Source organism: Lycorma delicatula, chromosome 2 (assembly GCF_047948215.1).
Source record: "Lycorma delicatula isolate Av1 chromosome 2, ASM4794821v1, whole genome shotgun sequence".
In the NCBI taxonomy this organism is placed as follows: domain Eukaryota; kingdom Metazoa; phylum Arthropoda; class Insecta; order Hemiptera; family Fulgoridae; genus Lycorma; species Lycorma delicatula.
Window position 1 is genome coordinate 90259503 of NC_134456.1, and position 475588 is coordinate 90735090.

General features: G+C 32.2%; 1 protein-coding gene across 7 annotated transcripts; it reads left to right on the forward strand.

Moving 5' to 3' along the window:
- The first annotated feature begins 20579 nt into the window (after positions 1-20579).
- LOC142318991 (bcl-2-related ovarian killer protein-like) lies at positions 20580-441721 on the forward strand. 7 transcript variants are annotated; one of them, XM_075355752.1, is made up of 6 exons: positions 20580-20700; positions 55087-55200; positions 167748-167779; positions 303034-303103; positions 437521-438253; positions 441332-441717. In XM_075355752.1, exons 5-6 carry the CDS (start codon positions 437582-437584, stop codon positions 441470-441472), a joined length of 813 nt encoding a protein of 270 aa, XP_075211867.1. In that variant the 5' UTR covers positions 20580-20700; positions 55087-55200; positions 167748-167779; positions 303034-303103; positions 437521-437581; the 3' UTR covers positions 441473-441717. The 7 variants fall into 7 exon arrangements, 6 of the variants coding, with proteins under 6 accessions (XP_075211867.1, XP_075211868.1, XP_075211869.1 ...); XM_075355753.1 differs by lacking the exon at positions 167748-167779; XR_012755090.1 differs by lacking the exons at positions 303034-303103; positions 437521-438253; positions 441332-441717 and adding an exon at positions 284137-284164.
- The last annotated feature ends 33867 nt before the right edge of the window (positions 441722-475588 follow it).

Consider the following 475588-nt stretch of genomic DNA (forward strand, 5'->3'; position numbering starts at 1 on the left):
ACATCTGGTAGATGGCGTTGTTTCGATTTCTAGATAATACATTCCATTCCACGTCATATTTGTTTATGTTCAGACATAACCATACATAATTTTAATTATGTGAAGAGATCTGGTAGCACAGGTACAAAAAGTTATTACTCACGGGAGACTTAATGCTAAGTCTCCAGACTTTTCCGGTGAAGTGACTAATCCACTTGGCCAGTATCTTAATGATAGAATTAGTTTGCTGGGACTGATCTGTGTGAATGGAAGTGGTGCTACATTTGAAAGAGGCAACTCTAGATCTGTAACATCTCGTGTTTGTGAGGATTGAACATGCAAGCAGACTGGTGTCAATCTTCACCAATCAAAATAATTATATATGTCAACATTTTGTAAAATATACATTCCTTAAAAACTAAGTTTCATAAAAAAGCCACTTTTTAAAATTTTTTAAAGTACGCTTACATATTTTTAATTTTTAAAGACTTTAAAAAATTTTACCATTTGCAGAGAAATTATAAATATAATCTAACCAAACTTAACCTATGCTTGCTAACCTTCGCTTGCTAGTCAAGATTAGCAAGTGTAGATTGACTGGATCTGGTTACATTAAAAATAATTTATAATTATACGCAGTAATGCTTATAATTATAAATTATTACTGGACTCTCTCAGGAATATTTTGAAGACCCACATTTGAATGGGTCATGGTGTGTGTATTTCTTCTGACCACTTGTGATTTGTATTTTATTATATCACTGAATAGAATGGCTCCATACACTTTTGCTTTTATTGTTTGAGATATATTAAGTTAAACAAAAATTTGTTTAATTGGCTGTCTGATTTTGAAAAAGTACCAAATTTTTTTTTGTCTCTTGAAAAATTTAATATTTAGCTCTTACAAGGTTTTAGAATTAAATTATTTTATATTAAGTATAAAATTCAGAGAAAATTATAGTAGGAACAGGCAACTTAAAATATGTAAAAATACATAAATATAATATGTTACGGTACATAAATAAGCAAGATCTATTGAAACTTCAAATAACTGTTTTATTCTGACAACAATAATAAGAATAATGTGATTGATTATTAAAATAGCCATAATTAGTAATTACAATTGATTCAACAGCTGGAAAAAATCAGTTTCATTCAAATATTTAATAGCCAGAATAATTTACCTATCAAAAGGTGACATGAAACGATGTCTTTTTTCTGCAAAAAACAGAAAAAAGACATACAGGAGCCAAGACCAATTTCTTGGGAAACATAATTTGCTGGTCAGGTCTAGGCAATGTGCCTGATCTAGGTCCCTGTAGGATATGTTCTCAGGTAAAGTCAAAAATGCCTATAATTCATTCAGGTTGACTTGTTCTCTTTGTCACTGATGATTTACCACTTTTTCTATTAGTATTCTCTTTCAACCTTTTCTGGCCTTGATAGTTTGAGAAGTAGACCATTGTTTTGATCCTCTGGCAGTTCTGGAAAGTGATCCTTTTTTCGCTTTGCACAAGGATTAAGACTTTTATTTTATTATTTTTTTTGTTTAACAGATACTTTGCATGGCTTTTATTTTTAGTTGATAACCACTTTGAAGTATGAGTTTTTAATCTAGCATATTTTAGGTCTAGTGTGTGTTGGCTCCTATAAAGGATTTAATTTGCTTTGGGTGTGACAAGGGGTTTGCTGGAAGCAAAAACACTTGTCCTATAAAGGCCCATGTGGTAGGACCTTTTGTACAAAAGATGAGTTGACTGAATTTGCTTTTTATGTGAATGAGAATACAACTTACCTAATGGTGATAGTATTCCAGTGGGTGTTTGGATTGATAGAGCGCCTTTAAGTAATAGCATTAACCTAACTTAGTGACCATGCATCTACTCATTCTTTTACAGTAGACCCTCACGTAACGAGCATAATTTTTTCTAGATTCTTACTCGTAATGCGAAACACTTTTTCCCATATAAATTAATGTAAAATATTATAACGCATTCCATGCCAAAAAATATTCAAATTTTTTATATGTAATGATTATTTAAAGAAAATTAGTTATACATAAATTGTTAAGAAGCAAAATCATTCGTATGTAGTTTATTATTTATGACACATATCTAATTTTTTTTTACTAGAAAGCTATCTAGTGAAATTTGTTTTTCTTGGCGCTTCAAAAAATTGGTAAAATGTGACACTGCATTATCATTGAATAAATTTATAGCTCGCATAGCTGTCGTCTTATTAGGGTGGTGCTTTTCAACGTGCAATGAAACAGTTTCCCATGTTTTCAGCATTTCTTTTATTGTGCAAGAAGATTGTTGCTTTGCTGTTTCTTTGTCCTTCTCCATTGACAAACTCTCCTCTACAACTTCTTGCTGTGAACGTCACAATAATTCTATACACTGTTTGGTGGTCAGCTCTTGGTTGTGCTCTTCCTCAAGCTCATCAATATCATTGTTATCCACCTCCAGTCCCATGACATTGGCTAAAGACACAATCTCATTGACTATAGGCTCCACAGGTACTGTCTCAAACCCCTCAAAGTCATGTTCAACAACGCTCTCTGGCCAAAGCTTCTTCCAAGCAGAAATGAGGGTTCTCTTGGTGACCCCTTCCCATGCCTTATCAACCATCTTCAGGCAGGCAACGATGTGAAAATGGTCCTTCCAAAACTCTCTGAGAGTGAGATTGGTGCATTCAATCACCTCAAAACAACGCTGAAAGAGTATTTTAATGTTGAGTTTCTTATAGTGTGAAATAACCTGCTGGTCCATAGGCTGAAGTAACTGAATGGTATTGGGAGGCAGAAACTGGATCTTGATCAAATAAGATTCTTCAAGGAGGTCATCTTGTAGGCCTGGAGGATGAGCAGTTGCATTGTCCATAACAAGCAAGACATGGAGTGACATGGAGATTCATCTAGAGCAAATATTTTTTCACAGAAGGACCAAATACTTCATTGATCCAATCAGTAAAAATATCACATGTCATCCAAACCTTGCTGTTGGATATCCATATCACTTTTTGCCTGCTCTTCTGGATATTATACGTCTTGAAGGCTTGTGGAGTTTCTAAATGGTAAACATGTAGCAGTTTAATTTTTAAATCGCGACTTGCTTTGGCACAAGATAGCAGCGTGAGTTGGTCTTTCTTTGGCTTGTGCCAGGCAATGCATTCTCCTCCGCTGTTATATACATTTGCTTTGGCATCTTTTTCCAGAAGAGACCTGTCTCATTACAATTAAAAACCTGTTGCAGCAGGCAACCATCAGAATCTAAAAGCTTCTTAAAGTCACCGATCAAGATTTCAGCTGCCTTTGTGTCAAAGCCTGCTGCTTTACCATGCCTCACAACACTTTGGATGATGATTCTTCTCTTAAACTTCTTGAACCATCCATGACTACCGTTCTTCTTCGGCCATTGATGTTCTTTTCTTGGCATGTTCTTAACAAGGTCTGTGAAAATAACTTTCACTTTCTGACAAATGATGTTTTCATTATTAGTATTAGTATCGCCTTGTAATTACTTTTTGTTTATTCATATGAGAAACAACCTTTCAACATCATCAAGAATACGCAACTGTTAGATAGATAATCTTGTCACTCCCTTTAAAGAATATATCTCCTTAATCTTGAACTTATTCTTGAGGATAGTGCAAATCGTTGATATAGACCGATTGTGTCTGCATGCTAGGTCAGCCACATTCACACCTTGTTCTCTTATAGGTTATTTTTTTTCTCTTATAGCTGCCTTCAGGTGGTTTATTTGTTGGGGATATTTTTCCAAGTGTTATTTAACTTTACACAAGAAAAATCACAAACAATGTCTAAACAAGTTTGGAAAATATGTAATCACAAATGACTCTTAACAAGCTAGCGCAACGAATCCTAAACACAAACAGATATAGCACTGGCGATGAAAGTTCCACAGTACATGCACACAAGCAAGTGATATGAAGAAAAGAGGGGACTTCTTTCCCGCATCACTTGTTATATGAAATGTTGCTCATTAAGGGAGCCATTTTTTTTACAGTCTCTTTTGCTCATTGTGCGAAATACTTGTTATGAGAGGTGCTCATTAAGCAAGGTTCCACTGTATTTTGTTTTAAAATATTCAATTTAGACTTGAATATGAAAAATGATATATTTCTATCTCTTGAATAGGTCTCTACTATGTGAGAATTACTGATCTGAGATGTACAAATAGATTACTAACTAATAATATACATGATGTCCTATAAACAAAGACTAATAATGTCAATGTAGTCAATTAGCTACAGTCAAATAAAAAAGCAAGTAGGAAATTATCATGAAAATCCTTTGAAAATAAGACAAATTGGTTGATAAGAAAGAAAACAAGACTGACTCTAGTGCAGATTCTTTGAAGAAAGTATAGGATGCTAATGAATCCAATGAAGGCAATTTGGGTAGTCTTATTAAGAAAAAGCTGAGCAATGATGCAGAAATGAATGATAAAAATTGAGAAACGTAACTGGTATAAGGTGCAAGTAGCACAAACAAGATTTTCAAGAAACCACAAAATAACATTTAGTTAACATGGTATATTTCATGAAAATTAAAAAAAAATGATGAGTGTATTTTTCATTATAATTTGTAAATACATTACTTAAATAGCCAATTTAAAAAAAAAAGAAATAATTTTTTTCTTGAATGCATTGTATGAACCTACTGCACGTGATTAGAAAACAGTCTAAGTGCCAACATAACTGATATAAGAAAAAGTAACTTTTTAGTGTGTGTTCAAAAACACTCTTTTATTTCAATACTGTTTATTTTCAAAATACAAAATGAACATACTGATAATATTGATTTTTAATGAAAAGAAAATTCAACAAAAAAAAATTAAGAACTGTTACACTTTTATATTTTCAAAATACAGAAAAAACAATATATGTATAATGAAAAGTATCTTAAAAAGTGCATAGGTAAAAATAGCAAAAAATAGCAAAGGTTGTTTCTCTCCTCATAAAAGGTGACAGGACTTTGACATCAAATTATTGAGGAATAAGCTTATTAGGTGCTGCCTAAAAGATACATGGGAAAATACTTGATGAGTGACTTTGTTCAATAACTCATTATGTAATAGTTTTATTGCATAAGACCAATCAGAATTTTGTAAAGGATTATCATGTGTAGACGATGTATTTTACCTGAAAATACTAATAGAAAAGAGAAGGAAATTCAATTTAGAGACATACCTTGCATTCATTGACTATGAAAAAGCATTTGACCAAATAAAGAGAAGTCTACTGTAGGACTTAATAAATACAAGAGGCTATTCCAAACACTTAATAGAGAGTATAAAAAGTTTTTATTGTAATACAAGGATTATATTAGCTACAGGAGATCAATTATCTGAAGAAATTCCCATTAACAGTATATCCCCCACTCTTTTCAATATATATGATATTGTAAGGAACTGGAAACTGAGAGTAAACTCTGGGATTGATTTAGGAGATGAGACTTATCTGAATACAATGCTTTCCACCAACGACCAAGTAATAATTCAACAGATTGAGAATGAACTTCAAAGGTTGGTATTTCAATTGGAGCAGGTTAGTGCAGCTTTCAACATGATCATTTCCATAACAAAAAAAAAAATATGGTTTTCTTGTGAAAATACCCTGTGCGCACAAAAATTACAAAAAATGATAAAAACATAGAGCAAGTTTTACATTTCTGATACCTTGGATGCAACATCACTTATGATGTAGATCATGATATTGAATAGAGACTGACAAAGTTTCAGACATTGTGTGGATCTATTCAATGGACACTTTCCAAGAAAACCAGAAAGGAGACAAGATAAACTTTTATAAGGTGATGGTCGTACCAGCGCTTTTATATGGTTCAGAGTCGTGGGTGATAAATTAAAAACATGTAAGTAAGACACAGGCATCGATAATGAGGTTCTTGAGATCAGTTAATGGCTGTATGAGATTGAATAGGCTCTATAATGAAGGGGTTCATGGGAATTAAACATTTTCAAAATGGAAGATAAGATTAAAGAAAACAGAGCTGGATATCACAATTGTACGCACCAACTGAATTTTGTATGAAGTTTAAGGCGATTTTGTAAAAACCTTCATAATTGTCGATTGCAGTATTACAGATTCTTAATAAATTGTTGAAACTAAGCACATGCGTTAAAATTTCAAAATTGGGTTGACGATGAACTATACCAATATTATGATGCGGTGGTGTTTATGTTAAGGCGAATATTACGAATGGAAAAAAAACGACTAAATGAATTATAACAGCAACAGACGATTTTAATATACGTTTGGTGAAAAAAATCGATAAAAAGATGATGAGATATTTCAACTAAATAACAAAACATATTATTGAACACGAATTTTATGTAGGGTAAGATTTTTATACAAAAATCGATTGCTTAATCAGAATGTTCCGCATCTTCAATGCTACTGCTTCATTTTGTTCTTCATTAAGTAGCTCCATGTAGAAATTTCTGTGCTGTTCTTTGTTTAAGAATTCTAACATTTGTCAGAGACCGTTTTTTTTTGTTATATTTGTTGCATAAAATTCACTTTTGGAAGCTCATTTGGAGTTGGTAAAGTTGAAGTGATCTATGTTTCTTTAAAAAGTTTGTTTTCATCTAAAATGGAGAACTGTCAAATGAACACAAACCAGTGAAGTATATGGAATCAGATTTCTTCACTGAAAGTACAAGAAATGGATTGTTAACCCTTGCTGATCTTATTGCATCTTCAAATTCTTACAAAATCATTATTGACATACCTTTCGTCATTTCTTTATAACACCAAATTCTCGATTGCAGTTCAAGAACCTGTGACCATTGACTGAATATTTAACTTCAACTGATTTAAAAACTTTTTTTGTAATACCTGATAGACTAAACTCATTAGAAGCATATTATTTTTATTTTGTGCAACTGAATTATCTCATCAGATTACTAGTTAATTTTGTTTTATTGAAAGGGAAGTTGTAACCTTACAAAAACATGACGCAGTTTCATTCGCACCACAACCTCCTGTCCCCCTCATGCCACATACACATGAAACTTCTACCATTGTCTCCAATATATACTCTAAATTTATGTTGACAACTGCTTTGAGTAGAACATTGTACTGTGAGTAAGGTTAGATATAAAAATAGCCTATTGTAGGTCAGTGCAAAGGTGCTCTGAAAGTGCTTCCAGGAAGTTGGCAAGAAGCTAAGTCTTCGTTTATTACATTTTGAACTTTATCTGCTTTCTACATCTGTTCTTGGTAATCAGTTTCAGTTTTTTCTCATTGTTATTGTTGCAAAATTCTTTGTTGTCTTTAGTTTATCACACTTTTGATTGAATCAACTATTGGTCTATAGAATATTAACTTAGGAAAATCCTCTTTAAAAACTAGCATAGTGATTTTACTCCCTAAAGATTTCTGCTCAAAAATTATAAAAATCCTGCATATTGAAATCAGGTGATAAAAATTTATGGGTGTTTTTATGTCGTGAATAATGACTTTTATGATGTAGGAAAGAATTTATATGTGTTACACTATTATGATCACCATCAGTAAATTTAAATTATGCTCATGAGATATAGAGTTTTTATTTCTATTGTCTGTATGTACAAAGCATCCTTGAATTTTCTTTGTTTGCAATCCCAGTAGTCTCTGGTGATGAGAAAAAATTTCCTTAAACATCTTGGGACAAACTTATACATTTACTCCTTTCCCATCAGGAATTAAGTACACAATAGTATATTGATGCCTACTTTCACTGGGATCATCTTAGTACCATGACATCTATATTTAATTTAATAACCATTTTATTTAATAAGTACTTAATTTCAAAAATAAAAATGTTCTTCGTTCAGGTCGTAAGTTGTTTACTAGCTTTCCTCCGTTTATGTCCTGATATAGCATTGCCACATTTTATGTTTATTATAAGAAAAAAAAACTTTTACATTAACATAGAACACACTAATTTTAGAACATATTTCTTGAATGTGAAAGAGTATTAAAAACAGATGTTTAAACAAAGAAAAATGATCACAACTTTCATGAAAGCAAACCAATATACCAGACTGTACACAACCAAAAAGTAGGTAAGATGGCTAAAGACATTTTCATACTTCACTATGCAACACTATGACTTAATCACCCCCAGCACTATTTATCTGTGACTGTAGTAACTAAACTACAATTTCATGGCACTTTCAACCTATCCCATATTATTGGCATTGGGTAATACTACAATATGCCATACAAAAAACATTGTTTGACTTTCATTTGGCCTTTACCACTTACATGCATCAACTGGTCATTCATTCATTCATAAAACTGCTAATAATAAGGCTCATAAATAAAGAGAAATTAATAAGAAAAAGGTTATAGTTGGTAAAACATTTAGGTAAAACCTAAAAACTAGGTTTTGCCCTACTGACACAGATAATGAGAGTGAAAAGATCATCATTGAATCCACTTTAATTAAAGAATGAAATGTACTAAGTTAGCTACCAAAAGACAAGGTTATAGACTTTTCATATTGAGGTGAATGAATGCAATTTTAATATGCTTAAAATCTATAAATCCCCCAATTATTCCTGAGGGATACATTTATCAGAACATACTAAAATTGATACTAAGAGTACTTCACACTAAGATTGATGAATTTTTTGTGTCTGTCCATACCAGCCCTGTCACTGAGTCATGCTACAATGACGGTTATATGATAGTTTCACTATTTTTCCAATAATATGGTGTGTAGAACTTGATGTCAAGTTCTAGACAGAAATTCTGTATTGATTTCACTGGTTGTAGTACAATCTTCAATTTAGAGTAGCTCTAGAATGATGTAGAATTTACATCTGAATGTATCATGATGAAAATAAGAAATTGAAGTAATCTGTTGTTGGATAAATATTATTTTAGGCCTGATACACCCCAATTTTACTTGAATCATATTCTAATAAGTAGCTAAAATATTGATGTAAGTTTTTATTGTTTTTATTGACGGTCATTGGTGATTTTAACACACCTTATAAGAATCAAATGTTCTATTAAGTCTCCTGTTCATTTTTATGCTAAAAAGAAAGCTACATTACTGTTCAGTTTCATGATAATCTTGGTATGAAACAGTTAAATCATAATGTTCTCAAGAGTGGTAAAAACATTTTTAATATTGGGTTTTTTAGTAGCAGTGTTGATGTTGCCCCAAGGCTGATAACCTTGCTTCTTCTGATACACCTCATGATTCTCTTGGTATTTACATAACAGTTGAGAAAGTTGTTTCATCCAATTCTGAGACACTTTTTATTTTTATTGAGGAGATTATTCTGGTCTTTATGATTCTTTTCTTTATGCTGTATTTTCTTCTGCTGACACTAAAGCTGCTGCTTCTTATTCTGTGAATTGATTTATAAGCATATGGAAAATCATATTCCTCAATAAAGGTCACTGCTCCACAGGTTTCTTGCATATTTCTCAATGAGGCTGATACTTGTTTAAAATTAAAAAAAAAAAATCATTGAGAATAGAAAGTATAAAAGAGTTGGCATGATATTCACTATAATAGATTGTCAGAGTTTCAAAGTAAGTCAAAATGAAGATAAAATTTCTAGAGATTGCAATGTCTGATCTCAAGTACATACCGCAAAACTTGTTAAAAATATTAATTCCTTGAAAACTATGGTATGAGGCCAACAAAAAAAGTACAGTAGGATAATTAGTGATTATCCTACTGTACTTTTTTATTGTGATTATAACTGATTATGAAGAGTTTTGTGAAGAATTTAGATCTTATTTTCACTCTGTATTTCAGATGAGTAATCCTGCACATACTGTCATCTGTGATGAAGATTATAATACAGATACTTAAGTGATTTTTTGTTTCAAAAGAGAAACAGCTGCAGCTGGTTGGTATTTCTCCATTTTTTAATCAAAGGTCTGGATGAAGATTATAACGCAGATATTTAAGTGATTTTTTGTTACAAAAGAGAAACAGCTGCAGCTGGTTGGTATTTCTCCATTTTTTAATCAAAAGTCTGGATGTATTGCTCCATTACTGCAATTGTTATTTAAGTTAATTTAAGTGGAATGTATCCTCTTGTACAGAGGAAAGCTCTGGTTCATAGAATGTCCTTCAATCTAGGTAAAACCCTTTTGGTGTATGTATTCTACAAAGTCATTGAAAATTAAATATTTCAATTAGGTTAGTCAGTGTCGAATCCATAGAGAGGAAGGCATTTATGGATTTGGTGTTTTGTTTGATTAAAAAGTGTTTAATAAACATATTTTTTAAACACTCTGTACACCTTTTATGGATTTGTGACTATTCTAAATGTTTGGTCAGTCCTTTATCTGTGTTTGTTTGGCCAGTGCTTGAATACTGCCCCCAAATATGGAATTATAATGGAGACTACACTTCTAATTGAATTAAAGCTGTTCAGAGACAATATTTCAAGATGTCAAAATGTTATGGTCAAGTGTAATTTTTGGGGTCTTAATTCCCAGAGTGAATGGCGGTTGTTTCAGAATACATATATATTGCTGCTACTAAGGTCCTCAAAGGAAGTCTTTCTTACTGATATAACCAATATTTTATAAATAGATATTCTCAAATAAATAAAAAGAGTTATTTATTTTTATTAATTTTAGTGCATTATGTTAGATGCAGCAGCCAGCCTCTTTGGTTCCTTTGACAAGGTGATTGGGAAAGAATAATATTTGCCTTTCTGATTTGTGGATGTAGACGGTGTTTTAGTAATAACTAAAGCCATTAGTTAATTCTTTTGATAACTTACCAAGGTCTTAGCTTGAGCCTTTATTCATTTTATTACATGTAGTTATTATTTTCTGTTTTATATGGATTTTGATCGATTTCTACATTTTATAAATATTTATTTCTTATTATTGTCATGTAGCATGTTAAAAGAAATGGATAAATACACTTTTTACAAATTTCCTCTTTTTTATATGATTTAATTAAATGAACATCAAAACATTAAATCATAAAAATATGATCTTAACCTAATTAATATAGTATAACGTAAATTTTACACAGTTAAAAATCTTGGAACAGCTTTTATGTGCTTTCTAAAATTTGCATGATTTGTTTAATCCATCAGTTAGATACTACACTATAGTATTTAATCACATCACAAACAAAAACTGATTGTTGATTACTAAATGTAATATCACAACATGGTCTTGGCAGCACATTTTACTGTTTGAAAAACATGAAAATCTATACATAGAAAACAGTGTTCTGACTAATTGATTGACTCGATATACACAGCTCAAACTACTTAATCTAGGGGTTCATGAATTTTAGAGTGGTCATTATTATTATAACATAGGCAATACTTAAAGGATTTTGGAAAATATCTATAAAGGAGTTGTAAATAAGGGGAAAAAATTTTTAATGAGAATTCTGTATCTCAGGAGCCATAGTTACTGCAGTCATGAAAATTGATACTTTTTTCTTGAAAATCTATATCTCATGAACTGAAGGAGTTACAGTTTTGAAAATATCTTTGAAAATAATATTATACGCATGATTTACCACTTTTTAAAAATTCGATTTGAGGGGTGGCAAATTGGACATTTTCCCCAAAGTTGTGTTTCATCATGACTATCAACAATTCCCATGGACAGAGTGTGAAGGTAGCAGGAATTAACATATTTCTCATGGGCAGTTTTTCATGGCCTCACCTGACAAGTCTTGATAAGCTCATTTAAATCTCTGTTCATTCTCCCATCTGAAAAGTAAACTACTAACATAGTTTACAAATAAATATTTTGTAGTGTTTCTCTCATGTTTTCTGTTTAGCCTCTGGAACCATCACAGGGTATTACTTCAGATGAATGAGGATGATATGTATGAATCTAAATGAAGTGTAGTCTTGTACAGTCTCAGATGAGATGTATGGTCTATTGAAACCCAACCACCAGAGAATACCAGTATCCACAATCTAGTATTCAAATCAGTATAAAAGTAACTGCCTTTTCTAGGATTTGATTCTTAGAACTCTTGACTTTGAAATCAGCTGATTTATAATGATGAGTTTTGTAATGTTTTCTACTAGCCTAAAAGAACACATCATCCATGAATGCTAAATGTCATTATTCAACAAAGTCTCTAGTGTATGAACATTCCCAGGATAAGCTAACCACTGACAAACCAGCATTCAATAATAAATAAACCAATATTGTTCACTAAAATATCTGTAGATACACATAACAGAATTTCTTTACGTTATTTTTCACCTTGGCACTAATTCACAGATATTAATTAAATACGCAAGTAACCATATTTTGAGTATATTCTTTATTAACCATTATATGGGTATGTGCATGATGAAAGTAACAAGGTGTAGCATTGCGCACAGTATTCGGCACGCATGCGTATACGCTCGTCCCAAAATCTCATTTTCTACCGGGTTATTTGAACATATAAGTAAGGGATTTTGGGACAAAAGTTTTTAGTTGTACAAAAATTTTACAAAATTTTAAATACATGATAATGATTAAACGAGCTAACAATCGAATATTTATGAATGATTATTCACTTTCAATATGAATTAGTATTATTTGGTACTGATAAAGTTGTAATATTTATTAAAAATAATAAAAATTTTTTTGGAATAATCCTTAATAAAAAGTAAATATTTTATACAAGTCTATTGATTCTTAAGAGTATTGAAATTGATTGTTAATTAACTAAACAAACAAACAGGGGACACTTCTTATGAAGTGCAACTGACACAAAGTCTTTGTGTAGCGTGTGTGGCTCTATGGTAACGACTCCTTTTGCTATTCGTGGGGTTCGGTATCGAATCACCGATAATTTTTTTTTTTATACTCATAAAATATTTTTTTTACTAATATAATTTTCCATTTATTACATGAAACTATTTAATGCTGTTAAAATGGAAAATCAACTAAATGGGAGATAACTTATTTCAAAATTTTATAACTAAAGATCTGATAATATTTATTTTGGTCAATCTTCGGAATTGATGATTTTTTAGTTTAATTAAAAATATTATCACAAAACAATTTTTGAAAGAAATTTCAGCAGCTAGCTAGCTACAACAGCTAGTAAATTTGATAAAATAAAATGAATCACTTTCAAAAGTTGAAACTGTGCTTTAAGAAGATCTTCCTGGAGATAATAATTTTATTCTTGGTGTTTAACCTTAAGTGGCCATGCTCTTTTTATAGCATTACTAGTTGTGTTGGGTCACTATGACCCAAACATTTGTAAATTAAATTAATAATACATTATTCAAATTAAAAAGAAATGAATACTTATATGAGAAAAATAAACTATTTTTTATTCAAATAAAAAAAAATATCTTGCTCTTTAAAACAAAATAATCAAAGAAAAACAAATTACAAAACCTTATAAAAAATGAAGATCTTCATTTTAGTTGAACTCTGCTGGTGTAAAAATATAATTATTCCTGATTGATTATTGAAGACAAACTTACAACACATCTGTAAATATGTTTTCAAATAGAAATATTTGAACCGAGCTGATCATCTAAAAGTAAAGAATGCACAATTTGCCTGGGTGCCAAAATGTCCTGAACAGTACATTTGCATACATTTTTCTTAAATTTATAATTTCAGAGAATCACAATCTTCACACATAATAGAAGTGTGATTTTTACAAATACGGTGCCCATATTTCAGACAAACAATGTTATATTTATTGTCCTTGGTGTTTGGGTAGAGGTGACAGCATTCACGTTTCCTTCTAATTCCACATCTCGCTCCTCTGTTTGTTGAACATCAACTATAGTAATGTAATGTTCTTCAAAATTAATTATTATTTTTTTCAAGTTTTTTGGGTTTCCTGAAAGGAGATACCTTTGTACAAGTAAATTTTGTGCTAAAATGTGGCCTAAATTTTTAAAAAAATTTCTTGGAATAGTGTAACACAACTGGTCGTGTCAGGTAAAATAGATTATTTTTGTTACTTATTACAGAAATTGCACATATTACACAAACTAAGGGAAGCTGAATATCGACTGATAGAATGGATTATGATAGGAGATTAGCAGGCTTGCCAACCTGATACCATTGAGGAAGATATTAAACTTTAAATATAAAATAGTGTCCTGGGTCATATAGACCCGACGCAACCAGTTAAGAGTTAAGAGTGGCAATCGTTAATGGTACCCATCTTGAAGTCGTTAGGAAACCACTTTAGTTAAACAGTATACTGATCTGTATCATTTTTTGTTCATTTAAAAAATTGTTTTCGTTTTAGTATGTTAGCAAAATTGTTCATTTTTCACGCATACTTTTCATGTGTTTTATAAAATTTTCAAATTATAGTTAATATGCTTATTTGTCTTTTGTGTTTCTATGTATGAATATCAAAAGTTGATTCTTTTTTAGGTGTTCTATTATATCTGTAAGCAAATGTGATTTTCAAGAAAAAAAGAACTTATTTGTAATGTTTGCAATCAAATATTTTAAAATTGTTGTGAAATACGTAATTCTTTGTAATTTATCTCAGGCGAATTCATACTTGTTGGCTTTATCCTTAGGTTATGGATCCTAAATGAAATCTGTCAAAAATATCTATGGGGAAACATTAACCTTAAATCCTTATAGATTTCATTTAAGATTTAAGCAATAGTTTGAACTTAAAAAAGATAATAAAACTGATTAAAATTCACAGAAAAAATTAAACTTCTTTTTCAGCCTTTCTTTAAATTTTAACTTTTAGAAATTGGTGCAAAATTAAGCGTTAGTAAATTGTTAGAAGCTGTTTTTAATGACGGTAACTTCTGAAAATCAAAATTACAAGAATAATTATTAGTATATTTTATAAGTATTATTTTTAAACTATTTTTGAAATTTTTTTTAAAGTTTTGTTTTGTTTTTTAAATTCTTTATTTTACACCTTTTATTTTTTTTTATATTAAAGATCAATAGCCTACCATGAGTAGTTATTAAACAGTCAGGTGAGGTGATATAAGATTGCCCATGAAAAAAGGAATCTTCCTTAGGTTAATTCATGACACCTTCTGACTCTGCCCCTGGGACTTGTTGATAGTCATGGCGAAACACAGCTTTAGGGGATAGGCATTATCTCCTAAAGCTCAATTATTGGGACTTGTTGAGCTTTAAGGAGATAATGCCTGCCCCTCTCCCATTGGGAGAGGGGCAGCCCTTTGCCACCCCTTAATTTGGATTTTTAAAAATGGTGAAATATGTTTAATATAATTTTCAAAAAAATGTCTAAATACCAATTTTTACAACTGTAACACCTTCAGTCCCTGAAAAATAAATTTTCAAGAGAGTTTGCCTCCCTTTTCCATCTCTAATTCAATTTTTGAAAAATGTTATAACACTTGCCAATTTGTCGCACAACTGCCCAAAAGGAGTGAAATGTATTTAGGGTGTATATGTGTATGTATGCGGATATGTTAGTTCCATCGTAGCAGTTCAACGGCCGAATCGATTTCGATGTATGAGCCCGCATTGGAAAACTTAAGTTACCGGGAATGTCATAGGCTACATAAATATATACGTATATGTATTATTACTGGAGATTTGCCGGTTGAAGCATAAACTTTAATGAATTGAATTAATGAACTGTGAGCTGGGCTACAGTTACTTTATCACTGTATTAGCGCGGTTTGAACTGAATGATTCAAATCGATTGAATAACGGATTTGAATCAGATTGAATGAATGAAATGCGTTTGAATCGAATGAATAATATTACAAAAATAGTAGAATTAAATTTACGTTAAATAAAATAAAATAATATTAAATAAATTGATATAATTTCTGTTTAATAATAATGGTCTTCCCCTGGGGATTGCGTGTGAGGAATCTATAAGTTTAGATCGGTATACGCCAATTAAATAAATAAATTGAAATGCTCATAGTTTCCGCACCTGGCTCAGTACGTTAGATACGTTATGTCCGTAAGTTTTTGAATCGTGAATTTTTCTCGATGATCATTAAAAAATATTAAATAATAAAAATAAGTTTTTATTTTTATTTTTTTTTTTCTGTTTAACCTCCGGGAATCAACCCCAGGTATTACTTCAGAGGATGATATGTATGACTGTAAATGAAGTGTAGTCTTGTACAGTGTCAGGTCGACCATTTCTGAGATGTGTGGTTAATTGAAACCCAACCACCAAAGAACACTGGTATCTACGATCTAGTATTCAATTCCGTATAAAAGTAACTGCCTAGGATTTGAATGTTGGAACTCTCTACTTCAAAATCAGTTGATTTGCAAAGACGCGTTCTCCACTAGACCAACCCGGTGGGTAATAAAAACAAATAAAAAATTATAAAAATACGACTGATAACAAATAAAAAGAATAAATTGAACTAAAAAGAACGATAATAAATCGAACTAAAAAAAACAAGGTATGGAAGTAAAGGACTAAACATTGTTATGCAGTATTTAATTAAATAAAATAATGGGTGACCAATCAACTGTCACAGTTTTAATTTAACTATATTTTTCATCTGTAGAAATAAAATTAAATAAATAATAATTAATTATTTATTTATTAATTAAATAAATTTAAGGTTGTCCTCCTCTATGAATCATGAGACCTTGCCGTTGGTGAGGGGGCTTGAGTGCTCAGGGATACAGAGTAGCTGGACCGAAGGTGCAACCATATCGGAGAGGTATCTGTTGAGGGCCAGACTAAGGAATGATTCCTGAAAGAGGGCAGCAGCTCTTTCAGTAGTTGTTAGGGGCGTGAGTCAGGACGACTTAAACGGCCGTATCAACATCACTCAGTCCTCTGAGTACTGCGCAGCTGAAGGCAATGGAAAACTACAGCTGCTTTTTTTCCAAGAAAATGTGGCTCTCTGCATTTTCACATAGCAATAATGGAGGCGCCTTCCTTGGTAAAATATTCCGGAGGTAAAATAGTCCCCCGTTCGGATCTCCGGGTGGGGACTACTAAGGAAGGGGTCACCAGAAAATTAAAAAATAACATTCTACGAGTCGGAGCGTGGAATGTTAGAAGCTTAAAAAAGGTTGGTAGGCTAGAAAATTTAAAAAAGGAAATGGGTAGGACAAATGTGGATATAGTAGGAATTAGTGAGGTTCGGTGGGAAGAGGAAGGCGACTTTTGGTCAGGTGATTTTAGAGTAATTAACTCAGCGTCAAATAATGGTCAGGCAGGAGTAGGTTTCGTGATGAACAAGAAGATAGGGAGGAGAGTGGAGTATTTCAAAACGCATAGCGATAGAATCATTGTAATAAGGATAAAATCAAAACCTAAACCGACAACGATTGTTAACGTCTATATCCCTACAAGCGCCCATGATGATGATGAGGTAGAGTGTGTATACGAAGAGATTGATGAAGCAATTAAACACGTAAAAGGAGATGAAAATTTAATAATAGTTGGAGATTGGAATGCAAGCATTGGAGAAGGCAAGGAAGGAAATATAGTGGGTGAATACGGGCTGGGCAAAAGGAATGAAAGAGGGGACCGACTTATAGAGTTTTGCACGAAGTATAATTTAGCAATTGCCAACACCCAATTTAAAAATCATAATAGAAGAATATACACTTGGAAAAAGCCAGGCGATACTGCAAGGTATCAGATAGATTATATCATGGTTAAGCAAAGATTTAGAAATCAACTCGTTGACTGCAAAACTTACCCTGGAGCAGACATTGATAGCGACCATAATTTGGTGATAATGAAATGTAGATTGGGGTTTAAAAACCTGAAGAAAAGGTGTCAGATGAATCGGTGGAATTTAGAGAAGCTTGAGGAAGAGGAGGTAAAGAAGATTTTTGAGGAGGACATCGCAAGAGGTCTGAGTAAAAAAGATAAGGTAGAAAATGTAGAAGAAGATTGGGAGAATGTTAAAAAGGAAATTCTTAAATCAGCAGAAGCAAACTTAGGCGGAATAAAGAGAACTGGTAGAAAACCTTGGGTTTCAGACGATATATTGCAGCTGATGGATGAACGTAGAAAATATAAGAATGCTAGTGATGAAGAAAGTAAAAGGAACTATCGGCAATTAAGAAATGCTATAAACAGGAAGTGCAAACTGGCGAAAGAAGAGTGGATTAAAGAAAAGTGTTCAGAAGTGGAAAGAGAAATGAACATTGGTAAAATAGACGGAGCATACAGGAAAGTTAAGGAAAATTTTGGGGTACATAAATTAAAATCTAATAATGTGTTAAACAAAGATGGTACACCAATATATAATACGAAAGGTAAAGTCGATAGATGGGTGGAATATATTGAAGAGTTATACGGAGGAAATGAATTAGAAAATGGTGTTATAGAGGAAGAAGAGGAAGTTGAGGAGGATGAAATGGGAGAAACAATACTGAGATCTGAATTTAAGAGAGCATTAAAAGATTTAAATGGCAGAAAGGCTCCTGGAATAGACGGAATACATGTAGAATTACTGCGCAGTGCAGGTGAGGAAGCGATTGATAGATTATACAAACTGGTGTGTAATATTTATGAAAATGGGGAATTTCCATCAGACTTCAAAAAAAGTGTTATAGTTATGATACCAAAGAAAGCAGGGGCAGATAAATGTGAAGAATACAGAACAATTAGTTTAACTAGTCATGCATCAAAAATCTTAACTAGAATTTTATACAGAAGAATTGAGAGGAGAGTGGAAGAAGTGTTAGGAGAAGACCAATTTGGTTTCAGGAAAAGTATAGGGACAAGGGAAGCAATTTTAGGCCTCAGATTAATAGTAGAAGGAAGATTAAAGAAAAACAAACCAACATACTTGGCGTTTATAGACCTAGAAAAGGCTTTCGATAACGTAGACTGGAATAAAATGTTCAGCATTTTAAAAAAATTAGGGTTCAAATACAGAGATAGAAGAACAATTGCTAACATGTACAGGAACCAAACAGCAACAATAACAATTGAAGAACATAAGAAAGAAGCCCTAATAAGAAAGGGAGTCCGACAAGGATGTTCCCTATCGCCGTTACTTTTTAATCTTTACATGGAACTAGCAGTTAATGATGTTAAAGAACAATTTAGATTCGGAGTAACAGTACAAGGTGAAAAGATAAAGATGCTACGATTTGCTGATGATATAGTAATTCTAGCCGAGAGTAAACAGGATTTAGAAGAAACAATGAACGGCATAGATGAAGTCCTATGCAAAAACTACCGCATGAAAATAAACAAGAACAAAACAAAAGTAATGAAATGTAGTAGAAATAACAAAGATGGACCACTGAATGTGAAAATAGGAGGAGAAAAGATTATGGAGGTAGAAGAATTTTGTTATTTGGGAAGTAAAATTACTAAAGATGGACGAAGCAGGAGCGATATAAAATGCCGAATAGCACAAGCTAAACGAGCCTTCAGTAAGAAATATAATTTGTTTACATCAAAAATGAATTTAAATGTCAGGAAAAGATTTTTGAAAGTGTATGTTTGGAGTGTCGCTTTATATGGAAGTGAAACTTGGACAATCGGAGTATCTGAGAAGAAAAGATTAGAAGCTTTTGAAATGTGGTGCTATAGGAGAATGTTAAAAATCAGATGGGCGGATAAAGTGACAAATGAAGAGGTATTGCGGCATATAGATGAAGAAAGTAGCATTTGGAAAAATATAGTTAAAAGAAGAGACAGACTTATAGGCCACATACTAAGGCATCCTGGAATAGTCGCTTTAATATTGGAAGGACAGGTAGAAGGGAAAAATTGTGTAGGCAGGCCACGTTTGGAGTATGTAAAACAAATTGTTGGGGATGTAGGATGTAGAGGGTATACTGAAATGAAACGACTAGCACTAGATAGGGAATCTTGGAGAGCTGCATCAAACCAGTCAAATGACTGAAGACAAAAAAAAAAAAAAGGTTGTCCAGTGATTAAGTTCTCACTAGGTCTTACAACGATAAGAAAATTTTGTCCTTCAACGAAAATATTTAAATGCAGTCGGGGCTCTTTCATATAGAATAATTACTATTCAGACCTCTTTAATATAGGACAGCTACTATTTAGAGCCTTTATTTTATTACTCTAGTCCTTTATTTCCATATCTTTGTTTTCTTTTTTCAGTTCGATTTATTGTCATTTTTTTAGTTTCATTTATTTATTTATTTTTTTGGCCATAATTTTTTAAAATTTTTATAATTGTTTTCATTATTTTTAAAGAAGACTCTAAATACCAATTTTCATGACTGTATTACCTTTGCTTTTTTTATCACGATATAGTTCTCATCTTTGTTTCTTACAAACATCTATTTTTCATGTGGGTTCATTTCCTGTAGAGCATTTAGAGCAGTTTTTAGAAAAAAAAACTGTTCTAAAAACGTAAAATATCTTCTTTAAATTTTGACTTTCAAGACCAGATTAAGCGTTAGAATGTGTAGTTTTTTTATTAAATCGGTATCGACTTCTAAAAATCAAAATTTAAATGATTATCATAATATATATTCAAAAAATCATTACTGAATTACAGCTATTTTGAAATAATATTTTATGTTTAACTTTTAATTTTTCACGTATTATTCACCAAAATAATGAGCATTTGGAAGGTAGTACTAGTTTTATAGGAGTGGGAGTATCAGGTTTATTCGGTAGTGGGGATAACAGTTCACCGTTTTCCTGTCAGTAAGCCGGCGGAGACGGTGTTATGTGTATGGTATTTTTTGTTTTTTGTGATAGTGAATATTAACGAACTACGTGTTTGGTGCTTGCGCGCGGTTCTTTAAATTTTAAACCAGGAGGTGAGATGCCATTATTTTGTATATAATTCATACATAATTACCTTATATGTAGTTACTACTTAATTTTTATAACTACTGAGATATCTTTTAAAATTATGTTATTTCTCCAAAAAATAATATAACGTAATCATTCAAAGCAGTATTTTCAGTTTAAAATTTGTATGTAATAGACTACATTTATATTTCGTAAATATTTTGTTGTTAATCACAATGTAAATTCGATTACTTCTAATTAACTAACGAATGTGAGATCGTAGTCTGAATTATAAATTATCAGCTAGTATTAAAATTTTTCAAATAATATTTAAGATTAGTTTGGTTTTTTAAAAATTAATTGACCTATTTATTCAGTTCGTTTTTTAATTGCCTACTTCCGAACAAAAGAATTTTATCAGTGACAGTGAGATAGTCTTATATTGTAGTTATTAATTCTCCTAGTCTTCAATTTATTATTTAAAAGCAAAAATTGAGGATTTTATTGAGTAGTTTGAATCTACGGAGGCGTTACACTTTTTACCTGTTAAAGAAAATTTTTTTTCTCAGATGTGTTTATAGTTATTTTATAGCGGAAGGAAGTTTAGTCATTTTTTTTTAAGGAGAGATTCTTTAAGATTTTTTTCAGTACTTTTCGCTATTAATGGTAATAGTGTATGCAAATTATTGTATCTTACAGAAAAGCATATTAATTCGTTATATTGCTTTATTCAGTCTCTTATAGCTATGACGATTGTGAAGAATTTTAGGTACATTGTTGCTTTCTCTGAGAGAAATGATTTTTATAAACAGTCAGTTTTTATGATTAAAATAATGGAAAAGGTCATTTGTATAGGATTGCTTATAATTTATATTTTAGATACAGTTTTAATTTTCCCCTTTTGTACTAAGAGAAATAGTTTTTATTTTTAAAAACAGTTATGTCACTTTACAGGAGTAATTATTTCCTACTATTTTAGCTACAACGATTTTTTTTGACGAATTATTTACAAAATATCTGTAAGAAGAAGAAGAAAAAGGTACATTTAATTTTTGGAAAATTTTGTGATTATTTAAGTTTTACTTATGTGTTAATTATTGGTTAAAGAAAAATTAATTTTCATGGATTAACGTTCTCTTTTGTTTTTAATTATTTAACCATATAAACTGTTACAAGCATTTAAATCCCCAACAAGGAAGGTCCTTGCTTCTTATACTTGCAATGGTAAAAGTGTCGGATATTAGAATATAGAAAATTGTAATATTATGAAATAAAATGTTTTAGAACCTGTGTTATTACACTATTGCCAAAAAAGGAGTGGAATATATTTAGGGTGTATGTGTGTTCTACCGTAGCAACTGAACGGCTGAACCAATTTAGAGATATGAACCCGCGCTGGAATCCTTACGTTACCGGGAATGTCATAGGTTATGTAGTATATATATAAAATGTTCGTTTGTCCAAAATCTTAAATCTCCGATAGTTCTTCACCGATTGCTTTAAAACTTTGATACAACGTTCCATTCGAATACGCGCGTGTTTTTATATACCTACTATTTATATACCTAAGATATACCTGTGACAGGTAAAAACATGCTTTTTTTTAAAAACAGCGCTATCTATTGGACGTAAAAGTAACACACGCTATACTAAATATTTTACGATTCTATTTCAATATTTCCGATATCTGTGTCTGCTATAGACTAAAAAACTACCGGATCGATTTACGCGCGGGGTAAAAGGGAGACAGGGAAAAATCGTAAAAGGGAAGAAGGGGAAAAGGAAAATGTGAAAAGGGAATGGAAAGGGAGAAGTAGAAAAAAGTAAAGGGGAAAGAGGAAGGGTTGAAAGGGAAATACGGGAAAGTGAATCGGGGAATGAAAGGGAAAGGGAGAAGAAAAGGGAAAGGAAATATGGTAAAATTAAAATGGGGAAAAAGGAAAAGAAACGGGAAAAAGGGAAAGGTTTAATTTTGTGAAGTTCCGTAATGTTCATTTTTTTAATGTTTTATCAAATTTTCAGCTGTGTTCATTTAATCTATTTATTCACTCAAATATTGCTACATATAAATAAAATTGAAATCAAAATTATACTGTATAAAAATACTATAAACAAAATTGTCACCCGTATGCTCTTTAATTATCCTATATTAAAGAGCCATGTGTTTTTTTTTGGCAATGTTTTTTAATTTTTAATATTTATTTCTTGTAAAAAAATTGTTTGATACATAATTATATTTTAATACTAATTTGCCATTATTTTTCATTATTATTTTATACGATAAGATTAATGTGATGGTCATATTTAATCAGTTTTGTAAAGTTTGATACTTTTTGGTTACATTAAACTTATTTTCGATAATTTGACTAAATATCACTAGATTTTTAAGGAGATTTCCTTTACATTACAAGTACGTCAACATAATTTTCCCGTAGGCTGTCGTTCCTACATATAAGTTACTTATATGTAACTAAATATTAGCATTTTTATTTTGTTTTGTATGTTTTCATATAGGATTTAAAGATATTCTAAATTATTTATTAGGAATAATCAAAATACTTAACAACAGTACCACCGATGTATCATATTTACAAACAAATACTGGTACCATTAGCCGAAAATACCATATATTTAAATCACAGATCTAAAAAAAAACTGCTTCAAATTAAAAAAAAAAAAACAGGAAGATTGAATTGAAAATTGAAAAAAAAACAGGAAGATTTAAAGATAGTCGTTTATGAAGTATCCAGACAATTGATAACCCTAGTGCAAGCTGGGAGATAATGTCTTCTAGACTTTGAATCCAGACTGCCGTAACATTTTTATGTATGGTCTAGTGAATTTATTTTAGATATTTTTTTTTAATACGTCTAGACGTTGTCAAGACAATCGATATATATGTATATACATAAAAATACAAGAATATAAAATTTAATACTAGAAATGTAAAAATTACTCAGAAACCATCTTGTCTTTTATTCTCATTCTGAAATGCTCTTTAAGCTCTGTACTGAAACTATTACGTGCAAATTACTTATTTATTAATACCTACCATCCCAACTGAAAAAAAATTTGTTGTGGACACCACATGACTTCCTTGTACGCCTATTAAATTACATACGAGGTGTGTGAGAAAAGTTATGAGACTGACTTTTTACTTACCAAAGTTTATTTTTTTCAAGCAACAATATTATCCCCTTAAAAATAGTTCCCTTGGCCAGCTATACACTGACGGACTCGTTCCCGCTCCTGGTAGCAGTGCTGGAAGGCTTCAACTGGTAGGACTTTTAACTGGTCGGTCACAGTCTTTTGAATGTTCTCCAGACGTCGAAAATGATGTCCTTTTAAGACATTTTTCAATTTCGGAAAAGTTAAAACAAAAACTTAAGCAAAGAAAAATCATGTGCTAGCCATTTCACTGTTTGCTTTGCTTAAGTTTTTGTTTTTATTTTAAATGCTTTAACTTTTAATTATTTAATTTTTTCTTTGTTTTAATTATATTTTTACATTTTATTTTTGGCTTGGTTATTTTTAATTAATTGATCTTTGTATTTTAAACAATTTTTTGCAAGTTTTTGATGGTTTTGTATTATATATATATATATATATATATTCGCATCATCAGCTGCGAATAATGCATGCAGCTGATGATGCGAATCAAATTCGCGAAAGCGCTTCTGTTATCTAATGAAGTAAGCTAAGTGTAAGTCATCCTATTTCAGTTATTATGTACTTAGGGTTGATCTATAAAAATTAAATTAATTAATTATTTAATTAATATATATATACATACATACACTGTATACAAAATACTATATATATAATTGTCAGCCGCACGCTCTGTAATTATCCTATTATTATTAGTAATTACACTATACTAAAGAGCAATGGATTTTGCAGTCTTTTTTTTAATATTTATTTATTTTTTCTGATTTTCTTCAAAATTTAGACATTTTTAAACCCAACTTTCCACTAGATATCACCCGTTCTCCAATTAATAGCTATTTCAGTCAGGAATGATAAACTATTATTACGATAGAGATTATGAGATATTTGAAAAAAAATTCAAGTAACTGCTGTAGAGATGAAAAATATTGTAATCTCTTGTAAAACATGGGTTATATCATACAGCGTTACTTATAAAAAGTGTGCCGGCTAATTATTTTGTTTGAAAAGTTATTGTGCATTGCGCGCTTGAGAAGCAAGATTTAATAATATTTTTATTAACCGGTTCATTCTCCATAATAATTATTATTATTTTTCATTATTATTTGAATTTTCCTATAAAGTTTCAAAACAAAAATACTATTCATCTTAATTTCTTACGACAAACAATTCCCGACTGAAACAGATATTTTTTGAAAAGTTATTTATTGAAGAAAAAATAAATAAAAAATCTACCTATTGTTTATTTTTTTTTTAAGATAAATTTTAGTATGAAATTCAGTTCTATTTGCTAATAAAAAAATGATTAGAAAGTAAAATAAAAACACCTTGGATTTTTTACCATACTGTTAAGCCTCAAAATCTCGTCATAATTCAGACTATCGGTGTCTAAAAAAAAGCTCTGGGGTTTCAAGAACGAATATAATTATCACTTAATAGTGTTTTATGCGTAATCTTCAAGCGACAATAATTAAGGTTTAGTTTACACATTATTTATCAGATCGCAGCTGCGTTAGATTGTTGCAAAGGCGAAACTGTTAAGAGCCTGGACTTCAGTACAATTGCGTCAACACAAGGGAAAGCACAGTGGGTGTATTGGTTCGCATAACCAAAATCAGTAACAGACGTCTATAGAAATTATACACAAGTCCGTAGTAGAACTTCTCCGAGTAACGAAAGCATTCGTAAATGGGGTGAACAGTTTTTGGAAACCAGAAATGTTTTAAAAGAACACTCTTCAGATATGCCTAAAACAAGTGCCGAACAACACAAAAACAATTTACTGTCTTTCCAGTAAAATCCAAAACGTTCAGTTCTTATTGTTAATCGTCGATTAGATATTTCTAAAAACACTGTCCACGATGTTATTCTCAAGAGATTGAAACTTTGTGCTTATAAACTGTAGCTACTCCATGAAATTAGACCTAACGATAAGCCACAAAGAATTTGATTTGTAACGACTAAATTAGACTTCATTTCTGCTGATGAAGCAAACTTTCATCATGTTCATGGAATCACGAATCACCATAACTGTTGAGTATGGAAAATAGAAAATCCACACGATTCGGTAATTTGGACCTCCACTATCCGAAAGTGAATGTCTGGTGTGATATCATGAATAATCAAAATTAAGTCCATTCTACTTTATAGCCAGACTATTACGGGTGTAATGTACTTGGATGCTAAAGAACTTCGTTTTTCTGCAGATTGAAAATATGGAAGTCCTTATTTTCTAATAGGATGGAACCCCTTCATATCATGCAGAAGCTCCGATTAAGGACAGGTTCCCAGAAGGGTTGATAGACAGATAAGCTCACATCGGGAAGTATTTATATGACACCGATGGATTTTTTCTTTTGGGGTTAAATAAAAGACATCATATATTAAGAAAAAATGTAGTCGCTTGATCATCTGTGCAAAAAGAATAGCAACAGCCTCGGATGCGATTCCTCCAGACATGAGTGAAGATGTCTTTGATTCTCCTGAATCCCATTCCTATTTTGCTAGCTTGTTATGCTGATGTGCACGAATATATTGTAATAGAACTAGTATAACGGACCAGATAAACGGATTTCTTCCAATTAAGAAATAAAGAGAAATAATACTGAAAAGAAGTATCCAGAAGGAACTAAAAGGGATTCTTTTCTTAGAGTAACGGGTCTGTTTAACAATCTGTTCTTTGCAGTATAGACTTTAAATGTCCCCTCTAAAAGCTGTTGTTCGACTAGAAGGGTTACCGGACCGGAATTAGGATTTATTGAAAAACATAAGGGCGCGGATTATGACAATTATTACGCGTCAACAGTTTAGGGATAAAATGGGTACTGGTTCTGCAGGGGCCAGAGGATATAAATACTGGTAGGAATCAGCGGAGAAAGTCAGTATTTATATAAATAGTTCTGCGAGGCCGTGTTCCGGGTAGTCGTGATAACAAGCGATAACAAAGTAGTTTAGGAAGCCCGAGTTGGACGCGGTTGAAGTGACGGCAATATTAGTAAACGTATGGTAATAACGAGGGAGGAGTACGCCACGATCATTCCTTTTTTGGACAGTGGGTGAATGCAGGAAGTTGTTCGGTAAGTTATTGGTAAACAGTAGTGAAAGAATTCTTCTATTCAGTCATAAATTATAGAGTAGTTTTTTTGTAAATAGCAAAAGTAATAATATTGGGAGAAATTTAATTGTATGAACTTTAGATTTGTTTTGTGTTATCTTGTTAATGCAATATTAGGATTAATATTAGCAATCATTATAACGTTTTTAATAAGTTGGACTGTATTTTGGTTTTTATAATTTAACGTTCTATAAATAAATCTTTTCCTTATTTGAATTACGATTTTGTATGTTATATACTTGTTGTTGTTGCTGTCTTTTGTCTGTTGCCGGTTGTTGGTTATTATTTTTATTATTTATTTTATTTGTCTTTAAGGTAATAAATTGTATTTATAAGAAACATTTAGTTCGCTAGTCTCTCAATATCCTAATCGAACCGCGAACAATATATTCAATTCATTGAAGAGAAGTATGAAACCACTATATTCGACTCTTTCCCTCCGTAATCCTGGCTTAGGATACTTGTTGGTTTTGAAATTTTTCATTTTTAAGAGTCTAATATGTCAGGTCTCCTAGATCCATTTAGTTATCACACCTAAAAAAAAAAAACATGCAAATTAATTCTTAACTGGTATAACGTCAAAAATTTTAAACCAGAGAAAGGTCACATCCGTAGTTTACATAGCATAAAAGAAGATATCTTCAGCTTTGTGGTTATGCGTCTGTCAGCATCGTGGTGCATTGAATTTATGAAATACGTTTTTTTTCTAATGGAGCAGATATTTTTTTAATCTTATTGAGAGCTTTTAAGCTCTTTGGTATAAACTATTCGACTGTGTACGATTCGAACGAAATAGCGATGTTTATTCTGTGAAGCTTAACTGTTCTGTTTTAGCTTTTATCTTTATGAAAAAAGAGAATACTCTTAAGTCTATCCGATTTAGGTTTCTTGTACTGGTATCCTGCAGATTGATTTTCTTATTCGGTACTTGCGTATTATTTATTTATTTAGCTCAGTTTAACAAAAGGAAGTTTGAACTAAAATTCAGATAGTATATTTGTTTAATTTTTTTTATATTTGAAAATTATAATAAAGCAGCTACTATCCTCGGAAATTGAAAATAATTTATAATTCAGATATTAATTTTAAATTGTAGAGAAGTTACGTTTGATAATTCTGTAAATCATTCGCTGAAATACTCATTTTATTAACCTTTGATTTTAATTTTAAAATTAATTAATGAAATTGAATTTTAGCAAGAAACTTTGTAATTTGTTTTGTAGTGTATTAATTAACATCATACAACATATGCACTTGTAAGTTAAGGATTCTACTTAGATTTAGACTTAAAACCTATCTACCTTTATCAGATGCTAAGAATTCCATTCATTACTTCCTTGTACGAAGTAAAGGAAGTATTGTGATAGCGAAAAATGTCGGTTTTCAGATTTCAACGGAAATATCCATTTTGACTATCCCTGAATCCATTTTGACTAGTTTTTTCGGCGTGACGTTTGTATGTACGTATGTATCTCATATAACTCAAAAACGATTAGCCGTAGGATGTTGAAATTTTGGATTTAGGACTGTTGTAACATCTAATTGTGCATTTTCCCTTTTGACTGCAATCGATTGGATCAAAAGTGTCACCAACACTTACAACACCGGTACGCTGCTGTGATTCGGAGACAGCTCATTCTTTGAGCACTCTGTATTTACCATATCCGTTGACTCCTCTCCAGACTTTGGCACCATATAGCACCACAGAGGACACTACGCTAGACAGCAGCCTCCTTTTTTGCTGGCTGGGTCCCCCGTTATTCGGTTGCAAACAAGCTTTTAGCCGCCTCACCTTTTCTGCCTTTTGGCATGTTTCCATAACATGAGTGTCAAAACGGAACTTCGCATCCACAGATACACCTAGATACTTGATGGCAGCCTTCGAAACTACCGTCTGACCATCAAGGACCATTTTCAAAGTTGGTCTTTTCTTGGTAGTTGTTATAACAATGACCTCAGTCTTGTCTGGGGCCATGGTTAGCCCTGCTCCTGTCATCCAATCTCTAATCGCGGCATAGGTCTCTTGTATTCGGGACTCCCTCAGTGTGGTCGCCTCTCCTCACTGGCCTTCTCTCCTATCGTTGTTGGGATCGTAGTCGAGACATATTCCCATTTGTCGCTATTGCTGAGATTCGCCTCGATTATATTGGTGGCCCCCTCCACACCCTGATCCTCGAGATCTACTCCTAAGCCGCGCCATCTAGGGCAAAAGAACACTACATGCTCTGCTGTATCCAGCCCGTCGCAATCATGACTGCGACTTTTGGTGAATCTGCCCATCCTGTACAGATAGTCCCGGAAACATCCATGTCCAGACAGGAACTGGGTGAATTCGTAGCCTGTGTTACCATGCTTTCGCTCCACCAAGTTCTTAACATCGCTTATGGTCCACCTTTCTTTGTCCGAATCCCGCTATCTGTAATTTCCATCTGTAAGTAATTTCCATCATCAGGAACACATTAAGTTACTATGTATGTAATAATAAATAAACCTTCACATATAAATTATGTATTCTTTTTTTTTAATAAAAAAGATATATAACAATTGAAAAACAAATGAACAAACAGATATATAACAACTGATCGTCAAGTATGTTAAAATTATGTCATGTATGGCGGTCTCAATTGAGGAGGTGTTACATATATAATTGTTGGTAAACGGTTTATATATTTATTATAACAATTTTATTATGCGTATTGCACATTTATGAAAAAAGCCACGAATCAAGTTTTATGAATTCACACTAATATGATACGTTATTTTAATGGTGGACTTTACGTTTTGTAATACAGAACACAACCTCATTACGTCTCCATTCTTTATTTCTCTTCTAAATAAATTGTGTACACACACACGAGGTCTGTAAATAAAGTAATTAGACTAGTTTTTTTTTGGCAGCCAAAGTGGCAACACTGAAAACTTACTAGTAAACATATGGTTATATGAACAGCTGATTTATATTAGGTATTAATATTTTTAGTCTATTGTTACCACGTGAGACGTAAACAAACTTTTCGTGTAACGAGTTTTTGTTGTGCGTTACAAACATGAGTGATACCAATTATGACCAACCTTATCCAATCAAATTTTGTGTTAAACTCGGTGGGAATGCTGCTTGAAACTTACAAAATTGAAAAGGGCGTACAGAGATGACGCTCTGTCACGAGTTTAAGGTTTTAGGAGGTTTAAAGCATTTTCAGATGGCCGAGAATCAATTGCGGACGATCCACACTCTGGAATCCCGTCAACGACAAAAAGTGACGACAATTGAGCGAATCAGAAACTTGATACAGTACGACCGGTGTTTAACTGTCAGAATGATTGAAGAACAATTGAATTTGAACCGTACCAGTCCATCAAATCTTGAGAAACGAATTTGACATGAAAAAATTTGTGCAAAATTGGTCTCAAAAAACCTCACTGTTGGAACAGAAAAACAACAGGGTGGAAGTGTGCCGCAATCTTCTAGGGCGAATTGAAACTGATCCTGATTTTCTAAAAAATGTTATTACTGGTGATGAATTTTGGATATTTGATTATGACCCAGAAACAAAATGCCAGAACAAGGAGTGGCACACTTTAAACTCACCACGACCCAAAAAAGCAAAATTGAGCAAATCAAAACCGTGTTAATTTGTTTCTTGGTTAGTAATATGGCATTGTCCATAACCAGTTTTTATCTACAGGACAGACTGTAAATCAATATTTTTACCGAGAAATTCTTGAAGTTGTCCGTGTGAGACCAGTCATCAAAGACAACTGGATGCTGCATCATGACAATGCACCTTGTCACACTGCACTCTCAGTTAATGAGTTTTTGGCAAAGAAAAACATTCCTGCAGTTCCTCAACTACCTTATTGACTGACGAGTCTCTGCAACATTTTCCTGTTCCCGACTTTAAAGAACCTTCTCAAAGGGCACCATTTTGGAACAGTAGAAAACATTTTAAAAAATGTAACCGATCTTCTGAAGGATATTGCGGTTCCAACACTGCTATGATGAGTGGGAAAACCGTTTGAAGCGTTGCGTGGCTTCCCAAGGGAACTATTTCGAAGTTGATAAGAGTCCATGTATAATTGGATTGTAAATAAAAGCTGTTCTGAAACAGTCTCATTTATATATATGTGTGTGTTTTTAATGTAAGTTGTTGTTATATAAGTCTACTTATGATATATTTTATAATATACCTTTTTTTATTTTTCATGTTTAGCTTCCGGGAATTTCCGTTCAAGTATTACCTGAGAGGATGAATGAGGATATGTATGAATGTGTAGTCTTGTATAGTCTCAGTTCGACAATTTCTGAAATGTATGGTTAATTGAAACCCAATTACCAAAGAACACCGGTATCCACGATCTAGTATTCAAATCCGTATAAATGTAACTGCCTTTACTAGGACTTGATTACTGGAACTCTCGGCTTCCAGATCTGTTGATTTGGGAAGACGCGTTCACCAATAGATCAACGTAGTGGGTTTTTGTAATTTTCCTAATCTCAACAAAAAATAACTAAAATATTTTTTTCATGTATTTTCTCAACGTACAGATATAAATAAATAAAAATTAACGGTGAAAGTTTAAATATAAAACAAAATTAGATAAAAGTTATAATACTTACTTGTGATTATCGTCTAATATTATATAAGTGATGTATTTGCGATAATGTATATGATTGCGTCGTGTGTATGACGTTTGATTGATTCTCAGGTTCAGATTGAAACGGCCGATAGTTATTTTATTTTATCAGAGCTCCAAACTAGACCGGCATGTACTTAAATTTACGTTCTGCAACATATCAGGATCAGTTGCGATACGTTGTCAGCGAGTAATCTCGTAATTCAATTAGTCTTTTCGTTGAAACATAATAATTTTGTACAAGTCTTAGTATGTACACAGGAATTTCCAAAATATTTTTTTTTTTTTAGATTGAAATTCAACTATATTTCAGAATTTACGAATCGTGCTAATGTTCATTACAGTTTTTAGTAAATAATATTAACTTTTCCCCCACATTACATTTTCGTTCAGTAATGCATCAGTTACTATTCATAAATATACAAATTATATATGAATTTATATATACAAATAAATTATAGATTATATTTGGCCTAAATTTAAATCTCGTTTTTTACGAGGGTTTCTCGTAATCTGTTTACCTTACAGATTGGTATTGAATGATTATTTTTCGTAATTTTTGGTTATCGTTTTGTCCCTCACCAGAGCTTATCTGGTTTTTTCAATATACCTCGGCGAAGGTCCGAATGAGCAAATATCTCGGTCTTTCACCGACATATTTGCTATGTGTCGACATTCACCCGAGAATATCGAAATTTACCAGATATTATTCTTTCACGGTATCATATACACCAATAATTTATCTAGTGAAATAATTAGTTACAGATTATTGCTGTATTACTTTTTTATTTTATCCAATTTGCCAGTAGCTAATAAGAATGTTAATTTGTATTACCTACTGATCAATATCCCCTGCTGATTTGAAGTAGTGTATAATTGCATTGTTTCAGAATATAAACGGGTACATTCATTAACATATCTGTTCTTGTCTTTTTATTGTATTAAGAAAAATACATAGCACCAGAAGTAAAGAGACACCAAAACAGAGTTTCTTTCTCTTAATGTAATGATGTCTTTCCTGTCAAAAATTACATTCAATCATACGTTCATTCATAGTAAATTGAGTTTTTAGGGCTGAATATTATATGCCAATATGCCATCGTACATTTGGATGAGTGAAGAAGACAAAAAGAAACCACTTCACTCCTCTCTTTCCTAAGTAAGTCTAGCATGGTTCGTTTGCTGTTCTTAAGAATGGATATATCATTTATGAGAAAGTCTTGTGATATGTGTTAGGTCGCTTACATCTATGGCCCCTATATGCTGATGCATATAGGGGCCATAGTATAAACCTTCCTAGTAGATGGCTTAATCTAAATGAAAATTTTATTTAATTAAACATATCTTTCAAATTTTTACATTAAATTTGTTTTTATTATTATTCCAATTCAAAGAAAAAATATCATCCGTATTGATAATTAAACAGAACGATTTGATAAAAAAGAAACGATTAAAAATTATTTATTTCTTTTAATGTTATTGTATTTTTAATATCTTAATTAATAAATAAATAATACACGACTGGAATATCTAAAATAAATTTATTTTAAAAGTAACAGACAACCAAAGAGTATAAAACTGTTGAAGGTAATAATTTAAGTTTTTCAAATACTATACAAAAATAGAGTGAACGTACTTGTTTGGAGTAAAGTTCGATTGATTTTCTCTTGATAACAAGTGTAATAAACACAGGTGCAGAGCAAGTAACGTCTTTTCAACGTGTACTATTTTTTTCACGGTAAATTACTCTTTTCCGGTTGTTTAAATGCTAATAACTGATAAATTTCTTGCATGTTTTTTTTATTTATGTGAGTGAAAAAAATCTCGTTAAACTAATCACTAAAGTTGATTTGAGCTATAAGTAAAGTTCGGATTTTAATAACAAATTTAAAAACAATTGTAATATTTTGTAGTAAGAATAATTCCTCATATAATAAAAGAGAAGATGACAATTTAAATAATTTATACAAGATTAAAAACAAATATTTTCATTTCATTTGAATTGGTGAATTTCATTTGAATTGGTGATGCCAAAAGACTAAATTATTGTAAATGGTTTAAACGTTTATTTACCAAAATTCTATAGGAATCCTCGACATTAAGTTTTTTACAGATGAACCGTGATTTCATGTGGGAGGATATATTAATTCACAAAATATACGACTGTAGTCGACAACTAACTCCCATGAATTACACGAACAACTAAAAACCCCAATAATAGCAGACGTACATTCCACTACATCATTTGATTAATGTATTTGAAAACGAATTGAAACGTATGCAATATCGTATTAATGTTTGCAGGAGGTCATTCTCGACACCTTTTATAAACTATTCCAGTTATCGTAATATCCGTTTCTATAAAAATAATGAAATAAAAATAGAAATTAATAATTAAGAAAATTTTGTCATTACAATTCCATAATTCCAGTGCCCAGAACTTTCCGAACGGACTGTATTTTCGTTTCCAAGCTTGTTATAATTCTTATTTAATAATGTGTTATATGAATTGAATTAAAATAGTAATTTTGTTATATTTCGTAGTTGCAGAGTGTGAAAAATTATGAATGTCTGTCTAATCACTCTGCTTTCAAGTAGAATTGAAAATATTGAAGTGGTACTCGTTAATCTTATTTATAATGAGTAATAAAATTTTATATTTTTATTATTATTAAATTATCATGAAAGTAATAAAAAAATAAATAATAAATACTGATATAGTCGAACGAACTGGTTAATGAGGAAAAAATATTTTTCCTCAAAAAACATTTTACCTGATAAAAATTACTTGATTTTTAAGCCTTTAGACAAATAATTTCAAAAATTTTTTTTCTGATAGTATGGACATTTTCCACACTTGTTTCCTCATTGTTCATTTACACAAGTACAAACTATTTGATTTACTCTCCAAGAAATGTTAATTAAATATTCTGTTTTTTTTCTCTAAATGAATCTGTAATTATAACAACAATAATAATAATTACAACTTGGAACTAAAGGACTAAAGATTAACTGGTTAGCTTTCGTAGGTGATATGGCATTAACTAAACCGAGAGAAGCTAGAGAATGGGATAGAGCCTGATTTAGGACCCAGATCAGTAAGAGGACTGAGGATCACCCAGCTAGGAATCAGAGTTCCATACAAAAGACCTGAGACTCAGGCGAAGAAAGTGACTTGAAGATGAAGGGGCGAAGGACAGCCCCCTGTGGAACCGTCGTGCGTTTGCACTTGTGCGGATTGGCAACGGCGATGAAGCACGGGGACTCTGGACTCCTTGACCTTAAAGGCACCTCCTGGGCCCGCGCAATGCTTAAACTGCAGGACCGACCCCGGAGAAGGAGAAACGGTGAGATAGCAGTTTTAGTCGGTAGGGTGCGGGTACATATAGGTTCTTAATAACATCTAGCCGAACCCATGCGAGTACGACACTCCCCTGTTTAGGAGGGGGTGCGTAAATGGCATTTCTCAGACTCATCTACAACAAAAAACAAAAAAAAAGGTGATATGGCATTATTAGCTAAAAACTGGAAACAAGCTAAACAACAAATTAAAGAATTAGAAAAACAAGGTGATAAAATGGGACTAAAAATCGCGTTTGAGAAAAAAAATTTGACTAATGATAAAAACTACCCGAATTTCCTTAATATAAATAACAAAAGAAAAATTAGAGAAAGTCGATAGTTTCAAATATCTCGGAGAACGGACTTGGAATTCTTTAGATAAAAAACGTTATCAGTTAGGATTAATAAAATGAATTAGCTTTCCAGCTAAAGAAAAATACTTATAACAAACAGTCTTTATCGTGGTGCTCAAACTATCGACACTATAAAACTGTGATGACAAAGACTGTGCAACAAAGATCTACTAAAAATCTAGAAAAAAAGGAGAATTATAAGAAAGATTGTTATGTCTTAAATTTCAAAATAATCAGGTAAAATTAATTCTAATTAACAAACTCTAATATTGAAAAACTGTCGGACGCGATAAGGAAATGACGAATTAAATTTTACTCCCACTTATTTAGAATGAATAACAGTAAATCGATTAAACAAATTTTTTTTCTTCCAAAATAAAAAAAATTAAATGCCAATGGTACACACAAGTCCAAGAAAAACTAAAAGAATTGAAGCAATTGTAAGAAAATGAGAAATTTTAAATAGAATATTTATTTATTTAGCGTATGGCACCAAAACACAACACCAATTACAGTCAAAAATTACAAAGATTTAACAAGTTAATATATGCTACTGATTCTGGAGTCGCCAGAGGAATTCTTCAGGGTTCCCTTCATAAGCCGTTCTAGGGCAAACTTCTGTGGTTTTTCACCACACTCACAAATGGGCGTCGGTGTTTTACCCCATTTATACAGGAAATAGGCGCACCTACCATGCTGAGTTCGTATTCTGTTTAGCGTTGACCATGACTTACGTGGCAAGTCAAAAACCGGCGGCCTTTGAGTAATACATGGGATTTGGTTATTCGGCTTTGCTGTCCATTCTTGACACCAGGCGTCTGTTAAGTTAAATCCGTCCTCTGTGGCAGCAATTTTTTTTTTTTTTTGAGCGGTGGCTTTGTAGTTCGAAGGCGACCACGACTGGCATCCTCAATGTCCTCATGTATAGGTAGGTTTCGATTGTCCATAATCTTCTTGTACTCTCTTACAAAAACGTTCAAACGGCGCAAGTTTCGGTGTGGCATGTGGCTCAATACCGGGAGCCATTCCACGGGAGTAGACCTGATAACCCCGGCAATCATTCTCATAGTGTTATTAAGTTGAGCATCAATTCTATGAACAATAGGGCTTTTAAGCCACAATGGCGCACAGTATTCAGCAGCCGAGAAGACCAGGTTCAGAGCCGATGTGCGCAAAGTTGAAGCCGATGCTCCTCACGTTGTTCCTCTTGTAAAGCTAGTTCGCCTCCACGTGGTGCATCCTGGGTAACGCTAAATAAGCTAGCAGATACTGGCAGTCAGACAAACCAGGAAGATATGTTCTCCTGACCACACAGACACAAGCCTAAGGTATTACGAACTGCAGGCTATGTCGCTACATATACCCAACAGTCCTTTTCAGGACTTGCCAACAAGAATCTTGGACCTTCGGTCCGAATTTGCCACATGAATATGGAAATAGAATATTAAAAGATGAAAACAAAAGGTTACAAGAAGCGCAAAAACGCAAGAACTACAGTGGTGAACTTTCTGAAGAACGAAGGAAAGAGATATCAGAAAGAATGAAGCGGTACTGAGCAAACAGAAAAATAAGAAACAACCGCAAATAAATAAATGATCTGACGTGTTCCAGAGTGAACTATTCAGGGGGGGTCAAATAATAATAATAATGATTAAATTTTTTCTCTAAATAGATTTTCATTGTCAGTTATTAACTAAATGTTCAATTATCATTGACTTACCTCTCTAATTTAAACAAAAGCAGTTTATTTGTATTAATAGTTGGTTATACGTTTAACCAGCTATTTCAATTAAATTTCATAGAAGTAACATAAAAATAATTAAAACAAAGCACGCTTGTCTAATTCAACGTTCAATCCAAACTAGACATGTAAATTAATTCATTAATGTTGAAGTAATTTCATACTGTCATGGGTTAACTAACATGCAAGTAGTACATTATTCATAATCAGTTGCTAATTTTGTTTTACATAAACGAATAAATATTAATCTGTGTTCAATTTTCAGTTATTATTTTTTCTTTTCATTAATAAATTTGTGGTTATTAAGAATTATGGTGTCAAGTACTCTTAACATAATTTCTTAATTTGATTAAAAAAAACAATGAGGTAATATTTATATTAGTCGCTTAATGTCACTTTTGACGATTTATAACTTAATATCTTAAAACTTAATAACTTAATGTCGATGAAAATTGTAGTTTTTTTATTCATTCTTCTATCTTTCTACTACCAAAATATCCAGTTTCTTTTCATTATTACAATTTTTCTTTGAAACAAAAGAAAGAAAAAATACATAAAACCTTTTATGTTACCAGATGAAAAAATCTGCTGTGGACACCACATTACTTCCTTGTTCGCCTATTAAATTATATACACACATTTTTTTCTGCACTTCATTTAAACTTATTTCATTTGAAAGTGAGATATGATCCTCCAATTCTTTAATAGAGTGGACAGTTACATAATTGCTAAAACTAGAGAACTTGCACACAAATTAAGATCAGAAGAATTACATCAAAGAGCGATTAAATGACTGGCAACAAAAAAAAACGAAATGATGATCAACTTCGACTTAGAGAGATTATTGGCCGACAGTATTAGAGGAGTAATAACTAAAAGATAAGAATTTTTTGCAGTTTATTAAAGATCGGGCATGTATGCCTCAGGGTATATGTTGTTCTTGTGAGGATCCATTTTTCAGTCATTCTGTTCTTAACCTTAATAAGATTAACATAAATGCTACAATAATTAAATAAAATTAAACTAGAAAATCCAAAAATAATAAGATTCTAAATTATAATTTTCAATTAATATTAAATAATCAGATGTTTCATCAAATCTATTACATATACAAACATGTAATAATGCCTATTAAATTACATATTCATTTTTAAAAGCACATAAAATTTTATTTCACTAATAACTTCTGATATTTTTTTTTATTACTATTATTGAATGATTATTATTTATTGTAATTTTTTTACAATCACGGGTTAATGATTATCAATAAATCAATATATTTAAATTTAAAAAAGTTATAAAAAAGGAGATGAAATCTGATTGGAATCGATATGCCTTCCCTTGTAAAATCCAAATATTTCATTAATTAAAATTTTATTTGGCTATAACTCTGGAACCAATGAAAATAACTACCATTTATGATATATCGTTGAGAATGTATCATTGAGGGCTTATTAATGCAGTTAAAAAAAAACTCAAAATTCCAAATTGGTTTTGGATTTTGGGTTTTTTTGGACACAGTCGATTCCATTCAAAAGGGGTTGTGCACAATTAAATGTTCCAACAGTCCTAAATAAAAAATTTCAACATCCTACGGCTAATAGTTTTTGAGTTATGTGAGATACTAATTAGGAGAAATTAAGAGATATGCGAGAAATTAGGAATACTCCCGGAATTTTTGAACGGTTAAGACAAACTCAGAAAAATACTGGAGACTTATGTAATTTCTAATGGTGGACACTTTGAACATCTCATAACTTTCAACAATTGTTAACTGTTTAAGTACACCTAATGTTCTACAATAATTATTGAAATATTATCGCAGGTGGTTGTTTTATTTTTTTAACATTTTTAGGTCTATTATTGTGAAAAAATTATTACTTATTTGATACTAATTTACTATACTAAGATTAATAATAAATAAAAACAATTAATATTTAATCAAATTGAACATAAAGTGTAGGACATGAAAACACACAAAATGACATCAATTTTCTGTCATAACTCGGCTATTTGTTAACAGACTTTAAAAAATAAATATCATTTTTTTCAAAAAACGGCTTAATATTCTAGCAAATAACATAAATTTTGTAAAAACTAATATTTATGGAGATAAAACTATTGAAAAATAAACATGGCCGCCATTTTGTAATTTGCGAACGTATATAAGTCCTGATATTTTGCTAATTTTAAAATTTTATTACCAAGACGCTTACCAAATATTAATGTGATTCGTGTATCCGAACTTGAAATATAAATTTTTATATAAAAATACAAAAATGACGGTCAGGGGGGGGGGAACAAAGGAGAAATTGTCATTTTTACAAAGGATATTTTTGTTTAGTTTTACAAGTAGAATCCGAAAAAGTATATCCAGCCCAACATTTTAGAAACACCTGTATAGTTTAATAATATTCAGAAAACGTTTTTTATGTTATCAAAATATTTCTGTAATTTTTTTTTAATAATACATCACTAACAAACTAGAAATCTTTTGCAGGTAACCAGGGTTTGTTAATTTCATATTGAAACGTGAAACAATTGGTTACTTTTTAAAGTTAAAGGTCTAAATTCAAGGTCTTGAATATTTAAACAAAACAGACAATTGAAGATATATAATGTAATAAATTTGTTCAGATTAAAAGACTAGTAAAGAAATTGATACGTAAGGAGAATGGGGCATCAAATCGGCCAAGGGTGAACCCCCTACCAGCTGCCTGATGATAGAAAGAATGTGATAATAAATCATCAATTATTATAGAGTTGACTCAAATATTTATTGAAATTATTTTAATAAAATTTCTAGTAATTAATAAAGATTATTTATTTCGTTATAGCTACATTATAAAATTACTATGTAATTCCTCGAATTATTATTAATTTTGTTTTTGTTTTCCGTGTGGGAATTATATTACGTGACTATGAAATGACAATTCTGTCGTTGATTAAAAAAATTATAATAATTTTAAATGAATTAAGTTTTTTTGTTTCTCAAGATTTTCATAACGAGTTTTATTTATTTTAATGTTTTTTATTTATTTGATTTTATTTTCCTCAGTAATCTCAAAATAATTTTTCCAACAAAATAATCAATTTTTTTTTATTTTTACCTCAAAATACTTAATTATTATAATAACCCGTAATAATAGTATTATAATAAGAAATTTCTTTTATTTTTCTTCTTTTTTCTGATTGAGTAAAATATTCGAAGGTTAAAGAGAATTATTGGGGAAATAACAACAGTAAATTCTTACCTCACGATTTCTAGTTAAGGAACCTATACCGTATTCTGCCATGAGAGGGTAGATAAAAAAATAGAGCACGTTCGCTTTGTATTATTATAACATACTCTGTTTAATGAGAGCTGAGAATAGACTTTAATTATCATTATTATTCTTTGCAAGGTAATAATCAATGATGTTCTAATATCTAGCCGCAATATTTTTTTTTTAACCTTCGGGTCCACAGTTAGCTTTTTTTCCGCAGAAGATGAGATGAATGCTTTGTAGCGTGTGTGAAAAATGCCATGCCTAACCGGGATTCAAACCCAGGACCCCGGGTGAAAGGCCGAAACGCTACCACTCGCGCAACGGAGGCCGTCTAGCCGCAATAACTGAAAAAAATTAACGTTACGATTTTGAAGATACATGGAAGCTGTTTACTTGCCTTTTTTTAATGATGATAAAATAATTATTAACCATTTTCAAAAATGAGGAAGCTCAATTTGATCTTCGTGTATTTTTTAAATTTATTTATATTTTGATGTTTATTCAAAAAACTGGATGTTTGTTTTTACAACGGGAAGTTCCGGAAGTAAGTTTTCGTGTAACGTAAATAGAAGTTTTTTTTAAATAAAACAAATTCGTCGTCATAGATGATTTAAAGATATTTTTTATTTGTTTTGTCATTGTTATTGTTTTATTATAAAAAAGGATTATTATTGTTTTAGTTATCAGTCAATCTATACTATACAAGGGAATATTGTAATCGCGAAAAATTTCGGTTTTCAGATTCCAACGGAAATATCCATGTTGACCCTCCGTGAATCCGTTTTGACTAGTTTCGGTGTGTGTACGTATGTATGTATATCGCATAACTCAAAAACGATTAAGAATGTTGAAATTTTGGATTTGGGAGTATTGTAACATCTAATTGTGCACCTTCCCTTTTGATTGCAGTCGACTGGATCGAAAGAGTCCAAAAAAAGCCGAAAATCTAAGAAATTTGAATTTTTTACTTTTTCTTAACTGCAGTAATAAACCCTCATTGAGAGCTTTTCAACGATATGTCATAAGCGATTCTTTTTTCATTGGTTCCAGAATTTTAGCCCAATAAAATTTTAATTAATGAAATATTTTGATCTTACAAAAAGGAGCATATCGGCGACAATCCAACTTCATTCATTTTTTTAATCCTTTCTTTTAATCTAGATATATTGATTTATTAATAATTATTAATCTGTGATTGTAAAAAAAAAACACAAAATAATAATTCAATAACAAAAAAAAATTAAAGAAAAAAAAGTTATAAAAAATATATGTAATTTAACAGGCGTACAAGGAAGTCGTGCGGTGTCTACATCAGATTTTTTTTTATTCAATTTAGATAATCTTTTAACTTCAATATATGTACTACATCTTAAATATTCGTATTTCTGTTTCATATATACTCCAGTTTATATCTATCTTTCTCTGTTACTTTTACTTTCTACACGTCCTTCCATTACTGAATTATTGGAACGGAACGCAAGAATAGCGGGAGATTTATGTATCTCCCTACTAATCACAGAGCCTGGACAAAAGTTTCTTGTCATTCTTTTTATGGGGCAGCTAATTGTTTATTTGGCGGTTATATTTTACAATAAATAATTAATATATAAAACCCACTTACCAACAATATTTTAATGCGTCCTAGCGCTTTCGAAAACGAATTCCATCTTCAGGAATTTGAATTTTTTATTAACTAAAACTTTATCGTCATGAGTAGAATTGTTGTAAAGTGTGTAAAATATATAAAGGTGGTCGTCATTTGTTAAAATTGCGTCGACCTAACGTCTTGTCATAATAAATGCCTCCACCGAGACGAACTGACCTTGGGAGATTAGCCGCATATGTGCTTCGGTGATTCCCCGATTGATTCCCGGTGTGATTCCCCTTCAGTCCGTCCGCTGAAGTCCTTTCGGTGATAAAGCTTTCCAACCTAGCAGAAATGCGCCTCTTGAGGGCCTTAGTTGTTGGAGGATGCATTGTACTCCCCTCGCCGGAGGGAGTCACATGTGCTGACAGTGTCATAATTGTAAGAGTTATGAAAGGAGGATGTTCGGTCGGTGAAACAAAGTCGAGAAGCTATCTTCATCATCACGCCTCGGCCGGATTCAATCCGTATTAGTAGGTCGTTCTTTGTTCTGTCTTTCCGTAAAACCAGTTGTAAATAAATTACTAAGCGTAAACTTTACATCTTCCCTTGGCTCTGAAAAGGGCGACACAGGGGAAAGTGCAGGTCTCTTCTCTCTTCCATCGGGCGACTGCTGGGCTTCTTCCGCATTCGTCGCTCTCCGTCGGCGGTCTTCTTCATCTTCTTGGGTTGGAAAAGAGGTTGGTAGGTTCCTACAATAGATATAACGTTTGCAAGGGGGAGGGGAGTGCGATCTCCGTATTCCAATTAGTAAGAAGTGTTCAAGGAAGATTGAGGAAAAAAACTATTTCTTCTGAACGCACGTGCATCTAGGAAGGGTGGGGGAACCGCGAGGCTGAAAAAGGTGTCCTCTGAAAAAGCTGTAACCAGTCTGCAGCCCCTGTAATAGACCTGAAACAAAAGAAAATAAACATTTCCTAATACTAGAGCAGAGATATAAATAAATCACCCCGTAAAATCGGAGTGCGATAAAAAGGCGGCCGCTGAACGTCTACAGAAAAGGTTTTCAGGGCCACGAATTTCGTTGAGGTTAAAAATTTTAACCGGCTGAAAAATGATTTCTCTAGGAAAATTTGTAAATATAGTAACTATTATTAAATTACCTAAACCTGGGTTTCTTATCGATGACCACCAACCGACTTCGTCGCTTATAAGTTCCTGCCAAAATTTCTCTGCTCTCCTGTATCTCCTAAAATCTCATCATTTTGAGTTTTATTAAACCACCTAACTTTCATTATCGTTTTGCAACATATTTGAATGACTTCTTTTATAGCGTAGTGATATATACTCATATAAGTAACATTCTAATACACAAAACATTTTCACAGTAAATTTCAAGAAAAATGCATATTCCTATATCCCAGAAAAACTTTCCGTGTTGGGCAAATCTCAGCTTCGCTTTTCTGTATTTTTTCCGGACGGCTTTTTAGGTGATTTCATAAAAAGCTACCTATTGTAATGGGTACCATGATTCGACTTCTGGAATTTCGATATATCTTCGTGTTTCACATCCCCCAGACTCCAAAGCCACAGTCAGCTCAATAGTTTATTTATACATTACTGTATTTTGGACAGGATAACTGCCGTTATTTTGCGCCGTCACTTTGAAATTGTTCCTTAAAAATAACGCGTCTAAAAATCTCGGTCGAGTTCGTTAACGGCCAAAATCGGACCATGGGGGTGGAAAAGGAAGGGCTTTTTCGAAAAAAACAAAATATCGTTATAATTTTCTTATAAAGTAAAATATCGAATTCGTTTAACGTTCGTACTATTCTTTGGATAAGGGCCTAAAATTTATCTAAGTAAAGGTTTTTGATATCACCAACCATTGATCCAGGGGGTGGAAAAAAATGGGGTTTTGAAGACAAAAAAAAAATCATACCTCCCTTAATAGGCACAGTATCGAATCGGTTTAAAGTGGGCGTTAGTCCTCTTTCTTGTGAAACAGTTTTTGATATGAGCAACCCTTACGGTAAGGTATGACCAAAATGTTGCTGGAATTGTAAGAAGATGGGGCCAGTGGTATGCTAAACATGTGAAATCTTTTTCACATGTAAATTCGATGTTATTGTCGTATTGAATAAATTCGATGTTTTTCTTAAATTTAAGGTGGAAATCTCTTTTTATCCGCTACTTAGCACCGGTGAAATCTACTTCCGGCGTGCCGAAAGGGATTCTTTTTGTACTAAGATGGTCTTGAAAGCCGACATTTACAAAAACGTCGATGTTCACCATTTCTACCGATCTCTATATGTTCCTCCAATCGGTAATAGAGCTATAGCTGGGAATATAGAGTTATTAAAGATTATAGAGGTATAAAGTATTAAATTATCAATAATTTAATAGGCCGACTTCAGAATGTCGAAATTTAAAGAAATGAAAAAGTGTAATTTTTTTAATTATTAATGTCAGTTTTTAAAGGTTATTTTATTTTGAATTTTTATTTATATTTTATTTAAACTTTGTATTTCCTACAAAATAAAAACACATTCCGTATGATAAAGTACGGAGGAACAACCTCCTTGTATTTAAAAGTAGCTACATCCTTAATACTTAGGAGAAACGGCTTAGTGTAGTATAAACTAGCTGAAATTCAGGAATATACGAGTATATTATTTTCTAATCTATATTTTCCGACAAGGCTTTTTGAATTTTCACGTAAAAATATTTCGAACTCTAGGATTATACCAGGTGTCCGAAAAAGAACTTCGCGATATAAAATTAAACTTATTTTATTATATTTAGAATTACAAATGTAGTTTTTTATTACTTGAAAGTACAAAGTCTAAAGTTTTTTATCTATCAGTGCAAATAAATATATCTTTTATAGCCCTACACATAATAAACCGTTAATAATTAACCTCAGTCTCTTGCAACCATGTCTGCAGGAATCGCTTCCATGATTCCTGTTATTCTTTGGTGCAGGTGGTCAAGTGACTGGATTTTTTTCTTATTACACCATGTCTTTTACGAAGCCCCAAAAGAAGAAGAAATTCATCGGCGTCAAATCATGACTTTGCGAGGTCAAGCGATGTGAGCTTCTCTGTATATCCAGCCGTCTGAGAACCGTCTGCTAGAAAATTAGGTCCTTCATATTTTAAGTTTGCGGAAACATAAAGTTCTCTAACATATCCGAGTAATAGTTTGCTCATTGAAAAAAATGAGCTAAAAATTCGATTATGCATGTTACCACACGAGGCATTCACTTTTGGACAGTTTCGAATGAATTCTATCTATTGGTGTGGGTTTTCTGAGCCTCGTATTCGACAATTTTAACGATTCACGACTCCATCAACATGAAATGTTACTTTATCAGAAAATAAAATAAGCTACAGGTAGTTTTCATCAGCAGAAATGAATTATAGCATGGTTGTTACAAATGAACTGTTTGTGGCCTATCGTTAAATGTAATTTCACGGATAAACTGCAGTTAACAAACACGAAGTTTCAATCGCTTCGAGCAATATCATGAATAATGCCTTTAGGAACGGTAGTTGACGACTAACACTAAAAACTGAATGTTTTGGACTTCCCTGAAGTCCAAAACCAGTAAACTTCAGTACCAAAAGTTCTGACTTTTGGTACTTGCTTTATTGGCGTACCTGGTGAGTGTCCTTTCAGAACTCTTTCGGTTTCTGATGTTCACACACTTATGTATGTTTTTGTCAGTTGGAGAATTTCTGCGATGAACTCTCGTATAATTTCTTTGTACGACAGTTACTGATTTTGTTTCTGCAAACTAGTATACGCACCTTGCTTTCTGAGGGAAAATGTATAAACTAAAACTTAATTTTTGTCGCTTCAAGATTACTTATAAACACTAAAAATTCTGTAAAATAAAAACTATATTCGTTCCTGAAACCCCGCAGATTTTTTTTTGTTGAACATCTAGTATATCATTGATCAATAGTGCAATAGTACATCATTGAGGATTCACTGGTAAGGAATGACAGCAATAGTAAAAATTTGATGTGGACACCATATTACTCCCTTCCTCTCAAGGCTCGACCCACGATCCCGTATAACACGGCCTTGAGGGTGCCAGTGCCTCTATTCCCCTGGGAGGCAATATCAGACCCGGCTATGCCGTTCCTGACAGCACCCTCCAGTGGCTCCCTTGTACACGTATTAAATTACATATACAAATTTTTTTTACAATCAGAGGTTAATAACTATTAATAAATCAATATATTTAAATTAAAATCAAATGTAAAAAAAGGAGATGAAGTCGGATTCGAACCGATGTGCCTTCCCCTTGTTCGATCCAAATATTTCATTAATTAAAACTTTATTTTGCTATTAATCTGGAACAATGAAAATAAGTACCACTTATGATATATCGTTGAAAAGCTCTCAATGAGGGCTGATTACTACTATTAAGAAAAAGTCGAAAATCCAGATTTTTTTAGATTTTGGCTTCTTTGGTCCAGTCGATTGCAATCAAAAAGGGAGGTGCACAACTAGATGTTAGAACAGTCCTAAATCCAAAATTTCAACATTCTACAGCTAATCGTTTTTGAGTTATGCGAGATACATACACACGAACAGACGTCACGCTGAAACTAGGCAAAATGGATTCACGGATGGGCTAAATGGGTATTTCCGTTGAAATCTGAAAACCGAAATTTTTCGCGATCACAATACTTCCTTTACTTCGTACAAGGAAGTAAAAATTGAAAAAATATCATTATTGACCTACGTAAAAATCATTCCAGTAATTATATTTAAAGAATCTTCTCTTTAAGTTACCTACAAAAAACATACAGCCGATCTCCTTGGCGGGGTGTAGCGTCTCGGCTTTTCATCCGGAGGTCTCGGATCCCGATTAGGCATGACATTTTTCATAGGCTAAACTGTCCATTTGAGCTAGTGACCATAGCAGTTGAATCTGTACTCATAAAAAAAATTAGAGGTTTTTTTCTACGAAGTAGTATAATAATCATATAAATTTGTCAATTTTATAAAAATTAAAGCTAGAACATAAATTAAATGAAGATAAAAAAAATTATGCGGGTCAAATATTTTGAATTTTTTTTTACTTAATTCATATTCAGGTAAAAACAAATTTAGGATATTAACGAAACTGGATTACAAATTACAGAATAGAATGTTTCAATATTTTAATGGATATTTAAATAAATAACTTCGAGAAAAGTATATTTTAGAGATATGGTGTGCTCATAAAAATTTCTAACTGCAATACATGAACTTAATATTTATTTACTTACTTAATAATTCTAATTGGTAGTCATTTGAATAATAATACTAGAAGTCATCAATAAAATGATAAATCTGCATAGAAATTCAACTTAAATCTTGATAGGATCCCTTAATTCAAATAGAATCTAATATCTTAATTGAAATCGTTTTAGCTGCTTCATACGTCAGGCATGAAAAAAAAAAAGTTGCTTTATACGTATTTGGATGATAGCTGATTATTAGAGTTTAAATCGTAACGAAGTTGCTGCAAAATATAATTATGTGATGGAAATATATAATTTCTTCAACAGATTAAAATTATAGTAATTTAATAGTGTTAGCCTGTAGGGGCTCTCTTCAAGGCCTATATTCCTAAATTATCGAACAGAACTAATAATACATCAAAAATAATTGCTAAGGTTGTCTCTCTCTCTCTCTCTCTCTCTCTTTTTATGTGTGCGTGCGTGCGGGCGTGTGTGTATTTTGAACTCTATTTGACTTTATAACAGTTTCAAGAAAGGTTTAGCTTGTAATCATGCAGACTAATCATAGGTTTGGTAGGTTACGTTCTATACTATAAGAATTGATTTACTTAATTTTCGAAAAAATCAAATGAGTGTGAAGAAAGTTATTTATGAAGCTATAATGTGCTTTAATGAGGTTGGACTTGATGAAAAAAATTGTATTTCCTATATGGTTTTTAGACTCAAAAAATAATACGGTTGAAAAATTTTGTAAAAAAGCACATAGGTTCATAAAAGCACCACCTTTATGTTTTATAAATTTTTTTGTCTTCAGTCATTTGACTGGTTTAATGCAGCTCTTCAAGATTCCCTATCTAGTGCTAGTCGTTTCATTTCGGTATACTCTCTACATCCCACATCCCTAACAATTTGTTTTACATATTCCAAACGTTGCCTGCCTGCAGAATTTTTTCCTTCTACCTGACTCTCTAATATTAAAGCGACTATTCCAGGATGCCTTAATGTGGCCTATAAGTCTGTCTCTTCTTTTAATTATATTTTTCCAAATGCTTCTTTCTTCATCTATTTGCCGCAACACCTCTTCATTTGTCACTTTATCCACCCACCTGATTTTTAACATTCTCCTATAGCACCGCATTTCAAAAGCTTCTAATCTTTTCTTCTCAGGTACTCCGATCGTCCAAGTATCACTTCCATATAAAGCGACGCTCCAAACATATACTTTCAAAAATCTTTTCCTGACATTTAAATTAATTTTTGATGTAAAAAAATTTTATTTCTGATTGAAAGGTCGTTTCGTCTGTGCAGTTCGGCATTTTATATAACTCCTGCTTCGTCCATCTTTGGTCATTCTACTTCCCAAATAACAAAATTCTTCTGCCTCCAAAATCTTTTCTCTTCCAATTTTCACATTCAGTGGTCCATCTTCATTATTTCTACGACATTTCATTACTTTCGAATTATAAATTAATATAACTTTTAACCGTTTCAGTTTATACTCATACGATTAGAAAGCGAATTTCTGTAAATGTTTTCAACTATTTATTTATTTTTACATCCTTGTATGAAGTAAAGGAAGTATTGTGATCCTGAAAAACTTCGGTTTTCAGATTTCAACGGAAATATCCATTTTGACCATCCGTGAATCCATTTTGACTAGTTTCAGCGTGACGTCTGTACGAACGTATGTATCGCATAACTCAAAAACGATTAGCCATAGAATATTGAAATTTTGGATTTAGGACTGTTGTAAAATCTAATTTTGCATCTCCCTTTTTGATTGATACGACTGGAACAAAAGTGTCCAAATACGCCCAAAATACAAAAAATTTGGATTTTTTATTTTTTCTTAACTACAGTAATAAGCTCTCACTGAGAGCTTTTCAACGATGTATCATAGTGCCACTTATTTTCATTGGTTGCAGAGATTTAGCCCAATAAAATTTTAATTATTGAAATATTAGGATCTTACAAGGGGAAGGCACATCGGTTCGAATCCGACTTCATTTCCTTTTCTTTTTTTTTAATTTAAATATATTGAGTTATTAATAATATTAACCTCTGATTGTAAAAAAGGTTTTACAATAAGCCACTAAATCCTTTTTTTATCCGTTATCTGGTTCGGCCAGGCCCATGCCCGGTGTAATTGTGTTAGTTTGTCCATGCTTAGAAAGAGATTGTTGAAGATTACCTCTATATTCCTGTATCTGTCGTTCTCGTTCTTGTAATTCTGACCTGTATTCTTTGTATGTAAAGTCCTGGAAGTTGTCGTATGATCGACAACTTAATTCGATAATAAAAAAAATGTGAAAAAATAAAAGAATACCGTAGTTAATAATAAAAATATGTAATTTAATAGGCGTACAAGGAAGTCATGTGGTGTCAACATCAGATATTTTTAAATTACCTAATGCAGATACAGGTGTCCCGCGAAAAAACGGAGACACTTTCAGGACACGTTCTACTGGTGAAAATAATGAAAAAATTTAATTAATTAAATAAGTCTGAAAACGCTTTGCTTTCGAGTTACGGCTAGCGAAAGATTTCGCCCGGATTTCAACTCTTCTAATAAAAAGAAGCCCTATTCTAATTTTTGGACCCAAATTAAGGAGTAAAGTTGGTGCCTTTTTATATAATCTGAGCTGGGGAGTAGGATAAAATAGGTCTGTAACTCTGGTAGTTTTTATGATATCCGACTTAAAAATTCGGTGTCAAAAAACAAATATTTTAGGTTTGTAGTACAATAGTTTTTTTAAATTACTAATAAATGCGGAGATTTACTAAAAAAACTTGTAAAGAATTTTATTATGAAAAAATTAATGTAAATACAGCGAATAAAATAAAAATAATAATGAGTTTGAAGACCTAAGTTTGGAAACCTATTATTTTCACCAGTAGAACATGTCCTGAAAGTTTCTTCGTGAGACGCTGTAAAAGCAGTTCAGTTACATATCCGGAAAATTGTGGCGGATAATAGGCCTACCATTGTCAGGGTGATTTTTTAGTCCTGTTACTCAATTGTTAATGTCTGGTAATTTTTTTCTGTGAAAAGGAAATTTTGTTTTGCGATACGAAGTTGGTAGCGCTACTCAACCGGTATAGATATGGCAGTGTGAGTTGATTCTCCTTGAGCTGTGTAAACGTTTGTGCCGTTTCCGGTCGTGTTACGAACAGAGTGTCTTTTACCATAGAACAACGAGTTTTCATTCTTGAACAATATTTTGCTACGAAATCGTACGCGAGTGTAAAAGAATCATTTCAAATTAAATTTGTTGGTGTTCCTCCGCCAGAAAAAAATGTCAATTTCTAGGCTAGCAAACCGATTCCGAGGGAAAGGTAGTTTTTGCGACAGAAAACGTAGCGGTCGACCAACTCGCTTGACAGATGACGTTTTAGAGAATGTGAAAACAAGATTGCTCATTTCTCCACGGAAAAGTTTACGAAAACTTTCCACGCAAGTCGGTTTGTCATATTCGAGTGTTCAGAAAGCCGCTAAAAAATTGAAATTGTATCCGTATCGTGTATGATTAGTCCAAGAGCTTCAGCCTCCAGATTTAAACAAGCGATTGCAATATTGCCGTTGGTTTAGGTCTCTCATAAACGATAACGGAATCGAATTTTTAAACACAGAGTTCTTTAGCGTTGAAGCTTGGATCCATCTCGATGGTTATGTGAACAGTCAAAACTGTCGAATTTAGGCGGTTGAAAATCCTAACGCTTTACAAGACAAATCTTTGCATCCTGAAAAAATTGGTGTGCGATATCTCATCATCGTATAGTCTGACCCATATTCTTCGAACAGACAGTAAATGGTGAAGTATACAGGAATATTGTGCGCCAATCTGTGTCACTCCTGGAACCTCAAGAACGGTAATGCTGGTTTCAGCAAGACGGCGCTACATGCCACACGTCTCGAGAAACCATGGATTTTCTGCAAGAGTTGTTTGATTATCGAATAATAAGCAAGGGGTTATGGCCTCCAAGGTCCCCAGACCTCACATCTCCTGACTACTTTTTGTGTGGCTATATTAAGTCGGAAGGCTTCAAAAACAATCCTCACACTATTGATGAACTTAAAGTCAGTATTACAGACTTAATCACGAATATTTCCAATGCAACTCTTAAAAAGGTTTCTGCTAATATGCTGAAAACAGTCCGTGCGTGTATAACCACAAGGGGTGGGCATTTTGAGCATATTCTTTAACAATTATGTAAGTAATACCTTTTTATTAAATCAATTTTGTAAGTAACAAATACATTTTTTTTATTCTACCAAAATTTTCCTTTCTTAAATTACATTTAAAATTGGGTAACAGGCCTAAAAAATCACTCTAATTATCATTTATGGAAATGTTGCCTGTACGTTTAGCAATCATAAATATGCTTGAAAAGCTTATCTCAAATTTTATCTACATAAATCCAATTAGTAAGTCACTTTTTTGAACTGCTAATGAATACTTGTATTTTTCTAATCCTGTTTAATAATTACCTTTTATATTTATACAGTGGAATCATCATTAAACTTGTGTAAACCGTTTATGGTTATATCCTAATAGATTGGCAGCCTTTCAATTTTAAAATATATATTTTTAAATTAAGAAATATTATACAATAAGTATTAAATGTAATATTTACATGTTTCTTTACCAAGTAGCAATGTGTTAGAATACTGAAGTATTTAAAAGGAATGAACAAATTTCTTCAATATATACAAATTATTTGTAAATATTTAACAATGTTTTAGTAAGAAACAGTTATTTTTTAACTTTGGTTTGTAACCAATCTTTTTTTATCAGACAGGTATACATGAATGATATATTAGTTAATTACCTTCTTATAATGATAAAAAGTCATGTAAAAACCACAAAAAGGAAGGACATTTCAACAGTTAAAATAGGTAAATGCCGTCAAAGCATAAAAATAAAATATTTATTTTTAGTTTTAATTAAAATTTAAAATTTTTACTCTTTAGGTGGTTTAACGTTAACAAATGCATCTAATAGACTTAAATCGTGAAAAATCAAAGGAATTCATACACCTATTTTTTACTTTGTGCGTAAAAAAAGGCATATAATTCAATGCATTTAGCGATCCACTTTAAAAATGTCATCCATATCTCAGCTGTTCATTAACCGATTTGAACAAATGACTGGTCAGTTTATTCACAATAAAAATTTTAATATTTTATCTGGTAAAACATTATTTAATAAAATTAATATTATAGGAGTGTACTTGAGAGCTTGAACTGCAAACGTTCTGAATACATCCTCCAGATTATTCTATTTATCCTTTCAAGGATAAATAAGACTGTGGTACTGGTATGAGCCCCTGGCCATTGTGGCTTCCTCGGGAACGAACAGGCCGATGAGGCTACCAAGAGAGCTGCAATAAACGGCATCCGAGTACAATCGGCATGTGAGAGAGACTTCATGAGATCAATCCGTGTAAAATTGCGGGGGCAGTGGAATAGATTCTGGCTGCTGATTCCTCCCACGGCATTTCATAACATCCGGGAGAATGTGCTCGAGAAACCTCTTTCCCCGAGCAACAGAAGAGACCAAGTCATCTTAACTCGGCTAAGGATTGAACATACCAGGCTTACCCACGCTCACCTACTTGGCTCTCCTCAGAAGATCTGTGAGGCTTGTATGGTCAAATGGTCCGTGTACCATCTGCTCTTTGATTGCCTAATCTTTGGAACTATCCGACAAAACTTAGACCTGGGTTCGGATATGAAATTTCTATTAAACCAGAACGAAGGTGTAAATCGTTTGTTGCGGTTCCTCTCCTACAGTGGAATGAAGAATACGATGATTTAGTGCTTTTTGTCTGAGTTATGTATTTTATTTTGTGTTTATTGTTGTCACTTGTCTATATTTATTATTTATTGTTCCTGTTTCTTTATTGATTATTTTTGTTGTTTTATATAAGAATACATGATAGTGTTACTGTAGTCGCTAATGACTATAATTGTTGATGCGAGTGTAAATAAAAGCATTAAAAAAAAAATAATGTTTACAGAGGTATATTAACGATTAAAAAATAACAATAGCTGTCATTTTCGAATTTCACAGTAAACACTTCAAACTTTTTATTTTGTAGATTTTGTTGGATATATGTACATAAAATTCAATGAAAATATGAAATCCGTTCTTAAGATACCAATTTATATTGAAAAAAAAACGAAAATTGTGGACAGAACGAAAATAAAGCCATATCGGGCGTTTGTCCACGTTAACTTTTACTTTCCCGTCCAGACAGCACTATAGTAGATCTATAGCTCTAGAAGGGAAAGTATTGTAATCGGTCCAATTTGGGCATATGCGGTTTTCACCGGATTTTGAAGTTTTGACACCTAAGGAACCCAAAAAACCGAATGGAAATTTTCCGGATATTAATGTACGTATAAATATGTGTTCGGTGTTGGCATATAAATCACCTTACATGTTCAGAACTACTGGACTGATTTTGACCAAATTTGGTCAGATTACTTCTATATATGGGGCATTGATGCCATTAAAAGGTCAATGGGGTGAGGATGAGGTAAGGTCACCCTCATCTCGAGATTTCGCCTGATTAAGATCATATTTTTCATAGGCACATTTTTTGACAATTAAAACAAAATATTTGCAAAAACCATTTTTACAAAATCGCACCCTTACCGTAAAAAAATACTCTAAACTTTTTTGTGATCGCTATTATTGTTATTTTTCATTGTGGTTTCATCTACTGTTGTCTAATTACTCATATAAATTAATCTTTACTAAACTGGTAGCCCCAAATCCTACCAAGCAGTTGGACCCAAACAAAAGTTATACATTTCTTATAAATTTTATTTTTTCCCTTTTTTATTGTAGTCGAGACTACTTTAAAAACAAGATTCATGCATTTTTTAAACCTTTTTTTCTTTCTCTTTGTTATTGTACTCAAGACTCCTTTAAAAAAAGATTTTTTATAAAAGTGAACTTTGACTCCCACTTTGGGGTTTGCGCAAAAAGTAATAAATATCTTCGTGTAAAAAATTAATTTATACATTATCAAAGGTGCTAAAAACGATTTTAATATTTAAAGTAGTTGAAAAAGAAGCATTTTTTAGTAATCCAGATTCTAAATTTGTGGTTTCAACCTCAAGTCAATATTATTATCTACTAAGAATAACGTGGGATTTTTTAAATATATCATTAACATTTATAAATTGCCGCGTGATGGGAAAGTCCTAAAACTGTTGTCTTTTTCTTTAAACTGCTTTTTACTAAAACTAAAAAACTTTTTTTTAAAACTGTTGCGTTTTTCTTTATTTTGATATCCTGTAATCAGTCTCTTAAGATAGGCCAGCACCTCTTGGGACACCTGTATTATCAAACCGATGACCGGATATAAGATTCATTATTACACTTCAAATCAAACACACTCGATTACCGATATCTATCAGCCCGATAATAAATTACATCTTTCCCAGTAAAAACGCTTCAAAAAGTTTTTTGATCAACAGTTATATTCACTTTTGGCTAATCACTTTTTGGAGACATAATTAGCCTGGAATCGTCCAAATTAAGCGACAGCAATGACAAAAGATTGGTTATCAAACAGTTAATAAAAAGTATTCTTAGAATTTTCTTTTCTGCGTTTCATAAGAACATAAATTTGAGTCAAAAAGCTAATTTTCCTTTGGTTTTTAAAAAAAATAAGTAACAGAAAAAAGAATGGAAATTAAAATAGAATCGTCTCAATTTTTTACTGTTACTAAGAATGGAATTTTTAAGCTTCAAACTGGCAAAGATATATATGACAAGTTTATTGCAGTATGTTAAATCGCTAGATAACCTTCCAACTTATTACCATTGTGCATTTCATTTTTTTATAATAAAATAACTTTGCTCAGTAGCGGTATAAAGTCTATATATTTATATTTTGTTTGAATACATTTTGTTCATAAAATTTCTAATTTTTTTTTTTTGTTCCAGATATAACGTTAATTTTGATCACGTGTTCGATGAGAACATTTATATTTACGCCTACTTATCAACTATGTGTCAGTAATAAAAGTAAAACTGAAACTTTTTCTTTCAATGATGAAAGTAAGTACAGAAGTTATATAAATTATATGGTATAATTTATGTAGTCTATCATTGTATATATAAAGAGATAAGTGCTCAAATTTCTGTAAATTAACGTGTCTATAATACGTTTATTCAGGTCAGTTGTAGAATAAAACTATCGTAAATTCATTTCACTACTGCCTTCTAAACCATATAAAGTAAATTTTTGGGAATTTTATTTATGTGTAGTATTGTTGAAAGGTAGACCCAAGTAATAAAAATGTAACTTAACAAAGGTAAACCCAAAAAATATAATATATATATCTTATATTTTTTGTCCTCTGCTAAGTTATGACGTCACATGTGAGCGGTAGAATTAAATAAATGGATAATATTTAAAGTGTAAAAAAGTTACTCGGTCTGGGTGGGTCTCTAACCCGATCGCCCGGTCGACTCGGTGCCTGGTACATTAAGCATCGCAGCTGTACCAATCTGCCGACTGTACAAGCAAAACCTGTGCTATGTAAGTTGCGAAATTACATTAGTTTAGTTAGTGTCGATCTTCGCCGCTAGTACCGTCATATCCGCGTGAATTAATTACGGTATGCGCGAGCACTCCCAACCCCGTAGGGGGAAGACACCCATCTTGTGACGTTACCGGTTGCCACACCACCCTCTCCGTTCCAAGCCCTGAGAGGCTTTACCGGCGGTCGTCCTTAGACCGTCTAACTGATTACATGTCACAGTCATCAGCCAGGCCTCGGCCGGGATCCCACCGATATAAATACCTCGGCATACAATTACATCAGTAAAAAACCAATCAAATTTTGTCTTCACGTAGGCCACCATGCGCGAGCACTTTAGTTAAAATCATTAAATTAAATAAACGAAAAGTATTTTATTTAAATAAAACGATAATTATTTTAAATTAAGTTGTGTATGTATGTGTGTGTAAGCTGTTTATCAGAAACAGCCCACAGTTGTAGGACTTTCCCGGAACGCCGCTAAGCCCTGCGTCCCGGAACGCGGGGCTTAGCGGCGTTCCGGGAAAGTCCTACAACTTTGTTGTCAGTTTTTTTTTAAGTAATGAAATAAGATTGTGTAATATTTCCCGGCGTTCCTGTGAGGAAATTAAGGCTCCACAGGGCGCCAAGTCTCACACTTTGGGAACAAGTAATTTAATCTAATTATAAAGACCAATTGGGACGAAGTGATTTCGGTACGATTTTAAAAGCTTCTCCAAATACAAAATCTTATTTTCTTAAAATCGTTCGGGCCTCCACGTGGTTGGTCTGGATAGCTTATGGAGAACTGGAGATATCCATAAGTGAACTAAATCGAAATCAAACCTGTTTGGCTATACTCCAAAGTTGTAAACTCGTGGTCTTGCCCACAACACAGGAAAGAAACATTCTAGAAAGTTCAAGTAAAGTTCTTTTATTACTAACTATATCCCTTCTGGTAATAACCAGAGAAGTTCACCATCAAATTGGGGAGGTGGACAAATAAGAGAAACTTCTAAAGACGAATCGGAGCGTCGGAATACACCCAAAAAACAAACAGTTAAAACAAAACAGTTCCACTACTTTGCGACATTAAACATTAATTCACTAATGAAAACAGGGAAACTCAAAAACCTCACAAACATACTAGAACACCAGAAAATAGTAATATTAGCATTACAAAAATGAGAAATACCACACAAGAACACTACGAATCACAAGGGTTCAGAATCTACCAAGGAATTCCTGGCAAAAAAGTCATGAAAAATGTCCCGCAGTTTGGAACAGGTTTCATCGTCAAAAACACAATACTCGTATTGTACTTTTTTATTTTTATTTTTAGTATTTTATTTTTTTTCAGTCATAGATTTTCAAGCGTACTCAGACCGAATCGCAACATTAACGATAAAATCAGCAAACAAATTCTACACACTAATCAACGCACATGCACCAACAGACATTAAAAACAGGACTAACCCCAAGGAAGTGGAAAACTTCTGGAACCTATTGGACCAGATAACTACCAAAATAAACAAAAGGCATACCAAAATTCTATTAGGGGATTTCAATGCACAGTTGGGAAAGGAAAAAAGATACCAAGATATCATTGGTAAATGGCCTGTACAGAAAAGAACAAACGCAAATGGCCAAAGACTGATGGATTACTGTAGAAATCACGACCTTTTATCTAAATTCACCAGACTACCCAGAAAAGCCAAAAGAATGAAAACCTGGAAAAGTCCCAACTGGAAACTAGGAGAGTTTCAACTCGACCATGTCTGTGTGGAAAAATAATTCACACAAAGAGATCTACAATGTAAAAGTGATGAGAGGTTTGGAAGTAGACTCAGATCATCACTTAATCAAAATTAAAATCAAAATGACACCACGGAGAAAATCTGCAAGGGACAAAAGATTTAAAAAGCAATATGACCAGAATAAAATGACAGGAAATGTCACATACACCGAAAAAACAGACCAACTTGGGACTAAAACAAACTAGAAGCTCTGGTGGAAAAACTAAAAGAAATAGCATCAGAAATTGCACCGCCAGATAAAAAAAGGAAACACCAGTGGTGGAACATTATTTGTGATCAAGCACTGGCAAACAGACACAAGGCTTGGTTGATCTTCCAATCAAGAAAGACAGAAGAGAACCAACAAAAACTAAGAATGCAAAGAAAACTCGCACAAAAAATAATCCGAAATCAAAAGAGGGAGTATCACAAGAAATTACTAGAACAGATTGAGGAAGACTTCCATAAAAATAATACAAGACAGTATTACAAAAACTTTAAACTGAAGAACACTACATTTAATGCCCCAACACTAATGTTAAGAAATTCAGAAGGAAATCTGGCACACACTGATAAAGAAAATGCCAATATCATGAGAGAAAGCTTTAGAAAACTTCTGAATTGTGAAGAACCAAAAGAACTTCTGGAAATAAACACAAATACCCAGATTAAGACACCAAGAGAAAACATCCTTCCACCAACATTAGCAGAAGTAAAGATAGCTCTGAAGCAAATGAAAAACAAAAAGCAAGTGGAGAAAATTTCCTGACTGCAGATTTATGGAAGAACGCGTCAGAAAAAGTACACAGAAATCTCCACAAAGAAATGGTAAAAATATGGCACAAAGAGGAATTTCCGGAAGAATGGAAAACCGCAATAATCCACCCTTTACATAAAAAAGGTGATAAAACCAACCCTGACAACTATAGGGGAATTTCCTTACTAAATTGCACTTACAAAATTCTATCAAGAATAATTTACAACAGAATCAAAGACCAACTGGAACAAGAACTAGGGGAATACCAAGGGGGATTTAGACCATGACGAGGCTGCCCAGAACAAATTCTAAATTTAAAATTAATTATAAGGTATCATAAACTAAGGAATAAACAACTGGTAGTGACTTTTATTGATTTCAAGAAAGCATATGATTGTGTACATCGAGAATCCCTGCTAAAAATCCTGAGAAATTTAGGGCTTCACCCAAAACTAGTCAAAATCATCGGACTAACACTAACGGATACCAAATCCAAGGTTAAATTCAGGGGAGAAATATCTGATCCATTCGACATCAAAACAGGACTGAGACAAGGAGATGGACTGTCACAGCTTTTATTCAACTGTGTCCTTGAATTTATAATACGGGAGTGGAAAAAATTAAATAAAGACAACGTTAAAATTGGAAAAATTATCTCAGTAAATTGCCTAGGCTTTGCGGACGATTTAGCCCTACTATCCCAAAATATAGAAGAGGCCAGATACCAACTGTCAACACTGGAAGAGATTGCAGGAAAAATCGGTCTAAAAATTTCATACGAAAAAACCAAAATTATAGTGAGAGACCCACTATGCATAAGCAAAGTAAAAATAAACAATAATGACATAGAACTAGTAGAAAGCTTTAAATATTTGGGGGAAAACATCACGCACAACCTCCAACAAAATCCAAACTGAAATGAAAGAATAAATAAACTCATCAAAGCCACAATAAAAACACCATACATCTATAACAAAAAATGCATGTCCATAAACACAAAAATAAGACATTATCCAACCAGAAATACTTTACGGATGCGAAACCATATTTGGACCGTCCCAGACAAGGTTTACCGACAAACTGGAAAAGATTGAAAGACAGATTCTACGACGATGCATCGGGAAAAACATTAAAAAAGACGGGATTTGGAGAATTATTCCAAACGAAGAGATTTACAAAACTATCATCCCGATAACTAATAAATTTAGAAAGAAGAGAATTTCCTTTCTAGGACATATTTTCAGAATGGAAGAGACCAGACTTATCAAACAGATAATCGAACTTTTCTGGAACAAGAAAAGCAGACCGAACTGGTTATACGAAGTACAGAAAGGCATGGAGGAATTAGACATAACCCGTGAAAACCTAAAAACGAAAACCGGAAACTATGAGAAATTAAAAAATAAAGAAACAAGATTCCTATCAAAACCCAAGAAAACAATAAGCCGGGTGTACTCTGAAGAAGAAAGGGCAAGAAGATCTGAAACCCTTAGAAATTACTGGCAAAAAAGAAAAGCTGAAAAACAACAAATCAGCAAGAAAAGAAAGAACTTGCCAAAAAAAAAAAAAATGAACTAAAGTGATTCATTATGGTCTTAAAAGAAATATATAAAAAAAAAAGACCAATTGACGACTGTGATGGTGGACAATCTTTTACTGTCCGGTAAAAACGAGTATCGGTATTCATTTTTTTTTTTTTAATGAATGTTATAACGTGTGAAAATAAGAAACGTGTTACAGAAAGTAAGAAACTGTGCTGTGGATTTTAAATCAATGATTTTAACTGTAATAGTACCGCTAATAATAATGACGGCAGAATTTTTTGTTTTAATAATTCTATCGTGAGTGATTCATTGTTATTAATGGTCAATAAATTTAACGCTCTTCAATTGATTTACAAATATATGACAAAGAATTACGGAGTACGGAGTCCGTTCTCCCTCCATCAGATTGAGAGTTATTATTTTTTTTATTAATCTTTAAAGATTAACAATATTTCATATTAGAAACATTATTTTCAGTAATTAACTGATTAATATATTAATAATAAAACGTTTCTAATTATCGTAATTACGTCGTTATATAATTTGTTTTATATATATATTTTATTAACCGTTATATAATTTTTATATATATATTTTAAAACCCAACTTCAAAAATAGGATATTTTTAGCGAGACCGTTATTTATTTTATTGTATGTTTAACCATTCCTCTTGAGAGAGAGTTTTCAAATGCTTCATCAGTTGTTATTATTTTGTATAAATTTAATTACTTCATTAGGGTAGCAGATTTTAGGCCTACCTAAATTTTAATCAAAGACGAAACTAAAATACATAAATTTTAAAAATAAGGTTTACTAGGTAAAAATTAATGCTACATTTATTCTTCTTTAAATTTAGACATTTTAAGTTGAGATTTATATACTTTATATCAGTGATTCCCAAACTGTGCGCCGCGGCGCCCCGGAGAGCCGCGAAATATTGTAAAATCTTCATAATTAATTGAACCAAGACATATATAATTATTAATTTAATGTTAATAAAGTATAAAAATAATGAACATACACGAGTTTTACTTATTTTTATCTCTTACTTACGAGTAGTCATACTATTACTTAGGGTAGGGCGCCATGGAAAAATTTTAAATGAAAAAGGGCGCCGCGACTCGGTAAAGATTGGGAACCACTGCTTTATATGTTCGTATATTTAAAAAATTATTTTTAACAGGGTTATCTTAAATTTAAGAAAACCCTGTAAACAAAAATTGTTACAATCAAAACTTTTGATTGTAACAAAATTTTTACAATAAATTATAATTCAGTAATAACAATAATAAAAAAATATGAAAAAATATTAGAAGTTATTAATGAAATAAAATTTTATTACTGTACAGAAGAATTAAGAGGAGTGGAGTGGTAGGAGAAGACCAATTTGGTTTCAGGAAAAGTATAGGGACAAGGGAAGCAATTTTAGCGCTCAGATTAATAGTAGAAAGAAAATTAAAGAAAAACAAACCAACATACTTGGCATTTATAGACCTAGGAAAGGCATTCGATAATGTAGACTGGAATAAAATGTTCAGCATTTTAAAAAAATTAGGGTTCAAATACAGAGATAGAAGAACAATTACTAACATTTACAGGAACCAAACAGCAACAATAATAATTGAAGAACCTTAGAAAGAAGCCGTAATAAGAAAGGGAGTCCGACAAGGATGTTCCCTACCTACGTTACTTTTTAATCTTTACCTAGAACTAGCAGTTAACGATGTTAAAGAACAATTTAGATCCGAAGTAACAGCACAAGGTGAAAAGATAAAGATGCTACGATTTGCTGATGATATAGTAATTCTAGCTGAGAGTAAAAATAATTTAGAAGGAACAATAAACGGACGGATGAAGTCCTACGCAAGAACTACCGCATGAAAATAGCAAGGAAAAAACGAAAGTAATGGAATGTATTATAAGTAATGTAGATGGATCACTGAGTATAAAAATAGGAAGAGAAAAGATTACGGAGGTACAAGAATTTTGTTATTTGGGAAGTAGAATTACTAAAGATGGACAAAGCAGGAGCGATATAAAATGCCGAATAGTACAGGTGAAATGAGCCTTCAGTCAGAAATATAATTTGCTTACATCAAAAATTAATTTAAACGTCAGAAAATAATTTTGCAAGTATATGCTTGGAGCGCAGCTTTATATGGAAGTGAAACTTGGACGGTTGGAGTACCTAAGAGGAAAAGATTAGAAGCTTTTGAAATGTGGTGCTATAGGAAAATGTTAAAAATAAGATGGGTGGATAAAGTTGAAGAGGTGTTGCGGCAAACAGATGAAAAAAGAAGCATTTGGAAAAATACAGTTAAAAGAAGAGACAGACTTGTAGGCCACTCGTAGGCAGACTTGTAAGGCATCCTGGAATAGTCGCTTTAAATTTGAAGGGACAGGCAGAAGGAAAAAATTGTGCAGGCAGGCAGCGTTTGGAGTATGTAAAACAAATTGTTAGGGATGTAGGATGTAGGGGGTATATCGAAATGAAACGACTAGCACTAGATAGGAAATCTTGGAGAACTGCATCAAACCAGTCAAATGGCCGAAGACAAAAAAAAATTATGTACTCATTTTAAAAAAATGTATGTATGCAATTTAATAGGCGTACAAGGAAGTCAGTCATATGGTATCCACAGCAGATTTTTTTTTTAAATAGATACTCCTTAGCTTCTTTTCTTGTTTTATATTAAAATTTCATTTTTAGTGCTGACAAAATTTCATCGAAGCAAATTTTATCTTTCAAAAATTTATACGGTTGTAGTTTCCACAACTGCTTTTTTTGCGCGTTAGGTCATGATAATAACACTTACCAACTCGTTATCAATAAATACTGTATACCCTCTTCTGCGAGTCGGAGCGAATTTATACTAAAAATGTCAATGTAGTTGGGTATCGTTACGATGAAATTATCGAAAAGTTTTATAAGCTGGCTCTTTATCCGTTAAGGTCTACTTCGTTGGAATTATTTGACCTCAGTAATCCTTATTTTGATTTTTTTTTCAAAATAAAGGGTTTAATACCACTATATTTTTCAAGTATTAAATAATTTTGCTTTGAGGTACACTCTTCCAGGATAAATGTGAAGACTATGCATACGTATTCCGATATAGTGAGACTAGGATAGTAGGTCGGACTACTTGACCTGACTTATTGATAAACTGTTGAACAACTGAGTTTGCATTCTAGTACTTATGGGATTTTATAACCTGACTGATTTCGAATTACTTGTTAAAAAAAAACTCTTAAAAAATCATTATTAGTGCTGCTTTTCGTTTAGAATTTTTAAAAATGTTCAGTTTTTTATCTTATCTTTTCCGGGTGTAATATAGGTTTTTGTAGAGCAAGATATTGAAAGAGTCAAGGAGATAGAGTTCTCTTTACAGATGTTTATTTATTTTGTTACTTACAATGAAATATTGATTTTTTTTTATATTACAATTAAAAGAATAATTTTCAAATTATTCTGTATAATACAAATGGTATGGTTTTATTTATAAAAACGTCTTAGTAAAAACCCACTTAGTAGAATTAACCCAATCTAGTTTGGGCTTTCCTTTTTTCCATTGTTAGTTCCAGTTTCATTTCACGACATAAAGAATTTATTTAAGAAGCGTCCTTTAAAATAGATTACATTAATTTTGTTTTAATACTATAGTAAGATAAATGTACATCGCAGACAAAATAACAAAATTGCCGTCAGTTGCATTAGACAACAGATTTATCTCAATACTTTTGGGTTAGTATGTCTTTATCATCTCCCCAGAGGATTTCTCGAGCTTGATGTAATCCAGTTCTACCTTTTTCTTCATTTCTTGTGATTTCCGCTGTTCATTCCTTCTATTGCAATAAAGAATTCATTCATTCCTGTTAGTCCATTGCAGTTTCGATTCCTTTTCTTTATTTCTATCAGTACAACAGTATCCTAGTTTTTGTTCTTCTTTTCAACTGTTTTATTAATTAATTTATTATTTTTTTAAATTTACTGATCATTTATCTTTCTTCCTTTTCTTTCGTCTGTTTTTTTGTGAAACTAATTTATAAAAATAATTTTTTCTGTTTATTTCACGAAATAATTTTAAAAAAAAAATTCTACATACCGAAGGAAATTTTTCAAGTTTTCCTGTTTTTTAAATATTCTAATTACGTGTAGCATTTTATAAATGAATTCTTCTGAGGAATAACTACGTATCTCAGAATTATAAGTGCATAATTATATTCTGCATTATCTAGGTAGTCATTGATGAGTATTTTAGATAATAATTATCAATCAGCTTTATTACAATTGTAAAATGTTGCAGAAGCCTAGTTTAAATCCAGCTTACCATATAATTATTTATAACACGAATTATGTAATTTATAAATTAAGTTACATCTTTAGAGAGAGCGTCTCGGCTTTTCATCCGGATGTCCCGGGTTCGAATTCCGGCATGGAATCTTCACACGCTACAAAAATTGTTATTTCATCTCTTCCTCTGAAGCAATACTTAATGGTGGTCCTGGAGGTAAAACAATATGAAAGAAAAGTCATCTGAAACAAAACACACATGTTCCAGATACAAAAGAATTTTTATTCATTCTCAATCTTACCGTAGCTATGTAATAGGTCTGCCCAATAGCAAAGGATTAAGTACTTGGTCAGTAACGGAACGCAAGTAGTAATGACTTCTGTACGTACGTACAGACGTCACACAGAAACTAGTCAAAATGGATATTTCCATTGAAATCTGAAAAGTGAATTTTTTCGCGATCACAAGTCATCCTTTACTTCGTACAAAGAAGTAAAACCTTGGTTTTGGGGCCATATTTTTTTTGTGTTTTTCAATAATTTTGTCAAAAATTACTAGATAATTCTGGTACCTGTTTTATTAACTTTTTTTAAGTAAAAACTTTTATGAAATAATACAATTTACTAACATGGATTTTGCTCTTGCAGTAGAAATCAGGGCGAAATATTTTGCTATAATTCGATAACGGAGAGTTTCCCGACTCGCACTTTTTTCCTTACTTCACGTGTCCTGAAATTCTTTTCGAAATTTCTCCGTGAGAAAACCTGTATATAAGATTCAAAAACTGAAACAGATCTGTTTCTGTGTGACTGATTTTAGGAGAAGGTGAGGATAACAAAAATTGTAATAAGTGACAAAAATTATCATACGAGGGTTATTTTTTTTTCAAGGTCCGATCGGTCGCGAAATAAAAACCCGCGCAAAAATCGGATGAACCTTTGCGCATATGTGTTGCGCAGCGTCCCTAGTATGGCCTTCAATCACGCCGCGTCACTTCGTTTAGTTCTGAACACGCAGCTAGCACGTAAACAGGTCTTTAACAAGTGTGCCGCCAAGTGTGAAGTGCGGTAATTCGATTTCTTTAGGCTGAGGGGTGTAATGCGGCTGAAATTCATCGACGAATAAGGAATGTGTACGGCGAAACTTCAATGAGTGACAGCAAAGTGCGGCAATGGTGCAGGAACTTTAAAGCAGGACGTGCATATGTTCATGATGCAGGCGGTCAGGGAAGGAAGCGAGTGTCAACCGATGATCTCGTTGAGCGAGTGGATGAGGCAATTCGAGAAAATCGTCGGTTCACAATTTCCGTATTGAGTGATTCGTTTCCTAAAATTTCAAGATCAGCTCTATACCATTGTGAGTGAGTACACAGTACCGCAAACTGTGTGTGAGATGGATTCCCAAGATGCTGTCCGACCATCACAAAACAATGAGAATGGACGCCTCCCTATCGTTTCTCCAGCGCTACCACAATGAAGGCGAAGATTTTTTGAACAAAATTGTCACAGGGGACGAGACATGGGTCCATTTTGAAACTGAAGAAACAAAAGAACAATCCAAACAGCGGATGCATTCTCATTCTCCCAGTAAACCAAAGACGTTCAAGCGAACCTTCTCCAACAGAAAGCGTGTGGCTACTGTGTTCTGGGACCGGAATGGAGTTCTCTTGGTGGAATTCGTGGCACAGACCTTCACTGCAGCCTCATACTGCGTGATTCTTCAACGTCTACGAAGGGCAATTCAGAATAAGCGGAGAGGAATGTTGTCATCAGGCATTGTCTTTCTCTATGACAATGCTCGGCCGCACACTGCAGCTGTAACAAAGAAGCTCCTGCCGCGTTTTCGTTGGGAAGTGTTTGATCACCCACCATACAGCCCGGACTTGACTCAATCCGATTTTCACTGCTTTGCTCACATGAAACGCTGGCTAGGAGGACAATATTTTGGCACAGACTAGACATCGAGCTGCAGACCAGCGTAGAAACACGGCTGAAAACAGGCGGCTCCATTCTATGACGAGGGTATTGGAAAGTTGGTACCACGCTACGACAAATGTCTAAATCGGAGTGGCGACTATGTAGAGAAATAGCGTAACTATGTAAGTACTTGTTACAAATAAAAAAAGTTTTATTTTCACTGTGGTTTTAATTTCGTGACCGATCGAACCTTGAAAAAAATAACCCTCGTATAACAAAATTTTTAAGAATTTTCTAGGAAAAGAAAGAGTATTTGTATTATCCGTTATAGACGACTCCTTTAAGAATATCTATGTTATTGATGAACTGAGTCTTTGGAGTTTTTATGTACGGCATTTTCTTAGAAAGTTTTTATTTTGCATTAAATTTACTTCCAAACGTTGACTAATAAGGATTTTACCCCATTATGACGCAGTTTAAGCTAAAATTTAGATGTTTTTTATTTTTAAATACAGAGTGTATCAGGAAGTTCTCCCCGGACTTTCATAACGTATTCTACTCGTGAAAGTAATGGAAAACATTCATATAAACATATGTCCTAAAATGTTTTATTTACGCCTAGTGGAAGATTTCGCTCGGATTTTAGCTACCACGGTGAAACGAGGTCGTACTGAAGTTTTTAGAACATTAATTAAGAGGCAGAATTAGTAATTTCTCTTGTTTTCTGAGCTGATAAATCGAATAAAATAGTTTCCAGAAACCTATCTGCAGTAGCTTTTGAGAAATCTGGGGGGAAACCAATAAATGGAGGTAAAAACCCCTGTTTTATATATTTGACGTGCAATAACTTTGTTACACGGGTGATAAACACATAAATATTTTAAGTAAAACTTTAGAAAATTTAATCCTGAGAAAAATGGTGTAAGATTAGTTGAGTAAAACAAAGAAAAGTTAGAAAAATTTCAGTATGACCTAATTTCACCGGGTTAGCTGAAATCAAAGTGAAATCTTTCAGTAGCCGTAACTCGCAAAAGAATCATTTTAGAAAACGTTTATATGAACGTATAAATCAGGTTATAAAAGTCTCAGGAGAACTTCTTGATACATGCTGTATATGTTGTAATATTTTTATTACACATGGTTTCTTTAACCGCTACGCTCTCGCGTTTAAGTAAACGTATCATTTTTACAAGTTTAAAAATAAACTGTCGTAATTTCTCAATGTGTTTATTAGGTACTTGTTAATATTTTATTTATCTGTTATATCTAACTATAATTATAAAAATAATTGACATTAATTAGCGAAAATGATACTAGTAATATTCCCTTACAAAATTTCTCTGCTAAATTTGCTTAAATTGTGAAGTTATCATTAACTTTTAATAAAGTAAAATATTCTGTTCTTTCTAAAAAAAAGAAAAAACATACATAACTTGCTTACTCGGTTTTGGATGACCTACAAAGCTTAGTTCTTATATTATGTGCTTTCAGTAACTTTCCTCTTGCTTTTTCCGCTTCATCGTTCCTTCTCCTGTTTGTTTGAAAACCTCTGTAAAAGAGAGGACAGTTAAAATTAATAAGGTGTCATCCACACGCTTGAATGTTAAAACTATCCATTTCAAAGGAAATTCCGAGAAATTCCTGGTTGATTAGATTTTGTAAACTTATCGTTTCTTCGTATAATTTCACAGGAAATTTCACCGTATTAGTAAATAAAATAAAATTTAAAATGTTTTTAAAATTAAAAGAAAATTTTGTGAGATTCTCATTTCTAGTTAAGAGATTCTCTCACTCTCAAATTACACCGTACCTTCCAAACTATCTATACGTGTCCCAAAATGAGCAGACATTTTAATTTTTTTAATAAAACACATATTTTATTTGATCATATTTTTGCTTTATTAGAAAGTAGTGACGTGGAGGTTATGTGTGATACAAAACATCTGACAAACGTGCGCCCCGGCCTTAGCTGTACATGTTCACTCTTTTGACAAAATTTTCCAAAACATGTTGACATAATTCCTGGAAATGTTTTGTCAAATTTCTTCTTTGAGGTCCTCAGTTGTTTGTGTTTTATTGATGTACATCATCTTTAAGATAACCCCAAAGAAAAAAATCCAACGGTGTCAAGTAACACGATGTTGACAGCCATTAGCATTACCTCATTCCAATATAATACAACTATTAAATTTTTCTTGAACGGTTTCATTGGCAGTATGGCATGTTGTACGGTCTTGTTGAAACCACATGTTTTCCACATTCATATCATTAATTTTAAACCAAAAAAGTTTAAAAACTTCTCACGATAATCGAACTCCATTGAAGTGACAGCACCTCCAATTTCATTTTCGAAGAAGTAAAGTCCAATTAATTCCTTAGCCCGAACTTCGCACAAACTGTAACCCGTGGAGGATTCATAGGAAGTTCATAGGAAATCTTTTTTTTTTATTTTATATTCTGATTCCTAAATTCAACAATTTTGTTTATTGACAAAGCCGATAAGAAGAAAATGTGCCTCATCGCTATTTATTTTTTTTCCGAAAATTCGTTATATTGTTAATTTTACAACAATTTCTATGCGTTCAAATGTGTACTTTTCCATAAGTTAACCTCGGTGCTTACTGATAACGGTATATAAAAATATCTACTCTGGTTTTACCGCGAAAAAATGACGGCAAATTTCAAATATCAGTTCATTTTGGAACACCCTTTGTTACTGCGACAATTTTATACCGTAAGAAAATATAAAATTATAAAGATTTAAAAATAAACATTTTTTAGGTACTAAAAATACATACATGTACACTATTTGCTAGTCATACAACTGGATAAAATAGGATGGAAATATTACATCTTCACCGTTTCTTTTCTCATTACCACCATATCTTTGTGTTTAAGGTGTAGTTAGTGATTTAACAACTACCGAGGTAAGTGCGCGAGGGGAATGCTGACGGTTAAACTGTTAGACGGAGCAGATACCGAGTACGCAAATTGCGTATTTTCTTACTATGTAGATCTAATTCCTTGACCTTCCAGTAGGATCGGTTAAAGTAATAGATTACTTATTCCTTAAATTTCAATAATTTTTGAAATGTATCCTAGACATAGAGACAAAAAAATAAGATAAATATAATGAAATACTTCATGAGAAAAAGTTTCTGAAAAGTTATTAAAAATAAAATATACTTTAAAAAACCACTAAAAAATAAAAATTCTATTCTTCAAAAAATTACGAGTTTTTTAAAGTCAGCGCCATATTAACTAACGAGGCCAATAACTTTTTAACTATTGATTTGTTACTGACTTGAAGAGGTAAAAAAAAATTGTTACTTTTTAGTTTGATTTATTTTTAAAGTCACTATTTTTTTATGTCAATAGGCCAGCTTAGGACAACGCAAATATCACTTCTTTCTAGCCGCTTTTCTTTTATCCATGCGTTTCTCATTTTTCGGTATGGCTTCTCTTTTCCTCATCTGTCCACTTCCTTCTTGTTTTCCGTTTTCCTGTCACAAGAAACTTTGCATTGTAAATTATTCTTCGGAAGTTATTTCTATCGTAACAGTTCTCTTCTTTCAACCCGATCCTTAGGAGGTTCTCTTCCATCTGTTTCAGGTAGTTCGACTTAATTTTCATTTTCCACAGCTTGTCAATGATTTATTTATTTACCCTGTCTAGATTTATCCTGATCATATGTCCCAAAAAATGTAACCATCTTCTCTCCTTACTCTCTGTTTCTAAGCCTTCTTGATTTTGAGAGATCTTATTAGATTTCAATTTGTGTATCCTTCCTGTGTTTTAAAGTCAGTTTATTTTATTTTTAAAGATCTTCTTTTGTTTTAAAATTTTAGTTAAATTAAAAATATAACTAGGGCTACAATAATGTTAATTATCTTCAAGGTGTTCTAATTGGCGGCAGGTTCCGTACCCCACCACTGTTTCCATCAATTTCTCTTTATTCTATTTCTCTGTAACCCGTTTTTTTTTTAACTAGTCGAAGGTTTGTTGCGAATAACCTTTTCCATAAGGAAACGTTACTGTCCTGTCTTAAAAAGTTGTAAAGAATTTAGGATATGTTTTTAGCTCTGAGATTCAACGAAGGGAAAATCCTGGTATTCACTCTTCATGGTAAAAGGGCAACAATATGTATATTTATAATTATTAGTATATACAAATGGCTAACAAATGAAGAAACCAGGTTACTCCCACTATAAGGAGTTTCCCCATTACAAGTTCCAATGACCTCCTTATAGGGCAGATGAGTAGTTGTGGGACTAGGGGTGGGAACTGACCCCAAAAGCAAAGGAAAATCTATAATATGATGTAATCTTTCTGTTAAATGTTTAGGAATTAAAGTAGCTTCTCGTTCGAATCTCTGGTAGAAAAAAAAGAAATTAAAAGGCTGACTGCGTATATGAACTTGGAATTTATGATCTTGTGAGTGGGAAAGTTGGAGAAACTCAAAACAGAAATTAAGATAAATAAAATGGATGTATTAAAACTGAGTGAAGTTAAAATGGGAAGAACAGGGTGAAATGAAGAGTGGAGAAATTACTGTATTATATTCTGCATGAAAGAAAGAGAAAAATGAAATGGTAATAATTATGAAGACTGAAGTAACAAAACATATGCAGTAAGTATCTTATATTAATGACAAATTATCGTTAAGGATTGGACTGTTACCAAATTTGTAATTATAATACAAGAAAATATGCCACCATAGAAGTATGTAGTAGAAGAAGATATTGATGAGATGTAAAAGAATGTAATAAACTCAGTAAAGGACTGCTGTAAGAGGTACTTATGGAAGAGTAGAATGTTGTGACTGAAGATTGTGAAGAAGGAAGTGTAGTAATAAAGTTTAGTTTAGGGGTAAGGAATGCAAGGGGAACAGATAAGTAGAATCTTTCCAACAGTAAAGATTTTTTATAACGAGCTTGGTTCATAAACCATGAAAGGAGTAGATAAGTGGATATCTCCTGGGGACAAAAGAAGATTAAAGTATTGAATTTTACGAGAGGTTATCTCTAAAGTAAAGACCGTTTCATCTAAAAAATTTATTCTGAAAACTTTAAAAAAATTTTTTATTTTCTTAAACTGCATATGTTATGCTACTTCTCTATATAATCGCCACATGAATTAAGTCATTTATCGTAGCGATACACCAGCTTCAATATACCCCCGTCGTATTCTTCTGCGCCAGTCCATTTAGCCACTGATTAACCGCATTTTTAAGTTCATCGTCCCCCGCGAATTGCTTACCGCTCAAAAATTCTTTCAATTTCCCAAACAAATGATAATCAGAAAGAACTAAGTCCGAACTATATAGTGGTGATCGTAAATTTCCCATCCAAATGTTCTCAGTAAATCACGTGTCGGACCCGCAACATGTGAACGTGCAGAATCGTGCAGCATGACGACGCCGTCGGCCAGCCACCACGTCACTGATTTTGAATGGTAACTTTCGTACCCATTCCCAGTAGACTTCTGGATTTATAGTCGTTCCACGTGGCATGAAATCAATCAGCAGTATACCAAAGCGATCCCAAAAGACTGTGGCCATCAGTTTGCGTTCAAATGGCTGAGGCTTTACCGTTGTTGGTTTGGTTGGTGATTGAGGATAACGCCATTTACTTAATGCCTTTTTATCTCTGGCGTGTAATATGAAATCCATGTTTCATCGCCGGTAAGAATTGAATTAAGGAAGTCATCACCTTTTTCTGTGTAGCGCATCAAAAATTCCAAAGCATATCTGATTTTATTGTGACGTTCCGTTAAGATGTAGGATTCCATCCTTGGCTCTTGTAGTGAAAGGTTGTGTTTTATTGTGCTCTGTGAATTGTCAGTTGTAACCAGTCCAGCCAGGTGTTCAACAGTTCTTCTACCTGCGTCGCCAGACAATGTGAGAAGGGTCTGCTAGGACATCAGCCGGGCGGCCAGCTACCTGGACTACAGGCCAGTCACATTAAGAAAAGGATAATCCTTTTCTTAATTTTACTTATATCCTATTCAATATTTCTAATAATGTAAAGTGAACTCTTGTAGTCATTGTGAATACATTAAGTAAATAGCCTATTATTATAGGACTATTGTGCTACTTTTAAAATAATTTTATTTTTTAATTGATTTTCTTGTCAGTGATTTTATTTTACAGCAAGTGTAGATTAAGAAGTGTAAATTAAGTTTAATTTTAATTTTTAAATTTTTCTTCCTTATTTTCCTCAATGGAAGGAAAAATAAGGCCTCCTCCACCCCGTTCTCCCACCACGGAACTGTCCGACGGTGGAGAGGAAAGCGGGTCTGGCGCTAGGAAGCGCCAGAAACGCCGGGACTCCGCGCCTCCTATGGAGGCGGAGCCCGTAGCGGGCTGCAGCAAGGCTGCAGCAGCTGCCGACTCGCAGGCTGATGATGGGGCCCCATCACAGCCTGCTACCGTCAGGCGGGAGAAAATCCCGCCGATAATGCTGGACTGCCCGAAAGAGTGGCCAGCATTGGCGAGGGACATAAAGTCGAGGATTGGGGGGCGCCTGGTGGCTAAAAGCACCGGGCTCTCGATAAGGCTGCAGCTGGGCAGCGAGGCGGATTACCGCGCGGTGCAGAGTTTTCTGCACTCGAAGGGAATCGCCTTTCACTCCTTTCAGCTCCCGAAGGACAGGGAGCTGAAGGTGGTTATACGGGGGATCCCCTATGGGGCTGCCCCGGAGGAAGTAAGGGAGGAACTGACCTCCCTTGGCTATGAGGTGGTTTCGGTTAAGAAGCTCCTCACAAGGGACGGTCGGGAAACCCCGACCTGCCTAGTGGCCCTTAAGAGGACCCCTTTGGCCCGGGCCATTTATGACCTTGGCAGTATTTTTTACTGCAAGGTCGCAGTGACTGCATTTGTGTCACGAGGGGGGCCACCCCAGTGCCACAGATGCCAGAAATTTGGACACTCGTCCAATTACTGCCAGAGGGCCCAGCAATGCGTAAAGTGTGGTGGAAACCACGACACTTCTGCCTGCGTCAAGCCGCGTGAGGAACCAGCCTCATGCGTCAACTGTAAGGGGCCACATCCGGCCAATTACAGGGGCTGCCCCTATTATAAGGAGCAGACAAACAAAGTCAAGGGACTTAAAAAGCCCGCGACTTTGGACGGCCGCAGCTGGGCCCGTGTTGCCGGTGGGGGAAAAACAGTCCCCAAACCGGAGGTGCCGGCACCTGTGGCCAAAGCGGTCGTGAAAAAAGGGGAGGTACCCTCCCCAACACCCGCCAAGCCTAAACCGGCGGCAACCACCAAGAAGGTGGTGAAACAAAAGGCGGCGACAAAGCCGGCCCCGGCGAAGAAGGCCAAGCCTTCCTCGACGGGAAAGGCAAAGCCGGTCCCGGCGAAGAAGGCCAAGCCTTCCTCGACGGGAAAGGCAAAGCCTGCTCCGGCTGGGAAGGCCAAGCAGGCTGTTAAAAACACTGTGGCCCCGCGCCCCACCAAAAGGGCGGCCGCGCCAAAAGGCACCCCCAGCGGCAATCCGAAACCGGCTACCCCGTTGGAGACCACTGGCATGGACTTCCTGTCGCAGATGACAGTGAAGGATATCCTGCCAGATATCATGATGGTTTTGCCACGCCTGCTCCAGGCAAAATCTCTCAAGGACTGTATTCAGTCCTTAATAGAGTGCCTCATGGCTGTACTGTCCAGGTATGGTTAGGCCCACCCTCAGACTCTTGCAGTGGAACGCCAACTCAGTAGTAGGCCGGACGGAGGAACTATGCCGTCTGGCCGAGGATCTACTGATAGACGTGATACTGTTGTCTGAGACGTGCTTGAACCCAAACAAGCAACTGACCCTTCGGAACTATTTTACATATAGGACGGATAGGCCAGTTCGACCCGGATCTCGCACCTCTGGTGGAACTGCGGTTTTAGTCCACAGACGCCACATGCATACGCGCGTTGTTCTTCATACAAACGTGATGGAGCAAACGTGTGTGCATGTGGAGCATCTGGGCACGGTGTATCGGCTGGTTTCGGCTTATAGCAAGCCGAACGACGCGGTAACCGGCGCAGATCTGGATGCCGTGCTGGAAAATTGGGATGGGCCCGTGATACTCATGGGCGACCTCAATGCCAAACACGTGTCATGGAACAGCATTCTGACAAATCCGAATGGCAGATTGCTGTACGAAAGGGCGAGAGCCCGCCGCTTGGTCGTCGTAGGCCCTGAGGTGCCCACGTTCGTGCATCGCTCAGGCAGATCTAGGCCTGACGTGCTGGATATCGCAGTCATGAAGGGGGGTACCCTCCCATTCATGATTGAAACGATAGAAGACCTCAGCTCGGACCATTCCCCTGTCCTGTTGGAACTAGGTCAGGCAGGGGGTGGCCGAGATCCCCCGCCTATACCCCGAAGGTCAGTCAACTGGAAAAGGTTCTACGAGACCCTCCAGCGGGAGTACAGGCCGGTAAATCCTGAGCTCCTGAACACCCCGGAGGAAATCGACGACACTGTCGGGCGCGTCACGTCGTCAATGACCGAGGCCCTGGCAGGCAGCTCATCGGCCAAAACTCGAGCAGTTGTTCGAAACGACCTCCCTCCTCATATCTCCGAAGCCATAACGGAGAAACGACGACTGAGGAGGAGATATCGAATCACCCTGTCCCCCGCTGATAAGCGGGCCTTTTATAATCAAACGGACAGGGTAAAACAACTGCTGACAAGCCATAGAGAGGATTCGTGGAACGAATACCTCGCCTCGGTCTCTGACGACATCTCCTCGGTGTTCAGGTTGAACAGGAGACTGCGAGAAGGGAAGAAGCCTCGCCATCCGGTTGTGGGGCAGCGAGGTTTTCTTGCATACTCGGAGGCGGAGAGGGCCGAGGTATTCGCCGATACCTTGGAGGAGCAGTTCACTCCAAACCCCCCTCCCTCCCCGAATGACGAGCACACAACCGAGGTGGAATCCTTTCTTGTAGATTATTTCTCACAGGTGGAGGACGCCCCTCTAGAGATTGACCAAGTCACTGAAGCGGAAGTTTCCGCAGCCATTAAGGCCACAAGCCCCGACAAGGCCCCGGGTGTCGACGGGATCAGCGCCCGTGCATTCCGGAACATACCGGCCTCCGTGATTACAGCAATTTCGGTGATATTCACGTCCATTTTGTACGTTGGATATTTCCCGAATTGTTGGAAAACGGCCAAAGTCGTATGTTTACCCAAACCGGGGAAAAGTTTACTTTTCCCACGGAATTATAGGCCAATCTCCCTGTTACCGGTATTGTCTAAGTTGTTCGAGAGGATTTTTCTCGAAAAACTGAGGCGATACATGGAGGGAGAAGTGCGGCCCGAGCAATTTGGGTTCAGGGAGGGTCACTCAACCACCCTCCAACTGGTAAAAATAATAGACGACCTTGTCGGAGGCCTGAACAGGAAACGGGTGACTGCAGCCGTTTTTCTGGATGTGGCCAAGGCCTTTGACAAAGTTTGGCATAGCGGGCTGCTTTATAAGCTAGCGCGATCGGCGATCCCGTACCGCTATGTCAGACTGATGCGGTCATATCTGCTAGACCGACATTTTGTCGTGCGCGTAGGGGAAACGATTTCCTCTACCAGAGAAATAGCCGCTGGGGTTCCCCAAGGAGCAGTACTTTCCCCGTTCTTGTACACTTTGTACGTGAACGATATGCCGCTGTCGGAAGGGGTCAAAACGGCCCTTTACGCAGACGACACGGCATATTTCTACGAATCCGCAAATGTGGATTACGCGGTCCGGAGGCTCCAAAGGCAGCTGGACTTAGTGGAACCGTGGCTCGACATGTGGAGAATCAGGGTCAACGGTGAAAAATCGGTGGCCGTGATGTTCACATGCAAGACACGAAAACCGACCAGAGAGCTGGAAATCTCAGGGGAGAAAATCCCTTTTGAGAAAACAGTTAAGTACCTGGGGGTGGTGTTGGACAGGCGGCTTACCTTCGGCGAACATGTAAATTATGCGACCCGGAGGGCTAAGGCCGCCAGAGCCTCGCTATACCCAGTGCTGAACAGTGCCAGCCCGTACCCACTGGCAACTAAGCTCCTCATTTTTCGGCTGTACGTACTGCCGATTCTAACATATGCTTACCCGGCATGGGGGGCAGTGTTGAGCTCCTCGCTTCAAAAGAAGATCGAGGCCGTCCAAAACATCGCGTTGCGGACGATCTTTGGAGCTCCGTGGTTCGTCAGGAACGCCACTCTCCGATCTGATGCGAGATTTCAATCCGTGTCCGAGGTGGGGGTGGCGCAGGCGCGCAGACTGTTCGGGAGAGCGGCTGTGTCCGAACACAGTCATCTTCGGGACATCTGCCGAGAGGACCCAACTCCGACAGTTGTAAGGAAGCGGCCTCACGCCGTACTGGACGAACCACCGTGATGGTGCGGTGCGGTAGCCGAAAATCGACAAACCAGGCTTAGGGGCCTCCATATCGCATGAGCCATAAACGGAATAGTGCGTCAGACGCGTTTCCGGGGTCGCGAGTGAAAAGTTTTCGCGAGTTATATAGTTTGAAGACGTCAAACACGGTAAGTCGCGCATAAAACAAAAACGCGGTCTAAATTTAAAAAAAAAAAAACTTACAGTAAGACAAAATATCCCAGCAATTGCGACTCCTCCGGAAAAGGGGACGCATTGCTCCCTCCTTATAGCTAGTGCCCCGTTGTGGCGTATTCCTGCTAACCTATTAAAGAGTTAGCACCGAAAGGACTTCAGTGGACGGTCTGAAGGGGAATTACGTCGGGAGGACAGGCTTTATAAGCCTAGCCTTCCGCGGTCGGCCCATGAAATGGGTTCGATAACGCTGGTTTAACAACGGATTGGAATGCAATTAAATCCGTCTTAAATTCACTAAAATAATAATAGACAAAACTTGAAAAATTAGATCCGAGATTAAAAAAATAACCCTTTTAAAAACAAGCCCGATTAGAATGATCCAGCAGCAAGGGACTCTGTCCAGGTTCTGCGATAAAGTAGGGAGTAATAGACTCCTGCCAACTTTGCATTCCATTAAGATGTACGGCACCCAACGTGCACAAACGTTTCTGAAACCTAAATGTTCAAACGTTTCGTCATCGGTCGCATTATTCATGCGACCGATGACAGCTCTTCAAACATCAGGAAAGAGAAGGGCCAGATCGCAAATGGTTGAGCGACGACGATATTTTCTGATTTCATCATCGACGAGTTTCAACAAGACCTCGGTGATTATCGAGGGCCTCCCCGAATGTTTTTCATCATGCCCATTAATTCTGTCATTTCTAAACCTTTCACATCATTTTCGGACGTTTCTTTCATTCATTACATTATCACCGTACACAGCAACCAACTGCCTATGAATTTCAGCCGGCTTATCAGATTGATGGTTAAAAAACGTATGACTCCATGTATTTCACCGTCGGCGGCAACATCGATTTTCCTATTAATTTTATAACGTAATGACTCGCACGTAATCAAAAATACTATAACGCGACAACCTACAGACAACAATGCAGTGTGTTCATTGCTAGCGTGGCCATGAACGACACAGGTTCACTAATCTTAAGGATAGAAATTTCCCCAGCGGTTTTTACTTTAGAGATATCCCTCGTTTGAGGAGCATTGTAACAGTCACATTTTCAAAATAATTGTTCATCAGTAAAAACTTATCATTCTCGTTTATCTGTTTTAAAATTTATAAGTATTTATTTTGAATTACTAATTCCATTAACTGTAATTCATGATTTTGATAACAGTTATGATAACAGAATATGATGTAAAAGTAGAAATGTTATTCAGGTACTGCATTTAACGTTGTGATGATGTGAATGATAACGTTATATAGTCTCGTACGTACCATTTTTAAATATCCTTTATTAGAAAAATTTCAACAAAATTGTCTTGTAAAATATTAGGATACTGAATAAGATAAAGCTTCTTGAAGCTGTCCTAGTCGAAAGATTTGGTTTTAGGAATTCATAATGTTAAAAACATAATTTCCATCTTTACATAAGAATAGTAATACATTTACGTTTAACCTGGGTTCTACAATGGGGAGGCATTAATATTCTACTATTTTATAAACCATAATTTTTATTTTTATTTGTATGAATGAATTCTATAGTACTACACACGTTTGACAGAAAATTTTATGTTTTGTAAATTTTTAATTTTTTTTTTTAATTGGTGTTTTTAAATTGCACCCTACCATAATTCTGAAAATTCATTAAAATACTCAGGTTACTTGACTCATGACATATTCTTGTGTTTAATATAATCACAGACATTTTATTTAATCATTTATTTAACATTTTATTTGAATATTCTATTTTGTTATGACACATGTTATGACATGTGAACACTACATGTCATGTAGTGTTCACATCAGAAACAAATTCTGATGTGAACACTACATGACTTCCTTGTACGCCTATTAAATTACATGTTCACATTTTTTTTAAATGAAAATTACATAAAATTTTATTTCATTAATAACTTCAGATATTTTTTCGTATATATTTTTTTATGGTTATTATTGAATTATTATTTGTTGTAAATTTATTTTTACAATCAGAAGTTAATAATTAATAAATCAGTATATTTAAATTCAAAAAAAAAAAAATAATGGAGATGAAGTTGATTCGGAACTATGTGTCTTCACCGATGTTATTCTCATGGGGGACGGCCGCTGTCTGCGATCATGTTCGACTCGGTCTCGTTGGGTGTCTTCTGGATGCTCCAGTTTTCTGATGAACAATTCACCGTCGTGCGAGTCACGAGGGGTATGCTCGATGTCGTACTAGTGTCGGGATACTTCCAGCTTGGATGGAATATCGACGACTTCCCCTTATAAGATCAAATATTTCATTAATTAAAATCTTGTTTGGCTATAACTCTAAAACCAATGAAAATAAGTACCACTTACGACATATCGTTGAAAACCTCTGAATGAGGGCTTATTACTTCAGTTAACATAAAGTCCAAAATCCAGATTTTTTGGATTTTGGGATTTTTTTTGACACTTTTGGTCCAGTCGATTGCAATCAAAAGGGGAGGTGCTCAAATAGATGTTGCAACATTTTTAAATCCATAACATCAACATTTTACAGCTAATCGTTTTTGAGTTAATGCGAGATACATACGTACGTACAGATGTCACGCCGAAACTAGTCAAAATGAATTTAGAGATGGTCTAAATGGATATTTCCGTTGAGATCTGAAAACCGAAATTTTTCACGATCACAATACTTCCCTTTCTTCGTGCAAGGAAGTAAAAAAGAAATAGCGTTTCATTTACAATATTAATATTAAATAGGTAAAGGGATGCTTTAATACGACATTGTATCAACGTAAATTGATTTTAAGGAGGTATCTTTAGATATCTACAATATTATGCTGTGAAATTTTTTACATTCAGTTAAATTAATTGAAGGCTAAAATCTTAATGGTTTTATTTGAACTCATACTTCCAGGTTTTGGGATTTGCAAGGAACCTCTTATTCTGTATAATTAAATACAGCAGATTTATATATTCATAATTGATAGATTAAATTTTAAGAAAAAATTAATAAGCAAAATTTAGCAACAATTTTGTTATGATATACCGTTTAAAATTTATCAATGAGGGCTTATTACTGCATTTAAGAAAAAGGGCAAAATCCAACATTTTTGGATTTCATTCATCAATCATAATCATTCATTCTTTTTTTTGGGACACTTTTGGTCCTGTCGATTGTAATAAAAAGGGGAGGTGCAAAACTAGATGTTACAACAGTCCTAAATCCAAAACTTCAACATCCTACAACTAATCGTTTTTGAGTTGTGCGTAATACAAACGTATGTTCAGACGTCACGACGAAACTAGTCAAAATGAATTCAGGGATGGTAAAAATGGATATTTCCGTTGAAATCTGAAAACCGACATTTTTCGCGATCACAATACTTCCTTTACTTCGTAGAAGGTAAAAATGAATATTTTTGTTTCCATTTTCAGTTTTGAGTACACATAACGCGTGTGTGTAAGTCCAAGGTTACTAATTTATTTTTATTATAATATTTTGTAGATTAGTTTTATAAAATGAATGCCAGATTAAAATTATTGAAGTACGTAACCTGCAATGAATCTTTCCAAAAATAAATTTAAGTCAAGTATGTTTTCAGATAAATGACGTAGTCTCATTGTATGTTTTAAGTTAATTTTTGTTTTACATTTAACCATATGCCAAAAATTCTTATTTTAAAAATGTCTTCAAGTATGAATGAACAATAATAAAATAGACAGATACAAACACTCTCGTTTGTGCATATATGTTTTTTATTACTCTTACTGGGTCTGATTTGTTATATGACCATCTTTTCTGCCAGGATGTAAAGTTTTACATATTGATGTTTTTGATACGTGATAAATACACAAGATATATATTTTTTAATAATGAACAACAATTAATTTTTACAGATTTATTAGAAAAGATAAAGAAAAATTAAATAATTGAAAATTATTAAGAAAATTTTACGCAAATTTATAAGTAAACTAATTTAAAATAAAATTATTAAAATTTCTAAAAAATGGTGGTATTCATTATTATTAAAACATAAATAAGATAAAAGTGAAATTAAGTCAGTCAAAAAACCTTTTACAGTTCAAGAACATGAGATATACAGTTATCTCGCGAATTGTTCACAATATTTGATTGCAGTGATTCAGTTCTCCAATCAATAATTTTAAAATGACAGCTGATAATTTTAAGAGTTTTCAATAGAAAACGGTTTGTTTCAATAATTTTGATATCTGATTGCAGGTACTAAAAATAGCAAAAATTAGTACTTCTCATACCAATAAACATAATTAAATATTAAAGTTTTATCAAATTTATTTGTACCTTTATTAAGAAATACAGTTTTGAATTTAGCATTTCATAATTTTGCATTTATTTTTTCTTTTGATTAATTCACCACATAAACTCAAAGATTGTGTTTGGAAATATGAAATGGAATGGAAATTTTGTAGCATATGAAAAATGACATCCTTAATCGGGATTCGAACCTGGGATCTTCGGATGAATGACTGAAACACTACCACTCCGCCACCTGGTAGCAATTAACACATATATTAATTCCATATAGATACTAAAAATGTACTCCTAAAAATACAATATCCTATATTGTAAATAGACAGATTCATCAACATTTAGTACTGTTTTCGAAAAATATACCTTCAGTTAAATTTTTATTTTTTTTAGATAGTGACTGAATCTATCCTGCCAAACATAGCTTCTGTATTAGGCCAATTAGTATGTGACAAGTATAAATAGGTTGAAGTACTAAGAACGCTGGGTCTGATCATGCATCCTTATTACTAAACACCCTTCCTTGATGTCCGAATTATTGAATACAGTTTTAGTAGCGCATACTTTATACAAATAAAAATGAAGGTTTATTTCTTTGTCCCGTATGCGTTCCTGTACCATTCATCCGATTGCGATGAAACTTTGGTGATGTGTTGTGCGCACGCCCGTGAAGGTTTCTGAATTAGTTTGAACCCGCTAGGTGGCGCTGGGGTCGAGATATTTCGAAAAATTGTGTTTATGGTCCGATTTGGCTCATTCAGAATATATATATATATTTTTTAACCTCCGGGACCACCGTTAGGTATTACATGAGAGGCTGAGATGAATGACAATTTTTGTAGTATGTGAAAATGTCATACCTAACCGGGATTCAAACCCGGGACCTCCGGATGAAAGGCCGAGACGCTACCATCCGCACCTTGGAGGTCGGCACAGAATGTATGTTACTTACATGGAAAGAAATATCTCTGCAAAAAATGAACCCGCTAATCTAGCGGGTTCAAATATTTGGAAAAATAGCATTTATTGTCCGATTTGGCTCATATTCAGAATATGTATTAGTTACGTGAAAAGAAATATTTTTGCAAAAATGGAGCCGCTACGTGGCGCTGTGGTTGAGATATTTACGAAACTAACAAACAAATATACTAACAGACTTTATTCTATATATATAAAAGGCAATGTTCGTAATGGTTCGTACAGACTAAAAAAACTACTGAACTGATTTACGTGCGGGAAAAACAGAAAACTGGAAAAAAGGAGGAAAGGGAAAAATTAAAAAATGGAAAGCGGAAATAGAAAAAAACGGGAAAAGAGATAAAGTGAAAGGTTAAATTTTGTGAAGTTCCGTAATGTTCGGTGTTTTTAATGTTTTATCCCCGCCTTTTATCCGGAGGTCCCGGGTACGAATCCCGGTCAAGCATGGCATTTTCATACACGCTATAAATCATTCATCTCATTCTCTGAAGCAATACCTAATGATGGTCCTGAAGGTTAAACAAAAAAATGTTTTATCAGACTTTCAATTGTGTTCATTTAATCTACATATATACTCAAATCTAGCAATAGCGAAGCATTTCAGGGTAATACGATAAATCTATAATACCGTATACGCGCACCCAGGTTTGGAAGATTGAAAAAAGTAAAACAATATTGTTCCTTTTTTGCATTTTATTAACAAAACCACCGTAGAAGATTTAACAGTATTTTTGCATCAGTAAATCATTTTATACTCTATATACTTAATTAAAAGCATAAAAATTATTACCTTAATTAGTGTTATCAGTGCTCGAATTTCCGTCATCCGTAGAATTGCAGTTATCTTCGTAACCACTTAACCGCAAATAATTGTCATCACTTCCACCGAGAGTGTTTGAAGTACAACAATTCTTGAACATTTGTTTTTAATTATTTTTTTCTTAATTATATCAGATGATGTAGTTTAGTGTTGGCTATCCGGTTTGAATAGTGTTTGCGGGTTTGGTTTTAAGTGATCGGTTCCCGCAGATATCTAGAGGTTGAAGACTAGATGTTATTCCACCAAGAATAATAAACTTGATAACACTTCCCAGCAATCAGTCTTCCCATTACATCATACGAGGTGTGTGAGAAAAGTAATGAGATTGGTAACACCGCGAGCGATCTGGCAACGCTGTGTCTACCGGTCTGTGCTAGACCGGTTTGTCAATCCCTTCCACATGCTCAGTACGAGTTTCAATTTCGTTCAGCCAACACATTATTTTTGACAGCGCCATCAGTGAAGTTGTGTTTTTGTTGTGTGTTACGAAAATGGAGCATCGGAATTTAGAGCAACGTTGTGCAATCACGTTTTGTGTTAAACTTGGGGAATCCGCGAGTGTGACCTTTGAAAAGTGAAACAGGCCTACGGGGAACATTGCTTATCAAGAGCACAAGTTTTCCACTGGCACAAACCATTTTCGGAAGGGCAAGAACACGTTGAAGATCAACCTCGCTCAGAGAGACCTTCGACTTCAAAATCTGACGAAAACGTTGAGCGTGTGAGGGTTCTTTTGAGATCAGACAGTCGTTTAACAATAAAGATGATGAGTGAACAGTTAAATTTAAACACTTTCACCGTACATCAAATTTTGACAGACGATTTGGACATGCAAAATTGGTGCCGAAAAACCTCACAACGCAACAGGACAATCAAAGAAACGTGTCCGTTGATCTTCTTGAGAGGATTGACAGTGACCAAGAATTCTTCAATCGTGTGGATCACAAGTGACGAATCCTGGATATTTGAGTACGTTCCTGAAACAAAGCGGCAAAGCGAAGAGTGGCACACTCCGTCATCTCCTCGACCGAAAAAATGTCGAATGAGCAAATCAAAGATCAAAACCGTGCTGATTTGATTTTTTGACAGTAGGGGTATCGTGCATAAAAATTTTGTTCCTCCAGGACAAACTATCAACCAAGTGTTTTACAAAGATGTCCTTGAAAGGCTCAGGAAAAGAGTGATTCGCATGAGACCAGACATTGCAGACAAGTAGATGCTTCATCACGACAATGCCCCGTGTCACACGGCCATTTCCATCAGGGAATTTTTGACCTCAAAACACATTCATACGGTTCCTCAACCCCCGTATTCACCTGATTTGAGTCCTTGTGACTTTTTCCTTTATCCGAAATTGAAACGTGTCTTAAAAGGACGTCATTTTCGAACTCTGAAGAACATTCAAAAGACTGTGACGACCAAAAAAAAAGTCCTACCAGTTGAAGCCTTCCAGCGCTGCTAGCAGGAGTGCGAAAAACGACTCCGCCGGTGTATAACTGCCCAAGGAAACTACTCTGAAGGGGATAATATTATTGTTTGAAAAAAATAAAAAGTTTGACAAGTAAAGTCAGTCTCATTACTTTTCTCACACACCTCGTAGGTCGTATGACCCCTAAAACTCTCCGTTAAAAGTAGCGGATGATTTCCTTAATAAAGAGTCTGGTCGACGCTCCCAGACGCATTTAATCTAGTTCAGTTCTAATTCATTTCAACCATATCTTTTCATATCCTAGTACGACAATATCGAGGAGGAAATTTGTCATCTTTCGATTAAATGTTTTCTTTTAAAAATTACAAACATGGGAAATAATTCCCGTCCGAAAGTATTAACAGAGCATTACCGAACAACGTTGTTTTCGTAACCGGTCATTCATATGTGGACACTCTTTGGACCTATATTTCCAGTTGTTGATGGCATTTCGAAATTCATCGGTGTCTGGCCCAGATTCCCAGTTTGATATAGAAAATAATTGTTTCTTTTTCATACATTTATGACATCTTTCAAACTTTGTCAACTTATCTTCGTATGCTTCTGATAGCCGCTGTGGTATTGTCGTCGTTCTCGAAAAGAAAAACTATGTTGGCAAAGAAATCGGCGTATTCGGGTAAAACTAGCTTTAAATTTATCTCTATCGATATTTAATTCATCTGATATTTCTGCAGAAATTGCATATCGAAATTGACGCACATTCCGTATATGTGCTGCAAGTTTTTCTTCTACTTCAGGATATTTCGGTTGGCTAAGAGAGATTTGTTTTTTTTTTTCGCCCTCACGAATTCAGACTCTACTACATAAAATTTTCTGCCTGTAGCACGATTTCCATGTTCTTTTGTGTAGGATCTCAACGATGGTAGTAAGTGAAAGTAAATGTCACGCGGGACTCTGCGTTGGAGCTGAGTGGGAGTAGGATGTCTGTCCGCCTCCCCCTGGTAAACCAGACCGGAGTCCATAATGAAACAAAGTCAGGGGTATGAACTGAAGTTGAGTTCATTAAGGGAACTAGGAATAAATTTCGTTGTTGCGAATAAAATTTTTTGTGGTATATTATTATTCATTTGCCTCGAATTTATGAGACGTTTACACACGAATTGGCTCTATAAAATGTAGAACTAGGCGCAGGTTCGTGCTTCCGCAAACCTGGTTAGCTAGTTCATAGGGCAACGATGTAGGATATTCAAGATGTCCGAATGAGGCCTGCAACGAAGGTAAAAGGTGAGTTTATAAAGCACTGATGTAAATGTCTACCGAGACATTTAGATCAGTGGCATCCCAAAGAGGCCTGGCTTATTACTATGAGATGTTAAACGTTAGAGGGCGAAAGACAACTCCCGTTAAAGCCCATCAGGGCTAGGAACGGGGATTAGGTAGTGTGGCGACCGGAAGCGTCACAAGGCGGGTGTCTTCCCCTATGGGGTTGGGATGTTCCTTTGTGTAACGAAGCTGGAGTAGCCGAATGGTATTCCTTTGTGTAAGCAGTAACTCGATAACTTTTCCGCAACAGTGAATGAACGCAATCTCTTTTTTCCACACATTCTGTAGTCTTATTATACAAGAAAAGTTTATGGTCGTTGTCACAATGAAAATTGATCTTAAAATAATTAAAAAATGATCGATAAAAACATTTTCGTATGAAATAAAGATAACTTATGTGTGAGAAAAATAGAAATTATAATAGCTTTCGATATGTTGGGTGCCATGTCGTAGATAAGAGTTTAATCGCCAATTCCGATGATTACTAATAGATAAATTTTTTTTAAATGAAAATCATTTTATTTCACAAGAAGTAGTTTGTATTCAAACGAAAGTAGTTTGTAAAACAATTCTTTATTGATTAATAATAAATTTAATCGATCAACGTCAATATGAAACCTTAAAATTGTCATTTCCGACAAAATGGTGCATCCGCTAATTTTATTGTTAGTATAATAACTATCGGCTTCGATTTGGGTGAATTCCTAAGCAGAAGTAAAATCCATATATTTTAATGAGATATTTTGTTTTTAATTCTTTAGGATTTATTATTTTTACTTCCTTGTACTAAGCAAACGAAGTTTTGTGATCGCGAAAAATTTTGGTTTTCAAATTTCAACGAAAATATCCATTTTGACAAGTTTCGGCGTGACGTCTGTACGTACGTACGTACTCGTATAACTCAAACACGACTAGCCGTAGGAAGTTGAAATTCTGAATTTAGGACTTTTTTAACTGCAGTATAAGCCCCCTTTGAGAGCTTTTCAACGATATAACACAACTGGCACTTATTTTCATTGGTTCCAGAGTTATAGCCAAATAAAATTTTAATTAATGAAATATTTGGATCGTACAAGGGGAAGGCACGTGGGTTCAAATCCAATATCATGTCTATTATTTTTTAGCCTTTTTTAAATTTAAATATATTAATTTATTAATAATTATTAACCTCTGATTGTAAAAAAAAGTTTTACATTAAATAATAATTCAATAATAATATCAATAAAAAAAATATGGAAAATATCAGAAGTTATTAATAAAATAAAAATTTATGTACTTTTCTTTTAAAAAAAAAATCCCTTTCAGCATGACGGAAGGCGGAGGTAGATTTCACCGGTGATAAGTAGGAAGGGATAAAAATGATTTCCACCTTGAAATTAAGAAAAACTTCAAATTTTCTCTATACAACAATGGTTTCATGTGAAAAAATGTTTCACATGTTTAACATACAACAAGCCCCATCTTACAATTCCAGAAAAACTTTGATTATCCCTTGCCGCAAGGGTTGGTCATATCAAAAATTGTTTCAAAGGTTTTACGTAATGTTTAAGAGGCCTAACGACCATTGTAGATACTGTGCCTATGAAGAGAGTGACGTTTTTGTCTACAAAACCCCATTTTTTCCACCCCCTGGGCCAATGGTTGGTGATATCAAGGAACTTTACTGAAATATGTTTTAGGCCATTATCCAAAGAATAGTAGGAATTTTAAACAAATTCTATATTTTACTTAATAAGAAAGTTATAGCGATATTTTGTTTTTTTCGAAAAAGCCTCTCATTTCTATTCCCATGGTCCGATTTTGACAGTTATCGAACTCGACGGAGATTTTCGAACGAGTTATTTTTAAGGAACAATTTGAAAGTGATTGGCGCAAAATTACGGCAGTTATCGTGTTCACAAGAAAGCGAAATACATATAAATGTATATATAAACTTATGATCTGATCGTGGTTTTGTGGTCTGAGGATGTGAAACGCAAAGATATGTCGAAATTTTCGGAAGTTGAATCACGGTACCCATTACAATAGGTAGCTTTCTTATTAAATCTAGTTAAAAATGTGTATATCTAATTTAATAGACGTACAAGGAAGTCATCTGATGCCCACATCAGATTTTTTTTCTAAACACTATTTTTTTATTATTACACAGTGCATCATTTAAGATTTCATAGCAAAAGTATTAAAGTAGATATTTTGATAGACTTTCGAAATGTTTGTTTTTTATTCAATACAAAAACCTTGTTAATATAAAACATTTGATAAATACGCAAAACATATTATTTTCCTTCTACTTAAAATATAATTTCTAGTTGCATTGCTACAATCTGTTTAGTATATCTTATAAAACAGGGTTTTTCAAATCGGTAACCTAAATAAAATAACATTTAAAATATTGTATGAATTATTATTCAGAAAATTGAAAGAAATGGAACAAATTTTTGTTTTCCTCTTGGTCGAATCCTCTTAGTTGGTGTGGAAGGAAGTGCATCGGCATAAAAAAGAACGGCAAATCTATGTAACACAGCATAAAATTTAATTCAGTTGTTTTTAAAGTTAATTTAGGAGTGCAAGTCTAATCGCTATTCAGTGTGATGTTTGTTGTATTTTATTAGTTAGAGGAACTGATTTCAAAAACTTCGAGTACAGTATTTTGAAACTAAGCGGAATTTTCTGTTTTATTTATAACACACTTGAATTTATTGTAAAGATAAGTACGTTTTTTATTTCCTCCAGCTGATAAGAAGACTCTTATATTCTACTTGATAAAAATCCTAATTAGTTTCTCTCTCTCTCTCTCTCTCTCTCTGTGTGTGTGTGTGTGTGTGTGTGTGTGTGTTTGTTTGTTTTGTATTGTACAATGAATTTTCATCAGTTTTATAACTTCATTTTCCATTCAGAATTAAATTGTAAAGAAACTAGTTACCCCTTAAAATTTCCCTGTAAATAATTTATATTCATTCAAATAAATTAACACTAATATAATCCACCTTACCAGTCCGCGTTGATGTGTTCTCTAGATCTTTCAGCTTAATTTAGAAGCCATCATCTGGAGTTAAAATTAATACATTTAAAGTCAAAAGTTTAAAAAAATCATAGATAAAATTTAAAAACAGTCATGACTGTCCGGTCCTACTAGTATACTCCTAATTTGTTAATTTATTTACTTATATTAATTGTTAATTTATTTATTTAACATCAGCGGTACCATGTTTGAGAAATTATATTCATTCATTCTCTACCCTTCCCTTTGTCTATTTTTCTCGCTTTCTCTTTATATATATATATGTAGATAATTTTAAATGTTAAAGTGTTTGTGCTCCATGAGTGACGTCATGTCAACAATCCTGGGCCAGTTTTTATGCTCTATAAAATTAGAAAATTATGAAAGTTAAACTTAGAATTTTAATTGTCATACTGTTTGTTTTTTTTCTACACTATAATCTCTTGTTGATGGAGTTGAAAGAAACGAAATATATACGCCAATGTGAACATTAAAAGAAAGAAAAAGAAAATTTCTATAAAATTCGATTTATTTTGTAAGACTTCTTCAAGTCTTAATTGCTTACTAAATATTATTTACTTCTGTTTCAGAGACATGTATTAAAATTAATACGACACATAAATATAAAATAGATTAAATTTTCTAACTTATAAACTTTGCTAAGCGAATGAATTCAATCTAAGCCGATGAATAAAGTAAGCTGTATTCATATCGTAGCGTATTCTAATTATCTCTTTGAATTTATGATGAATAACGATAATAAGATTATCTGATGACTTGAAACTATTCCAATATGGATTTTAATAAAGCAGAACGTAACAGAAAATTTGAAGTGAAGATTAAATTCTAATCGTTATTTAATAATATTTTTAAGTTTATGTGACGTAGAAGCAGGCATCCACTTTCCATCTAGTTACGAGACGAGGAAATATACACTTATACGTTCTAGCCGTAAGGTCAGAACAAAAATCTTGCTGAAAAAATATAACAGCGTTGTTCTATGTGTCTGGAAATTTTGTATTAAAAAATGGTTATAATAATATTTATAAACAATCGAAATAATCAAATTAAGTTTTTCGAACATGGCGCCGTTTGGTAAAATAGCTATTATACACAATTTTAAGAACAGTTTACCAAAATTCCATTAGATTTCCTCAAGCGCTTTCAGCTATTCTGCCATCTTCAGGAGGAATTTATAATTAAGATATATAAAATATGTAAAATTCATATAATAAAATTAAACACATAACAATCTATCATCATTTTGTAATGTTAAAGTAAAAAAAAAAATAAATTAAAGTAACCACGTCTGTTTTATAAAACATACGTAGTTACTTTGAGTATCACAATTGTTATCCAATTGTTTTATTATATGAATTTTACATTTTTAATAAATTTTAATTTTAAAGTCTTCTGAAGATGGCAGAATGGCCGAAAGCGCTTGAGGAAATCAAGTGGAATTTTGGTAAGCTTTTCTTAAAATGGTGTATAATATTCAATATATTGTAACAATAATTTAAAAATAGCCCATTTAACTTTATTACTTTCATAGTTAAAGTAGATATATTAAAGAGGAAAGTATGATGATCTCGAAAATGTAATATCAGGTTTTTTCAAATCTTTACTTTTTAGAGTCCAAGTTCATCTAGACCAAAAAAAAATAGATTTATGTGCTTACGTATGTGTTGCACTGATTTTGGCCTTATATTTCAGGACTGACCAAACTGATTTTCTTCAAATTTGCCTCAAAATGTCTATATATGAGTCCATTGATAATATTATTATTTTTTGTAATTCGTTAAGGGGGATATCGCGAAAAATCCAGTTTTGATTTTCTCCAAAAGGCATTCTACAGAAAACTCAATTAAAGTAAATTTGTTATCTACATTGCATCTATAAATAATAAAAAAAATTAAATCAACCCCCACCTCTTAACACTGAAATACATTTTTTTAAATTTTTTACTCTACCTTCCTTTGTTTTAAATTATTTTCAAAACTTCTTTAAGTGTATACTTCTTATACAGAGATATCAAGAAATATTTATAATTTTATTTTAAATATAGACCTCGGACCTAAAATACATAAAAGTTTTTTTGAGAGTTTTCTTTCTGGTATTTCAGGATTTATTAAAGGGGATGTTAGATTTAGAGAAACTTTGAGCAAATCTATTAATCTTATAAACTGATATTTTTTAAATATTTTTTAGAAAAATTTCTTAAAATTTATTTCCCACCTTTAAAAAATATTTTTTTTCTTTTAGCTGTTCACTTTTTTTTTAATGTTTATTAATAATAGCCGGGAAAGTTATTCAAAACTTTGCCAGTTCTTTCTATAAAATATTATGTTAAATTTTGTGTCATTTGACTGATTGATTTTAGAATAAAAACTTTCTAATCTTTTAACCTCAATGTGTTTGCTAAACCCTATATCCTCAGTTATTTATTTCATATATTTTAATATTCTTTTTCTTTATTACTTCCTTGTACGAAGTAAAGAAAGTATTGTGATCGTGAAAAATTTCGGTTTTCAGATTTCAACGGACATATCTATTCTGACCATCCGTGAATCCATTTTGATTAGTTTAGGCGTGACCTCTGAACGTATGTATCTCGCATAACTCAAAACGATTAGTCATAGGATGTTGAATTTTTGGATTTAGGACTGTTGTAACATGTATTTGTTCATTTCCCTTTTTGATTGCAATCGACTGGACCAAAAAACCCCAAAATAAAAAAAAAAATTGGAATTTGGACTCTTTCTTAACTGCAGTAATAAGGCCTCATTGAGAGCTTTCCAACTACGTAAGTGATAAGTGGTACTTATTTTTATTGGTTCCAGAGTTATAGCCAAATAAAAGTATAATTAATGAAATATTTGGATTTTACAAGGTCACATCGATTCGAATCCGACTTCATCTCCTTTTTTTAAATTTGGTTTTAATTTAAATATATTATTTATTAATAATTATTAACCTCTGATGTAAAAAAGCTTTACAATAAATAATAATTCAATAATACCATGAAAAAAATGGATATGAAGAAATATGAGAAGTTATTAATGAAATAAAATTTTATGTACTCTTAAAAATGTGTATATATAATTTAATAGGCGTACAAGTCTTTTTTTTCCTTTTTTTTAAAGAGGTGGAGGAACCCCATTTACGGGCGTCTAAGCAGTGTCGGGCTCGCTAACAGGTTCCGCCAGTTATAACCAAGGGCGTATGTGTACCTGCGCACAACCGACTAAACCTCCACCCTTGGCTTCCCCCTTTCTGGGACTGCTTATAAAAAACATTTCATCAGAAGAAGTGGGAACCGCCCACACACACAGTCATAACAATCCAACAATGTCACACCACACAAACAACACTACTGGAATCAACACATATAGCACGTTAAATACATACGCTGACAACAACACCCAAGAACCTGGAGAAAACAGGACACACTACTATCATCCACAACACCCACACAGTCGTCAAGACAGAAATCTTAAATAGTCACACCACTTACCAGTAGCCACCATCAGACGTATGAGCAGAGTGTCACCGGCCTCATCGCAGACAGGCAACCCCCACACGTACGGAGGGCCCCCTAGGCACTCAACCGAGGACCTGTCCGCCCCCGCGCCCTCCGACACCATTCACCTCTGCGGGACTCCTCACATAATCGGAGCTTCTTCATGACCGTCTATACGAATCTTTCCACAGTCTTGTAATAGGACTCGTAGGGTATCTTCAGGGCGAAACATGTGCTCACGTCTCAGGTTGCCGAGCATCTCTCTACGCTGTTTGGCGAATCGCGGACTCAAAAAGAAAACATGTTGGGGGGGTCTCTTCCACCTCGTACTCCGGACAATTTTCAGATTGATCGAGCCCGAATCTATACAAATAAGACCTGAATCCCCCATGACCCACCAGGAATTGCGTTAACTCAAAACTCAGCGTGCCATGGGTCCTCCAAAGACGTACAAGGAAGTCTTTGGTGTCCATATTAGATTTTTTTATATTCTTGTTGGAAGTCTTTGGTTCCATATTAGATTTTTTTATATTCTTGTTACACATCCATCAAATTAGTTTGATTTGTAGGAATATTTTGAAACGAATTTTCTTCTATTCATCTACTGGTTTCCAATTTAATTTTTTTAATCCATCTGTTTTTAAAATATCCTCGTCTAACATGTGTTTATAAGGTATACTTTTATTTTTTATCTGTTTTTCTTATAATCTATGTTTCACATCCTGAACTAAAACAATACACTCACTATTTATATTTTTCAGAAATTGTTTCTAATTTTTAGATCTGTATTTAATATTTTCTTAATTGAATTAATCTACTTTTTTACACGACTTCCCAAAAGGGAGTTATGTATTTAGGGTGTATGTATATATGTATCTATGTTTGTGCCACCGTAGCAGCTGAACAGCAGGACCGATTTAGATATATGTAGCACTAGAACGTTACCGGAGTGTCATAGGCTATTTAAATAAATATAATATATTTCAAAATTTAAAAAAAAAAATTTATTGTAAACAGATAACGCAAAAAAATCATTATGTCGAAATGTACAATATCATTTCCAAGATAAAGGCAACAGGAAGTTTATAGTACGTAGTTAAACTAAGTCATATCGGCATAAAGTCTTTATGGATCTAATAGCAATGGTCCGAAATTTAGAAGCTCAGCACTTCTACATTACTCTGTCGTGTAAATGATCTGCACTCGCCGGACTTGCTATTTTTTTATTTTTTTTATGGCAGTCATGTTTTTAATTTTTAAAAGATTTCAGACTTGTTAATATAAAAAAGTTGAACAAAAAAACATTTAAATATAAAAATAAAAATAAGCAATAGATAAAAATTTAATGAAAATTTAAATTGCAGACAATTAATATGGTATGAACGTTTAAATGAACATCTGGCGCGCAATATGAATAGTCTTGAATGGTATCTGGACGCTACTGGTACTAGAGTACTTTCATTTTGTATTGTTCTTTATGACCCCCTTTCTAATATATATTTGTTGTACTCTTTGATTTTATGAAGTCCTTATTCAAAAACATACAAATACTGAAATTCCCTTTATAAATTGTTATATTTAGTACATCTGTTGGCATTTGTTTAGTTTTATATTTCAGGACTGGTTTAACTGAAATCAGAAAATTTTGTATAGTTTCTTGGGTATATATATATATGTAGTCTGATGGATATGGTATAAAAAGATGCTCTATCTAGAATAGGGTTAATCTCGAAGAAAATTTTATTCGTTTATATTGTAGATTATGATAAAATAATAATAACAGAATTCAAATTACTGATAATACTTTAAAAAAAGTATTATAACCTATAATTTTTAAAAGCCTTTATGATTACGATTAATAATAGAGATCAAATATATTCAGGATAAGCTATGTCATAATTTATGACGTAATACACTTTCTCATCTTTTTATTATAATAATTATATTCTTTGAGTTATCGTACACTGAATAACAGATTAGATGATAGCATAACATAAGCTAAAATTTGATTGAGGTTAACCTTTATAAGGAAAAGTAATTATTGAACGATCAAATGTGTATTTGCGTGTGTGTGTGTGCGCGCGCATACCTCTACGTATCTGTACGTTAAAAGTTAATTTAGTTTTGTAACAGTTCTTCTCTCTATTCTTAAAGATAACACAACAAAAAATATTCTGTTGTAAGTAAATTTAACCATTATTGCAAGACTAAATGTATTAATGAAAATGGCTTATTTCTTTATAAAGCAAGATATTTTAATTAAAATCTATGAAGCACCGATCCTCTAATAAAGAATTAATGGTATTTGTATTTCCATCCTGATCGTCATTTTACCTTTGAAGAATAATCGAAAACTTGAACTTTGTAAATGATTATTATACTTCATTTAAATTTAACAAATATTCGATCGATCCGTCATCTCATTGAAGACGATCGGCTCTTACGGTTGATGAAATTCCTTTGGAAGTGGTTAACACTCATAGTAGTACCCATTGCATTATCACAAAGCACTTCTATTTCTGCAATGTCTGTGCGAGACAAGTTCCAAGACTTTTGATACAAAATAAGAAACAGGCCAGATAGGAAATCTGACAGTATGTAGTAGCGTAGGAATGGACAGCTTTGCCTTGTAAAGGCGAAAACGCGTCAGCTAGAAAACTCTTTCCAACCTTATTTTGAGACTAGAAAGCCGTATATTACTAGTCATGTTCTCCACGAACATCCCAACTGACTGTTTTGTACCACTGCATGCTCTAGGACAAAATGAAAGCCCCCTACAGAAACACAAGACGCCAACAACCACTCAGAGATGTGGTTCTTCATGATAACGCCAGATCTCGTACAGCTGTCAGCACTTGGGATACAAAAAACGAAATTTACGACCCATTTAGGACCAAATTAATTTAGAATATCCCCATATAGTCCAGATTTATCCCATGCGATTTTTTGTTTGTTTGTGCTATTAAAGGAGGCACTGGGATGACGTTTCCAGAGTGATAACGAAGTAGAAGAGTGCAATTGTCTCATGACACGATCTCAAACTTTTTAAGAAGCAGGGATCCACAAGCTTACCATATGTTGGAGAAAATGTTCTGGAAGATTACGTAGAAAAGCTATAAATATTTTTTGTATTTTAATTAAGCACTAATAAATGTTGAAAACAAAGGTCCAGCTTGTATTTTAGTCACCTCGTATACACAGTGTTGCCAAAATGTTTAGGGACAATCCTAAAAAAACACGACCTTTTGAAATAAAGTTATTTTAATTATACAAAATAATAAAACTAAGTAATCTACTTACAGTACATGGTTCAGTAGTTAATGGAGCCTCCCTTAGCCTTGTAGCACTCCTTCATTCTCTTCGGCATGGAGTGAATCACGCTTTCTTTTTCCTGTTTAGCCTCAATTACCTTTCAGATAATACTTCAGAGGATGAGTGAAGATTGAATACGTATGAGTGTAAATGAAGTGTAGTCTTGTAAAGTCTCAGTTCGACCATTTCTGAGATGCATGGTTAATTGAAACCCAAACGCCAAAGAACACCGGTATCCACGATCTAGTATTCAAATCCGTGTAATAATAACTGACTTTACAAGGACTTGAACGCTGGAACTCTCGACTTCTAAATCAGCTGATTAGGGAAGACGCGTTCACCACTAGACCAACCCGGTGGGTTAGGAGTCAGTCATTCATCCTTGGTAATTTTCTGCCAAATTTGCTCCAAAATAAACTTCAGCTCAGTCTTGGTCTAAGGCTTTTGTTTGGTTGGACGCTGAGCCACCATATTCTATATATTTTCAATGGGGTTTAGGTCAGGACTCGTTGCTGGCCATCGAAGAAACTCAACATCTTGCTTAGAAAACCAGTCCTTGGTGTAGTGAGAGGTGTGACATGGGGTCTTGTCTTACTGATAGGACAAATTTTCATCAAACAATTTTTAGCAGACGGTAGCTTGACTTTCTCCATTGTTTGGCAGTATTTTACACTATTCATTGTCTCTTCAACAAAAGAAATCTCCCTTGGCCCTCAGATGTGATGGGATCCCACATCATCAGGGCCTCGCCACTGGCTTGAATTGCCAGAACAACACAAGCAGGCAATACGTTTTCAGTCTTTGTACGTCGGACCCTGATTCTGCGTCTTGGAAATAGTTCAAATCGGCTTTCAGCTGAGAAGACAACTCGCTTCCAAGCCTCCTTTTATCAGTCAAGTTAAGCCTTACACAAAACTTTGCGCCGCTTTTTAGTCAGATCATTTAGCAAGAGTTTAAGGAGTGTATAGAAAGAGTTCAGTTCATACCTACTTCTTAAACCCTTGAAGACAAAATAGAAACAAAGATATTGAGCTCTTTGTCATCTTCCCTCATAAGAGACAATAAAGCCCTTCAACTTACATTTCGTTTTTTACGACTCAAGATTAAAAGCTTTCGTTCCTGACGAGGCTAGGTTTTGTGCATCTGCCACTTCGCGGTGCTTCAATGACGGTACCGGCTTCCTTAAAACGTCTCACTATGTTCTCAAAACATTTTAGACTCATTACGTTACATGATGTTGATCAGTATGAGTTACCGTACTTGTGCTTTCCAATAATTTACTACTTGTTACCTTCAGATACAGATTATCGTCCCATTTCTGCACAATATACTTTCGCAAAACTGTAAAAAGTATAGCGTTTATAATCAACGGTCTGACACAATAACAAAATCACGAGAGAATGCGCACGCACCTAATCCGTCATAAACAAGACAGGAGAAAACAGCTATGCTATCAGAATAGGTCTAAGTGTTGCCAATCGGGAGTTGTAGCGGAACGAAAATGCAATTTTAACACTGAATTTTCCGAAAAAAAAATCATTGAGAGACGACCAAATGAGTAGAAATTTTTTGTCCTTAGGTTGTATTTTTATTTTATGATCGTAATGCTATAACACAGCTGCAATAAAATTTTCATAGCTGTAGGAGTAGCCATTTTGAGAAAAACTTTTGTTGAAAAACATGCTTTTTTAGCTTTGTTTTAAAAACAAAAAATTGATCTGCACACCACATGACTTCCTAGTACGCCTATTAAATTACATATACACCTTTTCTTTAAATGAAAATACATAAAATTCTATTTCATTAAAATAACTTCTGATATTTTTTTATATTTTTTTTGTTGGATTATTTATTGTAAAAGATTTTTGCAATCAGAGGTTAATAAGTATTAATAAATCAATATATGAAAATTAAAAAAAAGGAGATGAAGTCGGATTTGAACCGATGTGTCTTCCCCTTGTAAGATCCAAACATTTCATTAATTAAAAGTTTATTTGGCTATAACTCTTGAACCGATGAAAATAAGTACCGCTTATGATATTTCGTTGAAAAAAGAAAGAATCCAAAATCCAATAAGTGGCAGTTAAGAAAAAGTCCAAAATCCATTTTTTTGGACACTTTTGGTGCAGCCGATTGCAATCATAAGGCGAGGTGCACAACTAGATGTTACAACAGTCCTAAATCCAAAATTTCATCGTTCTACAGCTTATCGTATTTGAGTTATGCGAGATACATACGTACGTACAGACGTCACTCAAAACTAGTCAAATGGCTTCAGGGATGGTATTTCCGTTGAAATCTGATAACCGAAATTTTTCGCTATCAAAATACTTCCTTTACTTCGTAAAAAAGAAGTAAAAAGAATCTATCTCCAAAAGTATTACAGCTAGAATAATAAAACTTTAACTGAAACCCCGTAATTAGATACCTGATAACGTAATGTAAAAACATTGACTGAAATTTAGTTAGTTAAGGAACAAAAGCGGGTTCGACGAAATGCAGGCCTGTCCCTAAACGTTCTGGTAACTCTGTACATACATAATTTAATATTTACTCATTTTTCAAAAGGCAACTTTATTTTTATTCTCATGTTTCATTTTTTTTATTTCATCATCTGCAAACAAAATAGAACGTATTTTTTTTATTCAAAGTTTGATTAACTGATTATCTTTTTAAATCTATATTTTAATGCTCATTAATTCACACCTCAACTCAAAATTTATAATTCTTAAACTGAAAGGCATTCAGATTTATAGAATATAAAAAAAACTTTTTAATTAACTTAGTTTTATTTAACTAAAAATCTTAACTACTAAAGTGCTTCATTTGTTTCTTCTTCCAATATTCATGGAATAATTTACATATTTTTACAATACATTTTAACGGTAAAAGTCAATGATTTTTTAAATAGTAAATATTTATAAACAAACAAAAAATCGACACGTGTTATATTTACATAAAGTTAAATAAACTATTGTTAAGTCAATACTTCAGGCGTATTATTATAGACTCTTAAATTAAACACTCAACCTACTGGAACGATAATTAGAGTGTTGGTAACCTAGAGACGTATGATAAATAAAACAGCGAATAAGGAAAAACTAATAGTTATAATAGATATAGCTTACGGCTAACTAATGTTGTAGAAAGAAATGAAATGTATTTTCTGTTCTCATTTAATAAATGTATAAGCGCTCTTATTGAATTTATAATCTGTGAAATGGAAATATGAATTTTCATATGCCCTGTTATATCTGCTCCGATGAGTTTGAAACTTAAATAATTTGCTTCAAAAGAGCGGTGTAAAAAATGAGAATAATCTATTTTATTCCACAATCATTTTCCTGTTAACCTGTGGATTTTTAATTCATCTCTAAAATCTATTTCAAAACATAAAACTAAACCCTAAAAAACTCCCTTTATTTACCTGTCTAGATTTTAAACCAAAAAAATAATTTAAAAAAAATTATATGCCTTAATAACTGTCTAATAAAAATTTTACCACTCTTCAAAATAGGTTTAAAATAACTGACAATAAAGTTTTTATGCTGTCCTGGAATTTATTATTTATTCATAGGCTACATAATGGAAAAATAATAATACGTTAAAAAGATTTTAAAAATACGAAAGATCGATATTCTAATTATTTTATTGGTTCCCCCTCTCCCAATATTGACCCCAAAGTAATTTTTTTTTGCCTTCTTCTATTATTACTAAACATAAAATAAGTTTCTAAGATAAAATAAATTCGTTTAAAAAATATTCAATAAATAAAGATAGCTTTTTCGATTTCTGGGGAAGGGAAGGAATTTGGGGGTAATTTTTTTAAACGGTAATATTAGCATTTACACATAACTTAATATAAATGGGGTTATGTTTTCCGGTCAGGCATGGCATTTTCACACGCTACTTATCATTCATCTCATCCTCTGAAGCAATACCTAACGGTGGCCCGGGAAGAAAAAAAATGGGGTTATGTTTGGAAAATTTTTAGAAAATTGACCGCAAAGAAACTATCTACTCCATCCCCTGGAAATAATGACCCAAAATTTTTACCAACTAATTCCCCCATTTACATGACTCTCTGTGCCAAATTTCATCAAAATCAAAATATCCAGTCAAAAGTTATTAGACACGCCAATACACTTAGTACGAACATAATCCCGCCCCCACCTTTTTCTGTTTTTTGAGGTTTCTGTGTCATTAAACGTCAAGAAATGAAAAAAAAACCATATCACATTTTTTGACTGATTATCATATTTTCCTTCTTGCAGCTATGATGCCACGAAAATAAAAATATATAAATAGAAAAGCAAAAATATAAAATAACAGAAATAAAAATAACTAATATTCGTTTTTATCGTCTTCTTGTAGTGAGTAAATCATAATTTGAATCTTGGTTGTATCGGCAATAACTTATGCATGAATGAAAGTCGTTATTCTTACAACAAAATCATATAAAATAAGAGCGTCAAGCACAAAATAATCCAAGGTATGTCACACAATGAAGAAACAATACATTATTTCTATTGTTATATAAACTGAAGTAACGAATTTCATTTGCTTCACTTAACAGTGCATACGATGACAAACGCGTCAGTGATGCGATTATTTCTCTTGTAATAAAACTTTTAATAAAGCAGAACTAAATAAAAAAAATCGACGTAAATGGATGCATTCGTATAACGTTATTAATCTTAAACATATTTCCTTATAGTGACAAAAAATGTCCTTTCAAATTTTTATCCAGTAGAATTCAATTGCTTATAAAATGACTATTAAAAATATTTAGTCAAGTTAATATCTGTTATTATTGATTATACTGAAAATAAATCTTGATGTGAACATTACATGACCTGCTTGTACGCCTATTAAATTACATATACACATATTTTTAAATGAAAAGTATATAAAATTTTATTTCATTAATAAATTCTGATAATATTTCATATATTTTATTGTTATAGAATTATTATTTATTGTAATTTTTTTTACAATCAAAGGTTAATAATTATTAATAAATCAATATATATAAATTAAAACAAACGACTTGTCGGATTTGAACCGATGTGCCTTCCCCTTGTAAGATCAAAATATTTCATTAATTAAAATTTTATTTCGCTATAACTCTGGAACCAATAAAAATAAGTATAATGAGTATATAAGTATAATGATATATCGTTGAAAAGTCAATGAGGGCTTATTACTGCAGTTAAGAAAAAGTTCAAAATCCAATTTTTTTCTGGTTAAAAGGCTTTTTTGACACTTTTGGTTCAGTCAATTGCAATCAAAAGGGGAGGTGCACAACTTGATGTTACAACAGTCCTAAATCCAAAATTACATCATCCTACGGCTAATCGTTTTTCAGTTATGCGAGATACATACGTACGTACACACGTCTCCCGAAACTAGTCAAAATGGATTCAGGAATGGTCAAAATGGATACCGTTGAAGTCTGAAACCGAAATTTGTCGCGATCACAATACTTCCTTTATTTCGTACAAGGAAGTAAAAATTGTGGTCTCATCAACAAATTTGTTGTTTCTGATTTTATTCGAAAAGATTTCCTTATTAAATGTGAAAGCAGTATCTAACTAGCAGTAACTAACCAAAATAAAGTAAATAATCTATTTCATGAAACAACATTGAAATGTTTTTCCCTGTGATATCACGCGAAACAAATTTCGATAATGAACGGCTGGCTTAATTTAGAAATTCTGTATTCTAAATTACGAAATATGTTTCGCATTTTTTGTTACACATTTCATTTTCATGTTTTTTTAGTGTGTGACCTGTTCATCTCGTATTCATAAGTAAGCTTTAACAAGTAAACTGACTTTGACTATGACTAAAGATGAAAAATTACTGTGCGTCCCACGAATAGGTATACACTTTTTTTAAATGGTATCACTCACCCATTCCGCCCCCGATTTTATTAAAGCTGTACACACCTTTTAACAAAGGCTCTGAAAATGTTCTGTGAAAATTTCATGCTTCTAGGATGTATAGAAACAAAATGGCGGCTTCCAAATAAAAGCATCAGTTTCAGATAAACTACATTTTTTATTCATTAATAAATAGCTGGTAAAAATGATTAAAAACAGATGATGTATTTGTTAACCAGCTGTTCAAACTGAGTAAAACAACTTAATAATTGGTCATAACCGTGACTAATTATTAAATTTTTTTTACTATTCTAGTTCTAATTATCAACTGTCTTTAATCATCACGGCCAGCTCTTTTGTAATGAATAAAAAATGTGGTTTACTTGAAAAGTTTTTATTTAAAACTCCATTTTGTTTCTATAAATCCTAGAAGGTTAAATAAAATCTTCAAAGAAAATTTTTAGAACCTTCGTTAAAAGGTTTGTAAAGTTTCAGTAGAATCGGTGGGGAATGGGCGTTTCAAACCATATCAAAAGCTTATACCTCTTCGTGGGGCACACAGTATACACTTACATACTTATAAATGTATATAGACATGATAATATACAGGTGATATGTATATATATCATTATAAATTTTATAAAAAGAAACAAGTATCGATGTTATCGATACCAAAATTTAACAAAAAATGTATTTAATTAAAATTTTTAATATTAAGGGAGGAAATTAAATTTCACTTTCTTATAATGCGCAGGGATGTTCCCACAAATCAATGTATTAAATAGTTAAAATTTGTGTGGCAAAATTACTTAATTAATTTTGGATACCTGTTTATTACCTACTTGTTGTTACATCTAATTTAATGAGATTTGTTACGCTTTCAGTAATGGAATTATTATTTGTGTGTCTATTTTATAAATTATTAGTGTTGAATCGTGCAAGAACATCCATCTTTCGAAAGGATGCTTCAATAAATTAACTTCTAACCTTATGCAAAGCATAAGGTATTGTCATCTGAGAATACTCATTCTGAGAACTCTCACTCTTAAGTTGCTAATATTTTCGCGTACATTTTAAAGCTAACACTGATAAAAACTATCGAGGAGAGTTTCGACCTTAGTGTGCCCACTTCTGATAGTTGCTGTCTGATAGTTTTGCGGTTGTTCGTTGAAACTAAAAAAAAAAAACACTCACGTATACACACCTAAACGTGGCTATCGGTAGTGACTCTCAGGACTCTGTTTCATTTCGTATAGTTTCGAATTCTCTCTCGACTTGTATTGCTTCCTTTACTCTTATTACAATCAATTCCACGCAGTTGGCGGAAATAATCATGTAATTTTTTTTGTAATTTTGCTTTTTTTTTGTTTTATTTGTTTGATAATAAACATATTTTTATTATAATAAGCAAATTAAGTAATAAATTATAGATTAAATTAAGTAAAGTTACAGACGGTTCCACATAAAATAAACAAATTAAAATTAAGCAGATCATACAATGAAGAAACAAAAACTATTCATGAAAGAAACTAACAATTTCATTTGTTTCAGTTAGCAATGCATACTTTAATAACTACGTCAATTATGCAATGATTACTTGTAAAAAAACTTTTATAATAATAATAAAACAAAACTAAATTAAAAAAAAAATCCCTTTCGGCACGCCGGAAGGCGGAGATAGGTTTCACCGGTGCTAAGTAAGGAGATATTAACCCACCGGGTTGGTCTAGTGATTAACGCGTCTTCCCAAATCAGCTGATTTGGAAGTTGAGAGTTCCAGCGTTCAAGTCCTTGTAAAGGCAGTTACTTTTATACGTATTTGAATACTAGATTGTGGATACCGGTGTTTTTTGTTGGTTGGGATTCAGTTAACCACACATCTCAGGAATGGTCGACCTGAGACTGTACAAGACTACACTTCATTTACACTCATACATATCATTCTCATTCATCCTCTGAAGTAATACCTGAACGGTAATTCCCGGAGGCTAAACAAGAAAAAGAAAAAAGTAGGGGATAAAAATGATTTCCACCTTAAAGTTAAGAAAAACTGAAACAATACTTTTACTCAATACGACAATGGTTGCAAGTGAAAAAAGTTTCACACGTTTAGCATACGACAAGCCCCATCTTCTTAGAATTCCAGCAACATTTTGTTCATCCCTTGCCGTAAGGGTTGGTTTTATCAAAAATTGTTTCAGACAAAAATTTTAGTTAATGTTACGTGTACTAACGACTACTTTATTAAACCGATTTGATACTGTGTCTGTTAAGGGAGGTATGATTTTTTTTTGTCTTCGAAACCCCGTTTTTTCCACCACGTGGGCCAATGGTTGGTGATGTCAAAAAACTTTACTTAGATAAGAATCGTAGGAACTTAAACGAATTCGATATTTTACTTAATAAAAACGTTATAGAAATATTTTGTTTTGTCGAAAAAGGCACCCCATTTCCACCCCCATGGTCTTATTTTGCCCATTAACGAACGTGACCAAGATTTTGGATCGTTATATTTATTTATCAACTTAAAAGTGTTTGGCGCAAAATTACGGCAGTTAACGTGTCAAGAAGAAAATTATATATATATATATATACATACATATATATATATATATATAAACGTTTTGAAGTGACGATGGTTTTTTGGTCTGGGGGATGTGAAACGCGAAGATATGTCGAAATTTACCGGAAGACCAATCATGGTACCCATTACAATAGGTAGCTAACTTATGAAATCTACCTAAAACGACTTTTATGGGTGCATTCGTATTACGAAATAAATCTAACATATTTCCTTAATCTTCAATATATTATTTTTATTTACTTAAATATATTCTATTCTTATTATTTCCTTATTTTTAAACATTTTACTTTAAATTATAAATTAAATAATAAATTATAATAACTAATAAATAATTTATTATAATAAATAAATAGATAAATTTGAACCGACAATGAAATTTCGCTATTAATATTAAAGAACGAAGAAAAAATTACTCGAATAGATTAAAAAAAAAAAACTTATATAAATTGATGAAATTTGAACACGTTTTTTAATAAAATTTAAAGAAATTTTAATGAAACTTTGAATTAATAGCGAACCAACATAAATTTCAAACCCTTCAGCTTTATTTCGTCAACTAAGATTTTATCCAATAACTTTTTTTTGCACAACTCTTTTAAGTAGATTATAAATTTTATTCTAAAGAAGATAAATTTCAGTATGGATATTAAGTTCCATATGTAAAGAGAAACGTTTCTGAGGAATAACATAAACCCATGATTGATTGATTATCATTATTTTGAATCCCATTAATTTTTAAACTCATCAGCAAAGATAAAGTGTGACTATTGTAATGTAGCATTGTATTATGATACAATATACAAAATAAAAACAAAAAAACAGTAAATTAACATTTGCTCTAGGAAATCATTAACAAGAGTTTCTAGTATTAAAATAATGAGTATAATATTTATTATTCTCGGCACTTCTTTCATACCACTGTCACAATCTCAAGGTTACAGATGTCATTAATAATTGTAAATATATGCTATAAATTATTGTAGAGTAAAAATATTGTTTATTAACAGCCATCACTGATGAATATAGATACAATATACTAACGTAATACTATTTTAAGTCCATATTTGAACTGATATTCCATACAATAAATTTAAAAAATTTGCAAACCTATATATTAAATTTATTATGTAGTCATCGGTAGTTCATAACTATTAAAGCTGCTATGATAGATTGATCTTAGACTTTTAATAATATTTATTATGATGAATCTTTACGTACATGTCATATATCAAAATTTTTAAGGGGAATTAATGCGAAAGAAATGTATCTATGATTAATTAGTAAATGATAAATTCTTTTTTTTCGAATTTTCTGATTTTTTGCTCGTCAATACCTTCGAATGAACGAATCGATTTAATTAAAACTTCGGTAATTGTTTCTTAAATCTAAAATAAATTTCTAATGAAGATCACGGAAAAGAGTGAACCTCTGCGATTGAAAATAGCGGTACTTTATTTACACTAAGCCATAAAAAGTTCTCTGTCCTCCGTGGCGCAAGTGGTAGCAACTCGGCTTTTCATCCGGTGGTCTCGGGTTCGAATCCTGGTCAGGCATGGCATTTTAACACGCCACAAAATTGTCATTTCAACTCATCCTCTGTAGCATTCGTTCTCAAAGTGCTCTCCCCTTGTGGGGACTGGAGGCCTTCAGGGAAACGTTTGAAGGCCCACAAAAAATTGGTGACGTTCAGGGGGTCTAGGAAGGCTGATTAAACCCATCGGGTTGGTCTAGTGGTTAACGCGTCTTCCCAAATCAGCTGATTTGGAAAGTCAAGAGTTACAGCGTTCAAGTCCTAGTAAAGCCAGTTATTTTTACACGGATTTGAATACTAGATCGTGGATACCGGTGTTCTTTTGGTGGTTGGGTTTCAATTAACCACACATCTCAGAAATGGTCGAACTGAGAATGTACAAGACTACACTTCATTTACACTCATACATATCATCCTCATTCATCCTCTGAAGAATTATCTAAACGGTAGTTACCGGAGGCTAAACAGGAAAAAAGAGAGAGGAAGGCTGATTAAAAAAAGGGCAAAAATGATGTTTTCCTGATATTTCAAACTAAAATTTTAAGTAAAATATATCTTATTTCAACTCAGAAATAGGATATGCCACGTTTAAGAAGAATAATTACAATTCCTGTTTTTAAGAGCGCATTATTTTTAATACACGGTAAGTTAAAAGGTTTTTGAAATCGCTAGAAAATTTTTGATTGTAAATGTGAGCGGTGGGCGAAAAATTTTGAGAATCAATACTCTATACCAATATCTAACGGCGGCCGCAGAGGCTAAAAAAACCTCTAATTAAAAAGGATATAAAACATTTTATAAATTATTAATAAAAGAAAAGAGAGAATATCAGTAAGTAGGTATATAATATATTTTATTTCAACTTGTTTCTGATTTTAAACTTCGTACACAACATGCAAGAATCAGGTTATCACTATTAAAAAAAAATCGAAGAAGTTTTTTTAGATTTAAATACTTGAAGCCAAAATTGTAATCATAAAATAAATATTAAAATTCTTAAATTCAAGTAGTCTATTAACAGTACTAAAACACTGCTATACATAACGTACGGGGCTTCAGCTTTAGTCGAAGGGTATTCATTGTTATTCAGCTTATAAATCATAAAAGTGTACTTTTATACGTTTTCTTTCTGTGATATAAGCAAAATGTAACTTGTCGGGTTAGTTCATCAAAACAAGTAATTGTAAGAAGAAAACCGTCAATTTTTTTTATGTAAGATATAAAACAAGATAAATATTAAAAATTAAAAAACACGACTGCCAGGGAAAAAATTGCCGACGCATTGCTCTTTAATATAGGATAACTAAAGAGCGTGCGGATGACAATCGGTTCAGCCGTTGAGCTGTTACGGTGAAACACACATACATATACATAAGTAAATACATTACATTCCTTTTTGGGCAGTCGTATTTTAAAAACACTTCATTTTTCTGTTTAGCCTCCGGTAATTACCTTTCAGATAATACTTCAGAGGATGATATATGAGTGTAAATGAAGTGTAGTCTTGTACAGTCTCAGGTCGATTATTCCTGAGATGTGTGGTTAATTGAAACCCAGCCACCAAAGAACACCGGTATCCACGATCTAGTATTCAAATCCGTATAAAAGTAACTGCCTCTACTAGGATTTGTACCTTAGAACTCTTACGTAAAAACACTAGTAAGACAAATTCACTTGAGATATGAGGTTCTGAATCGTTCAGAATGAAGCGTTCTGGTGTAAGGTATTAAAAAATTACTCATTCATCTGATACATTTTTCAGGTTTTATATATATATGTACATATTTATATATTTAGTCAGCCTGTGACACTCAGTAACGTAAGGTAACGCGGGGTCATACATCTAAATCGATTCAGCTGTTGAGCTGCTACGGTACAACATACATATATACACCCTAAATACATTACACTCCTTTTTGGGCAGTTGTGTAATAATAATCCCAGTATAGTAAATTTAGTATGCCAATCTGTCAATTATAATCTATTGACACGTTATCTATTCTCACAATTGTAAATGTATTGTCGGATTAACATATGGTGTGTCAATCTGTCAATAATAAATCTGACGTGCCACAAAAACACAAATCTTTATTTTGGCGGGTCAATTTTAGTTGATTGTAACATTCCAGCGATACTAAATTTATTGCAAAAATGATGTAATCTCGAATTTTATTTTTTATACAAACACTTTTCACAGTATTAAAAAAATTGTTTTAATGGATTATGCTCTTTAGAAAGTAGTTTGAAGGAAAATGATAAACTATTTTGTGAAATTAGAATTTGTTTTAATGGACAAACATCATTTTGTCCTTATCTTCTTTTTTTTCTGTTTAGCCTCTGATAATTACCGTTCAGATAATGCTTCAGAGGATGAGGATGATATGTATGAGTGTAAATGAAGTGTAGTCTTGTACAGTCTCAGTTCGACCATTTCTGTGATGTGTTGTTGTTAATTGAAACCCAACCACCAAAGAACACCGGTATCCAAGATCTAGTATTCAAATTCGTGTAAAAATAATTGACTACTAGGACTTGAACGCTGGAACACTCGATTTTCAAATCAGCTGATTAGGGAAGACGCGTTCACCACTACACCAACCTGCTGGGTTAATTTTTGTCCTTATCTAAATTTGATTTTTCTAATGATTTGCTAATAATTCTGAAAAAAAAAATTATCCTTTGCTTAATCTTTATTAAACTCATACAATTTTACAAACTATTTTACATTTACAGATTAATAAAATACATTCCGAGGCCTCAGTCTGTGTGGGTGTAGATATATTACTTCTACAGTAAATGCATTGAGCTGAAGTTGTGACCGACCAAAACATTATTTCATCAGAAAAAGCTACTGTACTTTACATATATATATATATATATCAGTATGACTTTCCCTTATCAGTACAATATTATATTAATATTATTATTTTTGACAATAGATATATAGAATGTCCCACGAATAGGTATACGCTTTTCATTTAGTATCACTTGCCCATTACCCCACCGATTCTATTGAAACTTTTTTCATTTATTTTTGTCTTCAGTCATTTGACTGGTTTGAGGCAGCTCTCCAAGATTCCTTATCTAGTGCTGTCGTTTCATTTCGTTATACCCATTAAATCCTACGCAACTAACAATTTGTTTCACATATAACAAACGCTGCCTGCCTGCACAATTTTTTCCTTCTACCTGTCCTTCCAATATTAAAGCGACTATTCCAAGGATGCCTTAATATGTGGCCTACAATTCTGTCTCTTCCTTTAACTATATTTATCCAAATGCTTCTTTCTTCATCGATTGGCCGCAACACCTTCATTTGTCACTTTATCCATCCATCTGATTTTTAACATTTTCCTATAGCACCGCATTTCTAAAGCTTCTAATCTTTTCTTCTCACGTACTCCGATCGTCCAAGTTTCACTTCCATATAAAGCTACGCTCCAAACATATACTTTCAGAAATCTTTTCCTGACGTTTAAATTAATTTTTGATGTAAAGAAATTATATTTCTAACTGAAGGGTCGTTTCGCCTGTCCTATTCGGCATTTTATATCGCTCCTGCTTCGTCCATCTTTAGTAATTCTACTTCCCAAATAACAAAATTCTTGTACCTCTGTAATCTTTTCTCTTCCTATTTTTACATTCCGTGGTTCATCTTCGTTATTTCTATTATATTTCATTACTTTCGTTTTTTTCTTGTTTATTTTCATGAGGTGGTTCTTGCGTAGGACTTCATCCATGCCGTTCATTGTTTCTTCTAAATCCTTTTAACTCTCAGCTAGAATTACTATATCATCAGATAATTGTACCATCTTCATCTTTTCACCTTGTACTGTTACTCCGGATCTAAATTGTTCTTTAACTTCTATAACTGCTAGTTCTATATAAAGATTAAAAAGTAACGGGGATAGGGAACATTCTAGTCGGACTCCCTTTCTTATTACGGCTTCTTTCTTATGTTCTTCAATTATTACTGTTGCTTTTTGGATCCTGAAAATGCTAGCAATCGTTCTTCTATCTCTGTAGTTGAATACTAATTTTTTTTTAAATGCTGAAAATTTTATTCCGGTCTACATTATCGAATGCCTTTTCTAGTCTATAAATGCCAAGTATGTTGCTTTGTTTTTCTTTAATCTTCCTTCTACTTTTAATTTGAGCCCTAAAATTGCCTCCCTTGTCCCTAAACCTTTCCTGAAATCAATTTTCCATTGAAACTTTACAAACCTTTTAATAAAGGTTCTAAAATTGTTATGTGAAAATTTCAGCCTTCTAGCATTTATAAAAACAAAATGGTGACTTTCAAACCAAAATATCAATTTTAGATAGTCTGAATAGAATCAGTGGAAGAATGGGCGAGTTATACTAAATCAAAAGGGTATAATCACATCGTGGTACATGTATTTATTGATGAATTTTACTTAAATTATAATTTTTTAACTTGATAATATTTCCAGTAATTTATCAAAAAATAAAACAAGGTAAATTCACCACACTAATGAAGAGAAATTGTAAGTGAATAGAAACTACACCAAAGTATTATAAAAACGGCTATTACCGTCCAATTGAAGGAGAAACTCCTGCAAAGCTTCAATAGTTTTACGGTTTCTGGTAACAATTTAACAAATTTTGGTGCCTTATATGTTTATGACATTTTGAAAATTGTCAGTCTAGGTGTAGGTATATAGGGACATCCAGTTTGTTTCGAATGTCCATCTCGGTACTTTTTATATTTCTTTTCATTTTTACTTCTGTTAGAAAAAAAATGAACTGCTTTATAAATACACATACATGCTCCTGAATTATGATATTCTTAGAGAAATAAATGGGGTTTAGTGTATTATAATCGGCTTTTATTTGCTATAAGTCGAACAAGTAATTTTAGTCGTGTTACAACTGGTTTGAATTCTATAAGATAAGTATCTCCACAAATTTTTAAACCGTACTCTAAAGTTGAATTAACTAAAACAAAGTATATCTTCCTCAGTACTTCTGCTTTACACATTGGCTTTATCACATAAAACGTTCTTAAATATCTAAGTAATTTATTCTTCCTATAAGTTATATGATTTTTCTAACTCAAAATGGAGTCTACAAACAAACCCAGCTGTTTTATTTCATCTACCATTTCTATATTGGGAAATATGTATTGTATGGTATTATTAAAAGACGCCTGATGGTATGAGTATTTTAAAGGAGTCAAAAAAGTATAATTTTTTTTAATATTGAAAAGAACATATTTGGTTTTAGGGCTCATCGCCATGTAATTGCTGGTAAATCATAATTTAAGTAAATTAATTTCATCCTACATGTGGGCTTTTAATCCTGGGAAAGTTTTTGCTTTATAAAATAGTACTATATCATCTGTAAAATCAGATATGCTTCCTGTAAAAGGTTCATTACGTAAGTCATTTATATCCACTAAAAACAAGGGATAAGCACCGAGCCGGTGCTATCTATCTAAATTGTTAATCTCTTTCCTGTAAAACAATAAGTAAGAATGATAAAAGATGTTATTTTGTGCATTTTACGTAAAAGATATTTATGATTGTAAAGGTATAATTACATTTGGTTGTATAATTTTTTTCATTCCAAATTTATTAGAATTATGGACACAAAGATTTTCACAGTACATACTTCATTATTATATACTATCTTTATAAAATCTGATTAAAATTTATTGATCTAATTCACCGTGAAGTTTGAAAGTCTTAAACCTGTTTGTGTTTGTTTTCATGTCCTCCACTTCACGTTCAATACGATTAACTATTGTTTTTATGTATTGTTAATTCTAGTATTGTAAATTAGTATCAAATGAAGTAATAATTTTCTCACAATAATAGATCTAATAATTATAATACAAAATTACAACATTAATTTTCTGCCATAACTCGATTGTTTGTTAACCGATTTTAAAAAGTAAAATGTTATTTTTTTAAAAATAAAAGGCTTAATATTTTAGAAGAAACATAAATTTTAATAAAACTAATATTTATGAAAATATAACGGATTGAAAAATAAACATGGTCTCCATTTTATAATTTGTGAAGGTATTTAAGTTCTAATTTTTTGCTAATTTTAAAACTCTTATTACCAAGACGTTTACCAAATATTAATGTGACTCGTCTATCCGAACTTGATATATACATTTTTACATAAAAATAACAAAATGGTGGACAGGGGGAGAATGAAGGAGAAATTGCCATTTTCCTAGGATTTTTTGTTTAGTTTTACAAGCAGAATCCGAAAAAGTATTGCCAGAATTTTTAGAAACATTCTGTATACCTGTTTATATTGGATTACGTACAAAAATAAAATAATTATGAATAATCACACCGGAATCTAGGAAAGGTTAAAACATTTTCTGTACTATATACATCATCATTAAATGTACATATATTACATGGAAATGGGACATATATTACTGATACACAGGTGATCCATTAATTTTCACTTCACATGGAAACATATATTATTTGCGAGACCCTACTTCTTCAGATTATTTTTATTTCTCCAATTTTTGTGTTTAGCCAGTTTAAACATATCGATCCATTATACTTAAAAATGAATTATTCTGGGTTTTACGCAATTCTTGTTTATTCCTTCATAGCAAGAAACGCTTAGAACAGCGAGTCGTCATTTTTTACGTAATTACAAAAAGCAAACCAAGAATTCACCTTCCTACCGATATCAATAAATGTTAAATATAAATTTAAATTGTCGAAGTACAAAAACCTGCAAATATGATTCGGAGAAAGAGCTATGATAATTGGTTATTTATAATAAATTAACAAAGCGAATCGCTTAAGAAACGTTTACATAAAATGAAAATCTTTAATCAGATGCGCATTTCGAATTTTAAACAATCATTATCAGTATATATACTAATTAAAACTAAATAAACTAATTAGATATTAATTAAAACTAAATATAATACAAATATACTACAATAAAATTAGATAAAATAATGGTGTAAAGGAAAATTAGGGGCACAATAAAACTTTGGAAAAACGTTTGTTTTAGCTTATATGAATACTGCAAAAGGCGATTTTTCGAAAGAGCATCGTGATTTTCATTCAAAGTTCTGCAAAAACTGGTATTTTTTTTTTTAATGAAACTTAGTAATTATAGCAAACAAAAAAAAAACTATTTTTGGCAGATTGGAATATTTTTTTCGCATTTCCTACATTTCTCGATCGTACAGAATCGAACAATAAAGAAATCTATTAATAATTAAAAGGTCTACAACGTTTTTTTGATCCGAGGCTTTGTTAAAAAGCTATTTGCAAAAAATTAGTGAGAAATTATGATTTTTTTCACAGGTAATATTTTTCAGATTGATGCAAAAGGACACAGTGTTTTAATTAATTAACTTCAAAAATAATCATAAAGAACTTTGATAACTATGCATGGAATTTTGATTATTTTTTAAACTAAATAAGACAATTTTGAATGTTAAATGATAAGAACATGTAGGCGACATGACGTGCATGTCAGTACTTCCAAAAATGACTGAGCCTTAAACAAGAATCCTGTGCTAAGGAGGTGTCTTATAAAACGCCATCCATTTATGTCAGTAGGCATTATCGCGTGTTCGCGACTCAATCAGGATATTGAGAGACTGGCAATTCAAAATGTTTATATAATTACAGTTTATTAGTTTAAGAACACAAATAAAACAAGACAAATCAGTAATAATAATAATAATTATTATTATTATAATTGAAATAATAAACAAGTAATAATAATAATAGTTATCACAACCACAACAATATTAATAATAATAAACAATGATTACATTCAGAACAGAATTTAAAATAAACGTCAGCATTTATTTACAGGTAATTAAATATTAAAAACCAGAATTCAGTCCCATTGACAAAAGGCATTAGCAAGACCGCTATTCTTAACTTTTTTAACCACTAGGTCTTGTATTAACAGCAATAGTACAATTGAGAAGACAAGTGTGTAAAGTTCTTTAACTGCAAATACCGTTGCTGTTCACTAAAAATATTACCTTAACAATTTATGAATGAAATTTAGTACACTATCTCTTTCCTTATAATCTTACAGTAACTCACCGAACCACTTCTTGTTTTCATGTACTGGAATTACTTGTGACGTCACCTTAATCGGGTCGAACTTGTACACACTAGAAATTCGCGCCTTCAAAGACTCGTGGATCTCCTCGCAGACTACTCTCGCTTTAAATTCACATAAAAACTCCTCGCTTAGAACTCTACTGTAGCACTCTTTCGCAGACTGATTTCAATTCGTCTTCCCTGGAGTATTTATATTCCTATCCTCTTGACCAATGGACCAAACCCCAGTTCGGGAGAACGATCGACCGAGTTCTTTCAGTTTCCCCGTGCATTCCTAACCTGGATCCGGTAACTCTTCTCACGGAACGACATTTGTTTAGGTGTGTTAGCGGGCAGTATTACAAAGGACGATTGTTAAACAGACCTGTTAGCTTTATAAAAGGATTTCTTTTAACCCCTTTCTGCATTCCTTTCATTATTATAATTTCTACTACTTTTTTCCTAATTGGCAGGAATCCGTTACTCAGGTCTGTTATACCGGTTTTGTTACAGTATATTTAAATAAAAAGGTATCTGTTAAGTTATTAAAATAAATATTTTATTTTTATTTTAGTTTATTTTAAATATTTTCCAAACTTTCCAATACCTTAAATTCAAGGGTAAATACTGGAAGTGGCCGCCATATTCATGAATACATACTTCCACCCTTTTCACTGTGTTTCTTTCAACTGTTTTCAAAATTTATGGGTTGATATTTAAAACAGCTTAGCTTATTCTATATTGACCTCCCGGTTGTTAGGTGTTCGTAATTTGTTGCTGTAGGGTTTTTCTTTGAGTTAATCCCAAAGGAAAAAATCTGGACAGTCAAATTTGGAGATCTTAGTGGCCATAAACCACGATCAATAACGCGATCACCAAAGAATTCGTTAACGAAATCAGAAGTTGAATGTGTACAGTGTGATATTGCACCGCCATGTTTGGAACCAGAAGTATCGATCTTCCTCTTCCAGGAAGGCAATGAATTGCAATAAAATATTCTGATATCGTTCTGCAGTAATGGTGTACTCGAAGAAGAGGACCAAAAGTTTTTTCGTTATATCGTACATCATACATCCATCTTCTGCGGGTGCAGTTGTTTTTCATTATACGCATGGAAATTTTCAGCACTCCAAATCCTACTGTTATGGGTATTTACGTAGCCGTCCATATAGAAACCACGTCTCGTCTGCGAAAAAATCGAGTCCATAACACGAATACCTTCACGCACAAATCGACGAAACAAATGAAGTATTCTAGCCATTTTTCTTTTTCTGAATCAACAAGCTGATGAACTGTTTTAAATCGATATGATCGTAAGTTTAATTTTTTTTTCGCCCGATGAACGGTTGATTTGGTAAATTAATTTCAGCTGACATGTGAAGCGTTTAGCTATAAAGCGAAGCAATAGTTTCAAAGCATCTTAATTAATTTTTTGATGACGCAGTTAATCGGTCTTTGATTTAAGCGACTGTCTTATTTAACACTGTCATCCATTTTTTATGTTCATTGTTATTAATAGAACCTGTCTCTCTAAATTTAGCCACTAACCTCAAAACTGATGTCTTGTTAGGTCCTGTGTATCACGGTACTTACGACAAGAAATTCTTGTACTGCAACTACTGATCGCCTGCTGAAGTACGACTCAAGAATAAAAACACGTTTATCTTTTGAAAACACTATTTTCTCTTTAATAATGCATTGATTGTTGTAATCGCTTTGTAATGACAATCAGTAGCAGTCTACTGCATCGGAGCGTGCTCATTTATTAGACGAGTCTATTCCAGTAAAACGTAGAGGAGTTAGGTAATCAAGGTAATGATTTCAAATATTATAGAAAAATGATTGGTGGGTTTTGTTTTAAATGAAACAGCCTACTTTACTGACGAATGAATTGGTTTCCCGTTGCCTTCTTCACTGGGTAAAACAAACTGTCGAATTTCAGCAAATCAGGCTCACCGAAGTGCAGATGACATTCAGAACTTAGGTAACATTTTCGTTCTATTCACCATAGGGATTGGCTGTATAGTAAATATCATTAATCACAGATAAAGAAAACTGTAAATAGTTTCTTTTGTAATACAAATAAGTTTCATACGTGTTAGCCATAAAAAAAGGACAAACAATGTAAAGCAATCTATATAAGTAAAAATATAAATGTTCGTTTTTGTTCAAAATCTTAAATCTGCGAATGTTCTTCACCGATTGCTTTGAAATTTTGACACAACGTTGTATTCAAATACGCGCGTGTTTTTATGTACCAAAAATGTTACACCTGTGACAGGTAAAAACATGCGTTTTTTTAAAATCAGCGCTATTTGTTGGACTTAAAAGCAACACAAGCTATGCTAATTATTTTACGATTTCATTTCAATGTTTCCGATATGTGTGTCCGCTATAGACTAAAAAACAACTGGAGCGATTTACGGGCGGGGAAAAGGGAAGAAGGGGAAAGTTGAAAAAAGAAAAAGGGAATATGATAAAAATTAAAATGGGGAAAAGGAAAGGGAAAAAGGGTAAAACTAAAGGTTAAATTTTGTGAAGTTTCGTAATGTTCATTTCGTTAATGTTTTATCAAACTTTCAATTGTGTTGACTTAAGCTTTATATGTACTCAAATCTAGCAATAGCGAAGGATTGCCGGGTCTACTAGTAAAGTAATATATTTTGTTGTAAGATAATGATATATATACGAGTGTACTGTTTCAATTCAACAGTGAAAATTGGAAAAATCATAGGTGGACTTAATTTTACTATCAGTTTGAAATTAATTGATAGAATGAATAATTTTCTTATTTTTTTTTACTTTATTTATAATTTTTTATGATTAGCTGATAATAATAATATTTATTATTATTAAAATAATTTTAATTTAATGTTATTCGATTGCCAATTAGTTATTAAAATCCGCTTTTAGATAGTAGTCGTAACTATTATTTTATCAACAAAAATTTATTTTATCAGAATGTACTTCCTATTTATGGCTTGTATTTCTTTATTAGTTAGTCATTAAAGAATATTTAACGATCACAAAAAAAAAAAAAAACATTAAAAAAGTTTTATAACAAATTTTATGTACATTGAAAGCGTATTTTATTATATACATAAAAAACTTATCTGTAATAAAAAATTTATAATGATGTTACAGTTAACTAACATTGTGAACAAATACGTCTCTAATAACTATTGTATTTATAGTGTATTTTACTTATCATAATTCCTGATGAGTTGACATAAATGTAAACTTATTTGACCGCAAGGAGGCGTAACTATCTGCCCATCGTATCTAACTAGTTAGAAATTGATTTGATTCGGCCAACCAACGATCCATCCGTTGAATACTGATTTCTTTAATAATATAAGGATGAAATAAATGACTGCTGAAAATAAAAAAATATGACAAGTTTCTATTACTTATATATATTATTACTTTATTTTATGATTATTATTTTTTTAGGTAGATTTTATAAGAAAGCTACCAATTGTAATGGGTACCGTGATTCGACTTCCGGAAAATGTCGACATATTTTCGCGTTTCACATCCCCCAGACCCCAAAACCACCGTCAGCTCAAAAGTTTATATATATATATATATTTCTCTTTCTTGCGGACACGATAACTGCAATAATTTTGCGCCAATCACTTTTAAATTGATACTTAAAAATAACTCGTCCCAAAATCTCGGAGCTCGGTAGAGTTCGTTAATGGCCAAAATCGGACCAGGGGGTGGTAATGAGGGGGGGGGGGCTTTTTCGAAAAAACAAAACATCACTACAACTTTCTTATTCAGTAAAATATGGAATCGTTTAAAGTTCCTACTACTTTTTGGATAAAGGCCTAAAACTTATCTAAATAAATTTTTTTGATATCACCAAATATTGGCTCACGGAGTGGAAAAAATGGGGTTTCGAAGACAAAAGAATCATACCTCCCTTAATAGGCACAGAATCGAATCGGTTTAAAGTGATCTTTAGTCCTCTAAACATTACCTAAAACGTTTGTCTGAAACAAGTTTTGATATGACCAACCCTTACGGCAAAGGGATGACCAAAATTTTGCTAGAAGAAGATGGGGCTTGTCGTATGCTGAATATATGAAACTTTTTTCACATACACTATTGTCGTATTGAGTAAATTTGCAGTTTTTCTTAACTTTAAAGTGGAAATCTTTTTTATCCCCTATTTAGCATCAGTGAAATCTATCTCCACCTTCCGGCGCACCGAAAGGGATTTTTATTTCCAGGAGGAAGTTATTAAGAATAACGCGTACGAAGTTTAACTCTAAAGGAGTTTAACTTCGTAAGATGTAAATTTGAGGTTTATTTGACGATTTCTTTTCAAAAGAAATTAAAATCCATTTTATCATTTATAATGTTTAAAAATTTGTGAATGAAATGTAGTATCAGTAAATCTAATAATGAATGTGGCATTTAAAATGAACGAGAATAACATTTAAAATTTAATTGTTTGTGAGGAATGTAATATAATAGCACTTTGAAATTATTTTGGGTTATTTCATAATTCATTCTTAGTGTTCTGCCATTAGTGCAGGTCCTCCTGTCACGGCTACTGTTCTCCACCTTTTTTCTTTCTTCATCCTGTTTAGCCTCCGATAATTACCGTTCAGATAATACTTCAGAGGATGAATGAGAACGATATGTATGAGTGTAAATGAAGTGTAGTCTTGTACAGTCTCAGTTTGACCATTCCTGAGATGAGTGGTTAATTGAAACCCAACCACCAAAGAACACCGGTATCCACGATCTAGTATTCAAATCCGTGTAAGAATTACTGACTTTACTAGGACTTGAGCGCTGGAACTCTCGACTTCCATATCAGCTGATTTTGGAAGACGCGTTTACCACTAGACCAACCCGGTGGATTACTGCTCTCCACCTTGATCTATCCTTTGCTAACCTCTTTGTTTCAGTATATTTTCCCTTTTCCACAATCCCATTCATTTGAAATCTCTTCCTTTCACCATGCCTTCTATCGCATCCATTAACAAACACCTTCTCATACAATGTTCTAGCCAGTTCTTTTCCCTATATTCAATCGAATTTAGCATTTTCCTGTTCTCTCCGATTCTCCTTAATATTTCATTTCTTACATGGTCTTTCCATCTGACATTTATCATTCTGCGCCACACTCGCATCTGGAAAGCCTCAATTCGCTTTCTGTCTGCCTTTCTCATCGTCCACGTTTCAGCTCCATAGAGCATCATACTCCAAATAAACATTTCATTAATGTCTTCTCTAACGCTAAGTTTAACTTTTCACACAGCAATGTTCATTTCTTATTAAATGCCTATTTACTTCTTGATATTCTTGTTTTAATTTCTATTGTACAAGTCAGTTCATCCCGTTTTAAAGCTCCGTAACTACTGACATTTCTTCATCTGCTTTAAAACTTTATTTCCTATCTTAATTTCAATCCTCTCCTCTTTATCACCTAATACTATGTATTTTCCATTCTTTTGGTTGATCCTCATACTCTGTTTTTCCCATTCTGCACTTAAGTTATCAAGCATTTCATTTACTTTAAGGTTCTCTGCTAGTATTGACTGTCTTCGTAAAACGTATACATTCTATTAATCTTCCCCCGACAATTATTCCTCTTTTTCCATTCAGATAGCATTTAATTATTTCTTCCAGATTTATATAAAACAATGTTGGTAACATGCTGCATCCCTCACTTCCCTTCCAATCCCTATTCTTCCTGTCATTTCATAGAAAACGAAGGGAATATTTACGCATCAATATTTTGATAATGTTGATGCGCAAATAAAAGAGGACGTGGATAATAGATACGGAAAATATGGATGACTTTTCTGTTGAAAATCAGTTTTTTGTTCTAATATGATGAATAAATAATCTGTAATGAAAAGGAAAAAGTACATAAAAAGTATTGCGAAAGTTTAATGTGTTGATAATTTTTTTTTTAAGTAGTATTTCTTTAGTTCAAAATTGTTTTATTTTATTATTTATTAATAAAAAAAAACTGGCTAAATGTTAGAGTTTTTGTACAACTTAATTTTAACTATTTCCAAAGTGATAAAGTTGAAAATTATTTTAATTTTTTTGTCCTTGTTTATTATCAAGCTTATTAGTTTTACTTAATAGGTTTTTTTACAAAAAGTAAAATTATTTTTTTTTTAAATTCATCTATTTAAACCAGTTAAAAGTCAAAACATTTACCAGAAATTAATTTCTTTGCTGACGTAATCTGTCTTAATGTATCCTTAGAAATAGATTAAGATATTTCAAGCGATAATATTTAGAATTATTATTAAACCAAAAAATTATTTACTCTTTATTTCTGTGATAAAAGATTGTAACTGTATAATTAAAACCGCTTATTAAAAAAATACAAAAATTAAGTCGGTAAGTTGAAGGAATACAAAAAAGATTTTAATTTTTTTAAAGTTGTCGTTTTACTGAACTAGATTTTTACTGTTTTATAATCTTTTTTTAATTGAAAAATACTCGAATTGTATGTATCATGTATATATATATATATATATATATATATATATATAAAAATGTTAAGTTCGTTTGTGTACGCTTCAAAAACTCAAAATGTTCTGCACCGATTGAGCTCAAATTTTAGCACGCTATATAACCCGAAATCAAAGATTGTTCACCAATCAAAGATTGTTTCATCTTTTTTTAATAAATCTATCTATCTATTTTTAATTTGTACATTTTTAATTTGCAAATGTAAACAAAGGAAAACCAATCAGATCAATGCAAGATGGCCGCTGTCAAACACAACGACCAATCACAAAGACCCCGTATGGCCGTTACAAATGTAAATAAAATCACAACTGATTAAGTAACAAATTTCTTTGAATTATATTTAACAACTAAAACATCTGTATTTTATTAAAAAAACAAAAAAAAACACCAAAACAAGAAGAAAAGCCACCAAGAAGGATGACTTACAGTAAATAAATTAAAACACCCAACTTTCTTATAGCCCAGATAGACTTAAGACTATGTAAATAATAAAGTTCTTAGTCAATTGGAAATGCCAGCACCCACCCGAGCTGCGATTGCTTCATTTGATGTGGATTTACGCCGTTAACAGAGTTACAACATTGGTGATCTTCAGTCATATGTCCAATCATACATACATTCCCAAATTAACGCGTGAACAGAATGGCATTTATGATCTCATAATGCAAATGATAAATGACGGAGTTGGGGGGACCTTCTTCTTGGATGCGCCAGGAGGAACTGGGAAAACATTCCTCATTAGATTGATTCTAGCAACGGTTCGATCAAAAAATGACATAGCCTTAGCTCTTGCTTCGTCTGGAATAGCTGCGACATTGTTACCAGGTGGAAGGACTGCGCATTCAGCTCTGAAGTTGCCATTAAACATGCAAATCATCGAGACTCTCACGTGCAATATTTCCAAAGCATCCTGTATGGGAAAAGTATTACAAAAATGTAAACTCACTGTTTGGGATGAATGGACGATGGCACATAAAAAATCGCTTAAAGCTCTTGATCGATCGTTACGAGATTTGCGTGGAAACGTTCAACCATTCGGGAATGCTTTCATATTGCTCGCAGGAGATTTTAGGCAAACATTGCCTTTAATTTGTCGATCGACACCAGCAGACGAAATAAATGCTTGCCTGAAATATTCAACACTGTGGCGACACGTACGTACATTGCAGTTGACTACGAATATGCGTGTCCAGTTGCAGAATGATCCATCAGCTGAGGTATTCTCACGACAGTTACTGGACATTGGAAACGGACAGCTGCCAGTCGATGAGACGTCTAGACGAATATGATTTCCTGATAATTTTTGTAATTTAGTAACATCGAAAGAAGAACTGTTCAAAAAAGTATTTCCTGATATTCCAATTAATCATAGAAATCACGATTGGCTCAGTGAACGAGCTATCCTTGCCGCAAAGAATAAAGATGTCTATCACCTTAATAATGTTATTCAATCCAGCATTCAAAGTGAGGAAATTACATATAAGTCGATAGACACCGTTGTGGAAGCAGATGAAGTAGTTAATTATCCAACGGAATTGTTAAACTCACTTGATCTGCCAGGGATGCCACTACACATATTAAAATTGAAAATAGGTGTGCCAATTATCCTGTTGCGGAATATTAATCAGCCAAAACTCTGCAACGGCACGCGACTTGCAGTTAATAAATTGGTGAATAACGAAGTGGAAGCAACGATTTTAACGGGGCCTTTCAAAGGCGAAGATGTCCTCATTCCTCGAATACTCATGATCCCGACCGATACACCATTTCAATTTAAAAGATTGCAATTCCCAATTCGATTGGCATTTGCAATCACAATCAATAAAGCTCAAGGTCAACCTTTAGAATTGTGTGGTTTAGATTTAGATGCGGATTGCTTCTCACATGGACAACTGTATGTGCGTGTTCCCGAGTCGGCAAACCAGATAGCCTTTATATCTACGCAGACAGTGGAAAAACAAAAAATATTGTATATCCACAAGTATTGAAAAATTAAACTTCTATGAAACGTATGCTTTGTTTTGTTTCTCATTTCTCATCCATGCAACCACAATGTGCCACAGCGAAGTGTGGCGGGTACAGCTAGTTTTCCTAATAATTTATTTTTGGCGTTTTAAATTTTTTAATCTATTTTCTGTTCCTTAAATATACTATCAAAATGAAATATGGGAATACATACTTATAATTTCTCCTAAGCAGTGGCGGCTCAATTATAGACACTGTGGAACTGCAGCACCCCCTCTTTCCACTTGATATTATCAATAAAAATAAATATAACGAGTTATTTTATCTTTATTTCTTTATTTAAATTTGCACACTATATAATCCTTAAGCTTAATATCAGTAGCTATAACCCAGTATATGAAAAAGATACAAAAATCATTGTATGGATTTGTGCGCTTCACAGTTCCAGCGGCGTGATGTTTGGCTATTGTGGGCATAGGAAGCTGTACGCGAAGGAGAGAGAGCACTGTCTCTCCCGCAGTACCGACCCTGGCGTGCTGATAGAAGGTAGTTTTTTTTTTACTCCGCGTGTGTATGGAACGTTTCCCTTTTCTAGTTTAGTCGGTGGAAGGAATATGAAAATGTCGTTTCAGTAGTGATCAGAAGATGGCAGAAAGCAAGGACTCTTTGATTGCCAAATCTGTCCAAAAACAAGTTGGAAGGGCGAAAGAAAAGGCAATTAATAAAACCTAATTACGTATTTGTTTGTGTACATAGAAATTTAAATTAAGCACAGATGGACTACAGTGTTTTTAAGGGGACATTTTATTATGTTATTATCTAATAATACTAAAAAAATTACCTGTATTAACATCTTATTATTTATTCGGTTAAGTCGAATACGGTTTTTAAGCACAATGTGCTTAAAAATCGTATACCATATTCTTGGATGTGAAAAAGTGTAGAATTAGATTATTATTCTGCTTTCAGCTATTCTATTTGATTCATTTTTTTCGGTTTTTTTTTTAGTTACAGAAAACTTTAAGCATGGCGTTGAAAAGGCCCCGAAAAAAATTTTCTGGAGCAGCACCCTCACTAATTTATCTACGAGTCGCCATTGCTCCTAAAGTTTCTTAATTACGTAGGACTCAAATCCGTTTAGTGGAAACAAACTATGTGATTATACCAACGTAGATTTTTATCCAACAGTAAATTGAAAAATTTCATGAACTCCCACTGAAATTCTCTTATTGACTAATACTGCTGAACGTTTTTGTTTTACTAATAACTTATGATTTTTTCACAAGCATGGGTTAATAATTATTAATAAATCAATACATGTAAATTAAAAAAAAAAAAGTTAAAAAAGAAAGGAAAGGAGTCTGATTCGAACCGGTGTGCCTTACCCTTGTAACATTCAAATATTCCATTAATTAAACTTTTATTTGGCTATAACTCTGGAACCAAGGAAAATAAGTACCACTTATGATATATCGTTGAAAGGCTTTCAATGCGGATTTAAAGCAGTTAAAAATGTATTTTTTATTTTGGGCTTTTTTGGACGTTTTTGGTCCAGTAGATTGCAGTCAAAAGGGGAGGTGCACAACTAGATGTTGCAACAGTCTTAAATCCAAAATTTAAACATCCTACGGCTAATCGTTTTTGAGTTATGCGATACATATGTACATACAAACGTCACACTGAAACTAGTCAAAATGAATTCAGGGATGGTGAAAATGGATATTTCTGTTTAAATATGAAAACTGACATTTTACGCGATCACAATACTTCCTTTACTTCGTACAAGGAAGTGAAAAACTAATGAACATCAAAAATATAAAAGAAAATTGAATATGTGAAAAACATATAATGTAATAAATTATTACATAGTACTTATTAAATTACTATGAACTAATAAACAAAACAGAAAGAAATTTACGTCCATAAAAAACAGTTTTGACAGTAGGGCGTACTGAGTACGCACCCTTATAATGTCACAGCATAGGTTCTTCCAAATTTAGTTGAACATTGTTTATAACTTGTAATACAACACTTTTTAACTTATAAAAACTCACATTTATGCATTAAAACCTGATAATGAAAAATGCTCCTATAAAATGATTAATGCTCCTAAAAGTTGAATGTAAGAGGAAGCTAAAAGTATATCAATTTCTAAGCAAAATATGGCGGACCCGCGTCCATAGAAAAACGCACAAAATGTGATTCCATACGGAGTCTCCATTTTCTACAAATTAATAATACGTGAAATTCCAAATGGGATTTCATAACCTGGTGTTGATATTATTTGAGACTCCAATTGAGATCTCATGGCCAATTAAAAAGGACTCCAAAATGGTGGTGCGACAGTCAAGTTATTAAAGACAGACGATTGTTTCAGTAACAGAAATTGAATGTTGCCATTCTTTCCATTTCTGTAAAATAATTCACTATGTAATATATAATGTTCATTATTACGTAACAGTTAATTTGTACTCTAATAATAACTAATTATAGTATATCCTAGATATAAATTTTCCAACCACTTTTAATAATAAAAAAGTGATAATTTATTTTTTTAGAAGATTGACTTCTATAAAGACATAATAACACTGAAATTAATTTAATTGTTGTATTCTTTTTTTTATAATTATAGGTTAATTAAATCCCTCCCCATATTTTATAAAAAAAGTGTAACGGAACAAAGAAAAAGTGGAAATATAATGAACTTCTTTCTTTCAGGCCGCTTTCTGATTAAAAAAACATTTATTACAATAAAGTAAACCTATGGATTGATTTACGTGATTGAAACCCACGTAGCTATGCTAATTAAACAGTAGGAAACTCTTTTTACAAAAAGGCAAATCTTATTGTGTGTGTGTGTGTGTGTGTGTGTGTGTGTGTGTGTGTGTGTGTGTGTGTGTGTGTGTGTGTTCATATTAATCATATGATGATTAAGAGCTACAAATTTCACAATTTTAATCCCGAATTAGGATAAAACATATTTGAAAAGTTAACATAGAAAGTTGCAAAAATGATTCAAATATTTTTTTTACAGTAGCATCACTCGTTCAAATTAGTTAATTTTTCAAAACTTCAAAAATAATTACCATAATTATAATTAATATACTATTACTAAAAATCAGCTAAAAACCTTCTAAAGCTTTATGGCAATGATTTCTTTCTACCTTTTAATTTTTAAGGTATAAAATAAAATAAAAAAACTGACAACACAGTTGTAGGACTAGCCGCGTGACGGGAAAGTCATACAACTGTACAATTAACTCAGTTGTAGGACTTTCCCGTCACGCGACTTCTCCTAAAAAACTGTGTGTTGTTTCTAATACACAGCTTACACACACAACTTAATTTAAAATATCCATAATTTTGTTTAAGTATAATATTTTTTTCGTTTATTTAATTCATAGATTCTAACTAAAACGTGCGCACATATCGTATTTAATTGGTGCGGGTTGGCGGTATTAGCGGCGACGGTAATCACCAATTAAATTAATGTAATTTCACAACGTGCATAGAACAAATTTTGCTTATACGGTCGGCAGACTGATGTAGCCGCGAGGCTTAACACACCAGGTACCGAGTCAACCAGGCGATCGAGTTCAAGACCCAGCCAGAAGACCGAGTTACTTTTTTTAATAATTTAAATATTATTCATTTATTTAATTCTATCGCTCACCTCTGACATCACAACATAGCAGTCGACTACAACAGTTGTATATCAGTGCTACCAGCCTCTGAAATATTAACTAAATTAAATAAAATAGATAATATATAAAGTGGAAAAGATAATATTGCTGGCAACCCTGTGGAATCTCAAATTTCCCGATCAAAGAGAGCGAGAGGAAAGGAAATTTCCTACTGGGAAAAATGGAAGTTTCAAGATGGCGGATTGCGACACTAGCGCTTCTTGTAGTTACAGCCGTATTGACGCAGTATGCCCAATTAGCCACTAGTTTAGAGCATTTTTTGGTTTAGGGATTCGATTTTACAAAAAAATGTTTTATGCAAATATTGTTTTTTTCTAATTATTAACAAATATACGTAAAAAATATGACCTTAATCAGGCAAAGTTTCAAGATAATGAGGGTTTTTTCTCCCCTACATCCCTGGACCGGATCTGCAGTGAAGCATGATTCAGTCCAAGGGTGTATCCTTGCGACTAACGAGCCTCCCCGCCTGATGGCAGTAGATCCGGCATGGCAGGTCGGCCCGCCGGTTCTTGATCTTCTTATTCTAATTTGCCTTTCTCTAACTTCAGAGGTGGGGGTAACCAGACCCGGCTGTACCGTTCCTGGGACCCCGCCCCATCCTTCCCCATTTTGACCTTTTAAGTTGAAAATTTAATGGCATCAATGACTGATATATAGAAGTAAGCTGACCAAGTTTGGTCAAATCGCTCGAGTAGTTCTGGAGATGTAAGGTGATTTAAAGGCCAACACCAAACCCACACACGTACATACAAACAACATCCGGAAAATTTCCATCCGGTTTTTGGGTACCTTAGCTGTCAAAACATCAAAATCCGGTTAAAACCGCATATCCCCAAATTGGACCGATTACAATACTTTCCCTTCAGACCTATAGCTCTGCTATAGCACTTTCTAGACGAGAAAGTAGAAATATATGGTTAACAAAATAAAATATTACCATAGTATCTACAACTGAATTGGCTAAAGAATAACGACGAAAATCAATTAAAAACTGTAATCGATAACAGAACAATATTAATTAATAAATTACGTAACTCAAGTAAGCAATTATACTAATCCTTGTGTCACGAAACGGTCCAGCAGATATAAATATGAATTCAGCAAGTAGAGTTATATATCAGTAGTTTAGGCTGAATCATTCTGTCATTCCCTCGTGCAAGTACAGTTATTGTTCTATGCGTATAACATACTATAAGCTATCACCTGACTTGCGCCACGGCATGCTGCGTTTAAGCAATTAAAATTTTGTTGAGTCTTTTATATTGGTATTTAATAACGATAATATGACTTGTAATGCTTCACACCAGTATTTAATTCATAGAAAGAAAGCATTTCAGTCTGTGTTATCGAGTTACTGAGTACGGTACGATACAGTTTTATAGTTAATTTTTATAACACTTTTATTCAGTGTTAATTTACTCTGTGCTTTTGTACTATTCGGGTTTTTCTGTAGTGGAACATAAACCGTGAAAAACCTTACGTTGATCCGAGAAAAAAAAACCGCAACGTCTTCATAAACTTAAAACAAGATAACCCTGAAACTGGAGTCAAAGGCATTGCTCGGAAAGCAAGTAGTGCAACAATCGTTACTGAAAGAACAATTTTTAGTATAATAAAGAAACACAAAATTGATGGTAAACACGTTAACCCTAAAAGACTGGAAAACGTCTGAAAACGATTGAAACGTTGGACGATTTTACTAAAACCGCTATCATGAAAAAAATCATTCGTTTTATTTCTCCTTACTTGAACAAAACATTACGAGTCTCGGCTGATAAATTTTTCATACTAGCGTGCTACACGGAGACAAAAGATACTACCGAGTTTGGCGTGGTAGCACATAACTAAAATCCCCTTCTTCAAACCTACGATAATGCGTTAAAATCTGTTTACCGGTTTCTTTTCAATAGCAGTTAAAATGGATTCGAGTACGACTAGTATGTCAACAAGGTTAAAACAGCGCGCAGTGATCGAATTTTTAACAGCAAAAAGTGTGAATCCTACGAATATTTTTCATCGTTTAAAAGCGATGTACGGTAGTGAAACTGTTAACAGGACTATTGTGAATAGGTAAACGTTGAAATTTTGCGAATGTGAAGCTGGTAAAGTGACAGTTGAAGACGCACCTCGCAGGGAACAACCATTTTCTGTGAATGACGAGATATATCTAAAGGAGGTGGACGATTTGCTTCAAAGTGGCCGGCGAATCACCCAGAAACACATCGCTATTCAGTTAGGCATATCTAAAGAACGATTAGGCCATATTATCGAACAATTGGGTTACCGTAAAATCTGCACGATGGGTATCGCGCCAACTCTGATGGCTACGCAAGCTGAAGTTTGAGCCTATTCTGCATACTCGCCGGATTTGGCTCCGTGCGACTTCCACTTCTTCCCTCATCTTAAGAGAGATCTCTAAGGTAATCATTACACAACCAACGATGAGGTGAAGGAAGCTGTGGCCACTTGGATCCGAGATAGACCGCCAGAATGTTTCAGTGATGGAATGCAAAAACTTGTAACACGTTGGGAAAAGTGTATCAGTTAAACGGGAATTATATTGAAAAATAAATACTGCCATTTGTAGTTAAGGTATTGTACTTTTACACATTTTTTATTTCACTCCAATACCTCTTTTCGTTCCCATGCTACGCATATATGTGCAAAATTTATTAGTCGAGCCTCGTAAATGCTGTGAATACCGATTCTGAATGGCCGACTTTTTATAAATACATTACATCGTGTTTTAAAACCAGTGAATTTTCGTTTCATGTTCAGAAAAAATAATTATTTATTGATTGCACGCGAACACATTATTTCACGGCGTAATGAATATTTAAGAGAAATTAAGCGATTTCGTGAATAGGACAACACAATTTGTTACTTAAATGAAACTTATGTTAATGCGTGGCGTACGGGAAAAGGTATGAATAGATAAAGAAATAAAGAGCGCAAAAGACGCTTTTATGAATGACTTGTCTACTTGGGTGAAAATCCGGCTGGAAAAGGTAAACGATTAATAGTAACGCACGTACGAAGTGAAAATTGGTTTTTGAATGATGGTATTTGAATCCAGTACTTCCCAAGAGTATCACGATGAAATGAATAACGACAATTTTATGTAGTTTTAAAAATACTGTTTTACTGAGGGAACTGTCGTAGTAATAGGTAATGAGCTGTACTACTGGCTGAAAAGTGAAAACATTCCAAACGCTTGGACCCGAAAATCGGAAATTTCCGAAAGCTTAACGATGAAAGTCGCGTACACCGAAGACATATTAAAAGTAGAACTTATAAGATTAGTAAAATTTGTTAAAAATATATTCATTATCAGGTAGATGAAATAGTAAAATAAAAAAAAAATTGTCGTGTTGCGTCTTCCTCGATAATATTACAATTTTAGCACGATAGAATTGATGTGGACACAAGTCAAAGGTTACATTGGAAGTAATAACACGACCTTTAAGTGATGTAAAAAATGTATTGATAGAAGGTGTTAATAGAGTAAATGCAAATGCTCGGAAAAATTGTATTCAACATGTAATTAAAGAAGAAAAAACCACCGGAGCGGAAGTCTGCTTGAAAATATTGAAGATATTGTGATATATTTGGGAAACTATGGCAACAGTTCAGCAGACAGCAGCTTATCTGGTACTATAGAAATACATTGAAGTAACAAATATCTTTTTCTGTTATATTTGATGAAATTTTTTCACTAATTTGAGATTCTTAAAATTTGTATTTTTAAGAAATATATATTATTTTATCACAATTTTCTAATTTTTTGAATTAAAAGTTATTTTACTTCATTTTTATGTTACAAGTAAACAGAAGCGTTTTTCCTCGGATGGATTGTGCTAAATTAAATTAGAATTGTTATACTTTTACGTTTTGGTTTGCTGCACGCTTTCCTGAAACAGATTATAGTATTAAAGTTAGATTTTATTGACACTTGAACAATGAGTGTAAACTTGTGATAATTGTCATTTCATGCTGAAAACCAATAAATATCAGTAACACTGTTCATAACACGCACTGCTGCCAAGATTATTATGTTATTTGAAAGAGCAAATATTGTTTAGTTCGCCACAGAGTTTTATCATGAAAACAAATATAATTATTGTCTTTATGATATCCCTTAATTAATCTATTTGCTATGTTTGATGCGTTTTTGATTACAATTTGTCATTATCCTTGAGATTTTAGATGTTATTTATTTTTACTGCCTTTCTTAAAAGAAAAATATTTATTTATATAGTAACAATAGGCTTTCGCCCTCTTACTTGCACATTACCGATAGGTGATAAATGAACTTTGTAGCGTGTTAAAAATGCCATTCCTGACCGGGATTCGAACACGGGACCTCCGGATGAAAGACCTGGACCATTCCGCCATGAAATCGGCAATATTGTCGAAAAGAACGAAACTAAACTGCTTTTCAATGTACATTTCTTAGAAAACTGTAAAGTTAATAATATCATATTACAGTAGAGTGATGAAGTTTTAAAATTAAATTAAATAAAGTGAAGTGCAACTTTTAAAATTAAATTAACAATTCAGCAGGCAGCGTAAAGATTGACAGTTGTGAAAATGATTTAACTATGGGTAAATGAGCAGCGGTATTCTTTGTACTTTTTACAATTACATCGGTTGAGATTCATTTCTGGTAGGATTGTTGGACATTTTCCATTAAGTGGCAGCATTTCCGTTTTTGTTACGCGTAGTGTAAATACGCCTCGGTATGGGCTAGTGGTGAACGCGTATTCCCAAATCAGCTGATTTGGAAGTCGAGAGTTCCAGCGTTCAAGTCCTACTAAAGGCAGTTGTTTTTACACGGATTTGAATAATACATCGTTAATAGTGGTGTTCTTTGGTGGTTGGGTTTCAATTAACCACACATCTCAGGAATGGTCGAACTGAAATGTACAAGACTACACTTGATTTACACTTATACATATCCATCCTCATTTATCCTCTGAAGTATTATCTAAATGGTAATTACCGGAGGCTAAACAGAAAAAAGAAAGACAAGGTATGGGCTGGAATGATTTAGTTGCATACTGTCGGTAACACCGCAGTGACTATCCTGCTAACCGCTACTTGGTGGCGGCAAATTATTCTCAGAATTAAATCTAACGATTTAGTATTCAGTTAATTACAATGTTATTGTTTTCTTTACTTTAATTTTTTTTTAACAAATGGGTATTTTTACTTTATTTAATAACATACACGGTATAAAAATAAACATATAAATGTTAACAATTATTGAAGGATCAAACTCGTATGACTGGTTTCTGAGGAATAGAATACTGTAAATACATTAATTACGGCGCGGTGGCGGTGATAATGACGCCCCATGCGGCTACGATGTCACTCGATCCCATACCGAGGCGCGTTTACACTATTCGCAACAAAATGCAAATCTTGCCGTTTAACTTAATCTCTTATTTTCAATAAAATTTTCTAATGATTCTTTTTATAAGAGTATTATTTTGTATATAATCTACATCACTTTAAGTTTGAAATTAATTTAAAGAAACCGTTTTAGAGTAAGATTGGGTAAGTAAAATCATTCTTACCGTGACCGATATTACGTACCATATGTCCCCTGATACAACCGACTTCAGCAGCATTAAAAAAATAAAGATTTATCAAATTAAAATAAATAAATAATTTAAAATTAAATTTTATCGTAATATTACGAATTATAATTAAATAAATTGGGATTTGTCGCCCCAAGCATTTTTAATAAGCTCAAGGACTCAGTCCACCAATTATTGATAAGATCTGTTTTTTAGTCATTTCTGTACTAAAAATATGAGTGGGTAGTATAAAAATATTTAGTTCTACAATAAAAGTCAGTTCTTATTCATGGATTATCCAGTTAACTTTATTCGTTGCAATAAAGTGCTTATTTAATTAAAAACTAATATATTTTAGTGTTAGTGATTAAATTTAATTACTGATTTAAGTTTTATCTTCTTAGCTATTAATGTAATAAGCCAATATTATTTTATCATTTTTTCTTATATTTCAAATTACGATGAAAAAACTACTTTTAAACAGAAACTTAGTAGTACATTTTTTAAATAGTTTGAGAACTAGTTTCCGAAGTGTATAAATTTATAAAAGAAGTTGATGAGCAGTTTGTTAAGTAATTCGATGTTGAAGGCTCCCTTCAAGGTATAGGAGTGTCAAAGCGGCAGGCTTTGAGAAACAGGTAACATGAATTTTGCGTTAAAAGCGTAATACAAAGTGTAAAATTTTGTAGGGTTTTATGTTAGATAAAGAGGATATAATATAATGGCAGTACTGAACATATAATATTAGTACGCAGGAATGGAATAACGTCTAAGCGTATACGAGTATGTGTGTGTGTGCGCGTGTGTGTATGTATATATATATATATATATATATATATATATATATATATATATATATATAGAAAGAGAGAGAGAGTATTATGTAGACCTATATATAGTATACGTAATGTATATTATAATATATTAGCGTCACAAGTAAATTGTCAAATCGGAGAATGTTATTTTACACAAACAACACACGCAGTTGGTAGAACAACTTGTACACCCTACCCGCCGATTACAGCATTTAATTTTAAAATAAGTACGGTACGTGAGCTGAGAGTTGACCCTCGCCAACTGCTATGTCTAATGTACTAACCATTGTACTGTACTAGTCTGTGGTGTTTGCATTTTATATACAAATGTGTGTTGCTATTAATAATTGGATGATGTCATCTGGTTAGATAATACAATAAACCCCGCACGACCATCCTGCCAAAGCCAGCCGACTACAGTTCGGTTGACAGACAGCGGTAAACCTCTTCAGCTCATTAATACTGTAAACCAGTGTTTCTCAACCTTTCAATATTTGCGACCCAATTTTCAATCGTAACATTCATCGCGCCCCCTCTCATACAACAACAATGTATACAATACTAATGTATTTTGAATATTTCGACGCTAAAACTACATTATGACCTTAATTACAAATCTTACAAATTACCAAGAATAAGTAAATTTATTGATATTTGGCAACACCGATCCGTTGCATTGACAAAACCAGAATCGAATGTGTGTCATTTGCCCAAAAACTTTGGTAGCAGATATCATGAAACCTAATAAACTCAAACGAGGTTTGGAAACGCTTCATAGTGAGTACGTTAACAAACGCCGAGAATTCTTGAAATTCTCGGAAGTAAAATTAAAATCATATGAAAAGTCAACATCATTTTTTAAAAAATTTGTTGTGAATAATAAAGCTTTAATTTCCTCTTACAAAGTTTTATATAAAATATTTAGATATAAAATGTCTCACACCATTGGTGAAGAGCTTATTTTGCCAGTTGCAATTGAGATTGTAGAAACTATTTTTGGAGATAATTTTGCCAAACAATTGCAGTCCATATCTCTATCAAATTATACTGTTGCTCGTCGATTTGGTGGAGTAACCGAAGATATACAGCTTCAGCTTTTCGGGAAGTTGCTTGTCAAATTGTTTTCAATTCAGGTTGATGAGGCAACAGATAGCAATAAAGATGCTCATTTCATTGCCTTTGTTCGATTTTGTGATGGTATGTTAGCAGTAGAACAACTTTACTGTAAACCGATAGAACGGAAAGCAACAGCACATGCATTATTTGCTGTCTTAAATGATTTTATAAACGAAGCAAACATAAAGTGGAAACACTGCGTCGGAATATGCACCGATGGTGCTCGTTCAATGTCTGGAAGATTCCAAAGTAAACAAATACAAGCACTTGTGAAACAAAAATCTCCAGGTGTGCCTGGACACATTCCATGATCCACAGAAAAGCTCTGGCTTCCAAAGAAATGAGGCCTGATCTGAATATTGTGCTAACGACTGTTGTAACCGTAGTAAATTATATAAAAATGAAACCCTTAAAATCAAGAATCTTTTCTGCAATTTGTAAAGACATGGGAACAAAACATTCAGCGTTACTATTTTATTGCGAAACAAGATTGTTATAACGTGGGAAATCTTTGCAACTTGTTTATGAATTAACAGATAAAATTACCATTTTTCTTGAAGAAGAAAACCGATCAGAAACCGAGAAGTTTCGAGATGGTTTATTTATGATGGAAATGAGCTACTTGGTCGACATATTCGAGTAATTAAATATACTGAATCTTCAATTCCAAGTAGCAAATACACATAAGTTGGATACGAGTGATAAAGTTAATGATTTTTTGTAGAAAATTTGAATTATAGAGCAGAAATTTAAAGCAAAAAACCTAGAAATGTTTGTAAATGTTGATGAATGTGTTAAAATTTACAAGGCTGAAGAACAACATGTGAAAGTTGTTTTTGTAACCATTGAAAATCATTTAGCCATACCAACAAAGAATTTTAAAAAGCATTTTCTCGCTGGCGATAACTTTGTAGCAAGTTACGAATGGGTTAGGGATCCATTTCAAAATACTCTCGAAGGGCTCTCAACTCCCGATGAAAAATCTTCATAGACTTCACGGCAAGTGCCGAAATCAAAAGATAATAAATTATCTTTTGATAATTTAAGATAATTTAAGAGTAATAAATTACTCTTTGAATTTTGGGCAGGGGTGAATGTTGAGTTTTCTGCCCTGAAAACAAGAGCATTTCATAAACGACTACCATCTTCAACATCCTATCTTTGCGAAACCGGATTTTCTGCGGTGGCTGCTTTGAAGACAAAAAATAGATCTTACCTAAATATAGAAAAAGAACTCAGTGTCAATTTCTAATATTAAACCTTCCTTCGAAGAACTTTTCTCTGCAAGATAGGCCCAAGGGAGTCACTAATAATTATTAAACTTGTTTTTAATTTAGTATTGATAAGTTAATCATATTAAATACATTGTACAGTATTAAAGCAATCTTATTTATAAGTGTATTATATCAGTGTAAATATGTATTTTATTATTTGTTATGTCAAAATGTATTTTGTTTTGCTTTCCTTTCAGTAAATTAATAACTTTTTTAAGTAATATTTTCTTTTCAATATGTTCGCGCCCCCCATTTAGTGTTATCACGCCTCCCTAGGAAGTGCGTCTCACAGTTTGAGAAACACTGCTGTAGATCGTTCAGCATGACAGCATTGTTCCACTTTTATTGAAACTGTCGATAATTTTTAAATACTTATTTATTTATTCTTACGGTATATGAAAATTGTCTTCTGGCACGGAAGAAGAACATACTCACATTATTTGTATAAATTAAAAGAATGAATATTCTTGGGAACAGAATACAAAATATAACTGCCAGATTAAAAATAAAAATCATTACCAGATAAGATTTCTCAAACATGTTAACATCTAGTATAAGAATTAATGAATAAAAAATCACAAACAAAATAATATTTAAAAATAAATTATACAATCATAAACTAAAAGTAAGCCACCATCAAAACTCGCGTATGATATAAAAGAACGTTTAATTACTTATACAAATAAAACGAAATTAAATTTCGTCACAGAATACATCTCTATTATTATGAAATAAAAAAATATCTGTAATCTGTTCCATCAGAACAATGAATAAATTAATTTCTATGATTGACTTGAAAGAGAGAAAATGAAACAGAAATTAACTCCTATTTAATTTAGTATTAAATTTTTAGTAAAATTTAATACTATCAAATTCCGTTTTATGCTGGTTGTCAGCGTATACAGTCGTTATAAAATAATAATGAAATGAACTTTTTAAATTGTGTGGAAAAATTCCATACCTGACCTTGACTAGTACCCAGAACCCATAAATGAGAAACCACGGTTCCGCCACGGAGATCGGCTCAACAAAATTAAGGCAACAAGTTTATAACTTAATTAACGGTTATTTGTAAATTTTATTTGCATAAAAGTAATAAGAATAACACTAAATAACCCAATTTTTGAATGTTAAAAACTATAAATAAAACAAGAAATTTAAAAGTTAGCGTAAACATTATCATTATAAAAATAGTTGTTTTCTCTCTCGTAAGCAGAAGTATAGATTTTAAAGTAATTAAAAATTTATATATCTTACTTACCCGGCTATACCGCTATTACTGCTGCAGTAGTATACTAATAAAGAAAAAATATATCGATCGACAAAAATTTTGGATATCAGGGTTTTTACAAATTTCAACGTTTCAAAACTTTCTAGTGTTCAAAAAGCATAAAACAAAGTTATAAAAATTTCCGGAAAAATTATTTGCCTACGTGTCTTGTCCTGCATTTTATAATATTTACGGACTGGCTCAACATAAATTCTTCTAAAATGGCACAAAAATCATGTACCTGTAGATTATTGATTGCATTAAATTTTGATTAGAAAAATGGGGAGGGATAGTTTTCGCCGTTTTGAATTTTATATAGTGATCGTAGAAATTTAAGTTTTAGTACGATGAAATTAGTTAAGTTATTTAAACTTCCAGTTTTAAATCGATCGGATTTCGTGGTGGAAATATATTTAACATTATTTCTTATTAAATTTTGCCTCACATCTTGAAAATCCGTTAAAAGATTGAAATCTAACTATATGTCCTAGCATTGACCCTTTTTTTTATTATTCCAATGAATGGGATTGGTACTACTTAAAATCAGTGGCGGCTCGCGTATAGTAACTGTGGAACTGTAGAACCCCCTATTTTCACGTGATATTATCAATAGCATTTAATATAATGAGTCCTTTTATCTTTAATTATTTCTTTATACTTGTACAATATATAATCCTTAAGCTTAATGTCAGTAACCATTCCCCAGTTTATGAAAAAAATACAAAAATCTTTGTATGGAACTGTGCGCTTCACAGTTCTAGAGGCGTGGTGTTTGGCTGTGGTGTGCATGCGCACATAGGAAGCTGTAGGCGAGGCTGCAAGGGAGAGAGAGAGAGCGCTGTCTCTCCCACAGTGTCGACCCTGGCGTGCTGGTGGAAGATAGTTTTTTTTTTTTTTTTACTTCGCATATGTATGTATGGAACGTTCCTTGTTCGTTCCCTTTTCTAGTTTAGTTGGTGGTTTAGTTTATTTTTTTCAGTAGTGATCAAAATATGGCGGAATGCAAGGGCTCTTTGATCGCCAAATCTGTCCAAAAACACGCTGAAAGAGAAGATAATTAGTAAAAACAAATTATGTATTTGTTTTTGGGTACATAGAAATTTAAATTAAGCACCGTTGGACTATAGTGTTTTTAAGCGGATATTTTAATGAGTTATTATCTAACAATACTAAAAAATCTGTAGTAACTTTTTATTATTTATTCGGTTAAACCGTATGCCATATTCTTGAATGTGATAAAGTGTAGAATTAGATTATTATCCTGCTTCCAGCTATTCTATTTGATTCATTTTTTTCCCGTTTTATTATTTTACAGAAAACTTTAACCATAGCCTTAAAAAGATCCAGAAAAACATTTTTTGGAGCAGCACCCACTAATTTTAGCTACGGACAGCCACTGCTTAAAATATCAATTTTTTAATATTTATTTTGTAGACTTATAATCCGACTGTATGTTGTATTAATGTTAATGACGTAGAAATTTCTTTCTTTTTTTTAAATAACAAGTTTCAAGAGACCTGCTAAGTTGTTTTAGAAACTTTTCATGAATTCTCATACTACTTAATTTATTTTTAAAATAGTAGCTGGATTTAATTTTTTTTTAATGTTGTATTATTTCACCTCATTACCAACGGGTTCAACTGAGATCTAAATGTTTTATTAAGAATTTTGATTTCTTTTTCTGAGTTGTACATTTAATACTATGTAACTTTTAAAGTAAAAACGTAATTTGATCAAGTTGGTCAAATCGTACCAGATATTTTACTAAAAATTGTAATATATATATATATATATATATATATATTTTTTTAATTGTACTGTAAATACTGCATAATTAAATCATTAATATTTAAAAAACCCTACGCCGTTTTTGAAATTGTAGTTAACCAATCTTTTTTTTGTGTTTTATTTATTTCTTTTTTTGTTTAACCTCCGGGACTACCGTTAGGTATTGCTTCAGAGGATGAGATGAATGATTTGTAGTGTGTGAAAATGCCATGCCTGACCGGGATTCGAACTCGAGACCTCCGGATGAAATGCCGAGACGCTACTACTCGCGCCACGGAGGCCGGCTGTAATTAACCTATTATTAAACAAAAACGATACTCAAATAAATAAAACAAGTCTGTTACATAATTAACTAATCATACACGTGTCATTTCAGTAAGTTTTATTCAAATAAAAATAGAATTACTTAAAAATAAATAAATGCATAAAATATACAAGCAAATTATCAGCGGTACCAAATTTAAAAATAAAATAATAAAAAATCTTCAAATCTTTAACATGTAGAATAACTCTTTGTAAGTGAAAACATGACAAAAACAATAATTAAAAAGAACTTGGATCTTAAATCAATAATGTACAACAAAAATAACTTTTTCATGATAGCAAATAATTTTGGCAACAAGTGTATGGAGAACTTTATTGTTTTAAAAGTTATTACATTTTAGCAAAAAATGACAATTACACGACTATTTTTCAGCGGCCATCCTGTACTCTATCCATTCAGAGATGAATTAACATTTTTGATTTATGAATGAAGTGAAATTGGAAACAACACCAGCTACTGATAGTAAACATGAAGTTCGTTTCATGGTGATACTCCAAGGTTGATACTGTTCACAGACTGACTGTACGAGAAATGATAAATATTGCCATCTTTTGTTGTCCGTGAAGCGTGCGACAAGTGTGAATGTATATCGATATACACCTAAAAGATTGCTTCTATAAGTTAGTCGACTTACTTCCTCTCCAATTCCATTTGACATTTGTATAATATACTACCTGGCAACTTCTGGATTTCTTCTACCTTTTAAACGTTAATACTTTTTTAATGTATGAATGTGATTTTAATAATGTCAGATACTTAGTAATGTACTAATCAAGTGAAACAAGAGATAAAATGAACATTTACATTTTTATTTATATAGATATACATCTTTATATAGCCTATGTATGATACTGCAAGTAATGTAACGATTCCAATGCAGAGTCATACATCTAAATCGGTTGAGCCATTGAGCTGCTACGGTAGAACAAACATACATACATCCTAAATACATTACACTTAATTTTGGGCAGTCGGATGATTTTCGTAAACTTGGCAGACAAATATTAAATCAAAAATGTTCATACCTGTAACCGTGAATGTACAGGGTCATTCACGGGAACCGGAAGTTTTTGAAGTGAGTTGTACTCGGGCGTTCGTGGTGGGAGGGGCACGTGGCTGGTATCTGACGTTTCCTTTGTTCATAGCATTTACATTTTAGTCGTTGAGATGGAGCCGTGGACGCTAGATCAACGCCTGTACGCGTATGACAGTTTTTTGCGAAATGACGAATCCGTAACTCCTGTTCAGCGAGATTTCCGCCGTCAGTTTAATATCCATCGTAATGCAAGTGTCCCTTCTCGTAACACAATATTGCGATGGGTAAACAACCTTCGAACAAGCGGTTCAATATTGAAGAAAAAACCTCCGGGTCCCCGACGAACTGCTAGCACTCCGGAGAACATCGAACGAGTAAGGGAAGCCATTGTCAGAAGCCCACGCCGCTCTATTCAGAGGCATTCAGCAGCGCTTCAAATGAGCACAAGTACGGTAAGACGAATTCTACATACAGACCTGCATTTCCATCCTTACAAGATAGCCGTCGTGCAGCAGTTAAACGAGCAAGATTTCACGCAGCGATTACAATTTTTGTCTACAAATGCTTACCGTTTTCGAAGAAAATGAAAAGTTGTTATTGTTAATGAGTGACGAAGCCCATTTTCATCTGAATGGCTTCGTCAACAAACAGAATTGCCGGTGTTGGGCAGAAAGAAACCCATATCAGCTTCACGAGAAACCACTTCATAGCCCAAAGGTTACAAAGGTTCCTATTGCACACCAGACTGTCTGGTGTACAATAGGAAAGGTCGGTGTTATTGGACCATATTTTTTTTCAAGAAAATGACGCTGCCGTAACTGTAACAGCTGATCGTTACATTGCGATGTTGAATACATTTTTTATCCCTGGGTTACGAAACCGGGGAATCGATTTTCAAAATGTGTTATTCCAGCAGGATGGAGCTACAGCGCACACAGCGAGGGCAACGATGGCTCCGTAACTTGTTTCCGGGACGGATCGTTTCCAGATTCGGCGACATTCCTTGGCCCCCTCGGTCCCCCGACTTGAGTAGTTGTGAGTTTTTTCTGTAGGGGTTTCTGAAATAGTGTGTACGGCAATAAACATTGGAGGACCTAAAGATCGCAATTCGTCATCACGTCACCCAGATTGATGTAGACATGCTGCAAAGAATTGAGGCCAGTTACCGTAAAAGGCTACAACAATGTATTGCCCAAAATGGACATCACTTGCCGGACATAATTTTTCGTTCAAGAGTAAGTAACAAATGCTTTGATTTAACAAGTGTTTCAATACCAATAAAACTTTTTTAAAGTAAATATTCAATTTTTTATGATTATTTTAAAAACATCCGGTTCCCGTGAATGACCCTGTATAATATCTATAAATCCCAGTTTATTTAAAAACAGAAATAATAATAACAACGTGTACAAAATTATGCGTACTTATTTGTAACTTACAAAAATAATGTTTGTATATTATTACCATCTTTGCTAGTTTCTTGATTGAAAATTTCAACATAACCTGTTAAAATACATGTCAAAGATAAATTCAATTTATTTTATTTATTTATTTATTTATTTTTTTATAATAACATTTCACGTAAAAAATGTTACAGGCAGGTCGATGGAGTTCCACGATACTAGATTGTGGATACCGGTGTTCTTTGGTGGTTGGGTTTCAATTAACAACCCATTTCAGGAATGGTCGACCTGAGACTGTGGAAGACTACACTTCATTTAGATTCATACATATCATTCTCTGAAGTTATATCTTACGGTGGTTCCAGAGGCTAAACAGAAAAAACGTGAGGTTTGAGAGGGTTGGGGTTTTAATTTATCGCTCGAGAATTATAATATCACTAAATCATCAATATGTTTCATATTGTCCCTATTATTTTAGTATTTTATATATTAGGAGAAAATACCTTTTCTTCAAAAGTTTTTTTTCATAATTATTATTATTCAACCCGAAAATTTAAATTGAGAGAAAAACGGAAAAACATTTTTTAAAAAGTAAATTTCATTATAAACCAAGTAAAATATTTTGCCTTACTTAATGTTTCGTGTGAATCAATATGTAGCATGCTTATAATTTAAACAAAAGCTAATAAAAAGAGAATGACGTAAATTGTAATGTATTAAAATAAAACATATCAACAAGTGTTAAACAATTTAATATAATTATAAAAAAAAATTATTTAAATATCAAACCAAATTTAAGTTACATTACATCTTTATCAATTAATTAATACTGATTTGACTAAATTAAAATATTTTCATTAAGATTAATTCATTGCAATCATCATAAATAACAAAATCATAGTTAAATTTCGTGAACTATGAATTCTTGTCATACAAGTTTTTACTGCTTAATAATACAAAATATCTAAAATGTTACAATTCTCGAAGGAATGATTAGGTTATAAACTTTTAAATAAAATTGTTATACTGAAGTAAATGAAATTCAATATCTACAAATTTAAAATTTAAACAAAAATGTTACTCTGTACTTAATATTCGATAAGCTATTAATCAAATTGAGATGTGTTTTTACAAAAACATATTGACGATAAAAAGCCAAAGAGTCTTTGCCCAAATAAGTTTAGTTAAATCCGTTTACTGTTTCGCAGTTATTAGGAAATAATGTTTGTTCGAATTATTTAACTCCTTAACAACCACAGATACTTTTAAATTGTTAAGGCAAAACACAATACAAATTAATTTGAACAATTGAATCAAACAAACTGAATGATCGATTTATGTGATATTCCATATGTTTCCTATAAATAATCTACTTTAGTAAATCAGAAATTGAATATAGACTTATTATTTATTGTTCGTGTAGTGAGCGTGTTTGCAGTTACATTTCTAGGTCGCCAGGAGAAAATTTGTTGATAATCAGACTTTTATCTTATTTATTAGATACTCGTACATCATAGTTAACGTTAGTTGTATGTAGGAGCGGAAATAACCTTACCATGAATTAAATTCGTTTCAAAATGTTCTGTTTTTTGTATTGAGTCAGCTAAAAAATATTCCAAGGATGAGGGTATGTTTAATGTAGACTTATTTGTTGAATACATTTTTCAAACGTTTAAAAAGACTGATTTCAGTTGAAATTCCTCCAGTTTTTTCAGAGGATGATGTGTATGAGAGTGTAAATGAACTGTAGTCTTGTACAGTTTCAGTTCGACCATTCTTGAGATATGTAGCTAATTGAAACCCAACCATCAAAGAACATCGGTATCCACGATCTAGTATTCAAATCCGTATAAAAGTAACTGACTATACTAGGACTTGAACGTTGGAACTCTCGACTTCCAAATCAGCTGAATTGGGAAGACGCGTTCACCACTAGACCAACCCGGTAGGTTTACATAAATAATCCAAATTAAAATAATAAATTTACAATCTGTCAAGCGCCAAATGACAGAAATAGCTGAAAAATACTACAGAAAACTCAAATATTTGAATATAATCGGACGACCCTTAGAGAAAGTAAAACATTCGATAACATCATCTGTTTGTTTCCTAAGATATTCATGATGTTTGAGCCAAATTTAAATTTCCGACGCAATTATGGTGCATAACAGACATAGTCCACAAGTATGTGGTGTACTGTCGTTTGGCAGTCGCAGCGAACACAAACGGGTTCATCAGTCTGAGTCATGAGATATCCATGAGTGAGTCTAGTGTACCCTATTCGGAAACGGCAAGTAATAACCTCCTCACAACAGTTATTCCTACTGAAGAGAGCCAAGGTGACACAATGTCCTAACTGGACGAAGTCTATTATTGAAGATAGCATTCATTCCATTCACTCTGCCACTGATCACGAACCGCACTCTTAAAACAGATAAAATCATTCGAAACCATGCGATTAGTGAAAGGAGGCTGAGAAAAAGCCTTTTTTGCTTCACGATCTTACCTGAAATTCCAATATGGCTGGGGATCCAGGAGACGCTCACAACTATATTACGCTAAATCATTTCAGAGGTGATAGACAGTATCTCACAGACAACGGGTGTATGGAGTATAAATCACTAATGGCTTGCAAGACTCTCATGGAATCTGAACAGACAAGTACGAGTCGTTATGTTGGGTAATCATTTTTAAAGCCTTATTAATAACACAGCTCTGCAACGGAAACTCTTAACGATGATGGGAAGGCCAAACATTTTATGTTTCAATCTTTTGATGACGAAAAATCATATTTATTGTACTGATAAGGGTTGGTTTCACCTTGATAGCTACATAAACTTTCAAAATATTGGATCAAGGAAAAATGAAATCCTCACATTTTTTACTAATTATAAAATTATGATATCGTACCTGCCACCGATATTTAATGTCCTTTGTTTTATAAAATTGTAAATGGTTAAGTTTTCTTGAATTAATCCAATGGTTAAAACTGAGAAGAATGATGATTTTTAACGAAATTACAACCGTTTACAAGAATATTTCGGTGTTTTTATTTTCTCAAAAGACTGTCTAACGTCTTCAGATCTTTTGAGATCTACCCACGATCAACCAATTGTACAATCCTGATGAGTCCATGACATCTCTCAAGGCGAATCTTAATGCCGATGATTTTTCAACTATTGCGGGCAAGATTACCATCCACAAACACTGATTAAAATAAAAGAGAATCTGGGCAGAGCAGAACCCCGTCCTGTATTTAAACGTGCAAACCTGCATTCCTCCCTAAATGATTGGAGCCAACAAAAACGTCACTAGTCCAAAGTTCAGTCAGTTGGCATACTGAATATTTATTTCATCGTTATCTCCACGTCACTAGGAACTAACAGCCGCCCGTAGCGCTAAAAATTCTTATCAACTTTCTTACGCGATCTATGGCCAAGCTACGTGCTTTCTGAATTTATACACACCAGCATGGAGCAGGGATCCGAATTAGCCTAGTTGCAAAACAGTAACAATTTTTTCCAAGAATCGTATCCAGGATCAACGGAATAAAAGACTAGTGGAAAATATTTAAGCAGATAATCTTTTTTTTTATGGAAATAACACAACAATAATGCATTTACTTCATTATTTATTTTATAATTCTCCATAAGTCTTTAAAATTTAAGAATTTGGTTTATATTTTATGATCCATGATGGAAATGTAAACATTGTTAAAGATGAATTTTTTATTCAGAGAGTAATTCAATAAAAACATAAAGATTTAATAATGAATATTTTAGTAATTAACAGTTTGATAAAGATTGAATAATATTTATATTTTATTAATCATATTATTATGCAATATGAATGAATTAGCGAAACTCTTATCATGAAAGAAAATCATATTTTATTTTTTTATTACGTTTAATACATATTTTTTTAGAATAGAGGAATGTATGTGAAGTATAAATGTCCGTAAACATACCCGCGTTGCGTATACGTTTTTGTATAAGTGTCAGTATTTTAAAAAATTGATATGGACACCACATGACTTCCTAGTACGCCTATTAAATTATACACTTTTTTTTTTAAACAAAAAGTACAAAAAAAAATTATTTCATTAATAACTTATATTTTTTCACATATATATTTTTTTCTTTGTTATTGAATTATTATTTTACGTAAAACTTTTTTACAATCGGAGGTTAATAATTATTAATAAGTCAATGTATTTAAATCAAAAAAAAAAACTTAAAAGAACAATAGGAGATGAAGTCTGATTCGAACCGATGTGCCTTCTCCTTGTAAGATACAAATATTTCATTAATTAAACGTTTATTTGGCTATAACTCTAGAACCAATGAAAATAAGTACCACTTATGATATAGGGTTGAAAAGCTCTCAATGAGGACTTATTACTGCAGTTAAGAAAGATTCCAATATCCAAATTTTGATAATAATATCGCTATAAAATTTAGTAACCTGTTCGTTTTTGTTTTCATTTTGTTAATGGTTACATCATAGTAATTTAAAAAAAACGTAGTATTAGATAGATATAAGACTTAGATTTTTTTAAAGAGTAATAAAGGGACTTTTATTCTATCCTAATATTTTAGGTAAGATTGTTGAGTTAATAATTGTATAAATATTTGATGCTAATAAAAACTAATATTTTAGCAATGTGTAACTATTTCTCTTTATTAAATGATTGGAGAATTTATCTCATTTTCAAATGAAGTGCAGTAAAAAATGTGTATATGTAATTTAATAATCGTACAAGGAAGTTAGGAGGTGTGCACATAGATTTTTTTATAGTTATTATTGAATTATTATTTAGCGTAATTTTTTTTTACAATGAGGTTAATAATTATTAATAAATCAATATATTTAAATTAAAAAAAAAGTTAAAAAAAGAAAAGGAGATGTTCGATTCGAACAGATATATGCCTTCCCCTTGTAAAATCCAAATATTTCATTAATTAAACGTTTATTTGGCTATAACTCTAGAACCAGTGAAAATTAGTAACACTTATGATATATGGTTGAAAATCTCTCGATGAGGGCTTACTGCCCTCATTTCTGCAGTTAACAAATATTCCAAAAACCATTTTTTTTTTTTTTTTTTTTTTTGCTTCTTTGTACACTTGTTCAGTCGATTGCAATCAAAAGGGGAGGTTCACAACTAGATATTACACCAGTTGTAAATCCAAAATTTTAATACGTACTGACGTCACGCCCAAACTAGTCAAAATGGATTCAAGGATGGTCAAAATGAATATTTCCGTTGAATTCTGAAAACCGAAATTTTTCGCGATCACAATACTTCCTTTACTTCGTACAACGAAGTAAAAATAAGTCAAATCCAAATAGAACATTAGTAATAAAAATTTTATTTACTTAAGGCGAATTTTTTTTAATTTGAACACAAGTAATTTTTTGCATTTAAGTTATTTTAATAACGATGAAAAAATAGTATTTCAGTCTGTTGGAGTTTCCATGATTAAAATAAATCTCATAAGCGCGTCCGCGTACACTAGCATACACATTTAATTCTGTGAAAAACCAATTATAAAAATATCATATGTACTCGATACGTTGTAGAGGGATCAGTTTATTTACCTTCCCTTGTCTGATGTTCAATCAATTTTTATTAAAAAATACTTTCATCCTGGGATAGAATTACAATGTCCAGTTCTGTTATTGAGGTCATGCATGGACGAGTAGGGTGCGTTAATCATATTATCTACAACTTTTCACGGAACACTGAATCGTTCATTCACCTATTTTAAACGTCGTGTGTAAATATTTTATACTCTACTATATTATGATTATTTTTATTTATGTTGAACTAAGACAAACCTTGAGATAAAATACAGAAATGATAATTAATTCATAATAGAGTTGCAGTAAAATTATTTTGTAGATAATAATCATTAAATAAATCATACTAATAGACAATTATAATACAATAATAATAATTATAATACCAGGGCCGGCTTTTATGTTTTTACAAAAACAATGAAAGAAATAAATTTTTTTGTACAAATCGTTTTATTGTTTCTCAAAATATTGGTCTTTAAGATTTATAGACTTTTACATGCATTCAAACAAATTCTCAAAACACTTCTTCCACGCTGAAGTTGGTACCTCAAAAACATGGTTTTGGAAAGATTCAACAACGTCTTGAGGTGATGAAAATCGTTAACCCTCGCATGATATTCGGGAACAAAAAAAAGTCTTTAGGCCAGTGGTTCCCAAACCTTTCCGAGTCGCGGCGTCCTTTTTCACTTAAAATTTTTCCATGGCGCCCTACCCTAAATAAAAGTATGACTACTCGTAAATAAGATATGAAAATAAATAAAACTCGTGTATCTTTATTATATTTTTACTTTATAAACATTAAATTAATAATTATGAATGTCTTGGTTCAATTAATTATGAAGCTTTTACAATATTTCGCGGTGCCCCTGTGAAGAGGCCGCAGCTCCCCGGGGCGCCGCGGCGCACAGTTTGAGAATCACTGCTTTAGACGATAAATCAGGTGAATACGGGTAAGGAGACATTAATTTAATGTTTTTCTCCCTCAAATAAACAATTGTTTGACGTGCTAAGTGTAAGCTGACGTTGTCATGATAAAGAATGATGCAACGTTTTCAGTTGTTTTTCCTGATTTCGCTGATAACTTCTGGCAAATAAATTCTCACATACCATTCAGCATTAACTGTTCTTCGATCCTTTAAAGCAGTAGTTGCTGCTGTCTGTCCAGTATAACCGAAGAAGTAAGCGCTCATTTTCTTGGAAGTATTTTGCGAAAACCACTTTTATTGGATTCGGTTTACCTTGGAACACCCAAACAGTTGATTGTTGCTTAGTTTCCAGCTCGTACGATATATCCAAGTTTCGTCTTGTGTTATATACGGATTTTTCATTTCCTCATCGAATTTTTGAGTATTTCCTTACACCGATTGACACTAGCCTATTTTTGAGCTTCGTTGAAATTATGCGTATTCCATCGGGAACAGATCTTTTTACAGCTAAATGTTCATGCAAAATCAAATGTATTATAGTTTTCGGTACGCCTAAGTATGTCTCTATCTTACGGTAAGTCAGATTCCAATCCTCTTTAATTATATTGCGAACATCATCGATGTTTTTTAAAACAATCGATTTTTGTCGACCTTCACAAATTTCATCGCTGACGGAAGCACGACTACGATGAAAATTCTGCAAATAAATTGTACGAGTAAATAGTCTTTTTTGATGGTAATTCATTACCAAATGTTGAACGAATCAATTCGAGGCATTGTTGTTGAGTTAGCTCTTTAGTAAAATCGTAAAAAATCGTCTTAACAAAAATCTTCACGTGAAATTTCCATTTTCTCACAAATATATATATTTTTTAAACACTCACTTTAAACAAACTTGGCCGATTTCTGAGCTGCCGATGATGTAACAATAAAAAAAGTCAAATTTTATAACAGTAATGTCACATTTCAATAGCGCCATCTAGTGATCGTTTGTAAAAACTTAAAAGACCACCTCCGTACCACAGAATATCTGAATTTCATTCAGTTTACTATTTACGATATTATAAACAGGAAATATATAAGGAGCGTCATTTTAATCTACATTGCAACGTCAGTTTAAAGAAGACAAAGTTGTACAAATTTTATATAGTTACTTTTTAAACTTCTAGCTAATATGGTTTACTATTTATTAATAATTTGTTATATCTCAGTACCGCATGACTTTATTCAGTTTAGCCTGATAAAAATATTTTCTAAATTCCCCTAAATAAATAACTAATCTTTTTATCCTATCGATACACAATAAATAATATATTACATACTCTAGATCACTCATTATAACATATATTATAAATATATTGATTATAAGATAAAAATATATTTGATGAAATAAGATAAATTATTTAAAATATTAACACATTAAAATGTAATGTAAAGAAATAAAATACAAAGAATTACTAAAAACAAGTTTTAAATCTGGTAAAAATTAAAAAGCGTGACTGAAAAACTAAGAAAATAGAGTTTGCTACCTGGCGGTCGAAATCGGAAACCTCTGGGTACGGTTTTTGAAATTCGTTGCATTTAATTTTAAAATGAGTGCGTTAGGCGTGCTGATGACAAGCATTGCTCTTTAATAAAGTGTAATTAAAGAGCATGGGGATGACAATTTTGTGTACAGTATAATTTTGTTTTCAAATCTTTTAAATTTATTTAAACATATTTACATAGTTTAAACACATATATATGTTCATATTTATATAGCCTATGATACTCCCGGTAACGTCAGGATTCCAACGCGTGATCATACATCTAACTCGGTTCAGTCGTTGGCTGCTACGACGGAACAAACAAGCATACATACGTGAACCAAGTACATTACAATCCTTTTTTGGACAGCCGTGTAATAATTCACAGTTCAGAAGCGTTATTGAAAATTATTTTGAAAACGTTGAACGTTATGGAGAAAAATCAGATGTTTAAAAAGTGTTCAATTAGTATTATTTAAAAATTCATTAGATTCGAAGATTAGAGTCAATAAGTAAATCGCATGATAATAATGAAGTTATAATGAAATTTCCCTTCAAACTCCTTAATTAAATACATTCTAGACATCAATAGTAAAAGGCAGCATAATCAATGAGAAAGTCCATCATCATTCAATAAAGGCTACGCCTTGTCGATTTAGCCACGTCACTCTCATCTCCGGTTTTCTCTTCAAATCATTATATGAACCAAGGCCCATCTCTTCTTTAACGTTATTGATGATTTGGTCTTCCTCTGTAGGTTTTTACCCAAAACCTTGCCCTCAAATATATTCGTCAAGAACTGGTCATTTCGTATTACATGTCCTATCAATTTCGCTCTTCTTCGTATAGCATTTAGCAAGGACCTCCTCTCACTCATTTCTGCTAACACTTGATCATTTCTTTTCCTATCCACCCAGCTTGTTATTTTAGTAAGTTTTCTGTATTTTATACAGATTCAGAATTAATTTTCTATCCCTCCAGTCAAGCTTTATTTCCCTCATTGTTTGAAATAGCAGTTACCAATCCGCCTTCTCAAAGGCTCTTTGCAAGTCTACAAAAGTCAAAAAGATCTTCTTATTAACGCCAGGAAACAATAACGTTCATCAGGCTGAAAAAGAGCTACAAATTGCATAATTATATCAAGATATGCCAGACTGTCAAAGGTTTCGTAAAAACATAATCGGGCCCGTATTCGTCATCGAGAAATCGCACACGAAACCTTATGTGAATGCGATTCATGTTAAGATACGTGGATTTTGTGTTGACCAATATCTGTTATTCTGACTATTAATGTAACCGCTAAATGTAACTTTCAAAAATTTCTACGACGTGGTTAATCAGTGTGCTCAAGAGAACGATGTGCACGATATAATGATCGCACTGTATTATTGGACGTATGATTGTTCATTTACAGTAATCTCTCAATACCGGTTTGCTGGAGATCGATAGTTTGTATTCGATGAAATGGTTCAGTCAGTTTCATCGATTTCTTAAATTATTCCAAGATTCACAGATTTCTTCGAAGATAAAAAGTACCAAGTTTTTACTTTTCGTTAACTTCTCTAACAACTTCTGGATCAAAATGACAACTTTTTCTTATTATTTTTTAATACTTTTCGTTAAACGTTTCCAAGTTTTTTTTAATGATTTTAAATCACTTTGAATTAATATAATTATTTTATTATTAGCAGATAATAGCAGTAATGTGAAGATATCGTATTAAGACAATCTAATTTCTTCCAAATATCTTTTAATGGTCGTTGTTTTTTTTGTTTGTTTGTTTATTTATTTATTATTTTTTTTTTTTTGAGCTCCTGAGTTTATATCCATATAACCTATTATTAATTATTAAAATTAACACTAGCACAAATTTATAAAAAAAATTCCTACTTCGATAACATCAATACGAAAGGCATCATTAAGGAAATATAAGTTGGCGTAGACCAGCAGCAAGTCTGTACGTGAGCGGTATTAAATCACTTCAATCGAAATTACGTAAATGAAAGATAAACATAGAATTAGCAATAAATACGCCGCCCATCCTTGAATATATGCATACAATACAATACATATATACGAGTAGTATCTTTTGTATTATCATTTTTTAAATATTGTTTTCATAGTTCCTGTTTACATTACTATGAGAATATTGTAACAGAAAAAAGCTCTAATGTATCGATTTATATGATAGTCAACGCAATAGATAAGACGTTTAAAAAAAAATTATGAAAGGCGTCATTATTACAGGTTTTAAGAAAAAAAATAACCTGAAAGGGGTAGACCACACCTAGATTGATCATCTAAAAGAAAAAAGTTTAACATCAAATGACTTCTATTTTCAAAAAATCATGTTACGAGTAGTGTCTTAAAGTCAGAAATTTCTGCTGAAAATAACATTTCACAGTGGTAACTAAAGCCATACGAATACAACCAGTTTTTGTCAAAAGCTGTCATGGAACAATAATTCCAGTATTCTGGAATTTATATATTGAAGAGCTGCTATAATGCTGCAGCCTAACGACCTATGACTATAATATTACAATTAGTTCATCCTAACTCCCAATAACAGTTTCAACTTATAGGTTATTGATTTCTTAAAACGTTTTTATGTCGCTAACAAATATTCAAACAGATGTTTTATTGTTGAGCTTTTTTGGTCAGGAAAAGTTACAACTTTGTTGTGAGATTTTTTTTTATAACTATCAATTTACAACAAAAGTAAAATATCTGATATGGACATCAGATGACTTCCTTGTTCGCCTATTACATAAACACGTTTTTTTAAAATGAGAGTACATAAAATTTTATTTCATTAATAACTTCCGAATTGTTTTACAATGAGAGGTTAATAATTAATATAAATAAATCAATATATTTAAATTAAGAAAAAAAGTTAAAAAAAAGTAGATGAAGTCAGATTTGAACCGATTTGCTTTCCGCTTGTAAGATCCAAATATTTCATTAATTAAAATTTCATTTGACTATAACTCTGGAACCAATGAAAATAAGTACTACTTATGATATATCGTTGAAAAGCTCTCAATGAGAGCTTATTAGTGCAGTTAAGAGAAAGCCTAGAATCCAAATTGTTTTCGATTTTGGGATTTTATGGTTCAATCGATTTCAATCAAAAGAGAGGTGCACAACTAGATGTTACTACAGTCCTAAATCAAAAATTTCATCATCCTACGGCTAATAGTTATTGAGCTATACGAGATACATACATACGTACGTACAGACGTCACGCCGAAACTAGTCAAAATGGATTCAGGGAAGGTCGAAATGGTTATTTCCATTGAAATCTAAAAACAAAAATTTTTCGCGATCACAATACTTTCTTTACTTCGTACAAGGAAGTAAAAAGTATAAAAAAATTTCAGAAGTTATTAATGAAATAAAACTGTACTTTTCATTAAAAAAAAAAAAATGTGTATATGTAATTTAATATCCGTACAAGGATTTCAGGTGGTGTTCATATCAGATTTTTTGGCAGTCCAAATCGAAAACTTAATAAAGTGAGCTTAAAACCTGACTAAGGCACGACTATAGCGTTAGTAAGAAATTTTTATTAAAAAATAAACAAAAAGAGATATCCATTTCATAAATAAATTTAAGGGAGAGGATAACCGTTAAATATTCTTATCATTGAAAACTTTCACAAAACAAATTTAAAATTCTAAAAGACTAGTAAATATATATCCACATCATTAATTTACAATGTATTTTCTCCATCATTAATTGATAAATTAAGTTTCTAATACTTGTTTATTACAAACGTTTTATTAAACTCTTTTCTGTAAACTAATTTTTGTGAACATTTTACAAACAATATCATTCCACCGCCGATTTCTCTGATCTTTTGAATTAATAATGAGCCAAGTACTCCTTTATTATAATTTCAAGGTTTCTTTAAGTTTGCTTTACGTAAATCAGTTTATAAATGTTCGCTTTTTTACGAGTTAAATTTTTTTTATTTTTAAAAACTCTGAGAGCAGAGGTTAATTCACTAAATGTAGCCAATGTAATGTTAGTGATTTATGAATAAAAAGTATTCTACATGTTTAATTTTTTATTTAATTTACTATTTCCGTAGTATCAACTGATACTACAATTTTGTTACAATTTTTTTAACAATCAAAATGACGTTCTACTTTAGTTACAAGTAAACTTTTTAGTAAACAGTGTTTAATCATTTTTTCAAATTTATTTAATTTTAATTTTTTTTTGTTTCAGTCACTTGACTGGTTTGATGCAGCTCTCCAAGATTCCCTATCTAGTGCCAGTCGTTCCATTTCGGTATACCTCAAACATCCTACATCCCTAACGATTTGTTTTATATATTCTAAACGTTGTCTAATTGCAAAATTTTTCACATCTACATGTTCTAATATTAAAGCGACTATACCTTACATGTGGCCTATTAGTCTGTTTCTTCTTTTAACTATATTTTTCCAAATGCTTCTTTCTTCATCGAATTGCCGCAACACTTCTTCATTTGTCACTTTATCCACCCATCTGATTTTTAACATTATCCTGTAGCACTACATTTCAAAAGCTTCTAATCTTTTCTTATCAGCTTCTCCGATCGTCCAAGTTTCACTTTCATCTAAAGCTACGACCCAAGCATATACTTTCAAAAATCTTTTCCTGACTTTTAAATTAATTTTTGATGTAAAAAAAAAATTATATTTCTGACTGAAGGCTCGTTTCGCCTGTGCTATTCAGCATTTTATATAGGTCCTGCTTCGTCCATCTTTGTTAATTCTACTTTCCAAATAACAAAATTCTTCTACCTCCGTAATCTTTTCTCTTCCTATTTTTATATTCAATGGTCCATTGACATTATTGCTTCTACATTTCATTACTTTCGTTTTGTTCTTGTTTATTTTCATGCGGTAGTTCTTGTGTAGGACTTCATCAATGCCGTTCACTGTTCCTTCTAGTCTTTTTTACTCTTGGCAAGAATTACTATATCATCAGCAAATCGTAGCTTCTTCGGATCTATATTGTTTTTAGCATCATTAACTGCTAGTTCTACGTAAAGATTAAAACGTAACGGGGATAAGGAAGATCCTTGTCGGACTTCCTTTTTTATTATTGCTTCTTTCTTATGTTCTTCGATAATTACTGTTGCAGTTTGATTCCTGTAACGTTAGCGATTGTTCTTCAATCTCTATATTTGAATTTCTGCAGTCAAATTTATTACCATATTGTTAATAGGTATAAATATTTCATGATTAATAAATTTAACAAGAGATATCATTTATTTCCTTTTTTAAATATTTGAAATTATCAGTACGTTAATTTTGTGTGATTTACGAAGAATGTAACAAATTTTCAGGACATGTTCAACTGGTGAATATAAAGAAGAATGTTCAAATAAGTTTATCCAAATTGAGGGGCTAACCCCACCGGGTTGGTCTAATGGTGAACTCGTCATCGCAAATCAGCTGATTTCGAAGTCGACTTTTCTAAGATTCAAATCCTAGTAAAGGCAGTTACTTTTATACGGATTTGAATACTAGATCATGAGTACCTGTGTTCTTTGGTGGTTGGGGATTCAATTAGCTACACATCTCACGAGTGCTCGACCTGATACTATACAAGATTACACTTCATTTACATTCATACACATATCATCCTCATTCATTCTCTGACGTAATACCTTACGGTGGTTCAGGAGGCTAAACAGTAAAAGAAAATTTAGGGCTAGATTTAATTTACACCATTTTATTCAGAATTAAATTCTCTACAAGTTTACTTTAAAACGTTTATTACCCACTTAACAAAATTATTTTATGCCAAACATAAAATAGTATGTTTTTGACCCCGATATTTTGTCTTTTACCCAGATTTATCAAAAATACAGTTCTGGGACCTATTTCTTTTTTGATCAGATTTCATAAAAATCCATTAAATTTACCTCTTAATTTGGGTTCCATTAATCAAAATTTGGTTTCATTTTACCGAAGGCCCAGAAATCCGGGCGAAACTTTTCGTCCGTCGATACTACCTAACGAAGCGTTTGCGAACCTATTTATATTACGAATCTTCTTCTTTATTTTCATCAGTAGAACATGTCCTGAAAGTTTGTTTCATTCTTAAGGGTGAGTCACTCTGTATAATTATCAGAATTAATTTAAAGTGTCAGTTATTCGATTCTTCAAAAATAAATAAAATACTATAAATAATAGAATTTAATGATGTCTGCCATGTTAACATGTGACGTTTTTTCCAATCTTAACAAAGTGGAACTAAATTCTAGTACTTTAAAAAATTCAATATATAAAATAAAATTTTCTATTATGTAACATTTAAATAAAATTTTAACTTCTTAATGGTTAATGGTTAAAATTTAAACTTCAGAATACATCAAAAGATCTGTTATTATGTAAATGCGGTTGTTGCGTTTCAAAAGGAAAACTATATATATATATATGCATGCATACTAATATGAATTTATCGAGTTGAAAATGTGAAAAGAAAAGGTGGGAGAGAAAACAATGATCAGAAATTATCAGTGACAGATATCACGGCCATCTGTGTAAATTAAGATAGTATATTCTTTTATTGTCGTATTGTTTTATATAGGTCGTAAGTCTTAAACGTGATTCATTGTCATTATTAAACTTATCATACGACATAGATTGCATAAAAATACGAAATTATGTAGATTCACGCTAATTTTGTGGTTTGTGTGTTTTCTTTTTAGTGCAGTAATAAATAAATAATAAAAATAGATTTATTTTGCAACAGTAATTTAATTTGCTAGATACGATTCAATGCTTTTCGAGTCTATAATATTTTAACAGTTTTAGTTAAAATTATTTATTTGATAAACTGCAGAGGTTGGTGCTGTTGTAATGATTGTATACTTATGTAATACTTTATTGTAAGTTAATCACAAATAAGATATCTATCATACTTGATTTATCCGACTTTTATAAACCGGGTGATTCAAAAAGGACTTAACTTAAAAATCATATAAATTTATTTAGTTAACTTACAGAATACCCAGCGGGTTGGTCTAATGATGAACGCGTCTTCCCATATCAGCTGATTTGCAAGTCGAGAATTCCAGCGTTCAAGTCCTAGTAAATGCCTCATGAATACTGGATCGTGGATACTGGTATTCTTTAGTGGTTGGGTTTCAATTAACTACACATCTCAGGAATGGTCGAACTGAGACTGTACAAGACGACACTTCATTTAAACTCATACATATCATCCTCTGAAGTAATACCTGAACGGTAATTCCTGGAGGCTTAACAGCAAAGAAAGAAGAATGACAGCAAAGAAAGATTATTGATTCGGTTGAGGTCTCATTTCGTAGCAAAACACATTATGTTTTTACTCACTAATTCATTAGTACCAAATTCGGCCACCAGTGTTGTTAAAAATGGATACATTTGCTAGGGCGGAACGTGCTCGCTGTGTGTGTTTTTTTTTTTTTTTTTTTTTTTTGGTTTTACGATTTGCAGTCAGTAACTGCTGTTAACGTAATTTTCGTAGATTAGAGTAGGGAGCATCCTAGTAGGCATACAATTTACTTTTGGCACCAAACCTTCGTTGAGACAGGTTGTTCTGTTAAAAATGCAAAAACACCAGAACGCCCACGCCTCCCTGAAGCTGCTGTGGAACAACTCGGAGAAAACTTTACACGTAGTCCGAAAAAATCCACTTGACGTGCATCAGGTGAAACTGGTATTCCACAAACGACTGTTTGGTGCGTATTGCGTAAACGATTGTACGTGAAGCCATACAAATGAACCGTGGTTCAACACATTATGGATGACGAAGAAGTTGCTCAGCTGTAGTTTTGTGTGGAAATGGTGGATAGAATTTTAAACAACGATACATTTTTGGACAATGTAATTTTTAGTAATGAGTCAACATTTCATATCAACAGCAAGGTGAGCACCCATAACTGCCGAATACGGGGCTGCAAAAACCTTCATGAAACTTTACAGTCGTGATAGTCCTAAGGTAATGTTTTTTGTGCTCTAAGCGAAGAAAGACTGTACGGCCTGTTCTTCCAGGAGGTATCCGTCAAATGGTTTTGTTTATCTGGACGTGCTTCAAAATTTTAATTCCTCAGTTAGACCATGATGACCAAGATGGATGCCATTACTATTATTATCAAGACGTACACTACCTCACTACCGCTTAGAAATCCGAGATTTTCTTGATACCAGTTCTATGGATCGGTGTGAAGATCGAATCGCATGGCCACCTCGCTTCCCAGATTTGATCCCGTTAAATTTTTTTTTGTGGGGTTTCATTAAAGATCGGGTGTATGTACCGCATTTGCTTGTTGATCTTGAGCTAAGATTTTGAATTAACGCCGCAGCTGCAGAGGTAACGCCCGACTTGTTGGCTACTATCTTGCGCGATATCGACTTCTGGTGGGATGAATATCGCATTACAAAGAGAAGTCATATCGAACCAAAGTGAATGTTAAGTTTATATTTAGCCCATGTTGGGTTTAGTAATCAAGGTCATAAAATAAATAATTCATCGAATAATAATTTTATATTTGTTTATACTAAGTTTAGTCAGTACTTTTCAATTTTTAAGTGCAAGTGGATTCTTCTCGAGAGTTACACATGTTGTTCGTGATATCATACATAAAAACTTCCAGTTAAAGTATTTAATTATTAAAAACTCGTTTAGGCATTTTCGTACTTCCATTTAACAGCCATTAAAAACAACGGTTTCAAGTTAAATGCTATGATCATTTTTATTAATTAAAATCCTTCCATGATATCTGTATTACTCATTTACCAGTAATTGTTTATAATCATGAAAACAGGCTCCTCAAAGGAATAAAGAGTAATTATTATTTTATCTCTTATAAAACCTTTACAAATTATTTCGGTAGGTTTTAAATGGGAGATTTAATATAAGAAATATTTAAAACATTGTTCTTATAAACATGCCATACCTTCGACATTTTTATATTAACAATTAGTATAATATGTAACGTATAAAATAACCGATTTGCAGACTGTATTACAAGATTAATTTCATTTGAACTCAGTAATTATAATTAAATAGAACGTGAGGTAATTTTGTAAAAATGTTAGGTAAAGATCACTAGGGCTATAAAAAAAATCTGATGTGGACACCACATGACTTGCTTGTACGCCTATTAAATTACATATACACATTTAAAAAAAAAAGAAAAGTACATAAAATTTTATTTCATTAATAACTTCTGATATTTTTTCATTTTTTTAAAATTATTGTTATATATCGTTGAAAAGCTCTCATTGAGGGCTTATTACTGCAATTAAGAAAAATTCCAAAATCCAATTTTTTTGGACTTTTGGACACGTTTCGCCCAGTCGATTGCAATCAAAACGAGAGGTGTTACAACTAGATGTTACAACATCCTTACTCCATAATTTCAACAACCTACGTCTAATCGTTTTTGAGTTATCGTAATTTTTTTTTACAATCAGGCTAATAATTATTAATAAATAAATACATTTAAATTAAAAATAAAGAAGATGAAGTCTGATTCGAACCGATGTATCTTCCTCTTGTAAGATCCAAATATTTCATTAATTAAAATTTTATTTTGGTATAACTCTGGAACCAATGAAAATAAGTACCATTCAACGATATATCATAAATGGTATATATATATATATATATATATATATATATATATATATATATATATAAATTATTGTTATTATTGAAGTATTATTTATCGTAATTTTTTTTACAATGAAAGGTTAATAGTTAGTTATTAATATATTAATAAATCAATAAATTTAAATTACCAAAAAAAATGTTAAAAAAAGGAAATGAGTCGGATTCGAACCGATGTGCCTTCCCCTCGTAAGTTCCAAATATTTCATTCATTAAAATTTTATTGGGCTATAACTCTGGAAACAATGAAAATAGGTACCACTTATGATATATCGTTGAAAAGCTCTCAATGAGGGCTTATTACTGCAATTATGAAAAATTCCAAAATCCAAATTTTTTTAACTTTTGGACACTTTTCATCCAGTCGATTGCAATCAAAACGTGAGGTGTTACAACTAGATATTACTACATCCTTACTCCATAATTTCAACAACCTACGGCTAATCGTTTTTGAGTTATGTGAGCGAGATACAAACGCACATACGTACGCTCTTAAGTACAAACGTCACGCCGAAACTACTCAAAAAGGATTCAGGGATAATCAGAATGGATATTTCCGTTGAATTCACAAAACCGAAATGTATCGCGATCACAAGACTTCCTTTTTTCGTACAAGGAAATAAAAATGATAAATGCACGGGAGGCTTTTTTTACCCTAAAATTATTCATCGAAAACAAGGTTAATATAAAAATGCAATAATTTTACTTAGATGAGGACGTATTGGAATAAAGGATAATTTGGAATAGAATGAACTATTTAAAAATAATGTATGGGTTAGTAAATTTAAGAAAGAAGAATTATTTATAGCCATAATAACCTAATAATTAAGAAAAAAAAAATAGTAATTATTTTTTATTGGAAAACAAAAATCTATTTGAAAAATTTTCTGAATAAAATAGAGATTAAGAAAGAGAAATTCAATTTAAAAAGAAAATGTAAAAATAAAATTTCATTTTACAACAGGAGTTGGAATAGTAAATGATTAATTATTATAATAAAGAAATGCTTTGTTACGGAAGATGCATAATTTTATTATTTAGGTAGAAAAATTAAAAAAGAAAAATGGAGAAACTAAACAAAATACTTAAGGCCGACCTTTTTCGAGAACGAGGCTTTTATGCGTGAAAGAATTCGTCTAGAAACAAATATAAATCGTAAAATTGGAAAGAATTATTAAAAATATTTGTTAAGAATGTAGTGCATTTTCATAATAAAACTTTAGACAATAAAAAATTTAGATAAGAATAGAATAAAGAAGAATTTTGTAGAGTATTGTTACAGAACGTTAAAGATTAGGTGAATTGGCAAAGTACAAAATAAAAAGATATTAAGATAAAATTGAGAGATGTTTTAAAGTTCGTGGAAGTTTCTTGTAATAGCAGGGTGGTAATTTGTTGATAGCGAGGAGTAAACGGTAAATTATGTAATAAAATATGAAGACTGACTGGTATAGACCTATATGAAACGGGTAACAACAGGCGGTGTGCAGCTCGGTACTTGTGAAAAGAGATAGCTTGGGAGAAGTGAGTAGTGGATCCATTGTTTATGCCTTTGCAATAACATCTGATAAGTCGTATTTCCAACAAAGGTTGTTTCAGGCCTCTTGCTTTTTAGTTTTTTAACGGAGTAACACGTTATTATAATGTATCAAAAATAAATTTATGCTGTTACATGCGATATTATTTATGAACGTGTTTATTGTTAATGTAAATTAATCAATTCGTTGTTAAAACAGTTTTCTAACATGTTTTAAAACATTACTTTTATATAAATAATCATTCATTAAATACAGGATTATTTATCTACCTTACATAATTAGTTTACAATTGTTACTTATTTATCGTATGGTACAAATATATGTGCTATGTCCAAGATATTAAAACCAAATATTCTAGTAAGTACAACAGCAAATGTATACATAATATTTACAAATTTCATTATATAGCTACAAATTAATATCCAGTTTTTTCAGCCATTCAACTCCAGGCGAAGTAGCACGATATGCTTATGTGAATCCCCCTTATACGCTCGCTGTGGGCAGTACTTAATTGTTCAACACTTTGAAGTGCCTCACCCTCTCCACTCCTCACTCTTCACTCACTTTGTCAGTGTTTACAACCAGCCAAAGGTAACATACCCCATTTATTCGTTAAGTAATTACATCTACCATATCCAGTACTTACAATGCAAAGACAAACCGCACTTACTTGCGAAGCTTAGCAACTAAGGTGCGTAATTGGAACAGGCCCTAAAATCGTCTCCGGCACCCGCCCTTCCGGGAGGGTAGCCCCTAGCTACGAGCCTTTCTTTCCCTTTCTGGACAGAAAGGGAATGCGTCTCGGAAGATAAGCTTATTAGCAAATCGTTCCGTCGAGTCCCTGCCGAAGGAATGATTTGTTTGTTGTGCTGACGTCCCAGCAGCAAAGGACGTAAGTCCTCACACTGCAATAAACAGAAGGATGTTGTACCCCCCGACATCCTTTCGTTCCGTTCCAATGCAAAAAGTGTGTGCTACGGGACCGTGTCCATCGAAATCGACCTTGCATGTGCGGCAACAGTCAACAAGCGACAGATCTCCTCGAATTGAGATTTACATCTTATTGGCGCTAGTACTCTACGTTCAACCTTTCTTTTTCCTGTTTAGCCTCCAGTAATTATCTTTCAAATAATACTTCAGAGGATGATATGTATGAGTGTATATGAAGTGTAGTCTTGTACAGTCTCAGTTCGACCTTTCCTGAGATTTGTGGTTAATTGAAACCAAACAACCAAAGAACACCGGTATCCACGATCTAGTATTCAAATACGTATAAAAAAAGCTGACTTTACTAGGACTTGAACGCTGGAACTCTCGACTTCCAAATCAGCTGATTTGGGAGGAATGCTCGTTCAACCTGCATTTAATCATCCGCGTGTAGTCATATTTAAACCGTATTATACAAGACGGCCCCCTGCGGAGCTGTCGTTCGACTGTGCTTGCACGGATAGACGGCAATGATGAGGCACTGGAATTCTCTCATCCTTTTGAGAAAAAGATCGAGACTCGGTGTGAGTACCCTGCACAGGGTGCCTCACTAGAGGCCTTGGGGTCAAGACCGAGTCCCGGCTTCTGGGGTGGGGTCCAGGAAGACACAGTCGGGCTTGAATACCCCGCCCTAGGGGTTAGAGGCAGGCAATGAAAAGATCTAACCGGCGGGTTGACCTGTGGGCTAGACTTATGGCTAGCGGACGGGAAGGCCTGTTTGAGTAGACAACCCTCTGGACTGTGCTTTGCTTTGTTGTGAATCCGGCCTGGGTGGTAGGGTAAATAAAAATTAAAAAAACAGAAAAAAATCCTGTTGAAAAGCCGAAAACAAGAAATTTCTCAGTATAAATGGATGAATCAACTTTGAGAGACTGTGAGGCCGATTGATATATTGATAAATTAATATATTATTGTTATATATAATATATATATTATATATTATTTAATATATATGTTATATATTGATAAATTGAAGATATATTGATAAAGGGCATTTTGCTGAAGAAGTTTTCAGTAAATCATTAGAAAACACCACTACCTCCAAAGTTATATATAATAAAAATTTATGTTATACATGTTAGTAATATACCGATGATAAATATAACATCTTGAGCTGCATGATGATGTTCCTAATATGATGAGCAAAAAAAAATGCCTGCTTAAAAGTGATGAAAGATGAGAATCCAGAAATACTTCTTGTGCATTGTGTTATTCGTAAGGAAAATTTGATAGCCAAAAATATTTCACCTGTTCTAAATGAAGTAGTGAAGAAAAAATGCAGTCTATGTGAGACTTTTACTTCACACTGAAGTAAGATGGCTCTCGAAAGGGAACTGCTTCAAAATATTTATGAAATTATTTGCCTTTAGTGATTTTTTAAGCGACAAACCTGAAATGAAATATTCGTTAATGGTCGAGGGTAAAGAATTTGAGTTATTTAGCCGATATCTTTGAAAAACTAAATGGATTAATAACCAATTTCAAGGAACAAATAAAACTTGTCGATGCAAAAGTGAAGATATGTAGTTTCATTACCTTTATTGAATTACGTCAGAAATATATTTACAACAAAAACTGTGAGAAGTTTCATCGGCTCCATAAATGTGAAGTGACTGATTCCGCAAAACTTAGTATTGTCGATTATTTGAAAATCCTGTCGACTAATTTAACAGAAAGATTTTCTGATATGAAATAAATTGATTTTCCAACTTGGATGATGCATGCTGCCAATGTTAATGTATTTGTCTGATATTTCAAAAATGCAGTACCAAGAAGAACTCGCAGAAATGCAAAATGATGAGTCGGTTAAAACTTTACATTATATAAAAGGAGCGATGACACATGGCTTTTTGAGGAAATCGAATATCCAAATTCAACCAAAATGGCAAAGAAAAATATTGTTACAGTTTCCATCTTCATACTTAGCTGAATGTTGATTTAGTGCCATAAATGATTTGCTGCTGAACACAACGGGGAGACTTAAGACTGAAGCTCAAGTCCCCAGACCCCCAAGTAAATTTGCAAGTTTTAAAATTCAGGTAGAGCCCTATTACCCACCGGGTTGGTCTAGTAGTGAACGCGTCTTCCCAAATCAGCTGATTTGGAAGTCGAGAGTTCCAGCGTTCAAATCCTAGTAAAGGCAGTTACTTTATACGGATTTGAATACTAGATTGCGGATATCGGTGTTCTTTGATGGTTGGGTTTCAATTGACAACACAACTCAGAATGGCCGAACTGAGACTGTACAAGACTATACTCATACATATCATCCTCATTCATCCTCTGAAGTATTACCTTAACGGTAATTCTCGGAGGCTAAACAGGTAAACAAAGAAGATCCTTTTTTCCAATAATGGGATGTACCTTTCACTGTTCATATCCCATAGATGGGTACTGAAGTTTTAGGTTCAAAGTAGCTGAAGCGTCCCCAAAACATCTTCTTTAAAGGATGCTTTACAACTTGTTTGATGTGTTTTGTCGAAACCCTCTCATCATCGCTTCCTTTTTGTGTGTTAAATTGGAACCTAACATAAAATCCCTTTGCAGCATCAAGCGCAAGGAACTTACTAAATTTAAATAAGAAATACAAAATTACTAATAATTAAAATAATATAGAAAAATCTTTCATTAAAATTATTTCGTACTTGAATTTCAATTCTCCATTATATGTATTGAAAATTTACTTACTGTGTTTCCTCAACAGTTTCCTAGTGATTTCTTTCTAAAACCTATCATTTAAGTTTCTTCAGTGAAAAATTCAATTTTTGAATATTAAAAATTATGCACGTGTTACATAGGGGAATTAAGAATTTTAGAAAGGCTTAGGTGGGGCTTCCACAAAAAAGGTTGGGAAACACTGATATACAGTGAATTACCAAACTGATGCAGTTGAAAAGTAAAAAATAGAATATAAGTAAGACTTAAAAACTGGAAAAATCACATTTACTTAATCACTAGAAGATCCAAAAAAAGAAAAGAAAAATATTATGTTTAATTATATAAATGAATATTTAAATATAGAATAATTATTTGTTTTCTTATTTTTTTTTTTTTTATTTGTGTCCCGTCCTATGTACAGGTAACTTAGTTTAACTTTTTAAGATTATTTATACATCCAATTTGTAGTGTGTATATACTGGAATAAAATAAATAAATATCACTGCCAGAAAGGAACGGAGATTGGAAACAAACCAGCTAAATGATTGATAAAAAAACGATTAGCAACTATTTCGTATGAGATAAATTTTAATGTAAATAATTAATTATGATGACATTGATGATATTAATCAAATATTTCAGTATCAGTTAAGTGAATTAATAAGGCTAGGTTTTTTTTTTAACCATGACTAATATATGCATTACTTAATTAAAAATACTTTTTAATTAATTAATTTAGCTTGTTGATATATTTATAATTTTAAATTAAAAACACGAACTAATAAATATATTTTAATTTTATTCCATGTTTAGAAAATAAATTAATAATGAAGACTTGAAGTCTACCGGCAACCATCAAAGAAGTGAAAATAATATAGAGTGAAACTTACAATCAAAAAAAAAAATTATTAAAATATAGACAATAAAAATGTTTTATTTTGGTGTAGATATATTTGCATATCCCATTTTATCTATTTCAATCAACCACTTTATTTATTTGTTTTTTTTTATTAAGACATTACTTTTCACTGAACTGTTTTTCGTTTCCTGCAATTTATTTGTGAGTCAGAACGATACTTATAACAGTGGATTTATAATGTTTAGTGTTAATCCTTTTTTGATTTACAGTTCCACTTTTTGCAGTACTATAAATAAAAGAAAAAAATTCGTAATTGTTAAAACACAACAGAAAAAATGTATTATTTATTAGAATTTATAATTTAACTTCCCAGAATAAATGCATTTATTTTATGTGAAGGATTTAGTTTTTTTTTCAGTGGTTTTGAAAATAAAAGTAAATGAAATCAACCGGGTTGTTCTAGTTATACACTCGTCGTAAATCAGCTGATTTTGAAGTCAAGAGTTCCCAGGTTCAAATCTTAATAAGTCAGTTACTTTTATATGGATTTGAATACTAGATCGTCCATACCGGTGTTCTTTGGTGGTTGGGTTATAATTACCCACACGTCTCAGGAATGGTCGACCTGAGTTTTTTCAAGACTAAACATTTATCGGTACAGTCTTGTGCAGATTAATATGAACATGAGTATATTTTCAAAAATAATTAAATTTATTACATATAAAGAATGAACAGTTTTTATTACAATATTTTATGTACTTTTACGTAATATTATGTACGCTCTTTATTAACCATTTCAATTCTTTTAGGCATTGAATCTACAGGTTTTTTTACATATTTATTTAATTTCTTGATCGTGAATCCACATCTTTATCGCAGTACAAATCATCTCTTTGGTAGTGCAGTCCATTTTTCTCAGTCTTTTCTTCACAGTTCCCCACAAATGTTCAATTGGATGCAGGACTGGTGAATTTCCGAGCCAGTCCAAACACTGAATCCCTTTTTGAGATATAAAAAGCTTAACTTTCTTTGATGAGCAACAGGGGGCACCATCTTTGCTTCATCTTTGCAAATCATCTTTTGCTTCTTCGCAGATGTGACACGCCCCTGAACTAGAAAATGACTGTCGTCAGAGAAAAGGACTTTTCTCCAAGTCTCAGACTCCAGTTTTTGTATTTTTTTGGCCCAAAGAAGTCTTTTCTACTTCAAGGCGTACGTAAGAAGTTGTTTTGTTATAGGCCTTCGTGCCTTGCAGCCATTTTCCAGAAGTCTTCTGTTACAGTAGAATCAGGAATTCCCAAACCAGCTGGTTCTAAGTTTTTTGTAACTCAAAATTATTTTTCTGAGGATTAATTTTACTTTAAGTAACAGCTGAGTGAGAGTTCATAATTACCTAGTTGTTTTGTTTGATGAGAAGTTGTTGTTTAGCAACCACATTAAGCAAGTAGCGGTGGACGCCGTCTCAGTGTTGCACAAACTTAAGAGGATTGCCCGGAAGGACTACGGGTTGTCTGACCGTCAAATGTATATGGTGTACCGAGGTGTCTTCGAAAGCATGATCTCTTATGCGGCGCCCGTTTGGGCGCAAAGGTTGGATATGAATAGAGAGCACTTGTTCAAAATTTAAGGAGTGCCCAGCGCAGTGCCTTAATTGTATTCAGTGGTGTTTTTAAAACAACTTCCTACGAGGCTATCACCATATTGGGAAAGGCTCTCCCAATCGATTTAGTGGTGAAAGTTCGGGCAGCCATGTTCGGAGATTGCGAAGAGGCCGGTAGGCCGAGGTATTTGGGATGCGGTTTCGGGCCTGGCCAGTACCGGAACGAAACGGTGATCACAATGCACCGGACCTAAATTTCATTCAGTTGCCCATCTCCCACCTGTGGAAGAGGCTGCAGAGCCTCGCGATGGAAGCATGGTAGCTGAAATGGGACACCACGACTAAGAGAAGATCCCTGTACAAGTTTATACGAGATCTGGGGGATGTTATGCCTCGAGTTCGTTTTTAAGGGCAACGGGTCCCCAGGTGCTTACCAACCATGTTAATTTGAACCAATATCTGGCAGCTGAATTGATTCCTCCTGGCAGCTGATGAGCTAAGAGTCTGCGGGGAGGTCCAGTCAAATAAACTCCTGATGTTTGACTGCCCTGCTTTTGGGGAGGCCAGAGACCGGGCCACCTTGGAACTTAAGAGGTTAAGGGGAAAATTGGCGAGTCAATGTGGCGAGAGCCGCATTGTCGGACCGTTCCTTGATGCGGTTGCTATGTTCATCCCGCATCAGTAGTTTACTTAAGGGAAAGACTTCTAACGCACTCCTGTGGGAAGCTAACCTTGAGATATATGGCTGACCACCAGCCAATTAGGGCTCCAAACGCTTTAATATGGTGGACAGGTCGCCTGGCATTCAGCGACCTAGGCGTGGCAGCGAATTGCTGTCTTGACAAAGTAAATTTTAATTTATGGATGTCACATATATTTTTAGTAGTTGACGGGGTGCGCCTACCCATTTTAGTAAATATAAGACAAGTGAGTGGTTGGGTCACGTAAGCCGGTGGTGTATGGCACCGCGCTTTGTCCGTTCACGCTGTTAGGTAAGCTCTAGGAGCTATTTAGGGCACCGGTCGCTAAACTGTTGCGAGGCTCAGTATCCGTTTTTGGCACAGATATTCGGTCTGTGCTTTAGGGCGACCGAATGGGGTAGTGGCAAGAGAAATGCCAAGCAAACCTTTACTCTAAGTAAAATAGAAGATACAAAAAAATAAAAGGTGAGTATTATATTTAGTTATACAAATTAATAGTTTAATATAGAATAATAAAGATTCAAGATTTTGTCTAATTATCTTACTACACCTAGACTAACCTTATACTCTGCTGCTACTTATCTTTGAGTAATACGAATATGTTCATTTAGTGTTTATCTTGTTTCTTTTCTTATGAGTTAAAATCCATATTGCTACTTTTCCAAATTTATTAACGAAATTACAAGAAGATCGTTTACACTAGAAGAAGAAGCCAAAATACAATAAGTAAGCAATATACATAACCTCTCAAAACAAATAAGAACATATTTTCAGGCAATACTTGAAATGGAGGAAAACAACTGTACTAAATCTTGAATCAATGATACAACATAACTAAAAATTACGGTACTTACGTATTAGCCAGTCGACCAATAAATTGCAAATTTTTGGTTATTATTAATACCACCCGATATAACCATTGCATTACATTTTTTATAACCATTTATATTTATTTATTTTATGAATATAATTTAACCAAACTTAACCTACGCTCGTTAACCTTGACTAATTAACACAGTAATATTTTAAGTATTTAAATAATAAATTCAGTAATTATTGCAATTATTTATTTCAAATAATCAACACATTATTGTTAATTACTCGATGTTAGCGAGCAAAGTGAACGTAGGTTATGTTTGGTTAATTTATATCTATAATTATAAGCAATAATTCTTATTTTTTTAATATGTAAAATATGTTAATGTTCCAGTAACTTTGAAGTATTTTCAAAGTTACGGGATCATTATGGTTATGGTCGACGGGCGAATATTTAAGTACCAAAATTACCTCTTGTCCACATTAACTTGCACAAGACTGTACATTACAGTGATAAGTCGCTAATGACTTTAATTATTGATACGACTATAAAAACAAAGGAACTGTATTCCGTTACTATAACCATAAATTAAATATAGTAAAATAAATTTTTGTAGGTTAATTTTTTTTTTTTATTAAGTAACCTATTAAGTTTAATTCTGATCATGGTGGTCCTGTTCGGGGGTTAAATTTATCAATTAAAAAGTGCTCCTACATATAACTTTTTAATTGGTAAATTATGCATGATAATCAAATTATGTTAATACGGAATAAAAATATGAGATAAAATTTAACCTTATTTTTTTATTTATATATATATATATATATATATTTTTTTTTTTTTCAGTAATCTAAATGGGAAATCCAGGCCATATACTGGTAAGAATTACATCCTTATTTATTATGTAAGAACCTTGTAATAAAAAATGTTCTCATATTACGCCATCATATTCGGATCCATAAAACGTAATAAATAATCATTCTCCTTAGAGGAAGTAAAAAAATAAGAGATCTCTAATATTGATTTTTAAAATCAATATTAGAAAAAAAATATTAGCAAAAATTTCCAATTATGTTTTTAATATATTCTGCAAATATTTGAAATGCCAACTATTTTTTTTTTTAATTTCTGAAATTTACGAATTAGTTATTGGTGGTCAGCCGAAGGTTTGCTCACCGAGAATTTAAATCGACTGTAAAATATAATGGAGCCGACCGTGATTTTTGTTTGTTGATTTATTCCAACCAGTTTTCCCGCTAAAACCGGTTCTGGATGTTTGTGTATAGGAAATGCAATTACTGCTACCGGCTCGCCAACACTGACGTAGCTACAATGTAAGTGTAAATGTATCGGTAAACGTATATAATCGGTATATGTAATCTAGAACTCCGACCAACCCCTCCTGAGACGTGGTTAATTGAAACCCAACCAACAAAGAACATCGGTATCCACATTCTAGCATTCAAATCCGAGTAAAAGCTACTTACTGCCTTTACAAGGACTTGAATTTTAAACTTTCGACTTCGAAAATGAGTTCATTTTACGATGACGAGTTTAACCAATAGACTAACCTGGTGAATTGTAAGCTTAATTGTTACCAGCATAAAATTTAGCTATGTAATCCATACAATTAACAACGTAACCCTCATTGTTAGAATTTCAGCAATACAATTTAATTTCTGTAACGTTTTGTATTTTTCCTTTTGTGTTTCTGAACTTGTGTTCCTAAAGCTACAAAACATCTTGAGTCTGCGCATGCGCAGAAATAATATAAAATGTGACTATATTCATTGCTTAATGCCGCCCACAATTATAATGATGTTATAATGTTATCTTTTATTAAAATAATCTGAGTAAAGGGAGAGGATCATTTCACTTAACTCTGGAATCTCTAATACTGATTTTCGTTTCTGTAAAATAACATTACAGAAATCTTTACGTATAATTTAGTAAAAAATGTGACTTTTTGATCGGTTTTATTATCGAATATTCTAAAACTCGAACTAGAAAACTAGAAAATATTTCCAAACTCTAATAACTTAGAAACTCTAATATTTATATCTCGAATTTCTTTAGGTTATTTTGTTTTTGTTAGCTGCAAACAAATTAATTAGATCTGTTTACCACAGTCGAATTCTCTTACTTTGATCGAACATAACCAATTTATTGCAGCGGTGCTTATTAGTAAACTCGAACCAGATACGGTAATTAAAAGAATGAAATAATTGTCAAGTAGTTAAGTCAGTAATAGTTCTGTATTGCCCACATAAATAACACACAGACTGTTTCAGAAGTTATTGTTTGTCAAAGTTATTTCTAGTTAGGTAGGGTAGGAAGAAAGAGACCCACCGAGTTGGTCTATTGGTGGACGTGTCTTCCCAAAACAGCTGATTTTGGAAGTCTAGAGTTCCAGCGTTCAAGTCGTAGTAAAGTCAGTTACTTTTATACGGATTTGAATACTAAATGCCGGTGTTCTTTGGTGGTTGGGTTTCAATTAACCACACATCTCAGGAATGGTCGAACTGAGACTGTACAAGACTACACTTCATTTACACTCATACATATCATCCTCTCAAGTAATACCTGAACGATAATTCCCGAAGGCTAAACAGGAAAAAGAAAGAAAATTAGGTAAAAAGAGAATATAGCTGGTTGGAGATAGTTACATGTTAATGTGGTTTATATGGTTATGCTTAGAGTTGTAGGTGCAGTATTTTCAGTAGTCCTTTTTACTTCCTTGTACGAAGTAAAGAAAGTGTAATCGCGAAAAATTTCGGTTTTCAGATTTCAATGTAAATATCCATTTTTACCATCCCCGAATCCATTTTGACTAGTTTCGGCGTGACGTCTGTACGTACGTAAGCATGTGTCTCGCGTAACTCAAAAACGATTACCTGTAGGATTTTGAATTTTGGATTTAGAACTGTTGTAACATCTAATTGTGGACCTCCCCTTTTGAATGCAGTCAACTGGACCAGAAGTGTCCAAAAAAGCTCAAAATCTAAAAAATTGGATTTTTGAGTTTTTCTTAACTGCAGTAATAAGCCTTCATTGAGAGATTTTCAACGATATATCATAAGTGGTACTTATTTTCATTGGTTCCAGAGTTTTAGCCAAATAAAATTTTAATTAATGAAATATTTGGATCTTACAAGGGAAGGGGGAACATCGGTTCGAATCAGATATATTGATTGATTTATTAATAATTATTAACCCGTGATTGTAAACATTTTTTTACAATAAATAATTATTCAATAATTACAATTTAAAAAAAATTTAAATCAGAACTTATCAGTGAAATAAAATTTTATGTACTTTTAAAAATGTACATATGTAATTTAATAGGCGATTAGTGAAACATCTGATTATTTAATACTAATTGAAAATTATAATTTAGAATCATATTATTTTTGAATTTTGTATTTTAATTTCTGTTTAATTTTATTTAATTACCTGGAATTTCTATTTAATTTTAAATACATTAAATTTAACTACAGAGTGACTGAAAAATAGACCGTCACAAGTAAAACATACACACTAAGGCATACATGCCCGATCTAATAAATTATAAAAAATTCTTATCTTTTAGTTCATTACTCCTCTGATATTGCCGGTCAATATTTTCTCTAAATCGGAGTTGATCATCATTTCGTTTATTTAATTTTTGTTGCCAATTATTTAATCGCTGTTTTGTTCGAAAGAGTGATTAATATAATTCCTCTGATCTTTATTTGTGTACAAGTTCCCTAGTTTTCAGATTTTCTCTCTTTTTATTTTCATCATTCTTAATATTTTTTTAATAATTTTTATCATTTCCTTGGCCCTAACGTTTTTCCTCTTTAATAAATGTATAAATATTTGATGTTAATAAAAGTTAATATTTCAGCAATTATGTAACTGTCCACTTTATTAAAGAACTGGAGGATCGTATCACACATTCAAATGAAAATAAGTTTCAATGAAGTGCAGCAAAAAATGTGTATATATAATTTAATAGGCGTACATTGAAGTCATGTGGTGTCTACATCAGATTTACTCTATTACATTTCAATACTCTGAACATTGCCTATACTGTATATTTCTCTATCTACTAGATCTCAACATGGCCAAAAGCATCGGAAACTATCTTCTGTATCATTTAAAATAAAAAATTGATGAAAAAGTCAGGGAGACATGTAAATGATTTTGATAGTAAATTCTAAAGCAGAGGTATTTTGCTTATGTTTCTACTTTCGTATGCTCAAACAGAATTTTTTTTCGATTAATCTATTTGAACATGGTTTTCTTTATGAGATATTATAAAGAAAGGTTCTAAGGAAATGATTTTAATAAATTATTTTCTTCCGTTGTGTATACTACTTATTTATTAAAAGAAAGTTACGATTGCTACCATAGAAACCTAATACTATAAAAAATATGATTAAATTTCCATAAAATCCTTTAATTTTGTCTATAATTTCTTTTAGCAACATAAAAAATAGAAAGCCTAACCATGTTGCATTGCAAACAGATTTAATTTTAAATGAAGCTCTACTAGTGCGGCAGACAATCAATTCTATGAACGTGGGACATTATTATCTCATCAAGGTGCATGCTTAATACATATCCCTATTCATTATTGTTATGATTTGAATAATGGTTTATGACCTTAGTATTAAAATATTTCGGTTCATTGATTCGTCTAGATCAATAAAACATTACTCTTAAATTTATATCTTCCCAAGTTTACAAAATTTATTAAACTCATTTGACTTTTATTTTCAAACTCGAAATATCGTCTCAATTTTTAAAAATGTTATTACTTTTTTTTGGTTAGGAAATTATTTCAGTACGGTAGCATGCATTGTATATTTTCATTTCACTCTTTTGTCACCTATAGTCATTTATCAAATAACTTTCTACAAGAAAATACAATCAGTCAATGTGACAAAAAGTGTGTTCATCTCTTTTCCAATTGTACTCGTATATATTTGTCAGAAAAAAGAGATGGGCGAATTTAATACATTCTTTTATATATATATATATATATACGTATAAAGCTGAAAAAACTGAGTTGTCAGCTTACAGTTTGTGAGTTGTGTACATACGCACACAACTTAATTAAAAATATTTATCATTTTATTTAAATATAATATTATTTCGTTTATTTAATTCAATGATTCCAACTAAAGCGCGTGCGCATACCGTATTTAATTCGCGCGTGTGTGGCGATGGTCGGCACTAACTAATGTAATTTCATAAATTATACAGAACAAATTTCACTTGTACAGTCGGCAGATCGGTGTAGCCACGAGGCTTAACGCACCAGGTAGCTTAACGCACACCAGCTCCCGATTTAACCGGGCGATCGAATTAATTTTTTTTTATACTTTTAATTATTATTATTCATTTATTTAATTCTACCGTTCACCTGTGACGTCACAACGTAGCAGAGAACAGCAACAGCAATTTGTGGGGTGGGGGTGATATTTCAAAAAGGTTTTTTTGCAAATATTGTTATTCTATAATCATTAACAAATGTGTCTAAGAAAAATATGACGTTAATTAGACGAAATCTCGAGATACTGAGGGTGAACTTGCATCATCCCTTGATCTTTTAAGTTGAAAATTTAATGGCATCAATGCCACATATATAGAAGTAATATGACCGACTTAAGTTAAAATCGGTCCAGTAGTTCTGAAGATATAAGGTGATTTAGTGGCCAACACCGAACAAACACATGTATTATCCGAACATTACATCCGGAAAATTTCTATCCGGATTTTTGGGTTCTTTAGGTATGAAAACGTTAACATCCGGTGAAAATAGCAAATGCCCAAATTGGGCCAATTGCAATACTTTCCCTTCTAGAGCTATAGCTCTGAGCTCTACTGTAGTGCTATCTAGACGGGAAAGTAATATATACAGAGGAAGCTTGTTTGATTATTTTTTTAATGAAATTAATATCCATTATCGGGTAAAATAATATAAAATTACTGGATTGTTATGTAAGGGTTATCTGTTGGAATATTATAATAATTAAACAGCGCATTTTAGAATTCTTAGAAATGATAAAAATAGCAGACTATTTTAATTTTTCGAAAAATTTGCTTAGTAACACTATCGTACGCGCCTCGCGACCGTGTGTATTTAAACACATATGCACGCGCACACGCGCGCTCGTTCATAATAATGGCTAAGATTGTATAAAAATAATCATCTTTTAGAAATTGTTGTTATGAATTATTCATGAACTAATTTATTCATCTAAAACATAATAGATGCGTGTTATTCATTTATGTTTATGTAAACGGTTACCGTAGTGGTTCATACTGTTATTAATTAGAATGATTGATTTTATTTTTAAAATAATAAAATTCAACTATCTCTTCATTTTTAGTAATCTTTGTTGGGAATAATAATAATAATAAATATTCAACATTTTTATTTATCTTAATCCTTTATGTTATTAATATTTTTTTTAATCAGCTATGCGTTAGTAATTTTTTCCGAGAAATAAATTAGTAGCCCTGAAAATATAAAAATACTCGATTTTTAGAATAACAACATACTCCATTTATCTCTGTTTTTCGAGTTCAAACACCAAAAATTTAATAATAATACCACTCCGTTCTTTGGTTTCCACTAATTCATGGCTATTCACTATATTGAAATAACATTCCCTTATCCAAACACTTGTTGATTCACCCTTTATCCAGCCAATGAGATTCCAAGCATTAGAAAAGTGTATAAACAGTTTTGTTATATTTTCATTACCATGTAAACAGTTAATTTTTAGGAAATTTCATGCAAAACAAACCAATTTCTTTTTAATTAATATAAAATTATCAAGATATTGGAAGCGTAAGTTATAAAAACAATTTTAAAATGCATTATTTTACAATTAAAGGAGGTGATTGTAAAAATTTCGATCACAACATTTTTTTTTTAATTTGGGAAAAAATTTATAAGATAAAATCTTCATCTTTAAAAAAAAATTACTTTTAGGATTAAAAATTTCATTTAGTCACTCCAGCTGAGTTATGGTCTTTGAATTCCATCCATTTCGCTTTCGAGTCCCTGATTTCAAATTTAATACCATCTGTAGTGTCCTATACGTATAAAAATCATCAAGGGAAATTTTGGTACAGTCAAAAGTCATACCGATAAGTTTTTTGACTCTGCTAATCCAGAGTTATTAACCTAAATGATTGTAACACATACACATACAACATACAAAAAGGGATTGAAAAAGATTAGTTCATGATTTTCATTATTCTCTGACTAAAAAACAATTATTTTTTAGTCCATTATACTTTCTCATGTTATATTGTATTTTATACGACGAACATAACTGCCGGATAAGTAAAAATATAAACGAAAATACTGAAACTCCATTAGTTTTGCTAGAATTTATTTATTTCTGTTTTTTTTAGACTTATATGTAAACTTTTTAACGAAAGGTTTTTTTTAGATTAAAACATAAAAAATCCCTTTCGGCACGCTGGAAGGCGGAGGTAGATTTGACTGGTGCTAAATAGGCGATAAAATCCACCGGGTGGTTGGTCTAGTGGTGAATGCGTCTTCCCAAATCAGCTGATTTGGAAATCGAGAGTTCCAGCGTTCAAATCCTACTAAAGTCAGTTATTTTTACGTGGATTTGAATACTAGATCGTGGATACCAGTGTTCTTTGGTGGTTTGGTTTCAATTAACCACACATGTCAGGAATGGTAGAACTGTGACTGTATAAGATTTACACTTCATTTACACTCTTACATATCATCCTCATTCATCCTCTGAATTATTATCTGTAAGGTAATTACCGGAGGTTAAACAGGAAAAAGAAAGAAACTAGGCGATAAAAAAGATTTCCACCTTAAAGTTAAGAAAAACTTAAAATTTACTCGATACGAGAATGGTGGTTGCATGTGAAAAAATTTTCACATGTTTAGCATACAACAAGCCCGAGCAATATTTTGGTCATCCCTTGCCGTAAGGATTGGTCATATCAAAAATTGTTTAAGATAAAAGTTTTAGGAAATGTTTAGAGGACTAACGACCACTTTAAACCGATTCGATACTATGCCTATTAAGGGAATTAAATTTTTTTTGTCTTCAAAATCCCATTTTTTCCATCCCCTGGATCAATGGTTGGTGATATCAAAAAACTTTATTTAGGCCCTTATCCAAAAAAAATAGTAGGAATTTTTAACGAATTCGATATTTAACTTAATAAGAAAGTTATAGCGACGATTTTTTTTGTTGGTTTTACCGGGTGTAAAACCGGCGTGTGGAAAGACCGTCTTAGAGTCAAAGACACGTCGCTGGGCCGAGTATACCTAACTGGATGTCCGGCTCAGGGATGTAGGGGAGAAAAAAAAAAATTCATTTATTTAATTCTACCATTCACCTGTGATATCACAACATAGTAGTAGATTAGAGCTTTTTTTTGGTGGAGGAGCGATTTTGCAAATATTATTTTTTAATTGTTAACCAATGCATATAAGACAATATGACCTTAATTAGGGGAAATCTCGGTATACTGAGGGTGACCTTGCTCTATAGCCTCACCCCTTTGACCTTTTAAGTTGAAAATATAATGGCATTAATGCCCCATATATAGAAGTAATATGATGAAGTTTTGACAAAATCGGTCCAGTAGTTCTTGAGATATAAGGTGATTTAGAGGCCAACACCGAACACGTATGTACAAACATTAATATCCGGAAAATTTCCACCCGGTTTTCCTGGTTCTTTACGTGTCAAAACGTCAAAATCCAGTGAAAACCACATATATGCAAATTGGACCGATTACAATGCTTTCCCTTCTAAACATATAGCCCTTTGTTTCTTTTTCCTGTTTAGCCTCCAGTAACTACCGTTTAGATAATACTTCAGAGGATGATATGTATGAGTGTGAATGAAGTGTAGTCTTGTACATTCTCAGTTCGACCATACCTGACTGAGATGTGTGGTTAATTGAAACCCAACCACCAAAGAACACCGGTATCCACGATCTAGTATTCAAGTCCGTGTAAAAATAGCTGGCTTTACTAGGACTTGAACGCTGGAACTCTCGACTTCCAAATCAACTGATTTGGGAAGACGCGTTCACCACTAGACCAACCCGGTGGGTAGACATATAGCTCTGCTGTAGCACTATCTATACGGAAAAGTAATATTTCCAATATTGTTTTTAGAGTATTCTGCAAATAGTTGAAATAGCAACTGTTTTCATAGACTTTTTCAATTTACGAATATTTTACTGACGGTTTTCTAAGGTTTTCTTCACCAAAAATTTAAAACAACTGCAGAATATAATATTGTCGATCCTCATTGTTCGTTGTTATACTCCAACGAGTTTTCCAACTATCGGCTGTTGCTGACTATCGTCACTGCTACTGACTTTCCAGTCCTGACGTAGCTGCAATATTAGTGTAGATATACCAGTAAGCATGTAGTTGGAACAGACTCAGATGACCGCTTCTGAGACGTGTGGTTAATTGAAACCCAACCAACAAAGAACGTACAAGACTATATTTCACTTACACTGATACATATCATCCTCTGAAGTAATACCTGAGGGTGATTCCCGGAGGCTAAACAGGAAGAAAAAGAAAAACCAACAAAGAACACAGGTATCCACAGTCTAGCATTCAAGTTCATATTAAAGCAAATGCCTTTACAAGGATTCGAACCCTAGAACTCTCGACTTCGAAAATCAGCTGATTTTGCGATGACGAGTTTAACCACTAGACTAAGCCGGCGAGTTATATAACCGTCATTGTTATCACCTTAAAATTGTGTTCCTAAATCTTGTAGATTCTAGCTACAAAATAGCGTCTATAAAACATCTTCAGTGTGCACATGCGCAGAAGTTAAGATAAATGTGACCTCAATATTCATAGTTTAATGTCGTTAAAATATTGTCTGTTATTTATATAAACTGAATAAAGGGAGGTGATCATTTCATTTAACTCTTGTTACATTAATGTTCACATAAACTAGATTCTCCGTTGAATGTGTATTAGTTGATTGTTATGTACATCCTGCAGCCTATTGTTTCAATCAATAATTTTTATAATAGTTCCTTTCTTCCTGTATTTTTAGCAATGGATATTTTCAATTAGAGAAGTTTTATCTATAGTTGATAAATACGAGTATAACAATTACGAATATATCTTTATATATATATTTCTTGTGTGCGTGTGTATGAAAGTGAACTCCTGAACGGCTGGACCGATTTTGATGAAATTTTGTGTGTGTGTTCAAGGAGATTCGAGAATGATTTAGATTCACAATTTGGTCCACTGGAAAATGTTTTTTTAATTAATTTTTTATTTATAAGTAGTTGTTGATTTTGGAATGTTTTACATTGGATCCGGCAGATTGCACTACCATCGCAGTATCGAATATTCAATAATATTCTATTTTAATTTTAGTTTGTTCCGACAGTTGGTGCTGCGATCAAATTGAGAAAAATATTTCGTAATTTTGTGTTACAAAAAATCGCGAGAAAACAGTTTTTTAATAAATAAGAGGCTAATAAATCAGATGGAAATGTAAACAATGGAAAACCAATCAGATCAATGCAAGATGGCCGCTGTCCAACACAACGACCAATCACAAAGAGCCCGTATGGCCGTTGCCAATATAAACAAAATCACAACTGATTAAGTAACAAGTAGGCAGCACTGCGATCGCGTTTAGAATTGTGCGCGTATTGAGAAATATTATATTATTATTTATTGAAATAACGTTTTAAAGTGTAATTGTGTAATTAAAAAATATACATTGTGCAAATTTGTAATGTAGAGTATTGAAGTGAAAATGTTTTTTTAAATTTATTTATGTGTTGTTGATCTTGGGATGGTTAAGGTTCACAATTGGTTCGGTAGGCAGAGGAGCGATCGCGTTTTAGAAGTTTTTTTTAAATTTTTGGTTTATCAGTCAAACCCGGTAGTTGGTGCTGCGATCGGATTCTAGGAATTTTTTATATTTTGTTGCTTTTTCGCATATCATTTACTTGCGTCGTAGCTTAGTGTTGTTCTTACATTAAAATTCGTATTTAGACAATAGTTTGAATTAAATCCGAAAGGTAGTGCTGAGAAAATTTATTAATTTTGCTAATTATTAATTTTACGAAGTTTCGATTTTTTAATTCAATTTTCATCGGACATCTCAATATTTAGTGAAAATAAATGTTAACCATACTACACATAATTAATCAATAAACCCATTACAATAATACAACAATTACAAACTGATAATATCATACTAATAGTCATCTTAATGAAATTTAGAACACATTCCTGCTAATTTTAACTTAATTAAGTTACTTATATTTATGTGTGTGCATTTATTATACAGAATAATGCCGCGTCAGGACGTCTGTCGGGCTCGCTAGAATATATATATATTTACCGTATATTTCCGCAGATAAGACGATAGCTCATAATAAAAAAAGGCCCGCAAAATCCTGGGTCGTTTTATAGGACAGATACAAAAAAAAAAAAATAGATTGAGTTTTATATAAATTGAAACGTACGACACAATCTACAACGTAACAATACTAAAGAAGGCTTTTGTTTCCTTTATGTGTACAACCACCGACTGCGACTTGAAAATTACTATAACTTATCGAAAAATCTATCATATTTTTTTTAAATACGCTATATGATAATACATTACACTGCAGTACTAAAACAAAATAAATATTAAAAGTTATGTTTATTGAGCTACTGAGGAAAAACGGACAAATTGTAATTATTTACTACTACAGAGTAGTGTATATCCACAAAATAGGATAACCCATCCGATGCTTTTGTGAATAGTCAAGGTCATTACCCGAATGCCCGAGTCAGTGCAAACAGGACATAATTCCGTATACGCTATACAGCAGTGATTCCCAAACTGTGCCCCGGGGAGCCGCGGTCTCTTCACAAGGGTGCCGCGAAATATTATAAAAGCTTCATAATTAATTGAACCAAGACATTTAAAATTATTAATTTAATGTTAATAAAATATAAAAATAATGAAGACACACAAGTTTTATTTATTTTTATCTCTTACGAGTAGTCATACTTTTACTTCGGGTAGGGCGCCATGGAAAAAATTTAATTCCAAAAATCCGTCGCGACTCGGAAAAGTTTTGGAACCACTGTATACAGTATTATTATCCAGATGTTAATCGCTAACTACTAAATTCATAGGACGCTGATAATTTTTGGGTCATCTTATTTGACAAATATATGCTAAAACTATAAAACTTTGACGAAAATTTATACCTCGTTTTATCAGAAGGTCGTCTTTTGCGGCGTTTTTGCGGAAATATACGGTTTTTTTTTTCTTAAATCGTTCAAATTAAATATTTATCAAAAATATGAATTTAGAAATTTACATAGTTTTTCAAACATGGCACCGTTTAGTATAATAACTATTATATATAATTTTAAAAACAGCTTACCAAATTCAGTTCTAATTTCCTCGAGCGCTTTCGGCTGTTCTGCCATCTTCAACAGGAATATAATTATGATTAAAATTATAAAACTACCAAACTGGTTTGTATATATAATGTATATATGACTAACTATTGACGAATAATAAAATGATCATCAATTGTTACAATATTAAATTCAATTATGGTAGTTTTATCATTTTAATCATAATTATATTCCTCTTGAAGATGGCAGAATAGCCGAAAGCGCTCGAGGAAATCAAACTACAATTTGGTAGGCTCTTTTTTGAAATTATATATAATTTATATGCTGTAATATTTCATAGAAATGATCTTTTTTTTTGTTGAGATAAAGGCAAAATTATAAAAAATTGTATTTTTTACATATTTTGAATTAGAATATTATTTTTCTGATGAATGAATAATTCTTTTGTTTTTTTATAGGCTTGCATATTATTTTATTTGATAATTCCACCATCTATAATAATACATTTCGCTTAAATTTAAAACGTCTAATCAAACCGTTCAAGTGCAAGTAAAACCTATCTTTTCATCGTGGTCGAAAAACTTGTATGTACATATCGTAATTAGGCCGTGTGTTGGTCTGATGAAAATTCTCGCGTAATTATAGATAAAGACCTTAATTACCTTGAGACAATATTTGGTGTAAAAATAAAACAAGTGCAATTTTTTTTTCGGAATTTCAACAAGTAATTCATATCTAGAGATGTTAAGAATTTCGAAGCTATTAAAAAATCCTGCACATGACCGATTGTCGCTATGTTTGACAATAAGATGGAAAGACTTCTTCTGTGCTCTTCAAATTAGAGACTAAATCAAACATTTCCTGAATGGATAATTAGCAGAGGAACAACTTGAGACTACTGCGTTCTTATGAAGCCTCGCGATTTTTTTTATAACGGGTAATGATGGGGCGTGATATTTTTAAATCCAAACATTTTGGATCTCTCCAAGCTATCGATTAAAAAAAAAAAAAAAAAAAAAAAAATCAGATGTTTAATAAATCGGGACAAAACTACTTTTTTTAATATTTATTTATTATTATTTTTTTAATTAAATGTCTTATTAATTGGAGAAACTGTCTTTTAGCCGATCAGGTATTATTTAAAAGAATGAAGTATGAAGAAAACTGTCCCTATTACCGACGTTTCGAAGAAAAGTAATGTATTACTTTTGGTCACATGGTGTGAGTGGGGGATAAAGATGAATTTTTCTTTACGTTTTGAGGTATAAAGAGCACGAAAATACTATTTATTTAAAATCGTGTTTCCTTACATATATATATATAAAATAACTTCTGATATTGTTTTCATTTTTTTTTTTTGTTATTATTGAATTATAATTTATTGTAATTTTTTTTTTACAATGAGAAGTTAATAATTATTAATAAATCCATATATTTAAATTAAGAAAAAAAGTTAAAAAAAATAAGGAGATGAAGTCTGATTTGAACCGATGTACCTTCCCTTTGCAAGATCCCAGTATTTTGTTAATTAAACTTTTATTTGGCTATAACTCTGCTGCAACTAATGAAAATAGATACCACTTATGATATATCGTTGAAAAGCTGTCAATGAGGAGCTTATTACTGCAATTAAAAAGTCCAAATTCCAATTTTTATTTATTTATTTATTTTTTGGATACTTTTGGTCCAGTCGATTGCAATCAAAGGGAGAGGTGCACAACTAGATGTTACAACAGTCCTAAATCCAAACTGTAGGAGGTTCCTCCTACAGCTAATCGTTTTTTAGTTACGCGAGATACGTACGTATTTCCGTTGAAATCTGGAAACCGAAATTTTTCGCAATCACAATACTTCCTTTACTTCGTACAAGGAAATAATAAAATTATAATAATAGATTTCGATAATTTATTATAAACATATCAGTGTTAGTGTTTTTCTTATCCCACTGTGTAGTAATAAACGAATACCATTATAATTTGACATTCAAATATTATGAATTTCATTTTTATTAGTAATCACTTTATATTTTATTTAATATTGACTACTATAAATATATTTATTTGTAAATACGTGTATACTATATATATATATATATTCAATAGAAACTATATGGAAACTTATTTCGAAAAAAAAAAAATTTCTTCATACATAATGTAAGAAACATGATATTTAAGAATATAGCAAAAATAAGTGATAGTTATTTATGCAAATGTAAGTTTTTCAATAAGAATAATATTCCATATAATATGAGATAAGATATATATCTACGTCATCAAATTAGAAACACTTTCTGGCTGAATAGTAAACAGATGTTAATGTAAAACAACTTCAAGATTATTCTGTATTAGGTTTTTATTTTTACTGTAATAATATGCATATATATATTCAAAAACTTAATATATGGCAAAAACATCGTAACGAAAATGCTAGAACAAAATGATTAAATTAAAAGATCTCTTCACACGTCTACACAATTTTATTTCTTTTTTTTTTACTGATGCAGTGGGACATTTACCATTAACTACTAGCAACAAACTAAGTATATTATTGCTGTCGATCTGTTTAAATTAGTGTGCTTATGTGACATTTAACGCTTCAGGTAATATTATTTTTAGTATTTTTTAACCTTTTTTGACTTAAAATACAAATACACTTTCTATCGATCAACAGAATCTATTGAGACATCGAAAGAAATAAAATGATTATATCTAAAATATTACACTTGTGAATCGTATAGAAAATACGTTATTTAATAAGCGACAAGGTTCGTTTCGTTGTAATTCTTGATAGAACTTTATAAGATGGTCTTTGAGTTAACTTCTGACACGTATTAACTACAGTGTAGATAGTTTAGTGTGAAGTAGATTAAAATCTGTATCCAGAATTTCCGGATTTCTCTCCTTACTTTTAGTTGCCGCCGTACCGTAACATTGAAACTTCCAACGTCACTGGATAATCACATTCCTTTAAAAGAATCCTAAGTAGGTCATAGTGATTTTTGTTTGAGAGAAGGTCTGAACAATATTAAATGTAAATAAATATTATGTATTACTTATAACTAGTTGTTAATTATATCATCGTACGTATTGCACGGTATAATGAGCGAAACATTTTAGATTCTAAGGTATATGAAAAATGAGCTATGTTAGACGATTATAGAAAAAAGTACACATGGTATTTCGATTATTAAGAAAGTTCATCAGTTGATTCAGAAAAATTGGTAAAAACATATCTCAAACGAAACTTAAAATAAGTAAATTATTACAGAGAATATTGACTGTAAATAAAATTGATTAATGTATTTCACTACAAAAAATATTTTTGGTAGTATAAAAATAATGAAAACAATTGTTAACTAAATGTTATAAAATATTATTTTGGAGTCGAAAGTCAAGTAGACTTTACACTGACCTTTCACTTTCGACTTCAGGATTGATTTAGGTTACCTATCAGTTTTTTTTTGTTTTTTGTTTTTTTTAGGTAGTTTTCATGAGAAAGCTACCTATTGTAATTACCATGATTCGACTTCCGAAAAATTTCGAGATATCTTCGCGTTTCACACTCCTTAGACCCCAAAACTACCGACGGTTCAAAAGTATATACATATATATATATATTTATTTTTTTTTTTCACTTTCTTGTGGACACGATAACTGCCGTAAATTTACGCCAATCAATTTCAAATTGATACATAAAATATAACGACCCAAAATCTCGGTCGAGTTCGTTAATGGGCAAAATTGATCATGGGGGTGAAAATGGGAGGGCTTTTTCGAAAAAACAAAATATCGCTATAACTTTTTCCCCTACTTAGCATCGGTGAAATCTACCTCCGCCTTCCGCTGTGCCGAAAGGTTTTTTTAAATTTTTTGTTTATTTTTTAACTGTGGTAGAAAGTACCTTTTTATTTATAAAATTTTGATACTATTATTTATTTATTGGTAATATTTATTTTATTCGTTTATTTATTTTAAGTTTTGTTTGCATTTTTAAATTTACGTTTATTAAATGCTGGGTACCTACTGACGCAAATCAGCTGATTTCGAAGTCGAGAATTCTACGCTTTAAATCCTAGTAATGGAAGTTACTTTTATACGGATTTGTGTACTAGATTGTGGATACCGGTGTTCTTTGGTGGTTGGGTCTCAGTTAACCACTCATCTCAGGAATGGTCGACCTGAGACTGTACAAGACTAAATTTCAAACATAATATTTTTGTAAAATTAATTTTAGAAAATTACATTACTCATAACTTTTATTTAAGAACCTTTAATCCCTTAAATTTTTATTTCGTTCTTACATTGTGAAACGATCTTTTTTTTTTTCTGAATTTTTATGGGCATCGACTGCTAAGGTCATTAGCCCTCGTCACATTCTTTAAAAGAAATTATTATCTCCATCAGGATCGTCATATGTAAGGGTGTAAAGGGCCCTTACATTTTATTTAAAAACACAAACTTCACAATAAACATTAAGACATAAAAAACAAGGACAATCACAAACACTTACGGGGTGTAAAGAGCCCCAATATTAAAATTTGAGATAAGGTTCTCAAAAGACCATGAAATTAAAATTTCAACTTCTCAAAACCATTTCTTTCTTTATATAGATATATATATATAAAACTACCGCTTAGAGATTCTTTTATCACATCTTTAAACTTTCATTTTATAGACTTTTAAGAAGTCCACTGGCGTGTAAGAATGCAACTATATTTTCTTCATTTCCATTATCCAGATCAGCACTAATATTATTTCTAAGACGGAACCTCTTTCTGAGGTCCTCATATATGGTACACTCTTCTATTAGATGCTTGATTGTCAGTGTTTTATTACAAGCACCGCACATTGGTCTCACTTCGCCGGTTAACAAATATAAATTTGTTAATCGCGTGTGACCGATTCTAAGTCTGGTCACCGCTACTTGTTCACGGAGAGTCAACTTAAAGTCGCTTTTCCATTTATATTTTGTATTTAAACTCCTCCATTCAGCATTCCACTTGTTTTTTACTGTGTTTGTTAGACGGTTTTTAACATCTGCCATTCTTACAGGAAATGCATCCAAATCATCGCTGACTGTTGCCTTTCTGTCAGCTTCGTCTGCGATTTCATTACCTGTAATACCAGCATGCCCCGGAGTCCATACAAATACGCATCGCTGTCCTCGTTGTTTTAGAACGTATAAAATGGACAGGATGTTTGCAATTAGGACATCCTTAATGTTCTTGTTCCGAATTGCGACAAGTGCACTTAAAGAATCGGAACATATTAACACTCTCTCTTCGCAATAGTGTTCAGTGTAGCGAAGAGCTTGCTGAATTGCAGTTAGTTCTGCCGTGTAGACACTGGCCACATCTGGCAGTTTCCAAAAGTGGGCTTCTCCATTTACATATATTGAGCATCCAACACCATGTTCGGTTTTAGAACCGTCAGTATAAATTCTAATATGTTCTTGGTAACTACTGACGGTTGCCAAAAATTCCTGTTGGATGATCACTGCTGGTTTCTTTTTTATTTCTCCTTGAGAGAGATCCAAACTTGTATTTACCGCTGGCAAGAGCCATGGCGGTATTTCTCTAGTAGAAATTGCCAACGTATCTGGAAAGGCAATTTCGTATTTACTTCTTAATTCGTGCTACCTAATTCCGGCTGGTCTGGAATAGGTAGCACGACGTTCGTATAATGCAGCCATAGGATGGTTATTGAAAAGTTTATTATTTATATGGGCAGGATAAGCCCATATATTTGCTGCGTATCTTAGTAAAAGGATCTCTCTTCTATAATGTAGTGGCATTATTCCGGCTTCAGACATCAGACTAGCCGCCGGACTTGTGCGGAAAGCACCAGTTGCATATCTTATTCCGCTATTATGAACTACGTCTAACTTTTTTAAATGCGACTTTCTAGCAGATGAATATACGATACATCCGTAGTCTAGTTTAGATTGAACCAATGCTTTATACTATCTCAATAATGTCTCTTTGTCTGAGCCCCAATTTAAGTTCGATAAACATTTTATAATGTTTAGGGCTCTTTTGCATCTATCACTCAAGTCCTGTATATGTAATCCCCATGTAAGGGATTTATCCAATACTAGTCCTAAATATCTTATGCTGTCTTTATATTGTATTGGATTATCATCAATTGTCAACACAGGACTTTGATGAGGAATTCTCTTCCTACAAAAGTGTACACAGCACGTTTTTTCTGGTGAGAATTGGAATCCGTTATTCCTTGCAACTTCATTTAGAGCATTGATCGCTCGTTGCAATTTGTACCTCACCATAGCAGTCTTGTTGCTGGCATATACGATTGCCAGATCATCAACATATACGCTTTTGCTGATTTCTACTGGAATGGCTAATATCAATTTATTAATGGCAATGGTAAACAAGGTACCGCTCAACGGCGAACCTTGTGGTATGCCATTTTCCAAATTTCTTACAGATGAATATTCGCTACTGACTCGTACTTGGAAAGGTACGCTCATTCATATAGTTGCTCAGTAAGACTGGCAGGTTGCGACGAATGCCCCATTCATGTATCTGGAGCATTATACCATGACGCCAGGTCATATCGAAAGCCTTCTGAAGGTCAAAGAAGACTCCCGACACAATGTTTCCTTGTAATGAAGCTGTTACATATAACGTCCTCTAAGCTGATCATTTGATCAGTGGTAGAATGGTATTGCCGAAAACCTGCTTGATACGGTGATATCAGGTTTTCTTTTTCCAAAACCCAGACGAGTCGATTATTAATCATTTTTTCAAATATTTTTCCCATAACGCACGTCAAGGAAATAGGACGATAGTTATTGGGGTCTGTTAAATTTTTATTTTTCTTTGGTATTGGAACAACATGAGCTTTTTTCCACTGCTGCAGGTACATTCCATCCCGCCATATTTTATTATAAAGTTCTAATAATCTACGCTTTGCAGTGGTATTCAGCTGCCTGATCATATTATAATGGATTTCAAGTGGACCAGCAGCTGTGTTACCTGATTTTTCCAACGCTTTCGCGAATTCTTCCATTTTAAATGGTACATTATATGAGTAATTATACTCAGTTCTGAAGTTTAGTAGACCTTCAAGTTGTTCTTTTTTAGTACGAAAATCTTCTTCGTAGTTGGCCGTTCTGCTGGCCTTTTCGAAGTGATTGGATAACAGCTCTGCAATTTGATATGGAGTGTCTTTTATTTCATCTTCATCTTGAAGGCTAGTTATGGGAGCAAAATCATTACTCCCACAAATCGCCTTCACTTTCCTCCAAACATCTGCTGCAGTAGTAGTTTTGTCGATGGATGACACGTATTGCTGCCAGGATCGTTTCTTTGAGTCTATCATAAGACGTTTTGCATACGCCCTGTATTTCTTAAAGTCAACAAGAATTTCTATGCTAGGACGCTTCTTAAAGGCGTTATACGCCCTTTTCTTTCTTTTTATAGCTTCACTTATTTCATCGTTCCACCATGGAACGGGTTTCTTCGTAAGTTTCCCAGATGTTTTGGGAATATATCTCGATGCCGACTCAAGTATTGCATTTGTTATGGCGTCGACATCGTCTCCGATTAATCCAGTTGTTTCTGGGTGTATCGTTCTTGCTGTGAAGCTCGTCCAGTCTAGTCTGCCTTATCAAATAACCATCTTTTAGAGATGGGATATGTTTATCTTATAATATCAGTTACAATTTGCACCGGGAAATGATCGCTTCCATGCAAATCGTCTATGACATGGAAGCTGTACCTCGGTGCTATCTATCCGCTTATAAGTGCAAGATCTATACACGACGTCGATCCATCTCTGGCATTGAAAAAGGTTCCTGATCCGTCGTTTAAAATAATAAGTTCTGAATTCATCAGGAACCTTTCCAGTTCTCTGCCACGGGGATCTACTCGATCTGATCCCCAAAGAGAATTATGAGCATTAAAGTCACTCACCAGTAAAACAGGTGGGGGAAGCTCGGAAATTAGTCTTGCTATGTCATCCTTATTCCAATCAAAATACGGCAAGTATATGCTGCAGACAGTGACCTGGAGCGGACGCTTCATTCTAACGGCGATCGCTTGTAGTTTTGTGTTTAGAACAACCGCTTCGGTGGTAGCTCTAGTTGATGTTAATATGGCTACTCCACCTCTAACTCTTACATTTGGCGGTTGATCTCGCCGGAATATATTGAATCCTCTTAATTTAAAATTTTCATTTCGGCGGAAATGCGTTTCTTGCAGACATATACAAATCGGGTCTACATCATGTACCAAGCGTTGGAGCTCATGGATGTTTGAAAAACATCCATTGATGTTCCATTGTACTATCGACTCGCTGATTTTAAATTATATTATAGCCTAGGTTTTCCCTTCGGCCATCCTTTTTTTCTTTTTTCTCCATCTTACGAACAGCATCGTGTTCGTTGAGAAGGTCGTCGCCTGTTTTGGAGATGTGTCTTCAGGAGGCTGTACAATTATTCTTGGCTTAACAGGTTCTTTAGTGCTGAGAGGCTTCATTTTATTTTCAATTATCCTCCCAAGGTTGGTGCGAGTTTGTTGATGATTGCACTCTCATCAACAGCAACTGGAGCAGGAGCAGGAGTAGGAACAGCAGTCGCAGCCTGAGCATAGGTTGTTGTTGCTCTAGGTCAGCGGGCGTTTACGATCTTCTTTGCTTCAAAGTAGCTGACCTTTTGCAGGGTTTTTAGTTCCTGCACAGCTACTTCGTCTTTGTAAACAGGACAGTTCCTAGATCTACAGGAATGCTGTCCTCTGCAGTTTATACAGGTAGGAGGCTCCTTACACGGCTCTCCTTCATGAACTTCATCACCGCACACGCATATTTGCGGCCTCTCACACCTAACAGCGGTGTGTCCAAAGCGTTGGCATTTAAAGCATCGCATTGGTTGCGGGACAAATGCCCGCACATCCAACCGATGTATGCCCGCTCTTATCTTCTCCGGCACAGTAGGCCGGTTAAATGTAAGAACATGGGATGCTGAAGGTAGGACTTCGCCATTCCTTCTCATGTTCAACCTCCGGCATTCTAATACTCCCTGCGGCGCTAATTCTTCTACAATTTTCTGCTCCGTAGAGTTAAGAAGATCCCGACAGACCACAACACCCCTTGAGGTGTTGAGCGTGCCGTGGGGATCAACACGTACAGCTAGTTCTCCAATTTTTTTAAGACCTAGGATCTTCTGAGACTGTATATCATTTACGATCTCTACATGAAGTCCCGTGAAAGTTTTCCTAATTTCCTTAACACATATTTCCTCCAGCACATTTTGTTATTTCTCGAGCAATGAGGAATGGACTCACCTTCGAGAAATTACCGTCTTCTTTTGTAATAACTAAGTATTTTGGCTTTGAAACGTTGCTTTTGAAGAAAGCCTTTTGCAAGCTTTTCCTAGCCTCAACTTCAATTTTACGAGATTCTGCGCTCTTTCTCCGTTTTGCCTCAGGCGAAACGGCTGGTTCTAGACGAGGGTGTTTACGTGAACACTCTGCCACGTTTGGTTGTTCAGTTTGCATGAACAGTTGATCCCTTCTGTTGTAAGGCTAGCCGCCGGGGTACACTTCCACTCCAGGGCTACCAACCCTGGAGGTCCGTTCCGGTACTCCGGTGGAACCGGCATATGTCCTGGCAGAGAGCGGATGCGCAGTCTCTGCCCTTACACACCGAGGCTTTCAGGGCTCCCATGCCCCGAACAACATGGGCACCTTAACTACATGCTTGCCATCGCGGGGGGCATGTGGACAACGAAAGGTCTCCGTTACACCTGCAAATAACTTCGACCGTGGCCGCCATATTGCCAGCTCTAAAGGTAGTGTCAATCCATTTCCATAATCAGTAAGAATTTCGTATCTGCAGGTGGCCGCGAAATCCAGTCCTCTAATTCGGCCTGCAGATGAAAATCGGCCGAAAAAAGTATATCCGAGAAACAATACTCGGAACCCCGTTAGCCAGCTATATGTAATGTACGTGAGTACAGCTGTTGCCGCCCTGGACGTGGAACGTAGATGTTGTGTTCCGGACGTGGGGATTATCTACCTCAGGGCAACTTTTTCAAGTTTCTATTGAAATATTAACTTACATTAATCGGATTTTTTTTACTCAAGAATCTTCTTTTTAATGTACAATTTACTTATTATAGAATCGATTTAGATAAACCTTAATGCTATGTCCGATTATCGTGAAATTTTGTACTAATTATTATCTCCCTAAATATGTAGTTACGTGATAAGGTGAATTCATGTGTTTTCGTCATAGATTAGGCATTTTTGTCTGTACCGGCATCCGTATTTTCTTCTGCCTCCCCACATACTTTCTCCTTATTAGTTTTATGTCTTCAGTCATAAATTCTTGCAGACGGTCATTCGACCGTCTTGACCTCATACATTGTGAGGTACAATGTATGATCTTATTCGTTCATTAAGGGGGAAAAAGGGGGTCGAATTCATCCACAATTTGTTAAGTTTCAGCACATAGTATTTATTTTTAATCTATCTATTATCTATATTAAAAAAATCTACGGAGGTATTGATTTATGAATTTTTTTTAGTTAATAGTAGTTATTTCATAATCAGACTAGAATCCTAACAAGTGTACTCGTAAGTCATTCGATTTTCGTATTCTATAAAATTCTGCTTAACTCCACAGGTTATTTTCTACTGTAAAAATTCATTTGCATTATGCTCTTGAGAAACCAAACCATGAAATATTCATTTAGTCTTCCCCTTTTTTTATTTATTTTTTATTTTTTGAAGTTCACATAATATTTGTATATTAATCTGTTTTTTTTCTTATGTTATTATGAGTAAAAATACACTAATTTATATAAATATTAAGTACTAGATACATTAATAGCTCTTCTCTCAATTAAATGTTAATACTTAATTTATATCAACGAAAATGTATTAATAGATCAATCATCATCACTTAGTTGAAACTATAGCACATTCCGGATTGCAATAAGTAAATTGATTAGCTTGATTAAGTAAGGTAATATGTATTTTTTTGTAATTAGATTAAGTCTAAAAATACCTAATCAATAACTGAAAAATATGTTCTCAACCATTACAGTTTTAAGTTTTTTTGTTTGTTATAATATAAACTTTAAGAAAGCTGATAAAAATTTAATTGAAAAATTGGTATATCACATCTACTTTTTGAAATAAACATTTATTAAACAATTGCATTTTTTGTACTTGTAAATTAAAAAAAATCTAACACAGTTGTAGGACTTTCCCGTCACGCGGTTTTTTTCTGATGCACGGCTTACACACACAACTCAAATTAAAATATTTATAATTTTATTTAAATATAATATTTTTTATTTTATTTAATTCAATGATTCAAACTAAAGAGCGCGCGCATACCGTTTTTCATTCGGCTTTGCGCTACTAGCGGCTACGTTAGATAATTTTTTATATTTTAAATATTATTATTTTATTTAATTCTACCGGTCTTCTATGACGTCACACCATAGCGGGCGACTTTTTCTTTCTTTCTTTCTTTCTTTTTCCTGTTTAGACTCCGGTAACTACCGTTTTAGATAATTCTTCAGAGGATGAATGAAGATGATATGTATGAGTGTAAATGAAGTGTAGTCTTGTACATTCTCAGTTCGACCATTCCTGAGATGTGTGGTTAATTGAATCCCAACCACCAAAGAACACCGGTATCCACGATCTAGTATTCAAATCCGTGTAAAAATAACTGGCTTTACTAGGACTTGAACGCTGGAACTCTCGACTTCCAAATAAGCTGATTTGGGAAGACGCGTTCACCACTAGACCAACCCGGTGGGTTCATAGCGGGCGACTAGAGCAGCTGTACTTCACTGCTACACCAGCTCTCCTTGTGGTGAGTGAAGGTACTAACGACACAGTACCTTCTACCCATTTAGCTACTAGTTTATTTAGAACATTTTTTGGGGTGGGGATGCGATCTTGCAAAAATTTTTTCTTGGAATTATTATTTTTTAATTTTTAATAAATAAATGTACCTAAGAAAAATAAAACCTTAATTAGGCGAATTCTCGAAATACTGCGGGCGACCTTGCTCTACATCCTCACTCCCTTGACTTTAAGTTGAAAACTTAATGGCATCAATCTCCCATTTATGGAAGTAATCTGACCAAGTCTGGTCAAAATCGGTCGAATAATTCTAGAGATATAAGGTGATTTAGGGTGCGACATCGAATACGCACATACGTACTCGTACATAGGAATACCCGGAAAATTTCGTTCCAATTTTTTGGGTTCCTTAGGTGTCAAAACGTAAATATCCGGTGAAAACTGCCTATCTCCAAACTGGACCAATTACAATACTTTCCCTTCTAAATCTATATCTCTGCTATAGCAGAACACGGGAAATAATATATTATTTTTATGATTTTCTTTTAGAACAAATCTAAATTATTTCTTAATAAAAGGCGATAAAAGTACTACATTTACTTAAGCTTTAAGAAATTACCTGATTGAAAAATATTTATCGTTTCTTCAGTTCATCGTAATTTAACCTTTATCAACTTACGTCTTCCTTTCTGATAGTAATCATCTTCTTCAGTTTTGTGCAACTTGTGATGGCGTTTCTTCTTCAAATGCTAATAAATTGGGAGTAGAATTTGGATGTAAATATCGAAATTATTCGATATCCAGCTTGAAAGTAACAGTCTGCAGAAATTGATTCATCTGAAATCATTTCTGTAAGTAGACATTAAGAAAGTTATATATTTATAATCCCTGCGGTCCTATAAGAACACTTAAAATACAGTACCCCTTTGAACAAAAAAAATAAAAAAATGTCCTAATTTTTTATCATATAAAGCGAACTAATTCCTATACCCTATATTTAATATATATATATATATATATAACCAACGCTGTATAAAGCAATAATTTTTTCTAAGAAAAATCCACGATGTAATTTTAGTTGCTTGAAAACGACCATTCAAAAATACTCTTTACGGCTACACTATTAATACTATCAACTATCAAACATTTGCTTTCAGAGGTTTTAGAACAGTTATTTTCAACTCTTTTAGTCCCACGATCCCCCCAAAAAATAAAAAAAATGTATATAGTGAATATTTCGCGATCTCCCAACTCAACCCAATGAAACCTAGTTAAAATTATTATTTAACTTTGTTAATAGCGACGGGTATAAACATGGAAAATTTACAGTATAAATTTGATGTGTACGTGCTCTTTTTAATTTGAACTACTCGCATAATAATCACTCTGAGAGCGTCAGATTCGAACATGCATATGATATTTGAACACGTCGTGCTCTCAGCAGTATAAAAGGGATTGCAGTATGTCAGTTTAGTTTCAAATGCAAAGCGTGCGTGTGGTGCCTTTATTTAAGTTTTTGGGAGCGTAGTTTCATTGAAAATAATAATAATTGAGGTTTTGGTTTTTTAGTGTGCGATCAAACGTTGTGAATGTGCTTTTTTCACTTATGAAAAATGGATAAATCTGTAAAAAAACGAAGTGACCCATCTACATCCAATGAATCTACCGGTAAAAAACAAGATAATACAATGACATCCTGACCCAGAAGGGGAAGATACCCTCTCCCATCCCCTCCGTTCCGAGCTATTATGGGCTTTGCAGGAGGTCATCTTCGAAACCTCGGCTTTTGATATATTCCAGTCCGCCTCGGCCAGGATGCCACGAGTGACATTCCCATCGGTGTACTACTATTTAATGAACTCAAAACAAAACACATCTCACCGAATCTTAAGCAAGACTGAAAAGATCTAACTTAACAAAGGAATTGAACTATCTACCCGTAGAATGTAAAAATGAGTTCAACACCCAACACGGAACAATAAAAATACAGTAACACTGAAACAGAACAAAACAAAGGACAAGAACAACAAAAACATAATTTATAAATCAAAATATCAACAAAAACAGAATAAAAGAGAAATCAAAGCAGAGCTCTAGATCCCCTTTGCTAAGTACACTATAGAACTCTCCACTATTGTCCATTTGGTCTGGCTCCTCCAATGTAGTATTGTCCATTTGGCACGGAGATCCAACGCCGACCGATGGTCTCCGTACGCATTAACTCGTACTTCGAGCACTCATAAAGGACATGATTGGTGTCGTCCAATTGCCCACACCGATGACACATCCCAGAATCTCTACCTGGCCGAATTTCTACAGTCTGTCCCTAAAAGCACATGACCGGAAAGAAATTGCGTCACATATTTATTAGGGTGCACCCAAGAGGCGTTCCGCAAACCAACAATAGTTGGAGAGAGTTCATGCGTATAACGCTCACCATCTATTTCATCCCATCTGGCCTGCCACAAGGCATTGTCATGTCGTTCAATTTCTCGAACTTTATCCGGTCAACTCACCAGACTTCTTAGCAACATACCGCTGCTGCTTCTCAGACGCAATCAAGTCTATCGGTTTCACGCCTGCAATCACCAACATTTATTTAAATTATGGTTTTACCTCATTGGATGGAAAACCACAATGCCTTGTTTGCTTTCAAGTCCTCTACGATTAAAGCATGAAGCCATCAAAATTAATTCGACACTTGGAAAATAAACATCCGGATCGTAAAAGTAATTCCTTGGAATTTTTCGAAGGAAATTACATACTTTGAAAAATTAGCAAGCTTCTATTTGTAAATCAAGCCATACTGATAAAAGTACACTTGAAACATGTTATCTCGTAGCATTAAGGGAAGCTAACATGTCCTAACCCCGTAAAATCACAGAAAACCTCATGTAGCCTGCTGTAATTGATATGGTCAGTGTTTTAAAAGTCGTGAAAGAAGCAAAACAATTACGCTTTCTAAGACACAGTATCAAGACGAATCGACTACACGGGATATTCGCGATCAGATAATTCAGCAAGTAAGTTCAAGTGAATATTTTAGTATTCAATTTTGATTAATCAACAAATGTAGCAAACATTTCTCTGTTATGGTTTTTTAAGATTTGAATGCGATGGGAACAGATCAATAAAAAAAAATATGTTGTTTAGCAAATGAGTATCTGGTCATGCAACAGGACAATCTCTTTTTAATGTTTTATTTTTTTTATATTAGTAAAAACTATGAAGATTGGAAAAAATATGTTGCTGTATATAGTGATGATGCAAAGGCGTTAACAAGAAAAAAGTGAGTTTTTGAAAAAAATAAAAGATCGAGGAAACTCTTCTTTCACAGACATGCTCTTGCCATGAAACATATGCCGGAAAACCTTTAACAAATTCTTTGTAAACTGTAAAAAAAGTTAATTTTATTAAAAGTTGATCATTACAGAATAGGCTGTCTGCTAAACTATGCGATGAAATGGAGGAAAAGAAAAAAATCTCTTCTTTCCCGTACAGTAGTCAGATTTTTATCCCGGGGAAAGTGTTAACGGTTATTAGAATTGCGAGATGAATTAATACTAATGTGGTTGCACTAAACTAAGTATAGAAATCGTATTTTATCACGTGAAAACAATTTTCTTTTGTGTATTTCTAACATAGATATACGTATAGAGAAACTTTTAAATGAAAAACAAACGCAACCATCTAAATAAATATTTATTTTCTTTATATGTATACTCACTTATAAACTAAGTAAAATGTTTTGTAATAATTTTTTTTTCTCATAAAATGATTTCATTATTGTTTACGAGTAAAGTTATAGGCTAATTTCGTGACCCCCGTGAATGTCGCAACCCAGGCTGAGAACGGATGGATTGAAGTAACAACACCCACAGTGGTTAAGTTAGGTATCGGAACTCAAATTTTAGACTATCTCAGTTCACTTAATTCATTAGAACCAATTAATTTTATAAAACGAAATAAGGAACTTTTATAAAAATTAATTTCGAAAACGGTAAGTTAAGGCGATCGAGACTTCTTTCAATTATCAACTACCATAATGTGAAAAAATTATATTTACTTGTAAAAAAGAATGTGTAAATTCATTTTCGAAGCTAATTAAAATTCGTAATTTTAATTTTCGCATCACTAATATTGTATCTTGTTTTTCAGAAACTCTATTTGTCATTATTTTTTTATCACTGAGGAAACAGATGAAAGTTAAAAGGTTCGCAAATGTTGATTTCCAGGATTTAAATAACAACTTATTTTAACTGTTCTGATGTATCTGTTTTCTGGTTTATAACTGTTTATTAATTCCAAAATTACTTTACACATCAGAGCTGTGTGATCTGAAATAACTTTTGCATACTTTTTTCGGTCATATCAATTTTTAGCATAACATTCTTAAAAAAAGTTAAAGGATTCCAAATCGATCAAAAATAATAATTTTAAGCGACTAATTGACCAGCAGTAAGCAGACAACTGTTCGTATACGTTTGGCATATTGATTTACTTTGAAAATTCTGGGATTAATTCCAATTCTTATAAATACAATGTATTTAATCCATTTATTTATGTATAATAAATGATATGTAGAAGAATAACGAAAATTTTAATAGCAAATCTTTTCTCCTTAAAGTTTGAATTTATTTTTATTATATGCATTCTAATACGAATTAATTATTAAATACTAATGAGTAAATCGTAATCATTATTAAATGTAATAAATCAATAAAACAATGAAAATATGTTGCACTGTATTAAATAAAAATTAAAAAAAAAATAATTCATACGTTAAAAAATCAATAAAGAAATGAAAAATTACCATTATCACATTTTCTTAAATAACGTCGAGAATAGTGGTTTAGTATTCAAACTTCCTTCTTCAGGACTTATTTGTTAAAATTAACGTAGATCGTGAAATATTCTGTACATATTCTACTTATTTTTTTTTCCTTTAGATTAGCATTAATCGTTAGTAAACATTTATAATATTGTATAATTATATTATCATTTCATCTCATTTTCAACTACGTTCATTCAAATTACACTAATCAAAACGTTTATAATTCAAATCTCTGAGTCATGAATTTTAGACCAAGTTTGATTTTTTTAAACTATTTCCGGTTGTGTATAATATCCTGTATGTTCCTAAAATAGAGTCATATGAAAAGCGTACAAACAAGACCTATAACAACATAATATATAAGTTTTACTGAACTAAAAATCGAACAAATTAAGTGATAAAAAGTTAATTTAATATCAGAAACATTCAAAATATTATAAAATGTAGTAAATAGGGTCCACCTTTAAAAATCTCTGGTTAGTTACTTGTGTAAGTTATATTACTGAGAATAGATAAAGCGTTGCATTACGTAAGCCACGTGTGCTGCCTATCGCTAGATTTTAGGAAACCCACCGTGTGAAAGAATGCAATGCTACACGTTAGTCCGGTACTTGCTTCGTTACAATGAATATGTTACTAAAGTCTGATGTAGACATGACTTCCTTGTACGCCTACTAAATTGCATATACATTTTTTTTTTAAATGAAAGGTACATAAAATTTTATTTCATTAATAACTTTTGATATTTTTTCCTATTTTTTTATTATTATTATTGAATTATTATTTATCGAAAATTTTTTTTCATAATTAGAGGTCAATAATTATTAGTAAATCAATGTATTTAAAAAAAAAAAAAAAAAAAAAAAAGTAAAGTAGATGAAGTCTGATTCGAGCCTTTGTGCCTTCCCCTTCTAAAATCCAAGTATTTCATTAATTAAAATTTCATTTGGCTATAACTCTGGAACCAATAAAAATAAGTACCACTTGATATATACTTGAAAAGCTCTCAATGAGGGCTTGTTACTGCAGTTAAGAAAAAATAAAACATCCAAATTTTTTTGGATTGGGAGATTTTTTGGACACTTTTGGTTCAGTCGCTTGTAATCAAAACTGGGGGTCCACAACTAGATATTACAAAAGTCCTAAATTCAAAATTTCAACATCCTAAGGCTAATCATTTTTTAGTTATGCGAGATATATACGTATGTACGTACAGACGTCACGCCGAAACTACTCAAAATGCATTCAAGGATGGTCAAAATGTATATTTCCGTTGAGATCTGAAAACCAAAATTTTTCGCGATCACAATACTTCCTTTACTTCGTACAAGGAAGTAAAAGTCCATGTACGGTACTCATATGATGCACATCGTCGACTTCGTTACAATGTTACAATATTAAAGGTAGCATGTACGCATAACTTGCATTATATTATATGATTAGTATTTGCGTGTCTATCAAAGAGAATTGTAATATTAACAGTTTATTATAGATAGATTATTTTTAAAAGCTCTCATTCGTTATGTAAAATCATAACTTGTACTTATCAGTTGGATTGTTTAAAACCTATAACACACACATACACTCACACCGAGATTGGTTAAATAATGAACTGAATTAACCAGTAACAATTTAAGTAAATATCATCGAAATATTCAAACATTTATATACATTTCAAACATATATTATAATTCCAAAGATTTATAAATTTGAAACGTACAAGGTAATTTCATAACTTCAAATCATCTTTAATCCAATTCTTTCGTAATCTGTTCAAATACGTAATAATATGACAATAAAGTAATTATTTCTGTGAGTATGAAAATTAATAAAACATAAAAAACAGTTTAATATTGTTTTTAACAATAATGAATGTGAGACAAAAATTTCACATTCATTATAATAATATTGATAACTATTTTTTTTTTTTCTTTAGAAGTAACGAAAAATGGAAAAGATTGTAAAATGTACACTATTACTTGTAAATACAATTTAACTTGTTACAGTTTGCCTGTTTTATATTATACAAAAATAGTAAACAAATCTGATATTAAAAAATAACTTAAAACCTGACTTAGAGTATGTTCTGATGTCTGTAACACGAAAATTTCTAAAATCATAACTTTTAATTTCTGTTTCCCATATTCAAATTAATATGTAAAAGAGTCCCCCTTTCATATCACCGGGACACCCAAGTTGAGAAATGCTGTGTTAGAGGAAACGTTAAAATTGCAAAAAAATGACTAACGATTTTTTTAGCTAATATATGGTTCACATTAAAAAAAAAACGTTTACCCGTAAATTAATTTTTCATTGTCAAAAAATAAATGAAAGAAATTTTACAAAATATTTATTTTAACATTATTTTCATGTGTTAAAAGTTAAAAAATTACTCTATACTTAATGCTTATATCATTTGCAGAAATAAAAAAATTGTTACGCAGTTATTTCACAAATCGTTAAACTACTATTTTTAGCATTTAGATCTAAAAATATACATTACGTTTAAATCTTCATTACTAAAACATTTTTGTATAGTTTTACGTAAATAAACTTTTGTTTCTTGTTTTCTGACATGTTTATATGAGATGAATGTACGTACGTCAGTACATTGGCTGACGTACATTCATTCAGATTTCAAGTACTAATTAAATCTATTATATTATAATATTTTGTAAATTTAATATATTACATATTTATATATATTATATCTTGACTAAAAGAGTATAAAGTGAATTAGTCACAGCGTACTTAAAAAAAAAGTGCGTTATAATATCGAGCGTTCGGAAAGTTGCTTTGCACTGGAATTATGGAAGTGTAATGATAAAACTTTCTCAATTATTACTTTCTATTTTCATTTCATTATTTTACAGAAACTGATATTGCAATAACTGTAATAGTTTATGAAATATGTTGAAAATGACCTCCGCCAACTGGGGAGGTCATTTAATATAACACTGCACACGCTTCAATTCGTTTTCAAAGACATATTAACCAGCTGATTTACTGAAATGTCTCGCACGTACGCCGTTATTAGGGTTTTTAGTTTTCAATCGTGCGTAGTCTGCTGCAGTACACTGCCTATCTCGCTGCCACCCATAGAAAGTAATCTGGGGGAGTCAGATCGGGCGATCGTGCGGCCACAAACCCTTCGAAATAATTCGTTCACCAAAGACGTTTCATAAAAACGTTATTGACCTGTTAGCTGTGTACACTGAAGCGCTATGTTGTTGGAACCGACCTTGACTGATTTCCACTTCTGTTACCTGACTAATGATGTTAGTTAAAACTTCGCAATAACGATCACTGTTAACTGTATTTTCAAAAAATATTGGACCCTCCATGTGCGTTCTACTCACACCGACCCAGACTCCAATTTCTGCTTTGCGTAAAGATTGTAAAGATTGATCAGCGTCTTCAACAGAGCCTGTCGCCTGAAATTTTTCGATAAGAGTTCGAACTGCACTGCTGTGAGGAGCAGGAGTATTTGAAAATCGTACAAAATACTTGAGCATTACGAAATCATTATACTTGTCACCTTCAAGAAAGGTGTATTGAACGAGAAAAATGCGTTCCTCTACCGAAATATCATTATGCTTCTAGCAACTATTGATTTTGATAAACAAAACAACACGAACCTAAACGGAAGCACGTTCAATCCAGCCAATCTAACTCTGAAAGAACAGAATGCACCACATAATGCTAAAAACATACTGCACAGCGACTTTTTGAACGCTCTGTATAATAATCACGTACATAATATATAAATACATCGTAAAGTAGACCGTTAAATTTAGTGTTAAGTTATAACAAGTATTTTGTCCTACTTTTTTCCAGATAATAATGATAGTACATATTAAAATAATAATTATTAAAGATTAGTGTTAGACAATCCAGTCATATAAAATTATAAAATCGATAAAATCTAATTAACGTGTAATAATACAATTTAAAAAAAACACTTAAAGGATATTATTTTTTTACCAAAGATAATTGTTTCATAAAATGAAACGGCAATATATTTTTAAAACTTATATCTGTGTAAACTAATTAAACATAGTTTAAAAATTTTGGAGTAATTTATTTATATTAAAACAATATTTCCCTGATTTTATCAACATTTTATAGTGAAATACTGAATATATGTAAAATTATATTACAGAACGGGAATAATGATGCTGTGTTTATAATCAGATTTCACTGGCGAAGCGAGCGTGAAATAACAGCATAGAAGTACTAAATGCCCTCCAGTTTAAAAAACTGGGAGCGCCTGTAACTAGTCACAAGTAACATGAGTCACTGCAATTTATTTCAGTGCACATAAACATTTATAAAATAAAATAAAAAATTAATGCCTGAAAAAAAATCTGAACACAGGTTTTGCCGTAAAATAATAGCGGGTATATTTTATGAATTAAATTACTTTGATATTTTCAACCTTACCACTCTTAAATGAGTATCTCGATGAAATTACTGTAACGTGGTTAAAATATGTACTGATCTTTATTAATTATGATAAGCATAAAAGATAAAATCTTTGGCCTATTGTAAACGAAAAAGACAAAACAAAAAGAATGTGTGATGTTAAATTATATTAAAAATGTTAATTAGTTTGCTATTTATGTATTAATAAAATAATTATTTAACTGAAAATATTTAAAAAATTTTTTTTTAAATATTTGCTCAATTATTTTTTAAGCAAAAGTTGCAACAGCATCGATCATTTGATTTTTTTTTATGTTCTAAGTTACAAATTGTTAGAAGTAATGTTATGCAATTGTATTATATTTTTAATTTATCCAAGAAAAGATGTTCACGATAACAAACTATTATGTTTCTGTGCTTGTATAAATACCGTATAATAATAATCATTATAATAACAACAATAAGAACAACAATAAGAAGAAGCTCTAATCAACAATATAAAATTCAATAGAATTTAATAAAATAATAATTTTCAAACAATGTACTTTGTTGTGAATTACAGCCACAATAATTTTTACTTTGCACTCGACAATGATACAGCTTATTGGATTATAATGGAAAAAAATTCTTCCTCAAATTGGTCAGCTGATCGCGCTTCCGCGAGCGAATCTGTTAATTAAATAGTTGAGGATTGTAAGTTATGGTAGACGATAATGGTTGGAAGAGGCAATACAAAGGCGATAAGAGGTTGCGTAAATACACTGACGGAAATGTCTACCGAGGCATTTGCATCGGTGGCATCCTGAAAGAGGCCAAAGTGATGACTGTGAGGTGTTATCAGGTTTTGGAGGTTTAACAGGCCGGGTTGGTCTAACTTTCTTCCCAAATCAGCCGATTTGGAAGTCGAGAGTTCCAGCGTTCAAATCCTAGTAAAGGCAGTTACTTTCATACAGATTTGAATACTAGGATCGTGGATACTGGTGTTATTTGGTGGTTGGGTTTTAATTAACCACACATCTCAGGAATGGTCGAACTGAGACTGTACAAGACTACACTTCATTTACACTCATACATATCTTCCTCATTCATCCTCTGAAGTATTATATAAAGTCGATTTTGTTTATCTGTCTGTGTATTTTTTTTCGCATTATGAGATAACCAACCGACTGATTGCTTTCAGGATCTATCGCAAATTCCCCCCGATTAAGTTTTGTAACCTATTCTACTCGTGAAAATAATAGAAAAAGTTCATATAAACATTTGTTCTAAAATTCTTCGTATGGAAGTTATACTTAGTGAAAGATTTCACTTGGATTTCAGTTAATCCGGTGAAATAAGTTCTTACTGGAATTTTTAGGACGTTAAGGGCAGAATTAGTGATTTATTATGGTTTTTAACCTGAAAAAACGAATAAAATTAGTTCCACAACCGTACCTGCAGTAGTTTTTGAGAAATTTTGGGTGAAAACCAATAAATTGGGGGTAAAAAGCCCTGTTTTTTTATATTTACCGTACATTAATTTTGTTAAATGAGTAATAAACACATAACAACTGTTAAACAGTACTTGTAGAGAATTTAATTCTGAACAAACTGGTGTAAAATAAATTGAATAAAACAAAGAAAAGTTAGGAAAATTCGAATTTCACGAAAAGGATTACGTAAATTATCAGGAAAAGTTAGGGTGAAACAATAATACATATTGCCGCTCCTTTATCACTTGCAAGTTATCTCTATATAGTTTCTCTACATTATTTTTCTTATTTTTTCAAAACACAAGGTCTCGATTTTTCGTTTCAAAGATAATTTTTTTTTATAAGCGTAATTTTTTATGGTCCTACTTAAAATTTGAAATAAATATATAAATTAAAATAAGCTATCTTTAAAAAATAGTATTAATGAAACCGACTCCAAAGAAAATCTGCACAAAGATTAAAAAAATTCTAAATTTCAAAGATGGATTGAAAATGTATTGTATTTTCAGTTCATTCAAATTTTGAATTTTTGTAGTTAGTATCTGTTAGTAAATCGTTAATTTTTAATTTGGTACTAAGTTTAAATTTAAAGAATTGCGTATGAAAATTTTTTTATTGTAGGTTATCTAAAATTATTTCCTCGACTTAGGTGTTTTAATAGAGTTTACTTTTACCGATATCTTTTTTCTTTGTTATATTACAACAGACAAGAAGGTAAAAAAAATACGCGACCAGCATGAACACTGCGGTATCGAACATTTTTTACGTATGATTGCTTCAGTTGTTCGGGTAAATTGTTTACTAATAAATTTTTCGAAAAGTTTGTAAATTAAGTTTTTTCATCAGTAAAATCGAAACATTATTAGGAAATGAATTTTATTACAAAGAATATTTCATAATTCTTTTCTCCATTTTTAGCTGATGAAATTAAATATGTAATAATATTTTGTATTTGGTTTATAAACATAATAATATGTGTAGGTTACGTATGACAGCGAATAGATTTTATTAGGTTTTACTGTCACCAAAGTTGGGATTGTGAACTAGATACACGACTTCAGTGTGGGAGAAAAAGCTGATGCCAGATTTTATATAATAATATAGATAATTTAAAATCTAACTTAAAGTATATTAAAAAATTTATCTGGATTTTCGTAACAAAATTCTATTATAATTCTGATATGTTTACCGTTTTTTAAGTTGTTTATTGATTTATACAACAAAAGAATTTCTTTTAGGGAGGTATTGCATAAAGGTGGAAAAAATAAATTGCAAATGATATATGTTAACAACAGTTAAGGTGTGACCACACTTGCATCTGGACGATACCCGTATCGCATCACGTTCGTGATATTCCTACAGTAGGCGAAGATAAGGGTTATGATTCCTTTTGTACCATGTTTATTTGTGTTTGTAAATTATACGTTGCTTAAAAAGTGACAAACTTTATGGGAAAATGAGTAAGTTACAATAGTTGTTGAACGCGGCTTCTATTATGCGATTCACTTAACTGAATACGACGTTGTATGCCCTTAAATACATGTTGTAATTTTTTTTTTAAGGAATTGCAGCGACACATCATTCAGTTTCGCTTAGCAATTCGGGAGCAGTGTAAGGATGTGTTTTTTAGGCAACATCCTTAAGAAATCCCCACAAGACAAAGTCAGGAAGGGCTAAATCAGGAGACCGAGGGGCCAAAACCTCTTCGAAATCACTTTTCATGAAAACACTGATCCAAGAAAGTCATAGCGTTGTTGACTGTTTAAGCTGCATAGCATGTCCCGCTAAAACCACGTGTATTTTAGCCGGTCTGCGGGTATACTGTTTACAAATTGTTGTATCATCTGTATGTAGCGCTCACTGTTCATATGCCATAAAAGAATGTCCAGAAGATTGCCAACGTGAAATTGCACATCAAACATCCACTTTTTGTCCATACAGATGAGACTCGTGCAGCTGATGTGGATCTTCCTTACACAAAATGCGTGAATTCTTCGCGTTGCCGTATCCATCAAGGTGGAACAAGACAGGAAATGCCTGTCTTGTTCCATATTCATCGTATTCATCGAGGTGCCTTGTCAGACAGAAACCAATAATCGAGTTCTTCCCCATCTAGCGTTACAGATGATATGAACCACTGACAGAAAGATACATATTTTCCATTGTTTGCAGGTAACAACTCTTAAACAACACGAATTCTGAACGGATGCATCCTTGTAAACACTTGCGCGATACCATTGTTGGCACTACCAAAGAGACCAGACTGGCTAGATAGGAGTCGCACAGACTTCTTGGGACTAACAGAATATGCAGCTTGCACGTCGATCAACATTTCTGGTAGCACTTTCGGTCGACCGCTCTTGGCTGCATCTACCACATTCCTGTCTCTAGGAACTTGTCATGCAGCTGCTTGATGAGGACTTGTTTGGTGCATACACACCATGCTTTTCATGTGAAGGCATTCTAGGTCTGGGAATAACGGGCAATCTAATGTGTGGGGAGACAATAAATATTCTCTGCTGCAGTGCGCAACCCATTTTTCTTCAATTTTTCTCATTTAAACCTGCAACAAAAAAGGAAACATTCTTCTATAAGTTTGCGTCACTTTTTGAGCACTATAATGCTGACTGTGTAACAGACAATATTTACTCTATTGTTTCATTATATGCAATAATTTGTGAATGTTAATGTCTGTTTCTAGTGTATTGCAGAAGTTTTGTCATTAATACTATTCTCATAAACCACCTTACTAAAAACGATCCAGAGCTTGATATCAGCGATGAATTTACAGTTATGCTGATCTACTGAGTATTATTTTGCTACTACTACAACTTGCCCTACTGCTTTTGTCTTACAGTTCCAGTAACAACTTTCACATTTGACACGGGGGTTTTGTTGTAAACCGGTGCACTCAGCAGGGGATTGTCGATCAGCAATTCTTTCATTAAAGTAGCCCATCCATACACTAACCGAGTAAGCCGGACTTGGTTGTGAAGAAATGCATACAAAAATATATAACAGTCGGTGAATATTGGTGATTAGAAGAATAGTCCAAATTCTTCCCAATTTGTTGGTCAAGGTCAGGCTGGTATATGTTCATTATTATGTACCCACTATTATGTGGTATATTTCTATTATGTAATAGGGTATATTATGTACCATAATAGGGTTCTTTCAAAAAATCTACTTCATTAGGAACCTAGTTACTGGATGAGCGATTCCGAGTTGATTAGGATTCTCCCTTTTTACTTCCTTGTACGCGAAAAATTTCGGTTTTCAGATTACAACGGAAATATCCATTTTGAACATCCCTGAATCCATTTTGACTAGTTTCGGTGCGACGTCTGCACGTACTTACGTATCTTGCATAACTCAAAAACGAATGGTAGGATGTTGAAATTTTAGATTTAGGGCTGTTGTAACAACCAGTTGTGCACCTCCCCTTTTGATTGCAATCAGAGGCAATCGTCGAGACCTTTCAACGATATATCATAAGTGGCTCTTATTTTCATCGGTTCCAGTGTTATAGCCAAATGAAATTTTAATTAATGAAATATTTGAATCTTAAAAGAGGAACGCATGTCGGTTCAAATCCGATTTCGTTTCTTTTTTTTTAAATTTAAATATATTGATTTATTAATAATTAATAACCTGTGATTGTAAAAAAAGTTTTGCAATAAATAATAATTCAATAACAGCAATAAAAAAGAACAAAAAATATGAAAAGATATTAGAAGTTATTAATGAAATAACATTTTATGTACTTTTAATTTTAAAAAAATGTGTACATGTAAAACATGTCCACATCAGACTTTTTCTTTCTAGCTGTAAGCTGTAAAATATAGCAATTTTGGTACGTGTACAGATTTCAGTCTCAAATGAAGCTCGGAAAAAGTAAATTAAGGTAAATTTTCAACCTTATATGATAATGTTTACGTGACCGGTTATTTTTGTTTGAAAATAAGTTAAAGTTGGTGCAACTCTACGATCTGATGTCTTGAACCAACAAGACAGTGAAGTCACTGGCTAGACCGACTTGAATGGCTGATTTAAGCTGATATTCCAGAGAGAGTCCTGTGCTGCTATTTTTCCCTTTGTCATCTATTCCTAAATATAATTTTTATTGAATTCTCTTGCCACCATGAATTCAGTAAAACCGAATTTTGTTATTATTAGCGCTTCTACTTTAGATAAACAAGAAAAAGAAAACGATGGATTCATTATTTGTTTTGATTACATAAGGAAGAAGGAAAGGAAGTTCTACACAATTTTTTTTTTGGCTGGAAAGATGATCTAAAAATTTTATCAAATATTTTAAAATGAGTTTTCTAAAAAAAAGATTTGCATTAACACTAAATAATTTTTTTAAAAATTAAATTAAAATTTAGAATTTAGCGTTAAGGAACACTAAAAAATTAAATTAATATATAATATTAAACTTCACCGGCTGTTTACAAAATATTTTTGCAAACATATAATATACTTGCTCTTTATCAGTTTTATTATTCTGTCATTTTTAAAATAAAACTGGTTGCTTGTATTTGAAGAAGAACCAAGAAAATATACACCAATATCTATGAAATAACTGTACAGTTTAAGCAGATAAATTTTAGTTACAATTATAAATAGATATAATTCATTGTTAATCTCGATGGAAGACGTTAATCATAAAATACTTACTCAATATCGAGTGTTTAGTTCGGATATTTCCGTTGTAAATTAGTCGAGGCGATAACCGCGCTGCCGGCTGTAATTTTAACCGGGTGTGCCATGCCGTTGCGATGGCATCAATTATCAGCCGTTTTTACTCTCCGAAACAAAATTGCAGAGCGTGCTGCAGGTTTAGAGGATTTAAAATATGACCTTCGGTAAAGGCCATCAGTGCTAGGAACGGAGGGAGTGGTTTGGCGACCAGGATCGTCACAAGGCGGGGGAGAAAGTCAGGATGGCACGGTACTCTCAGTAAATTGAAACTGTTTCTTCAATGTTATTTAAATCAGCAATTCCATTGAACAAATACTGAACACACACGACATCTTCGGTGGGAATAAACTTTTGTTGGTGAGTAGATGGGCCACTATTTATCGTTGTATTTGTTCGTTCCATCATATAACATTAGTAGATAGTTCCATGAAAATATGGTGATATTTCTACAAGCGCACCTATACTTCGTTGCTCAGCAATTTAATGTGCAGTTAATATCGGTACTCTCAGAGAAAGAATTATGACATGTTGTACATATATCATATCCATAAGAAAGTCTGTTTAGTGTAAATCAACCTTTTTTTACGTGAAAAATGCGTTACGTATTTGCATAATGCGCAGAACAAATAACTAAATTACTGCAATCGACTTTTTGTTGTTAAAATGTTAGTACTATATAAATATTACATCTATGTTGGATGTTTTACTAGTATTGTTATTATAATTACAAGTTAGCAGATAACGATACCAGTATGCATTCATTGGTGTAAATTGACCAGTAGTTGGATTAAATTATTTTTATAAAAAAAATATATTTTAAATTTTACTCTAACGTTTTGTTGTGTTTTAATTATATGATTGCGTTTTAATTCTATAACTGTAGTGAACAATTTATTATATATATATATATATATATCATAAAACGATATTATAATTATAAAATTATATCAACTCAATTGGCCAATTATGGAGACTGTTTTTACATATCGAATAACAAGGTAGTTTTTTCCTACACTTGGCAGCAATCGTTTTTTTTTTTTTTAGGTATATTAACTTAGTGATCATTTATACATAATTATACAAGCAGTTTTATCTTAAAATATTAACATAAATGAATGGGTATTAGTATAATCACATGTTCAGTAATAGAAATTCATGTTATCATTATGAATTAACGCTGTTATAAATTTACTTTGAAGATTATCTCTGCTAACTACATTACTTCGGTTTAAACTGGATTAAATTATCAAGAAAGCTATTTGCAATGAAATATTAACAACAAACTATTTTAATAAGCTAGTAGTAATAATATCTTTATTGGTATATCTATATATATTTCATATACACGCACGCATATATACAATTACTCAAAATAATAATAATAATAATTCTATTCCATTATTAAAATATTATTTAATATGAAAATAGGAATAAAATAATTATCAGAACGGTAATTAACTAACATTAAGTCTTATAAAAATCATACTGATCTGCAATCTATTATCTTACTGAGATTATTTAAGCCTATAAAATTATTTAAAAATTAAAAACGAGAACAAAAAAAAATATTACTAACAATGAGTTTGTTGTTGTTCAGTATTGAACATTTTTTATGTAATACAGTGAAATAAACTGTGCCTAAAAATCTGAATGCAGCCAACATATTTAAATCTCAAAAAAAAAAATAGAATAGAAATAAGTTTAATTAAAAAGATTATGTTTAATATATGTATAATTACACTAATATATCTATAATTACACTACTGCTCAAAAAGGAGTGTAATGTAGTTAGGGTGTACGTATATATTTCTTCCACCGCACCGGGAGTGTCACTGGCGATTTATATATATATATATAAAAAATGATTGTGCGTTGGCTTGTTTTGTTCGTTTATTTGATATACTAGTATGTGCTTTCTTTTTCTGTTTAGCCTCCGGCAATTACCATTCAGATATTACTTCAGAGGATGAATGAGGATGATATGTATGAGTGTAAATGAAGTGCAGTTTTGTACAGTTCTCAGTCGACCATTCCTGAGAAGTGTATTTAATTGAAACCCAACCACCAAAGAACACCGGTGTCACGATCTGGTATTCAAATCCGTATAAAAGTAACTGAAGTGATACATATGTAATGCAAAAAACCTCATCGAAATCAGTCTAATAGATTTTGAGGAAAATGGTAACAGATACACACACAAACAAACAACATCTTACCCTAAACGCATATACCGTCTCCGTTCCGCCATGGGTAAAAAAAAGAGAAAAAATTAATAGTGATAAGATTTTTTTTTAAATTTACGTTGTATTATTTTCGATATTATTTTATCAAGCTAAATTTTCCTATGTATTTCCTCTCCCAAATATAAAGCCCCTCAACATTTTTCCACTCATGATTTGATTTAAAGAAAACAATAATAAAATAAATCCGCTTAATATGCTAGCTTCCGTGCCAAATTTTGTTATTACAAATTACATAATTCTTGATGTAAAGCCAAGCAATTAAAAAAAAAAAAAAAAATACGTACTCTAGAATTATAGAATCGATGACGAATTCACCACTGGACCACCCTGTGGGTAATAAAATCTTACTTCTTTTTCTGTTTAGGCTCCGGAACTACTGTAAGGTATTACTTCAGAGAATGACTGAGGATGAAGTGTAGTCTTGTACAGTCTTAGGTCGACCAATTCTTAGATGTGTAGTTAATTGAAATCCAACCACCAAAGAACACCGGTATCCACGATCTAGTATTCAAATTCGTAAAAAAGCAGTTGCCTTTACTAGGATTTAAATGTATGTGCTCGCATTTTTATTTTAGCTGTTATTGGCGCTGAGCGGGCCACGTGGTGCACCGGGCAGCTGTGCAACTGCGCGCAACGCACGGAAGGTTCACTCGTTCGAACGATTTATACTTCTCGAACGATTCATTAGTTCAAACGATTTATAATTCTTGATACGAACGCTTTATCTAAAACAATATTTTTATTTTGGGGATAAAAGAGGAAAATAATAAGGGTTAGAGCTGTGTTAAAAAATCACAACTTAAGAAAGAGCTAAAAATGTTCAGGATTTTGAAGCTTTCGTTGTAAAAGTTTTTGTTGTTGTTAGTACGCTAAATTCGTTAACGTTATTTAGTTACAATCGGTAAAAATGTTTAACAAAATCATGTGTAATGAAATATATACCTAGTAAAATTTGGGCTGCGGGCCATAGGCCCACCTTTTTTCTAGTGTATATAAATATATATACATATGTAGTAGATACTTTCCAGTTGAACTACCAACTTCAATGAATTGAATGAATGAACTGTAAACTGTGAGCCTCTATCACTGTGTGAGCTGGGTTTGAACTGAATGGTTCAAATCAATTGAATGAATAATACTACAAAAATAATAAAATTAAATTACGTTAAATAAAATAAAATAATATTAAGTTAAAAAAATGTCTGTTGAATAATAATGAGCTTTCCTTGAATACTACGTGCGAGGCTAGAACGGTGAGATGATGCGAGCACCTTCTGAGAGGCTGGACCAGTTATCGCCATCAACTGGTAACAAACGCAATACCCCTAGGGCGCTGTTTTGGGAGGTGCAATGGGGTGCTCTTATAATATCTCTGCAAACAATCGTTTGATTTTTAAAATTCAAACGAGTTATTTGTTAGTATGTTGTAGGCTAACTTTTTCATACATCAAGTACACTCTCGATCGTGTTATTCGGAAATGTTATTATACCTTCGCAACCGATATTGGGAAGAATACTATATCATATCTTCCAATTTTCAAAATTCAAACAGGGTATTTGCTAGTATAATACAAAATCACGATGGAATCATACTCAGAAAAATCGAGTGGCCTCCGTTACGCCGAGACCAACTTGAACCCGGCGAGCTCCCGCATACGGTATTTGTAGAGTTTGATGACAGTACGATTAGATGTAATTCTGTCGGTAACGGATTGAGTGTCGAGCTCACTATTGTCGAATTTGATGACTTGGAGGGGTATAGGAACGGCGTATATTGCCACTAATATTGTGTTGGGCTGTAACGATGCATATACTACAAGGGAATACCCTAGATATAGCCTCATAGTTTTGAGCGCTCACATCTTTTCCAAGGGCCAAGCCTCGTAACAGTCGCGTGAAACAATTAGAGACGTTTAGCCATTAGTTGTTTGGAACCCAGAAAATTGCTTTACGATTCGCTTGATAAAAAGTCTGTCGCTGAACTCAGTCACATGATTGAGTTGGAGGGGCTCTGAATAGTAATTGTCATAAATTAAATAGATCTGGACTAGTAATTATTCTATATTAAAGACTTCCGACTGCATTTAAATATTTTCGTTGAAGGACAAAATTTTCTTGTCGATGTAAGACCTGGTGAGAACTTAATCATTAGATACCGTTAAACGGCTGCTATTGCTAAAGCATGAAAAATATATTTAAATAAATTAAAGCTGTCTGAGAGTTGATGGGTCACCCATTATTTTATTTAATTAAATACTGCATAACGATGTTTAGTCCTTTATTTCCCTACCTTGTTTTCTTTTTTTTTAGTTCGATTTATTATCGTTTTTTTAGTTTTAACTTATTTTTTTAATTTCATAATTATTACTACAGGTACATTTTATATTATTATTTATTTATTTTTCATATTTTGTTTTACAATTCGTATTGAAGACTATTATAGTTTGTTTATTCAGACACAACAGTGAAGTGTTCTTATAGTACAATGAAATTCTACCCACGTGAATAATAAAAAATATCGTTATCTCGTTCTGTAATCGACATGCTCAAACTGGTCCGTGACAGTAAGGTACAGAGTTACTCCGTGCGCAGAACGTGTGCAGTTTGAAAATAAAAATCTGTTCCAACAATACTTTTCGGTTTTCACTACCGTAATTTCGTGTGCTAATGTTGTTAACTTCTTTTTTTTTAAATTGTGTATTCTTCTAAAGAATTTTATTATTATAGTTTGTATTTATTATTTATTTACTCCATTCAAAATACTATAATAATGATATTATAATAATAATGAATGATTAACAGTTGCTTGAACTTGTGTGGCGATGTTCTGTAATTAATTTACTATTTAGGAAATGAAAAATTTTTGTTTTTAACATATAAAGAGAAAACGTTTCGCCGACAAATCGTACTCTACAACCCAATCCGTTGGAATCATACCCCAACAGTCCTTACAATTATAATAATATTTCTATGAAAATTCACGCGCCAATAACGACTCGGGTAATTCTATTTAAAAAAATACAACACATCTTAAATTATATAACAAAATGTTACGATTTTCGAAGTGAAAACTTTATTAGTCAATTGAATTTTTTTCTTACGCTAAGAATTTTTTTTTATAAGATTGACCTTTATTCATTTTTTATTAATAAAAAGTTTCTGATTTGCTTATTTAAATAAAATTAATAAATTAAATAATATTGCTAATAAGAATAATAATATTTTGATGTATTTATTTTTGTTGAAACTGAGAAATAATTGTAAAAGGTAGTTCAATAGAAACATCAGTTCGTAAATTACGATTATGTACATGATATTCCGAGCTTACTAAAATAAGTTTAAAATTTAACTTTTGTTAGTAAGAATATTAAAAAAACATTCATTTACCTTACGTAAAAGAAACGGCTTCCCGCTCTCTCTGTTCTCGCTCGTTTCCAGCGCCTATCTTGAATTTTTGATGAGTTTCTATTTTACTTATGTATAATAAAGCATTTTGAAGTATTTGAAAAAATTATCTTCGTCAACAGTAAATTCATTACGGGTAACATACTCTTGGTTCAGCTCGCTGTTTAAAACCACGCACCATGAACTCGTTTTCTTTTTTTGTTTCTTTCCTCCTCTTCTTAATCAAGTATTACGTTTGTGATTACCAGTTAATGGTCAGAAAATTGGGCCGTCTTAGAGCAATCTGTTTTAATACTTCACTTCAAATATTTTAATGTGACCAAATAATTGACTAAATTATCGCTGTCTTGCCACGGTTACTGTTGTATTTGAATAGACCTTATTACAGTCCAAGTAAACTAAAGATAAAAATTTAAATAATTAAAAAAACAATTTACATAATAGAAGCACTACGCCACAATCCATCACTAAATTATCTTCATTTCACAATCTGTAATGTGAAATAATATTGATAGATTTTTTTTATTTATTGATACATATTAAAATAAAAATAACTTTAGATGTTTAACAAAATTATACTACAGTAATAATAAAAAATGAAGTTGATTTCATAATATAAAATTAAATTTGTTCTGTTTTTAAGGTTACATTATAGAATCTCATGATACTACCGTCTACGTATAGTGGTAGTATCATGATAGTAACTCATTTACGTATATCATAACCAATGAGACCAAGCTTCCTTTGCACTTTTGCACGGCTGCTCAAAAGGAGTGTAATGTATTTAAGGTGTATGTATGTATGTATATTTGCTCCACTGTAGCAGCTCAACAGCTGAACCGATTTAGATGTATGATTTAGGATTTGGAATCCTAAGTTACCGGGTGTATCATAGGCTATATAAATAAATATATATATTGTTATATATATATGTATTACTTCAGAGGATGATATGTATGAGTGTAAATGAAGTGTAGTCTTTTACAGTCTCAGGTTGACCATTTCTGAGAAGTGTGGTTAATTGCAACCCAACCAACAAAGAACACCGGTATCCACGATCTAGTATTCAAATCCGTATAACAGTAACTACCTTTACTAGAATTTGAACGCTGGAACTCTCAACTTCGAAATCAGCTGATTTGCGAAGACGCGTGAACCCTTTATTAACTAAGTATTATTTTTTTTCAAGGCCCGAATGGTCGCGAAATAAAAACCCGCGCAAAAAACGGATGAACCGATTTTGTGCATATGTGTTGCGCAGCGTGACTAGTATGGCCTTCAATCACGCCGCGTCACTTCGTTTAGTTCTGAACACGCAGCTAGCACGTAAACATGTCTACAACAATATCATCTCCCGCCAAGTGTGAAGTGCAGTAATTCGATTTCTTCAGGCTGAGGGTTGTAATGCGGCTGAAATTCATCGACGAATAAGTAATGTGTTCGATGAAACTTCAATCAGTGACAGCAAAGTGCGACAATGGTGTAGGAACTTTAAAGCAGGACGTACAGAGTTCATGATGCAGGCGGCCAGGGAAGGAAGCGAGTTTCAATCGATGATCTCGTTGAGCGAGTGGATGAGGCAATTCGAGAAAATCGTCGGTTCACAATTTCCGTATTGAGTGATTCGTTTCCTGAAATTTCAAGGTCAGCTCTCTACCACCATTGTGAGTGAGAGTCTTTAGTACCGCAAACTGTGTGCGATATCGGTTCCCAAGATGATGCTGTCCAACCATCACAAAACAATGAGAATGGACGCCGCCCTAATGTTTCTCCAGCGCTACCACAATAAGGAGAAGATTTTTTGAACAAAATTGTCACAGGGGAAACTGAAGAAACAAAAGAACAATCCAAACAGCGGATGCATTCTCATTCTCCCAGTAAACCAAAGAATTTCAAGCGAACCTTCTCCAACAGAAAGTGTATGGCTACTGTGTTCTGGGACCGGAATGGAGTTCTCTTGGTGAAATTCATGGAACGTGGCACGACCATCACTCATACTGCCTCATACTGCGTGACTCTTCAACGTCTACGAAGACCAATTCAGAATAAGCGGAGAGGAATGTTGTCATCAGGCATTGTCATTCTCTACGACAATGCTCGGCCGCACACTGCAGCTGTAACAAAGAAGCTCCTGCAGCGTTTTCGTTGGAAAGTGTTTGATCACACCATACAGCCCGGACTTGGCTCAATCCGATTTTCACTTCTTTTCTCACATGAAACGCTGGCTAGGAGGATAACATTTTGGCACAGACTAGACATCGAGCTGCAGACCAGCGTAGAAACACGGCTGAAAACACAGGCGGCTACGTTCTATGACGAGGGTATTGGAAAGTTGGTACCACGATACGACAAATTTCTAAATCGGAGTGGCGACTATGTAGAGAAATAGCGTAACTATGTAAGTACTTGTTACAAATGAAAAATTATTTCACTATGGTTTTAATTTCATAACCGATCGGACCTTGAAAAAAAAATAACCCTCGTACCATCAAATATTATTTCCTCTAATTTAAATATTCTTCCAGATTTAAACGTGTTTTTCTAATAAAAAACATTAGACAGTCTCAATTGAAAGTGTTGCTTAATACATTTAAAATACTGAAACTTAATGCTCACCACGACCTAATGTACGCTACTTATATACTTGGATAGAAAGAAATTTATTTCATAAGCAAAATTTTAGGGAGGGGATTACTGTCATTCTATGGATGACGACTATAAATGTATGAGTAATACGTTTGCAGTTCAAAATATTAAACTGTTACCCATCAGCAATTATTAGACATCATTAAATTATTATTCTTATACGTTATTTATATTTGATATTAAATCCTTAATTTATTGTCGCAACACACATTTAATAAGCTGATATTAAAATAAAGTTAACAATATTGGTAATGCCTTTTATAAATTGAAAAAGAAGTAAAAAGATCTCTTTCTTATGTTTCCTACAGTGTTTCATAACATGTATTTAAAATAGCTTGAAAGGCTTGACTTTGGTGAAAATATACTGCTTAACGGAATGTAATCGTTCACACAACTGAATGGAACACCCAAATGCGCGACCGCGCGCACACACACACACAGAGAGAGAGAGTGAGAGTGAGACGCACACACCGATAATGTTTTATAAAATTGTTTGAAGTAAAATCTGGGATAATAAAATGCTCAAAAAAAAAAAAATTGTACCGGTAAACCGGTATGATAAAACTAAGCGCTACAGTAGGCATTTATTAATAATGGATTTGACATGAATAGTTTTAATATTTTATATTAACATAAAATGTGTTAGTAATTTTATAATATTAACAACCTACTGTATTACAGTAAAAACTAGAGATATGATCTTTTACGTTTACTCTATATGAATACAAATTACGATATTTTCTCTTGTATATTTCTGCATTACTTGTTTATATATTGATTTATTATCGTAAATTTAAAATTATTTTAAGCTAATATTATTAGTTTTGACTTAAGAAACTCATGTATAAATTTATCCCAAAAAACAGATGACCTTGTACTTAATCGCTTATCATTGCCGATAAATTTGTAGCTTAATAACTTTTTAAGCTTTATAATTTTTATAAATTAAAAACGAAATGGTTTTTTCGCTTAGGTAAGTTGAACAAGACAATCAATTTGAAAACAAAGTTACGCTCAAAAATATATTACAAAAGTTTTACTTGAAACTAGATGACCAGTACGATATTTAAACAATCATAAGACTGTGAAAAAAGTACGTTAAAAAATAAACAAACGGAAAGTGAATAAATGTAATAAATATTAATCGATAAATAAATAAAATTTACGAAACAGTTAAAAAGCAAATATTTTTAGCAGTGGTTTTTAGAATAAGTGTAAAATAAATATTTATCACAAAAATATTAAACAGTAATCCCCTCCCTAAAATTTTGCTTATGAAATAAATTTCTTTCTATCCAAGTATATAAGGAGCGTACATTAGATCGTGGTGAGCATTAAGTTTCAGTATTTTAAATGTATTAAGAAAAATTTACACTTTCAATTGAGACTGTCTAAAACGACAACAGTTGTTTACATCTTTAATTTCGTTGTTTCTTTAATTATTGTATGTCCCCCGTAACTTCGAATTGGCGGAAATGGATACAAATATATATTCAGATAATTGTAGGGCTATGCAATTTTAAGAAAACAAATAAATTATTTGAAATGGACCGGATAGAGTTTATTCTCAAATGAAAATTTAAAGTTTTGTAAAACTATGAATAATTGCCTCTTTATAAAAAAAATAATGTGTTACTTGCGTATTTCTTAAGTCCTGAGATTTTTGCTAAAAGATAATTGTGAAATAAACCATCTGAGTAATGTCAAGTAAACCATATTTGTTTGTGCCATAAATTGACTTCAAAAAGGGAAGAGGTTTTTATTACTTTTGAGTCTAAAATTTTTTACCCTTAAATACTATCCCTTGAAATAATCTATATTTTAATAACTTGAATATTAATTTTTTTATTTTTCCAACTCAGTCCCATATTAAGTTAAGGGATAATAAGTTATTAGATTGTTAAGTTACAACCGATTTCAAGAATTAAAACTTTAAAGAACATATAATAGATTCTTATTTTTACTTCTGGTTTGTTTTTGAAGCTGTTTTTATTTTTGGTTTTTTTTTTTTTTTAATTTTATTTAGATTTCTAGAATGGCTAATTTAAAAAATAGTGTATCAATTTATCTAAAATAAATGAAGAGATCTCTTCTTTTATAAAAGAGATCTGAAAACGCAGATACGTCAACGACCAATTTAATTTTTCCAAGACGATTTTCGATCGTCATTTGAAATTATCACCACTGATATGCTGTTGCGGATGAATATGGAGGCGCATACAACTGTGCTTTGAACATGGTGGAACCCACACAGATGTTTTAGGTCAATAGAAGTAAGTTGCACTTATCCTAATAATTTCAAAATTAGGGTAAAGGGACTTCCGGCCTACTCTATAGAGATAAGTTATTAAATCACACTCGAAGTACTAAATTTGAGATTTGTGTCATCCACATTTCCCGATAATTCTGTAAGACTACTAAATCGACGATGGATCAGAGGTTTTCTAAGATAAAATAATAATTATAAACTTACATGGTATTCAATGGATTTAATTAAAAATAAATAATACCCAGAGATCTGTCTCGCAGGACAGTGTTCTTCAAACACTACTTCCATTGCTATTCCTCATTATCAGTACATTTACCAGTTGTACATATATTGTTGCGAATCTATTTAGATTAAGTGGAAAAAATCTGATGTGGACACATGACGGTTCCTTGTACGCCTATTAAATTACATATACAATTTTTTTTTTTAAATTGAAAAGTACATAATATTTTATTTCATTAATAACTTATATTTTTCATGAATTATTATTTATTGTAATTTTTTTTACAATCAGAGGTATTATAAATCAATATATTTAAATTAAAAAAAAAAAAAAGTTAAAAAAAGGAGGAAGTCGGATTTGAACCGATGTGCCTTCCCCCTAAAAAGATCCAAATATTTCATTAAGTAAACTTTTATTTGGCTATAACTCAGGAACTCATGAAAATAAGTGCCACCTATGATATGTCGTTGAAACGCTTCAATGAGGGCTTATTACTACAGTTAAGACAAAGTCCACAATCCAATTTTTTTTTTGACTTTGGGCTTTTTTACTTTTAGTCCAGTCGATAGCAATCAAAAGGGGAGGTGCACAACTAAATGTTACAACAGTCCTAAATCCAAAATGTCAACATTATACGTCTAATCGTTTTTAAGTTATGTGAGATACACACGTACATACGTAAGACGTCACGCCGAAACTAGTCAAAATGATATTTCCGTTGATATCTGAAAACCGAAATTTTTCGCGATCACAATACTTCCTTTACTTCGTACAATGAAGCAAAAACGTATATTTTATAAATAAAAATCATTCAGTTAAGATAATTATGTAAAAAGGAGTCGGTTATTATTTAAAATTGTACAGCAAAATCATACTCTAGTACTTAACATTTTTCCATGTATTTAACAATATTACTTAATGATAGTATTGTAACATTTGTGTGTAGCGATGTAGGTAAAACTTCAACCACTTATTTGTGTTAATTTTCCAATACAGTCAATTATCTACAAAGAAAAGTCATATATTTTGTAAAAAGAAAAATTATTATTCTTTAATAAATAAAATTAAACAGTTATTAGAATAAAATAACAACGAATGTCTGTTATCCGTTCACTACAACGAAATGAAACAATTACTTCTTTTTATTAAACATTTTTAAAGTAACTCAAAAAAGAATAAAACTTCACCAACCTAATTAAATCTTCTAATAGGTCAGTTCTAGAGTACTTGGAGGTACGTAGTTAAAACAGGAGTAACTGGTTTTTTCATCAGATAATTTTATTATAACATCTAATAACAATTGTTCAAAAACAGAGATGAATATTTTAGTTCTTTACATTCTCTGTTAACACTTGAATGTAATTCTAAATTTTAGAAATGTTTTAATTACCGTTATAAGATAAATTTTATCTTTTACAGTCAGATAAAATTACAAAAATGTCATAAAAGATTATAAGAAACCAGAAAAACATAAGCTATTAACATAAATATTAATGGACGTCTTTTATTTTTGTTTTTTCCTTCATTTCAAAATAAGAATTTAATAAATCTATCATTAAAGTCACAGGAGGAATATTACAACATCAGCGAGATAAAAATGAATTCCAGGAGTAAAAAAAAAAATTACACATCTCTTACGTAACAAAAATTATTCATAAAGTTATCAAAAAAATATCCTGAAAGAAATTGATGTAGCAAGAAGTTTATTCAGAATTTTAAAGAATTGAAACCGTTGTTGTTCTACACTGTAAAATGATTTTTAACTAAAAACCTTCATAAATTTTCTTTTTAAACAAGTTGAACTTTTGTGAAGAGATAAAAAAGAAAGTAATATGACTTGTTTAGCAACTTTTTATACAGAATATTTTTTTACGCATGTTTTTGCTAGAGGAATCCCACTTATAAGTTAAAAATGATTAATGTCTTAAATACAAAACTTCAATTATTAGTTATTTCGAAATTTTACAAAGAAATAACTTATATTTATGTCACACGAAAGTAGTTTTGTATAGAAATTTTTTTTGGTAGTAAAATAAAGATTTCAATAAAATATAAATTTCAGTGGCCTTGGTTTAATGCAAGATACAATAATACCTATAAATTTTTAAAATCGGTCTATTGGATTAACGTCTAATAATTTTGTAATAGTATTTAATTTTTTAATTAATTTTCAGGTCTAATAAATTATATTAACATCAATGTTTTATTTGTTATTTTTGAAAGAAGAAAGATTTATAATCTTGAACACTATAATTTAAATAGGATTAAACAGGACTAATATAATAAGATCCTTAAATTCGTTGCAACTATTTTTATTTTTCCCTGAGTTATTTCACAAAAACGTATGTAAAAGGGCTGGAACATTTAGATTACATTGCATTTTAAATATCAGCTGTCAGCTGATATTACAGGTGATTCAGGGAAACTGGACATTTTGAAAATTACATATTCTTATTAAAAAAAATTATATTAAATATATTTATTTGGGATATTTAAGTAGAAAAATACATGCCATTTATAAATAAACTAGCCGGCCGTCTAGCCAGAACCTGGACCATGAGGGCTCAGATCAGCCCAGACGAATCCATGAGCCAACTCAGGGGCTCCTTAGGGCCAAGGGCCTACCCCATGGCCGCAGAGCTCACTTCGCTCGCCATTCCCAATTTGCCAAGGAACCGGCGCCCTGGACACCTACAGAACTTGATTCGCTTTTGGGGGTGGATCCCACCCCAAAAGCTTGTCCACCCCCAAGTTTAAGCTTGCAGGTGGATCTACCCAGAGGGCTTCATCCCCTGAACTGTTCGTTATCCTCATGGCAGTCTTTGTTTGCTTAGGGCACAAAAAACATAGACTTTAAAGCAATCAGGAATGTGCCGCAAAGTTTTATGAGGGTTTTCGGTATCCCATATTCGGCAGTTATGAGTGTTCACCTTGACACTGCTTTGAAATGTTGACTCATCACTAAAAAGTACATAGTCTTAAAAAGTACATAGTCTTAAAATGTATCGTTGTTTGCAATTCTATCCATCACTTCTACATAAAACTGAAGCCAAGGAACTTTGTCGTCATTTGTAATGTATTGAACACGGTTAGTTTTTATGGCTTCAAGTGCTGCCGTTTACGTAATACGCGCCAAACATTCGTTTATGAAGTGCCAGTCTCACCTGACACACGTCGTGCTGAGTTCTTCGGACTACGTGCAAACTCGAGCTTTCTCCGAGTTGTTCCACACTAGATTCAGACACGCGTGGACGTCCTGATGATTTTGCATGTTTAACAGAACAATCTGTCTCAACGAAGGTTTGGTGTCCAAAAGTAGATTGTATGCCTCCTAGAAGGCTTCGTACCCTAATCTCTTTGAAAATTACGTTGAACTGCAGTTGTTGATGCAAATCGTGAACCTTTCTGTCTTTTACCTGTTTAGCCTCCGGTAATTACCTTTCAGATAATACTTCAGCGGATGAATGAAAATGAAGAGTAGACTTTTACAATCTCTGTTCGGCCATTTCTGAGATGTGTGGTTAATTGAAACCCAACCACCAAAGAATACCGGTATCCACGATATAGTATTCAAATCCGTTAAAAAAACTGACTTTACTAGGATTTGAACGCTGGAACTCTGGACTTCCATATCAGCTGATTTGGGAAGACGCGTTCTTCACAAGACCAACCCGGTGGGTAACAAATCGTGAACCTAAAACACACGCACCACTAAACGTATCCATTTTTAACTACACTTGTGACCGAATTCGGTACTAATCAACTACGCGAGTCAAAACTTTATGTGTTTTGCTGTGAAATGAGACCTCTACCGAATCTGCTGTAAATAAATTTTTATATGCTTATAAAGTTGTGGAGTCATTTTTTAATTACCCGGCATTTTTCGACAGGAAACCACTACTTCGGAAGTGCTGTATACCATTTTTTAAACTAGCTGTGAAAAATTTTAAATAGCTGCAATTTTATTAAGGGTTGTCATAGTACGAAGTTTTTAAGTCAAAGATTTTTTTCCAATACCCATTAAAATGATATGCTAACAATAGCTTTTTACCATTTAAAATTTTTGAGTTGCTTTCTCTCATTTTGGCACAACGCATGCTTAGGGTATGGTGGTGCTTTCATACAGAAAAATATATCGTTTTGAGGAAAAGGAGTATTTGCAAAATTTAATTTTTCGGTGTTTTACTTTTAAAATCTAAATTAAGGATTGAAAAAAATTGCTAATAGTCTGTAAATTAATTTTTTCCTAATTTTCTTCAATAATTTGTTAAACTTGAATAAAGAAATTTTTATCTTTAATTTGTATTACGCTAAAGTGAACTAAATGATTAAGTAATAATCAATCGCTGTGGTAAACAATTTTGTTATGTTGTTTTAAAGTAATATATATGAACTAATATATGTTTTGAAGTAATATATATAGTATGAAGAGTTGATATTTAATAGTGGTAAATGGATAATTTTGCTTACTTTTTTATAATTGGCATTTCGCTTACTTTGTAAATCTACTCTGTTCATAATTAGCCAACTCATCATACTCTCATTAATTTGTAGAATATAATAAAATGGAAAACTAATATAAAATTAGTTATCAATTAGAATTGTAATAAAACGTTTTTTCTCAGACCTCTTATTAACGGAACCAATTAACGTATTATTCGAACATTACACTACATAAGTATCGTGCATCGACTAGGTGGACAGATAAACTGTTTCGATTCATAATAAGGATTATTTAATTATAATAAAGAAAGGAATTGGTAATTTTGAATTCATCTTTTGAGATTAGTAAATAATTTTAAAGTCGTTCGGTAGAATGACGCCGACAAGAGTTTGTACGACGGCGGAAACACCGAAGACTTATTTCCTCTGACCAACTCGCAAATCGTCATTTCAAAATTTTTTAAATCGTTTAAAATATGAAAAAAATAATTTTGATGAAATAAAGCTACATATCAACGCCGAAATAGATGTTAATGTGGTATTTTTATTCAAATCAGAAAGTGATTATTGTTTTTTACAGAATTTTTTGCCGTTACGGAAAAGTTAAACTTATTATTGAAATTGTAATGCATTTGCGTAGAACAATAAATAATAATGTTAAGCGTAAAACATTGAAGTTTCGTTCAAATTCGTTCTTAAAAGTATGAAATCGGGCCGGCAAAAGTTTTTGCATTTTCAGTCAACATATTTGAGAAAATTTGACGAATTTTTTATTATATGAATTGTGCTCTTAAGTCTGTATACAAGTATATAAAAAAAATGTTTATCTCCAATTATTTCTAGATGATTTCGTATTTGTTTTATATTAAAAAAGTTCTGTCATTTAGTTACAATATTAGTAGAGCAGGAAGAAAATATTTAATGGTGTATATTTTTGTGTTTGAGAAAATAAAGTAGGAAAATACATAATAATTATTATTATCTTGCCTTTCATACATATCTGTACTTTTTTGATTCGGACAATGTCTTTTTGAAGAACTATAAATAAATAAATTGTTGAATTTTGTTGTCGAGTTTTTCATGTTTTCAATTGACAGCAAATTTTCACCGAAACCTTAACAAAATATAGTTAATTAATATAGTTAATTTTATTGTTTTGGGAGTTTTAATAAATATTACTACGCAAGACTTCTAGTGGAAAAAACTAAAATTTGATATATTTCTTTTGTTTTTTTTTTTAAATTATTGAAAAAAAAAAATATATATATATATAAACACTATTTAAAATAATATTGTTGGTTTCTTTGTATATTTCCAGCCAGGTTTTTATAAAGATAATCTATTTTTTAGTTTCGCCTAATTGGTTTCAGTGGTTAAATTAGACATTGCCCAATAACCGAAGGTAAATTAAATAGTGAAGGTAATCTGTAGGTGTTCCCTGTTGGAAATTACTTCAGCAAAAGCAATCTAAACGACACATCTGCCGGTTATTGTAACAAAATCTTTTTAATTAGAATACAAAAAAAAATTACAATGCATTGTATAATTCATTTATTACAATGTAAATAAAAATAGCATTAATTAAATAGTTTTTTTTAAATTATATATTGAAATACATAAAAAATTCAATATTATTTTGTTATGAATATTCAATGAAAAAAATTTGTTTATTATTTTTTTATGTCGTAGAAAACAGATAACTTTGCCTAGCTAGAATATAAACAAATTTAATATATATATATATATATATTTTTTTTTTAAATGTTAAAACGTAACAGTAATAAAAATAAATAATAATATTAATTACTTTTAAAAAAAATTGCCCCGACATCAGTTAATTTATACTGGTTTTCTCTTTCATCTTTTATTTATAGCATATTTCTGTTGATTAAATAAAGTAACAGTAATGCCAAGGATAACCACCGGAAAAAAAAATAATAATAGTAATAAAAAACAGCTTGAATTATTTATTTATGTTACAAAAACTATTTAAAAAAAAAAGATATATTTTCAGGTGACGCCATAATTTTCTGTATTTATTTTAAAATATACATACTCAACATACATAACAATATTTATCTTAAATATATGTGACAAGTATGAATAAATAAATGCATTATGTATTACATTCATTACTTGAGTACAACATACAACATGAATACTATGTAACGACTATGGTTATTTATCCATTTTTAAACAAATACTTTTGTATAACTAATGTCTCTCATTCTTTATGAATGTAAACTACGGATTTTAAAAAAATATACTTTTTTATATACGAGTATATATTGATTTTTGAATTGGATCTTTTTTGAAATGTGTCCGAAACCCGGATCTATGAGTTAATATAAAACTCATAACGATCGAAGTTTATAAAATTGAGGTTTTCTTCAAACAGAAAAAAATCTGTTTACTAAATTACCTAATAAAATCTAGCAAGAGAGCACGTTGGAAGGAGTTATGCTTGGAGCTGGACTCGGACCCGTGGGGACGTCCTTTTCAGATCGTCATGGGAAGACTGGGTAGACGTTTGCCTGTCCTTACAGCTGAGTCTGCTGGTATACAATTGAGAACACTTTTTCCGGTGGCTGAATCGGGTCTATCGGAGCTGGTTGAATGCGATGCAGGTCGATTCACACAATATGAAGTCACCTTGGCGGTATCTAGACTCAGGAACAAAAAGAGTCCGGGTCCAGACTGTATTCCTGCTGCGATCCTCAAGGGACTTATGATGAAAGCCCCTTGGGAAATGACAGATGTGGCAAGTTATTGCTTGCAGAACAGGACCTTCCCTAATTGTTGGAGGGAGTCGCGCACTGTGTTCTTGCCCAAGAAGACTGCTAATGCAGAAGTGGTTGGTTACCGCCCGTTGAGCCTCATAAACAATATGGGGAAAGTGGCTGAGAGATTACGCAGAGAGATCGCAGAAAGGTTACTGTTTGAGTTAGAGACAGGCGGGGGTATTCATAACAACCAGTATGGGTTCAGGCGTGGCAAATCGACGCTTCACGCGATTGAAAAGATAACTAGCTGGGCTATAACAGTCAATGCTGGAACATGGCGCACCAGGAAGATTCCTTTACTGGTTATGCTCGACATTAGAAATGCTTTTGGGACCGTCCAGTGGGACTCCATCATGGCGGCTTTAGTCAGAAGGCGAATAAGCCCTTACATTAGGAGACAGATCTCCGAATACCTGTCTGAAAGATGGACTACGGTTAGCACGCTTGATGGTGACATACGATACCAAGTTCATGGTGGTGTCCCCCAGGGGTCAGTACTGGACCATTACTTTGGTTACTGGTCATTGATGATGTATTACGACTACAGCTACCTGAAGAGACGGAAATAGTGGCCTATGCTGATGATTTAGCGATACTCACCTCTGCGAGATCAGAAGATGTCCTCGAACAAAGGAGCAATGATACTCTAGAGATCGTAAATAACTGGCTAACCGACAAAGGATTAACACTTTCAGTAGATAAAAGTCAATATATTAAGTTGGCGGGAAGAAGACGGCTGCGAGATCTTGAACTTAAGATAGGGGAACATAGGCTTGAACGTGTCAATCAGGCTAAATATCTGGGAGTGATAATTGATAAAACCTTGAGCTTTAGTGCTCATATAGTATATATATGCGAGAGAGTCGAAGGATTACTACAAGCCCTCATAAGGGTATTAGCTGGCCGAGATGCCCCAAGATCATCTAAACGTAGGGTTTTAGTCTCCGCATGCACCTCGGCTTTATTGTATGCTGCACCTGTTTGGTGTAGAGCCATATTCACGCAAAGGAATGCTAAACGATTGAGGAGTCTACATAGACAGGCTCTAGTTGGGGTGATGTTCGGATACCGCACAATATCTTATGAGACGGCGTGCGTTCTGGCGTCCACAAAACCCATAGAACTCCAGGTCTTGGAACGCTGGCTTCGCTTTCAGGGCATGGAACGGGGTGATGCTTCTGAAGTGGTTATACAGGCATGGCAGCGTAGATGCAGTCAACATGAGGGGGCTATGTGGACAAAAAGGTTGATTTCAGACATTAGCCAATGGGTCAAACGAAAGCATGGCGAGGTCAGCTACTATGTCTCTCAGATGTTCTCTGGACATGGTAATTTCGAGCAATATTTATTCCGCTTTGGCAAAAGAAGCTCTCCACGTTGTCGGTACTGTGAACGCGATGACACAGCTGAGCATACAATATTTGAATGCGATAAATGGACAACACTTAGGTTTCGCACGGGAATACAGAATCTCACACCCGAGGAACTAATCGGCTTCATATTGAGTTCTAGACAAAATTGGAATAATTTTGAAAAATTCTCCTTTTTAGTTTTAAAAGGGAAAAATGATACTGAAAGACGTATGGGGTACTAATAAAGACTGAAGTAATTGTAGAACTAGGATATTCATGAGTATTGTCTCTTTATGAAACCTACGACCACGAGTAGGCGTTACGAGATCGGACTGGGAATGTAAAGACCGAGACCCGGCTTCGTAGTTTGTGGTTGGCAATGACACAGTCGGGCCTGGCCTACCTTCTGCGGGGTTAGAGGCAGGCAACACCAAAAACCGAGACCCGGTTCCCGGGGCTGGGGCTGGGGACGGCATAGTCGGACTCGGTTCCTGCCCTGGGGATTTGAAGCAGGCAATGTAAAGAAAACAAAAAGAAAAGATCCGACCGGGGGGGCTGACCTACCGTGCCGGACATACAGTCGGTGGGTGGGGAGGCCTCCTTTGAGTAAAAGGACACTTCCTCGGGCTGCGTATACTTAATTGGATAACCGGCCCGAGGAAGTAGGGGGAAAAAAAAAAAAAAAGTAACCAGTAATCCCGGTCAGGCATAGCATTTCCACACATGCTACAAATCATTCATCTCATCCTCTGAAGCAATACCTAACGGTGGTCTCGGAAATTAAAAAAAAAAAAAAATATATATATATATATATATATATATATAAAATAAATTTTAATTAAACTATTAATTATAGTTTTGTGGATTAATGTTTTGGATTAATGTTTTCATAATATTATATCGCGCTACCTCACCTGGAGTCGAATTGGTTAAAAAGCTGGATGATAATTTATAGCTTTATTAATACTTGTATTTATGTCTTTATAAATACAGTATTATATTTACTTTTGCTGTTATATTTCTTTGAATGTTTAGTTTTAGTATCTTGGACACAGATTATCTATGTTTGATACGATAAATAAATAAGATGTATTTTGAATACTCGAAAATTAAATTTGGGAATTTATCTCTCCTTCATGTAGGTTTGCTCTCGTTACGGGAGTAATTTCCGTCTTAAATTAACATATTGCACCTTATTTAGTAAAAATATTTAAGTATTTCTATCTAGAAAAATATATAAAAGTCGTTTTAACTAATAATTAAGGAATAATATTAAGATTCCAAACTATGAAGTAAAAAATTGAAGTGTATTTACACATTTATCTAAATTTCATAAATTTATTAATGCTTTGAAGGTTATGAAATAATTTTTTTTTTTAATTTGTTGTTTCAAATTTAGTTTTATACATTATGCTTTTTTTAATTTTCTTTATGATATTCATTGTCCCATGAAGTATTTTTTTTGGAAATTATTATAATAAATAGATGGACAGATTTGCATGATTCTATATTTATTTTGTAAGTTCTTCTATTAGTCATATTGTACGTTGTGTAGATAATGTATTTTCTATATAATAAATATTTTGATGATACTTTTTTATTTTATTTTTAGTTTTATCATTGCTTAATATTAAACATTTTTATAAACTGATATAAACCTGAACGTATTTTAATATTCAAAATATTTTAACTAAAAAATTCAAGGTTAGGTGGAAATCGTAAGCTAATATATACATATTAGTATATATTATACCCCCCCCCCCCACACACATTCCAGACAACTTAGATTTTTTTTTAATTTACCGCCCAATTAAAAAGGCCGATATTTAAAAAATAAAAAATATAGTTTTTTAATTTTTCGTGCGTGTATTGAAATCCGTTTTTTAACTTTATAACAACACGCTGATAGCATATTTTAATGCCTAAAGGTCACCATAGTTGATGCCAATTAAAAAATAAATAAATTACTTTCTAACCTTTCTTAAATTAACATAATTCATGTCTTGTATAAGCAAGAAGTTAGTTTTTTTTGGTTATCAGTGTTGACTTGACTGATTTAATGCATTTCTCTATTCTTTGTACTAAATTAATTTCTTGATTTCAACATATTTTTTATATTCATCATTTTCATGTGCTTTACTTATTTCAGCTATCTGTCTTCATTACACATTTTATCTTTTATTTTTTCCTTTGTAACTACATTAATTTAACCAGGATACTCTAATACAAGAATTACTTGCCTAGTTCTTGTTACGTTATAAATTTAAAGTGCGCTTCTTCCTTTTGATTCATCTTAAAACCTTTCAATTTTAAAATTTATTAATAAATTTAATTTTCATATTACGTTATATTTCATCAGCTTTACTCCATGTAAATATGTTTAAATTTCTAATATAGTTTTTTATTTTTAGTTTATTTATTCACCACGTAAGCTCAAGGTTTATGTGTGAGAATATCATTCATAATATTTCTAATGTAAGAAAAATGTCAAGCCCTTTTTGGGATTCAACCTAGAACGTTCAGGAAAAAGAGAATGTGGAATCACTCCGTCACAGAGGTTGGTAGGTACTACCAGTTTCCTTTCTGTATAAGGTAACTCTTTGATTGAATTAATTTACTTGACATTTTATATTTTCCTACAACCTATAACACATTTACATCTTACATTATCGAATATATTCTTTTAGATTATCCATTCTTGTAACAATAACCTTTTACTCCTGCAATCACCAAAACCAATAATTTTTTGAAGTGATCTATCTACTTACAAAAAAAAATTATTAGATTACTTCTTGGTTGTGTGTACTTGCGAATTATCTCTACATGTAACTGAAAGTATATATATACTTTCACATATATACTTTGAAAGTATATATACATACATACATACATAATATATGTATATAAATACACAGGATGTCCAACGAGGAAACCGACATACTTCACAGGTGTAGTCCTCTCATCAAAATAATGAAGTTCACGTAAACACAGATCAGGAAACGCTTCATTAGCTAGTTACAGCTAGTGAAATATTTCGTCTGGAATTCAGCTACCCCGTTGAAATGAGTTCGTACGGAAATTTTTAGGACGTTAATTGAGGATCGAAATTAATGATTTCGTATGGTTTTTGATCTGAAGAATTGAATAAAAAAGGTTGCAGAATTTTATCTTAAGTAGTTTTTATGATATCGGAAGTAAAAAAAAAAATTTGTTGTCTGAAAACCGGTTTTTTAGGTTTGCAATACAATAACTTTGTTAAATGACTAATAAAAGTATAAAATTTAGAGTCTGTATATATATAAATATACACTCCGAAAATTCGGTTCTTTTAATATTTTTTTGTTTAATGGATTGTTTTAAAAACTAGAAATAGTATTATTATGTAGCAATTCTGAAAGTTATTACTTAATTTCCCAAAATAAAAAATCGGAAAATATAAAACACTTAAAAAATTGATGTAGGCAGAAAATGACTTCCTCGTTCGTCAATTAAATTACATATACACATTTTTTTTAAATGAAAAGTACATAAAATTTTATTTCATTTATAACTTCTGATATTTTTTCATAATTTCTTCTTTTTTTGTTATTATTGAATTATTATTCATCGTACAAATTTTTTTACAAAATTATTAATAAATCAATATATTTAAATTAAAAAAAAAAATGGAGATGAAGTCTGATTTGAACCGATGTGCCTTCCCTTTGCAAGATCCAAATATTTCATTAAATAAAATTTCATTTGGCTGTAACTCTGGAACCAATGAAAATAAGTACCACTTGTGATATATCATTTGAAAAGCTCTCAATGAGGGCTTATTACTGCAGTTAAGTAAAAGTCCAAAATCGAAATCTTTTGGATTTTTAACTTTATTTGGGCACTTTTGGTTCAGTCGATTGCAATCAAAAGGGGAGGTGCGTAAACTAGATATTACAACACTCCTAAATCCAAAATTTCAACAACTGCGGCTAATTGTTTTTGAGTTACACACGTACATACAGACGTCACGCCGAAACTAGATTCAGGGTGATAAAAATGGATATTTCCGTTGAATTCTGAAAACCGAAATTTTTCACGATCACATCCTTTATTTCGTACTAGGAAGCAAAAATTTATATTTGTTTTTTTAACAGTTTTGTAAAAATTGCCTGCATATTCTTAAAATAAATACAAAAATAAATAAATTATACGATTTAGAGTTATTGGAGGAACCTTAGGATACTGTAATAGAATCGATTCCAATCAGAATTTCACTGAACAATCATGAACGCATGTTTGATATATATTCCCGAAAAAATAAATAACTAAAATAATTCGACCGTCATCTTCCTGGATATTACAATAATCCGATAAACTGCTTGAAACGATGTCACGTAGCGACTTCGATGTTGTAAACAGCATTTAATAACGAAAAAAAATACAAAACCATCTTATAGTTAATCTTTAGATAATATTTCAGGGTATCTTCAATAAGGATTTCTTCAATTTTGATAACTTTAATTTGATATAATAATCTGTCCTTCGGAATTGAACAGATGACAGATATTGTATAATGTAATTAAACAATTTTTTTGTTGTATTTTTTACTAAGTATGATAAAACAAGGAGACGCCTTACATTGATAGTAATATGCGAGCGTGTACGTTTACCCAGTAACATACACGCACACAAACGCACTAATTTAGTTAAATTTAATCATAAATGTAACTTATTCTCACTGTTCCGAAGTGAACAGATGAAAGTTATTGTTACGGATTTTTAAACAATAAATCAATAATTATATATTAATATCTAATTACAATCATATTACCTTTTTTTTTTTAAAGAAATTTTAGTAATTTTTTGGAAATATAAACAAGTGCATTTATTTTTTAAAAGTAATTTTATACAAGTGATAAAATTAAAAATGTTAAGAAACCCACGATGCCGTTTTGAAGAAACATATCTACTACAGCCTCCCCTGGCGGCTTATCGTAAAACTAATCTAAGAACCTGCTCTAGGTGACGTCTATGTAATACGAAAAACCGTATAAAAATCGGTCCAGCAGTTTTAGAGAAACACGTCTATTGCGCGGCCTCTGGTTTCCTATAACCGTAAAACACATCTAAGAGTCTGCTCTGAAGTGAAATCGATGTAATGGAAAAAACCGCATCGAAATCGGTTCAGTAGGAACCGATTTCGATGAGGAAAATGGTAACAGACATACACGCACAACCTCTTATCCCGAACGCATATACCGTCTCCTTTCCGTCGTGGATAAAAAGTTGTTTGGAGGTGCTAAAAATACATGGCAAGGTACAGTATTTTACGTAAAAATAAACCATTTTTGAGAAATTCAGTTTTGAAATTTTCCATTTTAAATCTTAAAAGATAGTTAGTTATAATCTTTAAAATGGAAACCTTTTAAGAAACTTCAGAATATGAAATAAACACTATCAAAATATCTGATACTGTTTTTTTCTCTTTTTTTTTTATAGGTCTTCTCGGATACATTTTGTCTTTTACTTTCCCATCTAGATAGCACTGTAGTAGAACTATAGCTCTTGAAGGGAAAGTATTGCAATCAGTCCAATTCGGGCATATGCGGTTTTCTCCGGATGTTGACATTTTGACATCTAAGGAATCAAAAAACCAAAAAATTGGGTTCCCGATGTAAATGTTCATATGTACGTGTAGTATATTCGATGTTTGATGATCACCTTATATCTCCAGAACTGCTGGACCGATTTTGACCAAATTTGGTCAGATTACGTCTATATACGGAACATTGATACCGTTAAATTTTCAACTTAAAAGGTGAGGGGGTGAGGCTATAGAGCAAGGACAAAGGTCACCCTCAGTATCTAGAGATTTCGCCTACTTAAAGTTCATATTTTTCTTAGGCACATTTTTTAACAGTTAAAACATAACAATATTTTCTAAAAAGTATTTTCAAAATCGCACCCCATCACAAAAAATGCTCTAAACTACTGTCATATTGTGACGTCGCAGGTTAGCGGTAGAATTAAATAAATTAATAATATTTAAAGTGTATATAACATTTAAAGTTCTCGGAACGCGGCTTTAGCCGTGTGACGAGAAAGTCCTATAACTGTGTTGTCAGATTTTTTCTTTACAACATTTATTTTTTTATTTTTTCCTGTTTAGTCTCCGGGAATTACCGTCAGGTATTAACTTCATAGAATGAATGAGGATGAAATGTATGAGTGTAAGTGAAGTATGGTCTTGTACAGTCTCAGTTCGACCGTTCCTGAGATGTGTGATTAATTGAAACCTAACCACTAAAGAGCACCGGTATCCACGATGTAGTATTAAATCCATTTAAAAGTAATTGCCTTTACTAGGATTTGAACGTTGGAACTCTCGACTTCGAAATCAGCTAATTTGGAACGACACGTTCACCACTAGATCAACCCGGTGGGCTAACAACATTTATTTGGATCAAGGGTTAAACACATTTTGAATTTCAATAATTTAGTATGTCGGGAATTGAGGCGTTACCATATTTTCACTAGTTATGACGTATTATGACATTCATTAACTTCTTTCATGACAAATAAAATGTAATTAATCATAGCTATAATTATCATTGAAAGCAAACCATTTAAATTAAAAGAGGTATATTTATTTTTTATTATTTTTTAAATTATGTACATCGGTAAAGATGTATAAAAATGAAAATATAGCAATGATAAGATTTAATAATATAAAAATATACGCTAATTAGGTATATCTTCTCAAGTTAACATGTACAATTGGTCTAAGTATAATAATAACTACGTTTTTGTTTTAGTATTCATTTGTTTACGTTAGGAGTTTTCTTGGTAACAATGATTACTCCCTAACAATGGAAAAAATTAACATATTTAACGACATTTTTACATATTTTGTTGAGAAATTTCTTGTAGAATGATTATTACCGTGTGAACAATTATACAGTAGCATAATATACTATTTAATTCTTAAAAATAAATTATATGTAGTGTAACATGATATTTCATTTATTAAACGAACCATAAAAATCGCGAAAACTAGTAAATAAAGAGATTAAAAAATGAATTATTTTATATCGTAATAGTCAATTTAACATTTTTACATTTTAGGCTTTTAATAGAATGTCTTGGGAAGTTACTGTGCATTCAATTATAGAAGGACAATGACGAAAAACTTTCTTAATTATTACTCTGTATTTTTATTTCATTATTTTATAGAAACGGATATTACAATAATTGAAATATTTATAAAAGGTGTTGAAAATGATCTTCTCCAACATCAGTACAACACTGCACCCGTTTCAATTTGTTTTCAAACACTTTAACCAGCCGATGAACTGGCATGTCCCTTACGTGTGCCGTTATTGCAGTTTTTTGTTTGTCAATCGAGCGTGGTCTGTTGCGATACCCACTTGTTTCGCTTCCACCCAAAGAAAATAATTTGGGGAAGACAGATCGGGCAATCGTGAAGGCCACAAACTCCTTTAAATAATTCGTTCACCGAAGACATTTCGTAAAAAAGTCATTGACCTGTTAGCTGTGTGCGCTGTGGCGCAGTTGGATCAACCGTGATTGATTTCCACTTCTGTTAACCAACGAATGAAGTTTGTTAAAACAGCACAATAATGATTACTGCTAAATGTATTTTCAAAAAATATCGGACCCTCACCGAACCAGACCCCGATTTTCTTTCTTTTTTCTATTTAGCCTCCGGAATCACCGTAAAGTATTACTTCAGAGGATGAATGAGGATGATATGTATGAGTGTAAATAAAGTGTAATCTTGTGCAGTCTCAGAACACCGGTATCCACGATCTAGTATTCAAATCCGTATAAAAGTAACTGTCTTTACTAAGATTTGAACCTTAGAACTCTCAACTTGTGAAATCAGCTGATTTGTAATGACGTGTATGTCACTAGACCAACCCGATGGGTTGGATAACGGTGTTCTTTGGTGGCTTTCTTTCTTCCTTTTTTTCCTGTTTAGCCTCCGGGAATTACCGTTCAGATATTACTTCAGAGGATGAATGAGGATGATATGTATGAGTGTAAATGAACTGTACCGTACAATCACAGTTATACCATTCCTGAGATGTGTGGTTAATTGAACTCAACCACCAAAGAACACCGGTATTCATGAACTAGTATTCAAATCCGTATAAAAGTAACTGACTTTACTAGTACTTGAACGCTGGAACTCTAGACTTCCAAATCGGGTGATTTGGGAAGACGCGTTCACCACTAGACCAATTCGGTGGGTCAGTTCTTTGGTGGCTGGGTTTCAATTAACCACACAGCTCAGAAATGGTTGACCTGAGACTGTACAAGACTATACTTCACTTACACTCACATATATCATCCTCTGATGTAATATCTGACGGTGATTCCCGGAGGTTAAACAGAAAAAAATTCGTTATGGTGTACATACATTTAAAAAAAAAAATCATAACATTTACACATCAAAAATATTAGCAGAAAATTTTGTCAAAATGTTTTTACAAGGTTATTCGTTTTAAGTTAGGTACCTAATTACAATAGCAGTTAGATTTTGTAAGCACATTACCTTATTAAATGAATAAAACTTATGTTTATGATAACTAAATAGATAAGTACTTAAGTTTAGCTAATTATAAATCATGGCGATCTCCGTGGAGTGGTAGAGTGTCTCTCTATATTAACTTATAATGAAACAAGTTTATCTAATGGAGTAATTGAATATTCTCATAATTGGATTGTGAGAATCGTTTTGATAACGCATTCACTATCTTAAGATTTTTTAGTTATTTTTTGCTATATAAGGTTGGACTTGTTAAAATGTTATTTATTAAACAAATTCTCCTATACAAAAATTATTTTAACGTATCAGAAAGATTTTCCTTTCCAGGCGTCATAGCTCTAGAACTATGCTGCAAGAAAAAAAAATACGGCAATCAGTCAAAAATGGGATATGGGTTTTTTGCATTTCTCAATATTTCATAATTCAGGGCCCCCCCAAAAAAAAAAAAACAAAAAAAGAATCTGTGCTAATGTTCATGCTATCAATATCTTGTACAGATACTAGTGTGTATGGGACACTTTGTTAGTAAAAATTTGGGATCAACTTTCTCCAGGGGGTGGGATAGATATTTTTTTGGGATAATTTTCTCAAAATTTTCCAAACAATCTCACTTTTTATTAAACATACGTGGGTCCTTGTCTTAAAATTTTGCCCCAAAATTTCTCCTTTCCAACAATCGAAAAAAGCTGTCTTTTTTTAGTTATTGCGTATATTTTAACTGATTTTTTTTTTTTTTATGTCTTCTTAGGCCTAGTAATAGTGCAAGTGAAACAAATAAGTAATACGTTGTGGGTAATATTGGGGGTAAAAAGCCGATCAAAGTTTAAAAATACCGATTTTTTAAAAGTTTTTATAGCATTTTTTGGTTTATTTTCATATATCATTATTTTTTCATTATACGTAGGAATAAGTAACCAATGACAGGAAAGTATTAAAACTTTGTGATCAGATTTTTTTTTACAACTGATTAATACGAATTTTTATTATATACCTGGAATATTGAAACTGATATTAAAACAGAAAACTTGAACTTTATTTTACCAAAATAAATTCAAAAGGTGTTATTTTTTATTTCGATATGTAATCTAATTTTTATGCAGTTATTTGAAGTGATATCAAGTCGTTCGGTAGAATAACGCCGGCAAGAGTTTGTCCGACGGCGGAAACACCAAAGACTTATTTACTTTGACCAACTCGCAAATCGACATTTCAAAATTTTAAAAATTGTTTAAAATATAAAAAAAATAATAATTTTGATGAAATAAAGCTACATATCATCGCGGAAATAGATGCTCTGAATGAATATAGGTTTTTTCGATAAATATGTGATAATCTTCGTAATTTCACGTGTTTTAATTTGAAAATGTGAAATTTTTGTTCTTCTAATCCTGAGTTCTTTCCTAACCCGTTTATGAATCGCGTCGCTAGATAGCAGTACTTGATAGTACTAGGTAGCGTATACTTCAAATAATACATTTAAAAGAGATTATACTAGTTTTATTAAAAAAGGAAAAAATAATTCACTTTAACGTGACTACCAATTGCATCAAGATTTTAATTAGCTTAATAGGTTTTTTATCAACTTTCGAAAAAAAACAACAAATGCTTGTTTATATATATATATATATATATATATATATATCTTGTCAACAGTTATACACTTAGTTGTTACTTACACATTTATTTATTTGCTACATACGCATTTTTGTTTTAAATCGAATATGATAATTTGATTATTACTAATGTATTTACATTACATAAATATTGTCGCGTGTTCGAGGTTCGACCAGGATATTGACAGACTATCAAACGTAAAAATTTCTTACAAATAAAATTTACTACCCTAAAGACATATAAAAAAATAAATAATAAAAATTATAATAGTAATAATAATCATCGTCATAAAACAATAATAATAATAATAATGACAAAACGTATATGTAACATACAAAATAGTAATTAAATAAAAAGGGCAAGATTTGTTTAATTTCAGTTAAATTTTTTTTTCTTCAGTCATTTGATTGGTTTGATGCAGCTCTCCAAGATTCACTATCTAGTGCTAATTGTTTCATTTCGGTATACCCCCAACATCCTACATCCCTAACAATTTGTTTTACATATTCCAAACGTTGCCTACCTGCATAATTTTTCCCTTCTACCTGTCCCTCCAATATTAAAGCGGCTATTCCAGGATGCCTTAATATGCGGCCTATAAGTCTTTCTCTTCTTTTAACCATATTTATCCAAATACTTCTTTTTTCATCAATTTGCCGCAACACCTCTTCATTTGTCACTTATCCACTCCTCTGATTTTTAACAGTTAAATTACAAAAACCAAACTACAGTCCAATTTACTAAAATACTAGAATTTAATATTACATTAACAACACAACCACAAACTGTCTCTAAAGTTCATACAATTCAATTTTTGAAAACATTATTACCGTTTACTGTTTTACGTTAATAAAGTACTGTGTTAAGTTAATAAAGTTTTACTGTTTACAACAGAACTACCCTACACTTTATGAATGAGTAGAATACTGTCACTTTCACAACTGTTTACAAATAACTCGCTTAACAACTTCCGCGCATTCACTCACTACCCACGCTGAAATACTCGTGACGTAATCTTCACTCGTTGTTACCACAAACTTACTGATATAGCCATCACCGCAGCCGCATCGAACTCGTGCTTGCAAAACTACTCATCGTTATAGCTTGTATTCACGACTTTGCCGAACACGATCTCGCAAAACTACTCCGTTCTCCTCTCTTGTCTCTGGGATATTTATATCCCCTGGACTGTAGAACCAGTACCCGCCTCATCCCTTTAATTGTTAAAGCGTAATAATTTGCAACGTCCGGGCCGTTACGTTTTTCTAAAATTCTTAATCCGATCCGGTAACCCTTATGGTCGAACAATGGCTTTTGGAGGTGTCATTGTCTGTATTGCAAAGAACAGATTGTTAAACGAACCTCTGATAAAAGAATTCCTTTTAGTTCCTTCTGTATTCTTCTTTTTATTATTATTTTCGCTTTTTTTCTTCTTAATTGGAAGAAATCCGTTACCTTGGTCCTTTACACTGTTCCTCTTACAATATTATAATTTTATTTAAAAAGAATTATATGGAAAGAAATTAAAAAATTAAAAAAAAATGTTTCTACATAAATTAATAATTATAAAATTTTGTGTATATAATATGTACGCATTACAAATTAATTTATTTTCAAATTGTTTTGGCATAAATTTATTTTTATTTTGCTTTTTTTACTTCCTTGTACGAAGTAAAGGAAGTAATTGTGATCGCGAAAAAATTTCGGTTTTAAGATTTCAACGGAGATAACCATTTTGACCATCCCTGAATCCATTTTGACTAATTTCGGTGTGGTGTCTGTAAGTATTTATGTAAGTATCTCGCATAACTCAAAAACGATTAGCCTTACATGTTGAAATTTTGGATTTAGGACTGTTGTAACATCTATTTGTGCACCTCCAGTTTTGATTGCACCAAAAGTTTAAAAAAAAAGCCCAAAAAATAAAAAATCTGGATTTTGGACTTTTGCTTTACTCCAGTAATGAGCCCTTATTGAGAGCTTTTCAACGATATATCATAAGTGGTACCTATTTTTATTGGTTCCAGAGTTATAGCCAAATAAAATTTTAACTAAAGAAATATTCAGATCTTGGGGAAAGCACATCGGTTAGAATCGGACTCTCATTGTTTTTTGATTTAACTTAAATATTTTTATTTATTAATAATTATCAACCTCTCATTGTAAAAAAAAGTTTTACGATGAATAATCAATAACAAATAAAAAAATAAGAAAAATATCAGAAGTTTTTAATGAAATAAAATTTTATGTACTTTTCAGTTTAAAAAAAAAAGTCAATTTAATTTAATAGGTGTACAAGGAAGTCACGTGTTCTACATCAGATTTAAAAAAAAAACTTTAATATATTATAGTTGTTATTGCATTGTAATTATTATTCAAGTAATTTTAGGCCTTTTTTTAGCCTTTCTTTTAATTTTATAATCGCTTTTTGGGTTTTTATTAGTTTAATTTATATTTTTATTGCGTTTGCTTTATTACGCTATAAATTACATAATATTATAATATTACAGGCGTTCATAGATCTAGCGGAATTATTTTTGTTTTCGTTTTGTTTCGGTATTTTTTTCTTTCATATTGCCATTAATATAATTATACTGTTGTATTACTATTACAGCAATATCATTAAACATTTAACGGGCATGTAGTATATAATTAAAGAGTATTTGTAATCCCATTAATATACTATCGTACGTGAAAAATATACAAGTATTAATAGTAGTATCTATATCACGAAAAAAAGCTTTTTCTATTTTATTTTTAAAAAATTAATTAGTTTATTATTGATTCAATATTAATCTTAAGTATAAAAATTGTTATTCGATTGCGAATTCTGCTGCTGCTGGATTATAACCTTAGCTATCCTGGTTATAAGTTATGCTATTTACTAAGAATAATTTATGTATTTTTATTTAGAACGTAACTGTTATCATTATAAAATTAACAGTATTTCGTTACCACAAATAAATAAATAATAAAATTAGCGACGAAAAATGATATAATTAAATTAAAAACATAAATAACAGTATTCGCCATGAAGATGGCGATTGTGTTTTAACTATTGTTAAAAAAAATCGATGGAATATGTAATTTTCTATGGGGTAAAATTGATAAAATAAATATTATATATATAATCAATAACAAATTATTTCTGACGTTGAAATGGAAATGTCACGGTTTTTATTACACGTTCATTTAATTATACTGAAATATTTACTTGAAATTGTTGAATTTTAGTTATATTCAATCTATAACAGAATTTTTTTTATACCGTTTTACTTTTTTAAACTTTAATATACTATAAAATATATTTCAATTGTTTATACTAAAATAGTCTGCATTTTAAGAATAAACTACAAGTAAATAATTTTATAAGTCAATATAAAAACCCGGCATTCGTCGAACGAAAGAGAATATCTGCACTGCTGCAGATAGTCGCAAATACAACATTCCATTATTATATGTTCTTTATAAATTGAATTTTTCATATTTATTTTGTATACTAAGATTGAAATTGTTATTTTTATTCCTAATGTACGTTTCAATCTGTTCAAAACTATGAACAATAAGTAAAACCCATAGACAAAAGAAATAAGTTGATATGAATGACATACAAATGATATGTAGTTTTTTATTTCCTGAGGTGTATGGTTAATAGAACCCCCAACCCCCTAACTACACTGGTATCCAGATCTATATATTAAAGTATTCAAATCCGTATAAAAGTTACTTCCTTTACTAGGAATTGAATCTCAAAAGAATAAAGAATAATTTTATATATTGATTAATATTATCGATTTGATTTCACTATTGTTAGTTGCTTTACGTGTTCGATTTTTCTGGCAAACTAGCGAGCAATTAAAAAAATCTTATGTAGACACCACATGACTTCCTTGCACGACTATTAAATTACATATACACATTTTTTAGGGAGAATATTTTCCAACAATATTAGAGGAGTAATGAACTAAAAGATAAGAATTTTTTGCAATTTATTAAAGATCGGGCATATATGTCTCGGTGTATATATGTTGTTCTTGTGGGGGTCTAGTTTTCACTTACTCTACAGTTAACTTTAATGTAGATAAAATTTAACAGAAATTCTAGAATAATTAAATAAAATTAAACTAGAAAATCCTAAAATAATACGATTCTAAACTATAATTTTCAATTAATATTAAATAATCAGATGTTTCACCAAATCTATTAAATTAACATATACACATTTTTAAAATACATAAAATTTTATTTCACTAATTACTTCTAATTTTTTTCCGTATTCTTTTTTATTGTTATTACTGAAAAATCCTGCGTTCGTGAGTGGTGAAAGAAAGAAAAGTAAATTTTCCTAGCCTAGTAAAACAAGACAGCATTTCGGCGGAAAAAAACGAATTATCTGGAAATAGAAAAAACTTACAGCAAAATATGTAGAACGTATATCAGTCTGGATACGCGATTTTTACAGAAATGATTCAGATGAAAGATCTGGAAATCGCCGATGAAGTAAACATCGATAGGGTGAATTTAAAAAGCTAGTCTTAACTCGCCGATTACTTAGAGAAACAAAGGAGGGGTCACGCAAATTAGCCAACAACTTTACACGTAACAATAATGAAAACATTTTTTGAGAAAAAAATCATTTATTATAATTTTGATTACATTTTTAAGTACACCTATAAAGACAAAATAAATTAACTAGATGGATGCGTTTGTTTTTCAATTAAAAGTTTATCCACATGTGGATCTGTGTTAGAAAACCAAAAGCAAGTTGTTTCAAGTGATAAAAGACGATTCTTATATTTAAATTTTAGCGTAACCATTGACGAAAAACCTTTTCCACAGAGGTAAGACGTGACGAAAGGGATTAATATTTTCAATGTTTCTCAGTCTAAATTTTCATATTAACTTCGAAGAGAAAGCCAAAACGTTTTTAAATCTTCAGATGTGAATCGTAAAGGTACATTAAAAAAATGAATAAATTGACATATTCGAGTCCCGCGGTTCATCAAATGAAAAAAAAAACGTTTTGTCTAACAAAATTCGAGGTATTTTTTGAAAGTATTCTTTATTACAAATCTAATTGAATTGAAATGTAATGTGTTCACGCTTATTTATTTTTTCTTTCCATTTTCATTTCATTGTTAGGTTAGGTCATGTTTAGAAGTGTAAACTTTGTTCGTTGACTTGGTCGCCTCTTACCGACGAAGTTCTAACGAACTCCTTGATAATCAAAATCAGCAGATATTTTTTCTTGATTTTATTTATATATATACTTGCACAATATTATTCGTTTCTTATAAAAAAACTATCTTCAAGCTAACTTTTTTTTCAATTCAATTGTTTGAGTGTAGATGAATGAAAATTAATTTACAATATTGTTATTCTAGAATAATTAAAATTTAATGTGTTTTAGAAAAGGAAGAACAGCACTTAAAATGTTTTGTTTCATATTAATTACGCATAACGGTATTAGGTAATAAGGAATTGTAGTAAAATGATTTAATAAAATTGTTTCAAGTAGATACATAAACTAAAGTTTTATCTAAAATTTAATTATTTTTTTAATTACTTCATTATTTTTTATTGGTTCTCATTTTTAATTACGGTTTTTTTTAATAAAATTACGATTAACATTTAAGATATAAAGTACAATTCAGATTTCTAAGCCACTTATTGGTCAGCGTGTTTACAATATTCATATTACGCCTACAACAAATTTATGCAAGAAAGATTATTATAATATTTTCGACTAAATTAATTTCAGTTCTAAATTTAAAATTCGTATTAAAAAAAAGTAAATTAGTTTTAGAATTTAAGTTTGTTTTTTTTAAATCATCTTAAACCATTAAAAATAAAAATTGTGGCATTATCCTTTTATATTCTCTACTAAATAATTCATATGATGTAACGACTTGAATAAAACTTTTTGCGATTTATTTAACTTACAAGTAAGCAAATTGAAAACCTTTTTTCTCTTATAATGGAAATTACTATAACATTTACAAACTTTATAAAACTCGAAGTGCATGAAAGAAACTTAAAATTCCTTTTTGCATGTATAAAATACAGAAAATCGTTTTTATTTAAATCAGTAAATTTAGATAAAGGTATGTAAATTAAAAGAAAAAAAAAGTGTTTTTAGATTTTAGGAACTCTAGTGAATTATGTAAGTCTATTTATAAAATCATATTTTTCAAGTTATAGTACTATCATATTATGATGTTTATTGTAATGAACATCTCAGAAATAAAATTAACGGTAAATAAATGGTAGAGTATTTATTAACATCATAATAAAAAAATAAAAAAACGGATGACTTTGTGTAGGGGCAATTGCAGATTATTATGACATTTATTATGTAACTAGAGATAAATCGAAAAATATAATTAGTATGGGGAAAACCGGCAGAAGACATTTTCCCATAATTAAATAATATTTTTGACAACACTAGTATTTAATAAACGAATGTTACTAGTATTAACTTAAAAAATTTACATAGACTCAGGAAAATTGTTTTTAAAATATAATAAAAATTTATTCAATAAAAATATCCACCAGATATGAAAAAACCAAGAGGAAGACCTTCAGAGATAGGTCAAGTATGTACTTAAAGAGCGGTACTGATTCAAATTGGCAAAAGGTACCATAAAATTAATTCGAAGTGGAATAATGAATGACACTAACTTAAAAGGCTATATCCTTTAAGAATTAAAAATAACTGTATAAAAAAATAACAAAAATATGAAAAAGATACCCGTCACAGCAAATAAATACTGCCTTTTTACTTTTTTGTTATAATGAAAAAACAAGCTGGCAAAGTACTTCATAACTTTCCCGGCTATTAATAATAAAAGTTAATAAAGTTAGAGCCTAAAAAAAAAAAATACAGAATATAAATTTTTTAGAGGTGGGGAATAAATATTAAGAAAGAGAAATTTATAAAAATAATCATATATTGTATAAGGCTAACAGATTTTCTTAAGTAAAATTTTCTCTAAATCTAACATAACCTTCAATAAAGACTAAACTAAAAAAGAACATTTTCAAAAAACAATTTCTGTATTTTAAGTCTGGGGTCTACGCGTCTACCCAAATCAGCTGATTTGGAAGTCGAGAGTTCCAGCGTTCAAGCCTAGTAAAAGCAGTTATTTTTACTCGGATTTCAATACTAGATCGTGGACACCGGTGTTCTTTGGTGGTTGGGTTTCAATTAATTAATCACACATCTCAGAAACGGTCGAACTGAGAATGTACAAGACTACACCTCATACATATCATCCTCTGAAGTATTATCTGAACGGTAATTACCGGAGGCTAAACAGGAAAAAGAAAGAAAAGATCTGGGGTCTAAATTTAAAAAAATTGTATGCATCTATTGAATCATATATAAAATAATTATTACAATTCTAAAGATATTTTACAATTTAAAGAGTTGGGGTTGATTTTTTGAAAATTCTATTTTCAAAAATATTATTATTATTATATATATATATATATATATATATATATATAATAATAATATATATATATATATATATATATATGCATGGGTAGGTGACAAATTTGCTTTTATAAAGTATTCTTTAATGTCTCTGAAGGAACTGGTTATTTTTTTGCGATATCCCTCCACCAACTTAATAAATTTTGAAAAAAGATTAATATGATCAATATATAGAAATACTAGCTGGCCCATCTCGGAGCTCAGGTCAGCCCAGCCTAATCCCGGAGCCAACTCAGGAGCTCCCTGAGGCCTGCTTGGGCAAAGGGACCTATCTCATGGTCGTTCCCAATTCTCCAGGGGAATCGGTGCCCTGGACACCTGCAAAACTTGGTTCGATCGATATTTCCATCTACCCAGAGGGCTCCACCCCTGGACTGTGCGTTATCCTCATGGTTGTGAGAATAATACTGATAAATAATAATTATAGTATTCAGGCTTTTAAAAATCTGAAAAAAAAATAATTACAAAAGATAGAATAATAGTAACTACGGCAGCTAAAGTACACACCTTAGACGACGAAAACTTTATAACTTTTTTTTATCATGGTGGCAGAAATATAATAATGAAGTAAAAGGATTAATCTTTTTTATCCTTAATGAATATCTTTAATTCACAACTTTACCCCTCTTGGTATCGAAGAAATAATGAATATCTTAACTTTCAAGGAAGCTAAGACCTCGGTCGATGCCTTAAAACCTTCCCTAGAATAACACGAATGTATCCTGAAAATTTGAAAGTAATCGGTGTAGGTTGGTTGTCGCGTGATGCGATAACAAACAAACAGACAAACTTTATGAATATATATATTTCCGAATAACTGATTTGTTAGATGGAGAGTGTACCTGATGCATTCAAAAGCTACCCTTCAACCTACTAACAAATACACCGTTTGACTTTTGAAAATCGGACTATATATTATAAGCAGATATATTATAAGAGTACCCCATTGCACCTTCCAAAACAGCATCCCAGGGGCACCCCGTTTGTTACAAGTTGATGGTGTTGATCGGTCTAGCCTCGCACGAGGTGCCCGCATACCGCACCATTCAAGCCTCACACGCAGTCTCCACGGGAAGCCTATTGTTGTTAAATAGAAATCTTTTAAATTTATTTTACGAAAATTTAATCCTATTATTTTTGTATTATTATTTATTCGATTGTTCGAATCATGCAGTTCAAACCTACCTCACACGGTGGTAAAAGCTCACAGTTCATTAAAGTTTATGCTTCAACCGGCAAATCTCCACTGTTTTACACACACACACACACACACACATATGTATATTTCTTTTCGAGATGAAATATATCTAAAAACTTTCTCAGTTATGTTAACAAACATGGGTAAAAATTCTGTTGTGATTGATCTAGTAGTTTTTTTGTTTATCCCGAAAAAACAAAAAACTCTTTTCCTCTTTATAAGATTTAACAAAATTTTAGAAAATTGGTTTGTTAAATCGTGAGATATAAGGCCAAAAGCAATGCCACTCATATACGTAAATACATGTTTTTTGTCTAGATTAATTAGTTTGACAGTTAAACAAGATTTCTTTTTTTTCTTGTTTAACCTCTCGTACCACCGTTAAGTATTGCTTCAGAGGATGAGATGAACGATTTGTAGCGTGTGTGAAAATGCCATGCCTGACCGGGATTCGAACCCGGGACCTCCGGATGAAAGGCCAAGACGCTATCACTCGCGCCACGGAGGCCGGTTAAACAAGAAGATTTGGAAAAAACCACATTTGACATGATTACCATACGTTCCCCTCTTTAGTTCAGCTATTCATTCACCAGTAAAGTAAAAAAAAGAAGAAACCATATGAATTTTTTGTGCAGAATTAACCAGGAAAAGAGTATAAAAGCTTTAAAATTTCAATGCTTTAAAATTTCAAATTAAATTTTCAATGTTATTGAAAGTTTTTTTTTTCAATTTTTTCCTGCAAATTAATATGAACCATTTTCACCTAGAAGGTACGGGTGAAGAGTATGGAAAATAAAAGTTTCATTAAAAAAAATTAATTTTTTATAAAATAAATATTCAACTGTGTTTATTTATTTTACATGATTGACTTTATACTCAATGTGTTTATTTATTTATTAATTTTTTTTACTTATTTTTTAATCAACTCTGAACTTTTTATAAAACAAAACAAAAAAAACAATGATTCAATTTTATTTATTTGAGATTATCTATTGTTAATTTTTTTTTTTGTTTATTATGTGTAATAAATAACTATGATTGTTTATAATAATTTTATATAACGATACATTTTAATTTATATTTACTTTTCACGCATAACATTGCTTTTAATCCCCTTTATAAAGTAATTTTATACATTTATATATTTTTAGTTCCTTGTAGTACGATTTAAAGGATGTATTGTGATCACGAGAATTTCTGTTTTCAGATTTCAACGGAAATATCCATTTTGACCATCCCTGAATCCATTTTGACTAGTTTCGGCGTGAAATCTGTACGTACTTATGTATGTACGTACGTATGTATCTCGCATAACTCAAAAGCAATTAGCCGTAGAATATTGAAATTTTGGATTTAGGACTGTTGTAACATCTAGTTGTGCACAAAATTTTGATTACAATCGACTGGACCAAAATTTAAAAAAAAAAAATTGGATTTTGGACTTTTTCTTAACTGCAGTAATCAGCCCTCATTGAGATCTTTTCAATGATATATCGTAAGCGGCACTTATTTTCATTGGTTCCAGAGTAATAGCCAAATAAAATTCTAATTAATGAAATATTTGGATCTTACAAGGGGAAGGCACACCAGTTCAAATCTGACTTCATTTACTTTTCCTTTTTTTTTAAATTTAAATACAGTGTAACGCCGCTATAATGCGGTTATCGGGGGGACTTACGTGACACCCACGTTGTAGGCTAACCTCGTTATTTTGAAAAGTAAATTTTAAATCACAAAGTGGATCAATTAAAAAAAAAAATGGCAAAAAATCAAGCAATTACGGTTATATACAAAAAGACAATACAGTATAATGTGTACTTACATGGAAACAAGTATAAATGATTAGCATTTCTTAATTCTATTCTATTTTTTCAGATTTTCAGACATTTTTTTGGGGGAGAGTATATAATTCGCGTTATATCCGTATCCGCGGTATATCGAGCCGTGTTATAGCGGGGCTGTACTGTTTATTGATCTATTAATAAATATTAACCTCCGATTGTAAAAAAAGTTTTACAATAAATAATAATTCAATAATAACAATAAAAAATAAGATATGAAAAAAAGCAGAAGTTATTAGTGAAATAAAATTTTATGTACTTTTAAAAATGTGTATTGGTAATTCAATTTGCGTACAAGAAAGTGGATGTGATACACATCGTGTAGCCAACTTTACAATACTCTCTCTCTCTCTCTCTCTCTCTATATATATATATATATATATATATATATATATATATATATATATATAAAACACAGGTAAAAAAATAAAAACTGCATTTTTTAATAACTTCAGTTTTTAAATTATAAACTGTTTGTTTTGATTAATTATTCATAAATATTGCCATACCTATAATAAGAGATCAAATTTCAATTAACTATTTCTACTAATTTTAATTGTTTTTTTATGAAAACCGGCTGAGGCAAGTTTCCACTCTACTGGGGTTAGAACCTACACTCCAGTTCACAGTTCATCAAAATTAAACTGCAATAACAGTATTTACTTATATATAAAACGATATTCCACCCCTTCTAATGTCTATTCATATTCCACAGGCAAGAACCACGATAAGAACTTATTAGTGAACGCTATTTAAACACCACGGATAAATTTCAACGCCTAGAAGTGCAACAACAATCATTCAAACTGAACAAGTGGGGAGAATCTCTACGCTGACGGACCGAGAAACGAATTTTATGACTTATCACCAAAGTAAAACTAAGAATAAATAAGATTTAGATAATCGTAATTTTTTGTGGAAGGATGACAGATAAATTTTTTTTAGCCTGTAAAAATAACCAACTTGACTAGGAGTTGAACCCGGATCCTTCCGTACGTAAAACAAATACGTAACGATTTCGCCACGGAGGAGGAGTAAGACGATCTATGTTAATATACTAGAATAATATTCAATTATTTGCCATCAGTTGATGAGATAATATGTATCCTGTCCTTGACCGTTTCAATAATGTGAATGATAATTTATAATAGTAAGTGATATTTAAGCACATCCCCACCATTGTTTGTTTTAAAAAAAAAACATTGTTACCTGTTAGAAAATACGGTGATGATAGTGAATAGTCATCAGAAACAATTTCTTTAAATTTAGGATCAGGCTGCATTAGAATCAGGCTGGTCATTTGAACAGCTGACCGTATATTTGCATCCTAACTACATTCTTTTTTACAAATGAACACTTCTCTAGGCACTTCAAGTAAACACACACAGAACAACCGCAATACAGTTGTAAAAACGATGTAAATGTCTTATAAATATGTTTGTTTCATAGACCAGGTGTAACTTACTTTATGATCGGCCCTCGTATTTTACACACAGTCAAGCAGTCTTGAAAGCATCAATTTTTGAAATGATTAGAGTGTTAAATGATAACAATTACATCTGAAACAAAAAAAAATAAAAATAATTTTAAAAGTATTTTAAAATCGTAAACAAAAATGTATGATTTTATTATTAATCTATGTGCCTATTACCGAATAAAATCTAATATTCGTATCTTTAAATACTGTTAGTTAATATGACGATGCTAACAAAACTGTATATTACCTTTATTTAAATTATATTGAACAGGATAAATTAATCAGCACGAAAGGCTTGAAAAAGGCATAATTTAAAAATAAGTACAGTACTTAAATGACACCACCTGCATCTGAAACACAAATACATATTTTATAAATCTGAAACAATAATAAAGTAATATATAATTAACTACACTTATATGTTCCAATAAAATCTTATAATTATAAATCAACATGTGTAAACCCACAAAAAATATAGCACTATGTTTCTGAGGAGAATGTTTACTACCGTTGTGGAATTAATACTGAACATCGTTTATTTATTAGTCACACCAAACAACTCTTTGAGACAGGATGAATTCAATATGACGCAAAAGATTTTATATGTAACAGACGTACCTGAAAAAAAAAAATTGATTCGTCAGAAAAATTATGTTGATGATATTAATGAAACAATAGTTATATTATCTAATATTTATCATAAAAAACTTATTATTAACTGATAGCCAATATGGTGATAATAGTGAATAATAATCACAAACATTATCTTTAAATTTAGGATCTGCATTAGAATCAGGCTGGAATTTTGAACAGCTGACCGTATATTTTCATCCTAACTACATTCTTTTTTACAAATGAACACTTCTCTAGGCACTACTACTAAACACACACAGAACATGCGCAATACATATGTTTAAACGATATAAATGTCTTATAAATATATGTTTGTTTCATAGACCGGGTATACCTTACTTTTTCATCGTCCCTCGTATTTTACTGACTGTTAAGCAGTCTTGAAAGCATCCTTTTTTAAAATGAGTAGAGTGTTAAATGATAACAATTACATCTGAAACAAAAAAAAAAAAAAAAAAAAAAAAATTAAAAGTTTTTAATATTCTTAAACAAAACTTTATTATTTTATTATTAATCTATGTGCCTATTGCCGAATAAAATCTAATATTCGTATCTGTAAATACTGTTATTTAATATGACGATGCTAACAAAACTGTATATTACCTTTGTTTGAATTATAATGAACAGGATAAATTAATCAGCTCGAAAGGCTTGAAAATGGCATAATTTACAAATAAGTACAGTACTTAAATGACACCTCAAGCATCTGAAACACAAATAAACATATTTTATAAACCTCAAACAATAATCAATTATAATATTAATTAACTACATTTATGTTTTCCAATAAAATCTTATAATTATAAATCAACATGTGTAAATCAACAATATATATAGCACTAAGTTACTGACAACATTTGTTTACTACCGTTGTGGAATTAATACTGAACATCGTGTATTTATTAGTCACACCAAACAACTCTTTGAAACAGGATGAATTCAATATGAAGCAAAAGATTTTATATGTAACAGATGTACCTGAAAAATAAAATTGATTCATCAGAAAAGTTACGTTGATGAAATTATTGAAGCAATCGTTATATTATATTATATTTATCATAAAAAAATTATTATTACTTGTTAGAAAATATGGTGACGATTGTGAATAATTACCACAAACATTTTCTTACAATTTAGGATCTGCATTAGAATCAGGCTGGACTTTTGAACTGCTGACCGTATATTTGCATCCTAACTTCATTCTTTTTTACAAACGAACAAGTAAATACGCACTTTAACAAAACACACACAGAACAAGCGCAATACAGATGTAAAAACGATATAAATGTCTTATGAATATGTTTTTCTTTCATAGACCGGGTGTAACTTACTTTCTAATCGCCCCTCATATTTTACTCACAGTCAAGCAGTCTTGAAAGCATCGATTTTTGAAATGAGTAGAGTGTTAAGTGATAACAATTACATCTGAAACAAAAAAAAAATAATAATAATTTTAAAAGTATATTAAAATCTTACACAAAAATGTATGATTTTATTAATAATCTATGTGCCTATTACCGAATAAAATCTAATATTCATATCTAAAAATACTGTTAGTTAATATGACGATGCTAACAAAATTTTACATTACTGCTATTTAAATTACACTGAACAGGATATAGTAATCAGGTCGAAAGGCTTGAAAATGGCATAATTAAAAATAAGTACAGTACTTAAATGACACCTCCTGCATCTGAAACACAAATAAACATATTTTATAAATCTGAAACAATAATCAAGTTATATATTAATTAACTACACTTATATGTTCCAATAAAATCTTATAATTATAAATCAACATGAGTAAACCAACAAAAAATATAGCACTATGTTACTGAGAAGAATTTTTACTACCGTTGTGGAATTAATACAGAGCATCGTGTATTTATTAGTCACACCGAACAACTCTTTGAAATACGATGAATTCAATATGAAGCAAAAGATTTTATATGTAACAGATGTACCTGAAAAAAAAAATTGATTCGTCAGAAAAATTATCTTGATTATATTAATGAATCAATAGTTATATTATCTAATAATTACTATAAAAAAAACATTGTTACCTGTAAGAAAATATGGTGATAATAGTGAATAATTATCACAAACATTTTCTTTAAATTTAGGATCTGCATTAGAATCAGGCTGGCCTATTGATCAGCTTAAAGAATATTTGCATCCTAACAACACACTTTTTACAAACAAACTCTTTTCTAGGCAACTAAACACACACAGAACATGCGCAATACATATGTTTAAACGATATAAATGTCTTATGAATATATGTTTGTTTCATAGACCAGGTGTAACTTACTTTATGATCGGCCCTCGTATTTTACTCACAGTCAAGCAGTCTTGAAGGCATCAATTTTTGAAATGATTGGAGTGTTAAATGATAACAATTACATCTGAAACAAAAAAAAAAAAAAAAATAATTTTAAAAGTATATTAAAATCTTAATCAAAAATGTATGATTTTATTATTAATCTATGTGCCTATTACCGAATAAAATCTAATATTCGTATCTATAAATATTGTTAGTTAATATGACGATGCTAACAAAACTGTACATTACCGCTCTTTAAATTGTACTGAACAGAATATAGTAATCAGCTCGAAAGGCTTGAAAATGGCATAACTTAAAAATAAATACAGTACTTAAATGACACCTCCTGCATCTGAAACACAAATAAACATATTTTATAAATCTGAAACAATAATAAAGTAATATATTAATTAACTATACTTATATGTTCCAATAAAATCTTATAATTATAAATCAACATGTGTAAACCCACAAAAAATATAGCACTATGTTACTGAGAAGAATGTTTACTACCGTTGTGGAATTAATACTGAACATCGTGTATTTATTAGTCACACCAAACATGTCTTTGAGACAGGATGAATTCAATATGATTCAAAAGATTTTATATGTAACAGATGTACCTGAAAAAAAAATTGATTCGTCAGAAAAATTATCTTGATTATATTAATGAAACAATAGTTATATAATCTAATAATTACTATAAAAAAAAACATTGTTACCTGTAAGAAAATATGGTGATAATAGTGAACAGTCATCAGAAACAATTTCTTTAAATTTAGGATCTGCATTAGAATCAGGCTGGACATTTGAACAGCTGACCGTATATTTGCATCCTAACTACATTCTTTTTTACAAACGAACACTTCCCTAGGCACTTCAACTAAACAAACACAGAACAAGCGCAATACAGATGTAAAAACGATATAAATGTCTTATAAATATGTTTGTTTCTAAGACCAGGTGTAACTTACTTTCTGGCCGTCTCTCGTATTTTACTCACAGTCAAGCAGTCTTGAAAGCATCGATTTTTGAAATGATTAGAGTTTTAAATGATAACAATTACATCTGAAACAAAAAAAAAATAAAAATAATTTAATAGTATTTTAAAATCTTAAACAAAAATGTATGATTTTTTTATTTATCTATGTGCCTATTACCGAATACAATCTAATATTCGTATCTAAAAATACTGTTAGTTAATATGACGATGCTAACAAAACTGTACATTACCGTTCTTTAAATTGTACTGAAGAGAATATAGTAATCAGCTCGAAAGGCTAGAAAATGGCATAACTTAAAAATAAGTACAGTACTTAAATGACACCTCCTGCATCTGAAACACAAATAAACATATTTTATAATTCTGAAACAATAATCAAGTAATATATTAATTAACTACACTTATATGTTCCAATAAAATCTTATAATTATAAATCAACATGTGTAAACCCACAAAAAATATAGCACTATGTTACTGAGAAGAATGTTTACTACCGTTGTGGAATTAATACTGAACATCGTTTATTTATTAGTCACACCAAACAACTCTTTGAAATACGATGAATTCACTATGAAGCAAAATATTTTATATGTAACAGATGTACCTGAAAAAAAAAATTGATTCATCAGAAAAATTATGTTGATGATATTATTGAAGCAATAGTTATATTATATTATATTTATCGTAAAAAATTATTACTTGTTAGAAAATATGGTGATGATTGTGAATAATTATCACAAACAATTTCTTAAAATTTAGGATCTGCATTAGAATCAGGCTAGACGTTTGAACAGCTGACCGTATATTCGCATCCTAACTTCATTCTTTTTTACAAACGAGCAAGTAAATACGCACTTCAACTAAACACACACAGAACAAGCGCAATACAGATGTAAAAACGATATAAATGTCTTATGAATATGTTTTTCTTTCATAGACCGGGTGTAACTTACTTTCTAATCGTCCCTAATATTTTACTCACAGTCAAGCAGTCTTGAATCATTATCATTAGGATCAGGCTGTACTTTTGAAGGGCTAACCGTATAATTGTATCCTAACAACATTCTTCTTACAAACGACCACTTTTCTAGGCACTTCAACTAAATACACACAGAACATGCGCAATACATATGTAAAAACCAAAAAACTCCACTACTCGCTCTTCTAAAGCTAAGCGAATAACAAAACCAAGGCTATACAGTAAGATAAACATTTATTAATGAATAGAGTTGTACAATCAGTTAAAAATAGCAAATATGATCGTTACAAAAATATCAGATTTAAAGAAAATCCCCCTAAAAATTATTTAATGCGAGAAGTAAATTTTATGATCCGGTATTGGAATTTTTCAAAAAAACATCAATGGAATTTTTTTTTTCCACTTCTTTTCAAGATATAGTCATGTTTTACATACCTTTTTTACAGCTAGTTCTACAATATAATAAACAATAAAAAAATTAAAATCCAGTATAAAATTACATCTGTTTGTTTAATATAGAATTTTGATAACTCTTACATTATATTTGATAAAATCTTCTATAGATGATTATCTGTTCTGAAATTTACATAGTAATCAGGTTACCATTAATTAAAAGTTATAGAAATTTTGAAAAAAATTATATAAACTATCGAAAACTTGTAAATAACATTATTATTGTGTTTATAAAGGTTTTTTTTTTAATTTTAATAAAGTACTCATGAAATAAAATTAATAATTATTCATATTTAACAGAAGAAATAACAGAAAACAATGGTTTATGTTATGCCCAAATAAAAAATACTGAAATAACAATAAATAATATTAGTCTATTTTGTTTATTTAAGAATGACAAGTGATCATGTAATCTCAAGTAAAGAGATTCAAATTGTTGCTAAAACAGCATAAATTCTACCAGTCTCTCAATAATTGGTAAAATAAGTCTCTGATATAAGTAGTAATTTCATACTGCTGTTACTAGTTTAACAATTCAACTGTAAATATAAGAAAATGAAACCTTCAGTTTCATATCAAATAAGATTGTAGAGAAAATTTCAACTGCCTACAATGTTACCTTAAATAATCTTGGATTATTTAAGGTAACACCCAATTTCATTCTGTTGCAACAACTTTAACAATTAAAGTAAATATGATATGAAACATTCAGTCTCGCATCAAATAAAATTACAGGAAAAATTTCAACAGCTTACAATGAATAACCTTACATTATGTAAGGTAGCAGCCATTTAACTTCATCATCTTTTTTTAAAATTCAATCAAAACAAAAAAAAAAATGTTATAGAAATAAATAGCAAATATAGCGAAAAATCTGAAAATGTTGATACATAAAAATGTTTAATTACATTACTGTAATAGAAAAAAGAAAGAATGTGTCATCATGAAAGCGTGGAACATTCTAGAAAAAACTATTTTTTATCAAACATATCATATTAATTTAAAATATAATACAAAATATATCATCATATAATTCAATCGATGCATATTTATATTAAAAATAGATAAAATATCAAATGAATTATTATACTTCATTGCATTTTATAATTTTGAACAAAAGCATGTGCCACGTTGTCTACTACAACGCAGTAAACATTTAGGTTAAAGTTTTAATTAAATAATTCAATTTAAAATACTTAAAACTATGAAATAACAATATTCCTAGCATTAATATGTTGTATTCAATAAGCTTACCCTAATTTTAACTTAAAATCCTGGTCAGTTTTACATTTTATTTTAAAGTAACGACGGATTTGAAGTTAACTATTCCGTAATTGCGACGACGAAGAGATACGTTAACCGACTGACGTCGAAAACACGATCGCCGTTATCATTCCTTTAACTTACTTCTTTTTCTTACTGAATTTTAATGAGTGAATAATTTTTATTTATTTATGAATTTTTATTATAATTATGAGTGAATTGAATTTTTAATTATAATATATTTTATTATAATTTATAAAAATAATGTAATCTTTATTTTTATAAAAACAATAAAAATAGTCATCAATAAAAACTGCTATGATTAATGCAGCCGTACGTATATATGTAGCACATTTGGTTTGATCATATGTTCGGGCAAAGATAGGTTAGGTGAAATTAAATCAGTCCTAGTGAGTAAAAAAATTGAGAATAAATTATATAAACTATCGAAAACTTGTAAATAACATTATTATTGTGTTTATAAAGGTTTTTTTTTTAATTTTAATAAGTACTCATGAAATAAAATTAATAATTATTCATATTTAACAGAAGAAATAACAGAAAACAATGGTTTATGTTATGCCCAAATAAAAAATACTGAAATAACAATAAATAATATTAGTCTATTTTGTTTATTTAAGAATGACAAGTGATCATGTAATCTCAAGTAAAGAGATTCAAATTGTTGCTAAAACAGCATAAATTCTACCAGTCTCTCAATAATTGGTAAAATAAGTCTCTGATATAAGTAGTAATTTCATACTGCTGTTACTAGTTTAACAATTCAACTGTAAATATAAGAAAATGAAACCTTCAGTTTCATATCAAATAAGATTGTAGAGAAAATTTCAACTGCCTACAATGTTACCTTAAATAATCTTGGATTATTTAAGGTAACACCCAATTTCATTCTGTTGCAACAACTTTAACAATTAAAGTAAATATGATATGAAACATTCAGTCTCGCATCAAATAAAATTACAGGAAAAATTTCAACAGCTTACAATGAATAACCTTACATTATGTAAGGTAGCAGCCATTTAACTTCATCATCTTTTTTTAAAATTCAATCAAAACAAAAAAAAAAATGTTATAGAAATAAATAGCAAATATAGCGAAAAATCTGAAAATGTTGATACATAAAAATGTTTAATTACATTACTGTAATAGAAAAAAGAAAGAATGTGTCATCATGAAAGCGTGGAACATTCTAGAAAAAACTATTTTTTATCAAACATATCATATTAATTTAAAATATAATACAAAATATATCATCATATAATTCAATCGATGCATATTTATATTAAAAATAGATAAAATATCAAATGAATTATTATACTTCATTGCATTTTATAATTTTGAACAAAAGCATGTGCCACGTTGTCTACTACAACGCAGTAAACATTTAGGTTAAAGTTTTAATTAAATAATTCAATTTAAAATACTTAAAACTATGAAATAACAATATTCCTAGCATTAATATGTTGTATTCAATAAGCTTACCCTAATTTTAACTTAAAATCCTGGTCAGTTTTACATTTTATTTTAAAGTAACGACGGATTTGAAGTTAACTATTCCGTAATTGCGACGACGAAGAGATACGTTAACCGACTGACGTCGAAAACACGATCGCCGTTATCATTCCTTTAACTTACTTCTTTTTCTTACTGAATTTTAATGAGTGAATAATTTTTATTTATTTATGAATTTTTATTATAATTATGAGTGAATTGAATTTTTAATTATAATATATTTTATTATAATTTATAAAAATAATGTAATCTTTATTTTTATAAAAACAATAAAAATAGTCATCAATAAAAACTGCTATGATTAATGCAGCCGTACGTATATATGTAGCACATTTGGTTTGATCATATGTTCGGGCAAAGATAGGTTAGGTGAAATTAAATCAGTCCTAGTGAGTAAAAAAATTGAGAGAACGTTTAAAAAGCAATGATTGTAGCAATTTTAAGAAAATCTTGTTAATGGTTTTTTGGTTACTAATAATTAAATACGTCTATTATAATTTAACCAAATTATTATTGAATTTTAAGATTGAAAGGTTAGCCTACGTTCACGTTCGTTTTTAACAGTTTTATTTTCAGTTTTACTGTGTGTTGTTTTAATAGAAATAGATAATATAAAAACAGTAATGAAATGTAAGTAGTAGATTGTACTAAATGTTAACAAAAAATATATATTAGAATTTCTACCCGGCTTCGCACGGGCTCTGTTCATTAACTTTGTTATCTTTCTTTTACAGGAAAAATATTATTCTGTTGATGAATTTTTGGTAATACTAATCAAAAATATGAGTTTTTTGCATCCCGTTCAACGTGTACGTAAATATGTGCTCAAAACAATTTCCAATGTATATATATATATATATATATATATATATACGTTCTCTCAATTTTTTTACTCACTAGGACTGATTTAATTTCACCTAACCTATCTTTGCCCGAACATATGATCAAACCAAATGTGCTACATATATACGTACGGCTGCGTTAATCATAGCAGTTTTTATTGATGACTATTTTTATTGTTTTTATAAAAATAAAGATTACATTATTTTTATAAATTATAATAAAATATATTATAATTAAAAATTCAATTCACTCATAATTATAATAAAAATTCATAAATAAATAATATATATATATGTATGTATTTATAATTTCTTTTTATATTTGTTACTTATACTGACGTGATCTATATAATGTGTACTATATTTCAATCAAAATAGTTTTATTTTTCGTTTACATGTACAAGTCTTTATGTATTGATAAATTTTACTAAATATTCAACAAAAAAGAATTTTTACTCGGCTTCGCACGGTTAGTTAATAAATAGAATTAGATATCTTGTTTTAATAAACAAATTTTTTTTTTAATCGTCAGCATTATATTATTGACTACGTTGAAGTTGATTTATTTAAAATTTTCTTTAAAACCTAGCCGGGAATCAAACCAAAGACCTTTCGGTTTAATAGCCGAGCATGCTTCTATCGAGTCTGTCAAAACATTTGTGTTTTTATAAAACAAATTATATGAAATCGATTAATTATAAAATTTAAAATCTTTACTCATTTAACAAATTAAAACATCGCTCCAGCAGTCACATTCGTATAAAAGTAACGTTTCCATAAAATATACTGTTAATTCTATGGCGACTATTATACATAATCTTAACAAAGTACGGCAATCCTGAAATAACTTTTCAACAGTTAAACATAGAAAAGTTAAATTCATCAATAGGATTATGACACATAATTTTAAAGAGGATTGAAAGACAAAAATGTTGATGTAAAGCAATCAGGCTACCTGAAGTCTAATTAAAATGGCGGTCATTTAATGCTTTTTTTTAGAGATAATTAAAGAAATAATCAACAGTACCTCTTACATAACTGTTCCAACAATCAAAACTAAAAAATAAATATGTAAAATAAAATTTAGCAAATGCTCCAACCTCAAAACGATTTATATTTCGGTATTAGATTACCAAACACCCGTGCTCTAAAAAAAAAAAAAAAACAAGAATTTTGGGGTAAAAAATTTCGGACTACGACAACCCTGTCAAAATGGTGGCCATTTAATATTTTCACAATTAGTTATAATACATCTACAGTAAATCTCAAATAGCGTTCTCAAAAAATAAAAAATAATTTTTTTTTAAATTTAAAATACGCTTTTTTTTAGACGCATGAAAAAAAAAATAATAATTTTACTTTCATATTAAATCAAGAATAAATATTTATAATAAACTCTTTGAATAAATTCAAATAACGTTTTATATTGATAATTATGATCTTTAAATCTGTTTTCTACTGACTGTATTGATTGTACTTTTATGTGAACATTTATTTACAATAATACATATTGAAGGAATTTATTAACAAAATTTCGGGTCTTGTGAGTTACACGACCACCACTATAAATATCCAATAAATATCTGTCCATAAATATTTGTCCAAGTTCGGTTATGAGATAACCAAATAATATATATATATATATATATATATATAAATAATAAAACCCACCAAACTTAACCTACGCTTGCTTCTCTCGCTAACCATGACTATCGAGCGAAGCGAGCGTAGGTAAGTTTGGTTAGATTATATTTATACTTTTAGATTTATTTATTATATAAATTTATATATATATATATATATATATATATATATATATATATAGTTTTGGTTATCTCATAACCGAACATGGACAGATAACCCATGGACGGTTGTATAACCCATGAGATCCAAAATGTCTTTACGATTTATATCACGAATAATAAGAGGGCGCATGGGTCGTCCTTTATTGTATTACATTATATTTTATAATCATTTCATTCATAATTTTCTATGTAATACAATGAAGGGCGCTCCATGCTTTTAATATTCGTGATAAAAAGGTAATTTCTGCGAACATTTTAAATAAAAATTCAAATTAAAATTTAAAAAAAAATCTGGTTAGTGGGTTATGTAGTTGTGATCTTGAATTTTAGTTAAATTGGTTGCAAAAGAAGTGGTTGAAATGAAAATTGCAATGAAAAGCATAATAATACTGGAAAAGAATTACTATCGTTCTAAAAGTGACCCGTTTAGACACATTTATTTTTCTGACTCAACAGAATATCGATTCCGGGAAAATCCCTTACATAAGTGTGTATGTTGGAATTTATTACGCTTAATGGGTGAAGTGATTAAAAAAAAAATTACTTTTTCTCGTCCGTTTTTTAGTAAAAAAATTCGCTTCTTGTGAAAAAAAATTAAAATTTTTTGGTGTTTACAACGTTCGGAGTATTTATCGGCCTGAAGAGTATTTTCTGTAAAATATACATAAATATTTTTTAGTATCTGTAAATACTTAGATGAAGTGAATAAAAAGCTTCTTTTTTCTTCTAATAATTACTACAGAAATCTTAATGCTACCTCAGATCAACCTGAAAAGTAGAATCAAGTGCTGCGCGTTGTAAAATGGCTGAGTTAATGAATATGCGTAATCACAAACATTATGTAGAGCATAGGTCTATCAGCGCTACGTATAAAAAACTTAATTTTTTCAACAAGATCATTTAAATATTTATGTAATCGGTTTCTGCCTGATGTAAATAAAGAAAAGTGTGAAGGATTAAATTCTTATCAGAAGATGAAAATATTTCTTTGACCCGGGGTTTCAAAGCTGCATCAGCGAAGATTGTAGCAGTAGTATAATATGTCCACATACGGCATTAATTCGACCTTGACCCCCTCATCAGAAAGCTGAAAAATTGAAGTGAGACCACCCATCCACAATTACTTCCTGTTTTTCGTTAAATTTTTACGCTGAAAGAGTGCATTCATTGTAAAATACATAGTAAAACACGGGTTTGAAATGACTCCAAAAATTACAACAAAGAACAATAAATTTTGTCAAGGGATCAAAGGTCAAACTGATGCCGTATGTGGACGTATTTTTTCAGGGATTTTCGATATATTAAATAATAATTTCTCATCAAAAAAATCAGCAGTGTTTTACTATTATATTTTTATTGAATTCACTCTTTCGTCGTCAGTTAAATTTCTTTCGTCGTGAAATTTAACTGCAAACGCAAAAAAAATATGTTAAAATTATCTAACAGCTACTCTGGTTACAGCCTATGACTCTTCGTTTGTCTCGTATTTTACTACTTTTTCACTGTTAATGGTGAGTAAGAAACTATATTTTCATAAATTAATAAACAATACGCTATTGCATTAGGTGTAAAGTTCTCTTTCTATTTTAGTTTTAATTTTCAAATCAATAACACTTATTTTAACCGATTCATCTTGTCTCGAACAATCAATCAGGTACAACGGATATTTGTTTTTATAATCTGAAAACGTGTACGGCGAATCGATCTTTTTATAATATAATTTTTGAAAGTCTATGAACATCTTATACATCATCGTTCGATTCCCTTCTAAATCCTCGTACGGATAATGATTTGAATTTATGAATACTTCAATATTTTTCACATTACACGAATCAAATTCTGACGCGTCCCTTGTAGCTTTATTTATCCTATCGGTTTGAAAACCCACAGTAACGTATCGCGGTTTGTCTAATTGTGATGATGTTTTCACGTTCCACGCCACAGATTTTGTTTGAGGAATTGTTGGATTTTCGAGAAAGTTCCCAAATTCTAAACGGCATACGCAACTCTTCATTTTTTTTTCTCCTGTTACATTAGTAATAAATAAATTTCTGACACGCTTGAAATTTCCGTTCAGTAACAGAATTTTGAAAACTAGTACAGTAACATTATTACTTAAAAATAAAACTATTTCTTATATAAAAAGAAACTGGAAAACAGTTAAAACATGAAATCCATTTAAAACAGGATTTGCTAAGCAAATATTTAAACTTTAAATATCTGTAACACTTTGGAGACAAAATATAGGGTGAACCGACATCTGGGAAGAGCAAACAAATATCTTACACCTGTACAAACAGTCGCAGGCAGAATATTTCAAGCAGTACGCTAAATTAGCAAAATAATATTTTTGTTTTTTGGTGTACACGAATTCAGTTAATTCATGGCTTTTAAATATTAACCGAATAAATGTTGTACAAGAATATGGACACTATGGTGTCCACATCAGATTTGGTGAAACATCTGTTTACTTAGTATTAATTGAAAATTGTAATTTAGAATCGTATTCACATTTTATGTACTTTTCATTTTAAAAAATGTGTATATGTAATTTAATAGCTATACAAGGAAGTCATGTGGTGTACACATCAGATTTATTTATAAGGCACCTTCAATTCTCTGTTTTATTATTTTTTTAAATTATCCTCACTTGTGCAATTCAGATCAATCAAATAACTAACAATGAGATTGATCATAAAATATTATATACAATGTCGGACAATGCAAGAAAGAATTTTCCTTTACGTTGATGTGTACTATTTTCAAAGATGCTTCTTGAGACTTAAAATGCTCGCGGCCAAAAAAGACTTGGAAAGATAAACTGAATTCGAAGTTCTCAAAAAAAAAAAAAAAATAAGAGCATCTAAAAATTATGTTGTAATTTGGTTAGTAAATTTTACCTTGATTTCATTAAACATTTTAGTAATGGTTCTTTAGCAGTATCAAAAGAGAATCATCCCAGATTCTTCAAATAGATTATTGTATAGACTAATGTGGTAATCAGTTTAGGGCTTTTACTTGAAGTATCTTGAAAATAATTTAACTTCAAACACCTGTAGACTTTGATGTTTTTAAAAATATTCTTATAAATTAATAAACATCACTAAAAATGTTGAAATTAAAAAATTCAAAATTAAAATTATGTATGATTATCTATTTAAATGAAAAAAAGCAGATTTAAATGTGAAACGATAGCATTAAAAAAAATTAAGAATTAAAAAAAGAAATTATAAAAAACGGGAAATCTGGTAAAGAAATTTTCAATTTTGGAATTTGTTAAAGAAATACAATTCAAAAAGCAGTGGTAATGTATACTTCAAGTAAGATTTATAAATGGGATATTATCAACATATGATAAACAGATATACTTGGGGGCTAGTTAAATTAATCCAAAAATTAATTTTGAATATACTTTAAGTAATAATCTAAGCAAGATGCTACAAAATATTGGAAGCCAATTGATAAGATGACTCCAATATTTTATCTTTTTTTTTCTTTTTCCTGTTTAGCTTCCAGTAATTACTGTTCAGATATTACTTCAGAGGATGAATGAGGATGTTATGTATAAGTGTAAATAAAGTGTAGTCTTGTACAGTCTTAGTTCAACCGTTCCTGAGATGTGTGGTAAATTGAAAACCCAACCACCAAAGAACACCGGTACGTAAGTGGTATAACTTTTAATATTCTTGGGAAAAATTTATTTTATAATTATTCTGTTCAGGTGAATGTGACAGGTACATGACATGAATTTACAGTAATGTGGTGATATAAAATATGAGAAAAACAACAATTAGCTACCCGATTTGGTTTTAATTCAACTTATATAAGAATATTTTGCTGTAAGTACATAGTATGTTGTAAGCATATTTTGCATTTAATAAGTACTTAACCCATTTAATATAGTAGAGTATATTTTTATTGTATTTATTATGAAATTTCTATGAAGTCCATAATATGAAATATAGGGATCATTTAGGCTGGTTAAATTACCCTTTTTTTTTCTTTTTTTTCCTGTTTAGTCATCGGGAATTACCGTTCAGGTATTAATTCAGAGGATGAATGAGGATGATATGTGTGAGTGTAAACGAAGTTTAGTATTGTATAGTCTCAATTCGATCATTCCTGAGATGTCTTTTCTTTCTTTTTCCTGTTTAGCCTCCGGTAACTACCGTTTAGATAATTCTTCAGAGGATGAATGAGGATGATATGTAGGAGTGTGAATGAAGTGTAGTCTTGTACATTCTCAGTTCGACCATTCCTGAGATGTGTGGTTAATTGAAACCCAACCACCAAGGAACACCGGTATCCACGATTTTAAACATTCAAATCCGTGTAAAAATAACTGGCTTTACTAGGACTTGAACGCTGGAACTCTCGGCTTCCAAATCAGTTGATTTGGGAAGAAGCGTTCACCACTAGACCAACCCGGTGGGTTTTCCTGAGATGTCTGGTTAATTGAAACCCAACCACCAAAGAATACCGGTATCCACGATTTAGTATTCAAATCCATATAAAAGTAACTGCCTTTACTAGGACTTGAACGCTGCAACTCTCAACTTCCAAATCAGCTGATTTGAGAAGATGTGTTCACTACTAGACCAACCCGGTGGGTTAAGGTTAAATTACCTTAACTATAACTATAAATGATTCCTATTTTTTAATTTTACATTTTCATAGGCTTCTATTTAATTTTTATATATATATATATATATTTCAATCAGTTTTACCAGCTTACTGCCAGATCTGGGTGTAAGTGTATAGGGAGCCGCACAGCGTGCGCGTGATCCTGACCGGCGCGCGGTCCTGTTTGCGGAGTATCGTCAGAAAAGGAATGAGTATTTTCATAGTATTAGGACTTCAAAGCGAGATTCCTGGCGCTCTTTTGTTCAAGAGCAGGGGATAAAGACCCTTGGGGTGTTGTTTATCGAGTACTTGGTCACAAGCGGAAAAAGGACAATCTTCTGTCGGCTCTCTCGACCCAAGACGGCGTTGTAGTTGAGAAAGATAGTGTTCTATCTCTTCTGATGGACGATCTGCTCCCCGATGATACCGAGGTTGGTGAGACCTCGTATCATAGGAGAGTTCGAGCGGCGGTTGTAGGTTTTGACACAGACTGTGTGTCTTCGGAGATAGATTACTGAGGCGGAAGTCCGCCAAGTAATCTGTAGCCTGGCTAGGAAAAAAGTCCCCGGATATGATGGTATTACGGTGGAGCTGCTTGTTCGCACCCTGCCTGTGATTCTCGGACCTAGGGTGTTCAATAGGTGTTTATTCGCCGGGTATTTCCCGGCTTGCTGGAAGCGTGGTATCTTGAAGCTGTTATTCAAGGGTGGCGACAAGGACCCCACCTTCAATTTTTCTTACCGTCCTCTGACGCTCTTGCCAGTTGTTGGAAAGGTTTTTGAAAAGGTACTCTACCTCTGCATAAATAGTAGGTTGACTTCAAATCACATGCTGATGGACGACCAGTATGGCTTTAGTCCCGGCAAGAGTATAGAGGACGCGATTCTTAGGGTCCTGGATCTGGCTTCAGGCAGTCAGTGCAAATATGTACTCGGTGTCTTCTTGGACATATCCGGGGCATTTAATAACTTGTGGTGGCCCTCTGCCTTGTTTCAATTGCAGAAGCGTGGTTGCACGCGGAATGAAATTAGCACTCTCTCGAGTTACTTCAGCGATAGAACTGTTTTTGTGATAGAATTGCCGTCCTTCGTGACGGCAGTTCGCAAGTAGGAAAGACCCTGTCTAAAGGATGTCCACAGGACAGTGAATTAGGTCCACTCGTCTGGACCATCGAGTTCGACAACCACTATGATGTTTTTGAAGAGCCGGCTAGCTGCGACTCGCCACCTGCGGGTTGTGATGGACGGCCATTCAATTAGGTATGTCACTCTTCAAAAGTATCTGGGTGTTATCTTTGATGAGAGGCTTCTCTTCAAGGAGCACCTGCAGAATGTGGCGAAGAAGGCAGTTGATGCTTTCTTCGGCGTCCGTAGAGTAGTCCATCCCGATTGGGGGTTGAATTTCCGTACCATGCGGATTCTTTACAAAGGTGTTTGCGAGGCCATCATGTTGTACGCTGCACCCGTCTGGGCTCATCGTTTGCGGTACCAATGTTATAGGGATATTCTATTAAGAGCCCAGCGTCTTTTTTTATTAGCGGTTGTCGGCGGTTACAGGACTGTCTCGCGAGAGGCAGTAACCGTGATCGCAGGCATCAAACCTTTGGATATTTCGGCTACAGAACGTAGCCAGCGGTATGTTGCAAAGAAGGGCGTATGCGTGAGATCGAAGCCCAAGGTTTTGACTCTTGGCAAGATAGGTGGAACGATTCTTCAACAGGTCGTTATACGCATGGTATATTTCCTAATGTTAGAGAGTTGCGAGCGGTTAGCTGGGTATCCCCCAATTGGCACACGACGCAGTTCCTCTTCGGACATGGTGCCTTTAGGGATAAATTGGCTAGGTTTAGGTTGGTCGATTCCGGCTTCTGTCCGGACTGTAGGGTCGATGACACCGTGGACCATGTCCTACACATATGTCCCAGGTACGAAGCTGAGCGTACCAGAGTTACTAGGGAACTCGAGAGAGTAAACTCTGTTTTGGATCGACGAGTCAACTGGAGGACTCTTAGAGAGTGGACAATTGTTGCTGGCTTCCTTCGCTTCCTCGCCCTGAGCAGGACTGCCTAAGGAATTTAATAGGTAATACGAACATGGGTGGCTAGGGACCGCCTGGGCAGTTGACTGGCCGAAGGTAGGCACTTAAGGCAGCGTGCCTCAGTTAGATCTAAGTGGTGTTATTTTGAGTTGGAATAAAGCTGTCGGCGGAGTTGCGACCGCTGCTAACGGGCATGGTTATCCTTGTCCCGGGGGGTGCGATCGCGCTCCGACGAGGGTGTTTTGTGAGCATACGACACTGTCAGCGGGACTTGACTGTGTGCCGCTTCGGTGGTAGGCAATGGCGTTTCGACGGCGGTTACGAAAGATGGTGAATGTCACGCGGGACTCCGCGATGGAGCTGTGTATAAGTAGGCGTTCGTTCTCCTCTCCCGGGCAGACCGAAGCGGAGTCAGATAGTTTGAACTCATTAGAGTTATTAAGCGGGGTTCTTTAAGGGAGCTAATACCAAATTTCACTGTGTTTAAACCTTTAGTGGGAAAGTTTTGTTGAAGTGGTAGTTCTCGGATCTGAGACATTCGATAAGTTGGCTCATTAATAGTTAGTGCTAGGCGCGGGGTCTTCATTCCGCGGTTAGGCTTCTAGCTTAGTTCCTGAGGGCGACGTGGTAGCTGCAGGTGTCCGTTGTCTTCTTTCTGAAGGCATAAACACAAAAACTATCTCGGGGGGGTGATCTTTATTGATGCAGATGTTCCTTGGGGCATCTGCATCGGTGGCATCTCATCTTAAAGCTGTGGTGCGCAATCAGTTTGAGGGCAAGATGATGTCCTCCGTTAAAGCCACACTACTGGCTAGGAAGTGGTGTAGCGACAGAACACGCTACGAGGTGAGATCTTCTCCCCTGGGGGGGAATCGAGATGTTAGTATATAGGCAAATGCAATAACTGCTACCAGTTTGCCAGGCCTGCAAATGTTAGTGGAAATGTACCAGTAAACATGTAGTCCTGAACAGACTCTGGTTGATCACTCCTGAGATGTGTGGTTAATTTAAACCCAACCACCAAAAAATACCGATATCCACAGTCTAGTATTCAAATGCATATAAAAGCTGCCTTTACTCAAACTTCAGAAATCTTCACTTCGAAAATCAGCTGATTTTGTGATGATGACTTTATTCACCCGGTGGGTCAGTCTAGATAAAGGAAAGAGACATAGATAAAGGAATAATGATACAAACAGGAAAAATATACCTGTTATTGACATCAAGATTATATTATATGTAAGGAGGCATAGAATATAAATACCTGAAAAAGAGTAGTTCCCTAACTAACGCTTCTATTTAATTTATGTTGTGAAACATATAACAAATTTTGGAAAATAAATAACATTTTGTAATCATACTTAATTATAATAGGTATTTGAAAAGAATCGGCGATTGAAGGTCACACACTGGTACTTCATTTCACTCTATCGCTTTGCTTTAAATACTTTACATTGAATTAGAATACGTATTTTCATTTTGATATTGTTTTAGTATAAGTTTTCATAAGTTTTATTTGTTATGATAAGTTTTTTTTTTTACATAATACATCTAATTAAGTTTATTATAAAAGGAATTTTTCAGTTTAACTATAATTTAACTTTCCTTAATTATTATAGGATCTACATTACCTATTTTTAATTATTATTTACATTAGTTGTGCTAATTTAAATCACCTAATACATTTACCTACTCCAACAAATGTTTTTTTTTATTTTTATTATGTTTACAATTTATTAACTACAAATTGTTACATTGTACAAGTAAATTTACGTTTCTTAAATGAATTTATGATCAGTAGCTTTTAAACAATATCATTAATTTTATTTGGACTTTATCTAGTATGGCAAACAATACACTATTTATTGAATTCATTTAAACAAAAGTAGGTAAATCAATATTAAAACCATAGTATTTATAAATTATAAAACACTTCAGTATTAATTAAGTAATTAGTAAAAGTGAAATTACTTATAAATAAAATGAAATGGATTGATTATTATTGAAGACTTAGTAAGTATGTTTCTCGAGAAATGGTTTTTGTGATGTATGTATTGATTCTACCTCTATACAAATTACAGACTAAATTTAGCTTTTACAATATAACCCAAGACTTGATATTATGAAACTTGAGTATTGACCCTCATACTCATATGCTGAACAAGACACTTCTTATTAACAAGTTAAAATTTTTAAGGTGAGCAAACAATCAATAATAAAATGTTTGTCAAGTATGCCACTTAATATTTTCTCTTTTTATAATTAATCAAATAAATAGAATGAAGTACATCTAAAAGGTAATAACTTGTTAAAAAGAGAATGAACTGTTAAAATGAATTTTTAAAGAAAGAGAAAATCATTCTTTAATTTGTTGAAGAAATACAATCAAAAAACTTTTCTCTTCGTTCACCAACTTTTTTAATCCTCTTCCTTCTTAAGATTATTTCTAATTTATTCAATATCTCCACTTCTTATAATCCTATATATGGAAGGAAAGGTTGGTGTAAGAGATACAATTTGCTGATAAAAACTATTGCGGAAATGTTTCACTATACTGAAGTTTAAATATAGTTAGATATATAATATATACAGTTATAATTACTTTTCTAAAATCGGCTCTTCGGGAATCATATTCCTCTACACTATACAAATTATATTAACCCGATCAGCCCAAGTACAGAATTAATAAAACGAAATAAAGTAGGATGACACCTACCTTATTCCATAATCCAAGCAAGAGCGCTTTCACGAGTATCTCACATCATCAGTTGCTCAATCATTTTTCAAATCTTTTGTTGGAAATTACACATTAAAATTAAAATTGCACACTGCAAATCGCACATTAAAATTGTTAATAGATCCTTCTCCAATTAATTCAAAACAGAAGCAGAACTAAATTTTTTTTTATAATCAAAATTTTTTTTAGATTGAAAATTACCATTAAAAATTGCATATATACAAAATATGAAGTCGTTAATAAAAAAATTAAATTAAAAGTCAAAATTAAAATTAATTATAAAAATAAAATAGAAATCAATGTAGACTAGCTAGCCAAAGTTATGTGACTGTGCAGAGTTGAAATATTAAGAATTATCAATGTCTATAGAAATGCTGCTATCTACAGCAGCTTTTATGATTGTGTCTTCCTCATACTTTGTATGTAGGTTAATCAAATTAAATTTACTTTTTTATTCTTATTTTTATTTTTATTCTTATTATCTATTTTGATACAAACATTTAAGTAATTTATTCTCCTATTTTCATTAATTTCAAAAGTAAATTTCAATTCATTATGGTAAGATTGTTACTTACTGTGTTTATACCGTCTTTTAGACATGTACAAGACATGTACATGTACTTTTAATTTTAATGTACAATTTGCAACATACAATTTTAATTTTAATGTGTAATTTGCAACAAAAGATTTGAAAAATTATGGAGCAACTGATGATGCGAGATACTCACAAAAGCACTGTTACTTGGATTTTGGAATAAGGTAGGTGTCGTCCTATTTTATTTTATTTTATTAATTCTGTACTTGGGTTGATCGAATTAATATAATATAGTTATAAATAAATAGTATACACTACCCTACTAAAGGGCATTTGTATGTATGTCTGTCTGTCTGTTTGTGTGTGTGTGTGTGTGTATCCATCACCCATAGCTTAGCACCGGAATGTACCAATCACTAGTGGAAAATCCTGATTTGTTAGTACATGTCTTGTGGTGGTCAGGTGGTATACTTGTTATATTATTACATATCAATATATCGCATATATATTGATATATATGCGAAGTATATACAATTTTTCATTTTTTTAATTATGTGATTGTTTTTCTTCATAAAATAATGAACTATAACCAAAAATGTAGCCAAAACACATGGGTCAAATCAAATGGTAAACAATAATGAAAATTAGAAGAATTTTGAATCCTATATATCCTCCTTAGCGATTTATTGATTTTGAAGACAACTTCTCTTTTGTTATTGTGAAACTTAATGTGAATATTACAGAGCAGATTCAAGTAGAGAATGCATTAGCAAAGCAAAGAAAAGAGAAACCAAGGGAGTTGAAGATTTTTTTTAGTGTTAAAGGAGATACAGGTTTATGAAGATGTAATGTATCAACAGTGAATGAAGTTGCAGCTATTGTTGTTTGTGGAGCTGATGGAGAAATGCCCCAGTGTAATGTTATTGTGTATCGAAGAAATAAGAAGGAATCAGTGAATTTGCGACCTATTAATAAGGAAGTGAAGCCAATGCTATATCCCGTTTTGAATCCTCTAGATGGACATGAATACGATATTGACTTGAAAGATGTTAAAGGAACCCGAGTTACTATATGCGATTTTGCGAGTTATTATTTTGCTGTGCAAAAGGAAGGAAAGTTTGATGCTTTGCATAGAGGAGGAATATTATTTCAACAATGGACAAATGAGCTTGTAAGTTGTGGTGGTTTAAATGATTGGTTAGAGACAAGAGCAGAAAAAATTAGAGCTGCAGTTGGAAGAATGGTTATTTTGCCTTCAAGTTTTGTTGGAGTGTATGTATTTTGTCACCAGTGTATATGAGAGAGTTGTGCCAAGATGGATTAGCAATTTATGTTGAATGTGGAAAACCAGATTTCTTTGTTAATATGATACAAAATGCGAATGATCCAATTATTTTGAAAGTCATTGAACCTGGACTATGTGTTACTGATAGACCACATATTGTAGGAAGAGTTTTTCAATTGAAGTTGAAGCAGTTGATTCATAAGATTGAGATATATATATATATATATATATATATGATTATGCGTATATGGGTACTGTGAAATTTCAGACAGAGGTGCACCTCATACACAATTGTTGTTCACTTTGTGTTCTGAAGATAAATTAAGAATTGGAAGTGCAATTGACAGATTTATTTCAGCTGATATTCCTGATAGAGAAGAAGATAAACTATGATTTGGTCGCCAAGTTTATGCTGCATGGACCTGTGATTACTGAAGATTGTTATCCTTTGTATAGAAGAGCAGATAATGGAGATACAGTTGTTAAAAAGTGTAAAGGAAAGAAAGTGCATCTAAATAATAGTGTCGTTCTTCATAGCCCTTATTTGATGAAGAGATTCAAGTGTCATATTAATGTGGAAGTATGTAGTGCTGTTAATTGTGTGAAGTATATTTACTAGTATATTACAAAGGGACATGATACAGCTGTTACTAAATTTAATGAAGTTTCTGAAGATGGAAGTAATGTTAAAGGACAAAAGAATTATGATGATTTGAAGACTGTGAGTAGAATAAAGTACAAAGGTTTTGGTGAAGCTTGTCTGGCAAGAGGTTTAGTTCATTATGATGATGAGTGGAAAAAGTGTTTGCAAGAAGCTACTGTGTTTAAGTTTCCTAGAGGATTGCAAAGTTTGATCGCTATTATTCTTTTGTTTTATTTGCCTAATTGTGGGAAGAGTTGAAGAAGTTTACGAGTGAAGATGTGAAGCACCATTACAAGTGCAGTGATGAAGAAGCGAGTGAAAGAGCATATCAGTTAATTGAGAATAAATTGAATGAGCAAGGAAAGAGTTTGAAAGCATACCCAGCTATTCCAAAGCTTAAAGATAATTTTGCAAATATGGTTGAAATTGAAGTTATAGATGTGAATCAAGAAGCAATTTTAGATGATGCTTTGAATGAAAGAATGAATGAAGAGCAAAAATCTGTATTTGATGAGATAAAAGAGTGCTTGGTGAATCCTTATTGCTCTGGTTCAAAGTGTTTCTTTTTGGATGGTCCTGGTGGTTCTGGAAAGATGTATGTGTATAGCGCAGTGAATCATTTTGCAAATAGTAAACAGAAAAATGTGATTAATATGGCTTTTAGTGGAATTGCAGCGACTTTGTTGTCTAATGGACGAACTGTGCATAATGTTTTTGGTTTGCCTGTGCCTTTGTATTTTGATTCACAGTCATCGATTGAGATGAATTCTAAGGCTCCGGCTTCTTTGAGAGAGTGCGATTTGATTATTTGTAATGAAGCACAGATGGCTTTGAAATATGCTATTTAAATTGGAGATATGAAGTTGAAAGAGATTATGGATAATGATGTGATTTTTGGAGAAAAAGTTGTATTGTTTGGTAGAGATTTTGGACAAACTTTGCCCATTAAAGCTAGAGCAAATTGTTCTGAGATTGTTGATTTATGTATTAAGAATTCTTAATGTTTGGAGACATTTTGAGCAGAGAAAATTATAGCAGAATATGCAAGCAAACCCAGAGCAGAAGCAATTTGTTGGAAATTGGAAATGGAACAATTAACGATGAACATGATAATTTTATTTTAAGAAATGAGTGCATTATTGAAGGAAATTTGTATGAAGAAATAATAAGAAATAAAGAGATGGGAGATAGAACAATTTTGTCAGCTTATAACCTGGAAGTAAATGAGCATAATGAGAAAGTTTTGGCAATGATGGATGAAGAAGGAAAAACTTATTTGAGTATAGACTGTAGTGGCGAGAAAGAAAATGTGAATGTTGAAGTTTTAAATAAGCATAATCCAGCTGGTTTTCCTACTCATGTTTTGAAGTTAAAGAAAAATTCGATTGTCATGTGTTTAAGAAATTTGAGCGTAAAAGATGATTTATGCAATGGAATGAGACTTACTGTTAGAAGAATGGAGAATAATGTTTTATAGGTGCAAAATTTTGACCGGAGATAAGCAAGGGCAAACAGTTAGTATTCCAAGAATAACTTTCATTGATGAGAATATACATAAGAGTTTTCATTGAAGAAACTTCAGTTTCCTGTGCGATTAGGTTTTTGTATGACTATTAATAAAGTCTGGAGGGCAAACTTTTGAATTGGTTTCTATTGATTTGAGAAGAGAAATTTTTGGGCATGTACAGCGCTGTATGTTGCGTTATCAAGAGTAAAAGCATGGAGTGGAGTGAAAGTGAAATTTTCTTCAGAGCATAGAGATAATCAAGTGAAAAATGTTTTTAGAGAAATTTTTGATGGTCTAGATTGATAAGTGGAAGAGTGACTTTTGTTTATTAAAGAGAAGAGTTTAAAAGTGCAAGCGGATATTTTGTTTTGAAGTTATTTTGGTTTTAGAAAGCGCAATGATGGTAACCCACCCTGAAACTTATTTCCTAATGAGAAAACGTACTTAACTAAACGATAACCAACTATTTTTTCGCTTTTCTTTGATCAGTTTTCATCATTCAAAAAAAACATTTCTAGATAAGAGGTAATCAATCTTGGACACATTAATAACTTTCCGAGACACCGCCCAACAGGGCAACTCGCCATAGTTTTTACTATTATATAAACATGTAATACAGTATGTTTTATATATGGAAAAAAATTTGACCGTCATATAGAATCGACCTAAAGGAAACATTAAGAAGCCAAAGAAAATTATTGAAATTCGAGCGAAATCTTTCACTAGCCGTAACACACAAACAAAGCATTTTAGGATTTAATGTTTGTATGATCTTTTTCCAATATCTTTACTAGTAGAACAGGTTATGTAAGTACCGGGAGAACTTCGTCATACATTCTGTATGTTCCATGTTGTATACTAAATTCTTTTTTTTATTTTCACTCTATAACACTTTCTTTCATAAACCAATTCATGCCTTGTATTTAACGAATCCAACAACCTCGTTTGTATTTTTACAAGATTATACCACGACAAATCTCTTTTTCAATTCGACTTTGTCATAAGCACTCCTCTTTTGTCGCATTTTATAAACCTTTGTTTGTTGTTTTTCTAGTTTCTCTTTTGTCTTCATTTCGCTATAATGAAGTGTTATATTCCATATAAATATTTTGAGGGTATTATTTCTAATTCTTAATCTACATTTGATATATAATTTATATATTCATTCCGCAAGTTATTTTTGCATGAAAATAATATTTATGTATTTAGTTTAAATATTAAAGGCAGTGCTATCATTTTTAACTTTAACCTTTATAAACTTTAAGAAAATCAGCTACAAACAAATTAATATATATTTTTTCAATAAAATTTTTATGTTAAAATACCAACGAATTATTAATGTTAACCTCTCAAACTAGTTGAATAATTATAATTTAAAACGTAGTGCATTCATATATTAATTAATATCATTATATTTTTAATTAAATCATTAATATTAATAACTCGCAGACCCGGCAATGCTTCGCTATTGCTAGATTTGAGTATGTATATAGATTAAATGAACACAATTGAAAGTTTGATAAAACATTAAAAAAATTGAACATGACGGAACTTCACAAAATTTAACCTTTCACTTTATGAAAGTCAAAATGTAAATAAATCCAACTGTCAGAACAGCACTACCTATCGGAATTAATTCAAACTACCTCTAAACACAGTAGTCGGTTCAAAATACTCATAACTTTCTGTCAACTGGTCAGATCGAGGATTTCATAGTCTTTATTAACCTTCTCCGGACAACACGGACCATTTTGCAAAAACCCGCGCGTAAATCGGTCCAGTAGTTTTTTAGTTATAGCAGACACACATACGAACATTACTTAGAAGAAGAAAGTTTGTTTGTTTGTTTCGTAATTATTTCGACACTGGTGCCACCTAACAGGTATAGTTTCTGCAAAGAAACGTAATTAACACATATTCTGAATATGAGCCAAATCGGACCATAAAATCCAATTTTTCCAAATACCTCGAGCCCAGCGCCACCTAGCGGGTCCAAACTAATTCAGAAACCTTCGGGGGCATGCGCACAACTCACCAAAGTTTCATCGTAATGGGATGAATGGTATAGTAACGCATACAGGACAAAAAAACAAACAAACATTCATTTTTGCTTCCTTGTACGAAGTAAAAAAAGTATTGTGATGGCGAAAAATTTCGGTTTTCAGATTTCAACGGAAATTTCCATTTTGACTAGTTTCGGCGTGAAGTCTGTACGTACGTATCGCGCATAACTCAAAACGATTAGGCGTAGGATGTTGAAATTTTGGATTTATGACTGTTGTAACATCTAGTTGTGCATTGCCCTTTTTATTGCAATCGACTGGACAAAAAGTGCCCAAAAAGTGCTGGACAAAAATCCAAAAAATTGAATTTGGGACTTTTTCTTAACTCCAGTAATAAGCCCTCATTGAGAACTTTTCAACGTATAACATAAATGGCACTTATTTTCATTGGTTGTACAGTTATAGGCAAATAAAATTTTATTTAATGAAATATTTGGATCGTACAAGGGGAAGGCACATCGGTTCAAATCCGACTATATCTTCCTTTTTTTGTTAACGTTTTAATTATTTTAAATGTATTGATTTATTAATAAGTACTAACCTCTGATGGTAAAAATGTTTTACAACAAATAATAATTGAATATACCAATAAAAATATATCAGAAGTTATTAATAAAATAAAGTTTCATGTACTTCTCATTTTAAAAGAATGTGTGTATGTAATTTAATAGGCGTACAAGGAAGTCATGTAGTGTTCACATCAGATTTTTAAATATGTAGAAGATTATATGCTTAAAGATAAACAGTATAAATGTTATGTGAATTAGAAAAACGAATATTACAACAACAAAAAAAATAATAAAGAATCAGTATGTGATCAGAATAGTAAAGTAACTTCTCAAAATCTTTGTAAACAGTCAAATTTAAATGAATATTTAAGTATTAATTTAAATGTTGAGGGTGTTTAATACTGCTGAAAAAATCAACAGATTTCTAAATAAATTCAAAATTTATGATTTATTATTAAGAAAGTATCCGTACATATGAGTTTATTCATAAATGAATAAATCTTCTATTGTGATCGTACATAATAATAAATTACATAGATCACGTCATATTTTGTCTTCAGTCATTTGACTGGTTTGATGCAGCTCTCCAAGATACCCTATCTAGTGCTAGTCGTTTCATTTCAGTATACCCCCTACATCCTACATCCCTAACAATTTGTTTTAAAAATTGTGCAAGTTTTTCGTCCTACCTGTCCCTCCAATATTATTCCAGGATGCCTTAATATGTGGCATAAAAGTCTATCTCTTCTTTTAACTATATTTTTCCAAATGCTTTTTTCTTTATCATTTTGCCGCAACACCTCTTCAGTTGTCACTTTATCCACCCATTTGATTTTTAACATTCTTCTGTAGCACCACATTTCAAAAGTTCTAATATTTTCTCCTCAGGTACTCCGATCGTCCAAATTTCACTTCCATATAAAGCGACACTCTAAACATATACTTTCAAAAATCTTTTCCTGATATTTAAATTAATTTTTGATGTAAACAAATTATATTTCTTACTGAAGGCTCGTTTCGCTTGTGCTATTCGGCATTTTATATCGCTCCTGCTTCGTCCATCTTTAGTAATTCTACTTCCCAAATAACAAAATTCTTCTACCTCCATAATCTTTTCTCCTCCTATTTTCTGAATCACGTCATTATATAATAAAATAAATATGTAAAATATAGATGTGATTAAAGTTCGTATTAATTACTTATAATAAATTCACAAGAAAAAGTGTTGAGGTAAATATATTAAATACAAAAAAAAAACTAAAAATAATTCAAAAATTAAAAGCGGACATCGAAAATAATTTTGGGCACATATTTATGTTATGTATACGTTGAAAATGGGATCTATAAAAATCTAATTTAAAAAGAAACTTTTTAATTATAATTATTTAAAAACTCAACGATATAATAATACTGTCTTTGTAAAAGAAAAAACGTTTAATTATATTTTAAATCGATTTAATAATGGAAAGATTTTTAAACTGGTTCGGTATTTTATTATAAACGACAACAGGAACATAATAAAACCTTTTCTCCAAAGCGGAAATATTGTGTAATACGAAAACAGTTTCGTTGTCTGATTTGGTTTGGGTAAGCATTGTTATTTTTTGATATTAAGTGATTATTCATTTAGTAAAGATTGCTCATTCGTAAATATAAAACACAAGCTTAAATTTACATATTTAATTTTCTAAATATAGGTCTACACTATTCATGTTTATAGGGCCCAGATAAAGATCTTACAGCTCAATTTTATATCTAAAAACTCGTTCTGACTTTTTAAGGGCGTCCAAGAGATTAAGATTACGCTATAAAGCGGAATATACTCATATGTAAGCTTAATAAATATTTAATAATGATTACAAGCGTAGAGCTATATTTAGGAGCTTTAAATAAAAACAGTACGGTTTGAATTTGTTACAAATGAAGTCAATTTGATCATTCCAAGAGAATTTGTTGTTTAATAAAACAGCTAGAAATTTCGCTTTACGGGCGACAGAAATGCTACCATTATCATTAATGGGAATTCTATCCATCCGGTAAGCAATATTACGCCTACATACGAAGCACAATGCAATTGTGTGTGTGTGTGTGTGTGTGTGTGTGTGTGTGCGCGCGCGATGTATGCGTGTATATATATATATATTTTCTACCATGCTTGCGGTTCGACCAGTATATTTAGAATCTAAATGAGTAAAAATTTCGAATAAATACAATTTACTACATATAAAATAAAATAAATATAACATAAAATAGTAATTCAAATAAAGAAGCCCAAATTTATTTAATGAAAGTTAAAATATAAAAACCAACATACAATCCAATTTACTAAAAACGTTAAAATGACTGATAAGAACTAATACTGCATAAGAAAACAATAAAAGAGTCTAAATTTCATCCAATTAAATTTTCTGTAAATATTTTTACTTTTACTGTTTACAATATAAATACTTTACCCTTTACGAATGAGTAAATTACTGTCACTTTCACTATTATACCAATTACTCACCGAAAAACTTCCTGAATTCACCTATTGTCCGTCCACACTGGAATATTCGTGACGTACTCTTTCCTCGTTGTTACTACAGGCCTACTGATATCGTTTTCATCGCAACCGCGTCGAACAAGGGCTCTTGCGAAACTATTCACTATTATCGTTCGTTATCACGGCTACGCTTAACACGGTTTTTCTGCTGGTCCCTAGCAGTATTTATATCCCTTGACCTGGAGAACCAATACCCGTCCCATTTATTTAATTCGAACAACAGCTTTTGGAAGTTGTTTGTATTACAAAGAACAGATTGTTAAACGAACCCGTTACTCCAAGAAAATAATCTCTTTCTTAGTTTCTTCTGGATTCTTTTTTTTCTTTTTTTCATTTCCTCTTTCATTCTTTCTTTCTTCTGAATTGAAAGAAATCCGTTATCCTAGTACATATATAGTGGTCCTATTACTATATTTATATATATATATACACACACGTGCGCACGCATAAACATACATTTATGTTTGGGGCTGTGTCCGCGCGTGTAGAAATAACATGCATAACTGCATTGTTTTTCTCATGTAGAAGTAATACTGTTACACACACACACACACACACACAGAGAGAGAGAGAGAGAGAGAGAGAGATTTTTTAACATTATGACAGAATGGTGACTAACAAAATAAAGGGACATACCCATAAACAGTCCCAAATAAAAAAAAATGGATGGCATAAATTTTTTTACGCGGAAGAGTCTGGTTCGAATTCCAGTAAAGCTGGTTATCAAATACAAGCTATAAAAATTGGTGACTAATTCGATGTCAGTGGGTCACAAATATGAGAAAATATTCAATTCCATTTTTGGAATTAAAAGTATATAATTTTTAAGTCAAACTTACCCAGTTACTATTTCAGCAGAAGAATTATCAGAGGATAAGAAAGAACCTTTAGTAAACCAAGAAAAATGTTAGTGTTGATTACTAACCATACGTAGTTTTGTAAAATAGGTTTATACAAACTGCAGAATTGATGCAGTAATTTGTATTAGTATTTATAAAATGATGTTATAATAAAATAGATTTCAACCAATAATTTATTTTACTTTTATTACAGCGAAAATCTTAGAAAAATCCCGGAAGTGGGTTCCGTAACTTCCCCGTTTTTCCCTTTGACAGTTTTTTATTTCAAATTCACTGTAAGGTAGTTAATTAATAATGAATTTATTATACAAATTTATAATATAATTGCAAAAAATATCAAATTTTTTTAAAAAAAAAAAGTTTGGTCCTATTTCACCTCCTACATCATGTAGCATTTCTAATAACAGCCACAACTTGAAAAATCTTAAAGTATCAGAAATTTTAGAAAATTCAAAAAAAGTTTAAAATTCGTAAAACAGGACCCGTTTTTTTAAGAAGTTATCTGCATTAATATTAAATAGTATTTTCAATCTTGAAAGTTAAAATTTAAAAAATTGATTTTTAAAATACAAATAACGTTCTTCAGGTACTAATACATATATCGAATTTTATAACTTACATTTTAGTATTACAAAATCGAGGGCTATTCAGTCGCTTGTTTTTGGTAGCTTAAAAGTGTTTTATTGGATTATTTATTTATTTTAATAAGATAATTCGGTGTAATGTTATTCAACAAAACTAGAGAAAATTTACTTAACAAAAAATAGGATATGGATACTGTGATGCTTCATTATACGATGCGTCGAACATCAGGCCAAAGATAGGACATACGTAGCCAAATATTTGAACCAAATTTCTACTACTCCTATACAAAAGTTATAAAATTAAAAATGGTGAAAACTGGCCTTCCCCTTTTTTTAATTTTGGATTAAATATAATAACATCATTAACCAACATGTCGAAATTTTTGAAGAATTTCTGTTGAGTCAGGAGATAATAAGCAACCCACTACTGGTCTAGTGGTGAAATCATCCAAAATCAGTTGATTTCGAAGTCGAGAGTCCTAAGATTCAAATCCTAGTAAAGTCAATTACTTTTATACGGATTTCAATACTAGATCTTAGATACCGGTGTTCTTTGGTAGTTAGGTTTCAATTAACCACACATCTCAGGAATAGTCGACCTGAGACTGTACAAGACTACACTTCATTTACATTCATACATATCATTCTCATTCATCCTCTGAAGGAATACCTTACGGTGGTTGCAGAGGCTAAATAGAAAAAGAAAGAAGGATGGAAATATTAAGCAAAAAGTACAGGCTAACACATACTTATTTATGTACATAAATCTTTCGTTAATTTCTATAACATGTTTGGTTTTTTTGTGGAGGGGGGTTTGGGGGTCTTGAAAAGTCGACCTTTGCAGAAGTCCCTATAGCAAAAATTTAATAATTTTCCCTAAATAACTATGTTGTAGCAGTAGTAAAATTATAACCGGAAAAGAAAAAAAAAAATTGAATAGATTTTTATTAATATATGTTACTTAAGTTTTATCCTGTATTCGGTATAATCGTGATAACAAGCGATGACAGAGTAGTTTCACAAGCCCGATTTCGACTCGGTTGCGGTGACGGCAATATCAGTAAACGTGCGATAAGGAGTGAAGAGTAAGTTTCGAGCACTTCATTGTGAACAGGAGGTGAATGAAGGAAATTGTTCAGTGAGTTTTTTGTAAACATTAGTAAAAGTAACAGTTTTAAATTTGTATTTTTTATGTTTTAAAAATAAAGTTTTATTAACTGTAAGTAGATTAAAGTTTTAAATTACATTGAAATAATATCCGAAACGGTCAATAAAGCCAATAAGTAGCTTTCCTTAACTCTGAATAAAAAAAAATTAATTAAAAATGTAATTAATGCCGTTGAGTAACATAGACGAGAATTGCCTGCTTCCATAACCTTCTTATTTCATCACCGATTTCTTATCGGCCTGAAAACATTTATCACCAACCATTTCATGTCTTTCACAAAACTTTTCATTTTTTATAAGCTTTTCTTTAACTTACTTATAATCAAATCTTGCAACTGCTGTATCTTTTGATCTATCGTATGAAAATCAATTAAATTTGGTACACGTATGTAACTTCGATGACAATACAATACTACGGTGTTAGAATTTGGATATGAACGTATTTTCATTACTTTTAATTTTAAAATTTAATAATTATTACATTTATTTATTGGTTATTTATTAGATATTTATATAATTTATTTTTTACTTTTCAGTGCATTTTTATATTTGTTAATATATTATATTTTTTTGTTTAAAATTCTCAATTTGATTTAATTCTTATTTTCTACTTATTAGAGGGGTTTTCTAAATTATTTATTTATTTCCTTTTTTTATTAATGTTAATATTAATATTAGTTAAATAAAAGCTTTTTTAAAAAAAAAATTTTTTATATGTAATCAAATATATTTTTGTAATTTTTTTGTATTTTTTTTTCAAATTTTTATTCTTGTCCATCCCATTTTATACATGTATTTACCTAATTATATTATTAAAGTTCGCTTGATTATACATTTACATTTAGTTGCTTCTTTCTCATTTGAATCGTAGTTCAGTTCAAATTTTCTTTACAAGTATGAGTATTACTTTTATTGTTCTCGTCATTTTTCTAGTGAAATTTATTTGTTCGTTATAGTTGTATAAAATATTGGAGAGTACCACTAGACCAAATGGGAAGATCATTCACAAAATTATTTAACAATAAAGAATCAATTTAAAATACTTTTTACGTAAAAAAAGAATGTTTGAAAAATATTTGAATACCATTTATTATATTTCATCTCCTTAGTAAGATATGACTTTTAAAACCACTTCTTGTTTTTTTCCCCAAGTAAGATTATTAAAAGTAGTACCTTCTTAGCAGAAAAAAAGTCTTATATACTTTTAAAAATGTGTATATGTAATTTAATTGGCATTGATACATATATGTATATGTAATAGATTTGGTGAAACATCTGATTCTTTAATATTAATTGAAAATTATAATTTAGAATCTTATTATTTTTGGATTTTGTAGTTTAATTTTTATTTAATTTTATTTATATTAAAGTTAAGTACAGAGCGATTGAAAAATAGACCCTCACAAGAACAACATATACCCTGAAGCATACATGCCCGATTTTTAATAAATTGCAAAAAATTATTATCTTTTAGTTCATTACTCCTCTGATATTGTCGGACAATATTCTCCCTAAGTCGGAGATCATCATCGTTTCGTTTGTTTTTATTGCCAGTCATTTAATCGCTCTTAAGTACGATATAATTCTTCTGATCTTAATTGTGTACACACGTTTCCTAGTTTTTAAATTTTACATTAGTTTTTCAACTCTATCTCATCGTCATCGTGGGCACTTGTAGGCATATAGTCGTTAATAATCGTTGGCTTAGATTTTGATTTAATCTTTATTACGATGATTTTGTCGCTATACATTTTGAAATACTGTAGTCTCTTCCCTATCATCTTGTGTATTACGAAACCTACTCCTACCTGCCCTTTATTTGAAGATATATTAATTATATTAAAATCGTCTGACCAAAGTCGTTTTCCTCTTCTCGCTAATTCCTACTACATCTACATTTATCTATCTATTTCCCTCCTTAAATTTTCTAACATTCCACGCTCCAATATTCTTATCCATGTAGTCCATTATTATAATGGAGAGAGATATATACAGACGTCACGTCGAATGTAGTCAAAATGGATTCAGGGATGGTGAAATACTTTTATTATTGTAACCTTTACTCACATTTAATTGCATAATTTACTTTTTTTTAAATAAAAAATGACATTTAGTTTTAAAATTATTAATAGAAAATGTTAATAGTAAATAGTTCACAATTTAATTTTATTCGTATACAACAGAAAGAGACTGCCTTCAATAAAAACGACTGTGAGTTAATTATAAGAAGGCAAGTAAAATTGTAACAGCTTAACGTTCATAATCATTGTTTAAAGCTTACCTTCAATTGATAGTGTATACTAGTGGTTTGGTAGTGTCCTAGCAAACAACCCATCATCCCCAAAACTTCCCTGAATAACTAATGGCCTTCCTCTAATTATTCCTCTTCATTTTACCTCTCTCTCTTGTTTATTAATAGTCTTCCTCAAAATTTCAAACCATTCATTATTGTAGTATTCAGAAATGACAGGAGATGTATCTATATTCGAACATAGTTCTTAATAGGATTAGTTAATAGTAAATTATCTATTAAAAATTTAATTTTTAATAAGAAATGATATCTGCGAGACTCTTACCGTAGTACGGTTTACAATTTCGTTGTATTTTTTTTTTTGTTATCAATGCGTTTTGTTAGATTATTCTTTTACTTTTTTTTTTTATGAATTACTGATTCTTATCTTATGTATTTATTATTAAAATTTATTGCCTTTCTAGAACAAACAAATATACAATTTTTGAATTTCACGGCCAATTTTTTTTTTTTTATAGTCATAATTTACTTTATACACATTTTTCCTTTTTTAATAAAACTAATATAATGACCTTAACGAATCGAAGATCCGTGATGTAATATTGCGCTTATCACTTTGTAAGTGTAACCCTCGATTTTTTATCGTATTTGTGGACATTCTTTCTATATTATTATTAAATGAACTTTTTTTTATTTCTCCATCAATTAGTTCAAATAGTTCTAATTGTAGAATAAAAATTTTGCCAATCGAATTTATTTGTGTTTTATGTAACAAATCTTTGTTGCCACATTAGCAACGCTTTCCTACTGTTCGTGTTTTTTGGGTTTTATTAGCAGCTATAATCTCTTGTAAACTAATACTTTTCTTTTTAATGAAGTGATGGGAATTAAAAAAATTGTTACATCTTCAGTACTTTTATTTACATATGAGGGTATTTACTATTAAAATAAGATGTAGTATATTTTCTCTTAAATTGTATTATTTCTAGTATATTATCAAGTTCTTGCACGCTATCTAGTACAAACCAGTGTTTGTACTGCTACCTAGCGGCGCGATTCGTAAACTAACCTTTTTGAGGAAAATTGACATATTCGAGTCCCGCGGTTCATAAAATAGAAGAAAAACGTTGTCTAACTAAATTCGAGGTATTTTTTGAAAGTATTCTTAATTCACAATCTAATTGAACTGAAATATAATGTTTTCATGCTTATTTTTAAAAAATATTTTTCTATTTTCATTTCGCTTTTAGTGTAGGTCATGTTTAGAACTGTAAACGTAGTTCGTTGACTTCGCCCTCCGGTCCAGTTCTGCGGACTCTTACCGGCGAAGTTGTAACGAACTTCTTGATGAAAAGAGGAATCCAGAAGGAACTAAAAGGGATTCTTTTTCCGTTTAACATGTACTAACAGGTCCGTTTAACAATTTGTTCTTTGTGATATAGTCAATGGGACAAGCTGTTTTCCACAGTAGGGTTACCGAGATAAGAATTGATGGTAAAACGTAAGGGGTGAACGATGAAAATTATTAGCCTTCAACAATTAAAGAATGAGGCGAGTACTGGTTTTGCAGAGCAGGTGATATAAATACTGCGAGGAATCAGCGGAGAGAAACAGTAAATATATAACATACATTTTGATAACATAATTTAGATGTAAATATACCTAAAAAATGAATTAAATCTAAGGACGGTTCTGTACATCGCAAATTTTCTTCTCACCTTTAGCGGATCCATTCAGTTTTTGTTTCTTTCTTCTTTAATTCTTCAAATTTGTTGAGTTTTTATTGGAGTTTTCTATCTTTGCTTCTTTAGATATTTTGACCAGTTTGGAACAGCGGCCGAACACGGCCTCGCAGAGGCCGTGTTCGGTATAATCGTGATAACAAGCGATGACAGAGTAGTTTCACAAGCCCGATTTCGACTCGGTTGCGGTGACGGCAATATCAGTAAACGTGCGATAAGGAGTGAAGAGTAAGTTTCGAGCACTTCATTGTGAACAGGAGGTGAATGAAGGAAATTGTTCAGTGAGTTTTTTGTAAAAATTAGTAAAAGTAACAGTATTATATACATTCATAAAGTATAAGGTAGTTCTATTGAAAAATGTAAAATTAATATTTGCAGAGAACTGAATCGTATGCATTTTAGACTGTTCTATTGTTATCTTGCTCTTAATGCAATATTAATTTCTTACAGTAATTTTAACATTTTTAGTAAACTGGACTGTATTCTGGTTTTTACAATTTAACTGTCACTAAACAAACATTGTTTTTATCTAAATTACTATTGCTATTATTATTATTTATTGTATTTCCTATATCTTTAGAATAATAAATTGTATTTATAAAAAATTTTTAGTTTGTTTGTCTCCCAATATCCTGGTCGAACCGCCAACACGCGACAATATTAAAGAAAAATAATTTAGCTTACAAAAAAAAAAAGCCTATTATTCTTCATTTACAATTTAATATACAATAAATTATCTAAAAAATCAAAAAAAATCTTTGGACTAATTTATTTTAAATGATTTCTTTTTATTGAATATATGTAGAGTATCCTCCGTTTTCCGGATACTAAATATGAAAAAATAATTATGTCCGGATAATGGGAGTGTCCATATATGAGAAGATCGCTTGATAGAATATTGATAATTCGTGTTGTTACTTGTATTAGCCTAGAAAAAAATTAAAATTAAATTAAAACCCTGTACTGTAATTTACCTCAACTAAATAAAGTAAAGGAGGGTAATAATTACGTTATCGTAACATAAATAATTTTCCTCGAATTCCCCAAACTAGGTTAACATTAATGCATGTACATTATACATTATTTATATTTTATTGTAAAGTACAATTTTGTTATGTAAAATTAACCCTATTTATTAGGGATGTACCATTATCGATACGGGATAAGTGGATTGTTTTATGTGTAGTGTTCGTGCGCACGAATTTGATAAAATAAAAAGAAAGAAAAAAAATATCGATCTTCTAGGAAGAGAGCTTTTGTCGAGATATTCTTCTTTTTTTTTTTTAACAAAAGACCTTCCAGTACTAATTAATATTAATAATATTTATCAATATTCCAAACAAAGTCCTCAAACATCTTCCTTCATCTAAGATCGTGATAACAGAACCTGCCATTTTACATAGAAAACCCTTACTTCCAAACCATTTCAGCACTGTAACACTCAAATCATATTCAATGTTCTTCTACTCGCGCAAGAAACAATTCCACCTTTATCATAAAATACAGTAGTAATGTCGCGAAACAATTGCAGTTACTAGGAATAGTTTTAATTTAATAATTAACGACCAAACGTACACAAGCTATATGCAACAGTTTTTTGCCTCATGGGCACAAAAATAAAACTATGAAATCTTTTATAATACATACAGAAATATCTGGGCATGCACTATAACAAGATCTTTTGTAACCCTTCCTTTTGATCCATAAAAAATGTAAATATGAATGATAATTATTCATCGAAAATAGAGATATAAAAAAACATATATATATTTATTTCATTGGTATAATTAATGGAAAGATTAATAATAAAATTATACAGGAAAAAATGACTCAGTCCAACATTTTTATTAATTAATTTTAACTTTCCCGTCTAGACAGCGCTGTAGCAGAGCTATAACTCTAGAAGGGAAAGTATTGTAATCGGTCGAATTTTGGCATATGCAGTTTTCACCGGATCTTGACGTTTTGATACCCAAGGAACCAAAAAAAAAAAAAAACTAAAAATCGGATGGAAATTTTCTGAATGTTAATGTTCTCGTATGTACGTGTGGGTATTCTGTGTCGGCCTCTACATCACCTTATATCTCCAGAACTACTGGACCGATTTTTACCAAACTTGGTCAGATTGCTTCTATATAAGGGGCATTGATGCCATTAAATTTTCAACTTAAAAGGTCAAGGGGGTGAGGCTGTAGAGGAAGGTTACCTTCAGTATCTCGAGATTTTGCCTAATTAAGGTCATATGTTTCTTAGGCACATTGTTAAAAATTAAAAAAATAATATTTGCAAAAAAACTTTTTAAAAATCGCACCCTACCACAAAAAAAGCTCTTAACTACTGCTATATTGTGACGTCATAGGTTAGCGGTAGAATTAAATAAATTAATAATATTTGAGGTGTAAAGAAGAAACTTGATCTGGCTGGGTCTTGAACTCGATCGCCTGGTTGACTCGGTACTTGGTGCTTTCAGCCTCGCGGCTACACCCGCATGCCGCCGGTCGAAACGAAACATTTTCTATGCAAGTTGTGAAATTACATTAGTTTAGTTAGTACCGACCGTCGCCGCTACCGTTAGTACCGACCACACCCGCGCGAATTAAATACGGCATGCGCGCGCTCTTTAGTTAGTATCACAGAATTAAATAAACGAAAAAATATTATATTTAAATAAAATTATAAATATTTTTAATTAAGTTGCTTGTGTAAGGCGTGCATCAGAAACAACCCACAGGACACCACTCGTGGCGCGAGTGGTAACGTCTTGGCCTTTCATCCGAAGGTCCCGGGTTCGAATCCCGGTTAGGCATGGGCATTTAGACACACACTACAAATCATTCATCTCATCCTTTGAAGAAGTATCTACGCGGTGGTCAAAACAAAAAAAAAGGTATGCTGTCAGCTTTTTTCTTTTATTTCATAAAAGTGATGTATACCTAATTTGCATTATTTCAAGTTAAATAAGCTATTTTTTATTGCCTTTTGATTATAATTTAATGGAAGCAGCCCATGGTGTTGGAATTTTATTGCTCACACTGTTGAGGTTAATTTTACAAATATCATTGTATATGTAGAGTTAAAAGAATATCGTACATAGGAGATCAGAATGCGTAAAAGAAACTTTGGCTTTTTTTTTCTTTTTTTCCACGAATTGACTCGTGGGTCTCCAGAAAAAATGGGGAGGTGAGCTTCCATCTCTCTTAGTTGCTGACTGGACTTGGAAGGTTTGGGGCTTACCTCCACCGCTTTGGCAGAAGGCCCGAACCGGTTGGCCAATACTGTGAAGAAATAGATACCGTGGAACACGATATACTTGTGTCACCGGTGGGACGAACTGGGGCACGCATGGGCCATTCAAGGACTGACACCGGATAATACCGTACAATATATGTTAATGGAACGCCGTAGCAACCTTAGTCACGAATACTATAAAACTAAGGAACGAGACGCTGTTGAGTGAAACGGGGTAAACCTGGGGGTAGGGTCTTATACGGGCAGCTCTGCTCATGACAGGGTGGTTCGCTGAGGTGGACCACTCTTGATGACTACCGGGGACCCCCTGAGTTCGTGGGTTATAAAAAAAAGGCCGAGACCCGGCTGGATCCCTCCCTAGGGAGGGGCTACGGTTAGAGGCAGGCATATAAAAGACCCAGTCTTACCTACTGGGTGAACGACCGCCGCGGGGAACGGCATAACCGGGTCCCACGGGGTCTCAGTAGGTTAGAGACAAAGGAAACCTGTAAGGGTGTGCAATGCATTAGCTGGTCCATCCTCCTAGGTATGGGAAAAAACTTTGGCTCCAAATATCTATCCCAGCAATACTGTTCGTACGAATGACAACTATTACTTGTACGTGAGTATATAGAAATGGAATTTTGTAGCGTATGAAAAATGCTTTGTCTGACCGGAATTCGAACCCGGGACCTCTGTATGAAACGCTACTCCCTTGCTGGTGGCGGATTACCTATTTATAGGTATTTTATTTATTAGGAAATTTATTTATTGATTTTTTTGTTTAAATTATAATAAATTAAATAAACTTGAACTTTCTTTATCTTAGTTCAACGTGTACTTAAGTATCAAAAAGATTTATATCCGGTATCAGTACCATTTATTTTATTACCTTCATGTATTTTCATCTTCATTTACTGGTTATATTCAATATCCAGTTTCACAAATATATAAAAGGTAGAGAATGGAATTAAGAATAATGTTTTTTTTCTGAACAGCGATGGATATTCGTTTAAACTGTTAACCAAAATTCACATAACTTTAATTTACTAAATCCTATTTTTAAAGTTCCATCGTAAGATTACTCGTAGTTCTATTAAAGATTCTGTTTCGGATTGTAGGAATAACATCCATTACGAAAGGGTTTCGTATCTATAGGAATTCAGAATAAACTTTACCGGGTTGATGTGTGGTGAACGCGTCATCGCAAATCAGCCGATTTCGAAGTCGAGAGTTTTAAGGTCTAAATCCTAGTAAAGGCTAAAGTATAATTTTTATACGGATTTGAATACTAGTTCATGGAAACCGGTGTTCGTTGGTGGTTGGGATTCAATTAACCACACATCTCAGGAATGGCCGACCTGAGACTGTAAAAGACGACACTTCATTCATACATATCCTCTGATGTAATTAATACCTTACGGTGGTTCCGGGGGCTAAACAGAAAGAAAAGGAATTCAGAATAAATAGTCTTTTTTTAAATATTCTTCAAAAGTTTCAGAGAGCAATAAGCGACGGAATTTTGTATTATTAATGGTGTTATCTTTCATTTCACTTTTATGTGCTGTTATAAAACCCCTTTACAAATTTGAAAGAATTTTCATTGAAATCATTATTATTTATCATTTGGCATTTTTGATAAATTTTTTCGTCCGTTGAAACTCGATTTGTTGTTCACATTGCAAACTTAAATTTAAGTCATTTAGGTGATTGAAAATATCTGTTAAGTTGGCTAGTGTTGTAATTCACGGCTTGTCTGTCAGTTGATCAAACTGTTTAAAATCGGTATACTAAGGAATACCTGCACTTCTGAATGTGGAACAAGTAACTTGCTTAGTATTTTTACTTTAGAGAGTCACCTCTCGTGTGTGTAGTAGTAACTGAACGTGGTCATTGTCCGTTTCAGAACAAGTTTCGAAAATAAACGAGAGTTTAAAATTCGAGATTTAATAAAATTGACATTTTGATGGTCTGTAGGAGAACATGTTCAAACCGTTGAGCATGTATTGTTATAAAAAATAAATAACAATAGATATTGTTATAAAAAGTTATTTCTTATATGTATCATGAATTACAACACTTCGTTGTTTTTTTTTATATGCTGTTCTAATTTTTTTCTTCCCATACAATAGCACTGACGTGAACTATGTAATATATAATTATATACTGATCTTAATAATATATATTTATTTCATTTTCTAATATTCAGCAGTTGTAACGTACTTGTATTAAATTGAGTGTAATATTTCGTACTGCCTGTAATATGGTAGAATTTTCTTAATTATATCTAAGAATAAAATGATACCTAGATTTAAATTTTTAATCTCTACCTGTCGGACTATGTAACCATAAAATAAAATACTATTACTATGCTCTTGTTATACCAGTCGGTTATTTAACTTATACCGCGTTACTAGATACATAGAACGGATATATGTAGACAATATTTTTTTACGACTTTTTAAAGAAACGTTCGGTAATACTTACGGTCGCACGGTGGGATTTGGGGGTGAAATTGAATTTTCTTTATGTTTTGAGGTATGATAAGTACAAAAATACCATTCATTTAAAATGTAATTTCCTTAAATACATATATATGTCGTTGTATAAAATTTGTGGCTTGAAAATCTCCAAAACTATTTGATCAATTTAATTAAAATTTAGATATGCTGTAGTAGTATATCTGAAGTAGTGCATGTAAAAATTTGATGAAGATTGGTTGGCGATTCAATAAACCTTCATCAAATCTTTATCATCAATTACGCTCGATTTAAGGTCGACAACAGAGAACGTAACCTCAATTTGAGGTATTTTTTCAGTCGGATGGTGGGATTGGCAGTGAAACTAAATTTTCTTTACGGTTTGAGGTTTACGAAAATACCATTCATGTATAAAATTTTGTGGCTGGAAAATCTCCAAAACTACTTGATCAATTTCATTGAAACTTAGGTATGTTGTAGTAGTTTGCTGAAGATTTGCATTTGAAAATCAAGATGAAGATTAGTCGGAGTCATTCTTCAGTTACACTCCATTTAGGTCGAAACAGACAACATAACCTCTTTACACCACCGGGTTGGTCTAATGGTGAACGCGTCTTCCCAAATCAGCTGATTTGGGAAGTCCTAGTAAAGTGTTATTTTAACACGGATTTGAATTATAGATCGTGGATACCGGTGTTCTTTGGCGGTTGGGTTTTAATTAACCACATATCTCAGGAATGGTTGAACTGAGATTGTACAAGTCTACACTTCATTTACAGATACATATATCCTCATTCATCCTCTGAAGTATTATCTAAAAGGTAATTACCGGAGGCTAAACAGGAAAAATATAAAAAGAAGACAACATTGAGGTTATGTTGATTTTGTATTGGTGTTTATTTTTCTTACGCGACTTTACTCAGATTCCTTAATCGTAGGAAACGCATCTTTGTAAAATGAGTCTGATGAAGTTTAAATTATGACTACAGTAAATTTCTTAAAAATTGGGCAGGCATACAGTTCATATACATCTATCAAAGTCCACGCGAGGAATGGCAGAGTGGTAGAATGATGAAAGATATTGAATTATCAAAGATTTATTCTTTCATTAGCAGATAGATATTAATTAGATATCCGTTAGGGGTTTACACCAGTTGTTTACTTTAAAAAATCATAATCAACTGGAAGGTTATGCGGAATTTTATCCGATTCTGGAAATAAATATGCTTTAATAATTTTCTATGTGTGTTTTTGCCACAGTGGCTGGAATAATGTTATTGTTCAAATTTGTATGAAAAAATCTATTTCAATTGCCTAATTTATAATTAGCTATATAGTAAGATGAAAAGTGCAAAATATTGGATGTTGAAGACAGTTTTTCCTAAGATGAAGAAAAAAAGCTGGAAAAGTATTGCTTGACTTTACCGGCTATTAATAACAAAAATTAAAAGAGATCCAACAAAATAGAATACATATTTTTTAAAGGTGCGGAATAAATTATTATGAAAACGTTTTATAAACGTTTTCATATATATGTTAGAGACTTAACAAATTTGGTTCAGTAAAATTTTCTCTAAATCTAACAATCCCTTCAATAAAGACTAAAATAAAAAAAATAAAACTTTCAAAATCAACATTTCTGTATTGTAGGTCCAGAGTCTATAATTTAAAAAATTGTAGATATTTCTTGATAGCTCTATAAATGAAATATAAACTTTAAAAAATTGTTAAAAAATATATAAGTCGAAGGGAGATAAAGCAAAATAACAACAAAAAAAACTTTCATTTGAATTCAAGATGTGGGGTTTGATTGTTTGAAAATTTTTTTTTTTTTTTTTATTATATATGCATTTTAGGTAACAAATTTACTTTAATAAAGTATTCTCTAAAATGCCTGTGAAGAAAATCGAAAACAGATTTTTTTACCATATCCCCTCCACCTCATCGCGAATTTTGAAAAAAATAATATGATCGATGCCCCAAATATAAAAATATTTGTACCAAATTTGTAGAAATCGGTTCGATCAATCCTGAGATAAGAAAGCCGAACGTAGTGTGACACACGCAAATACATACATACGTATGTACAAAAACATACATTTCCTTTCCAGTCGATTATGATTTGGTTGAAGTAGACAACCAGTATAAACCCCTAATGAATATCTAATTAATATCTGCTTAATGAAAGATTGAATCTTTGTCTGATAATGTCAAATATCCTGCCCTACTAAACGGCATTTGTATGTGTGCGTCCTGCTTAGCTTAGCACCGGAATATACCGATCGCTAGCGGAAAATCCCGATTCGTTAGTACATGTTTTGTGGTGGTCAGGTGTGTACTTGTTATATTATATATCGATATACCGTATATATATATATATCGAAGTTATATAAGTTACATAAGTTAGTTATATAAGTTAAACATTTAGTACTTTTAAACCGGATCCGAATTTTCTACGAAAATCACAAATACTCGAAAACGGTCGGTCCTAGCGGTCTGAAAAATCTTTTCGACTCCCTCCCCCGAGAATACTCTATCCGCTCCCAGTGATACTCGTCGGATGATAATATTTTCAAGTGCCCCAGGGGCGCCGTTTGGAGATTGGTGAGGGGGTGCGATAGGGTGCCACCGTAATATCTCTGCAACCGCTCCTCCGATTTTCACAATTCAAACGGCGTATGTATCAGCAGGTCGAGCGTTAACTCGTCGGGTACACTCTTGATCGACCGGAAATTAAATCGTTTAGCCTTATGTTTTGATTGCTCTAAATCGATCTATCCGAAAACGTATCGATCCGATCTTTCGCTAAATACGCTCAACCTTGCGCTAGCGCAGCTGTAAAGTATAAATTTATGAAGAATTTAAAAAAATTTAATACCACTTTTAAATTAAACGCACTAAAATGTAAAAAAATAATTTTAGGACGTATTAGAATGGATTTGACAACAAGCTTTGGTGGTGATATGTAAGATTATGTGAAAGTCGTAGCTTAAAATTAAAAATCGGATGTTTTACAATTCTTTGTTATGCGTGATGAATAGCCTAAAGAGTGAGGTCAAAAATCTTGGCAAAAACTAGAAAAAAAATAAAAGGTTTTAATTTGGCTTAAAGAATGGGCTACCGCCGGCACCCCAATCACGCATATCACGCATATGAAAAAATTGGCAAAAACATCAAGTTTTTAATTTGAAGCTATGACTTTCACGTAATCACCACCAACGCTTGTTGTCAAATCCATTCTGAGATACCGTCCTAAAATTATTTTTTACCCTTTAGTACGTTTAATTTAAGAATGGTGTTTATAGTACAATAGCTTTGTTAAATGACTAATAAATGCGTAAGATTTAGTAACAAAACTTGCAGAGAATCTAATTCTGAAAAATTAATGTAAATACAACCAATAAAAAGTAAATAAAAACTTTTAAAAATCTGTTTTTTATTGAAGCAAAACAAACAAAAATATATAGAAAATCTTATTATTCTTTCTTTCTTTATTTTTAACGGTGGATCATGTTCTGAAAGTTTCTCCGTTTATTCGTGGGACACTGTGTGTGTATATATATATGTATGTGTGTGTGTGTATATATACACACACACACACACGAGTTCTGTTCAAAAAATACGTAGACTGATTGAATTGCGCGGGTCCAGTTGGTTCCAGTCAAATCCGCTTGGGGTCGCCATGTTCGTACATATCAGCTGATTCCAACGCAGTTTTTTGTTTGCAAATATCATTCGTTGCTTCTACGCGGTTGTTTGTGAAGTGTGTTTTTTCGTTTGGCCGATTTTAGAATGAGCGGCTTGAACGAGCAACGAGTTGCTGTGAAATTTTGTGTTAAACTCGGAAAATCTGCGAGTGAAACTTTTGATATGATCAAGACGGCTTACTGCGACGTTGCTATAAAGCGTGCAACATTTTTTAAGTGCCATGGACTTTTAAAGATGGTCGTCAGTAAATTGAAGAGGATGAGCGTCCTGGACGTCCTTCCACGTCAACTGACGACTCACACGTAGACAAAATCAATACCCTGATTCGGGCAAATCGACATCTCTTCTCTTTTTCTTTTTCCTGTTTAGCCACCGGTAATTACCGTTTAGATAATTCTTCAGAGGATGAATGAGGATGATATGTATGAGTGTAAATGAAGTGTAGTCTTGTACATTCTCAGTTCGACCGTTCCTGAGATGTGTGGTTAATTGAAACCCAACCACCAAAGAACACCGGTATCCACGAGCTAGTATTCAAATCCGTGTAAAAATAACTGCCTTTACTAGGACTTGAACGCTGTAACTTTCGACTTCCAAATCAGCTGATTTGGGAAGACGCGTTAACCACTAGACCAACCCGGTGGGTTGGGCAAATCGACATCTGACCATCAGAGAAGTTCACTAAAGTTCTCAAACGTCTGCCGGACGCTATCCGGCGGTAAAGGTCAGAAATGTGGAAGAATGGCGACCGGTTTTTTCATCACGACAACGCTCCAGCCCATTCAGCCCTCAGAACTCGTGACTTTTTAGACAAACACTCGATAACTATTCTTCCTCACCCACCCTACTCACCTGACCTCGCTCCTTGTGACTTCTTGTTTTCCAAGCTCAAAAGACGTTTGAAAGGAAGAAGATTTGAGACAATTTCCGAGATTGAGGCAAATGCGACGAAGGAACTGAAGAATATCACAAAAGAAGTGTTCCAGGACTGTTTCCAAAAGTGGAAACACCGTTGGGATAAGTGTGTGCGTCGGGGAGGAGAGTACTTTAAAGAGGACCCAGGCAAGTAACTTCTAAATAAAGTACATTTTGTTTTATGACGTTAGTCTACGTATTTTTTGAAAAAAAAAAAAAATATATATATATATATATATATAGCCGGCGGCATCCTAAGTATTTCTGAAATGTTACGTAGCCGGAGCCGAGATTAAATAGATCTGCTACTTTTATTTAAAAGTTGGTAGAACACGTTCAGGAGCAATATGCCTACCATATTTTAATTTTATTTTTAAATATAAACATTAAAATTTGGGAGTAACGTTAACATATTTAGTTATATTTAGGGAGAATTTTATGTTTTGTGAAATTTCTTTTCTTTTTTTTTTTTACGTAAAACAATCTATTAATTTCATATATAAAGAAAGTTGAAAATGTTATTCACTATTTAAGGACAAGTATAGATATTATATATCGAGGTAATAAATAATCGAATAAAAGGTTTATAACAACAATAATAAATGATAAAGAACGTCTGATAATAACAAAGATAAGATATAAATCATGTATGGTAATACAAAATAGCTTTTACTGTGATAATGTTCTATCGTCTTCTATCGACACAAGCAGCAAAACAACAACAGGCGCGTTCTATATTACCAGAGGTTATTTCTATTCAAATAAGGGTAATGCGTATAAAACAAAGAGTAGACAAGTTAAAATGTTTTCATTCTACACCATTTTTGCATATTTTGTTATAATAAAAGATGAAATTACAATTTTACATTGTAATTTATGAAAATTATATTATTCGTAGCATATTTTATGTCATCTAAACTACATTTTATGTGTTGATAATATTTAATGTTACAAATATCTTCGTGTTTATAGCTTTAACATGTAATATATATGATATTTTAGTGAAGATAACTTTAAAGTTTTATTTTTATAGACGTTTTACCTGACTTATGCATAATCACCAGCTGTAAATATTCATATAAAAAAATAACAGTGAATATTTATAAGTAAAAAAAAAAAAGAATAAAACAAAGGTAATGAAACGTGAAAAAAGTTATAATAAGGAACTGAATGATATCTTAAGAAAACAATGCACCAGAAACTGGAGAATATTTTTTAAGTAGTAAAATTACACAGGAATAGAATATAATTCAGATATTAATAGAATATTGGCACAACCAAGGAGAGCTTTTTAAGGAGTAGAGAAATCTGTTAGTATCAATCATGCATTGATAAATTAATAAATTCTTGCGAAAATATATTTGTACGTATTTCATGGTAATAGAACAAATTCATGTTACATTTGAAAATTAAAAATTACAGAATTTAGGCCTGTCAAATGTGGCATTACTAGAGAATATTGAAAATTAGGTACAGTGATAAGTAAGAAATGAAAAAGTCTTACGTCGAATAGGGAATAAAGAGGAATTTATTTTAAATTGTTGTAAAGACAGGAAGTTGGCGGACCGTACTTAAAATATCTAGATTTAGTTTCCATGTTGAGTACTGCTTACCTTTCTTAGCTTCATTATTTTATCACATGTTGATTCCATCGTCAAAACTTATTGTAAACTACAGTAAGTAGTTTTACTTATTGTAGTTTAATTATTGTAAATTGTAGTTTACTTATTGAAGACTACAATAATTTTTGACAATGGGGTAATTCCGAAACGCATCAACATGTGAAAAAATGAGCTAAAAAAGGTAAGTACCAAACATAGAAACCATAGTGATATTAGCAGAAAAGATAATAATAATTATTATCTTAATATCAACAATCTAGATATTTTCATTTGGTGATGGAAGGAAATGTAGAAGGTAAAAGCTGAAGAGAAGACAAAGACTAAAATATGTAAAACAGATAACTGAGAATAAAGGTTACAGTACATATATGGATGTTAAAAGTTTAGATCGTAATACAAATAATGATAAGTAAAAACAAACGGGTGAAATGACTAACTCCAAAAAATCTTTTACTGGGCGGAGCCTGATGAAATCAGCCGTAGCCTTTATGGGGCGACTTGTTCACAACTTTTCTGAAACAGTTTGGACAAACGGTTTAGAATTTCAAAGTCGACAGTTCTAAGGTTCAAATCCCAATAAAGCTAGTTACTTTTATACGTATTTGAATACTAGTTCCTGGATACCGGTGTTGTTTGGTGGTTTGGTTTCAATTAACCACACGTCTCAGGAATGATCGACCTGAAACTGGACAAGACTACACTTCTTTCACATTCATGCATATCATCCTCTGAAGTAATACCTTACGGTGGTTCCGCAGGTTTAACATTAAAAAAAAAAAAAAAAGAGTAACTCGTATACAGTAAAACGTCCCCAAAACGGAGCGAGTAAGAATTCCTTACAATTCCGTTTTGAAGAGGTTTCAGTCTTGCAGAATTTTAAAAAATCGAGCTAATTTATCGTGAGTTCCTGTGGATTATACAGAGTGATTTTTTAGTCCTTTTACCCAATTTTTAAAGTCTGGTATTTTTTTTCTAAGAAAGGGAAATTTTGTTTTGTGACAGGAAGTTGGTAGTGCTACTCAACCGGTATAAATACGGTAGTGTGAGTTGATTCTCCTTGAGCTGTGTATACTTTTGTGCAGTTTCCCGTCGTGTTACGAACAGAATGTCTTTTACCGTAGAACGAGTTTTCATTCTTGAACAATAATTTGCTACAAAATCGTACGCTAGTGTAAAACAATCATTTCAAATTAAATTTGTTGGTGTTCTCCGCTAGAAAAATGTCAATTTCTAGGCTAGCAAACCGATTTCGAGAGACAGTTAGTGTTTGCGACAGAAAACATAGCGGTCGACCGACTCGCTTGACAGATGACGTTTTAGAGAATGTGAAAACAAGATTGCTCAATTCTCCACGGAAAAGTTTACGAAAACTTTCCAAGCAAGTCGGTTTGTCATATTCGAGTGTTCAGAAAGCTGCTAAAATATTGAAATTGTATCCGTATCATGTACGATTAGTCAAAGAGCTTCAACTTCCACATTTAAACAAGCGATTGCAATATTGCCGTTGGTTTAGGTCTCTCGTAAACGATAACGGAATCGAATTTTTAAACACAGTGTTCTTTAGTGCTGAAGCTTGGATCCATCTCGACGGTTATGTGAACAGTCAAAACTGTCGAATTTGGGCGGTTGAAAATCCTAACGCTTTACAAGACAAATCTTTGCATCCTGAAAAAATTGGTGTGTGGTGTGCGACGACCCGTGGTGTGCGGTAGTCGGACCTGTATTCTTAGAACAGGCCGTAAATGGTGAAGTATACAGGAATATTGTGCGCTGATTTGTGTCCCTCCTGAAACCTTAAGAACTGTATTGCTGGTTTCAGCAAGATGGCGCTACATGCCACACGTCTCGAGAAACCATGGATTTCCTGCAAGAGTTCTTTGATGATCGAATAATAAGCAAGGGCTTATGGCCTCCAAGATCCTCAGACCTCACATCTCCTGACTAATTTTTGTGGGGCTATATTAAATCCGAGGCGTTCAAAAACAATCCTCACACTATTGATGAACTTAAAGTCAACATTACATACTTAATCACAAATATTTCCAATGCAACTCTTAAAAAGGTTTCTGCTAATATTCTGAAAAGAGTCTGTGCGTTTATAACCGCAAGGGGTGGGCATTTTGAGCATATTCTTTAACAATTATGTAAATAATAGCTTTTTATTAAATCTCTTTTGTAAGTAACAAATACATTTTTTTATTCCACCTAAATTTCCCTTTCTTATTTTTTTTTAAAAATAGGGTAACAGGAGTAAAAAATCACTCTTTCAGTTTCCGTATTGCGGAGTTTTCTGTCTTGAAGAGATTAATTTTTATAAAAATACATCGGGACTTGAGAAACCGTACGTTTTGAGGAGGTTTCCGTTTTTTTGGAGGTTCCGTTTTGCAGAGGATTCACTGTATCGACTTTTCTGAAATAATCGTTTTAAATTGATTATTTTTTAAAATGAATCGATTATTTTTTCCTATTTAAATCTATTTGAAAATAAGTTTATTTGGGTTTTTTAAGGTAATTTATTATGAATTTCTTAAAACTTCAAATATTTATATAAGAGTGATTCCAGATTTCTCGCCATTCTCTTGGGAGATGATTCTATAGACAAAAATAAGAAAAAAAGTTCATATAAACATATGTCAGAAAACGGTCGTAGTGATTTCAGCTCGCGAAACGTTTAGCTCTGCTTTCTGCTCCCTCTGTGAAATGAAACCGTACTAAAATTCTTGGGGGTTTAAATCGAGGGGTAAATTTAATGCTACCTTTTGATTTTTGACGTAAAAAAATTGAATAAAAGTAGTCCCAGACTTCTATCATACTTAGGTTTGAAGAAAAACGGGGTAAAACACGAAAACATTTTGTCGGAAAATACACTTTTTTAGGTTTGGAATAAAATAAATTTATTAATTTACTAATAAACAAAGAAAGATTTCTGGTTAACTTCGTAGAGAATTTAATTCCGAGAAGATTTTTATAAATAACCTCCATTAAAGTTAAATACAACTTTGAGATGTTCAATAGAAACAAAACACAATAACTGGATCGGAAAAGCGATACGATTTTAAACAGAACAATTTGTGAATAATTTTATTTTGTACTCTCATTCATCTTATTCAATTCTGATTCTATTATTCAAGTCTGATTTTATACAAAACCAAAAAATTTACACTTTATTTGAATTCCAAGAATTACAGTTTAGCTTAATTTTATTGAAGCAGCAGGAATCAGGGCGAAATCTTTCGCCAGTCAACACTCGCTAACGAAGCATTTCCGAACCTACATTTATATTAAACCTTTGTAGGTAGATTTCATAAGAAAGCTACCTACAGCTTGTAATGGGTACCATGATTTAACTTCCGGAAAATTTCGAAATATCTTCTCTTTCACATCCCCCAGACCTCCCCAGATCGACCGAATCTTTGTTATCCGGAAAATAAAACGTTTAGCTCTCCCTACGTTTTGATTGCACTCACCCACCGTAAAACGTATTGATCCGATCTTTCGCTAAATACGCTCAAACCTGTGCGCTAGCGCAGCAGTAAAGTATAAACCAATGAAGACTAAAAAGTATAAAATAAAAAATATATAAAAAGAACGTTTTAAAACACGGTTCTTAAATTAAATGCACTAAAAAGTGAAAAATAATTTTATAACGGTACCTCAGAATGAATTTGACAACAATATTTGATGGTGATACGTAAGATTATGTAAAAGTCTTAGATTCAAATTAAAAATTTCATGGTTTTTCCTATTTTTTTATAAGCGTGCTGAATGCCCTAAAGAGTGCGGTGCAAACCCGCATAAGAAAAACTTGGCAGAATATCAAATTTTTAATTTAAGGCTATGACTTTCACATAATGTTATATATCACCACCAAAGCTTGTTGTCAAATCCATTCTGAGATACCGTCCTAAAATTATTTTTTACCTTTTAGTGCGTTTAATTTAAGTGTTTTAAAATTTCTTTTTACATATTTCTTATTTATTTACATGCTTGTTTTCTTCATCAAATAATGAACTATAACCAAAAAGTAAGCACGGGAATGTACCGATCACTAGCAAAAAATCCCGATTCGTTAGTATTAATTTCTAAAGTTAAATTTCTAATTTAACTTTCCTTATAACAATTTTCATCATTCAAAAAAAAAATATTTTTACACAAGAGGTAATCAATTCTAAACACCTAATAATCCCATTCCGAGATGTTGCCCGCCAGGGCAACCCGCCGGGAGGGCCTAGCTGCGGAGGCGTGCGGTAGGCACGCCCTGCAGCTAGTAAAGCAATAAAATGATACTACGGAACTAATTCATCGCGAAAAGACACCAAAAAAACAGTCTTGTTAGAGATTTACATATACAAATGTATCAATTTCAACGGCTGGTATAATAATTTTATTTTGTTTAAGCTCAATTAGTCTAGCTCATCGAGATTACAGAGGGATTATTAAAATAAACATCTTTTAAAATAGCAAAAATAAAAATTAAACTTACTTTAATTCACTCTAATCTCATTTATTACAACCAGGATGTAATTTCATTATATTTAAACACTTCTTTAATTTTCCTGGCATCATAGCTCTGAAACTATGCTGCAAGAAGCAGTGTATTGTAATCAGTCAAAAAATGGAGTACAGAATTATTTTTGCATTCTTCGACGTTTCATGACCCAGGGAGACCCCCCCAAAATAAGAATTCGTACGTACGTATGTCCGTGTTTGATGCTTAGTAACTTTTGATTGGATAAACCGATTTTGATGAAATTTGGGACAGATACTAGAGTGTATATGGGGCAATTCGTTGGTATAAGTTTTGAGACAATATTTCCAGAGTGGAGTAGATAGTTTCTTCGGGGTGAATTTTTTTAAAATTTTTGCCTACTACATAATCCCACTTTATATTAAGTTTTACTACACGTGAACACGCTTATTTTACTATTTTTTTTTTTAATTTGGTTCCAAATTCCCCCTTCCCACGAAAAAATCGAAAAGCTGCATTTTATTTTATTGCATAATTTTTAATCGAATTTTTACTTTCCCGTCTAGATTGCGCTATACCATAGCTACAGCTCTAGAAGGAAAAATATTGTAATCGGTCCAACTTGGGCATATGCGGTTTTCGCCGGATTTTGACGTTTTGACAGCTAAGGAACCCAAAAAAACCGAATTGAAATTTTCCGGATGTTAATTTCCTATGTACGTATGTGTGTGTTCTGTGTTGACCTCTAAATCACCATATCTCCAGAACTGTTGGACCGATTTTGACCAAACTCGATCCGATTATTTCTGTATATGGGGCATTGATGCCATTAAATTCCCAACATAAAAGTCCAAAAAGGGTGAGGATGTAAAGCAAGGTCACCCTCAGTATCTCGAGATTTCGCCTAATCGTCATATTTTTTCTTAGGCACATTTGTAACAATTAAGAAATAACAGTATATGCAAAAAAAAAAAAGTTTATAGTCGTCTATTTAACTTTTTTACACTTTAAATACGAGTAGTAAAGTGTAAAAAAGTAATTCGGTCTGGCTGGGTCTCTAACTCGATCGTCCTGTCAACTCGGTACCTAGTGTGTTAAGCCTCGCAGCTACACCAGCTGCCGACCGTACAAGCAAAACTGGTTCTACGTAAGTTGTGAAATTACGTCGGTTTAGTTAGTGCCGACCGCCACCGCTAGTACCGACACACCCACGCGAATTAATGCGCGTGCGCTTTAGTTAGAATCATTGAATTAAATAAACGAAAAAATATATTTAAATAAAATCATAAATATTTTTAATTAAATTGTGCTTGTATGTGCATGTAAGCCATGCATCAGAAACGGTCCATAATTGTAGGAGAAAATCTTACAATTGTTTTGTCAGTTTATTTTTTATGTTTTAAGCATATTATTTGTGTAAGTGGCCCAAAAATTTGGAACAATATTCGTTGAGGGGATTCCGATCAAAGTAAAAATATTGATCTTTTGAATTTTTTAAAATTTGTCACGTATACATTTCCACTGTATAAAATTAAATAACTAGAGCCAGGAAATTACAGAAACATTATATTTGTCGGCCTTCTTCCTTGTGTATTAGTAATTAGTAGTGTGTATTGTAATTAGTTTAGGACCAAACCACTCAATCTAACGAATAATTTGATTTAGCTAATTTGGACTTGTACATGATACAGAAGATAAAACAAAACAATGAAGTTATAAAAATAAGAATCTTGTAAAAACCGATTAAAGAATAGAGAAGTTACGAATTTTATGGGCTTGGCATTTATTCACTATTGTACAAGTGTAAGTTTACGTATAGTAATCATTTATAAATAATTACATGTGTATATATATATATATATATATTTATTTATAATAGTAGTAATATTGTGTTGTAACAACATTTAAAAATCTTGCTTAATCAAATATCAGATTAATATTTGTAAGTTGTCAACATTTATCATTAAATTTAATGTTAAGCTACTGGCTACCCGTTTTATTAAGCTAAATCACGTTATGTGTCGGTTAAAGCTGATAAATAGTAGTATACCTAAGATTCTCAGTAAAAAAATAAAAATAAATCGTTAATCAACAAATGGAAAGTAAATAAATAACATTCTATTTTAATTATACTTTTTAAATTATTTAATTTACAGTGAATATTTCTATTTACCTATTCCTGATCTTTTAATTAATTTTGCATCTATTAATAAAGATGTTATTTATAAATTAATTCAAATATTTTTTTTAGTTTTTAAAATTATTATTATTAATAATACCAAAATTGAAAATAGATACGTTTAAAAATATAATTAAAATGCAGGTGATTAATTTATAAATTGATTTAAGAGATTAACTTTTAATATTATTAAGAAACTTATAATTTTTCTATTTCTTTGAAGGTTTATGAGAATATATTCTCATAAAACAAATATCCTTTAATTAATATTTCTAAGATTTAGTTGTACAAGTTTTTAAAGTAATAAATTATTAACTTTTACAGTATTATTTATCAACTTTTTTTTTTTTTTAATTTTTGTTTCAGTTGGAATAAATGAGTTTCGTGATTTAACTGCAGCCAATTAAAAGAAGTAACCTGTGTACGTACAGTAATGGTAAGAACTTACGAAGCTTATATTATTTCAGTTTTGTTTTTTATTATTATTTTTTTAATAATTTAACATTATTTTTGTTGTACTGATTTGTTTTACTATACTATTTGATTATATTTTTAATAATAAAAATAAACTTAATTTCTTACATGATATGGATAAAAAAAATTGAGGTGGTCCTATTTTTCTATTATTTTCTATATTTTACAATTTTATTATTGGAAATAAAAGAAAAGCGGGAAAACCACAAAAATTTGCATTTTACTTTCCCACCTAGATAGCGCTATAGCAGAACTATAACTGTAGAAGGGAAATTATAGTCAGTAATCAGTCCAATTTCGGATCTTGACATTTTGACACTTAAAGAACCCAAACACCGGATGGAAATTTTCCAGATATTAATGTTCGTATGTACATTTGTGTGTTCGGTGTTGTCCTACAAATCACCATATATCATCAGAATTACTGTACCGATTTTGATCAAATTTTGTCAGATATCTTGTATATAAGGGGCAAAGATTCCCCTTATAAAAGTTCAAATTTTCAATTTAAAACGTCAAGTGAGTGAGGCTATAAAGCAAGGTCACATCAGTATCTCGAAAATTCACCCAATTAAGGTCATATTTTTCTTAGGGACATGTATTAACAATTAAAAATAACAACATTTCCAAAAAAAAACATTTCATGTAAAATCGCAGCACCCTCACCCAAAAAATGTTGTTGTAGTCATCTGTTATTTTGCGATGTCACAGGTGAGCGGTAGAATTAAATTAATGAATAATATTTTTTTTTATTTTTCCTGTTTAGCCTCCGGTAGTTACCGTTCAGATAATACTTCAGAGGATGAATGAGAATGATAAGTAATAGTGGAAATGAAGTGTAGTCTTGTACAGTCTCAGTTCGACCATTCCTGAGATGTGTGGTTAATTGAAACCCAACCACCAAAGAACACCGGAATCCACCGATCTCTTCGTAATACAATACTGTACAAGTGTAATATGCATTATTTTTAGACTAAATAATTTTATTAGGTTTCATACATTAAGTTAAGAATGAGATTAGATTCACTTAGAACTAAATTAAATTAGGTTAAGCTTAAGTGCAATGCACATTATTTACGAAGTAAATAACTTGATTTAAGTGAATTGTATTTGGGTTGCTCATATCAAAAGTTGATTCGGACAAAAGTTTTAGGTAATGTTTATGGGACTAACGACCACTTAAACCGATTCAATACTGTGCCTATTACGGGAGGTATGATTTTTTTCTTCAAACCCCCATTTTTTCCACCCCCTAGGCAAATGGTTGGTGATATCAAAAAATGTTTCTTATATAGGTTTTAGGCCCTTATCAAAATAATAGTAAGAACTTTAAACAAATTCGATATTTTACTTAATAAGAAAGTTATAGCGATATTTTGTTTTTTTCAAAAAAGCCCATATTTCCACCCCTAAGGCCCGAAATGGCTGTTAACGAACTCGACCGAGATTTTGGGTCTTTATATTTTATGTATAAATTTGAAAGTGACTGGCGCAAAATTACAGTAGTTATCGTGCTCACAAGAAAGTGAAAAAAAAAAAAATATATATATATAAACTTTTGAACTGGCTGTGGTTTTTGGGTCTGGGGGATGGGAAACGCGAAGATATGTCGAAATTTTCCGGAAGTCGAATCATGGTACCCAATACAATAGGTAGCTTTCTTATGAAATCTACCTTAAATGAAAATAATAGTATCAGTATATAATTATAAAAGTAATTATGTAATCAGTACTCACTGAAATACAAATAATTTTTTCAAAATAATCAAAAATTAAATTATTTAAAAATTTAATTATTTCAATATTATTATTTATTACTAAAGTAAATCTGTTTATTTTAAATCTTTCCTCGGTACTTACGTATTAACGCCACCGCAGCTACAGCTTTATTTAAAAACGAAGTAGGCAATAGGATTTCGGTGGAAAATGGGCCGATATAGCGTTTAACATAGATTCAAAACAGTCTCTTTATTAATTTTAATAAAATATTTATTTATTTTATAAATATAATTTAACCAAACTTAACCTACGCTCGCTTCGCTCGCTAACCTTGACTAATTAACAGGAGTGTTTTGATTATTTAAATAATAAATAATTGCAATTATTACTGAATTTATTAAATAAATACTCAAAAAATTACGGTGTTAGGTTAAGTTTGGTGAAATTATATTTATAAAATAAATAAATATAAATAACCATTTATTAAAATTAATAAAGAGACTGTTCATTTTCCACCGAAATCCGATTGACTACTTTGTTTTTAAATAAAGCTGTAGCTGCGTTGGCGTTAATACGTAAGTACCTTTTCCTCTTTCAAAAATGATGAGTCACGCAAATTTAGAATTCATCCAAAAAAAGCCGGTTAACGTAACTGCGGACGAACTACTGAATAACAAAATATAAACCTTTCTGATGCGCTAACTACGACATCCAGTCAACAGTAACATGCTGACACCAACCAGTAGAGATAGCAAAGTCACTGTACTACCACGCGGATGTGCTTGGTCAGTTTGTTTCTTGTACGCATAGACCACGCGCCTGCAAATTTTCAGCTCTGAATGTTATATTATTAATTAAATGCTTACTTACTTAATTATTAAGCAATTATTTAATTAAATTTACTTATCAATTTAATTATAAGTTTAAAATAAAAAAAAAGTAAAATTTACATGAAACAACGGCACTTTACTGTACAGTGCGTGATCTCTCAATATAATGTCCCATTCCGCTGGTAATCTTTTAAAAACATTAATACAAAGATTATGATGTTAAAGCTGCCACACCAAATTTCATGATTTTAGGTTAAACCATTCCTAAACTGTAAGGTAAAAAGACGTTAATGTAACACACACGCGCACACACACACACACACACACACACACACACACACACACACACACAGAGAGAGAGAGAGAGAGAGAGAGAGAGAGAGAGAGAGAGAGAGAGAGAGAGAGAGAGAGAGCGAGAGAGTGCGTGAAAGAGGGAGAGAGAGAGAGAGTTGTAAAATTATAGTATTTTTTTACTCATATGGAGTGTTCGAACGTTCTGTCATAGTTATACTTGTATCTTATAACATTAATAAAAACAGAGATTGTCACTGATTAAAATTCTGATATGAAATGCATACTTACAGCAGTTACATACGCAAAAAACAAACAGTTATAATTCGTTACTCTTTTTATATGATGAGAAAATAAATATCATTCTAAATATAAATAAATATATATTTTATATTACATTCATCTCTCTCTCTTTTTTATAATAATAGAATTACTAGAGTAATTTTAATGTTGCCTATTAGTTATTTATTATAGATTTAAATCTCATAAATATGAATAATTGTTAACCTTTACCTCAAGTATTCACTCAAATTTACGACGTATTTTTTTGTTGAATGATTACTTCACTTAAACATTAATGAATTTCCTTCTTGGTATCGGATGTGAAACAACTACCGATAGAGACTGTTAACAATTAAATTCAAAATAAATTACATTAATTCATTTCAGAACTGTAGATATGAAATATTTACCTCATCACAAACTATTCCAAAATTCATTTCACTCCTATACACATTAAAACAAACAATACTCGATTAAATATTAAAAAAAAGTTATTGAAAAAGATTGGTAAACATTTTAATTCACGTTACTAAATGATAACTGACGCAGCTTAGCAACGGAACGTCTCGTGCCTGTCGACACAGGTCCGTGAACGCAACAAATGTGCGCAAGCGCTGAACTAGTAGTTTCATAACCTGCATTAACTACCTCTACCGGGAAAGATCTATTTGATATTTAAATGAAAGTGTGTGCGTTAAGCAACAATTTTAGGTTGTTAATTTTCGAGCTATAAAAATTCTTCATGTGTAGATTTACTTTATTTCAACTATTTACTGTTTTTAAGAGGCAAACTCCAAAATTAATAAATATAAAATATATTTATAAAAAATAATATTACATTTATATAAAATATATTTATCCTTAATAAATATGAGTATTTGTATTAAGTTTGAACAAAAAACAAAAACTTGGAAAAATTTGAGTCTCTGCTGAAACCGATTTTTTTTGAGATTTCATTTTAAGTTAAATCTTGTAAGAGAAAATTTTGATCTTTTTCAAAGAACTTAAAACGTATACCCGTAAAATTTTCATCATGTTCCTACCATTAGAGATATGACTCCTTTGACCCAAAATAAAAAGATTAATAACATCGAAGTCCTAAATTCAGTAGTGACGAAGCCAAATTTAAAAATCTTTAGTACAAATATTCTCGGGTTATTAACACCCAATAGAAATAACAAACGCATGCGCGATTATGCAAATGAAGAGAAATAAATCAACCACTTCTTTTGCTTTTCTTGATGATAGTTGGCCTCTGAGTCCAAAACTCAGAAAGAAAGGGAAAAAATTATTTTTTCACGATTACGTAATTTATTCTCAAAAAAGTGATGTTGATAATATGCCTTCTTAATTCTAATAGATTTCACAGTCTCTATTTATAAAGAAAAATTTCCTTTGATGATCATCAAATTATTCTTTTCATGTACGTCTCGAGACTGCAATCTATCTTATTTTATGTACATGCGAAAAATTGCATATGTGTGTATTTGTTGTACTAAAATTTTGTCCAATGGAAAAATATATCTTAAAATATATTTATTAGCTATTTTTTCTCAGAATAGCAAGATAAGTCTAAAGAAAAATAATATAAATGAAAATTAATGAAACAGGATTAAACAAAGAATACGAGGATGAGATTATTCTTGATCCTATTAATTTATTCCCTGATTCTAGGTAAAATTACAAAAAATTTAAAAACCCAGTATATATTTCGGTTAATTTTCTTCTTAAAATACAATTAAAAAAAAACCTTGCCGTACTGTGATTTTTAAACTGCAACTACGTCAGTGGTTTTTTCTAAATGCGCACGCGCACACATATTGTGAACACGTGGTGTTCACAATATAAATGTCACAGTGATTCATAAAATCAACGTCTAGCAAAATTGCTGAAGATAAGTTGATGAAATTTTGTACGTTCTTCTTTGCGTTGTAAGTGAACACTAAAAAAGGATTTTTTTTTTAAATTCCGAGTTTAAAGGGTTAAATTGGAGTAACAATGAAATTAAATATTTGTTTAATTTCTCGGTAACAAATGAACGTGTAAGCATATGTATGCGTCAAGTAACATGAATGTGATTTGTAGATAAGAAATGAATGTGTAATCTTCAAGTGAATATCTAAAATCTGATTTCTAGTTTTTCCAAATTCGACCTTGAAAGGCGTAAGAAAAAAGGTAAAAAGAAAGGTAATTTTGAACAATAAATGTAAATTTTCCCCATTTCCGATTATACTAAACGAGATATTCGCTAGATTTGGGCTTGCTTAAATTCATGAGTATGAGAAATACTCTTCAAACAGATATTTAAAAACCATTTTCGGGTTATTTTAATATAGAGATTTTAAGGGATATGAAGATGTACCGCACGGCGGCTCCACCAACGCAGCTACTGCCACTGTTACTGTATGTGCGATGCGGCTGGCTGCACCTGCCTCCGGTTATTTGACTAAAAAACATAAAATTAAAAAAAAAATTGACCGTGACGGGAACGCAAGTAACCTCATAGCGCTGGCGATTTACGCGCGGGAAGAAGGGAGAAAGGGAAAAATCGAAAAAGGTAAAAGGAAGAAGGGGAAAACGAGGAAAAAGAAATGAAAAGGGAAAAGAGAAAAGAGGAAGGGTGAAAGGGAAATGGGGGAAGAGTAAGGGGAAAGGGTAGTAACGGAAAGAGAAACGGGGGAAGGAAGGTGAAACGGAAGAAAACGGGAGGGGAGAGCGAAGCGAACCATGACCCTCTGATCGTGACGGGAAGAGCAAGTAACCATAGAGCACTGACGAAGCCGCCTTGGGAATGCTAGATTTGGGATTGTAATAGATTTTTTGTTTATCTTTATTGGACTTTTATATTGAACTATACTGTTCTTATCTTCCTTTTTTTGTTTTCCTCTTTTTAAGTTTTGGGCAACAAATTCATTGTTTATCGTATATTCCTTCAGTATTTTTCATAAAGATTTTTATTTACCGTTTTATTAGGATTTAATGAAAATCTGAGTATAATATTGTTGATTAAGTATTTATTATTTATAAAAAAAATAAGTTTGTTATTAAAAAAGCATTGCGAGTGAAACTACATCTATACTGTGGGCGATGTCGCGACGGTGTACGCTAGTATATCTATATATATATATATAAATGTTAAGTTCGTTTGTGTACGCTTCAAAAACTCAAAATGTTCTGCACCGATTGAGCCCAAATTTTAGCACGATATATGTAACCCGCATCAAAGATTGTTTTCATCTATTTTTAATAAATCTATCTATCTATTTTTAATTTGTACATTTTTCATTTGGAAATGTAAACCAATCAGATGGCCGCTGTCAAACACAACGATCAATCATAAAGAGCCCGTATGGCCGTTGCCAATGTAAACAAAATCACAACTGATTAAGTAACAAATTTCTTTGAATTATATTTAACAGCTAAAACATCTGTATTTTATTTTTTTTAAAAACAAAAGAACACCAAAACAAAAAGAAAAGCCACCAAGAAGGATGACTTACAGTAAATAAATTAAAACACCCAACTTTCTTATAGGCCAGATAGACTTAATACTATGCAAACAAAAAAGGTCGAAATAAACAAATACACAGAAAATAATATCCCTACATAATGACCAAACAATCGTTTTTTGGTCATTTAGCGTTCTTTTCTATCTAAAAGCAAAGAAAAAAATTCACAAATAGTAACACTGAAACCACACAACTAAGTATTCGTTTTTTTTTTATTTTTCTAACCTCCGAAACCACTGTTATGCATTGCTTCAGATGATGATATGAATGATATATAGCTAATGAAAATGCCATGACTAACCGGGATTCCAACTCGGAACCACCGGATTAAAGTCCGAGACGTTACCACTCGCGCCACGGAGGCCGGTAAACATATTCGTTAGGAGCCGAATAAAAACACGACTTACCAATATGGCGTTGTATGTCAAACCAATTTTATACGGACTATAATTACTTTTAATACGCGAAACCCTCTGCAATGATTGAACATTAACTTAAACCTTTTCAAAAATTATTCCTTTTGAACTAAGCCACATTTTGATATCATTGTTTTTCTATAACACGGCTGGAATTCTTTTCGTTTAATGATAAGAAGCGTTGTCGAAGACAATAACCGAATTCTCTTCCAAAGGACATAATACACCGCTAAACTATTTCTAAATAATTCAAATTCGTGTAATTTTTTTACGAATCCCGTTTTTATGAAAATCTCAATTTTTTCTCAATTGACCTGCGGGATTTTGTTTTCTTTGGAGACCGTAATTCATTAGTAGATTCATACTCGAGAATCACGTTGTACACTGAAGCAGCACAACTTCTACTTTCGTTAGCAGTTTATTAACATCTGAAATCAACGCCGTTTTATTATTCTGTAATTTGTAAGCATTACTCTGCTTTTGTAACCATTTAAAATTATGTGTTTTTTCGCACGACTTAAGGACTTTTTTTCGCAGCCCACAAATCTTTATATATAAAAATGTTAAGTTCGTTTGTGTACGCTTCAAAAACTCAAAATGTTCTGCACCGATTGAGCTCAAATTTTAGCACGATATATAACCCGCATCAAAGATTGTTTTTATCTATTTTTCGCATCAGTCACATACCCGCGACCGCGAGAAAACATTTTTTTAACGGTCAGCTGTGTACCAGTGACCGCGCCATCTGCTGGAAGCGAGGGGAACACTCGCCATACCAGCTAACGACAACCGCAGTCACATGTTAAACAATACCTGTTCCCAATTACATTGTTTATTAACAAACAAAAAAAAAAAACGTATCCACTTGCATCTGATTGAGATTATTATACAATCTGAATTAAATATTCACTTTAATCGAGGTACTTTTGTGTGATCGTGTCGTGATTGAGTTGCGTCTTTCACGAAGCTCTGAATTAATTAGAAAACGACCAACAGTGGGATATATGTATTAATGACGCGTGCAACACTGCACATCCAAACCAAATTCGCGCATTATTCGCAATTATATTGACCGCTTGCTTCCCTTCATCTCCCACAGAGTTATGGGAAAGATATCGATCGCATATGGCTGAGGATATTTTGCATAGAGTACGGCTAGAAAATACCAATATGACCATGGAATTTACAGAAGGCATTTACAACGAAGCATTGATAAATGTTGAAGACAAGTGCTTAGCTATTGCAAATAAAGTTCTTAGTCAATTGGGAATGCCACCACCCACCCGAGCTGCGATTGCTTCATTTGATGTGAATTTACGTCGTGAACAGAGTTACAACATTGGTGATCTTCAGTCATATGTCCAATCAAACATTCCCAAATTAACGCGTGAACAGAAAGGCATTTATGATCGTATAATGCAAATGATAAATGACAAAATGCCAATTATTCTGTTGCGGAATATTAATCAACCAAAACTCTGCAACGGCACGCGACTTGCAGTTAAGATGAATAACGTAGTGGAAGCAACGATTTTAACGGGGCCTTTCAAAGGTGAAGATGTCCTCATTCCTCGAATACCCATGATCCCGGCCGATACACCATTTTAATTTAAAAGATTGCAATTCCCAATTCGATTGGCATTTGCAATCACAATCAATAAAGCTCAAGGTCAATCTTTACAATTGTGTGGTTTAGATTTAGATGCGGATTGATTCTCACATGGGCAACTGTATGTTACGTGTTCCCGAGTCGGCAAACCAGATAGCCTTTATATCTACGCAGACAGTGGAAAAACAAAAAATATTGTATATCCACATGTATTGCAAAATTAAACTTCTATGAAACGTATGCTTTGTTTTGTTTCTCATTTCTCATTCCTGCAACCACAATGTGCCACAGCGAAGCGTGGCGGGTAGAGCTAGTATATATATATATATATATATATATATATACTAGCTCATTAGCTATTTATTACATACATACATACAGTCTGTCCCACGAAGAGGTATACGCTGTTCATTTAGTATCACTCGCCCATTCCACCACCGATTCTAGAAACTTTACAGACCTTTTAACGAAGGTTCTAAATATGTTCTATGAAAATTTCAACCTTCTAGGATTTACAGAAACAAAATGGCGGCTTTAAAATAAAACATCAATTTCAGATAAACCACATTTTTCATTCATTACAAAATAGCTGGCAGATATGATTGATAGCTGGCAGATAAAAACGGTTGATAATTAGAACTAGTGTAATTAAAAACAGCTACATACAAGGCTTGGTTGATAAATTTTTCCCACTAGCGTGCCACACGAAGACAAAAATTATTGTCGAGTTGGACGTGGCAGCACATGACAGCTAAAATCGCCCTCTACAAACTTACAATAATGCGTTGAAATCTGTTTACCGTTTCTTTTCAGTAGCAGTTAAAATAGAGTAGAGTACGGCCAATATGTCAACACGATTAAATCAGCGTGCAGTGATCGAATTTTTGACAGCAGAAAATGTGATTCTAACTAATATTTTTCATCGTTTAAAAACGGTTTACACGTATCGTTTAAACGGTGGTGAAACTGTTAACAGGAGTACTGTGAATAGGTGGGCGTTGAAATTTAGCGAATGTGAAGCTGGTAAAGCGAAAGTTGAGGACGCACCTCGCAGCGGACGACAGTTTCTGTGACTGATGAGAAACATCGAAGGAGGTGGACAATTTGCTTCAAAATGACTGGCGAATCACCTAGCAACGCATCGCTATTTAGTTAGGCATATCTAAAGAATTATTATAGAGCCATATTATCGAACAATTGGGTTACTGTAAAATCTGTGCACGATGGGTACGCGCAAACTGACGAGCGGCTCTCCGCAAGCTGAAATTTGAGCCTATTCCACACCCACCATACTCCCCGGATTTGGCTCCATGCGACTTCCACTTCTTCCCTCATCTCAAGAGGGACCTCAAAGGTAATAATTACACCACCGATGATGACCTGAAAGAAACTGTGGCCACTTTCATCCGAAAAAGACCGCCAGAAGTTTTCAGTGATGGAATGCAAAAACTTGTAACACATTGGGAAAAGTGTATCAGTGTAAACGGGGTTTATATTGAAAAATAAATATTACATTTTGTAGCTAAGATATTGTTTTTTATTTATTTATTATTTCGTTCTAACATCTCTTTTCATTCTCATGCTACGCATATATGTGCAAAATTTATCAGCCGCGCCACGTAATTAATCATAGTTATGACTAATTATTTAGCCGCCATTTTGTTTCTATAAATCCTAGAAGGTTGACATTTTCACAGAATATCTTTAGAACCTTTGTTAAACGGTTTGTAAAATTTCAATAGAATCGGTAGGGGAATGTTCGAGTGATATTAAATCAAAAGTATATACCTCTTCGTGGGACACTATATATTAGCCACAAGTGTTGTTAATTTTTATCCAAAGTTATAATTATACATATGTATATTCCTGGTATAAAAAAAAGTTTTTTTTTTTTGTCTGACGTTTGGGAACATACCATCTTCAAGATAAATAGTTAGTTAATTGAACATCAATCTATTTTTAAGACATTGGTAGTCCTTAGATTTCATAATAATGATTAACACCAGTAAAACATTGCGGGCTATAGATTATTTTTCAGTTTATTATGTATAGCACGTAATAAAACATTACGACAACTTAGAATGAATGCGACTAATCTTGAAAATGGAATATATTTTTCAAAACGCAACAGTTTAATTAACACAAAAATAAATTATACAGCGGATGTAAATTAATGAATTATTTATTTGTTCGAGGAAAATCCGATAAATACAGTTAAAAAGATATGAAAAATTTATTAACTTGCAAATTATATTCAAATTTACACTCGCTAACACATACTAATATAAATATATATATACTTATATTAGCCGATGACATGTTGATAATAATAATAATAATAATAATAATAATAATAATAGATAAAAGTTAATGAACAAATCGTTATTTGATTTTTAAAGAATAAATATTACGTGTTTGTGATATTAAATATATCTCATATTAGGAAAGGAAGAGGAAGCAGTATAATTTTATTATGTTCAATGAATATTTAGGGGCCAAAGTTACAATACAATGCTATGCAGGTAAGGTCTGTCTTAGTTGGCAACTGACTTCGATATAATATATTTCTCTGTCCAGTAACATAGATTATTATAAACGAACCGTGAATTGTTTTACCGATATGTCTAACCTAGTGACTGAGAATCCAAACATGATAACTGATAAAGCAGTTGCTTTAAGGTGAGTTCAATTCATTTTTTTTTTCAATAATGCACTTTTAATTTTATCAACTTATCAAATAATTCGTTCTTTTTTTAGAATTATAGGATAAAATAAAATAGTTTTCCTTTTAAAGCTGAAACAAAGTTATTATTATAAAACTTAGTTCATTTATTATATATGTATTTGTTTTCAGACTGTTTAGTAATTTGAATTAATATAGATTTATTATATTTTTTTATTTAGATATTTAACATCCGTTCAGTGTATTTATTTCTTTAACTAAATAAGACTCGCTTTTTTTCAAATGTGATTTTAAGATTACGTACTGTAGTCCGATGTTAAAATAAAAAGCCTTCATAATAAAAATATATCTGAAGAGTTTTTTGCTCAGATGAATTTCCAAGGTTGGACGAGTGCTTTTCTTTAGGAAACCTCAACCTTTCTTCGAGTAGTTAATTAATTTCTACAGGTAAAAGAATTTTTTTAAACATATAGGGGGTTCCACAAAAAAACGGAGAAACATTCAGGACATGTTCTACTTATGTAAATAATGAAAAAAGTTCATATAAACATATGAATGTTTATATGAACTTTGGAAAGTCTGGAAAGTTTTGTTCCGATTTACGGCTAGCGAAAGATTTGGCTCGGATTTCAGCACTTCTAATAAAAAGAAGGCCTACTATAATTTTTAGGAGACAAATTAACGAGTAAAGTTGGTGGTTTCTTATGTAATTTGAGCTGTGAAACAGAATAAAACAGGTCTAATCCCAGTAAAATCGACGTAAAACACAAAATTCAGTGTCGAAAAACAAGTTTTTTTTTTATCTGTAGTACAATAGATTTGTTAAATGACTAATAAATGAGGAAGATTTAGTAAGAAAACTTGTAGAAAATTTATGTAAATATAGCCAATAAAATGAAATAAAAAAAGGTTTTTTATTGAAGCAAAACAGACGAAAAAAGACAGAAAATTGTATTATTCTTTCTGTACTTAATAAACATTCGTTTTAAAAACAAAGTCACTAATTATGAAAATAAATTTAAAAGATACAAAATATATAAAAAATTATTTTTAGCTCTATATTTAATAATTTATCAGTTAAAATTACCGAAAAAAGTAAATTGAAATGTACATTATTTCAGAAATATTTAAAAAAAATTTCATTGTATATAACAGCTGGTCAGCAATGAAAATTGTGTGTCATTTGTATCTTTTGTAATAAATTATCACACAGATTTCATTATTATCATCAGTAGAACATGTCCTGAAAGTTTCTTCGTGGGACACCCACGATAAATCAATAATCTAGGATAATCAACGGTTGATCAGTAATTTGCTGTTCCCATGTAATTAAAGCTCCGATCTCCTAATGGGTTTTCTTCGTGAATGTGTCCACTTTTATCTCGATGAAGTTTTTTTTTATTTTTATTTAATCATTCGAGAGCAACCGGTAACCGCCTAGAAGACGCGTTACTTCGGTTGGTCCCAACTGACGTGGCTGAAGACTATCCCCCCCCCCTCCATTAGTGCAGCTTGAAGTTGATCTTCCGACTGGGTCCCTCTTGGATCATTAAGACATCACGACATCCCACCTGGTTGCCATGGTGACTCTCCCAAAGAGGGCTACCCTTCCCTTCCTATCACTTAGTCTGGGTCCGGGTACCCACGCATACCCACCCTGAATCGCGCGCCCACCTCACAAACCTCTCGAGGGTCCTCAATGCGTCATCAGAACGTCCTGATCCAGCCATCTGCTTGACCCGAACGCCCTCAGCAAAGAGGATGCCTCTGTGGCCCTGCACTTGTCCACGATTCGATCCCCTGGCGACAGAATCTTTTTCGCCGGTTCCCCCCCCCGAATTTTTTTATCTCGATGAAGTTATTCGTCTCAAACTGTGGTCCTTCCGTTTGTTCTCATTCATTTTCACTACTTACATATTTTTATCTTTCATCCCGTTTTATTAATTTTCGTTCTCTGGATATATAGATCGGTCTCCGATAGATGCAAGCTGTGACAAGAACATGATCCAGCGAATTCTTGGTGTGATGTAGTAATGGTCACTATTTGTGACCTGGACAGACCCGGAAACTTTTATTTACATCTATGTGAGCTTTACTGTAAAACTAATCACCGGTAGATTTTTTCTGTCCAACATGAAGAAAAAATTCAGCAAATTATCAAGTAGTTATTTGTGAATCATGCGAAGTTTAGCTAATCCAGAAAAAAGTCTTATTTTGTGGGTGTGTTGTATTTGTTTATGTCGTAAAAAGCTTAATGTACGGATATGTTATGATGTAGTTTGCAGTTTGTAGTTTGTTTACAGTTAACTGTAACCTAGCTACTCTCCGTACTTCCAAAACTTGTAATCCCCTGAGGGAATACGTAATGTTACGAATAAGTAATTGACAACTAACGGACCCAAATTATTAATTAATTTAGATCATTCCTTTTTCTTTTCCTAGTAAAAACTTTTGGCTTGTATAAAATTAAAAAAATGAATGAAGTTGTACTCTACTTCTTAAGGTGCCATGTTCTTTTGAAGGTCGGCGGTCAACATGACTGTAACCTGAACTGGTAAGTATATATTGAAAAATTATTGAAAAAAAATCTTTTGTAAATTTTTCTTCAGGTTTTAAAATTCAATCTATCTCTGTGGTGGAATGGCGATTTTTCAGTCTTTTACTCGGGTTCGAATATTCTTTCCTTTTTTTGTTTAGCCTCGGGAACCACCGTAAGTTATTACTTCAGAGGATGATATGTATGAATGTAAATGAAGTGTAGCCTTGTACAGTCTGAGATCACCATTCCTTAGATGTGTGATTAATTGAAATCCAACTATCAAACAACACCGGTATCCACGATCTAGTATTCAAATCCATATAAAAGTAACTAGGATTTGACCCTTAGAACTCTCGACTTCGAAATCAGCTGATTTGTCATGAAGAGTGCACCACTAGACTAACCCGATGGGTTCGGTTTGAATATTAGTCACGATTGACATGATTCATTTGCTAAATATTTCCACATAAAATTCTTTGACTCTGTTAAAATAAATAGGTTCAAAAAATTAATGATTTTAATATAAAATTTGTTTTATTTTTTGTTCAGTTTGATAACAAATTAAAAATTTCAAACATCTGTTTAAATCTTATTAACATGACATCATCTTCTTTTGGATTATATATTTATAATTTAATTTGTAAATCCATTCTTTCTTATATGATCTGGTAAGACTAAAGAATGCCGACAAAAATGATTGTTTAATTTTTATCAATTTTTTTTTAATGATTTAATTAATAATGTAACAAAAATTATTTATTTATTTTATTAGTGAAAATACTTTCATATAAAGTAAAACACATTTAACATGTGTGTACGTTTAAAGAATATTTTATACAAAAAAAATTTTATAAATGCGTTGATTGATTCATATGACATTCTGGAAGTCTCCATGTATCTAACGCAACTGCCTCCCTTTATATATGTACGTTTAAAGAATATTTTATACAAAAAAAAATTTTATAAATGCGTTGATTGATTCATATGACATTCTGGAAGTCTCCATGTATCTAACGCAACTGCCTCCCTTTATATATATATATATATATATATATATATATATATATATATATATATATATATATATATATATATATATATATAGTTATATATAGTGTATTTAATTTATTTTCCGTAGGGGGAGGAAAAAGCTCTACCAGCCTCCGCGAGGCCCGCTCTGACGGCAGTGCGGGGCTCTCACCTGCTAAAAAATCTTTCCCTCTAGTCACGCAGGAGCCGGAACTAGTCCCTATGGCACGTACTCAGCCCCCGCGTGATCATTCCAACCCCATAGGGGAAGACAACCGCCTTGTGATGCTTCCGCTCGCCACACCAGCACCGTCGTTCCAAGCCCTGATGGGCTTTAACTTTTTACATCTCATAATAGTAAGCCAGGCCTTGTTGGGATGCCACTGATGTAAATGCCTCTGTAGACATTTACATCAATGTTTTATAAACTCAGCTTTTGCCTTCGCTGCAGGCCTCATCCGGACATCTTGAATGTCCTACATCGATGCCCTCTGAACTAGCTAACCGAGTTTGCGGAAGCACGAACCCCGCGTCTAGTTCTACATTTTATAGAGTCAATTCGTTTGTAAATGTCTGATAAATTCGAAGCAGTTGCATAATAACATACTACCAGAAAAGTTATTCGCAACAACGAAATTTATTACTAGTTCCCTTTGTGAACTCAACTTCAGTTCATACCCTTGACTTTGTTTCATTGTGGACTACGGTCTGGTCTACCAGGGAGAGGCGGACAGACCTCCTACTCTCACTCAGCGTGATCACCCGGGTTCTCTCCTATCCGATTCGAAAGACCCTGTGGCATCCCCTGGAAGCGATTGATGGACGGGGACTCTCGCCGCCCAAGAGGCTGGGCGCTGGTCCCACTATCATTCATCTTCGGACTCTGTGCCTCGGTTTATTGGCCTTAAATTTATAAGTTTGTATAGTTGATTGTTTAACCCACGAGATTAATAAAGATAATATTTTTAAGTAAAATATTATAATTAATTCTATCCAATTAAGAGGAAAATAAACTTAAATAAATCACATTTAAGTTAATATTCAGACATATATATATATATATATATATATATATGTGTGTGTGTCTGTGTGTGTGTGTGTGTGTTACGTTAAATTTGACTAATCCGGTGATTACGGTGATTATGCATTATTGCCGGTGAATTTGATTAATCGCCTCCAGTGATGAAGAGTTTAATAAATATATACAGTTATTCAATATACCGTTCATTTTACATATTAAAATAAAAACTGGACTATTAGCAGTAATTAATGAATTTATTATATAAATAATGAAAACATTAATGTTAATTAGTCGAGGTTAGCGAATATAGGTTATGTTTGGTTAGATGACGTTGATTCCGGGTACTAGCGAATCGTATGTCACGAACATAACTTTTTTTTTTGTTTAGCCTACGGGAATTACCGTTTAGGTATAACTTCAGAAAAGGAATGAGGATGATATGTATGAGTGAGTGTAAATGAAGTGTAGACTTGTACAGTCACAGGTCGACCATTTCTGAAATGTGTGGTTAATTGAAACCCAACCACCAAAGAACACCGGTATCGACGATCTAGTATTCAAATCCGTAAATAGTAAGTGCCTTTTCTAGGATTTGAATGCTGGAACTCCCGACTTCCAGATCAGCTGATTTGGGAAGACGCATTCACCATTAGACTATATAATTGAGTACATTATGTAAAATTAAATTTTAAACAAATTCGTTGTATCTGTTTTATCTTATGTGTATAATAAACAACAGAAAGATGTCGATCTTTTTTTCAGTAGCCTTAATAATTTTAAATAATTAGGTGTTTTAGTCTAACATTTTATTATATTAATTATTTTTTTTTTTTTGTATAGCTTTTTTCTGGGCGAAAAACGCTTCAGCGTTATCATCGCACGACAAAAACTAAAGTTAAAAAATTCACAATTAAAAAATAAATAAAAACGCCCGGAAAACAGAACAGAAAAAATAAATACAAAACCTAATAGAATAACAAAATAAAAACTTAAAATAGAAAATAAAAAATAAAAAGAGAATTTAAATATTAAAAACTAAAAAACTTAAACTAAAATGTTAATTTACAACTACTATAAAATTATCTAAAAACACCGTTAAAAAGTATGTAAAATATTAGCACCCCGGAGAAACAAAAACACCTGTTTTAAAACTTCTTTATTATTACCCAGGATTTGACGAAAATTTCTGGGCAATTTAAATTTACGACGCAAGGCCGCATAACGTATGCGTTCCACAAGAATGTGGCGCACGGTCAAGTAGCAGTTGTACCGCATGCATACTGGTGCATTTACTGCTGACATCAAATACCCGTGGGTAGCTCTCGTATGTTCTATCCGCAATCGGCAGAACACGACTTCCTCACGACAATTTTCCTGTTTGAGGAGTCCCATGACAACACACAACCTTTAATGTGCCGGAGTTTATTATCTACTATGACCGTCCAATCATCTTGCCACTTTGCGCAAATAGTGAGTTTTTTACTGTTAATAAAGACGGATGTTGTAACACAGGTAGTGAAGGATGTTTGACCACATGCGTCTGTAGCAGTAGAATCTGCACGTTCATTTCCCGGAATCCCCACTTGGCTAGGGACCCAGCAGAAACTCACTTGTGTGTTGGAATGGTTCAACTCACCGATTGTATTTTAGATAATATTCTTGGCGGATACAGAATAAGAAAGACATACAGTATATGAAAAAAGATACAGTGTAAGAAAGAAGCCGTATTAAGAAAGGGAGTCCGACAAGGATGTTCCCTATCCCCGTTACTTTTTAATGTTTACATAGAACTAGCAGTTTAAGAACAATTTAGATCCGGAGTAACAGTACAAGGTGAAAAGACAGAGATGCTACGATTTGCTGATTATATAGTAATTCTAGCTGAGAGTAAAAAGGATTTAGAATGAAACGGCTTGGATGAAGTCCTACGCAAGAACTATCGCATGAAAATAAACAAGAACAAAACGAAAGTAATGAAGTGTAGTAGAAATAATGAAGATGGACCACTGAATGTGAAAATAGGAAGAGAAGATTATGGAGGTAAAGAATTTTGTTATTTGGGAAGTAGAATTACTAAAGATCGATGAAGCGGGAGCGATATAAAATGCCGAATAGCACAGGCGAAACGAGCTTTCAATCAGAAATGTGATTTGTTTACATCAAAAATTAATTTAAACGTCAGGAAAAGATTTTTGAAAGTATATGTTTGGAGTGTCGCTTTACATGGAAGTGAAACTTGGACGATCGGAGTACCTGAGAAGAAAAGATTAGAAGCTTTTGAAACGCGGTGCGTGCTATAGGAGAATGTTAAAAAGATGGGTGGATTAAGTGACAAATGAAGAGGTGTTGCGACAAATCGATGAACAAAGAAGCATTTGGAAAAATATAGTTAAAAGAAGAGACAGACTTATAGGCCACATATTAAGGCATCCTGGAATAATCGCTTTAATATTGGAGGGTCAGGTAGAAGGAAAACATTGTGCAGGCAGGCAACGTTTGGAATATGTAAAACAAATAGTTAGGAATGTAAGATGTAGGGGGTATACCGAAATGAAACGATTAGCACTAGATAGGGAATCTTGGAGAGCTGCATCAAACCAGTCGAATGACTGAAGACAAAAAAAATAAATACAGTATGAGTATAATTGTCTTCTTAATTAATAATATTTTACTACCAAGAATACTGGTGTTCTTAAGACAAGTCCGAATTTCTTCAGTGAAAATACTGATCATTAATTGTATCGTAAAAAAAGCCAACATTGATTGTAACTGGTATCCATAATTGGTCAAAAGAGATTATTCTTTTAAATAAAAACATCTAATTGAAAATTATTTTAATGTTTTATACAAAGTTAACCTTCAAAATTTAAAACTTATGTTATTCATTATGTTACAATTTAAATGACAGTCATTTTAACTATTACCCCCGATGATTGATGTCCTTGTTGATTAAATTGAGTACTACAACTATATAGTAGTACGTTGTTTATGTAAGGAGAGAATAAAATTATAATTAGAACAACAATAATAACAATGTTTGTCCATCATCATTTCTTTACAAGTTATACATAAAACCATACCGCTTTGTTGTATTTATTCTTAATTGATTTTGAATGCGTGTTGTTTTATTTAATTACTTTTTCTTTTTTTTGTTTTATGCTGCTGTTTGTTAAAAACTCTTCCTCATCAATTTAGTATATTGTTCTGTATATTAATGTTAGTAATATAATAGTATACATTAATTAATTATTACTATTTTTACTTTCCCGTCTAGCGCTATAGCTCTAGAAGGGGAAGTATTGTAATCGTTCCAATTTGGGCTTACGCGGTTTTCACTGGATCTTGACATTTTGACAACTAAGGAACCTGAGAAACCAAAAGAACCAGATGGAAATTTTCCGGATTTTACTGTTCTTACGTACATATGTGAATTTGGTGTTGACCACTTAGTCACCTCTTATATCTCAAGAACTACCGGACCGATTTTGACTAAACTTGGGTGAGATTACTTCTCACCCACACACATATGTGTGTGTTACTTCTCACATATGTGGGGCATTGATATTATTAAATTTTCAACTTAAACGGTCAAGGGGGTGAGGCTGTAAAGCAAGGTCATCCTCAGTATTTCGAGATTTCATCTAATGAAGGTCATATTTTCTTTGGCATATTTGTTAACAATTAAAAAATAACAATATTTGCAAAAAAAGCTTTTCCAAAATCGTACCCCACCACAATAAATGCTCTAAACTACTGCTGCATTGTGACGTCACTGGTGAGCGGTAGAATTGAATAAATGAATATGATGTTTAAAGTGTAAAAAAGTAACTCGCTCAGGTTGGGTTTCGAACTTGATCGTCCTGTTGATTCGGTATTTGGTGCGTTAAGCCTCGCGGCTACACCAGTCTGCCGATTGTACAAGCGAAATTTTTTTTTATGTAAGTTGTGAGATTACTTTAGTTTAGTTAGTACAAACTGTCTGTCTAGTACCGACAGCGGTACTAGCGGAGACACGCGCGAATTAAACACGGTACGCCCACGCGCTCTAATTAGTATTATTGAATTAAATATACGAAAAAATATATTTTAAATAAAATGATAAATATTTTAATTAGGTTGTGTGTGTAAACCGTGCATCAGAAACAACCTACAGATATCAGCGTTTTTAATGAATGGCTTTAAAATAATGTTCTTTTTTTTAAGAGGTGGATGAACCCCATTTACGGGCGCCTGGACATTGTCGGGCACGCTAACAGGTTCCGCAAGATGTTATTAAATGAGTATGTGTTCCTGCGCATTACCGACTAAACCTCCACCCCTGGCTACCCTTCCTTCCTGGTACAGCTGGTGTATCAGGATAAAAGAAAATAATGTCTCCTAACCGATAATTAAAATTATAAATTTTCATTTTAACGTTAAATTAAATATATATGTTCCAGGTTTTGTAATGAATGATTAAATTATTAAAATTACATCATTTTATTTTAATAGTTAATGTTTCTATAATTGATTTTCTCCCTCCTGAGTTGAAACAAAATATTTTATTTTTCTAAAAAAAAACGAAGATTGTTGCTTTGCATTATCTTTCTCGGTCTTTCTTATAGTTGCGATATACATAAAATATGAAAGGTACAAGATGGACCAGAATTACTTTCTCTGAGAGTAATTATGTTCGGTCTACATCAGTTTTAGTGTTGAATTCTGGAAAGGTGTCACAATTTTAGAGCCAAATATCACATGCATTTAATCGGAGTTAACATGATATGTGCCCTACATTGACATTTTAATCGTCCTACCCGATTTTCTCGTAACTATGCACAATACAAAAAAATTACGTAGTAAAACGTTACTAAGGTTTAAAAGCACACCTCACGGTGACTTTGTATTTGACTTTGAGCTTGATCTTGACCTTATTTCAAGTTAACACGATCTTTTCAAATGGAATGGAATGACTTTTTTTGACCCCACTAATGAAAAGATCGGAGAATTTTACATTGAAATATGTAGCCACACATATGACCTTGGACCTTTATTTGAAGGGCATACAGCTAACCATCAGAGATAGTATTATACGGTATTGTAGTCATTTTTATGCTTTTTCCCATAGTTTACTAGATAAATAATTTGGAATAAAAATATTCTAGGAATATGTATGACCTTCAAAAACGTGTAACTCTTATAACACTATCTGTGATGGTTACCCGTATGACCTTCAAAAAAGTTTCAAGATCATATGTGTGGCTACATATTCCAGTGTAAAAATTTCCGCTCTTTTGATTGGTTGGGTCAAAAATCGGTGATTTCATTTGAAAAAATCGTGTTAACCTTAAAATAACGGTCAAGATCAAGTTGAAGATCAAATACAAGGTCACCATGAGGTGTCCCCCTTCAATTTGAGTAACTTTTATTTAAGTCATTTTTTTTTTTTTTTTGTATTGTGTGTAATTTCCGAGAAAATCGCCTGGGGCGATTAAAATCAAACACTCTTTATTGTTTTGTTTAATCTCCGGGATCACCGTTAGGTATTGCTTCAGAGGATGAGATAAATGATTTGTAGCTTGTGTGAAAATGCTATGCCTGACCGGGATTCGAACCCGGGACCTCCGGATGAAAGGGTGAGACGCTACCACTCGCGCCACGGAGGCCGGCAAAATGAAACACTCTATGCAGTTAATTTATTTTTTCTGAATAATCGAATTATTGTAAAATATAATCACCCATCTACTCGGCTGTTTTGAACTGCGATTGAGAATGAAATTGAAAAAACTATTATTATTATTTTTTTTTAATGGTATAAATCCGATTACACAAACGTAAATCTGTGTAAATTACTTAAGTTAGAAATTTCAGTCGTAATCTTCCATTGAACCATGTAATGATTTATTAACATAATTTTTTTATGACGCGTATTTATGTTTTCTTATATTTTATTATGTAAAAGAATATCTACGCATTTTATACAAATAATAATTTTATATCCATGTAATATAATTGCCTTTTATTCTTTGTTCTTTGCGTAAAAATATTTATTTACAAGTAGAACTAATTTTATTATCATTATTGCCTAGTAATTCATCAAGTATAAGAATTGATTATAATTAATAATGCGAATAAGTAATATTAGATGCAAAAACAAAAGTTAATTAAAAAACAAACCAATAATAGTAAGTAATATGATCGGTTATTTGTAATATTACATCGATTAATTTTATTGAACAATAAAACAATAGATACTTTAAATTAACGAGCAAAAAACAATTAATGTATGAATCTTTTAATAATCATAATAAATAATCGGTGATTGAAATTAATTATCATCAAAACAGAATGAAATTGATTTAATTTAAAGTAATAATCCATTTAAGATGACGATGATAAGATATTTGACATTGATTATACGTTAAAATTAATGACATTTACGTAGTTCATTGCCGTTTACATTCATCAATGGATTTCACTAGTAAGGAATACTTTTTAAGAATTTGTAGCGTTCTCTTGTTTTCTTATTTTCCTGTGTTAGCCTCCTCTTATCCCATTATAGTCATTCCAAACTCGCTAAACTTCAAAACTGATTCTTGCGAAATAGAGATCAACTGGTAGTTGTAAGAAGTGCAGTAATACAATGTACTGTAATATAAATGTTATAAAGGCAGGTTCTCATTGCAAGCTGCTTCTACTTCGTTCCTCTATAGCACTCCTGTATAACTCGGCATGTGGAACAGTGCTATTGGTTGCGACAAAAGTAAGACCTCCAAGATGAAAGATTTGTATTTATTATTGTTTTCTACCATATTCATTTACCTTTATTATTACGTATTTTTTTTTATTACGTCTTTATTTTACCCACTCCCCGAAGCCGGACACGCAATCAAAACATAAACACAGCTCCGACGGGTGCCATCGCCTCAAACTACCTTGGCATGAACAAATCCCTATCCAGGCAGCCGGAAATCGGTCGTTAATTATCATGCCGTGTCTCTAATGAGGGGCTCTCAGAGGGGTCCCCCCCACCGGGACTCCGGTCTTTATGCCACACCTCTTATGAGGAACTCCCAAAGAGATCTCCCACCGGGGCTGCGGTCTTACCTTTTCCCCCAAAGGTGCTACACGGAAGTCCCCACCCGATCATTGATGATGGGACGCCGCAGTCTCCCATCCCTCCCAAACGAGGCTTTTTCTTTCTTTTTCCTGTTTATAATGCGCCTACCCATTTTATTAATATATGATAACTGAGCGGTGGGACACGCAAGCGATTGGTGTAGGGCACCACGCTTATTCCGCTCACGCAGTTAGGTAAGCAATAGGAGCTAATTAGGATATTGGTTGGTAAACGATTTTGAGGAACATTAGCTGTTTGTGGTACGGACATTCGGCTTATGCTTTAGGACGACCGAATGGGTGGTGGGAGAAATGCCAGACAAACCATTGTTTAGCTTCCGGTAATACCGTTAAGGTAATACTTGCTTCACTTTGTTTGCTAATACTTGCTCATGCGGCCGGCCTATGAGCAGCGCAGGTGGTCACGGAAGCGGTGCCGCCCATCCTTGAGGAAAAATTGTTGTCAGATGGGCGGATCCGTATCAGGTAGGTGGCCTGTAGAGTCACACGACGTACCTTCGATGACCTATGTTTCCGGTACTGGAGTCCGGGCCATAGGGCTGTCTTGTTGCGGTCCGGACAGGAGTGACCACTGCTTTATCTGTGGAGAGGCCGGTCACTTGCGGAAGGACTGCAAGCGGGAAGCTCGCTGTCCTCTTGCAAGTTGCATGGATATGCACCCGGGGGTGAGGTTGTACGGCTTCACCCCTGTCATGAGTGGGCGGTGCCAGTCCTGGCGTGGTGTTTGCGGGGAACAGCCGTGTTCGGGAAACCCACCGGGTTGGTCTAGTGGTGAACGCGTCTTCCCAGATCTGCTGATTGGGAAGTCGAGAGTTCCAGTGTTCAAGTTCTAGTAAAGGCAGTTACTTTTATACGGATTTGCGTATTAGATCGTGGATACCGGTGTTCTTTGGTGGTTGGTTTCAATTAACGACACATCTCAGAAATGGTCGACTTAAGACTATACAAGATTAAACTTCAATTACATTCATACAATTCATCCTCTGAAGTAATACCTGACGGTGACAACCGAAGGCTAAACAGGAAAAAGGAAAGACTTTCAAAAAAATATCATTTTTTGGAGCTACGTGCAAATTAAATAATTTCTGTAAATAACTACGCTACGTCAAAGAAAATCATAGCATTATAGATTATATTAAATAAACAACTCATTTCATATACTTTTGTATTTCGTCATTGTTATTGTTTATTTATAGCAAAACCTTAGCTAAAATATTTTGAAAAAAAACTGTACAATTGCAAGAAATAATTAAATAAATTACTTCATATACATCTTGATATTCATGTACATCTTGAACAAAATGATAATTTTATTTGTAATAACAAATTACCAGAACACATTTCGTTACTATAATAGTGATGTCATAATTAGACACCGTGCAATCACTGCAAATTAATTGATGTGATTTTTGGAGTACAGTACTTTGGCTGCTGAAGTGAGAAGTCGCTGAGTGATGTTAAAAGCAGTGGAGGGGATGCCATAGTTTGCTTACTACGGACTCGCCTTCAGATATTACATATACTACAGTATATTACATTTGTAATAATGGAAACATAATTATAGAGACAAACTGAAACTTAAAACCCATGTAATACAAAGATAATAAAAATAGAATATAGTAAAAATTGTTCTGTTAACTGTTGAAATATTACGTACGGTCGAGTTTAGGATAGATTTCTCGGAAATGAATTACCGTATTTATAAAATATACTTACAAATTTGCCTGTTTATTTATGTGCTTGTTAAAATAGCCTTGAACAATTTTCAGATATTTTATAAATTTTTTTTTCTTTTTGAAATTCGAATAAAAGAGTCTGTTTTCAGAGCTCTGAAAAATAGACATTATTTTGGTTGAAATATTTCAATAAATGTTTTTAATATTTTGCTTATATTTTAATAACATTTTTTTAACAGACTTCAAAAAAGGAAGTTATGTATTCGACTCGTATATATATTTTTTACGTTTGTTCGCGCATAACGTTTTTCCTATTAATCCGATTGAAATAAATTTTGTTGCAATCGACGGAGCTGCTTTTCGCGGTTGAAAACATGATGTTGAAAACATTTTTTAGACGCAAAAAATCGGTCAGAAAATTGACAAGAAAATTTTTTTCCCCCGTCCGGCGGGTAGGTAGGGGACAGTAGAAATCCTGATATTTTATATGTATGCTCACGTTATATGATGTTATTTGGTCTTCTGTAGGGCAGGTAATATAACTTTCTACACAAGATATGAAGCACCGGTAATAAAATTATCAAAAAACGAGATATTTCGTCTTAAACCTTTCAAACCTGATATACATTATTTATAATACACTAGCAGACCCGACAATGCTTCGCTATTATTAGATTTGAATATATAGATTAAATGAACACAGTTGAAAGTTTAATAAAACATTAAAACACAAATTACGGAACTTCGCAAAATTTAACCTTTCACTTTATCCCTTTTTTCTTTTTCCCCTTTTCCCTTCTTCCTTATTTTCCGTTCCCCCTTCCCCTTCTTTCCGTTTCCCCATTCCCCTTTTCCCTCCTTTCCGTTTTCCCCGCGCGTAAATCGGTCCAGTAGTTTTTTAGTCTATACAGGACACTCTTACGAGCATTGCTTTATATATATATATAGAAGAAGAAAGTTTGTTTGTTTCGTAAATATCTCGACACCGGCGCCACTTAGCGGGTGTAGTTTTTGCAAAAATGTTTCTTTTCACGTAACTAATATATATTCTGAAGGTGAGCCAAATTAATCCTTAAATAAAATTTTTCTAAATATCTCAACCCCAGCGCCACCTAGCGGGTCAATTTTCAAAAAAATTATTTTTCCGTATCTAATATATATTCTGAATATGAGCCAGATCGGATCATAAATGCAATTTTTCCAAATATCTCGACCCCAGCGTCATCTAGCGGGTCCATTTTTTGCAGAGGTATTTCTTTCCATGTAAGTAACATATTCTGAATATGAGGCAAATCGGGATCATAAATACAATCTTTCGAAATATCTTGGACCCCGGCGCCACCTAGCGGGTTCAAACTAATTCAGAAACCTTCGCGGGCGTGCACACACTAATTTATCAAAGTTTCATCGCAATCGGATGAATAATACAGGAAAGCATACGGGACAAACAAACCAACATTCATTCTTATACATACGGTGAGTATTAGATATCGGTAGAGATAGTGGGAATCTTATAATTCTATATACGTGCATCACATTACATGATATTGATGTCGATTCCATTTTTTTTAAATAATTATTTTTTTCAAATTTTTATGTCCACCTAGTAAACCTGGTGGTTAGCTCGTCGTTGCAAAATCAATTGTTTGACGATTTTATAAGTCGAAGGTTTTGAGGTTCAAATCTTTCTAAACGTAGTTGCTTTTATACGGATTTGAATACTGGATAGTGGATACCGGTGTACTTTGGTGGTTGGGGTTCAGTTATCCATACACCTCAGGAATGGTCGGTCTGACTATGTACAAGACTACACTTCATTTACATGTCATACATATCATCATCATCATTTCATTGGGCCGTGGGAGGGTAGTTGCTTATTGTTCACTAGTTGAATAGATTGCAACATACCATGTTAGGAAATAAATTTTACTGTACTATTCGTAATAATGTTTTAACCAACATGCCGAATTTCAAATCGTTATTTTCGATTTATTATGAAGTTTTATTTCTCCAAATACAACTCACAATGAAGTGTAGAATATATTGTCTTGGTTTCATTACGAAAACGGTGTTGTAAATTAAATATTAAAGTGAAAAATTGAAGTGATGATGAGCAAATTTGAAAAATAAAAAAAAAATTTTCACCCGTGACGGGACTTGGGAGAGCAGAAACTCAACCATATTACAGATTGTTTTCGTACAACGAATTTATATATCTGTAAGGGATCTATTTATTTTGTATTTGAAAGAACCAGGGTCAATACTTATCTGATTAGGCGTTTTGGCATCTAGCCCCGGTTAGCTTAGTAGATATTCGCTGTTCGGATGAGAATGCATGTGTTGACAACTCTGTGATGGAGCTGCGGTTTGGGAGAATGTAGGCACTGCCACGCTCCTGTAAGCGGACCAGAACAGACTATGTTTTTATTACAGCCTTATTAAATTTGTGAATTTTCCTATGTTAATCAACTTTATTGATTTTCAAGTAAATCAAGGTCTTTCAGTAAATTGAATTATAGAACATGTTTTGTTGGTATGAGGACAGTATTTTTTAGTGTTGCAGACTCTCAAGTAATGATCTGAATGTATATTCTAATTGAAGTTAGTTATAGGAAGAGTTTTTGTGTGAAACCTTCGGTTTTAGAGGAAGACGTAGGGATCGGTTGTAAGTTACGGTACGTAGTCGTGGTTGAAAGAGACAAACGAAGGCGATAGTAGGTTGCCTAAATACACTGATGGAAATGTCTGCCGAGGCTTTTACATCGATGGCGTCCTGACAGAGGCCAAACTGATGACTGCGATGTGTTAGAGGGGTTAGAGGGTTGACTGACGACTGCGGGTTTAGAGGGTCTAAAAGACAACCTCCGGTAAAACCCATAAAGACTCGGAACGAAGGGGGCGGTGTGGTGACCGGAATCGTCAGAAGGCGGGTATGTCTTCTCCTGCTGGGGGGGGGGGGGGGTCAGAATATTACTTATCTGATGGTAACTGTAAAATAATGAAAAAAACACATACCTCAACTATGCTCAAATTACTTCTCTAATTTCAACAATTATAAACACAATATACATAACTTTTTTATAATATTTTTCGTAAAACATAATGGTTGTGACATTTATATATTATTCTTTTTTCCATTACCGTTGTTTTATTTCATTAAATTTTAAATGTAATAATAATAAAAACTGTAATAGGCTTGTAGTAAATAAACCTGGATGACTGGTAAGAAAGGAAATATGTTTAAAATCTAAAACAAAAAGTGTATGTGATTCTTATTTTTTATTGTAAAGCAAGAAATAAACAAAAAAAAAAAAGCTTCCAAAGATGTATATTTACATTTTTTTTTATTCTAATTAATTTTTTTCTCGTACAGAGGGATTTAACTCCAATTAGCAATGATTTTACATTTACTCGAACTTTAAATTGGATTGTGTCTTATCTCAGAACAGCTGTCAAAATAACTGATCAGCGAGATACTGACAAAGAAATTAAACTAGTTATAAAAACTGATTTACGATTATTTCAATAATTGCATTTGTTTTTATATATAAAGTTAACTACCGATTGGATAGTATTAGCTGTTAAACAATTACGTGGTATATATTCTAATAATGACGAATGTAATTTTCACTTACCATTGCATTATTGTATTAAAATTGAACAAGCCGGACAGGTAATTAAATACTATCTGTTATTCCCGTTTAATTTCAGTTTTGGCTGCAGGGAATTTGATTAATGTTCGTGTTCAAGAATAGAATTTCTGATTTCAATCTGTTCAGGAAATTGTAAACGTTTTCATACCAGATTGTGGTTGACGATCCTAATGGATTAACGTTCAATTGTGGATATGCAACTTTAGAACGGCTGAACTGATTTTCTTGAAATAGGTATTAAAATATTTTCTTTATTTACACCGGAAAATATCGAATGAGTTAAGTATAATTATGTTTTCTAAAAAATAAGAAACATAATTTTTTTTTTAAAACTAATCGATTGAGGAATGATCTGATTGAATCAGAGATTGAAAAACATCTCAGGAATGATCGACCTGAGTCTGTACAAGACTACACTCATACATATCATCCTCATCTCATTGGATCGTGCGGTGAGTGGGTGCTTATAGTTCACTAGTTGAACAGATTGCAACGCTCACGTTAGGGGCAAAATAACATAAAAACAATTGCATTTAAAATACATTTGTTGGGAAGACTTTTTAAACGGTTTAGTAATTTATTATAAATGGCAACGGAAATATAATATCTTTTCATTCTTTTAAGTCGAAGTGTTGTGTTGAAATATACGAAAGCAGTTCTGTTGATTAGTTTGAAATGAGAGATGGATATGATTAACTTTTTTAAGAATAGGTAATTAACTCTTCATTTTTTATCTATGGCTAATAGCGTAAAAAAAAATTAAAATGAAATTATAGTTTGATCCGTTATTGATAAGCTCAATTCTTCTATTATTATCATTATTTCTATTCGCTAACATAGAGATTTCGATTGTCAAGCCCGGACGACCACATAATTTTTTCTATGTTATAAAATGATTAGAAATAATTTAATATATTAAAGAATTATGCTTATCTAGAACGGTAAAATGTCTCAGTAAAAATTCTTCAAATATTTCATCACATTGCCAAGACTAGATAAAGTAACTGTTGTTTATAATTGAACGAACAATAACAGTTCAAAATGGAAAAAAAATGTTACGACCAAAATTAAACGAGTCAAATAAATCGGAATTAACCGGATAGCAGCGAACAATTAACGGAGCAACTATGTTGACTATGCAGTAGGACATAAAACCGGTAGGAGTAAGAATGTTTCCAGAAAAATTGTCTTGTAATAAAACTGGTTTACGTAACTAAACACGGGAGCACTCTATCGAAATTCATTTAAATTATTATAGTTAACGCACCACTAGCGCTTTCAATAGATTAGATAGTCATTTCCGATCTAGGAATCCCCCACAGAAATTATAATATATGTTTTCTTATTAAATTAATTTTATGTACTCTTTCAATAAATATGTTGACAAAATTTAATAAAAACGATTAACAGCTTGCGTTTATCTGTTATTTTTTATTTCCCTAATTTTAGCATTATACTTATTTCCTAAAGATTTTATTTTGATAAAAGTCTATATAAAAATAGAAGTAACTTTAAAAAAAATAATTATTCTAAATTTAATAACAAAAGGAAGATATTTTTTTGCACACCTTTATAAAAAAAAAATGTGTATGTGATTTGATTTGATATTAAAATTGGGCTAGCAGATGAATTAAATAAGAAAAAAGTACGTACGAAAATGTAAGACTCATATATAATCAACACTGATAAAGTAAATGGAAATATATTTAGTGTTATATTAATATTGATAAAGTATATTAAATTAAATTATTACAAATAATAATTTAATACTAAATTATACATATTTACCGGGAATTAATTCTGTTTTTAATAAATTCATTATCTTTTACTTATAACTAATTGATTGCCTAAAAAAATATGTTCTACGTTCTTTAAAGAGTCTAAAATACAGTAATTTATTATTCTGTAAAAGAATATTTATGTTTTATTAATAAATTATATTTCAAAAAATAATTTTTACTTTTTTAAGGAAATTTATAATTAATTATATTTCATTAATAAATACTATACAAACATGTAGTAAGTAAATAATTATATATCAATACTTAACCGGAAATAGTTAAATAAATAATACACGAAAGACACGATTTATAAAATTGATGAGTTTTCTGGGTAGCATGTTTATAATATCGTGAGCTTTGCTAAATCGTGTTTTGTTAAATGACAGCCTCCTTGTCCATAAATCAGTGTTACATAATTGAAAATGTTTTCTACATTTATATATAGATAATTATTACTGCAAACTACATTAAATAGTAAAGTTTTCAAGTATTCCACTTTCAATACAGATTAATCAAAATATAAATACCTTGTTGACATAAATTAAAAGAAAAAATATTGCAAGTTAACTACGTAAACTTTTTAAAAGTAAAAAAAAAAATGTTTGCGTTAGTAACCAATTTAAAACTTTTCTGACCTGATAATAATCTCCACAATTCAATAACACACTAAGACATTTATCAAATAATTTTTTTCATTTATTTTACTCTAAATGCTCTCAAAAATTTGAAAAAATACATTTGAAAAACAGTTATATAATTTTAATATTTTTATACTTTTTAACATTTTAAATCGAAATAGTACCAAATGAAGAAATAACCAATAACTGGGAAAATCCACAAATTGACAGGAGAATGAGAAAAGACAAGTTGATGGGAATAATAAATGCCTCCCAAAAAAGTGCTGCAAGGAAGGATAAAAAACTACAAAACATAATGTAATCCTGTTTGGTAGTGTATAGAACATACAGAATGATTCAGGAAGAAAGGGAAATAATTTTGTAACTAATTCTAGAGCTTGAAATAAAGAAAAACGTTCATATAAACATATGTCCGAAAACGCTTTGTTATCGAGGTATGGCTAGAGAAAGATTTCACTCGGATTTCAATTCCCCTCAAGAATTGAGGTCTTATTTAAATTTTTAAGGTAGTATATAAGGTGTAAACTTAATGGTTTCTTATGTTTTTTGACCTGAAAAATCGAATAAAACAAGTCGCAGGACAGTGTCTTCAGTATCCTTCATGATAGCCAACGTAGAACAGAAAAATTCGGTGACCAAAAACACGTTTTTTTAGGTTTGAACTACAACAACTTTGTTAAATGACTAATAAATACAGTAATTGTTAGTATCAAAGATTGTAGAGAATTTAATTCCAGTGGCGGTTAGTAGCTAAAATTAGTGGGGGTGCCCCTCCAGAAAATCTTTTCTGGACCTTTTCAAGGCCATGGTTAAAGTTATCTGTAAAATAAAAGAACCGAAAAAAAATGAATCAAATAGAATAGCCGGAAGCAGAATAATAATCTAATTCTACATTTTATCACATTCAATAATATGGTACACGGTTTTTTAGCACATTGTGTTTAAAAATCGTATTCGGTTTAACCAAATAAATGATAAAATGCCAATATCAATACAGATAATATTAGGTAATCACAAGAATTACAAGGCACCGCAGAATGGGAATCAATTGAAACACTGGTTACGGAAATAACAGGGCTGTAGGAAATTGAATACCGAGAGTGGTGAATTGTCTGAAAAAAAAAGCAAGACCGAGTCCCGGCGACTGGGGCGGGATCCGGGAACGACATAGCCGGGCCCGGCCTCTCCCGCCTCAAAGCTTGAGGCAAGCAAATAAAGTTAATTAAAGACCGAGTCCCGGTTGGCGGGGCGGGGACCTCGGGAACGGCATAGCCGGGCCTGGGTTCACCCCTGTCCTGTCATTTAGAGGCAGGCTAATGATGATCCAGAATGGGTGGGCCGACCTGCCGTACCAAATATACTGCCGGCGGGTGGGAAGTCCCGTTAGAGTCACAGGACGCTCCTCTGGATTGAGTAAGTATCCATCCACATGTTTGATTGCAGGACCAACCTAGGGGAGCAGGAAAAAAGATTTCATAAGAAACTACCTATTGTAATGGGTACCATGATTCGACTTCCGTAAATTTTCGGCATACATATCTTAGCGTTTCACATCTCCCAGATTTCGAACCAACCTTCAGCTCAAACTTTTATATATATTTATTTATTTATTTCACTTTCTTGTGGACACGATAACTGCCGTAATTTTGCGCCAATCACTTTCAAATTGTTTCTTAAAAATAACTCGTCCAAAAATCTCGGTCGAGTTTGTTAACGGCCGAAGCATATTTACAGTCGGCGATTTCCACCTCGGCTAGAGGATCTATGATGCAATCCTCGGTGCCAACCCCTTTCGTGAAGCAATGCTGGCAAGCCATAGTATAGTTTCTTTTAAATTTTATTATTTCAAGTACTTCAAGTTTTTGTACGCTACCTAGTACTATCAAGTACTACTACCTAGTGGCGCGATACGTAAACCCACCTTTTTGAGGAAAAAAGTGACATATTCGAGTCCCGCGGTTCATCAATTGGAGGGGAAAAAACGTTGTCTAACAAAATTCGAGGTGTTTTTTGAAAGTATTCCTTATTACAAATCTAATTAAACTGAAATATAATGTTTTCATGCTTATTTTTTTCCAATTTTCATTTCACTTTTAGGTTAGTTCATGTTTAGAACCCTTGCCGTTCAATTCTGCGGACTCTTACCAACGAAGTTCTAAAAAACTTCTTGAAATCTGGGTGTCGTAAAACGTGGTCTTCCAACCTAGATTGTCTAAAAGTCTCTGATTTAAAATGTTTAAACACATTTTAATTTTATATAGTATCAGTCTGACTTTCATCATTACGTAATACTGTAAATTAAAGTCCTCTATTTTCCCGCTATTGTTCATATTTCGATACCTTAAGCGTAACACTGCACAAATACTAGGTTTAAAAATGTATTTCTTTGATCTACATTAGAATACTAGCAGACTTGTTTTTATTTTTTTCATGTAAGTTTTCCCTGGCTTTTTTGTTTCTGATTTAAACATCCCTAAGGCAACCAGTCCGGCAATTAAGCATCTCTCGGTCACTTCAGGGTGTCGTGACAGAGCCTACCCTCCCTGTCTAGCTCTGTAGAGGCATCCCACCGGGGTCTCCCTAGCGTCATCAGTACACGCCGACTTCCTCTTCTGGATAGCCAGCCCATCCCTCACCTGGAGAGCTACCCTTGCTTGAGCCAGTTTTTTTTTTACTCGTATTTCTCCCGTACTTCGTAATGCAATTTTATTGCAGTTTCTTTAAAAAAACTTGATGAATAATGTATTCACCCTGTAATTACATTTGAATTATTATATCTGTTTATCTTTTATTATATTATTTTGATCAACGAAAACGACAAAGGAAATGGGAGATTACTTTTCAGCAAAATTCGTCAAATAATATAGTAAAATTGAAATATTCAATTTTACTTATGCCTAATTATCAGCTAAGTTTTAAAAATCAGTGATTTTTTAAATATCTCAGAACCTTAAGAATTTACGGCGATAAGGTATGAATATTCTTGGAATGTGAATTTTATAAAATAGGATTTGTACGCGGAACCTTTAAGAATTATTTTTGCTCGATATCAAGTTGTCAGCAAGATTATAATTAAGGGACATATTAAGGGCCATTAAGATACGTATGTATTTTCTTTACGTGTTTTAACTTTACGTATAAGAATGAAACATTATTTTTTAAAAGATCAGTTTTATTTTAAGTAATTACTTTTTTTTTCAATTATTTTGTTTACAGCTAGTGATAATGAACAGAACAAAAGTTAAGAATTATTTTTAATCAATTAACCGTTAAATTATTAGTGACAATTGTTAATTAATATTATGAATATTTTTCTATCCATAGAATCAACTTAGCAGTATTTATCTACTGCTGATTAATTTTACTATAGATCATAAATAATGAATTTATTATAATTAACATATTGAAAATAAATATTGATCATTCAAAGTCCACTGTACAAATACCTGACCAGTCTCATTAAGGACTTCAACAGAAACTGTTAAACGTGTGTAACGTAGAATCGGTTATGTGTAGAACGAAAGATAAATATGTATATTAAAAGTGTGAGATAAGAATACGATAGGAAAATTATTATAACGTTAGAGAAAAAAGTATCTATGAAATTTTATTTAATCAATTAATGCATTGAACCGTTAAGAATTATTTGTGCTCTATTTAGCGTTTATTCTAATTAATTTATTAATTAGTAGAGGTTAATTAAACGTATTAAAAAAATTAATTAAATGTCTCTTTGAAGTAACCATAAAAAGATAAATTGTTTCTTACCAATGTATTTTTTGTTTTTATTGATTTATTTCAATGATTCCTATTATATAACTCATTTGTATACTATTTATTTCACATTTAAACAATTACGTCAATGGCTGTCATTGATAATAATTGCACAGACAAAAACTCATACACATACATATTAATATATATATATATATATATATATATACGTTTTATGAACAAAACTACAACATAACATTTGTTTATTAGATCAAATGAATAAATTAAAAAGTAATGTACAATGTAAAAACATGAATGGAAATATTAAAACAGTTTCTTACTTCATATAATAAACTATTCGAAGTTTCTTGATTGTTATTTGTTTAATTCTCGAAATTTTCAAAAGTAATAATTTTTAAAATCTTTTTTAAATTTTTTTTACATATGCATCAACAATTAGTCATTAACGACTCATCAAGATCTGTGTGAATATACCGGTAAACGTGTAGTCTTGAACTGACTCAGGCCGACATTCCTGAGATGTGGTTAATTGAAAACCCAACTAAAAACTACCAAAGAACACCGGTATCTATGATTTAATATTCAAATCCGAATAAAAACAACTATCTTTATTAGGATTTGAATTTTAAAACGCTCGACTTTGAAATCAGCTGATTTACGATGACGAGTTTTACCACCAGACCAATCCGATGGGTTAGTTTTAAATCTTGTTATTAAAAACCAAGTTAAGTATTCTGAATAATTTACCAGCATGGAAATTAATTACTTTCCTTATTGTATACTGATTTCCGCTCATACAGTGTAATAAATCGATTAAAAATAATTTAATTAAATAAATTATTAAATTATTTAAAACATAATAACATACAAAACATACCCTAAAATCAATATTAATGAACTATTTAATTTATTTAAAATTTTTAATACATGAGCTGAAAGTTTGCTCCTCGCCAGCTGCTGTGTCTAGTGTACTAGTCTGTTGTGTTTGCATTTTATATACAAATATGTCATGTTATTAGTAATCGATGATGTCATCTGATTAGATAGTACAACAAACCCTGCTCGCCCGTCCCGTCAAAGGGTAAACTCGCATAATGCGGCTACAGCCACGGCCAGCGGCCGGTCGTGGCCGCATTGCATACGGTCGAACAAGCGGCTAGCAAGGTGGTGGCCGCGCCTCGGCCGTCCAGTTACAAGATGGATGTCACCGAGATAGCTGCAATTATGTATTATATAATCGCTTGAATCGGTAAAGAAAATAGTATCGGGCACATCCCACTTTATGAAGTTGTTTTTCTAAACACATGTTTTATAATATTTTTTTTGTGATTGCGTCAACTTGAAAAATATTCTTTAATTTCACAAGAATGTCAATTGATCAAGAGTTTTGATGATTTATTAAATAAATTGCAGACAACATAAGAGGTATAGTATAGAGACACGTCATTGCGTCTTTACATAAGAAATTTTTGTTGGAATATTCATCGAAATACAGATCCCACAAACTTCATCTTTCTTTAACTTCAGAATAAATTTTTCTGTATCGAAATCAATTTTCGACATTATATCAATATTTCTAAAAAAGAAAAGTCAAGAGCAAAAACAAATTTTAAAAATAAACATTTGCACGCAACTGAACAAGTCGCTGTTTGATCGCATAGAATATTCACTTCCTATTTATACTGTTTAGGAATGTAAATGATTTATTAGTAGGTTGCGAGGATCCAAATGGAAATTTCCATAAAAAATGTTCTTTCTAGGATTACGACTTCGGCTAATATTAAGACGAATGTAAGTAAGTGACTAAATTTTTAAGCGTTTTTACTTCCTTGTACGAAGTAAAGGAAGTATTGTGATGGCAAAAAATGTCGGTTTTCAGATTTCAACGGAAATATCCATTATGACCATCCTTGAATCCATTTTGACTAGTTTTGGCGTGACGTCTGTACATATGTATGTATCTCGCATAACTCAAAAACGGTAGGCATAGGATGTTGAGGTTTTCTATTTAGGACTGTTGTAACATCTAGTTGTGCACCTCCCCTTTTGATTGCAATCGACTAGACCAAAAGTGTCCAAAAAAGCCCAAAATCCAAAAAATCTGGATTTTTGTATATAAGAAAAATGTGGTAAAACAGGAAAACGTTTTGGCGAAAAATATACTTTTCTTAGGTTTGGAATAAAATAACTTAGTTTTCCAATAAAAAAATTAAAACTTTCTAGTTAACTTTGTAGAGAATTTAATCGTGATAAAAAAATTTGATGTAAATAACGTCTATTAAACTAAAATAAAAATTTGAGAAGTTCAACTTTAATCAGATACAAAACAATCAAAATGGTTACTTAATAAAACTATTTCTAGCTTTATCACCTCTAGAATTCGCCTCTTCAAAGCCTCAAATATTTTACGATCCGGTACTCTTCGATTTGGATAATTTTCCCGGTTTTCACGCACATCAGACAATCCATCTTTGTTTACTTTACCATAAATTAACATGTCCTTCAATTCTCCAAATGAAAATAAATTTGTGGTATCACCCATTGTGACTAGCAGAACAATGACAGCACAAACACTGTTCAAATGAATATTCAAATACTAGACACTAAACTTAATTGTTGATCGGTTGTTATTGCCAACCTATGCAATAATAAAAAAAAAAAAATATGTTTCAGAAGGATGTCTTACAAATTTATTTTTATAATTTTTAGCATTTCTATGTAAACTTTTATGTTTAAAATCGTATCAGTTTTCCGTTCCAGTTTGTGTGTTTTGTTTTTGACTAAAGCTGAACTGCTCATATATGAGTTTAATTTTAATAAACGTTATTTACATCATTTTTCTCAGAATTAAATTCTCTACAAAGTTAACTTGTAAGTTTTATTTTTTTATTGGTAAATTAAAAAGTAACTTTATTCCAAATCTAAAGTTTTCTTCTGTTTTTCTTAAAGTGAAACAGATGTCTGGAACCACTTTTATTCAATTTCTTAGAGCAAGAATCATAAAGATGTACCAAATTTACCCCTCCATTTGTGCTTCAAGAATTTTAGTACGGTTTAATTTCACAGAGGGAGCAGAGAGTAAATGCTTCGCGAGCCGAAACTCGCTAACGAACCGTTTTCTGACCTATGTTTACATGAACTTTTTCCTTTTATTTTTGGTTATAGAACTATCTCTTAAGAGATTTACGTGCAATTTAGAATCATTCTATATATTTTCTGTATTCAGGGACTCATGAAAAACGGGATCAGTCTTCCAAAACACAAGTGTGTGTTGTATTTTATTGTATTAATCTGTTGTAAAATGAAATAATATAACATTATTTTTACGGTTTTTTAAATTATATTTTATTGTCTTTTTATATAGTCTACTAAGTCCATTGTTAATAAACATTTAAAAAAATAAAATCTTTCTTGACAACTTAAACAATAAGTTAATAAAAAACGAACGTGATCTTGCATAAAAATGTAATTTACATTATGTGAACTAACAAAACTATAACACTATATATTTATTATAAATCGACAACTTGTACAGTTAAATTTTGATTTTGTTTTGTATTAAAATCGTTTTATTTAAACTGACATTATGATAAAAATAGTTACTGGACAAAAACTGGAAATAATGGAAGCTGGCTCCAGTCCAGCCCAGCCACCAGTTAGGCTACATCTGATTCGCGATAATAGTGAAGGTCGTCACAATTATAATCAATTCGCGAGTAGCGAGATGTGCAAATAGGACGTCGACGTGTAGTGTAGTCTGTCTATATGTAACAGAACGACCGGAGTCGTGCAGGCCGAGGTTCCGCGTGAAGAACGTCAACTGCGTGTCTTTTCTTCCTTAGTGTTACAATCCTCCTTTCGTTGCAGTGTTAACGTAGACATGACGAACGCGACAAGTCCTGATCTTCGATGGCTCCAAGTAGTAAGGTATGAGAATTATCTGTACGATACAATAAACTTTTTAAAATAACAATAACTAAAAATGACAGCTTGTATTTGTTTACATGCACATGAATTATCGTTTGTTTAATCTTTATTCTACAACAAATTAATAAAATATAAATATTTCTTGCGTATAAATTATGATATATATCTTTTCTATTTTTATAATAATTAATCAAGGTTATTTTTCCTTTTAAAAACAGGTTTATTTATTAAATTTAATTACTTATTTCAATGTTGTATTATTAAAAGTTGTCTTTTTTAAAAAACTGAATTATTGATTGCTCAAAATATTGTACTATTTAATATTTGTGTAATATTTGGTTCTTATTTTAAATATAAATATTTAAAGAATTATAAATTATGTTATTTACACTTTAATACAAAATTCATCATCAAATACTAGGTCAGAGGAAAGAATTTCTTCAAATTTGTTTAGTGTATGTGTTTTTTCACCGATTTTTCGAAGAAAAGTACGACATTACTTACGGTCGCCTGGTCTTAGTTGGGGGGGTGAAAATGAATTTTCTATACATTTTGCGGTATGAATAATACGAAAAAACCATATTTACGTAAGGTATAAAATTCTTATGGGCTTTATTTATATATAAATAAATATATAAGGAAAAGGAAGATCCTTTTCGAACAAAAAATTCTAATTTTTAGTTAAATTACATTTTTTTTTTATTAATAAAAATTCTGATGAGGACACCCCATGACTTCCTTGTTCGCCTATTAAATTACATACACGCATTTTTTTCTGCACTTAATTTAAACTTATTTCATTTGAAAGTGAGAAATGATCCTCCAATTTTATAATAAAGAATTAAAAAAAAAAAATTTTTTTTTGTTATTGAATTATTACGTATTGTAAAACTTTTTTTTACAATCACAGGTTAATAATTATTAAAAAATCTTATATTTAAATTTTAAAAAAAAGTTAATGAAATCGGATCGAACCGTTGTCTTCCCCTTGTAAGATCCAAATATCTCATTAATTAAAATTTTATTTGGCATAACTATGGAACCAGTGAAAATATGTACCACTTATAATACATCGTTGAACAGCTGTCAATCAGAGCTTATTACTGCAGTTAAGAAACAGTCCAAAATCCAGATTTTTTGTATTTTGGGCTTTTTTTGGACACTTTTGGTCCAGTCAATTGCAATCAAAAGGGGATGTGCTCAGCTAGATGTTACAACAGTCCTAAATCCAAAATTTCAATATTTTACGGCTAATCATTTTTGAGCTATCTAAGATACACACGTCACATCGAAACTAGTCAAAATGCATTCAGTGATGGTAAAAATGGATATTTCCGTTGAAATCTGAAAACCGAAATTTTTCGCGATCACAATTCTTTCCTTTAGTTCGTACAGGGCAGTAAAAATAGTGCAGATAAGTAATTTACACGCTTTGATTATTGGTTGAATGAAAGTAAGTTCACTGACTGGACTAATGAAATAACAATTTGTGGGTCGAAAATCTCTAAAACTACTTTATTAGTTTCATTGAAATTCAGATATGGTGTAGTAGTGTATCTGAAGTTGTGCGTATGAAAACAAGATGAAGATCGATTGTGTCGTTTTTGATTTACGCTCAATTTAAGGGGGGGGGGGAATTTGAATCGGGCAAGCTAGAAGCGTGGTTCGCTATGATGCTACAAGCTGTCATAGTGAAGTTACTTTATCTGCGATATCTATTATTACCAATATTAAAACTAATTTTAAAAAAACAAAAAAAAAAAAACATTATATTAAAACCAAATTAAATTAACGAAAAGTCGGCGTTCTTGCAGAGAACTGTGCAAGATTTTTTTTATTTATTGATATATATATTTTTGAATAGTAAATATTTAGTTGAAAAAAAGAAGGAAACTATATTTTTCGTTAAATTTTACAAAAACGTTATTTTTAAATTATACACTTCTTATTTTCGGATTTTCATGTATTTAAAATTTAATGTCATAATTATTTATTTACAGAAATTATATTTGTATATATAAAACAAATTAGAAAGCTTACTATTTTGTTCATTGATTAATTTGAAATACTTTGTATTAATTATAATTTTGTAACATTAAACAAATGTATTCGTGTTTCTTAATAATGTATTTCTATTTGCAGTAAAAATAATTTGAACTTTAAAATTTTAGTTAATATTAGTCAAAGGTTTGTGAAATTTTACGTGATTTGAGTAATTCGTTATGTTAATTTGTTCAACATATCTGAATTTTTTTTTTTATTGTTTGTCTATTACGTGTGATATCATGTAAAAACTTCCGAGTAATTTAATTAATTTGGAGGATGGATTTTAATTGTAATGAAAATCAAAAAGTTATATCTAAAATTAGCAAAGGTGCCCTACCATCAATTGGGGAAATTTTTTCCGAAATTTATTCGCTTACACGCATTTTGTCTAAGGTTAATAATAAAGGTTTTAGTGTAACAATATCTTCTGTATGAAACTATTTTTTTTTTTTTAATTTTATTTGTAATGTATAGGTTCAATCTGTTCAAGTAGTGAATTATAAGCAAATATGGCACAATGAGATGAAGATGATATACAGCGTGTCTCACGAAGAGGTATTCGCTTTTGATTTAGTATCATTCGTTCATTCTCCCACCGATTCTATTAAACTTTACAGTTCTAACTTTGTTATAAAACTTTAACAAAGTTCTAAAAATGTTCTGTGAAAATTTCAACCTTCTAGGATTTATAGAAACAAAATGGCGGTTTTAAAATAAAACATCAATTTCAGATAAATAACATTTTTATTCATTACAAAGTAGCTGGTAAAAATGATTAAAAACGAGATAATGTATTGTTAAACAGCTGTTCAAATTGAATAAAACAAGTTAATAATTATCATAATCATGAATAATTATCTAACTGTTTTTAATTATTATGGTTCTAATTATCATTTGTTTTTAATCATTTTTACCAACCATTTTTTAACGAATAAAAATGTGATTTATGTAAAATTGATGTTTTTATTTGAAAGCCGCATTTTGTTTCTATAAATCCTAGAAGGTAGAAATTTTCAAATAACACTTTTAGAACCTTCGTTAAAGATCTGTAAAGTTTCAGTTTAATCAGTGCAGGAATGGGTAAGTATTATTAAATCAAAAGCGTATACCTCTTCGGGGGACACTGAATATGAGATGTAAATGAATTGCAGTCTTGTACAGACTCAGGCCGACATTTCTGAGACGTGTAGTTAATTGAATCCCAACCATCAAATTCATCGGTATCCACTGTCTAGTATTCAAATCCGTACAAAAGTGACTGAATTTTACTAAGATTGGAACATGAGAATCTTCGACTTCGAAAGTCAGCTGTTAAATAACTGATTGCGATGACGAGTTAACTGCTAGACCATTAGGCTTAGGTGGGCTACCCACTGGGTTGGTTTACTGGTGAACGTGTCTTCCCAAATCAGCTGATTTGGAAAGCGAGAGGTCCAGCGTTCAAGTCCTGGTAAAGGTATTTACTTTTATACGGATTTGAATACTATATCGTGGATACCGGTGTTCTTTGGTGGTTGTGTTTCAATTAATTACACATCTCAGAAGTGGTCGAACTGAGACTGGACAAGATGCACTTCATTTACACTCATACATATCATCCTCATTCATCCTTTGAAATAATACCTGAACGGTAATTCCCGAAAGCTAGACAGGTAAAAGAAAGGCTTAGGTGGGCTAAACTCTATTTAGATATTTTGAAAAAAGCTTTATCCCCTCTTAAAACTTTTAACTTTCGAAGGTTAAAAAAATTAAAGACCATAAAATTAAATAAAAAAAATTGTAAAAATAATATTTTTCGAATATTGACTAAGAATTCTAATGGTAAAATAGTTGTAAAAATACAACTATTTACCTATTAAAATAAAATACAAGTATTTACTTATTAAAAAATAAAAAATAAAATCAATCATATCTCGGTAAAGTGCAGGATATTACTCGTACATTAATCTTTTTCTTTTTCCTGTCTAAAGTAGGCCTAATTAATTTTTCCTGTGAAAAATACAAACTCCTTAATTAACTTCTACTAATTAATTCAAGTAACGTATTTTATAATTATAAGCAAGAAAATTTAAGGTCAACGAACGTAGGTTACTCTTGATTTATTTCATTTTTACCTGTTTACGAACAACCACCGACCGATCATTGCACCTACAACATATAGTCATCGTATTATCTACTCGTTCAAAAATATGTTTTAAGTATAGTATTCTATAATATGTGTATAATGTGTAAATTATTAGTATATGTTTTACTATTTTATCTTCACCACTATATTGAATAAACGGATTAGTATACCACATCTGATAATGAGAACTTGTTACCGAAACATGTGAAACAGAAACAAAGATGGAAGGTATTTATAAAATTTGTTTGAAAAACTTTTCAAAACAAAAACTAATAATTTCTATATAATAGTACTGGAGTTATTTTGAAAAATAAATTGATCTCGGATAGCTTATTTCAGAATGTATAAACAGTTTTATTTACATTTGAAGTTTTTAATATTTCTACTGTAGAATAATATTATATTTGTATTTATAAATGAATAAATTTTTGTATTAGTGTTGTAATTTATTAATAATTATAATTTAAGTTTTTTTTTTATGGAATCTATATAAATAAAAATGAAAATGTTCGTTTGTTCAAAATCTTAAATCTGCGAAAGTTCTTCACCGATTGCTTTGAATTTTGACGCAAAGTTGCATTCGAATACGCGCGTGTTTTTATATACCTAAGATGTCACACCTGTGACAGGTAAAACATACTTTATTTAATAACAGCTTTTTCTGTTGGACGTAAAAGCAACACAGGCTCTACTAAATATTTTACGATTCCATTTCTATATTTCCGATATGTGGGGAAAAGAGGAGAAAGGGAAAAATCGCAAAAGGTAAAAGGGAAGAAGGGAAAAATGGAAAAAATAAATAAGGGGAAAAAGGAAAAACGGGAAATGGAAAGGGGAAAGGAAATAAGGTAAATTTAAATGTGGTAGGAAAGGAAAGGGGGACCACCGGGTTGGTCTAGTGGTGAACGCGTCTTCCCAAATCAGCTGATTTGAAAGTCGAGAGTTTCAGCGTTCAAGTCCTTGTAAAGTCAGTTATTTTTACACGGATTTGAATACTAGATCGTGGATACCGGTGTTCTTTGGTGGTTGGGTTTCAGTTAACCACACATCTCAGGAATGGTCGAACTGAGACTGTACAAGACTACACTTCATTTACACTCATACATATCATCCTCATTCATCGTCTGAAGCATTATCTGAAAGGTAATTACCGGAGGCTAAACAAGAAAAAGAAAAGAGGAAATGAAAGGTGGAGGAAAATGAGGAAATGGGGGAAAGGAGAGGAGGGTAAAGGGAAAAAGGGAAAGGTTAAATTTTGTGAAGTTCCGTAATGTTTTCATTTTGTTAATGTTTTATCAAACTTTCAATTGTGGTCATTTAATCTATATATACATATATATGTATATATACATACTCAAATCCAGCCATAGCGAAGCATTAGCGGGTCCGCTAGTTAATAATAAATAAAAGTTTTTCCAGAATAAACTCCACATTGTAGATGTGAATCATCTTGAAAAATGGTTAGGAAATGTCGGGAAATTCGAGATTGAAGTTTATCATAAAACATTGTCAATTATTAGAAACTAGCAATTCCCGTCACAGCTTCGCCCGTGTTGTAGGCGTATAGAACTTCAAATATTGGAAATAGTTTTTTAGTAATTTCGTATGGGCTATTGTTCTTAGAATTATCGATATTCATAATTTACCGGATACAATAAAATGTTAGTTGAAATATTTGTTCCCACAATCAAATTTTTATGAATTCAGGAGGATGATATTGAAGTTATTCAAGAACCACTTTGGTCCCAGCGCAGTGAAATTTCAGGAGTTTTATCATTACATTTTTTGGCTTTTCAGTGGTTAATATTTTAATCATGTTACGTATCTGAATATCTTTCAAATTTAGATTTGAATTCAAATTCAGTAATTCTCAGGCTGATACTCAAAAGCTAATTTGAAACCAAAGACATTTCCGGAAAATTGAACTCGATATTGAGCGGAGCTCATTCGTTGCTCTTTAAGTTTTTGAGAACGCTAGGCGTAGATTTACGTTGTCTACGGTGAAAATTCTAGTAGTCCTAAAAGTTCGTTTTCCTCCCTGTGACCTCCGCGATCTAGATGTTATGAAAACATTATTACTAAATTGAAAGACAAATCTCTGCCAATTGTATGCATGGCTTACCCTGTTGGAATTTGGTAGTTTAGTACATAAAAATCTACAAAATCCTATTTTGCTTGCATGAGGAAGAGTTCTCGCGACAGATTTAGACAATGACATCAAATTTAATAAAACGCATAATAACTTTCTGAAGTAGTCGGTATCGACATCAAAACTAAATATTCCTGTAACCGTTAAAAATTTTGTTAAACATATAAAATCGTAGTCATTCCCTTTAATTTTATTATCAAACTAATTATTTTTTCTCATAAAATATGTCAATAATAACAACAATAATACAAATTGATCTTTTACAAACAATGACAGTAAATTTAGAAAAATCACGTAAATAACTTTCAGAAGTCGATACTGACATAGGTAACGTTGGATACAGAAAATATCAATCGATTTAAACAACATTAAATTTTTTAAAAGAAGTTCAAGGTTTTTTACTTTTTGATTTATATACAGCGTCCCAAGAAGAAATGGAGAAACTGTCAGGACATGTTCTACTGGTGAAAATAATGAAAAACGATCACACAAACATAGGTCTGGAAACGCTTTGTTTTCGAGTTACGGCTAGCGAAAGATTTCGCCCGGATTTCAGCTCTTCTACTAAAAAGAAGCCCTACCGTAATTTTTTGAACCAAATTATGGAAGTAAAGTTGGTGGTTTCTTATGTAATTTGAGCTGGAAAATAGGATAAAGCAGGTCTCAGAACAGTAACTAGTAACAGTAGTTTTTAAAATATCCGACATAACTCACAAAATTTGGTGTTGAAAAATAAGTTATTTTTGGTTTGTAGTACAATAGCTTTGTTAAACGACTAATAAATGCAAAAGATTTAGTAACGAAACTTATAGAGAATTTAATTCTGAGAAAATTAATTTAAATACAGCCAATAAAAAATAAATAAAATCCTTTAAAAATCGGTTTTTTATTGAAGCAAAACACATGAAATATAGACAGGAAATCGTGCATGTTCTTATAAACATTACTCTTAATACAGCAAAACAAAAGAAATAAAATAAAATATATGAAATGATGAAAGGTAACAGAATAATGAACCTCAGTTACAGTAATTGTTTGAAATTCCCTTCTTTACAATGTACACAGCATTCTGCCCGACGTAAAATATTTGTGGAGGCGTTTCGTGTCATCTCAGGATCGTATAAATTCAATAATCATATTTCGTATTTTAATGAGTAACTCTTGTTTAGTATTAACTTTTTAATTTACTAAGCATTTGGCGCTGTATTTATACAATTATATAAATTAAATGTCCACTTACCAACAATTTAAAAAGTGTAAATTCTAGTACTTTCCGAGCTGTGATCCCATCTTCAGGGATTTTTTAAAAGATGTTAATTTAAATTGAAATCAATAATCGTTTTTAAATTAAACTGTTATGTTTATAATAGTCGGTCGTTCAAGAATAAAATTAATTCGTACATCAATAAGACAGTAACGTCATGTTTGTAACACGTTTGCGACTATTATTCAAAACATGACATACTAAAACATAATAGTTTTTTTAATTCATCTTTTTCCCTCTTGGAGCCGGACGAGCAATCAAGCATTTACACAGCTCCAGGGGGCGCCATCGCCTCAAACTACCTCGGCAGGAACTAAGGTCCCCCCTCTCAGGTAGCCGAGACTCGGTCTTTTAATTACATGCCATGGCCACTAATGAGGGGCCACTGGGACTCCGGTCTTGACACTACGCCTCTAATGAGGAACTTCAAAGGGATCCCCCACCAGGACTACGGTCTTACTTCCCCCCCCCCGTCATGAAGTTCAAGGGAGTCCCCGTCTAATCATCGAAGGTGGAACACCTGAGCATCCCACTCCTCCTGGATGGGGCTGTGCTAACCCTATACCGCCATCCCCAAGATCGAAGGCGCACGAGTCATTTCTTACTCCTGGCCCTGCATCCTTGGCCACCAAGTGAATGATCCCTGAGACATTGCATAAGGAAAATTTGGCTTCCGCTTGACAATCTTTACGAAGGTGTCCCTCGCCTCCGCAATTAAAGTATTGCTCCCTTTCATCGGGATCACTACAGGACTCAGCCCGGTGCCCTCTCCCATCCCTGAAAACATCGCTCTTCAGGGGACCTCCTCGACACGCGACAAGCCACCCATCCGATGCGAATGCGCCCGATCTTCAGCAATTCATCAGCCAGCAGAGGCGAAACCGCCACCATCGCCTCTCCGAACGAAGACTTCAGAGAGAGTACATCTGTAGTTAGTGAGTCCCCGGCAACCTTTGTTTTGTTTCAGTATTACTGTTGTTATTGTTTCATGTAATATTTTTATGTCTCTTGTTGTATATTCAACTCACTTTTACCTTCTACGGGTAGGTAGTTCAGTTCCTTTGTTTAGTTAAGTCCTTTCAGTCTTGCTTAAGACTCGGTAAGATGTTTTGAGTTCATTAAATAGTAGTACACCGATGGGAATGTCATTCGTGGCATCCTGGCCGTGGCGGACTGTCAAAAGCCGAGTTTTCGAAGATGATATCCGGTAATGCCCATAAGTGCTACGAACGGACTGGGTGGCGGAGGGTGTCTTCCCCTTCCGGGGGTCAGAATGCAAATGCATTCTGGGTCTGAGCATAACTGGCGCATCTAATGTATTGGGGGATAATGAATATTCTCTACTGCATTGAGGCATAATAAGATCTTTTCTTAATAGCTAAAGCACTGAGTTGAATTATTCGTACAAAAAACTTCTCCTGTTGTTAATTTGATTTAAGTGAACAGCATTATTTGAAGAAAAAATATATGTATGTATTTGAATTGCCATACCATTGTTTTTCATATTTGATAACATTCGAAATTTCGAACGGTTGCACATCTCCCGCCTACGGTGGAGGCTTTACAGCCTCGTGATGGAATCACGCAGCGAGAATGGCACGCCACGACTAAGGGAAGGCCCTTGTATAAGTTTATACAGGATCTGGGGTGATGGTATGCCTCTCCTTCGTTTTTAAGGGCAACGGGCGCCCGAGTGCTCTCCAACCATGTAAATTTAAACCAGTATTTGTTTCGGTTCCACCTGGTAGATGATGAGCTGTGCGTCTGCGGGGAGGTCCAGTCGAACGAACACATGATGTTCGACTGCCCAGCTCTTGGGGGGAGAACTCAGGCCACCCTGAAATTTAAAGGTCAAGGGAAAATTGGCCACTCAAAAGCGGTGAGTCAATGTGGCGAGAGCCGCATTGTCGGACCGTGTGGGAGTTCCTTGATGAGGTTGCTTTGTTTAACCGACATAAGTAGTTTGCTTAAGGGAAAATACGCATACCGCGCTGCTAGCCGAGAGATATGGCTGGCTACCAGCCAGATTAAGGCTCCAAGCGCTTTAAAGGTGGACAGGTACTTGCTGGCATTCAGCGGTCTAGGCGTGGCAGCGAATTGCTGTATTTGACGAAATAAATTTAATTATTAATAGTCATATATGTTTTAGTAATTGACGGGGTGCGCCTACCCATTTCAGTGAAAAATAACAAGTGGGCGGCGGTAGACGCAAGCGAGTGGTGGATGGCACCACGCTTATTCCACTCACGCTTTTAGGTTATCTCTAGGAGCTAGTTAGGACACTGGTCGCTAAACTGTTTCGAGGCTCAGTAGCTGATTGTGGCACTGACATTCGGTCTTATGCTTTAGGGCGACCAAATGGGATGGTGGCGGGAGAAATGCCAAGCAAACCAATATGTCATAACGATAAGAAACACGCCTGGATAGTGTAAAATCAAAGATTAATTTTTTTTAGGAATAAGTGAAGTTTTTTAGGCAAAGGATATTATTTTTAATAGTATACACGCGTAGATTGGTTTTTATTTTTCTAAATGTTCAGTAACAAGATTCATATTTAAGGGTACTAAACAATAATCCTTTATTTCCTGAAAATTTGTTATAAATTTTGAAGGAGCTGGAAGGAATAGTTTTTATATATTTTAGATGGGAATATAAATCGGCATAATACATATTTAATAATGAAGAAAATACTTAGTAGCGATTTATTAAAACGTTAAATTTACGTTACAAGGATTATATTTGTTGTTTATTCCAGTAAATCCATTCCATTTTTTATTCCATTTTTTAATTTTGAGAAGTTAGAAACAAATTTAAATTCATACGTTTTTCTGATAAATCAGAATCATTTAATAAATTATTTCATTCATCAATTTGAATATCTAAGTATTATAAATATTAAATAAATGTTTCGTGATGTTATAAAAACATTAGATTGTATACAAATTTCCTTATTTATTTATTTTTTGGTTGGTGATATTACACAGAAGCTTTGAAAGCTTGTACGTGGAGTGTGGAAATAGAATTTTATAGTGTATGAAAAATGTCATGCCTGACCGAGATTTGAACCCGCGACCTCCGGATGAAAGCCAGTAACGCTACCACTCCGCCACGTGTGATAAATATACATTTTTAAAATAATATTTTTCATTGTAATCTCCCGCCAAAAAAATACACATAAAAATCTGACGAAATTAATCAAAATAATATTATAAATACATTCTAATAATAATATTGAAAAAAAAGAAAAAAAAATAAGAATCTTTTACTGAAAAACGATTTCTATTTCTTAACACTAAAAAAATAATAACGAATAAATAAACGCTTCTTTACTACCATATATATTTAAAATAACGGTTTTTAGTTTTAATAGCCTTTGTGTAATTGTTTTCATGATAAACTAAATAAACAACTGTTCTGTTGTAAAATAACAGAAATAAATAAGTTATGTATATATATATATATATATATATATATATATATATATATATATATAATTAATATATAATTAATTAATATTAATATAATATATATTATATTAATATTAATATTAATTAATATTAATATTAATATTAATATATAATTAATTAATTATTAATAATGAGTATGTATAGAATAAATATATATAATATTTAGTGTGACAATTATATTTTATTTTTATTTCAAGTAAGCCACCGGGTTGGTCTAATGGTGAACGCGTCTTCCCAAATCAGCTGATTTGGAAGTCAAGAGTTCCAGCGTTCAAGTCCTAGTAAAGCCAGTTAGTTTTACACGGATTTGAATACGAGATCGGTGTTCTTTGGTGGTTGGGTTTCAATTAACAACACATCTCAGGAATGGTCGAACTGAGACTAAACAAGAGTACACTTCATTTACACTCATACATATCATCCTCATTCATCCTCTGAAGTATTTTCTGAACGTAATTACCGAAAGCTAAACAGGAAAAAGAAAAAAGTAAAGTTTTATTTGAAGTATACTAAAGTTACATTTTATTAACGATTTATAACCTACATTACCTAAATTTAACAAGTTCCGTTCCGTATCGATTAATTACGGGTACAGGATTCTGAGGTGTGAATTATACCTTGACATTAGCAATTCTATCTGTTTAGCCACCAAATTGTTAATATCAAACACCTGCGCGCGCGCGTACACACGCACACACACACACACACACATATTAGTTCTCTCAGGCTCTCTCTCTCTCTTCCTCTGCCACCTCATTATCACCCAAACATACACCAATATGTAAAGCTTGGAAAAGCGGTTTATCATGACTTGGCTCAAGAAATAAATTTTAAACTGATCTCTCAATTAACAAATTACACAATTTCATTTGAAACTGAATGATTTTTTTTTATTCTTAATAAATATTGTACGGTTGATTAATTATATAAATATTCATTTCATCAATCAAGAAAATTTATAAAACAATAAGAATTTAATCGACCTTAAATATTTTCTGTATTTTTCATATAATAATAATAATAATAATAACAGAAGTTGAGAGCTTTATATTCTGTTTGTCGGTTGATATACAGATTTTCTCAGTTTTATGCATTTCAATATAAACAACGAATTAATTTCTCGAATTCCATATTTTTTTGAAAGTATTTCAATACAGAGTGGCCCATAAGAAGTAAAATTTTATTTATTATAAAATTATTTCTTGTCAATATAACTCAGGAAGGTTTGGATTCTGTTCTTTCCCTAGCAATTACTTAATAATTAAATTTTAAAAAAACACATGACTGCCAAAAAAAAACCTTGGAGTTTAGTATAGGATAATTACTAATAAAGAATAATTGAAGAGCTTGCGGGTGACAATTTTGATATAGTATTTATATATAGTGTAATTTTTTTCCAATTTATTTGAACACACACACATATATATATATATATATATATATATATATATATATATATATAACATATATCATAGAATCATTTACTGAAAAACGATTTATATTTCTTAACACTAAAAAAATAATAACGAATAAATAAACGCTTCATTACTACCAAATATATTTATAATAACGGTTTTTAGTTTTAATAGCCTTTGTGCAATTGTTTTCATGATAACAAACTAATTAAACAACTGTTCTGTTGTAAGATAACAGAAATAAACAAGTTATATATATATATTATTATAAATATATCAATAAATGAATATTTCTCGGTTGGATATTATAATAAAAACAGAAGCACAAAATATTTAGATCACAAATAAATCACTACGTAGATGGTAAAAATTAATACAAATACGCACACAAGTAAAATATATAAGTATTTTACTTGTATTGTGTATTTCACAATATTATTGTAATTATTATTATACAATATTATTGTAAAATATTACAATATTATTATAATGTAAAATATTACAATCTATATATATAAAAATGTTAAGTTCGTTTGTGTACGGCTTCAAAAACTCAAAATGTTCTGCACCGATTGAGCTCAAATTTTAGCACGATATATAACCCGCATCAAAGATTGTTTTTATCTATTTTTCGCATCAATCACATACCCGCGACCGCGAGAAAACAGTTTTTTTAACGGTCAACTGTGTACCAGTGACCGCGCCATCTGCCGGAAGCGAGGGCAACACTCGCCATACTAGCTAACGACAACCGCAGTCACATGTTAAACAATACCTATTCGCAACATTATGTTGATACAAAACCAACAATGTTAATACATTGTTTATTAACAAAAAAAAAAAAACGTATTAAATATTCACTTTAATCGAGGTACTTTTGTGTGATCGTGTCGTGATTGAGCTGCGCCTTTCACGAAGCTCTGAATTAATTAGAAAACGACCAACAGTGGGATATATGTATTAATGACGCGTGCAACACTGCACATCCAAACCAAATTCGCGCATTATTCGCAATTATATTGACCGCTTGCTTCCCTTCATCTCCCACATAGTTATGGGAAAGATATCGATCGCATATGGCTGAGAATATTTTGCATAGAGTACGCCTAGAAAATACCAATATGACCATGGAATTTACAGAAGGCATTTACAACGAAGCATTGATAAATGTTGAAGACAAGTGCTTAGCTATTGCAAATAAAGTTCTTAGTAAATTGTGAATGCCAGCACTCACCCGAGCTGCGATTGCTTCATTTGATGTGGATTTACGCCGTGAACAGAGTTACAACATTGGTGATCTTCAGTCATATGTCCAATCAAACATTCCCAAATTAACGCGTGAACAGAAAGGCATTTATGATCGCATAATGCAAATGATAAATGACGGAGTTGGGAGGACCTTCTTCTTGGATGCGCCAGGAGGAACTGGGAAAACATTCCTCATTAGATTGATTCTAGCAACGGTTCGATCAAAAAATGCCAATTATCCTGTTGCGGAATATTAATCAGCCAAAACTCTGCAACGGCACGCGACTTGCAGTTAATAAATTGATGAATAACGTAGTGGAAGCAACGATTTTAACGGGGCCTTTCAAAGGTGAAGATGTCCTCATTCTTCGAATGCCCATGATTCCGACCGATACACCATTCTAATTTAAAAGATTGCAATTCCCAATTCGATTGGCATTTGCAATCACAATCAATAAAGCTCAAAGTCAATCTTTAGAATTGTGTGGTTTAGATTTAGATGCGGATTGCTTCTCATATTGGCAACTGTATGTTGCGTGTTCCCGAGTCGGCAAACCAGATAGCCTTTATATCTACGCAGACAGTGGAAAAACAAAAAATATTGTATATCCACAAGTACTGCAAAATTAAACTTATATGAAACGTATGCTTTGTTTTGTTTCTCATTTCTCATCCATGCAACCACAATGTGCCACAGCGAAGCGTGGCGGGTAGAGCTAGTATTATTATAATGTTGTAAAATATTATAATGATTGGTTTACCCGAAGATTTATGAAAATAGAATATTTGCGAGCTAAGATTTTATTTGTATTAATTTTTACCATCTACGTAGGATTTATTTGTGTTCTGAATATTTTGTGCTTCTGTTTATATATATATATATATATATATATATATATATATATATATATATATATAGCCTATAACGTAAGGATTCCAACGCGGGCTCACGCATCTAAATCGGTTCAACCGTTAAACTTCCCTGTTGAAAAGACATATATACATATACCCTAAATACATTACACTCCTTTATAGGCAGTCTTGTAAAACATTATTTCTTATTATATTCGTTTCTGAACTAAATACATAATTGTATATCAGCTTGCCATGCTCACCAAAATGTAGATGATCAGATCTACCTTTACTTTTTTCATCACGGGGACTGTGAACATCATTGTTTTCAGAGATAGCAGTACTGACTAGGGCCACTTGTACCTCAGACGAATTTCATTTCCATAATAAAGACTGAGGAATAAATTCTTTCTAGTTGTAAAACAGTGCTTTATATGCACACCCTCCACTCAAGAGGGCAGTGAAATAACTGTTAATTAAACAATGACATCAGTGAATTTTGATGATTACTGAATATGACCTTTCAGTATTGTCTACCCTAGTCAGACCTATGTTTTTAATGAGAAAAGAAAACTATGAAAATTTATTTTAGATTCCGAAATATTGTAATTGATATATTTATTACTAATGTAATATAACTTTTTTCATAGAATCATTCCGTCAATAAACTTATTTACATTAGATTTATAATTTTCGATATTTACTTAATTAACTTATTCCTATAAATTATATTATCGTTTCTAATTAAAGTAAATATAATACCGATAATTTTTTTATCTCTAAAATAATTTGTCAAATACGTATACTTTAAATGTAATTCTAAACCACTAATTAGAGTGATATTAAAATAGTAAGTTTATGTATTTTTTCCTGTTTGCTGCAAGTAAAGTATTATAAAATAATTAGGTTTATATACCAGATATTCTCTCTCTCTCGCTATCTCTCTCTCTCTCTTATAATCTCTCTTTCTTTCTAATACGTAAAAAAATATATGGTGTATTATTAATTTTAAATTAATAAAAAAAAAACCAACATGTAATACTTTATTCCTGCAACATAATTTAATGTTAGTATAGAAAATTATATATTAAAACAAATATTAAATGCTTCCTTTTTTCATATCAAACAGTAATCATAAAGAATAAAGATTTTTATTAACGAGCATACAACTACAGTAATTTATAAAGGCAAAAATGAATAAAATCACTTAATAATTTAATTCATTTTAAAATTAGATGTTTTTTGTTGATAACATACTTAAATTTTTAATCCAGAAAATCTAAGAGAAATTTATGAAATTTTAATAAGCCTGTGCCTGTGTGTGCAATATGGTTTTCCTTTTTTTTTTAACCAGATTGGAACAAGTTAATTGGCTGATAAAAATATAATTAAAAGTAGTTTAAACTGAATCATGTTACTATAAACTATTTATTTACTTTTAATAACAAATTTTTGGAGGATATTTATTATTTTTTTTATCAACAATTTGTTTTTGTGTTAAGAATCGATAAAAAATATAATAGTCAATCTGCACGACTGTTCATTTAAATAAATAAATATTAATTTAAATAATAATTGCACGAAAGGAAAGTGTAATCGGCCATGAATTGTAGAATGTGGTCAATTTCGTTTCTACTTAGTGACATGGATGTAAATTACTGGATAACAAATTACACAGTGTTTACGTTTAGTTTACACCACATAGTAAAATACTTTAGTGTAAATATGTGACCTGACCGTAAGAATTAATCTCTCAGGATTACAAACAGAGAAAATGTTAGTTTTACATTCGTTATCCTTGTTTTCGTTTTAATTTTGGGATCGAGTACACAAGGGGATAAGTTAGTTTTATGTATAATATTTGAAAATGTTTCTTTAATTACTATTCCAGTTTATTTTGTTCTTTATCATTAAATAATAGAATTGTCATTTTCTAATACAAATAATTTTCAAAAAGTAGTACATATATATATATATATATATATATATATTTACATATATACATGTACTAGCCGGTCCGTCTAGCCAGAACCTTGACCCTCGGGGTTCAGATCAGCCCAAGCGCCGAATCCCGGAGCCAACTCAGGGGCTCCTTCAGGGCTTGCTGGGGCCAAGGGGCCTACCCTACAGCCGCAGAGCTCTCTTCGCTCACCATCCGAATAACCGTGATCTGTTAGTTCGAGAGTGTAACTGATGCATGTAAAAGTTAGACTTCAACCTATTAACAAATACTTCGTTGGAATTTTGAAAATCGGACGATTTTTTGGTGAGGTATTAAAAGAGCACCCCAATGCACATCCCAAAAAAGTTCCCCAGGGGCACCCCGTTTGTTGCCATTTGTTGATAATAATTGGTTTAGCCTTCCACGAAGTGCTCGAATACCTCACCATTCTAGACTCACACGCAGTTCCCACGGGAAGACCATTTATGTTAAACGGAAATTTTTTTAATTTATTTAATATTATTTTATTTTATTTAACGTAAATTCAATTCTATTATTTTTGTAATATTATTCATTTGATTGATTCGAATCATTCGGTTCTAACGCAGCTTGTGCAATGATAGAGACTCATAGTTCACAGTTCATTAAATTTTGTGCTTCAACCGGCAAATCTACGTTACTACACACACACACACACGCGCGCGCGCACGCACACGCACACACACACACACACATTTTGTTTTACGAGATGAAATATATCTAAAAACCTTCTCAGTTATGCCAAGAAACGTGGGTGAAAATTTGCTTGCAATTGATCGAGTAGTTTTTTGTTTATCCTGAACAAAAACCTTCTTCCTCTTTATATAATAGTACAGAAATATATGTATGAATAAATGGTGTTTATTATAAATAGTAAAATAATAATAATAATAAAATTTGGTCACGAGAACGGATATAAAATATTATTTTCGACGTTTAAAAAATTAACATAGTAGATAAAAATATCAATTTATTTATTATTATAACATCTGTCAGTGTTTATCGATAAATATTAGCTAACTAGCGATAAAACACGTAGCTGGATAAATTAAAACCAGCTGTAAAAAATTACTGTTATTTCTTTAATTAAAATACAAAATTCGGAAGCGTTTTCTGAGTGACCTTCAGATTCATCCCCTTTCGTTAAAAGTTTTTGGTTTTTAATATTTTTTATGAATTTTTGAAATATTTTTTTGACTAAATTTACATATCAATTAAATTTTTTACATGTATATATATATATATATATATATATATATATATATATATATATATATATAATATTTTCAGTAGGCTATATATGTAGGCAGGATCTCTACATAGAGATTTTACCTTAATCTGTAAATATATAATTTGCCTTTCTATGTTGTATGAATAATTTAAATTATTTTTTGCTTTTAGAAAATAATATTATTAAAGGGAAAGATAAATGATATAAAGTTTTGAAAAGAACTTCTTTTTTATGTAGTAACGAAAGTAAATGAACAAATGTAAATCTCTGGTGAAATGGGGGTAGATTAATTGATCTGAGAAAAAGTAATTGCTTGCAATTTACTAAGGTCATTTAATTTTGTAAGAAATAATAGCAAAGCTGCGACAATTTAAGACACTTTTTAATTAAGTGTACGATAAAATGTACGGTTTTTATGTTTTGAACCAAATTTTTTAATATGTTTTAGGTCGGTGAAACGATTAAAAAGGGTGCATGCAGTTCTATATCTTTAAAGATTAATGAGTCGGGTCGGTTTTTCCTGTCTTCTAAGAAAAATAATTTTAAGATTCTTTTTGTTGTTAAAATTGGCCCAGTAGTATTCTACAAATAAATATATGTTTGTTGTAAAAAAACTTTGTCTTTTCGATATCATTAAACAAACATTGTAATATAAACTTTTATAACAGCAAATTATTCTTACATACCATTTTTCTCGGTCTCAACCCATCTTTGTTTTCAATTTTCATTTATCCTAGAATTATATTAATTATCTTCATATGACATTGTAGTATTCCTACACATTAACAACTTAACACACGCTATAACTAGTTGGTTTTACTGTAATATAAACATAGAATACTGTTAGAACTAAATTTAGTTGGCAGGTTAGGTTTTATCTTTAGTTAGATTTTAATTTTAGGATGTAGTTTATATTAGTAGAAAGAAATTTATTTAATAACTCATTTTTATTTATAATTTTTTCGGTATTAATTTAATCATATGAACATTATTGCTTTGTTGATTTATTGCAACTTATAATACAAACTCTTTTATTTTAATATAATTAATAAAACAGGTTATAACAATGTTAACAACAATCCTGTTCCTTCGAAGTTTAACAGAATGAAAAAAAAGCATGAAAAATATTATCCCGTAAAAAAGTATACTTAATCAAAAAATGGATTTATCTATTAAACTAAGTTACTTAATGTTGTGAAAGTTATTAGCGTAGTTAATAGTTGTAGTATTCTAAGGATTAGCAATAAAGTAATTTCGGTTTTTGAAATAAAACTCAATTTTTTTTTATACAAAGGTTAACTTTAATCAATTTTATATATTCTCCTTTGTTGCCGATAATCTTTCTCGGCAACCATGATACCGTGCTCAAAGAACTTCTGGACCTATTCGGCAAATAATTGAACTAAATGCGATTTGAGATCATTATTAGTGAAAGTTTTACCGTTCAATACGTTTTGCAAACGAAATAAATGATAATCTTATGATGCAAGATCAGAGCTATATGGGAGATGAGACATCACTTCTTGAACAAACTCCAATAATTTTCTATGAACTACGAAAGATGTGTGAGGCCTTGCATTGTCTTTGTAGAACACGATGATTTCTTTACGATTTGCCAATTCCGGCCAGTTTTTCTTGACAGTCTAAACGTTTGGTTCCTTGGCAGCAGCTCAAAATAAATAAAAACTTTGTAATCCCACCAAATTGGCAGCATAGTAATTTTTTGATGCGATTCAGCTTTCAATATAGCTTGTACTGGTACATCACATTTGGACCATGATCGTTTTCGATTTATATTGTAGACGATTTTCATCACCAGTGATGATGCGTTTCAAAAAAGGGTCTACTTCATTGAGTTGAGATGCATATCATAAAAATTGATTCATTAATTTTATGCGGAACTCAAATATCTAGCTTCTTAACGGGTCCAAGACATTTCATGTGATTTTCAATTGTATATAATATATTTAACCTCTCTACAATTTCTTGCAAGTTACATGACGACCCGATTCCATTATCGTTTTGATTTAGTCGGAATTTTTTAAACCGATTCTGACACCTGCGTTCTATTAGGTAATCAACACTATATCCCACCGGGTTGGTCTAGTGATGAACGCGTCTTCCCAAATCAGCTAATTTGAAAGTCGAGATTTCCAGCGTTCAAGTCCTAGTAAATTCAGTTATTTTTACGCGGATTTGAATACTAGATCGTGGATACCGTTGTTCTTTGGTGGTTGGTTTCAATTAACCACATATCTCAGGAATGGTCGAACTGAGACTGTACAAGACTACATTTCATTTACACTCGTACATATTATCCTCATTCATCCTCTGAAGTATTATCTGAACGGTAATTACTGGAGGCTAAACAGGAGAAAAAAGGTAATCAACCCTATAAACTTCACATATCTCTTTGTAAGTCTCATCATCTTTCTTTCCTTTACGGAAATAAAAACTGATATATATCAGAAATGTTCGTTTTTGGACTCTACGTTAAAAGTGATCATAAACAGTTGCAAACAAAATTACGCGAAATTTGCTTATAGAGCATGCTAAAATGACAGATATCAAATGTCAAAAGAAAAAAAAATCACAATATTGACAGAAGTCCTTCAAAACAAACGTAAAGCAGCTATATGTTTGTGAGTACCGAAATTATTTTTGGCTAACCCCAGTAAATTATAGATCTGATCATGTCTCTTGGAATTTTATACAGTATCTCCATTTCTTGAGAAGTTAATAGTAAATATAGCTACGTTGATTGATTAGTGTAATGTTACGTTAATATCACATAACACCACTTTTTTATATCGTTTTCTGTTATTAATAATAAAAGTAATAATAATAATAATAATTTACATAATGAGTGTTTTTAAATATAGTAATTATAATAAATGTGAATATATATGGCAGTAATATAAAATATGTATTATAACTATTGAATTATTGCTATTTAATACATTTAATTCGCAAAGAATTTTAAATTTGATCTTAAAGAAACATTGAATAAAAAATATTGTTGTTTATCTAGTACGAGTTAAAGTATCGATTTGTAATTATGATTGTCATTATAAGATAGCAATAATTATAATATTGTCCTAATAACAGATCAATAACTGTAATTAGTTAAATATATACAATCGAAAATAAATGTTGTTTCTGAACACCAGTTTTTTTTTACCTGTATTCAATTAGGTTATATTACCCGCATATAATTTACTGATAAAAAACGTTATCACGTGATGCCGTTATGCAGATCAGTAATAAATACATGATGTAGAAACTTTACTGACAACATTATATTTAATACAATTATATCATTATTTAGATTATAATTATGTTTCATAAAAACGATTATAAATCTTAATAAAATAATTTAATTAATTGTGTTTTAAGTTCATTTTCCTTCTGAATTTATGATTAATAATATTGTGAATTATTTATTTAGTATATAATATGTACATATTATCTGACCGATATATTAGTAAAAGCTTGGTTGTTCTGTGTACCAGTTGAACTTTCAATCAAATAATATATGTTAATTAATGGTTTATAGTTTAATGCATAAGAGATATGTTAGATTTTATGATCTTAGAACAATCTTATTTCTATCTATTCAAGTTACATATAATATGAAATACACTTCAACAAAAAGGTAAATTTCAGTATATTATCATTACTATTACATTATGATTTTCAGCATACTTACATTACACAATTAAACATGTCCAAATTTTATTCCAGTATAGTTAAAAACATAATTAGTTAAAAGATTATACAAAATAATAAAAATATCAATTTTATATATAGATTTAATAACCAACTTTTTGCTTTCTACTAAATTTAAATAAGTCATTTTCTGTTGTTTCTGTGATTGCTCCTGTCAAACCCTGAAATGTTATAATTCTTACGGTTTAATATTTTTCTCCACGAACACGGTTTGGGTTTTCTTTTTACCAATTATGAAATAAGAATTCACAATTTTTCTAACCGAACAAAATTCGAACCGAAACCGAACAATTGCCTCTAGCGGTGTAGTCGGTAGTTACGATGAACGGATTGGCGCATCATCGGCTCAGTACGCCGGTACGCACCGGCCATTTTATACGGCAATTATAATACTAAAGTTACGCCTCCGATGATCTGCCGCGTAAAATCCGGCTGATATGACGCCGGCCTAAGAAGAGTTTAAGCAATTGAACTCTGACTCTGTAAAAATAACTATTTATAAAACTATGTATGTCACTTTGTTTTAAATTTCCTTAAATATTTCATAATATTCACCCTACAATAAATAATAAATCATCGTAATCTGTACCGTTTATGAACGCTAAATTGGTCCGCAGTTCAACTGTATATTCTTAACAATACTTAATTTAACAATATGTAGTTTAAATAAAAAAACAAAAAACAAAATGAAACGGGCGAACCTAGAGATAGGGTCTTACAGGGGCAGCTCTGCCCATGAGAAGGTGGTTCGCTGAGGTGGGCCACTCTTGATGACTGACCGGGGACCCCCTGAGTTCATGGGTAATAAAAAAAAGACCAAGACCCGGCTGGATCCCTCCCTAGGGAGGTGGTACGGTTAGAGGCAGGCATATAAAAGACCAAGTTCCGGCCTACTGGGTGAACGACCCCCGCGGGGAACGGCATAGCCGGATTCTGCGGGGTGTCGGTGGGTTAGAGGCAAAGGCAGCCTCTAAGGGTGTGCAGTGCATTAGCTGGTCCACCCTCCTAGGTACGACAAAAAAAAAAAATAAAAGAAAAAAAAACGTAATACGGATTCAGGCTATTTAATCATTTCTTATCATTCGTTTTCGTTAAGCTGAAATTACTATACATATTACGCCGGTATATAATGCGCGTGCAGATCTATACTTCCTTAATACACATATATAGTACCAATATAGTAGGTTATATAATAATAGTATTGTACGAGTTATACAAAATAATTGTTCACTTCATATTATGAGAACTTTTAATGAACGATTCTGTTTTGTTTTTGTATTTTCAATTAAAAAAAATTATAAATTTAATAAACCAGATAAATATTAATTTAAAAATCTATTTAAATGGATGAAATTAAGATTAATTTTTTATTTAATCTTTACTTATATACAAACGTTTCAATCCGTTAATGAGATTTGTTTATCCTATTTTCCTGTTAGCACAGTCCATTTTTAGCACACGATTCTATAAATAGGGAAATATAAAGATTAGTAGTGGCATAACTGGTGATGCAGATGTTTTTGTTAACTCGGACTGACAATTTCCAAGAAAATATTATTAATTAGGTTCCTTTCAAACTTAAAACTAGTTAATTTAAAACATCAAAAAAATAAATCAACTAATTAAATTGGTTATAAACTCTTTAGAGGATATGAGACCGAATATATTAACAGAATTAATTTATCTGAGATCGAAATTTAATTCGCTATATTTAAGACTGTTTTGGTTGATATTTAAAAAATTCAACACTTAATAATGGATCTTTTATCGTTACTTATAAAAATTAGAATATACAGAGTGTTCCAAGAAGAAATGTAGAAAATTTCAGGACATGTTCTACTGGTAAAAATAATGAAAAATGTTCACATATGCATAGATCAGGAAAGGCTTGGTTTTCGAATTAGGGCTAGTGAAAGATTTCACCCGGATTTCAGCTCTACTAATAAAAAGAAGTTCTACTGTAATTTTTTGGATCCAAATTAAGGAGTACAGTTAGTAGTTTCATATATAAATTGAGATGCAAAATAGGTCCCAGAATTTTAACTCCAGTAGTTATGATATCCGACATAAAACACAAAATGCGGGGGTCGAAAAACAAGTTTTTTTAGGTTTGTGGCACAATAAATTTGTTAAATGAGTAATAAATGCGTAAGATTTAGTAAAAAACTTGTAGAGAATTTAATTCTGAGAAAACTAATGTAAATAAAACCAATAAAAAGTGAATAAAACTTTTAAAAATCGGTTTTTTATTGAAGCAAAACAGAAAAAAAAATAGACAGAAAGAAAATCGTATTATTCTTTCTGCACCTTATAAACACTATTCTTAATAAAGCAAAACAAAAAAATAAAATGCATTAAATGATAAATGATAGCAGAATTACAAAACTTAGTTACAATAATTGTTTGAAATCCCCTTCTTCACAATGTAGCACATAGTACATATTACATACTATGTTCCTTTACAGTACATAGTACTGTAACCGACGTAAAATATTTTCGGAAGTCTCTACCTTTAATCTACTAACAATGATTGTATGAAAAATTCAAACATTATGTAAAACTTATAAACTGACTGCAATCCTTAAAAACTCATGAAATATTACTTTGACATACCAGGGACGGTGGAATGGCCCTCAAAGGCACTGGACAATTTCTGTTGCGATCTCATCCTATAATCGAAGATTTCTGGTTTTTAATAAATGCATCTTGAAAAAAGACAAGAACAGAAGTAATTTGTTGCTTCTTCTTGTTTCTTCTACTGTTAGCTATCAAAGTAGACTAGATTTGTCCATCACAGCAATCTGTTATCCTTTTCTTTTAGAATATTTGTAGGTTCGGTTCGTTTGGCAATCATTCTAAGAAACCACAACTAGGTAGGTAATGGGATTGTTATTTCATACTTTTAAGGAGAAATGTGTGCATGAAGAAGAAAAAGAAACCTTATTGTATAAGTAAAAGTTAAATTTGTTTTAATTTGTATATATTATTAATAAATATATATGTGTTGAAATTATTAAGAAACACGGCTTTACACAATTACGGTCCCAATTTGGGCCTTTTATATAGTCTACGGATAGGAAAAATAATTCCAGAGTGTTCGATAGACAGACGATTCTTCACCGTTCAAAACAAAGGATGCGTACAACCCATAGGTCCTACGATGCTTGATGCGGTTAATCTTTAGAATTAAAAGAATAAATTGTTTTTTTGTTTTTTTTTTTTAAATTAAATTATTCACACAAAAACACTGCGAACAATCAACGTTAACATATTCCTTAAAACTATTTACATTTACTTATTTATCCTGACTCCGTACGGGAAGAACAACCCCATATAATGGCCATTCCGATCGCCACACTTCCTAGTCCTGAAGGACTTAACCTAATGTCATCTTTTGGAGTTATAATTGATTACATATTGCACTTATAATTAGGCGAACGATATAAATACCTCGCTAGACATTCTATCGGTGATTTTAACACAGCTTTTGCCTTTGATTTTAGCTTCTACGGACATCTTCACTTTTCTGTCTTACTTCGTAACCCTCACATCTATTAACCTTGTTCCCGGAAGCGCGAACTCCGCGTTTCACTGTAAATTCTGTAAGTTACCGAAGAAGACTCCTTTAATTAAATCAAACATTAAACCAAATAGACTGCTATGATAAACTTTGTTGCTAATGAGTCTTTAAATAAATTACCAGAAAGGCCATAATCTTAGTACATACTGTTGATCGCAACAGCGATCAACGATCTATGGAGCTGAAACATGAACGATGAGAAAAACAGACGGAAAACGAATTGAGGCTTTTGAGATGTGGCTGTGGCGCAGAATGTTAAATGTCAAATGACAAGACCATAACAAAATGAAAAAATGACCGTAATAAATAAAAAAGTATTAAGTGTAATCGGGGAGAATAGGAAAATGCTAAATGTGATTGAATATAGGAAAAGGAACCGGTTAGGACATTATATGAGAAGAAGGTGTTTATTAGTGGATGCGATAAATGGCTTGGTGAAAGGAATGGAAAAGAAAGAAAGAGATTATGGGATTATGGAAAAGGGAAAATATGCTGAAACAGAGGTTAACAAGAATAGAACAAGGTGGAGAGTAGCAGCCGTGACACGACCTGCTCTAATGGCAGAATACTATGAATGAATAATAAGCATACAAACGTCCTGGAAGTTTCGCAACATTATTGATGGCTTTTATTTTATTTTCATCTTATGATAATATTTATTACCAATTTATGTTGTAATCGTTTTTTTTCTACTTTATGAGAGGATAAATTTAATTTTAATGATAAAATTAACATTATGAGTAGAGATTAGCCTATGGAATTTTAGAAAATTATTACCACTAAAATGTACGTATTAGTAAAAGATAATTTTTAAATAAAATTTTATTCTCTTAAAAAAATCTTACATACAATCATTCTTTAGATAGCTAAAATATGAAGGTATTAAAATTATTAATACCTACTCGTTAGATATTTTATTTCTTATTTTGAAACGCTTAAATAAATTTCTTAATACCATAATCAAACGTCAGTATGTATTTCCATATATGTATTACTACTTTCATGTTCTGATAGTGTTTTTAACATTTAGTTCCTCTTCAAGTAAAATATAATATATATTCTTTCAAACACAATTATTTTATAACTAATGTTTTTAAAACGAAAACAGTAAGTGTACGTTGTTAAATTATAGGTGTATGACTGATGTAAACATTTTTATCCTCCAGCTATATATATGTAGCTACGTAACGCTCTAACTGCCTACACAACGTTACTACTGCCAATGTGCTCTAGATTTTTGCTGACCTTTACTCTATCATTATGACCATTTTCTTATTTTTATATTTTATGAAAGTTTTTTTTTATCCATTGCTTAGATTTCATACCAGGAAATAATTATGATTTCCTAACTGAATTTACATCATATTTGTTTTACACTGTTATTTTTGTAATATATTTTTTCTTTCATAATTTATTATTTCTGAGAATCTGTTTTCTTTTCATAAGCTTTTTCTATTTTGTTAAATCATTAAATAAAATAATAAATGAATTTATTATGTAGCTGGTTCTTATTTAGTTATATGCTATCTAAATCTCTATTGTAGATTTCTTAATTTAATTTGCTGTGGAATTAACAACATCCATTTCTATCTAATTTTTTACTTTTTTATAAGATAAATTTTACCTAGAATTTATACTCTCCAATCCGGTTAGAAATTCTTCGTCTAATATGTTGTTGTAATATGTTAACAGATTTCAAAATTTAGATTATAATCTCATTTCTTATCCTTTATACCCAACTACAAAGGAAAAGAAGTGAGGGGAGAAGAGGATTGTGTGCTTATGAGTATCTGAAATGTGTTATTTGTTCGCTTTTCCCTAAACTCTAGATCGCTTGTTCCGATTTAAAAAATAAATTAATAAATAAAAATAATAATTACCTCGATTAAATGACACATGGTATGTAATGAATTGCCCGAAATTATTCATATGAATAAAATAAATTACCCGATATTAGACGTCATTTTTTTATCACAGTGACCAAAATTGTTAGAAGCTCAGATGGAATATGAAATAAAAGTGCTTCAAAAAGTAAATTTCAAGAATATTTATATTACAAAGAATATTATAAAAAAGAAATACTTGCATTTGTTAGTGCCCATAACCATAGCGATTATAGGCGACTTGATTTGGAACGAAATTCATTATAAAACAACATTGTCATTCTCAAGAATAACAAGAAGCCCATGCTTTATCTATCAGCCTTATAAGTTAAACCGTCATTTTCTTCACCCCCCCCCCCACCGTGAACATCATTACTTGCAGAGACAGCATCTCAGACCAATTTTTCTGTCTTAGATGCTTCTATTTTTTTTTAAATTTATACATAATAAAAGAAGCAGTATTTATGTTACCGTGAAAGACCGAAATTAGAAAACATCAATATTATTCGGTGAATGTCGACACATACCAATTACGTCAGTGAAAGACCGAAATATTTGCTTATTCGAACCTTCATCGGTATATCTCGGCAAACACGGATAAGCTCTAGTGTGGGTTCAAACGATAACTACAAATAAAAAAAAATCACCCAGTACCAATCTCTAACGTAAATGGATTACGAGAAACCGTCGTAAAAAAATGAAGATTAAATTTAAGCCAAACATAAACTACTCTCGCTAACCTCTTCTAATTAACGTTAAAGATACAAATTATGTATATTATTCTCCAACATTGGAAGCATTTCATCAAATTCACGCATTCAGCAAGCACTGATGGTGAAAGTTGAATAAAAATATTTTTATAAAAACGTTGAACTGAGGGCAAACCATCTTGATCATTTATTGTATCTATGGTTCATCCATGCAGTTAACATATTCTGTATATACTGATTAGCCCTTTCAATTTATTAAATGCGGAAAATTTGATTAATTTTTATTTTTTATGAAGTTAATTTGATTAATTAGCTTCAGTGATGGAGGCAAACCACACCTCCAGAATTTATCTGTGTTTGTCGACAAATACCGGTGAAGGTTCGAATAAGCAAATATTTCGGTCTTTCACCGACGGATTTGTATGTCGATATTCACCGGATAATATCGACATTTGCTAGATATCGGTTTTTCACGGTAACATTTATGAGAATATAATAAAAAAGAGCTACATGTATTTTTTAGTTCCCTTAACGATTATAGGCGACTTGATTTGGAGCTAAACTAATTACCTAAAACAGCATTGTCATTCTCAAGAAGCCTGTACTTTATTTACCAGCCTTGTAAGTGAAATTTTCATTTTCTTTATCCTCAGACGCTAGTTGTGTAAAAGTGAACCTTATTGCTTGCACAGAAAGCATCTCGGACTAATTTTTCTATCTTAGAGATGATGTTTTTTCAATATTTATACATAATAAAAGAAGCAGTATTTACTCGTTGATAAAAAAATAATAATTTCTCTGTTACAATTACATTATACAAATACAATTTATTTATTTCCCTTTCCTTATTTTTTTATGATTTTTTATTTACAATGTATTAATAATAAAAAAAATCATGAAAATTACTTTTGTAAAATAGGAACCTGGCTTAATAAGAGTTATATTCTTTTAATTTTAAGATAATTAATTTTTTTCTTAAATGACAAGGAAACTTCTTCCAGTTTTTTGAATCGGATTTCATATAAAACAATTAAATTTATCCATTATTTGGATCCAAAAATTATAATCTCGGTTAATTTTAAGGAAGAAGAGAAATTAGAGTGAAATATTTCACCAGCCGACACTCGCTAACGAAGCGTGTCTGAACCTATGTGTATATTAACTTTCTTCTTTATTTTAACCAGCAGAACATATTCTGAAAGTTTGTTACAATCTTCGTGAATCACTCTGTATACTACATCAACGGTAAGGGAAAAACGTAATTGTAAAAATTATGAAATATATCACACAATATCACACAAGAGAGCACTTTATATTGAATTACCACTAAGTTGACTGGTTTAGTTTCATCTTTATTTTGCTAATCTTTTAACAGCAGTCGAGAGTTTTAAGGTTCAAATCCTAGTAAAGGCAGTTACTTTTATACGGATTTGAATACTAGATTGTGAATACCGGTGTCCTTTGGTGAATGGATTTCAATTAACCACACATTTTTAGGAACGGTCGACCTGTGACTGTACAAAACTACATTTCATTTACATTCATACATATTTTCCTCTGAAGTAATACCTTAAATGTGGTTTCAGAGGTTAAATAGAAAAGAAAGTACCACGGCCTATATATATTTAGTTATATATTTTATCTTTCCCAGTCTTTGTCTGTACATTTGTATTATTATTTTATCTTCTGAAGTCGAATTACAAAATTCCAGGAGTTTAACAACATTACCTAAACCTGGACGTCTTAATATAATAACACCTCCTTTCACAAGGCTTTATTCTTTTCTATATTTTTTTGTCCGTGATTTATAATCATAAAGCGCTACTCTGCACATAAATATTTTCTCAGTAGTTAAATAACTTACCACCAAAAGCATTTTATTAATGGTGTCTGTCTATTAAAATTAGACACAAGGTGATTTAATATTAGAGATTGGAAGTTTAGTAACTTGCTTGAACATTCCATCATCCATTTTCATATTATATTAATTAATTCCTAATATATTAATTGATGGAACGAACCCCGGGTTTCTATCAAATTATCAGTTTACTCAAACTGTTGATTTTATCAAGGCAATTTTAGGGTAATATTTCTCTTATCAATAATTATTATTATTTTTAATGTTTCATCAGATTTCGTTATTTTAATACTAAATTCTTATTAATAAAATATGCTTACATATTTAGGTTCATTCATCTCAAAATATCAACGTAATTGAAAACTTTTTATGCTTAAGTAACAATATTATCAAGCTTGTATAGTCTGTATCGATAAAATTGTTAGCCATTCCACGGAGTCGTTATAATTTTATATATATATATATAAAATTATTATAACTACTATATATATATGTATATTTATAAGACTATTAAATAGTATAAATGGTATAATTATTATATTATTAAGGTTACTGTGTATTATTTATCCAGAGAAAAGTAAAGTAAGTGAAAAAAATAATAAAGCATTGTCAGATTGGATAAAAAAACAATATCGATAAATCTTATCTTCTGATTCCGATTCGATTTATTTCAAAATATGGAATATTTTTTACGGCTACAGTAGTCCGTAGAGTTTCGGGAAAACTAAAATATCTGTATAATAATTTGATAAAGAAATAACTTCAATATCCCAACCCCGTAGGGGAAGACGCCCACTACAAGCCGCCCCCTACGGGCGCCTTGTGACGCTTCTGGTCGCCATACCATCCCCCTCCCGTTAATAGCCCTGATGGGCTTTAACGTGAGTCATCTTTCGCCCTCTAACTTTTACATCTGACAGTAATAAGTCTTGTTGGGATGCCACTGATGTAAATGCCTCTGTAGATATTTACATCGTTGATTTTTAAAACTCAGCTTTTGCTTTTGCTGTAGGCTTTGTCCGGAAAAATAATTTTAACAGAAAAATAAGATTATTTACTTTTTACTATCCTGGCACCATAGTTCTAGAGCTATGCTACAAGAAGAAAAGTATAATAAATAAGCCAAAAATTAGGTATGAGGTTTCTCGATGTTTTATGATCCAGGGACCCAAAAAACAAAATACTGGGGTGAGGGGGTAGTATTTGGGGGGTAGTACCTATGTATGTATATCTGTAGGGGTGTTTGAATTTAAGTAATATTTGGCTGGATAAACCGATTTTGATGAAATTTGGCTCAGAGACTCGGGTACATGCAGTAGTTTGTTGGTAAACGTTTTGGATCAATATCTTCAGGGGTGGGATAGATACTTTCTTTCAGATTAATTTTCTCAGAATTTTGCAAACATAACTCCTCTTTATAAATAAGTTTAAAATATGCAAACATGCATATTTTACTATTTAAAATATAAAATCTTGGTCCCCAAATTCTCCCTTTTCCCCAAAAATCAAAAGAGCTATATTTTTATTTGTTGTAAATATTATATCAAAGTTTTTATGTCTTATGGGAGTAATATTGGTGGTGGGAGGGCCGATCAAAGTTTAAAAATATTGATTTTAAAATTTTTTTAAACTTTTTAATTCAGAATTATTTTTCCAATTGTTCTATATATAGACCGATCAAAATAACTCATTTAGAGGGGAAAATAATTGTTACCTGGACTTTTAAAAGTGGAAATTGTAAGGGGGCTTATAATAAACGTAAAAAAAAAATGCGTAAGCGGGGGTGGTGGAAAGTTGAATTGTGGTGGGGATGAAAAGGGGTGAAAAATGGTATTATTGCGATTTCTGGCGAAAATTTACGTCAAAAAAATTTGTGGTTATTTAAGATAGAAAGATATACTTTCACCAAGTTTCGTCAAAATTAAATTATTTCTGCGGAAATGAAAAATAAAAAACGAAAAAAGAAAAGATTTTTCTCGAAAATTTTGAGGTTATGATAAAAACAGACCTCTACAAAAGTTGTATATTTTTGTATGATCTACAACTTTTGTATTGGATAATTTTTTTTTTCAACCCACCAACCACCAAATCACCCCTCCACCAATTCCTCTCACACATTTATTTTTTTTTACGTCTATTATAAATCCCGTTATCATTTCCATTTATAAAAGTCCAGGTAACAATTTTTTTTCTAAGTATAATTTGTTTGGACTGATAAGAATTATTTTATATAGAATTACTCTATATCAGAATAAATAAGTGTCAGGACAGTATAAGAAATTTTTTGTCAGCTTTTATTGTATCAGTGGGTTAGGGTAGAATACATTTCGATTTACCAAACTTTGTGGCAGGGTGGTAGAATTTCAACCTTTCATCCAGAGGTTTCTGGGTTCGATCCTGGTCGGGCTTTCGGTTTATACTATAAGAATTCAATTCCATATTCGTATGTACAAATTTTAAGCTTATATTCAAAATTAATCATCTGCTTGTATATTTTACTTAATTATACCTAAAATTGTCTTCGTACATTTTACCATAATTATACCTGAATACGACATCGCAACTACTTTTCTTTTTTTCCTGTTAGCCTCCGGGGATTACCGTTCAGGTATTACTTCAGACGATGAATGAGGATGGATATGTATGAGTGTAAATAAAGTGTAGTCTTGTACAGTCTCAGTTCGAGCATTCGAGAGATGCATGATTAATTGAAACCCAACCACCAAAGAAAACCGGTATCCACGAACTAGTATTCAAATCCGTATAAAAGTAACTGCCTTTACTAGGACTTGAACGCTGGAACTCTCGACTTCCAAATCACCTGATTTGGGAAGACGCGTTCACCATTAGACCATCCCGGTGGGTTGGCATCAAAATTCCTAAAAAAAAATTACATATTCCCTCCCGATTATAACAGTCTTCCATTACTGGATCACTGGAATAAGGAGAAAAAATAAAGAAATTGTTTCCCAATAATTTATCACTAAATTGAATGTATTGTAGCTTATCGGTATTTTAATATTAATTATTATTTTTTTTAATACTTAAAAATATTTATTTATTAAAATAATTAACTTTAATTGTTAAACAAAAGCTAATTTCACAAGATTCTATTAAAACTTTTGTTGAGAAAACGGAACTTGAAGTTGGAAAATATGAAAAAAAATAAATTTGAGTACTGCATACATTGGCGTGTACCCAAAATGTTACGATCAATATTTTATAACGACTATCTGAAAGAGACACCATCTCTAAGATTAATATTTTATTCTTATTTTTAATACAGGTTATTATGAAATAGAAATACTTATTTAATTTAATAAAGCTTACTTAAAATTTGTTATAATATACACTGAAATAATTGTAAGATTTAATTTTGTTATATGAATATAACTTAATTATTATTTATTTTCATGATCTTTTTTTTTTTGTTTTTAACACGAGATATATATGCATTAGTTTAATTAAAATTATATGCAGTCAAACACATCATAAAAGAAGATTCAGATAAATTTAAATAATAATAATAATGCCCTGAGGTAGGTAATCCCCACGTCCGGAACACAACATCTACGTTCCACGTCCAGGGCGGTAACAGCCGTACTTATGTACAATACATATAGCTGGCTAACGGGGCTCCGAGTAAATCCCTCGGATATGCTTTTCTTTTGACCTGTTTCCACCTTCAGGTCCCCTCATGGATTGGATTTTTCGGCTACCTGCAGGATATGAACAATTTATGGATTAGGAAGTGGACATATACCAAACTTAGAGCTGGCGATGTGGCGGCCACGGTCGAAGTTATTTGCAGGTGTAACGGAGACCTTTTGTTGTCCACATGCCCCCCGCGATGGCAAGCATGTAGTTAAGGTGCCCATGTTGTTCGGAGCATGGGAGTCCTGAAAGCCTCGGTGTGTAAGGGCCTGGAGTCAGTGCAGAGACTGCGCATCCGCTCTCTGCCAGGACATATGCCGGTTCCACCGGAGTACCGGAACGGACCTCCAGGGTTGGTAGCCCTGGAGTGGGGGTGTACCCCGGCGGCTAGCCTTACTACAGAAGGGATTTATTGTTCATGCAAACTGAACAATTAAACGTGGCAGAGGGTTCACGCAAACACCCTCGTTTAGAACCAGCCGTTTCGCCTGAGGCAAAACGGAGAAAAAGTGCGGAAACTAAAAGGATAGAGATTGAGGCTAGAAAAAGCTTACAAAAAGCTTTTTTCAAGAGCAATAATGCACCGAAACCTAAATATTTGGTTTTTACCAAGGAGGATGGAAATTTTTCGAAGGTGAGTCCTTTTCTCATCGCTCGGGAGATAATCAAATGCGCTGGTGGCCCTGTAAAAGAAATAAGGAAGACCTTCATGGAACTTCATGTTGAGACTGTAAATGATGTCCAGTCTCAAAAGATTTTAGGGCTTAAAAAGATTGGAGAACTGGCTGTACATGTTGATCTCCACGGTACGCTCAACACCTCAAGAGGTGTGCTCGTCTGTCGGGACCTTCTAAATTGTACGGAGCAAGAAATTGTTGAGGAGTTGTCAACGCAGGGAGTCATAGAGTGTCGCCGATTGAACATGAGGAGGAATGGCGAGGTCCTACCTCGCCATTCATGTTCAGCCTCTCATGTTCTCACATTTAACCGGCCTACCTTGCCGGAGAAGATTAGAGCGGGGATACATCGATTGGATGTGCGGGCATTTATCCCGCAACCAATGCGATGCTTCAAGTGCCAACGTTTTGGCCACACCGCCATCAAATGTGAGAGAACGCAAATATGCGTGTGCGGCGAAGAGGTGCATGAGGGAGAGCCGTGTAAAGAGCCCCCTACATGCATCAATTGCAAGGGACAGCATTTATGTAGATCCAGGAATTGTCCTGTCTACAAAGAAGAAGTAGCTGTGCAAGAAGTTAAAACTCTGCAGAAAGTCAGCTACATCGAACCCAAAAAGATTGTTAACGCCCGCAAACCCAGAGCAACAACATCTTATGCTCAAGCTGCGGCTACTGTTCCTGCTCCTGCTCCAATTGCTGTAGATGAAAGTCAGCTCATCAGTAAACTTGCTCCGAACTTGGCTAACATGATTGAAAGAATTATTGACAATAAAATGAAATCTTTCAATATTAAAGACCCAATAAAGCCAAAGATATTAGTACAGACTCCTGCCGAAGATAAAACAGCGAAAGCTGCTCTCGCTCTGAAGAAAACGGACGCCAAAGCAGAATGGCAAGTCCGTCTTCGTGAGATTCTTGATGACAAGAAAATGATAATACCTACAGAGACTGTTATGGAGGCTCCCAAGCCTCCTGCAACAGAAGTGGCCTCTAAGCCTCAGAGGCCACAAAAAATCACACAGGGGGGGGCGAGTGTCCCCCCTCCCACAGGCGGTGACCGGTGCGCCCCCCCTGTTAGGGAGCGGCCAGGTTGCCGCCTCTCAACCGGCGCCGATCGATGCCCGTCGTCGTCGGCGGCTTCGGTGGTCTCCGATTCGGAGACCGGAAGCTACACCGGCGACGACGTTCTCCGCGAACATGATGCCGTTCGCAATATGGAGAAGAAAAGAAAAAAAGAATGGCCGAAAGGAAAACCTAGGACATAATTTAATTAAAAATTAGCGAGTCGATTGTACAATGGAACATCAATGGATGTTTTTCAAACATCCATGAGCTCCAACGCTTGGTACATGACGTAGACCCGATTTGTATATGTCTGCAAGAAACGCATTTCCGCCGAAATGAAAATTTTAAATTAAAAGGATTCGATATATTTCGGCGAGATCAACCGCCAAATGTAAGAGTTAGAGGTGGAGTAGCTATATTAACATCGACTAGAGCTACCACCGAAGCGGTTGTTCTAAACACAAACCTACAAGCGGTCGCCGTTAGAATGAAGCGTCCGCTCCAGGTCACTGTCTGCAGCATATACTTGCCGTATTTTGATTGGAATAAGGATGACATAGCAAGACTAATTTCCGAGCTTCCCCCACCTGTTTTACTGGTGGGTGACTTTAATGCTCATAATTCGCTTTGGGGATCAGATCGAGTAGATCCCCGTGGAAGAGAACTGGAAGGGTTCCTGATGAATTCAGAACTTATTATTTTAAACGACGGATCAGGAACCTTTTTCAATGCCAGAGATGGATCGACGTCCTGTATAGATCTTGCACTTATAAGCGGATCGATAGCACCGAGGTACAGCTTCCATGTCATAGACGATCTGCATGGAAGCGACCATTTCCCGGTGTAAATTGTAACTGATGTTACAAGAACAATATATCCCATCCCTAAAAGATGGTTATTTGAAAAGGCAGACTGGACGAGCTTCACAGCTAGAACGATACTCCCAGAAACAACTGGAGTTATCGGTGACGATGTCGACGCCATAACAAATGCAATAATTGAATCGGCATTGAGATATATTCCCAAAACATCTGGGAAACTTACGAAAAAACCCGTTCCACGGTGGAACGATGAAATAAGTGAAGCTATAAAAACAAAGAAAAGGGCGTATAACGCCTTTAAGAAGCGTCCTAGCATAGAAAATCTTGTTGTCTTTAAGAAATACAGGGCGTATGCAAAACGTCTTATGATAGACTCGAAAAAACGATCCTGGCAGCAATACGTGTCATCCATCGACAAAACTACTACTGCATCAGATGTTTGGAGGAAAGTGAAGGCGATTTGTGGGCGTAATGATTTTGCTCCCATAACTACCCTTCAAGATGAAAATGAAATAAAAGACACTCCATATGAAATTGCAGAGCTGTTATCCAATCACTTCGAAAAGGCCAGCAGAACGGTCAACTACGAGGAAGGTTTTCGAACCAAAAAAGAGGAACTCGAAGGTCTACTAAATTTTAGAACTGAGTATAATTACTCATATAATGTACCATTTAAAATGGAAGAATTCGCGAAAGCGTTGGAAAAAGCAGGTAACACAGCTGCTGGTCCGGATGAAATCCATTATAATATGATCAGACAGCTGAATACCACTGCAAAACGCAGATTATTAGAACTTTATAATAAAATATGGCGGGATGGAACGTACCCGCAGCAGTGGAAAAAAGCTCATGTTGTTCCAGTACCAAAGAAAAATAAAAATTTAACAGACCCCAATAGCTATCGTCCTATTTCTTTGACGTGTGCTATGGGAAAAATACTGGAAAATATGATTAATAATCGACTCGTCTGGGTTTTGGAAAAAGAAAACCTGATATCACCGTATCAAGCAGGTTTTCGGCAATACCATTCTACCACTGATCAAATGATCAGCTTAGAGGACATTATATATAACAGCTTTATTAAAAGGAAACATTGTGTCGGAGTCTTCTTTGATCTTCAGAAGGCTTTCGATATGACCTGGCGTCATGGTATAATGCTCCAGATACATGAATGGGGCATTCGTGGCAATCTGCCTATGCTGCTCAGCAACTACATGAATGACCGTACCTTCCAAGTACGCGTCAACAATGAATATTCACGTGAAAGAATCTTGGAAAATGGCATACCGCAGGGTTCGCCGTTGAGCGGTACCTTGTTTACCATTGCCATTAATAAATTGATACTAGCCATTCCAGTAGAAATCAGCAAAAGCGTCTATGTTGATGATCTGGCAATTGTGTATGCCAGCAACAAGACTGCTATGGTGAGGTACAAATTGCAACGAGCGATCAATGCTCCAAATGAAGTTGCAAGGAATAACGGATTCCAATTCTCACCAGAGAAAACGTGCTGTGTACACTTTTGTAGGAAGAGAATTCCTCATCAAAGTCCTGCGTTGACAATTGACGATAATCCAATACAATATAAAGATAGCGTAAGATATTTAGGACTAGTATTGGATAAATCCCTTACATGGGGATTACATATACAGGACTTGAGTATTAGATGCAAAAGAGCCCTAAACATTATAAAATGTTTATCGAATTTAAATTGGGGCTCAGGAAAAGAGACATTATTGAGATTGTATAAAGCATTGGTTCAATCTAAACTAGACTACGGATGTATCGTATATTCATCCGCTAGAAAGTCGCACTTAAGAAATTTAGACGTAGTTCATAATAGCGGAATAAGATACGCAACAGGCGCTTTCCGCACAAGTCCGGCGGCAGTCTGATGTCTGAAGCCGGAATAATGCAACTACATTATAGAAGAGAGATCCTTTTGTTAAGATATGCAGCAAATGTATGGGCTTTCCCTGCTCATATAAATAATAAATTGTTTACGAATCATCCTATGGCTGCAGTATATGAACATCGTGCTACCTATTCCAGACCAACCGGTATTAGGTACCACGAATTAAGAAGAAAATATGAATTTGCTATACCAGAGACACTAGCAATTTCTACTAGAGAAATACCGTCATGGCTCTTGCCAGCGGTAAATACAAGTTTGGATCTCTCTCAAGGAGAAATAAAAAAGAAACCAGCAGTGATCATCCAGCAGGAATTTTTAGCAACCGTCAGTAGTTACGAAGAACGTATTAGAATTTATACTGACGGTTCTAAAACCGAATATGGTGTTGGATGCTCGATATATGTAAATGAAGAAGCCCACTGTTGGAGACTGCCAGATGTGGCCAGTGTCTACACGGCAGAACTCACTGCAATTCAGCAAGCTCTTCGCTACACTGAACACTATTGCGAAGAGAGAGTACTAATATGTTCGGATTCATTAAGTGCACTCGTCGCAATTCGGAACAAGAACACTAAGGATGTCCTAATTGCAAACATCCTGTCCATTTTATACGTACTAAAACAACGAGGACAGCGATGCGTATTTGTATGGACTCCAGGGCATGCTGGTATTACAGGTAATGAAATCGCAGACGAAGCTGCCAGAAAGGCAACAGTCTGCGATGATTTGGATGCATTTCCTGTAAGAGTGGCAGATGTTAAAAACCGTCTAACAAACATAGTAAAAAACAAGTGGAACGCTGAATGGAGAAGCTTAAATACAAAATTAAACTCAGTTAAAACTTCTCCTTATAAATGGAAAAGCGACTTTAAGTTGACTCGCCGTGAACAAGTAGCGGTGACCAGACTTAGAATCGGTCACACGCGATTAACAAATTTATATATGTGAACCGGCGAAGCGAGACCAATGTGCGGTGTTTGTAATAAAACACTGACAATCAAGCATCTAATAGAAGAGTGTACCATATATGAGGACCTCAGAAAGAGGTTCCGTCTTACAAATAACATTAGTGCTGATCTGGATAATGGAAATGAAGAAAATATAGTTGCTTTTTTACACGCCAGTGGACTTCTTAAAAGTCTATAAAATGAAAGTTTAAAGCTGTGACAAAAGAAACTCTAAGCGGTAGTTTATATATATATATATAAGGGAGTCTCGAAACGTGGCACGTATAGTGGCGGGAGGTAGCCCTCTTGCCTAGGCCATTTTGGCTCACTTGCATTCAAGAGCAGTGAGTCGGGGTGTGTCCGATGATGGCATGGGGGACCCTCAAGGGTGGATTGAGGGCGCGAGGCTGTGGGTGTACGCTGTGCATGCATATACCCTGTTTATAAGAAGGATTCAACTGCCACGGCACCCTGGCGCGACTGATATACTGTTCAACGGCGGTTCTGGTCGCCCCGAGGGTGCTTAAACAAACTATAATTGAGACTCGTAGAAGAAAGAAAGAAGAAATGGTATCGATAAGTTTAATTTTCATTTTAATTTAATGGTCTTTTGAGAACTTATCTCAAATTTTAATATTGGGGCCCTTTACACCCCATAAGTGTTTGTGATTGTCCTTGTCTTTATGTCTTAAATGTTTTGTGTAGTTTGTGCTTTTAAATAAAATGTAAGGGCCCTTTACACCCTTACATATGACGATCCAGATGGTGATAGTAGTTTCTTTTAAAGATTGTGACGAGGGCGAATGACCTTAGCAGTCGATGCCCGTAAAAATTCAGTTAAAAAAAATAATAATAATAATGTAAAATATTTTTGTTCTGCCTCATAGTGACCGGTTCAGATTTTCCACATAGAAGATTTATTTAAAGAATGGTGATTACGTAAATGATTTTATTTTCAGAATCATATTTATAAGATAAGCTGTAAAAAGGTTTGAATTTCGTCATAGATTTTAATTTTCATTGAAATTGTGGAAAAGTATTTCAGGAGCAAAGATTATAAAATAATCTACAGTATTCAACAGTTTATATTATTTAAACAGTCACGCGTCTGGTGTTGTTAAAATGATTATATCTCAACCGGATAATTTATGAAACTAAGAAAAAATATTTAATTACAGATATTGGCTGTTATAAGAGAATTCGACCATTTTTAACTAAAGAAAAGATTATAGATTTCATCACTATAGGTAATTATCAAGTAGATTTAATGTAGCTAATTGTGTTTATATTATTCTATTTATTGAAAACGGTAGTATTTCTCTTGCCCAGTGTATAACATTTCTTAATATATTATTAGATTAAAATTTTCGTCGGATAATAACACTATTTTTACCTTAATAAAATCAAATTGAAACTAAATTCTTTCGTTACGAAAAGTTTTATTAAGATAAAAGCTGAACTTTTAATGGACGTGTAATGCAGGTAGATATAACTACCTCTATTATCATCTTAGATACAATATTTTAAATTACGGCTCATTCAGAAGGTCAGAACCAGTTTTCAAAATAAAAAAGCGGCTATCAAATCATTATTATTTGAGACTCATAAATATGTCATGTTAACTGATATTTAATATATTAAAAATTCTAACTTTTCATATGTTTATACTTATACATATACTCGTACATGATATATTGTACACATCTATCATAACTCAGAGTGGAAAGACTCATTGTGGACTCTAACCTGGAGCTGAGCCAGTTCCAGGCGTACTTCATCCATCGCTATCGTACCTAGCCCATTGTTCATAACGGTAGTCATGCATGTTTCTTCTTGAAAAATAATTTCTTCGTAATTTTTAAATCATGTAGAATGAATTTACGAGATAGATCACTCGGCCGGTAACTAGATAAATATTTGAAATTATTTGCCGTAAGGAAGGAAGATGAAGATAGAATTCTTTTTTGAATGTGTTGATTAATTATTTAATTTCATGGCTTAATTTATTAAATTACTTTTTTTTATAATTGTATTTTTATTTATTTTATTACTATTTTTAATTTCATTTGTGCTGTTTTTTTTTTTTAAACTGATGTACTTGGTAAAAAAAAAACTATGTATACGTTTACTGTAATAATCTCGGATTATTTAATAAATAATTGATTACAGATTTCTTGGTAGACGATATATAATATATATATATATATATATATATATATATATATATATATATATATATATATATATATATATATATATATATATATATATATATATATATATAGCATTGTTTTACCTTTTCTGCGGTAATTATAGTTGTATTTCGGTCCGAGAAACATGTCTTTATGACAATTTGTGCAATTCCGGATAAACGGAGTTTTATGTAATTTTTTTTGAAAAATAAATTTTGATTAACAATCAAATGGTTTTAACTTCGAAGCCTATAGAAGTCGTGAAAAAAATTCTAAAAAGTCATAAAAATAAGAGTAGCATAAGGATTCTGATGAAGATCGTAAGTACTTTTTAATGAGGATGTTTAAAAAACTCCTGTAAACCTTCTACTTATGAACGAACCAAAAAAGGATGACAGATGTCACTCTAAATCGTGATTTTCAGCCTTTCTTGGTCCAGCTCCTGGACGGAGACCTTGGATCTTACCATACTAAGGTCCCCTGGTCCTTATTATACTTTTAAATAGTTAACTTGTGTGGGTAATTTTATTTTGCCCTATTAAGTAAATTTCATTCATTGTAATTTTATGGTGATATGAATACTTGTTTTTCAATTTTGTATTTAATATTCCGTTGTATATTCGGTATTGCTAACGAGAAAGATGTAAATATTTTAAATTGAATTTCTGTATTCATATAAGATGACTCAAATCTATATTGTATATTATGGAGATTAAACGTGTAACCACATTGCTATTGTTATACTTGTAAATATTGCTAACTTAAAAGAGTAATTTTATTTACCTCTACTGTGTAAATTTCATTCATTTTGTAATTTTGTGATGTAAAATGCAACATGTGTATATTCTAGTTAAGATTATTTTAAAATATATTTTTCATTTTTATATTTTGACAATGAGTGTCTGCGGCTCACGCGCGCTAAGCCAGGAAATGATATGCACGCCAAACCACATCTGGCGACATACGAACATTATGGAGAGGAAAGAAATTGGAGGATGATGGTAAGACAAAATCACAGGAAGGAAACGTGGTAATTAAGCTACATGAAGTGTTCCCTGGACCGGCCGACCGAGCTATCCAGATGAACATCAAGAAAAAAACGGAGACTGGCGAAAAAAATAACTGTCGCCAGGGGGTTGAATAGTGAACACGTGTAGGACCAGGGAGTTAGCCTCATTGCTGAGGACGTCCTGGCCCAGCCACACGTAAGAGTGGCTGGGTCGGTACGTCTTGATGACGCATAGGGGACCCTCGAGGTATGTGAGCAGGGCGCGCCATTCAGGGCGTGGGGTGCATACCCGGATCCTGACTAGGAGGTATGGAAGGGAAGGGTAGTCCCCGTGGGGAGAGCCATCTCGGTAACCAGAAGAGGAGGTCGTAATGACTCGGTGAACCAGGAGGGACTCCAGGGGGGAGCTCAGCTCTAAGATGCACATAAAGGGAGGGCTAGTCTACAGCCACGTCACTTAGGATCAGCCGAGGCAACGTCTTTGAGGCGATTACCGGTCGCCCCTAAGTGGTCAAAAATGGTACGAAGAAAAAGGTCCAGGACTCCCTAAAAAATGTAATAATGAATATTTCGCCAACCCCAACCACAACCCAATGAAACCTAGTTAAAATTATTTAGTTATGTTGATTGCGACGTGTATGAACGTGGATGTTTGAAATGTACAAACATGAGCAATTTACAGGTTCCTTGTAATTTGGTCTAACTGCATAATATTCCCTGTGACAGCGTTATGTTCGAATAACAGAAATTCAGTAGTTTGAGTATATCCCGGAAGATAAAAATTATGTCTCGAAGAGATTGGTATTCCTTTTAGTGAAAACGTTGTTGCAGCTGCTAAGTTACCGATTGAGATTCACGATCGGCTCATCGAAATGTCTGCACATAAAACCTTACAACTACAAATCTCATCTAATGATTTAGATACGTTTTGGCTTACTCGTTGAAGTGAATATGGAAATTTAGTCACAGAAACATTGAAAATATTAATCCCTCTGCCACGTCTTACCTCTGTAAAAAGGGTTTTTCGTCTATGGTTGCGCTAAAAACTAAATATAAGAATCGTCTTTTATCACTTGAAAACAAATTGTTTTTGTGTAATTCTAACATAAATCCGCCTAACTTTTAAATGAAAAATAAACGCAACCTTCTCATTAATTTATTTTCTTTACGTGTGTACTTAAATGTAAGTAAAATGTTTATAATAAATTTTTTTTCTCATAAAATGATTTCGTTATTGTTTACGTGTAAAGTTGTAGGCTAATTTCGCGACCCCCCTTTCATATCACCGCAACCTCCAGGTTGAGAAACGCTGCTCTAAATGTTAGTAAGGATAACCCTAGCAGTTTTCCCATATGAATTCAACAGCTTTGAAAAAAAATCATCTTTAAATGAGATTTAAATGTTCGTTATTCAAGAAAAATATATCAAATAACTGTGTTGTTCAAAATATATCCTGATTATAAAATCTAAGTAAGAATGCTTTGGTTGAGTTAATACGCTTTATATGATAACTTTTGCAGTATTAAGTATCGTTGATTTACAATCTTGCAGCCCTCATTTGCATGAAACATTTTTATCTGCTTCCTTAAAATACGTCTAATCAGCAGCATTACGTCATCAGCGTACGCAAACTGCTTATAAAATACAGGAAAATGTTATCAAATAAAACAATCCAAAACAGAACTCTTAATACATTCTCTGCGAACATTCCTTAATGAGAAAATTTCGTTCAGCGAATCCACTACTTTCTAAAATGATTTCCCTATTTTTGAAATAACATTTCACTATTGTAATTGCGTTTACTGAGCAAATAACTTCGAAAATTGCATAATTATTTCCGGTTATCTAAAGCTCCAGAAATATTCTCTAAATAAACAAATTGTGGCTTGTCCTAGCCTTTACGACTATATCACTCATTCGTTTATAATTATCGACCTAAAATCATACTATCTGATATATAAAATTACATAATTCTATTTACGATTTAATAACACGTAATATTTTCAAATATCTAATTTCTCTTAATTTTTTTGTTAATAAATTCGTAGGAAAATTAAATATTATTAAAATATTGAATTATACGGTTCTAAGTTTTTTTTTCAGTTTTAAATGTATGTTGAAGTGAAAAATACAATATTTTATCAAAGAACTGAATTCATATTCTGTATTATTCAAAGTCTATTTTTCTCTAAATTATTTGTAAAAAAAAAAAAAAAATACAATAGTTGATAAACCATGAAAAATCTTTTGTTTCGAGTTAAATCCAAACCAGTTATAATAAAGCTAATAGAAGATTAATATTGTAAAATTGAGTTAATTAAAATAAGTATATAAAATAAACTATTAGATAGTTATATTTTCAAGGTCATTTATGTTTCAGTAGGAAATGTATCTGTTTTATAGAAAAACATGATACAGATAAAGAGGCTGTATTCTTTGACTCTTTTTTTAAGAAAGACAAAAATATTATTATATAAAGTGGTAGAACCGGTTATTTCACATTAATAAATAAAACAATAAATCAAGAAAACAAGTACAATTATATTCGTTAACATATTTTATTAACTCTGGAAAATATCATTCTAAAAACGAAATAATAATAAATTGTTGTCATTTATCAGCCATTGTTTTATAAGTTATGATACCTTCAATTTTATTTATTTAATTTTTTAAGTATCTATAGGCTAAACACCCGATTCAGCAGCTGTGGCGAGTTGGATAATTTCCAAAATGTTTAAAAAACATTATCAATTTGCAGTTATTAATTTTACTTCCTCCTTTTCTGACTTTATTTTATCCAGTAACCGGTGTACCTTTTTCCATGTATTTAATTCTTTCTTTCAACTGTAATATTCATTGCATCCTTTAATAAATTATTTATTTTCACTATATGTTCGGTATAATTCTAATTTTTTATACTTTCAGTTAGCTTTCACCTCTTTTATATCTTCACTTTTTTATCTTTAACTCGTCTACTCTTCTAATTTCATGCCTGTTTTTTGAGTTCATCAGTTTTTATCCCTTCCCTTGCTGAGCCGGCCCCGAAACCATCCATGAACACAGCTCCAGGGGATGCCATCGCCTCAAACTGCCTAGTCGAGAACTGACTTTCCCCCCAGACAGCCGGGACTCGGTCTTTAATTAATCGCCATGCCTCTAATGAGGGGACCTCGTAGAGATCCCCCTTTCAGCAGGACTTCGATCTTGACACGACGCCTCAAATGAAGAACTCCAAAGGAATCCCTCACACCGGGACAACGGTCTTTCTTTGCCCTCCTCATCGAAGTTCGATCGGAACACTAAGGGAGTTCCTGTCCAATATCGGGGGAGTGACACCTAAGCGGCCCACCACTCCTGGACAGGGCTGTTCCAACCCAGTTCTTCCCCAAAACACAGGAAAAGCACCTCATTATTTGGTCTTGCTCCTGCAGCCGCATCCCCCCGAGAATTACAAAGATACATTTGGCCTCCGTTGAGCAATCCTTACGTAGATGCCCCGCAATCCCACAGTTGAAGCAATATCCTCGCCTCGGGACCGTCGCAGAACCAAGCTCGGTGCCCAGTCCCCCAATATCTATAGCAACGCTCCTCAGCTGACCTTTTTGAAACCCGGCAAGACACACCTACCCAGTGCGGATGCGGTCATCCTTCAACAATTTATTCGCGAGCAAAGACGGACCGCCACTTTTGTATCTCCAAATGAGGGTCGCAGGGAGAGGTCATTATTGTCACTGAGTCTCCAGCCGTCTGCTTAGTTTTCTTACCTTTCGCCTGATCCTCAAACTGATAAGTAATCTATATATATATAAATAAAAAATAAAAATCTGTCTCCATGTCTGTTCGGATATCACTTCTGAATAGTTTATCTATTTTTACTGAAGTAGATATTAATTACGCCTCAAATTTAGTGCAAAGATTTTACAAATTATTTTTGGGAAGCGCCTCTCTGTTGGTCAAAGGTTTTTTCATTTTTTCGTTTGAATTTTATTTTATTAAACACTGATTAACAATTTAATCTCCAAAAATATTAAATAAATATGTGAAAAATATGTTTCTTAAATTAATCAAGGTATCCAATTTTTTTCACACCTGAATAGTATTTTATTTATGTGAAAGAGTATATGTATATACTTTCACATAATACATACATAATGCTTTTATCCATCACTAAGGATACAATTATTTTTACAAATGAAAGAAAAAATTAAATGCAGTCCATGGAAAGACGCTGTGCAGTATGCTTTAGAGTTATGTGGTGGATTCTGTTCTTTCGGCGTTAGGTTGGTTCATCCCTCTAGGTTGGTTGGGCGTTGCTCAGTAATAAACCAAGACATCAGTTGTTAAGTTCTGATTGAACGTGTTTCATTTCGTTTCGTGTTGTTTCGTTTATCGGTATCAATATTTGCGAAGTAGTTGTTTCGGTAGCGAAACGCATTTTTCTCGTTGAATACATATTTCATAAAAGTGACAAGTATGCTGATTTAGTGAAGCACAAGTTTTCTGAAAATTTTCCAAATACTCCTCTTCCTCGCCAGAATGCAGGTCAACTTTCATTGAAAAACTTCGAGCAACAGGCTCTGTTGAAGACGCTGATCGAAGTGGCGGACAACATAAACTAAAGGAACAGAAGCTTTTGATATTTCGAATGCTATGGCCGATAGTCCATCAAAGTCAATGCTTAGGTTAGCACAGCAGCAAGAAAGTACATAAAGCTGTAAGACAAGAACTGAAACTTTTCCCCTTAAAAGTAATGTATGTTCAAGAACTGAAACCTACTATAGATCATGCCAAAAGACTAAGTTATTGTCAATGGTTCAAACTTTATTAATCAAAATTCCACAGGTATCTTCGACATTAGCGTTTTTGCAGATGAAGCGTGGTTTCATCTGGGAGGGTATATTAATTCACAAAATACACGACTGGTCGACAACTAACCTCCATGAAGTACAGGAATAATCTTTATAAAGCAAAATTGAGTCTGGGTGGGTGTGAGGAGAACGCGCATTGTGGGTCCAATCTTTTTTGAAAATACAATTAATAGAAATCGTTATTGCCCTGTTTTAACAAACTAGTTGGTTTCAACAAAATATATAAAGATGAAAGGCAGAGGAGATACTTTTTTAGAATATTTTTCAAAAAAAGTTCTAATTTATTAATCTATTTCTAAAAAATATAGATAGATATTTTTCTATAGATTTTTTTAGAATATTTAATTACATTTTTTTTTTTTAGAATATTCCTAAGGAAAACAGAATTCGGCAATTAGGATACAAAATAAAAAATTATTAAATAGTGGTTGTGAGAATGCACAAAAGTAAATTTTCTTAAACTTTGCGAACTTCCGTGATAGATTATTTGCGTACCACTCCAGCCTTTTATCCGGAAGGTCTTGGATTCGAATCCCAAGCACTCTTATTATTTTTCACAGGGTAAAACACATTTTTGAAAATTAAAATAAGAGGAGGTAGAAAACAAAATTATTTCTGATTTTTTAATTCCTTATACCGGTAATTTCATTACAAATATTAATTTTAATTTTTAACTTGCTTAATAACAAATTATTACAATTGAATTTTTTTTTAATACTTTTATTTATAATTGCATCAACAATTCATAAACGGCTGAAGCAGATACATTTGTTAGGATCTGAACCTGATATTACCACTAGACCAACCCAGTGGTTTGTCATTGAAATTAAATATACATATTATTAAAATAATTAGCTCTCAAATGTTTAGTTTTTTTTTATCTCAGTACCATTTTCCAACTTTTTTTTAATAAGAATTTCCAGATTCAGTTAAAATTTACGTATAAAAAATTAATTCTCTTCAAATTTATTATGATTATTTTTATTTTGAAAATTGTTTCATCTAAATTATGAAATGATGTATTCACATATAACTACAAAAAATTAGTTATTGTTATAACTAAGAATATAATCAACCCCAGCAAACCTTGAGGTTATTTTGATAAAAAAAAGTATAGGAAATTACGTCAGAAATGTTCAGTGTATAAAAATGTAGAAAAATATATCAGTTTAAATACTTGAATTAGAATATTAAAAAAAACTGAAATCAATATATTTTGTTAAAAATTATATGAAAATTAATACGGGAAAAATCCGTGTATTCTAGAAATTAACTTTTCTGAATTGTAAACTTTGTTAAACAGTAAACATATATGAGATACGAGCTCAAAAAAAGACGTACTGACGATGTCATTACAGTAATTACAAAGAAATAATTCCTTGAAAAAAAAAATTCATTTGTGTTAACCAATTAACTGAAACGTATACAAATATTTACAAAAAAATTACTCTTCATTATACATTAATATTTTTCTCATTAATATTGATTGTTTATTATTGATTTAATTTATTTTAAAATAAAACAAAAAAAAAATTTCAATTTAAGAAATTTTTGAAGTAATACTTTCTGAATGTTTTTTTTAATATTTATTACTTTTTTGTAGGTTGTTAAAACACATCATTAACTATGTTTATACATAAATACATGATGTGATGCGGGATAATGTGGAATCAAACATAATAGGATTATGTTGTTTTAAAGAACAAAAATTCAATGGTTTTACCTAACAGTACGTATACATAATAATCCAATAGTAATGGATACATTAGCCGTTATATCGAATCAATTATCAGATTAGATTTTCTATAATGAGCTATATTACTCGGATTTCGTCATATCACGGGAAATCACAATTTTTTTATTACATTTCTTGAGTTGGAAAATAAAAAATCTTAAAAACATTTAAAACTTTAATCATTTCCATTTATAATCATTTATTTTCAATAAACACTAAGGAATTAGGGTAAAAAAATAAATAACAAAGAAAAATAAGTAATAAAATAAATTACTATGAAGAAATAATAATTATTAACTAACAAACAACCTTAACTCAACTAACAAAAAATATTTACAATAAAAATAACATCTTAATTAAAGCCAAAATCAGACATTACAGTACAATAATCAAGCCAGAGAGCATGTACGCATTATACTGCTTCTTCATCTTGAAATAAAGTGAAATAAATGCAATAATAATAAAAAGGAAACTCTTGAGAAAAATTCAAGGACCAATAAAAATAAATGAAAACGAATAAAAATTAACGATTGATAACGAACGACCTTTACAAATTCAATGAAACTTAGAAAATGTAGATTCCAATAGAAAAAAAGAGCCGTATTCTTCGGCTATATGAACTCATAAAATTATATGAAGTAGTCCAAGATAGAACACATTCAGAAAACTGGTACAAGATTTCAATTGTTTCTGAAAGAACGGGAAAAAAGAAACAGACAACATCTGGTCAAAAAAGAAAAGGTAAAAGAAAAATGATTGCAAATGTTGCTTCACGTGTACAAACTTATAAAATAAAAAGAAAAATACAGAGTGTATCACGAAGTTCTCCCGGGACTTTCATAATGTATTCTACTCGTGAAAATAATGGAAAAAGTTTAAATAAAAATATATCCATGCTGTTGAAAAATTAAAAAAAAAACTGGAAATTACACAACAATTTTAAAATACAAATAACTAAAAATTACGGTGATTATTTATTTATTAATGACTAAAATACAATAAATTATTTAAAAAAGTGTTATCTCAAAGTTGGCAATAAAATAACAGCTGACCAACAATACGCAATACTCTATTAGTAATTAAATCATTCTGTAAGGTACATTAAAGTATATCGGATACTTAGTATCCGATATAAGTATATCCGATAAGTATCGGATAAGTACATATGTGTAAGTATATATATAAGTATACTATATAAGTGTATATAAGTATATATAAGTGTACTACATATATATATATATATATATATATATATATATATATAAGTATATATAGTGAACTATGCTGTCGTTAGCGAAGGGTTTTCTGTAAATTTTACGTAGTTTGTACATATGATCGGTTTACATTTGAAGTAAGGCCGTATTTACAACAGAGGAATATGTTGATATGCTATTTATTTTGGGTTTATGTAATGGTAATGCTACAGTTGTTGCAGTAGAATATAAAATCCGTTTTCCGAACCGCAGGATTCCAGATCCTAAAACAATTTGCGCGACTTTTCTAATCTTTAGGTAACAGGTTCACTACCTAGTATTCATACCAGCTACAAAATATTTGTCCAACACGTGGCTGTTATTGATGAAATTATTATTACCGATGTAATTCAGCGCAGTGCAGATGTCAGTATGCGATGTCTTTCTAAGCGAGAAGTATTTGTTTAACAGAATTAATAAATTCGGCAATAGTAAATGAGTTGTGAAAGACTGTTAATTACCACAAGGAAAGTCTTGTGGTAAAAATAAATTATGCTTAAACATGATTTGTAATATATTATAAAAAATAATTTTTTTTTAGTAGATTTAAAATTAATAAGGAAGCTAATTTAAATAGTTTTATTTTCATTGACAGATTTATTTTAATTTAATATCTGTTAGATAACGACATCTCTGTAGCTTAAGGAGAAGAATTTTTTCTATAAGAATTTTTTTCTGACAGATGTTAATTACAAAGATGAACATCAAGATGATGACTGATTACCACTTTATTTAACAAATGTATATATTTTTTTTTTTTTAATATCATTATCATATAATATTTATTTATAGTCGTTACTGACTGATGAACGAAAGACAAAATAAAAGGTAAAATAAATTGTTTGTATACTAATTTATCAAAACTAATTGTTATGTATTAATTTTATAAACGTCTGTCGAAGTGAAAACGTACTTAATAAATTGCGCTAGATAGATCATATTAATATTAATCAGGCAGTTTAAATATATATATATTTAAATTTATGTTTATTTTACATCTTTAAGATTAATAGGGAAGAATTCATGTTTTAATCATTAACATTTTCAGTGTAGTTTTTAATAATATATTTAGATATCCATAAATCTATCTCAATTTCTCAAAAATAATATACAGGGTCATGTTAAATTATGGAAACGGTTTCGTATTTCAAAAGTGAGGGATATTGCGAGGTAGAAACAAATACTGGTCTACATAGTTAAAAATTTACTACATTATGCTGTGTTTGAAATTTTTGTTTACCACCTTAGATCCGTCATATTGAATCAAAATTATTTTACTTCGTACAAGGAAGTAAAACAATTTTTCACGTTAAAAATTTCGGTTTTCGGATTTCAACGGAAATATCCATTTTGACCATCCCTGAATCCATTTTGACCAGTTTCGGCGTGACGTCTATACGTATGTATGTATCTCGCATAATTCTACAACTATTAGCCGTAGGATGTTGAAATTTTGGATTTAGGACTGTTGTAACATCTAATTGTGCACCTCTCCTTTTGAATGCAGTCGACTGGACCAAAAGTGTCCAAAAATCCAAAAGATTTTGACTTTGGACTTTTTCTTAACTTCAGTGATAACCCCTCACTGAGAGCTTTTCAACGATGTATCATAAATGGTACTTATTTTAATCGGTTCCAGAGTTATACCCAAATAAAATTTTAATTAATGAAATATTTGGATATTACAAGGGGAAGGCACATCGGTTCGAATCCAACTTCATCTCCTTTCTCTTTTTTTTTAATCTAAATATATTAATTTATTAATAACTATTAACCTCTGTAAAAAGAGTTTATAATAAATAATAATTTAATAATAACATTAAAATATATATATATATACGAAAAAAATCAGAAGTTATTAGTAAAATAAAATTTTATGCACTTTTCATTTTAAAAAAAAAATCGGTATGTAATTTAAAAGGCATATAAGGAAGTCATTTGATGTCCTCATCAAATTTTTTTTTTAAACTGGATGGTGACATGTGATAGAAAAGTTTAGTGTAAAGTTTTACGAGAAAAACGGTAACGAAAATCATTTCTTGATAATTGCCTTCTTTTTGATTTTTAAATAACCAAATTTTCAAAAACGGAAAAATCGCGTTAGTAATAAAACGAGGTGAAAACCCTCGTAGTAACGTTTTTATTTCGTATTACATTTAGGTAATGCTGGAATTAATACCTCAAACACTAATAATAACAGGTTTTAAAATAATAAATAACACTAATAAAAATTAATAATACACAATAATAATTTGCAACACCATTGCAAATTAAATAGCTACGTCAACTGGTATTATTTACTTTAATTATCGCCTTTCTGGGATGTTTTACCTCGTTTATACGAAAAAATCGTTAACAGCAATTTTTCCCCGTTTTCAACTTTGCTTATAACTTGAAAACGAAGGCATTTGTCGAGAAAATGCCATCGATTTTCTCGTTAAAATTTACATTAAAATCATCTATCACCTCCAATTTAAAAAAAAAAAATTAATTATATATAGTGGATCCAAGATGGCTGACAGAAAATTCAAATGTACCATAAAGTAAATTTTTTGACTATGTAGGTCCGTACTGATTTCTACCTGCTAGTATCCTTTAATTTTGTTGAAACATGAAGCCGTTTCCATCCTTAATATTCTGTATATGTATGGATTTGGTTTATGTATAAACCCTCAAGCAATATGCGTTTTGCTACAATTTACAATGATGTTTAAATGTTAGCCTACTGTAATCAATTTTATTCTGTTTATCATTCAACTTTTGTTTAACGAATTAAAGTAAACTATCATGTGTTTAAAATAAAAACAATACTATCTTTTTAAATAATAAATTTGGCTTAATGTTACTGGTCAAGTAGTTCCTTTTGATACCGTTAGATGTGGGGGATACGAGATTTCCTTTACGTTTTTCCTATGGCTTTATTCTTTTCCCTTTTGTTTATTTTAGCAACTACAAGTAAATCGCACAATTATAGTTATGAAAAATGAATTATGAATTCGTTATGAAATAACGAATGAAAAATTCATGATCGGAAATCGAATTTAGAATACTTTGTATAAAAAGTGTTACACTGCTACTTAGGTCTGCAGTTCCGTTCATTGAAATTTAATATTTTGTTGGGAACCTTAATCTGATAGGAATCTGGTCTTTCACTTATGTACGAGGTTTCCCTGATAAATTTTCCACATTACCGTGCTACACGGAGACAAAAGTTACTATCGAGTTGGGCGTGGCAGCACATAATAGCTAAAAACCCCCTCTACAAACCTGCTATAATGCTGTGAAATCTGTTTACCGATTTGTTTTCAGTAGCAGTTAAAATAGAGTCGATTACAGTCAATATGTCAACACCGTTAAAATAGCGCGCAGTGAACGAATTTTTAACAACAGAAAAGTTGTATCCTACGAATATTTTTCATCGTTTAAAAGCGATTTACAGTAGTGAAACTGTTAACGGGAGTATTGTGAATTGGTGGGCGTTGAAATTTCGGGAATATGAAGCTGGTAAAGCGACAATTGAGGACGCATCTCACAGCGGACGACCAATTTCTGTGACTGACAAGAAACATCGAAATGAGGTGGACGATTTGCTTCAAAGTGACCGGAAAATCACCCAGCAACGCATCGCTCAGTTAGGCTTATCTAAAGAACGAGTAGGCCATATTATCGAGCAATTGGATTACCGTAAAATCTGTGCACGATAGTACCGCGCAAATTGGCGGACTAACACAAGCAGCATTGTGTCGAATATTATGAAGAACTTTTACAGCGCTATCTTGCCGAAGGAAACGACTTCCTTTCAATATTGTGACCGGGGATGAGAGTTGGGCACATCATTACGACTCGGAAGAAAAAAGGCAAAGCATGGAATACAGACATTACGAATCGCCAAAACTAGAAAAATTAAAACTCCTTGACTGTGTTTTGGGATGCTAAACAAATTTATGTGACTGAGTATCTTGAACATGGGACGACTGTAAACTCTGAACGGTACATTGACACGTTAAGATACCTCAGACGACGAGTACGTCGCGTTCGAAAGACCATCATGTCCGTAATCTTGCAACATGAGAATGCGCGGCCTCACACATCCCACACTGCTACAGAGGCTCTCGCAAGCTGAAGTTTGAGCATATTCCGCATCCTTCATACTCGCGGGATTTCGCTCCGTGCGACTTCCACTTCTTTCCTCACGTCAAGAGGGATCTCAAAGTTAATCATTACTGACGATGATGTGAAGGAAGCTGTGGGCACTTGGATCCGAGAAAGACCGCCAGAATTTTTCAGTGATGGAATGTAAAAACTTGTCACATGTTGGGAAAAATGTAACAGTGTAAACGTGGATTATATTGAAAAATAAATGCTGCATTTTGTAGCTAAAGTATTGTGCTTTTATTCATCTTTTATCTCATTCCAATATCTGTTTTCATCCCCTTGCTTAGCTTATATCGTATGTGCAGAATTCATCAGCTGACCCTTGAATTAGGCCGAAATCTTCCGCAAGGAAGTATTTAAAAAATAATTTGCAAACAGTTGTGGGACTTTCCCGTCACGGGGCTAAAAGCCGCGTTCCGGGAAAGTCCTTCAACTGTGGGTTGTCTCTGATGCACGCCTTACTTACAACCACATACAAACACAACTTAATTTAAAATATTTATCATTTTATTTAAATATAATATTTTTTTGTTTATTTAATTCAATGATTATTGAATATTGCGCATATTGTATTTAATTCGCGCAGGTATGGTGGTACTAGCGGTGAGAGTCGGCACTAAATAAACTAATGTAATTTCACAACTTATATACAAAAAATTTCGCTTGTACGGTCGGCAGACTGGTGTAGTCGCGGGACTTAACACACCAGGTACCGAGTTCGACATCCAGCCAGACCGTATTACTTTTTTACACTTTAAATATTATGGATTTATTTAATTCTACCGCTCACCTGTGACGTCACAACATAGCGGACGACTACAACAGCATTTCTTGAGGTGGGGTTGCGATTTTTCAAAAATATTTTTGGCAGATATTGTTATTTTTTTAATCGTTAACAGGTGTGCCTAAGAAAAATATGACCTTAATTAGGGGAAATCTCTAGACACTGAGGCTGACCTTGCTCTAAACCTCACCCCCATGATCTTCTAACTAGAAAATCTAATGGCATCAATGCCTTATATATAGAAGAAATCTGACCAAGTTGGTCAAAATTGGTCCGATAGTTCTGGAGATATAAGGTGATTTAGAAGCCTACATCAAACACACGTATATACGAACATTAACGTCCGGAAAATTTGCATCCGGTTTTTTGGGTTCCATAGGTGCCAAAACGTTAAAATCCGGTGAAAATAGTTTATGCCCAAATTGAACCGATTACAATACTTTCCGTTTTAGAGCTATACCTCTTCTAGAGCGCTATCTAGACTGGAAAGTAAACGTTAAATATAGATAATTAAATGTGTACCCAGGTTAACTTTTTCATATATATTTTAAATATGGAGTATGTAATTTATTTATTCTCTTAACAAATTTAGAGTTACGCCCAGTTACAACCACTTATGAAAAATTAATTATAGGTGAAAAGTACCGAGCCTGACTGGGTATCAAACCCAATCTTTCAGATAAAATATAGGGACATTATCTCTCACCACCACCCAAGTCAATGTAAGGTTGTATGTTGTATGGGTATGGCGACAACCAGAAGAAAGGCTATATCAGCTCAGGCCTTCTGTTCGTCAATTCTTGTTCCTTTAAAATGAAATTCCCAATGGAAAATGATAAATTATTTGACCAAGTATAATATTTTCAAATTTTAATAAAAACAGGGTTCTTTACCACAGTTCTGTTCATCTGAACCAAATGTAACATAAAAAAATGAGGTACTAAATTATGCATGCTTAAAAAAACTATTTTGATTAAAACAACTTTTTAAATTAATCCACAATATTTCTATAATTGTATAATAATTTTGCGTCCAACTTCATAATTTATCTTCTGTATAGTTAATATTGTAATTTACGAGTAATAAAAACTATTTTTAACTGGCTATTAGCTACATACCCTTAACCTGTCAAACAAATTTCAAAAAGATAAGTTACAACCTGTCATTTATAGATAAGCGGTGTTAATTTCTTTAAGACAGTTGGAGATAGCTTTCTACTTGAATTGACAGTTGAAAAATTAAAGCAATTTGTATTGTTTATTACATGACTGCCCAAAAAGTAGTGTAATATGTTTGTGTATTTAGGGTGTATGTATGTATGTTTGTTCCATTGTAGCAGCTCAACGGCTGAACCGATTTAGATCCATGATCCCGCATTGAAATCCTTACGTTACCGGGAGTTTCGTAGGCTATATATATATATATATATGCATGCATATACGTTTAAATAAATTTAAAAAAATTGAAAGATTATTCAGAATTGTCACCCGCACGCTCTTTAATTATTCTATATTAGTAATTATCCTACATTAAATAACAATTGATTTTTTTAATATTTATCTCAGGTTAATTTTTTTCTTAAACCTGAATTATTAATAAATCAGAAGTCGTATAATATTTTAGTTAATTAGTTACATATTAATAATATGTATTATGTTATTTAAAATAATTATTGGTCAAACCCTATAATGTGGTTTACAGTAATCCGATCTTCCCATTTTTAATGATTATTTTTTTAAAATTTATTTTATAATAAAATACTATATCCGTATTATTACTCATTACTGTATATGTACATTACAGATAAAGTGTGTTAATATAATGTAATGTAAGTGTTAATATATACTCATATTGGAATTTATTATTTTAGGCGAGGTTTCGTACATGATTGACTAACAAAACAACTACTGGCAATATTTATTTTGATTTTCGGTTTATATTTATTGACATTTTTTAATATTTAAAAACGTTTTTTCAATATAATAACTTCAATAGAGTACCCTAAGTAGCCATGATACTTATATTCCTTTTTCTGATAGAGCGTAACCCTAAACGGTCAGAGGTTTTGTCTTAATTTTCGTCAATGAATTGTAATGTTATTTTCTTTTTATTTTTCAGGTGTGTTTTTTTTTCCTAGCTTTTAATAGAATATAATAAATACAAATATAATATTATAATATATTATTATTTGATTTTTATAATATTATTTTTATTTTATATATATATTCATATATATAATATAATTAAAAAATCGCAAGATATTCATTCCTACCTAATTTTAAGGTGAAATGAAAGATATACATTTCAGCTTAAAATGTTGGTTCCCATTCAGCTTAAAATGTTTTCTCCCATTAAATCAGGGACTGTTCCAGAAAGTCCTGATATAATGAGAAGAACAACTATCTTTAGTACCGCTTAGCTTTTCGATATCTCATTTGCATAAAATTTTTGTTTAGGATGAAAATTCAAAACTCTTTCACATTTCGGATCTATATTTGAAAAATCATACGTTTTCTAAATTTTAGTATCATACACCCACTGGACACCATTCCTTTTTTTTTAACCTCCGGATCCACCGTTAGGCATTCTTCAGAGGATAAAGATGGAATGATTTGTAGCGTGTGTGAAAATGCCATTTCTGACCGGGATTCCAACACGGGACCTCCGGATGAAAGGCCGAGACGCTACCACTCGCGCCACGGAGGCCGGCGGATGCCATGCTTAGTTAATTTCTACATGTTAAATGGTATTAAAACAAAATATGACAAAAAAATCTTAAAATGAATTTATTTAAATATGTCGTCATCATTAAAAGTTATAAGAATCCATAAAAGAAAGTGTTAGGTCAAATTATGAAAAAACTTTTATCTAAAAGAATGCTTCTGTTAGAAATTGGTTTACGTGATAAATGTTAGATGAAAGCGTTCGGTTAATCTGAGCATAAATGGAAAAAAAGATTTTTCTGCTATTTCTTTTTTTTAGTTTCTACAGTAAAAACGAGGTTTTTAAGAAGGAAGTTTAAAAAAATTCTGTTACGATTCTTTGTCATCAATTTTTGCTTCCTTGTACGAAGTAAAGGAAGTATTGTATAGCGAAAATTTTGGTTTTCAGATTTTAACGGAAATGTCCATTTTGACTAGTTTCGGTGTGACGTCTGTACGTAGTACGTATTATGTATCTCACATAACTCAAAAACGATTTCCCGTAGAATGATGAAATTTAGGATTTAGGACTGTTCTAACATCTAGTTGTGCACCTTCCCTTTTAATTGGAATTGACTTTACCAAAAATGCTCAAAAAAGCCCAAAATCTAAGAACTTCGGATTTTGGACTTTTTCTTAACTGCAGTAATAAGCCCTCATTGAGACCTTTTCAACAATAATTTCGTCAGTGGTATTTATTTTCATTGGTTCCAGAGTTATAGCCAAATAAAACTTTAAAATATTTGGATCTTACGAGGGGAAGGCACATCGTTCGAAACCGACTTCATCTCCTTTCTCTCTTTTTTTTAGTTTTTTTTTTAATCTAAATATATTGATTTATTAATAATTATTAACCTTTGTAAAAAAAGTTTACAATAAATAATAATTTAATAATAATAAAAAAAAAATTATGAAAATATATCAGACGTTATTAATGAAATAAAGTTTTATGCACTTTTCATTTAAAAAAAATGTGTATATGTAATTGAATAACGTACAAGGAAGTCACGTGACGATTACATCAGATTTTTTTCTTTATATTAAGTGCTTTTGCAGAGATCCCTGATTTGTTATAACATATGAAAATATACGATTAAAAGCGTAGTTAAAAGTTTTAAATATAGAGAGAGGTACGTTTACCATCTCGGGCACTAAAATAAAATGAACTATTCTGTTGCTACTACAATCTGTTGTAGATGATAGAACTATTATTTATTGGCATCCTACTTTGAATATTTAAATTAAACATTCAGTCTTAAATATTCAAAGTATGGTACCAATAAATAATAACTATTATCTACCACAGGTAGCAGCAGAATAACTCAGATTATATCACTGACTGAGATGGTAAACAAACCTCTTTATACATTAACTTTTTAACTATGCCTAAATATTTATATTTTCACGTGCTCTGACGAAACAGAGATATTTGCGAAATCGTTTAACATAAAGAACATAAGAAACATTTTTCAGATGGCAACCGTATATTCCTTAAAATTAAAAAATATATATAATCTTAAAAAATATTTATGGTATGGTGAATATATTTTATATATTCTGTAACCATATTGCATTATTTGTATATATTCTATAACTAGTTACTATGGATATCGGTGTTCTTTGGTGGTTGATTTTCAATTAACCACAAGCCTCAGGGGTGGTCATCCTGAATCTGTTCCAGACTACATGTTCACCGGTACATTTATACTTAGGTTGCAGCTACGTCAGGCTTGGCAAGCCGGTAGCAGTAATTGCATTTGCCTATATACCTACCCAGACCCAACAGTAGCTGAAAAACTAGTTGGAAAAATGTATATATATTCTATAAGTAGGTAAAAATAATTTGTAAGGTAAAAACCCGGAAAAATGACAAGTAGTTTTAGGTAGGTTAACGTAACTTATTGGTTAATTCTGGAGAGAAAGTCATTTCACATTATTCAACGTAATTTCAAAATGTGGAAGTCCGTAAAAATTTCCAATATAAATTTTTTTAGATAACTTATTATACCTATTATACTTAGTGATTCTGCAAATTTTAAAAAATAAATATATCATAATTTTTATAAATGATTCGTTTCATCTGAGAGATAGAAGTCGGCTTCAAAGTTATGCTAGTTCACTTATTGAATAACAATTATCGTAAATGAAAAAATGTTTTCTATAATTATTTACAGTTCAGTAATGATTATTTGTTTTTATTATATTTATTATTATTAAAAATGATTTTGAAATTACTTTATTATCGTCTTATTCAGTGAAAAAAACAAACTATTTTTAGCTTAATTATATATTTAAAATTTCTTTTGACCTATAATAATTAATTCTATGTTGAATATTTATAACACACTAGCGATCTCTTAAAATTACATCCATTTACTTTTTATACATTTTAAATTACAAAATTATTGTTTTACTTTTCTCAATTTGTCAAGATGAAAGTATTTTAAACACAAAAATATTTAATTCCAATTTTACTGATTTGACCGGTCTACGACATTAATCTTGCATCCACGATAAGTGTAATAATTCAAATAGTGAAAGAAAATTGGATCACATAGTTTTTCTTCTACAAAGAAAAACTATTAAAAGATATTAAACAGAATTAAGGTAAATGCGTTTCATAACAAAAAAATCTTAAAATAATAAAATAATTTAAAATGCAAAAAATTAAATAAAACACATTTTTAATTTTTGAAGTAATTTGAAATTACCGAGAAAATTAACTTCCAACAATTTACAAATTTAATTTGTATCCAAACTAAGAAATTAAAATTTAAGTAGAATTATTTTGCCGAGTTCTGAGGAGGTCCGCGGCGGAACGTTGTTATCGGTGGTGAGAGATCGGGCACAGGGCTGGGTCCTGCAGCGGTCCCGACCTAAACGAGGTCATTGTTTCAACTGTGAGGTTGCGGGATCTTCGAGCGGATTTTCCGACAGAGTTCAAGTGTTCCCTGTGTAATTTTCGGGATCAATCTCTGGGGGACCTGGCTGCAGGGCCGGCTCCGGCAAATGAGACCCGACGCCTGTGCCTTGGAGAAGACCTGCGTTGGGACAACCCCGTCCAGGAGGGGTTAGGTGTCCCACTGCCGATAAATTGGGAGTTTCTTGAACTCGTATTGGGGGGGTAAATTAAGACCCCCCCAGGTAGTCCTGGGGGAGATCCTTTGGGATTCCCTCATTAGAGGCGTGGCGCATAACTTAAAGACCAAGCCCCGGCTACCAGGGGGAACTATGGTTTTCGACGATGTAGCGAGGCGATGGTACCCCCTGGAGCTGTGTTTATGCTTAGTTGCGTATCCGGCTCCAGAAAGGGGGGGGGATAAAAATGAACAAAAGAAAAAAGTAAGAATTGAATGTTATTATATTTTACCATATTTACAACTTGTTCTGTTGTTTATATTAGTACATTTACAATTTGTTGCGTTTTTAATTCCTTCTACGAAGTAAAGGAAATATTGTGATCGCGAAAAATTTCGGTTTTCAGATTTCCACTAAAATATCCATTTTGACCATCCCTGAATCCATTTTGACTAGTTTCGGCCTGACGTTGGTGCGTACGATTGTATCTCGCTTAACTCAAAAACGATTAGTCGTAGGAGGTTGAAATTTTTGATTTAGAATTGTTCTAACATCTAGTTGTGCACCTCCCCTTTTGAATGCAGCCGACTGGACCAAAAGTGACCAAAAATCCCAAAATCCAAAAGATTTTGATTTTGGACTTTTTCTTAACTTTAGTGATACCCCTCATTGAGAGCTTTTCAACGATGTATCATAAATGGTACTTATTTTCATCGGTTCCAGAGTTATAGCCAAATAAAATTTTAATTAATGAAATATTTGGATCTTACAAGGGGAAGGCACATGGTTTCGAATCCGACTTAATTTCCTTATAATTTTAAATATATTGATTTATTAAAAATTATTAACTTCCGATTGAAAAAAGGCTTTTACAATAAATAATAATTCAGTAATAACAAAAGGAAGATATGAAAAAAATAAGTAATCAAAAATATAAATTATATGTAATTTAATAGGCGTACAAGGAAGTCATGTGGTATCTGCAGACGTTTTTTTTATACGGCTTTGTCATATTGGGATGAAATAAAGTTAGGATATGATTTTCATCAGTGTTTATTTTTTAGTAATGAAATTAAATTGCATAGATTAGTAGAAAAATAAAACAAGAGATAAATATTAAAAATACGACTGCCAAAAAACATTGCTCTTTAGTTTAGGATATTTACTAATACAAGACAATTAAAGAGCTTGCAACTTACAATTTTGTTCATAGTATATTTTTTATTTCAAATTTTTTAATTTATTTAAACATACATATTTATTTTAACATATATATTATATAGCGTATGACTCCCGGTAACATAAGGATTCCAATGCGGGGTCATACATCTAAATCGGTTCAGCCGTTGAGCTGCTACGATGGAACAACCAAACGTACGTACATACATACACCCTAAATACATTACACTCAATTTTGGACAGTCGTGTAAAAATTATTTTTTATTATATTCGTTTCTGACATAAAGAGTCAGAAACGAGTAAGCTGATTGAAAATCAGCTTACTCGTATTTTTTTTTCATCACAGCCAAAATGTATTTTTTTTTCATCACAGGGATTGTGAACATTATTGTTTTCAGAGAAAGCATACTGACTAGAGCCACTTGTACCTTAGACGAATTTTATGGGTCATCTCCGTAAGAAAGACTGTGGAATGTAGTGTAAATCCTATCTGGTTGTGAAACAATGCAGTTATATACACTTTCTTTTTCCTGTTTAGCCTCATTCATCCTCTGAAGTATACTTCAGAGGATAAATGAGGATGATATGTATGAGTGTAAATGAAGTGTAGTCTTATACAGTCTCAGTTCGACCACTCCTGAGATGTGTGGTTAATTGAAACTCAACCACCAAAGAACACCGGTATCCACGATCTAGTATTCAAATCCGTGTAAAAATAACTGATTTTACTAGAACTTGAACGCTGGAACTCTCGACTTCCAAATCAGCTGATTTGGGAAGACGCGTTCACCACTAGACCAACCCGGTTGTTTGGAGTTATATACACAGCCTTCACTCAACAGACCAGTGAAATAACTGTGAATTAATTAATGACACCAGTGAATTTGGATAATTACTGAATATGACCTTTCAATACTGTCTACTAGATCTATGTTTTTAATGAGAGAAAAAAGTATGAAAATCTATTTTAGAATCCGAAATAGGGTAATTGATACATTTATTACTAATGTAATGTAACTTATTTCATATAAATATTTTCAATAAACTTATTTACATTTTCGACATTTACTTAACTTATTCTTCTAAATTATTTTATCTCTTCTAATAAAAAAAATATATATTACCGAATTTCTGGTTTTCATTTCGATTTATTATGATTGATTTTTAATTACAAAAAAATCTTACTAACAAACGATTAAGAAAAAAATAATAGCCCTATTTAAAAATTATACTAGTTACTTTATTGATGGATATAATGTATTATTTAATTTTTAAAACTAAAACTACAAACAAGTAGAATTTTAATGTCATAGAACACAAAATAGAACTGATATTTAAGCTTTTATTTTTTTTAATTAGTTATTCGAATGAATAACCCTTATTTTTTTACCCTGGATGTGAAAATATCAAAATCTATTTATCCTTACTCTTACATTTATCAAGGACACTCGTTAAATTATATTTTTAACATTCAACTACTTTCGTTTGAAATAATTTCTAACTTTCCAATATACCAGGAAGTATCCTATTTTGGGAAGAAAAAGGGAGAGATAGTCCATAGGAGAGGGTAGGTGGGAATTAATACAAGAAAACAAATATAAACATATAAGTATCGAAGGGATCTCTTATTTGGTATACTCGTAAGCAAATTATTAGTCTCTGCATCTCCATGTACCAGAATTATTATTATTAAAATAATTATAGTTATTATTTTTGTAATTACAACGGTACATTATGATATAATAATAATATTACAAAATTGTGACGCGACAAGTTGTTTTTGTATATTGCGTAACGTTTAATTTACTTTTATTAAACATTAATTTATTACTGATAGGGCTGGAAATCGATTAGGACTGGAAATATAAATATAAAATAGTTGTTTTATATGTGGTCCGGTGAAAATTTAAACAATCTTCCTTTTTTATTTGAAAAAAAAAACTGTCGTAAAATACTGTAAGTAAAATTACAGTGTACCTAAGCGTACATTTTAAGGGGCATAAAATCTCGACCACCACAGTATGTGACTCTCTCCACGAAGAGAGTGATTACATCCGCCACAAAACTACGGCCCCACCCGGCGCATTCCTGCCAGACTAAAAGACACTAGCACCGAAAGGTCTTCAGGGACGGACTGAAGTGGAATCGCGCGAGGACTCAAAAAATATTACAACTCTCCCATGAAATAACATCATTTAAAATTTTATCATACCAAGAAGTAAAAAAAGAGATTGGAATGCATCATAGGTTAATAAATCATCCACTGTTACATTTGAGTTCCGTTGTAACGTACTTTTGAATTCCTCCGGAAGGAAAAGTTATTTTCTGTTATCCGGAAGGGAAATCTTAAGTAAAAATTCCCACATATTATTCATGCAAAACTTTTTTCAGATTTCATTTGATTTAATTCTTGTTTTCTTGAATTTTTTTACTAAAATTTAATCGATCGTTGGAAATAAAATCAAAACTTACCGCAAGATGAAGGAAGGAGTTTACGTTTAAATTCAAAAAAAGAAAAATCGCAAATGTTTTTTAAAAATTCTCTGTTATTTAATTATACCTTGAATTTTCTCTAAAGTTAATCTTCATTTTATAAATCAATTTAAAAATATATTTTTGTCAAAGAAAAGGATGAATCCTTTTTACTCTTCGAAATCAAAAACAAAATTTTATACAAAGGTGTTTCTTTATTTTTATTCCTTTCGTTAAAATGTTGATATTAGTGGCCCACTGGAGAATATTTCAAGTGAAGACGTAACGGGTAGGTAAGATTAAAATTGTTTAAATTTGTTGTGTCTGCTTAAAATAAATTTATTCAGCAAGTGTAAGGTTTAACTTTGGAAAACCATTTTTCACCATCCATGCGTAATCTCGTTCAAATATAAAAGCAGGTCAAATTAAAATACGAGTTGAATATTACGTTAGGGATTTTTTTTAGAGGTGGAGGAACCCTATTTACAGGCGCCTAAGCAATCTCGGGCTCGCTAACAGGTTCCGCAGAATGTTATTAAGTGAGTATGTGTACCTGTGCACTACCGACTAAACCTTCACCCCTGGCAACCCACCCCCTGTAGCAGCTAGCAGACCATTACTTACATATATATAAATATATTTTGTTATTATGTTAAGATTGGCACAAACTGAAATAATGGACAATTACATTAATTTTATAAAAATAAAACACTAACAATTTACAGACTAACCTTAACTACAAATACTGTAGTCTCATTACAGAAAATTACATCGTATGTCACTTGCTTGTTAAGAAAATTTTGACACAATAAAATTTTTGTGCTAATTAGCTGTTATCTCAATAACAGTTTCCTGATTTTTAAAAATTAAGTACCAAGATTAATTATTAATTTTCTAAATATTTTTATATTTGGTTTCTGAGATTTAGTCCAAGAATAATACATAAAAACAAATATACATACAGATTTTCTTTTAAACAGATGATTTACGAAGGATATAAGAAACATTCAGGACTTATTCAACTGTTGAAAATAAAGTAGAAAGATCATATAAATGTAGGTTCAGAAACGCTTTGTTAGCGAGTGAGGGCTGACAAAACATTTCGGCCTGATTTCTGTACCTTTGGTAAAATTAGACCAGACTGTAATTATTGGGATCTAAATTAAAGGTTAGATTTAATGGTTTTGTATTCAGTTTGTCCTGAAAATTGAAAAATAAAATTAAAACTTTATTTTTAGTAAAAATCTGGGATAAATAATCTGGAGTAAAAAGACAAAAGATTGGGATCGAAAAACACTATTTTATGTTTAGCGTAAAATAACTTTGTTAAATGAGTAATAAACACATAAAAGTTTTAAACCAGGCGAGAAAATTTATTCTGAGTAAAATGGTAGAATTAAGTCCGCAGAAATTAAGTACAAACCTAAGAATTTTGAAGTTCGTTAAAAACAAAACATATCAAAAAATAGGAATTAAACAAAACAAAATGCCCAATATTACAAAACAAAAAAATTAAATATTTTAAAATTAAAATTTTTTCTTCTTTTTTTTTCTAGATTCCAGGACAACCGTTAGATATTTTTCAGGGAAAGAGGCGAAATGTCAATTTTGTAGCATGTGAAAATGCCACGCCTGATCGGAACGTCCCAATGAAAGGCCGAGACGTTACCACTTGCGTCACGAGGCTGTATTATTAAAATGGTGTACTGACAGACTGAATGGGTTATAACTCCCATACCGACAATGCATGACAAATCTAAGTCTAGCATCCTCTGCAACTTTGTGTTAGCAATATGAATCTGGTCAAGTGATGAACTCGTCATCGCAAATCAGCTAATTTCGAAATCGAGAGTTCTAAGGTTCAGATTTTACTAAAGGTAGTTATTTGTATACGGATTTGAATTCTAGATCATGTATATCGGTGTTCTTTGGTGGTTGGGTTTCAATTAACCACACATCTCAGGAATGGTCGACCTGAGACTGTATAAAACTACTCTTCATTTACATTCATTCTCTGAAGTAATACCTTAAGGTGGTTCCGGAAACTGAAAAGAAAAAAAGAGTATTAATCTGGTTTCTATGTTTTGTAATTTATTAAAAAATCCATTTTTTTTAAGTCTATATGTAATATATATTTATAATTTTATTTAAAACAACCTCACATATATTTTTTGAAAAAATTTCCAAGAGAAAAATATTTTTTCTTACTTTAACTTAATTTGCGTTTATTTATATTTTTGTTAAAGTCACCATCTGATCGTACATAAATCTTTAAGAATTCAGAACAAAGATTTCTTTCTAAATGCGAATATCGTAGAGTAATATTTAATTAATTATTTTGTTGGTTTTTTAAACCAATACTCTTTTTTATCAGGAAACTTTACAAGGTATAATTAATTTAATAACAAATATTACTTATTAAAAATTCTACTGAAGTAGTGAGGCGGTTTTGGCATATATACGCAATTCGCCCTTAAGCTATAAACATTAGTAAAACGAAAACCAAGAACGTACACGGTTAACGACACTTTAGACTTTCATAGGAAATTACAAAAGATAAAGGTAATATATATTCGTACAATAATTTTAACATATTAGTATCTACATAATTAAATAAAACTAATGAAATTTTATTTTTTCCGGATGTATTTAATTACATATACTTATATTAATTTTTGTTATTAAAATCAGTTATATAATATTATAATAAGAAAAATAAATATATGAAGTTACAATTTCACTGGAAAAACAATATAAAATATAAAAATTACTACGTAATTTCTATTAACGAACAACAAGTATAGAGTAAAATAAAAAAGCTGACAACAGAATTGTAATACTTTTCTGGCTTTAATTATTTATTCTTATACAATGAAAAAAATTACACATGAAAAAAGTTCCTACGATTTCTTTTTGAGTAGAGGGTAATTTATGATGATAAATTACCCCTCGCATTATCATCGTATACTTTCATCAAGTTTCATTAGAAAACTAACATTATATATTCGATATTTTTTTGGGTTCATTACATTATTTACAATCTGCTTCCTGAACAATGAAATTATAATGTACATTTTATAATAAGACGTGGAAGGGAGGCATCCATTGATATCTTCCAAGACAATATAAAATTTTAAACAAAGTAAGGTACAATAAAAAGTATAACGAATAAAAAGATTTAACTACCCGTAACAAAGTACAAAAAATTCGAAAATTAACTGTTAGAAAACTGTGAGAATTGTTTAATTAAATGAACAAAAAAAAATTAAATGGTAACGTAACATAATATACATAGGTAGTCAGAACAATAAATTAAATACAACAAGCAAATGAATATTAAAAAAAAGTCGTCACAAGTCAAACATAAGAAAAAAGGACACCTGACTAGGATGATACTCAATGCATGTAGCCTCTTTAGTCGTCTCGCATCTTCACTATTGTCCAAAAGGATAACAACCGGATGGTTTTACGTGTTTATTATATATTTAAATAAACTAAAGAAAGTTTTAAAAATTCTAAAAATCGGAACGTTTTTATTTTTTCTGCTCCCTCCCCTCCATAATCATCTTCCAATAATTTTAATGAAACTAACAAAAAATTCACTAAAAAATTGGATAATAAAAAGTTTCCTACGATTCATTTCTTTTGGTGAGAGGTGAATTATGAAATTTTATTAAAATATTATCCTAAAAGTTTAAATAAACAAAAAAAAAAATTTTTAGATTCTAATAATCGATGTTTTAGAAAATTTGATCGAATTCCTTACCCCCAATATTTCCCTCAAAGTACATTTTTTGGAGTCACCAGCGCTAATATTATGCCTAGGAATATATAAAAAATTCCATTAAAAATTATGCAATAAATAAATAGCTTTTTATCGATTTTTGGAAAGGCGGAATATTGTGGCAATTTTTTTTTAAATGGTAGATATCCTAAAAAACCTATCTACCCCACTCTCTGGAGATATTGACCCTAATAGTTTACCAACAAATTTTCCCATATAAACGAGTCTGTGCCAAATTTCATCAAAATCGTTTTATCCAGTCAAAAGTTATTAAGATTAAAACACTCCAAAAATGTACGTACGAACATTACAACACTCTTCTTTTTTTGGAGTCCCCGGGTCTTAAAACGTCGAGAAATGAAAAAAAAATCCAATACCCCATTTTTTTATTGATATCCGTAGCTTTCCTTGTAGCAGTTCTACAGAATTCATTCTCAAAGTGGGGGATAGCGCCCCCTTGTGGACACTGGAGGTTTTCAGGGCGGGGCGGTAGAAGGCCCACAGAAAATTGGGGGCATTCAGGCGGTTTAGGAAGGCAATGGCTGATTAAAAAAAATAAAAACGGCTAAAATTAATAGCAAACTCGTTAATGCACATCAGATTCATCCTTCACATTATTGTAAGTCTAATTTTTCGGTTGAAAGCTTTGTATTAATTATTGTATTGTTATATATATATATATATATAGAATATGCTATCACTATTGTTATTATATAACTATATAGATACAATTTTTTTGACAACAATTTTAATAAAAATACTTCCAAATATGATTAAATACGCATTTTAATTGCTCTCATTTAAAAATGTAAGTTTGAACTCAAAAATAGGATATGCCACGTTTAAAAACAATAATGGTAATTGCTGTTTTTAAGAGCGTATCTTAAAAACAACCATTGAAGTTATTATTTTTAATAGATGGTGAGTTTAACAATTTTGGGGGAGCGCTAGAAAATGTTTGATTCTCAATGTGGGTGTTAGGCGAAAAAGTTTGAGAATCAATACTCTAGAGGTATGATACCAGGAAAGTAAAACCAAATTTAAAAAAAGAAATCCGTACTAAAACAAAAAAATAATACGTTATAAAATCTTTTATAAAATTTAACTTTTTGAATTTGGTACCAATTTTTTTATAGTATTTTGCCTTTGTATCGTATAAAATATAAGTACATTAAAGAAAAACTGGAAAAATATAACTAATTTATTAAATAATCTTCAAATGTTTTTAATTTATTAAAGATATTATCAGTATTTCATTTAAAATATATAAACATGTATAATATTTAAACCATTATTATGTTATTTAATTATATTATAAATACGTTTTGAATCCTAACTTTTACTTATCACAGATTTACCTAGCGACATTACAAAAATAATATTACACATTAGACCTCAAAATCGTTCTGTCACAGAAGAGACATCAAGATTTGCGTCGACATTCAATTCAAGACTTAACAACATTCAAATTTTCTGCCACTTAATCATTTGGACTACAGTGGACGATAATCGATGTTTACAACGTTCACACGCTAGTAATTTTTTTTATTTTAATTCACGATTTAAGAAGACAATCCAATACACGAATCTCTTTTGTTCATTGATATTTTATCGTTCAAGATTATAATAGACGTTCATCACATCTACCTATTGTTCCTGCCTATTGTTACAGATTGAAAATATGTAATTATGCTTAATATATATATATATATATATATATATATATACATATATATATTGTTACCACATATGCCTAATTTAATATCGGTGGCCTAACACGGTATAGCAACTCAGATGCGAACTGGCGCACAGTAAAGGGACGCATTGATACAAGCATCACTACCGCCGCGCAGATGACCGCGCAATTCTCCCACCATAGCAGCGTTGCAGCCCCCCCCCCCCCCCCAATCGAAGGCTCCAGTAAAAGAGCGTGCACGAGAGTGAATTTTCAATTCATTGTCGATCAGCGCCTGGAGAAGACCAAGAAGAAGAAGAAGATGGAAGAAGACAGAAGAAGTTCCCTGGCCGGCTCAACGTCGGACCTCTCGGTGGATGCCAACATCCCCGCCGGAGCAGCAGGCCTGCCCGCCGAGGAAGCCGCTAGACGCGGACGCTGCCTTCCCGCTCCAGCTCGCCGGGCTTCAATCGCCCTGGCCTGTGGACTCAGCAGCAGTAGCCGGCCAAGCGTGGTACCGCACGGGGAGAACCGCTTCGGCCGCGCCGACGAAGGACGACCGACTCTGCGGGGCTCTGGAGACAACCACTGCCACGCTGAAGAGGGAATCCAACTGCCGCTGAGGGAAAGCCCGGTCTGATTTCAACGGACGAGCCGCAACCCCTGATTTCGTCAGAGACCAGCTTCCGGACCCAACAACTCTTCTCAGAGCTAAAAACGGCCCTTTTCAGGGCCACCACAAGGTTATGAATTACAAGCCGTCGAAGCCATTCGACGACAACAGTCCTTCTCGGGGCTACCATATAAGGTTAGTATTTGCCACGTACCGTCGAAGCCATTCGGCGACAATATATATATATATATATCGGAGAGGCGAGGAGATTTGTCAGGGATTCAACGTTTTGTGTTTCACTCACTTTTATTATTACAAGTGGAGAATATATAAGACTATAATAAAGCTCAACCAATAAAAATGAGTAGACAACTCGTACAATGAAACAATTACAAATGATAACTATCACCCATCAATAACTCAGCAGTACACGAATCATAATATAAGATTAATTTAATTTAGAACTCAAACAATACTAAAACAACTTGCGATAGACCGAGGCTCAGGGAAATAACGAATTCCTTGGAGCGGGTACCATTGTTAAAGAGTTTATTTTACGAGGGTTGGGACGAACTTGTCCTTCTTGAATCTCGTACCCAAGGTATGAAACAGATGTTTTGAAAAAAGAACATTTTGAAAAATTAAATGAGAATCCCGCATCTATAAGAATTTTTAATACCACTCGAAGTCTTTCAAACGCTTCTTCTATCGTATCTGCAATTATCAAAATTTATAATTTCGAATTTACTACATTCATTTACTACTTTAGATTTACAGATTTTAAAATTATTTTGAGAAATATTTACTTCAAAACCCAAGCTCAAAATTTCTCGACCAATTAAAATATTATAACTCAAATATTCATCTGGGACAACGTGAAAAAGAATCTCTAATGTAAACAAATCCATAATTACAATAGATAAAATTTGTATGCTACAATTTACTACAACATTTCCGATGCCTTTCAAAATTATTAATTCATTAATTCTACGTCCAGAAAACTTAATCGCTATCGATTCCTTTATTAATGAGCATTCCGCTCCTGAATCAAAACAATATGGAAACGACTCACCAAGATGGTTTAGAATACCAGTAGGAGCTGCAACTGTGCAAAGATTCACACGGCGTTCGACGCTACCATTCTCCTTGTTGTTCCCTGGACCGCTACGGCTGCTACCTGGAGCCGTACAGTTTGGCGCAATATGACCAGCTACCCCACATTTGAAACACGTCACATTGCGCAATGAAGAGGATTTTCTAATAGACACAGTTCTGCTGCAGAGCACCAAGCAACAGAATCCGATCCCGCACTCTCTGGATTAAATCGTGGTAACGCAACACTTTTCTTTGTCGATAATGGCTTTTGCATACAACACTTCATAAACTCAAACAATGTATTCCACTGATCAGGTGATGGACCAGATGGAGACGATCCCACTTCTGATATCGGAGAGGCGAGGAGATTTGTCAGGGATTCAACGTTTTGTGTTTCACTCACTTTTATTATTACAAGTGGAGAATATATAAGACTATAATAAAGCTCAACCAATAAAAATGAGTAGACAACTCGTACAATGAAACAATTACAAATGATAACTATCACCCATCAATAACTCAGCAGTACACGAATCATAATATAAGATTAATTTAATTTAGAACTCAAACAATACTAAAACAACTTGCGATAGACCGAGGCTCAGGGAAATAACGAATTCGCGATCACCAGGACGTCTGTTCGATCTGGGTTCCAAAGCAAGACTACCCTTTCTCCATATTCTCAAATAATATACCTACTGCATATTTCCTTTTCCTTATTAATTTTATGATACCCCTATCGTCCTGGGATCCCGACTACGTTGACAACCATGTGCCTACCTAGGCCTAAGCCTACCGCAATAAAACAATTTAAACCTTATTTTACAAAATATTACTAGTAATAGTACATTTCTTAAAACTACTAAAAATACAGATATTCTAAAGAATATTCTCATCGTTTTGTCGGAAGATACTCCACTGTACTTTATTCTCCGACATATATATATATATATATATATATATATATATATATATATATATATATATGTGTGTGTTTTTATAATAAATTATTGCATTAAAATATTGATAGCCCACCGAGGTTGACTAGTGGTTAACTCATCGTCGTGAGTCAGTTGTTTAACATCTGATTTTCAAGTCAAATATTCTGAGGTTCAAATTCTAATAAAAGTTAGTTGCTTTTATACGGATTTGAATTTTAGATAGTGGATACTGGTCTCCTTTGGTGGTCGGGATTTAATTAACCAGGCGTCTCAGGAATGATCGGCTTGAGTCTGTACAAAACTACATCTCAATTACATGTCATACATATGTATGACATCCTCATCTCATTGGGCCATGAGGGGGGTTACTTATTGTTCACTAGTTTTTTTTACGTAGGGGGAGGGAAAATCTGTTGGTCTCACTTGTTGAATAGATTGCTACGTACACATTAGGAAAGAAGAAAAAATTGAAAATATAATATTTAATATTGTTTCATCAGAATATTATCCGTGTGTGAGAAACAGATAAAAATAATGCTCGATATATTTCATCTTTGCTAAAGCTTGGCGATGTCAGTTTAATGCCTAGTTATGTTTTATAACAGTTTTATTAATTATAATTAAAAATATCCTTTTGTTTAGTTATTTCTGTGAACATGCTTTTACGTTAAGTAGATTAAAGCGTAAAACAATATCGATTAAATTAATACACATAACTGTGTTTATTTATTTACACTTCGATAAATGGAAGTAATAGAGATCATTGAAGATGATAGATACAGTGAACTGGACGATTGTATTTGCTTGATTATACGAGGTAGGCAGTTGCTGTGATACACATTATACTACCCTTCACGTAATATTTCATTCTTTCAAGAACTATATTAAATTTATTCTATAATAAATGAATAAAATCTACAAATATAGAATGGTTAATTTTTTTTTCACTTTATTATTCTATAATTTGTGAATAAAAGATTTTACATCACGTTTGTAGAGAGTCAAAAGTATATAAACCCCCTCAACAATTTTAATCGTTCCAGATAGAATACTGTAACTTTTAGGATGAGGTATCGGTTAACTTACGTTTTGACTAGAAATTTAATTTCAACCCCTTCTTGGGGGATGGCCCAAAGGTTGTTACTCAAATATTTTAAATGCTAACACCTTTTGTGTGATAAATCGTTTTAAAGATCTGACAAGAAAAATGGTATAAATTAAAAGCTAGTACGATGTTGTCTGTACCCAAAATGGCGGCAGGACAAATTTTGGATTTTGAAAAAAATTACATTGATAATTTAAGGGACTGTTATTGCAAATAAATGAAATTATAAAATTTTGATTAAATATATATTATGAAATAAATTTATGAAAACAAAAATATTTATTAAGCATAATGTTTGCTTATTTAGTTCTTTTTTTGTTTGCTCTCCTGCTCCCCTGGGCCGGCTCAACAATCAAGTATTACACAGCCCAGGGGAGTGTCCTTGCGATTCTAATGAGCCTCCTAACCTACCGGCGGTACGTCCGGCATGGCATGGCAGGTTGGCTCACCGGTTCCGGATCTTTTCCTTATTTTCATGCCTCTTCCTCTAACCGCTAAGGCCAGGGTCACCGGGCCCGGCTATGCCGTTCCCGAGCCCTGCCTCAGCAGCCGGGTCTCGATTTTTCCCCCTTAAAGTAACTTCTCCCACTTCTTGTAATGCACTTACTTTGTTCGTATAATCTCTGCCACGAATCTCTCTATTGTCAGCCATTCCTCTTTACCTTTCAGCATATACTTTGTTATAACAGGAAGTACCCCACGTCGCTGTGTTCCTCCCCAGCCACAGTACTATTTCAGGAATAAACTTCTTTGTCCATACCCCAGTTGTAGCGGCGTTTCACTTCTCTTTCCATTCTTGTAGCAAGAGATTAGTAGCATCTTCCCTGTCCATGCCCTCGTAGATCTGTTTCATTTGGGTAGCCCGTAACTGGATCGGCGGTACCCCGGCCAGGACAACCGCATCCCCCGATCCCGTTCGGTACGCCGCCACAATCCTTAAATTCATTCGTCTTTGTAGTTGTCTTATTTGCTTATTTACTTAACTTTCATTTTAATGCCTTCCTTCTGTTGATTGAGAGTATGCCAGTCGGTTGTAAAAGGGTGGTACTGCATTATTCAATGATTTCCTAGTGATATTTTGTGCTAATTCTAGAATTTTATTTTGAAAATTATCAATATCTTCCGGCTTATTATGTAGATAAAAAATAGTTTTTAAGCAGCCCCATACAAAGTAATCCAAAGGTGACAAGTCGGGTGATCTCGTCGTTAACCATTCTGTTTGATCCTCTCGGCCAATCCATCTTCCAGAAAAAATGCATTTAAAATTTCACGTACTTGAAGACCGAAATGAGGGGGTGCACCATCTTGTTAAAACTAAATGCTTTGGAAGTTGAGGCCAGCAACGTTTTGAATGTTTGGAACGATTTGGTCGAGAAGCAAAGCCTCATATTTCACTACGTTTAAATTTCCATATATAAATATAGGCCCTATCAATCGTTCACCAATACCTGCTCCTACATTTACTTTGACTGGATACTGTGTATGTGTCTCACGATACCAGTGTAGATTAATATCATTTCAGTATCGACAATTACGGCGATTTACTTTGCCATTTTAAAAAAAATCTCTTTCGGCACGCCGGAACGCGGTGGTAGATTTCACCGGTGCTAAGAAGGGGATAAAAAAGATATCCACCTTAAAGTTAAGAAAAACCTTAAATTTAGTCAATACGACAATGGCTGCACGTGAAAAAAGTTTCATATGCTTAGCATACGACAAGTCCCATCTTATAATTCCAGCAACATTTTAGTCATCCCTTGCCGTAAGGGTTGGTCATATCAAACATTGTTTCAGACAAAGGTTTTAGGTAATGCTTACAGGACTAATGACCACTTTAAACCGATTCGATACTATGCCTATTAAGGGAGGTATGATTTTTTTTGTCCTCAAATCCCTATTTTTTCCACCCCCTGGGCCAATGGTTGGTGATATCATAAAACATTACTTACATAAGTTTTAGGCCCTTATCCAAAAAATAGAAGGAACTTTAAACGAATTATATATTTTACTTAATAAGAAAGTTATAGCGATATTTTGTTTTTTTCGAAAAAGCTCCCCATTTCCACCCCTATGATCCGATTTTGGCCGTTAACGAACTCGACCGAGATTTTGGGACGAGTTATTTTTAAGGTACTATTTTAAAGAGATTGGCGCAAAATAACGGTAGTTATCGTGTCCACAAGAAAGTGAAACATTTATATATATATATATATATATATATATATATATATATTTATTTCTATATAAACTTTTGAACTGAGGGTGGTTTTGAGGTCTGGGGGATGTGAAACGCGAAGATATGTCGAAATTTTCCGGAAATCGAATCATGGTCCCCATTACAATAGGTAGCTTTCTTATGAAATCTACCTGAAAATGTGGCTCATCACTAAAAACTATGCTGTTCATCATAATTTCGCAGAACTCAATTCTTCGATCGTGGTCATTTTCATTATGTTCTTGCACCGGACTAATTTTGAAGGGTTTGAAAAATTTTCACTTTTCGATTCTCTGAATCTTGGCTAATGTTATGTTCTCGTGTTCCTGTTCAAGTCATTAAATTCTTGCATAATCTATAACGATTTATTATTTGTTGCAGATTTAGCCCTCGCTGGTTTTCCCCTATTATTAGTACTTCCTGTTTCTTCAAATCGTTTGATGGTTTTTGACGCTGTACCTTTTGAAATAGGGTTATGATTATTAAATGTTGCATTGAACAACTCACAAACTTCATTTTACGACCTAACTCTATCACTAAAACTTTCATCATTAAATGCGTCACTCTCTCCTGTTCACTAAGCGATATGTTGATAGCAAAGATAGTACGGAAAAAATAATTCGGTAAAAAACAATTACGAGGAAGGTAAAAAATATGTAAATAAAAAAGTGCTTACAAATACGGTAAAAGTAGACAAAATTAATTAGCCGACCGAACACAATAAATTTTCATAAGAAACTAACAGTGTAATATATAAAAAATGTATTTACATAGTTTAAATAGCAGTTTTCAAAAGCACTTATTTTTAAGCTTATTATTTTAAAAGCAATTAGTACATTAGTGTAAAAGCAATTCGTTTAATTACCCGTACTAATAAACAATGATAATGCGTAAAAACCAATTAATAATGTGCAGTATTTATTTGTAGATAATTTATTAATTAGTCACGTCTTATTAATTATATTTACTATATCCATTCGTATCTTGAACAAACGAGTTTAGTTTCACTTCTATATGTTCTGTAATGGTAATCTGGCTGTTACATTACATGTTTACATAATTTTGTTCAATTTAGTTACTTATTATTTATTTATTTCCTTTTTTCTAAACTATTTTTGTGGTTTGCACAGCAAAGTGTATTAAAATTCTCATTTTTATTTTCATCTGCCATAATTTTGTTTTTAGATTGTTAAAATTTAAATCGGTAGTTCAGAATAAACTTCAAGTAGATCCTGTCTTCATAATTAAACTTAGGAAAATTAACTTTTGACAAGCATATATGCATCAAAAATCGTAAAGAAATAACTATTATATATACATATTGCTTTTATAATAAACTATTCGGTCGACACTCGCTTCGCTCACTTGACATCTAGCCAGGGCGCGAAGCATCCTGAACTCTAGGCCCCAGGTCAGTCCAGGCGAACCTTTTAGCTGACCCAGCAGCTCAACGGAGCCTACCCCAAAGCACTTCACTCGCCATTCCCGTCTGTCGAGGGAATGGAGATCCTGGACTCCCGAAGGGCTTGCTTCGCTCGCCATTCCCGTCTAGTCTAGATCTAGTCTAGATCCAGGGAGCTCTGCTCCCTGGATCCCCGCAGTGTTCATGGTTATGAGAATAATACTGATAAATAGAAATTAATAGCTTTAAAGAAACCTGAAAACAAATTTAATTACTAAAGACAGAAATGTGTAATAACTAAAGTACACACACCTTTGATGATGAAAGATTCATAACTTATTTCTGTTGCCAAAGTGACAGAAATATAATAATGAAGTAAAGGATTAATGTTTTTTTTATTTTCTTTAATTCACAACTTTTCCCCTAAGGGGACTAGAGTTTCAGTTTATGGCTTAAAACATTCTCTGGACAAATGATTATCATAAATTGTGAAATTTTCAGCGAAATCGGATAAGTAGTTTTTGAGTTAGTAGGCCACACACAAAACGAAATTTTCTTTTATTTACATAGATAATTGTATTAAAATATCCAAAGCTCACCAGGCCGGTCTAGTGGCTAACTCGTCATCGCAAATCTGTCAGTTTTTTTACTGATTTTAATGTTGGTCCATAAATTTCGAAAAGAAAGAAAAATATTTCTTCATCGCAGTCAGTACACAGACGTATAAATAGGATAAAACTTGTCTGTTTATTGGAAGATTATGATAAAGGCGTCATAAAAAGAACATTTAACGAGTTTCAAGCGTAGAATAAGGAATTGTCTACCTTAAAATAAAATTACATCAGGAATTTCAAACCTCTGTTAATTCTAAAGATAGTGAAACGACATTCGTGATTATTCTGAAAGAATTTGATTTCAAGCGGCAAAAAACTGAAAACAACAAAATGTTTAATTGAGAAAAGGTCTAATGTTTGACGGAATAGAATCGAGTATTTAAAAACAGTTATTAATTTCAGAAAAGTTAACGCTCAACTGTGTATATTAATAAGTATAATTGTATTAATTGTTATGTATTTAATCGAATGTCTAAGCAGAGAAAACCTAAAAGTCCCGATTAATGCGTGTTTTCGATGTATAACTGGGTATATAATAAGAGGAGAGTGACTGATTAATACAGTCATAAAAGAATCGGTTGAAGGAAGGTGTAAAAAAGAAGGCTGTAAAAGAGTAAAAATTACTTGTGGTCTAAAAAGAAAGGGAACTATTAAGATAGTAAAAGTTAAACTAGAAATAGAGGAGACTGGACATGGTGAAAGAAACTTGCCTTAGGGTGCCGTATAATGACACGCATACACGCACGAAATGAATTCTGGTGAAAGTCTGTAGGTAAATGGGAATCGACCTTTATTATTGTAAATAACGAATTAAACAAAAAAAATCACCTCTTTCTGTGATGAAAGACATCCTAATTACAGAAAGCATATGTCTGAGTTGAGGTTTTTTGTACATAATCATATTATTTACCAAATTAAAGCACTTTGTTTTCTACATTTTTTTTTAATGAACTTATTTAAACAAAAAATATGGGATATATTATTTTCATATTATATTTTTTTTAAATGTAAAAAATGATTATGTTCGTTTTACAATATTTCTAGTTTATCTAAATTATAATTTCCATGAAATTATATAAACGTATTATATCGTGAACAAATATTAAAATTTATACTTTTATCCTTTAGGTTATTAAATTTCAAATCGTGCTTTTATAATAATTTAAATATATAATTTTAAATTATATATGTCGATTCCTTAGATCAGTTATGTCGGGAGTGAATCAAGTAGTCTCAGTTAAAAGATAAACGTGGCGATGAATTCTCTTATTAGAGGATCTAGTAAAAAATATTTAACTTTTTATCATTTGACAGCGATTAAACTTTATAAATAAGAATGAAAAACTGTTTACGGCGTTTGATTGATCGGCAGTTGAATGGCGGTTTTTAAATGGATCTCTCATTTTACTAAATTCTATCTGCGTATTCAGCTATTATTTTAAATTTATAAATCGCTATTTTTTTAATTAGACTAGTAAAACTTGATTTAATTTCATCCCGATTCAATATATGCTGGTAAAGACAGAAGGCCCTATTTTACTAATTTAAAAAAAGTTGTTTATCGAAGTTACAGGATTTGGGAATACTGTAAAATGGATTATAATTCTGGATTAATAAAAAATTATTAACGATTGATTTATAGCTAAAATAATTTCATTACATTTTAATGTAGAAAAAGGGTTTCAATTTGGTTTACAATATGATTTTTAATTTGTAACAATTCATTCTCAACTGTTTTCATTAATTAATTAGACAAACTGTAAACATTAGTAGTGTTTCATTTTATTGTAAAAACTTATATTCATGTCGTTTCCTAGGTCATTTTCTATTTTATAATATCAACACGGTAATTTATAAAATAGTTGTGTGTTTATAACTTCATTTAAAAGAATTTCATCAGGAATAAATTAACCATGTGAGAATATTTTTGAAAAAATAACTTGAAAACACACACACACACACTAAGGGAAATAAAGTTCTGTTTTATCCAATTTGTCAGGTCAAAAAACATAAGAAACCATCAAGTTTTAAATTTTCAGTGTAACCTCATTTCGTCAGGAGAACTGAAATCCCTAGCCGAAATTTTTTTTAAAGTTTCAAATTTCGTTTCATCACATTCATTATTGGAAGAAAGAATATAAAACTGTTTTTTTTTGTTTTTTTTTTTTTTTGTTATATTAACAGAAAACAATCAGTAAAATAATTATTTTATTGTCATATTAGATATTCGAACTGATTACGTAATAAAAAAATTGGATTAACGATGATGTGAACTTATGAATCAGCTTGTACACTTCAAATCTATAAATGTTTGAATGATAACTTTGAATATTTCGATGATACTTACTTAAAATCTTACTGGTTCATTATTTAACCAAACTCAGTGTGAGTGTGTTCTTTTATGATCCGGATGTAATTTCCAAGTGTCGAATTAATTTTGATGGCTTCATGCTTTCATCGGATAGAACTTAAAGCAAACAACGCACTGTGGCTTTCCATCCGATAAGATTAAAACCATAATTTAAAAAACTGTCTTTGTACAGTCTTTTCTTTTTACGGATCGATTCACTGGATGTAGATGGCCTACTTCATTTATTCAAAAAGAAACCTCAATTATTATTATTTTCAGTGAAACTACGCTTTTAAAAATGTAAATAAAAGCACCAAACGCACGCTTTGCATTCGAAAATAAACGGACTACGATACCTTACGCCTCTTTTATACTGAGAGCACGACGTGTTCAAACTTATCGTACGCATGTTCGAACATGACGCTCTCACGCAGAATATTATGGAAGCAGACAAAATTACAAGGAGCACGTACAAATCATCGCGCGCGCTGTCGGGTTAAACAATCCAACTGATAGGTATATAAATAACTAACTAGAGATTTTTAACAGTCAAATCCTATTTACTTCTTCTTATAATATTTTGAATATATTAAGTTGTTATAGGTTTGGTTTATAGAATTTTCATGTGATTTTAGGATATTATAAACAACCGGAATCGATTAAAAAAAATTCAAATTTGATGAAAAATTCATGAAGCGGAGATTTGAATTTTAAACGTTGTGGTTTGTATAATTTTAATGAACGTAGTTCATTAAAGCCCACAGTTCATTTTAAGCCCATAAAAGTGGGCTTAAAAGCCCACTTTTGTGGGCTTTTTTGGTCACTTTTGTTCCAGTCGAATGCAATCAAAACGGGAGGTGTACAACTAGATGTTACAACAGTCCTAAATCCAATATTTCGACTTCCTACGGCTAATCGTTTTTTAGTTATGCGAGAGATACATACATATTATGTACGTACAGATGTCATGCCGAAAAGTGGATTAATGGATGGTCAAATTGGATATTTCCGTTCATATCTGAAAACCGAGATTTTTCGCGATCACAATACTTCCTTTACTTCGTACAAGGAAGTAAAAACGTATAAATAAATAACCTAAAGCTTCTTTTACTAAATTTAATGTCGTATATGTATCGAGAGATATCGTCGATATCGATTGTCATTGTCTATATCGATCGTTTTCTATGTCAATATCGACTTCCTCAGGCAGTTATATGATTATATATTAAATTATTCTATTATTAAATATTATGAAACTAATAACATGAAAATATTCCCGGGACAAATATTAATAAATTACGAAATTTTCAGCGAATTTGGTTGATCTGTTTTTGAGTTGTTACGGGACACACAAAACAAAGATTGTCTTTTATTTATATCGATGAATGGTTTTTTTAAACATATGAATTAATTTTTTCTTTTAATTTATTGCACTTTACAAATTTTCAGTGTTTTATTGATTTATTACATTTAATAATAATTAAGATTTACCCATACGTACTTAATTAATGGTAAAAAAAGTATGCATACTAAAAATAAATTCAAACTTTGAGGAGTAAAAATCTGTTATGAAATTTTTTGTTATTCTTCTAGATAATTTATTATACATAAATATATAGATTAAATACATTGTATTTGTAAGAAACGGAATAAACCCAACAATTTTCATGTGTAAATCAATACGCCAAACATATACGAACAGTCTCCTTACTGCTGGTCGGTTAATCGCTTTACCATGTAATAGCCTATCTTATATAACAATTTTTTGCAGCTGTTTTTTTTCTCAGTGAACTTATTTTTATATCTGTAAATTTGTTATATAATATTTAACGCAAAAAATATCATCCTTATAAAATTTTACTTATTTTATAATTTCATCTTATTACGATCTTACCATGTTAAATACAATTATTTTTTTATATATCTTACCACCTTCCATTTTATTTATTATTGTATAAAACTATTTTTTCTAATACAAAAGATTGGCTCAACTATTTTATTATATAATAAGAACCTTGAAAGTTTTGTATTCATATACGATTTGAATAGCGTATGCAAATGACAAATATAAATGTGTTATGAATTCATAAATTTAAATTTATTATGTTGTTAATTAAGCAGACCGTCTTTAATTCGATCTTCAAATAACTGTATCATCAATTATCCGAATGCTTTCATAAAATTATTAAAAACTAGCCGGCCCGTCTACCCAGAAACTGAACCTCGGGGCTCTGGTTAGCCCAGGCGAATTCAGGAGCCAACTTAGGGCTTAGGGGCTCGGGGCCTCCCAGGGCCAATGCGCCTACCTCATCGTCGCAGAGCTCGCTTCGGTCGCTATTCCTATCTACCGAGAGCCCCCCTCCACTCTATCGAGTGCGGGTGCTCCACCCCCCTGGAGCCCCGCACTGTACTTGCGTTTGTGAGAATATAAATAATAATTCAGTATTCAGGCTTTATAGAAACCTGAAAAAGAAACTAAATTACAAAATGTAGAATAATTGTTACCTAAAGTACACACACCTTTGTCGACGAAAAATTCATAACTTATTTCTTTGCCGTGGTGGCAGAAATACAATAATGAAGTAAAAGCGTTAAAGATATTGATTAAGGAAAAAATAGATTAATTCATAACTTCACCCTCCTTGGGGGACGAAGAAATAATGAATATTTTTAATATCTTAACCTTTAAGGTAGTTAGGGCCTCGGTCGATGGCCTAAAATCTTCCCTGGGATAACACTAATCCTGCAAATTTGAAAGTAATCGGTGGGTTGGTTCTCGCGTGATGCGATAATAAACAAACTTAATACGTATATTTCCGAATATCCATGATCTATTAGATGGAGAGTGTATCTGATGCATGCAAATGTTAGCCTTCAACCTGCTAAAAAATACTCCGTTTGAATTTTTAAAATCGGACGATTGTTTGCAGAGATATTATAAGAGTACCCAATTGCACATCCCAAAAAAGCTCCCCAGGAGCACCCCGTTTGTCACCATTTGTTGATAATGACTGGTCTAGCCTCCCACGAGCTGCCCGCGTACCTCACCACTAGCCTCACACGCAGCCCCACGGGAAGCTCGTTATTGTTAAACAGAATTTTATTAAATTTATTTGGTATTATTTTATTTAACGTAAATTTAATTCTATTTTTTAATATTATTCATTCGAATCATTCAGTTCAAACCCAGCTAACACATTGATAGAGACACAGTTCACAGTTAATTCAATTCATTAAAGTTTGTGCAATAACCGGCAAATTTCTATATCCTCTTTCTCTTTATATAATAATACAGATAATATTTTTGTTTTATGTTTTTCTTGTTTAATATAAATTTTTCTTTCCTAGCGAATATTGTATTAAATTTTAATATACTGTATTAAAGGAGAAAGTATGAAAGGAGAAGAAATGGGGAATCTGTATTTTTTGCAAATCTTTACGTTTTAGTGTCCAACTAGCTCATCTAGACCAAAAATTCGTATACATGTATTGGGTGTCCCAAAATAAACTTATATTTTTAATTTTCCGCCATTTTTTCTCGTTAAAACCAGAGTAGATATTTTTATATGGTGTTATCAGTAAACATTGAGGTTAGATTATGGAAAAGTACACACGTTAACAATGCGTAGAAATTGTAAAAATAGCAATATAACGACGGAAAAAATCGCCTTTAGGTTCGAGGCTCATTTTCTTCTTACCGACTTCGTCAATAAACAAAATTGTAGCATTTGAAGATAAGAAAATCCAATAAAGATTGAAGAATTTCCCACGCATTCTCGACGGGTCACGGTTTGGTTCGGATTTTGGGTTGGAGGATTGATCGGACCTTATTCGAAAATGAAAATGGAGATGCCGTCACGTTAATGGAGTTCGATATCGTGAGATGATTTCAAATTTTTTATGGCCTAAAATTATTGATTTGAATGTTGAAAACTTGTGGTTTCAACAAGACAGTGCAACATCTCACATGTTACAAAGAAACCGTGCAAGAAAAATTTAATGGTCATGTTATGTCGCAGCGAAGTAATGTAAACTGACCGCTAAGATCATGTGACTTGACACTGTTGGACTTTTGCTTTGGGGGTTATGTTAAGAATAGATGTACATTGATAAACCACAAACAATTGAAGTCCTCAAAGAAGAAATTCACAAAATTGCCGACATTTCCCAAGAATTATGACAACTTGTTTTGGAAAATTTTGTCAAAAGCGTGAACATGTGTAGCCAAGGTCAGGACGCTCATTTGTCAGATGTTTTGTATCACACACAACTTCCATGACAATATTTTCTAACAAACCAAAAATATTATCAAATATCAAATGAAACATGTATTTAAAAAAATTAATAAATATTCAGCTCATTTTTGGACACCTTTATGTGCGTACGTATACACGTGTTTTTTCCACTCCTTTTATTCTTATATCTTAAAACCCACCGGGTTGTTCTAGTGGTGAACGCGTCTTCCCAAATCAGCTGATTTGGAAGTGAGAGTTCCAGCGTTCATGTCCTAGTAAATTCAGTTATTTATACACGGATTTGAATACTAGATCGAGGATATCGGTGTTCTTTGGTGGTTGGGTTTCAATTAACCACACATCTTAGGAACGCTTGAACTGCGACTGTAGAAGACTGCACTTCATTTACACTCATACATATCCATCCTCATTCATCCTCTGAAGTAATATTTGAACGGTAATTACTGGAGGCTAAACAGGAAAAAGAAAAAAGCCTTTTATCTCAGGACTGATCGAACCGATTTTCTTCAAATTTGGCTCAAACATTTCTGTATATGGGGCATTGATCATATTTTTTTTTTAATTCGTTTTGGAAGTGGGGGATATCACTAAAAAAACTAATTTCGACTTTCTTCAGAGGCATTTTAGAGAAAATTTTATTTAATCAAATTTTTGACAATGCATACATACCGTAAATAACAAAAAATCAATCTCATCTCTTAAAATAAAAATTTTTTATTTTTTTATTTTGCTTTATCCCTTTGGTTTCAGTGTTTTACAAAAAAGTTTTGATAGTTCATACTTCATAGAGTATCAAGTCTACTTTTTTTTAAATTGTAAACCTCGGACCTAAAATTGAGACTTTTTTTTTTGGAATTCCTTTTTTCTTATGTTAGCCTCTACTGAAGGGGATATTAGATTTAAAGAAAACTTTACTATGCAGATTTGTTAAGCTTAACCTATATATGAATATTTTTAGAAAATGTTTTCTTAAAATTTATTTCCCACCTCTAAAATAGATATTCCGTTTTTTTTGTTTTTTTTTCCTCTGATTCATCACTTAAAGGGATACTGAAATTAAAGTAGCTTTGGCACCTACATTATAATCCGAACCCAAAGTAAGAAGCAATCTTTTATCATTACTTTAAAAAAAATTATATTTTATTTTATCAGTATGTTAAGCATTTCTTTTAAAATGATTATTTTTTATTAGGGATAACTTCAATGCAAATACCAGCTTTTTTCTATGTTTTCCCCACAGAGTAAGAAAAAAATCAAAGAATTTTTTATTCGAAATTTGGGAATTTTAATGCTTAAACCTTAGTTTAGTAATCATGAATTGATCGGCGTAGCCGGGAAAGTCATGCAGTACTTTTCCAGAATTTCAACACTGTTAAAATGAATGTATTTTTAATTGGTTTTTTGTAATCGCGAAAAACTTCAGATTTCAACGGAAATATCCAATTTGACCAGTTTCGGCGTGACGTCTGTACCTACTATGTATCTCGCATAACTCAAAAACGATTAGCCGTAGGATGTTGAAATTTTGGATTTAGTACTGTTGTAACATCTAGTTGTTACTTCCCTTCCCCTTTTGATTGCAATCGACTGAACAAAAAGTGTCTAAAAAAAACTCAAAATCAAAAATATTTGTATTTTGGGCTTTTCTTAAGGACAGTAATAAGCCCTCATTGAGAGCTTTTCAATAAAATATCATAAGTGGAACTTATTTTCATTGGTTCCAGAGTTATAGCCAAATAAAAAAAGTTTAATTGATGAAATATTTGGATCTTAGAAGGGGAAGGCACATCGGTTCGTATCAACTTGATCTCCTTTTTTTAAATTTAAATATATTGATTTATTAATAATTATTAACCTCTGATAGTAAAAAAGTTTTACGATGATAATAGTTTAATAAAAATAAAAAAAATATGAAAAAGTATCATAAGTTATTAACGAAATAAAATTTTATGTACTTTTAAAAATGTGTATATGTAATTTAATAGGCGTACAAGGAAGTCATATGATGTCCACATCAGATTTTTTAATTTTATTGTTCGATAAAATTAAAATAATAATGCCCAATACAAGTTTAATTCTTTTACAATAAAAACGAAAGAACAATACGTAATATTGAAAATTTACCACTTATATTTTATCGAAAAATTAAATCAACAATCGAAAGTCAGAACCATTCGCATCATCATCCTCTCAATCGTAGAATCTCCAGCCCTTTAAGTATTATTATAAATTCATGATAAATGTTTATTAGAAGATGTATAAATACGTTTTAACATATTTCTTAGTAGATCTTTTAGCTTTATTTTAACGACATTTTATTTCGTTAAGTATTTATTTTCATATTTTGAAGCAAAATTAAACGTGTTCGATGGAAGATAATATTAAAATCACTATAGTTATATCGTACTTAAAGATAGTTTGAAATAAACTTGACTTTAAATATTAAATACAAATAATTAAATTAAAGCTTTGTAAATATAATATAAAAAATTCTGGAATCAATCCTTTTTTTTACTTTCCCATCTAGATGGCCCTATAACTGTACAAGAGAAAGTATTGTAATCGGTCCAATTTTGGCATATGCGGTTTTCACCGGATCGTGACGTTTTGACACCTAAGGAATCCAAAAAACCGGATGTTAATGTTTGTATGTACTTGTGTGTGTCTGGTGTTCACCTTATCACCACCTAAATCACCTTATATCACCAGAACTACTGGGCCGATTTTGACCAAAATTGGTCAGATTACCTCTATATATTGGGCATTGATGCTATTAAATTTACAACTTTTTTTTGGTTGTTTGTGGGCGAAAAACGCTTGGGCGTTATCATCGTCCAGTAGTTATTATTAAAAGTGCAATATAACTCCGAAATAATAAGCTATACAAGGTGTAAATGTAATATTAATCATATAATAAAAATTTACTAAAACAACTTAAAATTTACAAATAAAAATTTACAACTTAAAAGGTCAAGGGGATGAGGCTATAGAGTAAGGTAACTTTCAGTATCTCGAGATTTCGCTTAATTAACGTCATTATTTGGGGGGGGGGGATGGCAAAAGCGTTATCATCTTCCGAACATGATGTAAGTATTTTAAAAACTTTGTAAAAAACTACAACATTCACAATAAACATTTAAAAGAAACGCCCAGAAAACAAAACATGCAATAGAAACACAAAACAATAGTATAAAAAAAATTAAAACAAAATGAAAACTCAAAGGAGAAATTTAAAAAAATCAATAAAGATAAAGCAAAAACTTATACTAAATTTTAAAACACAAAAACATACCACTACCACAAAAAACCACAGTATTTTTTTGGCACATTTGTTAACAATTATAAAATAACAATATTTGCAAAAAAACGTTTTTGAAAAGCCGCAGTCCCACCCCAAAAAAATTCTAATGTAGTCGGCTGCTATGTTGTGACGTCACAGGTGAGCACTAGAATTAAATAAATGAATAACATTTAAAGTGTAAAAAGTAATTCGGTCTGGCTGGGTCTCGAACTCGATCGCTCGGTTTACTTAGTACCTGGTGCGTTAAGTCTCGTGGCTATACTAAAAACACTATCACAAATACCAAAAATAAGTATATTAATAATCGTAAAGGAAAAATCCCACAAAAACAATAATAGAAAAGAAAATAATATAATAAGTATTCTAAAACCAAAAGATATAATAAAAAATATTTTTGAATAAATAAAAACATTCGCTTGTACAAGCGAAATTACTTGTACGCAAGTTGTGAGATATATTGGTTTAGTTAGTGTCGACCGTCGCGGCTTTAGCCGCCTAACAGGAAACTCCTACAACTCGGCTTTTATCAGTTTACTCAGAGAATTTTTGTAAGAATTTGTTTTTCAACTTTTATTAGAGAAAGTAAAGTATTTTAGAACCATAATTTGATTTTTTGACAGGTCTCAAAATATAAAATTTCAAATATAAAAGCTTTTATGATTAAATTTTGATTTAAAACCTAGTTGTACTTCTCAGAAGAGGGCAGCCGGTCTCTGTTAGGTACAGAAAGATTACCCTGAGTGTTTTATCAGGTAAATCGACACTAAAAATATATTACTGGTTAAAATTTAGAAAGCTCAGTTGACCCATAGAGTGGGGACGGAAGCTGGACGCTTCCTAAACGTTAACGAATAATAACAACAAAAGAGCCTGCACCTAACTATGAAATTATATCAAATCATGTGCCTTCCACTTAATTCTAGAGCACTGATTGCATCACTTCAATTAATTTCCTATTGTTGAGTACTATCACTCTACTCGTATCTTAACCCCCTTCAAAAGTAATCCCAAATTGAAAATTACAGCGTAATATAAATGTTGGTTTGTGCATCTAATCCTTAAACGTTATAGTTTATCCTTCCGCGGAACAATACTTTCTAGACCCAAAAAATCCGGCAAGCATGAATCGATTCTCCCATTTCAAGTAGGATTCCACTATGAACAACGGAGTCTTTGTCGAGACTGAACGGGACGCAAGGATAGCGGGAAATTTGTTTTCTCCCTACTAATTGCAACCTGGACAAATGTCCCTTGCGTCTTTTTATCTGGCGGGTTATCATCTGTTTTGTGGCGGTTATAGATTTTATTTTTTATTTATGGACGGATTTCGTATTTGCGTTCCGGTCCCTTAGACCAATGAGAAACAATTGACTGTGGCTGATACGGAGATACTAAGCATGTGCTTTGTACTTCCGGCAATACTCCCCTTCAGTCCGTTCTCTACATATTGGTCTTTTCGATGCTAGAGGTTTCGGTCAAACAGGAATTTGTCTTCTGTGTGGGTCCTAGTGTTTGGAGAAGCTTTCAGATACACGTGTGTCCGGGAAGGGTTTGGGGGGATCGCGTGGACACTTACTTATTAAATTTTTATAAAATTTATTTTATTTTTTTTTAATGAAGCGCGGCAAAATCGCTCTTAACGTTGCCGCGCGCAAAAAAAAAATCCTAATGTTGAAAAATATTAATTAGGATAGTATGGGCATAGATTCAGATGTTTTCAATAAAATATGAAAGTTAACAATTTATTTCATTTATCAATCCGAATAATTAAGTGGTCTACTAGTAGTTAACAATGGTCAGGTAAGATATATTTCCGTTAGGAATTAGTAGTGACTATTAAATTAGTATGGGATAAACATAATACCAAGTCAATGGATTTGGTATAAAAGGTTTAAAGATATTTTATTTTATTTTGTTTATTTAACTGAAGACTTCCACTAACTTGACCGTAGACAATCAAAAGGTTCCGGCTAGGTAGCAGAGGACACCTTCTGAGCATAATACAAAAAAACCATATGTTCAGTTATTATTAAGCACTCGTTGGGACATTAGATTTTATCTATATCTATACTATTAGATTACTAGGATATTATAATGGGGTAGATTAAATTAATATTGGTTCCTGCATTTATTTTACGTGTAATTTGAATAAAATACAACACAACTAAATGTTTTAATTAGTTGTTAAGCACTAGTAAGGGTGTTATATTATACTTTATAACTCAGTAGTATTGTGTGATGCTGAAATGGAGTAAATATAATTGATTTAATTTTGGTCAAAAAAAAACCGTACATCCACGTATTTGTGAACTGTAACAACTTTGCACCCAATATGAAATTTTACGCGCACATCTCTTTTTAATGACCTCTTTTTTTTATTTTTTTTTTAAGGTCCGCAGTCATTTCTGGGAGTTCCCTGTTGGCTCACTCGATGTAGAGGCTCCTGGTCTCGTTCATCATACACAAACCCTCGTTCCGCCTTTTCGCGGTGGTTCATCTAACACGACGTGAGGCCTTTTCCTCCCACCATGCTTTGTCGCGAGCGGGCCGGATTTAACAGGGATTCAGTCACTAAAACAGTAATCACTTGGCTTCAGCTGACTCGCTGCCAACCAATGGTCAAGTAACACAGGTTCTGACTTACCGGCCTCCGTGGCGCAATAGTCCCGAACCCGGGACTATTACTATTTATTTTTCACCTCCAGAACTACCATTAGGTATTACTTCAGAGGATGAAATGAATGAATTTGTAGCGTGTGTGAAAATGCTATGCCTGACCGGGATTCGAACCCGGGACCTCCAGATGAAAGGCCGAGACGCTACCACTCTCGCCACGGAGGCCGGCTTTGAATCCCGTTTAGGGATGGCATTTTCACACACGCTACAAATCATTCATCTCATCCTCTGAAACAATATCTAATGGTGGACGCGCTAGTTAAACAAAAAAAAATAAAAATAGGTTCTGACCTAATCTAGTTCAGAAAGTGACTCCAGAAGATCAGAAAAACAGATCTTACTTTTTTAAGAACCGGTAGTTTAAAAAAATAAATAGAAAAAAGAGTTTGAAATGAAATTGATAAAAACGTGTTTGGTAATTATATATACATATATACAATACGATTATTCTAATTTTTTTTGTGGTTATTGTAAAACAAGTTACTAAGCTTCAAACTTATTAGCTAAGTTACAACTTTAAAGTATTATCTAAATAAGATTAAGTAATAAATATTTATTGTATTACAGTTTTACAAAGGAATATTTTTAATTTATAGTATTACGGTATATGGAATTTCTGACGTCAAAACGTTTTGTTTTTAAAAACAAAACATTCAAGCTTGAAACAAAAATAATCAGTTCACTGTCACGGTGATTGTTCGATATTTCAGAAAAATATTACGTTCAAGGACATCATTACAAAAATCTCATAGCATTTGCTCAAATCATAAGCAATGCTTAACGATTTTTGCAAGATATTTAACTAATTTTTTTCAATAATAAATAATTGCAGTAAAACAAATTGCTGATTCGTAACTAGTTCGTGTATGACTTGTATAAACAAATTATGAAGTTTGTATAAACACGCATACATTCATACATTACTTTAACAACTATTTCTATAATTACTTTTAACTGAATAATATATAAATGTAACTATACTAATTGACAATATTCTAATTACCACTGGAATATTAACGTAACTTGTATTTCAAAGGTCTTTATGAAATATTGTACGTAGCGTTTGCCTTAAAATAGTATGGAGACCTATATGTTACTACAACTCTCAGCTAGTATCTAAATAGATACAAGTGTATTTAGGTACAAAAATAATTTATGGCAGGTTTGACAGTTCTTTCGCTATTTTGAAATTATTTTTAATTTTCTAAATAATTTTCGGTAGAGATTTGCTTGAAGGCTCGAGGTAATTGATCTCAATCTGTACTAGTCATATTATTACAAGTATTTTTAAATGAATTTGAAGATTAACTTTTCCCTAATAATAACGGTAAAAAAATAAAATCAAGTGTGTCTTTATTTTAGTTATAAATTTTTTTCAATAAACCTGTTCAATTTCAATTCGTTTTCAACAAAAATTAAATCATTTTTTTTAATTAACGTTTTTAACTGTTTATTATTTAGTAGTCTTTCGAATCCCGGTCTTTTTTTTCTTTCTTTTTCCTGTTTAGCCTCCGGTAACTACCGTTTAGATAATTTTTCAGAGGATGAATGAGGATGATATGTATGAGTGTAAATGAAGTGTAGTCTTGTACATTCTCAGTTCGACCATTCCTGAGATGTGTGGTTAATTGAAACCCAACCACCAAGGAACACCGGTATCCACGATGTAGTATTCAAAAACGTGTAAAAATAACTGGCTTTACTAGGACTTGAACGCTGTAACTCTCGTCTTCCAAATCAGCTGATTCGGGAAGACGCTTTTACCACTAGACTAACCGGGTGGGTTTAAAACAACAACACGGTGGACCCGCAGATAAAATAAACCACTAACTAAACTAAACTAATGTAATTTCGCAACTTACATAGAACAAATTTCGCTTGTACGGTCGGCAGACTAGTGTAGCCGCGAGGCTTAACCCATCAGGTACCTAATCAACCGGGCGATAGAGTTCGAGATCCAGCCAGATCGAGTTACTTCTTTATACTTTAAATATTTTTCATTTATTTAATTCTACCGCTCACCTCTGACGTCACAACATATCAGACTACGACAGTAGTCCGGCCGCTAAGTTGGATGTGAGATGTGCAAAGGGGGGGGTACATTTTGTGCCATTTTTCGGTTTTCTGGTGTATTTAGGGGTCAATTCGTCAAGATTCGGTGAAAACCGGATATGTCCAATTTTGACCGATATCCATACTTTCCCTTCTGTATAGCTATAGCTGCTATATAGACTAGAAAGTAAAACTAAAACAAGTAAAACATTTTTTCATAAAGAAAATAAATCTACTCTATAAAAACTATATTTCGGAATTAGAAAAAAGTTATTAAAATATTTAGGCAGAGTTTAATGCTTTATAACGCCAAAACATGTTAAATTAAAAAAAATAGAAAACTCTTTTATAAATCAATGTTTTGCGAGAACGTTGAAAATTGAGTAGAGATTATATAAAATTAGGAAATTTTAAGATAAATTTAGAGAAGAGAAATTTTTCTTAGAAAATATTTAAAAAACTATGATGGTGGATTATGTATTAAAGCATTCAGGTTTAGTTAATCTGCTAATGGAAGGAAATGTTAAGGGTAATAACTAAACTCTGTAAGGGAAGAGAAAGTATTAGAATGAATGAAGCAGAAAACGACGAAGTAGAGCGTAGTAAATAGTCTGAGATTAAAAGATTAGCACCAAACAGAAAGAGTATTAAGTACAGTACCAAACAAAAGATAAGGGAAAAAGCTTGTCAAATGTTTTATTTTAAATACGTGAAGGTGTGATTTTTCTGCTACTTAAGTAAAAGAATCGCATTCATATTTGTTATGTATCCCTAATTACTGCTAATTACATTTCAAATATCCTATTGTTTACAACATAAAGCAGTAAACAGACGGCAATCAGATAATTTTATTTTAATTTCGGCTTAACCTTACACAGAAACTTTAGTACTTAAGAATTGTTTGAAAATAAAGATCAAAACTAATTCACCATTCCTTTATAAGTCAATATACTATTTACATTTCATATCGTCACTAAAGGGAAAAAAATTTATCCTTTAAAATATTACATTATTTCCGAACCCAGTCTTCTGAACTCAAGTTAGAGTTGAAGTTGAAAACAGCAGTATTGTTTATAAGACAACTGGGCCAATCAGTTGGGGCGGAGCAGTTAGACCGGATGCCTCAGGTATTTATGGCCAAGGTCATTGTTCACTTTCTTTACGACTTACATATTTTATTTTAATATAAATGGAAAATATTCTGCATGTGACGGAAAGAGCCGACTTCTACCCCCGCTTTCACCTTAGTCAGTTTAAGCGGCTGACTATCTCAATTATTCTGAAAACAAAAACGATATACTGCAGGCCGATCAGATAATGCTTTCGAATGCGTGTGGGTGCATTTAATCCTTGTTAAAAAAGCAATTCTCTGTAAAACTATTTATTGTAATACAATTTTACACCATGTTGAATCACTTATGTAAATTACAATTCAGTCAACATTAAATTTAAAAACCTATTTTCTTTGTAGAGTAATACTATTATGTATACTAAATGCAATAGTAAAAACAAGTTTTTTTAGAGACCACCTTTGGTTCAACATAAATGATACTGATCTCCGTGGTGGAGTGGTAGCCTCTTCATCTTTCTTCCAGAAAGTTCTGGGCTCTAATTTCAGAACTTGGTATTTTTTCAATTTTTATATTACATTGAAGGTAGAACAGTATAGACAGAGGAAAGGAAACTGGATCGGGCTTATAATTAGGGGAAAAGGAGTAAAAAATACAGTTCTTGAAGGTTTTTTGAAGATGAAAAATGAAGAAGAAGGAAGAGGCTGAAGTTAATAAACGACATAAGGGGTAGTGAATGTTATGATGACACAGAAAGAAAACCACAATTCAGAAACAGAGGTGCCAGGACCTGCCAACAGGCAGAACACTGTATGATGGTGATACTTTATTCGCATGCACTATACAGGTAATAGTAGTTTATACGGCTATCATCTAAGAAAAAAATAATCATGTAAAGGGAAGAACAGATAAAATATTGTATTCAAAACAAATATTTAAATAAATTATTAATTTATCCTTTTCCCCACCCTGGAAATGGAATTTATTGAATGTGTAAAATACACCCAAATCTGAATGCAAAAGTTGTAAAATTGTATTTTAAAAATTTATCAATTTAACGGAAAGCAGGTAAAATACTTAGAATCTGTATAATTACAAAATAAATGATACAGAAAATTCAAAAAAAAAATTAACGAATATAATATCAAATCAAGATTTGGAAGACGCTAATTTTCTCTTTGACTTTAAAATGTTTTATTAAAAATGGAAATTTTATTTTGGGTCGCAAAGACTTTTTGTATATCATTGAAATTCAGAATGATACTCTATTACAAAAGTTTATAGATATATTGTGCAGCTTTATTGATTCAAGGTATGTAGGCAGCTATATCCTTTGTTCATATAATGAAATGTAGTTTTATTATATTTATGGAAAACCGAGTAAGAGCATTTTGTTAATTACAACCAACAATAAAATTTTGGTGAAGGATAGTATCAAAGAACTATTGCTATTAAAATGTATCTGATTCTTGAACTGCCTACTTCTCATACAGGAAGGCAGGTGCACATTATTTATGCCACTCTAACTCTTTTCACTGCATTATTTTATTTTGTCATAATATCAGATATATTAATTTTGTTTAAGTTAGGTAAAGCCTTACTTTAAAGATATTATAGAGAAAACATATATCGTGTCATGTGAGGAATGGAAGTCAGCACCAGGACACGTGAGTTTTTAAGATACAAAAATAGGTTGTAAGATTATTATCTGGGATCCATAAGTAAGAATCATGTAGACCTGTATTTAGAAAATTAAATATGTTTACTTGTACTTTTGTTTATTTTTAAGTACTTGTAATCTTTGCTAAAAAGAGACGATCACATATTCTTAAAAATAACAATTTCCATCTAACAGCAAACAAGACAACAACATGTTTTCATGAAACATGTTTTCAACTTTCTTTCAACTTAAAAGAAAGGCCCTTATTATCTAACCGTAGCCACTTAGCCAATTTTAAGAAATTTCAAAAACACTAAAAAATATTCTAACCGATTTATTTAAAATACAATTAAAAGTTTTTCTTTTATGTAAACAATATTATTCTGTTGATGAATTTTTAAGTAGTACAAAAAATAATAAATAATTGAAAACAAAAACAGTCTGCATCTTGTATAGAATGTACATAAAAATGTGTTTATGTGCTCAAAATAATTTTTAATAGCGGATTCTGAATTGTGATTTATTTTTTAGGAATTTTTTTATATTTAATATATTTACTTAAACATTAGTTCATTTATTTGCTTTTAAATAATTAATACGAATTTTAAAACAAGTGAACATTTTACCTTATAATTTGTTTTTATATTTATATTGTATCTTACATTAGCGTGATCTATATAATGTATTTTTATGTATAAATTATAATAAAGATTTTATTTATTTGTCTTAATTAGAAACTTGCTAACCATTATTCCAGTACTTTTGAAGCATTGGGTATTTGATTGAAATTTGTTGAGCTTTCAATCACCAGTTGTTTTCAGGTTATAACCTTCTGAAAAAAAAAATTGAAAGGAGGATACCTTGATATTAAAACAGGAGGTCATCCTAGTCCTTAAAGAAAAAAATGAAACCGAATTAATCAAAAATCCCAATCCCAAATTCAAATAAAACTTTTAAATTAAATGAAAGTGTAAACTTATAATGTTATGTGGATTGCGAAGTTTTATGTGCTTTATATTACTAAAACTTTCTTTATATATTCTAACACATAATTTTTTTTTTTTTAGCTTACTGCAACGTCGAGGGCGTGACTGTAATGCTCGAAGGGGTTCTACAAGCGGCCTGGTCATGTCAGGGCCGGACACTCTTCAGCTTCCTCCTCCACAGCGCCGCAAATTCAGTTTTCCTGCAGCTCTTCATTCCAATCTGCTGGGTCTTGCTGAGCCAACGGTTCAAGCTCGACGAAGATTCAGCAACGTCAGTGATGTCGTTTCAAGAAAGTTTTCTAACACGATCGGATGGAGATCATCTAGTGTTCCCATTCAGGACATTGTTGCTCAAGGAAAGACACTTTGCGGCCAATATATTCGCTGCCGTCTGAAACGGTCCGGAATGTTTAGTCGCAAATGTGGGCTGCAGAGACTCCGTAGCGCAGCGAGTCTACCAGGGGGTTATGTTGTAAGAGAAGTGTTTCCTGAACTTCTGGGTGTAGGACAAGAATTAGAACGCATGCATCCGAAATTGTATGTAGGTGTAGCACGACAAGCAAGTCCGACACCTGGAGGTGGAGTACTTGCAACTGATAAAGCTGTCAGTACAGTTCTCACTTCTGTTGCCCGTGAACTTCTTCGTTCCGAAATGACTTGGGCAAAAGTAGTATCACTTTACGCGGTAGCCGGGGGACTAGCTGTTGACTGTGTGAGACAAGGCCATCCTGAGTACCTTCAGTGTATCATTGAATCTATGGGTGAGGTGCTAGAAGAAGAAGTGGCTTCATGGATAGGAGAAAACGGTGGATGGGTTTGTATAGCATATGATTTGAATGTTAGACTTAGTAATTATTATTATAGATGTATGCAATGGACAAGTACAAAATCAAAATAGTTTCAAAAAAAAAAAAAAAAAAGAAGTATTTTTCCATTCATTGCCAAAGAACAATATTTTACATTCTACATGCAAAATTTTACATATACAACAGTCTTAACTGTTGAAAATAATACAAGCGTAACATAAAACGTTGTAGGTGATGGATGATGTAAGCTCCACAGATTGTAGGGATTGTATCTGCAGCACCCACTTGAATTGTTTCAGTAGAACTTTGATGACACTTGCTCTATGCTGTATAGAATTTCATCCATAAGCACAACCTCTTTTGTCAGTTTTTCTAGCTGTTGATCTCAAATCACTTTTAATCCCTTTTGTACAGTCCTTCTACCTAACCCTACTGTAAGCGTGAATTCAATATCCACACCTTGATTATGGAAGAAAAGTCCCAATGTAGAGAATTGATTTTGCTTTTGTAAAAAGTAATAGGTGCAAAACTCCAAAAACGTGGTTATCCAAAAACGTTTGTCCTCTGCGATAGTTTAACTAACAATGAGTACACGTATGTTGATACCAAAAAGACAATCTCAGATTATGTAATGTGCTACTAAGAAGGATATTTTCCATTATCAATTTTATAGTGGATCATTTGTTTTCGTGAATCATGATTACCTTGATAATCATTCCGTTCATTTATGAAGTTGATAACATTATTTGTTCTTGACCCCATTGGTATCTATCAACTCCATTCTCAAATACCACACACCATTTTGGGTTGCATGAAATTACATTGATATTGTACATTTCAAGGAACTAGCAATGAATTTTATTGTGTTAACATCCAGTCTGAATATTATTTACATTATAGAAGTCATTTTTCACAACTTCTACAAGTAGACTAACTGTACCAGCTACTTGGCACAAGTAGTGAAATATCTACACACAGTATATAGTGCTCTGAAAATTTTATTGCACAAAAAACTCCTATTTTATGATATTATGTGGAAAGAATCATTGATGTTATATTTGTCTGTGTGTATCATTTTTCTTCAGATCTTAATATTGATTTTATTAATTTTATAAATTAATTTTCTATTTAAAAGTGTTTACATCTACTTACTCTCAATTTCATAGATAAATTATGTGTAATCATTGATTTCAAGAGTCTTGCTAAAGGCTTTATTAATTCTTCAAAATCTACTGACAACGATTATTTAACATCCCAACCCTTTAGGAGAAGACCTTTAGGAAGACGTTAGAAGAAGATCTTGTGATGCTTCCGGTCACCACAACCCTCCCACACCATTCCTAGCCCTTTAATGGGAGTTGTCTTTCACCCTCTAACTTTTTACATCTCATTGTAATAAGCCAGACCTCATTGGGATGCCACCAATGTAAATGCCTCTGTAGATGTTTGCATCAGTGATTTTTTTTAAACTCAGTTTTTGCCTTTGCTGCAGGCCCATCTGGACATCTTGAATGTCCTACATCATTTCCCTCTGAACTAGCTAACCGAGTTTATGGAAGCACGAACAACGTGCCTACTTCTATGTTTTACAGAGCCAATTTCATAAATTTCTCATAATAATTGAGGCAGTAGAATAATAACATACCATCAAAAATGTTATTCACAACAATGAAATTTAGTTCTAGTTCCCTTGGTGAACTCAAAATTCAGTTCATACCCCTGACTTAGTTTCATTTGTGGACTGTTAACATGGGGAGGTGAACAGACCTCCTACTCTCACTGAGCTCCATCACAGAGTCCCACGTGACATTTACTTTCACTACTACCATCATCGAGATGCTGCTACTCCTCACAGCTGCATGGGATCCATGCCCTCGGCAATGCAGTCGCCATCCCGCCGACAGTGATGTTTGCTCTATCAAAAACTGTCCTCATCAAAACAACACTACACCTCATGGCTGCATGGTTACCCATAAACCTTGCAGTACAATTGTCATTCCGCTGACAGCTAACATTTAACAAATATCACCATTACTTTTACTGACTAACCGTGGCTCAATGTCAACACGCCTACCTCCTGCCAATCAACTGTCCAGGCGGTCTCTAGCCACCCAGGGTGCTACTCTACTTATACCCCTTCAGTCATTCTGCTCAGGGCAAGGAAATTTAGGAAGCCAGCCATGATAGTCCATTCTCTGCCAGTCTTCCAGTTGACTCGCAGATCAAGAAAGGAATTTACTCTCTTGAGCTCTCTAACAACTCTGGTACGTTCAGCCTCGTACTGGGGACAAACATAAAGAACTTGGTCAGCAGTGTCATTGACCCTACAGTTTGGGCACAAGCCTGATCAGTCAAACCAAACCTAGCCAACTATTCCTAAAAGCACCATGTCCTGAAAGGAATTAACTTATGTTAATCTTGTGAAGAATCGTTCCACCTAACTTGGCAAGAGTCAAAACCTTGGTCTTCAATTTCTCGCATACATCCAGAAGTAAGAAGACCTCCCTTCTTAAAAGCATTCTGCTTGCTACATTCCGTAGCTAAAATGTCAATGAGTTTTATGCCAGCCATCACACAGACTGCCTCTCTCAAGACAGTTCTGTAGCCTCTGACAACAACAGATAACAATAGCTGAGCTCACAATAAAATGTCCCTATAACATTGGAATTGTAAAAGATGAGCCCAGACAGGCACAGTGTACAACATTATGGCCTCGCAGACACCTTTGTAAAGAATACGCATGGTATGATAATTCAACCCCTAATTGGGATGGATGACTCTACGGACACCAAAGAAGGCATCTATCGCCTTCCTTATGACAAACTGAAGGTACTCCCTAAATTGAAGCCTCTCATCAAGGATGACACCCAGATATTTCTGAATGGTGACATACCTGATCAGAAAAACATCCATCACAACCCATGAATGATTATTTAATAATTGAAATCCAATTATACTTACTTAAAGATTTTTCTTTTCTTTTAAGTATTGTTTGTTAATATTTTATTTGACTAACTGTTTTGCACAGCTCTTTCTTTGAAATTAATTGCTATTATTTATACTTCATGTTTTTTTTTTTGTTACAGACTGGACTGCTTAATTATTGTAAACCACCTACCAATAACCTGTCTTTAGCTACTACAATAAGTTTAGTTGTAGCTGTTGTTCTAAGCACACTAATTTTAATTCTCTTTCTTCGATGGTTTAGTCGGTTTGCATTACTTTAATAACAGTGTTTTAAATATTATGATTGTATTATATCACAAATCAAAGACTGTATATCTCAATTTTTATATGATAAGGACATGGATGTTTAATGAATAAAATATTTAAAATAAATAAATTAAGATTTAAAAAACTTAAAAATGTATTATTAATAAAATTATGTCATTAAGTTACATTTAAGGTTGTGATGTATCCTTAATTAAGTTATATTTAACTTAATAGGAATATTATTAAAGAAATATAATTAAAAAAATTTTAAAAAGTGGATAAACAATGTACTTATTTTTTTATCATAATGCAATATTATAAAGCAGCAATATTTATTTTACAGTTATTTAACAAAGAGCTTTTAAGATATTTTTAGTTTGAGTAGATACTAAATGTATACCATAATAGAATCCTGGTTAATCTTTTTCCAGAGGAGCTGTTTCCAGATCAGCAGTAAAACATTCTTTCATGAACACTTTTTATATGATGATTATTTTTGCTTTATCAAAAAAGCTGAAAGAAAGGTGTTTTTTAGTGGAGTCATGTTATTGTAAAATAAACTCTTTAATAAAATTTTTCAGAACTTTATTCCAGAGTTAAGATCAATACACAAAAATATAAGAATTGTACTGGATAAGTTCAAGGAAGCAAAAATTTTATTTTTTCAAAATAATTTAAGAAGCAAGGTTTAAAACAAACATCAACTTTTATATAAATATAAGTATACCTCCAAAGAATATGATAATTATTGTCAGAACAATTACTGAACCAAAATGAAGTGGTTCACTTTATTTTTAAAAATATAAACAGTATTACAAAAAAAAATATTATTTGCTATTCTTGTCCATTAAAATTGGTCTCTGATAATAATTTGAATTTGAATGTGATGTTACACATCACATTCAAATAGAATATATCGCTATTAACGACCAAACCACCACTGTAAGCATTCAATACCAATACTGATTCTACAAGATCATAAAAAAACACCTCAAGAAACACTTTTTTGTGAAATTTACTGATTTTTTTTTAAAAAAGCTTATAACAGTTGAAAGACTTTCCATTCACGTGGCTAAAGCCGCTTTATGTGAAAGTCATGCAACTGTGGGTTGTTTCTGATGTATGGCTCACACACCACAACATAGACTTCAACAGCTATATGTCAGTGCTACACTAGTGCTCCTTATGGTGACAAGGGATACTATTGATGCAGTAGTGGCCACTTAGCCACTACTTTAGAGCATATTTTTGGGGTGGGGGTGCAATTTTGTAAAAACATTTTTGCAAATGTTACTTTATAATTGTTAAACAAATGTGCCTAAGAAAAATATGACTTTAATTAGGTGAAATCTCAAGATACTGAGGATGACCTTGCTCTGCAGCCTCACCCCTTTGACTTAAAGCTGAAAATTTAATGGCATCAATGTCCCACATATAGAAGTAATCTGACAAAATTTTGTCAAAATCGGTGCAGTAGTTCTGAAGTTATAAGGTGATTTAGAGTGCAACACTGAACACATACACTTATATACGAATAGTAACATCCTTAGGTGTCAAAACATCAAGATCCAGTGAAAACCTTATATGCCTGAATTTCTGAGATTACAATACTCTTCCTTCTATAGCTATAGTACTACCAAGACAAGAAAGTGAAAATAATATAAATTAACTTCAAGAAAAATTGACTATTATATCAGCTACAAATTTACATTTGTAGTCATTACCCACAGAACACTTGTAACAACATTCAAACATCAATTAAAATGTATATGCTACTAGCATTAACTGATATTTTATTTTTATTTGTTGTTTAAATAATTTTATCAGAACTAGTTTATTCAACTAACCGTTAAACTACTAGTTGACAAATTATTTTTTTCTTCAACCCATGACAGTTATTGACTACCCGTTATACCCATATTTAACTACCTGTTAAACAACAATAAAATAAGACTATTTAACAACCCATAACTTGACATTTAAAATTTTGTATTAACACTTGTTCAGGTGAAACAAACAGCAGTTAAGGATACAATGTCCAATGATTACTAAACATTTTGCTGTAAGTGTGGTACTTTCTTTTATAGATTAAGCACTTCAGTTACTCGCATAAAGATATTACACAAAAAATGTGTTAAAAATATTGAAAATTATTAATATCATAATTCTTTTTCCAGAAATTAAATGGAACAAAATATCTAAATTTTACTTAAAAATTAAGTGACAAATTCTCTAGATAAGTACAAATTAATTTTTATTGCTTTGATTTTTTTTTTTATTTACTAGAACTAGAGATAAAAAATTAAACTTATTTATATAACTGGTAAATATTTGGATGTGATGAACCTGTTTTATTGTTTGAAGATCAACAACTGTAATTTGTTTAATGATTTAGGCTAGTTATAATTTATTTATCATGTATTAACATGTTTAAATTAAGAATGCTTGAATTTTTCATTTCTTTACTACAGATAAGATTCATCAACCCTTCCAGTGTATACTGTCTAGTTCAAGACCGGACTTTTACTATTTATTAATAAGATGTAAATCACTTAAGCATAAATAATTTATTAATTATCTAATTATGACACTAATAAAAAAATTACTTTTTGTTTTTTAATTGTGAAATGGTGTAATCAAGGTTGCTCGGGTCCAGTCAAAATTAACTTAATGGATGGGATTCTACTGCATGTGTATACTGTGTTTTATAAAGGTAACAATATCCTGACCATTCTAATGTTGCCCTATTATGGTATTATTTGTAATCCTAAGTTTTCATATGTATATGTAAGTTACCACCAGCCTCCACACAGTAGTTTTTAATCACTTCCTATGATAAGCAGGAGTATCCTGATAATTTCTATTACTCTTGGCCAAAAAGGGAACTTGATACATTCAGTGAGACTGAAGATGATTTATTAATTTTAAAAAAATCAATAAATTACCGTATTAATGCATTAGCTACAAAATAAACTAAACATAATCATCAATTAAAAAGCAATTTCCCAAGAAATCTAAAATTATTTTGAAATCAAATTCTTTAAATGTCTTCAATACTTTGAATTTATTATATTTAGTACTTTGAAATGATGTTCAAATAATAAAAATAGATTTCAAAAATTAAAAGTAATAATGGGTAAGAAATATCTTAATTTCCTTAAAACTGCATAATATTTATATATATATATATGGAATATGTACAACATGTAAAGGTTTAATTAATGTTTATTGTTCATAATATAACACAGAAACGTTTCCAACAACTTATATATACATTTTCTACTGATTGTTTTTTTTTCGGTTTGGGAATACTATTCATCACAGGATCATCATTCTTTGGTTTTGAAGAATTTCTGTCACGTTGATATTTACTTTTTATTTTCCTAACTTTCCTACTTTTTTTATATCTTTTTACTTTATTTACTGATAATGTTGAATCTGAAGAATTGAAAACTGAACCTTCTGAGTGAGTTTTTTTTACAAAACTGCTCAAATTTTGGGGAGTATCACATTCAAAATATTTTGTAGTGCAGCTATTGTTTAAAATATAAAAATTTTCATTCTCACATGTTAATGGTATACAATCATTAGACAAATTCTTCAGTTTATCTAAACTATTATCACCACCAGCATAACTTTCATGCATATGTTTTGTATATTCATCATTTTGTAAATTATTTTCATTATAACAAAATTTTTTGCTGCCATTAGCGTACCTTCCTGGATAACAAAGGTTATCACCTTCTATATAACGAACTAAATGCTCATTAATTTTATTTCCTTGGATTGGAAAATTTTTTTTTTTTTTATAAGTATCTAGAAAATTGTTATTTTTTGTTTCGTTAGAGGAAACATCACAAACTATACCTACAGAATTTGTGGTAAATTCCATTGTATCAGTTGAACGTAAGGTATTTGAGGTAATATTTTTAATATAGGTTTTTTTTGATTCATTTGCAGATGGTTTGCTGTGATCTTTTTCTTTAATATTTGTAAGAAATTCATGGAATGTGTCATTTGCAATCAATGCAGGATGTTTAGTGCCTTCATCCTTTGGATAAGAGACATTTATCTCTTCAGTTTGAGATAATTTATAATCTTTTGTTGTATTTGTTTGATTCTGTACATCTTTAGTTTTCATTGCTGTAGAATTTTTTAAACACTTCATAAAACTTGAATTTTTTGATAATTTATTATTTTCATTATTTGATTGGATCAGTTCAGACATTTGTTTAGGTTTAGGCCCATGCCATTTACGGCATTTATTTCTATCTCTGTCTTGATTACTTTTTTCAGACCTATCTGAATGGTTACCTACAGCTGTCAATGAAAACAAATTCCTTTTAGTTTTCTTACTTGAAGAAATGAAACTATTATCTGCAGGTGTCTGTGAACACAAATTACTTTTGTTTTTCTTTCTTGTTGAAATTACACTATTATCTACAGTTGTCTGTGAACAAAAATTAGTTTTGTTTTTCTTTCTTGAAGAAATGACACTAATAGTTTTCAAAGGAAGGATATCTTTTTGCGATAACATTTCAATTTCAAGCAGTGAATTAGTCTTAGATATATCATTCACTGTATTAGTTATTTTTTTGCTTAAAACATCTTTGCTAGTTACCATTTCTGTTTTATTGGATTCAGCATTAACATCTATTTCAGTACAGTTACTTTTCAATGCTAAACCTACATCACCTTTGTTCTGTTTACTTTGTAAACATTCATTCAGAAAGTGCATGTCTTCTGATACCAAACACTGTATTCCCTTATCTTGAAACTTATTATATTTCTGGTTCTGGTCTTTCGATTTCAGTGGTGTATTGCTGATACTAATTGTAACATCTTGCCTTTGTTCATCATTATCCTCTACATTAGAACTATTTAAAATTTTTTCTGCATATGAAACATCATTCTTATTGAAATTTCTATCACTGTTACTCCCTGTTATTTCAATTTTATCACACTTACTAATGCTTTTATTTACAGAGTTTTTAAATGTCCTTTCATTAATTTCTTTTAATAGTGTTTTTTCCAATTCTCTACTAATAGACGACTTCTTGGTATCCTTGTGAGTTGTAAAACAACTTTTTGATATTTTTTTGGTTGTAGTTGAATCATTACAGATTTGTTTTAAAGAAAGAAATTCTTTTGAATTTTTCCTTTCTACCACATCATAAAAATCTTGTTTTATTGATAAGTTATTGGAGATTCTAGACGGTGATATGTTATAATTTTTAATTTCAGAATGAAAATTGTCATAACACACATTATTTTGTGTAGCTGGTAAAGACATGCTACAATTAAAAATTGGTGAATTATTTTTATTTGAATCTTTGGATAATGAATAATATTCTTTTTCTGCTACATTATTAAAACATTCTTGTAGTGATAAATTATAATTGGCTTCATTATGTTGTGTATAATTATCAGAATTATAATTATTATCCACACAACTATCATTATCAGAATAATATATTGGAAAAATATTACCTTCACTTTGACATCTTAGATTACTGTTAAAATCCCTCAGAGAGAAACACTGAGTAAACATGTCTAAGTATTTGATTCGTTCAATTGTCCTTGAGTTGTTTTCAAAATCGTGGATGTTGTTAAAATACCACTTACATTTAGCCCTCAAATAATCTATGTCAGTAAGAATCAATTTTGATGGATCAATTTTGCAATAATATGGTTCTTCAGTTACTTCAATTTCATCATTTTTTGATGGATTATATTTCTTGCACATCTTTGGTGATGAACACTCAGGATTTGTTTTCAATATAATACTATATTTTATATTACTATTATTAGTAGTAATAGTAGTATCACTCAATACATTATTATTATTATTATCATCGTCATCGCCATCATCAATTGCGTTGAATTCATCATCAATATTTCCAAAAGTAACTGTACTATCAGAATAAAAAGGAATATTTTTAAAATGTTTAGGTTTGTCAGTGGTTATGTTTTTTTGATTACCAGTTTGTACAGACCCCCATTTGGAAAACTGGTTCATTAAAATTTGTTTCTTTTCATTTATAATATCCTTTAATCCATTTTCACTGGGTGAAAAAAACTTCATATAACTTAGAGACTGTAAGTAAAACATTAAAATTTATAAATTAATCATATTATGATACATTTAAAATACTGTACAGTAATCATTAAAAAAAATCTGCTGAAACCACACTGTTATTGATTATTTGGGAAATATAGTGTAATAAGCCTGAGCTAAACAATGATTTAACAAGATTCATATATAATAGCGCATTACTTCTTTTGGACATCTGAAATCTGTATGATATGTATCTGGCATATTCAGAAAATCCCTGAATATAATATCGTGAAATATAGTGTTATATTTAAAGGATATTTTTAATATCTTAAGGTAATGGATAAACCACTAATATTTTGTTAATACTACATCATCTGAATGTCTTATAGAACTACATATTTATCTTTAAACTGCCGTTCAAAAGGCAAGCAGTACTCTATGTGGCAGAGTGGTAGTATCTTGCCTTTCATCCAGGAGGTCCTGGATTCAAATCCCAATCAGGCATGGACTTTCTCATATGCTATAAAATTCTATTTCCATGTACAAACTTGAAAAGCTTTTGTGGGAATTAATTCATCAAGCAAAAAAGTAGTACTGGTAGTAAATAACCTTTACTATAAAAATTCCTACAATTTTTTTAAATGTTCCGTACTTTTTACGGAACAAAATAATAATAAATAACAATAATTATGATTTAACTAAATGACAATTTTAAATCTTTAGTTTCAATTATCCTACCGTATCAATATTATTGAAGAAAGTGTTGCTAGCATTCTCATTACACCCAGTCAACTAATAACAACCATTGCTCTTGTTATGATTTAACATTTCATTCAGTCTGTATTTTTTATCTGAATAATGTAAAATTTTTTTGCTTGTTTTAAATCTGTGGTCCAATTACATAAATATACTACCAGCAATTTAAGTACTTAGTGCATATACATTACTATTGAAATACCATTAATGATTTAATTTAATATTTTTTTATAATTCACATGGTTCATAAAAGTTCTGCTTAGGAACTTTAGTTATGTAATATAACCCACTGGGTTGGTCTAGTGGTGAACACGTCTTCCCAAATCAGCTGATTTGGAAGTTGAGAGTTCCAGCGTTCAAGTCCTAGTAAAGTCAGTTATTTTTACATGGATTTGAATACTAGATTGAGGATACCGGTGTTCTTTGGTGGTTGGCTTTCAATTAACTACACATCTCAGGAATGGTCAAACTGAGACTGTACAAAACTACACTTCATTTATACTCATACAGATCATCCTCATTCATCTTCTGAATTATTATCTGAAAGGTAATTAATTACTGGAGGCTAAACAGGAAAAAGAAAAGAAAGTTGTGTAATATAACTACATTGATCCTATCTACATAATTCTATGAAAACTTATTTTGAGATTCCATTTAAATCATCCTTGAAAGGTCAAAGACTTAAAAAAGGAAGCTTAAAAATTCAATATTTTTATCTAAACAACACATACTTCAATTAGTCAATATATGATTACACATTATGTACAACTATTTCATACTGACACAGAAAATTAAGTCATTGTTAACTGAATTTGAGAATATATTTCTTATCTTATACTTTTGTGAACAACTAAAATTGTAATCTAATGGGCAACATAACTGATTTTTAACAGCTTACTGATGTTAGAGGCAAGTTATTTAGAGAAGCTACAGTTTATATTTTTAATTATTTAATTATAATCAAATGTATTAATAGTAATTATTTATTTGATCTGGTGTTTATGAAGAGGAACAAAAAATTATAAGTGAATGTAATTATTACTATAAACCAACTGCTTTACATACCAACCACAGTACTTCTAAGCTGCATGCTTTTCAAAATGCAAAAAAAGACACTTTCTTTTTACTTCCTTGTAAGATGTAAGGGAAGTATTGTGATTGCGAAAAATTTCGGTTTCCAGAAATCAACGAAAATATCCATTTCGACCATCCGTGAATCTATTTTGACTAGTTTTAGTATGACGTTTGTACATATGTTTGTATGTATTTTGCATAACTCAAAAACGATTAGCCGTACGATGTTGAGATTTTGGATTTAGGACTGTTGTAACATCTAGTTGTACACCTTCCCTTTTCATTACAATCAACTGAACTAAAAGTGTCCAAAAAAGCCCAAAAATCTGGATTTTGGAGTTTTTCTTAATTGCAGTAATATGCTCTCATTGAGAGCTTTTCAACGATATATCATAAGTGGTACTTTTTTTATTAGTTCCAGAGTTCTAGCCAAATAAAACTTTAATTAATGAAATTTGGATCTTACAAGGGAAGGCACATCTGTTTAAATCAGATTACATCTCTTTTTTTAAACTTTTTTTTAATTTAAATATATTGATTTATTGATAATTATTAACCTCTCATTTGTAAATATTATAAATTGATTGTTAATCGTACAAATTTTTATGATGAATAATAATTTAATAAAAAAAATATGAAAAAATATCAAAAGTTTTTAATAAAATAAAATTTTATGTATTTTTCATTTTAAAAAAATATGTAAATGTAATTTATATAGGTGTACAAGGAAGGTGTCTTCTTCACATCAGATTTTTTAATCTGTATTACTTAATATTCCACACCCATTTGCAGAAAAATTTTTTAATGAAAAAATATATACAGTCCAGCATTTCTTTATTTTCATATTAATACTAGAATAATAGCAACAACGAAAATAATTATTTTAAGAATTTCTTAAATTCCCGAATCCCTTGCAATATACCTTTGCTAATATTTTTTTTTTGTCTTCAGTCAATCTACAGGTTTGATACATCTTTCCAAAATTTCCTATCTAGTGCCAATTGTTTCATGTTGGTATATCCCCTACATCCTATAACCCTAACAATCTGTTTTACATATTCAAAATGTTGCCTGCCTGCACAATTTTTCCCTTCTACCTATCCCTCCAATATCAAAGCGACTATTCCAGGATGCCTTAAGATGTGGCCTATAAAGTCTGTCTTTCCTTTTAACTATATTTTTCCAAATGCTTCTTTCTTCATCAATTTGCTGCAATACCTCTTCATTTGTCACTTTATCCACCCATCTAATTTTTAACATTCTCCTATAGCATCACATTTCAATAGCTAATCTTTTCTTCTCAGGTACTTCGATTGTCCAAGTTTCACTTCCATATAAAACTACGCTCCACATATATGCTTTCAAAAATGTTTTCCTGATGTTTAAATTAATTTTTGATGTAAGTAAATTATATTTTTGATTGAAAGCTCATTTCACCTGTGCTATTCGGAGTTTTATATCACTCTTGCTTCGTCCATCTTTAGTAATTCTACTTCCCAAATAAAATTCTTCTACCTTCATAATCTTTTCTCTTCCTATTTTTATATTCAGTGGTCCATCTACATTATTTCTACTACATTTCATTACTTTTGTTTTGTTCTTGTTTATTTTCATGTAGTAGTTCTTGCATAGGACTTCAGCCATGCCATTTATTGTTTCGTCCAAATCGTTTTTACTGACAGCTAGAATTACTATATCATCAGCAAATCGTAACATCTTTTTCTTTTCACCTTGCACTGTTACTCCGAATCTAAATTGTTCTTTAACATCATTAACTGCTAGTTCTATGTAAAGATTAAAAAGTAACAGGAATAGGAAAAATCCTTGTTGGACTCAATTTTTTATTACGGCTTCTTTCTTATGCTCTTTGATTATTACTGTTGCAACTTGGTTCCTGTAAATGTTAACAATTGTTCTTGAATCTCTATACATGAACACTAATTTTTTTAAAATGCTGAACATTTTATTCCAGTCTATGTTATCAAATGCCTTTTCTAAGTCTATAAATACCATGTATGTTGGTTTGTCTTTCTTTAATCTTTCTTCTACTATTAATCTGAGCACAAAAATTTGCATCTCTTGTCCCTATACTTTTCCTGAAACCAAATTGGTCTTCTCCTAACACTTCTTCCACTCTCCTCTCAATTCTGTACAGAATTCTAGTTAAGATTTTTGATGCATGAATAGTTAAGCTAATTGTTCTGTATTCTTCACCATTTATTCGCTCCTGCTTTCTTTGGTATCATGACAATAACACTTTTTGAAATCTGATGGAACTTTCCCTTTTTTTGTAAATATTACACACCAGTTGGTATAATCTACTTATCACTTCCTCACCTACACTGCGCAGTAATTCTGCAGGTATCCTGTCTATCCCAGGAGCCTTTTTTCCATTCAAATCTTTTAATGCTCTAGTAAATTCAGATCTCGGTATTATATATACCTTTTCAACCTCATATTTTGCTAATATATATCAAATTACGTGAGAATATCTTTTCTGAAGGAAGTTGTTTCACTGTTAACTTCATTAGATTTATGATCTCAAAGTTAACTAAATAAAAAAGTTAGTAATAATCACTTACTTTTTTCTTTATTAATAATAGGCAAATTATCTATTTTTTTTTTTTACAATCGTGCTTTCATGATGTGTAGTTTCAAAGTTAGGCTTGTAATCATAGAACAATAACACTAAGTAGTGTAAAGAAGTCCCAACAGAAAGAAAGGGAATAAAAAATAATCATATGGAAAAATTCTTAAAACAACCATAAATTTAAAAAAAAGTGTAAAAACCAATTGTGTATAACAATATACTTAAATTGAAAATAATCGGATTGTTCGTGTAAAAGGCTACACCCAGATTAAACACGCTTTTTAAATTCAAACTTTTCAAAATTAAAGAAGTCAAAAAACTGGCTATTTATACAGATGAGGGAGCATCACTTGTTCTGATCATACAGAACTAGAGAGAAAGAGAGAGCGTCTTATAAAGACTGATTCAGTTGTTTTACTGCATTTACAATTGAACTGTGTCTTAGATCTTAATTATATATTTAAACTACAAAAGATATTATAAAAGCAAATAAAATATTTATTGGTCGTGTAAAATGGTGTGTATGCTACACTGACATAATATTTTTTAGTCATTTAAACTAATGAATAAAAAATATGAAACTTGCGTGAAATGATTTTATATAATTAATTTTTAAAATATATCAATTTTACAACGATAATGATATACTTTTAATTGAAATCAAATATGATAGTAAAATTTGTATGTTTAAAAAATAGTCAAAATATATTTTATGACATTAGTAAACCAAGTTTCTGAAAATTATAATAAATATTGATTGTACGGAGAATAATTAGAAATAATGTTAATAATAAATAACATTTACTTAAAATTCTATACTCTTGTTAGAGAAAACATCATACTTGAGACATCAGGTTCATATAAACAAATCAGTTAACCAAACAGCTGGTTTGTCAGAAGACTTTTCTAATTACCTTTGAAAATGAATGAGAAATTTAATACTCTAATATCTCCTCACCTAGAAAAATACGTTTCTAGCCAGTAATCAAAAAAACTGACAAGTTTATATCAAATTTTATACAATTTATATAATTTTTTTGAAGGGGGTATGAATGCACCATTCTTCATCATTTTAAAATGGTTTAATATATCTCATTAACTGAAGATGTTTCATTAAAAGAAAAATAACAAAAAAATTGATGATATAACAAAGATCGCAATGCAAAATTTTAAAAAGTTACAAAATCTTATTTTTTGGGAATATATGGACAATTATAAGATAATAAAACATGAGTAAAATTTAACTGCCTTCAAGCTATTATCTATCACACTATTATCTTCAAAAAATTTACAAAAACTCTAATATTATCAACCCCTCTTATAGATACATTACAAATGAATTTTATGATAGAAGGTCCACAGGTCCCTTCCTACAATATAAAACAATGTAGATAGATACAAATATACGCAATTCTGAATTTGGGATTATAAAACATAAAATACATGATAGGTCATTTTTTAAGAAGTGATATAATAATCAGATGGCCACTTTAGGTAGATTTAATAAGAAAGCTACCTATTTGACTTCTGGAAAATTTTGACATAGCCTTTCACATATATATTTCACTTTCTTGTGGACACGATAACTGCCGTAATTTTGGACCACTCACTTTCAAATTAATACATAAAGTATAACGACCCAAAATCTCAGTTGAGTTCGTTAATGAACAAAATCAAACCATGGGGGTGGAATTGGGGGCTTTTTTGAAAAAAACAAAATATCACTATAACTTTCTTAAGCAAAATATTGAATTCATTTAAAGTTCCTACTATTCTTTGGATAAGGGCCTGAAACTTATATAAGTAAAGTTTTTTGATGTCATCAACTACTGGCCCAGGGGGTGAAAAAAATGGGGGTTTGAAGACAAAAAAGTCATACCTACCTTAATAGGCACAGTATCAAATCGATTTAAAGTGGTCGTTAGTCCTCTAAACATTACCTAAAACTTTAGTCAGAAACAATCTTTGATATGACCAACCCTTACGGCAAGGGATGACCAAAATGTTGCTGGAATTATAAAATGGGACTTGTCATATGCTAAACATGTGAAACTTTTTTCACATGCAACCATTGTTGTATTGAGTAATTTGAAGTCTTTCTTAACTCAGATGGAAATCTTTTTTATCTCTTACTTAGCACTGGTGAAATCTACCTCCGGCTTCCGGCTTGCCAAAAGGGGATCTTCATTTATGTGCTCCTTTTAGATTTGTTAACTAGTCACCATAGTATTTTCAACTTTATTTATAACCAATATCTCCATAGTGGATAGCATAAAATTGGATAAAACTGAATGCTAAACTGTGATTGGGTAACACTCTAGTATTTAAACAACTTTATCAAATTCATAGCTAAATAATTGAAAAAGCAATGTAAAAAAAATTTGAATCTCTAGAAAATGAGTCCCTTTACTAAATTTAATTTTTCACTAGTAAGATCAAAATTCATTCTGTCAATCAATAACAAATGTGTTTGAAATAAGAGATAGCAAATACAGCCAATCCTTTTCTGTAGGTACTGTATATATATTATAAAGATGTCATTCAGTATATAATTATCTCATTACTACAAAGTATTATTTTTAACAAGGATTAAATCCTTGAACCCACATCCGTAATTTTAATATTGTTTAACTTCATCAGAGTAGAGAAAACAGTCTGCCAAATTATGTGATAAGAAAAATAATACATGGATGAAACATAAATTAAATGATAATTTTTCATTGAATGTATAAATTTATTATGTTTACCTGTTTAAACAGTTGAACAGGCGTTTTATACACATCTTCCTTTGGTATTAACAAACCATCAAATAAAACTACATGAGCTGTATTATCCATTATCTATAACTTTAATTTACACATTTTATTTTTAAATTTTAATACACTTTCTATAAACAGTTCCAACAATCAGTAATTAATTTTGGAACAGTTGATCCTAGATTTCAAGAAAAACTAAATTAACTTATAAATATTAGAATTACAATCATACATTTTATTTCAACTTTAGATTAACAAGATATCCTCCCATAAATTTAAAATTTTACTAAAATTATTGTATAATTATTCCAGCAATACAAGAAAGAAAAAAATTGTTACTATAGAAATAATTTACTCTCATATCATACAATTTTACACCATTAAAAAACATTACACTATATACAATGGTATAATTAATAATAATTTTTACTGACAATTCATATTTAAGAGGGTTAGTTATTACATTCCAGTACTGGGCTTGTAGCACTAGTTATAAACATGGAACTGAAAGTTGGGAGAGCAGGGATATTCTTAAATGACTCATATAGATTTACATTTAAGATGTTTCAATGTGCTAGAATAGGTACTTGCATGTGACAGGGGTTTATGAAAGACTACTTTTCATACTACAATCAAAAACTGATCAGCACATACATCTCAAGTTACTCACGTTCACAGATTAGTGAGTGCCTCAAAAGATTTCACAAGTGCCACAAAAATAGTTGCAGATGACTTTTGCATCTGATCACTTCAAATTACAGGTAAAAAGTTCAATAAATTACTGAAATTGTAAAAACATCCATCGCCTGAGCAGAAGAAAAACAGCAGACATGGTAAAGATAAGACATGAAGACAAGTTTTACTCAATATTTCATTGACTTTAGTGTATGTGAAAATTATTCTACAACCAGATTTACTTGAAAAGGTTGTTGCCTCATGTGACGAGATTTGCATATTTCATTCTAATCCAGATACTGCCAATTGATGCAGTACAAATTACAGAATCACCAACAATGAACAAAGCATGAATAAGCAAGTAAAACTAAAACCATGCTCGTCACCACTTCCTTCTATATCAAATTCATGAATGAAATTTGTGCCAAATGTTTTGAAAAATGAGAACTGCACTCTTCAAGACTAGACTGATTTTAATGGCTACAAAAGGAATCACAATTTTAAAACGTTCATGTTATTTACCAGTCCTAGCAAGCCTGTAACTTTGACTTATTCCCAAAACTGCATAATCCTTTCACTCAGACAATTTTTTCAGTAGTTATCTTAAGTTGCTGCTAATGACTTTTTATAGTCTAGTCTACAATTGTTATTCTGCATAATTTGAAACAATTGTTATTGATTAGATCATTCAAAAAGACAATTTAACTTTAAGAGTAATTCATGAGTGAAAATCTTCTTAATGACATTGTCAATTCGAAATCCCAGCAAGTGTGAAGTTTATTTTATATAAATACATCTTCTCTGATGACACCTCTTCTAGAGAATGGCATTACATTATATCAAAAGTGTCATTCATAACACAAGCAAAAATTAAGCTGTACATTTTGGTTGCACCAAATGTTAACATGGGAAAAATCCCATCCAGTTTTCTCGTGTACTGAGTACCAATTAATAATCACTATTATAAAGACCACTTGACACTAGAATGTAAATTTTTAATGTTTTATTCTTCTGCAGCCCTCACTGCACTAATTAGCAAAATCAAAAAGTACCTGCTGATTTTTAATACCATACTATAGTGGTTTCCAAACTTGTTTGGTGACTCCTGATTTTTCCAAGGTGCCCAACATCAATTTTAACAAGTAAAATTCACAAAATAGCCAACACTTCTCTGCGAGGGCACTTGTGATAAGTATTGTTAAAAATCAATGTGAGAAGGAAGTGAAGGTGGTATTCAGTTTAAGTGTTCTTCAAGAACAGATTTCATAGAAATTAATTCCATTGGAAAACAAAAAAATGTTCAAACAAGGAGAAACATTCCTTGCCCTTCAGTCATTTTTTTTTCTCTACCTCTTTATATGAAAGCTCAAATATTCTCAGTTGACTTTAAAAGATGCAAGTTGCTTCCCTGCAAAGGGAGACTCAGAGCATTCAGCTTTTCAAAATATCACATAAATATGTTAGTTTTACCAAAAAAATCTTCATTTACTTAATTTTTGGTATATTTGTCTTCCACCTCTTTAAGAAAAATTTTAATCTCTTATAGCACTTCAAAAGTTAAAACAAATGAGGTAATACATTAAACAAATGAGGTAATACGAGAAAGCCATCGCAAAGTGCTGTAGTACAACAAAGACATTTGGTAGTACGCACTTTGGTGCCAAAACTTTCATTGACTTTTGTCAACATAAAACCAAACACCAAATAGCTATCATATTTTCATTATTTACATTTCTCCACACACTTGATGATTGATGTCCTCTTTAGTTTCATTCTCACAACACTTACTGACGTTTAGTAAAAATTGATTAAAATGTATATGAGAATAAACTTCACTTGATTACAACAATATTCAGTTGATACAATCTCAGAAAACTAATTCAACACAAAAACTGCACAAAACTCAACTTTTATATATATATAAAACGCAAAGTATCAGAAAATTCAAGAAACTATTAAAAGAATTGAGAGACACTAGTATCTTGTTATCTACTAACCATGTACAGAGGCTACTCCAAACAGAAACAAGTGGTCTGCACCAGCACTGCAAGATGTTGCATCCTACGACATTGAATTGAAAATGGAAATAAATTATGAAAATTGTGGGAATAAATTATTTTGTGGCTTCCAAGGGAGCTAAGGTGCACACTTAAGGGGTGCTAAGGGAACCCCTGCCATAGAAAGGCTGCTACTGCAGTAAAAACATCATTTTCTAATTTGCCAAACAAAGGTAAAATATGGAGAAATATTTAATAAAAGAATATTAAATATTTCTGCATACTGCACATATTATACCAGAGAATTAACAATATCACTGATATTGTTTTTTAGTAACTAATTTTATTTAATATCAACAATATAAATACGTAGCTGCAATACCTCTATTAAAAAGGAGGTGCTTGAAAAATATTATATAGCTTAAAAATATATTATAGCTCTGAAAAAATGTTTTGTAGAAAACTTCCATTATTTGGAAAATAAGATTCCTGTTAATTTTCATTCAAAAAATTCCTTCTATAAATTCACACACACACATCAAAAGGGTAGTGGCTATAAGCAAAAACTATCATAATTTAGTAAAAAATGAATATTCAGATTATGGTTTTAAAAATATAAATTTTTATTTTATAATCGAATGTGTAACACTGACTAAACACTAAAAAAAAAAAAAAAATGAGAAACATGTGATTGAATTTTTTTTTTTAATTTTGTTTATGAAACTCTCAGTTAAGTTTTTAACATGCAAACAGTCAATAAAAAAAAAGAAAAAAGTCTCTCAGATAGTAATGAAAGCATGTTTAACACAAACTATTGTCCAGATTTTTGGCTATATTAAATATATATAAAGGTGATTCAGGATGAAAGGGAAATGATTTGGTAATCAATTATAGAGCTTTAAATATAGAAAAAAGTTCATACTTTTTATAGAGTTATGGCTAGTGAAAAATTTCACCCAGGTGAAATGAGGTCATACTGAAATTTTTAAAGTGTTAAATAAATTAGAAACTTGATTGGTTGATTGTTTTTTGACCTGAATAATTGAATAAAACAGGTCCCAGAGATGTAACTACTGTACTTTTCATGATATCCAACATAAAACAGAAAAGGCCAGTCACAAAAACATTTTTTTTTAGGTTGTTGCTTCGAATTAATTTGAATACTATACTCACTGCTATTGTAAAATTGTGGTTACATTTTAATAATAAACGTTAGGTGGTTTTGCTGCTAGAATCTCAGCCTTTCATCCTCAGGTCCCAGTCAGGCATGGCAATTTTCACACACTAAAAAATTTTATTTACACAACCCACAAACAAGCTTCAAGCTTATGTAGTGATATCATTAAAGAAAAAAAAAAAGTTGTGTTAATTATTTTAAAGAATCAAGTTATGTAGCGTTTTTCTGTTGTTTTTAGTATAATGTATCTACATTTTTCCAAGTGAAATTCTATGTCTCTTTCCTCATACAAAAATGCTGTTATGATTTTTAGTGTATGGCTTTTGTGATGGAAGTGCTACAGCACTGGTAGAATACAGATATAAGTGTCCTTCTTTATCTGTTTAGCCTCTGGAACATAAGACATAAGATATTATGTCAGAGGATGATATGTATGAATGTAAGTGAAGTGTAGTCTTGTACAGTCTCAGGTCGACTGTTCCTGAGATGTGTGGTTAATTGAAACTCAACCACCAAAGAACACCATCTGAACCCTATAGGGGGAAGACACCCACCTTGTGATGTTACTGGTTGCCACACCAATCCCTCTGTTCTAAACCCTGAAGGGCTTTACTGGAGGTCGTCTTTAGACCCTCTAACCAATATCTCACAGTCATCAGCCAGGTCTCGGTCGTGATGCCACCGATGTAAATGCGTTGGTAGACATTTGCATTACTAAAATACATATCAAATTCACCTTCACAGAGGTCACAAACAGACATCTTCCAGCCTAAAATGATTCCCTTAAACCAACTGAAAGAAACCGTGGAAGCGCGAACACCGCGCCTAGTTCAGATTTGACAGCACCGTTCGTGACTGTGAATGCCTCAGAAAACGAACAAGTTTAAAGTTAAATCAGTGCTACACTCATACCAATCAAAATTATGTCTTACGCAACATAGAAATTCAGACATACATTCAAATAAGTGAACCGATTTAGGTCATCTAACAAGGGAAATAAAACCTCATTCTGGCCCATGCAGGAGCCGGGGATAAACCCCGCACCCATACCCGGTCATCATGGTGTTTCGTGTGGCATTACCAAGTCACGATCAAGACCGCCACCGGCGGTCCGGCGGAAGGAAACCACACCCCCGGTCGCACGGGTTAACATATCCCAGCGGGAGCCCTAAATCGAGTCACAAACAATAACAATATAACCGTGGCACGATACCAATGTGCCTTCCTCCAACCAATCCAATGCCTAAGCTGGAACCCTAGCCACTCGGGATCCTACCACGATCGAGTACCTCGATTAAACTCCCTCTGCAAGGACGCGAAGAAAATCAGCCACTATAGACTACTACTCGCGGATCATCTAGTTAATAAGGAGATCCAGAAAGTAATGTATTCTCTCAAATTCCCTAACAGCTTGTGAATGTTCGACCTCGTATCAGGGACGGACGTAGTCCACTGTATCATCAGTCTCACAATCCGAGCATTGACTCGAATCCACCAAACGAAACCTAGCCAAAATTCGCCCAAAAGCCACCATGCCTGGAGAGAAACTGTGTGATATACCGATAGGTGGAGATCCATTCAATCGCACCTAAATCAGACAATATAGGAAATATACCATGCGCGTAGCGACCTGTGGGGGATTCGTCCCATCTGACCTGCCAAGACGCAAGGCCCCGGTCTTCAATCTCCTGGTTTCGTTCTCACGTCAATAGGTCGTAACAGCCACACACCTTACTAACAACTGGGTGCTCATGATTCTTGTGCAACCTCTTTCAGTTAGCACAGGCCGGAGCCTCGGACCTATGCGAACAATCATCACGTTTGTGGCCCTCCTCGCCACAATAGACACATACCAAGGCAAACTTACAAAATTTAGCCCTGTGACCATATCTGCAGAACTTGAAACATCTTTGGACATCAACGTACTCTTTTATTCGGCAGGATTCTAAATCGATAAATAGTCTGCCTGCAGACGTAAATTTTTGAAACAGACCAGAACTTACCTTAAAGAGTCAGTGATATTTCTGGGTATCACGCCTACCCGTTTTAAAGACCAACTTGCAGTCCCGACGGAAGGCGGCTCCATCCAAATCAGTGTTCTATTCCCTAATGAGGGACAAGACATCTTCATCGGTAAGATTAAGGTCAATATCATAGACTACAATACAGGGCCTACGCGTTTTCTCTTCAAGACATTCAATTACTTAACCGCCGTGGAATCTCTAATTGCCTGAATGGTCTCTGTATCATCCGCCACCACAACTAATCCCTTGCCGGTGTCCTGAATTTAAAGACCTTCCCGGTCACCCCGAAGGGCAACCTAGAGGTCTTTCATCAGCTGACTGCTGGACACAGTCGAGCCCTCCGCCCTGCTGACCAACGCAACCTCAGGTTTCTTGGACTGGCTGGTTTCACGTCCGCTCCTAACCACCTCAGCATACCTACGCGGCTGAATTGGGGCCGGGACCGGTTTATGGACTGCAGTTACCTCCTTAGGTTTTGAGGCAAGATTTTAAAACCTCGAGGAGAGCTGTGAAAGCCGCTCGGAAAAATTCGACACGAGGCAATAATCTCCTCTTGGTAGCTGCACTAGTACACTTGGGGTTTGCTAAATAGGAAGTTTTGGCGGTCATCCAGTACCGCCAAAACATCATGGGCCAACTCATCAGAGCTGCCAGGCCTGCAAAAACTCTTCAATGAGTGGGTTCATACTCTCCCGAATGGTCACCCCTATATCTACTTCTGAACCATCATTGTCAGAATCAGTGTTCGAGGAGGTCCAAGGAAAAAGTTCCGGCTAGGCTTCTTACCTACCTCCCATCGGTCATGGTCGGAGATGCCCTGATCTAACGAAAAACATGCTCGCTGTATTACTTCTATTTAGAGATATTGGACACAAGCCCATAAGGGTGACGACCTTCTGTATTCTCCTGTCACTCTTTGCCACTACTGGATCAAATGTACGAAATAAGTACAAATGTACGAAATCAATACACAGTTACAGATTACGGGCCCCGCTCTAAAAGAGCGGGAGCAGGACTAAGGGTAAAGGCCCCTTTGCTCGTTAACAGGGACTTGCGACCAGGAACGAAACGGAACGCGAAAGTGGCGGGAGTATCACAAATTCTCCCTTCGAATCGCAGAGCCTGGACTATGTCCCTTGCTGCTGTATGATTCTGTAATCGGGCGTGTTTCAAGGGTTTATTTTAATGTTGGTTATAAGTTTTGTTATATTTTATGGACGGATTTGTGATCAGCATTCCATATCCGTTTTGGACCAGCGTTCTCAAACCAATTACTGGGTCCGACCGCGGGAGACTAGGCTTTTAAAACCTGTGCTCCCAACGTGGCCCTAGTTGTTTGGAGGAGCAATGCGCCCCCTTCTCCGGAGAGAATCGCAATTGCTGATTTAATTAATTGTAAGTATTAAACATTTTTTAAGTTAAGGATAAAGGAGAACATCTTCATCTACTTCTTCGGTGGCTGCCCTTCACGTTGTTTCTCTGCTGGGCTCTTTTTCCGGACTCCAGTCCATGACGGCGGGTCGCGTAGTGGGTCTTCTTTTTCTTCTTTGGCCTACACTTTCCGAGACTGTGCAGTAATCGAAATTACATACCAATAGCCTTGCTGTTCCCGTGGCCCTTATGCGACCAGGAGTCATTGTCACTCCTTTCGCCGCGATGAGGCGGGTGCTCGAACAAATCTTGCGTCAAATTCTCTGAATCACTGTGAAAACGGAATGAATCATCTTAACAATAAGGGCGCAAAACCGTTAAAACAGTTCTAAGACAGCAAGATTGTGAAAGTCACACACTTGACCACCAGCTCAAAAATAGCACTGAAAAAGACTATACAACGAAAATCTCTGCTCGTGAAAAGAGACCAAAGAACACCAGTATTCACGATCTAGTATGAGTTGAACTTTAGAACTCTCAACTTCGAAATCAGCTGATTTGCAATGACGAGTTCCCTATTCGACCAACATGGTGGTTAGATATAGGTATCCTTTCTTTCTTTTTCCTGTTTAGCCTCCGGTAACTACCGTTTAGATAATACTTCAGAGGATGAAATGTATGAGTGTAAATGAAGTGTAGTCTTGTACATTCTCAGTTCGACTATTCCTGAGACGTGTGGTTAATTGAAACCTAACCACCAAACAACACCGGTATCCATGATCTAGTATTCAAATCCGTGTAAAAATAACTGGCTTTACTAGGACTTGAACGCTGGAACTCTCGGCTTCCACTTGCTGTAGTTCAACCCAATTTACAGTGAATGTTTAGTATGGTATGATTGATAACCAATTTAATAGGCCACGTTTTCCCCTTATATAACATTTTAAATATTTCAGTATGAACTTATAACACCTGGGGAACTGAAATGTCGGTGAAATTTTTCACTAGATGTAAATTTTTTTTTAATGTATGTTTGAATGAACTTTTTTCCTAATTTCAAGCTCTAGACCCGTTCCCAAATAATTTCACGTTCCTCCCAAATCACTCTATAAAAATAAAATTATGAAAAATCTTAATCCCCTCAAAATGAAGCAAATTATAAATAAGCTGAAAATATTTTCTTGGTGAATAAAATTAAATACAGCATAAAAAGTTTTTTTACAATTTTGGAAGTTGATCGTATTCATTTGAATTAAGGACTCAAAAGTCAGTTTAAACAATTATTTCTATTAATAGTATAAGACACAATCATAAACATTTCACAATAGATAAATCAATAATGGATGAATTTGTTAGATCGCAAACTAAGAAAAATTTATTAAATACATTGTTTTAAATGAAACTGTAAAAATGTAAGAAATTTTTACGCAATGGATAAGCGCTTAATTTAAAAACAAACAATATTCAAAGCGAATCCAGCATTATTTATATATATATGTATATAAATATAGGATGAGCAATTAAAATTGAAGTACTACAGACTAAAAGTAGTAGTGACATGCAACATTTTATGAATGATATGAAAATATAAATTTAATTCTGTATTAACATGTTTTTACAAAAGTTGTTCAAAGTGAGCACTCTACACCGCAATGAACTTTTGTTCTCAAGTGACCATTCAATCATCTGATGCAAAATGTTAAAGCCATCGATTTTTTGGCTTTTGTTCTTCAATAATGTAGAGATTTAATTTGTAAATTATATCTTTCAAATAGTCCAAGAGGAAAAAAATCTCAACTAGAAACATTTGGAATATGGAGATATCTTGATAACAAATATATCTCAGAACAAATTGTCACCTTTGGTGACAATTCTGTTTTTACAATTTGTAAATGCTGTAATGCCACTGTTCTGTTCTGTAAATGCCACATGCTACCGAATCATTAATGTGTCAAAAGTCTTGTTAGAAGCCATAATCTTTTTCATCCCCTCTTAACTAAATGTAGAATTTTTAGAAAATTATACAGTACAATTTTCTAACGTATTGAGTCTGGTCAAAATATATTGGCCCTAATATACCATTACTATAAACAACACATCATACATACACATTTTCTCATAGTGAAGTGGATGCTAAAAATCCAGTCATCCAATTCCTGGTATTGTTTGAAGTATAGCTGCAATGAATCTTTGACTGAAACTAGTACATATCCTGTTATCCAAACTGAAAACATTTAGTTTAGTTTTCACAGGCAGAAGCAAATTGGATTCTTCTTGTAAATATAACTATTATTTTATGTTACTGTATGGTATTAAGAGGATTACTCTTAAATATTTTCTAATTCTGCTATTTATAGGTGTTGGAAATTTTTATTGACACAGAGGCAGCATTTCCTTCCTTGTGTTGGAGTTCTGTCCTCTATATGTTGGTAAGCTGCAATGTTCCCATAGCCCTGCAGGTCATAGTATATGACTACTCGCATGGCTCTGTTTAAAGATGTGCACTTAGTTATGGAAAAGTCCGTCAACAGGAAAAGCCCTCAGGGCTCCGTTCTTGGTCCCTTGCTGTGGAACCTGGTATTCGGCAGATTTTTGGGACTGACATTCCCAGAAGGGGTCACGGCCCAGGCTTTCACCGATGACTGTTTCCTATTAGTTCGTGGTAACTCAATACTGCAGCTAGAAGACCAAGCGCAGGTGGTTTTGTCAACCACAGAGGGCTGAATGGACATTCAAAATTTCAGGATTTCTGTGCTCAAGATGAAGTTTATGCTTCTCAAGGGTGCAGACAAATTATCATACAGTCGTAACCCCCATATTAAGTATAAAAGCTGTGTAATCAGCCAAGTTCGAGTTCATAAGTACCTAGGTGTTTTGTTTGATGAGAAGTTGCTGTTTAGCAACCACATCAGGCAAGTAATGGTAGATGCCATCTCTATGATGCACAAGCTTAGAAGGATTGCAGGCTGTCTGGCCGTCTTTGTACATGGTGTACTGAGGTGTCTTTGAAGTATGACCTCTTACACGGCATCTGTTTGGGTGCATATGTTGGAAAGAAAGTGAGCACTTATACAAAATTTAAGGAGTGCCCAGTGCAGAGCCTTAATTGTGGGCACTGGTGTTTTTTAAACAACCTCGTAACGAGGTTACCACTGTATTGGGAAAGGCTCTCCTAATCGATTTAGTGGTGAAAGTTCGGGCGGCCATGTGGAAATTGTGAAGAGGCAGGGAGCCAGAGGTATTTGGGATGCGTTTTTGAGCTGGGCCTGTACTAGAGTGGAATGGTGATCTCAATGCACTGGTTCTAAATTTTGAACAATTGCACACCTCCCGCCTTCGGAGGAGGCTTTACAAGCCTCACGATGGAAGCAAGGCATGCCACAACGAAGGGAAGGTCTTTGTATTTATACAGGATCTGGTGGATGGTATGCCTCTCTTTTGTTTTTAAGGGCAACGGGAGTCTGAGTGCTCTCAAACCATGTAAATTTAAGTCAATATTTGTTTTGGTTCCATCTGGCAGCTGATGTGCTGTGCATTTGCAGGGAGGTCCAGTCGAATGAACACATGATGTCTGACTGCCCAGTTCTTGGGGGGGGCCAGAACTCTGGCCACCCTGGAACTTAGAGGTCAAGGGGAAAATTGGCCACTCACAAGCAGCAAGTCAATGTGGCGAGAGCAGCATTGTTGGACTTCCTTGATGCAGTTGCTTTGTTCAACAGACATCAGTAGTTTACCTAACGGAAAAGACTCGTACCGTGCTGTTGTAGGAGGCTAACTGAAAGATATGGCTGGCTACCAGCTGGATTAAGGCTCCAAGCACTTTAATGGTGGACAGGTAGTTGCTGGGATTCAGCGGCCTAGGCAGTGAATTGCTGTCTTTGACGAGATAAATTTAATTATTGATAGTCATATATATTTTAGTAGTTGGTGGGGTGCGCCTACCCATTTTAGTGATATATGACAAGTGGGACATGCAAACAAGTGGTGTATGATTCCACGGTTATTTTGCTCATGCTTTTAAGTTATCTCTAGGAGCTAGTTAGGACACTGGTCGCTAAACCGTTTCATGGCTCATAGCCATTTGTGGCAGATATTCGGTCTTATGCTTTAGGGCTACCAAATGGGGTGGTAGCAGGAGAAATGCCAATTCTGCTGTTTATATTTTATAAATGATGAAATATTTTGCCATAAAAAGAAGTTTTAACACTTTTAAATGTTATAAACTAACATTATAACTATTAAACATAGTTTATAATTGATCATAATTTTATTGTAAAAATAAACACAGAAGTCAAGTATTATAATTAAGGAAATGAGACCTTTTCTAGAATCAAGAAACAATATTGCTTGCTAGGTGTTCAGTTTTCAAATAGTCAGGCCAACGCAAAAATAAATTACCCAAAAGTGTAAGTTATTGAATGCTTAAGTATAATCAAATTAATTATGTATTCAGTTAGCTTATAATGTGGAGAATAAAGTTTTTTCTAAAACACAATTTTCATATAATCTTCAAGAGCTTCTCACTCCAGTAAGTATTTTTTTTGGTAATTAAAACATTCTCCTTGCATCAAAAACTTTTCATTAATTATTCTCTTCAAGGGAATTCTACACAAGAGATTTGTTAATGGAAAAGCCACCTTTGATTGTTGTGTTTCCATGTGAAAAAATTAGGCATGATTTACTATTAATTACAATCCACATATTTTGGCTTTTTTACTAAAATACATGAAAACAATTTATCCAACATCCTCATCTTTCAATTCTTTACTGCCATTGTCTACAGTATCTGATGAAAATATTTTCAACTTGCTACTCAGAGCTCCTTTAGCATCCACACATAGCAAAGAATATTGTTTCTTAGCTTTTCCAGCAATTCTTAGCTAATAGTTTAAGAAAATTAAAAAGATACCAAAATAAAGATCTATAGGGTCTTATCATCCCTCTTCAAAATTTAAGCTTTTTAACTCAAAAATAAAATTCAAATTAAATTTTAAAAATAAAGTATAATTTTCGTCAAACCTTTCATTCCAGACCTCAATTAAAAGACTAATTATTATGCTACCTTAGCACAGTCAAAATACTGCGGCTATTTAAACCATTGAGCAGGCCAAACCTTAAATAAATCACAAAAGAACATGTTTTTGATAAACAGGCGAAATTATTTTTTGCCTAATTCATAAATAAAATTTTTAAATCTACTAATTCAATCATAATTAAAAATTAGTTAAAATCCAGTAAAAATAATTTAGCTTAGCTTTTCCGTGTAATTCATTCAATAAACACTTCATTTTGTCATAACCAAATTCAGGCTCATGAAGACTCACAGCAGAGTCTAATGATAGACCCCTCACAACTTTATATTTTAAAGGACTTCTTTCAACAAGCTTTGAGATGAGTTTAACTTAATTCATCGCTTTCTGATGTTTTTATTTCTTTCACATATTTAGTAGTTTGAAAACCAAGATCAAATGTCTTTAATTCATGTAAATTTCCTAAGTCTGTAAAATCAATTTAAGTGAGTTTCGAAGAAGTTTTGCAGCAGCTATATTACTTGATTTAATTATACTGTTAAGAAGCATTTTTTGTAGATCATTGACCCCTAATGGTTTTACTTTTTAACAGAAAACCTTGTTTTATGCCCATATATTTTCATTAAAACCTTTGTCATTATGCCGGTTTTTTTTTCATATATGTTCTTTGTGTTTTATTAGAAGGATCAAACTATTTTAAGACCTTATTTACATATTTTTACTATTTTACAGTGTAAAATTAAAATAATATGAACTGTTTACTCATCATGATGAACAATAAATAAAAAAATATTAAATAGTCGTTCCAACATAAAAAAAAAAAAACAACACTTAAATAAGAAATGAAAACATGCTCTACTAAAAAATAAAGCAGATGCGTGCATCAATAATTGTATTCTATTCAACGTAAACAAGTATGGTAGGCACTAGGCGTAGTCTGGAAGCAATAGAGAAATGATACAAAACAAAATAAATACACTAGCACTTCTTCATGCAACCACAATAAATTTGGGAAGCCAAGTGCACATATGAATGTTGAAATAACTTGTCAAAAATCAGAATAAAATGGACAATATGCGAGAAAGAATTACTTTGGCAAGAGCACTTTTCTATAAAAAAGGTGACAAGAGATATTTCATCAAGGGCAATTTTTAAAAAATGTAACCAGTGATGGATTATCTCATCAAAAACTGGCAAGGGGTTAAGATGTGAAAATAAATAAGGAGCAAGAAGATCTGTGCTCTGAGACTGCCTTAAAAAGGGGTTCACAGACAGATGAAATCAATTTATAAAATGCCAGTTTACATTTTAAGAATTTGTCTTTACAATGCTAACGGCTTAGATTGAAGTTTCTTTGATTTATCAATAAATCTCTTTACTTCATCCAAAATTAGCAAGGCTTGTTCTAAGCATTTCACATTATCTATCCATCTAGTTGTGCTGTATTTTAAAGGAAATTTATTATTTCCTATGATTGAGGTAAATTCAGCATTTCTTTTTAAAGTAAAGATCTCTTAAAAAGGAATGAATATTCCATTTGACAGGTTCAATCCCAGATTTCATGGCTCCATTACATACATGTAAACTTCAAACACCAATATTCACCAAATGCTTTCTTTCAGGACTTTCCTCTATCAACTAATTATGAACATTTTAAAAATGGTTAAATTCACATTTGGAACATCCACAAATATTCAAATATTTTGCTTTTCATGTAGACGGGATCTTCTATGAAACCATTGAGATGTTGAGCAGTGGACTTTACAAAAATATACTGTTGATACCTTGTTTCTGTAAAAAAAAATTGGACAAATAAGTCCATTTGACTCCTCTGTACAATTTTATTTAATGCTTCATCTAAGCATACCACATAATTATTACAAGAACACATCTGATTTTGCAGTGCGATCACAATATGGTGCAAGGCCATGATTGATGAATTAAGAGCAAGCTCCAAGCTGGAATTTTGGTGCTTTACAACTATTTTAAAAGTTGCACCAATATCTTCACATGAACTTAAGGATAACTTATTTTGTAAAACAGAGAACCCACTTAATCTCTGCATTAGAAACACTATAACAAAATTAAGTAATTGTGTTGTCATTTCATGTAAATGAAGTCGAGAATTCAAATGCATCATTTGCTGCTGAAATGCTATTACTGACCAGAAGATCCAGGTAAAGAACACACAGATGAATCACAACCTCTGTTCTCATGACTGTTGAACAAAGTTTTAGTCTGCTGAGTTAAAGTACCACTGGGAGATAAAAAATAAGTTCATTGAAGTCTGAGAATTCCTTATCTTAATTATTTCATTATGCTGCTTTCCTTTACTGTGCGAAGTCACTGCCTTTCAGCCCATATTGCTTAGTCCAAAATGTTTTTTACACACATCACAAAAAGCATGATACACATATCTATCATCCATCTCTTCTCAACAAACTGAATTTTGGGTGTAAGTTAATATCTAACCACTGGTCATTAAACAGTCTTTTTAACACTTAGAATACTAGGGCATAAAAAGGAGCTTGTTTAGAAAGTGCTGGTCATTTTTGTCAAATTAAATCTAAAAAAGATATGTAATTGTTAGTTACATGACTGGAATCCTTACAACTTCTAGTTTTAGATGGTATATATAGTATGCAATTGTAATACCATCAATAAAAAGATATAATGTATTTTTCAAAGCATGTTTGTATTATGAAAAAAGAATTTTTAGGCATGCAGCTCACTTTCTTTACACTTTCACTGTCACAGACACAAATATTTTTCTTTATTTTAAAACTACACTATCACTAAAATATACTAACTTGTTTGGAAAACAAAAATACAATTATAATTTTTTTTTGAATGAAACACTTTGAAACAAGGCTCTTCGCATAACGCCACTTTACAGTCACATCAATGATGTCTTTTCTCGTTGCCTTCCCACATTCTTTTGTCCCCTTTCCACATTCTTTGACTTTTTTTTTAGAGGTACAGGAATTTTTTCAAAAAAGTGTTTTCCTGTAGCAAGTCTACTCAGCTGAGTTCCAGATGTGCTTGGCTGACTAAGTTCAGACACACCAAAAGTTCCAAGCACAAATTCTTTATGAACTGGCTTGTACTAAGTTTTTACTTAGATACATGGTTATACAAAATAAAAGAATTAACTAGACATTAGAATCATATGGAAGGCTAGTTTCTGCCACCATTTGATGAACCTATATCCATGCGACATCCTCTGATCTGATAAATTGACACCAAACTTATTTTTATTATAACCAATTGCACAAGCTGGTTTGGTTACCTTTCTTCCAAACTGGTTTTTGTATATACGCACATCGGCCTTAAATAGAAATCATAAACACATCATATTTATCTTTCCAGCGTAATGGAAGAATATTGTTTTTCCTACAAAACACTTGTTGTCCATGCTGCAACCTAATGTTTTGTTTCACAGTACGTGGTACACCATTTTGGGTTCTTACTACTATGCCCACTAAACCAGTTTCAGACCTTTTCTAGCTTTAAAGCTAATTCTGGTTTAATGTAAAATCTATCCATGAATAAAGTGCATTCATTATTTGCCAAAGAGCCAAGTAGATTTTTAGTCAAATCAATTATGGTATTACTTTGTCCACAAAATTTCAAATAACCACTAGTAGACTCTGATAACAAACAGTTTGATGCCATGTTTGCTGGGCTTTTTAGGCATGTACCATTTGAAGTGCAGCCTACCATGAAATTTACACATCCCTTCATCTATGGTAAAATTTTCTCCAGGATGGTCAGCTTTTTGAAATTTCTTTATGTAAAGGATCATGGCCTGGCCCACCTTTAGGCACAAAAGTATTATTATCGTTTATATGAAAATTACCCATTATCAATCAAAATCTGTCCCTACTCAAAAAATTAGAGCAAAATTGCATGAAACCACAGGATTTTCGGACCATTGGTCAAATATGTGTAGCTTCCTATTGATGGATGTGTGTAATATTATAGATAGAAATTTATTTATTTCATCTATAGTGACTGTCTCCATCTATTCATCCTACAGCCAGGTGATAATTTTTTTGTGGATTTTAACTGACTTAGTTCCTGCTGCACATAGAGGTTAGTTTGTTGCTTCAAAATATGATGCAAATTATCAATACAACAAAAAATTCCAACAGAACTCTCACTGTTCAACTCAGGTACATCAGTCAATCCACAATCACCAAAAAAATATCAATATTGGGTATCTTATTTACAGTTCTCTAACCAACATCACTTCCAACAACTTGTGTTCTGTTCTGATCAACTGCAGTTTCTTCAGAATCTGTGAAAAAATAAAAAACACACATAAGGCAACAATACTTTTTGAATGAAAACGAAACAATTCAAATGAATGGTGAATAATTTATTTGATATTAGAAATTGTCATGCTAAAAAACATAACTTGAAAAAATATACATAGAATAGATGCAGGCAAGTTACAAAAACAAAACTTAATTACTCTTTTATATGTACATAGTTTTGCTTTTTTTTTCTACAGGAAGGCCTAAGCTTTTACATGTTACTTACAAAAAATGTAATGTAAACAAAATAATTAAAATTAAAAGGAAATAATATGAAAAAGAAAAATTTAGTAACAACAATCTGAAAAACAAAATTAATTTAGGTTATTTATGAAAATTTTCTTCGTAACGGAATATCATCTTCATAACCGCTTTTAAGATTACAAAAAAACATCAATTGTATTATCATAAACACTATTAGCCATTGTAACTTTTATATCAAACCTAAACAAAATGGTACCTCACTAATTCACAAAACATAAACAAACACGGTAACATCGATCTTGGTTAGGACTCAAAATGAAACTATAAAAAGATAATTGATATTGTAAAAATGTAATCTAATGGCGAATTTACATACTAAAACTACACAGTATGTATTAGAACTGAATGGATTCAATCTTTTTATGTAATATTACATTTAATAACGTGACAATACAAAGTTCGTCAAATGTGATCTGCAGTTCTCAGTAGTTGACCCGTTCCGTCAAACGATGGGAACAGTGCTCTAAGTGTTAAATGCCATTTAAAAGCAATTAATTATGTAAAATAAAAAAAAATTCATGGTGGTTTGAGAGAAATTCCAAGAAAGCAGTTAACAACCTTTCAAGTTTTCAACTTTTTTTAAAAATTTCACCAGTGAAAAAATTAACTGCATTTGGAGTACTCCTTCTTTACTATAAAAAAATGATTAAGAAATGTAAGAAAGATCAGGATACGTTAATGGCTGCTTGCAGTATGTAGTTGCAATGTGCTGGGCAATGGGGTTGCCACTTCCCGATGCCAGGAAAGTATATTAAATATACAGGTGAGCAACATGCCTACTGATTCGGTTGGAATGAAATTTTATAAATGATATAGATAAATTAGATAAGAAAAACATAAAATTTAATTTAAATTTTATATTTATTTACCTTATTGTTACAAAAGATGCTCAAAATGACCACCCTGGGCATCAATGCACTTTTGTGCTCGACTGGTCATCTTGAAAGTCATCTAACACAAAACGTTGTCAAGTGGGTTGAATGTTCACCTTCAGTTCATCAATATTGTAGGGATTAGATGCATAAACTTTCTCCTTCAAATAGGCCCAAAGGAAAAAATCACAAGTATACATCTTTGGGGAACATTGAGGCCACTGACGGCTCATTCATTTGTGAAAGCTCCATGAATGCGATTCAGTGATACGTTGCTCTGTCCTGTTGGAAGAAGCTGCATCTTTTTCATTATTTGTTAACTGCGCATAGAATTCTTCAAAAATTGTGACGTAAACTTGTGTATTGAAAGTCTGGTCCCACTATAAGATTACTGGAAATGGCACACCAAACAACAATTTTCTCATTATGAAGTGAACGCTCGAATATCTCATGGGAATCCTTGCCATCCAATACCTGGTGTTCTGAGAATTAACGTGGCTGGATAAATTAAACCGTGCCTTGTCTGACATGAAATATAACATCGGGTCGTCTATCTCTCCACTAACAATGTTTTCGAAAAGCCAATTGGAATAATCAAGTCGTTTCAGTTTTCTTCAGTTGTAACGCGGTGGTTTCCATTTTAATTCATGATGTGTGGAGTCATAAAGGAAGGTTGCCTATTCTGTTTTGCATTTGACACCAAACCTATTCTACACCATTTTTTAACTAAATTGTGTATGCTACTACTACTCTTTGCTGGGATACAGGCATTTGGAAATTTTTCTATGAATACTTGACGCGATTCTTCAAACAATCCAGAACAAATATAGGCCACAACTATAGTTATCCTCTCCTGAACTGAATAAGGCATTTTACACTGCACTGACACGTAACCACCTGACAACTGGCAGCAACATACACATCCACTAGTCGCGCGAGTCTTTCATAAACAGTGTTGGGTAGCGGTTTTATGTTGCTCACCCTGTATTTTGGTATTATTTAAAAAATAACTAATATTATTAAACTTAATTTGTTAACAAAAATTCCCTTCTCAGAATTTTTTTGCAATTTTTCTTAAGTTTATATTTCCTGACTTTTACTGCCTGTGGGAACCCGTGATTATATACAATAAGTAATCTAAAAAGTAGTGAGCCTTTTGCGTATGCGATAGCTTTAACGTCCCAAATCTCAGAATACATGAGCTGCAACGGGTCAGGCCAAACATAATTTGACAGCCAGTAGATGTTCAAAAAGTGCTAGAATTCTTCTACTCAGAAGTAAGGTATTGCAGCACTGTGAAGATCAGTGAACTTTCTGCAAAACTGTGCTTCATTTTACAATTTTATGATAAAACTGCAAATGCTGCATGGGCCCGTGAAGAAATTTATGCTGTTAACGGGCAAGATAAGTTATCAAAAGCAACAGCCAAAAGATGGTTCAGTCGCTTTCATTCTGGAAATTTTAATGTCCAAGATGCTCCTCGAGTAGGTGACCAAACTCAGAAAAAGTGAATCATATTCTGGCAAAAGTGGAGGGAGACTGGCAAGTATTCATGATATTGCCAGTGACCTAAACAGACATCAGCAAACAGTGTTAAAACATTTGGAGAAAGCTGACTGTAAAAAAAGCTTTAAGTTTGAGTGTCACACGATCAGAATCAAAAAAATTTACTTGATCAAATTTCTACTAAAACATAACAAAATCAAACCATTTCTGAAATAGATATCACAAGAGATGAAACATGGATAACCTATGACAACAATGTGTGAAAAAGATCGTGGTCAAAGCTCCACAGTCGGTGGCAAACCCCACACTAACACCAAGGAAAGTCATGCTATGCGCTTGGATTGGAAAGGCATTGTGCATTATGAGCTGCTGCTGCCAGGCAAAACGATACACTCAGACCTGCACTGGTCAACAAAAAAGGTGTTGTTTACCATACTTTAATAATCCCAAAGAAACCAAGAATTTGAATGGGAGGTTTTAATGTATCCACTGTACAGCCCCAACCTGGGACAATCAGACTATTATTTGTTTTGCTCAGTGCAAAATTCCCTGAATGTTGTTGTTGTTAATTGCAAAAGAGGCCTGTGAAAACCGTGTCACAATTTTTTGACCATATATAGCAACAGGATTATGGTTAGAATTTTTTTTTGTAAATGTATTCTCAACTTTGGCCTTCAAAGGCTCAATACTTTTTACTTGATTAAAATCTACCTGTGACAACCTGATAATTAAATCAAATTAAATTTAAAAATGTAATGTTTGAAATATTAGCTACACATTGAGGCGATTAAAATTTAAAAAAATTCTGTTGTACAATCCAATATTAACAGCATAATACATCTTACGAAGGGCCATTTGCTATTAGGTAATAAAGCAAATGTTATACTAAAATAATAGAATGATTCAAACTGTCTTATCACTGCTGAGGCAATAAGCATCAAGATTTGTTGTGCTGCCTGTAACATGCCCAGATAATTCAACTGTGTCTTGTACAACATGAAATACAGCATCAGATCCATCTATTTTAGAAAAGCCAGTCACAATAATTAAGATGTTTGTTTTGTTCTTTAAAGTTGTTGCACCACATGGTTTCAAATTTAAATCATGAAGAACCTTACAGCAAGATGTATATATTACACCAATTGTCATAATAATTTATATATAGATTTTTTCAAACTGGCAGAAATTCTTTGAATTATTAGCTTCCCTGTGGAGTCATAATGGCAGATTGTTTATTTCATTTAGTTAGAAACCTACCAGACCAGTTGTACGCCATTTTTTAACTAAATCATGTTTGCTACTCTTTGCTGGACTACTAGTATTCAGAAATTTTTCTGTCAATATTCGACAAACATCTTGAAAGGATCCAGAATATAAACGAACTTCTATTATAGCTATCCTTTTCTTGATCAGTAAATAAGAAATTTAAAGAACACAACCTCAAAGAACAAAACTGTACTGCACTGAACCATGAACAGTTTACAACTGACAATAAATATGAGTAGTAACATATAACCAATAGCAGCAGTGTAAAAGGTGACAATCAAATAACAGCAGTTTGAGCCGGCTCAGTATGGTTTCACGTTCCTCATCCGGTGTATAAAACCTTTTTTAAAAAATCAAATTTTGTTTTTAAATGAGTGAATGAACAGATTAATATA

Excerpts from the sequence above, each read along its gene's own strand:
- LOC142318991 (XM_075355750.1), top strand. The coding sequence starts at position 314,417 with ATGTCTAACCTAGTGACTGAGAATCCAAACATGATAACTGATAAAGCA. Across the intron at positions 314,476-437,520 it reads GATAAAGCAGTTGCTTTAAG|CTTACTGCAACGTCGAGGGC; the intron begins GTGAGTTCAATT and ends TTTTTTTTTTAG. Across the intron at positions 438,254-441,331 it reads TAGGAGAAAACGGTGGATGG|ACTGGACTGCTTAATTATTG; the intron begins GTTTGTATAGCA and ends TTTTTGTTACAG.